Source organism: Rhinopithecus roxellana, chromosome 11, assembly GCF_007565055.1.
Source record: "Rhinopithecus roxellana isolate Shanxi Qingling chromosome 11, ASM756505v1, whole genome shotgun sequence".
In the NCBI taxonomy this organism is placed as follows: domain Eukaryota; kingdom Metazoa; phylum Chordata; class Mammalia; order Primates; family Cercopithecidae; genus Rhinopithecus; species Rhinopithecus roxellana.
This window is the reverse complement of record NC_044559.1, coordinates 106,204,014-106,763,589: the sequence shown is the minus strand read 5'-3', so window position 1 is coordinate 106,763,589 and position 559,576 is coordinate 106,204,014. Positions and strand designations below refer to the sequence as shown.

The following is a 559,576-nucleotide window of genomic DNA, read 5'->3' as shown; positions in this document are numbered from 1 at the left end:
CAGATCTCTGTAAAAAATCAAAAGTTCACACAAGGCTCCGTAAGGCATATGGAAATGCTAAGAAAACTGAAATTCTAAAGGAGACCTGGGGTCAGAATATACAAGCTGCATGCTACAGGGACCTTACAACTGGAGACCAGGGTGGGAAAAGGAACCTTAGAATTTAGCAGCTGATGTTGACAGAGTGCCTAAAGCAATCATGAGGGACAAGCTACGCATCCATGATCTCCAGCACGGATGCCCAGGCCAGAGCAGCCAAGCCATATTGCACTGTCTTTTCTTCATACCTGCCTTTTTTTTCTTTTTTTTTCTTGAGACAGGGTCTCACTGTTGCCTAGGCTGGAGTATAGTAGCACCATCATAGCTCACTGTAGCCTCAAATTCCTGGGCTCATGTGATCCTTTTGCCTGAGCCTCCCAAGTAGCTGGGATTACAGGCACGAGCTACCATACCCGGCTAATTTCCGAAAAAAAATTTTCTGTAGGCCGGGCGCGGTGGCTCAGGCTTGTAATTCTAGCACTTTGGGAGGCCAAGGCGGGTGGATCACCTGAGATCAGGAGTTTGAGACCAGCCTGGCCAACATGGTGAAATCCCATCTCTACTAAAAATATCAAAATTAGCTGGGCATGGTGGTGCAGGCCTATAATCCCAGCTACTAAGGAGGCTGAGGCAGGAGAATCATTTGAACCCAGGAAGCAGAGGTTGCAGTGAGCTGAGATCACACCACTGCACTTCAACCCGGGCAATAAAGTGAGACTCCATCTCAAAAAAATTTTTTTCTTTTTGTAGCAACAAGGTCTTGCCATGTTGGCCAGACTGGTCTTGAACTCCTAGACTCAAAGGATCCTCCCACCTCAGCCTCCCAAACTGCCAGGATTGCAGACATAAGCCACAGTGCCCAGCCCCTGCTTTGATGAAGCATGAAGTTCCCCTCAATCAATGCCACTTAAGGAGGATTGAGAGGGGGAAGCAATTTCAAGGTAGAAAGGCAACCTGGTGGAAGTCTAGGAATAGGTTGATTATCTAACAAAAGGAACTGGTACGGACTGAAAGAGACAGTGCTTAAACAGAAGAAGGCTGATTTGCTTTTCCCTGGCAATACAAAGATTTTTCTTGCACTTTCACTTGAACTGGGGCTTGAGAACAAGATGAGTTATAAATAATACAACTTTTTTTTGTATCTGATACATAGTTTGTAAGTTTTTACCTTACTGCATATGAGAGAGAAAAGGTTATTATTCCTCTGGGGAAGCTGTATATTATAATGGTCCAAAATATTGTGCTAATATGGCGATTACCAACCACATGCAACTATTTTATTTTATTATTTATTATTCTTTTTTCTTTTTTGAGACAGGGTCTCCCTCTGTAGCCCAGGCTGGAGGGCAGTGGTGTGATCTCAGCTCACTGCAACCTCTGCCTCCCAGGTTCAAGCGATTCTTCTGCCTCAGCCTCCCAAGTAGCTGGGATTATAGGTGCCACCACACCTGACATATTTTTGTATTTTTAGTAGAAAGGGAGTTTCACCATGTTGGTCAGGCTGGTCTCGAACTCCCAACCTCAGGTGATCCACCCGCCTCGGCCTCCCAAAGTCCTGGGGTTACAGGCAAGAGCCACTGTGCCCAACCCACACACAATTATTTTAATTGAAATTAAATAAAATTAAAACTTCTATTTATACTTCAACTTTCAGGTGCTCATTTCAGGCAGTATTCATATGGTTAGCAGTCACCATATTGGCAATGCAATACAGATTTACAGAAAATTTTCATCATCACAGAAAGTCGTATTTGATAGTGTCTGATTACCCTGCCAACACTCTCTCCTTTACATGTTTGCCAGTACTTGTTATTGTCTTTTTGAATATAGCCATCATAATGGGTATGAAGTTGTATCTCACTGTGGCTTTGATTTACATTTCCCTAATCACTAATATGCTCAATATCTTTTCATGTGCTTCTTGTATATCTTCTTTAGAAAGTTATATATTCAAATCCTTTGGACATCTTCTATTGGGTTGTCTTTTTATCTATTATTTATTTATTTATTTATTTTGAGATGGAGTCTCGCTCTGTCACCCCAGGCTGGAGTGCAGTGGGGCGATCTCGGCTCACTGCAAGCTCCGCCTCCCGGGTTCACACCATTCTCCCGCCTCAGCCTCCCGAGTAGCTGGGACTACAGGCACCCACCACCATGCCTGGCTAATTTTTTGTGTTTTTAGTAGAGATGGGGTTTCACCATGTTAGTCAGGGTGGTCTCGATCTCCTGACCCAGTGATCCGCCCACCTAGGCCTCCCAAAGTGCTGGGATTACAGGCGTGAGCCACCGCGCCCGGCCAATTTTTGTATTTTTCAGTAGAGATGGGGCTTCACCACCTTGGCCAGGCTGGTCTCGAACTCCTGACCTCATGATCCACCCCACCTGCCTCTGCCTCCCAAAGTGCTGGATTACAGATGTGAGCAACAGCACTTGGCCTTTAAAATATATATATATACACACACACACATATATAGTTATACTTTAAGTTCTGGGATACATGTGTGAAACGTGCAGGTTTGTTGCATAGGTGTACATGTGCCATGGTGGTTGACTGCACCCATCAATTCTTCAATTCTATATCTTCTTTTTTTTTTTTTTTTTTTTTGAGATGGAGTTTCTGCTTTTGTCGCCCAGGCTGAGTGCAGTGGGGTGATCTTGGCTCACTGCAACTTCCGCCTCGCGGGTTCAAGAGATTCTCCTGCCTCAGCCTCCGGAGTAGCTGGGATTACAGGCCCCACCACCACACCCAGCTATTGTGTTTTCAGTAGAGATGGGGTTACTCCATGTTGACCAGACTGGTATCTAACTCCTAACCTCGTGATCCACCCGTGTCGGCCTCCCAAAGTACTGGGATTATAGGCGTGAGCCACCATGCCTGGCCGATTTTTCTTCTTTTTTAATAGAGGCATTTGGTGTATAAAATTTCCTCTGATAATTGTTTTTACTGCAGCTCATAGTTTTAGTATGTTATATTTTCGTTTTCATTTTTCTCAAAGTATTTTTAAATTTCTATTGTGATTTTTTTGACACATCGGTTATTTAAAAGTGTGTTGTCTACTGCTCACTTGTGAATCTTTTCAAATTTTCTTGTGTTATTATCCCTAATTTCATCCCACTGCGTTTGGAGACAATATTTTTTATTATTTCAGTCCTTTCAAATTTATTGTTTTGTGACCTAACATATGATTCATTGCAGAGAACATTCTATGTGCATTTGAGATGTGTATTCTGCCTCCTTAAGTAGAGTGTTTTATAGATGTCTGTTAGGTCTCGTTGGTTTACAATGTTGCAATGTTGTTAACGTCTTTTTTTTTCTTTTCTTTTTTTTTTTTTTTTTTTTGAGACAGAGTGTCACTGGGTGGCTCAGGCAGGAGTGCGGTGTGCAATCTAGGCTCACTGCAACCTCCGCCTCCCAGATTCTAGCGATTCCCTTGCCTTAGCCTCCCAGGTAGCTGGGATTACAGGTGTGTGCCACCACGTGCTCAGCTAATTTTTGTATTTTTAGTAGAAACAGAGTTTTGCCATGTTGGCCAGACTGGTCTCCAACTCCTGGCCTCAAGTGATCTGCCTGCCTCAGCCTCCCAAAGTGCTGGGATTACAGGCGCGAGCCACCACGCCCAGTGGAAAGTCTTTTTTTTTTTTTTAATCAATCTTCTTTTCCTATCCATTATTGAAAGTGGGTATTGAAGTCTCCAGGTATTTTTTTTAATTGTCTATTTCTCTTATCAATTCTGTCAGTGCTTGTTTCATGTATTTTGGGTTTATGTTGATAGGTACATATATATTTATAATGATTGTGTTTTCCTAATGGATTTTTTTTTTTTTTTTTTTTTTTTTGAGACAGAGTCTCACTCTGTTGCGCAGGCTAGAGTGCAATGGTATGATCTCGGCTCACTGTAACCTCCACCTTCTGGGTTCAAGTGATTCTCCAGCCTAGCCTCCCTAGTAGCTGGGATTACCGGTGTGTGCCAACACGCCCAGACCTAATTTTTGTATTTTTAGTAGAGACAGGGTTTTGCCATATTGGCCAAGCTGGTCTTGAACTCCTGACCTCAGGTGATCTGTCCACCTCAGCCTCCCCCAAAGTGCTAGTCCATTTACATTTACATTCAATTATTGATAAAGTAAAACATGTTTATAATTTTTTAAATTTATTTTCTAGATGGTTTATACCTTTTTTGTTCTACTCCGTGAGTACTACATTTTTTCATGTTAAATACGTTTTCTACTGTACTATTTTAATTCCCTTGTTGTTTCTTTTTCTGTATAGTTTTGTGTTATTTTGTTACTGGCTGCCCTGGGGGGTTACAATGAACGTTTTTAGACAATCTAGTTCCAATTAGTACCAAGTTAACTTCAATATTATACCAAGACTTTGCTCCAATATAGTTCCTTTCCCTCTCCCACTCTGTGCTATTACTGTCACAAATTACATCTTTAAACATTATAAGTCCGTCAACGCAGCTTTTTAATTATTGCTCTCTGCAGTTGTCTTTTAAATCAGTTAGAAGAAAGAGTTACAAACAAAATACATTTATATTGATTTTATATTGACCTGCATAGTTAGTGTTCTTTCTTTCTTCATGTAACTGTATAATGTCTTTCATTTCAACCTGAAGAATTTATTTTATTTTTGATTTTAAATTTGGTAATTTAAATTTATTTATTTTAAAAATACACAGGGTCTCACTGCTGCCCAGGCTGATCTCAGATTCCTGGGCTTAAGCAGTTCTCCTGCCTTGGCCTCCCAAAGCACTGGGATTACAGGCATGAGCAACCCCTCCCACTCCCTTTTAGTATTTCTTTTTTTTTTTTTGAGGCGGAGTCTTGCTCTGTTGCCCAGGCTGGAGTGCAGTGGCTGGATCTCAGCTCCCTGCAAGCTCCGCCTCCCAGGGTTATGCCATTCTCCTGCCTCAGCCTCCCGAGTAGCTGGGACTACAGGCACCCGCCACCACGCCCAGCTAGTTTTTTGTATTTTTTTAGTAGAGACGGGGTTTCATTGTGTTAGCCAGGATGGTCTCGATCTCCTGACCTTGTGATCCTCCCGTCTCGGCCTCCCAAAGTGCTGGGATTACAGGCTTGAGCCACCGCACCTGGCCCCCTTTTAGTATTTCTTGAGAACAATTCTCCTAATAACAAATTTTTCTCAGTGGTTTTTTTTTTGTTGTTGTTGTTTTTAAAGCTAGGAAAGTCTTAATTTCTCCTTTGCTTGTGAAGGATAGTATTGGTGAAATTGTATACAATTCTTGGTTGATGGTATTTTTCTTTAAAGACTTTTAATATGATATTCATCACCTCTTGATCAAGAGTATGTTATTGCATTTTTTTCTGCTCTTTCCTTTTGTGTGTGTGTTTGTGTGTGTTTGTTACTGCATTTCAAAGCCTTCTAGAGAGGTCTAATTCCCCAGATTTTCCCTTTTTCTATCTTTCTTTCTTTTTTTGGAGATAAGGATCTCGCTATGTTGCCCTAGCTGGCCTCAACCCTTGGGCTCAAGCAAACATCCCCCATTAGCCTCCCAAAGAGTTTGGATGACAGGTGCATATCACCACTTTGAGCCTCTTTTAAGTTTTTTGTTTGTTTGTTTGTTTGAGGCGAGGTCTTGCTCTTTCAACCAGGCTGGAGTGCAGTGGTGTGAACATGGCTACTGTAGCCTCAAACTCCTAGGCTCAAGCCCTGCCTCAGCCTCCTGAATAGCTGGGAATATGCCTTTTTTTTTTTTTTTTTTTTTTTGTAGAGATAGGATCTCACCATGTTGTCCAGGCTGGTCTCCTTTTAAGTTTCTGATTCAGCTTTTTATTTGCCCAATTAGTATCACTGCCTCAGTCACTTCAGTGGCAAATCATTGCCACTGATTGGTTTGACAGAATGCCCTCAGGATAGGAATGTATTAGTCAAATAAAGGTAAGTCCTGAGAATGGGATCTTTCCCAGGATTCTTCAGTCAGGTCAAATAATGACAATTCTCTTTAGATTAGGGTTTGGGGATTTACACCAAACTTGTTCCTCCCTCTCAAATAACTGTTATGCTGCTGTTTTTCATAGCTACCATGATTGTCAAGTTCATTTTCAGGGCCACTGTGGAGCTGGGGAGAGAAGGATAAGAGTAAGACAAATTAAAATATTAAAAGCTTCCTGTTTTTACTGAGATTCAGTTGTTTTTCTTGAATCGATGATGCTCAGATTGTTGCAAGCCTTAATTAATTTCAGATGTTTTGAAAAAATGACTTTTGCAATTTTTGCCAGTGTTCTCATTGTTTTTATGGGGCCGCGGGCCTTTGGAGGCATTTACTCCACTGTTCTGGAAGTGCCATCCCTTATTTGCTCTTTTTTTGTTTGTGTTTTGAGACAGGGTCTCCCTCTGTCACACAGGGTAGGGTGCAATGATCCAGTCACAGCTCACTGCAGCCTCAACCTCCTGGACTCAAGCAATCCTCCTACCTCAGCCTTCTGAGTAGCTGGGACCATAGCCTAGAGCCACTGCACCCAGCTAATTTTTAAATTTTTTGTAAAGACAGAGTCTCACTATGTTGCCCAGGATGGTCTCAAACTCCTGGGCTCAAGAGATCCTCCCTCCCCAGCCTTCCAAAGTGCTGGGATTCTAGGCATGAGCCACCGCGCCTGACTCACTATTTGTTTTAAATCTAAGCTTAACTATCCACACCTGTGTGACCCTGGGCAAGGTGTATAATTTTGCCAGTACCTACCTTTGCCTTGTAAACAATAAATGAAATGATATAGATAATACTGTAAAGTAGTTAGCCCAACACTCATTTGGGCCAGGCAAGGAGGCTCACGCCTGTAATCCCAGCACTTTGGGAGGCCAAGGCGGGGGATCACCCGAGGTCGGACGTTCGAGACCAGCCTGGCCAACATAGCGAAACCCTGTCTCTACTAAAAACACAAAAATTAGCTGGGTGTGGTGGCAGGCATCTGTAATCCCAGCTACTCGGGAGGCTGAGGCAGGAGAATTGCTTGAACCTGGGGGGCGGGGGTTGCAGTGAACCGAGATGACGCGAATGCACTCAGCCTGGATGACCGAGCAAGACTGTCTCAAAAATAAGTAAGTAAATAAATATAATAAAAAATAAAAATAAATACATTTTAAAAAGTGAGTGTTCAGAGGCTGGGCACAGTGGCTCATGCCCATAATCCCAGCACTTTGGGAGGCTGAGGTGGGTGAATTACTTGAGCCCAGAAGTTCAAGACCAGCCTGGGCAACATCATGAGACCCCATGTCGGAAAAAAAAAAAAAAAAAAAAGGTGAGTGTTCAACAAATGTAAGCACCTCTGGTGGAAACTTTTTTTTTTTTTGAGATGGAGTCTCGCTCTGTCACCCAGGCTGGAGTGCAATGGCACGATCTTGGCTCACTGCAACCTCCGCCTCCTGGGTTCAAGCAATTCTCCTGCCTTAGCTTCTGGAGTAGCTGGGATTACACGTGCACGCCACCATGCCCGGCTAATTTTTCTATTTTTAGTTTCACCGTGTTGGCCAGGCTGGTTTCAAACTCCCAACCTCAGGTGATCACCCGACTTGGCCTCCCAAAGTGCTGGGATTATGGGCATAAGCCACTGCAACCGCTTTTTTGTTTATTTAACCATATATTCTGGAGATCATTATATATCAAACATTAAAAACTTCCCCATTATTTTTTGTGCTATTCCACTGGTCATAATTATTCAGTCAGTCTCACGTTGAAAGACATTTAAATTGTTTTTAATCTTTGACTATCACCACAATATTGCAATAAATAGTTTTTATTTTACACAGGGAAATCTAGCCCTGTGTGTTATTAAAACATATGTAAGTGCTACTATGATTAAAATGGTTGGTAATGGTACATAAATAGATAAAGAGATAAGAACAAAAGAATAGAAAATTCAGAAACAGTCCCTAAAATATACACGAACCAGTATTTTCTGTTTTTGAGGACATTTCCATTATTATTTGGAACACACCAGCCTATGACAGGCAAGAAAAACATTCAGTTTCTGAAGGAAACAGTCCAACCTTTTAGTTGTGACTAATCCTGGCTTCAAATAGTTTACTGGATTTGGCTTTATTGAAATAAACAAAAGTTTGAGTTAGCAAAAAGAGATCTGCATTGCAAAATTAATTTTTACTTAATAAAATTTCCCCCTTTTCCCACTGTTTCCAGAGTTTCCAACAGCATAAAACTTTATAAAGTTAATTTTTGCTGTTATGGTAAAATATATATAACACAAAAATGAAAATGACCATTTTAACATTTTGTAAGTACCCAGCCCAGTGGTATTGAGTACATTCATACTGTTATGCAACCGTTACCACCTTTTTCCCAAAGTGAAACTCGGTACCCATTAAAAAATAGCTCCAACCAGGCATGGTGGGAGGCTGAGGCGGGTAGATCACTTGAGCTCAGGAGGTTGAGATCAGCCTGGGGAGCAATCAGGTGGACAAGAACTGGAGCCAAGGAGAATTTATCCATGCAGTGTATTGGCAGACGCCAGGTCTAATTTATTTTGAAGATGAGTAACAGAATAAAAGTAATTAAAACAATACAATCTAAAACAACATTTGAAGGTTTAGAAACACCCTATGGCATAAATGGAAAGGAATAATTCAGAAGAAAAACATATTTTTAGTATAAAACAAAAAGGAAAATTTCAGTCCAAGAAATATAATTAAATTTCAAAGAGCATGAGATTTTTGTTTAAAAAAAAAATCAAGAAGGCCGGGCATGGTGGCTCACGCCTGTAATCCCAGCACTTTGGGAGGTCTAGGCGGGTGGATCACCAGGTCAGGAGATCAAGACCATCCTGGCTAACATGGTGAAACCCCGTCTCCACTAAAAATACAAAAAATTAGCTGGGCATGATGGTGGGCACCTGTAGTCCCAGCTACTTCAGAGGCTGAGGCAGGAGAATGACGTGAACCTGGGAGGCAGAGCTTGGAGTGACCCGAGATGGCACCACTGCACTCCAGCCTGGGTGACAGAATGAGACTCCGTCTCAAAAAAAAAAAAAAGAAAAAAGAAAAAAAAATCAAGAAAACATTGACTCTGTTGACAAAAGGGATGAACAATATGAGAAGCCAACTGAAGGAGCTGCAAAGGGACCTGACTGACGGGTGTGCCCATGGAAAGAGAGAAGCCAGCTGACCCACCTGTGGGTAATTGAGAAAGAGCCCTTGGAAATGTTGACTTAGAGGCCAGTCCTATGGAGGAAAGACTGGCACAGAGTAGGCTGTCAATCAATACTGCTTAAAGCTGTTAGGAAAGAGAATGGATGGTGCAGAAGTACACAAAAAAAGAAAACCTCAAGGAAATGAAACAAACAAGACTGCAATTAAATGATGTGTTTATTGGAGTAGAAAGCAGAATTCCCATTGCAAAAATTGAATCAGTGATATTGGAACATATGTAAATAAAAGTGTATCGGTTTAACAGGTAAAAAGAACAGAGTTGACCGGGTGCGGTGCCTCACGCCTGTAATCCCAGCACTTTGGGAGGCCTAGACCGGCGGATCACACGGTCAGGAAATCGAGACCATCCTGGCCAACACGGTGAAACCCCGTCTCTACTAAAAAAAAAAAAAAAAAAATCCAAAAAAAAAAATTAGCCGGGCGTGGTGGCTGGCGCCTCTAGTCCCAGCTACTCCGGAGGCTGAGGCAGGAGAATGGCGTGAACCCAGGAGGCGGAGCTTACAGTGAGCTGAGATCGCGCCACTGCACTCCAGCCTGGGCAACAGAACGAGACTCTGTCTCAAAAAAAAAAAAAAAAAAAAAAAGAGTTATGCCTTTCATATTGTTAAAAGATATACACCACACTCAAAAATAACTTCATGGATTAAATAGAAAATCTGTAAAATGTATGTAATTGACACTCTTAGAAATACAGGTAGAAGTTAAGAGGCACCAATTCATGGGTGGAGACTTCCCAAATGCTTTCATAAAAACACTTAAATAAACCACACACACCCACAGTTGAAAACATTTTCTAATAATTAAAACTTACATATTCCAAAATTTAGTATTTTAATAATGAAATTGTTTCACATATTCATGTGCACTCTAAACATTTTGTAAGATAAAAATGTGACTTTTAAAACTGGAAAATATAATTTGTTACACATTTTCAAACATCAAGTTTTAAATGGACCAGAACAGCACAATGTAACTTGGAGTCTCTCTCCTAATGCCTAAATGTAATGTGATGTTCTAAATTGTATCCTGGAACAGAAAATGGACATTAAATAAAAACTGAGGAATTCTGAACAAGTATGATTTTTGTATGTCAATAATTCATCAATATTGATTCATTAATTGTATCAAATATACCATACTAAGATATTAATAATAGAGAAAACTGGGTTTGGGCTTTACAGGAACACCATACTATTGTCACAAGTTTTCTGTAAACCTAAAATGGTTCTAAAATTAGAATTCTATTTAAATCAATTGCAATATATAAAATTAATTAAATCTGAATTGTGGAAAATATAGCTTTTATTATAATTTTTCTTGACAGCTTCTGAAGACAAAGCTTTTATTTTCTATTTTTAGGTGAAATTGCACACATTTTCAGTGAAACTGTTTACTTATAACAATATTTGCAATACTAAAAGTTTTATAACATAGATTTCATAATAATGGAAAGCAAAGCATACTGTTGGTTTTATTTTTGGAATGCTATATGAAACACATAACTTCTTACTTAAGATTTATAATAACAATTCTATGGTATTCCATAAGGGAATATAATTTACATAAAATATAAGTTAATTTGATCTCAATGATTGTGAAAAGGTTAACAAGTATCCAAACTAAAATAAGAATCTGTTTCTAGATTGGCTAGAAATATCAACTATATAATTCTTTACTTTTAAAATATTATAGACATGATTAGTATTGTAATAATAACAGAAACAGTATCAAATATTTTACATATATTCTGTCATCTGCCCTTAACCAGATTCTTTAACTTAACCTTTTTGAAAGGAGCTACCTATGAAGTCTAAAAACGTTTATTTCAAATTTGTTTTAATATTAGCAACTCTTCAATTTTTCCTGACCCTGCCAATAAATTTATCTTCCTAATATCTCTTACTCTGTAAATTTATCTCTATTTCTTAGAGAGAGAGAAAGAGAGACTAAGACAGAAAGAGAGAATTTATAGGAAAATAAGATAGGAAAGGTTATAATAACAGCTTCCTTTCATTTCTCCATCCTGAAGTCCCCATTTTCGTCTCTGAGAGCTGATCTGGAATAGGGTAGGCTAAAGGAACAGAGAAAATCAGAGTGCTAGAAAGAGCTAGAAAGGGAACAGGTGACCTGAAGATCAAATACTAAAGAAGGGGCTAATAGATGGCAAGGAAAGTGGTGAGCATGGCACGCAGGTAGATGGGATTCTCGTTAGTGAAGCCCCAGAGGGTGGAGGGTAATCCCATGCAACGGTCAAGTGTAATTCGGTGACAACATAGGCAATATGGGAGACCTACCACAGTGAACCAGCGATTGGCACGTTTGTAAGGACTGTGTTCAGATTGCAATTTCTTTTAAAGATTCAGTGATCTTCAAATTGGCATTCCATGTCATTTTCAAAGATTAAATGGTAAAGCAAATGTTTTATTCACGTGTCTTTATTTCTCCCCTCCACACTTTTCCCTCCACTCTTCTTTTTTTAAAGTGGAAGTTTAAAATCCCATCTCACACTCATGTTTTTAGAAGTAGAAATAATGGGAAAACGTCACTTGGATAGGGAACGCTTTAGTAGAGCTGCGTCATAATTTAGCCTTTACTGCCGCTTAGCGGCAAAGAAGAGACAAAAGTTGACTGAGAGGATCAATTGAGCAAGTCAGCGAGTGATAGCAATGCAACGCAGATTTATTGAAGAGTATTTAATTGTAATTCCTTTTTTCTATTTTGTAGGCAAAGAGCTCTTACTGTTTACACGCAAGGTTTATTGAATATACTTTTTTTTTTTTTTTTTTTTTTTTGAGACGGAGCTTCGCTCTTGTAGCCCAGGCTGGAGTGCAATGGCGCGATCTCGGCTCACTGCAACCTCCGCCTCCTGGTTCAAGCGATTGTCCTACCTCTGCCTCCCGAGTAGCTGGGACTATAGGCACGCGCCACCACGCCCAGCTAATTTTTGTATTTTTAGTAGAGACGGGGTTTCACTATGTTGGCCAGGATGGTCTCAGTCTTTTGACCTCGTGATCCGCCTGCCTTGGCCTCCCAAAGTGCTGGGATTACAGGCATGAGCCACCACATCCGGCCAAATATACTTTCTACAACAAAGTTTTATGTTATAAGCATTGTATGACTTTTAGTATTACTTGAAACGTAATGAAGCTTGGGCAAGAATTGTTGGTTGTTTTTGTATTCTGATTACATAACTGCATTTTGAGAGGCTGAATATAAACTAAATGCATCCTTAGCTGCTGGCCTAGAAACTTACTTCCCTTGAGTGAAGCTGCACACTGGGACCTGTGGATGGTAGAACATGTTTATTAAAATAGTTTATTCTCTTCTTATTTTATATATTATGCCTTTATTTGTAGTAATTTGTTAATGTGTCATGTTTCCCTTAAGCTTCCTAATGTCAAGACTATTTATTATCATTTTTTGTTTATTAATGTCTTGCCCATAATTGCTGCTCAATAAATGCTTGCTCAGTTAATCTAATTGAGTAAGGCAAAACAATGTCATTATCACTGTTAATTAAGACAGAGCAGGGACTCTGAAGTATGTTTCTCAAAAGCACTTTTTTCCCCCAAATCACCAGGCAACTTTAGAACTAGAAATCATGGAAAAGGTATTGGAGTGAGGTCGTCATTGGATGACCTTGGCTTTACTCATATGTACTCTAACAAAATGGATACAGATCAGAGAGTCTTAGTGTTAAAACAGACCGTAGATATCACCTACACCAATAGTTAAACCAGAAAAAATATTCCAAGGAACACTTGGAAGGTGTATTGAACTGCTAAAAATCTAAAAGTTAAAAGTTAAGAGAACTAAGAATCCAAATGGTGATTGCTTGAAAAAAAAAAAAAAAAATGCTAGCAGGACACCATGGCTTAGTCTTATAATCCCAGCACTTTGGGAGCCCGAGGTAGGAGGGTTGTTTTAGGCTAGGAGTTCCAGACCAACCTGGGCAACAGGTAAGACCATGTCTCTACAAAAAATGAATAAGTAAACAGTCAGATGTGGTGGCCTGTCCTTGTAGTCTCAGCTACCTGGGAGGATTGCTTGACCCCAGGAGTTCGAGGCTGCAATGAGCTATGATCATATCACTGCACTTCAGCCTGGGTAACACAGGAAGACCCTGTCTCAAAAATAAAAAAAAGCCATCTCACAAAAGAACACTACTAACCACTACTGCAAAGAACATATACTTTTAGCAAAAGTAGCTTATGTGGTTTGTGCGCATTTTTAAATATTTAAAAGTGATCCATGCTTTATATATGGTTCTAAATGCTTTTGTAAGATCTCAGATTTCTTTTAGTTTGAACCTTTCATGTATTGCTTAAGCAAGTGGGTGAGGGAACTGTGAACCCTGCCTGCCTTCTCTTAGCTTTCCCTCACTGAAGTTGGGAACGCAGCCCTCCGCAGTGGCACCTGGGACCCCTGGCTTCAGTGCCCAGGTGACATTCCTGTGGAGAAAAGCACTTTAGGACCGGTCACCCTCTCATGAATCTTCTCCCTCTCATGAAGCAGACACCCTCTCACGAATCTTCTGCTTTACCATGAAACCTGGGAGAAAACAAAGGGGAAAAATGTGAGAAGAACTACGCTGCCCTTCCCGAATAGAAACCTGTTGGGCAGAGGCACATGCGACTGAGGACAGAGCTCAGCATTTTACGTTAAATTTGCACATAGTTTCTATGACCTCATTTGACAGACTGTTTTTGAGCTCCCTGTTGCAAATGTGTCTATTTTCCTGTTCACTTAAACCTAAGGGAATACTCACATCAGCCGCAAGAGGTGACTCTGTTGCACTATTGCTCCTGTATTCTCTTACGGCTGTCACAATGACACTGATATCACACAGTGACACGAACCTGGACGTACGGCAGGGTACATGCAGAAGAAGAATGTGCCATGGTTAGCCCAGCACTCATTAAATGAGCTAAAATTGTGATAAGGGAAAATGAAACACGTGTCAAACACTACATTCAAGGTACCCAGAAGTGAAAATGGAATAATCTTGACCGATTCATGATGGCAAAGCCACATTGCCTGTGTCATTCCCGATCCTTCTCTATGATCTGTGTTTATGGAGTAGACCTATGTATAGCCTCTCTTACACAGAATAAGGTTCAATTGAAGGTGACAGAAAATTCCCAAAATAACAGTCCCTTAGAGAAGTTAGCATACTTCTTGCTCACGTAAAATCAGGCAGAGGCTTGGCCATTCAGGTGCCGCAGCTCCGCTTCATGAGCCATCAGAACTCCGCACTTCCCAGCTGTGCCCAGGGCACATACGGCTGCTGGAGCTCCAGGAAACACAACTGTATCGCAAGCTGCAGTCATGAAAAAGGAGTAGAAAAAACAAAATACCTCCTCCCATAAGGAAAGTCCCTGGAAGTCACAGACACACAATTCCGCCTCTACCTCACTTTCCCAACTTTAGTTCCATGGCCACACTGACCTGCAAGGGAGGCTAAGAAGTGTAGTATTTACATGGATGTTGATGTTATCAACTGAATATGTGGGGCTGTAGTAACTAACAAAAAAATTAGAGAATAAATATCGGGAAGAAACTAGGATTTTTAGATGCACAGAACACTCATTTCATAATCTTAATGGTTTCTTTAAGAAACTATTTTACATTAACAAGAAAAGACTTGCGAAATCCAACAGAACACTGAGAAGCATATGAATAGGTAAATCAAAGTAGGAAAAACTTTAATAGGTTGAAAAGATGTGAAGGGAAACTCAGAAAAATTAGTCATCAGGTAAACGACACAAAAGAACACTTGAGGCCAGGCGCGGTGGCTCACGCCTGTAATCCCAGCACTTTGGGAAGCCGAGGCGGGTGGATCACCTGAGGTCAGGAGTTCAAGAACAGCCTGGCCAACATGGTGAAATCCTGTCTCTATAAAAACACAAAAGATTAGCTGGGTGTGGTGGCAGGCGCCTGTAATTCCAGCTACTTGGGAAGCTGAGGCAGGAGAATCGCTAGAACCCGGGAGGCAGAGGTTGCAGTGAGCAGAGACTGTGAGGTTGCAGTGAGCAGTGAGCAGCACCATTGCACTCCAGCCTGGGCAACAAGAGTGAAACTCTGTCTCAAAAAAAAAAAAAAAAAAAAAAAGAAAAGCACTTTATATCAATTTATTAATTTTAGAAATTTGGATTATGCCAAACATTAGTGGAAATGTATGTGGATATGTTCATGTTTTTCTCAAGGATTCAGACACACTTGGAGATTTTCTTCATACTTAGTGAAAATAATTATGCATATGCTTTATGTCCCAACCATCACATCCTGGGCATATTCCCCTGACAAGAAGCCATGGAGGACATTTTCAAACATCTTATTTGCAACATTTAGTGTATTGCAATGTATACTAAATTTAGATGCCTTTTACTTGGAGATTTTATGCATAAGACATGGTTGTGTTTATTGTATACATTTATATTGATATACATATATATTTCTCTATATATATCATAGCTTTTACACACAATTTTATATAAATGTATTTGCAGGTGACAAGAGGGCCCAATGGTCCCTAGTATAAATGTATTTGCATCTGTTTTTTGTTTGTGTGTGTTTATTTTCTGATTGTGTTTATTTTATATATTTACATTTATAGATGTATATATTTTTCTTTATATATAATAGCAATTACACACAATTTCATCATGATGCAATATAGCTATATTAACTATATATTCTATAGGAAATAGATACATGTGCAAATATATGCATACATACATACAAATAAAGCACTATTAGTAGGCCTCAAAAACAGTGTTATGTGAGTACAGTGAGCATATTCTAAGAAGTGGATGGCTGTCTATAAATAAATGACTTAAGCATGCTATTTCTCCCACTCCTACACTTACCAAGATGAAAGAGTTTTCCCATCTTTTCACTTGAATAAACTCTTGGAAATGGGATTCTCTTTCCTTGATTATTTCAGGTTGACAAATTTATACCAAAATAGTGGGCTGTTATAATCAGTATCCTTATGATTGGTTTTTCTAAATTTTTTTTTTTTTAATATTAAGTTGTATCCCAGCTGGGTGCGGTGGCTCACACCTATAATCCCAGCACTTTGGGAGGCAAGGTGGGTGGATCACGAGGACAAGAGATCGAGACCAGCCAGGCCAACACGGTGAAACCCCATCTCTAAAAATACAAAAATTAGCCAGGCATGGTCGTGGGCACCTGTAGTATCAGCTATTCGAGAGGCTGAGGTAGGAGAATCACTTGAACCTGGGAGGTGGAGGTTGCCTTGAGCCAAGATTGCGCCGCTGCACTCCAGCCTGACAGAGCGAGACTCCATCTCAAAAACAAAAAAAATTAAGTTGTATCCCTTGCTTGCCTTTTATTTTCCACAAGCAGATGAAACTTCCTCCCCCACAAGCAGATGGAAGAACCTGTACGGGGTCACTTCAGGGAAGCTACATGGCAGGGTGGAAGTAGAATGGACCTGCACATTTTTAAAACATTTTTTTACTTTGGTTCTTGGAGGACCCAAGGGGCTTGTAAAGAAGAAGAAGGAGGTGGACTGTGAGTTTGTAGCTAAAAGAAGGAGAGAGATGACCCAGCAACCTAGAGAAGCAGGAAGAAAGTGTTTGTTCCACCTTCCCTTCCTCTCCAGAATTTTGCAGGGTCTGGAGAAGAGCAGAGGGGTCTCCATCCCCCAGGAGAGGGCCAGGCCAGACCCTGCTGAATGCAGAGAGCTATCTGCAGGGTGAGTGTCCAGGCAGACAGGACCGGGGCAGCTTCACAGAAGATTCCCCCAGTACGGTGAGGCACAGAAGCAGCAGTGAGCCAGCACTTCTGAAGGAGATGCCTGAGCTCAACTCATCTTTCTTGAAGAGGCTTTGCTCTTGAGGAGTCCCTGTACTTCTCTTTCTGCCAGAGTAAATCTAGCTCCCATGCACTTACTGTCAAGGCACATGACGACTCTATAGCATCCCCAGGAATCATCAAAATCCGAATTAAAGACCCGGAGCATAGGCGGTTGGCTGCTGAGTGACCCCCAACAAAGGCAAGATGGTAGGGTCCTTCCTTGCAGACCTCAGGTCTTGCTATTCTCCAGTGAAGAGGGAGGAGACTCCAAATGGTTGCCATCACCCAGACCTCCTCCCCACAATGTTCACGCAGAAGGGATGAGGCAGAAGAGCCACTGGCTGCCTGGCCATTCACCTCTGATACTTCGTTGTATTCTCCATGTCTCACTCTAGGACTGTTTATTCATTTCCTGATGCTCTGGGACGCAGCAGAGAGGGCTGACTGGCTGTTCTGGGATGAATGGAGATGCCAAAAGCCTATGGAACCGGGTAATATCAGGTGATCTTCCATTCAAGTCCTATCTGGTTGGTACCAACCTCCATGAGATTTTAAAAGTAGAAAAGATGGGCTTTCTGGAGGTCCATGCACTTCAGCCTGGCCTTTGGTTGCAGAGGCCAGCTGGGAAGCTAGCAATGCTTCTGGCCAAGACTAGATTCCTAGCCCAGGGCCTCGGGGCTCTCTGTAGCTTCCCGACTTGTGCATGCACAGTTCATATCTGGCATGATAGACTCTCATCACTGCGCAAGCTAGGCTTTAGTTTGGTGACAGTATTATCTATTCACCCGAGTCAGCAGTGTCCAACAGACTTTTTCTGACGCGATTTTCTTTGCCTGCCACCTATTTCGGAGTCTAGAAAACCAGAACCCTGTTTGCCATGTGTTTTATTCTTATGAAAGAAACCTCATGCACCTGACACCTCAAGTACCTCAAGAACAACTGCAGAGTTTTCTTAATCCATATGAAACTGGTTGGAACAAACTTCCTCAGAAGTGAGTAGCCTTCAGAGTCTGACCCATTTTCCTGGTTCCTGAAAGCTGTCAACAGTCCTCAGCAGAGACCTTCCCTGGCCTCACTGTGCCTCCAGCCTTTACCATCGTGCTCCTCCCGCACTCGCACTGCCCCAGCACATGCTGAAGGCTCAGACCTGGCCTTTCTTTCTCTCTGCACAAAGGCTCTTCTCTACCCACTTAAACAGGACACACATATGCACTTAAGGCATTCAAAAGAAGAGCACCGATCCTGATTGCCAGGTTCTGGGGTTGTGAACAACTTTTGCACTGGAGGGTGACAGCACCTGGGCTGGGTCTGATTAAAGGGTGGTGGGCTGGTGTTTGCCATCAGTGTAGGGTCCCTTGGAAGTGACAGGGTAAAACTCCTGTGGTCCAGCTGGGCGCGGTGGGTCACAGCTGTAATCCCAGCACTTTGGGCAGCCGAGGAGGGCGGATCACCTGAAGTCAGGAGTTCGAGACCAGCCTGGCCAACATAGTGAAACCCTGTCTCTGCTAAAAATGCAAAAATTATCCGGGTGTGGTTGCCCATGCCTGTAATCCCAGTTACTCAGGAGGCTGAGGCAGGAGAATTGCTTGAACCTGGAAGGCAGAGGTTGCAGTGAGCCGAGATCGCACCACTGCACTCCAGCCTGGGTGGCAGAGAGACCACGTCTCAAAAAAAAAAAATAAAATAAAATAAAATAACAAAACAAAACAAAAAAACTCCTGTGGCCTTTGTGGCACCCCTCACAGTTAGCAGGTGGCAAGATGGCCCAGTGGTCCCTAGTATAAATGTATTTGCATCTGTTTTTGTCTTTGTGTGTGTTTATTTTCTTGTTGTGTTTATTTTATACATTTATATTTATATATGTCTATATGTTTATCTCTACATATTATACACATATGTCCCTATATATGATATCTGTATTTATTGAGGTATAAATATATTGTACAGCCAAGGGCAAACTTCTCCTTTTCCTTCTGAAGTTTCTCTTAAGTAACATCTGACCAAAGACAGATTAATCTGAGAAAAAGCATGTAAATGTATTAACATGCACATGAAATGTACAGAATATAGAAACTGAAAGAGAAGCAAGGGTTGATGCTTTATGACATCTTCAGGTAACACAAAGAATAGGGGCATGAATAGTGGCAAAACAGGGGATGGTGGCAAAACCAGTTATCAGAGGAGAGAGAAAGGCCTGGCTAGGAAAGGTGGTCCTGTTATTTACAAGAATCCTCACAGATAGTAGCCCTCAGAGAAAGAGATGGTAGATGTTTTTCTTCCAGACCTCTAAAGGTGTCAGACTCTCAGTTCATCTTTCTTACATCCAGACAAGGAATGGCCTCAGAGTTTCAATTATGACTCTATCAATGCAGCTTTTCTATAAAGTTGCAAATCTCACCCGCAAAAGACAACTTTGCAGGGCTCCTTCTGATTGCAGGCCCTCTGAAGGGCCATCTCAAAATATGTCAAAGAAGTATATTTTGGGTACAATATTATAGTTTCCATACATCCGTGTGTGTGTGTGTGTGTGTGTGTGTGCTTGAGCGTAGATGATTTTTACTCTTCTGCATACAAAAACAGCACCACAGTCTGGTAAACAGCACTACGATGTTGTATGCACAAATATCTGTATATCGATGTTTAATTATTTCCATGTTGATGCATATATTCACATGTTACATATTTCACAATACATTTTAAATATTCATATTTGTGTGTATATTTATTTCTAGTTGTATCTTTGCTTGTGTCTTCTATGTGTGAAACACTCCAGACTCGTAGATTGCCCCACACTGTTTTTTAAGGCAGAAATTCCAAATCCCTGGGCCCCCACGGAGTGCAGTTCCTCTGGTGGACTGGGAGGACGCAGCTGTGCTGAGAAAGCCTCACCTGTTCCTGCATAGTTCAATCAGCCAAGAAAGACACCCTTGAAAGCAGCCGCCTGAGAGCGCCTGTGCTGACTGACAGGTTCTGGTGATGTGGACAGCTTTTAAGCTAGGAAATGATGGCCTTTGGACTGGCCCTGGTTCAAGGGAATGGTTGAGTGTTACCACCTGCAAAGGGGTCATGTAATTTGCCTTTTTGGCTCCCTGGCAGTAGGTGGCAGCATCGCCCAACAGCCAGGAGTGTAAAAGTACATGCATCTGTGTGTGTGTGGGGGGGAGGGTGGTGTGTCTTTGTGTGAGATTTTTGGGTTATGTTTAGTTTATACATGTGTGTGTGTGTGTATACCCACATGGTTGAGGGTTTGTGATTTATATATGAATATACATAAATATATTTATGAATATATGTACATACATACATGTTTATATATAAATTTATGTGATTATATATGTTTACTAAGTAATACATGTTTTTAAGTATTAATTTACATATCTAGGCTTTCTTGTTCCTGCCTGGAGGCACACCACCACAAAGGGAAACAGCTCTAAAAGTTCCATGTATAAATATCTATGTTTTAATTTTTATGTATTTATATGTTGATGCGTATATTTATATAAGTTATCTATTTCTTCATATATTAAAAATATAGACATGGATTTGTGTATGTGTTTGTTCAAGTCATGCCTTAGCTGGTGCCCTGTATGTGGGAAGCACTCCAGACCGGCAGACCACACTGCTCCATTCTCCAGGGCAGCAGTTTCCACACACTGAGCCCCACCGATGGTTTATCCCCTGGAGAGTGGAAAGCACAGCTGTTCCATCTGGTTGCTACCTCCCTGAGCTTCAAAAAACAGAAGAGATAGGGCTTTCTTTTGGGTGTAAGGCAATACATTTTTCAGCCTAGACTTGGTGACCCGGAGTCTGTGCAGAAAGCTAGCACTGCTACTGTCCCAAGGTCAGATGCCATGCCCGGAACCTCAGGGCTCCCCAGGGACTCCCTACTTGTGCACGTGCAGTTCATTCTCCTGAGATGGACCTACCTCACCCACAAGCTGGACCCGAGTTCTCTGAAAGGCATCATCCATCCCCTGTGGATGGCCACATCCAGCATCTGCCTCTGACCTGGTTTTCCTCATTTGCCACCTACACCGTGGACCAGAAAGTTTTGTCAAGCCAGACCCATTCCATGATTCTCAAAGTTTTGGATGAAGCCTCAAGCCTGTGGGTTTCCAGGTGTCTTTTTTTTTTTTTTTAATTATTATTTTAGATGGAGTTAGCTCTGTCGCCCAGGCTGGAGTGCAGTGGCACGATCTTGGCTCACTGCAACCTCCATCTTCTGGGTTCAAGTGATTCTCCTGCCTCAGCCTCCTGAGTAGCTAGGATTACAGGCACCTGCCACCATACCTGGCTAATTTTTATATTTTTAGTAGAGACGAGTTTTCCCCATGTTGGCCAGGCTGGTCTTGAACTCCTGACCTCAAGTGATCCACCCACCTCAACCTCCCTCCCAGGTGTCTTTAATCCAAGTGTTCTCCGGGTCTGCCCTGGTTTCTCGAGATGCAGCTGGGGCCTGCCATAACAGGATCACACAGGTCTATGCAGTCTTCAAAATAAATTGGGGGTCACTTTCCTGGTCCCCAAATGCTCTCAGGAGCACTCAGAGCCATCCTGTCCTGGCCTCGCTGTCCCTCTGGCCCGAGACCCCCTTACCCCACCCAGATTCATGCTGCACGCAGTGACTCCTGTGTGTTCAGACCCAGCCTGTTTTCATCCTCCTGGAAAGCCTCCCCTCCACCCACCCAAACCAGGATGCCTCTTTATGTTCCCACCTCAACTGTCAAAAGAGGAGCCCATCTTGACTGACAGCTTCTGGGTAAGTGGGCAGCTTTCCACTAGAAGACGACGGCCCTTGGCTGGATCTGGTCAAAGGGCCATGTTCAGGGGTCTGTCATTTGTGGGGGCTCACACGGAACTGGCAGGAATAGAGCCTCTGGGCCTTTTGTTTCACTCCACTGCCAGTCTGTGGTAAGGGGGCCCAATGGCTTCTAGTATAAATGCACGTGCGTCTGTGTGGCTTTGGGGTAACATGTTTGGGTTATGTTTATTTTATACATAGAGGCTTGTACATATATACCTTTATTTATATATTTGTTCATATATATTTTTCTATATATAAATATAGGTATTATACAGAGTATTTACATTCATTTATATGAACATGTCTATATTTATGTGTGTGTGGATAGGTAGATAGATAGATAGTGACATAGATTTTTCTTCTTGCCTGAATAGAGAAGCATCACCACGGACAGGCAGAAAGCACTACACGGTTTCCTGTATAAATATATATATGTGTGTGTATATATATGTGTGTGTGTATATATGTATATATGTGTATATATATGTATATATATGAATATCTATATGCTGATACATATCTATCTTTAACAAACACACATTTCTGTGTGTGGATAAATCTATTTCTTGCTGTGTCTTAGCTGGGGCCCTGCATGTGTGAAACACTCCAGACCGACAGGCTGGGCCTCCCTGTTCCTCCAGAGCAGTGATTCCCAAAGCTCAGGCCCCATCCAGTGTTGATTCTCCGGCCCAGTGGGAAGGTGCAGCTGTGCACTTGACTTCGGGCGTCAGGGCCATTGTTTCCCTCAGTGTTTGGGGGAAAGTCACGCTGCTGCTCTTGGTCCCCAAATGCTCTCAAGGGCACTCAGTGCAGTCTCACTGTGGCCTGCCTGTCCCTCCCTGCACCATCTTACTGCACCTGCCTTTCTCTGCTCCCAGTGCATCCTGAGGGCTCAGACCCTTCTTTCTCTCCACGGAAAGCCTCTACTCACCAAACTTATCGTATTGCCCCCACCTGCAGTGTTCCAAAGAAGCCCAGCTAACCTGATGCGCAAGTTCTGGGAAACTGGCCATTTTTCCCAATGGAGGGTGATGGCCCTGGGACTGCCTCTTGTTAAAGGGAGATGACCAGGTGTTTCCCATCCAGGACCGGTGACAGGGACCTGGCAGGAAAGGACTCCTGCTGGCTTTAGGGTTCCCTAGGCTGCTAGTAGGTGGCATGAAGGCCCCAGGGGACCAATGGCCTCTAATATTCATGCAGGTGCGTCTGTTTGTAGTACGTGTGGGTTTTTCAGTGAATTTTGGATGTTTATTTTATACATATATGTTTGTATTTATACGTTTATTTTAAATATATTGTTTGTATTTATATGTTTATTTTAAATATGTGTTTATATATAATTATACCAAATATCCAAATTTATTCCTTCATAAGAATATGTATATTTTATGTTTTCTAATCACCTGCATGGAGAAACACCAAGGTAGAAATGCTGGCGGAGAGTGCAGCAAAGATCTACATGGACACATCTATACTTTGATTTATATGTTGATACACATGTTCACATGCTACATACTCCCTTATACCTTTACATGCAAACACATTTATGTGTGTGAATATATTTCTTTCTAGTTATATCTTAGGTGGTGTCCCTGTATGTGTGAAACACTCCAGACTAGCAGACTGGGCTGCACTGTTTCTGCAGAGCAGTGATTTTAAAACACGGAGATCCACTGAGTGTTGATCGTCTGGTCACGTGAGAAGACGCAGCTGCATGTTGGATGTCCAGATCAGAGACATCACTTCCCTTGGCGTCCGGGCCAGCTTGCACTCACAGTTTTGGAGATCAACAGAGAGTGCAGACCAGCTGTGTTGGCATGAATGGGAGCATCCAAAGCCTATGATAGCTGATTGCATTAGGTGTTCTTACACTCAAGTTCCACCTGGTCACTGTCTCCCTGAGGGTCTAATAACAGAAGACATCATCCATTTCTTTGGCTTGTGCAGTCGTGCATTTTCCAGCCTTGTTTTGGGAAGCGCGAGCCAGCCAAGAAGCCAACAGTGTGTGCGGCCCGAGGCCTGAGGGTTGTCGGTAGCATCCCCACTTGAGCGAGCGCACTTGAATCCACCACAATGGACCGCCTCAGCCACAAGCTGGGCCCTGGCGTGGGGACGGGCATTATTCCTCCAGCTGGGAAGGCAGTGCCCAGCACTCTGCCACTGAACTGTTCTTCCTTGTCAACCACCTATGTTGCAGTCCAGGGGGTTTTTTTTTTTTTTTTTTTTTTTTTTGAGGCGGAGTCTCGCTCTGTCGCCCCGACTGGAGTGCAGTGGCCAGATCTCAGCTCACTGCAAGCTCCGCCTCCCGGGTTCCCGCCATTCTCCTGCCTCAGCCTCCCCAGTTGCTGGGACTACAGGCGCCCGCCACCTCGCCCGGCTAGTTTTTGTATTTTTTTTTTTTTAGTAGAGACGGGGTTTCACCGTGTTAGCCAGGATGGTCTCAATCTCCTGACCTCGTGATCCGCCCGTCTCGGCCTCCCAAAGTGCTGGGATTACAGGCTTGAGCCACCGCGCCCGGCCTGTCCAGGGGGTTTTGTTAAGCCAGACCCGTTTCCCTGCTGTTCACACTAGTGTGAGGTCTCAGGCTCACGGCTTTCCTGCTGCCTTTCATCCAGGTATTCTGCAGGCCCACGAGACTGTCCTAACAGGCTTTGTCAGTCTGCGTAGGCTTAGGCATCCAGAAGCTCTCAGGGGCACCCCGCCCAGTCCTCCTCTGGCCTTGTACCGCCGTAACCCCCCACAACTGCACTTCCCCCAGTGCATTCTGCAGCTCAGACCCAGCATTTTCTCTTCTCCCGGGAAAGCCTCTTCTTCACCCACCGGATGTGGGACACCATTGGATGCACCCACCTTATGTACTCAAAACAAGGGCGCCTAGTCTCATTGAGAGGTTCTGGAGGTGCGGGCAGCTTTTCCACTGGAGGGCAATGGCCACTGGGCTTGCTCTGGTTAAAAGCCAATGGCCAACTATAAAATGTCTTATAAAGCTGGCAGGAAAAGACTCCTGTGGTCTTTTTGGCTCCCTGTGCTGCCACAAGGTGGCAGAAAAGCAGTGTCTCCCTGGGAACATGGAAGTACATCTGTGTGTGTGTGTGTGTGTGTGTGTGTGTGTGTGTGTATGTGAGATCCTCCAGGGAATGTGGAATTGCATCTGCGTTGAGGGGGGCATGTGTGATTATATGAGATTTGGGGATTATGTTTTTTTAATAAATAAATATTTGTCCTTTTATATACAGAGAAATACATGTTCATACATATAATTACATGTGGTATCTCTAGTTATATAGATAAGTTGCCTCTCACCTACATGAAGAAACACCGCCTCAGACTGTAAGACAGCATCACATAGCTTATGTGTAAACATCTATTTTATTTCTTATTTACTTATATATTTACTATATATTTATGTATGGTATATATTACTTTATATAGTAAAAAATATACACATTATCCTTGAGGAATAATGTGCATATGTATATATTTTTAACTATGCAGCCATGAAAAAGGATGAGTTCATGTCCTTTGCAGGGACATGAATGAAGCTGGAAACCGTCATTCTCAGCAAACTAACACAAGAACAGAAAACCAAACACCGCATGCTCTCACTCACAAGTGGGAGTTGAACAATGAGAACACAGGGACACAGGGAGGGGAACATCACACACCAGGGCCTGTCGGGGATTTTGGGGCTAGAGGAGGGATAGCATTAGGAGAAATACCTAATGTAGACGGTGGTTTGATGGGTGCAGCAAACCACCATGGCACGTGTATAACCACGTAAGAAATCTGCACGTTCTGCACATGTACCCCAGAACTTTAAGCACAATTCTATATATATATATACATACACACACATTAACGTGTGTGTGTGTTGGTTTACTTCTAGTCATATTTTGGCTGGCTCCCTCTATGTGTAAAACACTCTGATTGACAGACTCAGCCACACTGTTTCTCCCGATCAGCGATTTTAAAACCCTGGGCTCCCACCCAGTGCTGATCTTCTGGTCCAGCCGGAAGATGCAGCTGCACACTGGACTTCCAGCACCAGGACCATTTCCTCCCTTCGTGGTTGGGAGAAGTCAGTCTCCCACCAAAGGAGAGGTCAGAGAGTGTTGCCCGAATGTTTTAGGGAAAATAGAGATTTCAAAAGACTGTGGGACCCAGTACAGTTCATTGGTGTTTCATTCCAGTCCCGTCTAGCTGCTACCTGCCTGAGCTTCTGAGAACAGATGGGGATACTATTGGCTAGTGCAGGGAAGTAAATACAAATATTTCATCTCACTTTTAAAGGAACCTCTACCATCTACCCTCTCTGAGGGCTGTTGGCTGTAAAGTATGAGCTATATAACAAGACCTCATTTGGAAGCCAGGCCTTCTCTCTTATAGCCTGCCTTGCCTCTATAACCTGATTTTGCCATAACTTGTTTCTGGCCATGCTCTGAGCCCCCATTGTTTCTGTGGTCTCTAGGTGGTAGCTATGCTGCTAAGGACTATTGGAGGTCGCAGTCATCACTTTGAGTCCCCATTGTTCATGGCCTCTAGATGGTAGCTACGCTGCTAAGCACTATTGGAGGTTGGAGTCATCACTTTGTGGTTCTCTCTTGTGCACATAAATAACCCTGCATGCCATTTCTCCTATTAATCTGCATTTGGCCAGTCGATTTTTCAGTGAAACTTTAGACCGCAAAGGGGAAGTGTTCCCTTGTCGTCTACCATTTTGTGGCTGTGAGCAGAATACCAAAGCCTGCTCTTCCAGAAGCTGCAGCCAAAGAATCCAGGACCAGAGCAGCTGGCAGAAGAGTGAGAAATTCTTACCAGCCAGGCTGCTGGCCTCTGTGTGGAATCCGTTTGAGCAGATGGTGAGAATTGTTGCCCTTTCTTTCTCCATAAAATCTTGATTAGTGGAAGAAAAAGATTTGTGTGACTAGTCGTACATGTAGTGACTCTTGTGTAGTCTTTGGCATGAATAATCACGTTGTTTGATCCCTTTTCCTCCTAGAAATAGTCTCTCACTCTCTCTTTGTCTTTCTGGGTTGTGCTGTCACAAAGAAGGGCACCTCAGAATAGAACAGGGGCTCAGAACCCCTAGAAACCTGATTTCGAGCCACCTCTCTGAAGACGGGTCAGATTTATGGCTCCGATCAGACTGGTGTCTATTCGGGCAAACTTTACTATTTGTTCCCCAAATAAAACCGCATGAAGCTCCCCTCTGACCTTGTTTCATGTCCTTGAGAGCTTGGCTTTTAACCAAGTGGGAGCATTCTTGGTCTCCACCATGTGAGAAGTGTGATATTTGGTTCACATCCAGTGGTCAGTCTAAAACTGGCTGGGGACCTCAGACACGTGAATTTAGGAAGCACATTTTTTGTTCCAAATGTGTCACACTCTCAGAAGAGTTTGTCTTAAGAAGTCCTAACCCTATGGGCTTTTTTCATATCAACTCTTGTTGCCTAGTTAGTCCTGGAAAAGTATGCGTTCAGGAGGGCCTCCCTAGTATCACAGATTAAGGCATCCGTCATTGGCAGTCCCCCACTAATTTGTGGGTTACTGGAGGTACTGTGTGCAAAAACACCATCCTTCACCATGTGTGGCAACAAGAGCTCTTGCCATCTTAAGCCTATTTCGGCGAGTCAAGTTTTTTTTTTTTTTTTTTTTTTTTTTTTTGAGACGGAGTCTTGCTCTGTCGCCCGGGCTGGAGTGCAGTTGCGCGATCTCGGCTCACTGCAAGCTCCGCCTCCTGGGTTTACGCCATTCTCCTGCCTCAGCCTCCGAAGTAGCTGGGACTACAGGCGCCCGCCACCACACCCGGCTAGTTTTTTGTATTTTTAGTAGAGGCGGGGTTTCACCGTGTTAGCCAGGATGGTCTCGATCTCCTGACCTCGTGATCCACCCGTCTCGGCCTCCCAAAGTGCTGGGATTACAGGCTTGAGCCACCGCGTCCGGCCGAGTAAAGTTTTTGAGGATCACTGGGGCTGCCTCATCTATACTGTCTCCAGGAATACCTTTGGCTTGTATGGTTAAAGTTTTTCTAAACCTGTAAAATTGCCTTGTGGGCTTTTCATGAACAGGTTTGTTGGACTGAGTCACGACTGAAATAAGTTCGCCAGTGGAAATTCTAATCATTAGTGGTTAGAAAACCGATCCTTCATGTCAGAAAGACTCCTAAATTTAGAAAAAGAGGTCTCTTACTCTAAACAATTGCCTCATTTGTATTTATGGAAAGATTAATTTAAAATAAAGACTCATGGTGGTTTCATGACTAGCCTTAGAAATTCTTTTGACAAGGCCGGGGGCGGTGGCTCAAGCCTGTAATCCCAGCACTTTGGGAGGCCGAGAAGGGTGGATCACAAGGTCAGGAGATCGAGACCATCCTGGCTAACACGGTGAAACCCTGTCTCTACTAAAAATGCAAAAAAATTAGCCGGGTGTGGCGGCGAGCGCTTGTAGTCCCAGCTGCTTGGGAGGCTGAGGCAGGAGAATAGCGTGAACCCGGGAGGCGGAGCTTGCAGTGAGCCGGGATAGCACCATGCACTCCAGCCTCGGCAACTGAGGGAGACTCTGTCTTTAAAAAAAAAAAAAAAAAAAAAAAAAAAAAAAGACATTCTTTTGACAAAATTAAAAAATGAAAATCTGGCCTAAAGCAAAGTTTAAAGTTGTCGTATGCTCCAAGTGCCTGCTGTGACTCTCCTGCAGAATTTGCAGTGCTGGCCACTCCACCTCGCAGTCTGGTTAAAATTCCATACTTCCACTGCCATAGCTTGGGTTTGATTCCTGGTGGGGAATTAGTCACTTTGGTTGGATATTTGTGTGATTTTTATCTTTTGGGGGACCATTTGTTACCCATCGTTTTCCCTCCAATGGATACACACACACACACACACACACACGTTTATCTCAGGTTCAGTGTGTGCATGTGCTGTTTTGCTACGTGGGTGAATTGTATGTCACTGGGGTTTGGTGTGCAAATGATTTCATCACCCAGGTAGTGAGCATAGGTAGTTTCTTTAACCCTCACCATTCTCCGCACCCCCCTCCCTTTTTTAAGTAGGCCCCAGTGTCTATTGTTCCCATCTTTTTATTTCTCGTCTTTTTCTGTCTGTGGGGCACAAGGGGATTTAGGGCCTTTGTGTGTAGACGGTCAGCTGAGAAGTTGACACCCTGGAGAATAGGCTGAACCAATGTGAGTTGTATCCTATTTGCAGGTAGCAAAACTTTCCTTTCCTTGAGCTGTCTTTGGGGTGATCCTGGATCTTGTGAGGACTGGTCTGCACCTCTTTGGAGATTCCATGTGCAACCTCAATGAAGCCATAACCTTGGTTAAGGTTTACTGAATTTGGTGAGTCACTTGAAAGAGTACCATTGGCTTAAAAAGATTCAAAGCCGGGAATATTAGCTGCCCACCCTGGCTAAAAAGACAAGCAGTAACAAATGCTGGCGAGGATGTGGAGGACAGGGAACCCCTGGACACTGTTGGCGGGAATGTAGTTTAGTACCATCACTGTGGAGAACAGTTTGGAGGTTCCTCAAAAAACAAAAAAATTGAGCTATCATATGAATCAGCAATCCCACTGCTTGGTATACATCTAAAAGACAGGAAACCAGTATATCACTCCTATGTTGTAGGACCGTTTACAATAGCTAAGACTTAAAGGCAACTAAGAGTCCATCAGCAGATGAATGGATAAAAAAATGTGGTACTTATACAAAACAAACTACTATTCAGCCTTAAAAAGAATGAGATCCTGTCATTTGCGGCAACATAGTTGGACCTGAAAATAATTAAGTGAAATAATCCAGGCACAGAAAGACAAACATCACATGTTCTCACTTATTTGTGGGATCTAAAAATCAAAACGACTGAACTCATGAACAGAGAGCATAGAAGGATGGTTACCAGAGACTGGGAACGGCAGTGGAGAGCTTGGGAGGTGGGCATGGTTAATGGGTAAAAAAAAAAGTTCGGAAAAATAAATAAGACTTACTATTTGATAGCACATCAGGGTGACTATAGTCAATAATAACTTAGTTGTACATTTTAAAATGACTTGAAGAGTGTGACTGAATTGTTTGTAACTCAAAGGATAAATGCTTGAGGGAATGGATACCCAATTCTCCATGATGTGCTTATTTCACATTGCACATCATCAAAACATCTCATGAATCTTATAAATATATACACCTACTGTACACCCACAAAAGTTAAAAATGAAAAATAATAAAAGAAAAATAGTCTAATCATAATTTGCGACACCTGTTGTTTTCTGTCACCACTAAATCACTGTCTCCACTAAATACAAGGTATATACAAAGTAGGTATAAAGCTTATACGTATTTGCTATTTCTGAATAAAACAAAATCAGTCAATTAGTAACATCTTATAAATTATTACAGGGATGGAAGGATTTTAGAAATACCTCTACTAATCCTACAAATGTTCCAACTCTTGTAGAAAAGCTAGAACAGCTATCAGATTAATTTTCAAATTATACTACAGAACCTTCAGAAAACATTTTTTTCCTTTATTTATTTATTTATATTTTTGAGATGGAGTCTTGCTCCATTGCCCAGGCTGCAGTGCAATGGTGTGATCTCAGCTCACTGCAACCTCCACCTCCCGGGTTCATGTGATTCTCTGGCCTCAGCCTCCTGAGTAGCTTGGATTATAGGCACGCACCACCACATCCGGCTAACTTTTTGTATTTTTAGTAGAGACGGAGTTTCACTATGTTGGCCAGACTGGTCTCAAACTCCTGACCTCGTGATCCGCCCTCCTCGGCCTCCCAAATTGTTGGGATTACAGGCGTAAGCCCCACGCCCAGCCAGAAAACAAATTTTATGGCTTCATACATCAAAATTCAACAATGATGAACAGTGAGAATTACATATAATTAATTTAGGAACACTTATGGATTGATTTATGGTCTTGGACATTCATTATTTTCCCACAAGTTAAGCTCATGACTCAGTAATTATTTCCTTTTTCATGCATAGATTTGGCCCTGGTCAGTTTGTGACCCAGAGTTTTTTTTTCCCCAGGAATGAGCACTTATTCTGCCTATTGATCCACAGACAATAGACTCTGCTCACAGATTGAAATATAAACTACTCGCCTGATTTCTTTCTGCTACTGGGACAGTGGGCTTAGGTTTATGTTCACAATAGCCAATGAGTGCGTAGAGGTCTGAGATATGGGCCTGTGATCCTGTGGCTTTACTTCCCCCGAGAACTGCAATTGTCATCTCACCTGTAGATACAAGGACAGTACATATTTGATGAGTTAAAGTTATTTTGGAATAACTTTGTCTTAGTTTCCAATTACCAGAAAAATGACAACTTTCTACCAACCACCTTCAAAGACAATAAAATGGCAGAGGCTCTGTTTTTTCATGATCCCTGGAGGCAGACAGGGTCTCACATGGAGAGAACAGGACATGAGAGACTGACAGCAAAGCACATGTGTCTTACCGGATTCCGCGCTTCCCTGAGATCTGCCTCTGCTGAAAATCTGATTTTCAGTTAACCCCCAAATTCCTGAGCCAAACTATTAGTGAATTGTATGTAAACAGATGGGACCACACAAAGACCTTGAGAACGAGGTGTCAACAGGTTACGGTGCAGAGAAGAACTTAAAGACAAATATTAAAATAAAAAACAGGGACAAAATAGTGTGCTTCAATGCAAATTAACATTAAACTGTGGCTCATATATAGTCTAGGAAATGTATTTTGAGATCATTTACCCCATACAGATAGAGATGCTGAATTAAGTAATATTCATAGAAGAAACAGGACATTTATTAAATATTTGTTTTCTACACAAGAAAGCATCAAATTTATATTGTCCAGAAGAAAATTTTATTCATGAACTTATTAATATACCAATATGCTTAAACTATTTAATAGTTATAAAGTAACCAATTTTCCCAATAGTTTTTAGAAAGGATATATAAAAGTGATATAACTTTGATGCTGTATAGAATATTGTAGACAATTAGAGCATATTAATATGAAAGTAAAATTTTTGAATGTTAAAAACCATTGTGCCAACCCATTAAAACACTAGATCATTAGGAAGTCCATTTATGCCAGAAACGCAAGTGAGAGTCATTGCATTAGGAAATTCATTAACACAATAAATTACATTAATTGAACTAATGAGAGTGTCTTGTGTTCATGTTCATAGATGGAAAACAGATAATGCCAACACTTAAAAGAAAATTATTTTAAATGATTCAATTAGTATGGAATTGGTGCAAAATATTTCTTAAAAACATAAAAATAGATTTGTATAAATGGAAAATTAAGACATTACATGATTAGGCAGGATAAGCATTGTTAAGACATCAAAGGTACTTTAATTAATAAGTTGATTTTATGGTTGCATAGTATTCCATGGAGTATATGTACCTTTGCAAGGGCATGGATGGAGGTGGAGACCATTATCCTTAGCAAAGGAATTCAGGAACAGAAAACCAAATACGGTATGTTCTCACTTGTAAGTGGGAGCTAAAGGATGAGAACACATGGACACATAAAGGGACACAACACACACTGGGGCGTGTTGGAGGGTGAAAGGTGGGAGGAGAGAGAGGATCAGGAAAAATAACTACTGGACACTAGGCTTAACACCTGGGTGATGAAATAATCTGTACAACAACCCCGCCCCACTGACAGCCATTTACCTGTGCAACAAACCTGCACATCCTGCGTATGTACACCTGAGATTAAAATAAAAGTTAAGAAAATAAAGAAAATAAAATAAGTTGATTTTAACTCCAATTAACTTACAATTTTATCGTAAAGAAGAGCAAACAAATTAAAATATCCATGAAAAATCTGAAAATTAAAAGAGATTGACTTCTCCTTTAAAATATTGTAAAGACTTGGGAATTAAAATCGTGATGTCTTGGAGGCCGAAGTGGGCAGATCATGAGGTCAGGAGATTGAGACCGTCCTGGCTGACACAGTGAAACCCCGTCTCTACTAAGAATACAAAACAATTAGCAGGGCATCGTGGCGGGTGCCTGTAGTCCCAGTTACTTGGGAGGCTGAGGCAGGAGAATGGCGTGAACCCGGGAGGCAGAGTTTGCAGTGAGCCAAGATCGCATCACTGCACTCCAGCCTGGGCGATAGAGCAAGACTCCACCTCAAAAAAAAAAAAAAAAAAAAAATTGTGTTGTGTTGTTTCATCATTAGTCTGAAAGACCAATGGAATACAACATTGAAAAATGGAATAAAACGTATATGAAAATGGGCAATAAAAGCAGGAGTGTAGAAAGAAGAGATGGAAACTTGCTGCGTCTCACTGGGCACTGAAGCTCACAGCCAGGCAGCAGGCTTTGTCTCTCACCACATGTGCTTTCTGCAAGTCTGGCATTGCCACATGTGCAGGAAGGACATTTAACATTTGAGCAAGAACATTTTTGTGCTAATATCTGATTAATGTGACTTTTTCTGCCTACGTATTCATTGTAACCTGTTCTCATAGCCCACAGTATGTTTCCTGCTGAGCTGAGATGTTACTGCCATTAATAAGCTGTGTTACCTGCACCTTTCCCCTTTCTATGTTTGGAACCTTGAGAACAGTCACACATGATTGTGTTAATTCTTTGTGTCACTTGCCTGGTGAAAGACTATGTGGGCTGCTCCTCTCCACACTGGGCCCACAGGGGGAAAAAGCTTGTGAAGAGTTCTGGGACAGAACACTGCCTGGGGACAGTGAGATGGGTCACTTCAAGGTACAATGCTCTTAACCTATACCCAAAACTGATGCAGACAGAAAGTTCCACACGCCTTCAGAAAAAGAGAAAAAAAATCAAACATGTTTGGAAAGAGGAATCATCTTTGGTTGTGAAAAACACTATCTTCTTCAGATGATGTACTAAAATCAAAACTAACAGATGATCTATGTCTGGAATAAAAGTGGTTATTTGTTAACAGATGCTGGTGAGGCTGCAAAGGAAACTCCTGTTCACTGTCACTGGGAATGTAAAATAGGTCGGCCACTATGGAAAGCAGTTTGGAGATTTCTCAAAAAAATGTAAAACAGAGCTACTAATTGATCCAGCAATCTCATTACTGGGAATATACCCAAAAGAAAATACAACATTCTACCAAAAAGACACACGTAAACCTGTACACACGGCACTTCTATCTAATATAAAAGTTGGCATTATTTTAAAATGTGTTTGTGAAAAAATTTCACCCATGGTAGGGATGAAGAAGAACATTCTTGCTAAGGTCAAGAGCCATACCACACCTAATGGCAGCCCCGGGGACAGGGCTGGGAAAGCCAGCAGCACCAGCGTCCTGGGCACATCCCAGCAGGTGTTGGCTGAAGCAACAGGTGCCCTGGGGAAATGGAAAGGAGTTACTTAGACACAGTTGCTGATTCTTGAATTTCCTGTTTTTCCCAGGATGTCTTTATCATTTTCTTACCCTCCTGTCTATGTTTAGACACATGGCCCTCAGAGGTGACTTGTTGGCTGAAGAATGAGGAATTCATTACTGTCCTTTGATCAAGGTAGAGAGAGTTATGTAATTTCATAAATTGTCCATATCTGATGATGGAAATAAAAAAGAACTGAACAGTTGGAGAAGACACATTATATTCAAGAATAGAATAACTCAATATCGTCAGGATGTCAATTCTTCCCAAGGTACAGATTCAATGCACTTCTAATCAAAATGGAAGCAAATTATTTCATGGACATAGAAAAAGTAATTCTAAAACTTACATGGAGAAGAAAAAGACCTTGAATAGATAACACGATATTGAAGGAGAGCAAAGCTGGAGGACAGACAGGCACTACTCAACTTCAAGACTTACTGTAAAGCTACGGTGATCAAGGCAGTATCATATTGATGAAAGAATAGACGGGTTAATGAAACAAGGCGGAGAGTTTAGAAATAGAGACACATCAATGTATTTAATTAATCTTTGATGAAAAAGCAAAGGCAACATGATGAAACAAAGATTGGTTTCTTCAGAAAGTGGTGCTGGAACAACTGAATATCCACATGTAAAACAAAAAATGAATCAGATCTTACCCCCTCATCAAAATTAAGTCAAAATGAATCACAGACCTAAATGTCAAATACAAAACTATAAAACTTCTGGAAAATAACAGGAGAAAATCTAGACTCTCTTGGGTTTGATGATCTCTAGAAAAAAAACGCCAACGTTACAATGCATAAAAGAAATAATATGACAAGCTGGACTTGGATTAAAATGTCACATTTTTGTTGTGTTAAAGTCACTGAAAGGGAAGACAAGACACGGACTGGAAGAAAATATTTGCAGGAACATATTTGAATAATGAATTTTATCCAAAATATACCAATATTCTTAAAACATAATAGTAAGAAACAAATGACCCAATTAAAAAGTGAGCTAAAGACTGTAACGGGCATCTCACCAAATAAAATATACAAATAAGAAATAAGCATTTGGAATGACGCTCCATATAATAATCCTTAGGGAAAGGCAGTAGTGAGCTCCCACTGCACATCTATTGGAATGACCAAAAGCAAGAACATGGTCACCCACTTTAATCACTTGGTCCCCATCACATAATTAAAGGGTGCTGTGGGCTTTAACTCTGCAAGCTTGGTGTGTAAAGAGTTCGACATAGATATGATATAGTGACTAGAAGTCTTTTATTTATTTTGAGAGAAAGTCTGTTGCCCAGGCTTGGAGTGCAGGAGCACAAATTACCAAACAATAACCCAAATCCAGAAGACTGAAAACGTCAAATGCTGTCAAAGACGTGAAGCAACAGGACCTCTCATTCCTTGTTTATGGCACAATCACAGATCGCTGTACCCACGAACTCCCGGGCCCAAGTGATCCTCCCACAATCAATCTCCCAAGTAGCTGGGGCCACAGGCGGGCACCACCATGCCTGGCTGATTTGCATTTTTGTAGAGATGAGGTTTCCCTGTGTTGTCTAAGCTGGTCTCAAACTCCCGGGATCAAGTGATCCTCCCATCTCGGTCTCCCAAAGCACTGGAAGTACAGGCATGAGACACTGCACCCAGCCTGGCAGTAAGTATTCTTACTGTGACTTTTAAAAGTATTCTATTGTAACTTAAAAAAACTCATGCTGACATTTATCTTTAATGGATCCAATTACTTATTTTATAGTAATCAAGGAATCTTTCTGATACTGTTCCGTTTCCAAACTGTACCACGTAGCATATAGGTTTTTTTTTTTTTTTGCACTTATTATTTTGATATGATGTAGTTTTTAGGAGAGAGCTTTTTCTCAGTTTCTCTTCTTGGTTCTTTACACCAAAATAACATTAGAAATTGTGAAAATCTATTTGGGCATGGCGGTGCATGGTAGTTCCAGTTACTAGGGAGGCTGAAGCAGGAGGAGTGCTTGAGCCCAAGAGTTTGAGACCGGTGTGGGCAACATAGCGAACCCTTATCTCTAATTTTAAAAAATAACTGAAAAAATTTAGAATTCTAAATTCTCTAAGAATCTGTATTACTAAGGGATGCTAGTGTGTTTTCTAAGTTATTATTATTATTATTTTTTGAGACCGAGTCTCGCTCTGTCCCCCTGGCTGGAGTGCAGTGGCGCGATCTTGGCTCGCTGCAAGCTCCGCCTCCCGGGTTCACGCCATTCTCCTGCCTCCGCCTCCCGAGTAGCTGGGACTACAGGCGCCCGCCACCTCGCCCGGCTAATTTTTTGTATTTTTAGTAGAGACGGGGTTTCACCGTGGTCTCAATCTCCTGACCTTGTGATCCACCCACCTCGGCCTCCCAAAGTGCTGGGATTACAGGCGTGAGCCACCGCGCCCGGCTCTAAGTTATTTCTTTGAAAGTATACTTTAAACTCTTCATCTAAATGAAGAATGCAGTTCTGGAAGCAGACACTCTTAATAAGTATATGGTAAGATTTTAATTTCAGAATTTTTAAATTGTAGTTTTTAAACATATTGTTCAAAGGCCTTTGATCACATTTGAAATTTTTAAATTTCAAAAGATTTTGTATTTAGTTGTTTAAATAATCGTTTTGAAGCTCTTGCATCACTATGAGATACTGGAGGTTAGAGAACATACTTGTGTTCATCCTAGAGTACCGAGAATACGGTCTTGTCTATAAAAAGCATTTTAAGAGGTTTTCAATGTGAATAAATAAGCAGATAAATGAATTTTTATGTAATGGAATGTTACAAGTAAGATAATATGCATAATATATCTAATAATTAAATCTAATGCATTTCTAAAATATGACTTAAATTTATAGTTTCTTGTAGTGTTTAGAATGCATAAATTCAGGTGAGTTATGTTGAGAAAATATGTCTTAAATAAGAAGACAATAAATCAGAGATATGTAGTAAATAGGAAAGACGGTTACTCTATATTTTCTAGTATCCTCCAAGTGGAGTTTAGATTTTAAAAATTTTAATATATTTTAGTCTCAACACATGCTCTATTAAACATATATTTTCAAGCAATACATTACTCTTTAGAATTCTGATTACCAATACTTTCTTCAGGTGAAAAGTTTATAAGACATTCGTTTTTCCTCTTTCTGTAGTAAGAATGTTCCAGCTTTTAGGTAGTGGCTGAAGGCCATGTTTAATTAATTGAATGTCTTTTTATATAATAAAATTTTTATTACACAGGTATTAACAAAATAATCACAGTGTAAATGCTCATCAGCATGATAGAAATGTATTATGAACAAAAGTCTCTATTATGTGTATTTCATCGCATATGTTATAGCAGTTGCTTTTCCTCTTCTTTCATGACTGAAGCTCATACTTGATTGACTGGTCATGTCTCTTGTTTGTTTCTCCCTCCTCCTTCACCCTTTTTTTTTTTTTTTTTTTGAGACGGAGTCTTGCTCTGTCGCCCAGGCTAGAGTGCAGTGCAGCTCACTGCAAGCTCCGCCCCCCGGGTTCACGCCATTCTCCTGCCTCAGCCTCTCAAGTAGCTGGGACTACAGGCGCCGGCCGCCACGCCCGGCTAGTTTTTTTTTGTATTTTTTTTTAGTAGAGACGGGGTTTCACCGTGTTCGCCAGGATGGTCTCGATCTCCTGACCTCGTGATCCGCCCGTCTCGGCCTCCCAAAGTGCTGGGATTACAGGCTTGAGCCACCGCGCCCGGCCTCCTTCACTTTTTTAAAAATTATTTACCCCAGACTTTTTTCCTTACAGAATACATTTCTTCAGTGTCTGGTTTTTAGGCTGTCTCTGTCTCAGTTGTCACTATATTTAGTTACAGGTTTCTATTTAGTTTCTATGTATGGTTTTCAGTAATCAATCATTGTACCCCCCCACCCCATTATTCTCTTTCTCTCTGTTTTTTGGAAGAAGCAGAATTTATACAATTATTTATACTTAGCTATTTGACACATAGAATGGAAACAACCTATACTATTTCAATGCAAACCCATTTAAATAAGGTACTATTAAAAACTAAAATCTCACATTTTCCACACAAGAGGTAATAAACCTGTAAATCGTGAAGGGATATTTCAAAATATAACATGCAATTTAAATTTTTAAATCTTAATTATTTCTACAATACTATAAGCTATGTAAGGGTAAATTTTTGTCGTAGGGTATTTTGGCCAAAAAATAATCTAATGGATGCCAGCATGTTTGTATAATAATCAATTAGAAGAAGGGGATGAAAGGAAATAATTCAATACAGAAAAGTAAGATAAACATAAAGACTACATAAGAGTCAAGATGAGACTCTTATTATATTATAAGATTATTATAAATATTATATAAGATTATATATTATATATAGATATAAACATTATATATATTATATAAGATTATTATAACAACACAGTGAAAATAGTGGTTTAAACGAGAGCAGGAACTCTCTAGAATAAAAGCTATGATATAATTTATTTAAAATAAAAATTAAGAAAAGATAGCCAAGTAATAAAATACTGCTCAGATGTCTTTGAGTGACTTATAGCTGATTTTCATAAAAAGCTGAAAGAAAATATAAGGACGACTATAGGTAAGAGCAATTTGTTGTACTCTTTAAAATACCTAGTAGAGGCTGGGCACGGTGGCTCACGCCTGTAATCCCAGCATCTGGGAGGCTGAGGCAGGCGGATCACGAGGTCAGGAGATTGAGACCATCCTAGCTAATACGGTGAAACCCCCTCTCTACAAAAAACACAAAAAATTAGCCAGGCGTGGTGACGGGCGCCTGTAGTCCCAACTACTTGGGAGGCTGAGGCAGGAGAATGGCGTGAACCTCGGGGGGCAGAGGTTGCAGTGTGCGGAGATGGAGCCACTGCACTCCAGCCTGGGCAACAGAGCAAGACTCCATCTCAAAAAAAAAAAAAAAAAAAGAAAAAGAAAAAAAGAAAAAAAGCCTCATAATTCTATAATTAGGTAAGCATTTCTCTTGTACAACTAAAAATTTCAAGGTTAATTTTTATAAAAGTCCTCTTCCAGAATCTTGGTGTTTTAGAATTAAATGTTTTCATTCAATTCAAAGATGTATGTTGCAAAAATATTTCAGAAATATTTACCTATGTAAATGAAATTACATTCTTGAAACAAATGTAGAAATATGTAATTGAAAAACTTAATCCCATGTTTTTTTCTCTTCTTTGATTTCATTTTCAAAATATCAGCATTCTGCAAAGGTTTGTATTATTTAATTCTACCCATTTAGTCTATCTTACAAATCTTTACCTTCTTATCACCATGTAATTTTCCTGATGTAGGTCATCTACTCGTACTCCAAATGTATTTATTCAGCTCTTTCTTCCAAGCCCCTTGGATCCCTCAAATTTTATAGGTCTCAAACTGAAAACATCATTTTTATTCTTTTCCTGATTCTAATCTGTCATGTGGTTTCCCCACCCTAGTAAATAACACCTAGGAAGTAGCTGTGAAACACTCAAGCACTTCAACCTGCCCTCAGCCCTCCTCCATGTCACCAATCCAGTCACACACCAAATTTTGTACTTTCTACCTTCTTATAATCTTCCATCTCTCATTCGCATAACTGACTCTCTACCTATAATTTTGACATACTCCTTTCTAGTTTTGCCCCATCTCCCCATGTTCCTCTATCTTTACACTGCTAGAAGTGTCACCTTTCTAAAATACATTTGTAATAATGTAACTCATCACATAAAGGGGTACGTTCACATTCCAGCAAGACACATGTCTTATATGGTGTGGTTCCATTTTATCTCTTCATCTCATTTCCTCCGACTGTGTTCCAGTTTTACCACGTCCCTTTGGCACCCCTCATTTGCAATGTTGTTTCATGCCTTATTATTTTACACATCCTATTGCACCTAGACTTTGTATCCTGACTCTGCACTTCGTCTGTCCTTCCAAATATGGCCCAATTATGGTAGCATTTTCTATGCTTTTCAGGTAAAACTGATTGTTCTCTCCTTTGTGCCCTTATGTATTGTATTGACTTAAATTGTAGAACTGGTGAACTACACCTTTTTCTGTTTTTGTGTTCATATGTCTCTGCCATTTCTTGAATATAGGTCAGAATCTATCTTCTGTGTATATTTTCTGCTTCTCCCAGGATAGTGCCTGTGATTTGATAGATACAATGTATGTGTGTGTGTGTGTGTGTGTGTTTTTTTGTCTTACTGACAAACTGAGTGAGTGAGTGAATAAATACATTTTTTTCTGAAGCTTTTTTTGTTGTTGTTGCTTTTGTTTTTTGTTTGTAATAGGAGGGAGCAACAAAGACAGTAACTGGAAAACAATAAAATGACATTGGCATTATTGAACGAGCTCCACAAAATCAAGCAAGCGATGACAATTTTATTTTTTTATACTTAAATAATAGAAGTGGTAAGTCAGTGAATATCTCTGAAAATATTTTTATGCTTAAACGCTGTTATTTAGAAAATAACTTTATAGACCCAAATATAATGTCTACTTAAAAAAAAAACTTTTTGCTATCGTTTTCCATACTATCAATTCTTTTTCCTGAACCTGCTTCAATCCTGAATTCTATTTTTGCTATTACTGTTATTTTATTGAAATATTCATAAATGGATATAGTATATGTTTTACAATTTACAGTAAAAAATGTTCTCATATATGTGTCTGTGAATAACATTTTGTAGATAAGATGCCGACATCAGAATCAGGACAAAAAGAAGATACGAAATGACCTTCAAATACTGAGGTACAGTGTATTGTTGTTGTTGTTGTTGCTATTGTTATTTTAAAACATAAGTAATGAGTCATGTTAAAACATAAAAAGATGATTTGACTTTATTCTGTCATCTCTGCATGTGTCCATAAGAAATTATTTTCAGATGTTTATCAGAACATACTTTATAATCATGTGCCAACTAGATAACTATTGCATAGTGCAATTCTGCTAATTTGCAGGATTAATTTAAGAACCCAGTGTAGAATAGTGCAAAAGAAAATAAGTCTTAGAAGTCACTAGGAATCTATTTGAGTTCTGAAGTTAAGTTTGTCTAAAAACTAAAGAATTTCTCTGCATTCACCTATGGGCAAATATATGATTCTGTGTATCTCCAGATTATGAAAGCTCTATTTGGATTCAGAGAGAAAGAGTTTAAATGGTAGTCTCAGTCTTGTACAACTTGGAACTTGAAAAGATAATGCTTGGGACTTGAAAGTGTTGGTATATTTTGATTATCCAGTATATAGCTGAAGAAACATTTCAGGAGCTGGATAAACATGAGAAATAGGACACCTGTAAAACTATAATAATAATAATTCGGTTGAGTAGTGTTTTCATAAGTAGACATTCTTTTCACAAAGAGAACTCTTTGAGTCCCTTTGTGGCAGCCAGGTTTGCAGCCACATAAGTGTCAAATAATAATGATATATTCCAAGGTCACAACGGTGGATGTGGAAGAGATAGGAAAGGCCTCACCACTTAGATAGAAGCAGCAGCTGCATAGTGGTAACAGCAATAAGTGGATGTCAAAAGATAAGTCTGTATTTTGGTTCTGCCACTTACTAGCTATGGGAACTTGGAACAAATCATTTAACCTAATCAAATACCAGTAACCTTGTTTATAAAAATAGTGCTCGTATCTACCTCTTAGGTCTGCATGATGAAATAATGTTGTAACAAATGTGAAAACACTTGTAAACTGAAAAGTCTGTATACAAATGTAAGACAAAATGATCAAAGTGGCATTTAAGTGAAGACAGTATTAGTAGGACAAGAATGGGGAGTAAGAACAGGCATGTGGATTTCTAATTAGGGGTAAGGGGATGATAACTTTCAGCAGGCTACTACTGAAGATTTCCCATAGAAATATAGCAGTCTGGAAAGGTAGACTTTTCTGATGAGATTTTAAATGTTTTGACCTGGAGTAATTTTTAAGATTGCAATTCTAACAGATTGGCTATAAAATAGATTTGTAGGTGTTTTAAAAATTTATAGTAAGAGGCTGGGCATGGCGGCTCACACCTGTAATCCCAACACTTTGGGAGGCTGAGGTGGGTGGATCATGAGGTCAGGAGATCGAGACCATAACACGGTGAAACCCCGTCTCTACTAAAAACACAAAAAATTAGCGGGGCATGGTGGTGGGCGCCTGTAGTCCCAGTTGCTAGGAGTGAGGAGGTCTCAGCCTCAGCAGTGAGGAAGTCTAAGCCTCGGTGGTTTTGGAGAGTCACTGCTGCTAAAGAATCTATTTGGGATTGTAAAGTAAGGATAGATTTCGTTATTTCTTGCAAACTGTCTGAGAAATCCTTTGAGAGTGTGTGGTAGTAGGATAATGAAGTAGATAAACCAGCTATTCCAGTTCCTGTAGCAGGAGCCATTCCTAACCCTGTAAGTAGGGGTATTAGTTGTATGGTTGACGGACTTGAGCTTTAAGGAGTACTGATGAGGTCTGATTTCCTTGGGCAATGTTAATGTTGGGACTTAGCTAAGGTGCAGGTGCCTGTCCAGTTAGTGGGGAGGTAGATATAGGTCGATGTTCCACATAAGAAGAATATACCTTGGCTGGGTAGACAGAACTGGTTGTGTATGTTAAAAAGGTGTGTGAGTTTGTTGTTTTCATTTTCCCATACTCCTAGAGTACTTGCCAAGGTAGCTCCGGTGAGCGACTGGAGAGCGGTGTTGGGAGCAAACTGAGTGGCTCCCTGTGTTCTATTTTCCCATTGGAGAAAAAAACGTTTTGTATCTACTAGGAACCATTCGGGACAGTGATTGAAACAGGGGATAAGAAGGCATTCACTAGTGGTGGGGGCGCTGCTGCAGGGGGTCCGGGGTGAATGGTCATGCAGGGAGTATGTTTGCCATTATAAAACCTGGACAAATAGCTAATGTCACAAATAGCTAACGCATGCTGGGCTTAATATTTAGGTGATGGGTTGATAGGTGCAGCAAACCATTATGGCACACGTTTACCTATGTAACAAATCTGCACGTTCTGCATATGTATCCTGGAACTTAAAGGAAAATAATATTTTTTAAAAAATTAAAAAGAAAAACCATATTATTACTGTATCTGACATCAAAAGAACATAGTATACTAAAAGTGGAGAGTTACTGTTTGTGAGATAAAATTTAATGTAAAGCAAATTTACCTTCTATCTTGTTTCAAGCATATGCTCAAATAAATTAAGAACACCTTGCCAGTTTTAATTACTAAATAATTTGGTTTTAAAACTAAATTTGTTTCATTTTAAATTTCCACTTAGCCTGCAGGGGTGTCCAATCTTTTGGCTTCCCTGGGACTCACATAAGATGCACTAACACTAGCGATAGCTGATCAGCTAAAAAAAAAAAAAAAAAAAAAAAATGCAAAAATATCTCATAATTTTTTTAAGAGTGAGTCTTGCCCTGTCGTCCAGGATTGAGTGCAGTAGCAAGATCTCAGCTCACTGCAGCCTCCACCTCCTGAGTTCAAAGGATTCTCCCACCTCAGCCTCTGGAGTTGCTGGGATTACAGGCATGCTCACTGTGCCTGGCTCATTTTTGTATTTTTAGCACAGATAGGGTTTTGCCGTGTTGGCCAGGCTGGTCTTGAACTCCTGACCTCAAGTGATCTGCCAGCCTTGGCCTCCCAATAGTGCTGGGATTACAGGTGTGAGCCACCGTGCCCTGCCAAGAGCTCATAATGTTTTAATATTTGTCGGGCAGCATTCGAAGTTGTCCTGGGCCGCAGGAGCCCATGGATTGAGACAGCATGATCTACAGCTTACTCTTCCCCAAATATTAAAACGTACCATTAATTACCTTCCTTAATTTTAAGAAAATAGCCTTTTAGCCCATCAGAACCCAATTTGAAAGAGAAGAGATACAGGTAACAAGAGCCTAGGATAAACTGGGCACTAAATGTATCTCTGAGGGAAGACATTCCAGACTGAAATATACATCAATAAGATTGCTTTTACCTGGCCCTACATTCTTATTTACAGGATACTTACAGCGCTGTAATAACAGAGAATTCAAAAATTATCTGAATAACTATTTTTTAAAATTACTGTTATTCAAGCATTAAAGAAGCAAAACCAAAACAGCCTGTGTCCAGGGCTCCAATCAGTCAAGCAACGGGAATCTCAGAGCAAGGGAACAGGCTCTGCTTGTCATGTTTTCTCATTTTCCTCTCTCAATTTTCCTGAAAATTCTGAAGGTCGCAGAGGTAGAGATGAAAATCTAAGGTCACCAAGACTTAAGGCGGCATGGGATGGTGAAAGCTATTTTTAATTATAGTGTTGACCTCCAGATCTACTGACCCGGTAATCTTTGTATAAATACAGTAGGAAGAACGTTTAACATTTATTCATTTGTTTTATTCATGTGTTGGTTCTGAACATTGAAGCTCCGCGCCTGTTGGGAGGGTGGGGCATAGGAGGCCTCTTGACGACCGCTGGGGGAGCGGGCACGAAGTCCGGGGGCGGGCGGCTCCATGAAGTCCACGGGCGGTGGCAGGAGCTCTGGATCCTCCAGCGGGTGTGGCGGCAGCTCTGTGTCGTTCAGTGGAGGCAGCCGTGGCAGTGGGCAGGAAGTCGTCGGGCGGGGCGGGGAAACCCCCGCCGTCAGTGCTCTTGGCCTTGCGGGGCGTGACTGGGCTGCAGATGGTGTCCCAGGACCTCTGCAACAGAGTGGGGGGCAGGGTGGACTTGGGGCCATGTGGGGCCGGGGGTGCTCCTGGCTCCTGGTGGTTCCCGAGGGCTGGCTTCCTATCCTGCAACCCAGTGACAGCAGCATTCATTATTTTAAAATTTTTGAAATTTTAATTTATTGTGATTAATTAATGGACACAGGGTCTCACTCTGTCACCCAGGCTGAGTGCAGTGGCGCAATCTGGGCTCACTGTAGCCTCGACCTCCAGAGCTCAAGCGAATGCTCCCACCTCAGTCCCCTGGGTAGCATTCCTTATTCTTGACAAAACAGCCCCAGTGGACAGGACCATGCCATAGATAGGTGAGTCTCTGTCTGCCCACTGGGGAGCCTCCGTCCCTCAGTCACTGAGAGCCCTGGGTGTTCGTGAGCTCATCTTTGCTCTGGAATAGGGAAATGACTCTCAATGGCCTTTATTATTATTATTATTATTATTATTATTGAGACGGAGTCTTGCTCTGTTGCCCAGGCTGGAATGCAGTGGTGCCATCTTGGCTCACTGCAACCTCCACCCCCTGGGTTCAAGTGATTCTCCTGCCTCAGCCTCCCAAGTAGCTGGGACTACATGAGCTGGCTACCACGTCCTGCTAATTATTGTATTTTTAGTAGAGATGAGGTTTCACCATGTTGGTCAGACTGGTCTCGAACCCCAGACCTCATGATCTGCCTGCCTCTGCTTCCCAAAATGCTGGGATTACAGGCATGAGCCACTGCGCCTGGTTTTTTTTTTTTTTTTTTTTTTTTTTTGACAGGATCTCGCTGTGTCACCCAGGCCGGAGTGCAGTGGCACAAGCTCAGCTCACTGCAACTTCTGACTCTAGGGCTCAGTGATCCTCATGCCTCAGCCTCCTGAATAGCTGGGATAACAAGCATGTGCCACCATGCCCAGCTAAGTTTTGTATTTGTTGTAGAGATGGTTTTTTGCCATGTTGCTCAGACTTGTCTCCAACTCCTGGGCTCAAGTGATCTGCCCACCTTGGCCTCCCAAAGTGCTGGAATTACAGGTGTGAGCCGCCTCACCCAGACACTTTACCTTTTCTCTACTGCATGAAAGTTGGCTGGTTCACCGGGTATAAAATGAGCCCCGTAGTCCCTATTATGACATGTGTCTCAGATTGTGATGAGATCAAATGAGATACATATGAGTTCTGAAAAGAAAAATCACCAGTGCGCTATTGGTAGAAACCAGAACACCAAATTTGGCTGAAGTCTAATAGAGACATAGTCCTTCCTCTGCCAATACTGGCATAGATAATAATAATTTGTATTTATATAATGAAACATCCCCAGGCAGCTGGATTGAATCCCTCTGTTTTAGTGACAATTATCATTCCAATTTACATTTCATCAGGGTTCCAGTTTATTTCTTCCTCTGCTTAATAACCTCTTACCACTGAAGATTAAATTTGGAAGTTTTTTTTTCTAACAGTGCCTTCTGATTTAGTTTCTATTTTAGTTTATTTACTTAGCATGATAAGCTAATTAACTGGTGATGTACATTTTCCTTTTTAAAAAATTTCTGAAGAGACAGCTTGGGTATTGATGTTCACATATAGTTAAGTGATTTCTATTCTGGGATTCTTTTATTTATTTTAGCATTTTTAAATGCTTTCCTTCGATTGGCATTATAGAAATAATGAAAATAATAATAGCTGAAAGCGCATTGCATAAAGAGATTGTCAGGCTTGAGAAGATAATGAAAACACTAAAGAAATAGAACTTTTACAGGCCTGCAGTGGTTGTCAAAATTATAAGAAGTTCAATAAATACCAAGATTTAGTTGTTTTCATGACTGGCTGATGGACAAAATGAAGGGGCGAAATAAGTGAAAAATTGCTAAAGTGAAGCACCCTGCCTGTCCTAGCTGGGTGACATGCTGTTGTCACAGTTATTTAAGGTTGTTTTGACTCACACATGAGAAATATTCAACAGAATTTATACAGTCAACTGAGAGGTTTTGAACTAGATTAGTAACTAAATCATAATTATTAGCTATGATTTTAAGATAGATTTAAGTGAATCCTCATTGATCTATTTGGTTGAAAAAATGTTGTGGAGGATGTCATCCCTACTGGCTATCATTTTACAACGTATCTTCTCCTTCATCACCCTGGGGATATATGTAGGACACTAGTGGGGACAATAGAAAATGCACATTTTTAGTGTAACCCTTTTTATATTCATTTCTTTTTTTAAGACAAGGTCTTTATCATGTAGGCTGGGGTGCTGTGGTGCGATCACAGCTCACTGCAGCCTTGAAATACTAAGCTCAAGCCATTCAAACACCTCAGCCACCCAAGTAGCTAGGACCACGGGTGCACGCCACCAAGCCTGGGTAATTTTTTTATTTCTTGTAGAGATGAGCCCTGGTTCTGTTGCCCAGGCTGGTCTGGAACTCTGAAGCTCAAGCAATTATCCTGCTTCGGCCTCCCAAAGTGCTGGGATTACAGGCGTGAGCCACCGTACCCAGCCTGTTTTCTCTTTTTAAAAGAGCAGTTATTGGAACAATGCGAATGGTTGAGAACATGGGCTTTGGGGGACGGCTGTGTGGAATGTATGCAGCTGCTTGCTGGTTTTACCTTGGATGTTTCAGTGTGTGTCTGGGCCTCTTGGAGAACAGCACTGACAGAATGTGCAGCCTGGGGCATCTGTCCATTGGGCTGGGTGGTGCCATTTATAGGTCCTGAGAGGGAGGAAGCCAGAAAAGAAAAGCGAGCAAAGCATTTTCAACATTCTTGAAAGTTAATCTGAAAATACAAAGCAGTTTACATCTCTAAAGCAAAGAAAGATACTTGCTGGCTACTTCTTACAAAAATAAAAAATAAAAAGAAAGCAATTCACAGGCATGGCATGGTACACAAAACCTTACGAAAAATCTGAGGTTCTGTGACAAAACTTTATAGGAGATTCAGCAGAAGATTCAGGAAGGTGAGTGCGGTATTTGATAAAGCCCACAGAGGAGGGTCTGGATTAACTGGGATCATGAACAGGAATAGTATGTTTTACCTTTGAAAACCTTTTGATAATTGAAGAATAAACCTTGAAAACCAATTTTCTTTCAAATAAATTGTATTGTTGATTTCTCTAAAATGTATTTATCTAGTTTCATACTGTGCTGAGTACAGGAACAACTTTCGAACATTGTCTTGGACAAAGAGTATATTGGGCTGGGTGCGGTGGCTCACGCCTGTAATCCCTGCACTTCGGGAGGCCGAGGCGAGCAGATCACGAGGTCAAGAGATTGAGACCATTCTGGCCAATATGGTGAACCCCGTCTCTAATAAAAATACAAAAATTAGCCAGGGGTGGTGGCAAGTGCCTGTGGTTCCAGCTACTCAGGAGGCTGAGGCAGGAGAATGGCGTGAACGTGGGAGGCGGAGCTTGCAGTGAGCTGAGATCACACCACTGCTCTCCAGCCTGGCGACAGGGCGAGACTTAGTCTCAACAACAAAAACGAAACAAAAACAACAAAAACGAAAAACAGATAACAACAACAACAACAACAAAGAGTACATTGAACACAGAAACAACAGACACAAATTTGGACAAAATGTGCGGGTCCCTGAACTAATCTGGAATTAGATGTGGGTTTTTGTTTGTTTCGTTTTCCCCAACAGTCCTGGTATTATGATTTTATTTTCTTGCCTTTTAATTTGTCCTTTTGACACAAAGCTTGACTCATGGAAGGTCTGCAGTTAGAGAATCAGATAGAAGAAGCTCTATGTTGATTTCTTGGCTCTTTAGAAAGGATCCCGCCAAGGATGGCCACCTCTCCACATCCGGGCTGTTTCTCCTGCAAGTGAATTGTAGCCCAGCCCACACCAGAAGGTCTTCAGCTCCTCTCCCTGTGAATGCAGAGATGCTTTAGCCATGCTTGGCACCACTGTTCTGTCTAATATTCACAAACTGCCTGTTTATTTCTTCAACTAGTTTTCCAGTAATTTGAGTAACCCATTAATTTACAAGACAACTCAAAGAATGACTTCAGGACATTAGAAAAAAAAAAGTGGGTGGGGAACGTTAGTTGGGTTCTGCTGGCTCATTCCTGTATTCCCAGCCCTAGGGGAGGCCGAGACAGGTGGATCACTTGAGGTCAGGAGTTCAAGAACAGACTGGCCAATTTGATGAAATCCACTAACTGCTAAAAATACAAAAAATTGGCCAGGCATGGTGGCTCACACCTGTAATCCCAGCACTTTGGGAGGCCGAGGCAGGCGGACCACGAGGTCAGGAGATTGAGATCATCCTGGGATGAAACCCCATCTCTATTAAAAATACACAAAATTTGCCAGGCGAGGTGGCGGGCACCTGTAGTCCCAGCGACTTGGGAGGCTGAGGCATGGGAATGGTGTGAACCCGGGAGGCAGAGCTTGCAGTGAGCCGAGATCACGCCATTGCACTCCAGCCTGGGTGACAGAGTGAGACACTGTCTCAAAAAAACAAAACAAAACAAAAACAAACCAACGAAAAAAAAAAAACAATTAAAAAATTTAGTCAGGCATCATGACCCACACCTCTAATCCCTGCCACTCGGGAAGCTGAAGCAGGAGGATCACATGAATTTGGGAACCAAGGGTTGCAGCGAGCTGACATCGTGACATAGCATTCCAGCCTTGGTGACACAATGAGAGTCAGTCTCAAATAAAAGGATGATACTCAGGGGGAAATGGTGGGAAGGGGGAGAAAGTTGAGACTACAAATTGTATTCCATGTGTACTGCTTGGGTGATCGGTGCACCAAAATCTCACAAATCACCACTAAAGGAGTTACTCAAGTAACTAAATACTACCTCTTTGCCAAAAATTTATGAAAAGAAAAATTTAGAAGAAATTTTAAATTGTGAAAATTTACTGTCATACTTTCAAGTTACAAAAGCACATCTATCATGAGACTTAATTATTCTAATGTTTAAAGAAATGAAGAGAACAATCAGAGTTTAAATAGAAAAGCTGTCAGACATTTTGTCTTCAGCAATGAAATCTCTAGCATATGTTTTGTATTTTGAAACTTAGTTTTCAGCCAGCCTGGGGGAAGAAGAAGAGGAAACAGAACTGAGCATTGGGGTATGTAGTGGGAAAGTAAGAAACCGGCTGGAAGCAGCAGGGAAAGAAGAGGGGTGAGGACTCGAGGCAGAGCCAGTCCTCCTGCTTGGGGCCTGGGCATAGGAAAGCAAACGCCGGGCAGGAGGAAGGAGCCCCAGGCTGTGGATGCCTCTGGGGGAACCTTGGGTCAGCAACGGCCAGAGGAGCTCCTGAACTTAAGCAGTATCTGCCACCTCCCTACCTTTGGGTGTCTTCTGGTGGCCAATGTGCTGCTGTCAGGACCCTCGCTGGCTCCCGAATTCGACTGGGCAGGCTCCAAAGCAGTGGAATCCAGCACTACTGCCACCTCCACCTTGTGGATCTCTGAGATGCAGGACGATTTCACTCACGCACCCTGAGATAGCCCCGCTTATGGCTGGCATTGGGCAACAGTGTGTTCTAGGCACCTCTGCTCCTGTATGTCGCGGCCTGCGTCTTTGCTGTCTGGACACTCGTAGATGTCAGAGTCAGAAGCTGGCTGTTGAGAACCCTTGTGCCAGCCCTGATTGGGTCTGGCTTTGGTGAATATTCAACAGTTCAGTGTGGACCACAAGGGACACCCCTGCTGTTCTCAGACAGCATGGGCCTTGGCTTGCTCCCGAGTCTGCATAGGTGAACACCTATTGCCTCTTCCTGGCAAAAGCATTACTGCCACGGGCAGCCCTGGGCCATGGGGCAGCATTGCACTAGCAGCCCGCATCTGTACCCTGAGCTGACTTGTCTGCTAAAAAAAACCTGCCAACCTCTCCAGTTTATTTTAGAATGGCCTGAATGCAATACACCTGAGACCTGTTACTGGGGGAGAAGAGAGCACAAACGGATTCATCCTCCTGCCACCACTGCCCAACAACTGAAGACCACCAACTAGGATCACCAACTGAAGAGCACCAACTAAAGAGAAACAACTGAGGGTACCAACTGAGGGCACTAACTGAAGGCAACCAATGAGGGCATCCACTGAAGGCCAGTGGCCCTGCCAACCAGACCACATACTGGTTAGTGGAAACACTCAGGTCCAGAATCCTTTGCATGTGTCCCCCTAGCTTGGAACTGAGAGCTCAAGCACCAGGCTCACGAGGCCCCGACCTGCCAGCGGACCTCCCCCACCTTTCATTCATGGCTGGCTGCTAGAAACTTTCATGCTGCTCACTGTGAAGAAGTTCCTAGGGATCATCACCTTACGATAAATGATGCTAAAATTACTGAAACCAAATCTGCCTCATGTACTGTCTGGGATTCAAAGAACTCTCTTTCCCCCATAACCTCTGAGATTTTTACAAACAAGAAAAATGACAGATTTCTGCAGCTGCTGTCAGAAAAACACATTGCCATGAGCTACACCTACACTATAATGTCAAATCATATTTCACATATATATATACACATATATATTAAATCCACACATATTCCATTTACATTTTTTGAAAATAACACACATATTCAATCAAATTAACAAGAGTAATAGAATACATTTTCTAAAAATTATAGACAAAGTATATCACAGTTTTCTAGTGATCATTTTGATACAGCAACTTAGAATCTATGCCTTGAACAAAAAAAGAGGCTTATGTAAGAGAAAAGCAACACATAATACAAGATTTTAAATGTGATCATCACTGTTACTTTTAGCTGGCAATTACCCACTAAATGTATTGTGAACTGCTTTGTGACTAAGGTGACTCATTTAATCTTTGTGATCCTTGCTTTCATTATCTCAAAAATATGAGTAACAACATTTTATAAACTTGCTCTGAAAATTAAATGAGAGAAAAATAATCCTTCTCTATATATTTAACACTTACAAAATGACAGGCATTGTGTCCAGGTTTTTACACACTTACCTTATCGAAGCCTCATAACAACCCTATCTTTTAAATTACAGGCATTTTGCCCACCCAAATTTTTACTCATTTACCTTATGGAAGCCTCATAAGAATCCCATCTTTTATAGATAAGCAAAGTGAGGCTCAGAGGAGTTAAAAACATATTCACGATCACATCCTAATGAGTGTTGGAACTTGGATTCAAATCCACTTGTCTCTGATGCCAAAGGTGGTGCAAACTTAATGAAGACCAAGATATACCCAGTACATGGAGGGATCAAGACATGTGCATTCCCTTTCTCTACTGTCTTATGTATGAATTTCAATGGCTTTCATGGCCTCAGAAAAATCCTAAACTCCCTCCCAGGTTGCCTTGCAGTCCTTCCCTTCTTCTTGGAAATGACTTGGAATCTGCATATTTAGAACACAAGCATCTCCTTAGAAACAGGATTGTTGATCAAGAAACCAAAGTTTTGGCCGGGGATGGTGGCTCAAGCCTGTAATCCCAGTACTTAGGGAAACCAAGGTGAGCAGATGACCTGAGGCCAGGAGTTTGAGACCAGCCCGACCAAAATAGTGAAACCCTGTCTCTCCTAAAAAGAACAAAATTAGTTGGGCCTGATGGCGCATGCCTCTAATCCCAGATACTCCGGAGGTTAAGTCAGAAAAATTGCTTGAACCCAGAGGGCAGAGGATACAGTGACCTAAATTATGGGTATTGTACCCAGATTTTTACACACTTACTTTATAGAAGCCTCATAGAAAACCTTTCTTTTAAATTACAAACATTTTGCCATGGTTTTCATACATTTACCTTATGGAAGCCTCATAACAATCACATCTTTTATAGATGAGAAAACTGAGGCTTTGGATGCTTCTGGGGGAACCTTGGGCCAACAATACCAGAGGAGCTCCTGAATTTAAACGGTATCCGTCGCCTCCCTACCTTTCGGTGTCTTCTGGTGGCCAGCGTGCTGCTGTCAGGACCCTCGCTGGCTCCCAAATTCGATTGTGCAGCCTCCAAAGCAGTGGAGTCTGTGCTACTACCACCTCCACTTCGTGGATCTCAGAGCTGCAGGACAGCTTCACCCACCGCACGCTGAGATAGCCCGGCTTGCAGCTGGCATTGGGGAACAACGTGTTCCGGGCGCCTCTGCTCCTGTATATCGCGGCCTGCGTCTTCACTGTCTGCATGCTAGTAGACGTCAGAGCCACAGGCTGGCTCTGCAGAATGCTTGTCCCAGCCCTGATTAGGGCTGGCTTTGGTGCATATGCCACAGTTCAGTGTGGACCCCATGGGGTAAACTCTGCTCTTCTCAGGCAGCTTGGGCCTTCGCTTGCCCCCAATTCTGCAGAGCTGAACACCTCTCTCCTCTTCCTGGCAAAAGCATTGCTGGCATGGGGAGCCCTGGGCCATGGGGCAGCAATGCGCTAGCAGTCCTCACCCCGTGTCAGCCCTGTAGCATGACCTGACTTGTCTGCTAAAAAAAACCCTGCCAACCTGTCTGGTTTATTTTAGAAGGGCCTGCATGCAATAAGCCTGAGAGCTGTGACTGGGGAGGAGAGAGCACAAACGGATTCATCCTCCTTCCACCACTGCCCAACAACTGAAGACCACCACCTGAGGGTACCAACTGAGGACACAAACCGAAGGCAACAATTGAGGGCATCTGCTGAAGGCCACCAAGTGAAGGCCAGTTGCCCTGCCAACCAGAACACATCCTACTTCAGAGGAAACAATCAGGTCCAGAATCCCCTGCATGCCTCCCCAAAAAACTTGGAACTTGAGAGCACAGGCACATGGCTCACAAGGCCCCGCCCTGCTAGCGCCCTGCCCCACCTTTCATTCATTGCTGGCTGCTGGGACCTTTCAGGTTTCTCACTGTGAAGAAGTTCCTAGGGATCATCCCTTACAATGAATGATGCTAAAATCACTGAAACCAAATCTGCCTCATGTAGTGTCTGGGATTCATAGAATCCCCTTTCCCCTATAATCTCTGAAACATTAACAAACTAGAAAGAAGAGAGATTTCTGCAGGTGCTTTCAGAAAAAACCATTGCCATGAGCTAAGCCTACTCTATAATGTCAAGTCGTATTTCATATATGCACATATAAATCCAATCAACATATATTCAATTTCCGTTTTTGAAAATAACAAATATGTTCAATCAAATTAAAAAGACTAACAGAAGAAATTTTCAAACATTTACACACTAACTACATCACATTTTTCTAATGATCGCTTTGATAGTGCCACTTACAATCTGTGGTTTCAAAACACCAAGAGGATTATGTAAGAGAAAACCACAACATAATACAAAGTTTTCAATATGGAAATCATTGCCACTTTTAACTAGAAATTACCCAGTGAACGCACTGTGAACTGCTTTGTGACCTTGGTTATCTATTTATTCTTTCTGATCACTGGTTAAATTGTTTAAGAAATATGAGTATCAACAATTTTATAAACTTCCTCTGAAAATCAGATGAGAAAAAATAATCCTCCTTCTCCATATACTGAACACTTAAAAAATTATAGGTATTGTGTCCAGATTTTTACACACTTACCTTATAGAAGCCTGAAAGAAACGCTCTCTTTTAAATTACAAGCATTTCGCCATGGTTTTTACACACTTACCTTATGGAAACCTCAAAACAATCACGTCTTTTATAGATGAGAAAACTGAGGCTTTGGATGTCTCTGGGGGAACCTTGGGCCAGCAATGGCCAGAGGATCTTCTGAACTTAAGCAGTACCTGTTGCCTCCCTACCTTTGGACGTCTTCTGGTGGCCAACGTGGTCCTGCTGTCAGGTCCCTCGCTGGCTCCCAAATGCGATTGGGCTGACTCCAAAGCAGTGGAGTCCGGCGCTGCAGCCACCTCCACCTCGTGGATCCCAGAGTTGCAGTACGACATCACCCACCACACCCTGAGGTGGCCCCACTTGCGAAGGACATTGGGGGACAGCATGTCCCTCTGGTCCTGTTGATCACAGCCTGTGCCTTCGCTGTCTGCACCCTTGTAGATGTCAGAGACACAGGCTGGCTCTGCAGAACCCTGGTGCCAGTCCTGACTGGGGCTGGCTTTGGTGCACATGCGACAGTTCAGTGTGGTCCCCATGTGGCACCCCTGCTCTTCTGGGGTAGCTTGGGTCTTTGCTTGTCCCCAAGGCTGCAGGGCTCAACACCTATCGCCTCTTCCTTCCCAAAGCACGGCTTGCGCCGGCAGCCCTGGCCCATGGGGTGGCATTGCACTAGCATCCGGTACCCCGTGTTACCCCTGTACCCTGAGCTGGCTTGTCTGTTAAAAAAAACCCTGCCAACCTGTCTGGTTTATTTTAGAAGGGCCTGGAGGCAACAAGCCTGAGAGCTGTGACTAGGGAAGGAGAGAGCACAAACGGATTCATCCTCCTTCCATCACTGCCCAACAACTGAAGACCACGAAGTAAAGAGAAACAATGGAGGGAACCAACCGAGGGCACTAACTGAAGGCAAAAAGTGAGGGCACCCACTAAAGACCACCAAGTGAAGGCCAGTTGTCCTGCCAACCAGAATGGATCCAGGTTCTAGGAAACAATCAGGTCCAGAATCCCCTGCATGCTTCCCCACAGACTTGGAACTTGAAAGGACAGGCACATGGCTCGGAAGGCCCCACTCTGCCAGCAGCCCCGCCCCACCTTTCATTCACTGCTGGCTGCTGGGACTTTTCAGGTTTCTCACTGTGAAGAAATTCCTAGGGATCATCACCTTACGATGAATGATGCTAAAATTACTGAAACCAAATCTGCCTCATGTACTGTCTGGGGTTCAAAGAACCCTCTTTCCCCCATAACCTCTGAGATTTTTACAAACTAGAAAAATGTCAGATTTCTGCAGCTGCTGTCAGAAAAACACATTGCCATGAGCTACACCTACACTATAATGTCAAATCATATTTCACATATATATACACACATATATATTCAATCCACACATATTCCATTTACATTTTTTGAAAATAACACATATTCAATCAAATTAACAAGAGTAATAGAGTACATTTTCTAAAAATTATAGACAAAGTATATCACAGTTTTCTAGTGATCATTTTGATACAGCAACTTAGAATCTATGCCTTGAACAAAAAAAGAGGCTTATGTAAGAGAAAAGCAACACATAATACAAGATTTTAAATGTGATCATCACTGCTACTTTTAGCTGGCAATTACCCACTAAATGTATTGTGAACTGCTTTGTGACTAAGGTGACTCATTTAATCTTTGTGATCCTTGCTTCCATTATCTCAAAAATATGAGTAACAACATTTTATAAACTTGCTCTGAAAATTAAATGAGAGAAAAATAATCCTTCTCTATATATTTAACACTTACAAAATGACAGGCATTGTGTCCAGGTTTTTACACACTTACCTTATCGAAGCCTCATAACAATCCTATCTTTTAAATTACAGGCATTTGGCCCACCCAAATTTTTACTCATTTACCTTATGGAAGCCTCATAAGAATCCCATCTTTTATAGATAAGCAAAGTGAGGCTCAGAGGAGTTAAAAACACATTCACGATCACATCCTAATGAGTGTTGGAACTTGGATTCAAATCCACTTGTCTCTGATGCCAAAGGTGGTGCAAACTTAATGAAGACCAAGATATACCCAGTACATAAAGGGATCAAGACATGTGCATTCCCTTTCTCTACTGTCTTATGTATGAATTTCAATGGCTTTCATGGCCTCAGAAAAATCCTAAACTCCCTCCCAGGTTGCCTTGCAGTCCTTCCCTTCTTCTTGGAAATGACTTGGAATCTGCATATTTAGAACACAAGCATCTCCTTAGAAACAGGATTGTTGATCAAGAAACCAAAGTTTTGGCCGGGGATGGTGGCTCAAGCCTGTAATCCCAGTACTTAGGGAAACCAAGGTGAGCAGATCACCTGATGCCAGGAGTTTGAGACCAGCCTGACCAAAATGGTGAAACCCTGTCTCTCCTAAAAAGAACAAAATTAGTTGGGCCTGATGACACATGCCTGTAATCCCACATACTCCGGAGGTTCAGGCAGAAGAATTGCTTGAACCCAGAGGGCAGAGGTTACAGTGATCTAAATTATAGGTATTGAATCCAGATTTTTACACACTTACCTTATAGAAGCCTCATAGAAACCCTTTTAAATTACAAACATTTTTGCCATGGTTTTCATACATTTACCTTATGGAAGCCTCATGACAATCACATCTTTTATAGATGAGAAAACTGAGGCTTTGGATGCTTCTGGGGGAACCTTGGGCCAACAATACCAGAGGAGCTCCTGAATGTAAACGGTATCCTTCACCTCCCTACCTTTCGGTGTCTTCTGGTGGCCAATGTGCTGCTGTCAGGACCCTCGCTGGCTCCAAAGCAGTGGAGTCCTGCACTACTACCACCTCCACTTTGTGGATCTCAGAGCTGCAGGACAGCTTCACCCACCACACGCTGAGATAGCCTGGCTTGCAGCTGGCATTGGGGAAGAGCGTGTTCTGGGCGCCTCTACTCCTGTATATCGCGGCCTGCGTCTTCGCTGTCTGCATGCTAGTAGACGTCAGAGCCACAGGCTGGCTCTGCAGAATGCTTGTCCCAGCCCTGATTAGGGCTGGCTTTGGTGCATATGCGACAGTTCAGTGTGGACCCCATGGGGTAAACTCTGCTCTTCTCAGGCAGCTTGGGCCTTCGCTTGCCCCCAGTTCTGCATAGCTGAACACCGCCTGCCTCTTCCTGGCAAAAGCATTGCTGTCATGGGGAGCCCTGGGCCATGGGGCAGCAATGCGCTAGCAGTCCTCACCCCGTGTCAGCCCTGTAGCACGACCTGACTTGTCTGCTAAAAAAACCATGCCAACCTGTCTGGTTTATTTTAGAAGGGCCTGGATGCAATAAGCCTGAAAGCTGTGACTAGGGGGAGGAGAGAGCACAAACGGATTCATCCTCCTTCCACCACTGCCCAACAACTGAAGACCACCACCTGAGGGTACCAACTGAGGACACAAACCGAAGGCAACCAATGAGGGCATCCGCTGAAGGCCACCAAGTGAAGACCAATTGCCCTGCCAACCAGACCGCATCCTGGTTCAGAGGAAACAATCAGGTCCAGAATCCCCTGCATGCCTCACCACAGACTTGGAACTTGAGAGCACAGGCACATGGCTCACAAGGCCCCGCCCAGCCAGTGGCCCCGCCCCACCTTTCATTCATTGCTGGCTGCTGGGACCTTTCAGATTTCTCACTGTGAAGAAGTTCCTAGGGATCATCCCTTACAATGAATGATGCTAAAATCACTGAAACCAAATCTGCCTCACGCAGTGTCTGGGATTCATAGAACACCCTTTCCCCCATAATATCTGAAACATTAACAAACTAGAAAGAAGAGAGATTTCTACAGGTGCTTTCAGAAAAAACCATTGCCATGAGCTAAGCCTACTCTATAATGTCAAGTCGTATTTCATATATGCACATATAAATCCAATCAACATATATTCAATTTCCGTTTTTGAAAATAACAAATATGTTCAATCAAATTAAAAAGACTAACAGAAGAAATTTTCAAACATTTACACACTAAGTACATCACATTTTTCTAATGATCGCTTTGATAGTGCAACTTAAAATCTGTGGTTTCAAAACACCAAGAGGATTATGTAAGAGAAAACCACAACATAATACAAAGTTTTCAATCATTGCCACTTTTAACTAGAAATTACCCAGTGAACGCATTGTGAACTGCTTTGTGACCTTGGTTATCTATTTATTCTTTCTGATCACTGGTTAAATTGTTTAAGAAATATGAGTATCAACAATTTTATAAACTTCCTCTGAAAATCAGATGAGAAAAAATAATCCTCCTTCTCCATATACTGAACACTTAAAAAATTATAGGTATTGTGTCCAGATTTTTACACACTTACCTTATAGAAGCCTGAAAGAAACGCTCTCTTTTAAATTACAAGCATTTCGCCATGGTTTTTACACACTTACCTTATGGAAACCTCAAAACAATCACGTCTTTTATAGATGAGAAAACTGAGGCTTTGGATGTCTCTGGGGGAACCTTGGGCCAGTAATGGCCAGAGGATCTTCTGAATGTAAGCAGTACCTGTTGCCTCCCTACCTTTGGACGTCTTCTGGTGGCCAACGTGGTCCTGCTGTCAGGTCCCTTGCTGGCTCCCAAATTCGATTGGGCTGACTCCAAAGCAGTGGATCCGGCGCTGCAGCCACCTCCACCTCGTGGATCCCAGAGTTGCAGTACGACATCACCCACCACACCCTGAGGTGGCCCCACTTGCGGAGGACATTGGGGGACAGCATGTCCCTCTGGTCCTGTTTATCACAGCCTGTGCCTTCGCTGTCTGCACCCTTGTAGATGTCAGAGACACAGGCTGGCTCTGCAGAACCCTGGTGCCAGTCCTGACTGGGGCTGGCTTTGGTGCACATGCGACAGTTCAGTGTGGTCCCCATGTGGCACCCCTGCTCTTCTGGGGTAGCTTGGGTCTTCGCTTGTCCCCAAGGCTGCAGGGCTCAACACCTATCGCCTCTTCCTTCCCAAAGCATGGCTTGAGCAGGCAGCCCTGGGCCATGGGGTGGCATTGCACTAGCATCCGGGACCCCGTGTTACCCCTGTACCCTGAGCTGGCTTGTCTGCTAAAAAAAACCCTGTCAACCTGTCTGGTTTATTTTAGAAGGGCCTGGAGGCAACAAGCCTGAGAGCTGTGACTAGGGAAGGAGAGAGCACAAACGGATTCATCCTCCTTCCACCACTGCCCAACAACTGAAGACGACGAAGTAAAGAGAAACATTGGAGGGAACCAACTGAGGGCACTAACTGAAGGCAAAAAGTGAGGGCACCCACTAAAGACCACCAAGTGAAGGCCAGCTGCCCTGCCAACCAGAATGGATCCAGGTTCTAGGAAACAATCAGGTCCAGAATCCCCTGCATGCTTCCCCACAGACTTGGAACTTGAAAGGACAGGCACATGGCTCGGAAGGCCCCACCCTGCCAGCAGCCCCGCCCCACCTTTCATTCACTGCTGGCTGCTGGGAACTTTCAGGTTTCTCACTGTGAAGAAATTCCTAGGGATCATCACCTTATGATGAATGATGTTAAAATTACTGAAACCAAATCTGCCTCATGCAGTGTCTGGGATTCACAGAACCCCTTTCCCCACAATCTCTGAAGTATTTATGAACTAGAAATAAGAGACATTTCTGCAGGTGCTTTCACAAAAAAAACATAGCCATGAGGTAAGCCTACTCTCTAATATCAAGTTATATTTCATATGCACACATACATATCTCATCCACATATATTTGATTTACATTTTTGAAAATGACACCCAGGTTCAAATTAATGAGACTAATAGAAGAAATTTTCCAAAATTTACACACTAGGTACATCACATTTTTCTAATAATCACTTTCATAGAGCAGCTTAGAATCTGTGCTCTCAACAAAGCAAGAGGCTGATGTAAGAGCAAACCACAAAATACACGAGATTTTCAATGTGATCGTCATTGCTACTGTTAACTAGAAATTCCCCAGTGAATGCACTGTGAACTGCTTTGTGACTGTGGTGATTTATTTAGTCTTTCTGATCATTGGTTTGATTGTCTAAGATATATGAGTGTCCCAAGTTTTATAAACTTGGTCTAAAAGTTAATGGTCGAAAACAAATGAAAGACAATCCTTCTTGTCCACATGTTGAACACTTACAAAACTGTAGACATTGTGTCCCGACTTTTACACACTTACCGTATAGAAGCCTCACAATAACCCTCTCTTTTAAATGACAAGCATTTTGCCATGGTATTTACACACTTACCTTATGGAAGCCTCATAACAATCGCATCTTCTATAGATGAGCAAACTGAGGCTCAGATGAGTTAAAAACACTTTCACCATCACATCATAAAAAGTGATGAACCTGGGATTCAAATCCAGTTTTCTCTGACACCAAAATTGTGCAATTTAAGGAGGACCAAGTGATACCCAGAACATGGAGGGATCAGAACATGTGGATTGTCTTTTCTACCCCCTCGTGTGTGAATTTCAATGGCTTGCACTGCCTCAGAACAATCCTAAACTCCCTCCCAGGTTGCCTTGCAGTGGTTCCCTTTTCCTTGGGGATGATGAGGAATCTGCATATTTAGACCACAAGCATCATCTTTTAACAGGTGTATTGATCAAGAAATGAAATTTGCTAGGCCGTATGTTACTAAGTGTGAATTGTACAGCTTCTCTGCAATAAATAAAGGGGCTATTCCACGTAAAAAAACACAGCATCCACTAAATTTGTGCAGAAAGATTTGGAACTATGCTGCGGGAGCATCTTACTGACGGCTGCACAGAAAGACCAGCCAGAACACACAAAGCAGGAGCAGCTTCCAAGGCCAGGTGTGGCGGTTCTTGCCTGTTATCCCAACAAAGTGGGAGGCCAAGGTGGCTGAATCACTTGAGGCCAAGGTTTTTTGAGACCAGCCTGGGCAACACAGTGAGACCCTGACTCTACCAAAAAAAATCATTTTTTATTATTAGAATACCTCTAACCCTCAGTCATTACTTTAGGAGAGAGAGCTCTGCTCTATAACTCAAGATATGAAATTGGGAGTCCCATTGTGGCTATTTCAGTTTAAATATAAGAGCTGTCAGACATTTCCTCTACCGTAATGAAATCTGTAGCATCCATTTTGTATTCTGAAAACTTAGTTTTCTGCCAGCCTAGTCAAAGGAGAAGAGGGCCCAGAACTGGACATCTGGGCAGAGCAATGAAAAGCAACTGGCTGGATGCAACAGGGAAAGAAGAAGGGGTGGGGAGTCGAGTCAGAGCAAGTTCTCCTGCTTGGGGCTTGGGCCTAGGAAAGGGAACTAGGGGCAGGAGGGAGGAGCCCTAGGCTGCGGATGCCTCTCGGAGGAACGAACATTTGGTGAGCAACGGCCAGAGGAGCTCCTAAGGCCAAGCCGTATCTGTAGTCTCCCTACCTTTTGGCGTCTTCTGGTCGCCAATGTGTTGCTAGTCAAGGCTCCCGAGTCTGACGGGACAGGCTCCAAAGTGGTGGAGTCTCATGCTACTCCCACCGCCACCTCGTGGATCTCAGAGCTGCAGGACGGCTCCAAACACCGCACCCTGAGCTGGCCCAGCTTGCGGCTGGCATTAAGGGACAGCATGCTCCGGGCGCCTCTGCTCCTTTGTGCTGGGGCCTGCGCCTTTGTTGGCCGCGCACTCATAGATGTCAGAGCCTCAGGACCGCTCCGCAGAAGCCCTGAGCTGGCCCTGCCTTGGGCTGGCCCTGGGACATATGCAACAGGTCAACTTGGTCCCCATGGGACTACTCTGCTCTTCTCGGGCAGATCGTGGTCCTTCGCTTGCCCCCACGCCTGCAGAGCTGAGCAACTGCCACCGCTCAGGAAAGGCAACCAAATGCCACCAACTGAAGGCACCCACTGAAGATACTAAATGAAGGCCGGTTCCCTACCAAGCATATTGCGTCCTGCTTAGAAGGAACCAATCAGGCCTTGAGTTTCCCCCAGTCGCCGCCCTTCCATTTGTGATGTGGGAGTCCAGGCACTGACTCACAAGGCCCCGCCCCCACAGCAGTCCCGCCCCACCTTTTATTTATTAGTAGCTGGTAGCAACTTTCAAGTTTTCTCACTGTGAATTATGAATATGAATTATGCTGAAATTACTGTATACCAATGTACCTCATGCACTATCTGACATTCAAAGAGCCCCCTTGCCCCATCGCCTCTGAGTTTTTTGGAAACTAGGAAAAAGACACATTTCCACAGGTGTTTTCAGAACGAAACATTGCCATGAGCTGAGATTACTCTGATGTCAAGCCTCATTTCATATATCAATACATATTCATAGTCATAATCCCAAACACACATATTCAATTAAATTAACAAGACTAACAGAGGAAATTTTCTAAAATTTACACACTAAGGATATCACATTTTTCTAATGGTCACTTTGATAGAGAAGTTAGACTCTATGGTTTCCACAAACAAAGAGGCTCATGGAAGAGAAACCACCACATAAAAGCTTTTCAGTGTGATCATCATTGCTACTTTTAAGTAGCAATTACTCAGTAAATATATTGTGAACTGCTTTGTGAGTATGGTGATTTATTTAAACTTATTGGTCCTTTGATTATCTTAAAAATATGAATAATGCCAATTGTATAAATTGTTCTAAAAATAAAAGGAGAGAAAAATAATCCTCCTTCTTCATATATTGTACCATTACAAAACTGAAGGCATTGTGTCCAGATTTTTACACACTTACCTTATTGAAGCCTCATAACAACCCCATCTTTCAAATTACAGGCATTTTTCCCAGAGTTTTACACACCAATCTTACGCAAGCCTCATAAGAGTCCCTTCTTTTATAGATGATCAAATTGAGGCTCAAAGGATTTAAAAATACATTCACCATCACTTCGTAATGAGTGTTGGAACTGGGATTCAAATCCAGTTCTCTCTGACAGCAAAGGTGGTGCACCTTCACGAAGACCCCGTTATACCCCGCACATGGAGCGATCAAAACATGTGGATCCCCTTTCTGTACCCTTTTATGGGTGAATTTCAATGGCTTTCACGGCCTCAGAACAATCCTAAACTCCCTCCCTGCTTGCCTGTAGTGGACATCACTTCTTCTCTTTCATTATTAGGAATCTGCATCTTTGAACCACAAGCATCTATGAACAATTGTTTTGAGCAAGACACACTATTTTCTAGGCCTTAGCTTACTAACTGTGAGTTGTCTAGCTTCTCTGCAATAAAAAAAAGGCTATTCTATGTAAAAAAATTCACAGGATCCACTGAATTTGTGTAGAAAGGTTTCGAACTATACTGCAGGAACATCTTACTGACAGCTGTGCAGGAAGATTAGCTGAAACACACAAAGCTAGAGCACCTCCAAAGGCCAGGTGTGGTGGTTCTTGCTTATCATGCCAGCAAAGTGGGAGGCCAAGATGCGTGGATCACTTGAGGCCAGGAGTTCAAAACCACACTGGGCAACACAGTGAGACCATCTCTACAAAAAAATCCCTTTTTATTATTAAAATCAAGAAGAGTACCTCTGACCCTCTGACATTGCCTTAGGAGAGAGGGCTCTGGTCTGGAACTCAAGATATGAAATTGTGAGTCCCAATGTGGCTACTTAAGTTTAAACACAAGAGCTGTCAGACATTTCTTCTACAGCAACGACATCTGTAGCATAAATTTTGTATTCTAAAAATGTAGTTTTCCTGACAACCTAGGGGAAGAAGAGTGCCCAGAACTGGGCACTGGGGTAGGTAGAGGAAAGAAACCAGCTGGACACAGCAGGGAAAAAAGAGGGGTGGGGAGATGAGGCAGAGTCAGTCCTCTTGCTTGAGGCCTGGGCTTAGGATAGCAAACTAGGGGCAGGAGAGAGGAGCCCCAGGCATTGGATTCCTCTGGGGGAATTTTGGGCCAGCGGCAGCCAGAGGAGCTCCTATACTTAAGTGGTATCCGAAGCCTCCTTACCTTTGGGTGTCTTCTGGTAGCCAAAGTACAACAGTCAGGAACCTCGCTGGCTCCCAAATTGGATTGGGCACACTCCAAAGAAGCGGGGTCTGGCGCTACTGTCACCTCCACTTCTTGGATCTCAGAGCTGCAGGACAGCTTCACCCACCGCACCCTGAGCCGGCCTCACTTGCGGATGGCATTGGGGGATGGCGTGTTCAGGGCTCCTTTGCTCCTGTACATCGCGGCCTGGGCCTTCGCTGTCTTCATATTCGTAGACCTCAGAGCCACAGGGTGGCTCTGCAAAATTGTTGTGCTGGCCCTGACTGGGGCGGGCTTTGGTGCACATGCGACAGATCCACTGTGGTCCCCATGGGGCATCCCTTCTCTTCTTGGGCAGCTTGGGCCTTCGCTCCCCCAGTCTGCAGAGCTCAACAACTATCGCCATTTCCTCGCAAAGGCATGGCTGGCAAGGGCAGTCCTGGGCCATGGGGTGGCACTGCACTAGCAGCCCGCTCCTCGTGCCACCCCCACACCCTGCACTGACTTGTCTTCTAAAAAACCCTGCCAGTATCTCTGGTTTATTTTAGAAGGGTGTGGATGCAACAAGCCCGAGAGCTGTGACTGGGGGAGGAAAGAGCAAAAACGGATTCATCGTCCTTCTGCCACTGCCCAACAACGGAAGACCAGCAACTGAGGACCACTAACTGAAGAGAAACAACTGAGGGTGACAAGTGAGGGCACTAACCGAAGGCAACCAATGAGGGCATCTGCTGAAGGCCAGCAAGTGAAGGCCAGTTGCCCTGCCAACCAGAACACATCCTGGTTCAGAGGAAACAATCAGGTCCAGAATCCCCTGCATGCCTTCCCACAAACTTGGAACTTGAGAGCACAGGCACATGGCTCACAACGCCCCGCCCTGCCAGCGGCCCCGCCCCACCTTTCATTCATTGCTGGCTGCAGGGACCTTTCAGGTTTCTCACTGTGAAGAAGTTCCTAGGGAACTTACAATCAACGATGCTAAAATCACTGAAACCAAATCTGCCTCACGCAGTGTCTGGGATTCATAGAATCCCCTTTCCCCCATAATCTCTGAAACATTTACAAACTAGAAAGAAGAGAGATTTCCACAGGTGCTTTCTGAAAAAGACATTGCCTTGAGCTAAGCCTACTCTATAATGTCAAGTCATGTTTCATATGTGCACATATATATCCAAACAACATATATTCAATTTCCGTTTTTGAAAATAACAAATATGTTCAATCAAATTAAAAAGACTAACAGAAGAAATTTTCAAACATTTACACACTAACTACATCACATTTTTCTAATGATCGCTTTGATAGTGCCACTTACAATCTGTGGTTTCAAAACACCAAGAGGATTATGTAAGAGACAACCACAACATAATACAAAGTTTTCAATATGGAAATCATTGTCACTTTTAACTAGAAATTACCCAGTGAACACACTGTGAACTGCTTTGTGACCTTGGTTATCTATTTATTCTTTCTGATCACTGGTTAGATTGTCTAAGAAATATGAGTATCAACAATTTTATAAACTTCCTCTGAAAATCAGATGAGAAAAAATAATCCTCCTTCTCCATATACTGAACACTTAAAAAATTATAGGTATTGTGTCCAGATTTTTACACACTTACCTTATAGAAGCCTGAAAGAAACGCTCTCTTTTAAATTACAAGCATTTCGCCATGGTTTTTACACACTTACCTTATGAAAACCTCAAAACAATCACGTCTTTTATAGATGAGAAAACTGAGGCTTTGGATGTCTCTGGGGGAACCTTGGGCCAGCAATGGCCAGAGGATCTTCTGAACTTAAGCAGTACCTGTTGCCTCCCTACCTTTGGACGTCTTCTGGTGGCCAACTGTGGTCCTGCTGTCAGGTCCCTCGCTGGCTCCCAAATGCGATTGGGCTGACGCCAAAGCAGTGGAGTCTGGCGCTGCAGCCACCTCCACCTCGTGGATCCCAGAGGTGCAGTATGACATCACCCACCACACCCTGAGGTGGCCCCACTTGCGAAGGACATTGGGGGACAGCATGTCCCTCTGGTCCTGTTGATCACAGCCTGTGCCTTCGCTGTCTGCACCCTTGTAGATGTCAGAGACACAGGCTGGCTCTGCAGAACCCTGGTGCCAGTCCTGACTGGGGCTGGCTTTGGTGCACATGCGACAGTTCAGTGTGGTCCCCATGTGGCACCCCTGCTCTTCTGGGGTAGCTTGGGTCTTCGCTTGTCCCCAAGGCTGCAGGGCTCAACACCTATCGCCTCTTCCTTCCCAAAGCATGGCTTGAGCAGGCAGCCCTGGGCCATGGGGTGGCATTGCACTAGCATCCGGGACCCCGTGTTACCCCTGTACCCTGAGCTGGCTTGTCTGCTAAAAAAACCCTGCCAACCTTTCTGGTTTATTTTAGAAGGGCCTGGAGGCAACAAGCCTGAGAGCTGTGACTAGGGAAGGAGAGAGCACAAACGGATTCATCCTCCTTCCACCACTGCCCAACAACTGAAGACCACGAAGTAAAGAGAAACAATGGAGGGAACCAACTGAGGGCACTAACTGAAGGCAAAAAGTGAGGGCACCCACTAAAGACCACCAAGTGAAGGCCAGTTCCCCTGCCAACCAGAACGCATCCAGGTTCTAGGAAACAATCAGGTCCAGAATCCCCTGCATGCTTCCCCACAGACTTGGAACTTGAAAGGACAGGCACATGGCTTGGAAGGCCCCGCCCTGCCAGCAGCCCCACCCCACCTTTCATTCACTGCTGGCTGCTGGGACTTTTCAAGTTTCTCACTGTGAAGAAATTCCTAGAGATCATCACTTTTCGATGAATGATGCTAAAATTACTGAAACCAAATCTGCCTCATGTACTGTCTGGGGTTCAAAGAACCCTCTTTCCCCCATAACCTCTGAGATTTTTACAAACTAGGAAAATGACAGATTTCTGCAGCTGCTGTCAGAAAAACACATTGCCATGAGCTACACCTACACTATAATGTCAAATCATATTTCACACATATATACACACATATATATTCAATCCACACATATTCCATTTACATTTTTTGAAAATAACACACATATTCAATCAAATTAACAATAGTAATAGAGTACATTTTCTAAAAATTATAGACAAAGTATATCACAGTTTTCTAGTGATCATTTTGATACAGCAACTTAGAATCTATGCCTTGAACAAAAAAAGAGGCTTATGTAAGAGAAAAGCAACACATAATACAAGATTTTAAATGTGATCATCATTGCTACTTTTAGCCGGCAATTACCCACTAAATGTATTGTGAACTGCTTTGTGACTAAGGTGACTCATTTAATCTTTGTGATCCTTGCTTTCATTATCTCAAAAATATGAGTAACACCATTTTATAAACTTGCTCTGAAAATTAAATGAGAGAAAAATAATCCTTCTCTATATATTTAACACTTACAAAATGACAGGCATTGTGTCCAGGTTTTTACACACTTACCTTATTGAAGCCTCATAACAATCCTATCTTTTAAATTACAGGCATTTGGCCCACCCAAATTTTTACTCATTTACCTTCCGGAAGCCTCGTAAGAATCCCATCTTTTATAGATAAGCAAAGTGAGGCTCAGAGGAGTTAAAAACACATTCACGATCACATCCTAATGAGTGTTGGAACTTGGATTCAAATCCACTTGTCTCTGATGCCAAAGGTGGTGCAAACTTAATGAAGACCAAGATATACCCAGTACATAAAGGGATCAAGACATGTGCATTCCCTTTCTCTACTGTCTTATGTATGAATTTCAATGGCTTTCATGGCCTCAGAAAAATCCTAAACTCCCTCCCAGGTTGCCTTGCAGTCCTTCCCTTCTTCTTGGAAATGACTTGGAATCTGCATATTTAGAACACAAGCATCTCCTTAGAAACAGGATTGTTGATCAAGAAACCAAAGTTTTGGCCGGGGATGGTGGCTCAAGCCTGAGCCACATGGCTTGGAAGGCCCCGCCCTGCCAGCAGCCCCACCCCACCTTTCATTCACTGCTGGCTGCTGGGACTTTTCAAGTTTCTCACTGTGAAGAAATTCCTAGGGATCATCACCTTATGATGAATGATGTTAAAATTACTGAAACCAAATCTGCCTCATGCAGTGTCTGGGATTCACAGAACCCCTTTTCCCCACAATCTCTGAAATATTTATGAACTAGAAATAAGAGACATTTCTGCAGGTGCTTTCACAAAAAAAACATAGCCATGAGGTAAGCCTACTCTCTAATATCAAGTTATATTTCATATGCACACATACATATCTCATCCACATATATTTGATTTACATTTTTGAAAATGACACCCAGGTTCAAATTAATGAGACTAATAGAAGAAATTTTCCAAAATTTACACACTAGGTACATCACATTTTTCTAATAATCACTTTCATAGAGCAGCTTAGAATCTGTGCTCTCAACAAAGCAAGAGGCTGATGTAAGAGCAAACCACAAAATACACGAGATTTTCAATGTGATCGTCATTGCTACTGTTAACTAGAAATTCCCCAGTGAATGCACTGTGAACTGCTTTGTGACTGTGGTGATTTATTTAGTCTTTCTGATCATTGGTTTGATTGTCTAAGATATATGAGTGTCCCAAGTTTTATAAACTTGGTCTAAAAGTTAATGGTCGAAAACAAATGAAAGACAATCCTTCTTGTCCACATGTTGAACACTTACAAAACTGTAGACATTGTGTCCCGACTTTTACACACTTACCGTATAGAAGCCTCACAATAACCCTCTCTTTTAAATGACAAGCATTTTGCCATGGTATTTACACACTTACCTTATGGAAGCCTCATAACAATTGCATCTTCTATAGATGAGCAAACTGAGGCTCAGATGAGTTAAAAACACTTTCACCATCACATCATAAAAAGTGATGAACCTGGGATTCAAATCCAGTTTTCTCTGACACCAAAATTGTGCAATTTAAGGAGGACCAAGTGATACCCAGAACATGGAGGGATCAGAACATGTGGATTGTCTTTTCTACCCCCTCGTGTGTGAATTTCAATGGCTTGCACTGCCTCAGAACAATCCTAAACTCCCTCCCAGGTTGCCTTGCAGTGGTTCCCTTTTCCTTGGGGATGATGAGGAATCTGCATATTTAGACCACAAGCATCATCTTTTAACAGGTGTATTGATCAAGAAATGAAATTTGCTAGGCCGTATGTTACTAAGTGTGAATTGTACAGCTTCTCTGCAATAAATAAAGGGGCTATTCCACTTAAAAAAATCACAGCATCCACTAAATTTGTGCAGAAAGATTTGGAACTATGCTGCGGGAGCATCTTACTGACAGCTGTGCAGAAAGACCAGCCAGAACACACAAAGCAGGAGCAGCTTCCAAGGCCAGGTGTGGTGGTTCTTGCCTGTCATCCCAACAAAGTGGGAGGCCAAGGTGGCTGAATCACTTGAGGCCAAGGTTTGAGACCAGCCTGGGCAACACAGTGAGACCCTGACTCTACCAAAAAAAAATCATTTTTTATTATTAGAATACCTCTAACCCTCAGTCATTACTTTAGGAGAGAGAGCTCTGCTCTATAACTCAAGATATGAAATTGGGAGTCCCATTGTGGCTATTTCAGTTTAAACATAAGAGCTGTCAGACATTTCCTCTACCGTAATGAAATCTGTAGCATCCATTTTGTATTCTGAAAACTTAGTTTTCTGCCAGCCTAGTCAAAGGAGAAGAGGGCCCAGAACTGGACATCTGGGCAGAGCAATGAAAAGCAACTGGCTGGATGCAACAGGGAAAGAAGAAGGGGTGGGGAGTCGAGTCAGAGCAAGTTCTCCTGCTTGGGGCTTGGGCCTAGGAAAGGGAACTAGGGGCAGGAGGGAGGAGCCCTAGGCTGCGGATGCCTCTCGGAGGAACGAACATTTGGTGAGCAACGGCCAGAGGAGCTCCTAAGGCCAAGCCGTATCTGTAGTCTCCCTACCTTTTGGCGTCTTCTGGTCGCCAATGTGTTGCTAGTCAAGGCTCCCGAGTCTGACGGGACAGGCTCCAAAGTGGTGGAGTCTCATGCTACTCCCACCGCCACCTCGTGGATCTCAGAGCTGCAGGACGGCTCCAAACACCGCACCCTGAGCTGGCCCAGCTTGCGGCTGGCATTAAGGGACAGCATGCTCCGGGCGCCTCTGCTCCTTTGTGCTGGGGCCTGCGCCTTTGTTGGCCGCGCACTCATAGATGTCAGAGCCTCAGGACAGCTCCGCGGAAGCCCTGAGTTGGGCCTGCCTTTGGCTGGCCCTGGGACATATGCAACAGGTCAACTTGGTCCCCATGGGACTACTCTGCTCTTCTCGGGCAGATCGTGGTCCTTCGCTTGCCCCCACGCCTGCAGAGCTGAGCAACTGCCACCGCTCAGGAAAGGCAACCAAATGCCATCAACTGAAGGCACCCACTGAAGGCACTAACTGAAGGCCAGTTGCCTACCAAGCATATTGCGTCCTGCTTAGAAGGAACCAATCAGGCCTTGAGTTTCCCCCAGGCGCCGCCCTTCCATTTGTGATGTGGGAGTCCAGGCACTGGCTCACAAGGCCCCGCCCCAACAGCAGTCCCGCCCCACCTTTTATTTATTAGTAGCTGGTAGCAACTTTGAGGTTTCCTCATTGTGAATTATGAATATGAATTATGCTGAAATTACTGTATACCAATGTACCTCATGCACTATCTGACATTCAAAGAGCCCCCTTGCCCAATCGCCTCTGATTTTTTTGGAAACTAGGAAAAAGACACATTTCGACAGGTGTTTTCAGAACAAAACATTGCCATGAGCTAAGATTACTCTGATGTCAAGCCTCATTTCATATATCAATACATATTCATAGTCATAATCCCAAACACACATATTCAATTAAATTAACAAGACTAACAGAGGAAATTTTCTAAAATTTACACACTAAGGATATCACATTTTTCTAATGATCACTTTGATAGAGAAGTTAGACTCTATGGTTTCCACAAATGAAGAGGCTCATGGAAGAGAAAACCACCACATAAAAGCTTTTCAGTGTGATCATCATTGCTACTTTTAAGTAGCAATTACTCAGTAAATATATTGTGAACTGCTTTGTGAGTATGGTGATTTATTTAAACTTATTGGTCCTTTGATTATCTTAAAAATATGAATAATGCCAATTGTATAAATTGTTCTAAAAATAAAAGGAGAGAAAAACATCTTCCTTTTTCATATACTGTACAACACAAAATTAAAGGCATCGTGTCCAGATTTTTACACACTTACCTTATTGAAGCCTCATAACAACCCCATCTTTCAAATTACAGGCATTTTTCCCAGATTTTTACACACTAATCTTACGCAAGCCTCATAAGAGTCCCTTCTTTTATAGTTGATCAAATTGAGGCTCAAAGGATTTAAAAACACATTCACCATCACTTCGTAATGAGTGTTGGAACTGGGATTCAAATCCAGTTCTCTCTGACAGCAAAGGTGGTGCACCTTCACGAAGACCCCGTTATACCCCGCACATGGAGCGATCAAAACATGTGGATCCCCTTTCTGTACCCTTTTATGGGTGAATTTCAATGGCTTTCACGGCCTCAGAACAATCCTAAACTCCCTCCCTGCTTGCCTGTAGTGGACATCACTTCTTCTCTTTCATTATTAGGAATCTCCATCTTTGGACCACAAGCATCTATGAACAATTGTTTTGATCAAGACACACTGTTTTCTAGGCCTTAGGTTACTAACTGTGAATTGTCTAGCTTCTCTGCAATAAAAAAAAAAAGTTATTCTATGTAAAAAAATCACAGGATCCACTGAATTTGTGTAGAAAGGTTTGGAACTATACTGCAAGAGCATCTTACTGACAGCTGTGCAGGAAGATTAGCTGAAACACACAAAGCTAGAGCACCTCCAAAGGCCAGGTGTGGTGGTTCTTGCTTATCATGCCAGCAAAGTGGGAGGGCAAGATGCGTGGATCACTTGAGGCCAGGAGTTCAAGACCAGACTGGGCCACACAGTGAGACCCTGTCTCTACATAAAAAATCCCTTTTTATTATTAAAATCAAGAAGAGTACCTCTGACCCTCTGACATTGCCTTAGGAGAGAGGGCTCTGGCTTAGCACTCAAGATAATGAAATTGTGAGTCCCAATGTGGCTACTTAAATTTAAATCCAAGAGCTGTCAGACATTTCCTCTACAGCAATGACATCTGTAGCATAAATTTTGTATTCTAAAAATGTAGTTTTCTGACAACCTAGGGGAAGAAGAAGAGTGCCCAGAACTGGGCACTGGGGTAGGTAGAGGAAAGAAACCAGCTGGACACAGCAGGGAAAAAAGAGGGGTGGGGAGATGAGGCAGAGTCAGTCCTCTTGCTTGAGGCCTGGACTTAGGATAGCAAACTAGGGGCAGGAGAGAGGAGCCCCAGGCGTTGGATTCCTCTGGGGGAATTTTGGGCCAGCGGCAGCCAGAGGAGCTCCTATACTTAAGTGGTATCCGAAGCCTCCTTACCTTTGGGTGTCTTCTGGTAGCCAAAGTACAACAGTCAGGAACCTCAGTGACTCCCAAATTGGATTAGGCAGGCCCCAAAGAAGTGGGGTCTGGTGCTACTGTCACCTCCACTTCTTGGATCTCAGAGCTGCAGGACATCTTCACCCACCGCACCCTGAGCCAGCCTCACTTGCGGATGGCATTGGGGGATGGCGTGTTCAGGGCTCCTTTGCTCCTGTACATCGCGGCCTGGGCCTTCGCTGTCTTCATATTCGTAGACCTCAGAGCCACAGGGTGGCTCTGCAAAATTGTTGTGCTGGCCCTGACTGGGGCGGGCTTTGGTGCACATGTGACAGGTCAGTGTGGTCCCCATGAGGCATCCCATCTCTTCTTGGGCAGCTTGGGCCTTCGCTCCCCCAGTCTGCAGAGCTCAACAACTATCGCCTTTTCCTCGCAAAGGCATGGCTGGCAAGGGCAGTCCTGGGCCATGGGGTGGCACTGCACTAGCAGCCCGCTCCTCGTGCCACCCCCACACCCTGCACTGACTTGTCTTCTAAAAAACCCTGCCAGTATCTCTGGTTTATTTTAGAAGGGTGTGGATGCAACAAGCCCGAGAGCTGTGACTGGGGGAGGAAAGAGCAAAAACGGATTCATCGTCCTTCTGCCACTGCCCAACAACGGAAGACCAGCAACTGAGGACCACTAACTGAAGAGAAACAACTGAGGGTGACAAGTGAGGGCACTAACCGAAGGCAACCAATGAGGGCATCTGCTGAAGGCCAGCAAGTGAAGGCCAGTTGCCCTGCCAACCAGAACACATCCTGGTTCAGAGGAAACAATCAGGTCCAGAATCCCCTGCATGCCTTCCCACAAACTTGGAACTTGAGAGCACAAGCACATGGCTCACAAGGCCCCGCCCTGCCAGCGGCCCCACCCCACCTTTCATTCATTGCTGGCTGCTGGAACCTTTCAGGTTTCTCACTGTGAAGAAGTTCCTAGGGAACTTACAATCAACGATGCTAAAATTACTGAAACCAAATCTGCCTCACGCAGTGTCTGGGATTCATAGAATCCCCTTTCCCCCATAATCTCTGAAACATTTACAAACTAGAAAGAAGAGAGATTTCCGTGGGTGCTTTCAGAAAAAGACATTGCCATGAGCTAAGCCTACTCTATAATGTCAAGTCATATTTCATATATGCACATATAAATCAAGTCAATATGTATTCAGTTTACGTTTTTGAAAAAAGTATGTTCAATCAAATTAAAAAGACTAACAGAAGAAATTTTCAAACATTTACGCACTAAGTAAATCACATTTTTCTAATGATCGCTTTGATAGTGCAACTTAGTTTTTTCTGTTCGTTTGTTTTTTTGAGGCGGAGTCTTGCTCTGTCGCCCGGACTGGAGTGCAGTGGCCGGATCTCAGCTCACAGCAAGCTCCGCCTCCCGGGTTTACGCCATTCTCCTGCCTCTGCCTCCCGAGTATCTGGGACTACAGGCGCCCGCCAACACGCCCGGCTAATTTTTTGTATTTTTAGTAGAGACGGGGTTTCACCGTGTTAGCCAGGATGGTCTCGATCTCCTGACCTCGTGATCCGCCCGTCTCGGCCTCCCAAAGTGCTGGGATTCCAGGCTTGAGCCACCGCGCCCGGCCGATAGTGCAACTTAGAATCTATGGTTTCAAAACACCAAGAGGATTATGTAAGAGAAAACCACAACATAATACAGAAATTTCAATGTGAATATCATTGCCATTTTTAACTAGAAATTACCCAGTGAACGCATTGTGAACTGCTTTGTGACCTTGGTGATCTAGTTATTCTTTCTGATCACTGGTTAAATTGTTTAAGAAATATGAGTATCAACAATTTTATAAATTTCCTCTGAAAATTAGATGAGAAAAAATAATCCTCCTTCTCCATATACTGAACACTTAAAAAATTATAGGTATTGTGTCCAGATTTTTACACACTTACCTTATAGAAGCCTGAAAGAAACGCTCTCTTTTAAATTACAAGCATTTTGCCATGGTTTTTACACACTTACCTTATGAAAACCTCAAAACAATCATGTCTTTTATAGATGAGAAAACTGAGACTTTGGATGTCTCTGGGGGAACCTTGGGCCAGCAATGGCCAGAGGGTCTTCTGAACTTAAGCAGTATCTGTTGCCTCCCTACCTTTGGGCGTCTTCTGGTGGCCTGTTGTCAGATCCCTTGCTGGCTCCCAAATTCGATTGGGCAGGCTAGAAAGCAGTAGAGTCCCGCGCTACGGCCACCTCCACCTTGTGGATCCCAGAGTTGCAGTATGACATCACCCACCACACCCTGAGGTGGCCCCACTTGCAGAGGACATTAGGGGACAGTAGGTTCCTCTGGTCCTGTATATAGCAGCCTGCGCCTTCACTGTCTGCACCCTCATAGATGTCAGAGACACAGGCTGGCTCTGCAAAACCCTTGTGCCAGTGCTGACTGGGGCTGGCTTTGGTGCACATGTAACAGTTCAGTGTGGTCCCCATGTGGCACCCCTGCTCTTCTGGGGTAGCTTGGGCCTTCACTTGCCCCCAAGTCTGCAGGGCTCAACACCTATTGCCTCTTCTTCCAAAAGCATGGCTTGCACAGGCAGCCCTGGGCCATGGGTGGTACTGCACTAGCATCCAGCACCCCTCATCACCCCTGTACTGTGAGCTGACTTGTCTGCTAAGAAAACCATGCCAACCTGTCTGGTTTATTTTAGAAGGGACTGGATGCAACAAGCCTGGGAGCTGTGACTAGGGGAGCAGAGAGCACAAACGGATTCATCCTCCTTCCACCACCGCCCAACAACTGAAGACCACCAACTGAGCCCCACCAACTGAAGAGAAGCAACTGAGAGAACCAACTGAGGGCACTAACTGAAGGCAACCAATGAGAGCACCCACTGAAGACCACCAAGTGAAGGCCACTTGTCCTGCCAACCAGACTGTATCCTGGTTAGAGGAAACAATGAGGCCCAGAATCCTTTCCATGTGTCCCCCCAACTTGGAATTCGGAGCTCAGGCACCAGGCTCACATTCATTGCTGGCTGCTGGGTGCTTTCAAGTTGCTCACTGTGAAGCAGTTCCTAGAGAGCATTGCCTTACAATAAACTACGCTAAAATTACTGAAACCAAATCTGCCTCGTGTACTATCTGGGATTCATAGAACCCCCTTTCCCCCATAACCTCTGAGATTTTTACAAACTAGAAAAATGACAGATTTCTGCAACCACTTTCAGAAAAACACATCGCCATGAGCTACGCCTACATTATAATGTCGAATCATATTTCACATATATATATACACATATATATTCAATCCACACATATTTCATTTACATTTTTTAAAATAACACACATATTCAATCAAATTAACAAGAGTAATAGAATACATTTTCTAAAATTCGTGGACTAAGTATATCACAGTTTTCTAGTGACCATTTTGATACAGCAACTTAGAATCTATGCCTTCAGCAAAAAAAGAGGCTTATGTAAGAGAAAAGCACCACATAATACAAGATTTTAAATGTGATCATCATTGCTACTTTTAACTGGTAATTACCCACTAAATGTATTGTGAACTGCTTTGTGACTATGGTGACTCATTTAATCTTTGTGATCCTTGCTTTGATTATCTCAAAAATATGAGTAACACCATTTTATAAACTTGCTCTGAAAATTAAATGAGAGAAAAATAATCCTACTCTCTATATTAAACACTTACAAAATGACAGGCATTGTGTCCACATTTTTACACACTTACCTTATTGAAGCCTTGTAATAACCCTATCTTTTAAATTACAAGCATTTTGCCATGGTTTTCACACACCTACCTTATGGAAACCTCAAAATAATCACGTCTTTTATAGATGAGAAAACTGAGGCTTTGGATGTCTCTGGGGAAATCTTGGGCCAGCAATGGCCAGAGGAGCTCCTGAACTTAAGCAGTACCTGTTGCCTCCCTACCTTTGGACGTCTTCTGGTGGCATTTTGCCCACCCAAATTTTTGCTCATTTACCTTACGGAAGCCTTATAAGAATCCCATGTTTTATAGATAAGCAAACTGAGGCTTTGAGGATTTGAAAACACATTCCCCACCACGTCCTAATGAGCGTTGGAACTTGGATTCAAATCCAGTTCTCTCTGATGCCAAAGGTGGTGCAACTTAATGAAGACCAAGATATACCCAGTACATGGAGGGATCAAGACATGTGGATTCCCTTTCTCTACCCTCTTACGTGTGAATTTCAATGGCTTTCACAGCCCCAGAACAATCCTAAACTCCCTCCCAGGTTGCCTTGCAGTCCTTCCCTTCTTCTTGGAAATGACTGGGAATCTGCATATTTAGACCACAAGCGTCTCCTTAGAAACAGGTTTGTTGATCAAGAAATGAAATTTTTGGCCAGATTGTAGCTCAAGCCTGTAATCCCAGTACTTAGGGAATTCAAGGTGGGCAGATCACCTGAGGTTAGGAGTTCGAGACCAGCCTGACCTACATGCTGAAACCCTGTCTCTCCTAAAAGGACAAAATTAGTCGGGCCTGATGGTGCATACCTCTAATCCCAGCTACTCGGGAGGCTGAGGCCAGAGAATCGCTTGAACCCAGGAGGCAAAGGTTACAGTGACCTAGATTAAAGGTATTGTGTCCAGATTTTACACACTTACCTTACAGAAGCCTCAAAGAAACCCCCTCTTTTAAATTGTAAACATTTCTGCCATGGTTTTTACACATTTACCTTATGAAAGCCTCATAACAATCACATCTTTTATAGATGAGAAAACTGAGGTTTTAGATGCCTCTTGGGGAAGCTTGGACCATCAGCAGCCAGAGGAGCTCCTGAACTTAAGTGGTATCCGTTGCCTCCCTACCTTTCGGCATCTTCTGGGGGCCATTGTGCTGCTGTCAGGACCCTCGCTGGCTCCCACATTCGATGGGGCAGCCTCCAAAGCAGTGCAGTCCTGTGCTACTACCACCTCCACTTCGTGGATCCCAGAGCTGCAGGACAGCTTCACTCATGCACCCTCAGCTGGCCTTGCTTCAGGCGGGCACTGGGGCACAGCATGTTCCAGGCGCCTCTGCTTCTGGATATTGTGGCCTGCGTCTTTGCTGTCTGTACTCTCATAGAAATCAGAGCCACAGGCTAGCTCTGCAGAACCCTTGTGCAAGTCCTGGTTGGGGCTGGCTTTGGCACACATGCAGCAGTCCATGTGGACCCCATGGGGCAAACCCTGCTCTTCTCAGGCAGCTTGGGCCTTAGCTTGCCCCGAAGTCTGCAGGGCTCAACACCTATCGCCTCTTCCTGGCAAAAGCATTGCTGGCACAGGCATCCCTGAGCCATGGGGTGACACTGCTCTACCAGCCCGCATGCCATGTCATCTCCGTACCATGACCTGACTTGTCTGCTAAAAAAAAAAAACCTGCCAATGTGTCAGGTTTATTGTAGAAGAGCCTGGATGCAGCAAGCCTGAGAGCTGTGACTGGGGGAGGAGAGAGCACCAACGGATTCTTGCTCCTTCCACCACTGCCCAACAACTGAAGACCACCAACTGAGGACCACCAACTGAGGATGACCAACAGAAGAGAAACAACTGAGGGTATCAACTGAGGGCACTAACTGAGGGCAACCAATGAGGTCATCTACTGAAGGCTTCCAAGTGAAGGTCAGTTGCCCTGCCAACCAGATCGCATCCTGGTTCAGAGGAAACAATCAGGTCCAGAATCCCCTGCATGCATCCCCACAAACTTGGAACTTGAGAGCACAGGCACATGGCTCACAAGGCCCCGCCCTGCCAGTGGCCCCGCCCCACCTTTCATTCCTTGCTGGCTGTTGGTCGCTTTCATCTTGCTCACTGTGATGAAGTTCCTAGGGATCATCCCTTACAATGAACGATGCTAAAATCACTGAAACCAAATCTGCCTCACGCAGTGTCTGGGATTCATAGAACACCCTTTCCCTCATAATCTCTGAAACTTTAACAAACTAGAAATAAGAGAGATTTCTGCAGGTGCTTTCAGAAACAAACATTGCCATGAGCTAAGCCAGCTCTATAAAGTCAAGTCATATTTCATATGTACACATATATATCCAATCCACATTTATGTATTTTTTAAAATAATACACATGTTAAATCAAATTAACAAGACTAACAGAAGAAATTTTCTAAAATTTACACACTAAGTACATCACATTTTTCTAATGATCACTTTGATAGAGCAACTTAGAATCTGTGGTTACATAACACCAAGAGAATTATGTAAGAGAAAATCACAACATAATACAAAAATTTCAGTGTGAAAATCATTGCTACTTTTAACTAGAAATTACCCAGTGAATGCATTGTGAATTGCTTTGTGACCTTGGTTATCTATTTATTCTTTCTGATCATTGATTAGATTGTCTAAGATATATGAGTATCACCAATCTTACAAACTTGCTCTAAAAATTAGATGAGAAAAAACAATCCTCCTTCTCTATATGCTGAACACTTAAAAAAATTATAGGTATTATGTCCAGATTTTTAAACACACGCCTTATAGAAGCCTTATAGAAACCCTCTCTTTTGAGTTACAAGCATTTTGCCAAGGTTTTTACACACTTACCTTATGGAAGCCTCATAACAATCACATCTTTCACAGATGAGAAAACCGAAGGTTTGGATGTCTCTGGGGGAACCTTGGGCCAACAGCAGCCAGAGGATCTTCTGAACTATAGCAGCATCCGTTTCCTCCCTACCTTTGGGCTTCTTCTGTTTGCCAGTGTGCTGCTGTCAGGTCCCTTGTTGCCTCCCAAATTTGATTGGACAGGCTCCAAAGAAGTGGAGTGCAGCGCTACTGCCACCTCCACCTCGTAGATCCCAGAGGTGCAAGACAGCTTCATCCACCGCACCCTGAGCTGGCTCCGCTTGCAGAGGACATTGGGGACAGCGTGTTCCAGGCGCCTCTGGTCCTGTTTATCGCAGCCTGCACCTTTGCTGTCTGCACCCTGACTGGGGCTGGTTTGGTGCACATGCAACAGCTCAGTGTGGTCCCCATGTGGCACCCGTGTTCTTCTGGGATAGCTTGGGCCTTCGCTTGCCCCCAAGTCTGCAGGGCTCAACACCTATCGCCTCTTCCTGGCAAAGGCATGGCTGGCATGGGCAGCCCTGGGCCATGGGGCAGCACTGCACTAAAATCCCAGAACCCAGGTCACCCCCGTACCCTGAGCTGACTTGTCTGCTAAAAAAAAACCATGCCAACCTGTCTGGTTTATTTTAGAAGGGACTGGATGCAACAAGCCTGGGAGCTGTGACTGGGGGAGGAGAGAGCACAAACGGATTCATCCTCCTTCCACCACTGCCCAACAAGTGAAGACCACCAGCTGAGGACCACCAACTGAAGAGGAACAACTGAGGGAACTAACTGAGGGCACTAAATGAAGGCAACCAATGAGGGCACCCACTCAAGGCCACCAAGTGACAGGCCAGTTACCCTGCCAATCAGACCGCATCCTGGTTAGAGGAAACAATCAGGTCCAGAATCCCCTGTGTGCCTCCCCACAGACTTAGAAATTGAGTGCACAGGCACCTGGCTCACAAGGTCCCGCCCTGCCAGTGGACCCACCCTACATTTCATTCATTGCTCGCTGCTGGGACCTTTCAGGTTTCTCACTGTGAAGAAGTTCCTAGGGATCATCCCTTACAATAAATGATGCTAAAGTTACTGAAACCAAATCTGCCTCACGCAGTGTCCGGGATTCATAGAAGCCCCTTTCCCCCCATAATCTCTGAAACATTAACAAACTAGAAATGAGAGAGATTTCTGCAGGTGCTTTCAGAAAAAAAGCATTGCCATGAGCTAAGCCTGCTCTATAATATCAAGTTATATTCCATATGTACACACACATATATATATCCCATTCACATATATTCAATTTACATTTTTGAAAATGACACAGATGTTCAATCAAATTAACAAGACTAACAGAAGAAATTTTCTCAAATGTACACACTAAGTACATCACATTTTTCTAATAATCACTTTCATTGAGCAGCTTAGAATCTATGCTTTCAACAAAGCAAGAGGCTTATATAAGAGAAAACTACCACAAAATATGAGATTTTCAATGTGATCATCATTTCTACTGTTAACTAGAAATTCCCCAGTGAATGCATTGTGAACTGCTTTGTGACTGTGGTGATTTATTTAGTCTTTCTGATCATTGGTTTGATTGTCTAAGATATATGAGTGTCCCCAATTTTATCAACTTGGTCTAAAAATTAATCATCTGAAAAATGAAAGATAATCCTCCTTGTACACATATTGGACACTTACAAAATTTTAGACATTGTGTCCAGACTTTTACACACTTACCTTACAGAAGCCTCACAATAACCCTCTCTTGTAAATGACAAGTATTTTACCATGGTTTTTACGCACTTACCTTGTGGAAGCCTCGTAACAATCACATCCTTCTATAGATGAGCAAACTGAGGCTCAGACGAGTTAAAAACACTTTCACCATCACATCATAAAAAGTGATGGACCTGGGATTCAAATCCAGTTTTCTCTGACGCCAAAAATGGTGCAATATAAGGAGGACCAAGTGATACCCAGAACATGGAGGGATCAGAACATGTGGATTGTCTTTTCTACCCACTCCTGTGTGAATTTCAATGGCCTGCACTCCCTCCCAGGTTGCCTTGCAGTGGTTCCCTTTTTCTTGGGGATGATGAGGAATCTGCATATTTAGACCACAAGCATCACCTTTTAACAGGTGTGTTGATCAAGAAATGAAATTTGCTAGGCTGTGTGTTACTCAGTGTGAATTGTCCAGCATCTCTGCAATAAATAAAGGGGCTATTCCATGTAAAAAATCACAGCATCCACTAAATTTGTGCAGAAAGATTTGGAACTATGCTGCAGGAGCATCTTACTGACAGCTGCACAGGAAGACCAGCCAAAACACAGCAAGCAGGAGCAGCTCCCAAGACCAGGTGTGGTGGTTCTTGCCTGTCATCCCAACAAAGTGGAAGGCCAACGTGGGTGAATCACTTGAGACCAAGGTTTGAGACCAGCCTGGGCAACACCGTGAGACCCCATCTCTACAAAAAATCATTTCTGATTATTAGAATCAAGAAGAGTACCTCTAACCCTCAGCCATCACTTTAGGAGAGAGAGCTCTGCTCTATAACTCAAGATATGAAATTGGGAATCCCAATGTGGCTACTTCAGTTTAAATACAAGAGCTGTCGAACATTTCCTCTACTGTAATGAAAAATGTAGGATCCATTTTGTATTTTGAAAACTTAATTTTCGGCCAGCCTAGGAAAAGAAGAGGGCCCTGAAATGGACATTTGGGCAGGGCGACCAAAAGTAAACGGCTGGATGCAACAGGGAAAGAAGAACCAGTAGGCAGTCGAGTCAGAATAAGTACTTCCTGCTTGGGGTCTACGCCTAGAAAAGCGAACTAGGGGCAGGAGGAGCCCTAGGCTGTGGATGCCGCTGGGGGGAACCTTGGGTGAGCAAGTGCCAAAGGAGCTCCTAAGGCCAAGCGGTATCTGTAGTCTCCCTACCTTTTGGCGTCTTCTGGTCGCCAATGTGCTGCTCGTCATGGCTCCTGAATCAGACCGGGCAGGCTCCAAAGCAGTGGAGTCTCGTGCTACTCCCACCGTCACCTCGTGAATCTCAGAGCTGCAGGAACGGCTCCAAACACCACACCCTCAGCTGGCCCCGCTTGGGGATGGTATTAAGGGACAGCTTGTTCCTGGCGCCTCTGCTTGTCTATGCTGGGCCTGCGCCTTTGCTGGCCGCGCACTCATAGATGTCAGAGCCTCAGGAAGGCTCCGCAGAAGCCCTGCGCTGGCACTGCCTAAGGCTGGCTTTGGTGCACATGTGACAGGTCAGCGTGGTCCCCGTGGGGCAACTCTGCTCTTCTCGGGCAGCTGGGGCCTTCACTTGCCCCCACGCCTGCAGAGCTGAGCACCTGCCACCTCTTCCCAGGAAAGGCAACCAAATGCCACCAACTGAAGGCACCCACTGAAGGCGCTAACTGAAGCCGGTTGCCCTGCCAACCAGATGGCCTCCTGCTTAGGAGGAACCAATCAGGCCTTGAGTTCCCTCCACGCGCCTCCCTTCCATTTGTGAAGTGGGAGTCCAGGCACTGGCTCACAAGGCCCCGCCCCCACAGCGGCCCCGCCCCACCTTTCATTCGTTGATAGCTTCCAGCAACTTTCAGGTTTCCTCACTGTGAATTATGAATATGAATGATTTTAAAATTACTGTAACCCAATGTGCTTCATGCACTACATGACAACCAAAGGATTCTCTTTCGCCCATGGCTTATGAGGGTTTTCGAAACTGGAAAGAAGACTGATTTCTGTAGGTGCTTAAAAAAAAACTTTGCCATGAGTTAAGTCTACTCTGTGATGTTAACATAAATATTTCATATTTCATATATATATATACACACATGCACTCAATAATAATATATTCAATTTACGTTTTTGAAAATAAAACAAATCATTCAAACTAGCAAGTATAATAGGGAAATTTCCTAAAATTTGTACACTGAGTACATCATTATTTTAAATGATTTCCTTGATAGAGCAGCTTTCTAGATGCAGCCCTGTTCACGTTACTGGCATTTACCTTCTTTCATCAATCATGTCTTTAGAATCGACTCAAGGCAAGAAGTGGTAGAGAAATGTAAAAATCAATTAGAGGAGCCGTTTAACTAGTAGGTGAGACTGATCGGTGTACAAGCCACTTCAGTAAAATGATATGCATTGGACGTACCTGGGGAGAAGTGCTAAGATGGGCTCCAAAAGCCCCGTATTTATGATGATGTAATCTTTATATTTAAATACTAGTGATGCAATAAAATGCTCTCCTTGACCTCTCACCTTTAATTTCCTGGTATTATCATCCCCCCTCTCTATTCTAACTAAGCATTTCCTTCATAATCCCTAAGAAATAGCAAACCCACGCAAAATAAACATGTCAATCTTTGATTTATTGTTGAAAGAAGTGTGTCGTTGATGCCTCCATGTATTATTATAGAGTCAAATTCCCAGTGAGGAAGCAGCATCAGCTGGAATTCATGCCCTTCATTTGGAAAGATTGCAAATCATTGACAGTCTTTTTTTTTGCTAAATATTTTAGAAAATTAGAATTCTCTTAATGCTGTAAAGGGATCTTAAAATGACGGGGATATATATGTACTCTCCATGACAGTGTACATTTTCTTTCTCTTAGTTTAGTGCAAAAATAGTACTTAAGGAACTTCTGTGGAATAATAGTAATTCTAAGTAACAACTAGAGTTGAGATTTTTCATAAGACAAAATGTATGAACTTTTATTGGTGTTTGTTCAATTTGAGACAATCTAGCTCCGTCGCCCAGGCCAGAGTGTATGCAGTGTTGTGATCTCGGTTCCCTGCATCCTCCACATTCAGTTTCAAGCCATTCTCCTGCTTCAACCTCCCAAGTAGGTGGGAGTACAGGCAGATGCCACCATGCCCGGCTAATTTTCGTATTTTTAGTAGAGACAAGGTTTCACAATACTGGCCAGGCTGGTCTCCAACTCCTGACCTCCTGTGATCTGCCTGCCTCTGCTTCCCAAAGTATAAACATTTTTAAACATTTAACATTGACCTTTCCGTTTAGAAATGTAGAAATTCATCAGGGTCCTGAGTAATTATAATCTATATTTATCTGCCCACATTGTTTACCATGTGCATCTTCTCCAGCAAGTTATTCAGCATCCTTTCCAGAAGCATTCGACAGCCAGGAAAGCAGGCTACACCTCACCTACTCCTTCCTGGGCTAAAGATCTCAGACTTCATTTTGGAAAAATAATTAAAGACTCTTCTATCCTTACACACAACATAGAATAATCTGTTTAAGAAATTATTTTTGATCATCCACATTTTGATGCCAACCCCACATTTGGTAATAATGATTATATATGCAAATATTTTAGCCAATTAAATTGGAACCTCTTCTTTGAAACACCTTTATAATCATTTTTGTTCTACTTAGTAACTTTAATGGAATAATCAGGTGTTTTTGATAAACCACATGAGTTATTCTCAATGACTACAAGATCTTATGACAGTTGTAATCAAAGGCATGGTGGCTCACACCTGTAATTCCAGCACTTTGGGAGGATGAGGCTGGCAGATCACCTGAGGTCAGGAGTTCAAGACTAGCCTGGTCAACATGATGAAACCCTTTCTCTACTAAAAACACCAAAAAAAAAAAAAAAAAAATTATTCGGGCATCGTGGTGGGCGCCTGTAATCCCAGCTACTTGGGAGGCTGAGGCAGAAGAATCACTTGAACCCGGGAGATGCAGGTTGCAGTGAGCTGAGATCACGGCATTGCACTCCAGCCTGGGCAACAAGAGCGAAACTCCACCTGAAAAAAATGGATTATTAAATATTGATCTAGTATTTACTGTAAACTCAGCACTTTGGGGCACATCAGTGGGTATTTAGTTTTATTATGCTCCTAGAGTTTTTTTTTCTTTCTATGATAGAATTTTGAAACATTAACTAAGGTAGACAAAATTTTAATAGTTTAATGAACCGAATTTACCATTTAATCAGCTTACTAATGATTAGTATATTGCCAATTTTGCTTCACCTACGCCTCCACACACTTCCCCCATATTCCTCATTATTGCCTTAATTGAGGTATAATATATATGTCTTCATTTTTTTGGAAAATAAAAACATCATTTCATTTCCTCTACAAATACTTCTGCATGTGTCTTTAAATGTTAATGACTTAAAACACAAACAGTCCGTGACATCATATGACCCTGAGACAAATTAGCAGTAACTTGTAATGTATCACATTAAGTATTCAGCCAGTTTTCAAGGTTTTCCTACTCTCTTATACATTATTATCATCATTATCTTATAGTTACATTAATTATTTATTTAGTTTTGACCAGTGTCTCACTCTTTTGCCCAGGCTGTAGTGCAGTGGTGCAATTTCTGCCTTCTGGGTTCAAGCAATTCTCTGCCTCAGCCTCCCAAGTAGCTGGGATCACAGGCACCCACCACCATGCCTGGCTAGTTTTTGTATTTTTAGTAGAGATAGGCTTTCACCATCTTGGCCAGGTTGGTCTTGAACTCCTGACCTTGTGATCCACCTGCCTCGACCTCCCAAGTGCTGGGATTACAGGTGTGAGCCACCGTGCCCAGCCTCACGGTTGTATTAATTGGGATCTGAATAAGGAGCATACATTAAAATTAGATAAGACATCTTCAGTTTCCTTTGATAGCTTTGAGTATATCACCTACATGTGTCCCTACATCTTTATTCACTTGCACTCTATTGGTTCCTTTAGTTTTGACTGAAGAAACCAGATTATTTATCCTGTGTTATTTCAACATTCTGCATTTTTCTGATTGCATTCTGTGGTATTATTTATTGAACCTGTGATATAGTTTGGATGTCCCCTCCAAATCTCATTGATATGGTTTGGCTCTAAGTCCCCACCCAGATCTCATCTTGAATTATGACCCCCATGTGTGGATGCAGGGACTTGGTGGGAGGTGGTTGGATCATGGGGGCGGTTCCCCCATGCTGTATTTATGATAGTGAGGGAGTTCTCATGACATGTGGTAGTTTTAGTAAGTGTCTGGCATTTCCTCTTTGCTCTGTCTCTCCTGCTGCCGTGTAAGATGTGCCTTGCTTCTCCTTCACCCTCTGTGATGGTTGTAAGTTTCCTGAGGCCTCTGCAGTCATGCATAACCGTGAGTCAATTAAAACTTCCTTTATAAATTACCCAGTCTCAGGTAGTTTCTTTATAGCAGTGTGAAAACGTACTCATATACTCATGTTGAGATATAATCGTCTGTGTTGGAGGTGGGGACTTGTGGGAGGTGTTTGGGTCATGGGGACAGATTCCTCATAACCTGGTGCTGTCCCACTGATAGTGAACGAGTTCTCAGGAGATCTGTTGTTTAAAAGTGTGTGGCACCTCCCTGCTTGCTCTCTTGCTCCCAGTCTCTCCATGTGAGAAGCCTGCTCCCACTTTGCCTTCTGCCATGAATGGAAGACTCCTGAGGCCTCCCCAAAAGGTGAGCAGTTGCCAGCACCATGCTTCCTGTAAAGCCTGCGGACCTGTGAGCCAGTGAAACCTTTTTTCTTTATAAATTACCAATGGGGATGGTGCTAAACCATTCACTAGAAATCTGACCCTATGATCCAGTCACCTCCCACCAGGTCCCACCTCCAACACTGGGGATTGCATTTCAATATGAGATTTGGGGCAGGACACACATCCAAACTATACCAGTCAGTAAGGCAATAAACACTTATGTGTCTATGATATCATAGGCACTATCCTGGGAAAAACTCTCCCCAGGTGAAGGCAAACAACTATTGGCTGTGTGGATCTACAGGAATTCTAGAGAAGGCACTGTAGATGCACAACTGAGAAATATTAATTGGGAGAGGGTACAGTGATAGAAGGGCATGTGAGTGTCTAAATTTATGCTATTGTTTACTGCTCTCAAATTCTGTACAAATCTCCACCCTCAGCCCAGGCATGGTAGCTCATGAATAATCCCAGCAGTTTGGGAGGTCAAGAAGAGAGAATATCTTGAGACCAGGGGTTTGAAACTAGCCTGGGAAATATAGTGAGATCTGAGACCTCATTTCAAAAAAAAAAAAAAAAAAGACTGGGTGCAGTGGCTCATGCCTATAATCCCAGCACTTTGGAAAGCCAAGGTGGGTGGATCACAAGGTCAGGAGATCAAGACCATCCTGGCCAACATGGTGAAACCCCATCTCTACTAAAAATACAAAAATTAGCTGGGCATGGTGGCTCATGCCTGTAATCCCAGCTACTTGGGAGGCTGAGGCAGGAGATCACTTGAACCAGGGAGTCAGAGGTTGCAGTGATCCAGGATCGCGCCACTGCATTCCAGCCTGGCAACAGAGCAAGATTCAGTCTCAAGAAAAAAAGTCTTCATTCTCTACCATTTGGTAGAGAATACAGGGGTGTTGTAGGGGTTGGTACAGGGAATAATGAATCCCTTTTTTAGATAATCTTGTATGATAGGGACAATTCCATCTATGTCTTACTGTCAAAAAGGATACTATACAATGTTGGGGGGCAGTATCTTTAGGAATATTTCTCCTGTGTCTGTATTTGACTAGGACCATAAGTGGGAGACGATGGCCTTAACCAAATGCTCCACTTCTGGGGTAATTTGAAAACTGGGGAGGCTAAAAGGAGTTTTACAGTTTTCTGCCTTTTATTACACTTTTCTCTCTTCTCTGCTAACATTTCGTTTTCTGTCTTTAGTTCATTTCCCAGACACAAGATGATGTTTTAACATTACTAGTACTAAATTATGGTACATTGTCAGGATGTTTCTCTAATTTGTTGTTTTGTTTTGGGTTGTTTTTGTTTTGTTTTGTCTCCTGGCTCATATTCCAAAAAAATTTCACCTTTTGATAAAAAAAAATATATATATGGTCATTATGGATGTTGAGGAGATCATGGCCCAAAAGATCGAAAGGGATCTCAGGGCATATTAGGAACACGTGGGACAGACTGAGTGGGTCATATTTAGGGCCCTCAGTTGGTGGGGCACCAAACCTGACAAAACTGTAAGGTAGAGGTTTTGATTTAAAACATGAGGTAGTTTTTCTAGATACACCCACGATGCTAATCCTTTCATTACTCCGAGGAATGGGGTTTCTAAACAAGGTGGGATTTATAACAGATATGGGTGTTCCTGTGTCAAATAAGGATGGTTTATGATCAATCTCTCCTAATTTGTCAAGGTAGAATACTGGGAGAGGTGAAACACTTCAACTTCCTCAGATACAACTGGTCTTCCTGAGTTGTATCCTCCTGCTGTGGCTTCCATTTCAGCCTAAAGCAGTCCCTTTTCAAGTGTCCCAGTCTTTTACATTAGTAACAGGCTGAGGGAAGAGTCCTCACACTGGGGCAGTTTAACATTTTTCTGAGACTGAGAGGTTTGAGAAATTAATTGTGTTGGGAGAAGAGCTGAGTGTTGGGAAAAAAGTGGAGACAGGGCTTGGAACATGTCCAGGGTCCAGGGTCTAAAACCTCTCGTGGCCTTTGGAATGTGTCTGGACTTGCTGGCTCCTTGCTTCTGGCACTCCCATTGTCTCAAGTAGCTGTATGTTTCAGAAAAAAATGCTAAACCGCCACAGCTGTGGCTCATTCCTTGATGCACTGCTTCCTTTCAACCCCATCCTCACCACCTGTTTCTTTGTTTGATCACCAATAAATAGCATGGTCCTCCAGAGTTTGGGGCCTTTGCAGCATCCATACTAGCGTTGGCCCCCTGGTCCCACTTTCTCTCTTGTCTTTTCTCATTCCTTTGACTCTACCGGACTTCATAGTCCCCATGGCCTGGTGTTGGATCTGATCACCCCAACAAATTGCTTTAACTGTAGATGCATAACTTGGGCAGTCTATAGCACAGGATAACTTGTCAGCTAAGGTAACCAGTTTATTAGTCCCAGCCACAACCCAGTTTACTAGGGTGGCTAAATCATCATCTGGTCTGTTTTAAAAGTTTGCATTTAATAACGTATCATTTTTAGTGTTTTCAAAGCAGTCAGCTGACATCTTGCAATACTGTTGCAAAGTTTTATTAAAACGTAAAATTATCTTGATTCTTTTGGGTTCTGGTGGCACTGCTAGATTTTATTCAATCCACAACCCTTTGGAACATTGAGGGAGTATTTAGCAGAGCAGGCGCTCACTTGCAGACATCTTTGGGCCTGTCTTCTGGACTTTTGGGGGCTGATTGTTGTCATTCTATTGGGCCTTTGAGGATCAAGTCTGCTAAAGGGTCTGATGTCTATGTTTTTTCTAGCCATTCCTTAGCTTTAGCATCTGAAACAAGCATGTGTACCAGTTGGTAAAGGTCTGAACGACCTGGGTCATAGTTCTGATAATGAGCTCAAATTCATGGGCAAACCCAGTTGGATCTTTATGGAGGTCAGGAAATTCTGTAACTGTGCCTTGTAGCTCAGCCTTTGACCAGATTCGACAGACAAATGCTGGGGTTCCTCTATCTGTTATTGGTTGTTTTCAAAACAGGGCAATCATGAGAGATGTCCCGATAGGGTCCCCCTTTTCCCATCTTCCAGATGAGAGGGTGCCACTGGGGCTGTCAGATAATCAGCACGAGGTAGAGTCTTGGAAGTTAGACCCCCTGCTGCCTTCTGCTGAGTGAGCAGCCGTCGAGGAGGGGAAGATGGTAGACTGGAGCATGCATGAGGAGGGAACAGATCTGGTCCAGGAAGCTCAAAGAGGTTGGGGTAAATTAGGGGTATACCTGGAGGTGGGGAAGGCACCAAGAGGGAAGTAAGTGATTCTGAAGATTTCTTTGAGATAAAGCACTAGAGGGTTCTCAGCATCTCTAAGTTGCTTCTTGGTCTCCTATAAGGAGATGAGGCAGTCTTCCCCCATTTTGCTCCTCTCCAGCTATCACTGAAAGCAGCTCTCTCCTTCTGGCTGTTTAGTTTTTGTGTGTGCCTTTTCTATTCTAGTTCACAGGTGCACTAATTTGGGCATCTCAGAAGATCCCCATCTAGGCCATTGTAACTTAGAGTCTGTTTTGGTTATAGTTGTCCATTTGACCAAATATTTGCATGACAATTCACCATAAGCAATTTGCAAATACCCAGCCAGAGTTTCTAAGGTTGCAATTTTTTGTTGCACAGCTGCTGGGATTTTAGCCAATGTAGAGGCCTCATTTTCCATAGTTTAGAGTTCTCCTTCAGATATTATTAAGTCGGTGAGTGTGTCAGACCCAAAGTGTGCTGCTTGCGGACCTAGCTTTCCAGGGCAATTACTCTCTGAACTGGTTTGGTCCACCTGTGTCACAACTACCTGGTACAATGTGTCAGGGGCTTAAGATGTGGGAGGGGTCAGCTCCTTATATGCACCTGCCAGGTGAGAACAGGCCCTAATTATGTTCTCCTGAGGGAGAAACCTCATTGGAGCCACCGCTGCTCTTAGGAGGCATTTCTCCCAGACACCCTCACATGATTCTCAGTCACCTGAGAATGCCCTGAAAGGCTGAGAAAAGCACGGTGCTCTTTTTTCCTTTGGAGTGAAAATTCCATGCTCATAGGCTACAGGGGTTTAGAATTCATCAAATCTGATACGTTTGAGACCAAAACAAACCAAAACCAACAACAACAACAACAACAAAATCCCAAAAAGATAGAAACAAACAAGCAAAAACAGCTAAGCAAAACAATGATCACACAAATTACACAATTTCTGAGAACTCCAATTGCAAGTAGACATTAAGACCAGCTGGTTGCCAAAACTTTTAGTCATTATAGAGAATTTGCAAGACAAACTCCCAACTCAGCTCCTTACCTAGCAATGGGGCCCAGATTGAAGACCACCCTCCGCCCACACAGAAGCAGACAAGCTCAGCTTCCTTGATGGAAACCAGCTGAAACTCCCAGGAGAAAAGTTTTTTTTACAGCAAAATAAACCTCAGATCTTACAACTGCCTTGTGAGAACCTGGGCAGAGGACCCAGATAGACCATGCCCAAACTCCTGACCCACCGAAACCGTGAGATAATAAGTGTGTGTGATTTTAAGATGCTGAGTTTGTGATGGCCTATTATGCAGCAATAGGAAACCTATACAATAATGAAGGATATTCATCATAAAAGCAAAAGCCTGCCATCTACATACTTATTGAAAAATATTGTTTCCCCTTTGTAATTTCAACAAAATATGGATGCCTACTGTTTCAACCCTTTTATTCAACATCATTCTTGTAGTAGGAAAGAAAAACAAAAACTCCAGGAATTGGAAAGGATACAATACTGTCACGATTACAGATATTTTTGTGTGCATACGGGAAATCCAAGATTCTACAGATAAAATACTCAAATAGAAAATAAATTTATCAAGATAGCTGAATCCAAGTTTAATACATAAAATACTGATTTTACTTCTATAAGAAACAGGAAATAAAATGTAAGAATAGAATCAAAAGTATCAAATAACTGGGAATAAATCTAAAAATGTATATATGCAAGATTTTTGTAAGTTAACAAGACAGAATAGGCCAGGCGCAGTGGCTCAGGCCTGTAATCCCAGCACTCTGGGAGGCTGAGGCGGGTGGATCATGAGGTCAGCAGATGGAGACCATCCTGGCTAACATGGTGAAACCTTGTCTCTACTAAAAATACAAAAACAAAATTAGCTGGGCGCGGTGGCGGACGCCTGTAGTCCCAGATACTCAGGAGGCTGAGGTGGGAGAATGGCGTGAACCCAGGAGGCAGAGCTTGCAGTGAGCCGAGATTGCACCGCTGCACTCCAGCCTGGGTGAAAGAGTGAGGCTCTGTCTCAAAAAAAAAAAAAAAAAAAAAAAAAAAAAAAGACAGACTAACTCAATATTCTAAATGTCTTTTTCCCCCAAATTATAGACTCAGTGCAATCCCAATAAAAAATGCTTGCTTTGTAGAGCTCGGCATGTTGATTATAAATGGTGTGTGGAGTCCTATTCTCCTTTCTCTTCCTGAACATTTCAGTTCAAAAGTATGGGGACTAAGTCTGGAAACAAAAACAGTTGTGGTGGCCCAGAGTGAGGGGCTGGAGTCTGGATAAAATGAAAACGGCCTAAGTGTGGGAGCGAAGCAGCATTACTGTTGGAGTAATATCTGAGGTTCATTGTCTCACGCCGGGGAAATCAAGGATGTGGACACACAGGGGTGAGGTTAAGAGCAGAGGTTTGAAAGGTGAGAGAAAGAGAAAAGCTCTCCCCTGCAGAGAGAGGGTCCCGGGCAGGTCTTCCAGTCTGCGGCAAAATGCACACGGTTTTATAGATGAACTTAAGGCAGTGGTGTCTGATTTACACAGGGCACAAAAGATTGGTCAGACCAGGTGTGCCATTTGCATAAGGTGCCAAAACCTGGTTAGGGCTAGGTGTGCCATTTGCATAGTGCATGAAAATCTGGCCGCCCACACCCTAATCTTTTATTATGCAGATGAGTTCTCTGCCTGGCCAGCACCATGTTGCCTGTTCCTTTACTGTACAAAGAAAAGGGAAGATGGAGCCTCCATATTGAAAGTACTTCGCCCTCAGGTAGCCCTTTTCTATTGGCACAATTGCCAGCATTCACCCATGCAAGCTTCCAGCTTGCTTATTTATGTCAGCAGCTTGATTTTTCAGGCTGCTCCTTGTTAGAAATGATTTGGGACCTGCTTTTTGTTAAAAGAGAAATTCTGCCAAGGACTCTTTTACCCTTGCTATCTGCCTAAATAATTTCTTTCCATCTCCTATGTCAGGAGTGTCACCCTCTACAGGGTTGGAGGTCAAGTAAGGGCACCCCTGAAAGGTAGATGGAATAGAATGAGGTATCAAAGACAGAGTCAGGAGGCAACCACACAGGGGAAGGGATAGTCCCACATGGGTTTACAGCATGTGAGGCAGAAGCATCTACATAAGAGGATGGCCTGGCACGGGGTGTCTGGGAAAGGATGGAGTGAAGACAGCATCAGCTTGGGAGGAAAAGCGGTGGAGGCAACCTGATGAAGGGTGCTGGAGTCCAAGGGGGACTGGGGAGCACAGTTGCTTAGGGGCTGGGACACAAGAGATTGGTTACACACACGGGGATTGAACAAATCAGTAAATATAGCAGATTCTTGAACAACATCATTTCATTGTCACACTGAGGAGAAAAAGAATTCTCAACTGGGCTCCCATCTATGTGGAGGTTGCACATTCTCCCCTTGTCTGTGTGGGTTTCCTCCAGGTATTCTGGTTTCCTCCTACATCCCAGAGCTGGGCATGTTAGGTCATATGATGTGCTGATGTCATGACATGGTCCCAGTTAGAGTGAGGGCGGGTGTATGTGAGTGGCCCTGCAATGGGATATGTCCTGTCCAGAGCTGGTTCCCCCGCTGCACCCCTAAGTGCAGGAGAGGCTCCAACAATGTGTGACCCTGAACTGGAATAAGCAGGTTAAGCAAGGAACAAATGAATGCAAATTACTATAAAATGTTGTAGGGTCTATGGTCATAACACAAATGCTGCAGTACACAATCATGTGGTATGAAAGTGCTCCATGAGCCTGCCGTATTTGTGACTATTTTTGAACACAAAAATAGTGTTCAGATAGCTGCATGAGGGCAGCAGGTGCTCCTGACACTTTTTTCACTTTGCATCATTTATTCCTTGATTTAACACAGCACCACCACTACAACCACTCTCACTCACTGATGCACCCAAAACTGGGTGGTATCTTAATTTTTTAAATTAATCTTTCCTAAATATACGTAGAGCTCACATTTATTTCAATGTTTAGTATTCATGTTTTGGGGTCTTCACTTAGAAGTTTAGTGATGTTTTTGTGACCAACGATATGTCAACGATATGTATGTTTTATTTGTATCATTTAGCCTATGGCAAAATTGGTTCTGTTATATGTCATTTCACTTAAAGTCAGATTCCAAAGCCTATCGACAGCATGAAGTAAGTACTTAATATATATTCAGGATGAAGGGAGCCAGGTTACTGTCAGAAAAGGAAGTTAAAAATACAGTTGACTCTTGAAGTATTCAAAGAATAAGGGGGACAGGTTCAGAAGGACACAAAGTCGGCTTGAAATGGCTACTGTTGGCCAAATCCAGGGGCATCTGAACACCAAATTAGTAAGCTTTCCCTTCTCCCTCTATTTGTTCACTGGTTTTGTTGTATTTATCAATATAGAAGGGATAAAGGAATAAGAACATCATCATTTGGTAACCATCATAATAATAATTGATTCAAGCACAAATCACCAATGAAAGGCTTGATCTCGTGGCTGAAGTTCTGAGTAGCAGCCAAATATTTACAAAATCTCAAAGTATCTTTATACAAGATACTTCTTAAATACGAAGTATATAGTAGCTTTACCATGGACAAACATGGCAGGATGTGGACTTTGATTATCTGAACAAACCAAATAATCAAAGTCAACATTGGCCAGTAATGGAAGTGAGTGATAGCAGATGCCTCCAGATGCTGCACTGCAGAGAACTCAGCCTGCGTGAAAGCCCTGCCCAAATGACACAACCTGAAGCTAATCATGAGGAAACACTGTACAAACCAAAATGGAGACAAAGCCTACAAAACACCTGGCCTATACTCTCCAAAAACATAAATGTCATGACAATCAAAGATTGTCATGCAGCTGTCCCAGATTAAAGGAGACTAGAGAAACGGGACAATTGGACCAACACAACACACCTGGTGAAAATCCCCCATCTTGAATTTTCCTCGGCTATCAAGGATATCTTGGAGACAACTGGCAAACTCTGCATGAGGTCTATAGATTAGATATTAACATTGAGCCAATGTTAATATCCTGATTTTGACCATTAAACTACACTTATGTAAGGTAATTCCTTGTATTTAGGAAATATGCATTATTTAGAAATAAAGAGGCATCATGTCTGCAACCTGCAAACAGTTCAGAAAAAATATCTGTAATAAACACCTATATTCATATTTATCTAGAAACAGAGGAGGAGAAGGGGAAGAAAGGATAAAGTAAATGTAGTAAAATGTTAACATTTGGGGAATAATATCCAAAAATTATTTGTACTACCTCTTATAATTTTTCTGTAAGTCTGAAATTGTCAAAATAGAGTATTTCTTAAAAGAAAAACAAATTTTAATAATGACTTAAATGAATGATAACCCATTGAATAAAATAAACCATGAACCCATATTGATAGAAGTAAATGAATTGAGGGTTCAATGAGGAACAGAGATATGTACATAGTCTCAAATTACCTCCCCATAAAATACTAATTAACCACAAGGTGAAAAAATGACATTACAGAGGAGAAATTCAGCAGATACCACTGTTAGTGATCAATGCTAACACTGCCAGTAACAGGGCAAGTCAAAACTGGAGGGTCACAGGTAAGATGCAATGAGAAGATCACTGGGTCACTTCTGTGATACTCCTGCCAAAAAATCATGTAATCTAAACCTAATCACCATGAAACCCAACTGAAGGACATTCTATATTACTGGACTTTACTCTTCAAAATACTCAGGGTCATGAAGGTCAAGGAAAGACTGAGGAACTGTTCCAGACTGAAAGAATCTAAGAGATACAACAACTAAATACAAGCCGTGGATTGGAATGGGATCCTTTTGCTATAAAGGACATTACAGAGAAGTAAACTAGAATGTATTAATGTTGACTTTCTGATTGCCATGTTTGCACTGTAGTTACATAGAATGTCCTGACTTGTAGGAATGCCCACTAAAGTAATCAGGGGTGATGGCATAATGTCAGCAACTTACTCTCAAATGGTTCGGAGGGGAAAGTCTGCATTAAACTTTGGAAATTTTCTCTAAATTGAAGACTGTTTCCAAAAAGGTTAATTAGAAATAAATAAACAAACAGAAAAGGTGAATTAGGCAAATCTTATTTCTCCCCGAGAAGAGCTATATAAATCAGTGCTTAAAATTATGTACATTTGATGGCACTGTAACAACTGTAATACATCCAAACATGAACAATGACCATAGTTCCTGCACAACAAAATGATGTCTAAGTTCAACTCTACCACTACATATAGTGATAAAAATTACAAAATACAAATAAGCCATCAATTAACTGCACTAAAGTATTAATGACAACTTCGTGGTTTGGCTGTTTAAACAGCTGACTTTGGGCACTTTGAGCATGTAAAACTCAATATTCCTGGTTTTCACTGGCAAAATCCACTTAAAGAAGCCAAGTAACATTGTTTAAAATACTATACAAATTTTGATCTGACACATATGATACAAAAATATTTTCCTTTAATAGAGATTTTTACATGTCATATATTAATATTAATGAGAAACAATTAAAATGTAACATAAACAGCCCAGTAATAAAATTTTATCTTTCAGATCATATAATTTTTCTTTAAAATCTGTACATATTCTCTTGATGCTTTCAAAACCAGATCTTGATTTGGATTTGACTCATCAGTAGATCCTAGAGGAGAAGCTATTGATCCAGATTCCAATTCAGCAGCAGCTAAAATGAAAAAGAAAGAATTATATTCTTTACCTAAAAGATTTCAAAGTTAACTAAGTGAAAGTCAGTAAGACAGCTGAGAATTTTGTCAGTTTTAATAAAGAAATATATCTATGCACAACTATTATACAAGATTACTATTAAATATAATTTGCCCATGGTTGCACATTGAATTAATTTATCCTTATGGTTAAATATCAGAGCTTCTCTTCATTCATTTATTCAACAACCATGAGCAAAGTAAGCACTGGAATTACAAGATGAAGATGATATGATCCATCTCTAACAAACATATGCTATAATCTGAAAAAACAGACAAACATGCAATTTCCATACAGAGTCACAGATACCATGAGAGGTATAAGACAGGACACTACTGGAACACAGAGAACGGACACCTATCCCAGTTCTGAGTCAATAATGTAGGCTTTTTGATGGAGGCAATGTGTAGACTGATACCTGAAGGACAAGGAAAACATGCCAGACAGAAGGAAGAAGCAAATGCCAAGAGCTGGAGCTGAGGAAAATCCCTGTGGAATTCCACGTGGTCTAGGGTGGCTGCATGCCAGAGCAAAGGGGCCCGGAGAACAGCAAGGGGTGAGAAATAAGGTTGAATGACATGACAAGGACCACATTGATGTGGGTGTTTTTATTCCATGCTAAGGAACTTGGAGCTTCTCCTGAGGGCAAAGGGAAACCAATGACAAAGTAAATGACTGGAGATTTAAAATGTCACCTGTCAGGCAACTGCTTATGAACTGTAATTCCAGACTAGGTATTACTAGGTAAGTCTGGGCTCTCTGGGCCTTAAATCACCACCATACCCCTGAGAAGTTGATGATCCCTTTGTTTTCTAAGAATAATTTCTGCACGCTGGCTACAGTTCTATGGGAATGGCAGAAGTGAAGAAAGTGTAGAGCCGGAAAAAAAAAAAAGAGATGCAAAGACTTCTTGAGATTTTTTTAAAGCTATGGAACATGATGAATTAATGAGACAAAGGAAGTATACTCTTCACTATGAATATTTATGTTTTCACATCTTTCATTAGATGTGTGTAAGAAAGAACATTTAATGTAGTATCTATTAGTCAAAAAATGGAAAGGGATCCCACTCACCATTTACAGTTTATTTCAGAAATCAATTAATCAATCTAAATTTAATTCATGAAGTTTGGCAACCTACCTTCTTTGAGCTCTCTAGTTATGTTTTTTTCTAACTCCTGCTGCATCTGAAATAAGTCACAAGTTATTTATAATGTTTAAGTTAGACAAGAGACATTATCATGGGAATGATATATCACTTACAAAACGTGGCCTGTAATACGCTTAAAGACTACATTTAACTCGATTGCTTAAATATAAAAATAATCACGTAAATAAAATTCCTACTTAAGTTTAGATTTTAAAAATGTGTAATGTTTAATCTGATAAAAAGTACAATTAATATTGGTCTATTGCATATACATAATGTCAGGTGATATTTTCTCTTTTTAGTACAAGGTTAAACAACTGAAGTCATAGTTTGCAATGAATGCATTACTTTGAAATTCTTAGCAAAACTCTGACCTTTATAAAGCTTAATCAGTTTTTTCACTTTAATGGATTTTTCCTTAAAATAAACTTTCTGGTGGGGCACAGTGGCTCAAATCTATAATCCTAGCACTTTGGGAGGCCAAGGCAGGCAGATTGCCTGAGCTCAGAAGTTTGAGACCAGCCTGGGCAACACAGTGAAATTCTGTCTCTACTAAAATACAAAAAAAATTAGCCAGGCATGGTGCCGTGCACCTGTAGTCCCAGCTACTCGGGAGGCTGAGGCAGGAGAATTGCTTGAACCCTTTCCATTGTCTACTTTTAGAAAATTGAAATTTTAAAGTATGTTCTATGCTATTTTTTGGTACAAAATCATCAATATATACATGAAGAAAGTGATACTATCATAATGTCATGTGAAAATTCTACTGGCAAAAAAGTAAGTGAAAATAAGTATTATCCTACCTATATATTATAAGTAACATTTCTTTATTCATGTAAACACAAAGATTTCAGAAAACTTGCTCAAAAAGTGATAAATGTAAGTTCGAGCTAGTTTTCCAGCTTAGTTTCTTTGATTCACAACTTGGTAGAATTATAAACAAAAAAATATGTATAGTTCTTTAATTGTAATTTTGATTTCAAAAATTAGTACCAATTTTTTAAACATCTAATTTTATTTATATACTTAACTATGAAATGTGTGGGAATATTTCAAACTATATTGCAAGTGGCCCATTTAGAGTGTTCTTATTTAAATCTTTTTTATAAAAGGTATTCTCTCTCTAAATACCCAGAATATGGTCTGAAATAGCACACTATATAGTGAGTATAATAGGTACTTTGTGGTGATAATGATAATATGATATCCAATGCTTTTAAAAATGTTAGGTATGAAGATAAAATTTTTTGACTAACAGGTTTCCCAATTTTTTGTAAGACTGTTTTCCATATATTTCTGTGACAGTAATATTATAGACAGGCCTTATAAAATGAATAATGTGACAACAGCATTAGCAGACAGGTCCTGTAAAAGTAATAACTCAATACTAAATAAAAGGAGAAGCCTTTATTGAACAAATCTTATATTGCTATTCATTAATAAACATGACATAAATATACATTTTTACATGACTTATATTAAGGAACTACTAATGTAATGTAGTTTCTCACTTCTCCTAAATATTTATTTCCTACATGTAATAAATTTTATTATTTCTTTATACCCTATTTACAAATACTTTCATAATATGTATATTTTGCTTAGATAAAAATGAAATACTCTTAGCAAATTGCTTACTCTAATACTGAAGAAATCTTAACTGTCTAGACAGAGAATACTTCTTGCATAACAAATTTAAGTAGAGGTTATTTTTCCCCCCCCTCACTCTGTTGCCCAGGCTGGAGTGCATTGGTGCAATCTCAGCTCACTGAAACCTCCACCTCCCAGGTTCAAGCAATTCTCCTGCCTCAGCTTCCTGAGTAGCTGGGACTACAGGCGCGCACCACCACGCCCAGCTAATTTTTGTATTTTTTAGTAGAGATGAGGTTTCACTATATTGGACAGGCTAGTCTCGAACTCCTGACCTCGTGATCCACCCACCTGGGCCTTCCAAAGTTCTGGGATTACAGGCATTGGCCACCACGCCCGGCGTGGTGAATATTTTACCACATAAATGACAGTTGAGGGCAACTACTTTTGAGGAAAGGACACCAGGTCAGACATAAAGGCTCAAAGGGAAAAGTGGCAGACCCAAAACCCAGGAGGGAGCGGCTCTGGGAGGGACACTCCAAAACTTAGGAAAAGGGTCTTGTGTGTTGACAAGTCTGGTTTTGTCCTGGCTGATGGAAAACTGGGAAGGTTTTACCTATATTCAAAGTGAAAACTGGCAAATATTAAATGACTTTGAAAAAGTCCCTTTCATTCCTACTTTACCATTAAATCACACATTTAAATCACACATTTTCCTCATATTTCCCTTAATACAAATTTAGAATTATTGTCTCCAGTTAAATAACTTAACACAGTGCCTGATACAGACTATGGAAGAAAAAAGGAGATAAAAATGTATTGGTGACATTAATGACTGTCCTATTGAGGTAGACAAGGTGCCATCAATGGTTTTTGAAATGGACAGAGCAATAGTTTAGGAGAAACTGAACACTGCTAGAGGAAATTAAAAAGCTTAATAAAATGGCCGGGCGCGGTGGCTCACGCCTGTAATTCCAGCACTTTGGGAGGCCGAAACGGGCGGATCACGAGGTCAGGAGATCGAGACCATCCTGGCTAACACGGTGAAACCCTGTCTCTACTAAAAAAAATACAAAAAACTAGCCGGGTGAGGTGGCGGGCGCCTGTAGTCCCAGCTACTCGGGAGGCTGAGGCAGGAGAATAGCGTGAACCCGGGAGGCGGAGCTTGCAGTGAGCTGAGATCCGGCCACCGCACTGCAGCCTGGGTGACAGAGCCAGACTCCGTCTAAAAAAAAGAGAAAAAAAAAAAAGCTTAATAAATTTCTAATCTCTCATGCTAATAATTTAATGCATAATAAGAAATCAAAAGCTATTATAGAGTAAAATAAATAAACTATGTTTTATAAAAATGCTCCTCCTTTCTCTATGGACTTTCTGTTTATTTCCAGGTGGGGATTATGCTTCAGATGGTGGAGGTAGCTTGAAGTCCAACATTAATAAAGGGAGCACATCTGCAACTTCATGTATGCTTTTTTGAGAATAGGATAAAATTATAGAAGAATAATGTACCAACAAATTTTGGCTAATTGGATTCTTTCATAACTGGTAGTTTTCAAACTGTCCCACAGAAATCTAAGGATCTACAGAGGATATTGCAGGATTAAGGGATAAGGAAGTCACAACTTCAGAGCTCCTAACCCTCCTTTAGCCAGAGAGCTCTACTTCTATCTGTTTTATGGAATATAGTTTCATGCCATTTTTTAAAAGAAAAGTTCTATTCTTTCAAAAAATTTTTTTAAGGTATGAAAGTCACACTTGACTTGATAGAATAGTCCTTTTTAATCTCTTTTTTTAAGTCTAACATGGTTTGGCAAACCAGTGCCCCACAAAGAAACCATGTATACCAATGGAATATTTTTCAGCTTATCCAGAAATAGTACAAATAAACACCCCCTTGTCCCCCCAAAAAATCAAGAAAAAATATTTCCTCAAAAATCCTCCCTTACATTGCATATTTATACACTCTTTCATCATCTTATAAAATGCTGTTACCTGAGTTTTCTGGTAGGAACTAATGAGAAAATTTTATATTTGCATCATGCTTTAATAAGTTACAGAAGGTTTTTTGTTATTGTTTTGGTTTTCTTGAGACAGGGTCTCACAGTCATCCAGGATAGAGTACAGAAGCACGATCATAGCTCACTGCGGCCTTGATCTCCTGGGCTCAAGTGATTCTCCTGCCTCAGCCTCCCGAGAAGCTGGGACTACAAGCATGCATCACCATGCCCAGCTAATTTTTTAAATTTTTTGCAGAAATGAGGTCTCACTATGTTTCCCAGGCTGGTCTTGAACTCCTGAGCTCAAGTGATCTTCCTGCTTCGGCTTCCCAAAGTGTTGGGATTATAGGCATGAGCATCTGGCCTACAGAAGTATTTGACATTCATTTTCTTTTTGTACCCAGTAGGACAATTTCATGACCCTGAAGCACTTAGCCCGTGATCATCTCATTGTCAAAAAAAACAAGACAAAACTAAGCTAATAAAATGATGAAAAAAATATTAGCTGGCTAGGATCTTGTAATTTATATATTAAAACAATCATTTAATTTGTTCCTTGTTAGCCACTTGGCTGCAGTACTGTCTAAAAAACCTTAGGCTTGTTCTTCTGTGATTTGTTAGGACATGAGGCCTGGTAAAGAAACCACATTGAGGTCTCATTTAACATGAGTCTACACTATTTTTCTCTGCATTAAGATCATGAAAATACCATTAACTCTTAAGCTAATGTGCACTGATTAAAATGGATATTTTAATGATACATAACAAGGACTAGTTATTTATTTATTTTTGTTCAAACAAATGTTTTATGTGTCTTGTAATTTTTTTAAGAGACAGGGTCTTGCTATGTTGCCCAGGCTGGAGTGTGGCGGCTATTCACAGATGCAATAAAAACACACTACGACCTCAAACTCTCAGGCTCAAGCAATCCTCCTGCCCCAGCCTCCCAAGTAGCTGGGACTACAGGTGTTCACCACTGCAACCAGCTTTTGTAATTTGTCCCCCTAGTCAAAAATGGTCAAAAGTTAGACAAGTATCTTAAACTGGATCAAGCATAGTTGAATTATTTTTTTTTCCCTACCAAGTCTACAATTGTTATAACTTGTCATTGTTGAATTCATTTTGAGATCCCCAGAAATGGAGTCATACTATGAGTGAAATCATAAGGTTGGATTGGAAGGTTCCTCTTCAATGGGTTTTCTATTGTCCCAGAAAAGCAAGACAAAACTAAGCTAACAAAATGATGAACATGATATTGGCTAGCTAGGATCTTGCAACTGTAAAGATGGGGACCCTGTGAGGCTTTACATGAAATTCTGGGTAGGAAGAAAATAATTCTGTTTGATCATACTTACTAAACACTCTTGATATCATTGCCGTCTTAGTCATCAAATTCAAGTAATGGCACAAGTGAAGTGCCTTTTTTAAATTCACATATTTGCTTAACTATTTAAAAACTGCTGTGCAATTGCCCAGTAATAGACACATTTTACAAAAATTGGGAGAAAAATGCTGTAACAATAGCAACTAAGGATGTAATCCTATGTAACAAAATGACAAAACTTAAAAATACTAATTAATCAGTGTTAGAGGTTTAATTCATAAAAAGTATTTATCTTGGAGTTCTTTAAATAATAAATTTCCATATGTGGTTAAGTGTCTGGATGCCAATCATTCACTTATGATTAAGGGTAGAACACTTGAGATGGTGCCAGAAAACCATCAAAGTGCTATCAACCACAGCCAAACTCAAATCCATTAGAAAGAAAGCCAAAGTACCTCAACGTATACCTTTTACTATCAGGTAATAGGCAATAATATTCCATTTCTAATAAATTCAGCTTTTAAAGAAATTTAAAATGTGACAATGTAGTTACATTTATTGAATAAAGTTAACAAATGGTATCTCTTGGAAGTGACAGCTCTAGGGACTTAAAAAAAAACAAAACTAAAATTTCTGTTTCCTCACTTTATTAGCACAGATAATTATGACCCTTACTTATCAAGCATAAGTCAATTAAACAACTCAGTATTTCACCAAATAAAAAACAAGAATTGTATCAGAAATTTGAGGCCAGGCACAGTGGCTCACACCTGTAATCCCAGCACTTCAGGAGGTTGGGGCAGGCAGATCATTTGAGACCACAAGTTTGAGACCAGCCTGGCAATATGTGAAACCCAGTCTCTACTAAAAATATAAAAATTAGCTGGGTGTGGTGGCACACACCTGTAATCCCAGCTACCTGGGAGGCCGAGACATAAGTCGCTTGAACCCGGAGGCGGAGGTTGCAGTGAGCCAAGATGGCACCACTGCACTCCAGCCTGGACAACAGAGTAAAACCTTGTCTCAAAAACACAAACAAAAAAAGAATTCTTATATGAGAAATTTGAAACCCGAAGGAAAAAAGACAACATAACTAACCTTGCTCAAGTAGTTCTCCACGCTATTATTTGAAGTCCGTGGTTTTGAGGAAGAGATCACTGAGTTTTCTCTTGGAATAAGTTTTCTGTTGTGATATAAACTATTATTAAGATTTCCAACACAAGGTGGCTCCATGACTGGCCTGGTAGTGAGAGTGGTGAACAAAGATCTGCTCTGCTGTTTTTCCACAAGAAGTTTGGTGCTGACCTCTGCTAGCCTCTCATTAGTTCTGTGAAGATTGCAGAAGACACATGCTTAATATTTTACTTTTCCCTAAATGATTCCTAAGAGACTTGCATTTTTAAAAAAGTTACCATAAGAGTAAATGAAATTTCCCACTAACCAGTATTTTAATACTGAAAAACGTGTCAGAGCATGCCTACTGTATGCAATTATAATTTTTAGACTGTTCTAAAGAAGTGCATATTGGCCGGGCGCGGTGGCTCAAGCCTGTAATCCCAGCACTTTGGGAGGCCGAGACGGGTGGATCACGAGGTCAGGAGATCGAGACCATCCTGGTGAACACGGTGAAACCCCGTCTCTACTAAAAAAATACAAAAAACTAGCCGGGCGAGGTGGCGGGCGCCTGTAGTCCCAGCTACTCGGGAGGCTGAGGTGGGAGAATGGCGTAAACCCGGGAGGCGGAGCTTGCAGTGAGCTGAGATGCGGCCACTGCACTCCAGCCTGGGCAACAGAGCGAGACTCCGTCTCAAAAAAAAAAAAAAAAAAAAAAAAAAGAAGTGCGTATGTTTCTAGGGTAGTTTCCAACAAACAATTCAAGCAAAGTAGGGAAGGGAAGAAAATGGCTACCAATGATGTATGGCTTCACAGGTAACACCTGCTGCCTTCTGGAACGCTCCACAGTTAAGATTCCTGAGGATGTCATTAGAAATACTTGTCTTTAAAGAGTAAATATGTGAGATGATAAATATGTTAACTTGCTTGACTATAATAACCATTTCACTATGTACAAACATATCAAAAACATCGTTTTGATACATACAATTAACAGAACTAAGAACAAAGGAAAAAGCCCAGCTAAAAATACTTGTATTTAGTAAACCAGTTTAGAGATTTAAAAAAAAAAAAAAAAATCCTCAAGACATGTGCAAGCATTTGCTTTCAACGCCCTTTTACATTTATTTCACCCATTATCTGGAAAAATATTAGGCATCTGGCACCAAGGAATAATTCAGAGCAAAAAATTCTAGGGGAAAAGAAGATAGCTGAGTTGGTGATCAAAAAGAACTAAAGAGCCTCAAAGGCAGTTAGCTCCTAACATTGTTCCCAAGGCATCAGAGGTGGGGCCTGACCTGTTTTCCACACACTCCCTCAGGCCAACCAAGGTGTTATTTTTAGCCACTTTATGAATTATAATTCCCTTCATCCCTACGTTAATCATTCCCTATTTCACTAGAATACCTTTAAGTAGTAGAAAAACTACACAGGATAGTTTGTCTCACAGCGCCCTCTAGTGATAACACCAGATATCACAATCAAGGAAAGCTCATTTATGGAGTGCCAGAATGTGCAGAGTAGTAGTGATACTTGACCCTTCTGGTTTAAGTTGTAATTTTCCAAAAAACAGCCCAACTCATTAATAATTACATTTATGGCAATGCTGATAAACAATCTGATGACAATGTCAATGTCTAACAAAGTTTCAAAAGCACATAGCTGAAAGACATAGATCTAGTTCACTACATAAGAATATTAATGGAAAAGCCATTAAAAAAAAAAAAAAAAAAACAGAGGAAAGACATAAACTGTCCTGGACTCACACTTTAAAGGTAAGTTAATTTACTAACATTTTCCAAAATTATATTACCTAGTTAGCTTTCACTTCCCATTAATCTCATGAATCTATCTCACTAAGAATTATGCTTTCAAGGCAAATGAATGAGCTTAATTTATTTCCTGTTCTAAGTTTTGACTTACTTGTTTAGTTTATTTGACAAGGACTTTCTAACTTTTAATTCTTCTAGATAGAGTTGCTTATATTTTTCCAGTTCGGTTTTATTAAAGTCTTCTTGAGAAGTTTTTATTTTGGAGAGTTCAGATTCCAGATCTTTAATTCTGAGTTCCATCTGACTTTTCATTGAAGCAAAATTATTCTCTCTTAACTGCTCTAAGTTTTCTTGAGATGCTGCTTGTGCCTAAAACAAATTAAAAGCATATGTTTTAAAAATATATTAAAAATATATAACCTGAGTAAGACCATGGCCACCTACTCGGTGTCTAAGGGCTGTTTTGTTTTTACCCAAACTCCAAAAGAGAAAGATTTCTGTGTCAACAGGCATTGGTCAAAGAGATAAGAGGACACTCCAGGGCTCTAATTGAAACGAGAATCCAAATACACCTTCCAAAGAAATGAAAGTGAGTTTCTACTAGAGAAGCATTTTCATCCTTGATGAAGTAATCAAAACGATAAAGGCTGACTGGCAACCCGGATGTCTAACGATGGGGGGAAATGTTGTATGGAAAATAAAAAATAATTGGTAACATAAGGAAAACCTAAGAAAGAAAATGACTACAAATGTATAGGTATTTTCGAATGAAAATCGTATAAAAATTATTTTTGTGTTAAAATACATTCATGGGAGACTTGAATATGCTTAAAAATTTTGATGTGATATTCCATATTATAAATATACTTGGCAAAGTAAATTAAAGCAATCATCTGTATGGAAGATATAGGAACTTAGAGCTTCTTAGGAATAAATGCTGTGCACATAAATACATGTTGAGAAAAAAGCCCAAGGTCTTGGATCTCTTACAGTAATTCTACCTGCTGGAGCATAAGGTTATGAAATCACCTGGACTACAAGTAAAGGAACGCAGAGTGTGATCCTGAGCCTGACTAGCTCTATGGCTTAGGGCCTGCTGTTTAACCTTTCCCTAAGTCTCTTCATCTGTAAAATGAGAAACTATACTGGCTTATCACTAAGATTTCTCCCTATTCTCATTCCATGTCTCTAAGAGCTAACATGTAGAGCTTTGTAAGATTATCATAAATACCATGTGAAGAAACCTGTGTTATCATGGATAACACCACCTTGGCCTTACGGACTGTGTTCCAAGACTTCTATCTCTCAGGAGCCTGAGGGAAGGGAAAAAGCTGAGAATGAGTAGCGAAGACTTTCTACTCTCACAACGGCTACATATTTTCAAGTGGCCCAGATTTGCTCTCTGTTAATCTTCAAATGCTTTCTACCAGTTTGCACCCTCCATCCTCTCTCATAAGCACAGGGGTCCTGCACAGTTCTCAATCGCTCTTTATGCCAACTAAAACAAATTTGTTAAATTATTGAGTTTTAATGACTCATAGACACACAAACTCATGTTATTAAGGAAGTAGATTTTTATCACTCACTCAGACACACACACACTCACGCACTCATATACCCATGTGGGTAAGAGAGGAAAGACATTTCTTTGGCTTTATTTTAGAGACAGGGTCTCAGTCTGTTGCCTGTGGTTCAGTTCAGTGACACAATCATAGCTCACTGCAGCCTTGAAAACTCCTGGGCTTAAATGATCCTCTCACCTCAGCCTCCCAAGTACCTGGGACTACAGCCATGCACCACCATGCCTGGTTAATTATTTTTTTTAATTTTCTGTAGAGACAGGGTCTCACTTTGTTGCCCAGGTTGGTCTTGAACTCCTGAGCTCAAGCGGTCCTCCCACCTCAGCCCTCAAAGTGCTAGGATTACAGGTGTGAGCTACCATGCCCAGCCTAATTTGTTTGTTTTGTTTTGTATTTGAGATGGAGTCTAGCTCTCACCATCTCGCCTCACTGCAACCTCTGCCTCCCAGATTCAAGCAATTCTCCTGCCTCGGTCTCCCGAGTAACTGGGAATACAGGCATGCACCACCACACCTGGCTAATTACTTTTTTAAAGTTTTTAGTAGATATGGGTTTCCACTATGTTGGCCAGGCTGGTCTCGAACTCCTGACCTCGTGATCCACCCACCTCGGCTTCCCGAAGTGCTGGGATTACAGGCATGAGCCACTGTGCCCAGCTTTGTTTCTTCTTTTTTTTTTTTTTTAAGGCAAAAACAACACAAGTTGTCTTAAAGTCCCAGTGGTTTCCTGGGATGAAGTAGGGGGAATTAACTAAAAAGGGCAAGAGAGAACTTTCTGGAAATGTTCTCTGTTGAGAGGGTGGTTATTCAAGTATATACTTGGGTCAAACTGTTAAAATGGTTGTGTTTATTTGTACATTATACCTCAATAAAATTTAATTTATATATAACCTGGGTAATTATTGTGTATTTTTTTTCCTTTACTTTTGAGTTAGTGATTCAGAGAGTAATTTTAAATATGTGAAAAAACAAGCTTAAGTTTAAAATATTTATCAGCCAGGTTTGGTGGCTCATGCCTGTAATCTAAGCACTTTGGGAGACCTAAGCAGGAGGATCACCTGAAGCCAAGAGTTCGAGACCAGTCTGGGCAACAAAGCGAGATTCTGTTTCTACCAAAAATAGGAATTAAAAATTTAGCCAGGCATCGTGATGTGCACCTGTAGTCCCAGCTATCCAGGAGGCTGAGGTATAAACATTTGAATCATTGTTTCATTAGTACTCATGAACTCTGATAATTTAAAGAATAATAAAATTAATTAAAAATTTAAAAAAGAGCCAGGTGCGGTGGCTCACGCCTGTAATCCCAGCACTTTGGGAGGCCGAGACAGGCGGATCACGAGGTCAGGAGATCGAGACCATCCTGGCTAACATGGTGAAACCCCACCTCTACTAAAAAACACAAAAAACTAGCCGGGCGTGGTGGCGGGCACCTGTAGTCCCAGCTACTCGGGAGGCTGAGGCAGGAGAATGGCGTAAACCCGAGAGGCGGAGCTTGCAGTGAGCCGAGATCGTGCCACTGCACTCCAGCCTGGGCCACAGAGCAAGACTCTGTCTCAAAAAAAAAAAAAAATTTAAAAAGTGAACAATGTAATTTAAGAACAATTCAAGAATATGGTATAATTTCTAAATCACAATATTTTCTCTTCCTGATGATTTTGTTTTATGCCAACTGGTCTTAATAGTCAAATAATTCTCTAATGAAAATCATTCTTCTAAATCATCAATTGAGTTATAATAATGATGGAAACTCAAATATCTAAAGGGAGAAACAGATGCCATCATCTTTCTAGAAATCTACAGAACAAATTGCTATAAGGGACGTAGAGGAAACACATATAATGTATTTATCCAAAATACAATTTGCAGTGAAATGAATGAAGGCACACTACACATAAACTAACCTGTAAAAATAGATTGACTTCTTTTAATTTTTCTACTATTTCCTGTCTTGCTCTTTCTTCAATCTCCTGTTTATACTGTTTGACTTGACCAAGTTCTACCATATTCCTTTCTATATGACTTCTCAGGTTGATCACTTCTTGTTCCAACTTCTTTTTATTCTTCTGCAGTTTTTCACATTTCTTTTGTATTGTTTTCATAGATAACAACTCCTGTTGAAGAACTTGATTCTTTGTATCCAGATGTAGACATTTTGAACCTGCAGTCTCCAGTTCTGCTGTAAGATCATCAATCTGAATGAAGACAAAATAATATAGTGTAATAATGAAGGAAGTAGCCTGAGAACAGCCTAACATAAAACCAAGAACAAATTTTGAAATAAATTCAACTGCAATAAAATGTCACCTGAAACATAGAAGATTCTTCAAATGTGGACCCTTAAATTACTCAGAAAATCAAGAACAAAGTCAAAGCCACCAGTAGTCACAAAAATATATTCCTTATTTCCAGCATCTTGGCCACACAACATTTGCACTTGATCTTCAACTTGTATTTTTCTGATTGTTTCATGTCTTTCCTCCTTACATGGATCTAAGGGGTAGCAGAAAATCTCTTACTGCTTCCCCCAAATTATAGGGCGTGTGCCCTATAATTTCTAAAGTTTTAGGGATCTCCTATTGAGTTATTTAGGCCTCATAAAAAAATGGCTCCCAGAATAAAAGTGTAATTGATGAATCCTATAATATAGATTCTAATGCCATAAGCCTTTTCCTGAGCTGCAAATGTTTTATGCTAATTTGACTTACATTCCAAGGGGTAATAATTATTGGTGTTAAGGCCACGGAATAAGGAACCTAGAAATAAATTCATATATTTATAGCCAACTGATTTTAAACAAAGGTGCTAAGAACATACATTGGGGAAAGGACATCCTCTTCAACAAATGGTGCTGGGAAAACTGTGTATCTACGTGCAGAAGAATGAAACTAGGCCCTTATCAAACACCATACACTAAAATCAACTCACAATGGATTTAAGACGTAAAAAAGTAAGACCTTGAAACTATAAAACTACTAGAAGAAGAGATAGGGATAATTGCTTCAGGACAGTGGTCTAGGCAAAGATTTTATGGCTATTTTTCAAAAGCAGAGCCAAAAAACCAAAAATAGACAAATGAGACAATATTAAACTGAAAAGCTTCTACACAGCAAAGGAAATAATTAAGAGTGAAGAGAACAAGCTGTAGAATGGAAGAAGCTATTTATAAACTATTCCAGTGTGGGTGCTCGGGGTGCCTGCCCCAACCAAAGTTCCAGCCAATAGCCACCATCAGCAACCAGACACATTAGTGCACAAACCAGAAGATTCCAGTCCCCCTCTATCTAGAAGTTTTACTTCTTCTAGATAGAGTTGCTTATATTTTTCCAGTTCAGTTTTACTAAAGTCTTCTTGAGAAGTTTTTATTTTGGAGAGTTCCGATTCCAGATCTTTAATTCTGAGTTCCATCTGGAGAAAAAACTTTCTCCTCGATAGCTCTTAGGTCTTTCTCCTGGTTATCTGCTTAACACTGTTTGCCATAAATAAATTAATCTCAACATTTATTAGATTCTACTTTAAATGAGACTAATTTCTCCTGTGTAAGTTATTATGTTTCTTATTGTCTATTTTTGTAACATATATTTTTTTCTGCTTATTGCTTCCTAACAAAGTACCCAAAATTTGTGGCTTAAAACAACATCTATTCTGTTCAGGAACCTGTGGTTTGGGAAAATATTGGCCAGGACAGCTTGTCTCTGTCCCCTCAGGTTCCCTGGACGCAGCTCAAAGCCTGGGGGACTGGAACTCCAAAGCTGCCTTTGTGTCCCGAGCTTCCTCCCAAGATCGGGCTTGGTTCCAAGGGCAAGGAATCTGAGATAGGAAGCCTCTTCTAACCTAAGGCCTAAGTCACATGTTGTCACCTTTACCACATTCTATTCATTAGAAATGAGTCAATGAGGTTGGCCCATGTTCTAGTTTATCATGGGATGAATATTTTTTCCTTTTTAGTTGACACATAACATTATACATATTTATGGCTACAGAGATATTTTAATAGATGTATACAATGTATAAGCGGATTAGCCTATCTATCACTTCAAACATTTATCATTTCTTTGTCTTGTGAACATTCAAAATCCTCTTTTTAGCTTTTTGAAAAAACACAATAAATATATTTAACTGTATTTGCCCTGTGGTGCTATAGAACACCAGAATGCATTCCTCCTAGCCAGCTCTAATTTGGTAGCCATCACCCAACACCTCCTCCCTTCCTCACGCCTCTGCCCACCTCTCCTCCCTCCTGCTTTTCCCAGCCTCTAATACTCACAGTTCTACTCTCTACTTCCATGAGCTCAGTTTTCTTTTTAGCACTTGCATATGAGTGAGAACCTCAGATATTTATCTTCCTTGCCTGACCTATTTCACTTAACATAATATTACTGACATGATTTCATTCTTTTTTTATGGCTGAATAGTATTCCATTGTGTATATACACCACGTCTTTTTGTGTTTTTTTTTTTTTTTTTTTTTTTTTTGAGACAGATTTTCACTCGTCGCTCAGGCTGGAGTGCAATGGCGCAATCTTGGCTCACTGCAACCTCCGCCTCCTGGGTTCAAGCAATTCTCCTGCTTCAGCCTCCCGAGTAGCTGGGACTACAGGCATATGCCACTATGCCCAGCTAATTTTTTTGTATTTTTGGTAGAGACGTGGTTTTGCCATTTTGTCAAGGCGTGTCTCAAACTCCTGACTTCAGGTGAGTGGCCCACCTTGACTTCCAAAGTGCCGGAATTACAGGTATAAGCCACCGTTCCCAGCCTCCAAATCTTTTTATTTAAAAAAAAAAAAAATTCCATTTTTAGATTGAAAGGGTACACATGCAGGCTTGTTACTATATATACTGCAAGATGCCGAGGTTTGGACTTCTACTGATCCTGTCACGCAGATTCTGAACACATTTCTTGGTACAGATTCTGCATTCTTGGAAACCTCAGTGTCTGTTGTTTTCATCTTTATGTATCTGTATACACCATTTTTTTCTTTTCCATTGTCTATGGACATTTAGGTTGATTCCACGTCTTAAGCTATTGTGATTAGTACTGCAATCAACATGGGAATGCAGATATCCGTCTGATATGCTGATTTCCTTTTTCCTGGATAAATACCTGATAGTAGAATGACTACATCATATGGCAGTTTTATTTTTAGTTTTTTGAAAAAACTCCACATTGTTTTTTATAATGGCTGTACTACTTTACATTCCCACCAACAATGTCTAAGAGTTCCCTGTTCTCTGCAGCCCTGCTAGCATTTGTTATTTTTTGTCTTTTGATAGTAGCGATTCTAACTGGAATAAGATCGTATCACTTGGTGGTTTTGATGTACACTTCCCTGATGATTAGTGATGTTGAGTATTTCTTCCATATACCTTTTGGCCATTCGTGTGTCTTCTTATGAGAAATGTCTGTTTCGGATTTTTTGCCTACTTTTGAATTAGATTATTTATTCTTTTTGCTGTCGAGTTGAGTTCCTTGTATATTCTGGATATTAGTCCCTTGTCAGATGAATAGTTTATTTTTTTGACTTTTTTTAATAATAGCTTTCCTGCAAGTATGAGATGGTATCTTGTTGAGGTTTTGATTTGCATTTCTCTAATGATCAATGACGTTGAGCTTTTTATCATGTTTGTTTGGCTGCATGTATGTCTTCTTTTGAGAAGTGTCTATTCATGTCCTTTGCCCACTTTTTAATGGGGTTGTTTTTTCCTTGTAAATTTGTGTAAGTTCCTTACAGATGCCGGATATAAGACCTCTGTCAGATGCGTAGTTTGCAAAAATTTTCTCCCATTCTGTAGGTTGTCTGTTTACTCTGCTGATACTTCCTTTGCTCTGTAGAAGCTCTTTAGTTTAATTAGATTCTGTCAATTTTTGCTTTTGTTGCAATTGCTTTTGGTGTCTTGGCTATGAAATCTTTGCCTGTTCCTATGTCCAGAGCTAGAAGCCATTATCCTTAGTAAACTAATACAGGAAGAGAAAACCAAATACTGCAAGTTCTCACTACTAAGTGGGAGCTAAATGATTAGAACACATGGATACATGGAGGGGAACAACAGACACTGGGGCCTCCTAGAGGATGGAGGGTGAGAGAAGGGAGAGGAATCAGGAAAAACAACTAATGGGCACTAGGCTTAATACCCGGGTGACAAAATAATCTATACAACAAACTCCTGTAACACAAGTTTAACTATATAACAAACCTGCCCATGTACCCCTGAACTTAAAAACAAAAAAAAGTTTTATTAGTATCAAGTCCCTAAAGTTAAAAAAAAAAAAATCTTTATTTCACTGTTCAAAGCATTGAGAGGTCTACATTTCCCAAAATTAAGTGGTTTTTTTGGTCCCAAAACTTATTAAAAATTACCTTATGTTTTAGCTTATTAATCTGAATATCCATTTCAAATTGACTAGATTTTAAATCTCCATGAAAACTAAATTCTCCATTTTCATATTCATTTAACTTCTTTCTTGTCATTTTTAAGAGGTTCTTAAATCTGCAGGAAGGTACAAAATGAGTAACTCAAGTTTTAAAAAGGCAAACATTTAATAATTATTTAAACATAATGTTTTAGCATATAAGAGACACAAATGTATAAATCATGATTCTCTCGTTTATTTCAATCTGACATAGTTTGACAACACTCTAATGAAATTATAATCTTAGGTAAATAATGCGAAGAAAACTTATATGACATATATGGCAGATTAAGAGCTAATACTGTAATCACATCGAGTTTTTGTAAATTATTCCTTTCCATTTAAATATGTTAATATAAAACATTAACCTGTTATCAAATATTAGCTATAACCCAGAGATCAGCGTCCAAGGTGAAGAGGAAAAACCTACTTAGGCTGAACTCAGTGGCTCATGCCTAAAATCCCAGCACTCTGGGATGCCATGCCAGGAGGATCACTTGACCTCAGGAGATCAAGATCATCCTGGCCAAGATGGTGAAACCTTGTCTCTACTGAAAATACAAAAATTAGCTGGGCGTGGTGGTACATGTCTACAGTCCCAGCTACTCAGGAAGCTGAGCCAGGAGAATTGCTTGAACCCAGGAGGTGGAGGTTGCAGTGAGCTGCGACTGCACCACTGCACTCCAGCCTGGGCAACAGAGAGACTCCCGAAAAAAGAAAAGCATATACATACTTACACATAAATGGTTGGAAAAGACATAACAATACATTTGATATCCACTGACCACGGTTTATAAGAATAAAAGTACAAAAAAAAAGAAAGTATGCACAAAAAACATCAAGATCATTCAAAGTAGACAAGAGACAGGAAAGAAAACATCTTTGATGTCTGAGTTAAGGGGAAAAGGGAACAGTTTTAGAAGAAAGGAAATGAGCAGAGAGAGCATGTCAGAAGAGATCTAGAAATCTTTACTAGCACAATGCTAACAAAAGTAAAAGGGATGCACAACCATGTCAGAGAAAGACAATGAGAGAAAAATAGTAATTAGAATCGGAACAAACGTAAGTACTCAGCAAATAAATAGAAAAGCAGCCTTGTTGGGGCTTCCGAGACAACGGGTAACATTCCATTTTTAAATCTGGATAGTAAAAACACGATTGTTCATTTTACTCTTAAATCATACATAGATTTGTATATGTATGAGGCATATGTGTTTTAAAACAAACAAGTTTAATAACATGTATACCTCAGGTATACATAGGAGCTATCCATGGGAAATTTCCATGAGTAAATTTCCATGATATATTTTATACCTACACACACACACACACGAGGCAGAAAGAAAGCATAAGCTAAATCAAGATAATTTTTGATGTGATACAGATAGGTTTTCAGATATTAAAATATCTGAATATCTTTGGACACTACCAAAGAGAGAAAGATTACCAAAGAGAATGAAAATATCTTCAGAAATAAAAGTTCGAAGTAAAAGATGAAGAGAGAAGTTGACATTATACGCCAAAGGCATTGTTACTGTTTTCAAAATCACTGAAGACTAAGTGTAATATTTAGGCATTTATTTAGGCAATATTAGGCAAACAAAAAGTTTCAGATTGTGCTGCAACTTTCTAAAACCATTTTAAAAGAGAATAATTTCATTAAGAAAAAGTAGATATTAAATGAATTTGTATCCAGTTTTGAATAAAGTAAAATTATAGTTAAATCAATTAATAAATGGTTAAAATGCTCTGAAATACTAAAATCTTACCCAGTTATCTCTCTTTCTAATTCAACATTTTTCTTCATTTCTTGATCCAAATTACATTCCAGAGACTGTTTTAATTCTGTAAGTTTCTTTAATTGTTCCTTTTCATCTTCAGACTTTGAAACAAAATATTTTCAATTATTTTTAAAACTCTCAAAACACTTTTGTTCTTAAAACTATTACTTCTCATGAGTTCATGAGTAACATATGTTTAGTCAGGTTTATAAAACACAGTTTATAACTGTTTATCAGTTTATAAACCTGATACCAATAAGAACAGATTTCAAAAATGACTTTTCTTAAAACAGTTCATATTTCTTTTCTGGAACTTAAATTACCAAAATTTATTTGTTAAAAATAGAAGTTTTTACACATAAAATACTAAGTGTTAATGAAATTTTTTTAAACAGTTATTTTAGATGTATGTTCTCCTTTCTAAAGTTGCTCTAGAAACATTGTCATCAATAGTTCAAGATATTCCAGTTTTTGTTAAACCAAATCTTACTAAGAAAATTTTTAGAAAACCTTCATCTGGTTCCCATTACATTTTTTATATACACCTGACTTCAAGATGAGCTATCTCGCATTCGTTATAAACATTCTTCCATGAGTTTCAATTTTTCCTTTTCTATTAACCATTTCTCTTTAAATAAAGTTTGTCTTCTCCACAATAAACAAAAACGTAACTTTTGCCTGATTCTTGTGGCATTTTTAATCATCCCGTTTTTCCACTGGACTTTCCTTTTTGTTTGTTTGTAATAGGGTCTCACTCTGTCAACCAAGCTGTAATGCAATGGTGCAATCATAGTTCACTGCAGCCTTGAACTCCAGGGCTCAAGCAATCCTCCCACCTCAGCCTCCTCAGCAGCTAGGAGAACAGGCGTGCACCACCACACTGGCTAACTTATTTTATATTTTTTAGAGACAGAGTCTTGCTGTGCTGCCCAGGCTGGTCTCAATTCCTAGTCTGAAGCAATCCTCCTGCCTCAGTCTCCTAAAGTACTGGGATTACAGGTGTCAGCTACAGTGCTTGCCAGACTCTAATATTTTTTAATACATGGTCTCATCTAGAGATCTACTTTTTCATCACTTGTCTTCTTTTATACTAAAATCTAATTTTCAATCTTATAATTCTCATTTTAAAACTCTGAAAATCATCAAGGAAGGCCCTATTGTTTAATCTTTAATCTGCTTTACTTCTCAGCAGCAACTACTAACAGTGACCATACCCTCTCCCAGACTGCTCTGACCCCACTTCATTTCTAAATGCAGCAACCCCTCATGCTGAGTTCTGTCCCCTTCCATTTCTCTTCTAAATTCTCTAAGAGCTCCTTAAATCTCAAGGCTTCATCCCAGATTCCCTAATCTAGATTTCCATCCCACACCTCTTTCCTGAGGTCTCTTCCTTCTGGTTCACTTCCATAAACAATTAATATTCTCAACCATACACCCATAAACCATTACTTGGTGCAGATTCCTTTTGTAGATAGCTAATTTTGTACATTTTATGTTGATTCTTATTGGTGTTATTTTGAGTATAGTGCTATTTTCTCATCTTGGGTGGGCACACTCACCCTTAGGATGTCGACCAGCATACTTTGTCTTTGTTTTTCTTTTATAATGCAAAACTTTTCCACAAGGGACAGATTATTGATTGTTTGCCTCTGCTTTCTTTTGAATAATTCCCTTTTCCATAAAGACATGAGATGAGAACCTTCTGGAAAAGTTAGGGGCTATTGATGAGTTGGATGAAAGCTGTCTCTATTAAATTTTTGATTCACAGTGTACACTTCAAAGTGTACTAATAATTACATGCCATATTCCTTACTCATTTCTATGGGAATCTACAGAAAATCCCGCATTATTTTTGAATACGCTTAGCAGGTTTTCAGTACTTTTACTAAATTTTCCATTTCTGAGACGTTGATATATTCCTGCAAGACACCCATATAAGGGGATGTCCCCCCCACACTCTCATTCACAGGAGACTTCACATCAATATATTGCCACGTCACTTGTGTGAAAAGGATGCCAATAAAGTAGGACTAACACATGAAATCTAGAAAAAAATCTTGTCGATGTTTCTTCTGATAGATATATCTGTATAGGAGAGTTGCATAAATCTTCCTATTGTGACTTATTAGTAGAAACTTATTAGTAAGAAACTTATTAGTAGAAGCATCAACCTCATTGCTCCACTTTAGTATTCACAATGCAACCTTCTGATCTTCATTTCTACACAGGAAAGTGTGAATGACCAGAGAATCCTGTTCTGCTTGTTAAACATCAAGCAGAACATCAATAAATACATCATTAAATTGGCACATCAATAAATTGGTATTGTGGATTACATAGCCAACTTTTCTGAGACTAGACTGTTTCGGTTTTTTTAGTTTTTTTTTTGAGACGGAGTTTTGCTCTGTCACCCAGGCTAGAGTGCAATGGCGCAATCTCGGCTCACTGTAACCTCCACTTCCTGGGTTCAAGCAATTCTCCTGCCTCAGCCTCCCGAGTAGCTGGGATTACAGGCACCTGCCACCATGCCTGGCATGAGTAAGGAATATGGCAATTTTTTGCATTTACAGTAGAGATAGGGTTTTGCCATGTTGGCCAGGCTGGTCTCAAACTCCTAACCTCAGGTGATCCAAACCCGTCTCAGCCTCCCAAAGTGCTGGAATTACAAGCATGAACCACTGCGCCCGGCAGGGACTGTTAAGGTTTTGAAAGACTGATGAACACAGATAAATGGGAAAAAAAGTTTCTAAATCTGCAGTGCTAGGAGCACTGTGTTATTCTGTGATGTCCTGCTGGAGCAGCCACTTCTACCTTTTCACAGGTTTCTCTTTTTTAAAATCCAAAGAGAAAAACACATTACTTTGGGGAAAAAATGCTTGTACAGTGACCTAGTATCCATTCTTGATGAGGAATACCAATTTGGATTATAAAAGAAATTCAAATTGTAGATCAAATCATTACTCAAATTTCTTAAAATTTCAAAAGACATTATAAGTATTAGCAGGGACTCACAATCGTACACCAATGTCTATAGCAGCATTACTCACAATAAGCAAAAGACAGAAGTAATCCAAATGTCCATCAATGGATGAATGAACAAACAAAATGTACATAAAAAACACTGTTTTTAGGCGATCACAATCTTTTATATTAAAAATCTTACTACCAAACTCATTAATGTTATGAATTCAGTCAACTTCTATAACGTTAAGACTTGTACTACTAGTAGCAAGCGGTATTACCATGAATACAATAAATACTTTTATCAATGAAGATTATCATATTATGTAAAATATTCTTACATACAGATAGTCCCCAACTTACAACAGTCCAACTTAGGGTTTTTTGACTATAAGAGCGTGTGAAACCACTACAAGTTGGATTGACTTACCAGGGGTCAACGTATTAATACATTTTGACTTTACAATGGTGTGAAACCATCACAATTTCAACAAACTTCAAATCTTGAATTTTGATCTTTTCCCTGGCTAGCAATACGTGGTATATGAGATATTCAATACTTTATTATAAGATAGACTTTGTGTTAGATGACTTTGTCAAACTGTAGGCTAATGTAAGTGTTCAGAGCAGGTTTAAGGCTAAGCTATCATGTTTGGTAGGTGTATTAAATTTCATCTTATAATATTTTCAACTTATAATGTGTTTATGAGGATGTAACCCCATCTATCAGTTGAGGAACATCTGAAAATTTGAAATTCAAAATGTTCCAAACTCTGAAACTCTGAGTGTGGACAGGATGCCACAAATGGAAAATTCCATACTTAACCTCATGTGACATATGACAGTGAAAACATGGTCAAAACTTTGTTTCATGTATAAAATTATTTTTAAAATATTACATAAAATTAACTTCAGGCTACATATATAAGGTATATATGAAACACAAATGAATTTCATGTTTAGATTTGGGTCCTGTCTCCAAGATATCTCGTTATGTACGTACAAATATTCTAAAATCAAAAAAAAAACCCAAAATGTGAAACACTTCTAGTCTCAAGTACTTTAAATAAGGGATACTCTACTTGTCTTATTAAGGCAATAAAATTCCTTTTCACTATGACAGAAATTAAGAGGTTGACTTACCAAATTTGCATTTAACAGGTTTTTCTGAAGCTCCTCAATTTTCTCCATTTGCTTTTTGATTGTAACTTTTAACTTGGCATTATCTTTTTCAAGCCTGCAATGTATATTTTAGAATAATTATTCTCACAGATAAATTTTTAAAATACTGTGTAATTTCTTAGCAAACACCTGAAGGTATAATTACATAAATGCTTAAAGGTTTCAAAAGTAGGTGATTTGGTAACTCTTATCATTTTTCTAGTTGTGGTTTGTGGATAATGCACAAAATTCTAGGATAATATAAAAAAAGTGCATTTCAAAATTGCTTAATGCTGAAATTTTTCCTTGACTTCACACAGATGTACCTACGATCATAGCTGACATAATTCTCATACTACACTGCTTATTTGCTCTATAAATAACTGCTTATTTGCTCTATAAATAATCATGTTTTTGTGTGTGCTGTTTTAAATTTTACTTTTGCTTGTGATCTTGCATCTTCTCAGCACATCTGACAGCTTCTGTATGTTGATCCTGTGCTTCCTGCAACTAAAACAAAGAATAAAAAAAAAAAACACTTTACTAATAATCTAGTACAAATCTGCTCACCACCTCTTTTTGTAACTAAACTGTATTGGAACACAGTCACATTCCTTTAATATGCATAGTTTATGGCTACTTTTGTGCTGTGGCCATAGAGCTGATTTGTTGCAGCAGGTATCCATGGCTCCCAAAGTCTAAAATAATACTATCTGGCCCTTTACGGAAAAGTTTATCAACCTGCGTTCTACAACAAAAACACATTATTCTTGTTTTCAAACTGTATTTTATCAGATAAATACTCAAATTTACAAACTTGGTCAAATGGAGAAAGACAGGAAATTACCTTACGGTAAGCATTTATATTTTTGCATTCCAAGCACCACCACGTCAACTATAATTTTAATATTTATAGATGTGAATGACCATGGCGATGCCAGTGATTATAAAAATTAACATGATGACATGTTAGTTGACAACTAGATGTTTCATGAAATTGACAGGCAGTATCCACACAGAAGCTAGAACGGCTGGGTGGGAATCCCAGCTCCACCAGTTACCAGCTGTGTGACCTTGAGCAAATTAATGTTCAGTGTCTCAGTTTCTTCATCGGTAAAATAGAAATAGCAACAGTAATAGTATCTATTTCACTGGGATGGTAAGAAGATTCAGTCAAAGAATATGCACATGAAGTACTTAGATGAGTACATGGCATATAGTAAGCTATATATATTTGCTGTTTTTGTGATTTTTACTGTATTTTGTGTTCTAATAAAATTATATACTTTAGGCAGCTGGCATGCCAATGGAAGAGGTCTCCTACAGCTACACTGAATCATTCTTCACACCACTGGAAGTGGAAGCAAATGGGGAGCATGAGGCCCAGAATACACCCCTAGTACTTCACAGAACTTTCGCCAATTCCACTAGCCAACAGCACTTTAAACAATTATAGATTACTTTGTCTCTGCTCTCCTCAGTGGGCGATGACCACAATGTAAACAGCACCTCCTGGAATCAGCAGTACATAACTTACATGGCCATCAGAGCACTGGACTAAACACACTGGACTCTACTGCAAAACAAGGTTCCTAAATCAAGTCATTCCCAACAAGTATCTATGCTGAGCTGCTTTAGCAAGCACTCTGATGAGCTTAAGGCTAAGGTTATGTCACATGGCATATCAGAAAAGCTGCAGCCAGAGCTCTTTGGGTGGTAAAGTGGTATGAATCTATGAAGCCCAGCTCTGGCTACATAATAAAGAAATGTAAATTTAGATCTTTTTTATAGTGAGAAAAACATGAGCATTTGATTGAGTAACTTTCCTTTATTAGATTAAGCGGTTTCCAGTTATATTTAATTACTTAAAATATATTTAGAATAACCACCTATGTTAGCCATGGGCTTGTAAAAAAATAAAATAATAAAAATAGAATAAAAGCTTTATTATATCAATGTCTCAAAGAAGAAATTCTTAGTATAATATAAAGTAATTTTAACCTAACAATTGCTAAGCTAAAATATTTTCAGTTTATACAAGGATACATGACAGGCATATCAGATATTATTCACCTCGTAGGCAAATTTATAATTAGACGAGTTTCTCTCTCATGAAAAAAATAAAATTGAAGTTAAATTAAGGGCAAATTGTTCTACACAGACTAGATAGCAAATGCTAAAATGTGAGGTCAATGAGAGCCAGAGCAGTCAGAGAAAGCTTCCCAAAGGAGGGGGAATTGTGTGCCAGGTCTGAAGGAATGAGGCTAGACAAATACAAACTGCAAAGACAGGAAGAACAGCAGGAGTAAAGCAGAGAGATGGTGAAAGCAGCCCGATTAACCCTGAGGATAAAATCCAGTGGCAGGAGAATAAAAACATGTCTTATAAATGAATGTTCATCGCAGCATTATTTACAGTAGCCAAAAAGTAGAAACAAACTAGAGGCCCATCCACTGATGAATGGATAACTGGTATAGCCATACAATAGAATATTATTTGACAATAAAAAGAAATGAAGTACTGATATGTGCTACAACACAGATGAACCCCAGAAACATGCTAAGTAAAAGAAGCCACTCATAAAAGACTGCATATTGTATGACTCTATTTATATGAAATGTTCAGAACAGACAAATTTAAGGAGACAAAAAGTAGACGGTGATTGCCTAGGACTGGAGAAGGTGGAGGGACACGGACAGGGATGGTAATGATGGCTAAGGGATGTGGGGTTTCTTTTCAGAGTGATAACAATGTTCTAAAATTGACTGTGGTGATGGTTACACGACTCTGTAAATAATCTAAGAGACATTGAATTTTACACCTTAAATGAGTGAACTGTATGGTATGTAAATTATATCTCAATGTTGTTTTTTAAAAATCCAACAGGAATCTAGATAATTTTCTTAATTCTCTACTTTAGATGTACATACCATACATAATCTAAATATTTCTATGTTTTTATAATATATGTTAAATGAAAGGAAAATGAAGGAAATGCCTATTTTAAATAGTTTATAAATTAACCTAAAATATTTGCATTTTGGAGAAAAGTTAATGGCCTTTCTGTACAAATTAATTTGAAATCCATAAAATAAATCAACACAGATTCTGTATCCATTCACAAAAGTGAAAATAAGAAATAAGACAATTTTCTGGAACATTCCATTAAACATTATCCTCTAACTTAATCTGGCTTGCTTCACCATGACAATAGAAAAATCACTATAAAATACTGTTTAACAGGAAAAAAACTCTCTCAACTTCCATGAGGAATGATGTATAATTCTCAACTTTCATAAGGGTAAATATTATTTTTTTAAATGTGCAATTATAAGAAAAAATGGCAGAATGAAAGTCAGAGTTTAATAAACAAGATAGGTGCGGTGGCTCACATCTATAATCCCAGCACTTGGGAGGCTCAGGCAGGTGGAACACGTGTGGTCAGGAATTCGAGACCAGCCTGGCCAACATGGTGAAACCCTGCCTCTATTAAAAATACAAAAATTAGGCCAGGCGTGGTGGCTCACTCCTGTAATCCCAGCACTTTGGGAGGCCAAGGAGGGTGGATCACCTGAGGTTAGGAGTTTGAGATCAACCTGGCCAACATCGCAAAACCCTATCTCTACCGTAAATACAAAAATTAGCCAGGCCTGGTGGTGGGCACCTGTAATCCCAGCTACTTGGGAGGCTGAGGCAGGAGAATCGCTTGAACCCAGGAGGCGGAAGTTGCAATAAGCCAAGATCATGCCACTGCACTCCAGCATGGGCTACAGAGTGAGACTCTGTCGCAAAAAAAAAAAAAAAAAAAAAAAAAAAAATTAGCTGGGCATGCTGGCACACACCTGTAATGCCAGCTACTCAGAAGGCTGAGGCAGGAGAATCGCTTGAACCCGGGAGGTGGAGGTTGCAGTGAGCTGAGACAGTGCCACTGTACTCTAGCCTGGGCAACAGAGTGAGACTGTCTCCAAAAAAAAAAAAAGCAGCAAGTGTATTATAAAGATAATAAAATTTAGGCCAGGCGCGGTGGCTCACGCCTGTAATCCCAGCACATTGGAAGGCTAAGGCAGGTGGATCACGAGGTCAGCAGATGGAGATCATCCTGGCTAACACGGTCAAACCTCGACTCTACTAAAAAAAAACAAAAAAAAACAAAAAATTAGCCAGGCGTGGTGGCAGGCACCTGTAGTCCCAGCTACTCGGGAGGCTGAGGCAAGAGAATGGTGTGAACCTGGGAGGTGGGGCTTGCAGTGAACAGACATTGTGCCACCGTGCCACCGTGCTCCAGCCTGGGCGATAAAGCGAGACTCCATCTCAAAGAAAAAAAAAAGTTAATAAAATTTAAATTAATTATAACGAAAATACAAAAGAAGGTTACCTACTAAATTACCACTAAATTAGTATGATAAAACACTATATATTTAACCAGTTATAGATTAACTGTTGACATGTTAAATTTCATACATACTTGGTTTCTGATTTGACCTAATTTCTTCTTTAAATCCTGTGTCTCATCTTCTAAATTAATACGATAACGTGATGTAACCTCCAGTGAAGCCTCTGACATAGATTGTTTTTTTAGGGTATCAGCCAGTTCTTGTTGAAGTTGTCTCACAACAACCTGATAAGACATTTTTATTACTGATTTTATAAACCACCTTATTATTAATTATGTAAAAGAATAAATTATGTTAATAATATTTATGACATATATAATTTTAAAAATTACCACATACATTGATTCACCTTCTTGTCCTCATATGTACACATTCCTGTTTATTACTGAATTCAGTTAAGGACACAGGTGTTATCTTCCTGCCAATTAGGTATGACGTTACTTAGACAACAGATTCAGCCCATTATTCATTCATCCCCCAATGAATTTATAATGCTTAACAACCTACTGAAGTCTCGAAATAGTTATGTGAGTGGAACTGGTAGTGATTAATTGTACCCTATGAAACATTTTTGCTCTTTTTTATTAGAACATCAGATCAACTTCAGAGCTCCTCACATATTCAATTGCTTGCTCACATTATTCCAAAAGATTCCTATCTCAGAATACAGGTAAATTCCAATGGCCTTAGAGGCCCTAGGTAACCTGGCCTCCACCTGCCTCCCTGACCTCAGCTGCTATGACTCTCCCCTGCTCACTCCATTCTTGCTGCCTGTGAATCCTGCCACCACTCATTATTGTGAAAATGGTCGTCCAATACCAAACTAATAAATCACAAATCACTATACTTATCTTTGTACTGAACAAAGTTATACCCAAATGATAGTCACTGGGCATTGAAAATTATGAGCAAATTATTTGCTCATAATATATTCAAAGTAAATTATAAATACCAGTGGGGAGATTAAATCAAATATGGTTGCTAAAGTGCACATTTGTCCCAAATTATGGTTTAATAAAAAGTACATGCTTTAAAGAATTGAGAGATCATAACAATATGTAATTTGAGATTGAAATATTTTTAGACAATTCAAATTGACAAGAATAAAAATAAAATTACATCAACTGAAATATATAAAAAGCTACTGACAGAAAAGTATTAAGAGATATAGCAATATACTTCAGTTTATCTGGGAAATCTGGAATTAACTGTCAAAATAACACACTTAATTGAATCTTAATTTCAAAATACTCATTTCAAGTATGAGCATTTCCATTTATCTGTTTCATGGTGGCAGATAAATGGAAATGTTCTTAAGATGTGGCAACATAAAAACATTAAAATTTTATCTTCAGCAGTAAAAGACTACATTATTCACATTAGTTTACCATTCATACTAGTCTATTAACAATTCATAACTTAAAACTCAAAATTTCACAGATGATACAATGTCTTTACTCAAAGTAAAGCATCTCTCAGTTCTTTTATTTGCTGAAAACAAGGGATGTTTCTAAACTGATAGCGTAAATAAGCTTATCTATTTATTTTTATAGTTAACTACATAACCGTATATTATTTTAAATTTTCTTTCGGGAGGTTTGAAAAATATTTATCTTTCTTGATACTTACTTCTCTTTCTGCCTTTTCATTTTCATATTGATACTGCCTTTCTTTTAAGTGATTACATTCACTGATTAACTCCTTATTTCTTTCTTCTAGCAGAAGACTTTGCTTTTCGCTCTCAGCTTGAAGTTTCTGCACAATAGCATGAAACTGGTCTTGAATATTAATCACTGTCTTCTCTTTATTATCAGCCTTGTTGTGGGCATCATCCAGTTGTTGTCGAAGCAGCATATTCTCACTTTGTAGTTGAGACAATCTCTCCTCTACAGACTCCTGCTTTCCAATGTATTTATTCACTTTAACTTGTTCATTTTGATACTTTTGTTCCATTTCCTTCATTCGACACTGGGTTTGGCTTAGGTCCTTTTGTACCCGTTCTAAACCCAAAGTCTTTTCTCTGAGGGCATCTCTTGTGTGATGGAGCTCAATTTCTAGGCTATTGAGTTTACTTTCAGTTTTAAATAGTTGTTGAGAAAGAATCTCATTGTTATCTTTTAGGTTAGACGCATCAAAATTCATTTTGTCCTGTAAACGAGACCACTCATCTCTTGCTCTCTGGAAAGCAATTTCTAGGTCTCTTTTTGATGTCTCACTTTGATCACGATCATGTATAGCAGCAGCCAATCTAGAACGGTATGATTCAACTTCTGCTTCCAGTCGTTCCTTGCTTTGCTTTTCATTCTCCAGTTTAGAATTTAGCATTGCATTCTCAGCTGTCAGAACACTAAGCCGTCCATTATACTGGGATATTGTTTGTGTTAATGTTTCCTCATTCTGCTTTATAGTCTTCTGAAGGTCTTCATTCTTTTCTTTTACAATTTCAAGGTCCTCAAAACATTTCTTTTCTTTTTCCTGGTTTTGATTTTTTATTGTGTCTATTTCTAGCCTTAGCATAGCAATTTCTTCCTGCAACATGCTATTTTTATGCAATAGGTCTTTTTCTTCTTCATGACTATGAGAATTCTAAGTAAAACAAAGGAAACTTTGAGTTAGCACCCAAGAAAAAGACATATCATGATTTCCTCTGAAATTAAAGAATAAGCTGTACATTTTACAATAAAGGGTTGCAACAAGTGTATATCCAATTGAAAAAAAAGTTGGATCAAAACTCAAACCTTATAGAGCATTAACTCCCCAAAGTTCAAAAATTTATTTGAAGACAATTAATCCATGAAAGTAAAAAAGAAATCACTAGAAAATTTTTAAGAATCTCAGAATTGGAAAGGCCTTTCCCTGAAGTACAACAAATTCAAAAGCATAAAAGATTAATAATTTGATCACATTAAAAAATTGGGTTTATATTCTGATATCTAACCCATACACCAACCCACAGGAAGAGCCTTGGCTCTGCATATATCTGGACAGACGAAATTTCCCGAAGTTTTTCAAGTTTCTTTTTTCTGAGAATATTCTATACTTTTCTCACATCTTTATAGTCAGTTATAACAACTTTGTTTATTGATGAATAATAAATCTAGGCATTGTACTAAGCACTTCTACTATATCAATGGACTCATTTAGTATCACGATTTTGAAAAGGAAAAGTTAAAAAAAATATAAGCAGCTGTATGATTTTCCCTGGGGCTTCTGATTCTATTTGTAGTCTTCTTTCACTAAATCAGTTATTTCTGTGGTATAAATATTTAAATACAAAAGAAGACTTTTATTTCACAACACTAATGGTAAATAGGACAAAATCTGTAGAGCTCCTCTTAGAAAATCATGAGATGATTTGTTGTCGCAATAACTTTTGTTTCCGCTTCATAATGTTTAAAACCGTAATAATGTGAAACGGAGAAATATGCCGAACTGTTTTACTAGGAACAAAATACTTATTACTAAATTATCACTAAGTATATATCATGGCATATAAATAAGATACTACTTGCAGCACACTATTACTCTTCTCAAAAGTGAGAAGATTAATATCCAAAATACGGTCACTGAACTGGCTGTACTTTTCCTCCCTTCCTGTGAGTAGAAGTAATAAACTAACCTCTCCATTAATATATCAAGGCGATGAAATCACTTCCAAAAACTCAAGCATCTATTGTTAGTAGCAAGGGTTTTGAGATTGTGGAAAGACCATCAATTCCTATGGAAGATATTAAAAGCTTCTCCTTTGGATGAGGCCATTCTGAATGTCGTTACTTGACTGCTGCAGACAAGTGGAGCTGAATTAAGAACATCACTTTTTCCAATGGACCAAAAACGCTACCACCACCCCCAAGATATACATATATGGCTTAAAAATCCTCAATACTTTCCAAGATGCATACATAGTTGGTTTTTAAAATATATACACATACAAATATATATACACACATATTTGAAAATGACTAAAGGAAATATAAATACCTCAGAATTCATTTTCCTTTGAGTCATTTCAATCTCCTTTTGTTTGGAAAGGTGATTGGTCAGAATTCCATCTTGTAACATTCTGGCATTCTGTTCTCGAGAAAGTTGCCTCTGAGTGTCATTTCGCTCTTGTACGACCTAGAGATATATTAAGTTTTGGGTCTATTAGCATTTTTTAAAAGTCTAAAAGGTTAATCAAGAGCAGAATTTTAAAACAAAAAAACTTATAAAAAGGAAATAGCATATTAAAATGCAAGAACCTTTATTACTCAAGAATTACTCAAATTTTAATCACATAAATGTCAGCTAAATTCATCAAAGAGCAAAAACGGTTCTTAAATACAGGCAAATAAAGAATTGTGAAATAAAATGTCAAACATTTTACTAGTTTCATCATAATTTTAGAGATATTTAGCCTGTATTTTAACATTAAATGCCTAAATTAACATTTATGTTAGTGATTAAACTCAACTTATCCTCCATTCCTTCATTTAGAAAACAGAGACTGAGCATCTATTAGGTGTCAAGATTTACCATGAATAATTTTAGTTATAAAGGTCATAGGTCAGCTTAAGATGAGATAACATTTTTGTTTTTAACCTAGATAATATATATTAAATCAAAAGGATAAGTAATAGTGATGAAATAAAGTTAAAAATATAAAATTTTTATCCAAAATTAATTTACCTGATTCAAATTACTTTTTACAGTCCTCAATTCCATCTCCAGTGTTTGGAGACTCAGTTCAAGCTGTTGTTTCACTTCAACTTCTTTCCTATATTGCTCTTCTTTCCTTCTTAACTGTTCCCTAATTTTTTCATACAACATATCAGCATTTCTTCTCTTCTCTTCTTCTTGGTTTAAGCTAAATCTGCAGTTAAAGATGCTTACCTTAAAATCTGTATTGTTACAAAATAAAAAGTTCATTGTGTGATCTGCTGCTTCATATGTTGGTTTATTACCCTAATACAATTTCTATGTTCTTGAATATCTTTCCTTTCTAGTTCTCTGATTTTTAATTTCTCACTTCAGTCTTTTCCAAAGGACATATATGCTTGAAAGGCAGTGATGAAAGAACATTCTGTTAACTGGTAGGTTTCTGTTACAAGTACCTCTGGTAAATATTATGGAAAAGGATATTGGAAATGATTCAATAAAGATGCAAGTTGAAAATTTCTTTTTGGCCAGGTGCCAGTGGTTCATGCCTGTAATCCTATCACTTTGGGAGGCTGAGGAGGGTAGATCACTTGAAGTCAGGAGTTCGAGACCAGCCTGGCCAACAGGGTGAAACCACATCTCTATTAAAGATATAAAAAATTAGCCAGGTGTGGTGGCATACGCCTGTAATCCCAGTTACTCAGGAGGCTGAGGCAAGAGAACCCAGGAGGCGGATGTTGCAGTGAGCTGAAATCGCGCCACTGCACTCCAGCCTGGGCAACACAGCAAGACTCCATTTCAAAAAAAAAAAAAATTTAGGTTGAAAAAATGGGCATTTCATTCTCTATTAATTGAAACGTAAATTAACATAAACTTTCTTGAGAACAATTTAAAAATCTGGATCAAAGGCCTTTTTAAAAAAAATTCCTATGAACAATTCTATATTGAAGAATTTATTCAAAGTAAATAATTAGAAATATAGAAAAACATTTATAAAAAGGTATTCCTTCTAGCATTAACTGTAATACAAAAAAATTGTAAACCCAAAACTTATTCTATTAAATAAATAATGAGACTTCTGTATGACAAACTTCTACATAGCCATTAAAGTGATTTAAAAGAATATATATTTAGTAGAAGTTCATAGTTAAGAACTAGTTATATTATTTCCAAGAATTTCACACTCCACAAGACTAAGCTTTCTTCCCTGCTAAGCCCCAGAAGGTAAGTCAGCAATTACAAGAATTCTATATTATCTTTAGTACAAACAGTTAAACATTTCTTTAAAACTAGGCTATCATACCTCAAAGAGCACAGTTCTCGTTCCCATTCAACTTTTTGATGCTCTAACTGTGATTTTATTTCTTTTGTTTCAGATAGCTCCTTTTGTAGTACATTAACCTTATCTTCCATTTTTTTAATTTTTACTGTAAGTAGTTCACAGTGATTTTTTTTAAGTTCTAGTAATCTTTCACACGAAAGAGCTGCATCCTGGATTTTCAATAGGCTAACAGAATCTGTATCAGGGAGAAAACAAGACAGAAATATATGAGTACTTTTCGCATATAACACACTATACACTGTAACTCATTAAGACACTGACCAATTATATACTGAGGGCCTACAATGTGGAAGACATTAAACTAAGCTCTGCAGATAAAACAGACAAGACCTCTGCATTTGCTTAGCTTAAAGTATAGTGAAGAAACAAAGACAAAAAAAGTCACAATTATGAATTCAGATAGATGCTGTAAGGAAACAGAGTTCTATGACCACAAAAGATAATGTGATCTATACTGGGCCCAGGTAAGATTTCCCTGAAGGAGAGGTGGCTACACTGAGAAATGAAAGACGAGAAGCAGCAGCTGAGCAAAGGGGGAAGAAAAGCATGCAGCCAGTCTGCGGCATGTGCTGAGCCTCACTGCAGTCTGCTTCAAGTACTAACTTTCCTTCTTTCCTGAAACGACCAAAGACAAAACAGACAAAATACATGAAACAATGAGTTTCAAGACAGTGGACTCAGGCAATGAACACAACGATCCCTGACAGACAAGAAACAAAGGAAGTGGCTGGGCATGGTGGGTCACACCTGTAATCCCAGCACTTTAGGAGGCGAGGTGAGCAGATCACCTGAGGCTAGGGGTTCGAGACCAGTCTAGCCAACATAGTAAAACCCTGTCTCTACTGAAAATACAAAAAGTAGCAGGGCGTGGTGGCATGTGCCTGTAATCACAGCTACTTGGGAGGCTAAGGCAGGAAAATTGCTTGAACCCAGGAGGCGGAGGTTGCAGTGAGCTGAGATCGCACCACTGTACTCCAGCCTGGGCGACAGAGTGAGACTCTGTCTCAAAAAAAGGAAAAGAAAAGAAAAGAAAAGAAACAAAGGAAGTAAGTCTTATGGTCTCATGAATGGCCAGAGCTTGGCCTTCAGAGTTTCCAGGCCATGACGTGGGGAGGAAAAACTGACATAAAATCCAGCAAACTCTCTGAGTTGAAGTGATGAAGCTGAGAGTCTGGTAAATGCAAGGTAGACAGAGATCACAGGACACCAGAGAGGAAGGAGAGGCACAGAGAAAGAACTCTGGAGCTCTGCAGAGATCCCTTCTTGGGTATTGAGCAGTGTAATGAACAGTGCATGTATGCCAGGAAACTACCTGAAACCAAAGAAAAAACCACCTAGAAAGAGAGGAAATCCTGCCTGGTGCTTCCACAGCACCGGGAAGAGTGTTCATTCCCACAGTCAGGCTGGAAAAACTCATACTTCTCAAGACAATGAATAATCAGAAAGGTATTGCCTCAGGAGTGGGGAATTAGCCCAAATCATAAAAGCAAGATAGGAAAAAGTCAAGCTGTTTATATGGAATTCAACTGTACCCCAAAATAAAGCTCAAGAAGATAAGTGGAGGCATGGAAGATATTTTTTTAAAAACCAAATTGCACTTGTAGAGATGCAAATTACAATGTCAAAGATGAAAACTAAATTAGATAAAAATAAACACAGATGAACCATTACAAAAGAAAAGATTCATAACTTTGAGACACCAATGAACTATAGAAAAAAATCCAAGCAGCTAATATATAAGCCCCCAAAGAGGGAGGAAGAGAGACAGAAAAAAAAAAATGTGAAGAAAAATTGGCCAAAACTTTCTAAACTTAATAAATTAACTATAATCCCACAGATTCAGAAAGGATATGGCTAGGAGAGAAAAAAATGAAAGCCTACTATTATAATTATACTGCATACCAGAACTATAACAAAATTATACCATATATGATGTGGTATGACATTATATGAAGGTAGACTGTGATAAGTTCAAGTCATATACTATAAATCCTAAAGCAACCACTAAGATAGCAAAACAAAGAGTCATAGCTTATAAGCCAAAAAACAAAAAACCAAAAACCTGAGATAAAACTCAGGAGCATCTGTAGATCAACGGAACACAATAGAGTTGAGAAATAGACCCACACGTATGCAGTCAACTTACTTTTGACAAAGGCATAATGGCAAATGCAGTAGGAAAAGGCTAGCCTTTCTGACGTATGATGCTGGAACAATTGCATGTCCATATCCAAAAAGATGAACTTGAATCCATACTTCAATCCATACAAAAATAGGAACTCAAAATGGATCACAGACCTAAATATAAGACCCAAAACTGGCTGGGCACAGTGGCTCATGCCCGTAATCCCAGCACTCTGGGAGGCCGAGGTGGGCAGATCACTTGAGGTCGAGAGTTTGAGACCAGCCTGGCCAACATGATGAAATCCCGCCTCTATTAAAAACACAAAAAAGCCGGCAGGCCACGGTGGGTGGCTCACACCTGTAATCCTAGCACTTTGGGAGACCAAGGCGGGCGGATCACGAGGTCAGGAAATCAAGAACATCCCGGCTAACATGGTGAAACCCCCTCTCTACTAAAAATACAAAAACTTTGCCAGGCCTGGGGCGGGCGCCTGTAGTTCCAGCTACTTGGGAGGCTGAGGCAGGAGAATAGCGTGAACCCAGGACGCAGAGCTTGCACTGAGCGGAGATCGTGCCACTGCACTCCAGCCTGGGTGACAGAACGAGACTCCATCCCAAAAAACAAAAAAACAAACAAAAAAATACAAAAAAAACCCAAAAAACAAACAAAAAAAGCTGGGTATGGTGGCACATGCCTATAATCCCAGTTACTCAGGAGGCTGAGACAGAAGAATCGCTTGAACCTGGGAGGTGGAGGTTGCAGTTACAGTGCACTCCAGCCTGAGTGACAGAGTGAGATTTTGTCCCAGAGAAAGACCTAAAGCTATAAAACTTCTAGAAAAAAAGCATAGGAGGAAATCTTTGTGACCCTGTGTCAAGCAAAGACTTCTTAAATGCGATACAAAAAGCAAAATCCATAATTAAACAGATAAATTGGACTTAATCAAAATTAAAAACTTCTGCTCTTCAAAAGATACCATTAAGAGAATGAAAAGTCAACAAAACAATTAACAAATAAAATTAAAAAAAAAGAGAGGATGAAAAGTCAAGCCACAAACTGGGAGAAAAAAATCCCTGCAAAAAACATAGCTAACAAAGGAATAATATTAAGAATATATTATAGAAAGATCTCTTCAGCTTTGCACAGTTGCAGCATTGTAGCCACCAATTAAACACAGCATAATGTATGCTAAGTGTGCATACATTTCACTTTATTACTTTACATACATTACAGTGGGATACATAAAAAGGCCTTAAATTTCTGCAATAGGCCTACCTTTATACTCCATTCCAAGTTGTTCAATGAGCAACATAAAATTCTTGTAACTACAGTGAGGCAGCTCACAATCCTCTGAGGCTGTTTCAGATGACTGAGTTAAGTCATCAACATCATCCACAGACTGTATTTGGTTTTTGACCTATGGGGTTGAAATAAATAACACTGTTTCAAAATGTCCCCAAAATATTTATAGCACATACAGAAGCGGTAATTATCCATCTTTCTATATGAGCAAAAACCCAGGTATTTCTTTAAAAGAACTGATTTTTGTTAAAAGGATATATTATCAACAGTTAGTGCTTCTTAGTCAGTTTTTCAAAGTAAATATCTTTACAACAAAAAATTCTCTGTTTTTTTTTCATTTCTTTTTTTTTTTTTTGACATCAGGTCTTGCTCTGTCATTCAGGCTGGAGTGTAGCATCGTGATCATAGCTCACTGCAGCTTCAAACTCCCGGGCTCAACCAATCCTCTCACCTCAGCCTCCCAAGTAGCTGGGACTACAGGTATGCTCACTATGCCTGGTTAATTTTTTCTTAATTTTTGTAGAGATAGGGCTCTCACTATGTTACCTAGGCTGGTCTCAAATTCCTGAAGTTAAGCAATCCTCCTGCTTTAGCCTTCCAAAGTGCTGGGATTAGAGGTGTGAGCCACTGTGCCCAGCCCACTTTATCTTTTATAATGTATTTTTTTAAACAATAATTTTGATAATTTATTTTTTACAGTACCTTGTTCTTTTCATTAGATGTTTTCTTACTAGGCCTAAAAAAAAAAAAAAAAACCTTTCAGGCAAATAGTAAATATGTAAAATGCAAGGAATATCTAAAATTATTGTTTTTTTAAATAAAAGCCCTGCATTTGTAATTTATTTATTACCCTATTCATAAAGTTCACAGGAATATTTTTTACAGGTAATATAAAAGATAATAACTTTCTACAAGGGGTATTGAACTATAAACAGAAAAAGTAAAAGTAAGTGACAAGAAAAATATACTAATATGATAACAAACAAATTTAGATCAAGCTTCCTGACAGTCAAAGCAAAAGGAAAACACAGTGTTACTTGCATTACTCAATAGAAAGAAATATACCAGGTTTTTTTCGCTATTGACCTTTTCAATAAAAACAAGCTTTTACTGGCACTAAAACCTATTTGGAATATATTACTTAACACCCTTACATGAGGGAAACCCTTTTTGAATGACGATATTAGCTTTTTTCAGGACTCACAATGCAGGTACTATGCATTATTCTAAGCCCTGTACATATGTTAAATTCATTTTAATCATAACAATAATTCTGTGAGGTTGATAAAATATTAGGTATTTTATAAAGGAAGAAAGTAGGCACAGAAAAGCCAAGTAATTTGCCCAAGCACATATAGCTGGTCAGTAGCAGACCCAAAATTCAAACCCAAAAATTCTAGCTCCAAAACATATTTTGCTGTGCTGTGAAAGTAATATTTATTTTCAAGTGTTTTTAAGTGATATGATAGCAGATGAATCTATATTTTCATTCTATTTCTGGTTATAATTATAAATAATAATTTTTTAATCTTGTAAATATTTTTAAACTAAAAAGACCTTATATCTAGCCAATTTGGAAACCTACTTTCAATAAGCTCAACATTTATTTTTTCTAAAGAAATTCATCAACGTTCATTCATTCATCTACTCAACTCTTTATTCATGCATTCAAAAATCCTCATTGAAGCTAGGCATGGTGGCTCATGCCTGTAATCCCAGCACTTTGGGAGGCCAAGGTGGGCAGATCACTTGAGGTTAGGAGTTCAAGACCAGCCTGGCCAACATGGCAAAACCCTGTCTCTACTAAAAATACAAAAAATAGCCAGGCATGGTGGTGTGCACCTGTAGTCCCAGCTACTTGGGAGGCTGAGGCATGAGAATTGCTTGAACGCAAGAGACGGAGGTTGCAGTGAACTGAGATCACATCACTGCACTCCAGCCTGGGCAACAGAGCAAGACTCTGCCAAAAAAAAAAAAAAAAATCCTTATTGAGCATACATGTCAATGACACTATGAGCATAAGGTAACATGGTTTTTAATATTTTAGAACTTTATAATCTAAGTCTGTGATAGACTGTCAACAGTTTAATTTTCTACTGTACATAAACAAAATCCTCCCCTTCTCCCCAGAATCTAAACAACTATTAAGTTAATACACCTGATCTTTTAGTCTTACAAAATCATAGCTGTTCATGATGCTATTGTCAAAAGTACTCTGATATCTTCAATTACCAAGAATTATTTAAATTCAATTCAGTATGACCTACATGGTTTGCATGTTTATTAATTTTTTAAAATCCATATATGATAGTTTAACTTTTAGATTGTCAGCGACACATTCAATTATATAAGAATATTCCATTTCTGAAACAATTCTAAATGAACAATCTCTTTTTATACAGCAAAAAACTACATAAATAGAAGTTCTAAGAACAGTTAGTTCATTATAAATCTTTAAAAGATAATGGATCAAGCTTTCTGAGGCTTAGACATGCAAACAAAACTAAATTGCATAAGCATTTCCTTCTCTACTGGGTCACTCCCAAAAGCATGTAAATATACTCTAAAAGCTTACATTTTAAAATAAAAAAGAAAGAAGGCTCCCTTGAATCCTACATTCTTCTTCAGTTACCACCCGTTTACCTACTGCCTCTCAGTCCAAGTTCTCTCAAACACTGTCAAAGCCCATCCACTACAGTCAGGGCTCCATGGTGACCATTTATTGAAACTGCTGCTTGTCAAAGTTGTCCTCATCTTAATCTTTCGGCAGCATGGAAACAGTCGATATTCTCTAGCTTTGGGAGACTACATCACTCTATTTTCAGAAAAAAAATTATTACTAACCTTCCTCCATAGAGAAATAAAGAAATCACAGATTTTACCTTTCTTCATCCTCATCTATTTCACTTAAACTGCTGTCATCATCCACTTGTAGCAGGCCACCAGTTAGTAAACTGGCTTTCTCAAACACTGGTGAATTCACAGATTCTTTCGAGGTTCTCTTTACTTCCTTCATTTGCAAGGCAGGACCACTACTTTAAAAAAGCCATGGGAAATGACAGATAAGAAAAAAGAAAAAAAGAAACAAAATGCAGAAAGAGAGTTAAGGAACAAAAAAGAATAAAAAAAATTTAAAAAGCCATTAAAAAGCCAATGTTTTCTAATAACTCTGACAACCAAAAAATTTTTATAAAATTCCAACATTTCCTCCATCTCAATTCATTCACTAATTCAAAAAACACCAATTACCAACAACATAAGAGGAAATGTATATTCCCTGCTTCAAAAATCATAATTTTATCATACCATTATGATAAAATGTGATATGTAAGAGTTAATATATGAAAAGGTACATCTGAGCATAAGGACAGTTTTAAAACAGAAGAGACAAAATAGAGGAGTTCACAAGACAAAAAAGTGAGAGAAAACCATTCTACCTAGAGATAGAAGGTGAGCAGAGATTAGGCCCACAGAGTCTAGATGTTTCCTAGGAACTTGGAAGAAAAAAAAGAAACTACAGAGAGGTGAATGCTACACTAAACTTGAATGCTACAGTAAAAGGCTGGAGCTCACAGATTATAAGCAATGATCTTTAGACACGGAAGTAGCAATTAGATTTGGGCTATATTTTTGATTTTGTTTTTCACTTAAATGAAGTTTTTTTTTTAACTAAGTTTTAAAAATAGAATGATACACATATAACATGAAAGAAGAAATCAGGAAAATATCCGGGTGGGTGAAAAAACCTTTACTTTTAGAATACCTGTATGTCATTATATGCAGCTCCAAAATAGCAATATTCTGATTAGTTATGATTTTGTTTGAAAATAAAACAATGGGCGGGGCACGGAGGCTCATGCCTGTAATCCCAGCACTTTGGGAGGCTGAGGCGGGTGAATCACGAGGTCAGGAGTTCAAGACCAGCTGGCCAAGATGGTGAAACCCCATCTCTACTAAAAATACAAAAAAATTAGTCTGATGTGATGGCGCGGGCCTGAAATCCCAGCTACTTGGGTGGCTGAGGCAGGTGAATTGCTTGAGCACAGGAGACAGAGGTTGTAGTGAGCTGAGATCGTGCCACTGCACTCCAGCCTGGGCAACAAGAGCGAAACTCCATCTTGTCAAAAAAAGAAAAGAATGTGGTAACTTTTATAGACTTTTAGCCTAGTTAGATTTACCACCAGAAAATCTGCAATTATTATTATTATTACTTTTGGAGATAGAGTCTCACCTTGTGCCCAGTTTGGAGTGCAGTGGCACAATCTTGGCTCACTGCCACTTCTGCCTCCCAAGTTCAAGCGATTCTCCTGCCTCAGCTTCCCTAGTAGTTGGGTTTATAGGTGCCTGCCACCACGCCTGCCTAATTTTGTATTTTTAGTAGAGATGGGGTTTCACCATGTTTTCTAGGCTCGTCTGCAACTCTGACCTCAAGTGATCCACCTGCCTCAGCCTCCCAAAGTGCTGGGATTACAGGCATGAGCCACCGCGCCCAGTCATAACTACTTTTTTATGGTCTAAAAACATGCACAAGGATATCACTTTCATATACCTACATAATTTACAGAGACTGCAATTTCCCACTGTGTTAACAGTTGAGCATGAGCCCCTAAAAATACCCAATATACTGAAATGTTTACATGGAGTACAGATCCCTCTGTGTAATCCCTTGGCAATATTCAGATTAATTTGAGAGCCCAACATTTGGGATACTATAATAAATATCCTTAACATACATATGTATATATGTAATGTGTTTATATAAATATCCTTAAAATACATATTATTTATCTTTAACATGTTACATATATTATATATAGGCTTACTGTATATTATACATAATACATAATAAATGTCCTTGTATGTGTGCATTTTTACATAAGTCATATTTTCCTGTAGAATCTAGTCCCAGAAGTGAAGCTGTTAGGTTAAAGATAGGAAATATTTGAAATTCTAATACATACTAAATTATCCTTCAAAAAGGATTTACCAATTTCATTTATCAACAGTGTACGAGAATGCCTTTTTTCTCGCGTTTGCCATCAATGGATATTATTTTTTAAATAAAATATCAATATGACTGAAACAACTGGTATCTCATTGTTTGTTAATTTGCCTTTTTCTAATTACAAGACAAGGTTGCATATCCCTTGCATAATAAAAGTATAATATTCATTAATCATGAATATTAGTCCAAATTAGAATTAGTTTTATAGCACAATAACAATCATCTGCTGTTAAATATGCTACCGGCTTACCCAGCATACTCTTTATTTTCCTTCCTGGGAAATTGCTGATGATCAGTTTCTCCACTCCTTCTTTCTTGAATTAATCCATCATCTTCATCATCATCAGTAGCACCATCATGTATGTTTGCTGATACTTCCATTTCACTATTTCTGTGTTTCTTCCTTTCTTCTTCAACCTTCGATGAAAGTTTGATACTAAGGAATTGCTATTACTTTATTTAACAAAAAGAATTTCTCTGTTTTCACTGAGTTTATCATTTGACTCAGTTTAACTATGGTAACTTTAGCCAATAAAAATATTTCCTACTTACTTTAATGGGATCATTGTATATATAATTGTTACATAATTATCAGCTATTATTATAATTTTATTAATGAAATTTTTGTAAAGTCTGCTTCATTTCTGTTTGGGTAAAACAGAATTTTCCAAAATTTCAAGGACTCTTCTTAATTTTGTGCTTTTATTCCCATCCAATCTTCACTATCTACTATGAATTTTCACTCCATTTTACTGGCAGAAACAGAGAAATAAAAAGACAAAGACACAAGATGCATCTTCTTCTGCCTTTACCACCTGGATTTTACACTATGCAGCCAGATTTAGAGGATGTGACATGGCTCCAGGAAGAGAAAGCAATCTTTCCCCTTTCTGCACTAAGCTATTCTTTTCCCCAGTGTCTCTTATAATTCTTTTTCTCATTTGGATCCTGGGATATCAACAAAGCGAAGGTGCTCACTGAAACACAGAAACCAAAGTTTGCCACAACATAAGGAACAGAGTGAAAGTGCTGAGTTGCTGGTGTGGAATTCTGGAGAATGAGATGCTTCCCAAATTTCACATTCAATAACCATAAAATTTTATAGCTGGAGGATACACAGTATAAGTATTAATTATCTAAGTTAGCCCCATTATCTACTGATAATGGGAGTAAAACAAGAAAGATTAAATGATCCATCCAGAGCTCCTAAAGTGGCATTATCTAGCATTTTATGGCACCAAAAGAGATGATATAACTCCATAATGCTGAATCAGATAAATTACCAGATAAATTCATCAAATTAATCAGATGAATTAAAAGCGTGACACTGGCAAAGTAATTTAAAGCCATAGCAGGGTGTAGGTAACCTCATCTACTTTTACTTTTAAAGAAGAATATCGGCCAGGCGCAGTGGCTCACGCTGTAATCCCAGCACTTTGGGAGGCCAAGGAAGGCAGATCATGAGGTCAGGAGTTTAAGACCAGCCTGGCCAACATGGTGAAACCTGGTCTCTACTAAAATACAAAAATTAGCCGGGTGTGGTGGTGCACGCCTGTAATCTCAGCTACTCAGGAGGCTGAGGCAGGAGAATGGCTTGAACCCGGGAGGCAGAGGTTGCAGTGAGCCAAGATCATGCCATTGCACTCCAGTCTGGGCAATACAGTGATATTCTGTCTCAAAAAAAAAAAAAAAAAAAAAAAAAAAGAAAGAAAGAAAGAAAGAAAAAGAAGAATATCTGCAGATTATTGTTTATCTTTAAAACTCAATGTACAGAACTCAGCTTTCTACTTTGGAGTTAAATACTAAATTGCTGACTGAGGAGTTATGCTACTTATATGGTATACACGCCCAAACTTATCATACTTTATTAAACAACATAATGTAAAGGTCTGGTTCAACAGAAATATTTGACTGGTGATTTAAAAAATATGTGAAAGTATATGTATTTGTTGTCAAAAATCTTTAAAGTGATCAGAATGGAATTATAAACTCTAACAGTTTGAGTCAAACAGATAAGCTCGCATTAAAAAGATCCCTTTGGCTGGGAATATTTGTTACAATACTCAGGGCTAGAAACATTTTTATATCTCTTTCAGTCACTGCTTCTTTCCCACTGTATTGCCATGTTCTTGTTTAAATAAAAGGAATTCATTTTTAAGTCAATATGGAAAAAAACCCTAGCACTTATTACCTTTCATAAAGCAACTTCTTTTACACTTACACTGGTACAAGGTCACATGGTATATGGCTAAATTAGTTTCCCAGTCCACATGTCACTTAGAAGAGCGAAGACTCATAGACTTCTTAAGTTGATTAAGGAACACAGATTTTGAGAACATTTTCCTTAACTCCTGCTACTTAGCAGAAATAATCTATTTCTACACACAATTACATATTTAGGTAACACCATTTTATACTTGAGCTCTTCATAAGCAGAAAATCAGAATGGATCAAACTAATTGATAGAGAAAAAAACAAAGAGTAGCAGCAAGCAAACCTCTACCTCTTTCTGAAGTTGGACTTTTTCTTTCTCCAAAGTCTGGAACTCTACTTTTAACATGCCTATATCATTTTTAAACCTTTGCATATCTTGCTGTAATTCTTCTTTTAGAGATACTTGTGATGTTCTCTCACTATGTGGTAGAGAAGACCTCACATTTTCTAATTCAGGTTCCATGCTTTTATAGTTATGAGCACTGCAATGATCATATAATGGCTTCTGGAACAAGTTCTGTATTGGTTTTGTTTTCTTATAAGCGTCTGTACCAGCAGAAATCCTGTGCCTTTTTATTTGAATCATATGCTTCATTTCTTTGGAGCAGATCAAATCAAAAGGTCTTTTTGGATCACTAGACTGAGGCACATGTCTGATGTCTAATTTCCAATTAGTGGTACTTTGGTTCATATTTTTTGTCATTTGCATATCAAATTCTTCTTTCATTTCACCTGTAACTACTTCTGGGTTCCTTACTTTTTTATTTTCTCTATCATTATAAAAATTCTCATCTGTGTTAAAAACATGTTCAGTGTCTGGTTTGTTAACATTTCCATGGCCTAATTTATTTTCATTTAAATAAGTCTTAGAATATGACTGGCAGACATAGTCTGGGGACACAGAGTATGAAGGAGATGAAAAGCCATCTTCAAGACTGGGTTCTTTTTGTTCAGGCAATGCCTGGTATAGTACAGAGACAGGAGAATCTTTTTCATCACAATCAAGTATATTATTTGTCAAAGAAGAGGGTACTTCCTTTAAGTTTGCGCCTCCTTTAGAGTTATCATGTAGTGGCTCTTCCCCAGGATAAGCAGTAATTTTGTATTTTTCACAAGTTTCACCACAGCTCTGTTTTAACTCATTTGTGATGAGTTTTAAGTTATTTTTCCACTCTAATTTGCCTTGTTTGGTTGACATTTCTTCACCATTTTGCACACCAGGAAGTCCTGAATATACAGACACATCCTCTCTATCACACTCCTTATTCAGTTCTGGTTCTTGAGACATTTTTTGCAGACGTGAAAGTGAAAGATTAATTTGCTTGTTTTGTTTTTCAGATGTCTTTTCTGTCAGGGTGCATGTTTTTAAAATAACTTTATCCTTGAGTAATCAAGTATGGACAAAGAACAATTAGGAAATAATTACAATTTAACTGTTAAACTTAATCTATGTTTAGTTACTCCCAAATCACTGGAATAGTAACTAAGAAGTAAAAACTAATTTGCCTTAGCCTAAAATAGAAGAAAAGCATGAACTAGCAAAGTTAAGTGTTTCACTGTTCCTTTGGATTAAACTTAATTCATTACGTGTTAAATCTACCAAAAATAAATTAGCAGATGATCTGTAGCATTACAAAGGCATCCTCACTTAAAAAGATTTTACCTTACCATACCTCAAATACTGAGCACCTACTACAGTGCATTTAAGTACTTTTTCCAAAGATTTCTAACTGGAGAGTAGGGAAACTTTAAATCATTTGGAGCCAAAATAAACAACAATCAGAAAGAAAAGCAAATCCTTACATTTTGATTGAAATTATATACCATAATATGGTGTTATGCATCTGTATAGGCTATCAGCTTAAGTCCAATTCTTATATATTCTAAGGTTCATTAATAGTGGATAAAAAAATTCCGTAACATTTACTGATTTCCTAGACTGAAATAATCAGAAAGTTATTGTTTATATCCTAACAGTGGAAAGATCCCATTCTAAAAGGAATGATTTTCTTAATAACTGGGTTGATTTTCTGACTTCATTCTTTCCCTGAATGTAGACACTGAAGCTGACAGAGATCACAAGGCAGAATAAATCTTTAACCTTGGAATTAGTGACCAGGAATATAAGAATGTAAATCCTGAACCATTGGGAATGATTACTCCTTTAAGATGAATTCAACTCAGTGGCCATCAGTGTTAAAATGTTCATAATTTCTATTGTTTAATAATATGATTCAATATTTGATGTTACCATCTTTATCATGTAATATAAAAATGAAAGAGGCAACAATACTCAGGAAATTTCTGGCTTCAATTCCAAGGGTAAAGATTAACTATAACAAAAACAAAGACAAAAGATTAGCTATAGGTTACGATACATTCTAAGAATATTTTAACTAGTCTAAATGTTTTTAATACTAAATATTAAATAATGATCTATTGATTCTAAAAGGCTAGTCTGAAAGGTAATTTCATTTGAAAGATGTTACATCATTAAAGCAAAGAAAACAACATTAAAAGAGAAATTTAAAACAATATATATAATACCTGTGGCTGGTTATTTTCACTTTCTTTCCTTTCTTGCTCTTCTTCTGATGCCACTTCTAAGTCATGTTCAGCTGAAAAAATCCAAATATTTAGTTAAACGAACTACTTAGAACAGTTAGGTAAAAGGTATAGTCTTTATAGAAACAGAAAATAACATTTATTTTTATTTTATAAATTGAGAGGGTTTTCTTCTATTTGTTTTTGAGACAGGGCCTTACTCTGCCATCCTAGCTGGAGTGCAGTGGCGCAATCACAAAAAGTTTGAATGAAGCCTAATCTTTAGTGGAACATTTACTTCTCAGTAAGAAATACTTCTAAGTATCAGCTTAACGAAGTATCTAATTAAAACTTCAACTATTATCCAAAACTTCAACAAACCACTTGGGGAGACTACTAACACTAGACAATAGGTTCAACCCATACAAACGTCTCAAAGATTCACTCACAAATTCATTCACCCAACGTAAATGAGCTAAACTGTCAGAAACAAAACAAAATTTTATGATACAGTAGGAATATATAAAGTAACACTGTAGATGTTCTCTATAACAGTATCTTTTCAACAAGGCACAAAGAGTGTTGTTCATTATTAATGAGTCCCAAAATTACTGTTACTTTTTACATCTTTATCATTGTATATCAGGTTCCTTACATCTGAAACGTTTTCTGCTATTTTGACAAATTTCTTTTCATCTTTTAAGACTAAGAGAGTTATGTGAAGTCTTCCTTGATTAGAACTATCTTCCCCCTGTTAAACAGGTGTCTCCTTCCTTGGGGTTGCCTTAGTACCTTATCTTTGTACTGTATCTTTTTCATCTGAACTGTAAATCATTTATTTATATGTTTATGCCCTTTCTCCCCAGACAGTAGGGGACAATCTTTCAAGTTATCTTTGTATAAACAGTCTTTATCTATTTTACTGGACAATTATTTACTGAGTTCCTGCTAAGTGCTAAACACTGGGGTTTAAAGAATGTAAATAAGAACAGCACGGTGGCTCACATCTGTAATCCCAGCACTCTGGAAGGCCAAGGCGGGTGGATCACTTGAGGCCAGGAGTTCCAGACCAGCCTGGCCAACGTGATGAAACGCCCTGTCTACTAAAAATACAAAAATGAGCTGGGCTTGGTGATGGGTGCCTGTGATCCCAGCTACTTGGAAGGCTGAGTTAGGAAAATCACTTGAACCTGGGAGGCAGAGGTTTGCGGAGAGCCAAGATCATGCTGCTGTACTCCAGTGAGACTCCATCACAAAAAAAAAAAAAAAAAAAAAAAAAAAAAAAAAAACCAAGTAAATAAAAGGTGTCAAAGATGGCTTTTCTAGAGATCATGCCTGAGTTGAGACTTAAAAAGTGAGGTTAGCCAGACTAAAAGGGGTAAAGGGCAGGAAAGGGTAACAGCATGCAAGGCAGCAACAAGAGAGGGAAAGAAGCCTCAGATAGCATATTTGTCTAAAATACAAGCGCCCGAGGAGAGCATCACCAGCAGTTGAGTAATCCCAGAGAAAAGGGCAGAAAGGGGAAAGGGCTAAAGATGGAGAGTTAGGCAGAAGTCAGATGATGAAAGCCTTATATGTAATCTTAAGATGTTTGAACATTTATGTTTTCAAGACGGACTCAAGGTCCTATTTGCATTGGAGACAGATCACCCTAAATACTGTGGGGAGGATGAATTTCAAGGGCATATGAATAAATAAAGGGAACTGAATTAGAAAATATTGCAAAACAAGGATAATGTAGGCCTAAACTGAGGGAATGTTTCCAAAAATATTTAGGATATAGAATATCAGTACCCAATACAGAGTGAATTTTTATTAAATGAATACATGTATATATCTGGGTCCCTGGAGAACTAGACTCTATTCATTACTTCATAAAAGGTATTAAATGAGAAGTGAAACAATCTACAGGCACTGTTTAAGTTGTTTACTCCATGCTTTTTCTGTTTCATGTCTTCCTGTGTTGAGGGATTTCATTTAGTTATTTTGTTTTAAAAGTCCTGCTTCTTAGATCTACCAAGCTCATGAAGAAATAAGAACAAACAAGCATATATAGGTATAGGTAAGTAACTCTGGATTTACAGCTTGCAGTCACTACTCTAGGAGACAGCTGATCATCTTCTGTAAAATACCACGTTAATTTTACAAGGGGGAAAAGAAAACAAAACTACTGGGATAAAAAAATTATATAATTTATTACTGTAGACCAGATCATATGATTAAGGGCACTGAGTTAAACTGGTACATAAAGTAAAACACATTAGATGCAATTAATCAATAGACTGGGTGTCCTAAAAGAATTATTAATAAAATTGAACTTCATATATCTTTTTTAAATGATAGAGCACTGCTTAAAACAAATATTCCTAGTGAACAACTATTCATTAAAACAAGGTGACAGACTATGTGTACACAGCTGGGGATACACTATAGAGAAATTCTCAATGATTCCCACTAATACTGGGGCAGTCCATTCTATAATATCTAAAGCCATAGAAATTTTAAGAAATAATATTTGATTTGGATGGTGCTTCTTTGTTACGTTACATGTAGTTATAACTAATACTTGTGAATTCAGAGCTGTAAAAATAAAGCATAAAAACCACATTGTGCTTGAGTAGGCAATATTTAGATCTCTACCTAGTTTCCCATCCAGTCCCAAAACTCTAAATATAATCCTGGTCCTGACTCTCAAGTTTATGTTCCATACTAGCCTAAACAAAATTACTCTCTCTCCTAATTCTCTTTGTTGTTCATAGATTGTTTTGGTTAGAGGAAGAATACAAATGCCCTGCTAAAAAGTATTTTGTTTGGTTGTAGGTTACATAAGGAGAGTAAACACAAAGTACTTTTACTAAAAATGATTCTTTTCCTTCTTTTTTTTTTTTTTGTGAGATGGAGTCTTGCTCTGTCGCCCGGGTTGGAGTGCAATGGTGTGACCTTTGCTCACTGCAAGCTCTGCCTCCTGGGCTCAAGTGATTCTCCTGCCTCAGCCTCCTGAGTAGCTGGAATTACAGGCGCCCTCCACCACGCCCAGCTAATTTTCATATTTTCAGTAGAGATGGGGTTTCACCATGTGGGCCAGGGTGCTCTTGAACTTCTGACCTCAGGTGATCCACCCGCCTTGGCCTTCCAAAGTGCTGGAATTACAGGCATGACCCAGCCAAAAATAATTTTTTTTTAAAGTTATAACTAGGCCGGGCAAGGTAGCTCACGCCTGAAATCCCCACAACTTGGGAGGCTGAAGTGGGTGGATTATCTGAGGTCAGGAGTTCAAGACCAGCCTGACCAACATGGTGAAACCCTGTCTCTACTAAAAATACAAAATTAGCCAGGCATGATGGTGCATGCCTGTAATCCCAGATGCTTGGGAGGCTGAGGAAGGAGAATCGCTTGAACCCGGGAGGCAGAGGTTACAGTGAGCTGAGATCATGCCATTGCACTCCAGCTTGGGCAACAAGAGCAAAACTCCGTCTCAAAACATAAAATAAAAAATAAAAGTCATAACTATGATATTATGAAGCCAAGTACTCTAGGACTGAATTCTCTGTGCTTCTGTGTTACCTTCTTTGCTTTCTGTTTGCTGGTAGCTGTGATTCACACAGGTCATGGAGAGTATCATTCTCTAATTGAAACTCAGCTCCAACAGTAATCTTTTCTTTAGCTATTTGTCCCAGTTCTGTGGATGCTGACTGATTTTTGGTCACTGACTGTGATACAGATAGATAATTTATCACTGATTTTCAAATTCCTAGGTCTTTGGCAAGTCTTATTACTGAGGGTCAAGCTAGTACAGTCCCAATCTGAAAACTCTGAAAATAAAGTTTTTACTTATTAGAATGTAAATAATATAAATTTGACTAACTTTCTTCATAGAAGCAGTCCCATGTCAACCTCTATCCTACACACACACTCCTCCTCCATGGTGAACTGTATTTTACATGTCCTTTACTTGCCATTTGCTCACAGAAGTTTAATTCACTGTCATCTCTCAGATTTTTTTCTGTTTTCATTTTTTAGTATTACTTATTTACTTTGATTCACTCAGCAAGCTCTGTTACCTATTTTGTTTTCCATAAGAGATTTATTAATAATTACAGATTCTTCAGGGATATGAATTTTTTTATGAACAAACTTTATGTCTAACCGTTTTAGGTTTAAATACGGATAGAAGTATTTGTGTGTGTTTGTGTGTGTGTGTGTGTGTGTGTGTGTTCTAAAGACAAAAACATTTAATAAATAAACTTCAAATAAAAACTTACTACAATGAAATGCTCTTTCCTCAATGCATCAGTGTCTTCAGAATTTACTTTTTAGCCTTGGATAAACATCAGAAATTTACAGACAAAATGATGGACTTGGCCGGGCGCGGAGGCTCACGCCTGTAATCCCAGCACTTTGGGAGGCCAAGGCAGGTGGATCATGAGGTCAAGAGATGGAGACCATCCTGGCCAACATGGCAAAACCCCATCTCTCCTAAAAATACAAAAATTAGCTAGGCGTGTTGGCACAGGCCTGTAGTCCCAGCTACTTGGGAGGCTGAGGCAGGAGAATTGCTTGAACCCAGGAGGCAGAGGTTGCAGTGAGCCGAGATTGTGCCACTGCACTCCAGCCTGGCGACAGAGCGAGACTCCGTCTCAAAAAAAAAAAAAAGAAAGAAAAAAATGATGTCTTTAAGTGACCTAATTGTTCCCACCTGAAAATAAATCCAGGTTCACACTTGATCCAGAGAGTACATAGTGCCATGAAACAAGAAGTGAATATACAACAAAAATGTTTTCCTTTTTTCTTTATAAACAAAATTGTTGGATTTAAACTTTTTAAGACAAGCAAAAGAAAAAAGTAAAAACCATAGAAGTGAAACTTTAAAGGCCATTTCCTCATCAAAGGACCATTTACCATTTGACATCTACAAACCATACATATGGTTTAAAACCGTGGTTCTGTATTTTGATCTAAGAATCCCTAGAATTCAATATCCATTCAAGGGTACAAGAGGTTGCATAATGCATAATATATCTGACATTTTCACTCTCATTTTCTGAGAAGTGTACAGTAGACTTTTTCGAAGCTAGGATGTATCACAACATCATAGGCTAATGGTTCATGGGTCATAGCTCTAAAGCCTATTCGAATGCATGGCTGTACATGCATGTATTTTCTATTTTTCAGTTTTAATTTCTAATATAGTACTTATCAACAGCTAAAAACCACTTAAACAAAGATCACTTTTCTCCTCATTGGTAAGCATGATTTTCATTTCAAAAATGAAATCCACAATGATTTCTTTTTTTTTTCAGACCAGTCTCACTCTGTCACCAAGCTGAAGTCCAGTGGCGCCATCTCGGCTCACTGCAACCTCCGACTCCCTGGTTCAAGCAATTCTCCTGCCTCAGCCTCCCGAGTAGCTGGGATTACAGGCATGTGTCACCACGCCCAGCTAATTTTTGTATTTTTTAGTAGAGACGGGGTTTCACCATGTTGGCCAGGATGGTCTTGATCTCCTGACTGCATGATTTGCCTGCCTCAGCCTCCCAAAGTGCTGGGATTATAGGCGTGAGGCACCGCGCCTGGCCCCCAATGATTTTTATGTTTTTTTGTTTGTTTGTTTTGAGATGTCATCTCACTCTGTCACCCAGGCTGGAGTGCAGTGGCACAATCTTGGCTCACTGCAAACTCCGCCTCCGGGTTCATGCCATTCTCCTGCCTCAGCCTCCCAAGTAGCTGGGACTACAGGCGCCCGCCACCACGCCTGACTAATTTTTTGGATTTTTGGTAAAGACGGAGTTTCATCGTGTTAGCCAGGATGGTCTCAATCTTCTGACCTCGTGATCCACCCACCTCGGCCTTCCAAAGTGCTGGGATTACAGGCGTGAGTCACCATGCCTGGCCTGATTTTTATGTTTATTTAATTATTGTTTATCCGAATGAAGAGAGTTTAATTAAATGTACAGTGATAAAATGGAATACTATAAAGAACTTAAACCAGAGCTACTTGTGTTGATATGGGTAGATTTGAAAAATATAATGCTAGGCAAACAAAAGAAAGTTGAAGAATGATATGTACAGTGTACAACCATTTATATACAATTTTAGGACATGAAAACAAATTCTATGTATTATTTATAGACGTATACATGTACAGTAAAATGTTTTAAAAGAGCATGGGAATGGGACTAACTAATTCAGCGTGTTGGTTACCTCTATGCAGTAATTTTTAATAGTATAAAAGGACCCTAAAGCCAAAAAGTTTCAGAATTGCTGTTTTAAAAGACTATGTCTACCAAATAGTAATTAAAAATAGTTACTGCCTGGGCATGGTGGCTTAAGCCTGCAAACCTAGCACTATGGGAGGCTAAGGTGGGAGGATCACCTGAGATCAGGAGTTCGAGACCAGCCTGGCCAACATGGTGAAACCCTGTCTCTAAAAAATACAAAAATTAGCCAGGCATGGAGGTGTGTGCCTGTAATCCCAGCTACCAGGAAGCCTGAGGCAGGAGAATTGCTGGAACCCAGGAGGCGGAGGTTGCAGTGAACCAAGATCATGCCACTGCACTCAGCCTGGGCGACAGAGTGAGACTCTGTATTTAAAAAAAAAAAAAAAAAAAAAAAAAAAGCCGGGCACAGTGGCTCACGCCTGTAATCCCAGAACTTTGGGAGGCCGAGGTGGGCAGATCACCTGAGGTCAGGAGTTTGAGACCAGTCTGGCCAACATGGTGAAACCCCGTCACTACTAAAAATAGAAAAATTTGCCAGGCATGGTGATGCACACCTGTAATCCCAGTTATTTTTCAGGAGGCTGAGGCAGGAGAATCACTTGAACCGGGGAGGCGGAGGTTGCACTGAGCTGAGATCATGCCACTGCATTTCAGTCTGGGTGACAAAGTGAGACTCAGTCTCAATTGAAAAAAATTTTTTAAAAAATCCTTCCATCAAATTTGGGGAAAAAAAGAATTAGGAATAAGAAAACTGTGAGCATTTCAAATATTTCAAAAATGTTAACATGCTTCCTTCCAGAGTTAAATATGTATTGTAGCATTTACCTGCTTTGGATGTTTGTACATCCTTCGTTCCTCCTGCTTTATTTGGAACAGAATCTTTCATTTCAATGGTAGGCTGAATGGGTTTTGAAACAAAATGATTAATAAATAATGTATACTTTATACAATATGCACTTAATAATTCAAGATAAAAATATAAAACTTATTACCTTCAAGTGAAGATATCTCTCAGGAGACTCTAAAAAGCAAAAGGGACATATAATCAATTACATGTAAATATGACAAAGCAAATTATAAATTCATGCAGTGTTAGTATGACCTGAATCATCATGCTTGGTTTGAAAACGATTATGTTAATTGTTGGGATGTTGTTTATGTTGGTTAGGACAGCAACATGACAGAAGTATACTGGAGAAAAAAACAGGAACACAGGTTTAATAAAACATGCAGTTATGATTTGAATGTAAGATTATGTTCCAAGTGACTATAACTAAAATAGAAAGGTGCACATATACCAACATGAGCATGCTGGTTGATGGAGAGAAAGGTAATCTTTAATTAGAGGAGCAAATCATGACCCTGAGAGGAGAAATGTCAAGGCTGATGGTAAAATGAGACAGCGTATCTTTAATGCAACACATCAGAATCATTTATACCATTACACTACAAGTATTTATCATGTTCTTCAACTTGTCCTGTAATTTAGGAAGCACACAGCTGTGATGCCACTTGACTTGGATATATAACTCATTTCTCATCAGAGAAAATGTTCCGAATTGATCAGCTTGGATATACACTTGTAGAATAACAGTTAACAAAAATACTCATTTTTTTCCATACCCATGTGGGCTACTGGCATGCCTACATTTCTTGTATCCTCTAGTTTAGCCATCTTAAAGTTTCTTGATCCACTCATGCAAGAAGGTATATAAAACACATCTAAGGAATAACACATAATAAGCTTTCAATATTGAAATATTTATCAAAAGGAAAAAATTTAATTGCCACAGAATTAGATATTAATAACATTTTATATTTCAAAATTAGTGCAGTTTTTTAAATCAATGCAGTGTTTACTGAAAACAACAATTTTAGTATTCAAGGAATTAACTGTAATTTTTTCATTTCTAAAATATCATGCTAGCTTCTAAAGGATTTTATGAAACAGCTATCGTTACCAAAAAGCAACTTTCTTTAAGAAAAAAGCCAGTGCTTCTGTATTCAAATAAAACTCATTTGATTAATACCAATGCAACATGTACCTTTTTTTTTTTTTTTTTTTTGATACAGAGTCTCGCTCTGTCACCCAGACTGTAGTGCAGTGGCACAATCACGGCTCATTGCTCCCTGCAACCTCAACCTCGCAGGCTCAAGCAATCCTCCTGCCTTAGCCTCCTGAATAGCTGAACTACAGGCCCATGCACCACCATGCCTAATTTTTGTATGTTTTTGTAGAGATGCAGTCTAGCCATATTGCTCAGGCTGGTCTCAAACTCCTGGGCTCCAGTAACCCACCCACCTTGGCCTCCCAAAGTGCTTAGTGACAGACGAACCACCACGATCCATCCAAAGCAACATATCTGTTTGATGTCTGATAGTTATACAGAAGAGATATGAATCACTGTAGTTTACCCCAATTCTAGCATGCCCTCCTGCTTATAATAATCTCTGGAGCAGAAATGATCTAATCGTCTGTTTGAGTGTAAATATACTGAATCCATCTGGAAATGAGTTCTCTCAAGTTTCCTCATCATTAACTCCAAAATGACTCAACTTCTTTCTTTCCTCTTTCTCCATTCACAATCTCTTCCTTTGCAAAAGTAATCTCTAGATCTGTAGTCTTGATTCTTCCCATTCTAAATCCTTTTTATGGAATATTCTCAGCACTTCTTTCCTCTTCATTTAACAATAGTTATCTTATATCTACAATTTCTATTCCTCCATCTCTTTGTTCCTTCTCCTCTGGCTAGAAACATGCTCAGAAATAAAAGAAAAATAATGCTTTATCTTGATCCTGTTATGCCTCGAATTGTTGTCCAACAACTCTTCTTTCAGATTTCTCAAAAAGGAAGTCTTGTTACTCAGAGTGTGGTCCAAGGACCAGAAGCATCAGCATTATGTGGGAACTTACTAGAAATACAGAACCCCATGCCTGCTGAATCAAAATGTACATTTTTAACAAGATTCCCAGCTGATTTATTAAGTTTTAAGAACCTCTGGTCCATACTTAGTGTGCTTCCACATTCTTTTATGTTAGATTACCCTTTTGGAATCTGGCGTCAAGTTCCTCCCTACTATGTCCCCCAAACTGAAACTGTATTACAAGTCATGAGGTTGCTAGTGGGCTTTTTATCAGAGTATGCCTTCCTTGATCTCCCCATAAGCCACCCCTACTCTCTTCTTTCCAGTTCTCTTCTTTTGGCCTTTGAGATACTACCCTATGAGGTAACATTTTCTTTCTTTCTTTCTTTCTGAGACAGAATCTCACTCTGTTGTCCAGGCTGGAGTGCAGTGGTGCAATCTTGGCTCACTGCAACTTCCATCTCCCAGGTTCAAGTGATTCTCCTACCTGAGCCTCCCAAGTAGCTAGGATTACAGGCACGCGCCACCGTGCCTGGCTAATGTTTGTATTTTTAGTAGAGACAGGTTTTCACCATGTTGGCCAGGCTGGTCTCAAACTCCTGACCTCAGGTGATCTACCTTCCAAAGTGTTGGGATTACAGGTGTAAGCCACCATGCTCAGCCTGATGTAACATTTTCTATGACATTAAATTATAGATATGTATGGCTGACCACATATGCCTGTATTCATCTATGGCAAATGAAACGTGCCATAGATGGTCCAGTACTTCCATCCTTGCCTTCCCAACAGTGAGGAGGACAGGAAGAGTGGGTAAATTTTGGTCTACTTCTCTGACAAGTTTTGGTACGCAAAGCTCATTTTAAACTCTTCCTACCTTTCTAATACCCTGCTTTTCCATTTTCTAAAGAATTATTTTATTTTCTAATTTTTATATTTTTGAGACTGAAGTCTTGCTCTGTTGCCCAGGCTGGAGTGCAGTGACGCGATCTCAGCTCACTGTCACCTCCACCTCCCAGGTTCAAACAAATCTCTTGCCTCAGCCTCCCAAGTAGCTGGAATTACAGGTGTTTGCCACCACACTCAGCTAATTTTTGTATTTTTAGTAGAGACAGGGTTTTACCATGTTGGCCAGGCTGGTCTCGAACTCCTGACCTCAAGTGATCTGCCCGCTTTGGCTTCCCAAAGTGTTGGGATTAAAGGTGTGAGCCTAGAATTATTTTAGGGCGGTGCCTGGCCCTAGAATTATTTTATTTTGCCACTCTCCATTACATACACTTGCTTCTTTGTCCTTCATTCACTCCCTGTACTCTCTGCCTTCCTCATTCTCATGTCCTCTTTTACTCCTCTCCTCTTCCTTATTTCCTGGCTCCCTCAGGTCTTAATGTATTTTGAAATGGATCTAATAATTCAGTTCCCTTAGTGGCACTAGCAATTTAATCTGTTGCTTACACATAAGATATATAACTTATCACAATTTCACCTCTTTTTATTCTTACTATGCATTTAATAGGTGATTTTCTTTGGCTATTAGAATATAGCAACGGTCATGTTTTTAAATAAACACTCTGTCCAATGGCATTTTTTTTTTTTTTTTGAGATGGGGCTGGAGTGCAGTGGCCAGATCTCAGCTCACTGCAAGCTCCACCTCAGCCTCCGGAGCAGCTGGGACTACAGGCGCCCGCCATCTCGCCCGGCTAGTTTTTTGTATTTTTAGTAGAGACGGGGTTTCACCATGTTAGCCAGGATGGTCTCGATCTCCTGACCTCGTGATCCGCCCATCTCGGCCTCCCAAAGTGCTGGGATTACAGGCTTGAGCCACCGCGCCCGGCCTGTCCAATGGCTTTTTTAAAACAAAAGACAGCTCTTACCTTCTGCTTGTTCATTTCCCATATTTTTTTCTTTTCGATCTGCAGCCCCAGCTAAAGGATCAACATACTTCTGTGGAAAATTCTCAGAGATACTCTGTTAAAATTAATATCAATAATGAGTTTCAATTTTACAAAAAGAATGAATTGCTAAAGATTTTCTAATCACTTTCAAATATAATATGAATTTCCTATTTTAAAAGCAATTAGGCTTAAAAATAAGTATGTATTGAAAACCAAAACATTTCAATAAAGAATCTCATATATGCTCACTAGATTAAGCTTATCTTTCATCTTCAGATGACTATTGACTCTGCAAACCAAACACAGAAGGCCCAAGGACACATATTAACAGACAAAATATTAACTTATGTGCACAGTTCAACGAGTAATTAATATCAGAAGACCTAACTCTACTTTGTATTCCCCACCAAAAATAAGAGGGGAGCTTCTCTGAACCTATTCTGGTTTGGGGGCTGCCTGATTAAGAGGGAAAAAAAAGTCTATTTTAAAAAATAGAATACACTCGCTATAGTACAGCATTAAATATTTAAAATATTTCTAATTATAGAAATGTTTAGTGTTAAGATATGTGGCATGATAAGAAACTGGAGTATATCCTGTTAAGTATAAATAGAACACTGCAGAAACTGCTTCATTTAAGTAAACAATGGCTTAGAAAAATCTAAATACTTTTTGATAAAACTTTCACTGATAGGAAAATGGTTGACTAAAATGACAAAGCCATAAGAAAAACTTTGCTTTATGTTATGTCTAAAGAAAAGCAAGGAAATATAAGATACAGAATATAAACTCTTTCCCAATTAAGAAATAATTTCAAAGAAGTATAGCAAGCCTTCATAAAAACAGAAGAATAAGAACATTTATGTATTAAGCATGTGAAATGTGCCAGGCCCTTATTTGCACATTTTCTTTTCTATGCACTATAATAATAAAAATGATGATGATGATGGTTACCCGGCTTCCTGCTTCTTGGTCATTCTAAGATGTTAAGAGTAAAATGATGAACAGATCTGACGATTGTGTCCTCTGCCCAGAATGCCCTCCTCCTAGCCTTTCGGATGGCTGCTCCTTCTCTTCCTTTAGTTGGCACTCTAAGGTCACACTCAGAAAGATCTTCTCTCACTATAGAATTTCACTCCCACTCCGATCCCCATCCTAACTACAAACTCCCTCAATTTTCTCTAACCTAATACTCTCTGTTTTCTTCATATGAAGCACTTATAGTGACTTATAAGTGTTTGTGATTTACTTGTTTTTCAGTTCCCACTACTAGAGCATAAGCCCTCACCTTGTACATGCAGTGTCTAATAGTCTAGCACGTGGTTGGTACTCAATTTATTCAAGCTCAAACATTTAAAATCTCATTGGGAAGGTCTCAAGTGTCAACTCACTATATTCCTATAAGATATCTCCAGTAACTGTCTAGTGAAACTTATACCCCAAATTAGAAATTCACATTTCTGTTCCAACTTTCCCATTCTTTTCTTGACACTACTGCCTTCACATTTACAAAAAGTACCCTGAATATTTATTAAGTCACTGGAAATGATTTTGAAAATCATTTCTACTTATTACAATACCACTCAACCAAATCGTTATTATTCTCCATATTCTTCCTTCTCCTGAAAGTTCCCTGCAGATCTATACAAATATATATTAATACTTTAAAGTCCCAGACATTATCTTTTCAAGTTCTAAGTTGTCAAGAAAAAAAACTACATTCCAAACTGTTTCTCTCTGAATCTCATTAGGATTTTTACTCATCCGTTCGTAACACAGAATCATGGCCATAGGTTAACCTGAAATAATTCTTTTTTTTGAGGCGGAGTCTTGCTCTGTTGCCAGGATGGAGTGCAGTGGTGTGATCTCAGCTCACTACAACCTCTGCCTCCCGGGTTCAAGGGATTCCCCTGCCCCAGCCTCCAGAATAGTGACTACAGGCACACGCCACCACACCCAGCTAAATTTTTGTATTTTTGTAGAGACGGGGTTTTACCATGCTGGCCAGGATGATCTCCATCTCCTGACCTCATGATCCACCCGCCTCGGCCTCCCAAAGTGCTTGGATTACAGGCGTGAGCCACCTCGCCCGGCTGACTTGAAATAATTCTTTAGTTTTTAGATAAACTTAACTTTAGAACCCATACTAATTCCTTGTGACTTCTAAGCCTTTTTTGTTCTTTTTTTATTTTATTTTATTTTATCTTTTGCACTATCCTACACTGGATTCTTAAATGAATCCTGCAAATTAGCAGAATTATACTATGCAGCAATAATATACTTAGCACATACTTTATTAATTATACACTGAAAAATATAAGAAAGTAGTTCCTTATGGATGTATGCAGAGGTAAAAAAGTCAAGTCAGAGCATCGCTTTATGTTTTAAACATCACTCAATGCTTATATTTTAAAATAACAGTAACAACCATAGACAGTACCTCAGAATCCCAAGGTGATTCTATATCTTCCTCTTGTCCTAATCCTAATGCGGACATCATATCTATCAAATGTGATACACAGATATATGCATGAGAACATTTACTATTGTAAATTTTAAATACATATATCTACAAAAATAAAAAAATAAAAAAATTAAATACATATACAAGTCTATCTCCATTCATGAATATTTCAATAAAATAAAAATAATAGCAAAAAAAGAATTTCACAAGGTTGATGCAGTCTCAGGAAAAAATTGGTAATATGAAGAAAGACAGCAAAAGAAAAATATTTTTAAAATGAATATAATACTTGGGTCTGCATATGTTAACTGGTTGTCTTAGAGTTTTTTTGTTTGTTTGTTTTTTGAGACAGAGTCTCACTCTGTTACCCAGGCTGGAGTGCAGTGGCACAATCTCAGCCCACTGCAACTTCCATCTCCTAGGTTCAAGCAATTCTCTGCCTCAGCCTCCCAGGTACCTGGGATTAAAGGCATGCACCACCACACAAAGCTAATATTTGTATTTTTTTCTTCAAGAGAATTAAATCGTTTATTAATTACACATAATGGATGACACACAAGCTTCATTCCCATCTATAATTTTATCTGGTACCATTATGATGCGCCAACAATCACTTTTATAACCAATAATTCCATGATTTTGCTTGGGTAATCCCTTTTAATGGTGAACTTCAGGTCACAACAGTAACTATCAGTTCAACTATACCAAGGTTTCCGAAGACAATGGCTTCTCCACCCAAGCTGGTTGTATATAAATTCCAAATAGAACCTGGCATCACCCTGAAGGAATTCTAAGTTCACGTTGTTGGGGAAATTTACCAAGATGGCTTCAGAGTAGACTAACTTTACACAGCACATTAAAAAAAAGACATTTATTCAGCATCACGATCAGACTATTACATTTAGCAATCAACAGCATGGGTGTAAAAAAACCACAAAATCTACATTAAAACCCTTTGTTGGAATGCTTTACACTTTCCACAGAACAGAAACTAAAATAACCTGTTATACAATTAGTCACAAATACAGTCCTCGAGTTTTTTGCCCATACACATGAGTATTTGTCTAAAACATGTCTTCTTTGTAGCAGCCAGGCCCTGCCACCACTGTGCTTGGCTGAGTTCACAAATCTGTTGTAACCTGTAGCTTCCCTGTCACTTCTCTGGGTCTCCTCTCCTGCTTTGTTTCCTAATTAAAATCTTCTGCCATTGCCATAGCTACTGCTGCTGCTGGAACCGCCATAGCCACCTTGGTTTCATGGTTTTGCAAAGTATTGGCCTCCACCGCCATAGGGGCCAGAGCTTCTGCCTCCATAATTTCCTCCCTTCATGGGTCCAAAATTTGAAGACTGACTGTTGTAATTGCCAAAATCATTGTACCTTTCACCACCTCCAAAACTGCTTCCATCATTACCAAATCCATTGTAGTCATCCCCAATGCCACCATATCCACCATCACCACGGCTGCCACCAAAGCCACCATGACCACTTAAGTTTCCTCCACGACTGAAGTTGTCATTCCCACCGAAACCACCTCCATGACCACCACCAAAGTTTCCAGAACCACTTCGACCTCTCTGGCTGGATGAAGCACTCGCCATCTCTTGCTTTGACAGGACTTTCCTAACTTCACAGTTGTGGCCATTCACAGGATGGTATTTCCGAATGACAATCTCATCCACGGAGTCATGGTCGTCAAAGGTTACAAAGGCAAAGCCCCTTTTCTTGCCACTGCCTCGGTCAGTCATGATTTCAATCACTTCAATTTTTCCACACTGTTCAAAATTATCTCTTAGGTGATATTCTTCAGTGTCTTCTTTAATGCCACCAACAAATATCTTTTTCACAGCTAAGTGGGCACCTGGTCTTGGAGAATCTTCTCTTGAGACAGCTCTCTTTGGTTCCACTACTCTTTCATCTACCTTGTGTGGCCTTGCATTTATGGCTGCATCCATCTCCTCCACAGTGGCATATGTGACAAACTCAAAGCTCCTGGAACGCTTGGTGTTTGGATCTCTCATTACCACACAGTCCATGAGCGTTCCCCATTACTCAAAATGGCTCCTCAGGCTCTCATCAGTTATTTCAAAGCTCAACCCTCCAATGAAGTGCTTCCTCAGCTGTTCGAGCTCTTTAGGAGACTCTGACTTCGACATGATGGCAGGGAGAAAAGAGACTTTAACTGATGCTTCTTCGGCGGCGTCCACAGGCCAATGTTTGTATTTTAGTAGAGACAGGGTTTCACCATGTTGGCTTAGGCTGGTCTCGAACTCCTGACCTCAGGTGATCCACCCACCTCAGCCTCCCAAAGTGCTTGGATTACAGGTGTGAGCCACCACATCTGGCCCTCAGAACAGAATTTAAGGATAGAAAAATATTCAGAGATATCCACTAACTTACCACTTCTATTATTTTTGTGCACTTCATCAACATAAGTCAAATTGTCATTATTTGTTTGCTCTAGTGGAGCACTTTCAATAATATCAATACCATTTTCTTTTTTTCCAATGGCTGGCTTTTTTGGTCCTTCCTATAAAAAAAACAAAAAACAAAAAACAAAAAAACTTCAGAAAACACTGTATTTATTCACTTACTCTTTCAATCAGACACTGTATTAGTCCGTTCTTGCACTACCATAAAGAAATACCTGGTCATCCAAGATGGGGCCATAGTTTTTTTGTTTTTTTTTTTTAAAGAAACACTTGACTGGGTAATTTATGAAGAAAAGAGGTTTCACTGGCTCATGGTTCTGCAGGCTGTATAGGAGGCATAGCGGCTTCTGCTTCTGGGGAGGCCTCAGGAAGCTTATAATCATGGCAGAAGGCAAAGAGGGGGCAGGTGTCTCACATGGCAGAGCCAGGGCAAGAGAGGAAGGTGTGGAGGTGCTGCACACTTTTAAAGAAGCAGATCCCATGAGAACTCACTTGCTATCTCAAGGACAGGACCAATGGGGATGGTGCTAAACCATTCACTAGAAATCTGACCCTATGATCCAATCACCTCCCACCAGGTCCCACCTCCAACACTGGGGATTACATTTCAATATGAGATTTGGGGCAGGACACACATCCAAACTATACCAGTCAGTAAGACAATAAACACTTATGTGTCTATCACATCATAGGCACTATCCTGGGAAAAACTAAAAATATAAACAGAAGACAGACTCTGTCCTATATATATTCATCAAGTGTAGGTAGAGATAAATAAAAACAAGTAAGAACAGAAAAGTATAATTCACTAGTTCTACAACTGAAGTGAATAAAGAACAGTAAGGGCACAAAAGAGAACAGTCCGTTCCACCTGGGAAGCTCAGGAAATGATGCAAAGATAGGGCCATACTATGAGGCAGACCCAGTGCAGTGATATGGTTTGGCTCTGTGTCCCCACCCAAATCTCATCTCGAATTGGAATCTTCATGTGTCAAGGGACAGACCAGAGGACATAACTGGATCATGAGGTGGTTTCCACCATGCTGTTCTCATGACAGTGAGTGAGTTCTCATGAAATCTAATGGTTTTACAAGTGTTTGGTAGTTCCTCCTGCATTAATTCATTCTCCTACGGCCTTGTGAAGAAGGTGCCTGCTTCCCTTTTGCCTTCCACCATGATTTTAAGTTTCCTGAGGCCTCCCAAGCCATGTGGAACTGTGAGTCAATTAAACCTCTTTCTGTTATACATTACCCAGTCTGGGGTATTTCTTTTTAGCAGTGTGACAATGGAGTAATACATGCAGAGTGGGAATGTAAAAGGTTTCTAGAAAGGGCACCATAAACAAAAGGATGAGGCATGAAACAACACAACAAATGAGGGTACCAAAGTAATGTGGTAAAACTGGAACACAGTCAGAGGGAATCGGATGAAGAGATAAAACAGGAAAATCAGGCCAAACCACCAAGGACCTGATTTATGCTAGAATGTGAACTTTCCCTTTCACGTACTGAGGATCCAGTTAGTAAGCAGGTGAGTTAGAGCATCACAAATACATTTCAGAAAGGTCACCCTGGCAGCAACGTAAAGACAGACAGACATGGGGGTGGGGGGAGTGGTCAGCACAAAAATAGAAAAGATTATTCCAAAATTACAGGTCAGAAAGTGAACTGTCACATTTTCTTTGGACATCCTAAAAAAAAAAAAAAAAAAAATAGTGAATTGCAATAATAAGATAAGAGAAATGAGGCCGGGCACAGCGTGGTGGCTCACACCTGTAATCCCGGTACTTTGGGAGGCCGAGAAGTGCGCAGATCACGAGGTCAGGAGTTCAAGACCAGTCTGGTCAACATGGTGAAACCCCGTCTCTACTAAAAATACAAAAATTAGCTGGGCATGGTGGCACATGCCTGTAATCCCGGCTACTCGGGAGGCTGATGTAGGAGAACTGCTTAAACCCGGGAGGCAGAGCTTGAGGTGAGCAGAGGTCATGCCATTGCACTCCAGCTTGGGCAACAGAGTGAAACGTCATCTCAAAAAAAAAAAAAAAAAAAAAAAAGATATGAGAAAGGATAAGCAGGTAGAAAATAAAGAACTTGGTGAGTGACTGGATTTGTAATTTGAGGGAAAACTGGAGTGCAAGATTTCTCCTGCTTCTATGTTTCAGTGCTACTTCCTAGGTGTTATTTACTGGGATGAGGAAACCAGAGGACAGAGTAAATTACAAAGAGTCAGGAAAGAGTCAGGAACAATGTCTTCAGTTTGGGACATACTACTATAAAATTTGAGGCACCCAGGGAACTTAGGTTTTTGGTGGTTTTTTTTTCAGAGACAAAGTTTCACCGTGTTGCCCAGGCTGGTCACCAACTCCTGAGCTCAAGTAATCCGCCAGTCTTCACCTTCCCAAGTGCTGGAATTATAGGCATGAGCCACTGGACCCAGCCTACCCAGGGGATTTAGAAGACAGATTTGGATAAATACATTTAGAGTAGAAGTAGATGATCTCAGGAAAAGCACAGGTCTTAAGTACATAAATATTTGTAAAATACACTGAACTGGTAGAGTTAAATAATATGAACCTACACAGAACTCTGAAATTTTGAAAATGAAAAGACAAAGAGGGAAAAAAAACATGGGATTTAAGGTTTCAATTACATATTTCAACATTTGAGGATTGGTGCAGTGGGCCCCACCTGCAATCTTAGCACTTTGGGAGGCCAAGGTGGGAGGATCACTTGAGCCCAGGAGTTCAAAACCAGCCTGGATAATATAGCGAGACCCCATCTCTACAAAAAAATAAATTGCTGGGCATGGTGGTGCATGCCCATGGTCCCAGCTGCTTGGGAGGCTGAAGCCAGATCCAGAAGATTTAAGCTTCAGTGAGCCTTGATCATGCCACTGCACTCCAGCCTAGGTAACAGAGACTCCGTATTTAAAAAAAAAAAAAAAAAAAAAAAAAAAGGCCGGGCGTGGTAGTTCACACCTGTAATCCCAGCACTTTGGGAGGCTGAGGTGGGCGGATCACTTGAGGCCAGGTGTTCAAGACCAGCCAACATAGCAAAACCCCATCTCTACTAAAAATATAAAAATTATCCACGTGTGGTGGTGCACACTTGTAGTCCCAGCTACTCAGAAGGCTGAGGCACAAGAACTGCTTGAACCCAGGAAGCAGAGGTTGCAGTGAGCTGAGATCCTGCCACTGTACTCCAGCCTGGGTAACAGAGCAAGACTCCATCTCAAAAAAAAAAAAAAAAAAAAAAGAAGAAGAAGAAAAGAAAGCTATGACTATCCAAATTGAAGATTTAAAAGTCTTCAAATATATCTATGATTATCAAGCAAGACCAGTATTCACATAGAGAAAAGGACTAAAAAATCAAGTCAACAGGATTCTGAGTTTTAGAGATGAATGAATTTATGAGCAAGGTTTAACAACTATGAATACTAAAGTTAACAAAGCTTCCTGATGAGAATATAAAATATCTTCACTGCTGTAGATACTTTTAAAAGTGAAAAATCATCTTCCAGATTTTTTTTTTTTTGAGACAGAGTCTCGTCCTGTTGCCCAGAATGGAGTGCAATGGCGTGATCTAGGCTCACTGCAACCTCCACCTCCCGGGTTCAAGCAATTCTCCCGGCTCAGCCCCCAGTAGCTGGGATTACAGGAATGCGCCACCACGCCCAGCTAATTTTTTGTATCTTCAGAAGAGACAGGGTTTCACTATGTTGGCCAGGCTGGTCTCCAACTCCTGACCTCGTGATCTGCCCGTCTTGGCCTCCCAAAGTGCTGGGATTACAGGTGTGAGCCACCATGCCCAGCCCAGAGATAATTTTGTAAACCCTCTTGACAATCTTTCCTTCCTTATGATTCTATAGTACGCAGTTTATTTTAGAAAGCAATAATAAATTTTGATCGCTTTCATTTGGTGTGTGCATATATGTCCATTACACACAGATATTAATTATTAGCACAAGATAAATCAGAGTATCTGCAGAAATAAATAATTGCTACATTCATTTCTCTAAGAATCCTTATACTAAAATTATTTTTCTCTAATTTTTTTCCCAAGATGACAGATGGGAGGCACTGTGACCAAGCCTCTCCCATCTGGAAAGACAAAATAGTGTGGAGGGATTTGCGCTGCAAACTTTTTTCCAAGAAGCAACACAGGACCTTAACAGAAAAACTTAAAGAAACCAGAGACCCTGTGAAAGAACAGGCAGGCAGCAGTGTACACAATGAACCAGGTAGAAAATCGTGAGTCTCCAGAGTGTGAACGGGAGAGACAGTCTCTGGGACACACACTTCCACAGGGAAGCCCGGCAATCCAGGTCACAGGGAAGCCCTAACTCCCCAGGCGCTGGAGCTGAGTGAGCAGTGGGGAGCACATGAGAAGTGGCATCCCCACACACTTTGCATGCATTCTCTGACTCTAGCAGGGACAGAGGCAAACCACTCCTGATCCTACCTCACAGGCATCCTCCCAGAAGTCAGTCAGCTAACTCAGGTTGCCATCACAGGTGGAGAGAAGCTCCCAAATGAGAGCTGCCATATCATCTTGAGTGGGGATGACCCCGTTGGCCAGAACCACAGGGTGAACAAGAAGTGTGCTATAGTCCCGGCTGCGGGAGCTGGATGCCCCTTGTTCCACAGGCAGATCAGGAGGGGCGTGGCTTGAAAGTAAGGTTTCTGTACCTCAGGAAGGCTTATGGCCTGGGGCAATTTTGAGTTCCAAGCACAGGCTGACTGGAACCCAACTAGCTGCTGCTAGCAGAACCCTATAGGTATGAGACCTGCCTTGCCAAGCCCGTGAGAGCTGAGTGAGACTTACTGCTGCCTGACATCCCCGGCTCCTTCTGTGGATTCTTTTGTGCAGCGGAGGTAGCTGAGCTCCTCCCTGGAACATTACTCTAGCAGCCAGGGAACTGCCCTCTGATCCCCAGTGGGGCCGCTGCTTGCACCCACATGTGGGGAGCCAGAGTGTGGACTGGCCTCACCCAGCCCCGACCCGGCTTTGCCCCTCCACCTGCTATGCTAACATAACACAATGGACAGGGACTTCTGGGAGCTCGATGGCCCCAACCATTGTCTGAGACTCCAGAGTATTTCCCTTGGGTAACCTAAGGCAAACAAATCCCACCACTACCACCACAACTGGCGCTCTTTTGCAAGCGCCACCTCCTGGCTAAAAGTCAACCAGCACAGCATCTGCAAGCACAATGACACAGTACCAAGGAAGTAGGAAACTTCTGTGCATCCTCAGTTATCACCACTGCCTGCACCATTCTGGCTAACCAGGAGGTCCTGCGTCTGTCTACGAGCCCAGCACATTAATACTACAGCTGGCATTTGAGAAAACACACAAAGGCTATTTGTAATGAAGGAAATCTCACAGGGTCTATGCCATTCCCCTTCCCACCCTATCAGAGCAGGTGCTGGTACCCACTGCTGGGAGACTCAAGGACAGGTTACCTCACTGGATCCCTTGCAGACATTCCCCAGCACCACCCTGGAGTATGGCAGCCCACTGGGTGGCTAGACCCAGAGGAGCAGCAGGATTCACAGCAGCCAGGTCCTCAAGGGCTGCTACTCCCAGGGGAAGGAATGCACCACATTGAGAGGGCACCCCGAGGGAAAAAAAGAAACCAGATTGCAGACCTTCTGCTTGTGGGAAGTTTTTTTTCAGCAGAGCGACAGGTGCAGTGCTGGCCTCAGTGGAGAAAATCTAGGGCTTTCCCTTAACAGGTAGCCCTGGGGCATGTGAAGAGTCTTGGAGAAGAGAACTTCTCCCTCTCACCCACCACTGCAGACACAGCTGGGGCTTTTCCCATGAGAGCATGACGTGGGTGCATCTGTAGACAGCCTTCCTGAAGCACTTCAGGGTGACTGCATCCCACAGGAGTGCCCTCCACATTCTGGCTTGCATGAGGATCACAATCCCTCTCTACATGGAACACCAGTATTCCTGCAGATTAAAAAAAGGTCCTGTCTGATCTGACTAGCTGGAACACCAGGTCAGGAGTGTGACTGGGAGGCAGACTGCTTTCCTGCTGGCCTGGAAGGGGAGCTGTGGTGGCTCCCTCCCTTCCCCCTGAAAACACCTTAGTGCATATCACTGAGAGCTCCCCCAGCCACCTCTGTCAAGGTCACCCTTGGGGTACTGCATTTATCCACCTGCTTTAGCTGCAACCAGTTTTTACCCATGAGTACCTTCAGTCTGAGGCCTGAAATGTTCAATCCAGTAAATAAAATACTGGGAAAAAAATGTTTTAGGAAACAGAGTAGGCATCTGAATTTTTAAGTGCACAACACTGGAGAATGAGATAAGATTCGTGAGACTTCTGCCACTCCAGTCCCACAGGAAACAGTGAACCTGCTTACACACCCAGTGCATCGCTATTACTACCAACATCTGAGAAAATCATCACACAAAGATTCTCTGTAACCAAGGAACTCACTACTACAAGGTCTTCCCTACTGAAAGCACCCAGAGCTGAAACTAGGTGACAATAAACTATAGACATTAAAGTCACATCCTCAAGGGGGGAAAAGTAAATTTTAAAAAACCCAGTCAAATCAAAAATAAATTAAAAAATAATTAGAAGAAATAGTCCACCCAAATTAGAAGGAACCAGAAAAACAATTCTGGCAACATGAAAAAACAGCATTCTATAATCTCCCTAAAAGATCACACTAACTCTCCAGCAACTGATCCAAAACAAGATGAAATCTTTGAAATATCAGATAAAGAATTCAAAAGATTGACTGTTAAGTTACTTAAGAATATATAAGGGCAAGGTAAAAACCAACATAAAGAAATTTTTAAAAACAATTCAGGATCTTAATGAAAAATTTTCCAAAGAGAAAGATATTTTAAAGAAAAACCAATCAGAACTTCTGGAAATGAAAGACACATTTAGGGAACTACAAAATGTAGTGGGGGGCCGGGTGTGGTGACTCACGCCCGTAATCCCAGCACTTTGGAAGGCCAAGGTGGGTGGATCGCTTGAGGTCAGGAGTTTGAGACCACCCTGGCCAACATGGCGAAACCCTGCCTCTACTAAAAACACAAAAATTAGCCGGGCGTGGTAGTGTATACCTATAATCCCAGCTACTAGGGAAGCTGAAGCAGGAGAAGTGCTTGAACCCAGCGGGTGGAAGTTGCAGTGAGCTGACATTATGCTACTCCAGCCTGGGTGACAGGGAAAGACTCTGTCTCAAGGGGGGAAAAAAAAGTAGTGGGAAGTTTTAAGAGTAGGCTATGCTAAACAGAAGTAAGAACTTTAGAGTTTGAAGACAAGACTTTCAAATTAATCCAATCAGATAAAAATAAAAAGAATAAAATAAAACTAAACAAAAATAATTTTTAAAAATAACCTGTAAAGGAAAACCTATCAGACTAACAGCAGACTTCTCAGCAGAAACCTTAACAAGCCAGGAGGGACTACAGTCCTATCTACAGCCTCCTTAAATAGGAAAAAAATTGTCAGCCAAGAATTCTGTATCAAACAAAACTAAGTTTCATAAATGAAGGAAAAATAAAGTCTTTCTTGAACAAGCAAATGCTGAGGGAATCTGTCAATACTAGACCAGCCCTACAAGAAATACATATAAAAGTTCTCAATATTGAAATAAAAAGTTGATACAAAACAGATTAGAAATTTCTGAAAGCATACAATTCACAAGGTTTATAAAACAAAACATAATAGAGGAAACAAAGTCGCTAAGTAACAATCAACACAATGACTGGAATAGCACCTCATATCTCAATATTACCATTGAATGTAAATGGTCTAAATGCTCCATTTAAAAGATGCAGGTTGGCAGAATGGATTTTTAAAAATCACAAACCAAATTCTCTACTGTTTTCAGGAGACACACCTATCATGTAAGGATTCCTGTACTCTCAAGATAAAGGGGTGGAAAAAGATATTTCACACAGGCCGGGCGCGGTGGCTCAAGCCTGTAATCCCAGCACTTTGGGAGGCCGAGACGGGCGGATCACGAGGTCAGGAGATTGAGACCATCCTGGCTAACACGGTGAAACCCCGTCTCTACTAAAAAATACAAAAAACTAGCCGGGCGAGGTGGCGGGCGCCTGTAGTCCCAGCTACTCGGGAGGCTGAGGCAGGAGAATGGCGTAAACCCGGGAGGCGGAGCTTGCAGTGAGCTGAGATCCGGCCACTGCACTCCAGCCTGGGCCACAGAGCGAGACTCCGTTTCAAAAAAAAAAAAAAAAAGATATTTCACACAAAGAGAAACCAAAAGTGAGCAGGAGAAGCTATTTCTATATCAGATAAAACAGAGTTTAAAGCAACGACAGTAAAAATAGATAAAAATGGTCACATATATAATGATAAAAGGATCAATTCAATAATATCTAAAAATTCTAAATATATATGCATCTATCTTCAGAGCTCCCGATTCATAAAACAATTACTACTAGACCTAAGAAAACCTAAGAAAAGAGATAGCAAGACAATAACAGTACAGGACTTCAACACTCCACTGACAGCACTAGACAGGTAATCAAGGCAGAAAGCCAACAAAAAAACACTGGACTTAAACTGCACTCAAGAACAAATGAATCTAACAGATATTTACCAAACATTCTACCTGAGAACTGCAGAATATACATTCTTATAGCACATGGACCGTTCTCCAAGACAGACCATATGACAGGCCACACAACAAGTCTTAATAAATTAAAAAAACCTGAAATCATATGAAGTATCTTCTCAGACCACAGCAGAATACATAGAAATCAATTCCAAAAGGAACTCTCAAAATTATACAAACATATGGTAATTTCCATTTAATTTAATGATCTGCTCTTGATTTCGGAGTTAGTAATAAAATCAAGAAGGAAATTTTAAAATGTTTTGAAATAAGTAACAGTGCTACAAGTTATTAAAATCTGTTATAGCAAATCAGTACTAATATCACACCTCAGGAAATTAGAGAAACAAGGACAAATCAAACCCAAAGCTAGCAGAAGAAATGAAATAACAAAGATCAGAGCAGAGCTAAATGTATTTATAACCAAAAAAAAAAAAATACAAAAGATCAATGAAACAAAAAGTTTGTTTTTCGTTTGTTTGGTTTTTTTTTTTAGACAGAGTTTCACTCTTGTCGCCCAGGCTGGAGTGCAATGGCACGATCTTGGCTCACTACAACCGCCACCTCCTGGGTTCAAGTGATTCTCCTGCCTCAGCCTCCCTAGAAGCTGGGATTACAGGCACCCAAGATCACGCTCGGCTAATTTTTTTGTATTTTTAGTAGAGACAGAGTTTTACCATGTTGGCTAGGCTGGTCTCGAACTCCTGACCTCAGGTGATCTGCTTGCCTAAGCCTCCCAAAGTGCTGGGATCACAGGAGTGAGCCACAGTGCAGGGCGATTTTTTAAAAAAGATACACAGTTGATAGATCACTAGCTACATTAACTAAGAAAAGAGAGAAGATACAAATAAGCTCAAGTAGGAATGAATGTGGAGGCATTACAAATGATACCACAGAAACACAAAAGATCATTCAAGACTACTATAAACACCTCTATGCATACAAACTAGAAAATCTACAGGAAATAGATAAATTCCTGGAAACATATAACTTCTCTAGCTTGAGACAGGAAGAAACAGAAATCCTGAACAGACCAGTAATAAGCGTGAGATTGAATCAGTAATTTTAAAATTGCCAACAAGAAAAAAGCTCACGGCCACATGGATTCATAGCTAAATTCTACCAGACATTCAAAAAAGAACTGGTAACAATTCTACTGAAACTATTCCAAAAGATTGAGGGGGGAAATCCTCCCTAACTCATTCTATGAAGCCAGTATCACACTATACCAAAGCCAGAAAAGGACACAACAAAAAAAAGAAAACTGCAGACCAATATCTCTGATGAATATAGATACAAAAGTCCTCAAGAAAATACTAGCAAACCGAATCCAACAGCATATCACAAGGTAATAATTCACCGTGATCAAGTGGGTTTCATTTCAAGGATACAGGGATGGTTCAACATATGCAAGTCAATAAATGTGATTCATCACATACACAGAATCAGAAACAAAAACCGTATGATCATCTCAATAATGCATCATTATGAAGATTGTGGGGGCAGGGGAAGGGTACGTGAAAAAAGTTTTTTAAAAAACAACTTACCTTTATAAGACCAGGGTTTGCTAACGACTTGTGGGAAGGTTTTGGAAGAGGGTCAGGTGATTGACAGGTAGGATGAGAAAAGCCCTGGACTTTGACTGATGTTGTAGGAAGGCTTTCACACACAACTTCATCTTGACTATCAGAATCTCTATCCTCAAACAAAGTTCTACTTCCTGTTCTCACAATGCCATATGTTGCTTCCACTACAGCAAAAACAAAATAAAGAGTAAATGAAAATATTTGTAATTAAGAATCAGTGAATAACACAAGAATAATCAGTTTTCAAACAGCTTACGATTTTTCCTGGATTGCTGAGAAGCAGTCATTAGCTTTGCTAAGCTTGGTTTTGGGACATTCTAGAAAACAAAAATAAGAATAACAAGCTTTAAAAATAACAAGTATCAAATTTGATCAAATGACTGTAATAGACAGTGACAAATTACTACATGATCTAACACAAAGAACACAGATTTTGGAGTCACTCAGAGGTAGATTTAAATCTCAGTTCTGCCATTTACTACATCTTCTCATGGGGTAAGGATTATGAGAGATGATACAGATATCCTCCAAAGGTTACTCCCCTTACCCCTAGTTGATTATTTTACAAATACTATGATATCTATTCAATTATTTTCTTAACCACAGTAGCCTAGAATGAAAATTTATTCCTAGGTAAAGTATTATAAAAGTCAAACATTAAGACATTTAAATTAATTACATATTATTTTCTGAAAAGTGTATGCATAATTTATATTTGTATGAATTACCTCTTGTGATAAAAACTGTGAGCATTTTATTCTTAGTGTATCTTATTTAAGTGGGTTGGCATTGCAAATAGTATAGGCTGCTTCTATTCTGTCAAAAAGCTAAAAGTAAACGATTGTATAAATTCAGCTCCTTACAAGAAAGAGAAAAAAAACAAAAATAATCCTTGTGGGGCGATGATTGCTGAACAAAAGCCACACAGAACTACTAAATAGAAAGCTGCAACTAACTATGCTGCAAATGGAGACAGACATGGACTGAAAAAACAGACACTGAAGAAATGTATTCTGTAAGGAAACATTTAGGCTGAGATAAATCATTTTTAAAAGATGAAAGTGTAGGGAGAAAAAAAATAGAGGCATGACTATCAATCAAGTGTGAGCTTAAGTCAAGGAAGAAAAGGAAAAGCTTTAAGTATAATAAGGCACATGGAGAAACACACACCTGTAACACAGGCTTTTGTTCATAGAATGTCCCTGATAATACTGATTAGTATTTACAACCAGTTTTTTAAAAAATACTTCTGTAGTAAAGAGTTTAATTTTAAATCATCCAATTAGTTAAAAATGATTATCTAATACTTCCTGAAAGTTGTAACATTCTTATTACAGAGAAAAATGGAAAAAGATTTTAAAATCATAGTAGGAATGCTTATCCATATAAACTTTGACCAAATTTCATATTTCCTCTATTACAGGAAAACTTTTCCCAATATAATTTTCCTGTCACTATGTATTTTCCAGAATATTCTTTTTTTTGCAATCCCCACTCCCTCAAATTATTTATCAATCCTTTGTTATTTACCAAAGTAAAAAAAAAACATAAAAAAAAGAAGAATCCAACTGGCCACATTTCTATAAAATGGCTTCCTCTGACCACCTTTCCATTACGAACAGAAAATAATAATAAGTAGACCACTGCTAAATTTTAAGAGAATACTATACGAAACTAGATTCAGCGTAAGAAAATTAAGTTCATGACAGAGTACTTTACCTTGGTATCAAAATTGAGGTCTTCATCATCTGAGGTAGGCCATGAATCATCAACACCTGGTTTGCCAGAAAGCCTTTAGAACAAAAATATATAAAAATGAGTGAATTCATTTCTTTAAAAACAAAACAAAACAAAACAAAAACCAGCTTACAATTTTCGATCTGGATGCCCCCTCCAAAAAAACCAAATCCTGGTGAAAGGTCAACTATCTGTATATTAAATGATGCTTCCTGATCTAATTAAAATTTGACCTTGTTTTTGAAAACGATTTTAGTTACCTATTGCTGCCTCTACCTCTCCGAAACTGTGAAACATTCAATAAAGACTCAACCTTAGTTCTATAACCAATAGTGACAGCCAAGACACTGGCAGAGCCTGTGAATACTTTGTCTTCACAAATTGTCCTGAAGGCTGAACTGAAAATCCAATTAATGGCTGATTTAACTTTGGTTACCTGAACCAGCATAAATCTGATAATCTAAAACAAGGTGGAGACCAGATGTGGTGGCTCGTGCCTGTAATCCCAGAACTTTGGGAGGTGGAGGCAGGCAGATAACTTGAGCCCAGGAGTTCGAGACCAGCCTGGCCAACATGGCGAAACCCTGTCTCTACTAAAATACAAAAATTAACCAGGCCTGGTGGCACATGCCTGTAATCCCAGCTACTAAGGAGGCTGGGGCAAGAAATCGCTTGAACCCGGGAGGCAGAGACTGCAGTGAGCGGAGATCATGCCACTGCACTCCAGCCTGGGTGACACACTGTCTCAAAAAATAAAAATAAATAAATAGGCTGGGTGCAGTGGCTCATCCCTATAATCTCAGCACTTTGGGAGGCCAAGGCAGGCAGATCATGAGGTCAGGAGTTCAACGCCAGTCTGACCAAGATAGTGAAACCCCGTCTCTACTAAAAATATAAAGAATTAGCCAGGTTTGGTGGTGTGCACCTGTGGTCGCAGCTACTTGGGAGGCAGAGGCAGGAGAATTGTGTGAACCCGGGAAGTGGAGGTTGCAGTGAGCTGAGATCGTGCCGTTGCACTCCAGCCTGGGCAACAGTGCAAGACTTTGTCTCAAAAAAAAAAAAAAAAAATAATAATAATAATAATAAAATAAATAAATAAATAAAACAAGGTAGAAAGATACACTGTCCCTTCTCCACATATCTATCTCCAGTTCAAAGACTAATCTGTGTCACTCAAAAATGGCAGTCTTGGTTCTTCAACATGAAAACCACTTAAGGCCTCATTGCTTCCCTTCACCCTAAAACAGTATAGGGAGTCCCCTGAAATGTCTGAAATGTTTGAAAGCTAGATGGGCAAAAGTCAAAACACAAATGTATATGCTGTTTTTGGGACTACTCATACTAGAAAAACTAAAACATTAAAAGTTATAAAATCCAATTATTTTCCCTATAGAGGTCCCGCCTTAAACTAGCAAGCCCTTAAAAATATTTATAGGCACTCAGATACCCAAAGAGAGAGACTGCTGGAGAAGGAGTCCTGGTAGTTGTACCTGTATTTCCCTAAGTACTATCTAAACACCTTCCTTCCTATGAGCTCCCACTTACAGATCCCTCTTCCGCAGGGCTCCATAGCACCTCCAACCTTTAAGTCTTCAGCCTATGAAAGCACAAATTCCTGAAAGGATGGTCTCAAATGCCCAAGAGTAGGAGCTCTCTATTTCTCTGCTCCTGGAAAACAAGCTAAATGGAGTCTCCGTCATCTGCCACCAGCACAGGCATGTTACCAACTACCCAACTCCGTGAGTTGGGTAGCTCCATGACTGACTTGCCAGCCAATCTTAGTCCTGCCCTACCCTACATGTCCATGAGAAGGACATCAAAGAAGAGAATTGGGAAAAGAGGCAGAGGTGAGAGGACACCTGCCCTGGGCCACAGATCTACGTAGTTCAGCAGCCTCCAGCTCCAAAGTACTTGAGGGCTCAAAGCCATCGCTCTATAAGTTGAGGCAGAAGTAGCCACAGCACATTCCTATTGGCTGTAGAGACTCTTCCCAGTGGCTCATATTATTTTAACATTTTTCAGTAGAAACCCTGAGAGTTGATCGGTTCTTCCAATTATACAAGAAAAGCAACAACCTGTTCAGGACTCCCCTGAACCCTCTATTTTAATATGCCTTTCTAGATAATTCCCAACATCCTGTATCCTTCATTCCTATAATTTATCATTATCGAACTTGTCAGAAACCCCAATATTCTGACCTCTTTTCCAAAAGCCCTGTTCCTATCCAACCCAGTATTGTTTCTCTTCAAACTTGGCCTCCCTCTGCTAATTCCATTCTTTCCTCTTCCACTGGGTTCACTAGATCCACTCACCCTTTCTATTATTAAAATATTAACCTGTAGGATGATAAAGAAGGAAGAGTACTAGGCTCTGAAATGAGTTCGAATATCATATCCAAATAAATCCCCTTAATCTGAGTTTCAGGTTCTCCATCTGAACCATTTGACCAAAATGTTAAACACAGATTGAAGTACTAGATAGCATTCTGATTAGTCTGATTCCTTAAAATCCTGAAATTCTAGGTGCTTTGATTCTGTTGATAGGAAAATGGGGAATACAGCTGGCAGAAATGGAAAAATATAATAGAACACAGTTGGCTGGATAAAGAATATGTGGTATAAATATACCATAGAATACTATGCAGTTTTTTTGTTTGTTTTTTTTTGGTTTGATTTTTTTTGTTTGTTTTTTTTTTGAGATGCAGTCCCACGCAGTCGCCCAGGCTGGAGTACAGTGGTACAATCTTGGCTCACTGTAACCTCTGCCTCCCAGGTTCAAGAGATTCTCCTGTCTCAGCCTCCTGAGTAGCTGGGACAACAGGCGCGTGCCACCACGCCCAGCTAATTTTTTTGTATTTTTAGTAGAGACGGGGTTTCACCATGTTAGCCAGGCCGGTCTCGATCTCCTGACCTCGTGATCTGCCCGCCTCAGCCTCCCAAAGTGCTGGGATTACAGGCGTGAGCCACCAGGCCTGGCCCTGTGCAGTTATTTAAAAAAAAAAGAGAGAGAAACAAAATCATATCCTTTCTAGCAACTCAGATGGAGCTGGAGTACTAGCCTAAAGGGAAAACCAAACTGGGAAGTCAGTAGGTAGAGAAATAAATCTGAAATATCCTCTAACTACATGCTAAATACAATTAACACAATATGGTCTACAGGTAGATAGCCTTCACTTACAATAAAATAATTCCTTTCTAGGACTTGGGTGGTCTGCTTATGTAAAATGTATGGCCCTGTGGCCACAGCTAAGTGAGGTCTGGCCTAAAACATTTGATGGTAAAATCAAAGTAGTTACCACTGCAACTATCAAACATAGTAGGACAAATTGTTGGATTAACCAGGCTCCTAAGAAAAACTCTGAGAGTTAACACATAACTAAATGAAGGTCTCTGAACTGATCTGATTTGGACCTGTACCTTGATCCAGTCCTGCATAGGTCTCTATCAATCTATGTTGAGGGGCAAGAGAAGGGATTTGGGAGCCAAGCAGGCTGAGTCAAATCATGGGTCGGTTGCTTGCTAACTGTGATATCATGGGCCAATTAATCAACCTCTCTGAACCACACAGTTGGGTTATAATAGCACAGATACTTTGCAAAGCTGTTGGGATGACTATATGGAGAAACACATAATATGGTGTCTAGCCCAGAGTAGAGCACTCAACAGACAGTTTCTTTTCTCTGTATTCCTTTAAATATATTTTAAAAAATCTGCAAAATACTACCTGCTTAAGGAGTCTTCAGAGCTGTCATCCACTATTAAAGAGAAAAGTAAAACACATTTTAAATCAACAATAGAAAAATACATATAATTTAAAGCATAAGACCGATGCTTTGTTACAAAGTATCCCTCTGGGACCATATCTGGAGACTATAATAGAATTAATATCCTACATAAATATTCCATTAAACTCACATTATAGAAAAAAGTTAATCTTCCCTGAAGACCTGCCAGTCTTCTCTACTCACCTGACAATTTCCTACTCCTGGTGTCCAGTTTAAACGCCTGTGCACAACCTGGAAATCTACGAATCATCTGAGATTCGTCTCTGCCCCCTAACTCTTTACACTCAATAATCACTAAATCCTTTTAACTGTACTGCTTTTCTGCCTCTGCCTTACATTTCCACTACCCCTGGAAATATAAACACATTTACTTAATGTGTTATTTACTTAATATAGTATTTACTTAATATGTTTATATTTCCTAGTTAAACATGGACTCTGAACTGATGGCTTTCACAAAGAAAAAAAAAAAACCCCATGCACTTTAAATGTTATTCCTTAAATGAAAAAAAAAAAAAAAAAAAAAAAAAAACTAAGCAAAACTAATTAAAAAGTCATAATATGAAGAAAAAGACCAACATTTTAAAATGAATAAACTGGCCAGGTATAGTGCTTCATGCATATAATCCCGGCACTTTGGGAGGCCTAGGCAGGAGGATCACTTGAGGCCAGGAGTTTGAGACCAGCCTGGCCTAACATAGTGAGACCTCATCTCTAAAAGAATAAATAAATAAAATAAAATAAAATAAAATAAAATAAATAAACTGAGCTTCCTAACTGTATGTATTTCACCATGGATGGTGAAAACCTCATAACGGATGAATACCAGTCCAAGGATTAGTGACAATGAAATTATGGCTTTGACTGCTGCAAAAGCTTCCTTTGTTTCCCAATCTCTTTACGTGCTTACCTTCCATCTATCCTGTATATATGAAGGACCAGCAAACTAGAGGCCACAAGCCAAATCCAGCCAGCCATACGGTTTTGTAAATAAAGGTTTACTAAAGCACAGTCATGTTATTAACTTACATATTATCTATGACTGCTTTCATCTTACAATGGCAGGGTTGCATAGCTATGATAAAGACTACATGGCCTAGGCCGGGTGCAGTGGCTCACACCTGTAATCCCAGCACTTTGGGAGGCCAAGGCAGGCAGATCATGAGGCCAGGAGTTCAAGACCAGCCTGACCAACATGGAAAAAACCCGTTTCTACTAAAAATACAAAAATTAGCCAGGCATGGTGGCATGCACTTGTAATCCCAGCTACTCAGGAGGCTGAGGCAGGAGAATTGCTTGAACCCAGAAGGCGGAGGTTGCAGTGAGCGAAGATCACGCCATTGCACTCCAGCCTGGGCAACAAGAGCAAAACTCCAACTAAAAAAAAAAAAAAAAATACATGGCCTAAAAATCTTCTGTCTGGCCCTTTACAGAAAAGCTGCCAATCCCTGCTTTACACCATAGCCAGAATGCCCTACTACTCAGATGTAATCTTGTGATTCCCATGCTTAAAATTCTCCAATGAATCCCTGCAGCAAACATTGCTGACTCCCTATCCAATAGCCATTCTTTAATCTTTCCTGTTGGAAAAACACAAGCCTACTTGGATATTTAGCATCCCAATACCCTCCCCAGCTCCAAAAAAAGAAATGATTATTTTAAGCTAATTACAGTAATTACATTTGCTTTCCCAGTGACTGGTTTAAAAATGAGCATGTGATGTTACCAGCTAATAAAATGTGATAGGAGGCCGGGAATGGTGGCTCATGCCTGTAATCCTAGCACTTGGGGAGACTAAAGCGGGCAGATGGCTTGAGCTCAGGAGTTTGACACAAGTCTGGGCAACGTGATGAAACGTCTCTATAAAAAATCAGCCAGGTGTGATGGTGTACACCCATAGTCCCAGGTATCCAGGAGGCTGAGGTGGGAGGATCACCTGAGCCTGGTAGTCAAGGCTGCAGTGACCTGTGATTGCGCCACTGTACTCCAGCCTGGGTGACAGAGTGAGACACTGTCTTGAAAAAATTAAAATAAAATAAAATAAAATAAAATAGGAAGTCCACTGCAAGCTTCTGAGTTTTCTTCCTATTTAAAAGAAACATGGGCTGGGCACGGTGGCTCCTGCCTGTAATCCCAGCACTTTGGGAGGCTGAGGCGGGTGGATCACGAGGTCAGGAGATCGAGACCGTCCTGGCTAACATGGTGAAACCCTGTCTCTACTAAAAATAAAAAAAATTAGCCGGGCGTGGTGGTGGGTGCTATAGTCTCAGCTACTCGGGAGGCTGAGGCAGGAGAATGGCGTGAACCCGGGAGGTGGAGCTTGCAGTGAGCCAAGATCGCACCACTGCACTCCAGTCTGGGTGACAGAGCAAGACTCCGTCTTAAAAAAAAAAAAAAAAAAGAAACAAAGAAAAGCAGTCTTTCTAGCTGTTAGATCTATACTTTTGTGAGAACATGATGTTTGGAGCTGCTACTTAGCCAACCATGAAGGGAGATATGAACGAAAACACTGCCAAGGGCACAGCTAAAAGAAGGACAACAAGTGGGATCCAATGACATCACTGAATCACCAAAACAACTATGGTTCTTATTATTTTAGCACTTCTAGTTAGGTCACCCATTATTTGCAGCCAAAAGCATTTTAACTGATAAATTTCATATGGCCTACAGGCTAAGATCTACGCTGAACTATTAAAAAAATCTTTCATAAGTTTGCCTTAGATAGGTATTCACCACATTCCCAACCACTTCCATATTACACTTTTTGCACTAGCAAAACTGAACACCCATAAACCCTTGTGAAGTTCACTTAAGTGTCTTAGCTTTAGATTTGCTGTTCCTTCTGCCAAGCATGGAATCTTGTCAGCTGTTCCTTCTGTTAAGGATCATTCTTCTGACTTTGTACCTGGCAAACTTCTACTCACTCTGCATGCTTACTCTATATCTTTAAAACACCCACTGTTTTAAAACTTTAATCCTTTACCATAAAGTACCTGGCACATAATAATACATAATAAATACAGAATAAATGATAATTAGAAGCTCCCAGAGGGCTTCTGGCACACAAAAAGCACTGAATAAAGTAGTAAACAATAAAAATTACAATGATCATAATAAGCACCTGAGTCTATTTTTTAAATGTTTGTATTTTGTGGTTAGCTGATGTGGATTTGAAAAAAATACAAAAAAGAAGCTGGGCATGGTGGCTTACACCTGTAATCCCAGCATTTTGGGAGGCCACGATGGGTGGATCACCTGAGATCAGGAGTTCAAGACCAGCCTGACCAACTTGGTGAAACCCCATCTCTACTAAAAATACAAAATTAGCCGGGTGTGGTGGTACATGCCTGTAATCCCAACTACCTGAGAGGCTGAGGCAGGAGAATCGCTTGAACCTGGGAGGCGGAGGCTGCAGTGAGCCAAGCCAAGATCACACCACTGCACTCCAGCCTGGGCAACAAGAGCAAAACTACGTCTCAAAAAAAAAAAAGAAATAAAGAAATAAAATGTTTGCATTCTGTAACATTAGAAAAATGCTTAGTACCTAAAAGATATTTGACAGTGATTTGCTAAGTAAACAATTATAGAAATCAATTACAATGTTTTCATTGAAAAACCACAAATGAAATAGGAACAGCTCTATTCTATTATGATAACTTTAAAGACCAAAACTATATCTGTTCCATAGTCATGCTTCTTGCAACTTGCAAAACCTGACCTATAAAAGTTCTTTGATAAATATGTACTAAATTAAATGTGTCTTTATGCAGTTCAGATTATACAATGCATTCAATGTAGCATAGTAGCATAGTAGCATTTTTGTTATGGTGAAACATTTCTGACCAGGCACGGTGTCTCAAGCCTGTAATCCCAACACTTTGGGAGGCCAAGGCGGGCAGATCACCTGAGGTCAGGAGTTTGAGACCAGCCTGGCCAACATGGTGAAACCATGTCTCTACTAAAAATACAAAAATTGGCCGGGCATGGTGGCGAATGCCTGTAATCTTGGCTACTCGGGAGGCTGAGGCTGAGGCAGGAGAACCCCTTGAACCTGGGAGGCGGAGGCTGCAGTAAGCCGAGATCGTACCATTGCACTCAAGCCTAGGCAACAAGAGTGAAACTCCATCTCGAAAAAAAAAAAAGAAACATTTCTGCACTTCCTTTTTTTTTTCCTGTTTTTTTTTAAGAGTCTCCCATTGGACATTTTTGTACTTTCATTATAATTCGTTGAGCCCAGAGTTGAGATACTTGAATATTCATCATGATAATCTTTTGGCTAATGATAACAGAGTGTTTTGTTCTAACAAAATTACTGTTATCATCATAATTATCCAGCAGACAGAAGAACACACCTTTTTTTTTTTTTTTTTTTTTTGAGATGGAGTCTCGTTCTGTCACCCAGGCTGGAGTGCAGTGACGCAATCTCAACTCACTGCAACCTCCGCCTCCTGGTTCAAGCCATTCTCCTGCCTCAGCCTACTGAGTAGCTGGGATTACAGGTGTGTACCACCACACGCAGCTAATTTTTCTATTTTTAGTAGAGACAAGGTTTCACCATATTGGCCAGGCTGGTCTTGAACTCCTGACCTCATAATCCACCCGCCTAGGCCTCTGAAAGTGCTGGGATTACAGGCGTGAGCCACCGCACCCGGCCAGAAGCATTCTATTTCAACTTAGGCTGAAGAAAATCAGTACTTTGTTGGTTTAAGAATAAGTAATATGACTTGTGCTTCTCAACAAGGAATTGCTTTTCTGACTTCTGTATTCAGTATCTTTAAAAAATAATTTCCTATTGGTATTGGTGCACACTGGCTAAGTTCTGCAGTTCTTACTGCCATTTGTTTATGGTACCAGAAAGACACTGTTGAGTTCCCACTTTTAAAGATAGTTAATTTTTAGTGACACAAATCACTATGTAATGACACTTGAACAACACAGGTTTGAACTGCACAAGTCCACCGATATGTGGACTTCTTCACCTCTGCCACCCCAAGACAGCAGGACCAACCTCTCCTCTTCCTCCTACTTCTCAACCTACTCAAGATGTTGATAAGCAGGATGAAGACCTCTATGATAATCAACTTCCACTCAATGAGTAGTAAATACATTTTTTCTTCTTTAATGATTTTCTTAATAATTTCTTTCTTGTAGCTTACTTTACTATAATTCATTATATAATACGTATACGTAATACATATTAATTGACTATATTATCATAAGGCTTGCAGTCAACAGTAGGCAATTAGTAGTTAAGTTTTGAGGGAGTCGAAAGTTAATGCAGATTTTCAGCTGCACAGGGATCACCAGTCCTAACATGCACGTTGCTCAAGGGTCAACTATAATTAATATTCATTTAATAAACACAAACCATTTATTATAAAAATTAAATAGAATATCCATTTTTTATAACAAGTCTACTTCATTATAATGTGATTATAAAGGAAATACACAACATACTAACTTAAAAACCTTTTTTCCTATTTATACAAAAATTTCATATAGGAATTTAGAAATGATAACTAAGTAAATGAACTTTTTTCAGATAGTACCGTTTGACATAATAAATAACTACAAGTAACTTCTTAAATAATTCTGAATTCTAGATTACCAAGAGAAATTAAGAAAAAATACACATGCACCTTATACACTGATTTTTTTAACTGCTTTTCTGTGATCAACACTTCCTTACTTCTACTTTTTTATCCATGGTATTTACCAAGAGTAATTCACTATCGGAAGTCTTACCTGAATTACTATTTTGAGAAGAATTTTTAGGTATTCTTTCTTCTTTATATTCTGAAATTAGTTGGTGACTGCTATGTATAGAAAAATGTAATATATAAAATTATTTGAATACTGATACAAAAAAATTTACCAAATATCTCAAAATCTTAGAGTATTTCAGCCAATATCAGAGCTAATAGCAGAACTTTAATTATCACATACACTTCAAATATGTAAGCTCTACAAACTGTCTTTTTTTTTTTTTGAGACAGAGTCCTACTCTGTTGCTCAGGCGGGAATGCAGTGGTATGATCTCGGCTTACTGCAACCTCCGCCTTCCAGGTTCAAGTGATTCTCCTGCCTTAGCCTCCCGAGTAGCTGGGATTACAGGTGCCCGTCACTAAGCTCAGCTAATTTTTTTGTATTTTTAGTAGAGACAGGGTTTCACCATGCTAGCCAGGCTAGTCTTGAACTCCTGACTTCATGATTCGCCTGCCTCGGCCTTCTAAAGTGTTGGGAGTACAGGCGTGAGCCACTGCACCTGGCCCAAACTTCTTATTAAGCTTCAAATTAAAGAAAAACAGTAAGGTGAAATAGTTATGAAGTAAGGGAAGTATAGCTCAGCAAATTAACTAGAGTTAGCTTGACATAATGGAAAGTGTTCTGAACCCAGAAGAAGTCCTAGCTCTGTAACCAACAGCTATTTGTTTTTGGACAACAAGTTTCTCTTAGGCTCAACATCTTCTAAAAAATAAGGATTTTACTGCCTTATTTCACTAGGGTTATAAAGATTTAACAAGATAACACTTTTTAAATGCTCAGAGAAATAGTAAAGAAATAGAATAATTTGTTCCTGAATTTTCTTGCTAAAACTATTTTGGAATCCCAAACAAAACCCAATTAAACATTTCTCCAAAGGTTCTAATATTCAAATGTTGCCACTCTCAGAAAATATTACTAAGTCCTAATTTTGGTTATTAGTTATTCTATTCTTTGTGGTTTCCAATCTCAGTAAATTTCATAATTTGTAACTGAATTCACTTATAAATATAGCATCTCATTAAACTAGATAACAGAATTGTCCCTTATTACTGAACTAACTGATCACAGCAAGGGCAGAAAAGATAAATAAAAATAAATAAGAGAGATAATTTCATCCCAGGAACTTTAATAAAGTTATGTACACAGATAATTTGATATACTTTACCAATTTAGTATCTTGACTGTCTGTGTAGAATTAACTATTTACATCTACTAACAGACATAAGCATCTTGTGTGCTCATCTTTGTAAATTACCACCAAGGCTAAAAGGAAGGGACAAAAAAGAGGCCTCTCGTCTCACTGGGGTATTATATAGAAGTCCTTTGATGGCAAAAACCTATGCTGAGTTTACTTATCTAAAGTAGGCAAAGATTTAAATGAAGAATTCTCCATTTCTTCTCCAGTCTGATATAATATATTACAATTGAAAGTCAGCTAGGGGTCAGATAAGAGCTACCTGCAGGCTTAAAACAATATTACTAATAATGGTGGCCAGGTGCGGCAGCTCATGCCTATAATCCAGGCACTTCAGGAGGCCAAGATGGGGAGACCACTACAGCCCAGGAGTTCGAGGCCAGCCTGGGTAATATGGCAAAATCCCATCTCTACAAAAAATACAAAACTTAGCTGGGTGTGGTGGCACATGCCTATAGTCCCAGCTAGTCAGGAGGCTGAGGCAGGAGGATTGCTTGAGCCCGAGAGGCGGACGTTGCAGTGAGCCAAGATGGCACCACTGCACTCCAGCCTGGGTGACAGAGCTAGACCCTGTCTCAAATAATAATAACAATAATGGTAATAATAGGAGTCACAGTGGTTTCAGCTAATGATGCCAATAAGCGTGGGCTAGGCACCGAATTAAATGCTATATAATCTTACTTAAATACAACCACCTTGAGATATATTTAGTATCCCCTTTTTCATATCAGAAAACATATTTGGTGATAAGTAAGTTCCCCAAGCTTACACACTTAACAAGTGGGAAAGCAAGGAATTAAATCCAGTCTTGTGTGAATTTAAAGCCTCTTTTCTCTTTATCACCCATCTATGGCTTGTCTTCAATAAAGGAAAAGTTTATCCAGTTAAAACTGTCTTTCTTCCCTTTGCCCATACCAATTAAAAATAAAAACATCAAAATATACTAAAAATAGAAAAGGAAAAAAATAATGAAACTATAGTATCTGGTAATAGCAATCAATAGTCACCTAGGGATAACCTAAGTATTCTCCAAAGAACACAGCAACTTAAAGCAAAGAGGCACCCAAAAAAATGATTTCAAACTGCTATTGATGTTTCATACAGCATTTCTGAAGGCAAAAGCGCATAAACAGAGGTTAGAACATCACCATAAAAGGGTTAAGAAGTTCAATATTGAGGTAAAAAGTAGCCGGGTGTAGTGGCTTACACCTGTAATCCCAACACTTTGGGAGGCCAAGGCGGGCGGATCACGAGGTCAGGAGTTCGAGACCAGCCTGACCAACATTGTGAAACCCCGTCTCAACTGAAAAAAAAAAAAATACGAAAATTAGCCAGGCGCGGTGGTGCATGCCTGTAATCCCAGCTACTCAGGAGGTTGAGACACGAGAATGGCTTGAACCTGGGAGGCGGAGGTTGCAGTGAGCCGAGATTGCGCCACTGCACTCCAGCCTGGGTGACAGAGGGAGACTACATGTCAAAAAAAAAAAAAAAAAAGGTAAACTAAAAGTTAAAGTCCACATTTTATAAAACTTATAAAACTGGTAAGAAACCTCTTTAGCTAACAGATCACATGGCCAAAAACATGGGTTTACAAATAACAAACATCAGTCAATATTATGAGAAGAGGAATCCTACTGTATAGTCTTTTATATTGCCCAATCCAAGCAACTGCTTTTCTACATGATTTGTGTTGCTATTTGTCACTATATCCCCATAATTATGTTAACCTTCTTATTAATATTTCTGACTTGAGTGAGAAACAGCAACAGAATCACTGTTGCCCCTCAAGAAAAACCAGCAGGTTTAAAAAATCTGTAACATGCAAAACGCAGATCTAAAAAACCTTTTAAACACACAGGTTTAAAAAAGAAAACAAAACCAGCTACTGTACCTTTCCAACTTATCCACTGCATTTACGTTTGCTTTTTTCTTTATTAAAAATTCCACCATTTGCTGCTTTTTTCCATTTACTGCAAGTAGAAGTGGTGTGAGGTCATCCTGTGAGACAGCAAAAACAATTTAAAATGCATAAAATGACTATTTCTTGGCTGAACTGAAAACCCTATGTCAGATCCTATGAATTGAAACATATAAAACAGAAAACAAATAAAAAACACTTGCTTCCCTTGAAACACCCCTCCTCTGCCTCACCACATGAACTCCAGTCATCTCCAAAACTCACTTCAAATGTTTACCGGTTCTAAGAATATTTGCTTCTATCACACCATTTGGCATGGCATGTTGTATTTATTGTATTGTTTCCCATCAAAACCAAGAGCTTCTAGGCTGGGCACAGTGCCTCACGCCTGTAATACCAGCAGTTTGGGAGGTCGAGGTGGGCGGATCACCTGAGGTCAGGAGTTTGAGACCAGCCTGGCCAACATGGCAAAACCCCATCTCTACTAAAAATACAAAAATTAGCCAGGCATGGTGGTGGGTGCCTGTAATCCCAGCTACTCAGGGAGGCTGAGGCAGGAGAATTGCTTGAACCCAGGAGGCCGAGGCAGAGGTTGTAATGAGCCGAGATCGTGCCTCTGCACTTCAGCCTGGGATACAGAGCAAGACTCTGTCTCAAAAAAAAAGAAACAACAACAAAAAAAGATTTGCCTGTAACAAATTGTGTTTTCACAAGTATTTACAATAAATGCATAAAAAAGGTGCACTGCCTAATAAGTATAAACATTTAAAGTAAAATCTTAGACAAGTTATTTTAAAATACTTTCATTCAGGGAATGCTTGCACTTCCAAATATGGAAAACTAAGCCTTACATATGTCGCTGTTGAAACAAATGCATTTCAAATACTGTAAAAATAAAGTTGGTTGATCTATACCTTGTTTTTTGCTTCAATATTTGCATCATACAAAAGCAGCTTTGTTGCTAATGGTATGTCCTCATTATAGACAGCATAGTGGAGAGCAGTGTTGCCATGGACATCGGCAAGATTTGGATCAGCACCATGCTCTAGTAGAATACTTGCACATTCCTCTTCCTGGCATTGTACAGCCTGCCAGTATTAGACCAAGAAACAGATCATAAATTCTAGGAATGCAAAATAAACACACCACAGGTTTCACCAATTAGTTATATTTTAATGAGATAAATTCATTTTCATTCTATGTATTTAAGTCAAATCCATCTCATGCTGAAAGAGCTGGCTACTATATACCTTCATCAGAGCTGTCCTGTTTTCGTTGTCACAGACATTGAGCTGGCATTTTCTGTCCACCAGGAGAGTTACTACTTCTGGATGACCACTGGCACAGGCCAAATGTAGAGCTGTCCTATGAGAGTAACAGGACTTTTTATAAACTGTAGTGCACTGTCTCAAAACATACAATGATTCATAAAACTATAAACATTAAATAGCATGTTGATACGGTTTGGCTGTGTCCCCAACCAAATCCTAAATTGCAGTTCCCATGATCCCTATGTGTGGTGAGGGGGACTCAGTGGGAGGTAACTGAATCATGGGGGGGTGGTTCCCCCATGCTGCTGCTCTTGTGATGGTGAGGTCTCACAATATCTGATGGTTTCATAAGAGGCTTTTCCCCTTTTTGCTTGGCACTTCTCCTTGCTGACACCATGTTAAGGACATGTTTGCTTCTCCTTCCACCATGATTGTAAGTTTCCTGAGGCCTCCCCAACCAGGCTGAACTGTGAGTTAATTAAACCTCTTTCCTTCATAAATTACCCATATAATAAAGGGTATGGCTTTATTAGCAGCATGAGAACAGACTAATACACATGTTAATCCTCCACCTTCAAAACAAGTATTTAATTTTTTCTGAAAAAAGTACAATATTGATTAGCTCTTACTACTCACCACATTAATGAAAGAGCAACCTATTTGAATAGAAAAGGCTTAACCTTTGGATTCAGTTCAACTTGGGGTTGAATCCTACTTTAAGCTCTGTCATTTACTCATTACGGCTTAGTAAGTGCCTCAGTTTCCTCATCAATAAAATGCGGATCAAAATAGTAGCTATCTCATAGGACACCACTGGGAAGCTTAAATGAGAATCTATGCAAAATGTTTAGAACAGTTCCTAGCACAAATAAGAGCTCAATAATTCTTAGATATAATTACCATTACTACTGTTTAACAAAAATGTTTAATTAAATGAAATGACACAATTATACCTAGTTGACAGTATGTTTTAAAGACCAGAGATAAGGCCAGGCATGGTGGCTCATGCCTGAATCCCAGAACTTTGGGAGGCTAAGGTAGGATGACTGCTTGAGTCCAAGAGTTTGGGCAGCCTGGGCAACACAGCGAGACCCCATCTCTACAAAAAATTTTAAAAAGTAGCCAGGCATGATGGTCCACACTTGTGGTCCCAGCTACTCAGGAGGCTAAGGCCAAAGAATCACTTAAGCCCAGGAGGTTGAGGATGCAGTGAGCTGTGATCATGCCACTATACTCTAGCCCGGGCAACAGAGAGAGACCCTGTCTACAAAAAAAAAATAAATAAAATTAAAGATAACACTGTATTTCAGTGATTCTAAGATGCTCATTTTCTCACATTTCAACATCTCTGACATTGGAATGCCACTTGTAATTCATGATTTATTACAACTCTAATTGGAAGCATTTTCAAAATTGAAAAACAAACTTTTAAAACAAAGTAATTCTTACTGTGTTTTCAGGAAACTTCAACACAAAGGAAACTCAGGATTCAAATGAATAGGTTGGCTCATTTTATTCAATATTTAGATTTATAGAATATATGCAGGTATTTCCAATGACTAATATTAGTGTTTAAGACATAAATTTTCAAAAGGACAGTTAAAGGTTATCTCTTATAATTTTCTACCTTCAGAAACACTTTTGTTTAAAAAGAGGGGCTGGGCGCAGTGGCTCACACCTGTAATCCCAACACTTTGGGAGGCCGAGGCAGGCAGATCACTTGAGGTCAGGAGTTAAAGATCAGCCTGACAAACATGGTAAAACCCCATCTCTGCTAAAAATACAAAAATTAGCCGGACATGGTGGCACATGCCTGTAATCCCAGCTATTCAGGGGGCTGAGGCAGAAGAATCACTTGAACCCCGGTGGTGAAGTTGCAGTGAGCCAAGATCACACCACTTTATTCCAGCCTGGGTGTCAAGCATGATTTCTTCTCAAAAAAATAAATAAGAGGAGGGAGGAAAAGCTTCAACTGAGATTACCCTAATAGTCTAATTTTAAATCTCTCAACTTGCTCAGGCTGGGCAGGTATGTAAACATAAAGGTTTTAAGTATGGAAAGGTCCTGAGAGATAGTAGACTATGTTGCTGGGTGCGGTGGCTCATGCCTGTAATCCCAACACTGGGAGGCCAAGGCAGGCAGATCACTTGAGGTCAGGAGTTCAAGACCAGCCTGGCCAACATGGCAGAACCCCATCTCTACTAAAAATATAAAAATTAGCCAGGCATGGTGGCATGTGCCTGTAATCCCAGCTACTGGGGAGGCTGAGGTAGGAGAACTGCTTGAAATCCAGGAGGTGGAGGTTCCACTGAGCCGAGATCACACCATTGCACTCCAGCCTGGGCAAAGAAGCGAGACTCCATCTCAACAACAACAACAACAAAAAATAGGCCAGGTGCGGTGGCCCACACCTGTAATCTCAGCACTTTGGGAGGCCAAGGCGGGCAGATCACGAGGTCAGGAGATCGAGACCATCCTGGGTAACACGGTGAAACTCTGTCTCTACTAAAAATACAAAAATTACAAAAAAGAAAAAAAAAAAAAAATTTAGCCATCCCAGCTACTCGGGAGACTGAGGCAGGAGAATTGCTTGAACCCGGGAAGCAGAGGTTGCAGTGAGCTGAGATCTGACCATTGCACTCCAGCCTCGGCAACAGAGGGAGACTCTGTCTCAAAAAAAAAAAAAAAGAGAGATAGTAGACTATGTCTGCTACATAACAGATATTCAGGTTATGTTTGATGAATAAATGGATTGAAAGAATGGAAAAATTGTTAGGGAGTTCAATATTTTTAAATAAAATTCTTATTTTTTTTTTTTTTTTTTTTTTTTTTTTTTTTTTTTTTTTTTTTTTTTGTTTTTTTTTATTATACTTTAAGTTCTAGGGTACATGTGCATAACGTGCAGGTTTGTTACATATGTATACTTATGCCATGTTGGTGTGCTGCACCCATCAACTCGTCAGCACCCATCAATTCATCATTTATATCATGTATAACTCCCCAATGCAATCCCTCCCTCCTCCCCCCTCCCCCCTCCCCATGATAGACCCCAGTGTGTGATGTTCCCCTTCCCGAGTCCAAGTGATCTCATTGTTCAGTTCCCACCTATGAGTGAGAACATGCGGTGTTTGGTTTTCTCTTCTTGTGATAGTTTGCTAAGAATGATGGTTTCCAGCTGCATCCATGTCCCTACAAAGGACGCAAACTCATCCTTTTTTATGGCTGCATAGTATTCCATGGTGTATATGTGCCACATTTTCTTAATCCAGTCTGTCACAGATGGACATTTGGGTTGATTCCAAGTCTTTGCTATTGTGAATAGTGCCGCAATAAACATACGTGTACATGTGTCTTTGTAGTAGACTAATTTATAATCCTTTGGGTATATACCCAGTAGTGGGATGGCTGGGTCATATGGTACATCTAGTTCTAGATCCTTGAGGAATTGCCATACTCTTTTCCATAATGGTTGAACTAGTTTACAATCCCACCAACAGTGTAAAAGTGTTCCTATTTCTCCACATCCTCTCCAACACCTGTTGTTTCCTGACTTCTTAATGATTGCCATTCTAACTGGTGTGAGATGGTATCTCATTGTGGTTTTGATTTGCATTTCTCTGATGGCCAGTGATGATGAGCATTTTTTCATGTGTCTGTTGGCTGTATGAATATCTTCTTTTGAGAAATGTCTGTTCATATCCTTTCCCCACTTTTTGATGGGGTTGTTTGCTTTTTTCTCGTATATTTGTTTGAGTTCTTTGTAGATTCTGGATATTAGCCCTTTGTCAGATGAGTAGGTTGCAAAAATTTTCTCCCATTCTGTAGGTTGCCTGTTCACTCTGACGGTAGTTTCTTTTGCTGTGCAAAAGCTCTTTAGTTTAATTAGATCCCATTTGTCAATTATGGCTTTTGCTGCCGTTGCTTTTGGTGTTTTAGACATGAAGTCCTTGCCCATGCCTATGTCCTGAATGGTACTACCTAGATTTTCTTCTAGGGTTTTTATGGTATTAGGTCTAACATTTAAGTCTCTAATCCATCTTGAATTAATCTTCGTATAAGGGGTAAGGAAAGGATCCAGTTTCAGCTTTCTACTTATGGCTAGCCAATTTTCCCAGCACCATTTATTAAATAGGGAATCCTTTCCCCATTTCTTGTTTCTCTCAGGTTTGTCAAAGATCAGATGGCTGTAGATGTGCGGTATTATTTCTGAGGATTCTGTTCTGTTCCATTGGTCTATATCTCTGTTTTGGTACCAGTACCATGCTGTTTTGGTTACTGTAGCCTTGTAGTATAGTTTGAAGTCAGGTAGCGTGACGCCTCCAGCTTTGTCCTTTTGACTTAGGATTGTCTTGGCAATGCGGGCTCTTTTTTGGTTCCATATGAACTTTAAAGCAGTTTTTTCCAATTCTGTGAAGAAAGTCATTGGTAGCTTGATGGGGATGGCATTGAATCTATAAATAACCTTGGGGAGTATGGCCATTTTCACGATATTGATTCTTCCTATCCATGAGCATGGTATGTTCTTCCATTTGTTTGTGTCCTCTTTGATTTCACTGAGCAGTGGTTTGTAGTTCTCCTTGAAGAGGTCCTTTACATCCCTTGTAAGCTGGATTCCTAGGTATTTTATTCTCTTTGAAGCAATTGTGAATGAAAGTTCATTCCTGATTTGGCTCTCTGCTTGTCTGTTGCTGGTGTATAAGAATGCTTGTGATTTTTGCACATTAATTTTGTATCCTGAGACTTTGCTGAAGTTGCTTATCAGCTTAAGGAGATTTTGGGCTGAGACGATGGGGTTTTCTAAATATACAATCATGTCATCTGCAAACAGGGACAATTTGACTTCTTCTTTTCCTAACTGGATACCCTTGATTTCTTTCTCTTGCCTGATTGCCCTAGCCAGAACTTCCAACACTATGTTGAATAGGAGTGGTGAGAGAGGGCATCCCTGTCTTGTGCCAGTTTTCAAAGGGAATTTTTCCAGTTTTTGCCCATTCAGTATGATATTAGCTGTGGGTTTGTCATAAATAGCTCTTATTATTTTGAGGTATGTTCCATCAATACCGAATTTATTGAGCGTTTTTAGCATGAAGGGCTGTTGAATTTTGTCAAAAGCCTTTTCTGCATCTATTGAGACAATCATGTGGTTCTTGTCTTTGGTTCTGTTTATATGCTGGATTACGTTTATTGATTTGCGAATGTTGAACCAGCCTTGCATCCCAGGGATGAAGCCCACTTGATCATGGTGGATAAGCTTTTTGATGTGCTGCTGAATCCGGTTTGCCAGTATTTTATTGAGGATTTTTGCATCAATGTTCATCAGGGATATTGGTCTAAAATTCTCTTTTTTTGTTGTGTCTCTGCCAGGCTTTGGTATCAGGATGATGTTGGCCTCATAAAATGAGTTAGGGAGGATTCCCTCTTTTTCTATTGATTGGAATAGTTTCAGAAGGAATGGTACCAGCTCCTCCTTGTACCTCTGGTAGAATTCAGCTGTGAATCCATCTGGTCCTGGACTTTTTTTGGTGGGTAGGCTATTAATTGTTGCCTCAATTTCAGAGCCTGCTATTGGTCTATTCAGGGATTCAACTTCTTCCTGGTTTAGCCTTGGGAGAGTGTAAGTGTCCAGGAAATTATCCATTTCTTCTAGATTTTCTAGTTGATTTGCGTAGAGGCGTTTATAGTATTCTCTGATGGTAGTTTGTATTTCTGTGGGGTCAGTGGTGATATCCCCTTTATCATTTTTTATTGCATCTATTTGATTCCTCTCTCTTTTTTTCTTTATTAGCCTTGCTAGCGGTCTGTCAATTTTGTTGATCTTTTCAAAAAACCAACTCCTGGATTCATTGATTTTTTGGAGGGTTTTTTGTGTCTCTATCTCCTTCAGTTCTGCTCTGATCTTAGTTATTTCTTGCCTTCTGCTAGCTTTTGAATGTGATTGCTCTTGCCTCTCTAGTTCTTTTAATTGTGATGTTAGAGTGTCAATTTTAGATCTTTCCTGCTTTCTCTTGTGGGCATTTAGTGCTATAAATTTCCCTCTACACACTGCTTTAAATGTGTCCCAGAGATTCTGGTATGTTGTATCTTTGTTCTCATTGGTTTCAAAGAACATCTTTATTTCCGCTTTCATTTCGTTATGTACCCAGTAGTCATTCAGGAGCAGGTTGTTCAGTTTCCATGTAGTTGAGCGGTTTTGATTGAGTTTCTTAGTCCTGAGTTCTAGTTTGATTGCACTGTGGTCTGAGAGACAGTTTGTTATAATTTCTGTTCTTTTACATTTGCTGAGGAGTGCTTTACTTCCAATTATGTGGTCAATTTTGGAATAAGTGCGATGTGGTGCTGAGAAGAATGTATATTCTGTTGATTTGGGGTGGAGAGTTCTATAGATGTCTATTAGGTCCGCTTGGTGCAGAGATGAGTTCAATTCCTGGATATCCTTGTTAACTTTCTGTCTCGTTGATCTGTCTAATGTTGACAGCGGAGTGTTGAAGTCCCCCATTATTATTGTATGTGAGTCTAAGTCTCTTTGTAAGTCTCTAAGGACTTGCTTTATGAATCTGGGTGCTCCTGTATTGGGTGCATATATATTTAGGAGAGTTAGCTCTTCCTGTTGAATTGATCCCTTTACCATTATGTAATGGCCTTCTTTGTCTCTTTTGATCTTTGATGGTTTAAAGTCTGTTTTATCAGAGACTAGGATTGCAACCCCTGCTTTTTTTTGTTCTCCATTTGCTTGGTAGATCTTCCTCCATCCCTTTATTTTGAGCCTATGTATGTCTCTGCATGTGAGATGGGTCTCCTGAATACAGCAGACTGATGGGTCTTGACTCTTTATCCAGTTTGCCAGTCTGTGTCTTTTAATTGGAGCATTTAGTCCATTAACATTTAAGGTTAATATTGTTATGTGTGAACTTGATCCTGCCATTATGATATTAACTGGTTATTTTGCTCGTTAGTTGATGCAGTTTCTTCCTAGCCTCGATGGTCTTTACATTTTGCCAAGTTTTTGCGATGGCTGGTACCGGTTGTTCCTTTCCATGTTTAGGGCTTCCTTCAGGGTCTCTTGTAAGGCAGGCCTGGTGGTGACAAAATCTCTAAGCATTTGCTTATCTGTAAAGGATTTTATTTCTCCTTCACTTATGAAACTTAGTTTGGCTGGATATGAAATTCTGGGTTGAAAATTCTTTTCTTTAAGAACGTTGAATATTGGCCCCCACTCTCTTCTGGCTTGTAGAGTTTCTGCCGAGAGATCTGCTGTTAGTCTGATGGGCTTCCCTTTGTGGGTGACCCGACCTTTCTCTCTGGCTGCCCTTAAGATTTTTTCCTTCATTTCAACTTTGGTGAATCTGGCAATTATGTGTCTTGGAGTTGCTCTTCTGGAGGAGTATCTTTGTGGCGTTCTCTGTATTTCCTGAATTTGAATGTTGGCCTGCCCTACTAGGTTGGGGAAGTTCTCCTGGATGATATCCTGAAGAGTGTTTTCCAACTTGGTTCCATTTTCCCCGTCACTTTCAGGCACCCCAATCAGACGTAGATTTGGTCTTTTTACGTAATCCCATACTTCTTGCAGGCTTTGCTCATTTCTTTTTCTTCTTTTTTCTTTTGGTTTCTCTTCTCGCTTCATTTCATTCATTTGATCTTCAATCGCTGATACTCTTTCTTCCAGTTGATCGAGTCGGTTACTGAAGCTTGTGCATTTGTCACGTATTTCTCGTGTCATGGTTTTCATCTCTGTCATTTCGTTTATGATCTTCTCTGCATTAATGAGTCTAGCTGTCAATTCTTCCACTCTTTTTTCAAGATTTTTAGTTTCTTTGCGCTGGGTACGTAATTCCTCCTTTAGCTCTGATAAGTTTGATGGACTGAAGCCTTCTTCTCTCCTCTCGTCCAAGTCATTCTCTGACCAGCTTTGATCCGTTGCTGGTGATGGGCTGCGCTCCTTTGCAGGGGGAGATGCGCTCTTATTTTTTGAATTTCCAGCTTTTCTGCCCTGCTTCTTCCCCATCTTTGTGGTTTTATCTGTCTCTGGTCTTTGATGGTGGTGACGAACTGATGGGGTTTTGGTATAGGTGTCCTTCCTGTTTGATAGTTTTCCTTCTGACAGTCAGAAGGACTCTCTGTTGGTCTGTTGGAGATTGCTTGAGGTCCACTCCAGACCCTGTTTGCCTGGGTATCAGCAGCAGAGGTTGCCGAAGATAGAATATTGCTGAACAGCGAGTGTACCTGTCTGATTCTTCCTTTGGAAGTGTCCTCTCAGGGGTGTACTCCACCCTGTGAGGTGTGGGGTGTCAGACTGCCCCTAGTGGGGGATTTCTCCCAGCTAGGCTACTCAGGGGTCAGGGACACACCTGAGCAGGCAGTCTGTCCGTTCTCAGATCTCAACCTCCGCGTTGGGAGATCCGCGGCTCTCCCCAAAGCTGTCAGACAGAGTCGTTCGCGTCTGCACCGGCTCCCGCTACTTCCCCTGTTGGTCTTCAGCTGTGCGCTGTCCCCAGAGGTGGAGACTACAGAGACAGGCAGGCTTCCTTGAGCTGCTGTGAGCTCCACCCAGTTCGAGCTTCCCAGCGGCTTTGTTTACCTACTTAAGCCTCAGCAATGGCGGGCGCCCCTCCCCCAGCCTCGCTGCTGCCTTGCGGATAGATCGCGGCAGACTGCTGTGTTAGCAGTGAGGGAGGCTTCGTGGGCGTGGGACCCTCCCGGCCAGGTGTGGGATATATTCTCCTGGAATGCCTGTATGCTTACAGCGCAGTATTGGGGTGGGAGTTACCCGATTTTCCAGGTGTTGTGTGTCTCAGTTCCCCTGGCTAGGAAAACGGATCCCCTTCCCCCTTGCGCTTCCAGGTGAGGCGATGCCTCGCCCTGCTTCAGCTCTCGCTGGTCAGGCTGCAGCAGCTGACCAGCACCGATTGTCCGGCACTCCCTAGTGAGATGACCCCAGTACCTCAGTTGAAAATGCAGAAATCACCGGTCTTCTGTGTCGCTCGCGCTGGGAGTTGGAGACTGGAGTTGTTCCTCAAAATTCTTATAAAGTAGAGCAATTCTTTTATTCTTTTGTAATAATATTTATTTATTTATTTATTTATTTTTTGAGATGGAGTCTCGCTCTGTCGCCTAGGGTGGATTGCAGAGTGCAATCTCGGCTCACTGTACCCTCCGCCTCCCAGGTTCACGCTATTCTACTGCCTGCCTCAGTCTCTCAAGTAGCTGAGACTACAGGTGTGTACCACCGCACCTGGCTAATATTTGTACTTTTAGTACAGAAGGGTTTCACCATGTTGGTCTTGAACTCCTGGACTCAAGAGATCCGCCCTCCTCAGCCTCCCAAAGTGCTGGGATTACAGGCGTAAGCCATTGAATCCAGCCTAATTATCATTTATATTTGGTATTTTTATTGTCGTGAGGACACAACTAAAATAAAATGATTGTACCTGTTTGCATGTATAATAAATCTATAATAAAAACACATATATGGTAAAATGTATACATAAAATCTATAAATACAGATAGAAAGATACCCTTTTTTTAATTTTTACTTTTTATCTTCTTACTTTTTGGTGGCGAGAAAAAAGATCAGATTTACCTTACTTTTTTTTTTTTTTTTTTTTGAGACGGAGTCTCGCTGTGTCGCCCAGGCTGGAGTGCAGTGGCGCGATCTCGGCTCACTGCAAGCTCCGCCTCCCGGGTTCCCGCCATTCTCCCGCCTCAGCCTCCGAGTAGCTGGGACTACAGGCGCCCGCCACCTCGCCCGGCTAGTTTTTTGTATTTTTAGTAGAGACGGGGTTTCACCGTGTTAGCCAGGAGGGTCTTGATCTCCTGACCTCGTGATCCACCCGCCTCGGCCTCTCAAAGTGCTGGGATTACAGGCTTGAGCCACCGCGCCCGGCCTACCTTACATTTTTAATAGAGACAGGGTCTTGCTATGTTGCCCAGGCTAGTTTCGAACTCCTGGGTCAAGCAATCTTCCTGCCTGGGCCTCCCAAAGTGCTGGGATTACAGTCATGAGCCACTACGCCCAGCCAAGATCCCCCTTACTTCTGAAAAGGATAAAAGTTGTCAGACAACAGCAATCCACTTAAAAAAAAAAAAAGAGGGGGAAATTATTTTTATGTGTGCAAGATTCATCTTCCTGCTCTTTTCCCAAGGATTACTTCATCAACAATAAATTCTCAGTAGAACTTTTATACATACTCATTGCAGAAATCATAAAGAAAAAGTTTGACTTATTATACAAATGCCCAGAAATAACAAATTTTGCCACGTTTTGTACATATTTTCAGCTAACACAAGACCACAGTCTTTATATACATATCAAACTGATGATATACAATCAAACTGATTTTTTTTCTCACTTGAGATACCAAAAGTGTATCCTCACATGCCAATACACTTCTGTATCTATTGCCACTTTCATTTTTTTTTTTTTTTTTGAGACGGAGTTTTGCTCTTGTTGCCCAGGCTGGAGTGCAGTGGCATGATCCTGGCTCACTGCAACCTCTGCCTCCCAGGTTCAGCGATTCTCCTGCCTCAGTCTTCTGAGTAGCTGGGATTATAGGCTCCCGCCACCACGCCTGGCTAATTTTTGGATTTTTAGCAGAAATGGGGTTTCGCCATGTTGGCCAAGCTGGTCTCGAACTTCTGATCTCAGGATATCCGCCTGCCTTGGTCTCCCAAAGCGCTGGGTTTACAGGCGTGAGCCACCACGCCTGGCCTCTACTGCCACTTTCAATGGCCACATATTATCATGCACTGACATTTATTCATAAAATCCATTCTATGTATTGCTTAAGCAATGCCAAGAAAAACAAATTACATGTATATCTATTTCCTAAAGGCATTTTATTTTTCTTTTTGAAAGATAGCGTCTTGCTCTGTTGTCACTGACATACCTCACTGCAGCCTAGAAATCCTGGGCTCAAGTGATGCCCCTGCCTCAGCCTTCCAAGTAACTGAGACTATTAGAGATGGGAGGGGGGTAAGGGAGGGCCTCGCTATAATGCCCAGGCTGGCCTTGAACTCCTGGCCTCGAGCAATCCTCCCGCCTCAGCCTCCCAAAGTGCTGTGATCACAGGCGCGAGTCACCGCGCCTGACGAGAAGATTTTATAGAAATAATTTTTAACCCAAAAGTTGCTATATTATGGAAACTGCTTATCTCATTATGCACCTTTCCATAAAGTATATGACATTATGTCTTAAATGTGTACATTAAAAATAAAACGCTGTACGTGCTTTTGTTCGTTAACTCACTTTAAAATTGTCACTTAAGTTCTAAGGGGATTTCGGGGGGATTGGAAACCAGCTAGAGTTCTGTTTTTTTTTTTTTTTTTTCCTGCTCAGAAAGGCGGCCTGGGAGCTGGAGCCCCACAAGGTGGTCACCGTCCCAGGGGCTGCGGAGCCCGTGGGAGGCTGATCCAGGCCCAAGGTGGCTCCCACAAACGAGGCCCCTCTTCCTGCCCGCCTACCCCCGTGGCATTCAGTCCGGGCTTGCGACTCCTATTACCTGTTCATCTTGTCTCTATCGTTCAAGCCATTCTTCCTGAGCAAAAGGATCTGCTGCACTTTCGCCACATTACCCGCGCTGGCAGCTTTGTGAATCTTGCCGAGATCTCGGTCTCGGACGTGGTAGCCGGGCTGCGAGTAGGCGCCCTCCCCGGGCTCGCCCCCGCCGCCCGCGCTGCTCCTCCGCCGCCGCGCGAAGGAGCCCAAGGGCGATTCGCCCTTCTTACTAAAAATCTTCTTCATGGCCCAGGCGGCCGGGCTTCAGAGACACCTCATGTCTCTCCCGGCTCTTAACGGCCCCCGGAGCCCAACATAGCAAGTCAGCCCCGGCTGGCCGCGGCCTCCCAGAGGAAACCCCGCGGTTTCCAATCTCTCCCTCCGGGTTACCAAGAAAGCGACGCCGCTAGACACAAGTGCGCATGCGCGCCTCTGACTGCGCGGTCCATGCGCGTGCGCAAGAATGCCCAGTGGGCCAGGGTGCTCCGTGCGCATGTGCAAGCCCCAGGCCTCGCAAATCTCGGCGGCTGTTTGGGAGGAGCCTTGCGTTGCTGTCAATTCAAACATTGTTCCATTCAAACAAATGTCAGTGGGAGTTTGGCTGAATGTTCAGGAGGTTTGCGAAAAGAAGCCTCGCGCCTATGGGGAAGCAGCCTTTACGCATGACTGGGACTGGAGTAGCGTGGAGTTTTAAGATGCTGAAGGCCTCTTTTCCGAGAAAACTCCCCTAAGAAACTCTCTCAATCTCCGTATCTGTTTATTCCCCTTCCACGTCCCTTTGGGTTCCAGCTGGTCTCCATGAGAACTTAACAGATGCAACAACAGAGGGCACAGATTTCGGAGATCGTGGCAATATGTGTCAAGTGCAAACTTACGAGGAGAAACCAATGCACATTCTCCAGAAGAAATGAAAACGCATTTCTGCATATCTTCTTCCCCCACCCCTCTGCCTTTGGCCCCGTCTTACGTTCTATTTTTTTGCTTTTAATTTTCCAAGGTTACATCTCTCCTTTTTTTTTTTTTCCAACGGAATCTCGCTCTGTCGCCCAGACTGTAGTGCAGTGGTGCAATCACAGCTCACTGCAGCCTCCACCTCCTGGGCTCAACGATCCTCCCACCTGTCTCCCGTGTGAGTAGCTGAGACTACAGACACACGCTACCACGCCCGGCTATTTTTGCATTTTTTGTAGAGACAGGGTCTCATCATGTTGCCCAGGCTGGTCTCCGACTCCAGGGCTCAAACGATGCTCCCATCTCAGCCTCCCAAAGTGCTGGGATTACAGGTGTGAGCCACCGCGCCCAGCCTAGATTGAATAATTTGACAACAAATTGGAATTAGCAATGCAGATACCAAGCGTTTGGAGTCTCAGCAGAAATTGCTGCTGGAATGCACCTCCACAGCTCTGGACAGCTATAGGTTTCCTGTGGAGGAGATGGCTGGCCCCAGAACAGGGGTCTTTATTGGCAAGAGAGAAATGAGCAAAAACAAAACAACACTTCTCAGGCCTCTCCAGCTTAGCTAGATCAAATGGTTTTGATGTGGGAGAGTGGTTTCCACTATCATCACCAAGAATTTTCCTCCTACACTAGCCCAGCTAGAATCACCAAGAATTTTCCTCCTACACTAGCCCAGCTAGAAAGTTATGTTGTCTCCTCAACATTCCCCAGGGTGATCTATGAAGCCAGTCAAGTCCCAGCACTTTGGGAGGCCGAGGCAGGTGGATTACCTAAGGTCAGGAGTTTGAGAACAGCCTGGCCAATGTGGTGAAACCCCCTCTGTACTAAAAATACAAAAATTAGCTGGGTGTGGTGGCGCATGTCTGTAGTCCCAGTTACTCGGGAGGCTGAGGCAGGAGAAACGCTTGAACCTGGGAGGCAGAGGTGGCAGTGAGCAGAGATCACACCACTGCACTGTAGCCTGGGTAACAGACCAAGACTCCATCTCAAAAAACAAAAACAAACAAACAAAAAATACTCAAATGTGGAGAAGACTGACTCTGAACAGAAGACTGACGTTTCCTAATGCATCCTGAAATGAGAGCCAAAGACATTACCAGTCCGGATGGATATACGAATCACACACCACCCTCCAGGTAAGTTGTAGAGATTTGGTTGACTATAGTGTTTTTGTATAGACTAGAGATACGCAAGGACTATGTTAGGCCAGCTCTAAGGTGTTGAATTCATCAGCCAAATGCTGGATACCCAAAAAGTCCAGAGTAGCTGGGACTACAGGTGCCCGCCACCACCCCTGGCTAATTTTTGTATTTTGTTTAGTAGAGACGGGGTTTCACCTTGTTAACCAGGATGGTCTCGATCTCCTGACCTTGTGATCCGCCCGCCTTGGCCTCCCAAAATGCTGGGATTACAGGTGTGAGCTACCGTGCCCGGCCAGATAAAGCTCTTCAATTCCAGTTCAAGGCTGTCACACGTTTTCTCCTTTTAAGAGTTACCAAGAAACTCATCAAACCCTTTTCCAAAACTGGTTCATTCTTTGAAATGTGTCTTCCCATGCATTCTGCTGTATCTGTTGAGGAATAATGAAACTATAATTAAACCATGATTAGAACATAAGGGCTCAAGGGTATTGAGGCCCATCTGCCTGTATCTCCTGGAGATCCAAGACCTGGGATGATCACAGTAAGGAGGCCACAACACTAAACAGAAACATGTTCTGGGAACCTTCTTTATTCTAGGTATTGTGAGAGTCAGTGAGGAAACAACAGATGTATCATTCTTCAGTTCAGGGAGGGAGGCAAATTTCATGTTTAGTGCCACATTAAGGGGGAGCACAGAGGGCCTACAGAATCATGTCAAGAGAAGGGTGATAGGTCAGGGAGAGAGGCACATGCAGAAGTGATGTCAAAGCTGAGATTTAGGGTTGGGCATGGTGGTGCAGGCCTGTAATTCCAGCACTTTGAAAGGCTTAGGCTGGCGGATCACTTGAGCTCAAGAGTTCGAGATCAGCCAGGGCAACATAGCAATACCTTGTCTCTAAAATTAAATTAAATTTTAAAAGCCAAAACTTAAAATAAACAGGAGTTTGTCAGAGGGGGGAAGATGGGGGAAAAAAGTACATCCTAGAAAGAGATAATGTGTCAGCCAGGTTTCAATCAGTAGAGAAACCACCTAGTAACCTGAACAAGAAAAATTTAATACAAATTATTATTTACTATAGAAGTTTTGCATGTTAGCTTGTACCTGTAATCCCAATTACTTGGGAGGCTGAGGCATGAAGACTGCTTGAAGCCAGGGGTTTGAGACCAGTGCCAAGACCAGCTCGGTCGGGGAGACCCTAACCCAGCGGCACTAGAGGAATTAAAGACACACACACAGAAATATAAAGGTGTGAAGTGGGAAATCAGGGGTCTCACAGCCTTCAGAGCTGAGAGCCCCGAACAGAGAACAGAGATTTACCCACGTATTTAACAGCCAGCCAGTCATTCGCATTGTTTCTATAGATATTAAATTAACTAAAAGTATCCCTTATGGCAAACAAAGGAATGGGCTAGTTAACTGCAGCAGGAGCATGTCCTTAAGGCACAGATCGTTCATGCTATTGTTTGTGGCTTAAGAATGCCTTTAAGCAGTTTTCCGCCCTGCACGGGCCAGGTATTCCTTGCCCTCATTCGGGTAAACCCACAACCTTCCGGCATTGGCATTATGGCCATCATGAACATGTTACAGTGCTGCAGAGATTTTTTTTATGGCCAGTTTTGGGGTCAGTTTATGGCCAGATTTTGGGGGGCTTGTTCCCAACAATCAACCTAGGCAATATAGCCAGAACACGTCTCCAAAGTTTTTTTAAATTACCCATGGCCAGTACTGGGCGCCGTGTCTCACACCTATTATCCCAGCAGGGATTACATACCTTGGGAGACGGAGGTGGGTGGATCACTTGGAGTCAGAGAGCAGCTTGGCCGACATGTTAAAACCCCATCTCCACTAAAAATACAAAACTTAGCCAGGTGTGGTGGCAGGCACCTATAATCCCAGCTATTCAGGTGGCTGAGGCAGGAGAATCACATGAACCCGGGAGGTGGAGGTTGCAGTGAGCCAAGATTGTGCCATTGCACTCCAGCCTGAGTGACACAGCAAAACTCTGTCTCAAAAAAAATAAAAAATTAAAAATAAAAAATTAAAAAAAAAGCCATGTCCAGACATGGTGGCTCATGCCTGTAATCCCAGCACTTCGGGAGGCTGAGGTGGGCAGATCACTTGAAGTTAGGAGTTCAACAGCAGCCTGGCCAACATGATGAAACCCTGTCTCTACTAAAAATACAAAAAAAGTTAGCCAGGCATGGTGGTGCATGCCTGTAATTCCAGCTACTCAGGAGGCTGAGGTGGGAGGATCATTTGAACCCAGGAGACAGAGGTTGCAGGGAGCTGAGATCGCGCCTCTGCACTCTAGCCTGGGAAAATAGCAAGACTCCATCTCAAAAAAAAATAAAAATAAAAATAAAAATTTAGCCAGGCTCAGTGGCACATACCTGTAGTTCCAGCTTCTTGGGAGGCTAAGGCAGGAGGATCATTTGAGCATAGGAGTTTGAGACCAGCCTGGGGAATATAGCAAGACCCATCTCAGGCTGGGTGCTGTGGCTCACGCCTGTAATCCCAGCACTTTGGGAGGCCGAGGTGGGTGGATCATGAGGTCAGGAGTTCGAGACCAGCCTGGCCAAAACGGTGAAATCCCATCTCTGCTACAGATACAAAAATTAGCTGGGTGTAGTGGTGCGTGCCTATAATCCCAGCTATTTGGGGGGCTGAGGCAGGAGAACTGCTTGAACCAGGGAGTAAGAGGTTGCAGTGAGCCAAGATTGCGCCATTGTACTCCAGCCTGGCGACAGAGTGACTCCATCTAAAACAAACAAACAAACAAACAAAAACCCTTTCCGCAAAAAAGAACTATTAACTGTAACAGTAGTATAAAAGTGAAAAGAGAAATCTAAAGAATCCCTTAGGGTGAGATTATACCCAAAGTATGAACAACTTAAATGGCTCACAAGGCTGGGAATTCAGATGTCCTTGGAGAAGGTATGGTTGCCAAGGCTGGAGCTTGTCCACAGTCATCGAGCAAACATAAAACACCCTTCTGGAGTATCAGGGGCCCAATCTGATAGGTGCATAGATGGTTGTGAGGAGGCAGGAAGCCCACTTCCCCACACAGCAGTACAAGGCTTGCTGGTAGGAAGTTGTTACAAGCCTGCTCACAAAGACCAATGGTGTCCATGTTAAAAGGGTTACTGGCTGGGGCCAGAGCTCAGGGTAGTCAACGAACTGCATGCTCTGGGAAGGCACAGCCTGGAAAGAGCACTCACTACTGGCACTGGTATAGAAGGAACACGAAGACGCAACCCAGCAGCACACCAGAACCTAGGCCAGGGCCACCCCTCGGTCTCTGGGCAAGCAGAAACAACCTGCTGGGATGCAGATGAAATGAGGTGGGTAGTCAGATGCAAGGGAAAGTCAGACATGCAAACAGTCAAACTTCTCTGCCACCTAGAAGGCTGCAATCCCATCTCGTTCACCAATGTTTGAACCCCCCTCCCAAATTAACCCCTTCTTGAGTACTCTCCTTCAGCCCTAAGGTACCCTTTAGACCTCTCTTTCCATCTCTATAATTATTCTCATCTCACAGCTTAGTAATTCTTTATATTAAACTACACTAAATTGCTGTGTGGTTTCTACGCTGTCACTGGACCCAGATTGATACAAAGGCCGTGGAGTTGCACTGTTCGAATCTGTCTTCAGGAGACCCTATTGTGGAGTGCACAGTTGAACTGTAGCCTCCAGCTGGTGCTTTCACCAGGACCTTGCTTCTGTCAGGCTGCTTCCAGCCAATGACTGAGCACAAAGAGGATACAAAGCCAAGCCATTTCTGTCCGGCACAGGACTCCTCTACAGGCTTCTGCTGTAATCCCAGCACTCTGGGAGGCCAAGGGGGGTTGACCACTTGAGGTCAGGAGTTTGAGACCAGCCTGGTCAACATGATGAAACCCCATCTCTACTAAAAATACAAAAAAATTAGCCAGGCATGGTGGTGTGCACCTGTAATCCCTGTTACTTGGGAGGCAGAGGTTGCAGTGAGCTGAGATCGCATCATAGCACTTCAGCCTGGACGAAAGAGTGAGACTCCATCTCAAAACAAAACAAAAACTGCAGAGGGTGGTTCTTATCTGGCTGATACTGTTGTGAGATGATTTTGAGTATTTGATGTGGCCTTTCTTTGAACGCTGACTCTCACAGGGACACTTCTGTTCCCACAGCTGTTTTCACCTGCAATTGCCTTGACCTGAATGAATGCACTCCACTCTGGCCTTTCCTCTTAGCTCCTAAGGAATCCACAGATTCACTTTGGATTACCCTCTTCTAAGGCCTGCTCACACCCTTAACAGGCCTTTTCATATGGGATCCCAAATGGATTCTCCCTCCCACCAACAGCTCTCATACTTGACCAACATCTGTCCTCTGTAAACATTCAAACATTCTTTGCCAAAACAAATGCTAAGAGAGCAGACCAGTCTCAACACAGTAGCCAAGCAGCTCACCAGAATTTCTGTCAGGCTTGATTTCCTGGGGATGAGTTAAATACCTGCTTCCAGGAGATTCACATCAAGCTCTCTGAAGACAGTTTTATATGAGAAATAAGCACCTTTCCATCCTCCCTGACAGCTTTGTAAATTTGTCATAAAATGCATTCTCAAATTCATAGCAGATTAGCTACATTATGTATTACCACGCTAATTCAAGACTGAAATAGTTCAGAACACCACACGGCACTTATATATATGAAGTTCCTGTTGTGAAAGAGGAATAAGTATCATATTCCTGACTAAAACAGGGATTCACCTCTGACAGAAAAGAATTTGCATATAAGTAAAATCCTCACTTCAAAGATATCAACTCTGGCCAGGTGCAGTGGCTCATGCCTGTAATCCCAGCACTTTGGGAGGCTGAGGCAGACAGATCACCTGAGGTCAGGAGTTCGAGACCAACCTGGCAAACATGGTGAAACTCCGTCTCTACTAAAAATACAAAAAAATTGGCCAGGCATGGTGGCGGGTGCCTGGAATCCCAGCTGTTTGGGAGGCTGAGGCATGAGAATTGCTTGAACCTGGGAGAAGGTTACAGTGAGTCGAGATCATGCCAACGCACTCCAGCCTGGGCAACAGAGCGAGACTTCATCTCAAAAAAAAAAAAAAAAATTCAGCTCTGCAAATCTTCAAGTCCAGTACTCTTATGTTTCCAATCCAAAGATCTATATTCTACCACATTTTATTAAAATATTATACACATTAAGAAATATGCTTATAACTAGCTGGCTTGAAACAATGCAGAATTGGCTTTAAAATGAATATGAACAAATACTAGAGAGTATCTAGCAATAAAATATGTATCAGTTACTAAAAGTAATAATGATATAGATAATAAGTGAAATTCTGGCATTCTGATAGTTTTGAGTGAATAGCTATGAAACGTTTAAGTCTTCTTTAGGTTCACTCTTAATAATAAATTGCTTTATCGGGACTGTGGTTACAAAATAAATCACTAAGGAAGAAAAGTTTTCCAGAGAAACTGCCCGAGTATCCTTAGGTATTGGATTTAGCAAAGACTTCATAAACATGTTCAAAAATAAATGGAAATCTGTTTATCATATTAAAGAAAACATACTCAATGAACAAAGAATCTCAATAAAGAGGTACAAAGTTATGAAAGAACCAAATGGAAACCTAGGAGCTGAAAAATTTAACTTACGAAACAAAAAAATCCAAGTAGATTTGAGATGGCAGATGCATCGGTGAGCTTGAAGAAAAATCAACATTACGCAACCTGACAAATGGAGAAAAAGACTGAAAAAAATTAACAGAGCCTGAGACCAGGGTAACAGGAAATGTACCAACAATTGCATAAGGCGAACCACAGAAGAGCAAAGGGCAGAAAAATGTAATGAAGAAATAATGTACAGGCCGGGCGCGGTGGCTCAAGCCTGTAATCCCAGCACTTTGGGAGGCCGAGAGGAGTGGATCACGAGGTCAGGAGATCGAGACCATCCTGGCTAATACAGTGAAACCCCGTCTCTACTAAAAAATACAAAAAACTAGCCGGGCGAGGGGGCGGGCGCCTGTAGTCCCAGCTACTCGGGAGGCTGAGGCAGGAGAATGGTGTAAACCCAGGAGGCGGAGCTTGCAGTGAGCTGAGATCCGGCCACTGCACTCCAGCCTGGGTGACAGAGCGAGACTCCGTCTCAAAAAAAAAAAAAAAGAATGTCCAAAAATCTCTCAAATTTTATAAAAAACATTATATATCCAAGAAGCTAAAACAAACAAACAAAAACCAACAACAACAACAAATCCAAGCAGGATAAACACTATGAGATCCACACCTAAAAACATATTAGTCAAACTGTTTAAAAGACAAGGCCCAGAGAAAAAAGCCCAAAAGCAGTGAGGAAAACAATTACACAAAGGAGACCAACAATAATTAACAGCTGACTTCACACCAAAAGTAATGGAAATCAGGGTGCACTGGGATGACATTAAAAGAGAGTCAAAGAAAAAATTGTCAGGCACAAATTCTATATCCAGCAAACAATCCTTAAAAAAAAAAGAGAATCAAGGCAAGACCCGACATTCCCAGATAAAGATTGAGGACATTAAGATCGTATAAAGCAGTGGTTCCAACCATTATTATTATTATTACTATTATTGGAGACAGTGTCTTGCTCTGTCACCCAGGCTGGAGTATACTGGCATGATCTCAGCTCACTGCAACCTCTGCCTCCCAAGTTCAAGTGATTCTCCTGCCTCAGCTACTCAAATAGCTGGAATTACAGGCATGCACCACCATGCACAACTAATTTTTGTATTTTTGGTAGAGACGGGGTTTCATCATGTTGGCCAGGCTTGTCTCAAACTCCTGGCCTCAAGTGGTCTGCCCACCTCAGCCTCCTAAACTGCTGGGATTACAGGTGAGTCACTGCTCCCAGCCAGTAGTTCCAATTATTTAAAGCAAAAGAAGGTAGAAAAGGAGGAACAGAGGGATCTCTTTAATTATGAGAAAATAAATACCAAAAGACAGGTATAAATTCATATGTATCAATAATATTAAGTATATTATTGGCAGAGATAGTGAAATGGGATAAAAAAGCAAGATCCATCTGATAAAGGACTTGCATTCAGAACATATCTTTTATAACTCGTAAAAACAAGGCAACCCAATTAAAAGAAGGAAGTAAAAGATCTGAATAGACACTTCTCCAAAGAAGATATACAAATGGCCAATAAGCACAGAAGATGCTCAGCATCTTATGTCACTAGAGAAATGATCTAACTTGGATGAGATTAATTTGGATGTGAGTGGTCCACTGGAATGGCCATAAAAATAAAGGCAGACTATAAGCAGTGCAAAAGATGTGGAGAAACTATAACCCTCCTACATTGCTAGTTAGAACATAAAATTACAGTCACTTTGAAAATGATTCTTAAGTTTCTTAAAAAATTAATCCACACACTTGTATGACAATGTTTTTGGGTGATGGAAATATTCTAAAACCTGATTGTGGTGCAGATTACACACACAACATCTTTCAACTGTACATTTACAATGAATTTTATCATATGTAAATTATACCTCAACAAATATGTAAAAAAATTTAAGACAGGTAAGACTTTAACAATATTTTATACGTGTATGTATGTACATACAGAGAGGGAGACAGAACAGGTTTGGGGCAATAAAAAAAGGGCAAAATGAAAACAATTGGTAAATCTGGATGCAGCATACATGAGAGATCCATGTATTATGCTGACAACATTTCTGTCAGTTTGAAATTACATTAAGATTTAAGATCATCAACCAAAAGGTCAAGAATATAATGTAACAAGCTTCCTGAAACAATATCCATCTTTTTTCAATGAAGACCATATGCAGCTTAAGTTATTAGGAAATTGTAGATAATTTTAATAAAGTCATCGTCAAGAATATAATCTGGTTGTAATACCAATACAATGTGCTCTAAAATAATTTTTCTATTGAGTTAAATATTCATCTGTAAATCCTATAACAACATGTTCATATTCACAAAATCTGGATGAAAAGTAAACACGACTTGGCATTTCTGACGCAGGGCACAGGGTAACACAAAGTTTGCTTCGGAAGGGACTGAGATTTGTTTAATTTTGCTTTGGAAACCAAGCATAATTATAGTCAAAATGAGGGACATTATTCAGAATGAGGTTTGTTATGTATTTATTTAACAAAATACTGCTTCTCTGAAGTACATTTCATTAGGGAGAGTGACAGTAATGCTTAAAAAAAGAACATGAAAATGCACACTGCATTTCTAAAAGGTTATAATCATTTATCTATTGATTTATTTTTTGAGAGGGAGTCTCACTCTGTCACCCAGGCTGGAGTGCAGTGGCTCTTGTGATCTTGGCTCACTGCAACCTCCACCTCCCGGGTTCAAGCAATTCTCATGCCTCAGCCTCTCAAGTAGCTGGGATTCCAGGCATGCACCACCACACCTGGCTACTTTTTTAATATTTAAAGTTATTTAAATTTTTTTTTTTTTTTTTTTTTTTTTTGAGACAAGAGTCTTCCTCTGTTGCCCAGGCTGGAGTGCAGTGGCACGATCTCGGCTCACTGCAACCTCCACCTCCCAGGCTCAAGCAATTCTCCTGCCTCAGCCCCCAGAGTAGCCGGGATTATAAGCACCTGCCACCGTGCCCAGCTAATTTTTGCATTTTTTAGTAGAGATGAGGTTTCACCATGTTGGCCAGGCTGGTCTCAAACTCTCGACCTCAGGTGATTTGCCCACCTTGGCCTCCGAAAGTGCTGGGATTACAGGCATGAGCAACCGCGCCCAGCCTTTTTTTTTTGGTATTCTGGTAGAGACAGTGTTTCACCACGTTGGCCAGGCTGGTCTCGAACTCCTGGCCTGAAGTGATTCACCCACCTCAGCCTCCCAAAGTGCTGGGATTACACAGGTGTGAGCCACTGCACCATGCCAAAAGGCTACATGCCCGGCTCTATGTTTCCGAGACTGCTTTTGATCCCAACTTCTCTACATTTAGATTAAAAAACATTTTATTCATGGTCAATCTGGAACATAATTACTGCATCTTAATTAAGTTTCCACTGATGTATATAGAAGGCTAAAGGCACAATTTTTATCACATCTAGTAGAGTAACCAAACATAAAATCATTAGTTACTTTCAACTTAATAACTCATTGACATTCCTCAAACGAGCTGTTTTAAATCCTGATAGTTCTTTATTTTTTCAAAATATATTTGCCATGGGATGCTAATTTGCATTAGGTGTCATAATGAGAATAACCAAAACTGGATAAATGTGACAAATGATTGACAAAGCATTTCACACCCTTCAATTACACCACGTCAAGAATGAGGGGAAAGTGTTGCAAAAGTAGACTACTGCAATGCTACTTATATTCTTGCAATAAAACCAGCAAGCATCCATATCAAGAGAGTTATCATCTCACTTCCAACTTTTTCCCCTCAAGAACAATTTGAATCTCTTTGGCATCCAAAGTCTCATAGGTCAATAAAGCTTCTGCAAGATTCTTATGCTCCTTTGCGTGAGTTTTCAAGATATGTTTTGCTCGTTCATATGAGTCCTAAATAGAAAAGGAGATACGTAAGCAGCAGTAAATGCAGGGATGCAAAAACCAGTCAATGGGAAAAGAAAAACTTTATGTACCCTAAAAAATATGAAATCTGTTTATATTTATAAAATCATGTAAAATCTTGATTCTACAGTAGAGATAATTTGTGCATTATAACATAAATAGTAAGGAAAAAAGAATAAACACCTGAGAAGGCAGAGACCACCTCTTCTATAACACTCTCTAAACCTTTCCATCATACAAACTTTCTGTATCCTTAAGTACTCTAAAGCATTCCCTCTACCTCCTTGATATAATCAAACCCATGGTCCCTCCTGTGGAGACTACATTCCCTAAGCCCTCTCAAGTGCTATTTGTTCACGTTTACCCTAGATAATTCAAAGTAGAGAGCTGAGCTCTTTGTTCTAGTCACCTCTTTCAGACCATTACTAACCTACCCTCTTATATAATGCACTCTTCCTATTCTGTTGAAGTCCAGGCCGTTTGACTATGGAGCTATCCAACCGTCTTCATTGTGCCATCTAACAAACATACTCCTTATTCACTAAAGACTTTGGCACTCAGCTCAAGTCACTTTTTTTTTCTTTTTTTTTTTTTCAGTCTCACTCTGTTGCTCAGGCTGGAGTGAAGTGAGGCAATCACAGCCCACTGCAGCCTCAACCTCCCTGGGCTCAAGTGATCCTCCCACCTCATCCCAAGTAGCTGTGACTACAGGTATGAATCACCACCACGCTCAGCTAATTTTTCTATCTTTTGTAGAGATGGGGTTTTGCCATGTTGCCCAGGCTGGTCTTACTCTTAAAACCTGCCTAGTTGGGTGCGGTGGCTCACACCTTAATCCCAGCACTTTGGGAGGCCAAGGCAGGTAAATCGTTTGAGCCCAGGAGTTCGAGACCAGCCTGGGTAACATAGTGAAATGCTCTCTACAAAAAATAACAAAATTAGCTAGGCGTGGCAGTGTGTGCTTATAGTCCCAGTCCCAGCTACTCAGGAGGCTGAGGTGGGAGGATCACTTGAGCTTGGGAGACAGAGATTGCAATGAGCTGAGATCATAGCACTGCACCCAGCCTGAGTGACAGGGCAAGATGCTATCTCAAAAAAAAAAAAAAAAAAAAAAAAAAAAAAAAAAAAAAAAAACTGAAATCATGGAGCTAGGCACAGTGGTGTGTGCCTATAGCCCCAGCTACTTGGGAGGTTGAGGCAGGAAGTTCACTTGAGCCCAGGAGATCAAGTCCAGTCTGGGCAATATAGCAAGACCCATCCCCTTAAAAAAACAAAAAAGATAAAACTTGCAAAAAACCAACAACAAAAAATCTACTAAACTTATTTCTTAGGTTGCAGTGAGCCGAGATCATGCCACTGCACTCCAGCCTGGGCAAAAGAGCGAGACTCCATATTAAAAAAAAAAAAAATGTATTTGTTGAATACATGTCAAAGATTCAATAAACAATACTCTTCCCATTCTATTACCTCTTACAGTTTTGCAGCTAAAGTATAACTGAATTATATATATATATATATATATAATTTTATATGTAGATATATTTTATTTCAACAGCTTATGGTGTACAAGTGGTTTTTGGTTCCATGATGAATTGTATAGAAGTGAAGTCTGGGATTTTAGTGTATCCATACCTACATAGTATACACTGTACCTAACATGTAGTTATTTTGTCCCTCACCCTGAGAATTGAATTTTTACAACCATGCAATATATAACTGTTCTTAGCCCATGTCCAGGAGAAAATAAGTCCCAGTTCATGAACAGAGAGAGGTGCCTTAATAACATTTAAATCATTGCTGAAATGGTGCACCTATTATCTTTATTTTCTAATTTTTTCCCCAGACACCACAGTGACTATTATCTTTGTTTTATGAAATGATGTTTCTAGTGAACAGAGGGCCTTCAGTTGTTATTTTTTAAGAACCTAACTATTTAAGCACATTGTTCCTAAGAAAATAAATATGCAGGAAAAAATATTATCATTACCCTTAGAAGGATTCTTATTTCTTGTTCAATGGCAGATTGGGTTTCTGGACTTAGTTTCCCTGTATCACTGTAGGTCATAACTCCAAGCTAAAACCAAAAGGAAGAAAGCAATTTAACAGAAAACTCCCAAACACCAATAAATTTAAAAGAGAAAGTACTAGCCTATATATAAGGAAACAAATATAAGGAGGAACAAGAAAGAAGTACAATATAAAATTGCATTTGAGGCAGGGCACGGTGGCTCACACCTGTAATCCTAGGACTTTGGGAGGCCGAGGCAGGTGGATCACCTGAGGTTAGCAGTCCGAGACCAGCTTGGAAACATGGCGAAACCCCATTTCTTCTAAAAACACAAAAAATAGCTGGGCATGGTGGCACGTGTCTGTAATCACAGCTACTCAAGAGGCTGAGGCAGGAGAACTGGTTGAACCCAGGGGTCGGTGGTTGCAGTAAACTGAGATTACACCACTGTACTCCAGCCTAGGTAACAGAGCGAGACTCCGTCTCCAAAAAATAAAAAATAAAAACTGCATTTGAGGGCAAAAAAATTTCCACATTCTTCTGAAAGTATAAAGAGTAACGTTTAGCCAGGCGTGGTGGCAGGTGACTGTAATCCCAACTACTTGGGAGGCAGAGGCAGGAGAATCGCTTGTACCTGGGAGACGGTGGCTGCAGTGAGCTGACATCACGCCACTGCACTCCAGCCTGGGCAACAGAGCAAGACTCCGTCTCAAAAACAAACAAATAAAAAAACACTAATATCAAAATAGTACAAGTATGAGCAAGAGAGAACATTTTAAATCTTTTATTTTTTTGGAGACAGGGTCTTGGTCTGTCACCCAGGGTAGAGTGCGGTGGCACAACCAGGACTCACTGTAGCCTAGACCTCCTGGGTTCAGGGAATCCTCCCACCTCAGACTCCCAAGTAGGTGGGACTACAGGCACACACCACCACACCTGGCTAATTTTTGTATTTTTTTAGAGATGGGATTGTGCCATGTTGCCCAGGCTGGTCCAGAACTCACTCCTAGGCTCAAGCAATCCAGTCTCTTCAGCCTCCCAAAAGTGCTGGGATTATAGGTGTGAGCCACACTGCCCAGCCTAAAATAATTTTAAGCCTGGTTCTCAGTACTTTCTTGAAAAACCTTAGCAGCTACTTCAAATATAGAAATCCGTAATTCAGAGTATGGTAGTGCTTCAAGGAACAATAAGATGAAAATATGAAATATATGGAAACAGTAAAGTAACCAAACTCAGAAAGTAGGCTCTTTTATGCCACATGGAAAAGCTAAGGAATTCACCTTGCTTTACCACTTAGTTAACTCATGAAGTAATAGTTACTATCTAGGCAGCTCATTCTGAGCAGCTAAGAGAAGGCTCCATTTTCTTTATTCAGAGAATAACAATGTTCAGAATAAGCAGCCTCAAATCCATTTGGAGTGAGACAGAGCAAAAGTGAGTATTACCAATTTATACATCAGAACCATCTCTCAAATCAACACTTGACACATAATTTGATACATGAAAAGGATTAAAATAATTCTATTACCTTTTCACTCATTCCAAATTTGGTAACCATCCGCTTTGCTATTTTAGTGGCATTATCAAAATCACTGGAAGCACCTAAAATAAAAACATACAATTTTAAAAAATATCTTTAAGACCACATACAATTTGAACTAAAGCCATTCTTTAAAGCTAACCTGTTGTAATATGGTCAGTTCCAAATATAAGCTCCTCTGCCACTCTTCCTCCCATACTAACATCCATTTGTGCAAGCAGCTGGGCTCTAGTTTCATTCCATCTGTCATTCTCAGGTAACAGGGACACCTAGACGATTAAAAACCAAACAGATAAAAAGTAAAAAAAGAGGCCAGGCGTGGAGGCTCACGCCTGAATCCCAGCACTTTGGGAGGCTGAGGCAGGTGGATCACCTGAGGTTGGGAGTTCGAGACCAGCCTGACCAACATGGAGAAACTCGTCTCTACTGAAAACACAAAATTAGCTGGGCATGGTGGCGCATGCCTGTAATCCCAACTACTCGGGAGGCTGAGGCAGGAGAGTTGCTTGAAGCTGGGAGATGGAGGTTGCGGTGAGCTGAGATCACGCCATTGCACTGCAGCCTGGGCAACAAGAGTGAAACTCCATCTCAAAAATAAAATAAAATAATAAATAAATAAATAAAATAAAATAAAATGTAAGGAAAGAATTCAGATACAGGCTGGGTGCAGTGGCTCATACCTGTAGTCTCAGCACTTTGGGAGGCTGAGGTGGGAGCATCACTTGAGTCTAGGAGTTTGAGACTAGCCTGGGCAACATAGCGAGACCCCATCAATATAAAATAAAATGAAAATTTTAAAAAAAGAAATTGAGATACAGTTCTGAGATAGTTACATTAAAAACCAGAATTTCAGCACCATAAGACTGGGCAAAATAAAAAAATACAAACCAGAATTATCATTTAGCTCTCTTATACCATGCTGAAAGCTGGTCATCAGGGGACTGATGAAAAACCAGCAATTAGAGAATAAAAAATCCTTTATAAAGCAACAATAGGTGGATAATGCTGCAATAGGACTGTTTTCTCCCCAGGTGCACAGAAATTTTTAAAATGTCTACAATTTTGAAAGATCTGATAAACTTGTACTAAATGAGAAAAATCTTAGAAAAACTACTGGATCAGTTACTGCAAAACATAATGTTTTCCCTTTTGGGACAGCACAGTAATTAGATATTTAAGAATTAGGCAGGCCATGGTGGTTCATGCCTGTAATCCCAGCACTTTGGGAGGCTGAGGCGGCTGGATCACCTGAGGTCAGGAGTTCAAGACCAGCCTGGCCAACATGGTGAAACCCCATCTCTACTAAAAACACAAAAATTAGCTGGGCATGGTGGTGGGCGCCTGAAATCCCAGCTACTTGGGAGGCTGAGGCGAGAGAATCATTTGAACCCGGAAGGCAGAGGTTGCAGTGAGCTGAGACTGGGCCATTGTATTCCAGCCTGGGTGACAGGGCGAGATGCTACAAAAAACTTACATGTCCAAGTGTTGGTCCCCGGGGCATGATTGTAGCTTTGTTGATAGGCATTGCATCTTTTGTGTAATATGCAATAATGGCATGACCAGATTCATGATATGCTGTGATGGTTTTGTTTTTGTTATCAATTTCCACACTTCTTCTTTCGGGCCCTAAGATAAAAATTTAATTGAGTAAATACTCCACTAGAAAGGTATATTTAAATCAACAAAACACATTCTTGTCTGCAAATCAAATACACTCCACCCTTCCTATCAGCAGATTCTGCATCCATAGATTCAACCAAATAAGGATTAAAAGTATTAAAGAGGAACAATAAAAAAAAAAAATGAAAAATACAGTATAACAACTATTTACAGAGCATTTCCATTGTATTAGTAATCTAGAGATGATTTCAAGTATACAGGAGAATTATGTAGGTTATACACAAATAGTATACCATTTTATAAAAGACACTTGAGCATCCTTGAATTTTGGTGTCCACATGGTACCTGGAACCAATCCCCACCCCCTCCGTGGATACTGAGGCGTGAATGTATCTGATACTGGATTAATATTAAAAAACAAAAAACTCATTCTCCTTAAAGTCATTCTTGTCATAGCGCACTCCAACCTTAAACTCTTAGCCTCAAGTAAGCCACCCACCTCAGCTTCCCAAAGTGCTGGGATTACAGGCATATGCCACTGTGCCTAGCTTTAGTAATTTTTTAGCAATAGCATTTTTTAAAATTTTTAAACAGGGTCTGTAACCCAGGCTGGAGTGCAGTGGCATAATCACGGCTCACTGTAGCTTTAACTTCTTGGACTTTTTAGCAATCCTCCCACCTCAGACTCCCGAGTAGATGGGACCACAGGCGCATGCTACCCCGCCCAGCTAATTTTTAAAATTTTTGGTAGAGATGGAGTCTTGCTATGTTGCCCAGCTGATCTTGAACTCCAACGATTCTGGGCTCACGCGGTCCTCCTGCCTCAGCCTCCCAAAGTGCTGGGATTACAGGTGTGAGCCGCCATGCCCAGTCTACAGAGTAAAAGTTTTTTAAAATGGGCAGAATTCATTCCATAACACATACAAACTTTAACAATTTATCTGCAAACCAAAACTGTCAAAACTATCATTTAATTCTTACATCAAAAGGGAAAACTTATTTCTATTTCTATAAAATAAACTTCCAATTTAACAAGAATATCATAACTAAGGTGCTTTTAAGTCAATCCAAGATTTAAAATCGAAAGTAAGCACAGAATAAAGTTAACTATCCTTTTTAGCAGCAATGTCTGACAAGAGGAAATGTATATGTGCCTCATCTCCCCACCAACAGTTGAACTATACAATTATATAAGCCACTAGAATATATTTGTTTTATAAAAGGCCAAATTGTGGTGTTGTCAAGTATATATTTTCATGTTCCCATCACTTTTTTAAACTTTCCAGTCAGAAAAAAAGGTTTTCTAAGAAAGAGACAAAACTAATAAATGTGGTACACTATAAAATCAATTCTGTATCACTGACAAAAGTATTGTCAAGAAAATGTTACTGTTTAATGGCATTTGACTGTTAAATTGGTAATTTTGTAAAATCATTTATTACAAATCTTGAAAACCCAGACACTGAAGTTTTAGAATAAGATTAGATTCAACATAGCCATGGCTTTAGCTGTCTGAATAGGGTATTTGCCCCAAATGAATTATCTAACACAATGGAAAGTAAAGACAGAAAAAAAAAAAAAAAGGAAACCTACCCATTAGAATTTTGTCTTTGGAAAACTCCAGCTCCTTCATGGTAACCATTTCTTTTCCATCAACAGCTGCTTTTAATGCAGCCTGGTTCACAAGATTCTCCAACTCTGCTCCAGAAAAGCCAACAGTACCTCGAGCTATAATTTCTGGATCAACGGCTAATGTAAAAGGAGAACACAACATTAAAAGTCAAAAACAGGTAAAAGAAAACTCTTCACACAGAACTCACATTCGGGCTGGGTGTGATGGCTCACGCCTTTAATCCCAGCACTTTGGGAGGCTGAGGCAGGCAGATCGCTGGAGGTCAGGAGTTCGAGACCAGCCAGGCCAACATGGTGAAACCCCATCTCTACTAAAAATACAAAAATTAGCTGGGCATGGTGGCATGCACCTGTAATCCCAACTACTCAGGAGGCTGAGGCAGGAGAATCACTTGAACCCGGGAGGTAGAGGTTGCAGTGAGCCAAGATTGTGACACTGCACTCCAGCCTGGGCAAAAAGGGCGAAACTCTGTCTCAAAATAAACAAACAAACAAACAAACAAAAACTACATTCCGAGGGAAAAAGAAAATAGCTAGCTATTCTGAGCCATAAAACTGTCAAAGACACTTTTTTCTTTGAATTTCATCTGGAAACTTTGGACATAACAGTTGCCCTTATTATAGGAAACACATATAATTTAATGAATTGATACAGCTATCTCTGAAACTACTGCAGCTTTAATAATTTCATTTATTACTCAAGTGGGTAATAAATTTCCATGTGTTTTGTTTTTAATTTGCTTTCTTCTCTTTTGGCCCCATATTGACTATATCATGAGTTACTATTTCTGCAGCTTTTTCTATTATTTTGCATTTTACATTCATCTTAAAAAATGTATGTGTGTATATATATCCTCAAATATCTGTCTGAATACTCTAAAAAAACCTTTCTTTAGAATCAGGGTTCAAAACAATATAATCTCCTGGATATACACTAAGGAATGGACTTTTAAGTGAACATAGTAACGGAAAAAAAAAAGACAAAAATGAATTGGTCTTTTAATATTAATACATTTATCACGAAAAGACCACAAACAGGGTGAGTGGTATATTACCACTTTACGTAAATGACAAATGTTTCTTTTGATAGAATTAGACTTACATTGATCAAACTTTATTTTATTGAGATACCATTTCAAAATTTCTGTTCGACCTTTTACATCTGGCCTTGGAACTGTAACTTGCATGTCAAAACGACCAGGACGTATTAAGGCACTACAGGAAGAATGCAAAAGGAAAATATAAATTAATAAACAATTTAAGCTCAAAGTCAGCAGGTGTGACACCCTAATGACATGACTGGGAAGCCAATGGCAGCCAGAACGCAGATGGAATTTTGTACATAAATATTCAGATAGTTCCTTTTAAAACATGGCTCAAGTAACAGTGTCAATGACCAGAGGGTAGAACAAAGGTTCATTCAGATACATGTGTGTACCTAGGTAGCCTACCCCTCAGAAACAAAAGCATGCAAGTAACTCAGTCCAGGAACAAATAATTCTACAATAAACTATTATTGTGGATAAGAACCACACATCCATCTCAACTGCTAAGCACAGAATGTATGTTAGACTAGAGTCTTAGGCAATGACAAACTACTGATCAAATGAAAATATGAATAACTTCTACAATACAATTTTTTTCATAGTAACTTTAAACCTAGTTATACTACTACAATGAATTTATTTTAAAAATCCTTTCTACATTAAACTTTTGTGACATCTAACAAATCAATTTTAAGTATTATTGAGATGTAATTCACATAACAGAATTTAAAGTGGATACCTCAGTGAATTTTAATATATTCAGAATTGTACAACCATCACCACAATCTAATTTTAGAATATTCCCATCCCCGGCAAAGAAATCCCATACCCAATGACAGCCATCTCCTATTCTCTCTAACCTCTGGTAACTGCTAACCCAATTTGTCTCTGTGAATTTGCTTATTCTGGGTATTGCATATAAATGGAATCATACAATGTGATCTTTTGCAATTGACTTCTTTTAGCATAATTTTGTAGCAGGTAATAGTACTTCACAAAAATCTTCTTTTAATACTTACTTATCTAACGCCTCTGGGAAGTTTGTGGCTCCTATTATAATAACTCCTTCATTGGGTTTAAAACTATATAGGAAAAAAAAAAAGTTATCTTTTCACTAACATTGAAGCACAGCACACATGTAGAAATGCTCTACACAAAACTGGTTTGTTTTCCTTTTTTGAGACTAGGACTCGCTTTGTGGCCTAGGCTGGAACACACCAGTATGATCATAGCTCACTGCTGCCTCAAACACCTGGGTTGAAGTGAACCTTCTGCCTCAACCTCTCAAGTAGCTGGAATGACAGGTGCATGTCACATACCTAATTTATCTATTTTTATTTATTTTTAAATTTTTTCTACCCAATTTCTAGGTACAAGCCACTATTTTATTTTATTTTTTTTTTTTTGAGACAGAGTCTCACTGTCACCCAGGCTGGAGTGCAATGGCGCTCACTGCAACCTCCATCTCCCAGGTTCAAGCAATTCTCATGTCTCAGCCTCCTGAGTAGCCAGGATTACAAGCGGCTGCCACCATGTCCAGCTAATTTTTATATTTTTAGTAGAGATGGGGTTTCACCATGTTGGCCAGGTTGGTCTTGAACTCCTGACCTCAAGTGATCCACCTGCCTCAGCCTCCCAAGTGCTAGGATTATAGGCTTGAGTCACCGTGCCCGGTGACTATTTTTACTTTTAGTAGAGATAGGGTCTTGCTATATTGACTAGGCTGGTTTTGAACTCCTGGCCTCAAGCAATCCTCCCACCTTGGCTTCCAAAGTCCTGGGATTAAAGGCGTGAGCCACCGTGCCCGGCTTCATTAATTAAATAACAGTCAAGAAAAGAGACTGATAATAAACCACTAGTCATCTGTGACTACATACCTTCACAATTGTCTGGTCTATGTAGGAAAAGATAATCTGATATAAAAAGCTTAGGTACCTGGTTAATTTTTGAAGAAATTCAAGTATACCAATTCAAGTTATTCACTCCTGGGCTTCCTAAGTGGTTTCAAAATGTCTTATATATTATCTTTAAGATACTTCTTTCAAAGCAACATCACTTCTTGCTTTTTATATTATGAACACTGATGTAAGCTTTAAAGCTGCCACATTCAAAGCTAGTCATAAACTGTGTAGAAATGAGTGTATTTCTTTTTTTTTTTTGTCTTTTTTTTTTTTTTTTTCCTTTTTGTGGAGAACGGGGTCTCGCTGTATTACCCAGGCAGGTCTCGAACTCCTGGGCTCAAGCTATCCTCCCGCCTCTGCCTCCCTGAGAGCTGGGATTACAGGCGTGAGCCACCGTGCCCAGCATGAGTGTATTTCTTCAAATAGACTACTAGTCTCAGCATGAATCATTGTTTTTCTGTCATAAGTACAATAATAAATGAAAAATAATATAAATACCATCAATTAAATAAGATGAGTTGACATTCAAATATCCAATTAGTAATGAAAACAATATACTGACAGAAAAAGCTTTTCTTGCGTTCTTGCATGAGGGACTACTCTGTTTCCTACACATATCACATTTTTTGTATCTCTAGATATGAAATGCCTTATGGAAATAATTTGCATAAGATCAATTCTACATATATCAAATGCTGGAAGGCATCACCATAATTCTAAGACAAAAGAAGATTCAATTACCCATCCATTTCAGCAAGAAGTTGATTTATGGTCTGCCTTGAATATGGATGCATTGGAGATTCAATTCTCTTCCCACCAACAGAATCTAATTCATCAATAAATATAACACAAGGAGCATTTGCTTTTGCTTCCCCTAAGGAAACAAAAAACATTCAAATAAGCTGAAAGAAGTCAACACTTTTGAACAAAACGAGATAAATATTAAAATCCTATAAAACCGTCAAAAGCCAACAAAAAATATTCATTGGAAGAAAATACACAAAAGGAGGTCATTTTTTACTGATTTAAGAATAGTAGCTTCAGGGGGAAAAAACTATACCAAAGAAAATGATATAAAATAAAAACAGTTGGGCATTCATTGTTCCTAGCTATACAAATATCATATACAATCAGGTTTGAAGCTAATTACTTCTTAATTCCATACTATAAAACTGATGAATAAAATGAAAAAAAAAAAAAATTTGGTAGCCTTCAACCTCATCCTTGCACTTCTACTAGCTAATTCATACAGTAAAAGTTACCCAAACCAAGATCCCCCAATGGCTATTTTAGCTATCAAAACTAATTAGCATGCAAAGCTGGAGGCCCGAAAAAATAGAAATTAAAAAAAGGAAGAAAAAAAGTAATTAGCAAAGAAGGGTAAGATACACACTTCCCTTAACAAAATTTATTACTGTATGAAAGATACATCAAAACGTACTAAAAAGATTTCTGATACGGCTGGCTCCCACACCCACAAACATCTCATCAAATTCGGATCCAGAAGCATAATAAAAAGGAACGTCAGCTTCTCCTGCCACAGCTCGGGCAAGAAGTGTCTTTCCAGTCCCTGGGGGTCCAACTAAAAGAATTCCTAAAAGAAAATGAAAACAAGAATAATTCAAAGTATTTTTTAAAAATCCCTCGATATGAACCTATAAAACAAATAATTATTCATTTATATAATTTTCAGGCTGAGGTCACACCAAAAACCAGTATTTTGAAACACAGCAAACTGTACTTGTCTCTGCTAATGGTTCACTTCAGAATCTTGTCCAAAATTAATGTTCCTGTATCATATAAATATTACATATCAACAACAGACATGACAGAGAGAATCTTGAGGTAAAAAAATATAAACCCATTTATGAGTAAAAAAGATTAAAATTCATGTAGAAATAGATTAAAAGACTAAACAACCAAATGTAATTAATGAATCTTGATTTGATGCTTTTTCATAAAGAACAAAATATTCTAGAGACATTTGGTGAAAATGTTAAAACAACATTGGAGAGTACATGATATTAAGGAAATAGTGTTAATTTTCTTTGGTGGGATAAGGTTATTATGTTTATTTAGGACACTGTCCTTATTCTTAGATGATGTACAACAAAGTCTTTAGATGTCAAATAGGTGATGTTTACAGTTTTCTTTCAAATGTTCAGGAGGAAAAATACATACACAGAAAGCAAATATCACAGAATGTTAATTGTTGAGTCTAAGTGGATAGGATATGGATGTTAATTGTACTGTTCTTTCAAGGTTTTCCATATGTTTGAAAATTTTCATAATATCAAAGATTTTCACATGTTAGAAAAACAGAATTGCCTGATTTCTGTTTTTATAAATATACATATTACATTTAAAAAGCAACAAAACTTCTTTACATACATGTTTGCTGCATTTTAACATAAAAATTTTAAAGAAAGCTCAAGCTCAAAAATAGCTTTAAGACTATCCTAGTATTGTCATGTTTTAGTTATACTTAATTGGTATAAATCATATTAATTTCTGTGGATTATATCTTGGTATCTGAAGATTTTTCTACAAATTTATACTACTCAAATTTTCTATAAATTTAAAATACTCCTTGTGATTAGAAAGAGGAAGAGGGTAACTATTAATACTTCTATGGTTTTAAACATTCACTCTGTGATGTGATTAGCACTGATTTAATAAATGTACCCTAAATTAGCAAAGGTTACTTCAAATAATTTCATACACTGCTGTATTCTCAGTAGAGATAGGTGACAGTATAAAAACAAGCATTAAAAAGGAGTGTCATCCTTTAACTCAGCAATTCCATTTCTAGAAATTTATTCTAAGGAAATAATTAAGCATGTAGGCAAAGCCTTGAATTAAGATGAACCACAGTACTATTCTTAATAGCAAAAAACTGGAAACCATACAAAAATTCAATATAAATGGTTAAACTGTGATACAACCATAAATTAGAAGGATACTATGAAGTCATTAAAAGTCATGTTAACCACGAGAAAACATCAGACAAAGCTAAACTGAGAACATTCTATAAATAATTAGGCAAGTATTCTTTACAACTGTAAAAATCATGAAAGATCCTCTTCTCCCCACTCCCTCACAAAAAGGCTAAGGAATTGTTTCATTAAAAAAAAAAACAAAATAAAATAAAAGCCTAAATGTTATCTGTGATCCTGGTTTGGGTCCTGAACTGGGGAAGAGGGTATCCTACAAAGGATACTATTGGAACAAATGCTGAAATTTGAACATAGACTCTAAATTTGATAATGGTTTCGTATGTATGTTAAATGTCCTTTTTTTTTTTTTTGGAAACAGAGTCTCGCTTTATCACCCAGACTGGAGTGCAGTGGGCACAATCTTGGCTCACTGCAACCTCCACCTCCTAGGTTCAAGCGATTCTCCTGCCTCAGCCTCCTGAGCAGGTGGGATTACAGGCGCCTGCCACCAAGCCCGGCTAATTTTTTTTTTTTTTTTGTATTATTAGTAGAGACAGGGTTTCACACCATGTTGGCCAGGCTGGCTGGAACTCCAAGGCCTCTGCTTCAAGACCAGACTGGTCTCGAACTCCTGACCTCAAGTAATCCACCCGCCTCTACCTCCTAAAATGCTGGGATTAAAGGCGTGAGCCACCACACCCAGCTAATGTCCTAATTTTAATATAATTCTGGAGTTATGTAGAAGAATATCCTTATTCTTAGAAAATACACTCTTAGAGGTGATTATGTTTATAATTTACTCTCAAATAATTAAAAATTTATTTATGAATAATTTTTATATTTATATATATGTAAAGAGACAAAATGAATGATTTTTTAAATGGAGCTAGGTTGAGTGGGCTGGCTTATGCCTGCAGTCCTAGTACTTTAGGAAGCCAAAGTGAGTGGATCACTTGAGCCCAGGAGTTCAAGAGCAGCCTGGGCAACATGGCCTCATCTCTACAAAAAATACAAAAATTAGTTGGCATGGTAGTGTGTGCCTGTGGTCTCAGCTACTTGGGAGTGCTGCCTGAACATGGGAGGTTGTGGATACAGTAAGCCATGATTGCATCACTGCAGTCAAGCCTGGGTCTAAAAAAAGGAAGTTAAATATTAAAAATTTGTGAGTCTAAGTTAAGGATATGAGGAGCATTCTATGTACTATTCTTTTAACTTTACTTAAAATTTGAAAGTATATAAAAATTTGCAGTTACCAAAAAAAGGCTGTGGAATTGTATGTTCAGAATGAACATCTATTTTGTAAAACAGCAATTAAGACTTAAACTTTAATCAGTTAACATTAAATAAGTAATACAGTTTTTTTTGTTTGTTTTTGTTTTTTCCATCAAATCATGGTAAAAAAAGATTATCTTACCTTTTGGAAGTTTACCTCCAAGAATAGTAAATTTTTGTGGGTTTTTCAAGAATTCAACAACTTCCTGTAATTCTTGTTTAGCTTCCTCCACCTAAAGTGATACAATTTTCCAAATAACTTTAGATAATGGACACATTTGGTGAGATTAGCCCTTTTGAAAATCATAAATTTAATTTGGATATGGAATTAACCTGGCCTTCTTTGTTTCAGTAAAAGCAGCATACAAAAATGGCCCCTTATAAAACACACAAAGGGTTTTCCCCTGACCATTATTTCCAATTATGCAAAGTCTCCTTACTATCCCCAAAAAATCATTCTGAACTTTCATTTTCTCAGTGAGAGAACAAAAGTCAAGTACATTGGACAGGGTTAAAAAGAAAGTACCTAGAGAGGAGCATACTAAAACAGGAAACATAGCTTTATGCCAAACGGCGTTCTGAAAATGTCCAATTAATGTCAAGATTCACTTATTATTTCAAAAAAAATTCCCAGATATATTTCCAGGAAATATTATAATTATTAAAGAGCAAAGTTACGTTTTTTTGTTAGACTTGGAATGATCTTTGAAAGTTATTCTGATTAAATAATTAAAAATTTACTAATGTTTTAATCAAGTTAATGGTTAAAAACATAGCATTTTCTTTTCACAGAGTATTTTAAAAAATAGAAAACAAAGCTTTGTCCACTCCTAGGTCCAGAAGTGTGTACATATTTTCACCAAGAGACTTGTACAAGAATATTCATACCAGCTGTATTTGAACCAAAAACTAGATACAATTCAAATGTCCACTCTAAAGTAGTATAACTGCACCGTGTTGTGGTATTCGTATAATGGGATACTATGCAGTAAGGATAAATAAACTTCAACTCCAAATAATATAGATGGATCTCACAAACATGTTGAATAAAACAAGCCTCATACAAAAAAGGATATTCTATATGGATTACATTTATGTAAAATTCAAAAATACGGAAAATTCACATACGGTATTAGATAGGATATTGTCCCTATGCCAGTAACCAGAAGGAGGCATCAAGGAGGTTCTAGGCTTCTGATAACGTTCTGTTCCTTGAGCTGGGTACTTATAACACAGACATTTTGTGAAAATTTATGGATTTGTACACTTCTGTGTGAATTTGTTAAACTTCAATGAAATCTATGGTTAAAAAAAGACTTGGCTGGTTTATTAAAAGAGAACTTGAAAGATAATATCCATGTACTAAAAGATTGACTAAATTGTCTTTGGTCAAAATAACAGATATAATTCCAATTTCAACTTGTAGGAATAAAGAAGAGATTAAACATAATTTGCTACTCAAATAAACTATATTCTCTCCCCAAATTCTGTGGCAAGAGATTTCCCACTTCAGGAACCTAAGATCTATCAAGGAAAATAGTTAATGGGATCAAGATAATGAATCAAGTTATTAAATGCCCGTATTAATATTTTTAAGACTATATGTATAAGTATGCCCATATATTCAGAAATTCTGGGTAAGGAAATGACATTCCCATACAAGCTCTTTGAGATTTGGTAAAAATTTGATCACAGGAACTACCTAATGGCAAATCTGTTCTGGTAAATGCTATTGAATTACTTTGCTCTATATAAATTTAGGTCTTACAGCAATTATAAAATTGATTCGTTTTAACATGGAAAACTTGGTAAGGATCTACCTTAATTGTGGTGTCTACTTTCATTATGCTTAGTCATCAGTATGGATTTAGTTTAGTACTCAGAAATCCCCACATTCCAGGACAGGCATGATGGCTCATGTCAACTACCCAAGCACTTTGTGAGGCTGAGATGGGAGGACTGCCTGAGCTCAGGAGTTTGAGACCAGACTGGACAACCAAGTGAAGCTCTGTCTCTACCCGCTGCACCCAAAAAGAGGAGGAGGAGGAGTGGGAGAAGAAGGAGGAAGAGGAGGAGGAGGAGAAGAAGGGAGGAGGAGGAAGAGCAGAAGAAGGGAGGAGGAGGAGGAGGAGGAGGAGAAAAAGAAGGAAGAAAGAGAAGGAGGAGAAGAAGAGGAGGAAGAAAGAAGAAGAGGGAAGAGGAGGAAGAGGAGGAGGAAAAGGAAGAGGAAATAGAGGAGGAGGAAGAAGAGGAATAGGAAGAAAAGGAAGAAGAGGAAGAAGAAGAGGAAGAGGAAGGAGAGGAAGAGGAAGAGGAGGAAGAAGAAGGAGAAGGATAAATCAGCTGGGCTCGGTGACTCATGCCTGTAATCCCAGCACTTTGGGAGGCAAAGATGGGTGGATCACTTGAGCCCAGGAGATCAAGACCAGGCTGGGCAACACAGCTAAACCCCGACTCTACAAAAAAAAAAAACAAAAATCAGCCAGGCGTAGGGTCATACGCCTGTAGTCCTAGCTACCTGGGAGGCTGAGGCAGGAGGATGGCTTGAGCCCAGGAGGAGGAGGTTGCTGTGAGCTAAGATCACACCACTGCACTTCAGTCTGGGTGACAGAGCCAGACCCTGTCTAGAAATAATAATAAAATTAAATTAAAAAATTAGTCAAGTGTGGTGGTGCATGCCTGTGGTTTCAACTACAAGGGAGGTTAAGGCAGGAGGATCACTTGAGCCCAGAAGGTCAAAGCTGCAGTGAGCCAAGATCATGCCATTGCACTCCAGCCTGGGCAAGAGAGCGAGACCCTGTCTTAAAAAAAAAAAAAAAATTCTCTCAAAAGAGGTGGAAGTGTGGTATATTTAGTAAGTATGTACGTACATTGCAGGCAGAAAATAACAATGCTCTATCTGACCTCAGCCTTAATACAGGCTCAATTTAGAAAAGGCATGCAGACCTCAAACACAATGAGAAGGGCCCTCCACACTGATGATTGAAGTTTTCAAATAATCACTGCACCAACCTCTTCCTCAATTGTTCCCTTTATACAATTCCAACAGGGTTCATAGCCATTTAAACTGGAAAGGAAAGGAAAGAACTGCTTGGTGTAAAACTATCATAATGATTCCCAATGCCTTATTCCCCAACAGTCGAGGCTGAAAAAACATGGTTATGTATAAACAGAGACACGAATATGTAAAGAGGAAAAGCAGAAATAATAACATAACCAATCTCTTCAGAGTTGGAAGAGTCCTCAGATCACGTACTTCAAATCCCTCCTGCAGGAAGAATTTCTTCTAAAACATTCCTGAAAGATAATTACCCAGCCACTACAGTTCTCAGAAATCAAATATAATAGAGCAGATATAATGGCAAAGCACAGAGAAGAGCACAGTGTGGTACTAAAGTTGCAGAATTCACATTTGGAAGAGATAAAAGAAATAGAATCAGTAGAAAAACGACTCATTTTGACTTGTCTTAATATAAATTCATGATCCAAAATTTCAAGTGAGCCCAACAGTTTTATTTCCTGTTTCCATTCATTCTCCTATTCCTGCACAATTTACTTCCTCCATTAACCACTCATTCCTCCTCTCCCATCCATATTCTCTTTGCTGGTGACCTTGATTCTATCAATTTCCACAACCCCCCACCCAACAGTTTACCAACATTCCAACTTTATTTTGTATTATAAGATAAATTATTTGTGCTCTTCTGTCAGACAAAATCCAAGAATTGTCTGTAATCCTCTATTCCATCTCATTTCTTTCCACCTCTTCTAAACCCACTGCAATCGGAATTTAACCCCTGCTACTCCACTAAAATTGCTCTTTACCAGGTAGACCAATGACTTACTGCTAAATCAAATGGTTAGTTGTCACTTGGCCCATCAATAGCATTTCACGTCCCTGATCACTCCCCTTATCAGAAATATTTTCTTCCAGGACACCATTCTCACCTAACTCACCGGCAGCTCCTTTTCATCTGGGTTCCTGGCTTCTCTTCTCTGTCTTGTGAACCTTCAAGTGCTCTGTAACTCAGTATTTAGATCTCTCTTCTGGTTACACTCACTTCCTGGGTGCTCTCATCCAAACATGTGGACTTAACATACATATAATCTCCTATTTTTAATTCTAGCTCAGACCTCTCCCATACCTCCAAAGTGGTATATCCAAGTTACTCAACACTTTCATTTGTATCTCTCACACTTAACATACCTAAAACTAAATTTCTAACCTTTGTCCCCCAAATCTGCTCCACTCACAGCCTTTGAAAACCTCACTAAAGGCCAGGTGCAGTGGCTCACGCCTATAATCCCATCACTTTGGAAGGCCGAGGCAGGTGGATCACCTGAGGTCAGGAGTTCGAGACCAGCCTGGCTAACATGGTGAAACCCTGTTTCTACTAAAAATACAAAAAATTAGCTGGGCGTGGTGGCTTGTGCCTGTAATCCCAGCTACTCCGGAGGCTGAGGCAGGAGAATTGCTTGAACTTGGGAGTCGGAGGTTGCACTGAGCCAAGGTCACGCCATTGCACTCCAGCTTGAGCAACAAGAGCGAAACTCCGTCTCAAAAACAAAAACAAAAATCTCAGTAAATGTCAATTCTATCCTTCTATAATTGTTGAGACCAAAAATCTTGTGGTCCTTTTTGACTCCTCTTTTCTCTTACACCTTACATTCCAATGAGAAATCCTATCGGTTCTACTTTCAAAAATGAACAAGTCAGACACCCTAATAATTCAGAGCCTTTGCTCAAACTGTTCCTTTGGTCAGAAATGTTCTTTTCTCAGATAAATGCAGTTTATTCCATCTTCTCCTTCAGATTTTCTCTCAAATATCACCTTCTCCATCAATCGCACCTTGAACACTCCATTTAAAACTATAAGCCTTCTCCTAAAACTCCCAATCCTCTTTACCTTGCTCTACTTTTTCCTCCATACACTTTTATTAACTTTTAACATACTCTACTTTTTCTTATATGACGTATCAGTGTTCAATTACTGCTTTTAGAGTTTAAACTCTAAGAATGCAAAGATTATTTATTCTATCCCAGTAGCTAAAATAGGACCTAGCACTAAATAGATACTATTAAATATTTAACAAATTAATTGACTGTAAACTAGCATTTATCCATTCTATTCATTCAAGAAATATACATTGTTTAATATGTTTTAGATACTGGAGTTACAAAGATCAATAAGAGGAACAGGTAAAGAAGGATCATTTATTAACTATCTACTATGTGTCAAGCACATACATTATCTGTCAGGATCTAAAGTAATTTCTTCAAGGTCTCATAGCTAATAAGTATAAAAATGAATTTCAAATGTTAGTCAGCTTGACTCTGAAGTCCACATTCACTCCATTACACCAGGTTGCTCCTTCATAAATTATACTATCCCCTGTCATAAAGCAAGATTGGATCCTTGACTATTAATATTTATCCCAAAATATTAATCTTTCTAATACTTTTGGATACAATTTTACCTATTCTAGCATACACTGTAGAATCAAATATCCACCTTATATAGGGTATCAATTAGAGAATGTATGAAGAAGGCAAGGCAATCTTCTTAACTTACGCCTTTAACATGTTCAAAGGTGACATTTTTCATCTGGACAGGATCTACTGCAGAATCAAGCCCTGTTGTCGTCCGGAAGCGGACTAAAGGGAAGAAAAGAAATGTTTATATTTGATAGATTAATAAATTCCAATCACTTGATTGTTTTAGATGCAAGAAAGCAAAGCCTAGAAAAATTAAATGTCTAAGAGACCTAACTTCACATATCAAATCAGAGTGAGGAACAGAAACTAGGTCTTCTGGAGTTCTAAACCATCTTCAAAGAGTAAGTGATTAGTGATTCACATTAAAAAGACATATTTTGGCTGCTCTGCCTATGGAGTAGCCATTCTCTTATTCCTTTACTTTCTTAAGCAATTTGAAAAAATAAAAATTAAAAAATAATAAAGACCGGGCGCAGTGGCTCACACCTGTAATCCCAGCACTTTGAGAGGCTGAGGCAGACAGATCACGAGGTCAGGAGATCATGACTACCCTGGCTAACATGATGAAACCCCGTCTCTATTAAGCATACAAAAAATTAGCTGGGCATGGTGGCACAGGCCTGTAGTCCCAGCTACTCAGGAGGCTGAGGCAGGGGAATCACTTGAACCCTGGGAGGCAGAGATTGCAGTGGGCCGAGATCGTGACACTGCACTCCAGCCTGGGCAACAGAGCAAGACTCCATCTGAAAATAAATAAATAAATAAAATAACATAAAATAAAAAGGCATTTGTACTTTCAGTTAATAAAATCAAAAATTATCTTCCACTTCTCATTGTAGTATCTAATGATAGAACAAAGTTTCTCGAACTTTGGTGTGAATAAAATTCACTTGAGAAATACGTCAAAATGCAGGTTCTCGGCCGGGCACAGTGGCTCAAGCCTGTAATCCCAGCACTTTGGGAGGCCGAGACGGGCGGATCACGAGGTCAGGAGATCGAGACCATCCTGGCTAACATGGTGAAACCCCGTCTCTACTAAAAAATACAAAAAACTAGCAGGGCAAGGTGGCGGGCGCCTGTAGTCCCAGCTACTCGGGAGGCTGAGGCAGGAGAATGGTGTAAACCCCGGAGGCGGAGCTTGCAGTGAGCTGAGATCCAGCCACTGCACTCCAGCCCGGGTGACAGAGCGAGACTCTGTCTCAAAAAAAAAAAAAAAAAAAAAAAGCAGGTTCTCAGGCCACAGCACAGGGCCCAGGAGAATTTGCATTTTTAACAAACACTTTGATTATTCTGATATAACTGGTCACAGGTCTACACTTTGAAATACATTGCCTTACAGTTAGCAAAAAACACTGATACACATGGGCTTAACACATTATTATATTTTTCATGTAGTCTTCTTCCTCTGACAACTGTTACTACTTGCTCTCAAATGACCTATCAATTATGACATCATTAAGTCTGACAAGCAAGACAGAAAAAGTCTGATAGGACAGTAAAATATTAGAGATCAATTTTGGAGAACTATTACAAGAATTTCTTAAGTCTTTCCCACTCAGGTAGAAACTTCCAAACTAGAGCAGTTATAAATGAGTAAACTGAGCAATTTCTAATTTCCTCAAAAGAAGCCCAAAATACTGTTAAGATAGGCTGAAAAATGAGCTGGCAAAATACAGGGTTAAGAAGAAATGCTTAATAAATCAAGAACACAGAAACTGGGAAAACAAATTTAAAATAGTAATTCTAGGATGCACACTAATAGTTTTAGCCCACAAAATATTTTTTAAGAATCTGTACATATCCTTGATATTAAAGAGAATAGAGAACACAGGGTGAAAACTACATAGTAGTGGAAAAGGTAATTGGAACCACTTAAGTCTGACACTATTGCTTAATTTCAGATAAGCAAACTAAAAAAAAGGGGAACATTTAATGTGATTTTATTAATAAATTGAATTTATTAGTTTATCTTTGAAACAGAAAACTATTTCGGTTTGTACTGCTATTATAAAATTCTTCTACATAATTTTTCAATTAATTAATTTACTTTCCTTTCACCCTGTTGACCAGGATAATTTTCAAATTTTATAATTGGACAGGTATCATTTTCTAAAATTTGGGAAACTAACCACCACTAGGAATGAAATCCTAATTCTAGAACTATAAACATTAATGTGTTCTTTCTTTAAGGGTTAGATTAGGCATTAAAAGGAATCATGTATTTAAAGGAATAAGAAACTAACAAGTTAGATAAATAAAAAAAGCTTTTACCAGATAAAAATGGGTTTTTTAAAAGTCCATAAATGCCGAATAGCAGCAGAATGAAGAGAATCAGACGGGTTCGCCTTAGGGAATCTAGGGTAGAAAGAAAAAGCTTTACATCAAATGACATTAATTAAATATGACAGCTCAATGAAATGCAAACATTAGGTTACTGTTGATAATCACATTTCATCACATCCAATTTTGGAATCTGGCATTCTTTTTCACAACTGCTATGATTTCCTGTAAGTACCCTATTATCAAAAACTTCATTAAGGCCAAGCAAGGTGGGCTCATGCCTGTAATCCCCACACTTTTAAGAGGTCAAGGCAAGAGGATCACTTGATCCCGGGAGTTCAAGAGCAGCCTGGACAACATGGCAAAATTCCATCTCTACAAAAATTAGCTGGGCATGGTGGCACACGCCTGTGGTCCTAGCTACTCAGGAGGCTGAGGTGAGAGGATCACTTGAGCCCAGGAAGTTAAGGCTGCAATGAGCCGTGATTGCACCACTGCACTCTGGCTTAGGCAATGAAGCAAAACAGTGTCTCAAAGACAAACACAAACAAAAAACAAAGAAACAAAAACCTTTAAATCATTCACAATTCCTTTTCTCCAATTCGTTTTCTCTCTTGAGAAAGGGAAACCATCAGCAGTATCTCTATTTCTACATAGATCAAGTTACAAATGTAGTAGAATTTAAACAATAGAAAAACAGATGGTCTTAGAAAAGTTACTTAAAACTTAAATGTAGGCCTATGACTTCCTTTCAGTTACTCTTCTCAAACATGGACGGTTTCAAATCAACTTACCATTGGTTTTTTGTGTGAGTGCTTGAGCTTTCAGAAAACCTTCCGCAAAACCAGTTTTAAATGCATCTTGATGAGCTTCAGGTATGTTTTTGGTTTTCATGAGTTTGTCCAAACTCTCAACATCTGATCCTCTGTCCCGCAAAAGAAACCCCTGAATACACAAACAACACATCAGTACTGGTTAACGACAGAGTGACACTCCCTAACAATATTGTGACCACTCAAAAAAATTCACTAAAATTCTGTAATTTTTACTGTCAACGTGAAGAAACAGATTAAGACTCAGCAATGAATTAATAACCAGGAAACTAATACTAGATCCTATTCCTGCATCAATCAATTAATAATACAAAGAAAGTGGCATTATTCTCTGCATGAACACTATACTGAAAACAGGTCACATATTATCTTAGGGTTTGATTGACTTAATGTTCATATCCCTTTATCTTTACTAGAGGAAAAATCTCATTAATTTACTAAATATCTACTGAGCACCGTTCATACACTTGGCCTTATATAAGTTCTGTAAATGTAAAGATAAAGAAACCACTGATCTTAAAAGTTTTCAGTCCACTGGAGAAAGATATGTAAATAGCTAAGTTTCTTAAATCATTTTGATATTATGTTAGAAGTATTATGTATGGTAGTAAATAAATGCTACCTCAGGAATACAGGAAAGGCCTTATAGAGAACAGGACATCTAAAACAGGGAATAAACACCATGAACAATCTGACAGAGTCATGAAACAATAGCCTTCAGTGCTCAAGAACTATTAGCAATCTTTTTTTTTGAGACAGAGTTTTGCTCTTGTTGCCCGGGCTGGAGTGCGATGGCGTGATCTCGGCTCACCGCAACCTCGGCCTCCCAGATTCAAGCAATTCTCCTGCCTCAGCCTCCCGAGTAGCTGGGATTACAGGCATGCACTACCACGCCCAACTAATTTTGTATTTTTAGTAGAGACGGGGTTTCGCCATGTTGAGGCTGGTCTCGAACTCCTGACCTCAGGTGACCCACCCACCTCGGCCTCCCAAAGTGCTGGGATTACAGGTGTGAGCCACTGCGCCTGGCCCTAGCAATCTTATATAAGACTTCAGTGCCAAGAGAGGAGCAGGAAAACAGAGAGGCATATTGAATGGTGAGAAGAGAAACATAGCAGGTAAAGACCAAATGATGAAATTCCCAGTGTATCAGGTGGAGGTAAGCAATAAAGCAGAGTAATATAACTAGATCATAATTTTAGAAAGATTGATGGGTGGCAATCTGGAGGCTGGACTGAACATAGCAAGACTAGAGGCAAGGAGATTAAACAAGTATTCATTAGAGTAATTTAGGCAACAAATTGTTATAGCCTATCTATGGCAGTGGAACAGATTTAAGAAATATTTAGGAGGCTGGATCAACAGAACTTCAGTGGTTAATGGATGTGGGAGGTGAGGCAACATGGACAAACATAGGTTCACAGCCAGGTTTTTAGCTTGGGTGGATGCTGCTCATTAATACAGAGAACACCTTAACAGGTGTGGGTTTGTGGGGAAAAAATCTAGTAAGTGGAGAGGCAAGTCTGGTGCCCAGAAGAGTTACAGGTATAATGATTACACAGGTTACTAATCCCTTATTAGTGGAAAGAAGGAAGAAAATCTATCAGCCAACAAAAGAAATCAGATATTGAAGCTCCTCATTTTTTTAAACAACTTGAAAATATTTGCTTTTTGGATCATAAAAAGGTCTAATTACCTTCACGAATGATGGCGCTATATTCTGTGTTTCAGCTAATCTTTCGGAGGTGGACTGGAGACGTCGTGTCCTTGATTTCAAAGTTTTAAAACCCCGAGACTGTATGAAAACTAAATAAAACAATATCATTCACTGTCACTGTAAATTGTTACAGGAAAAGAAAAACACCTGAGATTCTAAAGTCTGACACTCTACCTGTATATCCTAGTCTATCTAATTTGCCTGACACTTAAACATGTGTTCCTTTGTTTCTTTCTTTTTTGTAGAGACGAGGTCTCCTTTTATGCCCAGGCTGGCCTTGAACTCCTGGGCTCAAGCAATCCTCTTGCCTCAGCCTCCCAAAGTGCTGGGATTAGGTCTGAGCACTTAAATCTACCATGCCCAGCCTACAGTTTTTTCTATTGTCCTTGTTTCAAAAGGAAATTTATTTATTTATTTATTTATTTAAGATGGAGTTTTGTTTTCTTGTTGCCTAGGCTGGAGTGCAATGCGCGATCTCCGCTCACTGCAACCTCCACCTCCTGGGTACAAGCAATTATCCTGTCTCGGCCTCCTGACCTCAGGTGATCCACCTGCCTTGGCCTCCCAAAGTGCTGGGATTACAGGCATGAGCCACTGCGCCTGCCCTATTTTTATGTTTTAGGGGATAAAAGTAAATACAGAAGTCAGAGGGTTATACAATATAATTTTAAAAACTGAGTATCAACTCTGATAAACTGATTTTTTTCCAAAATAAAAAAAACACAAACCAGCCATGTAATTAAAATAGGTTGAATCTACACAACTGATTTTTACATGATTTGGTAATTACATGTTTTTGAAAAAAAGGTGTGTATCAAATTAGTGTCTTCTAATTTCTCAAGCCCCAATCCCACTTCCCAGAAGTATAACCTGTTAACAATTCTGACTACCCTTCTATGCATGCACATCCATGCTCTTTCTATAAAAACTACTCTAGAAATAGTACCTAATTTTTTGCAATTTTCATTTTTCATGCATTATTTTTCAGAACAGGACAGTGCATTCAGTTTAATGGCTGTTTACACTTTTCCAATTTATCGGAGTGCAATTCATTCAACCATTTCCCTACCATGAACATTATTTGTTTTCTGGTTTTTATCGCTGGAAACAAACTGTGGTGAACATTCTTATACATGTATGTCAGCAGATGTAGATTGAATTCCTAAAAGAAATGCTGTTAAGGTTTAAATTTGGTTTGACACTAAGAGACTATTACTTTTTTTTTTGAGGTGGAGTCTCACTCTATCGTCCAGGTGGGAGTGCAGTGGCATGATCTCCGCTCACTACGCCTCCTGGGTTCAACGGATTCACCTGCCTCAGCCTCCTGAGTAGCTGCGATTATAGGCACCCGCCACCATGCCCAGCTAATTTTCGTATTTTTAGTAGAGGTGGGGTTTCACCATGTTGACCAGGCTGATCTCAAACTCCTGACCTCGTGATCCGCCCACCTCGGCCTCCCAAAGTGCTGGGATTACAGGTGTGAGCCACTGCGCCTGGCCGAGACTACTTTCTAAAAAAGGCTGTTATAAATTTATGTGCCCACCAATGCTTATGAGTTTCCTTTTCTTCATATCCTTGCCAATACTAAATAATATGAATCTTTTAAATTTGTACAAGTCTGATGGGCAAAAATACCAGTACCTTGTTTTACTTTGCATTTCCCAGATTACAAATGCAGGAAAATTTTGAAAAGTTCCTCTGTATTTTTATTATTTTTATTTTTATTTCTTTGGTAAATTGACCATGCATGTCCTTTGCACATTTTTCCATTTTTATTTAGAGAACATGGATGTTACAGATAGTAATCTTTAGTTATATATATTGTAAATATTTATTTTAATGTGTCTTTGTCTTTCAATCATATGATACAGAAATTTATTAGGTCAGTGTAGCCATACCTTTGTTGTGTTTTCTGCATTTTAACTTGATTAGAGTTTCATCGCCAAACTAAGATTTGAAAGGAAGTCTACTTACCTGTAATATTTTCAGTTTTATATTTTTGTTTTCAGCCCTTTAACATATTTGGAACTTTTTTTTTGGTACGATGTAAGAAAAGAACTTGATTTTTCCAAAACAGTCACTGAGGCTGATAACATTTCATAATCCATCATTTGCTTATTGATTTAAAATTCTTAATTTTGTTGCACTGATGTATCCCAGCACTAGGTTAAATTTTTAAATTTTAGTTATTTATAATACTACACTGCTGATTTCCACGGCTAAATATCTATATTTTCATATACTTAAGTAGGGTGAAATCCCCTTCATTAGTATTCTTTTAACATGTTCTCAGTTACTCCAAATGAAGTTTAAAATCAACTTCTCAATTTCCCAAATGGATCATGAGAGTTTTGATTGGGGTTGTACTGACTTTATAAATTTGGGTGTAAATTGATACTATTATAATACCTAGTTCTTCCAAATAGGATTATGGCCTTCTCTCATTTTATTTCACTCAGTTCCTCTTTTTCCTTCAGTAAAGCTTCGTACACACATATGTGTACGTGTGTATATATGTATGCTGTATATTTCTCGTCAGGATAAAACATTTACTGGGTTTTAAAGAAACTGTAAATAAAACCTGCTGCTAGATTATAAGAAAGCTATTGATTTTTATGCATTTATCTGGTATGGACAAAGGAGTGAACTCTACTTGAACAGCCTTTCAGATGATTTTCTTGAATTTTCTGGTAAACAATTGTATCACCTGCAAATAATTTTACCCCTTCCTTTAACTTATATAGGGCTCATTTCGTTTTCTTTTAAATCATGTTGTTCAGAATCTCCAAATTAATGCTGAAAAAAACCAGGATACTCCATGTTTCTCAAATTAACAGGAACATAATAGATGTTAAGAAATTTTAAAAGTTAGGCCGGGCGCGGTGGCTCAAGCCTGTAATCCCAGCACTTTGGGAGGCCGAGACGGGCGGATCACGAGGTCAGGAGATCGAGACCATCCTGGCTAACACGGTGAAACCCCGTCTCTACTAAAAACTACAAAAAACTAGCCGGGCGACGTGGCGGTGCCTGTAGTCCCAGCTACCCGGGAGGCTGAGACAGGAGAATGGCGTGAACCCGGGAGGCGGAGTTTGCAGTGAGCTGAGATCCGGCCACAGCACTCCAGCCTGGGTGACAGAGCGAGACATCGTCTTAAAAAAAAAAAGAAAGAAATTTTAAAAGTTTCCTTCCATTTCTAGCTTTCTAAGAGTTTTCAGGAAGCACAGCAATTAAAGTATATCATGTCTTTGTATCATACATTGAAATAATGACATTATTTTTCTTTTCTAATCAATTAATATATTAATTGACTTAACATTAAATCACTTTTGTATTCCTTAGTCATGATATAATATTTTTAGCACATTTTTAGATTTGCTTTCTTTGGATTTTATTTAGGATTTCTTTTAACTGAAATTCATCTATTTTGTTCCTCTGTCGTGCTTGTGTGTGTATATACATACATACATACATATATATATATATTTTTTAGACAGGATCTTGCTCTGTCACTAAAGCTGAAGTATAGCAGCATGATCATAGCTCACTGTAACCTTGAACTTTGGGCTCAAGCAAACCTCTCACCTCAGCCTCCCAAGTATCCAGAACTAAAAGGGCATGATACCAAGATGGGCTAATTTTTGTTGCTGTTGTTGAGATGTTGTCCAGGCTTGTCTGGAACTCCTGGCCTCAAGTGATCATCACAAAGTGTTGGGATTACAGGTGTGATCCACAGTGCCTGGCCTTACGCCAATACTAAAGTTCTACTAACAGCAATCTCATGGAATACATAGGGAAGTGTATTCTAGACCTTTTTCTTTTTAATACGGTTTTAAATTAACAAGAAACTCAATATTCTAGAGGAAGGCAGCCATAAAAACTTCTGAACCTAGTGCCTCTGGGGCAAAGGAACAATATTTTTTAAATAGTATCTTTCAAACTTTATTATTATTATTCTATCTCTTCTTGGGCCAACTTTGTCAATTTATTGCTTTGATAACTGTCCATTTCAACGTATTTTTATGACATAAAGTTACACATACCACCTTGCAATTTTAAAACCTTCACATATCCATGGCAATTCCCACTCATACTTCTAATACTGTTTGTATTTTTCTGTTGTTTCTTAATCAGAATTGTTAAGTTGTTCCATTTTTTTATATTAAATTTTTTTTGGTTTAATTAAGTAAAACCATTTCCACCTATTATTTTAAAATACTTGCTTTGTATTAATTTCTTCTATTATTTTTCAGAAATTCAATTTATTTCCCATCTTTTATATCTTAATTTTTTTTTTTTTTTTGAGACAAAGTCTTGCTCTGTCGCCCAGGATGGAGGCGCAGTCTTGGCTCACTGCAACTTTCATCTCCCAGGTTCAAGAAATTATCTTGCCTCAGCCTCCTGAGTAGCTAGGACTAGAGGCATTTGCCACCACGCCCAGCTAATTTTTGTATATCTTGGTAGAGACGGGGTTTTGCCATGTTGGCCAGGTTGGTCTCAAACTCCTGATCTCAAGTGATCCGCCTGCCTCAGCCTCAGCCTCAGCCTCCCAAAGTGTTGGAATTATAAGCGTGAGCCACCGTGTCCAGCCCATCTTGATTTCTTTCCTTTTCTTTTTTTCTTGAGACGGAGTTTCACTCTCGTTGCCCAGGCTGGAGGGCAATGGCGTGCTCTCAGCTCACTGCAACCTCCACCTCCTGGGTTCAAGCGATTCTCCTACCTCAGGCTCCCGAGTAGCTGAGATTTAGCTGAGATTACAGGCATGCACCACAACGCTCAGCTAATTTTGTATTTCCTTTTTAGTAGAGAACGGGGTTTCATCATGTTGGCCAGGTTGGTCTTGAACTCCCGAACTCAGGTGATCTGCCCGCCTCGGCCTCCCAAAGTGCTTTCCATTGACTTCCATTCAGTCATGAGACATTTAGAAAAGGGTTTTTAAATTTTCAAGTATTTAGGTATTTTTTTAAGCTGTCTTTTCTGTTACTGGATTTTTAGCTTTATTTTCTGATGTTGAGAGAATCTGACCTCAGAGTTACAACACTGAAAATTTATTAAGATAGTTTTCATACCCTAGGTAACACATGCTCAGTTTTTATACATCTTCCAACAGTATCTAAAAACGTATCAGCTGTCTTCTTCTGTCTTCTGCATTAATCATTTCTTCAAAGGGTTATTGGTCTCTTTGCTGAACTTGGTGCCTCTCTTTTATGCTTTAAGTTTTCCTCAAATATGTAGATTCTTGGTAATCCATTTGTAATTATAAATAAGAATACAGTGATCAGGGCCTGGTGCCGTGGCTCATGCTGTAATCCCAACACTTTGGGAGGCCAAGGCAGGGCGGATCACCTAAGGTCAGGAGTTCCGAGACCAGCCTGGCCAACATGGTGAAACCCCATCTCTACTAAAAATACAAAACTTAGCTGAGCCTCGTGGGGGAACCTGTAATCCCACCTCCTAGGGAGGCTGAGGCGGGAGAATTGCTTGAACCCAGGAGGTGCCATTGCACTCCAGCCTGGGTGACAAGAGGAAAACTCCATCTCAAAAACAAAACAAAACAAATACAGTCATTGGTATTGACTACAAACGGGTATCCTCAACACTAGCAAAAGTAAATATATTCAGAATATAAAACCTGGACTATGAGCAGAATACCTTTAGTGAATGTATAATTCAAAACCAAAGTAATCTAGGGTACTATCTTGTTTCTTTCCTTGGCATCAATGCTCAAACTAGGAGTCTCCACAGACAGACGTCCCTCGATACACACACACACACACACACACAGAAGTCTTATTAGAAAGGTGTTTTTTGCTAATTTACCTAAAGGTTAAAGGCCTTATCTGTTCTGTGATTGGCCCATTTCTGGCAATCCTCAACTGTTTATTCCATTCCATCCCAGAGTCCAATTTTACTGGCCCTGGAAGTGGGGTTTTTCCTGAGTTCTCTTGGAAGCAGAAATACTTAACCTCTTTCACGAGACCCTTAGTCCCATGAAGGTAGAAAACATGTCTTTTTCATTTACAATGATCACTATCACCTGACATCTACCACTAGTGCCTTGTATTCAAAAATTACATGAACAAATGCAAATTTGATTTTACTGTCAATTTGATGTCACCTATATTACAACTTACTGAAAGTCCTCAAATTTCTGGTCCAGTAACAAAACCCTTCTGTTGTTGCTTTCTTCATATATATACATATATATATATATATATATATATATATATAAAATTAATTTCAATGAGCTTTTGAAAGTGAGGATGAGTAAGCAAATGTGCTTAGTCATTTATCCTGAAACAAGTTAGATAAATTCCCTGGAGTTTGATTTATTGTGGCGCTATCACACTCAAAATTTAGCTCCTATATATTATACTCATATATATATAATTATATCCCAGATTAAAAATTATACAGAAGAATCCAAACTAATCAATTCCAAATACTCTTTAGGCCGTGTGAATTGCAAATGAATGTTTATAATCATTAATACCATTAAGAAAGACAAATCAGACTACAGTAAATAAATATATCATCTTTCCAAAATAGCTATGGTTGTTGCTTCATACCTGGCCAGTACTGAAGATCTGAACAAATGCTTTGAAGAGCTCTTGAATGTTGTTTTCGATACAAGCAAGAGGAACGTAACGTACTAAATATATCTAAGTTACCTGGAAGGAAATTGCAAAAAGTAAATTTTCTAATTTCCAAACCAAAAAACAAAATCCTATGAAACATAAATAATTCTATCAAATATTAGGGAAATCACAATATGAGTTTCAACTTTTATTTATCCATGATATGACTGCTTTTATGAAAATATCTAAAGCATTGCTAATTTAACTACTTTACACCTCACAGTCCTTTAGTTTACTAGCTATCACTTGTTGGCTACATTATCTTTTTTTGTTTTTTTTTTTTTTGAGACGAAATCTCGCTCTGTCCACCAGGCTGGAGTGCAGTGGCATGATCTCGGCTCACTGTAAGCTCCGCCTCCCAGGTTCCCGCCATTCTCAGACTGCCTTGGCCTCCCGAGCAGCTGAGACCATCGGTGTCCGCCACCATGCCCGGCTAATTTTTTTGTATTTTTAGTAGAGATGGTGTTTTACCTTGTTAGTCAGGATGGTCTTGATCTCCTGACCTTGTGATCCGCCTGCCTCAGTCTCCCAAAGTTCTGGGATTACAGATGTGAGCCACCGTGCCTGGCCTACACTGTCTTTTTTATCTGGCATACAAATGTAGCTGCTAATGAAACTAAATTCAAATTAACAGTGATAAAACATGGCTGGGTACGCTGGCTCACGCCTGTAATTCCAGCACTTTGGGAGGCAGAGGTGGATGGATCACCTGAGGTTGCGAGTTTGAGATCAACCTTGTCAATATGAAGAAACCCCATCTCTACTAAAAATAAAAAATTAGCCGGGCGTGGTGGTGCATGCCGGTAATCTCAGCTATTTGGGAGGCTGAGGCAGGAGAATCACTTGAAACCGGGAGGCGAAGGTTGTGGTGAGCTGAGATTGAGCCACTGCACTCCCGCCTGGGCAACAAGAGTGAAACTCCGTCTCAAAAACAAAACAAAACAAAACCAGTGATAAAAGATGTACTGTGTTTAAGGCTGGGCGTGGTGGCTCACGCCTGTAATTCCAACACTTTGGGAGGCCGAGGCAGGCGGATCACAAGGTCAGGAGATCAAGACCATCCTGGCTAACACGGTGAAACCCCGTCTCTACCAAAAATACAAAAATTAGCTGGCTGTGGCAGTGGGCACCTGTAGTCCCAGCTACTCGGGAGGCTGAGACAGGAGAATGGCATGAACCCAGGAGGCGGAGCTTGCAGTGAGCAAAGATTGCGCCACTGCACTGCAGCCTGGGTGACAGAGGGAGACTCTGTCCAAAAAAAAAAAAAAAAAAAGAAAAAAAAACACCTCAGGAAGGAACCCAGCCCACAGTAAATGCTACCGTAAAAGCTAATAAATGGTATTTATTAATAGTGCTAAAATATTTAATTAGAACAAAAAATACATTAACATACCATATTTATTTTCAAAGAAGGACTGTGCAGAGACATGGGACGTATGCCAATGGGAAGAAATGTTTTTGCCTTTACAAAATCCAGGAAGTAGATTTTCTACCAGCTGATCAATCTGTCCAATTTTTAATTCAGATAATCCAAGGTCTCTTAAGTTAAGTGAAGGCTGTAAAAGATTGGGTCAACCAGGTATGCATTAATGTTACCAAGATATTTAACCTAAGAAGTACATATTATCAGTTAAAACAATTAGATTTTAAAAGTCTAACACATATACTTTTTTTAATATTTAAAAATAAATTGATGCAAATATTTTTACAGTTCGTTTTACTGAGATCAGTCACATGAGGTTTGACATAGGTTAAAAAATTATATTCTCAATGGTATCCTTAAATAAAGAGATAACATTTCAGCATGAATGAGAAAAACATTTGTTTTTAAATCAAACCCAAACCACTACTGTCCTAAGCATTATGGTTCACAGAATCAAGTGAAATGTATGATATTTTTTCCTTCTCTCCATACAAGCGTACTCTGATCAAGAGCTAGTCTATCAACCATTGATCAAGCATTTATAACGACAAGAGTATAAGAGTAACTACCTGCAGGGTTACAAAGTATGTTATATAAGGTCAGGGAGACTTTCCCCAACAGTGTAAAACTGATTGGAGGATAATAGTAAGGTTTTTGAATTGGGGAAATTCTATTCAAATGATAATCCTCACCAGTGCATGGAGTTTTAAGCCCCTAAGCAGCCATAAACAAAAGCCCACTTGACAAGGAAATGGTATGCTTGGTTACCACAGGACATCTCACTCCTCTGGCCTCACTGCTGAGATCCTTCCTTGAACTCAGAGGTTCTAAAGTTACCCAATATCTTCTAATAAGGAAGAAAATTAAAGTCAAAACTGTGAAAATCAGGCAAAAAAGTCTAAAAATCACAAATATGTGTGAATATATACCCACTTTTAAACAACAGGACAGGGATTAGTAATTTTCTTGTCGACATGAGCTGAAAAGGAGGCACTTAAAGACAAGTAACAATTATGTGTTACTCAAACCCAAAATGGCTAAGGTGGGAGGAGCGTTTGAGGCCAGCCTAGGCAACATGGTAAGACATCATCTCGATGAAAAATTAAAAAATTAGCTGGGTGTGGTGGTATTTGCCTGCAGTATCAGCTATTCAGGAGAAATGTTTGAGCCCAGGAGCTGGAGATTGCAGTGAGCTATGATAGCACCACTGCACTTTAGCCTGGGATACAGAGGGGAGACCCTATCTCTAAAACTAAAAATTTTCTTAGAAGAGGCATGGACATGGATTATACAGCTCTGGATTGATGTCTAGGAATATGGTACTTTTTTTTTTACTAGATATAACTCATATTTCTAGAATTCATTTTCTCAATACTAACATAACTATAAAATACACCTTATTTCATAATAGCAAGGATCAAAGGCAAAGATCATGTCTTACTCATCTACATAGCCTAGCATACAGCATGACGGCCATAGTAAAAGACAGTTAAAGGTATGATGAAATAAAATACTTAAGAGTATTTTAAGCTATTAAAAATGATGGATGAAGAAGACTTAGGGAGAGGGGCAAATAAAAAGCTATCCAAGGGTTTGGAACATCTCAAAAAATTCAAGGAAAGAAAAAAGTCAAGAGATATGCTATGGCCAAACTGTGAAGAGCCATATTTGAATTTAATTCTCTAAGTAATATGATTAGTTGTCTTACGGAAGAAAATAGAGAACTAAGGAAGATAGACTGGCCTAGCACGATGGCTCAAGCCTGTAATCCCAACACTTTGAGAGGCTGAGGTGGGAGGACTGCTTCAGGCTAGGAGTTCGAGATCAGCCTGGTCAAGAAAGCAAGACCGTGTCTTTACAAAAAATTTTAAAATGATAAAACAAACAAACAAGCTAGACTGGATGAGAGAAGGCTGATGGAACAAGTGAAAGATGGCAAGAACCTGAACTAAGCCGTGACTAAGAAGGATGGACACAGCAAATCATAGACAATAGGCATTTGGAGAAACCCACAGTGTATAGGGATTGAGAGGGAGAAGGGTTCTGGACGGATGTGCCAGTTATCAGTTGGTTGTGTCCAAGCGCTCTTTCATCCTTTTTGCTGGCTCCGTGAACATGGATCTGTACCCTTTGAATATTTTTCCTTTGCCAATTGAAACAATGTTAAGCTTCGTCAGGAAGTCACTGAACGTACACTGTAGGAAGAGAGGTTTTGATTCCTGGTTCTGGTATGCTCATCTAGCAGATTCCTGTCTGTAACACCCATGGTTTCTATAGCATCTGGCTCCTGTCAATTGTGCAGTTTCACCAAAACCTGGCTCCTGGAGTGCACAATGGCCAGCAATACCTAGCAGCTTCCCCTGGCACCACTCATATAGCAGCTTCTCTAGTAGGACACATCCCCAGGAACAGGTTTCCCCAGTATCCAGCAAATTCTCCTGGCATGACATCACAGCAACTTCTCTACCATTCAGTAAGCCAAGGCCATGCCTTCGCCAACATCAGGATCTCAGCCCTGAGGGTGGAGAACTCTCCCTGACTCTATCTCAGCCCTAGAAGTATGAGCTGCTCCCTAAATCTGCTGGTCCTTTTTTATTTTTTATATTTTTTAAGTGTTTACTTCTTTTTTTTTTTTTTTTTTTTTGAGACGGAGTCTTGCTCTGTCGCCCGGGCTGGAGTGCAGTGGCCGGATCTCAGCTCACTGCAAGCTCCACCTCCCGGGTTTACGCCATTCTCCTGCCTCAGCCTCCGGAGTAGCTGGGACTACAGGCGCCTGCCACCTCGCCCGGCTAGTTTTTTTTTGTATTTTTAGTAGAGACGGGGTTTCACCGTGTTAGCCAGGATGGTCTCGATCTCCTGACCTCGTGATCCGCCCGTCTCGGCCTCCCAAAGTGCTGGGATTACAAGGTGTTTACTTCTTAAATCCCTACCTATTCCACTTCCCTGTAAAAACAGGGTTTTTTTCAAGATTAAACAAAAAAATGAGATTACATTTTTATATTTATTTATTTTTGAGACAGAGTCTTGCTGTCACCCAGGCTGGAGTGCAGTGATACAATCTTGGTTCACAGCAACCTTTGCCTCCTGGGGTCAAGCGATTCTCCTGTCTCAGCCTCCCGAGTAGCTGGGACTACAGGCACACGCCACCACACCCAGCTAATTTTTGTATTTTTAGTAGAGATGGAATTTTACCATATTGGTCAGGCTAGTCTCGAACTCCTGACCTCAGGTGATCCACCCTCCTCAGCCTTCCAAAGTGCTGGAACTATAGGCATGAGCCACTGTGCCCAGCACACATTACATTTTTATACTAAACTTTTACTGTTCAAATGACTATGTGGTTTCTCTTTTCTAGTTGGACTCAGACTGAAAAAGTAGGACTAAAGCCACTGTAAGACCAATAACTCAGTTTTGGGCATATTAAATTTGAGGTCCCTGGAACCTATCCAAGGAAAATGTCTAACAGACCACTAGATAAATTACTCAAAACTTGAAAGTGACTTTACCTTTGAAGATATATTTGGGAGTAACATATAGAGAGATGTTAACTGAAAATATGCAAGTGGCAGCCGGGCACAGTGGCTTACGCCTATAATCCCAGCACTTTGGGAGGCAGAGGCAGGCGGATCACCTGATGGCAGAAGTTTAAGACCAGCCTGGCCAACATGGTGAAACCTCGTCTCTACTAAAAATACAAAAAATCAGCCACGCGTGGTGGCTCACGCCTGTAATCTCAGCTACTTGGGAGACTGAGGCAGAAGAATTGCTTGAACCGGGGAGGCGGAGGTTGCAGTGAGCCAAGATCGCACCATTGCACTCCAGCGTGGGCAACGAGAGTGAAACTCCATCTTAAAACCAAAGGGAAAAAAAAAAAAAAAGAAAGAAAATATGTAAGTGGGAATGTAACCTGGGAGAAAGTAAAGACTGAAAATTAGGACAGGCATGGTGGCTCACGCCTGTAATCCCAGCACTTTGGAAGGCTGAGGCTGGCAGATCATTTGAGGTCAGGAGTCTGAGACCAGCCTGGCCAACATGGTGAACTCCATCTCTACTAAAAATACAAAAAATTAGCCAGGTGTGGTGGGGCATGCCTGTAATTCCAGCTACTCGGAAGGCTGAGGCATGAGAATCGTTTGATCCCAGGAGGTGGAGGTTGCAATGAGCCAAGATCACACCACTGCATTCCAGTCTGGGTGACAGAGGGAGACTCTGTCTCAAAAAACAAACAAACAAACAAACAAAACACATCAAAGTAGTATCACTCAATTTAAGGGAGTATTTGCAAAGTAAGAAAGGTCAAATGCAAATGATAAGTTGAGAGATGCAGGGTTTTTTTTGGTAAAAGGCCTGTATTTAACACTAAGGAAATCAGCACTAACTTCAGCGAAAGAAGTCTGAAAAATGGTAAAAGTAGTAGCCAAATTTCAATAGAATATAGTGTGAATACACACTGCAGAAAACGTACGGCATAACAAATTCATAAGACTACTAAATAAGCAAAGCAGAATCTAAATCAACATGTGCAATAGTATCTAATTATTATAAAATACGAAAAGTGCAAGAGAAAAAGACATACGAAAATACAAAATGTTAACAGCCTTATATCTGGAAAAGAGTCCACGGATGAATTCTGTTTCTTCTACCTACACTAATATTTTTCAAAACTTGTAAAATGAACATAATTTTGCTGCATGTACCAATGTTGATACTATCTTCAGTAGTAACGCTCTCTTGGACTATAATTTTGGAGAAGAGTGTCAGTAGTAGAGTAGAAAGACAGTAACGGACTGTGTATAGGAAAAGGCAGTAAGAACTAGGCAAATAGTACAAAAGGAAGTACAAGATGACAAACTTTTCATCAAATTAAAATTTTATCCCAAGGCTAACTCTACAACCCCCTCAAAAGCAAGCTCTTTTCAACTCCTCCACTACTGTCCTTTGCCATTAGCTCCTGATACCAGATTAAGAACATAACCTATTTATGTGTTGAAGAGGCTTTGGGAACTTAATGCCAGATTATAACATTTTTTCCATGAAAAATGTATCCTGAGCTTGTAAGCAACTATCTTACTAACAAGCCTTGTAAATACATCAGTTATTAAGTTCATAATTCTCAATATCCTAGGAAACACTGATTTTATAATTATATAAATACTGAAAGTACAGTGTCCTAGCTTATATATTTCACTTTCCAGTACCTATATTTTAATTGCTCAGTTACACTGAAGGCTCCTATAAGGCAGTAGATGATAACTTCGTACTATTTTATCTTCCTTGAAACTTGGGAGGTAATCATGGTCAGTTACCTATGGGTTCACCACTACTGCTGAGGGAACACAACAGAGTAGCCGGCTGGTATCACACAATGTAGGAGGTGCTAATACGAAGTACAATGCCAAATGAAAATTAAGAAAAAAAAAGTCTCAATATATTTGCAATATGTATAATAAAAACCAGAAATATCTTCAATTGCAAAGATGATTAAGCTGAAGGCAGAAATCCCTTGCCACAAGTGCCTAAAGAAAGATACTTCATCCAACATGATTAATAGTACAGTTGATCCTTGAACAACAGATTAGAGCTGTGCACATCCACAGATACATGGACTTTCTCAGTTTTGGGCATATTAAATTTGAGGTCCCTGGAGCCTGTCCAAGGAAAATGTCTAACAGACCACTAGATAAATTACTCAAATTACTCTGCCACCAGAGACAGCAAGACCAATCCCTCCTCTTCCTCCTCAGCCCACTCAACTTGAAGATAATGAAGATCTTTATGATGGTCCACTTCTACTTAATGAATAGTAAGTATATTTTCTCTTCCTTATGATTTTCTTAAGAACATTTTATTTTCTCTATCTTACTTTATTGTAAGAATACAGTACATAATACATAAAATATACAAAATATACGTTAATGGACTCTTTATTTTATTGGCAAGACTTCCCGGTCAATAGTAGGGTATTAGTAGTTAAGTTTCTCAGGAGTCAAAAATTATACTCAAATTTTTGACTATGGGGGAGGGTCAATATCCTTAATCCCTCATTTGTTCAAGGTCAACTATATATCAAAAAGGTTTTCTCACACAACCAGGATAAAGACTTACCTCACTGCTGGGAACCTCATGCTCAGGAACTACATCTCGATGCTGTTTTTGAGAAACTGACACTCCACTGAGAGAAACAGAAGTGTTTTTTGGTGTATGGAAGGCATTGATGAGATGACTCAGAGGAACTGTAACCTAGAAAAAGATAAAAGTTAAAAATTAAGTAGTGGCCGGGCGCGGTGGCTCAAGCCTGTAATCCCAGCACTTTGGGAGGCCGAGACGGGCGGATCACGAGGTCAGGAGATCAAGACCATCCTGGCTAACATGGTGAAACCCCGTCTCTACTAAAAAAAAACAAAAATACAAAAAACTAGCTGGGCGAGGTGGCAGGCGCCTGTAGTCCCAGCTACTCAGGAGGCTGAGGCAGGAGAATGGCTTAAACCCGGGAGGCGGAGCTTGCAGTGAGCTGAGATCCGGCCACTGCACTCCAGCCCAGGCCGACAGAGCGAGACTCCGTCTCAAAAAAAAAAAAAAAAATTAAGTAGTGTTTTTTTTTTTTTTTTTTGAATAAACAGAACAATCTCCTTTTTCTTGTCAGGATTTGTTAAGTATTAAATATACATCATATGTCAACCCAGTATACTAAAAACTGTAAGTACTCGAATTTACTGCTGGTGAGAAGGAAATTGGTATATTCTTTCAGGATATTATTCTGAATATGTGAATCAAAAGTATCAAAAATACATACATTTCTTGTTTGTAGCAATCCACCTTCTAGGAATTTATTCTAAGGAATCTGACAAGTACTTGCACATGCATAGAGAATAACTCTCATCAAAAACATTTCAAAAATAGTAGAAAGCTGGAAACATCCAGCATTAGAGGAGCGGCAAAATAAATGATACCACTGATCAGGTGCAGTTGCTCATGCCTGTAATCCCAGCACTTTGGGAGGCCGAGGCAGGCGGATCACTTGAGGTCAGGAGTTCAAGACCAGCCTGACCAACACAGTGAAACCCCATCTCTACCAAAAAATACAACAATTAGACGGGTGTGATGGTGTGCACCTGTAGTCTCAGCTACTTGGGAGGCTGAGGTAGAAGAATTGCTTGATCCCAGGAAGCGGAGGTTGCAGTGAGCTGTGATCACACCACTGCACTCTAGCCAGGGCAACAGGGTGAGACCTGTCTCAAAAAAAAAAAGAAACTACCACATAATGAAATACATCCAACATTAAAAAAAATAGTAAGTAGGCCAGGAACAGCGGCTCACACCTGTAATCCCAGCACTTTGGGAGACCAACGCAGGCAGATACCTGAGGTCAGGAGTTCAAGACCAGCCTGGCCAATGTGGTGAAATCCCGTCTCCACTAAAAATACAAAAAATTGGCCAGGAATGGTGATGGGCGCCTGTAATCCCACATACTTGGGAGGCAGAGGCAGGAAAATCACTCGAACCTGGGAGGCGGAGGTTGCAGTGAGCCAAGATCGTGCCACTGCACTCCAGCCTGGGTGACAAGAGCAAAACTCCACCTCAAAAAATAAAAATAAAAAAATAAAAATAAAATAAAAACAGAAAAACACTTGAGCCCGGGAGGTTGAGGCTGCAGTGAGCTATCACGCCACTGCACTCCAGCCTGAGTGACACGGCAAGACCCTGTCTCAAGAAAAAAAAAAAATTTACTTAATAAATATTTGTTGAGTAAACGAACAAACTAAATGGCTTTTTATTATATACCAGGTTTAGTATTACATGCTTTACTTATATCATCCCATTTAATCCTCAAATAGCTATAATAATGAGTAACAATTATACTTCTTGTTACAGTTCTGTCAGAGATGTTTGAACCACAGCGACTCCATCTGGAGCAGGGGCAAAATGATGGTAAATGAGGCTGAGACCTACTGGGCTGCATTCCCAGGAAATTAGGCATTCTAAGTCACAGGATGAGATAGGATGTGGGCACAAGATACAGGTCATAAAGACTTTGCTGATAAAACAAGCTGTAGTAAGGAAGCCAGCCAAATCCCACCAAAACCAAGATGAAGAGAGTGACCTCTGCTAATCCTCACTGCTCATTATGTGCTAATTATAATGCATTAGCACGCTAAAAGACACTCCCACCAGATCATGACAGTTTATAAATGCCATGGCAACGTCAAGAAGTTACCCTGTGTGGTCCAAAAAGGGGAGGAATCTCGAAGGTCCCCCTTTCCCTGAAAACTTATGAATAATCACACATTGTTTAGCATAAAATCAAGAAATAACTAACTGTAGGTATCCTTAGCGGAGAAGCCCAAGCAGCTCCGCTCCTCTGCCTATGGAGTACCCCATTCTTTACTCCTTTACCTTCTTATATCTTAATAAACTTGCTTTCACTTTATAGACTCTTTTTTTTTTTAGAGATGGAGTCTCGCTTTGTCGCCCAGGCTGGGAGCACAGTGATGCGATCTCGGCTCACTGCAACCTCCGCCTCCTGGGTTCAAGCGATTCTTCTGCCTCAGTCTCCCAAGGAGTTGGGACTACAGGCACAGGCCACCACGCCCAGCTAATTTTTTGTATTTTTAGTAGAGACGGAGTTTCACAATGTTAGCCAGGATTTCTATCTCCTGACCTCGTGATCCGCTCGCCTCTGCCTCCCAAAGTGCTGGGATTACATGTGTGAGCACCACACGCAGGGCGACTCTCTCAAATTCTTGTGCGAGATCCAAGAACCCTCTGTTGGGGTCTGGAACAGGGCCCACTTCCAGTAAAAATTTCACTGTCCATCTCCTCCAAAACTCAAGTTTGAGTTGATAAGAATGGCAAACTTAGTTGCCACTGTAATCCTGTTAAGAGGTGGGACCTTTTAGAGGCATTTAGTTCAGGAGGGCTCCGCCCTCATCAATGACTAATGCCATTACCGTGGGGTACAGACCATTTAACAGAGGAAGACAACAGAGATTTAGAATCTGACTCAAAATTCCAGATTTCTCATCCCATGGATATTGATACACAAATTCGTGACATACTAGGGAATAAAGCAGACTGTCAAACTACCTTAAGTATGCATATCTGTGGCCGGACGTGGTGGCTCAGACCTGTAATCCCAGCACTTCGGGAGGCTGAGGCGGACGGATCACGAGGTCAGGATATCGAGACCATCCTGGCTAACACAGTGAAAACCCCGTCTCTACTAAAAATACAAAAAATTAGCCGGGCATGGTAGCGGGCGCCTGTAGTCCCAGGTACTTGGGAGGCTGAGGCAGGAGAAAGGCGTGAACCCGGGAGGCGGAGCTTGCAGTAAGCCGAGATCGGGCCACTGCACTCCAGCCTGGGCGACAGAGGGAGACTCCATCTCAAAAAATAAAAACAAAAAATAAAGTATGCATACTCGTGTTTGTCTACAGAAAAAACTGTGTGAAAGAATTTATTCTAAGACACGTATCCTTCAGTAATGAGATTATGGGTGATTTAATTATATTTTCAGCATTTTTAGCAAAATAAATGTATTTGTTTTAAGGCTAGTCAAGTGAAGCAATGTATCATTTTTAGAGTCAGAAAGAAACACTAAGTTCCTTACAGCCTGGAGGCAGTAAAAAGAAAAAAAAAACAGTAACTTCTTTTGAAACTGTAAAAATAAATCATTTCAAGATACATATTTTCTACCTATTTCTTTGAAAAGATTTATTTGAATTAGTTATATCTCTTTTCCTTCACAAAAGGATTTAGGAATGAGCTCTTCTCAATGAAACAGTTTGTTTTCTGTGGCTTCCTTTTTACCATTTAATTTCAAGTGTATTCAGCCAATTAAGCAACCAGGAATTCCAAATGTGTTACCATCTTTCAAAGCAAGAAATGCCTGAATGTCCTCACTATATTTGAGCCCTGTTAAGACTGCCTAGGGTACATAAAAATCCCTTTATCATCTCTACCAACATCAGATACTACTAACTGTCCATCCAGTTGATGGTAAATTCTCCTAAAATTAGGCCTCTTGATGTTAACTAAGGCAAAGAGTTGTTCCAAAAACTTTAATACCATATTCAATAGGCCATGTCAGACTTCTTTTTCAAACAATTACTAGGACTTCTCCAGACACTGTCATCTTGGTAAATAGCACCTTCAATGCATTCATCTGATCAAACCCAGAAACAACTCTCCCCATCATCTCTTTTATCTGATCTCTCGCGCAATTCCACTTTCTTCAAAATATATCTCATTCCCTTCTTTCTATAACCACTGCAACCGCTTTAATGAGGGGGGGGCGGTATTTTTAACTGATAACACCTTCCACTCTTGTCTTCTCCTATTCTCCATACAGCAAAAGCCAGTCATCTTTTAAAAATGAAAATCTAATCATGTTTTAAAACTTTCGGTGTGGCCGGGCGCGGTGGCTCACGCCTGTAATCCCAGCACTTTGGGAAGCTGAGGCGGGCGGATCAGGAGGTCAGGAGATCGAGATCATCTTGGCTAACATGGTGAAACCCCGTCTCTACTAAAAATACAAAAAAAATTAGCCGGGCGTGGTGGAAGACGCCTGTAGTCCCAGCTACTCGGGAGGCTGAGGCAGGAGAATGGCGTGAACCCGGGAGGAGGAGCTTGCAGTGAGTCGAGATTGGGCCACTGCACTCCAGCCTGGGCGACAGAGCGAGACTCCGTCTCAATTTAAAAAAAAAAACAAAAAAAAAAAACCAAAAAACTTTCAGTGGTTGCCAACGCACTTAAAATGAAATCAGCCATAACAAATCCTTTACTCCCTGTATGATCTGCCTCAAGTCTTTTCTCCAACCTCTTCTGTCACTACCCCCTTTAATTACTATGTTCTAGCCACACTAGCCTTATTTTGGTTCCTCCAACCTGCTAAATCGTTTCCTAACTCAGGACCTCCAGGTATTTTTCTGTATGCCCGTGATACCTGTTCACTCTTCACCTGGTTAAGTCCTAGTCATATTTACTTCATATCAATATTAAGAGAAGATTCCACATTTGCTTTGCTCACCTGGTACATAACTGATGCCCAATAAACAAGCAGCTGCTTCAGTTTGTTAGCCAGTACTAGCACAAAAAAATTAAAAATTCTTAAAACGAGGGGGAGTCAAAGTTATACAAAGGAACACAATCATATGCTTAAACCAAGAACCTAAGAGTGTCGATTTTCTTAAAAATTATTTTTTTTAAAAAACTCGTTTTAAAAACTATTTCTTTGCAAAACTGTAGGAACTCTCAAAAAATCTATTAAAATGTTACCATCAAAAAGAGACTGGAATGAAGCAAGAATAAAACATTGTCATAAGTGACTGCCCATCAAAAAGCGTACTGAAAACCCTTGAAATCATTTTTCTCTTCACTACCTTTTGTTTTACAAAACGATGAGGATGAGGCTGAATCAAAATTTTAACTGCAAACAATTTACGACTCGAAAATACACGTTATTAGTAACTTCTTGTCAAAAAGAGAAAACTTGCAAGGCTGGCCATTCGAATTATTATACCATGTTTGGGTTAAATTTAAATTCCATTTAAAAGGAAAGAAAGAGCAGGGGACGGGCTGTGAACACTAAAGCCACTGGAAAGTCGGAAGAAACGGGAACATTACCTGCTCCCTTTACATGTATGGTAGAGACGTATCCCCAGCCCCCACGCCAGAACGCCAGACACTGAACAATGCCGGACGGATTCTCTAGCAGAAATTCCACGCCATCAGTTCGGTAAGCCAGGGTCTCTCTCCATCACGCTCAAACCCCGCCTCTGCCCCCAACAGCTTCATCGTCAGCCCTGAAGTCTCGGGCCCACTCTCAGCGACGTCCCCTGATCCACTCCTCAATCCTGGGACGCGCACTGAGTTCATCACTTCTTTCCTAGAGTCCTTTCTGAGAAATCGCTTCCAAGAGTGCAATTTGCAAACAGCCACGGGCAGGGCGGGAGGGAAAAAAATGGAGTGAATGCCCGGCTTACCTGGGGTTGCACCGTGCTCGACAAGGAAAACATCTCCTGCGGGCCCTCAGCGACCTCACCCGCCTGCCGAAACTGTGCCCCTCTGTCGACGGCCCGGCGGGGAGGCGCTGAGCCCTTCTTTTTACCTTTTTCTCCGACCCGTTGCCCCGCACTCCTACCAGAAACGGAAAATGGCCTCCCCTTCCTACAGCTACTGCAACGACAGACAATCCGCCCCGGAAGGTGAGGCGCTAACGCAACAGTACTTCCGGGGCAAGTGAGTGCCTACATGGCCAAGTGCCTGCGCGTTCTTTCCCGCGGAAGTAGTTGACATTTACAAGGAACAGGGTCCCCAAAGGTCTTTAGCTGTTTTTTAAGGAGAGAACAGCCTTTACCCTGTTTAGAGTTTCTTTTTCTTTTGGAGACGGAGTTTCGTTCTCTCGCCCAGGCTGGAGTGCAGTGGCTCGATCTCGGCTCACTGCAACCTCCGCCCCCCGGGTTCAAGCCATTCTCCTGCCTCAGCCTCCCGAGTAGCTGGGAATACAGGTGCCCGCCACCACGCCCGGCTAATCTCCTCTTAAGACTTTCTACAGCTTCCTTATGAAATCTTCTGACTAGGCCTTGAGCAATAAGGTCTTTTACTACAATTTCGTGCTCTTTTCCTCACACTAAATCGAAAACTCTCCCTGTTGGTTCTGATCTGTTTCAGTCAGGCAAATTATATCCTGGGAAAACGTCAGATGACAGGGGCGGCCACCCGCTTCCTGCTCATCGTTTCTCCACATTCTGTGCCTTCACTAGCTTCCAGACCTCAGCCCTGGCTTTCGCTTTACTGTACAGTCCGAACTGGTTTCTACGCCTCGCGGGGGTGGGGAGGTCGTGTATGGGAGGAGGACCGCTTTCCACTAGCCTCGTTGGGAAGCCGGGAGAAATGTTTTCAAATCCTGCGATTCAGTGAAGTCCCAGTCGTCCCTTTACTGTCGGCCCAGAACTGTTTGTGCCTCCTCCCTCATGAGGAATGACGTCAGTGGTGCCGCGGTCGCCGCCCACGACTAGTGTACTGCGGCGGACTCGGGGCTTTCCCGACGCCCCCTCCCTCCACGTCTGCGAAAGGGAGGTGACGAGGGCGGGGCACGGCGGCGCGGATGACGTCACGGCCGCGCGCGGCGAGGGCGGAGCCTCACTTTGAACCCAGTTGGCGGGAGTGGCTGCTGGCCGAGGGGCCGTGGCCGCGGGACCGCTGTAGGCTGGCTAGCGATGGAGCCCACCGCGGGAAGCAAGAAGGAGGCTGGAGGAGGCGCGGCGACCGAGGAGGGCGTGAATAGAATCTCGGTGCCAAAACCGCCCTCCATTGAGGAATTCAGCATCGTGAAGCCCATTAGCCGGGGCGCCTTCGGGAAAGTGTATCTGGGGCAGAAAGGCGGCAAATTGTATGCAGTAAAGGTAGGAAGTCAAGGAGGAGCAAAGGAAGGGGTCAGGCCCTTCGGCCCTCCTTCCTGACCCCCCGGCTTGGGCAGGCCCCGGGGCCGCTGGAGCAAGGAGTCTGGGTGGCCTTGCTTGCCTGGCTTGCTGAAGCCTCCAGAGCCCTGCGACATCCTCGATGGGGTCGGGTGTCTCACCTCTGTTCCGCCCTTCCCTCCATATCTCGGATGCCCAGTAGTTTGACCCTCTTCTCCCTGCCCAGCGTTAGCAAATGAGGAAACTGAGGCCGAAGGCAAAGGGACTTGACCGAGGTGATTACATCGGCCTTAGTACAACAGGGACTTAAAGCCAAAGCCGTGATTCGTAGTCTCACCCTTGCTTCAGTTAGGTTTCTAAATCCAAAAGGTTTTTAGTAATTAGTGGTTTTGTTTACCTTGTTTGTTTGCTTTGACGTGCAGAATCGCTGAAATTTTTCTACCGCAGAAGAGTGATTAATTTGTAGGTACTGATAACTTTTTGACTCTTAACCAGGAGAAAGATGTACTTTTTTCTGGTAAGTCTTGAATAATTTTTTTTTTAAGACAGTCTTTCTCTGTCCCCCAGGCTGGAGTAGTGTGGCGCGGTCCCGGCTCCCTGCAACCTCTGCCTCCTGGGTTCAAGCGATTCTCCTGTCTCAGCCTCGAGTAACCGGGATTACAGGCGCGCGCCACCACACCTGGCTGATTTTTGTATTTTTTTTGGTAGAGATTGAGTTTCGCTATGTGGACCAGACTGGTCTGGAGCTCCTGACCTCATGTGATCCGCCCACCACGGCCTTCCAGAGTGCTGGGATTACAGGTGTGAGCCACCACGCCCGGCCCTGTTACGAATTTTTTTTTTTTTTTTTTTTTGGAGACGGAGTTTCACAGTGAAGTGATCTCAGCTCACTGCAACCTCCACCTCCCAGGTTCAAGCAATTCTCCTGCCTCAGCCTCCCGAGTAGTTGGGATTAAATGTGCACGCCACCAACCCGGGCTAATTTTTTGTATTTTTAGTAGAGACAGAGTTTCACCATTTTGGGCAGGCTGATCTCGAACTCCTGACCTCAGCTGATTGCCCGCGTCAGTCTCCCAAAACGCTGGGATTACAGGCGTCAGCCACTGTGCCTGGCATTATGAAATTTTTAAGTGTTAGCATTACCTATTCGTTTGATGTATCTTCTGGATCCTTTTTACTCATTTGGCCTTTGCCAGGATTAAGTTGGGAATATTCATTAAATTAGTAACTGTCACTTCCAAATTATATTCTAGCTTTGCGGTTTGATGTAGATTAATTTCCGACCTGTTGTATAACCAAAAGTTCTCTTTAAATGAGCCCATTGTTTTCTCTTCAAATCTTCCATTGTGAAATCTAGAATTCACTTTTATTTAAAGAGTAGGTTGAAATATGTCCTAAGCCGATCCTTTGTCCATGCAGCCGTGTGTATCATTCTAAAAACATTCAACATGTATCTTGAAGCTGTTCTGTCCATTCTTGGTACTCGTCCATTCCAGTGGTTTCACACTACTCACATTGCGGCACTGAGTGAAGGCGGTAAAGGAAATGAGAAACCAGCAACTTGTTAGTGGGATTTCAGCTTCCTATTGGACATTGTCAAGTGAATATGCAGCACACACCTCCAAATTGTACTTGCCTAACCTTAACTAATCCTTTCCACCTAACTGCCTAAATTCTGAACTGCCTATATTCCTTCTCTCCATTTAATAACACCTTCATCCCTGTCCTTCAGACTAGAAACCTGAATCACTTTATTTCATCTCTGTATATCTCTCAGTGTTCCTGTCAGTTCCATCTCTTTTAGTCATGCTTTTTATCCTTTCCCATTCCCAAGTCCCTGTCCAAGTACAGGCTTTCACTTTTCCCCCTATTTATTTGGTTATAAAGGTACAGGCTGGGTGCAGTGGCTCACTCCTGTAATCCCAGCACTTTGAGAGGCCAAGACAGGTGGGATTACCTGAGGTCAGGAGTTTGAGACCAGCTGACCAACATGGTGAAACTCTGTCTCTACTAAAAATACAAAAAATTAGCCGGGCGTGCTGGCACGCACCTGTAATCCCACCTATTCAGTAGGCTAAGGCAGGAGAATCACTTGAACTCGGGAAGCAGAGGTTGCAGCGAGCTGAGATTGCACCAATGTATTCTAGCCTGGTTGACAGAACAGGACTATGTGTCAAAAAAAGAAAAAAAGGCCAGGCATGGTGGCCCACACCTGTAATCCCAGCACGGTGGGAGGCTGAGGCGGGCGGATCACCTGAGGTCAGGAGTTCGAGACCAGCCTGACCAACATGGTGAAACCCTGTCTCTATTAAAAATACAAAAATTAGCTGGATGGTGGTGTGTACCTGTAATCCCAGGTGCTCGGGAGGCTGAGGCAGGAGAATCACTTGAACTTGGGAGGCAGAGGTTGCGGTGAGCCAAGATCGCGCCACTGTACTCCAGCCTGGGAGACAGGGTGATACTCCATCTCAAATGAAGGGGTGGCCTGCCCCTCCACACCTGTGGGTGCTTCTCGTTAGGTGGAACGAGAGACTTGAGAAAAAGAATAATACACAGAGACAAAGTATAGAGAAAGAAAAGCGGGGCCTAGGGGACCGGTGCTGTGCTTACAGAGGACCCACACCGGCACCAGCCCCTGAGTTCCCTCAGTATTTATTGCTCAAAAGATAAGGGAGTAAATCAGCAGTAAGACATACAGACACACGGAGATGTTCCATTTGCCCAGGGACGGGCAGGAGACAGATGTTTTTCTTTTACTGAGATTTAAGAGAATGGTACTGACCTTCAACCACAAGCAGGCTTTAAGCATTTGCCTAACAAAGCACATTCCTTACAGCCCAAAATCTTTTCAACCTTAATTACCACAGCGATGTCTCTAGCAAGGACAGGATCGGGGGTAGAGTCACAGATTAACAGCATCTCAAATACAGAGCCAAATGGAGTCTCTTAAATTTACTTCTTTCTATATAAACACACTAACAAGCTGACCTCTCTTTTCCCCACACTCAAAAAAAAAAAAAAAAAAAAAAAATAGGTACAATTCAGTGGTTTTAATAAATTAGATAGTTGTATAACCATCACCACAATCCAATTTTAGAATATTTCCATTGCCGGAAAACCTCTTCTGCTCATCTGCAGTGCCTACCCCATTAACACCTCCAGCCCCAGATAACCACTGATCTACTTTCTGTCTCCATAGGTTTGCCATTTCTGGACATTTCATATAAATGGAATCATACAATATGTCGTCTGCATCTGTTTTTTTTCACTCGACATGACATTTTTGAGGTTCATCATGCCTTCATTTCCATACATAGTCTGTTGGAATAGCCTCCTAGCTGGAATCATTATCTTCGTTTTTTCATTCATTTCTTAGACTGTGACATGTAAACTCAAGTTCAGACTCCTTAGAAAAGCAGTCGTTTTCCCAGTTCTGGCTCCGTATTTCCACTGTATCTTCCTCATACCCTGTCTTTTGGCCTCAGCAGACAATTGGCTAGTCTCTAAATGCTGTGTATTTTCTTGCTTCTGTGCTTATGTTTATGCTAGTTCCTTCTTTTTTTTTTTTTTTTGGAGACAGAGTTTCGCTGTTGCCCAGGCTGGAGTGCAATGGTGTGATCTCAGCTCACCGCAACCTCTGCCTCCCAGGTTCAAGCGATTCTCCTGACTCAGCCTTCTGAGTAGCTGAGATTACAGGCATGCACCACCACACCTGACTAATTTTGTATTTTTGTTAGAGACAGGGTTTCTCCATGCTGGTTAGGCTGGTCTCAAACTCCTGACCTCAGGTGATCCGCCTGGCTCGGCCTCCCAAAGTGCTGGGATTACAGGTGTGAGCCACTGTGCCCGGCCTTATGCTGGCTCCTTGCTAAGTGCTTTTCTTCCACCCTTTTCTGCTGTTCTCCACCTGCCTTATTCATGTATTAAGATTCATCTTAGCTCCCCTTCAAACCTTCCCTGATCTTTCAGACCCATCTCATTGAATTGGTTACTTTATATGTTCCTGAGATTGTTGCTTTTCCTTCTACAGTACTCAGTCATGATCAGTTGTTGAAACGAAAACACTAATCCATGTGTTTAATCAGTATTTGCTTAGCACCCACCCTCTTTGTGTCTAAGAACTGGACAACAATGGGGAACAAAACAAGCATGCCCTCATAGCCAGTGAAATGATAGGAAAAATCATGTTACCGACTTGCTTTGTCAATTTCCCTCAGTTTTCTTAAAGAAAGGCGTTAAGGCAGGAATTTATAATGTATTAATGATTTTATTAAGTACTGTAATAAATCTTTGAAAGAAATATGCTTTTTTTCTTGTAGCAGTTCTGAGAATTGATCCCAGTGTTACTGACTATTCAGTTTAGTGTTCCAACTTTATTTTTATTTATTTATGTATTAAATATTTATTTAAAAAATTTTTTTTTTTGAGATGAAGTCATGCTCTGTCGCCCCAGGCTGGAGTGCAATGGCGCGATCTCGGCTCACTGCAAGCTCCACGTCCTGGGTTCACGCCATTCTCCGGCCTCAGCTTCCCGAGTAGCTGGGACTACAGGCGCCTGCCACCATGCCAGGCTAATTTTTTGTATTTTTAGTGGAGACCGGGTTTCACCGTGGTCTCGATCTCCTGACCTTGTGATCCGTCCACCTCGGCCTCCTAAAGTGTGGGATTACAGGCGTGAGCCACCGCACCTGGCCTTTAATTTTTTTTAGTGTTCCAACTTTAATAGTTCTGTTTCTGTACAGATTACCTTGAAACTTGAAGTTCTAACTATTCCAGCTTAAGATTTTTTTTCATAGGCAAACTTCCGATGTGATGCCTCTTTCTGATTCTATTCCCATCTATCAAAGAATCAGAAGTTAAAAAAAAAGAAAATTAAGTAGTTACTCCCCGCCCAGGTCCTAGTTATCTGTGGCCTTATGAGGAATGTAACTATCTTTTGACTTTGTTATCAGAACAGTGGAACAGAATTTTTTTTCTATTAATATGCAGGGCAGTCTGGGAGCATTTGTTAATTTTTTTTTCCTTCTCTAAAGAGATTGTGATACTTCTGCCATTTAATACCACGATAAGCAATTCTATCTTGAAGATTTTTTTAAAAACTGTCTTAACTATTTTTTGTACGTGGTTTCCTGATAGCAGTGCGAGTCCACATGACATCTATATGTGTTCTCTCTGTTCATGTTTTTATGATGGTAACTTTGAAACCTGAGATCACTCTGTAATTTTTTTTTTTTTTTTTTTTTTGAGACGGAGTCTCGCTCTGTCGCCCAGGCTGGAGTGCAGTGGCACGATCTCGGCTCACTGCAATCCCCGCCTCCTGGGTTCACACAATTCTCCTGCCTCAGCCTCCCAAGTAACTGGGACCACAGGCACCCGCCACCATGCCTGGCTAATTTTTTTTGTATTTTCAGTAGAGACGGGGTTTCACCATGTTAGCCAGGATGGTCTTGATCTCCTGACCTCGTGATCCACCCGCCTCGGCCTCCCAAAGTGCTGGGATTACAGCTGTGAGCCACCCCACCCTGCAGAGATCACTCTGTAATTTAAAAAAAAGGCAGGGAGCTGTGACTCACACCTGTAATCCCAGCACTTTGACAGGGGTATTGCTTGAGGCTCATTTTAGCCCGACCTGGGCAACATAGTGAGACCTTGTCTCTACAAAAACATAAAGTAGCCAGATACAGTGATGTGTGCCAGTAGTCCCAGCTACTTGGGAGGCCGAGGTGGGAGGATAACTTGAGCCTGGGAAATCAAGGCTGCAGTAAGCCTTGATCATGCCACTGCACTCAGCCTGGGTGAGAGATGGAGACTCTGTCTCAGAATAAAATAACATATCATTTTTATTTTATCTATTGCAGGTTGTTAAAAAAGCAGACATGATCAACAAAAATATGACTCATCAGGTCCAAGCTGAGAGAGATGCACTGGCACTAAGCAAAAGCCCGTTCATTGTCCATTTGTATTATTCACTGCAGTCTGCAAACAATGTCTACTTGGTGAGTAAATAATTTTTACTTTGTTTCTTTATCCATTCAGCAGTCAGTGGACCCAGTGATTTAGGAGAACCATGTCTGGGTTCAGAGTACTTGCATATGAATTCTGGCTGCACTCACTACCTTGGCAAATTTACCTGTTATATTAGTTAGAGTTCTCCAGAGAAAAAGAACCAATAGGGTATATGCATATGTGTTGCGGGAAGTCAGGGACCCCGAGCGGAGGCACCCCCTAAAGCCGCGGCAGAAGAACAAAAATTGTGACGTTTTCATGGACATTTATTAGTTCCCCAAATTAATACTTTTATTTTCTTACACCTGTCTTTACTGTAATCTCTGAACATAAATTGTGAAGATTTCATGGACACTTATCACTTCCCCAATGAATATCCTTGTAATTTCCTATGCCTGTCTTTAATCTCTTAATCCCGTCATCTTCTTTGTAAATTAAGGAGGATGAATGTCGCCTCAGTACCCTGTGATTGTGTCAACTGCACAAATTGTTTGTAGAGCATATGTGTTTGAATATGAAATCTAGGCATCTTAGAAAAAGAACAGGATAACAGCGATGTTCAGGGAACAAGAGAGGTAACTTTGAACTGGGAACAAGAGTGGTAACTTGGAACTGGCCGCCGGTGAGCCAACGGAACAGAGCTATATTCCTCCTCTTTCATAAGCAAATAGGAGAAATATCTCTGAATTCTTTTTCTCAGCAAGGAACATCCCTGAGAAAGAGAATGCGCCCTGAAGGTAGGCCTATAGACGGCCCATTTTTAAGGCATCGCCCCTTTTTAAGGCATCCCATCTTTGTCTTTTATGGTCAAAGGGCCCAGGGAATGAAATAAGCCCAGGTCTCCTATAGTCTAGCTCCCAGGCTTATTAGGATGAGAAAATTCCCACCTAATAAATTGTGGTCAGACAGGTTATCTGCTCTCAAACCCTGTTTCCTGGTAAGATGTTATCAATGACAATGCATGCCCGAAACTTCATTAGCAATTTTAATTTCACTTCATCCGGTGGTCCTATGATCTCGCCCTGCCTCCATTTGCTTTGTGATATTTTATTACCTTGTGAAGTATGTGATCTCTGTGACCCACACCCTATTCATGCACTCCCTCCCCTTTTGAAAATCGCTAATAAAAACTTGCTGGATCCTGCCGACATGTGATGTCTCCCCTGGACACCCAGTTTTAAATTTCTCTCTCTTGTGCTCTTTTTTCCCTTTATTTCTCAACCCAGCCGAGACACTTAGGAAATAGAAAAGAACCCATGTTAAACATCGGGAGCGGGTTCTCCCCATACATATGGTGTGTGTATATGTGTATGTGTGTGTATATATACACAGAGACACAGGCCAGGGGCCGTGGCTCACACCTGTAATTCAAGCACTTCGAGATGCTGAGACAGGAGGATCACTTGAAGCCAAGAGTTCCAGACCAACTTGGGGATGAGACTCCATCTCTACAAAAAAATTAAAATAAAAATTAGCTGGGCATGGTGGTGTGCAGCTAGCTAATAGAGATACCATTGCACATAACTGCACCCCAACCTGAGATAGAGTCTCCCACTGTTGCCCAGGCTTGACTGCAGTGGCGCAATCTTGGCCACCCTGTGCCTCCTGGGTTCAAGCAATTCTCGTGCCTCAGCCTCCCAAGTAGCTGAGATGAAAGGCATGTGCCACCAGGACCAGCTAATTTTTTGTATTTTCAGAAGAGACGGGGTTTCGCTGTGTTGGCCAGGCTATTCTCGAACTCCTGGCCTCGAGTGATCTGCCCATCTTGGCCTCCCAGAAGTGCCGAGATTATAGGCGTGAGCCACTGTGCCCAGCCTAAACAGTTTAATTTTTGATTAAAGACTATATGGCAACATGAATAAACCTAGTATTAATGTATTACAAGTAATAGCAAGAAAAGGTAGTTTTGTTACAGAGCCATGCCAAATATTGTAACTGTAATGCCCAAATACTAGATTTTTAAAGTAATCACATTGTTTTTATTTCACAATATTAAATTCTTTTTTGATAGGTAATGGAATATCTCATTGGGGGAGATGTCAAGTCTCTCCTACATATATATGGTTATTTTGATGAAGAGATGGCTGTGAAATATATTTCTGAAGTAGCACTGGCTCTAGACTACCTTCACAGACACGGAATCATCCACAGGTAAAGACCAACTTTTCTCGAAATTATTACTTAAAAATTCAAGTAATCAAATTATATATTTGAGTCTCAGATATTCACGGTAACCACTTGCACTTACTTCCAGGTTATCTAAAGTTTACTAGTAACTTGTATTCGTTTAGAAATTAACTCTTCTTTCATCTCCCTGTGTTTTTAAAAATATATTGCTTTGAACATGAGTATAGCATGTATTTATTTATTTTTGTATTTATTTATATTTTTATTTATCTTTTTCTTTGTTGAGACAGGTTCTCACTTTGTCACCCAGGTTGTGGAGAGCAGTGGCTTGATCTTGGCTCACTATAGCCTGGACCTCTGGGGCTCAAGCAATCCGCCTGCCTTAGCCTCCCAAGTGTCTGGGACTAGAGGCATGTGCCATTACTCCTGGCTTTGTGTGTGTGTGTGTGTGTGTGTGTGTGTGTGTGTGTGTGTGTAGAGATAAGGTTCCCAGGCTGCTCTTTAACTCCTGGGCTCAAGGGATCCTCCCACCTCAGCCTCCCAAAATGCTACAATTACAGGCATGAGCTACCACGCCCCACTAAGTATGGCATTTTATGTGAAGAGTATTGAATCCTTTCTGTTGCTCTGCATTATACAAAAGTGCTGTATTTTGTAGTCCAACTGATTTACAATGTTTTTCTCTATGCAAAGAAAGTCAGATTAAGTGACTCATTAAATCTCAATCGTACCTTCCTTTAAGAAGGTAAATGTAGGCCAGGTGCGGTGGCTCACGCCTATAACCCAGCACTTTGGGAGGCCGAGACGGGCGGATCACGAGGTCAGGAGATCGAGACCATCCTGGCTAACATGGTGAAACCCCGTCTCTATTAAAAAATACAAAAAACTAGCCAGGCGAGGTGGCGGGCGCCTGTAAGTCCCAGCTACTCGGGAGGCTGAGGCAGGAGAATAGCGTGAACCCGGGAGGCGGAGCTTGCAGTGAGCTGAGATCCGGCCACCGCACTGCAGCCTGGGTGACAGAGCCAGACTCCATCTCAAAAAAAAAAAAAAAAGTAAATATAAATTTGAACTGGCTTGAGATTGATTTTATCTAATAAGGTTTCTTTTTCTTTATTTTAATGGAATATCTAACCAATGATACCAAAAATAATCTAGTATTAATGTATCTTTTTTGTCAATTCTGATAAACAGTACAAAAGATGTTTTGCTTTTAAGAGATGTTTTCTGTACTTTTCAAAGCCATCAGTAACATCTTTATTTTGGAGGAAATAAATAGGGCTTGCCTCCTTTGTAACTCTTTCTGGAAATTCTAACATTAAAACTAGCCCTTTTTTGGTTATCTACTATTTGCCTTTTATGTATGCAGGGACTTGAAACCGGACAATATGCTTATTTCTAATGAGGGTCATATTAAACTGACGGATTTCGGCCTTTCAAAAGTTACTTTGAATAGAGGTAAGAAAAATACCAAGTAAGTACCTTTTTAAAACATCCAACAGGCCAGGCGCGGTGGCTCATGCCTATAATCTCAGCACTTTGGGAGGCCGAGGCAGGCAGATCACCTGAGGTCAGGAGTTGGAGACCAGCCTAGCCAACGTGGCAAAACCCCATCTCTACTACAAGTACAAAAATTAGCTCAGCGTGGTGGCACACGCCTGTAGTCCCAGCTACTTAGTAGGCTGAGGCAGGAGAATTGCTTGAAACTGGGAGGCAGAGCTTGTAGTGAGCCAAGATCCTGACACTGCACTCTAGCCTGGGGGACAGAGTGAGACTCCATCTCAAAAAAAAAAATATTGCATTCTCTATTAGAAAGGATACATGGATGGGAAAGTATTAATAATGAAAATAACCAGAAATTGGACTTACAAACTCTGGAATTATAACTACTAGTATTTGAAAATATATGCAGATCTACAGTTTTTCATGTGGAAGTACAAAGTTCAACAGTTTAGTAAAATCTGATCTGTGCTGATGTAGGGGTATTTATGGTCTTTCGTTTGTTTGTTTTGAGATGGGGTTTTTGCTCTGTTTCCCAGGCTGGAGTTCAGTGGCATGATCTCGGCTCACTGCAACATCTACCTCGCAGGTTCAAGCAGTTCTCCTGCCTCAGCCTTCTGAGTAGCTGGGATTATAGGCACCCACCACCATGCCCAGCTAATGTTTTTCTTTTAGTAGAGACGAAGTTTCACCACGTTGGGCAGGCTGGTCTCGAACTCCTGACCTCAGATGGTTCACCTGCCTCAGCCTCCCAAAGTGCTAAGATTACAGGCATGAACCACCGTGCCTGGCCAGAGGTATTTATAGTCTATTGATCCCAGTTCATGTGATTATTCATATGATTTGCCACTAGGGATATTTCATAATATGCAGTATATTTACCACATTACTTTTCTAAAATCAACATTTTTAAATTGTGATTTCAAAGAAATCTGACTTTGAAATCTTATTTTGAAATCTGATTCTAAGAATTTCAGATAAGCTATTGGAAAATATCACAAAGGACAAAAAATTTGCATTAAGATAAAATTGTTGATAAATTTAAGTCACTTTGTATATCATAAGGGTCTAATTTTAATAAAACTTTTTTTGTAAAATATCCTATATGTGTATTATTATTATTCTTATCACTTCATCAATGTGACGCATAAATGAAATTTGTTAAAACTTTCAGTATACTTTCATTTATTTATTTATTTATTATTTTTTTTTTTTTGAGATGGAATCTCGCTCTGTTGTCCGGGCTGGAGTACTAGAGTACAGTGGCACGATCTCGGCTCACTGCAAGCTCTGCCTCCTGAGATCACGTCATTCTCCTGCCTCAGCCTCCCGAGTAGCTGGGACTACAGGGACCCGCCACCATGCCTGGCTAATTTTTTGATTTTTAGTAGAGATGGGGTTTCACTGTGTTAGCCAGGATGGTCTGGATCTCCTGACCTCATGATCCACCCGCCCCAGCCTCCCAAAGTGTTGGGATTACAGGCGTGAGCCACCGCGCCTGGCCTATTCATTCGTTAATGTATTTATTTTGAGACAGAGTCTTGCTCTATCACCCAGGCTGGAGGACAGTGGCGTGATCTCGGCTCACTACAACCTTTGCCTCCCAGGCTCAAGCGATTCTCATGCCTCAGCCTTCTGAGTAGTTAGGACTACAGGCATGAGCCACCACACCCAGCTAATTTTAAAAAGTCCTGTATCATATAAGAACATTAGAGTTTTTGGATTATTTTTTATTTGTTTGTTTAAGAGACAGGGTCTCACTGTATTACCCAGGCTGGAGTGCAGTGATGTGATCATAGCTCACTATAGCCTCGAACTCCTGGCAAAAGCAGTTCTTCCACCTCAGCCTCCCTAGTAGCTGGGGCTACACAGGTGCTTGCCGTAATACCCAGCTAGTTTTTAAATTGTAGAGATAGGTCTCACTCTATCACTCTATCTTGTTGCCCAAGCTGGTTTCAAACTCCTGGGCTCATGGGATCCTCTCCGTTTGGCTTCCCAAAGTGCTAGGATTACAGGTGTGAGCCACCACGCCTAGGTAAGAACATTAGACCTCTCTTACCATTTTTTATATCTAAGTGGAATAGTATAGTATTATGTGTCATTGTTGAATTCTTTTAAAATACTATGCACTGAAACATGCTAACAATCTGGGTCAGTTTCTATCTTGACCTAGGCTTAAACATATTAGCTAACATGAGGGGCCCAAAATTAATATTGATTCCATACTGTCTCCTTATTTATTTATTTAGTTTTTGAGATAGAATTTTGCTCTGTCGCCCTGGTTGGAGTGCAGTAGTGCAATCTCGGCTCACTGCAACCTCCGCCTCCCGGGTTCAAGTGATTCTCCTGCCTCAGCTTCCCGAGTAGCTGAGATTACAGACGCCCACTACTACGACCAGCTCATTTTTTGTATTTTTGGTAGAGACAGGGTTTCACCATGTTGGCCAGGCTGGTCTCGAACGCCTGACCTCAAGTGATCCATCTGCCTCAGCCTCCCAAGGTGCTGGCATAACAGGTATGAGCCACTGCGCCCGGCCACCGTCTCCTTTTTTAACATTTGGTTTACAAAAAATTTATTGTTGCCATATACATAACATTCATTTTTAGTCAATGGGAGGTAAAGGTTTTTAATTAATTTATATATTTTTCTTTGCATATATAGATATTAATATGATGGATATCCTTACAACACCATCAATGGCGAAACCTAGACAAGATTATTCAAGAACCCCAGGACAAGTGTTATCGCTCATCAGCTCGTTGGGATTTGTACGTACTTGAAAAGAAAATTTGAACATGACATGCCCTTTCATGATCACCACTTAAAATTTAAAATTACCTTTAAAAAAATATATCAAGGCCGGGCGTGGTGGCTCATGCCTATAATCCCAGCACTTTGGGAGGCTGAGGTGGGCAGATCACAAGGTCAGGAGATCGAGACCATCCTGGCTAACACGGTGAAACCCCATCTCTACTAAAAATACAAAAAAATTAGCCGGACGTGGTTGCGGGCACCTGTAGTCCCAAGCTAAGTCGGGAGGCTGAGGCAGGAGAATGGTGTGAACCCGGGAGGCAGAGCTTGCAGTGAGCCAAGATGGGGCTACTGCACTCTAGCCTGGGCGATAGTGTGAGACTCCGTCTCAAAAAAAAAAAAAAAAGATCAAAATAAATTTAAGTATCAAGCAATTGGATTTACTTTAGCAGTTTGTCTGGTTAGGTGGTATAACAGTCTATATGCTTAGGTGGTGTTTTGGGGAAGGTAAACCTGTTTTTATTTTTCTCTTTTTAATAGAACACACCAATTGCAGAAAAAAATCACAACTCTGCAAACATCCTTTCAGCCTATCTATCTGAAACATCACAGCTTTCTGAAGGACTCATATGCCCTATGTCTGTAGATCAAAAGGACACTACTTATTCTAGCAAGTTACTAAAATCATGTGAGTATAAAAGAAAAGGTAGGTCAGGCATGGAGACTTACGCCTATAATGCTATCACATTGGGAGGCTGAGGCAGGATTTCTTTCTTTTTGAGATGGAGTCTCACTCTGTCGCCCAGGCTAGAGTGTAGTGGTGTGATCTCGGCAGCTCACTGCAAGCCAAGAGTTCAAGACCAGCCTGGGCAACAAAGTGAGACTTCATCTCTACAAAAATTAGCTGGGCATGTTGGCACACACTTGTGGTCCCAGATACATTGGAGGCTGAGGCAGGAGGATCACTTGAGCCCAGGAGGTTGAGGCTGCAGTGAGCCATAATAGCACCATTGTACTCCACCCTTGGTGACAGCACGATACCCTGCCTTAAAAAAACAAAAATCTGCTCCAAAATTCAAAACATTTTGAGTACCGACATGACACCCAGCACTTTGGGAGACCAAGGCGGGCAGATCACTTAAGGTCAGGAGTTCATGACCAGCCTGGCCAACATGGTAAAACCCTGTCTTTACTAAAAATACAAAAATTAGCTGGTCGTGGTGGTGGGCACCTGTAATCCCAGCTACTCAGGAGGCTGAGGCAGGAGAATCGCTTGAACACAGGAGGCGGAGGTTGCAGTGAGCTGAGATCGTGCCACTGTACCCCAGCCTGGGTGACAGTGAGACTGTCTCAAAACCAACAAACAAGCAAGCAATTTACCATTATTTGTTTGCTTTATCCAGTAGTATTTTTTAAGAATCCCTTATAAGTGTGTATAATTCACATTTGTAAGCACATAAACCTCAGTGTTACAATAAATACAAGTTGAATTAAATACAAGTGTTAAATACAAGTTGAACTGAGTGAATTTAGTCATATTCTAACCTAATAGCACATCTGGATATATCACATCAATAATGTTCCTTTGTCAGGAATGGTTTCAAATTGGATGATAGACACTCCAAATTGATTTGCTCCTAGTTATACATTAATTTGGTGGCTCACATCTGTAATCACAGCACTTTGGGAGGCTGAGGCGAGAGGATCACTTGAACCCAGGAGTTTGAGACCAGCCTGGGCAATATGGTGAGACCGCCATCTCTAAAAAAAATTAAAAGCATTAGCCAGATTTGGTGGTCCTTACCACTCAGGAGGCTGAGATGAAACTATTGCTTGAGCCCAGGAGGTCAAGGCTCCAGTGAGAGTAGTCATACCACTGCACTCTAGCCTGGATGACAGAGGGAGATCCTGCCGTGAATCAGTCAATAAATCCACCATTCCCTTGTTCTTATTCTTTACTGTATGAATGTTAAGGGGATTTTGTTTGGTTCTAACTTTCACAGCAGTACTTATATCTAAACACGGTGGGATATGTTTAGATACATTAATAGTATGTGTATCTAAACATAATGGGAAGCATGCCAGCTGTTCTTTTGGACTAGATAGTGTTTACAAAGAAATAGTTCTGATACGTAATTCTTACTATGTAATTCTTAATACTTTGCTTAATTATATGTAAAGATTCAGTAAGGAACTAAGAAAGCTGTAACACAGAATTCAATATTGTCTCTTCTCTGTAGGTCTTGAAACAGTTGCCTCCAACCCAGGAATGCCTGTGAAGTGTCTGACTTCTAATCTACTCCAGTCTAGGAAAAGGCTGGCCACATCCAGTGCCAGTAGTCAATCCCACACCTTCATATCCAGTGTGGAATCAGAATGCCACAGCAGTCCCAAATGGGAAAAAGATTGCCAGGTTTGAGGGACATTTATCTTAATGAAAACCAATTATGTATGTCAAATGAATGATAGAAACATACCTTTTCATATAAATTCCATAAAGAAACGAAATTGTTACATGAATGGCAGTCATGGTATTAATCAAAAATTCATTTTCCTGCACACTCTGTCAAATTCTTTTGAAATACTTCATGTCTCATTCAATTGTGACATTGTTTTTGCTTGATTATATAATGAGATCCTTGCAGTAAATTGATAGTAAATGCTTGGCTTCTGTATGACTAGGTGGACCTCACTTGTTTTTAAAAGTCCTTCCCATGATACAGACATTGGCTTGTTGGTTTTGTTTTATTTTGTTTTTAACCTATATCATTTTAAAACTCATACTACCTCCTTCTATACTATTTCCTACCAGTTTCTTGTTTAATGGAATGGTAACTCTTCTGGATCAGAAATAACTTTTAGACCAGAAAGGTAATGTGTGTGTGCCCTTAAAGTATCCATTCTGAGGCTATTGCTTGCCAAATGAATGGATTTACTTAAAGTTACTTTACTTAACTTACATATTGTTTTTGCCTTTTTAAACAGTTATTAGAGCTAATAGATATTAAAGGTGATAGGAACTAAAATTTAAAATCATAATAAGGTTTCCTTCATAGAATACTGATAAAATAATGATAGATTAGGATAACACTAATATCCAAAGAATAAACCTTATATTTCTTAAGATAATTTTGATTCTATTTGCTGCTTATTCTCAGCAATATAATTTTATTATTATTGGATATTTGTATTTTATAAGCAAGATCAAATTAACTTTTAACTAAGCCAGAATTTCTTAATCTTTTTTCCTTCTCTTGTTATAAAGTAAGGTAGTATATTCTGCAGGATAAACAGATTTCTATTCCTAGTTCTATTATTGCACTCCTTTCCTATTGAAGAAAACATATTGTTTACTATTTCAAATTACACACGGCTTTACCATCTTCCTCCCACTTCTGCATCCCTGAGGGATGCAATGGTGCGATTATAGTGGTGCCTCTCAAGTTATGATCAGAGGAATGATAAGGCACCCTCTGAAAAACCTTATACTGATCCCCACATGCATCATTTTCTGTGCTTGCAGATCAGTGAGATATAATTCAAGAATATCCTTTTTTAGGCCAGACGCGGTGGCTCATGCCTGTAATCCCAGCACTTTGGGAGGCCAAGGCGGGTATATCACCTAGGTCAGGAGTTTGTGACCAGCCTGGCCAACATGGCAAAACCCCATCTCTACTAAAAATACAAACATCAGCTGGGCGTGGTGGCAGGCGCTCGTAATCCCAGCTACTCAGGAGGCTGAGGCAGGAGAATTGCTTGAACCCGGGAGGCAGAGGTTGCAGTGAGCGGAGGTCATGACTCCAGACTGGGCGACAAGAACAAAACTCCATCTTCAAAAAAAAAAAAAAAAATCCTTTTTGCTTGTGACTAAGTGCTCATTATTATTACTAAGTTAATGATAGTTAATAAAGTTTACTATTTATACATCAAAAATAAGCACTATTAGAGTTTACTTAAGACTCACTCTACTTGACTAATCTTGTAAAAATCTTGATCACCAAGCACCAATTTGCAATATTATGTATAAAGCTGAGTACCCACAAGTACCCACAGATAGTTGGAATTCAGAAAAAAACATATCATTATTAATGCATTATCAGTTCATCTTGACAATGGATTTTAATTTCTGCTCTTTGGGGTTTGTAATTATTAATTACCATTAATGTCAGTTCATCCTTAGCTTGGTTTTTTAATACTTATATGAAGTAATACATAGTTACATTAACAATATTTTAGGTCTATAATTTTTCATTGACTAAATTTCAAGCCCTGTGTATTTTGCAGTTCAAAACAGAATCATCCAGACCAGGTGTGGTAGCTTAGGCCTATAATCCCAGCACTTTGGGAGGCCTAGGCAGGTGGATCACCTGAGGTCAGGAGTTTGAGACTAGCCTGGCCAACATAGTGAAACTCCATCTCCATTAAAAAAAAAAAAAAAAAAAAATGCAAAAATTATCTGGGCGTGGTGGTGTGCCCCTGTAATCCCAGCTACTTGGGAGGCTGAGGTGGGAGAATTGCTTGAACCCAGGAGGCGGAGGCTGCAGTGAGCTGAGATTGCACCACTGTACTTCAGCCTGGGTGACAGAGCAAGACACTGTTTCAAAAAAAAAAACAGAATCATCCATATACCTATTGCAAAATAGGTATGTACATAATGCAGCCTTACCCCCAAGTATGCCTGAATATGTTGCCTGTTAATTTGTCCTGTTTAAGTAACCTGTGATATACTATCAAAATAAGTATTATAGAATAATTTATTTAAATTTTAGACCATTTCATTCAGAATAATGTATATTCGCTTATAATTGTTTATATTGCTTTTTAATCCTCTGTTGTTTATTTTTTCCATTCGAAAGTGGGAACAGGTAGCATAATAGTTTATAGGGTCGTTTATCCTACCTTAGTGGACCATAGTTAAAAGGTCAAAGAATATCAGCTTTATATAACTAAAACAAATATTTTTTTCCCTCTTAGGAAAATGACGAAGCATTGGGCCCAACAATGATGAGTTGGAATACAGTTGAAAAGTTATACGCAAAATCTCCAAATGCTATTGAGACAAAGGGTTTCAATAAAAAGGATCTTGAGTTAGCTGTTTCTCCCATTCATAACAGCAGTGCCCTTCCCACCACTGGACGCTCTTGTGTAAACTTTGCTAAAAATTGCTTATCTGGGGAAGTTTCTTGGGAAGCAGTAGAACTGGATGTAAATAATATAAATATGGACACTGACACAAGACAGTCAGGTTTCCATCAGTCACATCAGTGGGCTGTGGATTCTGGTGGGATATCTGAAGAGCACCTTGGGAAAAGAAGTTTAAAAAGAAATTTTGATTTGGTTGACTCCAGTCCTTGTAAAAAAATCATACAGAATAAAAAAACTTGTGTAGAGTATAAGCATAACGAAATGATAGATTGTTATACAAATCAAAATACAGGCTTAACAGTTGAAGTTCAGGACCTGAAGCTATCAGTGCACAAAAGTCAACAAAATGACTGTGCTAATAAGGAGAACATTGTCAATTCTTTTACTGATAAACAACAAACACCAGAAAAATTACCAATACCAATGATAGCGAAAAACCTTATGTGTGAACTGGATGAAGATTGTGAAAAGAATAGTAAGAGGGACTACTTAAGTTCTAGTTTTCTATATTCTGATGATGATAGAGCTTCTAAAAATATTTCTATGAACTCTGATTCATCTTTTCCTGGAATTTCTATAATGGAAAGTCCATTAGAAAGTCAGCCCTTAGATCCAGATAGAAGCATGAAAGAATCCTCTTTTGAAGAATCAAATATTGAAGATCCACTTATTGTATCACCAGATTGCCAAGAAAAGACCTCACCAAAAGGTGACGAGAACCCTGCTGTACAAGAGAGTCACCAAAAAATGTTAGCTCCTCCTTTGGAGGTGCTGAAAACGTTAGCCTCTAAAAGAAATGCTGTAGCTTTTCGAAGTTTTAACAGTCATATTAATGCATCCAATAACTCAGAACCATCCAAAATGAACATGACTTCTTTAGATGCAATGGATATTTCGTGTGCCTACAGTGGTTCATGTCCCATGGCTGTAACCCCTACTCAAAAAAGAAGATCCTGTATGCCATATCAGGTATATTTATAACTTTCTAACACTTTATTTTTTGGATTTTAGAAAAACTATGAAGACAGACATTTGCCTCTAAGCTAGACTATGCAGTATTAATCACATAGTTTTGTTCTTGTTGAGAATCTTTGGGCTGTTTTAAGTTTTTACCTAGAAAGGTAAAACTGGTAGAAATCATGTTTATTATTTTTAGTTGTAATGCCTCCTTCCATTTGTGTAGTTTATGTACTTTTCTAAGAAAATACAATCACATATTTTCACTTGATCCCTACAGTACTATGAGTTGCAAAATTATTATTATTATTATTATTATCATTTTTGAGACAGACTCGTTCTTTTGCCCAGGCTGGAGTGCAGTAGTGTGATCTTGGCTCATTGCAAACTTCACTCCCCAGGTTCAAGCAATTCTCCTGCCTCAGCCTAATCCCGAGTAGCTAGAATTACAGGGGCCTACCACCACACCTGGCTAATTTTTGTATTTATAATAGAGACGGCATTTCACCATGTTGCCCAGGCTGATCTCAAACTCCTGACCTCAAGCAATCCGCCCACCTTGGCCTCCCAAAGTGCTGGGATTACATGTGTGAGCCACCGCACCCGGCCAGAGATACAAAATTAAAGTCCACTCTACCTTACTGCCTTCCAAGGACATATTTAGATGATCTATTTTCTTAACAGAATAACAGTTGAAAAATATACATTTCTTTTTTTTTTTTTTTTTTTTTTTTGAGACAGAGTCTTGCTCTGTCACCAGGCTGGAGTTGTAGTGGCGTGATCTTGGCTCACTGCAACCTCCTGTCTCTAATCCTGACCTTCTCTAGGCAGCAGACACACAGCCAATCTGGCTATTCAGTATTCTACTGGTCTTTCAAATGTTGGGTATCAAAAGTGGACTTGTGGGGCCTGGTGCTGTGGCACATGGCTGTAATCCCAGCACTTTGGGAGGCCAAGGTGGGTGGATCACTTCAGGTCAGGAGTTCAAGACCAGCCTGACCAACATGGAGAAACCCCGTCTCTACTAAAAATACAAAATTAGTCAGGCATGGTGGTGCATGCCTGTAATCCTAGCTACTCGGGAGGCTGAGGCAGGAAAATCCCTTGAACCCAGGAGGCGGAGGTTGTGGTAAGCCAAGATCGCACCATAGCACTCCAGCCTGGACAACAAGAGCAAAACTCTGTCTCAAAAAATTTTAAATGCTATTTAGTACAAGAGGTTATATGTAGTTCTGTCTTACGTGTTGTCTTAATCATTTGTCAGCCATGGCCTTCCTCAGTGGCTTTTTTTTTTTTTTTTTTTTGTGAGACGGAGTCTCGCTGTGTCGCCCAGGCTGGAGTGCAGTGGCCGGATCTCAGCTCACTGCAACCTCCGCCCCTCCAGGTGTAAGCAGTTGTCTGCCTCAGCCTTCTAAGTAGCTGGGATTACTGGTGCCCGCCACCATGCTCAGCTGATTTTTTGTATTTTTAGTAGAGACAGGGTTTCACCATCTTGGCCAGGCTGGTCTTGAACTCCTGACCTCATGATCCACCTGCCTCAACCTCCCAAAGTGCTGGAATTACAGGTGTGAGCCACCACGCCCGGCCTCAGTGGCTCTTCTTAAGCTTGTATTATCCATGCCATCAGTCTTCTTGCATATTTTTTCATTGAACGTTTTTCTTGCAGACATTTTTATTGTTTCTTATCCAGATCCTATTGGAATAATGAATGTTATCTAAGCTTTTGAACTTCACTAGATAAAAGGACGTTTTAATAATTATAACTAATGCATTCATTTTTAAAACTTATCAAAAATTTGACTACATCTTTTACGCTTAGTAGCCTATAAGCTAGTTATTTGGCTTGTGTGTTTCACTGTTTCCTATTCAGTGTAAAAGGAATTAAGATATTTGTTATCTCTTAAACGCTTTTTGAATTAGCAGACCCCAAATCAGATCAAGTCAGGAACTCCGTACCGAACTCCGAAGAGTGTGAGAAGAGGGGCAGCCCCCGTTGATGATGGGCGAATTCTAGGAACCCCAGACTACCTTGCACCCGAGCTGTTACTAGGCAGGGTCCATGGTAAGGCTTGCATGTCTTGAGTTTTTGAAGTATTATCTGTTGCTACATTATCTTTCAAGGTTAAATTTTTAAAAATTTCTTCAGTACTTACATTACCTAAAGTAAAAGAAAATGAGCTCATCCAGTACTCTCATATTTATATGGCATTTATCATAGGAAAATAAAATAGCAGTGGCCATGGCTATCCCACTCTCTGAATGTAAAAAACCAGACGCTAAAGTACATGCAGTCATTTGTCCTTTGCCTTCTGGTTCAGTCTCAATGTTCCAGAAAAACCACACCTGCCACCCTTGATATTATCTTACCTCTTTTTTTTTGTTTGTTTGTTTGTTTTTTTTTTATTTTTGAGACAGAGTTTCTCTTTTGTCACCCAGGCTGGAGTGCAATGGCGCGATCTCGGCTCACTGCAATCTCTGCCTCCCGAGTTCAGATGATTCTCTGGGCTCAGCCTCCTGAGTAGGCGGGATTATAGTCGTCCACCACCATGCCCGGCTAATTTTTGTATTTTTAGTAGAGACAGTTTCGCCATGTTGGCCAGACTAATCTCAAACTCCTGACCTCAGGTGATCCGCCTGCCTTGGCCTCCCAAAGTGCTGGTATTACAGGCATGAGCCACCGCACCCTGCCTATCTTACCTCTTAATGTTTCTTCAGGTTGGATGGAGTTTGGGCTCGGTACTACAATGTTGGGTCTAAATTTCTGTTCCTGTTTAGAACTTATTCTCACTTATATCCTTACCAGAAGAGTCAAGCCAGAAATGAACCATCATCCTTCAAAACAGAACATTAAGAATAAAAAGATAGGGCCGGGCACGGTGGCTCACAGGTGCTGTAATCCTAGCACGTTGGGAGTCCGAGGCAGGTGGATCCCTTGAGGCCAGGAGTTCAAGACCAAGCCGGCCAACATGGTGAAACCTCATCTCTACTAAAAACACAACAACTAGCTGGGCATGGTGGTGCATGCCTGTAATCCCAGCTATTTGGGAGGCTGAGGCATGAGAATTGCTTGAACCTGGGAGGCCGACGTTGCAGTGAGCCAGGATCGCGCCACTACACTCCAGCCTGGGCAACAAAGCAAGACTCCGTCTCAAAAAAAAAAAGAATAAAAAGATGACATTTGCACCTATATTCTTTTCTTCCCTTTCTCTCTTTGAAAATGGTTCCCTTCCTACATTCTGAAATGAACTGTATTCATTTTCCTAGGGATGCTGTAGCACAAACTGGGTGTCTCAAACCAATAAAAATTCACTGTTTCACAGTTCTAGAAGCTAGAGGTCCAAAATCAGGTGTCCACAGGGCTATCCTCCCCCTGAAACCTGTAGGGAAATCCTTCTTTGCCTCTTCCTGGCTTCTGGTGGTTCACTGGCAATCCTCAGTGTTCCTTGACTTGAAGATGCCTCATTCCATTTCTCCCTCTTTCTGTGATGGTGTTCTCCCTGTGTCTCTATCATCACAGGGCTGGCTTCTTAGAAGGACGCCAGTCATTAGGGGCCCATCTTACTCCAGTATGACCTCATCTTAACCTAGTTAATCATATTTAGAAAAACCCATTTCCAAATAAGGTCATTCTTAGGTACTGGGGGTTAGGACTTCAACATACCTTTTTTGGGAGGGACACAGTTCAGCCCATTACATGAAACCCTTCTACATGTTGATGTTACTTACTTCCCATTTCTTTGAGCTCTTTTCATGATCATCTGTTTCATCCTCCCCACCCCACCTCTCACAGCCTTTCTTCTGTTTTTATTTCCTTACTGACTTTTATCCTCAGCCTAAAAATAAGTTTCCACCCTTGTCTTCCCCTCATTGCCTAACTTCTCAAAGGTTTCCTCTTTCTTTGATTATCTTGCTCTGGCAATTTGATCATCATCTCACTATTTAACTGAAAATTATTTTATTTATTATTTATTTATTTAGAGATGGAGTTTCGCTCTTGTTGCCCAGGCTGGAGTGCAATGGCACGATCTCAGCTCACCGCAACCTCCGTCTCCCAGGTTCAAGTGATTCTCCTGCCTCAGCCTCCCGAGTAGCTGGGATTACAGGCATGCGCCACCACCATGCCCGGCTAATTTTGTATTTTTAGTAGAGATAGGGTTTCTCCATGTTGGTCAGGCTGGTCTCAAACTCCTGACCTCAGGTGATCCGCCTGCCTCAGCCTCCCAAAGTGCTGGGATTACAGGCGTGAGCCACCGTGCCCTGCCTAACTGAAACTTCTTAATGGGCACCAGCGATTTCCTTATTGTCAAATCCAGTCATCTCTTCTCATTCCCCGACCTCTGTTCCTGCTCTTCAGTTCCTTCCTTACCTCTTCTAAATTTAGTTCTTCGAGATTCTGCCCTTACCCTTTTTGCCCTACACGTGCTCCCTGTTCATCTCATCACTCCCATGACTTCAATTGTCACCTCCATGTTGATGATTCCCAAATAGCTGTCTCTAATCCTGACCTTCTCTAGGCAGCAGACACACAGCCAATCTGGCTATTCAGTATTCTACTGGTCTTTCAAATGTTGGGTATCAAAAGTGGACTTGTGGGGCCTGGTGCTGTGGCACATGGCTGTAATCCCAGCACTTTGGGAGGCCAAGGTGGGTGGATCACTTCAGGTCAGGAGTTCAAGACCAGCCTGGCCAACATGGTAAAACCCCGTCTCTACTAAAAATACAAAAATTAGCCAGGCATGGTGGTGTGCGTCTGTAATCCCAGCTACTCAGGAGGCTGAGACAGGAAAATCGCTCCAACCTGAGAGGCGGAGGTTGCAGTGAGCCAAGATCATGCCACTGCACTCCAGACTGGGTGACAGAGCAAGACTCCATCTCAAAAAAAAGAAAGAAAAAGAAAAAACTGGGCTTGTTATCCAGCTAGCTCTTCCTCTGTTCCCTACCTCAGTTGCATCACCTTCATGGTGACACAATCTTTGTTTCCTACATTCCAGCATTTAAATGCAGCCAATTAGATCTCTGCAGTATTTCCAGCATTTAAATCCAGCCAATTAGATCTCTGCAGCATTTCACCTCTCATTTTCTTCTCTGCCACTGTTCTCTTTAAGAACTCATCTTTCTCTTTTATTATTTTAGTGCCCTTCTATCTGGTCTCTTCAACTTCATCTTATTATTAATAATCATTGCCACCAGATTTTTCTTCCCAAACCATCACATGGCTTATTCTGTTTCCCTTCTCAGAAAACTACAGTGGCTGCCTCTTAGCTGCTAAGTAAAATCCAAATTGATCATGGCATTTGAGGTTGTAGCTCTCATACCAGCCTTGTCTCTCAAAGAGTCTCTTTATATGCCTTATGTTCCCATTCCATTTCTTAAATACATTTAATTTTCAGGTCCTCCTTATTTTGCTTGTGTATTTAACCTTATTTGAGCAAAGCCAGTTTCCTAGTATCTTCCAGTCAAATTCTTCTCATTTCATCATTTCAAATGTTACCTCTTCCATAAAGCATCCCTTGATCAACTACTGGGAATTATTCACTTCTGTTACCTTATTAGAAACTGTTTAAAATATGCCATTCTTCCTGTGTTGTAATTAATTGTTAATTTATCTCCACTACAAAAGCTTAAGAAAACTTCTTGAGGAGACTGTGAGTTTTCTTTCTTTCCTTTTTTTTTTTTTTTTTTTTTGAGACGGAGTCTCACTTTGTCGCCCAGGCTAGAGTGCAGTGGCGCAGTCTCAGCTCACTGCAACTCCCGCCTCCTGGGTTCAAGCAAGCAATTATCTGCCTCAGCCTCCCAAGTAGCTTACAGGCACCCGCCCCAATGCTTGGCTAATTTTTGTATTTTTAGTAGAGACAGGGTTTCACCATCATGGCCAGGCTGGTCTTGAACTCCTTACCTCGTGATCCACCCAAAGTGCTCAGCCTCCCAAAGTGCTGGGATTACAGGCGTGAGCCACTGCACCCAGCCAAGAGTGTGAGTTTTCTACCGTCGGCACAACACTCCTGAATTCCTTGGAAGCACTCAGTAACTGATATTAATAATCTCTACAATATTGGAAATAGACACATTTAATGTTCCTCTTTCTCTCTTAGCCAAAGCAAATAAATTCCTGTGAGCACTGATTTTTATATAGTGCCTCTTTTGCTCTGTCACAGATTTGCTAGCCCATTTTCTATATTATAATTTGCATTATCTCTAAGGACAGAGTGTGAAAGTAAGCTTCAAACATAAAGATGTATTTTATAGCATCTTGCCACTGTTTTAGTGAGACATCTAGCTCCCTCAGCTAAACAACACGCTGACAACATGCTGAGACCCAACCATGACCTTCCTGATGCCCCTCCATCTTGCCTCAGCAGAGATGAGCCAGGGACTCTGTCCTGAGTTTTCCATAACTTTATATGCACCTTTTTGTTTCAGCTTAGTGTGTTAAAATTCTCTGTATTGTCTCTCCCAGAGTAGGCTGGTTTCTCTTTGGGAAAAGAGATTTTCCTTAATCCTCTTTGTATCTTTTATATCTGGCACAATACCTGGTGCCCAGTTCAGTGAGTGAAGAGGGAAGGGACTCTAATAATTTTAATGCAATGTACCTAACTACTGTTTTCTTACATGCAGGATTTCTGACTTCCGGTGAGTGAGCTTCTCTATAAAGTAATGCGGCAAAGCACATGAAACTGAACAGTCAAAGTATAACTAGATCACATTGCATAAAAAACTATTTTTCCTTTTAGCTCACTTGTGAAATACAAAAATGAACTGTCTTCTGTCTTCTCAGCAGCAAGACATCCAGAGAGGTGGTTCTTCTCTGTGAAAAGAAATGTAGGCCTGAGGCATTTTTCATTAACTTCTAAAGGTAGCACAGAGTGAAGATAAAGTCTTTTTTATTACAACAGAAGAAATAGTATTGATACAAATATTTAAAATGGCTGGCACTGTGGCTCACACCTATAATGCCAGCGCTTTGGGAGGCTGAGTCAGGTAGGTCACCTGAGGTTAGGAGTTCGAGACCAGCCTGCCCAACATGGCGAAACCCTGTCTCCACTTAAAAAAAGACAAAAATTAGCTGGATATGGTGGCTCATGCCTGTAATCCTAGCTACTCAAGAGGCTGAGGCAGGAGAATCACTTGCACCCAGGTGGCGGAGGTTGCAGTGAGCTGAGATTGCACCACTGCACTCCAGCCTGGGTGACAGAGCGAGACTCCATCTCAAAAAAATAAAAATAAAAATAAAAAATTAACAACTACAGAAGGGCTCTAATTTTCCAAATCTTTTATTATCATTAGAAAATAAAAAAGTGTAACAATATCAACATATTCTATAAACTAAAGGAGTGAGTTTTGAATTAGAAAGCCAGCAATGTAAAACAAGGCTGTTCTTTTTCTGTGCCTTATAACATATAATTGCAAAGTTTTATTCCACTATGTGATCTTATTAGACTTTGACTTAAGTATATGGGTATGTGTGGCATATCCATGCAGAAATCATGTATTTTTTTTTAAACACAAGTATATTTTAGCTGAGCTGGTAAAAGGGGCCTAATTTCTAACCTAATAAGTAAAATAAGTAAATTTTTTTTTCTAATTCCCCCTACTTTTCTGTTATTTGGTTACATTATCTAATCCGTTGGGATAATTCTTTCTCAGTGCTGCTTGAAAGGCCTACTAACTGAGGTGGTTTGTATGTTTTTATAGTATTATAGAAATAGAAGCCTATAGAACATTTGCATTTTGTGTTCCTTTAAGGGAAGATGGGATTATATGGCTTGCAGGTAAAATGGCACTCTAAATGCATGCAGCTGTTTTTCCTAAGATCAGATTCCACAATGCTTTCCTAGTTGTCTTCAAATGGAATGGTGGCAGTTTTTTAACCACAATAAAGAATTTTGTGAAGTTGTCTTTAAAGAGTAACTTTAAGGCAAATTTAGCACTAGACTAGGATCCCTGTTCTTAATTTATATTGAAGTTATCCATTTTTGAACTAAAATTAACCTTTTCTTAGGAAACACTTTATTCATAGAACTAAAGTATAAACCAGTTTATAGTTTATAAGATCATATTTAAAATTACTGTTAAAAACATCTTTGTGGCCGGGTACGGTGGCTCATGCCTATAATCCCAGCACTTTGGGAGGCTGAGGGAGGCGGATCATGAGGTCAGGAGATTGAGACCATCCTGGCTAACATGGTGAAACCCCGTCTCTACTAAAAATACAGAAAAAACTCAGCCGGATATGGTGGTGGGCGCCTGTAGTCCCAGCTGCTGGGGAGAGTCCCAGCTGCTCTCCCGCTGAGGCGGGAGAATGGCATGAATCCAGGAGGCGGAGCTTGCAGTGAGCTGAGATCGCACCACTGCACTCCAGCCCGGGCGACAGAGCGAGACTCCCTTCTCAAAAAACACACACACAACAACAACAACAACAAACTTTGTATATAAATGTTGCATCCAATGAATATTTTATTTAGAAATTAATTTTACCTATTTCTTAAGACATCTCCTACTTACCTGTTGAAACCGTAGTTTAAGTGAATATTCTTTGCTAAACTAATTTGTCCCTCTGTGTTCCTAAAAGGAATAAAGCCCCATTAAAATACTCTATAAGTAAGGCCTTCCCTAGTTACCAGGCTTTCCTTCAATTACTGTAAATGTTGCTGGCTTATCTCATACCTTGTGCAGGATACAGAATAATCATGTAAATGTTTACATTTCCTGATATGAAATTGAGTAGTAGTCTGCTTATTTTAGAGAATAATTTTAGGATTTACGATACATAACATATCCAGAATGTCAGAAATTATTAATAAATGAAAAAAATGGCTTTATCTTTTCTTTAATCAGCTGGGGTAATTGGTAATCTAAACTTCTTGGAAAATAAAGAGGAAAGCAGTTATCACATTGCCCAAGTGAAAACAATGTGGGTTATTGCACTTTTGATAATGCCAAAATGTGCACATATTAATGTTGCAGATAGTGAGTATCTGGGGCGATGGTGTGGGCAATAAAGGAATTGACCAAGACAGTCATAGGTAAAGAAAGGCAAATTTATTAGAGGAAGTAGGAAAATACATTGTAAGGATGCAACAAGCAAGTCACCGAGAGGGGAGCTGATTACAAGGAGACAGAGGCTTGCTAGAGATGTTATAGGATGGTGCTTGTGCTAGAGAAGGCTGTGTGCTATACTGATAATGCCAAGGTTGCAGTAAGCTAACTCACATTTTTCTTTTCTTTTCTTTTCTTTTTTTTTTGAGACAGAGTCTTGTTCTGTCACCCAGGCTGGAGTGCAGTGGCGTGGCGTGATCTCGGCTCATTGCAACCTCTGCCTCCCAGGTTTAGGCAATTCTCCTGCCTCAGTCTCCTTAGTAGCTGGGATTACAGGCATGTGCCACCACACCTGGCTAATTTTTCTATTTTTAGTACACACAGCCACCGTGTTGGCTGGGCTGGTCTTGAACTCCTGACCTCAGGTGATCCACCCTCCTCGGCCACCCAAAGTGCTGGGATTACAGGCATGAGCCACCGCGCCCAGCTCTACCTTGCATTTTTCTATCAGTCAAGGGTCTGGTGATATCTGGACACAGGACAATTGTGAGTTATTTGTATAGGAGGGCTGTACATCTTGGACCATGAAGAAAGGCAGACTTGCAGTTTATCTGCTTTTTCTTTTTGCTTTCCTCGGTCCCACCAGCCTAACTCCTTTTCCCCAATTAGGACTCCACAATTAATATTTCTGTTCATATATTTGTAGAGAATGCTTGCCACTTTAGCTCTTTCCTCTTCGCTTACAGGTCCTGCGGTAGACTGGTGGGCACTTGGAGTTTGCTTGTTTGAATTTCTAACAGGAATTCCCCCTTTCAATGATGAAACACCGCAACAAGTATTCCAGAATATTCTGAAAAGAGGTGATTCTTTTTCTCCTATTAAGATAGTCATTTACTGGCTGGGCATCTGTAATCCCAGCACTTTGGGAGGCCAAGGCGGGTGGATCGCCTGAGATCAGGAGTTCGAGACAAGCCTGGTCAACATGGTAAAACCCCATCTCTACTAAAAAAATACAAAAAATTAGCTGGGCATGTTGGTGGGCACCTGTAATCCCAGCTACTCGGAAGGCTGAAGCAGGAGAATCACTTGAACCTGGGAGGTGGAGGTTGCAGTAAGCTGAGATCGCGCTATTGCACTCCAGCCTGGGTGACAAGAGTGAAATTCCATCTCAGAAAAAAAAAAATAGTTATTTATCTCTGGGTATTATTATTTTGAGCAGTGATTAACAAGTTTATTTGTATATGTGTAATTTTAGATATCCCTTGGCCAGAAGGAGAAGAAAAGTTATCTGATAACGCTCAAAGTGCAGTAGAAATACTTTTAACCATTGATGATACAAAAAGAGCTGGAATGAAAGGTATGGTTTTGTGTTAATACACTGTTTTACCATTGATTTGTTCCAGATGGTGAATATTTATAAAAATAGCAAGTTCCGGCCTGGCACGGTGGCTCACGTCTGTAATCCCAGCACTTTGGGAAGCTGAGGTGGGCTGATCACAAGGTCAGGAGTTCGAGACCAGCCTGTCTGATATGGTGAAAGCCTGTCTCTACTAAAAAATACAAAAATTGGCCCGGCGCAGTGGCTCACGCCTGTAATCCCAGCACTTTAGGAGGCTAAGGCAGGCAGATCATGAGATCAGGAGATCGAGACCATCCTGGCTAACATGGGGAAACCCCGGTTCTACTAAAAATACAAAAAATTAGCCGGGCATGGTGGCGGGCGCTTGTAGTCCCAGCTACTCTGGAGGCTGAGGCAGGAGAATGGTGTGAATCCGGGAGGTGGAGCTTGCAATGAGCCAAGATTGCGCCACTGCACTCCAGCTCGGGCGATGGAGCGAGATTCCGTCTCAAAAAAAAAAAAAAAAATTAGGCCAGGTGTGGTGGCGCGCACCTGTAGTCCCAGCTACTCGGGAGGCTGAGGCAGGAGAATCACTTCAACCCAGGAGGCAGACATTGCAGTGAGCAGAGATCGCGCCACTGCACTCCAGCCTGGGCGACAGAGTGAGACTCTGTCTCAAAAAAAAAAAAAAAAAATCAAGTTCCAGTATAATACTACAGATAATCTGACTGCTAAATTGGTACAAAGATAATTCAGTGTATTTCTGCCCTCTAGGTATGCATTGATACATTGGTCCTTATTCTACATGAAAATTTAATGTGTCACATGGTAGAAGAGGCAAAAAAAAATTTAGTGTGGTCAAACAGCAATACTGTATTCATGCATTAAATTTTATTAATCGGTGGGTGCGGTAGCTCATGCCTTGCTAGAGGGATGTTCTATAATTTCTTATTGCTTCATTTTTGATACTATTATTTATTGATAAATGTACTGGATCCCAGGTTGGCTCATGACAAACTTGGTATATTATAAACCACTCAATAGTCCTAGCACTTTGGGAGGCTGCAGCTGGCAATTGTTTGAGCTCAGGAGTTTGTGACCAGCCTGGGCAACATGGTGAAACTCTGTCTCTACAAAAAAATACAAAAAATAGCCAAGCAAGGCAGTGCGCACCTATAGTTCCAGGTACTTGGGGGCTTAGGCAGGAAGACTGCTTGAGCCCAGGAAGTCAAGGCTACAGTGAGCCATGTTCACGCCACTGCATTCCAGCCTGGGAAACAAAGTGAGACTCTGTCTCAAAAAAAAAATTATTAATCTCAAGTATCTAAAACAATCTTACCTCTTTTTTTTTTTTTTAACATACATTATTATTGCTATTTATTTATTGAGAGACAGGGTCTCAGTATGTTGCTCAGGCTGGTCTTGAACTCCTGGGCTCAAAGGATCCTCCCACCTCAGCCTCCCAAAATGCTGGAATTACAGGTGTGAGCCACCCATGCCTGTCCTAAAACAATCTTGTTAGTGTCTTGGGTTTTTCAAAGCCTGATAAAGTTAAGGAAATACAGGAAATCTTTTTTTTATGAAAACTTGTTCTATAATTTTTTAAAACAAATTTATTTTCCCTAATCTTGCTAGAGGGATGTTCTGTAATTTCTTATTGCTTCATTTTTGATACTATTATTTATTGATAAATGTACTGGATCCCAGGTTGGCTCATGACAAACTTGGTATATTATAAACCACTCAATAGTTTTCTCAGTGCAGGAGTATCTTAAACCCTAATTTGGAAACTAGTAAATCTCATTAGCAGCTGCCTTAAAATGCTTTTGTTGTTGTTGTTGAGACGGAGTCTTGCTCTGTCACCAGGCTAGAGTGAAGTGGCGCGATCTCGGCTCACTGCAACCTCTGCCTCCCAGGTTCAAGCGTTTCTCCTGCCTCAGCCTCCCAAGTAACTGGGACTACAGGCATGTGCCACCACGCCCAGCTAATTTTTGTATTTTTTAGTAGAGACAGGGTTTCACCAAGTTGGCCAAGATGGTCTTGATCCCTTGTCCTTGTGATCCTCCTGCCTTGGCCTCCCAAAGTGCTGGGATTTTAAAATCCTTTTTCTAATGAGGTATGGTAATATAGAGAAAAGCATTATGTCCCAAAATGCATTTCTATGTCAAGTAGGATTTATTCAGGAAAATGAGCTTCAGAAATATGTCATTTTTATCAGCATCTAGGTGTTCCTGTAATAAGATCAATAGTTGGTTTTTTTTTTTTTTTTGGTTTTGGGTTTTTTTTGAGACAGGTTCTGGGTCTGTCACCCAGGCTGGAATGCAGTGGCACAATCTCGGCTCACTGCAACCTTCTGGGCTCAAGCGATTCTTCCACCTCAGCCTCCCAAGTAGCTGGTACTACAGGTGCACACTACCACACCCAGCTAATTTTTGTATTTTTAGTACAGATGGGGTTTCCCCGTGTTGCCCAGGCTGGTCTCGAACTCCTGGGCTCAAGCCATCCGCCCACCTTGGCCTCCCTAAGTACTGGGATTACAGGCATGAGCCACCACGCCTGGCCCAGTTTGTTTACTCACTGATTTAACCAATCCTATAGAGTGCCTTCTAGGAGCCAGGTGACACTGCTTCAGGCCCTGAGAATACCCTAAGGATGATCTAGACTCAGATTCCTGTCCTCGTGGAACTTACATTCTAGTGGAAAGAGAGACAGTGAACAGTTACAGATACAACATAATGTCATGTAGTGGTAAATACTAGGAAGAAAAATAAAGCAGGGTGAGAGGACATAAAGTGATGGCACGAGACTTCTTTTTAGACAGTGTGGTCAGGAAGACCTCTGTGAAGAGAGGCATTTGAGCAGAAACCTGTGTAAAGTGAGGGAGCAGACATTTGGAAACTCAGCTCTACCTTTTTCAAGGCACTTCAGATTTAGATTATGCTACTTGAAACACATAAACACACACATTTCAACTTCCAATGCTGTACATTGGATTTGGACATATTGAGTCCTTGTAGTATTATTTCAGAATAGATGTGAGTGTCCGAAGGCAACATATTGGTCAGATTCCTGTTATAAAAAACACTATCACTCATAAGAAGGATTTTTTTTTTTTTTTTTTTGAGATGGAATCTCGTTCTGTTGCCCAGGCTGGAGTGCAGTGGCATGATCTCAGATCACTGCAGCCTCTGCCTCCCAGGTTCAAGTGATTCTCCCACCTCAGCCTCCCAAGTAGCTGGGACTGCAGGTGCGCCCCACCATGCCTGGCTGATTTTTGTATTTTTAGTAGAGATGGGGTTTCACCATGTTGGCCAGGCTGGTCTCGAACTCCTGACCTCAAGTGATCTGCCCACCTCAGCCTCCCAAAGTGCTGGGATTACAGGCATGAGCCACCACGCCTGGCCCAGAAGAGCATACTTTTATTTTACTAGGTAGAAGGAAATAGGAAAAATGACAGGTAATGAAATGGCAGTAAAGAAGTGAGGAAGGCTTTGAAATCTTGTAAGCAGAGCAGCTCTGTGATGCAACGCTTCCAATGTAGCCATATGCTAGAAGTCAGTATGTTGTAGAGATGCAAGTCAGTGAAATCAAGGAAGTCAAAGAACCATGAAGAGAACGTGTCAGAAGTGTCATCAGTGTATATCTTGAAATCACCATGAGGGATAAGGACGGAGTGCAGGGAAGAAAGGGAGAGGAGGGTGAGCTTCATGCTAAAGCTGTCTAAGGCAATAGATACTGCTAAGGAATGTGGTGATAGAAACAGGTGGCAAGGTTTTACAGTAAGAATTGGAGCATTCATCATGGAAGATCAACGACGTGGAAGGTTTATCAAGGAGCAGAAAGTAGGCCATGCTCTATTCCCTTGAGTCAGGGATTCTGTAAGAAGATGCAAGCAGGGCGGGCGCGGTGGCTCACACCTATAATCCCAGCACTTTGGGAGGCTGAGGCGGGTGGATCCCTTGAGGTCAGGAGTTCGAGACTAGCCTGGCCAACATGGTGAAACCCCATCTCTACTAAAAATACAAAAATTAGCCAGGCGTGGTGGTTCACATCTGTAATCCCAATTACTCAGGAGGCTGAGGTGGGAGAATCGCTTGAACCTGGGAGGCAGAGTTTGCAGTGAGCCGAGATTGTGCCACTACACTCCAGCCTAGGTGACAGACAAAAAAAATAACCAGGCATGGGGCCACTCACCTGTAGTCCCAGCTACTTGGGAGGCTGAGGCAGGAGAATCACTGAACCTGGGAGATGGAGGTTGCAGCGAGCCAAGATTGCACCACTACACTCCGGACTGGGCAACGAAGAGAAACTCCATTTCAAAAAAAAAAAAAGATGTGAGGGCCAGGCGAGGTGATTCATGCCTGTAATCCCAGCACTTTGGAAGGCCAAAGTGGGCAGATCACCTGAGGTCGGGAGTTCGAGACCAACCTGGCCAACATGACAAAACCCCATCTCTACTAACAATACAAAATTAGCCTGGCGTGGTGGTGTGCACCTGTAATTTTAGCTACTTGGGAGGCTGGGGCAAGAGAATCGCTTGAACCTGGGCGGCGGAGGTTGCAGTGAGCAGAGATTGTGCCACTGCACTTCAGCCTGGGCGACAGCAAGACTCTGTCTCAAAAAAAAAAAGATGTGAGAAAGATAGGCTTCTAAGTTAAGGCAAATCATTCATTCTGTCATTAAACAAATACAAACCAGGCAGCTGTCATATGCCAAGTAGTATTCAAAGTGGCCCATGTAGACCTTTGTGAAGTATGTGGCCTAACAGACATTAAACAAACGTCTGTGAAACTGGCATAATAAAGTAAGGTAAGTTATATGTGAGACATTCTCTTTTTATAATTCTTGTAAAGCAGTACTTACTTAGGTAATGAGACCATACTGTTTTGTTTTATATTTTTCCTAAGAACTAAAACGTCATCCTCTCTTCAGTGATGTGGACTGGGAAAATTTGCAGCATCAAACTATGCCTTTCATCCCCCAGCCAGATGACGAAACAGATACCTCCTATTTTGAAGCCAGGAATACTGCTCAGCACCTGACCGTATCTGGATTTAGTCTGTAGCACAAAAATTTTCCTTTTAGTCTAGCCTTGTGTTATAGAATAAGCTTGCATAATTATGTACTCCTTAATACTAGATTGATCTAAGGGGGAAAGATCATTATTTAACCTAATTCAGTGCGCTTTTAATGTACGTTACAGCTTTCACAGAGTTAACGTAATGAAAGGCATATAGTCAGTAATTTATCTTAATCTCAAAACTGCATATAAATCTTCAAAGCTTTTTTCATCTATTTATTTTGTTTATTGCACTTTATGAAAACTGAAGCATCAATAAAATTAGAAGACACTATCGAGAGTGAGCCACTAGCTTGATTTTCTTTCTCCTCTGATTTCAGTTCACTGTTCAGTTTAGTATTAAAATAACAAAATAATCATACAGTTTCATTTGATTGTAATTTACTTGCATATGATTACCTTCAAAAGCTGTGTTCTTGAGGGCAATCATTTAAGCCATACTTGTGACTTCAGAAATGCAGCTGGAAGGCCGGGTGCAGTGGCTCACGCATGTAATCCCAGCACTGTGGGAGGCCGAGGCGGGCTGATCTTGAGGTCAGGAGTTCGAGACCATCCTGGCCAACATAATGAAACCCCGTTTCTACTAAAAATACAAAAATTAGCCGGGCATGGTGGAGGGCACCTGTAGTCCCAGCTACTCTAGAGGCTGAGGCAGGATAATCGCTTGAACCCAGGAGGCGGAGGTTGTGGTGAGCCAAAACCGCATCACTGCACTCCAACAGAATGACTCCGTCTCAAAATAAATAAATAAATAAATAAATAAATAAATAAATAAATAAATAAATAAAGGCAGCTAGAAAATTCCTTCGCTTAGTAACTCCTTTGGGGAATAAGGAATAAACAAAAAGACTAAGGCTTTCATTTACTTTCCTAATGATACAGTTTTGCCCCCTTGATTTCTATTGGTGCTTACTCCACAATATGTATTTGTTTAAAATAGTACTGCAGGCCGGGTGCGATGGCTCACGCCTGTAATCCCAGCACGTTGGGAGGCTGAGGCAGGCAAATCGCTTGAAACCTGGAGTTTGAGACCAGCCTGGCCAACATGGCAAAACCCCATCTCTACTAAAAATACAAAAATTAGCCAGGTATGGTGGTGCACACCTGTAGTCCTAGCTACTTGAGGCATGAGAATCGCTTGAATCCGGGAGGCAGAGATTGCAGTGAGCTGAGATCACGCCACTGCAATTCAGCCTGGGCAACAGAATGAGACTTGGTTTTAAAAAATAAAATAAAATAGTACTGGAACAATTAGGTGTGATATATTGTAGCAATTTGAATATCTTGTTCAATTTTAATAGAAAATGTGATGCTTTACATCTTATTGTCATTTATTTAAAACATGCAACATTATCAGAAACAGATTGATCCTTAAAAAACAAAACATAATTTTTTTTTGCTTAATAAATATAACTATCACAAGTACATCTGTCAACATCATTCTTTTCAACAAAGCGAGACCCCATCTCTGGGGGAAAAAAAAAAAACTTGTTCCTTTTGCACATCGGGTTTAGCGTTTTTACTTTCCATAACCATCCCAATAAACAGCCCTGTTGTAGTTGACAAAATGTACAAATTTTAAAATGGTTACAGTGAAAGATATACCATTATAATTAGTGCTATATAATTGAATCCATGGGTTAATGGTTTTACTGAGCTTGTTTTAGTAATAACTACTTAGATTTAATGGTCACTTCTAGTAAAATGTTCAAAATACAGTTGTTAAAAACTTGAATGTGAATTACATCTTTCCCTTAAATTAGGCAAAAGCACAGAATTATCTATTATCCTTTTACGGTATTTGCCAGTAGTAGAAAGAAAGTTTTGGAATCAAACAAAAATTGTTGAAATCACTGCTCTGCCACAATAAAAGGCCTCTGGCAGGTTAAACTGAGCTACTGATAACTCACTGTATAGTGGGGATTAATAGTGATTAATTGGGAGAGTTGGAATGAACAGAGTAGATTAAGGAACAAGCCAGTTTAGTTGCGACCCAGGATATTAACCTTAGCAGGGACTTGAAACATTACTGAATAATCGGGGAAATGCTCTCTAAGCATATTCCTAGTGCAGAAGACAATGGCCTTGAGTGGAAGGTTACACTGTTTAAACAGACCTAGCATGTGAAGCTATAATCACCTGAAATTCAGCCACAGGTAAGGCATGCTGTAATGGTATTTATTGGGAACAAGTGACTTATTATCTAAATTTATACCTGTCAAGATGTAGATTCAGACACTTGCTAAGGAAAAACCTAAGAGGAAAGAACAATGGGAAAAAGGGAATGGTTTTGACAGCTGATGTATATGTGTGCATGCACGCCTTTAAAGAACACCGACGGCCACCAGTAGAAATCTATGCATCTTTTGCTATGAAGGAAATCAGAATATATCATCCTAAAATGCCTCTTTGACATAAAAATATTTTTGAGCTAAAGGCAGTTAAGCAGCAGCAAACTAGGAAAGCTCTCCCCATCCCCCTGCCTTTCTGCCTAAAGGAAGGATATAAATTCTCCTTTGCTGGAGACAATTCTAGAGTCTTATCTACCAGGGACAGCACCAGAGGAATTGGCAAAGAAATCTTATTCAATTAGTTTCCTCCCACATACAGTGTTTGCCTTCCCAAAGGTTCCAGTCCTTGGAAGCCTAAAACTACTTTCCTTTGTCTTGTCATTTCTCTACAAATGTATTGTTCTTTGTTGAAGATGCTGTATGAACTAGAGTTCTAAGCCACTACTTTAGGTTATGTTTCATGGAGGTTTCTCCTATGTGATGTGTACTGCACACATTGATAAACTTGTTTTTCTGTTGTTAATATGTCTTGTTACAGGAATCCATCCCAACTAAGAACTCATGAGAGTTGAGGAAAAAACTTCTATTTCCTCCCTGACAGCTACATACAGTTTTTGTTTTTTGTTTTTTGAGACGGAGTCTCACTCTGTCGTCCAGGCTGGAGTGCAATGGCACGATCTCAGCTCACTGCAACCTCCGCCCCCCAGGTTCAAGTGATTCTCCTGCCTCAGCCTCCTGAGTAGCTGGGATTATAGGCCCCTGCCACCATGCCCATCTAATGTTTTGTATTTTTAGTGGAGACAGGGTTTCACTATGTTGGCCAGCCTGGTCTCAAACTCCTGACCTCGTGATCCACCCACCTCGGCCTCCCAAAGTGCTGGGATTACAGGCGTGAGCCACCCAGCCAGCTGTATACAGTTTGTATTAATAGAAAACAATTTGCGGCTGGACATAGTGGCTCACACCTGTATTTCCAGCACTTTGGACAGTTGAGGTGGAAGGACTGCTTGAGGCCGGGAGTTAGAGACTACCCTGGCCAACACAGCAAGACCCTGTCTCTATCTAAACTTTTTAAAAATTGTTTTTTAGGCTGGGCATGGTGGCTTACGCCTGTAATCTCAGCACTTTGGGAGGCTGAGACGGGTGGATCACCGGAGGTCAGGAGTTCAAGACCAACCTGGCCAACATGGTAAAACTCCATCTCTACTAAAAATACCAAAATTAGCCAGGCGTGGTGGTGCACGCCAGTAATCCCAGCTACTCGGGAGGCTGAGTCTGGAGAATTGCTTGAACCTGGGAGGTGGAGGTTACAGTGAGCCGAGATGGTGCCACTGCACTCTAGCCTAGGCGACAGAGCGAGACTCCGCCTCAAAAAACATTATTTAAATGTTTTGTCCCACCCCCATTAAATGTTAAACAAATCCAGAAATTATGTTTCAAGAGTGGCCTGTTTATCTTGGCCCACCTATGTTAGAATTAAGTAAGATGAAGTACATAGCAAACACAAAAGGTGTTTAATAAATGGTAATTATTTGAACCCTAAGTAGCCTACTGCTTCCTGGAATATACACTTTAATTTTGGGTTTGGGAAGCGGTAACTATATAAAGCCTTGCTATTATGCTGCAAAACATCTTGAAGGACATTCAGGTCTAATTGCTCTATTTGCTACAAAGAACTGTCTTATTTTTAGCCATTTATAAAAATGCTGAGACTCTGGAATATAGTACAAATATTTATTGTTTATGCTAGGTCTTTCAATTAATACCAAGTCAACTGTGATGAGTCATTCTTTTAACTATGTGGAAAGTGTATTGTACAGGACAATATTTGAAGGAAGCAGACTGAATAAAAGGCTTCTGCACCAGCCCACCTGGGTTCAAGACATATTTTAGAGGCAGGAGCAACAGGACTTTACTGATACATGGGATGAGCCAGGTGAGAGAATGGAGGAGCCACATTTGACACCTAACTTCTGGCTTGAGCAGTTGGGTGGACTGTGGTGCTACACCCTGAACTGGCATGAGGGACAGGATGGGTAGACATACTAAGTTTGAGATGTCTGTGAGACACCCAAAAAAAGAATTCAAGAAACCAGCTGGACACCTCCAAATAAAAACGGTGTATCTGTAAGTTATTTTACACTCTTCCTTCAACAGGTGAATGAATAAACAGGCACATCTATATCATGGGATATTATTCGGTGCTAAGAAAAAATGAACTACAATGAAAAGACACAGATGAATCTGAAGTGCATATTACTAACTGGAAGAAGCCAGTCTGATAAGGCGACACACTGTATGATTCCAAATATATGACACTGTAGAAAAGGCACAACTATAGAGACATTAAAAAGATCTCTGGTTGCCAGAAGTTAGCAGGGAAGGATGACTAGGTGGAGCACAGAGGATGTTTTAGGGCAGTGAAACTACTCCGTATGATATAATGGTGGATACATATTTTAAATTTGTCAAAACTCATAGGATGTACACTAAGAATGAGCCCGATGGTAATGATATGTCCATGTTGGTTCATCAGATGAAACAAATGTACCACTCCACCAGATGTTGATGGAAAAGGTTGTGCAGGTGGGGCGGTGGGGAGAGGAGGGTGGAATATGGGAACTCCCCTTTCCACTTGATTTTATTGTAAACCTAAAACAGTTCTGAAAAATAAAGTCTATGGCCAGATGCGGTGGCTCACGCCTGTAATCCTAACACTTTGGGAGGTCGAGGCAGGCAGATCACCTGAGGTAAGGAGTTTAAGACCAGCCTGGCCAACATGGTGAAACCCCATCTCTACCAAAAATACAAAAAATTAGCTGGGTGTGGTGGTGGTGCTAGTAATCCCAGCTACTCGAGGCTGAGGCAAGCGGAATCACTTGAACCCCAGGAGGCAGAGGTTGCAGTGAGCAGAGATCACACCTCTGCACTCCAGCCTGGGTGACGAGAGGGAAACTCTGTCTCAAAAAATAAATAACAATAAAATCTATAAACACCTAACAACACATCTTAACTAGAAAAGCAAAAACAAACCCCAAATTAGTAGAAGAAATAATAAGATAACAGCAGAAACAAATGAAACTGAAACCCCCCAAAATACAAAAGATTTTTAAAAATGAACTTGGTTTACTTTGAAAACAAAATCAACAAACCTTTAGCCAGACTAAGAAAAAGGAATACCTAAGTAAATAAAATCAAAGATGAAAAAGGAGACATTACAACTGATACCGCAGAAATCCGAAGAAGCATCAGACTACTGGGAACGAATATATGCCAAAAAACTGGAAAACCTACAAGAAGTGGATACATTCCTTGACACATTTTTTTTTTTTTAAAGTCTACATCCAAAGCAGGGATTGTAAAAAAAAATAATTTTAAAAAGTCTAATGGGGGCTGGAGATGGGGTGGCTTAAACACTCTCTCTCCTAGTTCCGTGAAATAAATCCCAGAGAGTAACTGCTGGTTCTATGCCCATCACTGGGATATCACTGTGGTCACCAGAACGGGATATAAGTTGACCAGGTTGAGTCACATGTCCGTCACTGTGAGTTGCGATGGGCCAGCAATGCGCATAGCTGGGTGTTCCATTTAGCAGCATCCCCAGAATCATTGGATTCCGGTGGAAGAGGAAGAGCGCTCCCAGGGAAGATGGGAGGGGACAGAAGAGAGGGGAAAAGGTGATGAGTAAAATTTAAAAAATAATTGCTACTCCCTTGCCTGATTTTATGTAGGTATAAAAAGTTCTCTTCAGGCCGGGCGCGGTGGCTCACGCCAGTAATCCCAGCACTTTGGTAGGCCGAGGCAGGTAGATCACGAGGTCAAGAGTTCAAGACCAGCCTGGCCAATATGGTGAAACCCCTGTCTGTACTAAAAATACAAAAATTAGCAGGGCATGGTGGTGCGCACCTGTAATCCCAGCTACTCAGGAGGCTGAGGCAGAGAATTGCTTGAACCCGGGAGGTGGAGGTTGCAGTGAGCCGAGATCGCGCCACTGCATACTCCAGCCAGCTGGGCAACAGAGTGAGATTCTTTCAAAAAAAAAAAAAAAAAAGTTTCCTTCAACACATATTAAAAAGGAAATTTCTCTTTTTTTGGTTTTTCTTTCTTTTCTTCCTCCCTCCCTCCCTTCCTCTCTCTCTCTTTCCTTCCTTCTCTGTGTGTGTGTGTTTGTGTGTCTTGCTCTATTTCCCAAGCTGGAGTGCAGTGGCAAGTGAATCACCTGAGTTCAAGACTAGCCTGGCCAACATGGAAAAACCCCGTCTCTACTAAAAATACAATAAATGACCCAGGCAAGGTGGCGGGCGCCTATAATCCCAGCTACTCAGGAGGCTGAGGCAAGAGAATCGCTTGCACCCGGGAGGCGGAGGTTGCAGTGAGCCGAGATCATGCCGCTGCACTCCAGCCTGAGCAACAGAGCGAGACTCTGTCTCAAAAGAAAAAAAAAAAAAAGATATTATACTAATAAGAACGGATACTACCATTTATCTTAGCCAAAAGGCTGAGAAGTGATTAAATAATTTTGTATACAAAAATATAACTATGAGAGCCAGTTCTAGCCAATGAGATGTGAGGAGTCTCCTGTGTGGGACTTTCGAGAAAGTTACTATTTCCTGATCAGATGGAAAAATACAACTGTTAATTGCCTTCTGTGCTTCACTCTGTGCCTGCCTATAACGTAGACATTAGATCTAAATGTACTTCACTATCTTGCAAGCATGAAGACAAAGGCTAAAGATGGGAGAGAGATGGCATTGTGGAAGCACCTTCCCAGCCCTGGACTTCTATCTCCAGACTTATATCGAAGGAAAAGACCCAGTTACTTGGTCAAGCCACCACAGTTGGGTTTCTATTACATGCAGCAGAATAATGATACCTTAAATGATACATCACTTTTATCATTCTCTAGAAATTACTAGTCATAGATGGGTATTAAAAACATAAAACCCAGGCCAGGTGCAGTGGCTCACACCTGTAATCCCAGCATTTTGGGAGGCTGAGGTGGGCAAATCACCTGAGGTCAGGAGTTCAAGACCAGCCTGACCAACATGGAGAAATCCCGTGTCTACTAAAAATACAAAAAATTAGCCGGGCGTGGTGGTGTATGCCTGTAATCCCAGCTCCTCGGGAGGCTGAGGCAGGAGAATCACTTGAACCTAGGAGATAGATGTTGCAGTGAGCCGAGATGGCACCATTGTACTGCAGCCTGGGCAACAGGAGCAAAACTTACGTCTCAATTAAAAAAACAACAACAACAACAACAAAAAACCACCTCTCATCACTTTCCACATAAGACCAGAGATGTGTATTTAAGATGGTTGATTAGGGCTGGGTGCAGTGACTCATGCCTGTAATCCCAGCACTTTGGGAGGCAGAGGTGGGAAGATCACCTGAGGTCAGGAGTTCAAGACCAGCTTAGCCAACATGGCAAAACCCTGTCTCTACTAAAAATACAAAAAATTAGCCAGGTGTGGTGGTGGCTGCCTGTAATCCCAGCTATGTGGGAGGCTGAGACAGGAGAATTACTGGAACCTGGGAGGCAGAGGATGCAGTAAACCGAGATCATACCACTGCAATCCAGCCTGGGCGACAGAGCAAGACTCCATCTCAAATAATAATAATAATAATAATAATAATAATAATAATAATAAGATGGTTGATTAGGGGTCATTGTGTGGCTGTGGGAAGCTATTTATTTGGTATAAGAACTGAAACCAGCTGGGCGCAGTGGCTCACTCCCGTAATCCTAGCACTTCGGGAGGCCGAGGCAGGTGGATCACGAGGTCAAGAGATGGAGATCATCCTGGCCAACATGGTGAAACCCCGTCTCTACTAAAAATACAAAACTTAGCTGGGCGTGGTGGCGTGCGCCTATAGTCCCAGCTACTCAGGAGGCTGAGGCAGGAGAACCGCTTGAACCTGAGAGGCGGAGGTTGCAGTGAGCTGAGATTGTGCCACTGCACTCTAGCCTGGCGACAGAGTGAGACTCTATCTCAAAAAAAAAAAGTAAAACCAAGAATCTGACTGAATTGCTAATATTCTCAACTAGATGACTACGTAAGTTAAATTTCATCCCAGTTTCTGATTTTTATCAAATTGTATGGAATAGCACGGCGTTATTTTGAGAGTCATAATTACTTTATGTGCGACTGCTACTTACTCTCATTGGATTCTTATCTAATCAATGGACTAACAGTAACAAGTAATAAAAGCCGTATCATTTCTCATTAACCTTTTATTTTTAACTTAGTTTTACAATAAACAGAAAAGAACTTGATCATTAAAAAAATACCATAGCTGTCAAGTTTAAATGAGGTTCTTATTAAACAAAGCAAGAACACTATATCCTATAATTACATCTTTACTTTTATATACAAGAACTGTGTGCAAAGTGCTTTTCAAACTATAAAATAAGACTTTGGAACAGGATAGAAATGGTTATCCCTAGGAGTTAGTTATCCCAGACTGCTTGTAATGATTCACAACTGCTTATACTCTTAATTTTCATTTTATTTATGTATATACTAAGAGAAAAGCCACTTTTTACTGATACCAAATTAATATCTAATTTTTTAAAATAATCTTTGATCCACAGGTCTAAATGTTATTTTTACATATAAATTCAGTTGCTTGCTTCACTTTTTCCTCAATAAATAGGGAACACTTTTTTAAAAGCAAATAGTAGTAGATCCCTTTAGACAGACATATTTTAATCAGTGTGGAATTAAATAATTAAAGTTATCTGAAAGAAAATAATAAGGAAAAAAGGGTTTGGGAAAAGTAAATTGTATTCTTATACTTTTCAGGCAAGCAAAGAACTATCCTGTATACTAAAGACAGATTAATTCTTTCTTATTTAAAACACTCTGAACATACGATGCTAAACCCAACATCACACATCTTGAAAATGCTTAAAAATTATTTGCTACAGGCCAGGCGCAGTGGCTCATGCCTGTAATCCCAGCCCTTTGGGAGGCTGAGGCAGGCAGATCACCTGAGGTTGGGAGTTTGAGATCAGCCTCATCAACATGGAGAAACCCTGTCTCTACTAAAAATACAAAATTAACCAGGCATGGTGGAGCATGCCTCTAATCCCAGCTACTCGGGAGGCTGAGGCAGGAGAATCACTTGAATCCAGGAGGTGGAGGTTGCAGTGAGCCGAGATCGCGCCATTGCCCCCCAGCCTGGGCAACAAGAGAGAAACTCCGTTTAAAAAAAAAAAAAATTATTTGCTACAAAGAGTGAATCAAAGAAATCTTCAAAGCACAAGGTATATCTAAGTGAGCAGGAAGTTTTGGAAGGCATACAGGAGAAGTCTCCAAGGATCTAAATTATAGTCTTCTTTTTGGTCTAGATGAGAGAGGTGGGGAAGAGGGACTTAAATTTCTGTTAGTTAGGCATGCCTTATTCCTATGGAAGCATTTGGCCCGTTAGCTTGCAAATCCCTCCAGTACTCCTGTGAAGTATGTGTATCTAAAATAGTATACCCCGAAGGAAAAACTGAGGCACTAAGAGGTTAAGAGTCCAGTCTGTATAGTTCATCAGTTGCACAAAAGTGATTTTCATGTGTTTCCTTTTTGACTGCTGTAAAAACAGTAAAAATAAGTTTTCATTTTATATTTCAAAGCACCCTATGAAGCAGACACTAGATATCCTCAGTTAAAGAAAAATGATTACAAAGGAATACATTTGTATGGTTGAATAAAAACCTCATTAATCATCTACAGGCTCAGAATACACTTTTAAACCTACATGAAGCTCATTCTTCACCATTTCCATCAGCGGGTTATGTCTAGTCTGCAAATCATTTATAAAAACTCAGTCTGGTACATAGGACTCTACTTTTTAATAATGATGCCTGAACACCAAACTCAAGAGTTGTGAACGCCCAAGAAAGATTATGTGCAGCCCACAAAGTGAATATGACGATTCTTCCTGTGGTTTTCTACTACGTGGCATGGCGACTCTGTGACTAAGATATGAAGTCGATTACATCTCATTTGAAATTCACTCCTGGTTTGCATTATTTCTTTTATTTAATTTAGAAAATTAAAAATAATAACTTATAAATTTGATCTCATTATCAGAATGGTACCTTTGAAAAGCAGCTTATGTTACTCTATGGAAGATAATTAGGTAAACCTGTTACCAAATGATCATTAATAATTTAATGTCCTTCAAGTTCAAGGGCTGGGTAAATCTGTGTATACTACCTATAACCTAGCAGAGATTGATTATTCAAGTATCAGCAATATTAGTCCTTAAAATGTTATCGCTTATGTAGTGCAAAATATATATGTGTATATATGTACACAAACCAAACTACTGGACAAAAAAAGCAATGTAATCATCACAAACTAAGATTTTCTCGTCAACAGCACAATCCAGTTCATTCTGAGGTCATCCAGTTCCAGTAGTCTTCTTGAGGAAAATACCATTTTCCTCAGTTCAGTTTTCTTTAAAAAGAAAAAAAAAACCAATTTTCTGTGAGTATGAATGCAAATAATTCTCTGGATGGTAATATAATAATACCATTCAAATTCAAAATAAAACCATAACATTACCAACAGTCTTTATAAAACTACTTCATATGACTTGAAGCCCGATAGGAAAGATCCAATTACAAGTGCTGACATTACCAAACAATTTTATATTATTTATTTATTTATTTTTTGAGGCAAAGTCTTGCTCTGCCGTCCAGGCTGGAGTGCAATGGTGCCATCTTGGCTCACTGCAACCTCCGCCTCCCAGGTTCAAGCGATTCTCCTGCCTCAGCCTCGCAAGTAGCTGGCATTACAGGCGCCCGCCACCACACCCGGGCAATTTCTGTATTTCTAGTAGAGACAAGGTTTCGCCATCTTGAACTCCTGACCTCAGGTGATCTACCCACCTCGGCCTCCCAAAGTGTTGGGATTACAGGCGTTAGCCATGGCGCCTGGCCATCCCGGCCAGTTTTTAATAAATAATTTAAATGTACATTCATCCTCTCTTACCTTCTAGATTCTTACCCTTTTCTAATTACTGGACACAATTAAGATTTGTGGAAATGACTTCATAATTTTATCAAAATGGAAAAGTTGTGAAACAAATGCTTGACAAAACTGTAAGAGGATAATAGATGCACGACCTGGACTATTCATTTAATCAACATGAGTTATGTTTCTATTAGTTTCCAGGCTCTGTGCCAGGCCCTGGGCTTTCAGAGATAAACAAGGCAGGCTCTCACGCCTCAAGACAGCTCTCGGTTTAGGTGGTGGAGGAGGAAGAGGCATATAAACCCCAAACTTGGATATATACAATGTGATGGTTTCAAAGACAGAGGAGTGAATGAACTATCAGAAAAGGCTGAGCTCGTTAGCACAAGACACAAAATCACATATGATCTGAGTTCTGCTCCAAAATCTACAAACCCTGCCCAGCACTCAAGAGGCCAAAATGCCTGAAACTCTCGTAACAGATTGATTCCTCTCTGTAGAAATACTCTTATGCAACTCCTTTGGCAGGAGTGATATTTTAAATAATCAGATCATTCCTTATCCTCTACAGAAATCCTCTTATGTACATCTCCTTGGCAGGAGTGACATTTTAAATAGATCAACTTTCACATAACAGAAGGAGATCCCAGCTGCATGAAGAAAACAGGCCCCTGGAGGAAGAGAATTGAAATGGTTGACAAAGACAAGAGAGATGTGGATCGTTGTAAAGACAAACTGCCTGAGTGAGGTTTGAGCAAAAATGTTAGCCACGGGATGCCTGAACAATTAGCAACACTTATCAAGAATCTGCGTGATGCAGATTACTACACACAATCCTTTGCAGATTTATAAAAGGGGAGACAAAGCTGGAACGGTAGCTCACGCCTGTAATTCCAGCACTTTGGGAGGCCGAGGCGGGCGGATCACAAGGTCGGGAGATCAAGACCATCCTGCTAACACGGTGAAACTCCGTCTCTACTAAAAATACAAAAAATTAGCCGGGCGTGGTGGCGGGCGCCTGTAGTCCCAGCTACTCGGGGGGCTGAGGCAGGAGAATCACTTGAACCTGGGAGGCGGAAGTTGCAGTGAGCCGAGATCACGCCACTGCACTCCAGCCTGGGAGACAGAGCGAGACTTTGTCTCAAAAAATAAAATAAAATTAAAACAATAAAAAAGGGCAGACAACTTGGTCTCTGAACCCCCAATCTTTTTTTTTTTTTTTTTTTTGAGACAGAGTCTCGCTCTATCACCCAGGCTGGAGTGCAGTGGTGCGCGATCTCAGCTCACCGCAACCTCCACCTCCCGGGTTCAAGCTATTCTCCTGCCTCAGCCTCCTGAAATGCTGGGATTACAGGTGTGAACCACTGTGCCCAGTCTGAACCCCCAATCTTCTAAGATAATAGAGTGAACATAAATCACTGTCTTCAGAACTTTAGACTTGTTTTCAGGCTCTTAGTGAGATCTTTCTGTTTTGTTTTGTTCTAAATCAACTTGCAAAATGGAGGGTATAGTGTGATAGAAGAAAAGTCACAGGAAACAACAGATAAGGGAACAGGAATAAATTCTGCCTTACCCCTCACTGCGGTGAATGCTGCTCTAGCTGCACTGCTGCGGTTCCTTCTCCTCCTTAGAAGCCTGGGCCTGACTTTTTGTGTCAGTGCCTTCTGCCCTAGGCTCCATTTGGAGAATATTCTTCCTGAGACCCTCTCCATTCCCAACAAGTTTGTATTTATTACCTCTCTACTGAAGGCTGAATGTCCCCAAGATTACATGATAGCACATTTAGGAATCTGGGCAGGCTGCTTAAGAAAACTGGTTAGGCCGGGCGCGGTGGCTCAAGCCTGTAATCCCAGCACTTTGGGAGGCCGAGACGGGCGGATCATGAGGTCAGGAGATCGAGACCATCCTGGCTAATACGGTGAAACCCCGTCTCTACTAAAAAATACAAAAAACTAGCCGGGCGACGAGGCGGGCGCCTGTAGTCCCAGCTACTCGGGAGGCTGAGACAGGAGAATGGCGTGAACCCGGGAGGCGGAGCTTGCAGTGAGCTGAGAGCCGGCCACTGCACTCCAGCCTGGGCGGCAGAGCAAGACTCCGTCTCAAAAAAAAAAAAAAAAGAAAAGAAAAGAAAACTGGTTAGTCGAGACCATCCTGGCTAACACGGTGAAACCCTATCTCTACTGAAAATACAAAAACAAAATTAGCCGGGCGTGGTGGCGGGCGCCTGTAGTCCCAGCTACTCGACTACTCGGGAGACTGCGGGACAACGGCATGAACCCGGGATGGGGAGCTTGCAGTAAACCGAGATAATGCCACTGCAATCCAGCCTGGGCGATACAGCGAGACTCCATCTCAAAAAAGAAAACTGGTTAGAAACATCCTTTCCTTCAAAGTAATGTCAGAGGCATGTGAACCAGAGCAACTCCATCTTGAATAGGATCTGGGTAAAATGAGGCTGAGATCTACTGGGCTGCATTCCCAGATAGTTAAGCCATTCTAAGTTACAGGATGAGACAGCAATTCGGCACAAGATACAGGTCATAAAGACCTTGCTGATAAAACAGGTTGCAGTAAAAAAGCTGGCTAAAACCCACCAAAACCAAGAGAGTGATGAGCGTGACCTTTGGTCTTCCTCACTGCTACACTCCCACCAGTGCCATGACAATTTACAAATGCCATGGCAACATCAGGAAGTTACCCCATATGGTCTAAAAAGGGGAAGCACGAATAATCCACCCCTTGTTTAGCATATCATCAAGAAATAACCACAAAAATGGGCAACGAGCAGCCATAATTCTATCCCTCTACTTTCTTTTTTTTTTTTTTTTTTGAGATGGAGTCTCACTGTGTCACCTAGGCTGGAGTACAGTGGCATGATCTCAGCTCACTGCAACCTCCATCTCTGGGTTCAAGCAATTCCCCTGCCTCAGCCTCCCTAGTAGCTGGGATTATGGGCACCAGACCACAACCAGCTAATTTTTGCATTTTTAGTAGAGATGGGGTTTCACCATGTTGGTCAGGCTGGTCTTGAACTCCTGACCTCAGATGATGGGCCCACCTCAGCCTCCCAAAGTGCTGGGATTACAGGCATGAGCCACCATGCACGGCCTATTCCTCTACCTTCTTAAACTTGCTTTCACTTTACTCTTACAGACTTGCCCTGAATTTTTTCTTAAGATCCAAGAACACTCTCTTGGGGTCTGGATTGGGGCCCCTTTCTTGTAACAGTAATATTTAGGCTGGGCATGGTGGTTCAGTCCTGTAATCCCAGTACAAGAGAGACTGAGGTGGGAGGATCTCTTGAGGGCAGGAGTTCAAGACTAGCCTTGGCAATACAGTGAGACCTCATCTCAACAAAAACTAAGAAAATTAGCTGACACCTGCCTGTAGTCCCAGCTTCTCAGGAGGCTGAGGCAGGAGGATTGCTTGAGCCCAGGAGTTTGAGGCTGCAATGACCAATGATTGTGCCATTACACTGCAACCCAGGCAAGAGAGTGAGACCTTGTCTCAAATAAATAAATAAACAAATAAAGTAATAGTTTAAGAGTAGTTCTTAGACTTAACAGGTCTGCTTTCAGTATTTAACTCAAGGATAATTTTAATAGCAGAGTTGTCAGGCTAGACAACCAGGGAGAGGTGTTACCACAGGAGACTGTTCAGGGCCTATTTCTGAACAAGAAGTCTGCAGGCTTTGTTCTTCCTATCACATACAGAATTTTCTTCTGATTCATTGCAGAGTGATAGCATAAGAAATCTCTTTGACTTTTAAATTTATATTATTCCACACTAGGAAAAAAAAACAGCAGACTTTATGTATTACTTTTTTTTTTTTTTTTTTTTTGAGACGGAGTCTCACTCTGTCGCCCAGTCTGGAGTGCAGTGGCCAGATCTCAGCTCACTGCAAGCTCAGCCTCCCGGGTTATGTATTACTTTTAATGTTGAAGGAAAAGATATTTATTTTCAAAAGCTTATCACAGGTTCAGTGCGCTGGCTCACACCTGTAATCCCAACACTTTGGGAAGCCGAGGCGGCTGGATCACCTGAGGTGAGGAGTTAGAGACCAGTCTGGTCAACATGGCGACACCCCATCTCTACTAAAAATACAAAAATTAGTTGGGCGTGGTGGCGCATGCCTGTAGTCCTACCTACTCAGGAGGCTGAGGCAAGAAAATCACTTGAACCCAGGAGGCAGAGGTTGCAGTGAGCCGAGATCACGCCACTGCACTCCAGCCTCCAGTCCTATATGTTTTATATACATATAAGACTATCCTATCTCTATTGGACATATCCTAGTATATCGGTGTCCACATGCATATTTATTCAATAAAATGAACGCTTTTCCATGTCTTATGGTACTTCTGTTTGCCATCTTGCCCAAAGAGGGATTCAGTCATAGACTCAACACGTATTTATTGAGCACCTACTACATGCTAGACACTGTTTTGGGGGATAAGCTACAGGATGATCCCTATTATGAGTAGGGCACACCCTCTATTTGCCCACACTTTCCCCATCCTAATCAGATTTCTAGACCTTTCTCTTAATCTCTAACACAGAACCTGTCTCTTCCAAACCATACAACTGCTCTCTGGTCTTCATTCCTTTAACTAGCAGATTAAAAATTGCTAAACAATGCTAGATGAAAAGATGTCTAAATCCCCTCAAGGCTAAAACTTATTTCCACCATATCAAATATGACCCTACCACCAACCACAGTTAATCTATTACATATATAAGCAAACAATATGTAAAAATACTACACCTCATCAAAAGGAAGTTGCACAGCGCTGCAGAATTTGCAATTTGGAAGGATCAAACAGTTAACATACAGTAAAAAACTTATAAAGGTTCAATAATAACCAAGTAGAAAATTAAAAATAGGAAAGAGTTTCTACATTCAGAGACATCTATGAACAGCTAAAAGGGATATTTAGGAGAAATAGTGAACAACCTTTTACAAAACTTCTACTAGTAAGGAACATTTAAAAAATTTTTAGAAAAACTCCAATTTTATGTGACTGTTGAAGCTGAGTGTGGTTTGTTTTTTCAGTCTTTAATGAATGGATAAGCTGCTTCCATCTTAAGCATAAAATAAATTATTAACCAAAGTAAGCTTTAGGGTTTTTTTTTTTTTTTCAAGCAAATTCCTCTACTCTCGAACTCCCAACTTTCCACAACGGAAACATGAAAAGGAACTTTGAGATGCATTAAAAATATGTAAACATCTACCCATAGTGGCACAGAGCTCTGCTGCTTATATCCAGCATTACTACATATCTAACAAACGCTTGGTTCTTCTTTCCTATTACCAGGGATATTTTAATGTAAAACACTGTGTAGCACTAAACCCAACCATCACAGGAGGAATTGAAAATGTGTAGAAGAAGAAAAGAAAGGATTTAAATTCAGGTCTGTATCTTTTTTTTTTGATGTTTTGAAACAGTCTCACTCCATCACCCAGGCTGGAGTGCAGTGGCAAGATCATGATTCATGGCAGCCTCAACCTCCTGGGCTCAAGTTGATCCTCCCGCCTCAGCCTCCCGAGTATCTGGGACTAGAGACGTGCACAACCAACCCGGCTAATTTTTTATTTAATTTTTTAAAGTTTTTGTAGAGACAGTCTCACTATCTCACCCAGGCTGTTCTTGAATTCCTGGGCTCACGCAATCCACCCAACTCAGCTTCCCAAAGTCCTGGGATTATAGACATGAGCCATCACACCCAGCAACTTTTTAGGTTTAAGGATTTTCTTGAACCCAAGGGTTTGGCCTCAGTTATTCCTAACATGGACACGGACAGACTCAGAGTTACTTTCAGGGATTCTAATCTATTATTTTCTGACCTATTTGAGGTATCTTGTCATTCCAAACTGAAATCCCGGCCCTCAAATTAAAGTAACATCCAGTCAGGCACAGTGGCTTGTGCCTGTAATTCCAGCTCTTTGGGAGGCCGAGGTGGGCGAATCACCTGAGGTCAGGAGTTTGAGACCAATCTGGCCAACATGGTGAAACTCCATCTCTATTAAAAATACAAAAATTATCTAGGCGTGGTGCCACATGCCTATAATCCCAGCTGCTTGGGAGGCTGAGGCAGGAGAATCACTTGAACCCGGGAGGCAAAGGTTACAGTGAGCCGAGATAGCACCACTGCACACCAGCCTGGGCAACAAGAGCAAAACTTCATCTCAAAAACACAAATTAATAAAATAAATTTTAAAAATAAAGGTACCTCCAAATTCCTTTTTAATTAATTGTTTAAAATAGAGACAGCATCTCCCCATGTTGCCCAGGCCTGTCTCAAACTCCTTTGCTCAAGCAATCCTCCTGCCTCACCCTCCCCAAAGTGCTGGGATAATAGGTGTGAGCCACCGTGCCTTTAAGAACATTGTTTCCTCACAAACCATAGAGTTTAAAATGGATATAAACTGCGCCCAGTGGTACATGCCTGTAGTCCCAGCCACTCAGGAGGCTGAGGCGGAAAGGATCACTTGAACCAAGGAGTCTGAGGCTTCAGTGCACACGACCATGCCTGTGAATAGCCACTGCCCTCCAGTCTGGGCAACAAAACGAGACCCGATCTCAAAAATAGAAAAAAAGAAAAAGAAAAAGCAGCATGTAGTCATTTTTGTGTTGTTGCCTAAATCAAAGGTGTGTAAATCCATCAGATGCTCTCAAGTGAAAATGTTTTTAAGTCTAACAAGTACCTAGGAATCCACAAGATAACATTTCCAAGGTAGTTTCAGTCTCAGGTTAAATATAGAATGTTCACTGTGATGATGGATGTATCTATAAAAGGGACCTAGCATCCCTTAATTGCTGCTTAAAACTCTGCCTACTATAGGTTCTGAGAGTTATACACCATTTCAAATGATAAAACTGGTCTTACCTTCTCCTTCTTTGATAGTATAAATACACCAACCACTGTGCAATAAAAGGCCATATGATGGCAAAAGTTAGCACACCAGGAGACATCTCGAAGGGCCACCAAGATGGTCTCTGAGAAAATACAATGAGCTTGTCACCAACTGCATGTATAAACTTACAAACATACCTAATTCACAATTTTGAAAGTAGAAAAGAAAATTAGTAACAAATCTCACTCCTGCTGAAAGGAGGAAGATATTCTGCATTTCAGAGTATAATTTAGGAAGCAGGCTTTCAGGAGTAGTTCAGACCTAAATAAACACAAAACAAGTATTTTTTAACTGCAAAGGTAGATTTCATTTGGAATGATTTAAAGATTTTGTATATTCTAAATGTATTGTAACATATGAAACCCTGGGCCGGGCGCAGTGGCTCACACCTGTAATCCCAGCACTCTGGGAGGTGGAGGCAGGTGGATCGCGAGGTCAGGAGATCGAGATCATCCTGGCTAACATGGTGAAACCCCGTCTCTACTAAAAATAGAAAAAATTAGCCGGGCATGGTGGCGGGCACCTGTAGTCCCAGCTACTCAGGAAGCTGAGGCAGGAGAATGGCATGAACCCAGGAGGTGGAGTTTGTAGTGAGCCGAGATCACGCCACTGCACTCTAGCCTAGGCGACAGAGTGAGACTCCATCTCAAAACAAAACAAAACAAAACATATGAAACCCTGGCATTTAAATTTTTAAAAAACCGTCTTACCTGTGAGGTGGGCTGAGGAGTAGTCTGCAATGTTGATGTTGACGATTTTGCCTGTAAATGCAAGTGAAAGTGACTTAGCCTTGAAAAAAATGAAAGACACAGTAATTTTTCTATTTCCCATCTTTTTTAAAAGGCAGAAATATTGAGGTTTTTTTGGGGGTTGCTTTTGTTTTCTTTATGTATAGAACAGTTGGAACATAGAAATATTAGTTTATTCAGTATTTTTCTGCTAACTATACTTAGATTATCCTGAAACTAATACTTATCAAAGGACAAGTTCCCTAAAACGGCAAGCCAAACAATACTTTGATGCTTTATATTTTTAGCTCAAATTGCATAAAATTATCAAAATAAAACCTCAAATAAATCTAAACTCTTATGTTTACAGTCTTATTACATGACCTACTTGACTTTTCTTTTTGAGACACGATCTCGGCTCACTGCAACCTCTGCCTCACAAGTAGATGGGAGACATACACCACCACACCTAGCTAATTTTTGTATTTTTAGTAGTAGAGATGGGGTTTCGCTATGTTGGCCAGGCTGGTCTCGAACTCCCGACCTCAGGTGATCCACCCACCTCAGCCTCCGAAAATGTTGGTATTACAGGCATGAGACACCATGCCTGGCCCAATTTATTTTTTCTATGAGTCATCCAAGTGAATTATTCAAATTTTAAGGAAAAAAAGTCCTTAAATCAAAATCTTTTCAACTTTATTTTATCATTGTATTGTATTTTTGTAGAGATGAGGTGTTGCTCTGTTGCCCAGGCTGGTGAGATCATGGCTCACTGTAGCCTTGCACTCCTGGGTTCAAGCTATCATCCTGCCTCAGCTTTCTGAGTAGCTGGGCCAACCACCAAGCCTAGCTATTTTAATTTTATTTTTTTGGTAGACACAGCATCTTGCCATGTTGCCCAGGCTGGTCTTGAACTCCTAGCCTCAAGTTATCCTCCTGCCTTGACCTCCCAAAGTGCTGAGATTATAAGTGTGAGCCATGGGCCTAGCCTAAAGTTTTCTATAACAGTGAAAAAGTAAATGTCTAAGAAAATACATCAAAAGAATTTTAGCAGAATTTCAATACCATGAAAGATATTGAATATATGTAAAATATTCTTTAAAAAAAAACAAACATAGAGCCTGCCAGGCTCAGTGGCTCACACCTGTAATCCCAAGCACTTTGGGAGGCCGAGGTGGGCTGATGACTTGAGCTCAGGAGTTTGAGACCAGCCTAGGCAACATGGCATAACTCTGTTTCTACAAAAAATACAAAAATTAGCCAGATGTGGTACTTGGGAAGCTGAGGTGGGAGGATGACTTGAGCCCAGGAGGTGGAAGTTATAGTGAGCCAAGTGCAGTGGCGTGATCTAGGCTCACTGCAACCTCTGCCAACAGGGTTCAGGTGATTCTCATGCCTCAGCCTCCTGAGTAGCTGGGATTACAGGGACGCACCACCACGCCCAGCTAATTTTTGTATTTTTAGTAGTGATGGGGTTTCACCATGGCTAGGCTGGTCTCGAACTCCTGGCCTCAAGTGATCCACTCACCTCGGCCTCCCAAAGTGCTGAAATTACAGGTGTGAGTCACCACACCTGGTCATAAGGCACTATTTTAAACTCTTTTTCCTTATATACCTTCTTGAGGATCTGATGAAGACAACAAGTCCTCTCCCGTCGAAAATGCAAGATCAAAGACAAATGTGCATAGTATTTTAGGGCGTTCATAGACTCCTGGAAGTCTAGGAATTTGCAGTCTGATTAATAATAATATGTAACTGAGAGGCAGGGTGCAGTGGCTCACGCCTGTAATCCCAGCACTTTGGGAGGCTGAGGCAGGTGGATCACGAGGTCAAGAGATCAAGAGCACCCTGGCCAACGTGGTGAAGACCCGTCTCTACTAAAAATATGAAAATTAGTCGGGCATGGTGGTGTGCGCCTGTGGTCCCAGCTACTCAGGAGGCTGAGGCAGAAGAATCGCTTGAACTGGGGAGGTGGAGGTTGCAGTGAGCTAAGATCCTGCCACTGCACTCCAGCCTGGTGACAGAATGAGACTCTATCTCAAAAAAACCCCAAAATAGTAATAATAATAATGATGATAATAATAACAAGTAACTGAGAATCCTGGAGATACATATAATTTAAAAAAACATGTGGGCCGGGCGCGGTGGCTCAAGCCTATAATCCCAGCACTTTGGGAGGCCGAGACGGGTGGATCGCGAGGTCAGGAGATTGAGACCAACCTAGCTAACACGGCGAAACCCCGTCTCTACTAAAAAATACAAAAAACTAGCCGGGCGAGTTGGCGGGCGCCTGTAGTCCCAGCTACTTGGGAGGCTGAGGCAGGAGAATGGCGTAAACCCGAGAGGCGGAGCTTGCAGTGAGCTGAGATCCGGCCACTGCACTCCAGCCTGGGCGACAGAGCGAGACTCCGTCTCAAAAAAAAAAAAAAAAAAAAAAAACATGTGATAGCTTGAGTAACTTACTGATTAGGTAAAGAGAAAGACATTCACGGTGGTTGTTTAGGAAAGCCTGCGGTATCAGTTTCTTTACATAAGCCTACATTTAATGTATTTATCTTGCAACGGAAGCACATCTTCTTTGATTAATCCTTACAAATACTTCTTAACATCTGTTACAGCGTGATGCTTCAATGTTGTATAATGTTTGCAGCTAGGTCAGAGAGCCAACGCTAATTACTTCTCTATTCTTTCCAACAAATGTTACTCAAGGAAGGGCAGCTGAGTTCAGGGATTATTATAGGCCACAGTTGAAACTATGGATCAAGCTGTAGTGTCTCTTCCTATGAACCCTTTTCCCTTCTTTTATTTATTTACTTATTTTTTTTTTTTTTGAGACAGAGTCTCACTCTCTCACCCAGGCTGGAATACAGTGGTGCGATCTCGGCTCACGCAACCTCCGCTTCCCGGGTTCACGGCATGCTCCTGCCTCAGCCTCCTAAGTACCTGGGATCACAGGCATGCAACACCATACCTGGCTAACTTTTGTATTTTTAGTAGAGACAGAATTTCACCATGTTGGCCAGTCTGGTCTCAAACTCCTGAACTCAGGTGATCCTCCCAAAGTGTTGGGATTACAAGTGTCAGCCACCATGCCCAGCCATTTTTCTATTATTTTAAGCAGTAATTAGTTTCTTGGTCAGTCTTTTCTTTTTTTTTTTTGAGACGGAGTCTCACTCTGTCACCCGGGCTGGAGTGCAGTGGCCGGTTCTCAGCTCACTGCAAGCTCCGCCTCCCGGGTTTATGCCATTCTCCTGCCTCAGCCTCCGAGTAGCTGGGACTACAGGTGCCCGCCACCTCGCTCGGCTAGTTTTTTGTATTTTTTAGTAGAGGCGGGGTTTCACCGTGTTAGCCAGGATGGTCTCGATCTCCTGACCTCGTGATCCACCCGTCTCGGCCTCCCAAAGTGCTGGGATTACAGGCTTGAGCCACCGCGCCCAGCCGGTCAGTCTTTTCTTAAACAATATTTTCAAAACTAAGTTCTTTCTATTTTCTAAAAAAATCAGTAAAATACATTAATTTATGTAAATATGATCAACAGAGATTTCACATTGCTTTCCAGAATCAATAAGCAGAAGAAGGTATGACACATTTGGAAGTTTACCTGCAAAGCAGTCAGCATTTCCAGTTTCTGCAGTCTCTGAAGGACATTCTGCATGTCCTCCTGCAGTCTCATCAGCACGAGGGCGATCTGCTCATTGAGGCTGCCTCGGGACCCTCTGTCAGAGCCCCAGCGCTCCCCATCACCTCCACTTCCCACCTGCCGGCCCTTGGTTCCTTCGCTCAGGTGTTGCATCCTATGTCCTATTTTAAGAGGCAAAAATAAGCTTGTTTTAATTCTTATACAAGTAGAAACTGTGTTTTATTCATTTTCCTGTAATTTCTTTTAGATCTAAATCTCCAAAGTGTGGCCGGGAGCAGTGGCTCACACCTGTAATCCCAGCACTTTGGGAGGCCAAGGTGGGTGGATCACCTGAGGTCAGGAGTTCAAGACCAGCCTGGCCAACATGGTGAAACCCTGTCTCTACCAAAAATATAAAAATTAGCCAGGTGTGGTGGCATGCGACTGTAATCCCAGGTACTTGGGAGGCTGAGGCAGGAGAATCATTCAAATCCTGGAGGCGGTGGTTGCAGTGAGCCGAGATCACGCCACTGCATTCCAGTCTGGGCGACAGAGTGATATTCCATCTCAAAAAAATAAAAAAAAAAACTTCCAAAGTGAAGTAGAAGCAATCGGGAAGTACATAAAATAAACTGCTGAGATCAAAGGAATTGATTTGTAAACTTCTATTCATATTGATATATTCTAAAATTTTTTGCTAAGGTTCTATAATATACACAATATACTAATACATTATGCAAATAATTCAGAAATAATACACACATTTGGAGTGCATGCTCAAACATTCTTTACTAATAAGGTAACCAGACTGAAAAAATTCAAAGACTTTTTTTTTTTAAAAATAGAGATGAGGTCTCCCCATGTTACCCAGATTGGTCTCGAACGCTTGGGTTCAAGCAATCCACCTGCTCCAGCCTCCCAAACTGCTGGGATTATAGGCATGAGCCACCACTCCTGGCCCTGAAGACTACTTCTTTCGAGTATTAAAAGTTACAATAAAGAGCTACTTTTGCCTTTTTGGTCTTTTTTTTTTTGTTTCATTACATCATAAATCTCCAAAGGTATCTGCTTGTTTTTGAGACAGAGTCTCACCCTGTTGCCCAGGCTGGAGTGCAATGGCTCACTGCAACCTCCGCCTCCCAGGTTCAGCCGATTCTCCTGCCTCAGCCTCCCAAGCAACTGGAATTACAGGTGCATGCCACCTATGCCCGGTTAATTTTTGTATTTTTAGTAGAGATGGAGTTTCACTTTGTTGGCCAGGCTGGTCTCGAACTCCTGACCTCAAGTGATCTGCCTGCCTCGGCCTCCCAAAGTGCTGGGATTACAGAAGTGAGCCACCATGCCCAGACATCCAAAGGATTTTAAATGTGTTCTTCTTATTCTAAATTGTGTGTTCCTTATAGAAATCTCACTACTATTAAGATTTTGTTATATAGCCATCCATTCTTTTCTCTGGGCATATATTTGCAAAATTGGCACTATCCCCTTATACATTGATTTTTATGTCCTAGTTTTAAAATCATATTATGAACACTTATCTGCATCATTAAATTTTATTCCAAAAACACTTAAATGGTTACATAAATTCCCTAGTTAGGTTATGAAATAATTCACTCAACCATTCTCCACTTTTGGATAGGTAGGATGAGTTCAAATTTTTTCTGTTACAAATAAAATTGCAATGAATGGTTTTGTATGTAAATCCTCGTCCAAATTTCCCCTGATCTCTTTAGGACAGATTCCAAAAAGAATCATTACTGGATTAAAGGATAACAACTGGGTCAAGGTTCCCAAGCTATTTTTCAGAAGGCTGAAACAGTGTTACATTGCAGACTATAAAAGGTACTATTGCGTTACCCTACCCTTGCAGGAAAGGAATATTACAAAATTTTACATTTGCTAATATAATGGGCAAGTTTTGTTTTGAATAATAAACAGGAAATTGTCTAGCTCATTGCCCTTTAGCATCCTGGACCTCCACTGCAGCAGAATTCCCATAGCTGAACCTGCATCAAGCATTGTCGGGGATTAAAAGGGAAACCGAATTACAGCTATTTGCCAAGTTAAACCCCAAAATGGGCATGCCTGATGCTGTTTTCAAGACTTCTATCTTGAAAAATCTATCAAGGAGGTAAATTTTGAGATCAGTCTGGGCAACATAGTGAGATGCTCATCGCTACAAAAAAAACTTTTTCAATTAGTCAGGTGGCCGGGCACAGCTCACGCCAGTAATCCCAGCACTTTGGGTGGCCAAGGTGGATGGATCACCTGAGATCAGTTCGAGACCAGCCTGGCCAACATGGTGAAACCCCATCTCTACTAAAAATACAAAAATTAGCCAGGCGTGGTGGTGGGTGCCTATAATCCCAGCTACTCGGGAGGCTGAGGCAGAAGAATCACTTGAACCCGGGAGGCAGAGATTGCAGTGAGCCAAGATTGCGCCACTGCACTCCAGCCTTGGTGACAGAGCACGAGATTCCATCTCAAAAATAAATAAGAAAATCAGTAAAGATAGTGAGGGAAGAAAAAAGGTAATCCACACCTCTTCCTCTTCTGACATTAGAGAATTCGTCACTTTCTCCACCTCGCTTCTCCCGGTGTGGCACCCCACTGTTATTCCTGCCATCTTCTCCTCCATGCTTGACTTCACCTTTTCCTTCAACTGCAACCACCTGCATATTCCCAATGTTGCCATTTCCAGGAGGTACTTGAACATCTTCATGAAATCCAGAATTTTCCACAGGTTGAGTGGAATGACCACCCAAGTAATACTGAAATGGTCCATTGTTGGACGTAAAGCTGTCTGAAGACTACAAATTTAAAATGACACTTAGTTAAAAACTAGAAACATGAATTATACACCACAAAGTTTTTACAGCAATAGGAGAAATACTGTTTTCCTAAAATTTTCTTTCATGTCATTATTGGAAATATTTTTTAACTAAAAAATGTGTTTAGTTCATATGTTGCTTCCTACCTGAAGGGAAGAAATGGGACAAGAATGATTTGTCCACGAACAGAGTCAAGAAGCCTGGGCAGTGAATTGTTTTTTTGTTGTTGTTTGTTTGTTTTTGAGACAGAGTCTCACTCTGTTACCAGGCTGGAGTTCAATGGCACGATCTCGGCTCACTGCAACCTCCACCTCCCGGGTTCAAGCGATTCTCCTGCCTCAGCCTCCCAAGTACTGGGATTACAGGCACGCACTGCCACGCCCGGTTAATTTTTGTATTTTTAGTAAAGATGGGGTTTCACCATGTTGGCCAGAATGGTCCCAATCTCCTGACCTCATGATCCATCCACCTTGGCCTCCCAAAGTGCTGGGATTACAGGAGTGAGACACCATGCCTGGCCAGTGAATTGCTTTTGTGAGTCTGTTATTAAAGAAATATCTAAATTTCTATGCTTACCTTATGCTTAGAGATTACTGCCTAAAATTTTTTTTTTTGAGATGAAGTCTTGCACTGTCACCCAGGCTGGAGTGCAGGGGAGCGATCTCGGCTCACTGCAAGCCCCGCCTCCCGGGTTCACGCCAGTCTCCTGCCTCGGCCTCCCGAGTAGATGGGACTACAGGTGCCCGCCAACACGCCCAACTACTTTTTTTCTTTTTTGTATTTTTAGTAGAGACGGAGTCTCACCGTGTTAAGCCAGGATGGTCTTGATCTCCTGACCTTGTGATCTGTCCGCCTCATCCTCCCAAAGTGCTGGGATTACAGGCGTGAGCCACCACACCTGGTCCTAAATATTTTTTTTTTAAGTCAAAGCAAGTTTATTAAGAAAGTAAAGGAATAAAGAATGACTACTGTGTGGGCAGAGCCTAAATATGTTTTTAAAAGAACCCACCTAAGACTTTGGTGGATGACAACCTATCATTAACTGGACTTGGTGAAGGTGGTGAACAGGTGAGTATCTTATCTAAGGTTTCCTTCAGGAAGGGACATCTGAGTTAGGATATAAAAGGTATATAAGAGTCCTCAGTGAAGAGGGAGGATGTACGAGTGGGGGTGGGGGTGGGAAGGGACTTGACACATTAGAGAAACAGAGAGATGGCCAGGGTGGGTGGTGAGCAATGACCAAATAGGAGAGTGGTGTTAACAGAGGCCAGCAAGGGGCCAGGCACAGTGGCTCACACCTGTAATCTCAGCACTTTGGGAGGCCGAGGTGGGCAGATCACTTGAGGCCACGAGTATAGGACCAGCCTGGCCAACATGGCGAGACCCTATCTTTACTAAAAATACAAATATTAGCCAGGCAGGGTAGCACATGCCTATAGTCCCAGCTACTTGGAAGGCTGAGGCACAAGAATCACTTGAACCCAGGAGACAGAAGTTGCAGTGAGCCCAGTTTGTGCCACTGTACTCCAGAAGGCAGGTCAGACAGCCCCTTGAGCTTTAATCCATTAACTGATTGAGAGAGAAAACAGGAACAAACCTATAATTTAGCAGCCAGATATTTACTGAAATTAATATCTATCTGGTCCCTTTCATCAATCTTCCCCAAACATCTCTTTTTTAAAAAGAAAAAATAAAAGGGAATCTGGGTTTTTCATCATTTTCATTTTTTACTAATTTCACTCATTCTCAGTTTGGGTTCCTTATCATTATTCTTCCAATCTATGCTGCTTTTTTTTTTTTTTTTTTTTTTGGAGACAAGTTCTGGCTCTATAGCCCAGGCTGGAGTGCAGTGCCATCTTGGTTCACTGCATCCTCTGCCTCCCAGGCTTAAGCCACCCTCCCACCTCATCCTCCCCGAGTAGCTACCATGCCTGGCTAATTTTTTTATTTTTTATAAAGACGGGGTTTTGCCATGTTCCCCCACGCGGCTCTGAAACTCATGAGCTCAAGTGATCCACCTGTCTTGGCCTCCCACAGTGTTGGGATTATAGGTGTGAGCCACCATGACTGGCCTACGCTACTCATTTGTGTTTGACCTTAAGTAAAAGATAATTTATTGATGTGTTTTTAAAATTTGAGAAAACTAAGAGGTAGATTTAATTGCATTATGAAATGAGAAAAGGAGAAAAACACAAAAAGTTAAAATCATTTCAGGGAGGCAAAAGATACATGATTTTCTATAAGACATACTGAACTGTATTAGAACAGGGTAGGTAGGTAGGAGACAGAATGGGGAGAGGATATAAAAAGGCCAAACAGAAATATAGCTGTCAAAACCACCCTCATCAGATTAGCAACTAGAATACATAAGGAGCGTAAACAACTCAATAGGAAAAAAACTAATAACCTGATTAAAAATGGGCAAAAGATCAGAAAAGACATCTCTCAAAAGACAAGTGGCAAACAGGTATATGAAAAGGTGCTCAACATCACTGATCATCAGAGAAATACAAATCAAAACTACAATGAGATAGTATCTCACCCCAGTTAAAATGGCTTTTATCCCAAAGACAAGCAATAACAAATGCTGGCGAGGATGTGGAGAAAAGGAAGCCCTTGTACATTGTTGGTGAGAATGTAAAATTAGTACAGCCACTATGGAGAACAGTATGGAAGTTCCTCAAAAAACAAACAGGCCGGGTGTGGTGGCTCATACCTGTAATCCCAGCACTTTGAGAGGCCGAGGTGGACAATCACCTGAGGTGATCACCTGAGGGAGTTTGAGATCAGCCTGGCCAACACGGATAAACCCCGTCTCTACCAAAAATACAAAATTAGCCGGGCGTGGTGGCGCATGCCTGTAATCCCAGCTACTCGGGAGGCTGAGGCAGGAGAATCACTTGAACCTGAGAGGTGGAGGTTGCAGTGAGCCAAGACCGCCCCATTGCCCTCCAGCCTAGGCAACAACAGCGAAACTCCATCTTAAAGGGGGAAAAAAAAATGAAACACTAAAAATAGAGTTACCACATGACCAGCAATTCCAATGCTGGCTGTATACCCAAAAGAAAGGAAATCAATATACTGAAGAGATATCAGCACTCCCATGTTTATTGCAGCACTGTTCACAATAGCCAAGATTTGGAAGCAACCTAAGTGACCATCAACAGATGAATGAAGAAAACATGGTACATATATACGATGGAGTACTATTCTACCATAAAAAAGAATGAGACCCTGTCATTTGCAATATGGATGGAATTGGAAGGTATTATGTACACAGAAAGAAAAACTTCAAATGTTCTCACTTGTGAGAGCTAAAAATTAAAACAATTAAACTCATGGAGATAGAGATACAATGAATAAGATCTAGTACCTGATAGCACAGCAGAGTGGCTATAGTCGGCAATACTTTGTTGTACATTTTAGAATAACTGAGGGAGTACAATTGGAATGTTTGGAACACAAAGAAATGATGAATGCCTGAAATAATCGATACTCCATTTACCCTGATGTGATTATTACACATCATATGCCTGCACCAAAATATCTCATGTACCCCATAAATATATATTTATTATATTTTTTATATTTTACAAAAATAAAGTGGAGATGGGGGTCTCGCCATCTTGCCCAGGCTGGTCTCAAACTCCTGGCTTCAAGCAAAGTTCCTGCCTCAGCCTCCTGGGATTACAGGTATGAGACCGTGCCCAGTCTAACCCATAAATATATATACCTACTTGTGCCCATTAAAATTAAAAATTTAAAAATTAAAATACCACTGTCATCACTATCAGAAAAAGTTGAGAAAAAGAATTCATGGATGTTTTATAATTTTTTTTTTTGAAGTTTTCTCTTCCAATACTGGATCTTAACTGAAACTCAAAAATTATTTCCACTAAAAATTTCAATCCAGTGAATTACAGTCAATGTGAAGAACAGACTTATTTGGCTGAACATTATTCAGGCCAGGCTCGGTGGCTCACACCTGTAATCCCAGCATTTTGGGAGGCCAAGGTGGGAGCACTGATTGAGGCCAAGAGTTTGAGACCAGCCTAGGCAACATATCAAGCATCTATTTTTAGGCTGGGCGCAGTGGCTCATGCCCGTAATCCCAGCACTTTGAGAGACAGAGACAGGCAGATCACTTGAGGCCAGGAGTTTGAGACCAACCTGGCCAACATGGTGAAACTCTGTCTCTAATAAAAATATAAAAATTAGCCAGGTGTGGTGGCACATGCCTGTAATCCCAGCTACTTAGGATGCTGAGGCAGGAGAATTGCTTGAACCTAGGAGGTAGAGGTTGCAGTGACCCAAGATTGCGCCACTGTACTCCAGCCTGGGCGACAGATGGAGACCCCATCTCTAAAAAACAAAAACAACAACAAAGAAGATAATTCAATTTTCCTGAACATTAATACATGTTTCAAACATAGGGACTAGCATAAAAAGTGTTTCCTTTGCATCCCCATCCCATGTCTCCTAGAATATTTATAAATATATGTACATTAATAGTTATATTGGAATAGTTATTATTAATTTTTCTTTCTTTGACTTTTACAGAATTTTACATACTTTTCAATTCGGAAAAAAATAGTTTAAAATACAAATGTTTAAACATTTTAGGGGTATATTTTCTTTTTTTTTTTTCTTTTTTTTTTTTTTGAGACGGAGTCTTGCTCTGTCGCCCAGGCTGGAGTGCAGTGGCTGGATCTCAGCTCACTGCAAGCTCCGCCTCCCGGGTTCACGCCATTCTCCTGCCTCAGCCTCCCGAGTAGCTGGGACCACAGGCGCCCGCCACCTCGCCCGGCTAATTTTTTGTATTTTTAGTAGAGACGGGGTTTCACCGTGTTAGCCAGGATGGTCTCGATCTCCTGACCTCGTGATCCGCCCATCTCGGCCTCCCAAAGTGCTGGGATTACAGGCTTGAGCCACCGTGCCCGGCCAGGGGTATATTTTCAAAATGAAAAACAGTATGTATATTTGCTACTAATGGAAGTTTGAATTCTAATACACCACTTTGAAAATACACCAATCAGAAAATGTCATTTTTACCTCTTCTTGTCCAAATTGTTCCATAGAATCACAGTAAACTTCACTGTCTGAATCACTTGTCAAATGCTGAATTCCTGTAACATCTTCAACATGATCATCAATTATATCTAAATATGAACAAAAGTGCAGATAGGGTAATTATACTCTAATAGAAGAAAAACAAATTTATTCCTTTGTTTTTTTGAGATGGAGTCTTGCTCTGTCACCCAGGCTGGAGTGCAGTGGTGTGATCTTGGCTCACTGCAACTTCTACCTCTTGGGTTCAAGCGATTCTCTTGCCTCAGCCTCCCAAGTACCTGGGATTACAGGTGCCCACCACCATGCCCAGCTAATTTTTGTTTCATTTTGTTTTGTTTTTGAGACAGAGTTTTGCTCTTGTTGCCCAGGCTGGAATGCAATGGTGCGATCTTGGCTCACCGCAACCTTTGCCTCCTAGGTTCAAGTGATTCACCCGCCTCAGCCTCCCGAGTAGCTGGGATTACAGGTATGGGCCACCACAGCTGGCTAATTTTGTATTTTTAGTAGAGACAGGGTTTCTCCATGTTGCTGAGACTGGTCTCAAACTCCTGAGCTCAGATGATCCACCCGCCTTGGCCTCCCAAAGTACTGTTTATTTTTGTTTTTGGAGACAGAGTCTCATTCTGTCACCCAGGCTGGAGTGCTGTGGCGTGATCTTGGCTCACTGCAACCTCTGCCTCCTGGGTTCAAGTGATTCTCATGCCTCAGCCTCCAAGTAGCTGGGATTACAGGCGCATGCCACCATGCCCAGCTAATTTTTTGTATTTTTACTTGAGATGGGGTTTCTCCATGTTAGCCAGGCTGGTCTTGAACTTCTTACCTCAGGTGATCCACCTGCCTCAACCTCCAAAAGTGCTGGGATTACAGGCGTGAACCACCACACCCAGCCAACTTTTGTATTTTCAGTAGAGACGGAGTTTCACCATATTGGTCAGGCTGGTCTCGAACTCCTGACCTCAGGTGATCTGCCCACCTCGACCTCCCAAAGTGCTGGCATTACAGGCGTGAGCCACCATGCCTGACCTTTATTCCATTCTCAAAATTCATCAGCCTTATATTATTTTTATACTGAGAGACAAATTTGATTTATCAAGCCACACTGTTTAAAATTTACCAAAACTTTAAATTTAGTTGATAATTTTTATTTGAAAAGATTACAAAATGTTTTTTCATTGAATTCCATAAACATAACCTAGATGAAATCTTATAAAACCTAATAACCCTATAAGAGAAAATTACCTACCAAACAGGATGCCTAAATGTAAGATCCAACTAGGCAAGTTTGGTTCTTATATTAAGAAATGATATTTGTCGGCCGGGCGTAGTGGCTCACGCCTGTAACCCCAGCACTTTGGGAGGCAGAAGAGGGCAGGATTACGAGGTTAGGAGATTGAGACCATCCTGGCTAACACAGTGAAACCCCATCTCTACTAAAAAACACAAAAAAATTAGCTGGGCGTGGTGGTGAGCACCTGTAGTCCCAGCTACTCGGGAGGCTGAGGCAGGAGAATGGCGTGAACCCAGGAGGCGAAGCTTGCAGGGAGCCGAGGTCGCACCACTGCACTCCAGCCTGGATGACAGAGTGAGACTTCGTCTCAAAATAAAAAAGAAATGATGTTTCTCGGCCGGGAGCGTTGCCTCACACCTATAATTTCAGCACTTTGGGAGGTTGAGGCAGGCAGATCACTTGAGGTCAGGCTTTGAGAACACCCTGGCCAACAGGGTGAAACCCCATCTCTACTAAAAATACAAAAATTAGCTGGGCGTGGTGGCATGTGCCTGTAATCCCAGCTACTGGGGAGGCTGAGGCAGGAGAATTGTTTGAACCCAGGGGGCGGAGGTTGCAGAGAGCTGAGATCGGGCCATTGTGCTCTAGCCTGGGCAAAGAAGCAAGACTGTCTCAAAAAAAAAAAAAAAAAAAAAAAAAAAAGGCCAGGCACGGTGCTCACGCCTGTAATCCCAGCACTTTGGGATGCCAAGGTAGGAGGATCACGAGGTCAGGAGATCGAGACCATCCTGGCTAAAGCGGTGCAACCCTGTCTCTACTAAAAATACAAAAAATTAGGCTGGTGTGGTAGTGGGCGCCTGTAGTTCTAGCTACTCGGGAGGCTGAGGCAGGAGAATGGCGTGAACCCGGGAGGCAGAGCTTGCAGTGGGCCAAGATCGCGCCACTGCACTCCAGGCTGGGCAACAGAGCGAGACACCATCTCACACACACACACACAAAAGAAATGATGTTTCTCGGCCAAGCGCGTTGCCTCACACCTGTAATTCCAGCACTTGGGGAGGCCAAGGTGGGCGGATCACTTGAGGTCAGGAGTTTGAGACCACCCTGGCAACAGGGTGAAACCCCGTCTCTCCTAAAAATACAAAAAATTAGCCGGGCGTGGTGGCATGTGCCTGTAATCCCAGCTACTTGGGAGGCTGACGCAGGAGAATCATTTGAACCCAGGAAGTGGAGGTTGCAGTGAGCCGAGATTGCGCCACTGCACTCCAGCCTGGGCAACAGAGTGAGACACCATCTCACACCAAAAAAAAAAAAAAGAAATGTTTCTCACATGTACTATTATGTATCCCTAAAAATTAAAAAATAAGCCAGTGTGTGGCTCAAACCTGTAATCCTAGCACTTTGGGAGGCCGAGGCGGGCAGATCACTTGAACTCAGGAGTTCCAGACCAGCCTGGGCAACCTGGCAAAACCCTGTCTCTACAAAAAATTTAAACATTAACTGGGCATGGTGGTACATGCCTGTAATCCCAGCTACTCAGGAGGCTGAGGCAGAACTGCCCAGGAGTTCAAGGCTGCAGTGTACCTTGACTATGCCACTGCACTCCAGCCTAGGCAACAGAAAGAGATACATATATAACCCTGGCCCTAATTCATGCTCTTTCAAAACTATAAACCCTTATAATATTAATAAGCCCTAAGATATTACTAAACAAGAGATTTTTAAATTCAAAACTGATCCTAAAGATCCTGTAATTATTAAAAGACTATTCATAGGAAAGAGGCTGGACACAGAATTATTTGGGGACAATACCTTGGTGAATACAAACAGCAGATTTTCCAGTTTGCCCCAAGTTTTCATCAACAGACTTTACTTCTTCAGTGCTTCTGCCATTCAGGGAAGAACTGGCATGAATGTCATTCTGTATATCCTGAACAAAGCCATCTTTATCATAGCCATTAGTGACAATGACTTCCAAATTCTTATGGTCTGCTGACTTCATCATTTTCTTATCTTTTATGAGAAAATGGAGAGATTCATAAAAGTTCACAGTAGGTTACCTTCTGCATACCATGTTTTAACATCCAGCTGTCATTTCCCTAACCTCACAATCCCTTTGAAGGGTTTCCTACTTGGATCAAAGAGAAGGCATGCTCCTTGAAATGGGGTTTACTATAGGCTGAGAGCTCACCCAAACTATGTTGGCTTCAAAATTGTTTCAGTTCCCTGTCAATCTTCTACAGTTTCTTTTAAAAAGTAATCTCTCAAAGTCTTTTTACTCCCTTAGGCATAAGCGAATTGCTCTATGAGACCTAGCAGTGCAAAGGGGTCCACGTAGCTGATAAAAAGGACCTTTAAAGAAGGCGCTCTTTGTCATACCTTACTGGAAAGGGAAGGCAAAACTAAGTTACGCAGTTTTTGGTTTTCTTTTTTTGAAACGGCATCTCACTCTGTCACCCAGACTAGAGTGCAATGGCATGATCTTGGCTCACTGCAACTTCCACTTCCCGAGTTCAAGTGATTCTCCTGCCTCAGCTTCCCAAGTACCTGGGATTACCGGCGCCTGCTACCATGCCTGGCTAATTTTTGTATTTTTAATAGAGATGGGGTTTCACCATGTTGGTCAGGCTGGTCTCAAACCCCCAACCTCAGGTGATCTGCCCGCCTCGGCCTCCCAAAGTGCTGGGATTACGGGCATGAGCCACCATGCCTGGCCACAGTTTGTTGTAGTGTCTTTCTGCCTCCCCTTTTGAAAACAGTCTTCCCATGTGTCATTGGTATTCTAACAGAGCCCTCAATGCTCTAAGCCATAATTCCAATGTTCCTTCTTCATGAAAACTTATGCCTGTAGGCCGGGTGCGATGGCTCATGCCTATAGGCCCAGCACTTTGGGAGGCCGAGGCGGGCAGATCACCTGAGGTCAGGAGTTTGAGATCAACATGGTGAAATCCTGTCTCTACTAAAAATACAAAAATTAGCGGGGTATGATGGTGCATGCCTACAATCCCAGCTAATTGGGAGGCTGAGGCAGGAAGACGGCTTGAGGTTGCAGAGGGTGGCAGAGGTTGCAGTGAGTCGAGATCATACTACTGCACTCCAGCCTGAGCGACAGAGCGAGACTCCATCTAAAAAAAAAAAAAAAAAAAAAACAAAAAAAACTTATGCCTGTATCCTATTCTCTGGATTCCATTCTATTTTTGGTAAGATATTGAGAGTCTAACTTGTCTCCTGTCCTTAGTAACTTATGTAGATTCATGTTGGAAACAACACCTTAAAATAGCACATGTCTAATGCAGCATTTCAGGCCGTCCATTTGGAGGAGTGGCCTATGCTTGTCAACCTTCAGTTAACACCTATTCCATTTATGCATAAGGTTGGTTTTTCCTTTCTCTGTAGCAGAGCCTTTCAGTCCACAGCAAACCTGGTTATAAGGTCAACAGCTTACATCCCACCACCTGCTCCAATCTTCTATAATACCAAATCAGCCCAAATGTCTTCATACCCTCTTAGTTTATTTATTGTAAAATTACTAACTGATTATCCAAACATTACCATTATCACTTTGTTCTGCTCCTTTCACTTCTTCTTGGGCCTCTTCTTCCTCAGACTCAGCTCCACTGTCACTGCTTTCGGCTTTACCATTAACAGTTTTGGTGTTTGGAGTGGAAGTGAGAACATTACCAAGATCTAAAACATCAAATGACCACTTAGTCACAATGTGGTAATATACAATTATACCATAATTTCCAAGTAATACTAATACAATTTACAAATAACTAATAAAATAATTGTGGATTAAAATGTTAGTTATATATATATAATAGTATTATTTTCTTTGACCATAAACATACATATATTACATAGACAAATTCCTTCAATTATCACCTTATGATCACGCTATCTTAAATCCTTTCTGAATCAGGCAGAAGGTAAATTATTTTTAAGTTAATATCAGTAAAAATAAAGTTAGAGATCAATGGATCTTCATACATGGCAAATGAAGAGATACTTCCTATATACTAGCATGCTGAAAACTAAAGTACATTTTTGGTTCTACCAACAATCTCATCAATATTACAGTTGGAGTCCATTTTAAAAACTTTATTCCAGTATTACCTTTAGGGCTTCAGGTGCACAACTCAAATTATCATGTCTTTGTGATATTTAAGTTTTTTCTTAAAGTATCCACTGATGTGATCAATCACTTAGAAAAGCAAATTGTCCAAGTGGCCAAGGTTATATCCTGAGAGTAACATCAGAGCTTCTCAACTTTAATGTCCATACAAACCTCCTGAGAGCTATTTAAGATGCAGATTCTGAATTCGTAGGTCTAGGGTGATGTAAGATTCCGAATTTCTATAAAGATCACATTTGTTGCTAATGCTGTTGGTTACTGGACACTGTTTTGAGAACATGAATTGAAAGACAATATTTTTGAAGTGACAATACTCCCCAAAATGATCTGCAAATTCACTGCAATCTCTATCAAAATCCAAGCTGGCATTTTTGCAAAAATTGACATGCAGATTCTAAAATTCATACGAAAATGTGAAGGATCAAGATTAGCCAAAGCAATCTTGAAAAAGAACAAAATTGGAGGACTCATCATTCTAATTTCAAAACTTACTGTATATGTATATTCTGAAAATGGCCATGTAAAACTGATACATCTGTTCTATTGGACCTAAATGGCTACTTTTAAGAAAATGCTTTGTTTAGGAAAAAAAAGGCAAGATTGCAAACTGTCTTGCAATTTGGTAATATCTTACAAAATTACAAACATCAAACATTTTTAATTCCATTTCTAATATTTCTTACAGATATGCTTTCACATATATGAAATGACAGATGTACATGGTCATTCTCAGCAGTATTTTCTGAAGATCTGAAGGAATAAATAACCTAAATGTCCACCAGAATGGCTCAGGTTAAAAAAATTAGGGTGAGGGTCCACAATCCCTTACTTACAACCCTTGGATCCAGATATGTTTTGAAATCTCAAGTTTTCTAATTTTGCAAAGGTTATATGGTACATATGCCATTTGGTATATTATGTAATACATCCAATAGAGTCTAAGGCAGCTCTCACTAAAAAGAGAAAATATGATTTTTGCAACAAAACATATAAATAGTTACACTAAAGAGGACAGAGACTCAAAATACCCTCGTTTTACTTTAGGTCAGAACTTTTGCTCCCCAGATTTTTAGTTCATATCAGACAGGTTTTGCTGCCAAATGAGTTTACCAACAAACTTCTGGTCTTCAAAGATTTTTAAAATTTTAAGTTATAGCTAGGAAGCTGTGAGCCTGCACCTTTATTACTATTATTTACTCTTCTTTGTTTTATAATTAGCTGTTTAAATATCTGCCTCTGGCCAGTGGCTGGACACCACTGCAGCAGATCCAGATTTATTTCCCTCTGCATCCTAACATGCCTGACATACTAAAAACATTTAATTTTTTTTTCTGGCAGGGCACAGTGGCTCATGCCTTTAATTCCAGCGCTTTGGGAAACTGAGTTGGGAGAATTACCTGAGGTCAGGAGTTCGAGATCAGCCTGGCCAACATGGCAAAACCCCGGCTCTACTAAAAATACAAACATTAGCCAGGCATGGTGGTGCACACTTGGAATCCCAGCTACTTGGGAGGCTAAGTCAGGAGAATCGCTGGAACCCAAGAGGTAGAGGTTGCAGTGAGCCGAGATGGCACCACTGCACTCCAGTCAGTGTGACAGAGGAAGACGCCATCTCAAATAACATTTAGTTTTTTCTGAATTGAATAAGCATGCCTTGTAAGAAGGACTACTTGTTAATATTTGACTTCTGTAAGCAAATCAGATGTAGAATGATGTGACAGAGTTATGCCCAGTAAGCAGTCAGTACGACTTGCACATAGTTTATTACCGTGACAGGTACAAGGACTGATTTCAGCACAGGAAGATTACTATTCCGAAATGCTGCCATTACTGTCAATTATTAAAAGATGTCTTATAAATAGGGATGACAAGGAAAAAAAGCGGATGCCAGGCAATTTTTATTTAAAGGGTATACAATTTTCTCGTAAATTGACTCTTGTGGTCTCATTTCACCCTGCTTTCTAAAAAAATTTCAAGATCAAATGTTTAGTTAATACACAAATCTTGCATTTTATTCAACTCCTACAAATATGCAAAACATAATCCTTTCAATCCTTTGTGTACATGAAGACAAAATTCTACAAGAAAAAAAAAAAAGAAAACTGCAATCCGTGCAGAGATGCTTGAACTGAAAGAAGAAGAAGAAGAAAAAAAAAAAGCTAAATGAATTACCTGTCTTGCATTAGCTTACTATACTACAGTTAAACCATACTCTAAATACATCCATTTTTAGAGACAGCATCTCACTCCGTTGCTCAGGCCGGAGTACAGCAGAGCGATCTGGGCTCACTGCAACCTCCACCTCCTGGGTTCAAGTGACTCTTGTGCCTCAGCCTGCCAAGTAGCTGGGATCACAGGTGTGTGCCACCATGCCTGGCTAATTTTTGTGTTTTTTGTAGAGACAGGGTTTCACCATGTTGGCAAGTCTGGTCTTGAACTCCTGACCTCAGGTGATCTGCCCGCTTTGGCCTCCCAAAGTGCTGGGATTACAGACATGAGCCACCACACCTGGCCAACATATCCATTTTAAAATTAGCTAGTAAATCATTGAATTCAATGTACTATTAATTTAATTCTCAAAGCAAAATAGAAAACATGATCTATCAAAATAAAACCATGAATTCTGCTATAATTTTGAACATACTAAGTAAATTACCTGGTGTATTTTAATAGCTTACAACTTTAGGGTTAAAAGTTTAAGGGTTTATAATGTTTTGGAACTTCATACAATGTGTTTGCTTGGAATGAAAACTCCTGGGTGACAAGACTGTAAGTTCTATAAGTTTGTGCAGAATTCTTTTGACATGCAAATTTTAAACAAAACTTTTACATGATTTCATGATTCCTACCTTCTAAACATTTAGAGATTTTCTCCAGTCGGACTGGCGTGTGAAAGTAAGAAAAAAAATCAGACATACAAATATTAATATGCGCATAATATATCAGTTGATGAATTTAAAAATAGGTAAAATAGTCCAACCTGAGGTTACATCGGAACTCTTGCCACTCTTTTTGTCCTCGACAATTTCATAAAATGGACCTATGACACGCAGCAATTCTTCAACTTTCTCAGTCATTGGCATAGTTTCAATAATCTGTAATCAAAAGAAACAAATATTGTGAAATCACAAACTCTTAGTTTGATCTCCACTAGTATCAGATAATCTCCTATTTCCAATTTGTCAATAATTTTAAGATTTGACGTTCATAATACACTCTCTGAAGGATCTACATTAATTACATACTTAATGTATACACACTGTGGCCAGGTGAGGTGGTGGCTTATGCCTGTAATCCTAGCACTTCGGGAGGCCAAGGTAGGAGGATGGCTTGAGCCCAGGAGTTTGAGACCAGCCTTGGCAACATAGTGAGACCCTGTCTCTACAAAAAAAAAAAAATTTTTTTAATTAACCAGGCATGGTGGTGTGTGCCTGTGGTCCCAGCTACTCCAGAGGCTGAGATGGGAGGATTACATGAGCCTGTGAGATCGAGGCTACAGTGAGCCGTTATGGCACCACTGCACTCCAGGCTTGGTGACAGAGTGAAATACCATCTCCAAAAATTAAAAAATAAAATAAAAGGAATCCTTTTAAAAAATGTATATACACTCCTAGAAAAGCTTCAAGTATATTAAAGCTCTAAAAGCGTTCTCATTTTGAAGACTATTTTACAAGAGCTTCATGTAAAATTTCATACAATTACCTATAAATTGTGTATTAAAAACTAGGGGTCAGGGTACAATGGCTCACACCTATAATCCTAGCACTTTGGGAGGCCAAAGCAGGAGGAGGATGGCTTGAGCCCAGGAGTTCGAGACTTGCCTGGGCAACATAGTAAGAGCCCATCTCTACAAAAAAAAAAATTTGTTTAATTATCCAGACATGATGGTGCACGCCTGTAGTCCCAGCTACTCAGCAGGCTGAGATGGAAGGATCTCTTGAGCCCAGGAAATTGAGGCTGCAGCGAGCCATGATCACACCACACTGCACTCCAGCCTAGGCAACAGAGCGAGATCTTGTCTCCAAAAAAATAAAGGAAACAAACAAACAAACAAACTGGGGGCTTTCATTAAATGAAATAGAAAACTCAAGTTAGAATAAAATTATGATGTCTGTTCTTTAACAATAAGGTAGCGTAGTATTTCTAACAGGGCACAAAAGTAAAGTAGGAAATGGCAATCACTTTCAGACACCTTCATAAATATGGGCCAATTTAGAATCATCAAATTTAAAGAGCAAGGTAAATTAACTGAAAAGGTACTTAAACAGCCATCAATTGGTGACTGATCAAAGAAATTAAAGTACTTCTAGATTTGAAATATTTTGCAGATATTAAAAAGAATAAAGTCAGCTCTGTGTGTGCTAATCACAGTATGTTTAATATGATACCAGGGGCCGGGCTCATGCCAGTAATCTCAGCACTTTGGGAGGCCGAGGCGGGAGGATCACCTGAGGTCAGGAGTTCGAGACCAGCCTGGCCAACATGGTGAAGCTCCATCTCTACTAAAAATACAAATATTAGCCACGTTTGGTGGCATGCACCTGTGATCCCAGCTACTTGGGAGGATGAGGCAGGAGAACTGTTTGAACCCAGGAGGTGGAGGCTGCAGTGAGCCAAGATCGCACCACTGCATTCCAGCCTGGGCAACAGAGTGAGACTCTGTCTCCCCAGAAAAAAAAAAAAAAGATACCAGAACTGGCTCCTTCGCTCCCCCGCTCCCTTTCTTTCTTTCTTTCTTTCTTTTTTTTTTTTGGAGACAGAGTCTCACTCCATCATCACCCAGGCTGTAGTGCAGCAGTACGATCTCAGCTCACTGCAACTTCCACCTTCCGGGTTCAAGCAATTCTCACCTTCAAGCAATTTCAGACACCTTCATAAGTGATTCACCTACCTCGGCCTCCCAAAGTGCTAGGGTTATAGGTGTTAGCCACTGTGCCCGGCCAAAACCCTAAAATTATTGTTCAAACAACATGCTTTTATTTCTAAACCAGATATAAGATGGATCATCGGTGGTCTATGGTAGTCAGCAACTCTGACAGGATTTTGATCTGAGACATGCTCATCAACACCGTTCCCCACTGTGTTGTACGTGTAGGAGGAAGTTGTTGAGAGAGATTATACAGAATGAACTATGTTAACAATAACTGGTTCTAGTGATTATAATTTAATTTTACAACTTGGAGTAAATTATCTGATTGTTGCTCCTCTGAATGTACTGTGAAAGGAATGCTTTAATCACAAAATTTCTTTTTGTTAAAGGAAACATTTGTTATGAGGCTAGGGCCATGTGGAGGAATGTTTTATTGTTTATTATAAATATCTGTTGTAACATATTTGAATTATAATAATAATTCTGAGAATCAGATTCAAACCAGGAGAAATGTTTACTTTAATGTGACCAAGTCACAACTAACAAATGGCAGAGAAATAATTCAAACATAAATCAGCACCCTTTACACCATCCCACACTGCTGTAATATCAAGACTTCAGTTAGCAGAATCTAGTAAGCCAATCACATACCACATCCTGACAAGCAAGCAACATCTCTATTTCTCAAGGCTTATTAAAAGATCTCTTTCTTAACTTCATCCTTATTTTTAAGGCTACTAAATTCAGCATCTGGGTTTCTCACACCCTATAGGGTAAAAGAGTAAACTGTGGACTTGAAATGTCAGCACGAAATAAAAGGAGTATCCGTTGGCACTAAGCAAGTATCAACTGAGTAATCATTCTGTCAACAAACCAGAATGTCAGTAGTTAATATAGTGAAGACACAGTAGCCAAAGCAAGACACATCCAAAATTGATGAGGTTACTCTCTTTGGTTTTTCTTTTTCTTTTAGATTCAGAGGGTATATGTGCAGGTTTGTTATAAGGGTATACTGTGTGATGCTGAAGTTTGGGCTTCTATTGATCCAGTCACCCAGTACCCAATAGGAAGTTTCTCAGCCCTTGCCTCCACCCTTTTGAAGAGATTATTCTCTGAGGAAGAAACTTTAAACATACACAAACCAAGAATGATCTCAGCCATTTGCAAAATTATCTCCCTTACACCAATGTTGAAATACAAGAAATGGTGCACATGTACCCACATGAGATACAGACCACACACACACACACAAGCAGACACAGACAAATCTCAGTCTAGGTAACTACTACCTACCCTCAGAGAAGATGTTATCTAAACCAACCTTGTCCAATCTGCAGTCCTCAGGCCACATGTGGCCCAAGATGGCTTTAAATACCCAATACAAATTCGTAAACTTTTTTTTTCTTTTTTTCTTTTATAGAGACAGTGTCTGACTCTGTCGCACAGGCTGGAGTACAGTGGCACGATCTTGGCTCACTGCAGCGTCTGCCTCTGGGGTTCAAACAATTCTCCTATCTCAGCTGCCCGAGTAGCTGAGACTACAGGCATACACCACCATGATCGGCTAACTTTTTGTATTTTTAGTAGAGACAGGGTTTCACCATGTTACCCAGGCTGGTCTGAACTCCTGACCTCAAGAGATCCACCCACCTCAGCCTCCCAAAGTGCTGGGATTACTAGCTGGGATTACTAGCGTGAGCCACTGCGCCTGGCCCAAATTCATAAACTTTCTTAAAACATTATGATTTTTTTTGCTTCTTTTTTTTTTTTTTTTTTTTTTTTTTAGTTCACCAGCTATCGTTAGTATCCGTGTATTTTATGTGCGGCCTAAAACAATTCTTCTTCCAGTGTGGCTCACGGAAGCCAAAAGATAGGACATCCCTGGTCTAAAGTTATAAGTTAACTATGCTAACTTAATATATTATAACCCAAGCAAATGAAGAATGTTTTGACAGAAATATCTGGTAAGCTGCATGGACACCAGAAAAGCAGCATCCAAAGCACAATAATTCTTCTAGGTCTATCCAGCACTTTTCCTCAGTGAGAGACATCATTTCCAGACGATGAAAATATACTGGAAAGGTGTAGAGATACTCTAAGAAAGCGAAGACTAAATTTCTCAGGCTTTTTTGGTCCAAAATGACCACATCTCTTAAAGCCATCCAAATCCCAACGCTCTACTCTCTGTACAACAGAATCATTAATTCAGTCTCCCAAGCACTTTTAGCCTTTTGAAAAGTGACCTAGATATCAGTCCTGAGTATGCTGATCACTAGAAGCCTATCACTCACTCTAAGAAACTAGCATTCGTTTTCCCCCTCAATGTGCAAAAGATGTTTACCACGAGTGAAACCTTAAAACAAAAGCCAACCCTCTGTACTCAGAGAAAGTAGGTGTTCTTGGTGTTCTAGAGTTGTTGAGCTATGGACTAGACCCTCAGCCATGGTAACTTTCAGTTTCCTTGTTTCCTTCCTTCCCTTCCCTCCATTCCCTCCCTTCCCTCCTTTTCCATCCCTTCCCTCCCTTCCCTCCCTTCCTCCCTTCCTCCTTTCCTCCCTTGGACTAGACCCTCAGCCATGGCAACTTTCAGGTTCCTTGTTTCCTTCCTTTCCTTCCCTTTTCCTTTTTCCCTTTCCTTCCCTTTCTTTCCTTTCCTTTCTTTCCTTCCTTTCTTTTTTTCTCTCTCTTTCTCTTTCTTTTCTGAGACAGAGTCTCACTCTGTTGCTCAGGCTGGAGTGCAATGGTGTGATCTTGGCTCACTGCAACCTCCACCTCCTTGATTCAAGTGATTCTTCTGTCTCAGCCTCTCTAGTAGCTGAGATTACAAGTGCCTGCCATCACACCCAGCTAAATTTTTGTATTTTAGTAGAGATGGAGTTGCACCATGTTGGCCAGGCTGGTCTCGAACTCCTGACCTCAGGTGATCCGCCTGTCTCAGCCTCCCAAAGTGCTGGGATTACAGGCTTGAGCCACCGCACCCGGCCGAGATTCCATCTTTAATGGGACCATCCTCTAATCCTCCCTGTATTACAGAGATTATCCCAATCTCTTAGAAATCCTGAAATAATTAGTCTGGGGTCATCCTGGGGCCTTTGTATTTTTTCACAAGATCCCCTAGTGATTCTAATGTGTAGCCAGGGTTGAGGATACCCATCTCTTTTAAAATTCAACAGACATAAGGTACATTATTCAAATGTTAGCTGAATACTCTGGAAATCCCCCGAAGATAGCCTAAATTTGTACAAAAAAAAAAAAATAGAATTTTGGCCAGGCGTGGTGGCTCATGCCTATAATTCCAGCACTTTGGGAGGCCGAAGTGGGAAGATCATGGAGTCAGGAGTTTGAGATCAGTCTGGCCAACACAGTGAAATCCCATCTCTACTAAAAATACAAAAGATTAGCCAGGTGTGGTGGTCTGCACCTGTAATCCCAGCTACTCAGGAGGCTGAGGCAGGAGAATGGCGTGAACCGAGGAGGCAGAGGTTGCAGTGAGCCAAGATGGTGCCATTATACTCTAGCCCAGGCGACAACACGAGACTCTGCCTCAAAAAAACATAATTTTATACATCTATAAATAAACCTTATTGAATTAAACATGCATTTCTCCCACCCCTCAAACCACATTACTTTCCCTCAAAGCTAAAATCCTATTACATTATATTAAAATAATGTTTTATTCTATCAAGTTTTTCAGTGACATTTGATGGGACACTTTATCAATTATGAAAAGCAATTTTCTACAAGACATAATTCTATTATGCTAAAATAGTTGGTTTTTTTTTTTTGTTTGTTTGTTTGTTTGTTTGTTTTTGAGAGAGATTCTTGCTCTGTCACCCAGGCTGCAGTGCAGTGGTGCAATCTCGGCTCACTGCAACCTCTGCCTCCCTGGTTCAATGATTCTCCTGCCTCAGCCTCCCGAGTAGCTGGGACTACAGGTGCATGCCACCACACCAGGCTAATTTTTTTGTATTTTTAGTAGAGACGGGGTTTCGCCATATTGGCCAGGCTGTTCTCAAACTCCTGACCTCAGGTGATCTGCCCGCCTCGGCTTCCCAAAGTTCTGGGATTGCAGGCATGAGCCACCATGCCCAGCATTAAAAGAATTTTTTATTCAATCAACTTTCTCAGTGATATTTTATGGGGCAACTTAAAAATTATGAAAAGTCACTTTCTACAAAACATCATTCATTATAAAATATAAGTTAAATTAATAAGATTGCTGAAACCTCTGACTGCAAAGACATAAAATGAGGTTTATACTCTAAAGAATAATGACAGTGACAGGCCAGGCGCACAGTGGCTCATGCCTGTAATCCCAGCACTTTGGGAGGTCGAGGCGAGTTTATCACCTGAGGTCAGGAGTTTGAGAGTTTGAGACCAGCCTGGCCAACACAGTGAAACCCCATCTCTACTAAAAATACTAAAAATTAGCTGGGCTTGATGGCATGCCCCTGTAATCCCAGTTACTTGGGAGGCTGAGGCATGCACCACTGCACTCCAACCTGGGCAACAGAACCAGACCCTGCCTCAAAAAAAAAAAAAAATTGACAAAGACTATATTTAAGGAGATAATTTAACAAGTGCTTCAATTAGTAAATTATCAAAATTAGAATAAGTCCCAAATTCAATAATCAAATCTTTGGGATAATGTACTATCCCACAAGATTATTTAGAAACATGCAATTTTATTGACTGATAAGTCATAAAGCTAAACTCTAAAAATAATTCAAAAGAGTAATCAAATTTTCAATTTATGGGTATCTTGATATTTTTAGGTTTACCTGTAAAACTGCACTGTAAACTTTGCCATATTCACAATATGCAATAACATTTTTAAAGTCTGAATGAAAAAAGTAAATTATTTTAATTAAAGAATGAGTTACAGGTATTTTAGCAGCAATATAGTTTTAATCTTTCTTAGGGAAAAAGGCAGAATATACATTGCTTCATCGTCCTCCAACTTTAAAATGTGGCTATACCAGTAATTAACACAATTGAATAGGAAAAATGGGTAAATTTTATTTAATGTGTCAATTCAACTTTACATTATAGAAGCATGTCCTAAAAATTATAAAGAAATTGAAACCAAACGGCTTTCGATTATCTTTCTTTCTCTGCTTTCAAAAGGCCTATCTGTTATTGTGTTATTGACATAGTTAATAGCCAAAAGAACTAAACTCTGCCCTTTGTTACAAAGTCTACCAAATAAAAACTGCAAGAAGGTAACAAAGGGCAAGACTATAAGCAGTGTAGGAGAAATTTAAAAAAAAAAAAACAAAAAAAAAACTAGTCTAAATCTAGTAATAACAAATAAAAATTACTACCAAGATTAATACCATCAAATCATATGGCAGAAAACTATTCTTTTTTACAGATTTTATTTATGTTCAAAGATAATTTATTTTAAATTATCAAACTTAGATTTCACAACCTCTGACCCATGTCTAACATAAAAATGGTTCTTTATAAAAAGTCTCAGCTGGGCATGGTGGCTAATGCCCATAATCCCAGCACTTTGGGAAGCCAAGGCGGGTGGATCACCTGAGGTCTGGAGTTTGAGACCAGCCTGGCCAACGTCATGAAATCCCACCTGTACTAACAATACAAAAATTAGCCTGGTGTGGTGGCGTGCACCTGTAATCCCAGCTACTTGGGAGGCTGAGGCAAAAGAATCTCTTGAACCCAGGAGGCGGAGGTTGCAGTCAGCCAAGATCATGCCACTGCACTCTAGCCCAGGCAACAGAGCGAGACTGCATCGCAAAAAAAAAAAAAAAAAAAAAAAAGTCTCTATGATCATCTTTAAAATTCATGATTTCTTCATATACTTGCTCCTCAAAAGAATGCCTTTGACACACTTACAAGAGCTAGTTAAAATGAACGTCCCTGCTTACTAGTTAGCAGAGAACCTGAAAACTTATCTTACTATGCTTCTGAAGGATCTATGTACTCACAGAAAAATGTAACTTCTTACAGAATTCCAGTGATGAGAATACCTACCTCAATTTATGAGTGAAAACTGGGATGAGAACATTATTGAACTAAGTAAAAAGTTCCAAAGCTGAAATACTTTCAAGAGAGTCCAGCTACTTCCTAGACTCCTGAGTAAGAGACTTCAGTATTTTCAAAGATTACTATTTCTACACTTCTTAAGAAGTTGACTATAGAGAAAGATAGGGGAGATTAAAAATCAAAAAACAGGCTAGGCGCAGTAGCTCATGCCTATAATCCCAGCACTTTGGGATGCTGAGGCACGTGGATCACTTGAGGTCAGAAGTTTGAGACCAGCCTGGCCAACATGGAAAAACCACATTTCTACTAAAAATACAAAAATTAGCTGGGCGTAGTGGTGCACACCTGTAGTCCCAGCTACTCGGGAGGCTGTGGCAGGAGAATCGCTTGAATCTGAAAGGTGGAGGTTGCAGCAAGCCAAGGTCACGCCACTGCACTCCAGCCAGGGCTACAGAGCAAGACTCCATCTCAAAACAAAAACAAAACATCACATCATCACAGTGGTATATATCTTAAGGAAAAAAACACTTATCTTAAGATGAACTTTAATGAAGCAGAAGAGTCCTAATAAACCCAATAATCTAGATTCTATTGTATAACATACTACAGTCTCCTTAAAGCAAAGCAACTAATTTGTCTGATAACCAAATTAAATTAGAGCTGCTCTGAATTTTCATTTTACCTGTGAATTATTTTCCCTACCTTTTTCATTTCTTCAACATATGCAATCATGGCTTCCTCTTTGGTCATATCACCCAGTGAACTCCAAGCATCCCTAGAAATGAAAATATCCACATAATGACAAAGAGACATCTGAGTTTTCATTGCTCAGAATACAATTTATAGTTGATGCTATAGGGTTACTAATTAAAACAGGCTCTACTTAAAGCCATAACAGGATTGTCTTAAATGTGCCACCATGAAGAAAATTATTACAGCAAATAAACTAGCAAATTAAATAGTATTTAAAACAAATAAGTATATAACCCATCTATGTAGTAATATACCAGAGACTACAGACTATTCATAAATATTTGATAAGAACTCTTCAAAGTTTTTATATTATTACAAAGAACAGTAACAGAAATAAACATTTTAGAAGACTACATTATTGCTTCTCAGGCTTTGGCTAAGACCAAGTGTAAAAGACTACATTAATTGTGGCAGGCATATTTTCTTTTTTCTTTTTCTTTTTAATATAAATTTCTCAATAGGCTTTCCGGTAAAGACCAGAAAGCCTGCTAGAAAAATTCTAAAAGAGCTGTAACACTCAGGCATGTTTTTTTTTTTTTTTTGAGATGGAGTCTCACTCTGTCGCCCAGACTGGAGTGCAGTGGTGTGATCTTGGCTCGGTGCAACCTCCACTTCCTGGATTCAAGAGATTCTCCTGCCTCAGCCTCCTGAGTAGCTGGTATTACAGGCATGCGCCTCCACACTCAGATAATTTTTGTATTTTAGTAGAGTTTCAATGGAGTTTCACCATGTTGGCCAGGCTGGTCTTGAACTCCTAATCTCAAGTGATCCACCGCCTTGATCTCCCAAAGTGCTGGGATTAGAGGGATGAGCCACTGCACCCAGCCAGCCATGTTTTAAATGAACAGACATTTTGGTTAAAAGGTTCTATTAATTTAAATAAGAGCCTAACTTGTACATTTGAACTGAAAAAGGAAATGGTTTCTCACTTCTAGGATATTGAAAATGTGAGAGACAGGAAATTTTTAAACCCCTAAATAATAATAGTTCTTTCAAATTTTTGCCCGACGTGTAAACCCTCCTTTTTACATGTTTTTCCCCAAAGGTGTTTAACTCCACCAAAGGTCAATTCTAGGGGGAAACATGAAGCAAATAATTAAATCTTCTTAAAATGGGTAAATCAAATCATATTAAATAATATTTAATACTATTAAAATTAAGTTATATTAAATAATAACATATTACTATTTCATTTAACCTGTTATTTTATGACAATTCATAAACATCTTAAAGGAAAGCAGAGTACTAAGAAATCTTAAAACAAGCTTAGGCACTTCCAATTCAGGGTGAAGAAACCGAACACCACAATGTGTGGACAAAAAACAAACAAAAATGGGCTGGGTGCAGTGGCTCACGCCTGTAATCCCAGCACTTTGAGAGGCCAAGGTGGGCAGATCACTTGAGGTAAGGAGTTTGAGACCAGCCTGGACAACATGGTAAAACTCTGTCTTTACTAAAGACACAAAAATTAGCCAGGCGTGGTGGCAAGTGCCTGGAATCCCAGCTACTCGTGAGGCTGAGGCAGGAGAACTGCTTGAACCTGGGAGGCAGAGATTGTAGTGAGCCAAGATCGCGCCATTGCACTCCAGCCTGGGAGACAGAGTGAGACTCCATCTCAAGAGAAAAAAAAAAACAAACTGGTGTGGCATGGTGGTTCACACCTGTAATCCCAGCCAAGGCAGGTGGATCACTTGAGACCAGGAATTTGAGATCAGCCTGGGCAACACAGGCAAACCCCGTCTAGGAAAAAATTTTAAAAATTAGCCGGGTGTGATGGCACAAGCATGTGGTCCCAGCTACTAGGGAGGCTGAGGTGGGAGAATTGTTTCAGCCCAGGAGACAGAGGTTGCAGTGAGCCGTGATCATGCCACTGCACTCCAGCCTGAGTGATGGGAGTGAGACCCTGTGTCCAAAATAAGTGTGGGTTTTAAAACATGCTTCACCGCAGGGCGCAGTGTCTCATGCCTATAATCCCAGCAATTTGGGAGGCCGAGGCAGGCGGATCACCTGAGGTCAGGAGTTCAAGACCAGCGTGACCAACATGGAGAAACCCCATCTCTACTAAAAATACAAAATTAGCCAGGCGTAGTGGCACATGCCTGTAATCCCAGCTACTCAGGAGGCTGAGGCAGGAGAATCGCTTGAACCTGGGAGGCGGAGGTTGTGGTGAGTTGAGATCGCGCCATCGCACTCCAGCCTGGGCAGTAAGAGCGAAACTCCATCTCAAAAATAAATAAATAAATAAAACATGTTTCACCAATTAGCATATTCTGTTCATAATGTACAGTCTAAAATTGACTTTTCTCAGACATTTGTGAAGGTTTCAATTATATTAAGAATATCAACTGTTACTCAACTGGGAAAACAGCACAGATAGGTACAGGTATCTGTGTCTATAATTCTTTTAATTTATAGTTTATAATTCTTTTAAGTATACTTTTTAGTTTAGAATTATTTTAAGTATACAAAAAATCAAATTTCTAATCAATTACAGTAGGTCAGAAGTGACGGCTTAGAGAAAAAGTGTGGCAGTACCTGAGTCATATTCCTATTACTTATTATCTTCAAGGCTCAACACAAACAAGGAAAAGCCATTATTTTTCTTGGAGGCAAAAGAGGCAGTTAAAGTTTGTTTCTTTTAACTTAGGGAGTTGCTCTTGCCTTTAAAAAAAAAATGGGAAAAACTCCATAAAAGTAAAGATTAACTGAAAATGCTTCTTTATCTTTGATGTACCTATCCCTTTTGGTTTTACTGTTTTTCTGTCCTCCCCAAGATTTTCCTATTTGTGTAAAATTGTACTAAGAGCACCTGGAAAGGCTGGGCATGGTGGCTCACGCCTGTAATCCCAGCACTTTGGGAGGCCGAGGTGGGTGGATCACCTGAGGCCAGGAGTTTGAGACCAGCCTGGCCAACATAGTGAAATCCCGTTTCTACTAAAAATACAAAAATTAGTTGGGCGTGGTGGCGCACGCCTGTAATCCCAGCTACTCAGGTTGCTGAGGCAGGAGAATCACTTGAACTCAGGAGGCAGAGGCTGCAGTGAGCTGAGATCCTGCCACTGCACTCCAGCCTGGGCGACAGAATGAGGCTCCATCTCAAAAAAAAAAAAAAAAAAAGAACCTGGAGGATAAAAATTGTACCCAATACCTAGATACCTAGGACACTTTCTGCACAGAATAATGTATAACCACTTAAGTAATAGCCATATGATAATTATGTCATTAAAATTTAAATTCTTGCATAGCTCTACACAAAAAATTACCATTTATATCTTCCAATAGGATCCCAAAATCCAGGCCTTGAAAGTTTACAGGGTCCTTCAGTTGCCTGCTTATAGAAGCTATAAAATTTAAGCATCATTTCATTTGTTGGCTGGAATGAACCTGTTGGAAACACACATTAAATACAGATCACCTGGGGAATACAACTGATAATCTAAGGTTGTAATTAGCTTAGCTCTACTAATAGTGATTTTATATTGCATTAATACTTTAGATAATGATTTATTTCTATCTTATAGAAACAAAAGTTATGGTTCTGTCAGTTGTTTGCTTCTTTGATTTCAAAACACTCAAACTTTTTAAATTTTAATAGCAACGCCTAAGATGGTTCAATAAATAAAACAATACACGAATAGACATGCAGTAGATATAACCAAAATAACCAGCAAATGTCTCTTTAAAAACATACTAAAATATAGAATAACTATTATTAAGCAATTGTAATAAGGTATTTTTATTCAAAGCTTATGACAAATCAAAACTGACTAGCGTAACTGAAAAAGTTACATGTACACTCTGCCAAATTTCAAATTCTCAGTGAATAAGGAATTTGGGGCTAAAGCCAAAGAGTATACACTATGGTAGAAAAAGAATCTAAGACAAAATAGATTTCTCACTGCCTATCTCCGTAATTTTGGAGACATCAATTTGATGATAATTCTTCATATATGTTTCTAGTATATCTATAACTTTTCTCATGTTTAAAACTTTTAAATTGGCCAGTTGTGGTGGCTCACGCCTGTAATTCCAGCACTTTGTGAAGCTGAGGTAGGCAGATCGCCTGACCCTCAGTAGTTCAAGGCCAGCCTGAGCAACATAGCAAAACCTTGTCTCTAGAAATAAAAACAAAAATTAGCTGGGTGTGATGGCACACCCTGTAGTCCCAGCTACTCAGGAGGCTAAGCAGAGAGGATCTCCTGAGCCTAGGGAGGTCAAGGATGCAGTGAGCTGTGATCATACCACTGCACTACAGCCTAGGCGACAGAGAAAGACCCTGTCTCAAAAAAAAAAAAAAATTCAAATTGTATAAGCAAGTGCTATAAGTTGCAGCATTCTCAATAACTGAAAAATTGGAATGTTAATGTTTTATAATAAATATTTAAATAATTATGATATATAAATGTAACAGGACAATATATAACTATAGCCCTAAAAAGTTATATTGTAGAAAAATATAAATAATGGTATAAGTTCCACGATCTATTATAAATGTAGAAAAACAAGTTTAAAAACAACATATATAATATGATACATTTTGGCAAATATTTATATACATAATAAGTACAGTAGAAAGATAAACATAAAATGTTTAAAGACTATCTCTGAATAGTAAGTATGCAGATTCTTTTCCTTTTCACTTATCTGTTTTTAAAGAAGTTTTAAACATCAGTGTATATTACCTTTATAACAAAAGTATAAAAATAAAAATAAAAATTGTAACAAGATTTTTTTAAAGTTTGTAAATTGCATAAGCTAGCAGTTTATAAGAGCTGTGAGGGCTGGGCACAGTGGCTCACACCTGTAATCCTAGCACTTTGGGAAGCCAAGGGAGGCATATCACCTGAGGTCAGGAGTTTAAGACCAGCATGGCCAACATGGTGAAACCCTGTCTCTACTAAAACACAAAAATTAGCTGGGCATGATGGCGGGTGCATGTAATCCCAGCTACTCAGGAGGCTGAGACAGGAGAATTGCTTGAACTCAGAAGACGGTGTCTGCAGTGAGCCAAGATCACACCACTGCACTACAGCCTGGGCAGCTGAGCAAGACTTGGTCTCAAAAAAAAAACAAAAAAAAAAGCTGTGGAAATTACCACACAGATAAACTGAGAGCTGGTGTTTCAGGTTTGGCCGAGAGTGCATAATTAATTATCAAATCACTATAATAATTATCTGTATAATATATGCACATTTAGGAGTACCTAATAGATACAGTGTTTTAATGACATAAACCTTTATAAAGCAGAAGGAAAAAAAATGGAGAAACCACAGTTTAACACGGTCACTTATTTAAATAACACAAATCTAAATTTAAAAGATCAGAAGTTTAATCTCAAAATATCTTCAGTAACTCAACCAAATAAGTTTATTGGCTTAGGTGAATGATATTAAAAAAACAAAAACCGAGATCATTTATTGAGTGTAGTCTGTGTGTAAGACACTCAAGTAAGATTTCTGTTCTCAAGGTGCTCATACATGATGTATTTAATATGTATTTGAAATATTAGCTAAGAATTTAAATTTTAAAAGGTTAAGGTCATACCAAACATAGATGCCATAGGATTCATTACTATTTCAGGCCTTAAATAAGGATTGAGCAACAAGGAACAAAAAACTCCAAGATCTTGCTCTTCGCATAATGATTCAAAGCAAATCACATGGTGTAAAAGTAGTATTACAAAAATATTTATAATTCATTATAACAAACTTCTGCTTCAATTAATATCAACTTAGTTTCAAGGGATAACAGTATACTGGATGTTATCCAACACAGTTACCACTTGATAGGGTATCTTTTTTTTTTTTTTTTGAGTTGGAGTCTAGCTCTTGTCACCCAGGCTGGAGTGCAATGGTGCAGTCTCAGCTGACTGCAACCTCTACCTCCCAAGCGACTTTCCTGCCACAGCCTCCCAAGTAGCTGGGATTACAGGAGCCGGTCACTACACCCAGCTAATTTTTGTATTTTTAGTAGAGGTGGGGTTTCACCATGTTGGCCAGGGTGGTCTTGAACTCCTGACCTCAGGGCCTGTCTCAGTCTCCCAAAGTTGGGACTACAGGTGTGAGCCACCATGCCTGGCCTGATATGTTATCTTTTTTTTTTTTTTGGAGACGTAGTCTCTGTCGCCCAGGCTGGAGTGCAGTGGCAGGATCTCCGCTCACTGCAAGCTCCGCCTCCCCGGTTTATGCCATTGTCCTGCTTCAGCCTCCCCAGTAGCTGGGACTCCAGGCGCCCGCCACCACGCCCAGTCAATTTTTTGTATTTTCAGTAGAGACGAGGTTTCACTGTATTAGCCAGGATGGTCTGGATCTCCTGAACTTGTGATCCGCCGCCTCGGCCTCCCAAAGTGCTGGGATTAGAGGGGTGAGCCACCACACCGGCGGATAGGGTATCTTAAAACTTTGCAATACCTTCTTAAATGTTATGTAAATACAAAGTGTACTTTATACGGGTTTCCTAATAAGGAATGTCAACAGGGATAGTGGCCTAGAGACATCAGTCTAGCTTTACCAGTTTTCAAAAAACTATAAAAACGTGTGCTTTAGGAGAAAGTGTAAACATACTACTTACATAAAGCTCTTAGAATCATACCTTTCTATAAACTCTAATAATCAGGGACTTAAAAAATCAATACCTAAATAAATTTATGTTATTTCTTTATATTTTGTTTATTCTTTCTTATCTTTCAGTCCCCCGTATGTCCTCCTCCAATACAATGTCTGAAATTACAAAAGGTTCAGACAACACTGTAGAAGGAAAGAAATTACAAATGGAACACTATTTTGTGTGTATTTGTTTTTAAAATTTCCTGAATCTGCATTTAATTAATTTTTACTGAATGATTTGTGTTGAATATTCGTTACCTAGCCAGATGATAATTAATGAAAACAGAAACCATGATATTAAATACTATAGTATTATTGTTGTATTCAGCTAGCTTTACAATTGTGGCACAGTAGTAGTACCTAACATTACTTTCTAAATATGTTTACTGGGCCAGGCGCGGTGGCTCATGCCTGTAATCCCAGCACTCTGGGAGGCCTAGGCGGGCGGATCACCTGAGCTTGAGAGTTTGAGACCAGCCTGACCAACATGCAGAAACCCCGTCTCTACTAAAAATACAAAATTAGCCGGGCATGGTGACGCATGCGTGTAATCCCAGCTACTCGGGAGGCTGAGGCAGAAGAATCGTTTGAACCCGGGAGGTGGGGGTTGTGGTGAGCTGAGATTGCACCATTGCACTCCAGCCTGGGCAACAAGAGCGAAACTCCATCTCTAAATAAATAAATATGTTTATTGTGAAATATAATTCATATAATGTAGAAAGACATGAATTGAAAAGTACGCCTTCCTCTCTAAGACTCTGCATTTAGAACAGAGAAAAATATTTAACTAATAGCCAAAAACTTCGCATTGGTCTATGACATAAAATTACAAATTCAAAAAGTTCTGCAAATTGTTAACAGGGTTAATATGAAGAAAAACCACACCTACTAGTCAAATTGCTGAAAACCGAAGATAGAAAAGAAATCTAAAAAGCAGCCAGAGAAATAACACATTAAATACAAGAAAGAGTTCAGCAACTGGAATGACTTTTTTCTCACAAGCTGGAAAGAAGGTCCAATATGAATATAAAAAAGAGAACCTTATATAATGGAATAGCAAATAAAAAGGTAGAAAATATATATGTATTAAAATAAATAAAGAGAAATTATTTCACAATTGACTGTATTCTTTATTTTCTGTCCCTTCATATCAAAAGTTTTCAAAAGGCTTCAGCTGGTAGACCCTATGAGTGTGTGGCATTAGGCACCCCAGCCTAGAATTTTGTTTTTGTTTTTTGGCTTTTTTTTTTTTTTTTTTTTTTTTTTGATACGGAGTCTGGCTCTCTCGCCCAGGCTGGAGTGCAGTGGCACGATATCAGGTCACTGCAGCCTTTGCCTCCTGGGTTCAAGCAATTCTCCTGTCTCAGCCTCCCGAGTAGCTGGAACTACAGGCGCACACCACCACGCCCGGCTAATTTTCGTATTTTTTAGTAGAGACGGGGTTTCACCATATTGGTCAGGCTGGTCCTGAACTCCTGACCTCAGGTGATCCACCCACCTCGGCCTCCCAAAGTGCTGGAATTACAGGCGTGAGCCACCCCGCCTGGCCCGGATTTTTTTTTTTTTTTAGTATACCCAAATCCGCAGTCATTAAGTGACAAGACTTTTGTTTTCAACAATACGAACTACTTAAAATCACTACTTAAAATCTGGATATTATATTTTTCTCTGGTTTGAAAGATCAAAAGTTAATTAATTCATATTCAATAGCTCCCCTTCCACTACATGGCTCCTACACGGAAAAAAAAAATTGGCTAAATAAACAACACCAGAACCAAAAAGTGAAAAGAGGTAAGCCGGGGCTTCGTGGCTCTCTGCAGAAGGCGTCTCCAGCCGGGGCCCAGCGCACGTACCATTCTTCGGCAAACTCTGGATCACCTTCACTGCCGCCTCAAACCTGGTCTCGTGCACGGATCTCGTGTCCGCCATCTCCAGCTGCCAACGTCGGCCCCGGTCCCAAGGTCTGTCGGCGGGAATCAGGCAGCAGCAGCACCAGCTTTCCCAAGAGCCTGCATGAAACTGGAACATGGAGTGCAGCCGCGGATCAACATGCCCAAAGGGAGGAGGCCCGGGAGCGAAGCGGGTCAGTTCGTTCCCCTTTGCCCTGCCCTATCCAGGCCACACGGATCGAAGCGGCCAGGCTCCTTCCTCCTCCCCCGGGGCGTGACTAAGGCCACGAATCCGGCCCGCGACGACAGCAAAACAACTCACCGAGAGGAAGAGCATGTCTAGCAGAAGACAGAGGGGGTCCGGGCACCGGTGGCCGCGGAGCCGCTCTCCCACCCTGGGGACCCTGGCGGAGCAGCCACACCCCCCATTCCGCCGGAGTCCGTCTGTCAGTCCGTGCCCTCCCCACAGCCCCGCCCCAGAGTCACCGGAGGATCCACTGGCGTCGCCGCCGCAGCAGCAGTGCAGCAAACCCCACCCACTCGACCCGCCGCCGCGGCGAGGACGCGCGCGGTCCGTCTGTCCCCAGAGGAGGGTCCGGGAAGCGAGGAAAGGAAAGAGGGAGAGAGAACCTTCCAGGGGGCCACAGTTCAGGGTCGGTGCGGGGAGCACGCTGTGCGCGCTTTTGTTCACAAGGGGGAAACCGAGGCCGGACCTGTGTGTCCGCTCTGGCAGCCGGGTGGACGAAGTGCGCGCTGGGGATGCGCCGTTGGGTTCTGCGCCTGGGCCCAAAGCTGCACTCGACGGCACCGCTGGGCAACAAAAATGACTCTGCGGTCCCCAGCGCCTGCACTCTCCTAAGTTAAGGTTTGAGGAAGGTAATGGGGCCTAAGCAAAGGGCTTTAAGTCGGGGCAGGTTCTGTGCGAAACTCCAGTACTGCCATTTAAATTATGTGACCTAGGGCAAGTCACTTAGCCTCTCCAGTGGCAATCGTGACACCACTCTAAAGGGTAGATGGAGAAAAGCATTGGAGACCTTGGATGGAGGTGTTCAGCAGTCCTTGGCCCGCAGGTCTTCGACAGTTTTCGCCGCCCTGAGCCAAGAACGTCCGAGGAGCAGCCTAAGGAGAGGGGAGGTCGTCGGCTCCTAAACTGGGCTGGGACGGAGGGCAACTTCCCCTCTACTACCCTTTCCACCCAGCCCCAGGGAGCCAGGCACCTCCCGCCGGATTTAATAGGAGACTGGACTTGGGGACGGCTGGGCACAGTGGCTCACGCCTGTAATCTCGACACTTTGAGAAGCCGAGTAGGGAGGATCGCTTGAGGACAGGAGTTCAAGACGAGCCTGGGCAATATGGCGATACCCTGGCTCTATTTAAGAAACCAATAATTTAAAAAAATAAAATAAAAATAGGATACTGGGCGTGGAGGGAGGGGCGAATAAGAGTATGGGTCGTCAATCCTAGATAGGGGGTACCCTGGGCCTTCAACTTACTAGCGCAACCCCCAGCGTCCTTAGGCATTTGGGAAGTGCCCCAGGCCCAGCGTTGGTGTGGGGACTGACTAGGTTGTTGGGGGTGGAGTCCTGGGGCCCGGAAATCCCAAAGTCTCCCGGATGGAAGAGTCGTTTTTGTCAGTTCGGGGATGGGTTAGGAGGGTTACTAGTAAAAATATAGGCGCAGATCATAAGTTACTCTTCCCTCAGAGCCGCGGCGCCGGCATTTACCTTGGTATTGCCGGGCAAGGCCTGTCCGGTAACGTCCCCGACGCCCGCCCCTCGCCCTGCCCTGCGGGCTTATGGGAAATGTAGTCCCCCGCTCTGCTGCGCTTCCGGACACCTCCCAGCGGTGGGCGGTGTTCCTGCTAGCTCTTCCGGTTCGGCGTCTCTGTCCGGCGGACGCAGCCGCCGTGCTACGCCAAGCCCTGCTTCCTAGCCGGTTGCGTTTCGTGTTATTTCGAAATGCCACATCCGCTTCCAGCTTAGGGGACAGTCGCTCAGTGGTGTCTTGAGACTGCGGCGGTGTCTGAAATTGTGGCTTCTCCAGCGCCCTCCGGAGGCTTTGCTTCGGGTTCGTCTAATGCAACACGGGGAATCATTTGATCGTGAACGTTTCACATTTCTTTGTCTTCAAAAGTGAAGAGGACATTTTGTAAAATTACCACACAAAGATGAGCAATAGATTAGAGAACCAACTTTGGGTTGTAAATGCTAAATAATTCCAAATGGTAATGTATGAGTGGCTAAGAAGCAGTGACACCTAACGCGTATTATTTTATTCCATAAAAGGAACAAACCTAAATTGAAGAAATATTCATTTCCCCCTTATTGGATTTAATAGAATCCTTTTCATTTTTAATGGGAAATAATAAATGTGACCTATAGATGTTTCATTTGTTTAAAAATAAATCGCCCTCTTTAGGGTGATCTCTGATGGGATTGAGGAAAATGAGCGGGTTTGGGGTTATCTAGGCCCAAAGTCCAGTTTGGATTTGCCGTCAGTTCACGGTGTGACACCGTCAAGAAACAGGCTCTGAAATATTTGGTTTTCTCCAATAAAGAATGAAATTACCTAGCACGTAGTAGCCCTCAATATTTTTGTATTTCCTCTTTTTTGATACTTAGCTGAGCAATAAATATTGGACAGCAGTACGAGGGAAGGATCTGAATCAGGCAAGGAGGACGGGCACTGCCCAGGAGGAAAAAGCAACAGGAAAGTGTGCTGAGCAGGTGCCTTGGCGGGGGAGAGAGGGAACGGAAATGTCTTCACACACACCCACAGAGAGAGAGAGAGAGAGAATGAAGTTTCTGTCTCTTATGTGATGTGTGAGTGGATGGACACATTGTCCTCAGCTTTAAGGGCAATTCAGGGTGATCTGTCTTAAAATCGACGCTCTGTGGAATGAGAAAAATGTGCCCTGCAGGGCATGCCCACTGCGTGTGCTGGGAGGCTCTGCTACATCAAATGGGCAGATGCGCCGTCTTCACAGAGGCCCCAAGCCTGGGTGTGAGCCAAGGCTGCTTCGAACATGTCCGCTATCTAAGGTGAGTCCCAGCAGGGGTCATTTATTTAAGAACCCTGGTGCTTTCCATGGTTGATTTGCTGGTAAATGACAGATGTGAGTGTAGTAAACACGTCTTGCCTCCCCACTGCACCCACCATCCTGTGCATCATGGAAATCTGTCTCCATGATCAGCGGCCATGTGTGATGGGGTGGAAGGGACAGTCTCCAGAGACAGAATCCTGGGACCATCCCTGACTTCGCAACTTACTGGCTTTCTTGCCACATTATTTAGTTTTTTCAAGCCGTAATTTCCTTAAAATGGTGAATATTATCAATCCCTATCCCATAGGAAATTTGGATCACATGAGTTCATTCAAGTAAAGTGTATCATTAGCAGGCCATAACACAGGCAGGAAGAAGGAAATACAATAATTGTGTGTGTGTGGTGGGGTGTCACATCTTCATAAAATTCAACCCTACTCCCATTTCAGTCACTTGTCAGGAGGAAAGCCAAGAAGCCAATTCTGAGAGTTTAGTGTGACATCAGTGTCTAGGTCATCTAAATCAGGCCATCTTTCTGCCATACCTGTCTAAGTCCTGTAGCAATTAACACAGCAGAGCTATATTTACATAAGTAACCTTATAGTCTCTGTGTATATGCTGGGCAGAGCTGATTCATTTCACAGATCATTTGCACTTGTTATAGAGCTCCTTCAATACTAACACCCAAACATGTTGGACAAAGAAGAGAAGACAGACACTTTTCTTTTGTTGCTTGTTTTCTGCTGATTTTGTAATACTATATTTTCAACTTCTTAGCGACATTGGCCCCATATTAAAGGCCTATGTCACACACCCTGTTGTGAATTAAAAGTCTTTTTTACAGTTGCCCTTGCAATGATAAACTTCTATTTGCATTGAAAGTAATGTTATTGCCCTTTCCATATAAAATTGTACTCATAGATCATTTTAAAGTAATACTTTTTTTTTCTTAAAGAGATAAAATTGGAAAATAAAGTGGTAATAGTGTGTTTAATTTATAAGTAAACCCTAGGAACACAATTTATTTTACTTTGTTATTATCACAAAACTATAAAAATTATCTTGTTTTTAACAGATTCCGATTATTAACAAATCCTATTTGTATCCTATTTATTTGTCGCCTATGTGAAAGTCCTCTTTTTCTTCTTGCGAGAGACCTAAATTGTGATGATCAAATTGAATGGTATAAACAAGCAATTCGATGATTAATTTGCTACACCCTACTCCGAAATATGAGACATATTCAAGGCCAAGGTTATCAATAAAATACAGGCAGAAGTTATGCAGAATGAAAAATAAGGCATACACCTGTGTAATCCTCAAGTCTGTTTTTTTCTTCTTGTTTTCTCACATTCAAGTCACCAAAATTTTATTGCTTATTACATGACAAGAAATACAATGTTGGACATAAAATGAATAAAGGAAATTATCCTTAAGAAATTTACAATGTGGAGAAAAATATGCAGTAATATAACACTATAATGCAATATAATCCAATGCATATCATACAGTGCAATGAATTCTATGAAAGATCTATTAATAAAATGCTTGGGGAAAACAGAGGAGGTATAGTGACTCCTGATCCTGGCTTCTGGAGAAAACCAGAAAAGACTAGAGAGGAGGAAGCATATTTACTGACCTTGAGGAACAAGGAGGATACATTCTGTGGGAAAGAGGTGGGCTGGGCGCAGTGTCTCACATCTGTAATCTGAGCACTTTGGGAGGCCAGGGCAGGAGGATCGCTTGCACCTAGGAGTTTGAGGCTACAGTGAGTTATGATCACACCACTGCACTCCAGCCTGGCCAGTAGAGCAAGGCCTATCACTACCAAAAAAAAAAGTTAGGCATTCCATATAGACCACATGCAAAGGCAGAGGAGGAACTGAGTTTTGGGAGATAAAGAGGATTTGGAAGGAACATAGAAGGTATGACAAATATTAGTGAGATAAGAATTCAGGCCGGGCACGGTGGCTCACACCTGTAATCCCAGCACTTTGGGAGGCCGAGGTGGGCGGATCATGAGGTCAGGAGATCGAGACCATCCTGGCTAACACGGTGAAACCCCATCTCTACTAAAAATACAAAAAGAAATTAGCTGGGCATAGTGGCAGGTGCCTGTAGTCCCAGCTACTTGGGAGGCTGAAGCAGGAGAATGGCGGGAACCCAGGAGGCGGAGCTTGCAGTGAGCCCGAGATCGCGCCACTGCACTCTAGCCTGGGTGACAGAGCGGGACTCCGTCTCAAAAAAAAAAAAAAAAGGATTTGGAATAAAATTGGAGGCACCATGTCAGAAATTCAGACGTTAACATGGAGGCTTTAGGGAGCCATTACCTAAATTTAAACAGGGCTGTGGTGATAATGTTTTCTAAAAAAAGCAACACAACAAAATTGAGAGCACTTGGGAGGAAGAATTTGGAAATGGCAGAACCACCGTAAAGGTGGAAAATATTTACTTTTGACTAAATTCCTATATTGAGGCATGTTAAATAGAGAATTCATGAGTGTGTGTTTTTAATAGAGCCTAAGCTTCTTGAATTATTATTCACTTTAGTTAGAATCACTGCAGTTCAATGCATAAAATTAAGACAAAAAGACAAAACAGATACATTGAAAGTTAAGATAACCGAACAAGTAGATTATTCTTTTAGTGTCTCGTAGACTTCTCAAGATGATCAAGAAGTCTACTATGTCACTGTCAGTGCACAATATATAATAAACTAATGATTTTTTTTTCCACCAAGAACAATGGTATTGTAAAATCTCCACCCCCTGAGGATATGTTTTCAGGTCTGGGTGACTAGACTGGGAAACACGGGAGGGAATCATGGCCCTGTGCTTCCTCGGCTCGCTGCCTCTGTGGACTCGTGGGCCGCTGGCTTCAGTCCCACTTTTCTTTCTGATGGCCCTTGTTGTTTATGCTAAGTATTTTTGCAGGAGGCCTGAGGCGGGCTGGGGTCACTCTGTGTTCTCCTCCTATGGCAGGGCTTCACTCTCCTCCCCTTTCTCTGTTGGGGCTTCGCTGTCCCCAGGGTCCCTGTTGAGGATCTCGTCCTCATTAGATGACTTCTTGTGCAGCTTCCATGCCTGGTATTTACTCTTGTGGCGTGGAGAGGTTTGTACATATCTTTAAGCCAGAGCAGCTGTCTGAGTGAGAAAGATCCAACGTGAGTCTCACTCCGCGAAGAGTATCTCCTCTATGGCAGAAATCTGAAAATGCCCCTTGAGAAGCCTTCATCTTCTTGTGATGACCTTCGGTGAGAATAAACCTCAATGAGGCAGAAGACTAGAATTAAAGTTGTTAGTATTTCAGTCACAAATATTGCCAAGATGAGTTTGTTGTTATAGCCATATCCTGGAACTTCTTTTGTGAGCTCACTTGACTTCTGCTCTTTCTGTTCATTCTGGGCTTCCATGCTCTCGTTGATATAGTTCTGTTTTCCACTGTTCCGTATCCATTCTGCCTTGAACACCTTTACTTCTTGCTGCTCACTGAGAAGCTTCATCAGGAGGCCTGTCCTGGAGATGAGCTTGGCACAGGTCAATTGCACGTGGGTCTCAGAGCAGTCCATCTTCAAGGTCCGGATAACATGAGAAATGAGCCTGCTCACATTGTTGTTGGGGATGAGGGATCGTAGCTGCTGGGTTAGTTGAATTTCAAACTGATCACCTGGGGACGAGAGCAATGAGTAATTGAAGCTTTGGGGCTCGGGGGACAGGTCAGTGCCCACGTTGTTGTATTCCCACTTTGTCTCCGTTTGTGTAATAGTTGGCCCTAAGTTGAACGCAGTCCCAGCGGAATCTGCCTCAGGAGGATGATTGTAGTTTGTGTTTTCAGAGATGGTGCCTTCTGGCATAGTAGTGTTTTCCATAAAAATGTTTTCTTCAAAGGCATTTCTTACAGTTGTGTTTTTTACGTTAGTGTTTTCTATAAAACGTTCTGAAGGAGCAAATATTTCCAGAAGAGCATTTTCCCGAGGGCTCGGATCTCCTTAAGATGAAAAAGCCCCTTGTGAAGGGGAATTCATAGGCTCTTCGCTGCAGAGAACGGAGGCCTCTTTGCGAGCATCGGTCTATCAAGATAACTTTTCTTTCTGAAGTTTGAACTCTTTTTTGGCCTTGGGTGTTCTGTGAGCCATGCGGGAGCGAGTTTTATGAAAGCAGTACTTTTTTCTGGAATGTACCATTGGTTTAGCAGTCTTCATATTTTTAACTCTAGCCTTTGCATTTTCTAAAATGAAAGTGGTGTAGGTTAAGTCTTTCGATCTGTCTCTGACCTGAGGTAGGGCTTTTGCAGAGGTGGAGGCAGAAGGCATGCCATGGAGAAGAGTTTCAGCACAAAGGAGACTGCTGCCTTATGCTCTTGGGTGAACGAAGGCTTGGAGTAGACGGTGTTTCCCATTAACTTCTCAGACCCCTGCTCTATGTGAGGCTGTTTCGGCTCCCTTGGGTTGGACTCCCGAGCCTTTTTTCTTTGGCAGTGTTCTCCGCAAATGTCTGGGTCCATCTTCCCTCCTGATGCTCTGCTTTCCCACCTGTTCCAAGTGCCTTTTCTGGATGCTCTTTGGGCCCATGAGGAGTCTGTTCACTCTCTGCAGGTTTTTGCCTACACTTTGAATCTTTGCCAGGCTGTTTTCCTGTAGCTGGATAGTTTCTAATTTCTTTTCAAATATTTGGCATTTAAATTTGTCCTAGAAAGCTGGACTGCATACGCATGAAAGTTTTTTGTTCCCTTTTAACTTCATCGATTTTTTTTTTTTTGTATTTCTGCATCTAACATATTTTCCAGCAAATACAGCTTTCTCAGTTTATTTTCATAAGTTGAGTTGTTGGATACAGGTTGAAGAGAGGGGCTCTTTGTACTGTTTTTCAAAATACCCAGGGGCCTATCTCCATCTTGCACATTTGAAGAAAGCAGTTTAATGAACGGTAACAACATTGATTTCACATCTAGATTTACTGCTCAGAAATAAGGCAAGATGTAACTTAGTGCACTGATAACATCCCTCTCGTCATTGGTGTCTAGATGTCCACTCCCAAAGACTGACAAGTTGATGCCGCTGCTATCTGAGGCCGTCTCCGGCTCAATAGTCAGCTCAGTGCTCGTGTGCTTCTTCGGGGCTTGTAACACCTTCATGAATGCTCCTTCTGGATTCCCTACAGATGCTCCTTCAGGACAATGTATGGTGTTTGTCAGACATGCACTGTTGCAGTGCAGCTTGACTGTCTTGCAGACAGCCTCAATGCTATTTGTAAAATGGCAGAGGCAGCAGACCACATGGCTAGGTAAGATCAGTTTCTCCAGTTCAACAATCATCATGAGAATGTTCTTAATTGTTGTAAATGGGACTTGCATTGCTCCCATGTCTAGATATTTTAATGCTGGCAGTTTAAAGAGATATGGATCTTCAACAGTTGTCAGAGGATTGCAATTGAGAATTAACTTGTGTAAGAACTGCATTCTGTGCCAGGCCTGAAATGTTCCAAAGCTCAGTTCTGTAAGTAAATTGCAACCAAGATTTATAAACTGCAAAAATGGTAGTGGTTCAAATGTATGTCTTTCAATAGACTGTATTTTATTGCAGGATAAATCTAAAAACTAGAGGGATACCAGGCCTTCAATGAATCCTTATGTAATTTAGTCAAATAATTTTAATTGAGAATTAGTTTCTCGGTCCAACTGTATGCTTTCCATACATTTCCATCAATTTAAGAAATATAGTTTCCTTGGAAATTTAAGATGGTGAAGGGTGCCATTGTAGGTGTTGGGCTCTAGCACAGGCACTTGGCAGAGCCTCTGTTTTGGGCTGAGATCAATACACAACAGCGTCTCATCTCCGCAGGTACAGAGCTCACATATGTTGGTGCTTGCGGAGGCCTTTTGTTCCTCTGGTGTAGTTAAAGCCTTATTTTGGGCATAACTTTCAGACTGAACCAATGAATCCTGAGTAGGTTCTAGCTCAGTAGGTGGACCTGTGACTTCAGTCAGTTTTCGATGCAGAGTCTGAACCTGGTCTGGACAAGGAACTGTAGTCTTCTTCAGGGCTATAGAATGTCCAATCTCTGTAGTGGGCTCTGGAGTGATGGCAAGCCCCAGGTCTGGAGGCTGAGTTGAGGTCTTCTCCATGGTTGGAGGCAGTTTAACCTCTGCAGTAGGTTCTGTAGTTATGGTAAGCTCCAGGTCCAGAGGTTGAACTGTGACTTAAGTCAGGTTTGAATGCTGAGCCTGACCCTTGTCTGAAGGTGGAAGTGTCACCTCAGGGAGTTCTGGAGGAGGAGCTGTAGTCGTCAGGGCTGTAGAAGGTTCAAAGTCTGTCGTGGATTCTGGAGTGATGGTAAGCCCCAGATCCAAAGGTTGAACTGTGGCTTGAGTCAGGTTTGAATGCTGAGTCTGAACCTGGTCTGGATGTGGAAGTGTCACTTTAGGGTGCTTGGGAGGAACTATAGTCTTCTTCAGGGGTGTAGAATGTCCAATCTCCATAGTGGGTTCTGGAGTGATGGTAAGTCCCAGGTCCAAAGGTTGAACTGTAACGCTGGGTGACATTGGATGCTGAGCTTGATCCTGACCTGGTGTTGGAATTGTTACGTCTTGATATACTGGAAGTTGGGGTACAAATTTTGTAGGATACTGAGTTGGGGTCTCCTGCATGGTAGGAGAAAGTTCAACCTCTGTTGTGGATTCTGTAGTGATGGTAAGTCCCCGGTCCAAAGGTTGAACTGTGGCTTGAGTCAGGTTTGAATGCTCTGGAGGTTAGGCTACAGCTACATTAGGGAGCTCTGGAGTCTGAGCTGGACCCTCCTCAGCAGTCTGTGGATGCTCAGCTGCAGCCTCCTGCTGGGTTGGAGAGGGATTCTCATTATTAATAGGTTCCGGAAATTGAACTGAAGTCTCTTGTTGAACTGCTAAAGGTAAAGCCTCTTCCAATGACTCTGGAGGCAGAGGTGGGCCCCCATGCTGGATAGCAGGAGGTTCTACATCATTACCTGGCCCTGAGAGCTGAGCTGTAGCCTCCTGGTGGACTGCAGAAGTTCCCACCTCTTCACTAGGCCCTGTTCCTATGGTGAGCTGCATGTCTGGAGGCTTAACAGAGACACTGGGCAAATCTGAATGCTGAGTCTGATGGTGACCTGGAGTTGAAACTGTGACTTCATGATGTTCTGGAGGCTGAGCTGGGGTCTCCTGCTGGGTCTGAGAAGATTCAACCTACCCAGAAGACTCAGAAGGCTGACCTGGCTGCCCCTGCTCACTGGGGGAAAGTTCAGGCTCTATTGGAGGACCTGGAGGCTCAGTTGGGGCTTCCTCTTGGTTTGCAGAAGGTTCCATCTCTTCTGGAGGCTAAGCTGAGGTCTCCTGCTGGGTCTGAGAAGATTCAACCTCCCCAGAAGACTCCGAAGGCTGAGCTGGCTGCTCCTGCTCACTGATGGAAAGTTCATGTGCCATAGGAGGACCTGGAGGCTCAGTTGGGGCCTCCTGCTGGGTCGCAGAATGTTCCACCTCCTCTGGAAACTGAATTGGGGCCTCCTGCTGGGCTTGGGAAGATTCTGTCTCATTGGTAGGCTCTGAAGTTATGGTAACCTCCACATCTGCAGGTTTAACTGTAATGTTGGGCAGGTTATAATGAGCTTGATCCTCACCTGGAGGTTGAACTGTCACCTCATGATTCGGTAGAGTTTGAGCTTGACTCTCCATAGAGTACTCTGGAGGCCGAGCTGGGGTCTCCTGCTGGGTTGAAGAAGGTTCTTCCTCCTCAGGGAGCTGTGGAAGCTGCGCTGGGGCTTCTTGCTGGAGTGAAGAGGACTGGATGTCTTCAAGGGTCTCTGGATTTTGAGTTTCAGGCTCTAGATGGAATTGAGAAAGTCCAACTTGCTCAGGGAGCCCTGGAGGCTCATCCAAGTTAACCCGGAGTTCTGGAGGCAGCTGCTGGGATACAGTGTGTCTATACTCAAATATTCAGCCTGCAAAGTCTGTTTCTGCTGCTGAGATTTGGATAATTGGTGTGGAATTCCAACAATCTTAGCAAGGCTCCAACGCTGAGCTAGATCTTTCTTCAGGTTCTTGGGCGAAACAATAAATTTGGTTGGTTTTGAAACCTTACTGTCTAGTAGAACAAGTATTTCATCTGCCTGATGACCTGCATCCCGATCTAGATCTGCAGTTTGAAACTTACTTTTGAGGTGAGGAGGCTGAACTAGGGTCTGGTTCTGATTCCCATTCACCATTGGAACCACCTCTGGGAGCCTTTCTTGTGGAGTCAGCTTGTCATTTAAATCCTGGTGTGCAGCGGAGAACTGCTCTGACCCCAGGGGCAGCTCTCCAGCTGAATCCATGTCCAGGTATGGAACCAAATTTTCAGACCATTCCTGGGGTGGGGCTGACATCTGCCAGGAAGCAGAGGGCCCCAGGTAATCCAAGTCCCCGGGGTCTGCCAGAGGAGTAGGTGCATGGGGAGATTCCCATGGGAGATGGGAGGAGCGGGAAGACCAGGGCTCAGGCAGCCCCAGGGGTGGCGGGGGAGGGGGGAATTACAGGTCAGTTGGAGCCAGTCCTTGACCTACTCCAGAGGCTGAACCTCCTTGACTAGTAACCATAATAGTTGCCACGTGAGAAGGGGCCCTGGGCCTCACAAACACAACCGGACATGACACATGCTGGCACCGCACAATGAGCGGCAGCCATTCTGGCAGCCCCAAGACCCTTGTGCCCCTTATAAGCGTGTGCCCCGCCCTGTCTTTATGACACCTTTATTTATGCCACCTTTATTAGGCTCCGGTCTAGATCTGCTCCATGTCACCATGGCAATCTGATGTCAAAATCGTGCCCAAGCACCCCTTCCCCCCCCCATCGCCGGAATACCCCTCCCCTCCCCTTGGTGAGGGAGGATTTGGGCCGCAGACCCCGGTGGTCCCAGGACTCCAGCGGCCTGCTGTGGTGGGGTAGGGTTGGGTGGGGGCAAGGTAGAGCTTCCCAAGGAAGTCATGGGACCTCTCCTGGGGATATTCAAAAGTGCTAGTCCAGTTCTGGCAGCCTGAACTCTTCCTCCTTCAAGGTGAAATCTGAGAGTACTCTTCCTTCCAGGGAGAGCAACTGACCTGTAATCCCAGCTACTCAGGAGGCTGAAGCAGGAGAATCTCCTGAACCTGAGAGGCAGAGGCCGCCCTGAGCCGAGATCACAACATTGCATTCCAGCCTGGAGTGCTGCTGTAGGTACTATGGCTCCTGAGGAGCAACTGGCTCCTCGTTGTCCTCTTCCAACTCCTCCGGGTAATCGGAGTCATCGTGGTCGTCCTCCCTCTCATCCTCCTAGTTGTCCTCACATTCCTGGGTCTCCTCGGCGTCACCGTCCTCCCTCCTCCTCGCTCTCGAGGTCATCGTATACCACTTTGTCGACAGCCCTCCAGGCCAGGTGGCTGTCCCCGCCTCGTCGCCCCGCTCCCCGCCGGCCTGGGACGCTGGGGCTGGGGGCTGCTGCTGGCGGCGGCTTCCTGTGGCTACTGCTGCCCACCCTGGGAGAGCTCAGCCGCTTCTTGGGCGCCAGGTCAGCCTGGCGGCGGCCCACCTGCCCCGGCTGCTACCGCGTTACCGCGAGCGGAGCCCCGGATGGGTTCCGACGCGGGCGGCGGCTGAGGCGGCTGCCGGGCCACGGCGCAGCGCTCCGCAGCGGGAGCTGCGGGCTACCTGGTCGGCCGGGGCCGCCGGCTCCTCAGGTTGGAGCCGAGGAGCGGGGAGAAGGGAAAGCGGGCGGGGAGGGGCGGGCCCAGTGGGGGCGGTGGGCCGGGTAGGGAGGCCCGAGGGGCCGGGCGGGTGGAGGGAGAAGGCTCAATCCTAATCGCTGGGGCCCTACTCTGGATCACCTTCAGCCACCATCTTGTTTCTTCCCGCTCAATATACTAATGATTCTTAAATCCCTGTAGGTTTCAAGAAAAAAATCTATATATATATATAGTCTTAATTTGACCGGGCCGGTGGCTGACGCCTGTAATCCTAGTACTTTGGGAGGCCGAGGCGGGTGGATCACGAGGTCAACAGATCAAGACCATCCTGGCCAACAAGGTGAAACTCCGTCTCTACTAAAAATACAAAAATTAGCGGGGTATGGTTGTGGGCACCAGCAGTCCCAGCTACTCCAGAGGCTGAGGCAGAAGGATCACTTGAATCTGGGAGCCGGAGGTTGTAGCTGAGGCACTGCACTCCGGCCTGGCCGCGGATGGAGACTCTGTCTAAAAAAAAAAAAGAAAAAAAAAAAAAAAAAAAAAAAACAAAAAAGAAGCAGTTGGACTCATGATGGAGCCCTGGGGAAACATTCTCAAGATGCAAGGGCGGCACTATGCCAAAGGAGACATTCTGAAAGCAGGAGGCATCATCTTTTATACATATTCAGTCACAGATCTTTATATAGTAGTTCTTCCTCCATAGGAAGAATCTACAGGAAAATAAGAGGTAGCAACAGTAGTGTCCCCAGTTACAAATGCGCCCAATAATCTTCTAAGGTTTTCTGTGATTCTTATCCCTGCAGCTCTGGGATCTGGAAGGCAGGCAAGTCCTGCTCTCTAAAGAAGATTATCTGTGGGGGGGCTTTAGATTCCTTGGGTCCAGTAACCAAAAGACAAGAAATACATCACCATTGGGGCAGGATTAATATACCCTGATCAGCAGGAGGAGGTGGGGCTGCTTTTCCACAGAAGCAGCAGAGATAGTCTCTCTTTCTCTCTCTCTCACTCACATACACACACACACAGACACACACACACACACACACACACACACACACACACACTCCCCACCCCCATACTCTCTCTCTCTCTTTTGTTATTAATTTCCTGCTGCAGTGCAGTGGCAGGATTTTGGCTCGTGGCAACCTCCGCCTCCTGGGTTCAAGCGTTTCTCCTGCCTCAGCCTCCCGAGTAGCTGGGACTACAGGCTCATGCCACCACACCGAGCTAATTTTTGTATATTCAGTAGAGATGGGGTTTCACCATGTTGGCCAGGATGGTCTCAATTTCTTGAGCTTGTGATCTGCCAGCCTTGGCCCCCCAAAGTGCTGGGATTACAGACATGAGCCACCGAGCCCACCCTGTCTTCCTTAATTCTATTGTGTGTTGAGAAGTTTGTTAACTTTTCCAAACAGTAGATTATTTACTTATAGGTTAGATGTATCTTCTTATAGTAATTTCACTTGGAGGATAAATTTTATTTTATTTTATTTATTTTTATTATACTTTAAGTTCTGGGATACATGTGCAGAACATGCAGGTTTGTTACATAGGTATACACGTGCCATGGTGGTTTGGTGCACCCATCAACCCATCATCTACATTAGGTATTTCTCCTAATGTTATCCCTCCTGTACTCCCCCACCCCCAGACAGGCTCCAGTATGTGGTGTTCCACTTCGTGTCCGTGTGTTCTCATTGTTCAACTCCCACTTATGAGTAGATGTATCTCAAAATAATAAAAGCTATTTATGACCAACCCACAGCCAATATCATACTGAATGGGCAAAAGCTGGGAGCATTCCATTTGAAAACTGACACAAGACAAGGATGCCCTCTCTCACCACGCCTATTCAACATAGTATTGGAAGTTCTGGCCAAGACAATCAGGCAAGAGAAAGAAATAAAGGGTATTCAAATAGGAAGAGAGGAAGTCAAATCGTCTCTGTTTGCAGATAACATGATTGTATATTTAGAAAACCCCATCGTCTCAGCCCAAAATCTCCTTAAGCTGATAAGCAACTTCAGCAAAGTCTTAGGATACAAAATCAGTGTTCAAAAAATCTCAAGCGTTCTTATACACCAAAAATAGCAATCCAAATCATGAGTGAACTCCCATTCACAATTGCTACAAAGAGAATAAAATACCAGCCGGGCGCGGTGGCTCAAGCCTGTAATCCCAGCACTTTGGGAGGCCGAGACGGGTGGATCACGAGGTCAGGAGTTCGAGACCATCCTGGCTAACACGGTGAAACCCCGTCTCTACTAAAAAATACAAAAAGCTAGCCAGGCGAGGTGGCTGGTGCCTGTAGTCCCAGCTACTCGGGAGGCTGAGGCAGGAGAATGGTGTAAACCCGGAAGGCAGAGCTTGCAGTGAGCTGAGATCTGGCCACTGCACTCCAGCCCGGGCGACAGAGCGAGACTCCATCTCAAAAAAAAAAAAAAAAAAAAAAAAAGAGGAAAAAAATACCTAGAAATACAACTTATAAGGGATGTGAAAGACCTCTTCAAGGAGAACTACAAACCACTGCTCAAGGAAGTAAGAGAGGACACAATGCTCATGAATAGGAAGAATCAATATCGTGAAAATGGCTATACTGCCCAAAGTAATTTATAGATTCAGTGCTATCCCCATCAAGCTACCATTGACTTTCTTCACAGAATTAGAAAAAACTACTTTAAATTTCTTACGGAACCAAAAAAGAGCCAGTATAGCTAAGACAATCCTGAGCAGAAAGAACAAAGCTGGAGGCATCACACTACCTAACTTCAAACTATACTACAAGAAGGATAAATTTTAAAAATGTGAAGCACAACAATTTTTTGTTGACCTTTAAAAAAGAAGTATATTTTTAATTTGGAAGGTACAGTGTTAGATATTTTTACTAAAATAACATAATTATTTGCACACTGTCTCATCTAATTACTCTGTTAGTTCCTATGAACCTGATTATAAACAAGCAATATTTCTTTTGGCATATTTATAAATTTTTATTTTTATATTTGAATAAATGTATTTAATTTAAAATTGTATATTTTTAAATTATAGACTCTACATTTACTCAATTTCTTCTCTCTTCTAATTGATAAACCTATTTCTGATTAGCATTTCTCTAGTTTATATAGCTACAATCACAGCTGTTTCCTATACTAATATAATCTTTTCTGCATATATACCGAGGGTGTCTTATTTACAATATAACATTGTAACAAAATATTTTAACAACCTAAGAGTTATTGTTTTGTAATTATGGAGTATAGTTTCTATTATTTTTCATTTTGTATTGTTGAAGATGCTTATTCTGTCTTTCATAATTTACGATACTTTCATTTTTTTTTTTTTTTTTTTTTTTTGAGACAGAGTTTTTATGCTGTTGCCCAGGCTATATACCAATTAGCATAAGCCGCTTTCTCACTGGTTGCAAGCCTAAGCTTCTCTGCAGGTAGAGGCTCATTTAGGCGAAACTATTCAATTCCTAACAACTTTTGCACTTTCAAAAAGAGAAGAAAAGAACCCAAAACAGGCCAGGCGCTGTGGCTCACACCTGTAATCCCAGCACTTTGGGAGGCCTAGGTGGGCAGATCACTTGAGGTCAGGATTTCCAGACTAGCCTCACCAATATGGTGAATGTACAAAAATTAGCTGGGCAAGGTGGCGCATGCTAGTAATCCCAGCTACTCAGGAAGCTGAGGCGGGAGGATGTCTTGAATGCGGGAGGATCTCTTGAACCCTGGAGGCAAAGGTGAGCTGGGCGGCAGAGGTTGCAGTGAGCGGAGATAGTGCCACTGCACTCCAGCCTAGGTACAGAGCCAGACTCCATTCGCCAACCTCCAAAAAACCGAAAATAAAGCACAAATATCTATGCCTCATATCCCTACATGTTTGCAGGAAGGTTCTGCTTTGAACTGTATCCGTATAATGACAGGTGATATCCTGACATTCCACATTTGCCTCTTTGGCATCCGGAAAAGAATCCAGTTTTAATTCCGAAATATCCCATCATCCTAAATGTTCCGGCACTGGTCCCTAAGCACCGTGTCCCCCACACCAAGATAGTGCTTTCTTCCCTACCCACCCCCGCCTCAGTATTCCCACTCCCTTATCCCTCACTGGTTTTCCAGTTGGGACTCTTGCTGGTAGGGTGTCTAGAAGTGGGGTCAAAACCATCTTAATGGACAAAAGTAAAAGCCATTTTAAAAAGAGCTACTTGGGGAGCTCAGGTGGGAGGACTGCTTGAGCCCAGGAGATGGAGGCTGCAGTGAGCCATGATCGTGCCACTGCACCCAGCCTGGGCAACAGTGGGGACCCCCTGTTGCAAAAGAAAAAAAAGAAAATGAAGAAACTACATATTAACATCTAACTATTGTGACCAGAGCAGAACTTGAAAGTAATTCAGAGCTTTGTGAATGTTTATTTTTAGAGAAAGGAAAAGAAATCAGGTTGTTCAAATACAGATAATTGAAAAAAATAGTAAAAATATAACAAAAAAATGTCAAAAGTTGAAGAGTAAATGAGTTGACTCTTTTAAAGCAATAATAATAAACAAGCAAAAATCAATACAAATTAAATTTGGAAATTACAAAGGCAGGATACAGTAATAAATATTTATTAAACAAAAAAGGTTTTAAAAAATTAAAATGAAATACTATGCACAATTGTTTAGCAATATACTATATGTGAAGGTGTATTTAAATAAATTGGCATTTTCCACACAAATTAAAAGTTCATAAACAAGAAAAGTTTTAAATGGCCTTAACTCAGGAAAAATTGAGATTCTTTTAGTCAATTCAATTCCCTAAATACGTTACTCAATACATCCATTTTTTTTTTCAAACTTTGAAGTAGTAATTAATGCCCATGCTTTACACATTTTTCTGGAACATATAAAAAAATCTCAATTTAAAAAATGTAAATTTTATCCTAACCCCAAACCATATTAAGATTACATAAAAGTCAAAGTGTTTATTTATAATACTGATACTATGAAAATACCTTAGAAATATGTATAGTGTAATATTAATTGAAGAACAATTCAAAATTGTGGAAACACTGAATACAGTTGTGACAGTACAAATGTGCATAGGCAAATACAAAAAAATGACAAATACATACATTTTAATGAGAAGAGTAATTGCTAACTGATAATCTTTTATTTAAAAAATATTTTTCTTTTTTTTTTTTGAGACGGAGTCTTGCTCTTTTGCCCTGGCTGGAGTGCAGTGGTGTGATCTCGGCTCACTGCAAGCTCCACCTCCTGAATTCATGCCGTTCTCCTGCCTCATCCTCCTGAGTAGCTGGAACTACAGGTGCCCGCCACCACCACCCCTGCTAATTTTTTGTATTTCTAGTAGAGATGGGGTTTCACCGTGTTAGCCAGGATGGTCTCGATCTCCTAACCTCGTGATCCGCCTCCTTCGGCTGAAAACAGGCAAAAATATTCTTCTTATAAAATGTTTAACATTGTCTAGTAAAAATATAGGTTAGATGCCTATGCAATTTGCTCAGTGTGGTGAGTCTTCTGAAAATGCATGCTCTTTTCAAAAGTGACAAAAAATGAAGCCAGAATGAATAGCATTCCTGTATAGTTGATTGTTTTCAAAGTTAAATATCTCGGTGGCTTATTTTTATTAAAGCATTCCAGGCCGGGCGCGGTGGCTCAAGCCTGTAATCCCAGCACTTTGGGAGGCCGAGACGGGCAGATCACGAGGTCAGGAGATCGAGACCATCCTGGCTAACCCGGTGAAACCCCGTCTCTACTAAAAAATACAAAAAACTAGCCGGGAGTGGTGGTGGGCGCCTGTAGTCCCAGCTACTCGGGAGGCTGAGGCCAGAGAATGGCGTCAACCCGGGAGGCGGAGCTTGCAGTGAGCTGAGATCCGGCCACTGCACTCCAGCCTGGGCGACAGAGCGAGACTCCCTCTCAAAAAAAAAGCATTCCAAAGGCACTTGGTCCATCGTGTGGACTATTCATTTGCCAAGTTCTAATTTTTTTTTTTTTTTTTTTTTTTTTTGAGACAGAGTCTCGCTCTGTGGCCCAGGCTGGAGTGTGCAGTGGTGCGATCTCTGCGCACTGCAAGCTCTGCCTCCCGGGTTCACCCCATTCTCCTGCCTCAGCCTCCCGAGTAGCTGGGACTACAGGCACCTGCCACCACGCCCGGCTAAGTTTTTGTATTTTTAGTAGAGATGGGGTTTCATCGTGTTGGCCAGGATGGTCTCGATCTCCTGACCTCGTGATCCGCCCGCCTCCGCCTTCCAAAGTGCTGGATTTACAGGCATGAACCACCGCGCCCGGCCTCATTTTACAAGTTTTTTTTTTTTTTGAGGCAGAGTCTCGCTCTGTCGCCCAGGCTGGAGTGCAGTGGCGCGATCTCGGCTCACTGCAAACTCCACCTCCCAGGTTCACGCCATTCTCCTGCCTCAGCCTCCTGAGTAGCTGGGACTACAGGCGCCCGCCACCACGCCCAGCTAATTTTTTTATATTTTTAGTAGAGACGGGGTTTCACCGTGTTAGCCAGGATGGATGGTCTCGACCTTGTGATCCACCCACCTCGGCCTCCCAAAGTGCTGGGATTACAGGCTTGAGCCACCGCGCCCGGCCTACAAGTTCTATTTTTAAATAAAAGCCTATTTTTTTGAGTTATGGAAGCAATGAGAAAGCAACCTAGACACTGTAAACTTCTGGTTTTACACGCACGTGCATCAAATTAAAAAGGGCAGACTAAATGATTTGTTGTTATGGTTGGAGAATTAAGAAAGACTGGTGGCCTAAGACTGATCTGCTAGGTTTCAGATCAAAAAAATCAATGGCTGTCTTCTGTGGGAATTGAGTGACAGCGTCGCTGCAGTTGTAGCTGGGTTACCAGGCATGTATAAATAGTAAAACGGAGGATTTCAAGAAATACTTTCTGAGCAACTGCTCTGGTTTTCTCTGGCATACAAGCTTCTTCTGAATTCTTTTAGTTCCATCTGGTTATATCTTTCTTTCCTCACCCAAATAGAAATGTTCTAAGTCTGTATTGACAACCCCTCCCCTAGTCCTACAGTAGTACAAAGATTTTCAACTTTCAAATTTTTTAAAATAACACTTTACAATTAATTTGTTTTTGTTACAATTTATTGCTAAGGAATTTTATCCATTTCTTCATCCATTTTTGTTAGAGTGGCTGTCTTGTGATGTGTTTTATTATATACATGAAATCAAAAAGCCAGTTGAGGCTGGGCACGGTAGCTCACACCTGTAATCCCTGCACTTTGGGAGCCCAAGGCGAGCAGATCACCTCAGATCAGGAGTTCGAGACCAGTCTGGCTTACATGGTGAAACCCCGTCTCCACTAATAATACAAAAGTTAGCCGAGCTTGGTGGCAGGCACCTGTAATCCCAGCTACTCGGGAGGTTGAGGTACGAGAATTGCTTGAACCCAGGAGGCAGAGGTTGCAGTGAGCTGAGATCGCGCTACTGCACTCCAGCCTGGACGACAGAGTTCAACTGTCTCAAAAAAAAAAAAAAAAAAAAAGAAAAGAAAAGAAAAAAGAAAAAAAAAAGCCAGTTCAGAGTTGGTGTATGAAAGGATTAGGTATCACTGAATTTTATTTCACTTATTTTTATTAAATTCTAGGGGGCAGGAGTCTTATAGATTATAAAGTAATAATCCTAATTCAAGATATTGCTAGAAACATCGAAGCAAATGCAAACATGTTTTTATTGATTTTACGTAGACATTATTTCTCTGTAATCCACATTTCATTTCACTCCGATCCACTGCCCTATTGAAGAGCGCTTTCTGCTTTCCCGGTGAGTATCAGAGTATTCTACCATATTCGTTTTCTGGAGAGAAACATGTAAGCCTCAAGTATCCTATTAGAGGCCTTATGCTACTTGAGGGTACTCAGTGAATATTGCAGGTACATACGATGCACTTGTCTGGAAGCCTGTGGAGAAATGCAAAACGGGGTTTCTAAGCAATATTTTCTGTTTTCTTTCTGCTCCATTTTAAGTTTCTGCTAACTTGCCCCCGACCCCGCAACTGCTCACGACCTCCGGTCAAAGTCAACCTTTCCCACCACGTGGAGTGAGTTGGAATGCATTCTCGGGAGTTGCATAGAAGTGTTTTGAGAAAGGGAGATGCAGAGTTGAATAAAAGTGTTTCCCGGGAGGGGCCTAGCGGAAAGCAGTAGGTGGCCAAGGCGGGTGGAACTCAGCACTGGCGTAGAGCGTCTCCTGGCGTGGGCATTCGGTCCAGCGAGTCCGCGGGAATCTTGGATGCGCGGAGGTTCCGAGATCGCGGTGACTGATCCGGGCTGCAATCGTGGCCGGGGTAAGAGTGCGAGCAGGAGGGCTGGAGCGGCGCCCGGGGAGGGCACAAGCCAGGGAGGCACAAACTGGGGAGGCCTCTGCCGAGGGCACAGCTATAAGCTGCCGCCGGCGCGCGGTGTTGACTGGCATCCTAGCAACAGGCGGGCGCCGACTGCTGCGGAGCAGGGCGCTGCAGGTGAGTTCGGCCGGGGGTCCCCACGCCCACCCCACGGGGGCTCTGCAGCCGGCCGCGTAGATTGGGAAACCTGGGCCACTCTCTGGCCCAGCAGCTGCTGCTCTGGCCTGCTCCCCTTTCCCTCCCGGAGGCCGAGATCCGTCCTCCTCCCCTTCTCTCTCCCAGCCCCATCTTGCTCCTTCCTCCTCTCGAGACTCTGCCTCGGCCTTAGGTTGGGGATCGTCTGCTCCTCAGTCCCTGCGCGCCTCTCTGCACTACCCCGGTCTCATCACCTCCCGGATCAGCTCTCCACTTCTCCCGCCGCTTCCTTGCCTCTCCATCCCCCAGCCAGCCTTTCTCCTCAGCCCTTGCAGCTCTCTGCCTCCCGCTCCCAGCGTGGTCTTCGCCGTCCCTTCCCTGTCCCTTCCCACTTCGTCCGCTTACCGAATCCATCCCTGGAAACTTAGGGTCCCAGCTCTGGGCCTCCTTCTTGTAATCGACTCTGGTGGGGGCTGTCATTCCACACTAGGCTTACCTTTGGTTTTACTTAGGGCCCTGTTCATGTCAGATCTGAAAGTTCGATTTTTCTGTAGGTCTTACTAACTTCTGCATTCTCAGAAAGCCGTGTGTGCGCGGACACCCGGTGGATGTTAACAACCACATTCATAGATCTCAGAGCTGATGGCTGCCTTTCCATAGCCCCCTAAAGAATTCGGTTGTGCGTCTGTTTAAGTGTTAACGATGTGATTCCCGGATGGGTTTCATTTCACTAATGATGCTGGAAGCTTGAAATTGACCCTTAGAAAAACAGTCTGTGGTATCCATTGGATAAAGAGAAAAATGAGTGTTAAGTGATTCCCAGTTCATGTAAATATCCCGATTTATGTAAACATGTAACCAAAACTTTTTTCCCTTTTAATCTTTAAACTTACTTTCTTTACTTCAAAGGTATGTGCTGTGTATTTACATGGATACATTTTAACTATGGTTCTTAAGCCAAAAGACCTAATACATTGGCAATGGGTAGAAACTGGGGAGCAACTGGTTTAGATTTTAAAACCTTAGTTTTGAGTTATATTGACCATTTTGAACACCATTTATTTATTTATTTATTTTCTAATAACATTGAACTTGCCTTCTGGATTGTCATAGACCGCCTTGAGGTTTTTTGCTTGATTGTTTACTTTCTCTTTTTGAGATGGAGTCTCACTCTGTCGCCCAGGCTGGCGTGCAGTGGCGCGATCTCGGCTCACTGCAACCTCCGCCTCCCTGGGTTCAAAGTGAGTCTTCCTGCCTCAGCCTCCTTAGTAGCTGGGATTACAGGTGCTCGCCAGCCAAGCCGGCTAATTTTCGTATTTTTAATAGAGACGGGGTTTCACCATGTTGGTCAGGCTGGTCTCGAACTCTTGACCTCATGATCCGCCCTCCTTGGCCTCCCAAAGTGCTGGGATTACAGGTGTGAGCCACCGCGCCCTGGCTTCACCCTGAGGTTTTCTTAAGCTGACCAACCTTATTAAATAAAACTGTGCATTGCTACGGTTCACTGGATTTGGAAATAGAATTTGAATAGATTCAAATGCTACATTTCTGTCAAAATTTATCTTGATGAAAATAAACGATTTTGCATTTCTTAGTTCTGTGCTAAGGGTCCTTCAAGAAGTTACTATATGGTATGTTGACTACCATAGTGTTGCATAATCTATTTAATTTCACATTTTTTTCTTTAAAAACGTGCAAGAAACAATCTTTATAAGATTACCAAAACAAATGTTATGCTTAAGATTAAAGACAGAACTGTTCACCTAAGTCGTTGTGTATAAGATAAAGCTATTTGCACTTATTTTACCCTATTTTAAATTTATTTGTACTTATTTTATGCAACATTGGGAAACTCAAGAGTCTCATACATATACATCAGAATATGTTTATGTGTTTAAATCTAAAGCATTTCTCATTGGTTAGCAATAGAAACAAAATGCTGGAATACTAAAACAAACTGCCCAGAACAAATTCGTGCACTAACTTCTATGCTTTATTTCATGTACACTTTGGTATATTTGTCTGGATCAGTTGTTCTCAACCCTATCTGATCCAGTACTTGGTTTTTATAACAAAATTTTGTAATCCTGCTTTACCATCCTGAAATCAAGATCATAGATTATAATCCTACATATTTAATAAAGTTTTAAATATCAATAGTGTGCTTAACTATAAAATGAAAGAAAATAATTGTAATAAAATATCGTCATGTAAGTGCTCAGTACCACTACACTAGAATATATAAGGAAGTAGTCAGATGTCCAGCCTTACACAGAATGACTGAACACAGCAGCCCCAAATGCAGACTGATACAGACATGCCATTGCAACTTAAATTTCTCAAATAACATTGCTATCAATGGTGTCTTGGTAAAATTCCATGTAAAACAAAGTATGTACAACCTTCCTTTCATTTATGATAGCTACAATTCTGGAAAATTTAGGGTGTATTAAAACTGTGACAAAATACTTCTGCGATTTTTGCAAAATGCAGAAAAATTCTAGGCTCAGGTAGTGCTTATCTGAAGCTTTTCACTTACCAGATGCCTGGAGGTTACAGCAGAATTCTTCCTTCTGAGGTACTGTCCTGCACAGAAGGATATTTTACATCCTTGGTCCTCATCACTAAAGGCTGATAACGCCCCCTTTTCTATCATGTTGATAACTGGACATCTCTATAATATTTGTATACTCTTTATCAGCAGAAAGTACTGCCCTGTTGTGATCCAATGATCTCTTGTGATTGAATTTAATAGATAGTTCTAAGATTTAATACAGTACAGAATGTAAAATCTCCAAATCTAATCTTTGTTCTTCGAGCCTTTGTAAAAATATAATGATGGGAAAGAAGCTAATTTTATTCTATTTTTAACTGTATAACTATTCTTCTAATATTCTGGAAGAAAGATTTTATCAATGAGTGTTATTACAAATGAGAAAAGAAACAAGTATAGATTATCTGCAAAAGAAACCTTAAATGTTCATTATAAATTAAAGTCAGAACTTGCTTTCTAACTTGGCTATTATTTAATGTTACAGATATGTTTTTTTTTTTTTTTTTTTTTTTTGAGATGGAGTCTCAGCTCTGTCGCCCAGGCTGGAGTGCAGTGGCCAGGATCTCAGCTCACTGCAAGCTCCGCCTCCCGGGTTTACGCCATTCTCTTGCCTCAGCCTCCCGAGTAGCTGGGACTACAGGCACCTGCCACCACGCCCGGCTAGTTTTTTGTATTTTTTTTAGTAGAGACGGGGTTTCACCGTGTTAGCCAGGATGGTCTCAATCTCCTGACCTAGTGATCCGCCCGTCTCGGCCTCCCAAAGTGCTGGGATTACAGGCTTGAGCCACCGCGCCCGGCCGACAGATATGGTTATTTTTTAAAAGATCTTCTTTTACAGACTAATTTCTATTTAGCCAATGTGAAGTTTGTTTCACTTGAACTTGTTTTAAATTTTACTGCTAGATTCTTCCGATAACTAATTTAGATAAAAAGGTGGAAAGACTTCTCACTTATTCCTACATCTCTCACATTAACTCTTAAGAAGGTTGTGAATTACAGTAAAATGCCATTCTGGGCAGGATATATGGGCAGATAATATAGTATTTGGATTGTCCAGATAGTCTGGTAATAGGATCAATGTGTCCTATATCAATTTTCAGAAAAAAATTGTATTTCACAATACTGTTCTTATTCAATTTCTTATTCTATTTTTTTTTTTTTTTTTAACTCAGAAGGCACTTGGGGAACCCAGAGCTATCGGAATCATGTTCTTCAGTCATCATTGTGATGATGCAGATATTATCACTATAAGAAAGTCAGGGTAACAGTTATTCAGTTTAATAGTATAATTCTAAACAGTGTGTGTGTGTGTGTCCTGGCTCACAGGAGCATTTGTCCCTGAAACTGCTGGCTCTCAACAGAGCTGTGAACAAAAGTCCTTAATGCCAACCTCGTCCACTTCTTTTTTTCCACTCTTGGAGTTTTCTGTTTGGGTTTTATGCTTATCTGTTTGAATCCTCTCTCTTAGACCCCAGGGAAATTAGAAATAAGTTATTAATTTCAGGGCAGACAAATACCAGAAAGTTCTTAAATACTAGTCAGTTTTACCAAGTGCTGGTTTACTATTTCATTGAACTGAAGAGCAATTAGATAATTTTAAAAAGTCAATCTTCCAAGATTAATAAGCAGAATGTGGGGTGGGGAGTACTAGTTTAAAGTCTTGAGAATGAAAAATGTTCCAAGGAAAAGGTGGATGCTATTGTCTCTCCATCTCTACTCTGATGGAGTGTGTGTGCTAAGCTCAGGTCTGAGCACTGGCGGATTCCATGGGTGTGGCTCTGACGAATAATCAGCGCAGTGGACTGCTGCTGGCCATGGAACTAGAACCCTCGAAATCACCCTTCTAAATGAAGTGATATTGAAGGAAATTATTATGTTTGTGAAGAGTTTTATCTATAAACATCCCCAAGAGGCAAAATTTATTTTTGTGGAACCACTTGAGTGGAATACAAGTTTGGCGCCCTCAGCAGTTGAATCAGGTTATGTCGTCAGGTAAGCCAGTCACTTGCTTCTAGGATTTGATATCTTCGTTGTACATAATTTTATTGATTGGTTCTAGGTTTGGGGGCAAGTCATCTAACCTCTCTGAATATCAGAAGTCCTCTAAACCAGGGATTGCGAACCAGAGACACACAGGTGAAGTCTGAGGATATTTGGCTTGGCCAACACAGTATCTTTCTAAGTTTTAAATTTAAAGTTTTTAAATTATACACAATTTTAATTTTTAATTTTCGTGGGTAAATTTCTTTTGACAGGGTATACATTATCCAGGTCACTACACTGCCAACATTCATTGCTGCTTTATGCCTAGTCTTTCCACCCATATATGTATATATGTGTGTGTATATATACTTATGTATGTTTGTATGTGTGTGTGTGTATATACATATATGTGTATATATATGTATATGTGTGTGTGTGTACATATATACTTTTTAGAGATGGGGTCTCACTATGTCTCAAGTTCCTGGCCTCAAGTTATCCTCCTGCCTCAGGCTTTGAAAATGCTAGGATTACAGGCATGAGCCAACACACAGGGTCATCCATATTATTTTGATTTTTATTTCTATAAATTTGCGGGGTACTTCCGTATTACCTGCCAGATGCCAGAAGCCGTTGGTTTTGTGACCTCTGATGTAGACGAAATCTCTTCTGGTATTTAAATTGATCAATTTCTGGGATAGCAGCAGGAGGTGGGGGGGTGATGAATGATGAATTTTGATTTTGCTCAATATAAGGGAGACACGTCTTAAGAATTAGTGCTGTCCTCAGATGAGAGCCTTTCAAATCTAAGATGAGAAAAAAATTGCTCCTTCTCAAACAGTGAACTATCAATCTATCTCATTCAAACTTGGCTAAAATATATATACCACACACATATGCATAAATTATATGAACATTAAAATTAAATATGATTGTATAAGAATGTATTATTTCATTACACATAATTATACAATAAATAAGCTAACAAATATATATGTGTGTATATGTATATATGTTTTTTATATATGTATATTTTATTTATTTATTTTTGAGACGGAGTCCTCACTCTGTCGCCCAGGCTGGAGCGCAGTGGCCCGATCTCAGCTCACTACAAGCTCCGCCTCCCGGGTTTACGCCATTCTCCTGCCTCAGCCTCCCGAGTAGCTGGGACTACAGGCGCCCGCCGCCTCGCCCGGCTAGTTTTTTGTATTTTTTAGTAGAGACGGGGTTTCACCGTGTTAGCCAGGATGGTCTCGATCTCCTGACCTCGTGATCTGCCCGTCTCGGCCTCCCAAAGTGCTGGGATTACATGCTTGAGCCACCGCGCCCGGCCATATATGTATATTTTATATATATACACATTTTTTTTTCTTTTTGCCAACCTCAGCGTATTTTGTACCTTAGGCATTCTATTTTCTACCACCTTGTTCTTCTTTGGTTTGGATATGAACTTTTAAAGTCCAATCATATGAAAAACAGTTCCCTAGCTAGCCAAAGCTTCCTGTAGATGTCTTTTCCCTTTTCTGCCTTTGGGATTATTTGTGATAATAAAGTCAGAATTTCATTTTTAGAACTGCAGCAAAACCATTCTTAAACTGCATTTCAAGAGCTCTTTAATTCTTATATTGCTTGGCCTCTCTGAGTTGTTTGAAATCTTTATTATTATTATTATTATTATTTTCTCTGGAGACAGAATCTTGCTCTGTCGCCCTGGCTGGAGTGCGGTGGTGCTATCTCTGCTCACTGCAACTTCCGCTTCCCGGGTTCAAGCGATTCTCCTGCCTCAGCCTCCCGAGCAGCTGAGACTACAGGCGCCCACCACCACACCTGGCTAATTTTTTGTATTTTAGTAGAGACGGAGTTTCACCGTGTTGCCAAGGCTGTTCTAAACCTCCAGGGCTCAGGCAGTCTGCCCGCCTGGGCCTCCCAAAGTGCTAGGATTACAGGCGTGAGTCACCACGTCGGGCCTGAAATCTTATTTTTTTAAATGGTGCATTTTATTTCTAACTATGCAAGTGGTAACTTTCTTCAGAAGTGCTTGTCACTTCTGTATTGTTCAGCTTTTTGTCCTAACCTTTGAAATATGATCTCCTACTTAAAACCAATTAAAAACGTAATAACGACTCTGCTGATCACGGTGGCTCAAGCCTGTAATTCCAACACTTTTGAGAGGCCGAGGTGGGCAGATCACTAGAGGTCAGGAGTTCAAGACCAGCCTGGCAAACATGGTGAAACCCTGTCTCTACTAAAAATACAAAAATTAACTGGGCATGGTGACGGGCACCTGTAATCCCAGCTATTCTGGAGGCTGAGGCAGGAGAATCGCTTGAATCTGGGAGGTGGAGGTTGCAGTGAGCCGAGATTTCACCACTGCACTCCAGCCTGGGTGACAGAGCAAAACTCCATCTTGAAAAAAAAAATATATATATATATATATATTTATATATATATATAAATTACTGTTTTTACAAAAATGCATATAAAGCAGATGACAGAAAAGAATATCATGATTGTAATTGTTTTGCCTCTGTATGAATTTTGTGCTCCAAGCACAAACATGACCACATCTGACCCCTAGTTAGGTTGGCTGTGACAACACACGACTCAAATCTATTACTCTTTCTCCTCTATTCTTGTCCAGATTATTTTTGCTTTATTTCCATTCTTATATCTCAGCACTTATTTGTTTGTTTGTTTGTTTGTTTGTTTATTTATATGAGACAGGGTCTGGCTCTGTTGCCCAGGCTGGAGTGCAGCGGCGTGATCATAGCTCACTGCAGCCTCAAACTCCTGGGCTCAATGGATCCTTCCACCTCAGCCCCGCAAGCAGCTAGGGCTATAGGAACATAATACCATGCCCCGTCAATTTTCCTATTTTTTTGTAGAGACAGGATCTCACTATGTTGCTCTGACTGGTCTTATATTCTTGGCCTCAAGAGATCCTCCCATCTTGGCCTCCTGAATTGCTGGTATTTCAGACCTGAGCCGCTGTGCCCATCTCTGTATGCAGTCTTTTTTTTTTTTGAGACGGAGTCTCGCTCTGTCCCCCTGGCTGGAGTGCAGTGGCACGATCTCGGCTCACTGCAAGCTCCGCCTCCTGGGTTCACGCCATTCTCCTGCCTCAGCCTCCTGAGTAGCTGGGACTACAGGCGCCCGCCACCGCGCCCGGCTAATTTTTTGTATTTTTAGTAGAGATGGGGTTTCACCGTGGTCTCGATCTCCTGACCTTGTGATCCGCCCGCCTCGGCCTCCCAAAGTGCTGGGATTACAGGCCTGAGCCACCGCGCCCGGCTCTGCATGCAGTCTTTACGCACAATGTTCCCTCCCGAGAAGGACATTTTGAAACAATTACCCCTTGATTTTTGTACTTCTGTCACGTTTACTATGCAACTTTTCCTTGGGCTAATTTCTCAATCCATTATTTTTGTGTCTGACCATTATTGATGATATCTTTGATGTTGGAAGGGTAGAGAGAGGTATTGCCATTGTATCTGAAGGAAACTGTACTTGCCTGGCTCTGATGAAAACCAAGATCACCTTGAAGACGGCAAAGGGTACAGCTGAGATTTTGGTCATAATGGAAAATACCAGATGCTTTGATATCCATGTTTTGACTATACCCCTTGGTCTACTCCCCAAGCTAAAGACAGTTCAGTAACCCATAGCCACTCAGTGTTTGCTACAACAACAAGTGATGTCAACCAGAGATATTCTCAATTGCCCAAAGAATTTATTACCAAAACAGTCCCCATGACATCATTCATTGCCCTTTGGACCAAGCACACTCTTTTGACTTCTCTGCTGTTAGTACACTACTTATACATTTATTGAAAGTGGGGAAGCTACTTTCCTTCCAGACAGGACTCAGGTCTGGGCATCCATGTGTAAGACCAAGATTATCCTGAAGGATTTGAGCTTGGAGTCTCTGGATGTGTTTCTACCAAATAGGAATGTCCTTGGATCTTTTAAAGTAAAGGTGGATGCCTCTCCTTGTGGGTAGACCTCTCAGGCCTCCTGTTCCAAAGCAAGTTAAGTTTTATCTACACTGGAATTCTGCCAAAGTAGATAAATTACCCCTTTTTTGTTGATCTCTGTGGACAATGATGGCAATACATTTATATTTGTGGGCTTAGTTCTCATTTGATGTTGCACACTCCAAATGCACTGTGGGCAATAGTCAATAAAAGTTTGATCATCCTTTTTCTGATTAGGCTAATGAGCATCTGATACTGAAACTGATATTTTAGTCACACATTGGAAAGGTTTTACGTTTTATCAACCACCTTCTGTCCTTTTGTGCAGATTGTTATTGATTGAATAGATGGGCATAGCCCTGTTCATGTTACATGATTGTCTTTTCCTTAGAATCATTCCAATGTTTTCACCCTGTTAAAACATTTGTCATCATCTCTCCATGTTCCCTCTTGGGGTGGGGGGTGGGGATCAAATAGCTCTACTTTCATTTCATGGAAATCGTAGGTCTCTTTGTATTATCATTTGCAATTGCTTTTGTTTTTTTTTGAAATTAATAATCTTCCTAAAACACCTCAGAATGAAGCCTAAATTTGCTGTGAACTAAGAACAAATGACACTACTCAATGGCAGTACCATCTGTGGTACATAGAACTGAGGCACTTTGATTCATTTGAATGTAGCTTGAGAAATTTGTAAATTGGATAACCACTCAGAATCACGTTGTGAAAATGTTATTACCTGATTTTTTTTCCTTCTCTGGTAGAACTATAGTATGTTTTTTGAATCAAATGTGCTGCAATATTGCCAATTTTATTTGCTGAGATTTTCTGTTTTTTTTTATTTGTTTCTTTTTTTTTTTTTTGAGACGGAGTCTTGCTCTGTCACCCGGGCTAGAGTGCAGTGGCCGGTTCTCAGCTCACTGCAAGCTCCGCCTCCCAGGTTTATGTCATTCTTCTGCCTCAGCCTCCCAGTAGCTGGGACTACAGGCGCCCGTCACTTCGCTGGGCTAGTTTTCTGTATTTTTTAGTAGAGACGGGGTTTCACCGTGTTAGCCAGGATGGTCTCGATCTCCTGACCTCGTGATCCGCCCGTCTCGGCCTCCCAAAGTGCTGGGATTACAGGCTTGAGCCACTGCGCCCGGCCTTTTTGTTTCAAGCATGTTCATATTGCTTGTTGAAATATTGTTGTGATGTGGCTTTCATATCTTTGTCAGATAATTCATACGTCTTTATCACCTTGATATTGGCATGTTTAAATTGCCTTTCTCATTTAAGATGAGATCTTCCCCATTTTTGGTATGACAAATCATTTTCAGTTGAAATGTAGACATTTTGGTTATTGTGAGACCCTGGATCTCATTTAAATCTTTTATTTATTTATTTATGACAGAGTCTTGCTCTGTCACCCAGGCTGGAGTGCAGTGGTGCAATCTCGTTTCACTGCAACCTCTGCGTCCTGGGTTCAAGCAATTCTCCTGCCTCAGCCTTCCGAGTAGCTGGGATTACAGGTGTGCACTGCCACACCTGGCTAATTTTTCTATTTTTAGTAGATACGGGGTTTTGCCTTGTTGGCCAGGCTGCTCTTGGACTCCTAACCTCAAGTGATCTGCCTGCCTCGGCCTCCCAAAGTGCTGGGATTACAGATATGAGCCACTGCACTGGCCTAAATCTTATATTTTAGAAGGCCTTCTCTGCCCCCATATTGGCAGGATGAGATATGTGTTGCTTCCCTAGGCTGGTGAGGAATTGAAATAGCAGGTTTTCCCGTAGGCCTTCATTGATGCCTGGAGGGTCAGGCAAAGGAGTCCTCATTATTTCTGGAGGGTAGTGGGAGTTCATGCTCCACCTATGCTTCTGCTGATACCAGCTGGACAGTGTGACGGGGGAGTCCTTGGTTACTTTGTCAGTGGGCACTACTGACATCACAGTTCGGGAGAGTGACTTCATTTTTGCCACGAGGAAGTGAGCATCTGACTCTCTGTCAGGCCTTCTCTGAGGCCACCCCAGCAGGTGGGTTGCAGTGCTTTCTTACAGTCTGATAAAGGTGGAACCCTAGGCTCTTCACTTGGCCTTTGCTGTAAGAGGTAGACTTGGACCATGCTGTTATCTGTGGTCTTGATTGACATAGATCATTTGTTGTCTAAACATTTTCTGTCTTATTAGGCTTTCCTTTTCTGGCCCTTTGAATTAGACAGAGCAGGACTTTCTTAGGTCCTTTTTTTTTTGCCTACACCCCTTGGAGTTTCTGCTTTGCTGGCTTTTCCAGTAGCCAGTCTAGGATGAATAAGACAAAAAGAAAACCCAGGGAATGCACTGCTATGTTGATCCACAGGTCTTCAGATCCTTAGGTAGTCCTATTCTTTTTCTCTACCTTTCAGAGTCACTTTATGTTTGTTTTATATACAGTATCCAGATTTTTAGTTGTACTTGGTGGGATAAATAGGGAAAAATATATCTACTTCATCTTTCCTGAAATAGATATTGGGCCAAAAGTATTTCAATTTTTAGTGAGTTAGAGAACTTCAGGGTAATACATAAGGTAAAGTTGTAATGTATCCAAGCAACAGCTATTACTCAATGATAAAAATGAAATTTCCTTGTGTCTAATCTTGCCTAAGTGGATAGAATTCTGTGGTAGAGAAGTATTTCTTAAGGTGCAGTTTGTAGATCAATTCAACATTGATGTTTGCTTCTTTTTACCTCCTGAATATGCAGTTGCCATGGGACAGGATTGGAAGGAATCATATCAAATAGGAAAAGCATTTCGAAGTTAGCTGTCAAAGGATTCATCAATTGGGAAAAAAAAAAGACAGCTTTTCTTTGGGGCACTGCTTTTTAAAATGGGATTGTGGAGTGACTGGGTAGACCTAATTCACTCTGCCCTCAACTCCAGGAGCTTGTTAGACTAAGGGAAGGTAAATTTAGGCTTTCCCCAAAGAATTTCAGTTTCTTCTACTATATGCTTCTATCTGGAATCTTTGGGTTAAGTTTAAGTCACTTCTTAAATAGACCTAATCTACCGGAAACTTCACTCAGATGGCTCATTAAATGGGAACAGATGCTTCAATTCAGGCTTTCCCTCTTCCATGGTCCAGAGAGCATAATTATAGTGTTTTACACACACATTGGCTTTTGGAAGCGCAAAAATTGGTTGCTCTCTGTGCCAAAAAACCTGTAAGAAATTAAGAGAATCATGGAATCTTACAAATTAATAAAATTTAAAAATTGCCCATCCTCTTCCCCTGCTCCAAAATGGAATAGACTAGAAAAGACTTTTATGGACGAGAACCCACTGGGAGGTGGAGAGAGGAGAGGAGGAAGAGAAAGAAAATGAGAATGAATTGATATGAGCATGAAGGCTTAGATGGACTAATTCTTGCCCATGAGCTTAATGTTGAGTTAGAAACTTCTAGAGCGATGAGGAATAAAGTGTACTTTCTCATAAGTCTTTTTATAATTAGAGCACAATGATTGTGATTCCACTAATTCTATTTTTGTAAATCCAAGTTAAACATCTACAGATGGCCAGTTTTCAGCCCTGGTTGATTTCACTCCAGGTTTGCACTGTGTAGGGTGTCAATAACCCTTTTATGGATTACTGGGGACTGAGGTATGTTTTCTAAAGATTAATGGGAGCCCAGGCCGGGCACGGTGGCTCAAGTCTGTAATCCCATCACTTTGGGAGGCCAAGGCAGGTGGATCACGAGGTCAGGAGATTGAGACCATCCTGGCTAACATGGTGAGACCCCGTCTCTACTAAAAATACAAAAAATTAGCCAGGCGTGGTGATGGGTGCCTGTAGTCCCAGCTACTCAGGAGGCTGAGGCAGGAGAATGGCGTGAACCCAGGAGGCAGAGCTTGCAGTGAGCCAAGATCACACCACTGCACTCCAGCCTGGTCGACAGAGTGAGACTCCGTCTCAAAAAAAATAAAAATAAAATAAAATAAAATAAAAAGAAAGAAAAAGAAAAAAGATTAATGGGAGCCCAGAATGAATACACTACTCCAGGGGGTGGCTGGCAGGGTCCTTGGGTTCCTCTTGCCCACTGACACCACTCTAAGTGCAAACCCGAATGAGTCCTGTCTCTTCCTGGACTCTCGTCCCTGTCTTGCTCTGCAATATCCCAAATGAATCATTCTTCCACTTTGCTCTTTCTTCTACATTTTTCTCCTTGGCCCCCCTCATACTACAAGAAAATGAATTTCCTTATATCCTCACCCTATGCACCAAAGCCTCCACTGTCTCCTTCTTGCATTTATTGAAACTTTTCCTTGACGGCAGCGATTCTCCTTCAGATCTTCTTTTCCCAGGCCCTGTGTAACTGTACAGGGCATGTGTAAAAATACAGGGCATGGGGACCATAGGCAGAAATCTCCTCTTTATTGCTTCAAACTACCTTACTCTTCAGATTAGACCTCCTTTCCTATGAGGCTGATGTAACCCTCTGTCTTTCCTGGTTGCTGTTTTCTATGGATCCATTATCACTGACGATTTTGACATTGACTTACTATCACTTTCATCCTATGTCTCATCATCATTTGAAAAACCTGAAACCCCAAGAGGAAGACCAGTACCAAATCTTGGCCTACACACTCCCTAGTTTCAGTCTCACTGACTGTTGCCTTCTCTCCATCAAGCTGCTGCTACTGCCACTTTCTGGAATTATCACCAGAAATACCCTTCTTCCAAAATCTTAACCTAGACTGAATTCATTTGTTCATTCACTTTTTCATACCTGCTTTAATTTATTAATTCTTCTAGCAAATATTTATTGAGTGCCTTCCTTGTGCTAGGGGAGACAGTATGAAAGACAGAAATGGTCCTTGCCTTCATGGAACTTACTAAGACAATACAAGAAAACACAGAAATAATAATTTTCTGATAGTGACCAAAGTGGACAAGGTACTGAGCTACAAAATAAAAGGAACTTAGATAATTACTCATAGACCACAGATTTGATTCTGTTCTTGCTGAAGATCGAGGTAAAGACAAAAACCTAACCAGTTACTTAATTTATGTGGGCCCTAAGATGAAAACAGATCAGATCTTCAAAAACAAAACCACAGCTTTTCCTTGGAGTTTAAGAAAGATACTGAAAGACAGCATTCTTCAATAGCATTTACTTGATACCTGGCAGCTAACAGGCCCTCCGTGCATGTTTGGTGAATGAATATGCATGATAATACAGAGCTATCTAACACGTATTTCACATGTTTTCTATGCCAGGCACTGTTATAAGTTTTACATACTAATTGCTGTTGTCATCCCCAGTTTGCAGGCCAGGAAACCGAGGCATGTGCAAGTTAAATGACTACCCCAGCTCCTCTAGGAACCAAGATGAACAGCTCCCATTACAACTATTTATTTTAGCACAGCCACTTCACTAACCATGGAGTTTTGTTCAAATTATTATTATTATTATTATTATTATTATTATTATTATTATCATTACTACAGAGTCTTGCTCTGTCATCCAGGCTGGAGTGCAACAGCACGATCTTGCCTCACTGCAACCTCTGCCTTCCAGGTTCAAGTTATTCTCCTACTTCAGCCTCCCGAGTAACTGGACAAGAGGCGCACGCCACCACACCCAGCTAATTTTTGTATTTTTAGTAGAGACAGGGTTTCACCGTGTTGGCTAGGCTGGTCTCAAACTCCCGACCTCAAGCAATCCACTCACCTCAGCATCCCAAAGTGCTGGGATTACAGGCGTGAACCACCACGCCCGGCCCAAATTATTTTTAACTCATTATCTCTATAATGAGAGTAACGACAACCTCACAGATTGTTAAGATAATTCAAATGAGACATTTAACCCATGGTCTGTTGTCCTGAACTCTCGTGGCCAAATGCATGGGGATCTGAAAAACTCGCTTTAAAAAAGGGTAATGAAATTCATATAATGTATATTATATGATAACCTCTATTGGAGTGTGAGCCAGTACCCTATAATCAAAAACATGAGCATTTCTGTAGTGAAACATGAATATTCACACTAAATGAGATGAATAAAGACCATAAATAGTCTAGTATCAGTTCATATAAGGCCTTAGCAGCAAGTTAAGTCCAGTGTGGAAAAAAATCAGTTTTCAGAGCTTTTTGGATTTCAGAATTGGAGGAAAAGTATTGTGGACTTGTATGATCTGTAATGGTCATTGACCTTGTGACTTTGATATTTAAGGACACCTTAATATATGATTGGCAAGAGTCATATTTTAAGTAATTTTGGATCCTTCAAAGCAAATGATTTTTTTCCCCTCTTAATTTCTCTGAGGTTTCCTTGCTTGTAGAATGGGGATAATAGAGTCAGATATGCAAAGTGGTTGTGAGGTTTAGAAATAATAAATATAAAGTGCCTGGGACAGGCTGGGCGCAGTGGCTCCTGCCTGTAATACCAGCACTTTGGGAGGCTGAGATGGGAGGATCACGAGGTCAAGAGTTCGAGACCAGCCTGACCAACATGGTGAAACCCTGTCTCTACTAAAAATACAAAAATTAGCCAGACGTGGTGGTGCATGCCTGTAATCCCAGCTACTCAGGAGGCTGAGGCAGGAGAACCGCTTGAACCCGGGAGGCAGAGGTTGTGGTGAGCCAAGATCGTGCCACTGCACTCCAGCCTGGGAGACAGAGTGAGACTCTGCCTCAAAAAAAAAAAAAAAAAAAAAAAAGGAAAGAAAAGAAAAAAAACTACCAAGGACAATATAGACAAACTTAGACAAAACTGGTGGCTGCTGTTGGTAGTATTTAATATTAAAATTAGCTAGAAGATTTAAAGGTTTGCTTCTGTCCTGTGAGATGAGGAATGTGTGGGAAACAATATCAGGATAAATATCCAGGGTTCACCACCTCTCCACGTGTGAGTGATGGATGAGCAGTTCCTGAGAAATCATTGTGGGTTTGGTGACCCAATGGCAGTAACCTGTCATCCGGCGGTGGGAGGTGGAGACAAGCTGGTGTGATGAGTGTGCATGTGCACGAGGGACCTCTGCAGGGACATGGAGCCTATATTGGATTCCAGAAGGCTCTTGTAATACTGTTGTCCATGCATCCAACCACAGAATGTGGTGTACTTCTGTGGAACTCAACACTTTGCATGGTGATGCCTCTCAGAGTTGGTGGTTGACTCTGGTCCTGAACCTGATTATGTTCATGTCATTGCTGTTCTTTGGCACCTTGTGCCATTGCAAGTACTTCAGTGTAGACATTACAGGGGGCTGTGCTGAATACTGACTCTCCTGGGTAACAGAGACTCTTTCACTTTAGGGCCTTGCGGCACTGCCCAGTTGAACTTACTGGAATAATAGAAATAGTCAATATCTGAACTGTCCAGTGTGGTAACCACAAGGCACGTGAGCCACTGAGCACTTGAAATGTGGCTAGTGTGACTGGAGAACTGGATTTTTAATTTTCTTTAATTTTAGTTAAATAAATAAGTTCAAATATCTGTAAATATAGATGACCACATGCAATGAGTGGCAGTCTTATTGAAAAGCACAGCCTTAGGACATTCACTGAATACCCTTGTTTATTTCTCACTATCTTCTTTATTATGCTTATTGTACCCAGAGCAATTGTACCTGCTGATAGAGACGGGTTTATTCATCTCACGCAGTTCCTTTTAATTTAATTTAATTTTATTTTTTGAGACAAGGTCTCGCTCTGTCTCCCAGGCTGGAGTGCAGTGGTGTGATAATGTAATAATGGTTTACTGCAGCTCAAACTCCTGGGCTTAAGCGATCCTCCTGCATCAAGCCTCCTGAGTAGCTGGGATTACAGGCACGCACCACCATGTCTGGCTAATTAAGGTTTTTTTTTTTTCTTTTTTCTTTTTTTTTTTTTTTGTGGAGACAGAGTCTTGCTATGTTGTCCAGGCTGGTGTTGAACTCTTGGCCTCAAGTAATCCTCCCACCTCAGCCTCCCAAAGCACTGGGATTATAGGCATGAGCCACTGAACCTGGCCTCATGTAGATCTTAATAGAGATTTATTAGAACTCAGAAGGTGTTGGTATCTGATCCATTGCTTGTGCCTATGTTGCCAAAATATGATTATAACCATCTCCACACTGTAGCTTACATGTGTATGTATGTTGTTATTGTTTTTAGAAAGAGTGCGGAAAAGATAGAGGAAATTATTAGTGATAGCTCCTCAGAAAGTGAGGAAGATGAAGAGCCACTTGACCATCGTCTGGAAGCAAGTGCAGATTTGCCATCAGAATACTGGCAAATTCAGAAGCTGGAGAAATATTTAAAGGTAAGAAAAGTCTATGGTAGTATGTTTACAACGTTCATTTAAAATACTTTCCCAAAGATGTATATGCTGCTTCCAAGTTTACTTTAAGTTTCTTTCAAATAAGAGTAGTAAGCATTCCTGTTGTTTTATCTAAGGGTGTGCAGGGCAAGGTCTTATTACCCTGAGGATGCAAGATTCCTCCTCATGGAGCAACCAGGCTGCCTGGTACCAACCCCCTCTCCTGGCTGGGGAGTGGGCATGGTAAACAGCTGACACTGTGACTTGCTGCCATTTGATGATTTGTAGTATGGTGTGGAAGAAATAACATGGATTTTTAAAGCTGAACTTTGGTTAAACTCCAGGCTGTTTCACTTACTAGCAACGTAGCTGTTGAAACGTTACAGTTTTGAGCCCTAATTTTCTCAACCCATGGAATAAAATTAATATACCTGTACTACAGGACTATTATAAAGTGTTTAGTAAAGCACACTTGAAACATAGCATGGTTTCTGAGACATTGTGGGTGCTTATAGTGTGGATTGGTCCATTTTCATTTCTCTGAAGTCAGATAGCATATATGAGAATACTTTACATAATAATTGGCCCATGTCATATATTTTAGTACTTGAGTTTGCAGGAGGGCAAAACTCACCAAAACCCAGATTAATATTCATTTCTGATGTCAGATAGCAAGTATTGATGATATCTAGGCCTTATGTAAAGCTGATGTCCAGAAGTATTTGTGAAAAAGCATTTGACTCAACTCATGTTTTCTTTCTGCTTTTCCATGTCTTTGGTCGAATCAACCAAGGGCATTTGCCAGTGGCTTTGCTTGATTTAATCATTGCACAATGTAAACATTTATCAAAATGCCACATTGTACCCCACAAAAATATACAATTATTCTTTGTCAATTAAAAATAATTTGTATTTTGCCTGGGCGTGGTGGCTCACGCCTGTAATCCCAGCACTTAGGGAGGCCAAGACGGGCAGATCACTTGAGGTCAGGGGTTCAAGACCAGCCTGGCCAACATGGTGAAACCCTGTCTCTACTAAAAATACAAAAAAAAAAAAAATTACCCAGGTGTAGTGTAATCCCAGTTACTCGGGAGGCTGAGGCAGGAGAATCACTTGAACCCAGGAAGTGGAGGTTGCAGTGAGCCGCGATCACGCCATTGCACTCCTGCCTGGGCGACAGTAAGACTGTCTCAAAAAAAGAAAGAGATACAGGGATTCATCTCAGTAGAGAATTGTATAAGGTTGTGAGGGAGGGCTGCCATAACAAAATACCACAGACTGGGTGGCTTGAACAGCCAAAATTTATTTCCTTGCAGCCCCGGAGGCTAGAAGTTTGAGACCAAAGTTAGTTTCTTCTGAGGCCTCTCTCCTCAGCTTGTAGATGGCTGCCTTTTCCCTGTGTCCTCCTACTGTCTTTCCTTAGTGTATGCCAGTGTCATCGTCTCCCCTCAGATAGCAGTCCTATTGGAGCAGGGCCTACCCAAGTAATTTTGAAGAGGTTGTCTAGCCTTAATGACCTCAGTAAAAACTCTGTCTCCAAATACAGTCACATTCTGAGGTACTGGGAATTAAGACTTCAATATATGGGCCAGGCACGGTGGCTCATGCCTGTAATTTCAGCATTTTGGGAGACTGAGGCATGAGGATTACCTGAGGTCAGGAGTTCAAGACCAGCCTGGCCAACATGGCAGAACCCCATCTGTACTAAAAATATAAAAACAATTAGCTGGGTGTGGTGGCACGCCTGTAATCCCAGCTCCTATGGAGGTGAAGGCACGAGAATCGCTTCAACCCAGGAGGTTTCAGTGAGCTGAGATCGTGCCTCTGTACTCCAGCCTGGGTGACAGAGAGCAACTCCATCTAAAAAACAAAAAACTTCCATATATAAATTTTGAGAGGACACAATTTGGCCCATAACAATTGTATATATCCCTGACTTGTACATATTTGTATATATGCCTCATCGGAGTAACCACTGAGTTGATTAGAAATAGGGATTAATTTTTAGAAGGTGCCTCTAATCTGGAATTGAAAATCATATGTAGAAGATAAACATGGCAGGTGCCTGTATGGTGCATTGTGATGAGGATTTCTTCTAGTGGCCTCCATGGGTGACACATGACACATAACTGCATCACATGGCATCAAAAAACAACTGTGCGCTTGGAGTAATTGCCAAGTCTCTGCTAATTGTATCATCTGTTGGCTTTAGAGCTCGGGAAGAATGATCAGTTGAGACCATCTGTGTGGGAAATATTTATTTCAAAGGATGACAAACATGGATAAGCATATTTGAATAAAATGTCAGGTAGTATTGATATCACCCAATGCTCTGGGCATAGAAACTTGATTGGAGAAATTCTTTGTCTCTAATCACTTGAACCCAGGAGGTGGAGGTTGCAGTGAGTCAAGATCATGCCACTGCACTCCAGCTTAGGTGACAGAGTAAGACTCTGTCTCAAAAAAAAAAAAAAAAAAAAAAAATACACACACACACACACACACACACACACACACACACACACACACAGTCTCTAGATTTCAGGGGCCATTGAAGAGCTGACCAAATCCCTATCACTCATCTGTTTTCTCTACTACATTTTCCCCACACTCTGAGTTTCATCACTGCAGAAATCCCCCATTCCTTGCCAGTGGAGTTGTAGGTTTCTCACTAACCTTCGCCTCAAGAGATGCCCAGGCTATCTCAAAACTGGCTTGGGAGAATTGCCGAGTATGTAGAAACTGCTGTCCATTCCCAAAGCCGTGTAAAGAGAGAGACATACTGTCAGAAACTACCAGTGGAGAGACGAATTATATTTTACTTGGAGGCACCTTCAGAAAATTATCTCTCTAGAAAGAAGTTTCATACCTACTAGTGTTGGGAACAGGCCCCCCAGAATCTGGCCATAAACTGGCCCCAAAACTGGCCATAAATGAAATCTCTGCAGCACTGTGACATGTTCATGATGGCCATAATGCCCATGCTAGAAGGTTGTGGGTTTACCAGAGTGAGGGCAAGGAACTCCTGGCCCACCCATGGCAGAAAACCGCTTAAAGGTGTTCTTAAACCACAAACAATAGCATGAGCAATCTGTGCCTTAAGGACATGCTCCTGCTGCAGATAACTAGCCAGATCCATCCATTTATTTCAGCCCATCCCTTTATTTCCCATAAGGGATACTTTTAGTTAATCTAATATATATAGAAACAATGCTAATGACTGGCTTGCTGTTACTAAATACGTGGGTAAATCTCTGTTTGGGGCTCTCAGCTCTGAAGGCTGTGAGACCCCTGATTTCCCACTTTACACCTCTATATTTCTATGTGTGTGTCTTTAATTCCTCTAGCGCTGCTGGGTTAGGGTCTCCCCAACTGAGCTGGTCTCAGCATACTAGAATGGCAGCCTTTTTAGCAATCATCGAAAACTTGACATTCCTTGATCACTGACAGCCTCTGATTTGACTTTTTGTGCAGTGTGCTGAAGATAAGGAAACCCGGAACCTCATTAGGTTGCACGGAGGACTTAAGCCCTTGGCCAGTCTACTCAATAACACTGACAATAAAGAGAGGTTAGCCTCTGTCACAGGGGCAATATGGAAATGTTCCATCAGCAAAGAGAATGTGACCAAGTAAGAGAAGGTGCTTAATATTCTGAAATGAAGATATGGCTTCTGAAACACCTTCTTGTCATTTAATGCCATTCTAGTAAGGAGTTGATTCTAATGTTTGTCATAGAAGTACATTCTGGATGAAGTTAGCCCAATGAAGGGATTCTTAGAATCAAAAAGAATAGAAATTGCCCTCCACCTGGCAATGACTTTTTCTGTGCCTCAGTGGCACTAAGAGGCTTGCTGACATGATCTCTCTATCTTGCCTATGGGCAGCCATTTGAATTAGAAATATCTTTGATATTTTCTGTGGGAATCTATCAAGGAGGATGGGTGGATTTCCCATGGAATCTTTAGAGATGGAAGTGATTTTATTCTTTTTCCTTTTCTAAAGATAAACAAGATGAATCAGCTAAATGTCAACTAACCAGTTACTCTTTAAAGAGTGGTCATTTTCAAATATGATTTCATAGGATTTGATTTTAAAGTATTTATAGACTTTATGACCATTTGATTTGATTTTCAAATCCGTCTCTTCATATTTTTGAGAGTTACATTCTCAATAATGGGTATTCTGAGGCAGCTTCTCCTTGACTCCATCTGATTATTTCCTTTAACAAGAAATTCACATCCCGACCATTTAACACAAAATAAGTTGACTTAATAAATAAGGCATGAAGACATGGCTAGATTAAAAGTAACCTCGGCTAATGGAATTTTTATCTTAATTAGAAAGTTAGCTGCATCATGGTACTTAAATACTGCTGAAATTTATTAGAAAGAGAAACTAGTAATTTCTCTTTTCTATATTTCTATAATTTCTATACAGTAGTTTCTACTGTATAGAAACTAGTAATTTTCAAATATTTATCTTTATGTAGCATGCTTCCTTTTGAGGTGTGTGTGTGTGTGTGTGTGTATGTTTATATATATCCATACATATGTGTGTGTATATACACACACACACACATATATATATATACACACATGTATGTCAGAGTGAAATTTTATGACAAGAGAGATGCTAAAATGTATTAGTGGTTAATGTGAAAGATACCTGAAAGTGACATTTATTTTTATCCAAGTAGCAGAAGCTACTACTCATTTCCAGAGATTTATTAAACCCAAATAGGTACAATAGAGCAATGTTTGATGTATTTAAAAACAAAAAATACATAACATATAATTTATTAAACATTTAGAAGACTTCATTCAGGTAAAGTAGTCTCTGGAAGACAGGGGGAAAAAAACCCTAGTAGAGTGGAATCTTAGACCCTCAGGTTTAGAAGAAGCTGTGGTTTTCTTAGAGGCTGCACTGCATGGTGATTAAGGGTGCAGGTCTGGAGCAGATGGCTGGGTGTAGATGTCAGCTCTACTATTTACCAAGCTTCAGATTAGCCAGTCATTAATGGCGATTAAACCATATCTGCTTCACTGGGTTTTTGTAAGGATTGAATGAACATTTAGTAATTTTTAGCTAACCTTATACAAAAAACAATTCTTTCTCTCTCTTTCTTATGATGAACTTAGGTTTCGGAAATACAAAGTCATGGAAACCTTGGTGGGACTTTCAACAGATCAGCCTGAAGAAGTACTTGTGAATGTGGTTGGGGCCTTGGGAGAATGCTGCCAAGAACATGAAAACCGAGTCATTGTCCGGAAATGTGGTGGCATTCAACCACTTGTGAACCTCCTTGTTGGAATCAACCAAGCCCTTCTTGTGAATGTTACAAAAGCAGTTGGTGCTTGTGCAGTAGAACCTGAAAGTATGATGTAAGTGGCCCTGGAGGTGGAAAGATTTTATAAAAGTGTTAGAGAAAACACTTGGGGTCACAGAATAGTGTCATCACTTAGAATTGATGTGCATAAATGATGAAAAATACTGTGTGTCATGTAAATAATCACGTTTACCAAATCATGACTTACAGAGCCAAAATATTACCTTATATGAGATGGAGGGCTGAGTTGGGCATATTGGGAGGATTTACAATACATGGTAATGAAGTTTCCCATGTGGAAACCTTTATTCAATCAACAAAACTTTTCCCTGTCTCCTAGGGAAGTATGATGCATCTATCTAACTAGGCTCTTAGAGAGTTGCAGGTACATTCTCATAGTAGCTTTCTTGTTTCTCACCTACTCAGCAAATGTATTTTGAGCACCTAGCAGGAACTGTGAACTGATGAGGGGAAGAGACAAGGATTTTAAGTGATGGTGTTGCTCCTTATTGTCTAATTAGGAAGAAAAGACAATTTAAGAACAACAGAACAAAGAGAGAGAGATATATAACCATATATAAAGATATCTCTACATGTATATTCATATAATAAAAGATATTTATATTTATATATGTATAAAGACATGTATCTTCATATTCTGAAATGATACATATCTTTACTCCAAAAAGGGAGAAACCCAAGTGACTTAAAGTTGCTGTACTAAGGCTCTCCAGAGAAACAGAACGAACAGCTCTGCTTTTGTAACATTCATAAGAAGAGCTTGGTTGATTCCAACAAGGAGGTTCACAAGTGGTTGAATGCCACCACATTTCCGGACAATGACTTGGTTTTCATGTTCTTGGCAACATTCTCCCAAGGCCCCAACCACATTCTCAAGTACTTCTTCAGGCTGATCTGTTGAAAGTCCCACCAAGATTTCAATGACTTTGTATTTCCGAAACCTAAGTTCATCATAAGAAAGAGAGAGAGAGAATTGTTTTTTGTATAAGGTTGGCTAAAAATTACTAGCTGTTGGGGAGGGAAGCAAATTAGTCCATTTTCACGCTGCTGATAAAGACATACCCAAAACTGTGTAATTATAAAAGAAAGAGTTTTAATTCCCTCACAGTTCCACATGGCTGGGAGGCCTCACAATCATGGCCGAAGGCAAGGAGGAGCAAGTCACATCTTACGTGGTGGCAGGGTAAAGAGTAGAGAGCTTGTGCCGGGAAACTCTACTTTTTAAAACCATCAAATCTCATGAGACTTACTTACTATCACAAGAACAGCATGGGAAAGACCTGTCCCCATGATTCAGTTAACTCCCACTGGGTCCCTCCCACAACATGTGGGAATTCAGGATGAGATTTGGGTGGGGACACAGCCAAACCATATCAGGGGGCTTCGGCTAACCACATATCTTATACATAAATCCTAACACCTCCATAACTCCTTTTGAATTTGGTTATTGGAACCTTAGACCCCAGTGTTTCGGACACTAAGGAATACAAGTTGCATATGTGATTACTTTAAGGGAAGAATACTGGTTGGACTTATAAAACCATTTTCTAATGTATTTATGTTTTTGAAACATGCTTTGCTATTCATTAGAATCTTATAAACACTTGCCAGAAATGCCTGCGTGTATTTCTTTTGATCTTTGGATCCTCTCTATTTTTTGTCTTCCCAAATCTGCTTGGCCACCAACTTCCTCTCATGTTCTTTGAACGCATTTCCTCCTCTCTGCTCTCAGTTGGGCTCTGTCATCTTTTACCTGGACTATTGAAATGGGTCCTATTTGGCATCACCTCTAGTCTCCTTCTCCCCTTTCAGTTTGTTCCTGAAAAACATTGAAATTTACTTTCCTAAACTACATATCTGATAATGTTGTTTTCTTGGCCCAAAAAACCTTGAGTGACTTATCAATGCTAAAAACCAAACCGGCAGTGGTTTGCTGGTTATTCAAAGCATTTTGTCTTGTGACCCCACTTAACTTCTCTGCTTTCATCTTTTACTTACAAATATCAATTATCTGGAATTACATTCTTATTTGCCTTGTTTAGTTTATATTTTAGAGACAGGGTCTCAGGCTGTCACCCAGGCTTAAATGCAGTGATGTGGTCATAGCTTACTGCAGCTTCAAACTCATGGGCTCAAGCAATCCTCCCATCTTAGCTTCCTGAGTAGCTGAGACTACATCACCACACCCTCTAATTCTTTACATTTTTTTATGGAGATGGGGGTCTTGCTATGTTGCCCAAGCTGATCTTGAACTCCTGGTCTCAAGCAATCCTTCTGCCTCAACCTCCCAAAGTACTGAGATTACAGGTGTGAGCCACCACACCCAGCTCCTTATTTATTCCTTTACAGTAAGCACATATTTATTGAGCATCTTTTGTGCTAGCCATGGATTTATAATGGTAACCAAACAAAGCTCCTGCTGTCATGGGGCTTCTATTATATGTGAGCATTGACTATACATTCAGTAAGTAAGCAAATAAAGTGATTTCCATTGTGTTAAAAGCTATGAAGACAAGAAAACAGTGTGATTGAAAGAGCGTGACTGGGTGGGAGGTGGTTACTTTAGCTCAAGCAGTCAGGAAAGTAGACTCAGGGAGGATGATATTTAAACCAAGACCTAAAAAACTGAGAAGGCAGCTTGCGTGAACATCTCAGACAGGAATAGCCAACATGGAGGACCTGAGATGGAATTGGGCTTCACCTGAGAAACCGCCTTAAAATTTTCAAATATTTTCCATATAGAATTTATCATTGTCTCCCTTGTTAGTAATACTATTTTTGTATCACTTGATAGACTGTGTCACAAATCATCTTTTAATCTTTTAGTGACTATTAATTTCTTAATAAATATACAGATGATCCCAACTTATGACAGTTCAACTTACAAATTTTTTACTTGATGATGGTGCAAAAATGATACGCAGTCAGTAAGAACTATACTTCAAGTACCTCTACAACCATTCTTTTTTTCAATTTCAGTACAGTATTCAATAACTTACATGAATTTCAACACTTTATTATAAGATAGGGTTTGTGTTAGATGATTTTGCCCAATGGTAGGCTAATGACATGGTGGCTTGCATCTGTAATCCCAGTACTTTGGGTTGACAGTTTCCAAAGACCCCTTTGGGAGGCAGAGGCAGAAGGGTTGCTTGAGGCCAAAAGTAGCCTTGGCAACTTAGCAAGACCCATGTCTCTATAAAAAATTTAAAAAATTAAAGGGTGTGAGGGTGTGTGCCTGTAGTCCCACCTATGCAGGAAGCTAAGTCTGGAGGATTGCTTGAGCCCATGAGTTTGAGGCTGCAGTAATGTTCTGAGCATATTTAAGGTGGGCTAGTCTAAGCTCTGATGTGCAGTAGGTTAGGTATATTAAATGCACTTCTGATTTATGATATTTTCAACTTATGATGGATTTATTGGAACATAACCCAATTGTGAGGTGAGGAGTGTCTGCATTTAATTGTATTTATTGTAGATTAGAATTTACTCTTGCAAAGCCTCTACTTCTATTCTGTATCTCAGCTTTAATGATTTCTATGTAAGTCACTACCAGATTATCTAGTTGCCACCTTGAAATTCTTTCTAAATGTTATCATTGCATTACTTTTCAAAATCGGTCTTTAAACTCTCATTAATATAACTATTTTAAGCAAGTATTAGATTTATTGTTGTATCTGTAAAGGTAAACTGAGACTGGAGCCGACCCGGGAACAACGACACAAGGCAAATGGCAGTGAGAATAGCCTTTTATTAGGGCTTGCGGGCGAGGTTCCTCGGTCCAAAGGTGTGGGCGGAGGAAGTCGCGCTGAGGGAGGAGGGTAGGGGCTTCTTATAGCCATGTTATGCCCAGACCGTTTATTCCCCGAAGAAGACCACCAGAGTCCAGAGTCAAAGCCAAGCGGCAAGGATCTTTACTGCAAGTTCGAACTTGGTCCCTCTGCTCCACAGCATACAAGAGGGCCCCGAATGATGCATGCGCTCGCTTTTTATAGCCCGGTGTAAACAGGATATGTAAGGTTACAGAGAAACAAGGGAATTCTTTTGGTTACAGCATTACAATTGGTTAACATTTTAAGTTATACATTTAGCAGTTTTTTATTGGTTCCCGCGCTTTCAGTAAAACCACTCCACAAACGGTTGTGACCTTATCGGGGACCCTCCAGGTGGTGTTTTTCTAAAGTTGAGACAAATGGAGGAATGTTTGTACTGGGCCCAGGACTGAGATATATGGAGGAATGTTTGTACTGGGCCCAGGAAGTTGGGACAAATGGAGGAATGTTTGTACTGGACCCAGGAAGTTGAGACAAATGGAGGAATGTTTGTACTGGGCCCAGGACTGAGATATATGTTTGATTTCTTATATTTCCCCCTCTCTCAGGAACCTCTGGAGCCAATCTTGGGTCTTATAAGTCTGCTTCTGTTTCCGCGTTTACAGGTTGGTATTGGGCTCTGAGGACCATGAGCTGTATGGTGTCAAACCTTTCCTTGACAAACTGCAAAATTTGGTTAATAACACAGGGTCCTACGGTAAACAGAAATAGTAGGCTTAGCAGGGGTCCAAGGAAGGGAGCTAACAGAGAAAACATAGAGGAATTCCACCATTGGTTTGCAGCTGAGGCAAATTGCTGTTTTTTCATTTCTATGCTTAACTTGCGTAACTGTTGGACCCGGTTCTCTACAAGCCCTGATTCATTTATGTAAAAACAACAGTCTTCCTTCAGGAACATACATGTACCACCTTTTTCAGCAGTGAGTAGGTCTAGGGCCCTCCGGTTCTGCAAGGTTACCTGAGCTAGGGATGTGAGCTGTCGCTGAAGGGAGGCAAGGGACTCAGCCGACTCCTCCATAGCAACGGCAAATTGTTGGTACAACTTGTTGCTTTCTATGAGGTTGTGACCTAGGGCTCCCCCTGCCAGTCCGGCCGCAATGAGGGATGAGGTGAGGGAGATTCCCGCAATGAGGGGGAGAAATATGGCTCGTGCAGGTCTCGGTCTAGGGGCTGGGTGAATAGCAGCGCTAGTCCAGTTACCGGTGTACCCCAGGAACTCACCGGCAGTTAGTAAAGTTAACCGGGGAACTAGTGTGACAGGGAGACACAGTAGGTTGGTAACAGAGGGACCAGATAAGGTCTTTTGATAATGTTCCATTACACCAAAAGAATATGCCCGGCGGGGCCCTCAGGTTGGTATTAGGTGGCGTTACAGTGATGTTGCAGAGGCTAGAGTTAGTGCCTGAAAAACAGTAGGGAAACTTCTCCTGACTGGGGTTCCGGTACAGTGGCACATTAAGAATAGGGGCATTCGAGAGATTCCGAAGGTTGTTAGTTTGGGTAAAGGATTCCCATGGCAGAGGGACAGCGGTTAGTGGTGGACGCCCTAGGGTGGCACACAGAAAGCAGCCAGACAAGCTGTGAAGTCCTGTAAGTTTAGCAAGTTCTAATCCTTCTTGTAATAATTCTAACCAGGAGAAAGGACATAAATCTTGTGTTAGTCTGTCTTCCTGTCGTTGGATATCCCCATGGACCAGGGGCCGTACCTGAACTAGGCCACACCACAGATAGAGGTGACTGCTAGGCCACGTGGAGGAAGAGGAATAGTATACAGCCCCATGTTGAGGCGTGGTCCAGCGGGAGTTCCAAGGGTCCTTAACTATCCAAGTATAGATGCTGCCTCTACCTTGCTGGTAGAAATTCCACCCGGATTGCTCATTCCACCCTCTGACTGAGTGCATTTTACAGTAACTGTAGGGGCAGCCTGCGTTTTGGTGCCACCAATAGTGTTTACAATTGTGCTTAGTCTGATCAAACTCAAAACATATCATTGGTACCACTGGTTTGGCTATCTGAAAACCAGTAAAATTTAGCAAAATTGGGTCACCGCACCCTGTGGAGGGGCAATCAGCACTGGCCAATAACTTCCCAGGCTTACGAGGTTGCCCAGGGTGGGTTCGGTTTTCATAAAGCCAGAATCTCCAGACAAAGGGGTTAGGAACTGGTTTTGTGTTTGCCCCAGCGGCCACTAGGGTGACTAACGTTAGGGTTAGACTACCTAGCTGCATGTTTGCAGTGAGCTATGCTGCCAGCGCAGGGTGAGTTTTAAGGGGTTGTTCTTAGCTCTGTCCACACTCCACGTGGCCGGTGCTTCAGTCGCTGCCATGATTGGTCCACGAAGGTCGGAGGTCGGGTCCACTGGTTTGACGTGGGTGTAGTGGATCCACGACGCGATGCCTTCTACCTTTAGGGTGGTGGGTGTGGTTAGGAGTACCTGGAGTGGTCCCTTCCACCTGGGTTCTAAGGTCTCTTGTCGGTGTCGCTTAACCAGGACCCAGTCTCCCGGCTGGTACGGATGGGGTGTCAGTGGGGGACCGGTCTCATATAGTTCCTTCAGCTTGGGCCAGATTTCCTGATGAATTTTCTGCAAGGCTTGTAGGGAAAATAAGAGTTCAGAGACATTTTCTGTTTCAGATTTGAGCAGATCATCTTTTAGGCTGGGAACCAGGGGTGGGGGTCTGCCATACATGATTTCATAAGGGGTAAGGCCCAGTCTGTAAGGGGTATTACGGGCCCGGAACAGAGCGTAGGGGAGAAGGACCACCCAATTAGCGCCAGTCTCCATAGTCAATTTAGTTAAGGTCTCTTTTAAGGTCCGATTCATCCTTTCTACCTGTCCTGAACTTTGGGGCCTATAAGCGCAATGTAGTTTCCAATTTGCCCCAAGGATGGAAGCCAAATCCTGACTTACCTTAGCAACGAAGGCCGGCCCATTATCTGACCCTAGCTGGATGGGGAAGCCATACCTGGGGAGGATGTCTTCCAGAATTTTCTTTGCTGTAACCTGAGCGGTTTCTCTCTTGGTTGGGAATGCTTCAGTCCACCCTGAAAAAGTATCTACAAAGACAAGTAAGTACTGATACCCGTATTTTCCTGGCTTTATCTCAGTAAAATCTACTTCCCAGTAGATACTGCCCCTCTCAGGGTCAGTCCACTCGAAGGCGAAGAGCTTTTGGCTCTGAGGGGCTAAAGGCAAACTGAAGAAAGCATCTTTCAAATCTAAAACAGCATACCATTGATGTTTAGGGTTTAGGGTACTCAGGAGGGTGTACGGGTTAGGCACAGTTGGATGTATGTCCATAACCCTCTTACTGACTTCTCTGAAGTCTTGTACAGGTCTGTACTCTCCACTATTGGGTTTCTGTACCGGCAACAATGGAGTACTCCAGGGCGAGTGACACGGGCGAAGGACCCCTTGGTTGAGGAGCCGGCGAATATGTGGTACAATCCCTTCTTTGGCCTCTAGGGGCATCGGGTATTGGCGTACCCGAACGGGGTCTGTCCCAGGCTTGAGTTCAACAAACAAGGCAGGACGGTGTTTTGCTAGTCCTAAGCCCCCCATTTCCACCCAAGCTCCTGGATATTGCTGGAGCCAGGTTGCTATGTCTGGTCAGGGGCTGCTCGCTCCTGGTGGAGCCGGTACTCATCTTCTAGGGTTATAGTCAGGACGGACACGGGCTGATTTTGGGAGTTGGTCACGACGGGCCCCTCAGGGAGGAAATGGATCTGTGCTCCCATTTTAGTTAGCAGGTATCTCCCTAATAGGGGACAGGGGCTCTCAGGGATGACCAGGAAAGAATGGGTTACATTCCTGGCTCCGAGGTTTACTGTTCTTTGTGTCGTCCAGGGGTATTTCTTAATCCCTGTGGCCCCTTGTACCCACGAGGACTTGGAGGATAATTTTCCATTACTTTCAACTAGGACTGAGGGCTGTGCTCCCGTATCGACCAAGAACTGAACTGGGGACCCCTCCACTTGCAAAGTTACCCTAGGTTTGGGGAGGGGGTCCGAACCCTGTCTTCCCTAGTCTTCATCTTGAGTGACTAGTACGGGTGTAGACCTAGGGGGTCCCTGTCCTCTGCATTGTTTCTTATTAGGGCAGTCCTTTATCCAGTGGCCAGCCTCCTTACAGTAGGCACATTGGTCTTTGCTTAGATTATCATGTCTGGGGGACCGCCTAGGTTGGGCGTCCTCTGGCTGTAGATGCTCTTTTTGTACAACTGCTGCCAGACCTTGGTCATTTTTTCAGTGGCCTTAAATTGCTTTTCCTCTGGAGTATCTCTATTATTGTAAACTCGCTGGGCTGTCTGAAGGAGGTCCTGAATCTGTTTTCCCTCTAAGTCTTCTAATTTCTGGAGTTTCTTTTTAATGTCTGGGGCTGCCTGATTTACAAAAGACATTACAACAGCTGCCTGACTTCCTGGGGCCTCTGGGTCTATGGGGGTGTACTGTCTAAAAGCTTCCATTAATCTCTCTAAATAGGTAGCTGGGCTTTCTGTCTTTCCCTGCAGAACAGAGTATACTTTAGCCAAATTAGTGGGCTTGCGAGCAGCTGCCCGGAGACCCGCCATTAGAGTCTGGCGATAAAGGTGTAGCTGTCCCCTACCTTCTGCCGTGTTGTAGTCCCATGCCGGCCTGGTCAGCGGAAAAGTCGCATTTATGAGGTCGGGGTTGGCAGTCGGTTGACCATCGTCCCCCGGGACCAACTTTCTAGCTTCTACCTGGATTCTCTCTCGCTCCTCCGTTGTGAACAAAATTCGGAGGAGCTGCTGACAATCATCCCAAGTGGGCTGGTGGGTGAAGATGACACTATCTAGTAAAGCCATTAAATCTTTGGGGTTGTCTGAAAACTGGGCACTCTGAGTCTTCCAGTTATACAGATCACTGGTGGAGAATGGCCAGTACTGGAGCCTGGGGATTCCCGTGTCATCTGGGGGTCCTATTTCCCGAAGGGGTAGAGCCACTGTGGAGTCAGGCGGCTGGGGGGGCTAATCTGCAAAGTGCACCCTCGCGTCCGCCCCGCCGGCCCTTTAGAGTTACTTTCACTTTCAGTGAGCTCGGGTGCGCCGGCCGCCTCCCGTCCGCCTACTTCTTCCTGCGGCTCAGCCCGGGGGGCTGGGGCCTGGGGCCCGGAGGGGTATGGAGGGGGATCTATGGACAGTGGGTCCTCGCTATCAGGTAAAACAGGATGGGGGGGGCGGTCGGTTGCTTGGATTTTAGCGGCCGAGCAACCAGTGCCTTGCATGGTTCGGGGGCTAGTAGGAAAGGGGACAGCCAAGGGGGCGGGTTCTCAACAAGGTCCTGCCATGTGAGAATATATGGGATTTGATCCGAGTGGCCAGCACGCCCAGGTAGAAAAACCTTGGACTTTACTTTAGTAATGACAGGAAGACAGAATGTCCCTTCAGGTGGCCACCCTACATTAAAGGCGGGCCATTTGGAGCGGCACAGAGTAATTAGCTTTCCCCTCCTGATTTCCACACTAAGATCATGGCCCCTTGCTCTAACATCCTTGAAATTATTTATAAGGAGAGATAGGGGTGTGCTCTGGGCATTACCCATTCTGTAATAGTTTGTAGTCCTCCAGCCTCCTTCTGCAATAGAATATGGGTTAGAATTCCTGCAAAGGAAAACTGGAGTAGCAATGTATCAATAATATCTAGCCGCAAGCACGCTCCGGAAGCCCGGGTCAGAATCAGTTCAGATAGAAATCTAAATCAGGCGAGAGCCAGGGGACGTCTCCCACCGGTCTCCGCTGGCCGTCCTATAGCGCGTCCATCAGGACTGTGTCAGCTTCAGTTTCAGACCTCGCAAGTCACAGATACAGGTTCAGAACAGAACAGACACAGACAGACAAGACAAACGGAGATGAGCCGGCTCACCTATCCGCTGCTCCTGGTAGATCCGTTGACCAGGGGTCTTGTGGGCTTGGGGAATCCCAGACGAGCCCCCAGATGTTATGCCCAGACCGTTTATTCCCTGAAGAAGACCACCAGAGTCCAGAGTCAAAGCCAAGCAGCAAGGATCTTTACTGCAAGTTCGAACTTGGTCCCTCTGCTCCACAGCATACAAGAGGGCCCCAAACGATGCATGTGCTCGCTTTTTATAGCCTGATGTAAACAGGATATGTAAGGTTACAGAGAAACAAGGGAATTCTTTTGGTTACAGCATTACAATTGGTTAACATTTTAAGTTATACATTTAGCAGTTTTTTTATTGGTTCCAGTGCTTTCAGTAAAACCACTCCACAAACGGTTGTGACCTTATCGGGGACTCTCCAGGTGGTGTTTTTCTAAAGTTGAGACAAATGGAGGAATGTTTGTACTGGGCCCAGGAAGTTGAGACAAATGGAGGAATGTTTGTACTGGGCCCAGGAAGTTGAGACAAATGGAGGAATGTTTGTACTGGGCCCAGGAAGTTGAGACAAATGGAGGAATGTTTGTACTGGGCCCAGGAAGTTGAGACAAATGGAGGAATGTTTGTACTGGGCCCAGGACTGAGATATATGTTTGATTTCTTACAGTGGAGGTTGCAGTGAGCTGAGATCCTGACATTGCACTCCAGCGTGGGCACAGAGTGAAACTCCATCTTGAAAAAACAAAACAAAACTGGAGTTTTGGAAGACGGAACATCTAAGATGATCACATGTCCTACAAAAGAAACATCTACAAAAGTAAGTACAAATGGTAAGATGCTTGAGTGAATGTTGTAGGGTTTATTGGCACTTGGGGTTCCCAAGTGGACATTGTGTGATATTGGAGTAGTTGGGAATGACTTGAATATCTAGATAAGGCAAGCTTAGGCAACACTTTTTAGTAGTATAGAAATGAGTAGACCTTATTCTGTAGGCCCTGGAAAAATTCTCGCAATACTTCTGGCTGTAAATACTAGATGAAATCACAATGGCTAAAAACATAGGAACCAAAGTTGTTTTGGTGGTACAGGGATATCGTAGGATCCCGCCCCCCCGCCTTTTTTTTTTTTTTTTTTTGAGCGGAGTCTCGCACTGTCACCTGGGCTGAAGTGCAATGGCGCAATCTCGGCTCACTGCAACCTCTGCCTCCCGGTTTCCAGCGATTCTCCTGCTTCAGCCTCACAAGTAGCTAGGATTACAGGCGCCCGCCATCAACCCAGGCTAATGTTTTATATTTTTAGGAGAAGTGGGGTTTCACTATGTTGGCCAGAGTCAAACTGCTGACCTTGTGATCTGCACGCCTCGGCCTTGAAAAGTGCTGTGATTACAGGCGTGAGCCACCGTGCCCTGCCACGATCCCACTTTTGATTGACTAATTAGCAACAGCTCCAATCATCATGCTCTCTCAAGACAATATTTGAAAGCTGGAAGGGCTGCTTTTGTTCACATGTTTTTTTTTAAATAGGGAGAAAACTTGGAAGCTTGCGGTAATCTTCCTATAACATTTTATTGGCTGGATTATACCACACACTCATTTCAAAACCAGTCACTAGGAAAGCAAATGTAATTACTGTGATTAGCTTAGAATAGTTGGAGATGGAATAATAAATATCTAAATAAACTAGTATTTCTGCAGCAAGAAAAATTAAATAATGGCTATGCATAGGAAGCCAGCAATGTTTTCTGCAGGCATTTATTGGAAAAGTTTGAGCAGGGAAGTCACAAGATTAAATTTGAGTACAGGGCATTCTGGTCATGGCATAAAGCAGAGAGTGGCAAACTTTTCCTGTAAAGCACCAGGTAAGAAATATGTTAGGCTATGTTGTCTCTATCACAGCTATTCAACTCTGTAACATAGGATGAAAGCAGTCGTAATGTGTGAGCAAATACGCGTGATTGTACACCAATAAAATTTTGTATAGAAACCATTTGGTAAGCTGAATTTGGCCTGTGGCCTATAGTTTGCTGGCCCTTCATATAAAAGATAGATGGCGAGTAATCACGTAAAAGGATTTAAAGACAAAGGAAGCTTTTGTAGTAGTTCACGCTGTAGTCTCTTTTTTTTTGGTCACCAATCTGCGGCCTAGTATCTATTATGAGAGTTTGACCCTTCCAAGGTAAAATGAATCAAGTTCATTTTACACATTTAAACACGTAAGTCTTCCTTTGCCATTATTTTATTTTATTTTTATTTATTTATTTTTTGGGACGGAGTTTCACTCTTGTTGCCCAAACTGGAGTGCAATGGTGTGATCTTGGCTCACTGCATCCTCCGCCTCTGGGTTCAAGCGATTCTCCTGCCTCAGCCTCCCGAGTAGCTGGGATTACAGGCATGCGCCACCATGCCCAGCTAATTTTGTATTTTTAGTAGAGATGGAGTTTCTCCATGTTGGTCAGGCTGGTCTCAAACTCCTGACCTCAGGTGATCCACCTGCCTCAGCCTCCCAAAGTGCTGGGATTACAGGCATGAGCCACTGTGCCCAGCCTGCCATTATTTTGTTTTGATTTGTTTTACTGAATTGTAATTCTTTTTTTTTTGAGGCGGAGTCTCAGTCGCCCAGGCTGGAGTGCAGTGGCGCGATCTCGGCTCACTGCAAGCTCCGCCTCCCAGGTTCACGCCATTCTCCTGCCTCAGCCTCAGGAGCAGCTGGGACTACAGGCGCCCGCCACAACGCCAGGCTAATTTTTTGTATTTTTAGTAGAGACAGGGTCTCACTGTGTTAGCCAGGATGGTCTCGATCTCCTGACCTTGTGATCCACCCGCCTTGGCCTCCCAAAGTGCTGGGATTACAGGCATGAGCCACCGTACCTGGCCAAAAAGACTCTTTCTAATATTTGTCTGCTTTCGTTTAAACATAACATGAATATGAGTTTTCCTTACTACTTTTTCATTTTATTCAAGTACTTTTTCTATGAGCAGACATTTTATCAAAAACATTGATTATTTTAAGCCCCTGTTTATTTAAATAAGCAGCTTCTACAGTGTTCTAAGTATCCTTTATACGACTGATTCTTAACATTCTCTTCATGCCATGTATCATTTTTAACATTAAATAATTCTATAATCATGAATATTTTCAATGTTTAATGCATTATGTGGTATGGCAGGTGGCAAATATATTGTATTTTGTTTGAAGTGTCCTCTTGATTTTTGGTGAGGAAGACAAAGTAAAATATTTTTAGGTGAGCTACTTTTTGAAATATGCAGATGAGTGAATATTTTTGTCAATATTATTTATTTTTCATGCTCAGTAACCGAGTCAATAGCTTCATGAAGATAACAGATAAGCTTGATCTAGAGAGCATATGTGAGGTTTTCAGTCAAAATGTTGTGATTTTCAGTATGTGCCTGTCCTTAAATCGAATTGCCTCTAAAGTCATAAATTGAGTTTAAAAATATTTTAATTAAGAAATTTTGATGCTTGTTTTAAAATTGAAATTATTTATTGATATTACTTTTAACAGAGTCTCTTTGAGAGTGCTTCACAGAATTTTGTGTGTTTACCTGAGGCTACATATCAAAAAGTAGTCAAGATGATAAATAGAAAAGTAGATGATAAGAACCAGTTTTTATTTGAAAAGTCATTTGACCAAATGTTTGTCTAAATGCATGAGGACCAATATACTCTAATTGCAAAAGAAAATTACCCACTAAATGCATAACATTGAAAAGGAAGAAGTAAAATGATGATAAGTTATGTATCTCCTCAGGTGTTGGCGACAGGTTATACAGAGAGTGTGAAAAAAAAGAACTGAATTTGTTTGAATCCAAGATACTCTAAGACCTGAGGAAAGTCAGCAAATAAGGAAGAGAAAATGAGTAAAAGAGAAAATGAAGACTAAGAAAGACAGAGAACAAGGACTACATGAAAGAACAGGAAGCAGGTTTATATAATGGAAGTGGCAAAATAAACTTTTTTATTTTTAGAAAAAGATAGACCATGGTTAGAAAGATGGCAAGAATATAAAGTAATCTTCTGGTACCAAAACTTGTCAAAAAATTACAGCTAAAGTTTTCTCACTTTTCCTGTCTTTCTCACTACTGAGAAGGCATTAGGGATGGAATTACCTGAGCATGCAGAGTTGTGTTTTATTTGCAATAGGTGAATATTAGCATTTAATATTGGTGTATATAATATTTCAAGTGACTATAACTGAAACAGAACAGGACCAATAGCAATGGTAGCATGTTGACTTATGAACATGAAAGGTAGCACAAACATACACTGGCACTTGCCCATGTGCATTCACACTCACACACACACACAAACACACACAAACACACTGAGTCTGCTCAAAAAATAGCTGATTTCCTTGAGATTCCCAAAAGAGAAATGAGGCACTGTGTTTACCAAAATTTTGGTTTTTCCTCTGTTCCCATTAATTTCTTAATTAGCAATACTCCAATCTTATTTTTTCCTGGGGCATACTGTGAACCCATACAAAGTAAGTTCACTCAATTTGTCTCATCGAATTGTGCAGAATAAACTAGATACTTTTTTCATCTTTTCATCGGTCAAAACCCCCTTATATAAGAAAATCAATACAAATACCTCTCTTCTTGATTCTTCACCTTCTACATATTTACAACTATTTCCACCACAGCTGTAATCCATTTAGTACAGTCTCAGTCTTAAAACCCCCAAATAAAGATGTTTTATTATAATGTAAAAACTGACAAAAATATAACTTGTATAAATTATTTCTTCACAGAAACAGTGCCATGTTCATCTTTTACCAACAAATACATTATGTTCAGAATTGTCATTTACCCAGATATATTTCATTAACCATCTTCTCTGATGTTTTCTATGTATTTTCTATATATTTTTAGGTTTTTTGTATGTTTACTTTAATGTTCTTAGAAATATCTGCTATATACTTCATTGTCTATGAGAGATGAGTCATCGATAAATAAGATTCTTAAGGGATATAAACTCTCCAAAGTACAAATAATTACATTTAATCATTTTAAACATGCCTGACCATATGGTGTGCAGGTATTCTACAGAAATGGGCTTACGGTTTTCATAAAATATACCTTAAATAAAACCTGCTCTAATTACTGTAAGATGTTCTTTTCTCAGTGCACCAGTAACTTCAGAATTAACATGTGATGCCCTGGAAAAGCCTCACACATTCTCATAAGAAATGATAAATTGAACTACCACTTCACATGTGAAAGTATGATGAGTTTAGATCCACACTCGATGAAATGTGAACACAGTGCCACCAGACAAAATATAAATATGGAACCAAAATGTATTCCTTCACAGATGAAATGGTTGGATTTAAACCTTTTAAGACCAAAAAGATTCACACACACACACACACACACACACACACACACACACACACGAGCAACTTCGAAAGCCATGTTATCATTAAATGCCTATTTACTACTTGCCATTTGACAATCCTATATACGGTACCAAATGGTGGTTCTAAAGTGTGATAAGAGAATCCCTGAAGTTCAAGGTCCCATGCATAGGTACCATGTGGTAAAATGATATTTTTGTTATTTTCCTTTTTCACTCTTATTTTCATAAAAGGTTGCACTGAACTTTTTCAGCCATGATATGTCACCATGCCAGAGCTCTAATGGTTAACAGGACAAAGCTGCCATAGTTACTGGCATGAATAGCTCTTTATGCTTGTATTTTAACTATTTCTATTTTAATTTGAAATATAGAATAAAGCAGCAGATATAATAACTGAGACAAAAGCTCATTTATGCCTGCAATCATTTTCATGTTGATATTTAGTGACTATGAAGAGTCTATTTAAATGACCTGCAGACTCAAATGGCGCAAAATGAGGCCTCAAAGTGAATTCAGTCTAAGAGAATAGTGTGAGTCTGGATGCATCTGAAATATAGAACTCCAATCAAAAAAAGTTGCAGAATGATGACTACCGTGTACAACCATTTCTCTCAATTTTTAGGACTTGAAATCATATTCTACATATCACCTAAGACCGTGCACATATATTGTACCATGTTTTAAACATGCATGATAATGGTATTTGAAAACCTGTTTCAGACTGCTGCTTACTGCTTAGGCAATATTTTGTAGTAGCATGAAGACACAAATGCTAAATGCTTCACAATCACTGTTTTAAAACGCTTTGTCTCCCAAAGAGTCATGGAGGAATCATTAAGTATTCTCCTCATTTTAAAAATTAAAGCCTTTCACAACTCACACAGACACATAGACTGAGCTGGATAACCAGAATAACTGCTTTCTAGGATTCTCAAGGTGACAACCCTAACAGGAGGTAAAGTTGAAACAAAAATTTTCATGTCAGCAAGTGAAACTGCTCTGGGTAAAGATCACAATTCCAGTCAGCCTTTGAAGCATTGACACAAGTTTGCAGTTTCAAAATTTACATCCTTGAATTTCAAACATGTAAAGACATTCCAAAGAGGAAACAGTGGAGTGTCAGATCATAGAAAGAGGGAAACCTCAAAGTTTTTTGAGACAGCCTGGCTCTATCGCCCAGGCTGGAGTGCAGTGGCACAATCTTGGCTCACTGCAAGCTCTGCCTCCCAGGTTCATGCCATTCTCGTGCCTCAGCCTCCCGAGTAGTTGGGACTACAGGCGCCTGCCACCATGCCCAGCTAATTTTTTGTATTTTTAGTAGAGACGAGGTTTCACTGTGTTAGCCAGGATGGTCTCGATCTCCTGACCTCGTGATCTGCCCGCCTCGGCCTCCCAAAGTGCTGGGATTACAGGCGTGAGCCACCGCACCTGGCCAGATACTTTTTAATGCCTGTATTGGTTGTTATTGTAAATACCGGGTTCTCAAACTTAAATACCAGTATAATCATTATTTAGAAAAAAATCTTTCCATCAAATTTGTAATAATCACTAAAAATGTAAAAACTATGGACATTTCATTACATGGCTAAATTCATCTGTTCTGAAGGTTGGTACATTCATCAAACTTTGAGTGTACTTGAAACAAAACCTTTCATTTTTATTATAGGCTGAACAAGTTTGGAAATCCAATGATTAGTAAATAACGTATATTCTGTAAAATACAGACTTAATAGTTCTGGATGGAACTGTAGAAGTTACTAGCTCAGAGCCTATAAACATTTTAAATCTCTGCATTTCCCTGGCAAATTACCTGAGATGCTTAAAATTCCCTCTTCTGGATGTTGGTACATTCTTCCACCCTTTCATCTAGGTGAGACAGAATATTTCATTTCCAACAGGTTGAAAGGGTTTGAAAACACATGCTTAATAAATAACGTATATTCTGTAAAATATGGACTTAGTAATCCTGGATGGAGCTGTAGAAGTTACTAGCTCAGGGCCTATAGATATTTTAAATCTCCATATTCCCCTGGCAAATTCCCTTAGGCGGCTAAAAGTTTCCTCTTCTGAATGTTGGCACATTCATCAACCCTTTCATCTAGGTGAGACTGAATCTTCCATATCCAATAGAGGCTGAACGGGGTTGGAAACCCAATGCTTAATAAATAATGTATATTCTGTGAAATATAGTCTTAGTAGTCCCGGATGGAGCTGTAGAAGTTACTAGCTCAGGGCCTATAGACATTTTAAATCTCTGCTTTCCCCTGGTAAATTTCCTTAGGTGGCTAGAAGTTCCCTCTTCTGAATGTTGGCACATTCGTCCACCCTTTCGTCTAGGTGAGACAGAATTTTCATTTCCAATAGAGGCTGAACAGGTTCAGAAACCCAATGCTTAATAAATAACATATATTCAGTAAAATACAGATTTAGTAGTCCCAGATGGAGCTGTAGAAGTTACTAGCTCAGGGCCTACAGACATTTTAACTCTGCATTCCCCTGGCAAATTCCTTTAGGTGGCTACAAGTTTTCTCTTCTGAATATTAGTACATTCATCCACCCTTTCATCGCGCTGAGACAATCTTTCATTTCCAATAGAGGTTGAATGGGTTTGGAAACTCAATGCTTAATAAATAACATATATCCTGTAAAATACTGATGTAATAGTCCCATCTCAGATAAAGCTGTAGAAGTTAGGAGCTCAGGGCCTATAGACATTTTAAATGTCTGCATTCCCTGGCAAATTCCCTTAGGTGGCTAAAAGTTTCCTCTTCTGAATGTTGGTACATTCATCCACCCTTTCATCTAAGTGAGACAGAATCCTTCATTTCCAGTAGAGGCTGAATGTGTTTGAAAACCCAGTGATTAACAAATAACATATATACTGTATAATACAGACTTAGTAGTCCTAGATAAAACTGTGGAAGTTAGTAGCTCTAAGCTAATAGACACTTTAAATCACCGCATTCCCTATCAAATTTTTTGAGGTGGCTAAAAGTTTCCTCTTCTGAATGTTGGTACATCCCTCCACTCTTTCATCTCGCTGAGAGAGAATATTTCATTTCCAAAAGAGGCTAAATGGATTTGGAAACCCAATGCTTAAAAAATAACATATATTCTTTACAATACAGACTTAGTAGTCCCAGATGGAGATGTAGAAGTTACTAGTTCAGGACCTAAAGACATTTTAAATCTCCGCATTCCCCTGACAAATTCCTTTAAATGGCTGCAAGTTCCGTCTTCTGAAATGTTACTACATTCGTCCGACTTTTTGTCTAGGTGAGACAGAATCTTTCAGTTCCAATAGAGGCCAAGTGGATTTGGAAACCCAATGCTTAATACAAAAAAAAGTGTATTCTGTACAATACAGACTTAGTAGTCCCAGATGGAAGCACGGAAGTTATTAGCTCAGAGTCTATAGACATTTTAAATCTCTGCAGTCCCCTGGCAAATTCCCTGAGATGGTTAATGTTTTCTCTCCTGGATGTTGGTACATTCATTCACCAATTCTTCTAGGTGAGACAGAATCATTTCCAATAGAGACTGAATGGGTTTGTAAACCCAATGCTTCATAAATAACGTACATTCTGTAAAATACAGACTTAGTAATCCTGGATGGAGCTGTAGAATTTACTAGCTCAAGGCCTGTAGACAATTTAAATCTTTGCATTCCCCTGGCAAATTCCCTTAGCCAGAAGTTCCCTCTTCTGAATGTTGGTACATTCCTCCACCCTTTCATGTAGAGGCTGAACGGGGTTGGAAACCCAATGCTAAATAAGTAACACATATTCTGTAAAATACAGACATAGTGGTCCCAGATGGAGGTGTAGAGGTTACTAACTCAAAGCCCAGAGACATTTTAAATCTCCACATTTTCCTGACGGATTCCTTTACCTGGCTAAAAGTTTTGTCTTCTGAATGTTCTAACATTTGTCGATATTTTTGTGTAGGTGACACTGAATCTGCAATACTCTTTCAAGGTTCAATGGCTTTGGAAATCCAGTGCTTAATAAATGACGTATATTCTGTACCACACAAACTTAGTAGTCCTAGATGGAGCTGTAGAGGTTATTAGCTTGTTGTAACTGAGCAAGTATAGAGAAACACCACACTTTGAGACTAAAGCAGGAGACCTTTATTTGCCAGTGGCCGAGAGATGGCTAGTGCTCAAAATTTTCTTGGCCCCGAAGAAGGGGCTAGATTTTCTTTTATACTTTGGTTTAGAAAGGGGAGGGAGAGCCTAGCTGAAGCAATCTTACAGAAGCAAAACAGGCAAACAAACAAACAAAAAAGATAAATGGTTACAGGAAAACAAACAGTTCCAGGTGCAGGGGCTTTAAATCTACCACAAGGTGATAGACGCTGGGGCTTTGGGTACTATCAACCGGGCACAAATGCAGGGGCTTTGGGTACTATCAACTGGATGACTTCCTGGGAACTGCAGATATAGCTTGCCACAGTGTCTTATCAGTAATTACATTCTTGGATGTGCTGGGAGTCAGCTTGCACAAGTTAAGTCCTTGAGGAAGGGAGGTGGGTAAGGGGCTGCAACTGAAGGAACCAAAATGGAGTCTGTCCAGCTCTCTCAGCTAAGGGAGAGGTAATTCATGTTAAAACAAGGTAGGATATCACATTTCCCACTTGTGTTTTTGGGGAATCAAATCATTGATTCCTTGGTTACAACAAGGGGGTTATATTGGGCTTTAAGATACATAAACTTGACGGAAGCTATGCATTGCTTTATAACGTTGAGAAAGAAATATAATACACAAGGCCTGAAGACTAAACCTAATAATAGGAGGAGAAGGGGTCCAGCTAACCTAGTGATTATAGTAGTTAGCCATGGATTCCAGTTAAACATGCTTTGGTACCAGGGTGTGTTATTTTCCTATTCCTGCTGGTGTCTATCTAGATTCTCTCAAACTTTTTGAAGAGTATCTTTTATGACTCCAGACCAATTGGCATAGAAGCAACAACTCTCTCCTAGAGCTGCACATAAACCTCTTTGGAGAGAAATAGATATAAGTCTCAGCGGTTTTGAAGGGCTACTTCAGCTAGAGACTCTACTTGGGTATGTAGTATATTTATGGCTGATTGGAGATTGCTTAAATCAGCATCTACTTGTTGAGATAGGGACATTAGTCCAGTTTCTCCCTGAACCAGGGCAGCCGTGCCAATGGCTGTTGAGCCAGCTATGCTTAGGCTGACCAGAAGGAGTACAAGGAGTGGGGTGGCTTGGTGAAACCTGGGATGCAATTCATGGGGAGTGATGGGAAGTTGTCCTTCTGGCCTGCTGTACATGTAGACCTGGGGGAGCACATGAACAAACACACACAGAACCAGGTCCTGGTTCAGTCCCATCAATGCAGCGAGTGGGACCTGAAGTGCAGGCTAACCAGGTATTTTTGGGTGCCTGGTAGGTGACTGAGGCGCTTAAGGAGGTAAGTAGAAACTGATTACAGGTAGCCTGAAAGGGAGAAGCAGATAAGTTACACCTGGTGCTAATTAGACAAGAAGCATTCCCAGACACGTCTCCTAGTGTGAGGGTACAGGGTTGTGTATGACAAGAAAGAGGGCCAATTTTAAGCATGGCTTCTATTTTTAATTTAACATACTAAGGGGTTTTGGCCTTTAGGCACAACCAACAATCTCCGGCTAGTTCAGGCTGGGTGAGATTGAGGAGGTGATGTACCCCGTCCAGAATGGACAGCAGGCTGGGTTGGAGGTGTTGTCGTTGCAGCTGAGGTTTAGGAACCAGGAATGGTGGCGGGACAGTTAAATCGACCCTGTCTGGGTGTTTTTGGAACATAGGGTCACCTAAATCAGTTAAAGGCCTGATTGGCTTAGGAGGGCCCCATGAGACCAGGATTTTCTTCTTGATGGTGAACATAGTTCCAACATCAAACTCCGGGATATAAAGCCTTAATCCCCATGACATGTTGTAATACTGTAATACCACTGAGCTAAATTAATTAGGATTATGAATAGTTATAGTAAGAGGATTGCAATTTCCCCTAGTACACAGTTTAGGATGGGAAGCACGAGTTATGGAAAGAGTTGAAGATCAGGTTCATCCCCCAGAGTAGGTGGCCAATGTTACACATGTCCAGTCAGGGCAGAAAAACTGGTAAGAATCTCAACAACTAGAGTCAGCGTGATTTCCATGACAGAAGTAAAAATCAACGTTCTGGAGTCCTTTTTCTGCACCTTTGGAGCTCCCACACCCAGTCTGCCTTCCGGAGTGTCCAAACCTTGCAGCAAGGTCGATGTTCCCTGCTCCTGATTGGCAGATTGTGTTGCTCTTCAAGGGCACAGTCAGGCTCTGGGAAAAGAGCACATAAATCGACTGCAAAAGAGACTTCCTTGGAGGTCCCTGCCTTCCAGGTGGTGTTTGCAAACACACGTCCTGTCTTGAAGGAAGTAAGGATAAAAGAGTAGGAAGGAGCAGAGGGCATGACAGGCGGAAAACAACAAAAGAGGTAAAGAATCTAATTGTTTCACTTGACTCAGGTGCAGTTTTAAGGAGCCTGTCCCAGGCATGGGGACCCATGTTTCTTGCTGGGCTTTGTTGGTCTTCTTGATGCAAGAGTGATGAATCCAAGCAGGAATGCCATCTGCTTTCAGAGCTGTTGGAGTGGTGAGGATGACAGTATGAGGTCCTTTCCAGGCAGGAGTGAGCCCTTCTTTCTGGAACTTTTTAACATACACCAGGTCACCGGGATGGAAAGAGTGGCAGAACCCCGTCTGGTCAGGAATTGGATTGGGATGATGTCTTGTACCTATTGGAGAGACTGCAGGTACTGTAACAAATTAGCTTGTGAGATTTCTGCTAAATGGGTATCCCTTAGTTTGGACAAGATAGGCAAAGCCCTCCCGTACATGATTTCAAAAGGTGAAAACCCAGCCCTGTAAGGGGTGCATCTTACTTTAAGAAGGACTACAGGGCCGGGTGCGGTGGCTCACGCCTGTAATCCCAGCACTTTGGGAGGCTGAGGCGGGCGGATCACGAGGTCAGGAGATCAAGACCATCCTGGCTAACACGGTGAAACCCCGTCTTCACTAAAAATACAAAAAATTAGCCTGGCGTGGTGGTGCATGCCTGTAGTCTCAGCTACTCGGGAGGCTGAGGCAGGAGAATGGCGTGAACCCAGGAGGCGGAGCTTGCAGTGAGCCGAGATAGTGCCACTGCACTCCAGCCTGGGTGACAAAGCGAGACTCTGTCTCAAAAAAAAAAAAAAAAAAAAAAAAAAAAAAAAAAAAAAAAAAGAAGGACTAGAGGAAGGAGCTTTACCCAATTTTTAGTGGTCTCTAGGCACAATGGAGTTTCCATTGAATGTTTAATGTCTTACTGACTGACTGAGCTATGGACGAGGTGAAGGCCGGTCCATTATCAGACCCTATGGCAGCAGTCAGCCCATGTTGAGAGATGATTTCATTTAGAAAAAGCTTAACTACCGTGGTGGCAGTCTTGTTTTTGGTGTCGAATGCCTCAGTCCATCTGAAAAAGGTGTCTGCTAGCACCAGGAGGTATTTATACCCTGCCTGGTGTGGTTTTATCTCTGTAAAGTCAATTTCCCACCTTTCTCCTGGCAAGTCTTCCCGGAGGTGGTGGCCTGGGCTGGGTTTAGGACCTAGCTTGGCGTTTACCTGAGCACAAGTTGTACACTGGAGAGCTGCTTGGTTAGCTAAGTCCTGAAGGTGGGGGATCTTGAAACGGCTCCTTAGAAGTTGGGCCAGTTTTACTCCTCCCAAATGGGTGGTAGAATGCAGACGACTGATTAAAGTTTCCCCAAAGGAGTCGGGGAATGAAGATTCTGGAATCAGGAAGAATCCACCAACCTTCCTGATTTTTCCTGGCCTGAAGATCCAAAGCCTGTTTTTCCTTCTCTGGGGAGTATTCTGGGTGGTCCGGCAAGTCAGGCTGTGGAAAGGATATAGCGGGTAGCAGGGGCAAAGGCGTGACCGGTAACTGAGCTCCCTCTTTAGCTGCACAGTTTGCTCTTTGGTTACCATGAGCAATGGGCATGTCTTCTTTTTGATGTCCTTTGCAGTGAATTACAGCCACCTGTGGAGGGAGCCAAACAGCTTCAAGCAAGGCCAAAATTTCTTTTTTATTTTTGATAGTTTTTCCTGCTGAGGTGAGTAGCCCGTGTTTTTGCTCCATGTACATACACAGTAGCAAAAGCATATCTGCTGTCAGTGCAGATGTTAATGCATTCGTTCTTACCCCATCGGAGGGCTTGAGTGAGGGCAGCTAATTCAGCCCTCTGCGCCAAGGCGTCTGCCAGCAGCGCCTGGGCCCACAATATATCTCTTTCTGTAGTAATGGCTGCACCAGCCTTTCGTACTCCTTGTTCGAGGAAAGTGCTACCGTTTGGAGATCAAGTCGGCCAGTTTTCGTAATCGCTAACAGTTCCTGACAGTCATGGATAGGTGCGGTAAGGTCTGGATCAGGGAGAAAGGTAGCTGGATTTAAACACCTTGTGGGAGAGAAAGTTAAATGAGGCTGATCTAACAATAAACTCTAATACCGCAGTATGCAAGTGTTTGACATCCATTTGCCAGAAGCACTTCGTAACAATGTCTCTATGGCATGAGGAGCCGTAAGGGTTAAATTTTGACCTACAGTCAGTTTATCAGCCTCCTGAACCAGGCTTTCGTGACTGCTATGGCTCGCAGACAACTTGGCCACCCGGAGGCCATAGGGTCCAGTCTCTTAAACAAATAGGCCACTGGGCATCACCATGGCCCCAAAGTTTGAGTGAGTACCCCTTTAGCAACTCCCTGGCTTTCATGAACAAAAAGGTAAAATGGTTTTGGGATATTTGAGAGGTCTAGAGCAGGGGCCTCATTTAATGCTTTCTTCAGGTTTTGAAAAGCCTGCTCCTCTGTGTCAGTCCAAGCTAGTGGGCCATTTCCTCCGGTAGTGAAGTACAGGGGCTTGACAATTTCCGTGAACCCTGATATCCATAGATGACAGTATCCCATGGCCCCCAGGAATCCACGTACCTGCCTCTTGGTGATGGGAGTGGGGATCCGCAGAATGGTTTCCTTTCGAGCACTGGTGAGTGCCCTTTTTACTTTGTCTATCTTGTACCCCAGGTAGGAAACCCTGGGGAGACAAAGCTGGGTCTTCTTAGCCGAGACCCCAGGACCTGAGTTCCTGGAGAAGGCAAAGCAGGTTCCTAGTAGGTTGCAGGCAGCTGTCAGTAGTTTCAGTAGCTAATAAAAGGTTGTCCACGTACTGGAGAAGAGTGCAGTTAAGGTGACTGGCTCAGAACGGTATCTGATCTTGTTGGAGGGCTTCTCCAAAAAGTGTGGGAGAATTTTTAAAACCCTGGGGTAACCAAGTCCAGGTTAATTGGGTGGTGTCTCCTGAACCAGGATCTGTACATTCAAAAGCAAAGATAGGTTGGTTTTTGGGGGCCAGAGGAATAGCAAAGAAGGCATTCTTTAAGTCAAGGACAGTGTATACTGTGTGTTCTGGTGGAAGCAGGCTGAGTAAAGTATAAGGGTTAGGGACAGTTGGATGGATGGTAATTGTCTGTTTATTAACTTCCTGCAAGTCCTGTACCATTCGCTAATCAGTTGTTCTGGGTTTCTGGACGGGCAACAATGGAGTAGTCCAAGAGGACTGACACGGTGTGAGTACACCAGCTTGTAACAGTTGCTGAATATGGGGATTGATCCCCTCTAGCCTGTTGACTCATAGGATGCTGTTTTATCTGGACTGGCAGGGCAGTGGCCAGGAGTTCTACAACCACCGATGGATGATGCTTTGCTAGTCCTGGGGGGTTTTACTTGGCCCAGACTCGAGGAAAGAGAGTCTGTAGATCCGATAGGAGAGGATTAGCTTCATTCTCCAGTGGTCTTGAGGGTGAAATCAAGAGATATTCCTCTGACAGAGGGGTAGTTAATAGGAGTTGGGCAGTAGCGGGTATTGTGTCCCCTAACATGAGGTGAACTTGTTGGGCTGAGAAAGAGAGAGAGGCCTGTAGCCTTATGGAGCAGGTCTCATCCAAGAATGGGAAAGGGGCACTCTGGGACTACAAGAAATGAGTGGGTTACTCTTTTCTGTCCCAAACTCACTTCTCATGAGTGTGTGACAAGATATTCCTGAATAGCTCCAGTAGCCCCTTGTACAGTCACCCTTTTATTAGAGACACTGCCCAAGGGTGTCTGCACTGCTGAGTGTTCCACCCTGGGGTCAATTAGGAAGTGTACAGGCTGGTCCCCCACTGTGGCAGACACCATGGGCTCCCAAGGGCCAAATGAGAGGGAGCCCCGGTCCCGTCAGTCATCAGACTCCTCTGCTGCGGGGAGGGTGAGGACTTTTTGCTTTTCTGGTCTTTCTTCCGGCTTTAATGGGCATTCCTTCTTCCAGTGTCCAATCTGCCTGAAACAAGCACATTGGTTTCTTTGTAGGGAAACCCTCTCACTTTTCTGGCCTTTCTGGCATGGACCCAGGGTCCCCTGGCTGGTGCTCTGTGATGGGGGTCCTTCCTGTTTGGCTTCCTGGATGGCCACCACTAAGATTTTGGCTTCCTGGATGGCCACCACTAAGATTTTTGGATGCTTTATCAGCAGCCTTTTCAGCTGCCTGAGCTGCTTGTTTTTGTTTCTCTAACTCTCGATTGTCAAAAACTCTCTGGCTACTTCTAAAAGCTGGCTGATGTTCTTTCCAGCAAATTCCTCCAGGTTTGTAATTTTCTTTTAATATCAAGGGCTGCCTGAGCCACAAATGCCAAACTAATAGCATGGCTATTCTCGGGAGCCACCGGGTCAAAAAGGGTGTAAGTCTGAAAGGTCTCCTGGAGGCGTTCTGAAAACACTCCAGGTGACTCATCGGGCCCCTGGACCACTTCAGTTGTCTTAGACAGATTCATGGGTTTTCGAGTGGCTCCCTTGATACCCGCAAGGAGATACCAGTGAAAATCATTAAAAACTCTCTTCCCACCCGAGGAGTTTGGATCCCAATTAGGCTAGGTAGAGGGAAAAGTCTCCTCTAGGTGGTTTTGGGCTTCCTCCTCTGGTCTACCGGCTGATGTAAGGAAATGCTTTGTGGCCTGTCTTTGGATACGGTCCCTCACTTCAGAGGTGAAAAGGGTTAAAAGGAGTTGCTGACAGTCATCCCAGGTGGGCCGGTGAGTTCAGAGCACAGACTCCATCAGCGAGGTCAAGACCAGGAGCTTTTCAGAGAAGGGCGGATTATGAGCCTTCCAGTTGTACAGGTCAGAAGTAGAGAAGGGGACATAAACTAAGAAGGGAGCTGAGCGCTCATCACCTGGAGGGATTTGTGCCTCTCTCAGCAGAGGAGGGGGGCCACTTCCTCCCGCCGAGGCTGTAATCTGGAGGCTATAGGTGGAGAGGCCACAGGGGATGTAGTCAAAGAGACCAGGGAAGATTCTGGAGGAGCAGAAGGGTTACAGGGTGGCGGAAATGGGTGAGAAAAACTTTCTTCAGAAGGAGGCAGTACAGGAGGAGCTGAGGGGGCTAAGGGTCGGGATGACATTGAGGCCTGGCTAAAAAGGACCTTGGAGGTAGGATTATGAACAGTGCATGAGCGGAGTCAAAGGGGAGGGCTCCAGACCAAGCTCAGTCATTGATGAATGTAGGGAAACTGATTGGGGTGAACGGGAGTTCCAGCAATGACCCGCCACAAAGCCTGAACAGCTGTGAGATTCAGTGACCCTTCTGGGGGCCACCCGGTTCAAAACTGTGTCCATTCTACTTCACAGAGTGTCTAGAGTTTACCTTTTTTAAGGTGGAACCTATAATCCTCTGAGAAGCCCAAGGAGAAATTTTGTAACATACATTGGAGAGGGCTCCAATCTTTACTAGGCTGGGAAGAAGAGTTTCCCATTCTGAAGGCAATTTAACAAGGTTTGAGCAGAAATATTAAACCCAGCATGGACAGAGAAATTCATAACCCAGGGGGCTGTAGTATCAGAAGAACAGAAATGTTATAACCAGAAGAAGTAGGAAAACAACTATAGCCAACACTTCTTGCCACATGAGGTTTGTCTCCTTAAGCTTTGAGATCTGGGGAGAGGACCAGAGCTGCGTCCGAGGCCAGTGGGACCTTTGTGATCCCCCTCTCCTTTTTGACTTACAGCACAAATATTTTTGGTGTCTCCATGACTCAAAGGCAAAAAGTTAAAACTTGGCCTTTTCTTTTAAGGGTTTTAGGAGGGAGAGCAGAGCCAAGTCTTGGAGGCGCTGGACTTGCTGTGACACAGGAAAATGAGATGTGCGGGATATGGGATGGGGATGAGGAGGAAAGGGGCCACTTGGATCTTTCCTGAGGTAGGAGAGTAGCAACAGAGGAATAGAATAAGAGTGCAGAAGGAGTAAAGCAGTACAGGCATAGATTTCTCTCATCCAAAGGCATGGGAAAAGTTGTGGGATGACAGAAAAGGTGAGCAAGGAGGTCTGCAGGGTGGCTATTTAATCCACCACTGGTCTAAGGAGGAGGTGGTCCAGTCATTGGGGCGTGGGGCATGGCAATCCAAACGCCAGCAACCTTTATGGTGCCAAAAATCCCAAATGGGCGAATGTTAACCACGCCCCTCCCAGTAACAACACTTGATTTGTTTCTGATAGAAAAGGTAGGACTGGGATGGCCAGCCCAAATGATAATGAGAGATTTGACCTTCTGGGATAGAAAATCTGTACTGACGACCTTGAAGAAGTCCTTGCCCAGTCATCTTGGGCAGTATCGATGACCTGACATACGAAACTTAGACAACCACCAGACAGGACAATACACACTGCGGTATATAAACAATTATGACAGTTTTTATAGAGAGACAAGGGGAGGCGGTCCTGTGGTGGGATCAGTCAGATGCCAGCCTGGCCGCTCCCCTTGTGAGGACTTCGACTCACCTTGGCATTGGTAGGCCGGTAAAAACCCCCAGCTTGGATCAAGCGATGCCGGATGCTGCCCTAAGCCTTATGAGGTCACCACGGAAGCACAGGTGAGGGCCCACTCGAACTCTGTAGCTTTTGCCATGGAGCTACAAACTGGAAATTCAAGAGCAAGCCCCTGAACTCCACATTCACTCAGAGTTTATTACAATTTTTTTATACCTGTTTAAACAGAGGTCTCCTTGAGACTTGAACGAGAGAAGAAGAGACAGAGTGAGAGAGAATGAGAGTCGTAACAGAGAAGCCTGACAGAAACCAGGACTCTGTCCTTCAGCATCCTGGAATGTGGACAGAGTCTGAGGGAGGGCCTTCATCAGGGCCATTTCCCTCCCAGAGAAAGAGAGTCAGATCTGACTTACCTTCCTGGGATGAGAGACGGAGGACTCAGGAGTTGAATTTTGTGGGCACACACCGGCAGTCGATCCGTTCCCCTCTGGAAGACGGTGGCCTACAGGGCCCTAGAAGGTCTTCAGGTGGCGCCTCCCCTATAAGCCCGCCTTCTGTCCGGGGGAGCCCGGAACGAGTCCGGCACTCGCCCAGTGGCAAAATCTCGCTGGGGCCTCCAAATGTTATAACCGAGCGAGTTATAGAGAAACACCACACTTTGAGACTAATTCAGGAGTCCTTTATTTGCCGGCGACCGAGAGATGGCTAGTGCTTAAAATTCTCTTGGTCCCGAAGAAGGGGCTAGATTTTCTTTTATACTTTGGTTTAGAAAGGGGAGGCAGAGCCTAGCTGAAGCAATCTTACAGAAGCAAAACAGGCAAAAAAAAAAAAAAAAAAAAAGTTAAAAAGATAAATGGTTAGAGGAAAACAAACAGTTCCAGGTGCAGGGGCTTTAAATCTATCACAAGGTGATAGGCATGGGGGCTTTGGGTACTATCAACTGGGTGACTTCCTGGGAACTGTGGATATAGCTTGCACAGTATCTTATCAGTAATTGCATTCTTGGATGTGCTGGGAGTCAGCTTGCACAAGTTAAGTCCTTGAGGAAGGGAGGTGGGTAAGGGGCTGCAACTGAAGGAGCCAAAATGGAGTCTGTCCAGCTCTCTCAGCTAAGGGAGAGTCAATTCATGTTAAAACAAGGTAGGATATCACAAGTTCAAAAAGAAATTTTAAATATCTGCATTCCCCTGGCAGATTCCTTTACATGGCTAAAAGTTTTCTTGTCTGAATGTTGTTACATTCATCAATCTTTTTGTCTAGGTGACACTGAATCTGTAACTTTCAATAGAGGCTGAACGGGTTTGGAAACCCTGTGCTTAAGAAATAATGTACATTCTAAACCACACAGTCTTCGTAGTCCCTAGAGGGAGCTGTAGAAGTTACTAGCTCAGGGACAGCAGACATTTTAAATCTTCACAGTCCTCTGGTGGATTCATCTAGGTGGCTAAAAGTTCCCTCTACTGAATGTTGATACATGTGTGCATCTTTCATCTAGGTAGGACAGAACCTGTCATTTCCAATAGAGGCTGAACGGGTTTGAAAACCCTATGCTTAAAAAGTAATGTGTATTTTATGCAATACAGACTTAGTAGTTTCAGATAGAGCTGTAGAGGTTACTAGGTCAAAGCCCACAGACATTGTCAAACTCTGCATTCCCCTGGCAGATTCCTTTACATGGCTAAAAGTTTTCTCTCAATGTTGTTATGTTTGCCAATCTTTTTGTCTAGGTGACAGTGAATCTGCAATATTCTTATGAGGGTGAATGGCGTTGGAAGTCCAGTGGTTAATAAATAACGTATATTCTGAACCACACAGACTTAGTAGTCTGAGATGGAGCTGTAGAAGTTACTGACTCAGGGACCAGAGACATTTCAAATCTTCACATTCCTCTGGAGGGTTCAGTTAGGTGGCTAAAAATTCTCTCCACTGAATGTTGATACATGCATGCACCCTTTTGTCTAGGCGAGCCAGAATCTTTCATTTCCAATAGAGGCTGAACTGGTTTGGAAACCCAATTCTTATAGAAAAACCTAAATTCTGTACAATACAGACTTAGTAGTCCCAGATAGAGCTGTAGAGGTTACTAGGTCATAGACATTTTAAATCTCCTCATTCCCCTGGCAGATTCCTTTATGTGGCTAAATGTTTTCTCCTCTGACTGTTATTACATTCGTCAATCTTTTTGACTAGGTGACACTGAATTTTGCCTTTTCTTTAGCAGCTGATTGGCATTGGAAACCCAGTGCTTGATAAATAACGTATATTCTGGACCACACAGAAGATGGAGCTGTAGAAGTTACTAGCTCAGGGCCCACAGACATTTTAAATCTTCGCATTCCTCTGGGTGATTCACCTCGGTGGCTAAAAGTTTCCTCTACTGAATGTTGATAGAGTCGTGCACCCTTTCGTCCAGGCAAGTCAAAATCTTTCATTTCCAATGGAGGCTGAACAGGTTTGGAAATCCAATTCTTATTAAAACACATAAATTCTATGTAATATTGACTTAGTAGTCCCTGATGGAACTGTAGAAGTTTTGTAGCTCAGGGCCCATAAACATTTTAAATCTCCGCATTTCCCTCTAAGATTCACTTAGGTGCTGGAAGTTCCCTCTTTTGAATGTTGGTTCATGTGTCCGCCCTTTCGTCTATTGGAGACAGAATCTGTCATTTCCAGTAGAGGCTGAACGGGTTTGGAAACCCAATGCTTAATAAATAGCCTAAGTTCTGTACAACACAGACTTAGTAGTCTCGAATAGACCTGTAGAAGTTACTCAGTCAAAGCCCATAGACATTTAAAATTTCCGCATTCCCCTGGGAGATTCCTTTACGTGGCTAAAAGTTTTCTCGTCTGAATGTTGTTATATTAGTCAACCTTTAGGTGTAGTTGACACTGAATTTATAAATGTAAATGGAGGCTGTACATTTATACGTTTACATTTATAAATGTAAATGTAAATTGGTTTGGAAACCCAGTGCCTAATAAATAACGTACATTCTGGACCTGTCAGACTTAGTAGTCCCTGATGGAGCTGTTGAAGTGACTAGCTCAGAGCCTAAAGACATTTTAAATCTTCATATTCCTCTGGTGGATTCACTTAGGTGGCTTAAAGCCCCTTCTACTGAATGTTGATACATTCGTGCAACCTTTCGTCTAGGTGAGCCAGATTCATTCATGTCCAATAGAGGCTGAATGGATTTGGAAACCCAATTCTTATTTAAAAACATAAAATCTGTACCATACAGGCTTAGTACTCCCAGAGGGACCTGTAGAAGTTTTTTAATGAAAGAACACATTCCTCCATATATCACAGCCTTGAGCCCGACACATCACATCCCCCCCATATGCCTCCACTTCCTGGGCCCGACACAAACACATTCCTCCATATATCTCAAAGAAAAACAACACCTGGAGAATCTCCGATAAGGTTACAACCGTTTGTAAAAGCGCAGGAACCAATAAGAAAGCTGCTAAAAGTATAACTTAATACGTTAACCAATTGTAATGCTGTAACCAAGAAGAATTCCCTTGTAACCTTACATATCCTGTTTTCATCAGGCTATAAAAAGTGAGCACACGCATTGTTTGGGGCCCTCTTGTATGTTGTAGAACGAAGGGACCAAGTTCGAACTTGCATTAAAGATCCTTGCTGCTTGGCTTTGACTCTGGACTCTGGTGGTCTTCTTCGGGGAATAAACGGTCTGGGCATAACAGTAACTCACGGTCCATAGACATTTTAAATCTCAACATTTCCCTGAAGATTCACTTAGGTGACTGGAAGTTCCCTCTTCTGAATGTTCACCCTTTCGTCTAGGTGAGACAAAACCTGTCATTTTCAATAGAGGTTGAACAGGTATGGAAACCCTATGCTTAATAAATAACGTGTATTTTGCACAATACAGACTTAGTAGTTTCAGATAGAGCTGTAGAGGTTACTAGGTCAAAGCCCATAGGCATTGTAAAACTCCGCATTCCCCTGGCAGATTCCTTTTGGTGGCCAAATGTTTTTTCCTCTGAATGTTGTTGTATTTGTCAATCTTTTTGTCCTGGTAACACTGAATTTGCAATATCCTTACAAGGGTCAATGGCTTTGGAAATCCAGTGGTTCATAAATAACGTATATTCTGAACCACATGACTTAGTAGTCTGAGATGGAGCTGTAGCAGTTAGCTCAAGGACAAGAGACACTTTAAATCTTCTCATTCCTCTGGTGGGTTCCCTTAGTTGGCTAAAAGTTCTCTCCATTGAATGTTGACACATACGTGCATGCTTTTGTCTTGTTGAGCCACAATCTTTCATTTCCAATAGAGGCTGAACTGGTTTGGAAACTCAATTCTATTTAAAACGTAAATTCTATACGATACAGACTTAGTAGTCCCAGATAGAGCTGCTGAGGTTACCAGGTCATAGACATTTTAAATCTCCGCATTCCCCTGGCAGATTCCTTTATGTGGCTAAAAGTTTTCTCCTCTGAATGTGGTTACATTCATCAAGCATATTGTCTAGGTGACACTTAATTTGGCATTTTCTTTAGTAGCTGATTGGCATTGGAAACCCAGTGCTTAATAAATAATGTATGTTTTTGGTTCACACAGACTTAGCAGTCCCAGATGGAGCTGTAGAAGTTACTAGCTCAGGGCCCATAGACATTTTAAATCTTTGCATTCCTCTGGCTAATTCACTTAGGTGGATAAAAGCTTCCTCTAACTCAGTATTGACACATTTGTGCACCATTTCGTTTGGGCAAGTCAGAATCTTTCATTTCCAACAGGGGCTGAACGGGTTTGGAAATCCAATTCTTATTAAAACACATAAATTCTATGCAATATAGACTTAGTAGTCCCAGATAGAGCTGTAGAAGTTTTGTAGCTCAGGGCCCATAGACATTTTAAATCTCCACATTTCCCTCTAAGATTCACTTAGGTGGCTGCAAGTTCCCTCTTCTGAATGTTGGTTCATGTGTCCACCCTTTCATCTAGGGGAGACAGAATTTCTCATTTCCAATAGAGGCTGAACAGGTTTGGAAACTCAGTGTTTAATAACGTAAATTCTGTACAACACAGATGTAGTAGTCCCAAATAGATCTGTAGAAATTACTAAGTCAAGCCTATAGACATTTTAAATCTCCGCATTCCTCTGGCAGATTCCTTTACATGGATAAAAGTTTTCTCATCTAAAGTTGTTATATTGGAAAACCTTTAGATGTAGGTGACACTGAATTTGCAAATTTCATTGGATGCTGAATTGGTTTTGAAACCCAGTGCCTAATTAATGACATATATTCTGCACCACACAGACTTAGTAGTCCCAGAGGGAGCTGTAGAAGTTACTAGCTCAGAGCCTAAACCTTTCAAATCGTCACATTCCTCTGATGGATTCACTTACTTGGCTCTAGGTTCCCTCTACTGAATTTTGATACGTTCGTGTACTGTTTTGTCTAGGCGAGCAAGAATCTTTCCAATAGAGGCTGAACAGGTTTAGAAACCCAGTTCTTATTTAAAAAATGTAAATTCTGTACAATACAGACTTAGTAGTCCCTGATGGAGATGTAGAAGTTTCATAGTTCTGGGTCCATAGACGTTATAAATCACCTCAATCCCCTGCAACATTCACTTAGGTGGCTGGAAGTTTCATCTTCTTAATGTTGGTACAAGTGTCCACCCTTTTGTCTAGATAAGGCAGGACCTGTCATTTCCAGTAGAGGCTAAATGGGTATGAAAACCCTATGCTTAATAAATAACGTGTATTTTGTACAACACAGACTTAGTAGTTTCAGATAGAGCTGTAGAGGTACTAGGTCAAAGCCCAGAGACATTGTCAAACTCTGCATTCCCCTGGCAGATTCCTTTACATGGCTGAAAGTTTTCTCCTCTGAATGTTGTTACATTCGACAATTTTTGTCTTGGTGACACTGAATCTACAATATTCCTATGAGGGCAAAAGTCTTTGGAAATCCAGTGGTTAATAAATAACGTGTATTTTGAACCACACAGACTTAGTAGTCCCAGATGGAGCTTTAGAAGTTACTCGCTTAGGGACCATAGATGTTTTAAATCTTCGTATTCCTCTGGCGGATTCATTTAGGTGGCTAAAAGTTCTCTCTACTGAATGTTGATACATGATTGCACCCTTTCATCTAGGCGAGCCAGCATCTTTCATTTCCAATAGAGGCTGAACTGGTTTGGAAACCCAATTCTAATAAAGAAATGTAAATTCTGTACAATACATACTTAGTAGTCCCAGGTAGAACTCTAGAGGTTACCAGGTCATAGACATTTTAAATCTCCACATTCCCCTGGCAGGTTCTTTTATGTGGCTAAATGTTTTCTTCTCTGAATGTAATTACATTCATCAATCTTTTTGTCTAGGTGACACTGAATTTTGCCTTTTCTTTAGCAGCTGATTGCCATTGAAACCCAGTGCTTGATAAATAATGTTTATTCTGGACCACACAGACATAGCCGTCCTAGAAGGAGCTGTAGAAGTTACTAGCACAGGGCCCATAGACATTTTAAATCTTCACATTCCTCTAGCGGATTCACTTACGTGGCTGTAGGTTCCCCCTAATGAATGTTGATACATTCGTGCAACCTTTCGTCTAAACGAGCCAGATTCATTCATTTCCAATAGAGGCTGAATGGGTTTGGAAACAATTCTTATTAAAAAACGTAAAATCTGCACAATACAGACTTAGTAGTTCCAGATGGAGCTTTAGAAATTTCATAGCTCAGGGTCCATAGACATTTTAAAACGCCGCACTCCCCTGGAAGATTCACTTAGGTGACTGGAAGTTCCCTCTTCTGCATGTTGCTATATATGTTCACTCTTTCGTCTAGTTGAGACAGAATCTGTCATTTCCAATAGAGGCTGACTGCGGATGGACACCCAATGCTTAATAAATAATGCATATTTTGTACAATACAGACTTAGTAGTCGCAGATAGTGCTGTAGAGAATGCTAGCTGAATGCCCATAGACATTTTAAATCTCCACATTCCCCTGGCAGATTCTTTTAGATGGTTAAATGTTTTCTCCTCTGAATGTTGGTACATTCGTCAGTCTTTTTGTTCAGGTGACACTGAATTTGGAATTTCCTTTAGCGGCTGATTGGCATTGGAAACTCAGTGTTTAATAAGTAACGTATATTCTGTTCCACACAGACTTAGCAGTCCCAGATGCAGCTGTAGAAGTTTCTAGCTTAAAGCCCAAAGACATTTTAAATCTCCGAGCTTTCCTGGCAGTTTCCTTTAACTGGCTCAAATTCTCATCTGAATGTTGTAACATTCATCAGTATTTTGGTCTAGGTGACACTGAATCTGTAATACTCTTTCAAGGGTCAATGGCTTTGGAAAACAAGTGCCTCATAAATAACATATATTCTGGACCACACAGACTTAGTAGTCCCAGATTGAGCTGTAGAAGTCACTAGCCCAGGGCCTACAGACATTTTAAATCTTCGCATTCCACTGGCGGATTTACTTAGGTGGCTAAAGTTTCCTCTACTGAATGTTGATATATTCCTACACCATTTCCAAAAGAGACTCAACCGGTTTGGAAACCCAGTTCTCATTAAAAAATGTAAATTCTGTTCAATACAGACTTAGTAGTCCCAGATGGAGCTGTAGAAATTTAGTAGCTTAGGGTCCATAAACATAAAACTTCTCACTCCCCTGGAAGAATCACTTAGGTGATTGGAAGTTCCCTCTTCTGCATGTTTGCACATGTGTCCACCCTTTCATCTAGGTGAGAAAGAACCTGTCATTTCCAATGGAGGCTCAACGGGTTTGAAAACCCTATGCTTAATAAATAACGTGTATTTTGTACAACACAGACTTAGTAGTCTCAGATAGAGCTGTAGAGGTTACTAGCTCAAAGCCCAAAGACATTTTAAATCTCTGCATTCCCCTGGCAGATTCCTTTACGTACTTAAAAGTTTTCTCCTCTGAGTGTTGTTACATTTGTCAATCTTTTTGTGTAGGTGATACTGAATTTTGAATTTTCTTTAGCAGCTGATTGGCATTGGAAACCCAGTTCTTTTTTTTTTTTTTTTTTTTTTTTGAGACGGAGTCTGGCTCTGTCGCCCAGGCTGGAGTGCAGTGGCCGGATCTCAGCTCACTGCAAGCTCCGCCTCCCGGGTTTACGCCATTCTCCTGCCTCAGCCTCCCGAGTAGCTGGGACTACAGGCGCCCGCCACCTCGCCCGGCTAGTTTTTTTGTATTTTTTTTAGTAGAGACGGGGTTTCACCGGGTTAGCCAGGATGGTCTCGATCTCCTGACCTCGTGATCCGCCCGTCTCGGCCTCCCAAAGTGCTGGGATTACAGGCTTGAGCCACCGCGCCCGGCCGGAAACCCAGTTCTTAATAAATAACGTATATTCTGTATAACACAAACATAGTAGACCCATGTGGAGCTGTAGAAGTTACTAGCTGAGGGCCCATAGACATTTTAAATCTTTGCATTCCTCTGGGTGATTCACCTCAGTGGCTAAAACTTCCCCCTACTGAATGTTGATACATTCGTGCACTCTTTCATCTAGGCAAGTCAGAATCTTTCATTTCCAATGGAGGCTGATTAGGTTTGGAAATCCAATTCTTATTAAAACACGTAAATTCTATACAATACAGACTTAGTAGTCTCAGATAGAGCTGCAGAAGTTTTGTAGCTCAGGGCCCATAGACATTTTAAATCTCCGCATTTCCCTCTAAGATTCACTTAGGTACTGGAAGTTCCCTCTCCTGAATGTTGGCTCATGCGTCCACCCTTTCATCTAGGGGAGACAGAATCTTTCATTTCCAATAGAGGCTGAATGGGTTTGGAAACCCAATTCTTATCAAAAAACGTAAATTCTGTACAGTATAGACTTAATAGTCCCAGATGGAGCTGTAGAAGTATTGTAGCTCAAGGTCCATAGACATTTTAAATCTCCTCATTCCCTTGAAAGATTCACTTCGCTGGCTGGATATTCCTTCTGCTGAATGTTGGTACATGTGTCCATTTATTTGGCTAGATGAGACAGAATCTTTCATTTCCAATAGAGGCTGAGCCAGTTTGGAAACCCAATGCTTAACAAATAACTTAAATTCTGTACAACACAGACTTAGTAGTCCCTGATGGAGCTGTAGAAGTTTCGTAGCTCAGGGTCCATAGACATTTTAAAGCTTGTCATTTGCCTGGAAGATTCACTTAGGTGACTGGAAGTTCCCTCTTCTGACTATTGGTTCATGTGTCCACCCTTTCGTCTAGGTGAGACAGAGCCTATCATTTCCAGTAGAGGGTGAACGGGTTTGAAAACCCTATGCTTAATAAATAACATGTATTTTGTACAATACAGACTTAGTAGTCTCAGATAGAGCTGTAGAGGTTGCTAGGTCAAAGCCCATAGACATTGTCAAACTCCACATTATCCTGGCAGATTCCTTTACATGGCGAAAGTGTTTCTCCTCTGAATGCTGTTATATTCATTAATCTTTTTGTCTTAGTGACACTGAACTTGGAATTATCTTTAGCAGCTGATTGGCATTGGAAACCCAGTGCTTGATAAATATCACATATTCTGGACCACACAGACTTAGCAGTCCCAGATGGAGCTGTAGAAGTCTGTAGCTCAGGGCCCATAGACATTTTCAATCTTCGCATTCCTCTGGCGGAATCACCTCGGTGGCTAAACGTTCCCGCTACTAAATTTTGATACATTCGTGCACCCTCTTGTCTAGGCAAGTCAGAATCTTTCATTTCCAATAGAGGCTGAATGGGGTTGGAAATCCAAGTTTTATTACAACACATAAATTCTATACAATACAGACTTAGTAGTCCCTGATGGAGCTATAGAAGTTTTGTAGCTTAGGGCCCATAGACATTTTAAATCTCTGCATTTCCCTCTAAGATTCACTTAGGTGTCTGGAAGCTCCCTCTTCTGAATGTTCATGTGTCCACCCTTTCGTCTAGTGGAGACAGAATTTTTCATTTCCAATAGAGGCTGAACGGGTTAGGACACCCAATGCTTTATAAATAAACTAAATTCTGTACAATACAGACTTAGTAGTCCCAAATAGAGCTGTAGAAGTTACTTGGTCAAAAGCCCATAGACATTTTAAATTTCCGCATTCCTCTGGCAGATTCCTTTATGTGGCTAAACGTTTTCTCTCATCTGAATGTTATTATGTTCGTCAACCTTTATGTGTAGTTGACACTGAATTTGTAAATGTAAATGGAGGCTGCGTTAGTTTTGAAACCCAGTGCCTAATAAATGACATATGTTCTGGACCACACAGACTTAGTAGTTCTAGATGGAACTGTAGAAGTTAGTAGCTCAGAGCCTAAAGACATTTTAAATCTTCACATTCCTCTGGCGGATTCACTTAAGTGGCTCTAGGTTCCCTCTACTGAATGTTGATACATTCGTGCAACCTTTTGTCTAGGTGAGTCAGAATCGTTCATTTCCAACAGAGGCTGAGCAGGTTTGGAAACCCAATTCTTATTAAAAAACGTAAAATCTGTACAATACAGACTTAATAGTCACAGATGGAGCTGTAGAAGTTTCGTAGCTCAAGGTCCATAGACATTTTAAATCTCCACATTTCCCTGGAAGATTCACTTAGGTGACTGGAAGTTCCTTCTTCTGAATTTTGGTACATGTGTCTGTGAGGCCTCCGAGCCCAAGCCTGCAGGTATACATCCAGATGGCCAGAGGCAACTGTAGAACCACACAAAAAATGAAAATAGCCAGTTTCTTCCTTAACTGATGACATTACCTTGTGAAATTCCTTCTCCTGGCTCAGAAGCTTCCCTGCTGAGAATCTTGTGACCCCTGCCCCTGCCCCGTGGAGAACAACCGCCTTCGACTAATTTTCCGTTACCTACCCAAATCCTATAAAACTGCCCCACCCATATCTCCCTTCGCTGACTCTTTTTGGACTCAGCCCACCTGTACCCACGTGATTAAAAAGCTTTATTGCTCACACAAAGCCTGTTTGGTGTTCTCTTCACATGGACGCACATGACAGTGTCCTCCCTTCCATCTAGATGAGACAGAATCTGTCATTTCCAATAGAGGCTGACTGGGTATGGAAACCCATTGCTTTATAAATAATGCATATTTTGTACAATACAGACTTAATAGTCCCAGATAGAGCTGTAGAGGTTACTAGCTCAAAGCCCATAGATGTTTTAAATCTCTGCATTCCCCTGGAAGATTCCTTCATGTGGCTAAAAGTTTTCTACTCTGAATGTTGTTATATTCGTCAATCTTTCTGTCTAGGTGACACTGAATTTGCAATTTCCTTTAGCGGCTGATTGGCATTGGAAACACAGTGCTTAATAACGTGTATTCTGTTCCACACAGACTTAGTAGTTCCAGATGGAGCTGTAGAAGTTTCTAGCTCAAAGGCCATAGACATTTTAAATCTCCAGATTTTCCTGGCAGATTCCTTTACCTGGCTAAAAGGTTTCTCGTCTGAATGTTGTAACATTCATCAATCTTTTGGTGTAGGTGGCACTGAATCTGCAATACATTTTTGAGGGTCAGTGGCTTTGGAAACCAAGTGCTTAATAAATAATGTATATTCTGGACCACACAGACTTAGTAGTTCCAGATTGAGCTGTAGGGGTCACTAGTCAGGGCCCATAGACATTGCAAATCTTCGCATTCCTCTGGCGGATTCACATAGGTGGCTAAAGGTTCCCTCTACTGAATGTTGATACATTTGTGCACCATTTCATCTAGGCGAGCAAGAATCTTTCCGTTCCAACAGAGGCCGAACCGGTTTGGAAACCCAATTCTCATCAAAAAATGTAAATTCTGTACAATACAGATTTAATAGTCCCTGATGGAGCTGTAGAAATTTCATAGCTCAGAATCCATAGACATTATAAATCTCTTCATTCCCCTGGAAGATTCACTTAGTGACTGGAAGTTCCATCTTCTGAATGTTGGTACATGTGTCCACCCTTCCGTCTAGGTGAGACGGAAACTATCCTTTCCAGTAAGGCTGAATGGGCATGAAAACCCTTTGCTTAATAAATGACGTGTATTTTATACAATACAGACTTAGTAGTTTCAGATAGAGCTGTAGAGGTTACTAGGTCAATGCCCAGAGACATTGTCAAACTCCTCATTCCCCTGGCAGATTCCTTTATGTAGCTAAAAGTTTTCTCCTCTCAATGTTGTTACATTCGTCAATCTTTTGGTCTAGGTGACACTGAATCTGCAATATTCTTTCAAGGATCAAAGGTTTTAGAAATCCAGTAGTTAATAACGTATATTCTGAACCACACAGTCTTAATAGTCCCAGATGGAGCTGTAGCAGTTACTAGCTCAGAGATGATAGACATTTTAAATCTTCCCATTCCTCTGGGGGATTCACTTAGGTGGCTAAAAGTTCTCTCTACTTAATTTTGATAGATGCATGCACCCTTTTGTCTAGGCGAGCCAGAATCTTTCATTTCCAATAGAGGCTATACTAGTTTGGAAACCCAATTCTTATAAAAAAATGTAAATTCTGTACAATACAGACTTACTAGTCCCAGATAGAGTGTAGAGGTTACTAGGTCATAGACATTTTAAATCTCTATATTCCCCTGGCAGATTCCTTTATGTGGCTAAAAGTTTTCTCCTCTGAGTGTTGTTACATTGGTTGATCTTTTCATCTAGGTGACACTGAATTTTGCCTTTTCTTTAGCAGCTGATAGGCATTGGAAACCCAGTGCTTGATAAATAATGTATATTCTGGACCATACAGACTTAGCAGTCCCAGATGGAGCTGTAGAAGTTACTAGCTCAGGACCCATAGACATTTTAAATCTTTGCATTCCTCAGGCTGTATCACCTAGGTGGCTAAAAGTTCCCTCTACTGAATGTTGATATGTTTGTGTTCGTGTACCCTTTCACCTAGGCAAGCAACCATCTTTCATTTCCAATATAGGCTGAATGGGTTTGGAAATCCAATTCTTATTTAAAAATGTAAATTCTGTACAATACAGACTTAGTCATCCCAGATAGAGCTGTAGAAGTTACTAGGTCAAAGCCCATAGACATTTTATATCTCCAAATTCCCCTGGGAGATTCCTTTACGTGGCTAAAAGTTTTCTTGTCTGAATGTTGTTACATTAGTCAACCTTAGGTGTAGGTGACACTGAATTTGTAAATTTCAAAGGAGGCTGAATTGGTTTGCAAACCCAGTGCCTAATAAATCACATACATTCTGGACCACATACACTTAGTAGTCCCAGATGGAGCTGTAGAAGTTACTAGCTCAAAGCCCATAGGCGTTTTTAATCTCTGCCTTCCCCGGCAGTTTCCTTAATGTGGCTGAAACTTTTCTCATCTGAATGTTGTTACATTCGTCAATGTTTTATCTAGGTGACACTGAATCTGTACCTTTCAACAGAGGCTGAAAGGGTTTTGAAAACCCAGTGCCTAATAAATAACATACATTCTGAACCACACAGACTTAGTAGTCCCAGATGGAGCTGTAGAAATCTCTAGCTGAGGGCCCATAGACATTTTAAATCTTCTCATTCCTCTGGCAGAATCACTTAGGTGGCTAAAATTTCCCTCTACTGAATGTTGGTACATTCAGCCACCTTTTCATTTAGGTGAGACAGAATCTGTCATTTCCAATACAGGCTGAACAGGTTTGTAAACACAATTTTTAATAAATAACATATTCTGTCAAACATAGACTTAGTAGTCCCAGATGGAACTATAGAATTGATTAGCTCAGGGCCTCTAGACATTTTAAATTTCTGCGTTCCCCTGGCAAATTTTCTTAGATGGTTACAAATTCCCTCTTCTTAATGTTGGTACATTCGTGCACCCTTTCATATAGGTGAGACAGCATCTTTCCTTTCCAATTGAGGCTGAACAGGTTTCAAAACCCAGTGCTTAATAAATAATGTATATTCTGCACCATATAGACTTAGTAGTCCCAGATGGAGCTGTTTTTCAACAGAGGCTGGATGGGTTTTGAAACACAATGAGTAATGAATAATGTAGATTCTGTAAAATACTTACTTAGTAAGTCCCAGATGAAGCTGTAGAAGTTACTAACCCAGGACCTGTAGACATTTTAAATCTCCGCATTTCCCGGGCATATTCTTGTAGGTGGCTAAAAGTTCCCTCTTCTGAATGTTCGTACATTCGTCCACCCTTTCATCTGGGTGAGTCAGACTTTTTCAATTCAAAGGGAGGCTGAACGGGTTTGGAAGCCCAATTCTTAATAAATAATGTATATTCTGTAAAATACAGACTTAGTAGTCCCAGATGGAGCTGTAGAATTTATTAGCTCAGGGCCTATAGACATTTTTAATCTCCGCGTTCCTTTGGCAAATTCCCTAGATGGCTAAAAGTTCCGCTTCTGAATGTTGGTACATTTGTTTACTCTTTTGTCTAGGTGAAATACAATCTTTCATTTCCAATAGAGGTTGAATGGATTTGGAAACCCAATCCTTAATAAATAATGCATATTCTGTAAAATACATACTTAGTAGTCCCATATGGAACTGTTGAAGTTACTAGCTTACTGCCTATAGACATTTTAAATCTTTGCATTCTTTTGACAAATTCCCTTACATGGCTAAAGTTTCCTCTTCTGAATGTTGTTCATTCATCCACCCTTTTGTCTACGTGAAACAGAATCTTTCATTTCCATTATAGGCTGAATGGGTTTGGAAACACAATGTTTAATAAATAAACTATATTCTCTATAATACAGAGTTAATTGTTCTAGATTGATCTATAAGTGTTACTACCTTTTTGAGAGGATGTTTCTCAGAAGACCCAGAAAGCAAAAGAGATAGATAATTAATTGTAGGTAGACAGGACACTCACGAGTGGACATTCATGCATTGTGAGTGTAGAGCTGTATTCACAGGTTGGGTTCATTATGATTACATGAAGTTTCCAAGTGTTTTTGGATTTTGTATATATATCACAGTGACAGAAATATACATAACAAGATAGAAAGATGGGTTTCAGTTGATACACACTTAATAGTAACAAATCTACAATGAAATAATGTTTCTAGCCGGGCGAGGTGGTGGCGCCTGTAATCCCAGCTACTCGGGAGGCTGAGGCAGGAGAATGGCATGAACCCGGGAGGCGGAGCTTGCAGTGAGCTGAGATCTGGCCACTGCACTCCAGACTGGGTGACAGAGCGAGACTCTGTCTAAAAAAAAAAAAAAAAAAAAGAAATAATGTTTCAAGCGACTATAACTAAAACAGAACAAGGCTAATAACAATAAAAGCATGTTGACTTATGAACATTAAAGGTAGCACAAACATACACTGGCACTTGCCCATGTGCACTCACACCGAAACACACACACACACAAACACACACACATACAGAAAAACACACACTATCACATTGAGTCAGCTCAACCAAATAACTAATTTCCTTGAGATTCTCCAAAAAGAAATGCATCACTGTGGTTTACCTCAGTTTTTTTCTTTCTGACTTGCCCATTAATTTCTTAATTAGCAGTAATCCAATCTCATTTTTTGGGGTGGCATACTGTGAACCCAGAGAAAGTAAGTCTTCTCGATTTGCCTCATCAAAATTCTGAGAATAAACTAGATTTTTAAAAATCTTTTTCCTGGTCCAAATCCCCTTATTTAAGAAAATAAGTTCAAATGTCCCTCTTGTTGATTCTTCACCTTCTATATTTTTACAACTGTAATCAATTTAGTACAGTCTCAGTCTTAAAACCCATAAAAGAAAAATGTCTCATTAGGATGTAAAAACTGGTAGATATAACTTGTATAAATTATTTCTTCACAGAAGCAGTGCCGTATCTTTTACCAACAAATACATTATGGTTCAGAGTTGACATTTACCCAGATACATTTAATTAACTATCTTCTCTGATGTTTTCTATATATTTTGTATGATTTACTTTGATGTTCTTAGAAGTATCTGCTATGTATTTCATTGTAAAAAATGACTGATCGGTAAATAAGGGATATAAAATCTCCAAAATGCCTAGAATTACGTCTAACTATTTTAAGCCTACTGTTGGCTGACCATATTGTTTGCATGTATTCTACAGAAATGGGCCTAACATTTTTATGAAATATACCTTAATTAAAACCTGCTATAATTACCGTGAGATTGTCTTTCCTCAGTGCATGAATAGCTTCAGAATTAATATGTGATGCCCTGGAGAAACCCCACACATTCTTATGAGAAATGATATCAGAAATTAAACCACCTATTCACATGTGAAACCATGATGAGTCTGGCCGGGCGCGGTGGCTCACGCCTGTAATCCCAACACTTTGGGAAGCCGAGGCGTGCAGATCATGAGGTCAGGAGAGCGAGACCATCCTGGTTAACAAGGCGAAACCCCGTCTCTACTAAAAAATACAAAAAATTAGCTGGGCATGGTGGCAGGCGCCTGTAGTCCCAGTTACTCGGGAGGCTCAGGCAGGAGAATGGCGTGAACCCAGGAGGCGGAGCTTGCAATGAGCCAAGGTCGCGCCACTGCACTCCAGCCTGGGTGACAAAGCAAGGTTCCATCTCAAAAAAAAAAAAAAAAAAAAAGTGTGATGAGTCTAGATCCACACTCGATAATGTGAACACAGTACCACCAGACAAAATATAAATATGTAACCAAAATATATTCCTTCACAGATGAAATGGTTGGATTAAAACTTTTAAGAACAAAGAGATTAAACAAACACACAGACACACACACACACAGGAGCAACTTCAAAAGTCATGTTATCATTAAACACCTATTTACTACTTGCCATATGGCAAGCCTATGTTTCTTTCCACATGGTGGTTCTAACGTGTGATGAGAGAATTCCTGAGTTCAAAATTTAGGCTTAGGTACCATATGGTAAAAATATATTTTTGTTATGTTCCTTTTTCACTCTTATTTTCATAAAGGTTTGCTTTTGAATTTTTCAGCCATGATTTGTCACAGTGTCAGAACTCTAATGGTTAATAGGATGAAGTTGCCATAGCTACTGGCATGTATAGCTGTTTATGCTTGTATTTTAAGTATTTCCACTTTAAAATCTGCTGCATGAAGCAGCAGATATAATAATGGAGACAAAAGCGCATTGACGCCTGCAATTATTTTCATGTTGATATTTCGTCACCATGAAGAGAGTCTATTTAAATGACCTGCAGACTCCAATGGCACAAAATGAGATCTCAATATAAATTTAAGCAAAGCAAATTGTGTGAGTATAGATATGTCTGAAATACGTAACTCCAATAAAAAAAATTGCAGAACCATGACTACAGTGTACAACCATTTCTCTCAACTTTTGGGACTTGAAATCAAATTCTACGTACCTAAGACCATGCAAATATGTTGTACCATGATTGAAATGTGCATGGGAATGATATACGAAAACCTAGTTCAGACTGCTGCTGTTAGGCAATATTTTGTAGTAGCATGAATACACTAATGCTAAATGCTTCAGAATCACTGTTTTAAAAGGCTGTGTCTCCCAAATAGACATGAAGGAATCACTGAGTATTCTCCTCCTTTTAAAAATTCAAAGCCCCTCACCACCAACACAGACACACACATAGACTGAGTTGGCTAACCAGAATAACTGATTTTCTAGGATTCTCAGGATGACAACACTAACAGGAGGTAATTAAAGTTGAAACAAAACTCTCATGTCAGCAAGTGAAGCTTTGCTCTAGGTAAAGATCAGAATTCCAGTCAGCCTTTGAAGCTCTGACACAAGTTTGGAGTCTCCAAGTTTACATCCTTGAATCCCTAACATGTAAAGGGATACCAAAAAGGAAACACTGGAGTGTCAGAATATAGAAGCAGGAAAATCTGAAATTCAGATGATATTTTTAAATCCCCTTTTTGCTTGTTCTTGTAAATATGGTTTGTCAACCTTAAATACCAGCATTGTCATTACTTAGAGGAAATCTTTCATCACATTTGAAATAAACATTGAAAAATATAAAGACTATTGACATTTTAAAATGTTTGATTTTTTAAAATAAATTTCACTAGATGGCTAAATTTACCTGTTCTGAATGTTGATGCCTTCCTCAATCATTTGTGTCTAGTTGAGACAGAATCTTTCATTTACATTATAGGCTGAATAGGTTTGAAAACAAAATGATTAATAATGTATATTCTGTAAAATACAGAGTTAATAGTTCTAAATGGAAATTTTAAAGTTACTACCTTTTCAAGAGAATATTTCCCAGGAGACTCTGAAAAGCAAAAGAGATAGATAATTAAGTGTATGTAAATAGGACAAACACCACTGTATATTCATGCAGTGTTGGGTTGAAAACAGTTACACTAGGTTTCCAATCATTTTTGGATTTTGTGTGTATATCAACCTGACAGAAATATACATAGGAAAATAGAAAGATGGGTTTCCAGTAATACACACTTAATTGCAACAAAGCAACAATGAAATAATATTTCAAATGACTAAAACAAAACAGGGCCAATAACAGTGGAAGCATGTTGACTTATGAACATGAAAGGTAGCACAAACACACACAAGCACTTGCCCGTGTGTGCTTACACTCACACACACACATACACACACACACACACACACTGAGTCTACTAAACCAAGTAACAGATTTCCTTGAGATTCTCAAAAGAGAAATAAGTCACTGTGTTTTACTCTGATTTTGGACTTCCTTCTGTGCCCATTAATTTCTTAATTAGCAATAACCCAATAATTATTTTTTCTGGGGGCATACTGTGAATCCATAAAAGATAAGTCCTCTCAATTTGCTTAATCAAAACTCCCAGAATAAACTGGATACTTTTTTCATCTTTTCCTTGGTCAAAATCCCCTTTTTTTAAGAAAATGAGTACATACATCTCTTGTCTTGATTCTTCACCTTCTACATTTTTTACAACTATTTCCACCACATCTGTAATCAACTTAGTACAGTCTCAGTCTTAAAACTCAAAAAAAACTAATAAAAATATAACTTTTATAAATTATTTCTTCAGAAAAGCACTGCCATGTTGGTGTTTTACCAACAAATACATTATGGTTCAGAGTTGCCATTTACCCAGATACATTTAATTATCTTGTCTGATGTTTTCTCTATATGTTTTTTTTTTAGTATGATTTACTTTAATGTTCTTAGAAGTGTCTATTACATATTTTGTTTTCCATGAGAGATGTCTGATCAATAAAAAAAATTCTTCAGGTATATAAACTTTTTAAAATGCAAAAAGCAATGTCGGTTAACCATTTTTTATTTATTTTTTATTTTATGTTATTTGTTTAATTTTTTGAGATGGCGTTTCATTCTGTTGCCCAGGCTGTAGTGCAGTGACACGATCTTGGCTCACTGCAACCTCTGCCTCCCGGGTTCAAGCAATTCTCCTGCCTCAACCTCCTGAGTAGCTGGGACTACAGGCGCCCACGACCACTCCCGGCTAATAGTTTGTATTTTTAGTAGACACAGGGTTTTCTGTGTTAGCCAGGATGGTCTCAATCTCTTGACCTTGTGATCTGCCTGCCTCGGCCTCCAAAGTGCTGGGATTAAAGACATGAGCCACCTCGCCCTGCCTTTTTTTTGAGACAGGATCTTGCTGTGTCACCCAGGCTGGAGTACAGTGGTGCAAGCTCGACTCACTGCAACCTCTGCCTCCAGGGCTCAGTGATCCTCATGCTTCAGCCTCCTGAATAGCTGGGATGACAAGCATGTGCCACCATCCCCAGCTAATTTTTGTATTTTTTGTAGAGGTGGTTTTTTTTGCCATGTTGCCCAGGCTGGTCTCCAACTCCTGGGCTCAAGTGATCTGCCCACCTTGGCCTCCCAAAGTGCTGGAATTACAGGTGTGAGCCACCTCACCTGGACAGTTTACCTTTTCTCAACTGCATGAACGTTGGCTGGTTCACCAGGATATGAAATGAGCTCTGTAGTCCCTAATATGACCTGTGTCTCAGGTTGTGATGAGATCAAATGAGATATATATATGAGTTCTGAAAAGAAAAATCACCAGCATGCTATTGGTAGCAACCAGAACACCAAATTTGGCTGAAGTCTAATAGAGACATAGCCCTTCCTCTGCCAATACTGGCATAGATAATAATAATTTATATTTATATAATGAATCATCCCCAGGCAGCTGGATTGCATCCCTCTGTTTTAGTGACAATTATCATTCCAATTTACATTTCATCAGGGTTCCAGTTTATTTCTTCCTCTGCTTAATAGCCTCTTACCAGATTAAATTTGGAAGTTTTTTTCTAACAAAAATCTTCTGATTTAGTTTCTATTTTATTTATTTACTTAGCATGATAAGCTAATTAACTGGTGATGTACTTTTTCCTTTTTAAAAAAATTTCTGAACAGGCAGCTTGGGTATTGATGCTCACATATAGTTAAGTGATTTCTATTCTGGGATTCTTTTATTTATTTCAGCATTTTTAAATGCTTTCCTTCGATTGGCATTATAGAAATAACGAAAATAATAGCTGAAAGCACATTGCATAAAAAGATTGTCAGGCATGAGAAGACAACGAGAACATTAAAGAAATAGAACTTTTACAGGCCTGCAGTGGTTGTCAAAATTATAAGAAGTTCAATAAATACCAAGATTTAGTTGTTTTCATGACTGGTTGATGGACAATGAAGGGGTGAAAGCAGTGAAAAATTGCTAAAGCGAAGCACCCTGCCTGTCCTAGCTGGGTGACATGCTGTTGTCACAGCTATTGAAGGTTGTTTTGACTCACACATGAGAAATATTCAACAGAATTTATATAGTCAGCTGAGAGGTTTAGAACTAGATTAGTAACTAAATCATAATTATTAGCTATGATTTTAAGATAGATTTAAGTGAATCCTCATTGATCTATTCGGTTGAAAAAATGTTGTGGAGGATGTCATCCCTATTGGCTATTATTTTACAACGTATTTTCTCCTCCGTCATCCTGGGGATGTTTGTAGGACATTAATGGGGAAAATAGAAAATGCACGGTTTTAGTGTAACCCTTTTTTATTTTTTATCTTTTTTTAAGACAAGGTCTTTATCACGTAGGCTGGAGTGCAGTGGTGCGATCACAGCTCACTGCAGCCTTGAAGTCTCAGGCTCAAACAAGTCAAACACTTCAGCCACCCAAGTAGCTAGGACCACGGGTGCACGCCACCACACGGGGCTAATGTTTTTATTTCCTTTTTTTTTTTTTTTTTTTGAGACGGAGTTTTGCTCTGTTGCCCAGGCTGGTCTGGAACTCCGGAGCTCAAGCAGTTCTCCTGCTTCGGCCTCCCAAAGTGCTGGGATTATAGGCGTGAGCCACCGTACCCAGCCCATTTTCTCTTTTTTTAAAGAGCAGTTATTGGAATAATGTGAATCGTTTAGAACATGCGCTTTGGGGGACGGCTGGATGGAATGTATGTCAGCTGCTTGCTGGTTTTACCTTTGATGTTTCAGCATGAAGAGAACAACCAAAGTTTAAATAGAAAAGCTGTCAGACATTTAATCTACAGCAATGAAATCCGTAGCATACATTTTGTATTTTGAAACTTAGTTTTCAGCCAGCCTGGGGGAAGAAGAGGAAACAGAACTGAGCATTGGGGTAGGTAGGGGGAAAGTAAGAAACCGACTGGACACAGCAGGGAAAGAAGAAGGGGTGAGGACTCCAGGCAGAGCCAGTCCTCCTTCTCGTGGCCTGGGCATACAAAGGCAAACTCCGGGCAGGAGGAAGGAGCCCCAGACTGTGGATTCCTCAGCGGGCAGGGGGTGGGGAACCTTGGGTCAGCAGCAGCCAGAGGCACTCCTGAGGCCAAGCAGTATCCTTCGCCTCCCTACCTTTGGGTGTCTTCTGGTCGCAAATGTGCTGCAAGTCAGGACCCTGGCCTGCTCCCAAATGCAACTGGGCAGGCTCCAAAGCAGTGAGGTCTGGTGCAACTGCCACCTCAACCTCACAGAGCTGCAGGACGGCTCTGCTCACTACACCATGAGCTGGCCCTACTTGGGGCTGGCATTGGGGACAGCATGTTGCGGATGCCTCTGCTCCTCTCTGCTGGGGCCTGCACCTTTCCTGGCCACTGACTTATAGATGTCAGAGCCCCAGGACCGCTCCACAGAACCCCTGCCCCTGCACTGCCTGGGGCTGACTTTGGTGCACATGCGATATGTCAGCGTGGTCCCCATGGGGCACCTCTGCTCCTCTCGGGCAGCGTAGGCCTCTGCTTGACCCTAAGTCTGCAGAGCTCAGCACCTACCGACTCTTCCTGGCAAGGCACAGCTGGCACAGGCGGCCCCCGGCCATGGGGCTGCACCCCACTTGTAGCCCTCACCCTGCCTCACCCGCCTACCCTGAGCTGACTTGTCTGCAACAGTTGGAACCTGCCTGGTTTATTTAGAATGGGCTTGGATGCAACAAACCCGAGAGCTGTGACTGCGGGAGGAGAGAGCACAGACGGAGCTGCTCCTCTTCCTTCGGTGCCCACAAACTGAATACTACCAACTGAGGGTACCAACTGAGGGCACTAACTGAAGGCAACCAATGAGGGCACCCACTGAAGGCCACCAAGTGGAGACCCGGTTGCCCTGCCAACCAGAAGGCATCCTGGTTAAAGGAAACAATCAGGCTCAGAATCCTTTGCATGTGTCCCCCTAGCTTGGAACTGAGAGCTCAAGCACCAGGCTCACAAGGCCCCACCCTGCCAGCGGACCTCCCCCACCTTTCATTCATAACTGGCTGCTAGAAACTTTCATGCTGCTCACTGTGAAGAAGTTCCTAGGGATCATCACCTTACAATAAATGATGCTAAAATCACTGAAACCAAATCTGCCTCATGTACTATCTGGGATTTACAGAATCCCCTTTCCCCCATAACCTCTGAGATTTTTACAAACTAGAAAAATGATAGATTTCTGCAGGTGCTTTCAGAAAAACACATTGCCTTGAGCTACGCCTACACTATAATGTCAAATCATATTTCATATATATACATACACAAATATATTCAATCCACACATACTCCATTTACATTTTTGAAAATAACACACATATTCAATCAAATTAACAAGACTAATAGAGGACATTTTCTAAAATTTATACACTAAGTATATCACAGTTTTCTAGTGATCACTTTGATACAGCAACTTAGAATCTACGGCTTCAACAAACAATGAGGCGTATGTAAGAGAAAAGTACCACATAATATAAGATTTTAAATGTTATCATCGTCGCACCTTTTTTTTTGAGATGGAGTCTCACTCTGCTGCCCAGGCTGGAGTGTAGTGGCAGGATCTCAGCTCACTGCAAGCTCTGCCTCCCAGGTTCATGCTATTCTCCTGCCTCAGCCTCCCGAGTAGCTGGGACTACAGGCACCTGCCACCACACCCAGCTAATTTTTTTCATATTTTTAGTAGAGACGTGGTTTCACCATGTTAGGTAGGATGGTCTCAATCTCCTGACCTCGTGATCCGCTGGCCTCAGCTTCCCATCATTGCTACTTTTAACTGGCAATTACCCAGTAAATGTGTTGTGAACTGCTTTGTGACTATGGTGACTCATTTAATCTTTGTGATCCTTGGTTTGATTATCTCAAAAATGTGAGTAACACCATTTTATAAACTTGCTCTAAAAATTAAATGACAGAAAAACAATCCTTCTCTATGTATTGAACACTTACAAAATTACAGGCATTGTGTCCATGTTTTTACACACTTACCTTATCAAAGCCTCACAATAACCCTATCTTTTAAATTACAGGCATTTTGCCCACCCAAATTTTTACACACTTACCTTATGGAAGCCTCATAAGAATCCCCTTTTACAGATAAGCAAAGTGAGGCTCAGAGAAGTTAAAAACACATTCACCGGCCGGGCGCAGTGGCTCACGCCTGTAATCCCAGCACTTTGGGAGGCCGAGACGGCGGATCACGAGGTCAGGAGATCGAGACCATCCTGGGTAACACAGTGAAACCCTGTCTCTACTGAAAAATACAAAACACTAGCCGGGCGAGGTGGCGGGTGCCTGTAGTCCCAGCTACTCGGCAGGCTGAGGCAGGAGAATGGGGTAAACCCGGGAGGCGGAGCTTGCAGTGAGCTGAGATCCAGCCACTGCACTCCAGCCTGGGTGACAGAGCGGGACTCCGTCTCAAAAACAAAAAACAAAAAACAAAAAAAAAAACAAAAACACATTCACCGATCACGTCCTAATGAGTGTTGGAACTGGGATTCCAATCCAGTTCTCTCTGAGAGCAAAGGTGGTGTAACTTAATGAAGACCCAGTTATACCCAGCACATGGAGGGATCAAAACATGTGGATTTCCTTTCTTTACCCTCTTATGTGTGAATTTCTATAGCTTTCATGGCCTCAGGACAATCCTAAACTCCCTCCTAGGTTGCCTTGCAGTCCTTCCCTTCTTAGAAATGACTAGGAACCTGCACATTTAGACCACAAGCATCTCCTTAGAAACAGGTTTGTTGATCAAGAAATGAAATTTTTGGCCAGAGATGGTGTCTCACACCTGTAATCCCAGTACTTTAGGAAGCCAAGGTGAGCAGATCACCTGAGGTCAGGAGTTTGAGACCAGCCTCACCAACATGGTGAAATCCCATCTCTACTAAAAAAGACAAAATTATTCAGGCTTGGTGGCGCATGCCTCTAATCCCAGGTACTCGGGAGGCTAAGGCAGGAAAATCGCTTGAACCCAGCAGGTGGAGGTTACAGTGACTCCAGTTCACATCATTGCACTCCAGCCTGGGCAACAAAGTGAAATTTCATCTCAAAAATAAGTAAATAAAATAAAAGATATGAAAATTTCTAGACTCTAGGTTACTAACTGTGAATTGTCTAGCTTACCTGCAATAAACAAAGAGACTATTACATGTAAAATATCATAGCATCCACTGATTTTGTGCAGAAAGATTTGGAACGATGCTGCAGGAGCAACTTACTCAGAGCTGGGCTGGAAGACCAGCCAAAACACACAAAGCAGGAGCACCTCCAAAGGCCAGGTGTGGTGGTTCTTGCCTGTCAGCCCAGCAATGTGGGAAGCCAAGTTGGGGGGATCACATGAGGCCAGGGGCTTGAGACCAGACTGGGCAATGCAGTGAGACCCTGTCTCCACAAAAAAATTATTTTTTATGATTAGAATCAAGAAGAGTACCTCTGACACGTCTGACATTGTTTTAACATAGAGGGCTCTGGTCCAGAAATCAAGATATGAAATTGGGAGTCCCATTGTGGCTACTTAAGTTTAAATACAAGAGCTGTCAGACATTTCCTTTACAACAATGAAATCTGCATCATCCATTTTGTATTCTGAAAGCTTAGTTTTTGGCCAGCCTGGGGGAGAAGAAGAGGGCCTAGAACTCGGCATTGGGGTAGGAAGGAGGAAAGAAACCAGCCAGACACAGCAGGGAAAGAAAAAGGGGGTAGGAGGCAAGGCAGAGCCAGTCTTCCCGCTTGGGACCTGGGCCTAGGAAAGCTAACTGGGGCCAGGAAGGAGGATCCCCAGGCTGTGGATGCCTATGGGGAGAACCTTGGGTCGGCAGTGGCCAGAGAAGCTCCTGAGGCCAAGCGATATCTGTTTCCTCCCTACCTTTTGGCGTCTTCTGGTCGCCAATGTGCTGCCAGTCAGGACCCTCGCTGTCTCCCAAATCCGATTGGGCAGGTTCCAAATCAGTGGGGTCTGACGCTACTCCCACCTCCACCTTGTGGATCTCAGACCATCAGGATGGCTCTGCTCACAGCCCTGCCCTGAGCTGGCCCTGCTTGGGGCTGGCTTCAGGGTCCAACATGTTCCGGTTGCCTCTTCTCCTCTCTGCTGGGGCCTGTGCCTTTGTCGGTGGCCCACTCAAAGATATCAGTTGCAGGAGGCTCCACATAAACCCTGTGCCGGCTGTGCCTAGGACTGGCTTTGGTGCACATGGAACAGGTCAGCATGATTCACAAGGGACAACTAAGCAGATCTCAGGCAGTTTGGGCCTTTGCTTGCCCCCAAATCTGCAGAGCTCAGCACCTGCCACCTCTTCCCAGCAAAGGCACAGCTGACACAGGCAGCACCAGGTCATGGGGCTGCACCCCACTAGCAGCCTCCACCCTGCCTCACCTGCCTATCCTGCGCTGACTTGTCTGCAGCAGCCATCACCCTGCCTGGTTTATTCAGAACGGGCTTGGATGCAACAAGCATGAGAGCTGTGACTGTGGGAGGAGAGAAGATAGGTGGAGCTCCTCCTTCTCCTTCAGCCGATGCCCACCAACTGAAGGTCACCAACAGATCACCAGCTGAGAGTACCAACTGAGAACACAAGCTGAGGGTAACCAATGAGCGCCACCAGGTGAAGGCCAACTACCAAGTCAACCAGAGTGAATCTTGGTTCAGAGGAAACAATCAGGTCCAGAATCCCCTGCATGCATCACCACAACATGGAACTGAGGGCACAGGCACATGGCTCACAAGAGACTGCCCTGCCAGCAGCCCTGCCAGCAGCCCCGCCCCACCTTTCACTCATTGCTGATTGCTATGATTTTTCAGGTTTCTCACTGTGACGAAGCTCCAAGGGATCATTACCTTACAATGAATGATACTAAAATTGCTGAAAATTTCCAAATCTGCCTCATGCACTATCTGGGATTCACAGAACCCCCTTTCAACCATAACCTCTGAGATTCTTACAAACTAGAAAAGAGATTTCTGCAGGTGCTTTCAGAAAAAAATATTGTCTTGAGCTAAGTCTACTCTATAATGTCAAGTCATATTTCATAGATACACATATATATCTAATACACATATATTCAATTTACATTTTTGAAAATAACATACATGTTCAACCAAATTAACAAGACTAACAGAAGACATTTTCTAAAATTTATACACTAAGTGCATCACATTTTTCTAATGATCACTTTGATAGAGCAACTTAGAATCTATGGTTTCAAAACACCAAGAGGATTAAGTCAGACAAAATGACCACATAATACGCAATTTTCAATGTGATCATCTTTGCTATTTTTAACTAGAAATTACCCAGTAAATGCATTGTGAACTGCTTTGTGACTTTGGTGATCTAGTTATTCTTTCGGATCATTGGTTTGTCTAATAAATATGATTATCACCAATTTTATAAACTTGCTCTAAAAATTAGACGAGAAAAAATAATCCTCCTTCTCCATATACTGAACACTTAAAAAATTATAAGTATTGTGTCCAGATTTTTACCCACTTACCTTACAGAAGCCTCATAGAAACTCTCTCTTTTAAATTACAAGAATTTGCCACGATTTTTACACACTTACCTCATGGAAGCCTCATAACAATCACATCTTTTATGGATGACAAAACTGAGGCTTTGGATGCATCTGAGGGAACCTTGGGCCGGCAGCGGCCAGAGCAGCTCCTGAACTTAAGCGGTATCCATTGCCTCTCTACTTTTGGGCGTCTTCTGATGGCCAATGTGCTGCAGTCAGGACCCTCGCTGGCTCCCAAATTCAACTGGGCAGGCTCCAAAGCAGTGGAGCTCGGCACTAGTACCTCCACCACCTCGTGGATCCCAGAGCTGCAGGACAGCTTCACCCACCGCACCCTGAGCTAGCCCTGCTTGTGGCTGGCATTGGGAGACAGCTTGTTCCCGGCGCCTCTGCTCCTCTACAGCACGGACCGCGCCTTCGCTCTCTGCTTACTGGTAGAGGTCAGAGCCATAGGCTGGCTCTGCAGAACCCTTGCGCTGGCCCTGACTGGGGCTGACTTTGGGTATCAACGTGTTGTGGGCGCCTCTGCTCCTCTGTGCTGGAGCCTGCACCTTTCCTGGCCTCCCACTCATAGATGTCAGAGCTGCAGCACCTTTCCGCAGAAGCCCGGCACTGGCCCTGCCTGGGGCGGCCTTTGGGGCACATGTGACAGGTCAGCGTGGTCCCCATGGGGCACCTGTGCTCTTCTCGGGCAGCTTGGGCCTTCGCTTGCCCCCACGCCTGCAGAGCTGAGCACCTGCCACCTCTCCCTGGGAAACGCAGTCAAATGCCACCAACTGAAGGCACCCACTGAGGCTCTAACTGAAGGCCAGTTGCCCTGCCAACTAGATCGCGTCCTACTTAGGAGAAACCAATCAGGCCTTGAGTTCCCTCCACGCGCTGCCCTTCCATTTGTGAGGTAGGAGCCCAGGCACTGGCTCACAAGGCCCCGCCCCGCCTTTCATTTATTAGTAGCTGGTAGCAACTTTCAGGTTTCCTCACTGTGAATTACGAATATGAATTATGCTAAAATTACTGTATACTAATGTACCTCATGCACTATCTGACATTCAAAGACTACCCCCTTGCCCCATCGCTTCTGATTTTCTTCGAAACTAGAACAAAGGCAAATTTCCGCAGGTGCTTTCAGAAGAAAACATTGCCATGACCTAAGATTACTCTATGATGTCAAGTCATATTTCTTATATCAATACATATTCATATTCATAATCCAAAACACATATATTCAATCAAATTAACAAGACTAATAGAGGAAATTTTCTAAAATTTATACACTAAGTACATCACATTTTTCTAATGATCACTTTGATAGAGCAACTTAGAATCTATGGTTTCCACAAATGAAGAGGCTTACGGAAGAGAAAACCGCTACGTAACACAAGATTTTCAGTGTGAGCATCATTGCTATTTTTAAGTAGCGATTACCAAGTAAATATATGGTGAACTGCTTTGTGACTAATCATAGCCACATTTAAACTTGCTGGTCCTTTGGTTATCTCAAAAAGATGAATAATGCCAATTGTATAAACTTATTCTAAAAATGAAGGAGAGAAAAATAATCCTCCTTCTCTCTATATTGAACAAATACAAATTTAAAGGCATTTTGTCCAGATTTTTACACACTTACCTAACTGAAGCCTCGTAATAACCCTGTCTTTTAAATTACAGGCATTATTCCTAGATTTTTACACACTAATCTTATGCAAGCCTCATAGGAATCCAATCTTTTAGAGATGAGCAAACTGAGGCTCAGAGGATTTAAAAGCTCATTCACCATCATGACGTAATGAGTGTTGGAACTGGGATTCAAATCCAGTTCTCTCTGACAGCAAAGGTGGTGCAACTTAATGAAGACCCAGTTATACCCCACACATGGAGGGATCAAAACATGTGGATTCCCTTTCTCTATCCTCTTATGGGTGAATTTTAACAGCTTGCACCGCCTCAGAACAATCCTAAACTCCCTCCCTGGTTGTCTGTAGTGGACATCACTTCTTCTTGGGCATGATTAGGGATCTGTATCTTTGGACCACAGGCATCTATAAACAGCTGTTTTGATCAAGAAATAAAATTTTCTAGGCCGTAGGTTACTAACTGTGAATTGTCTAGCTTCTCTGCAATAACGAAAGGGCTATTCTATTCCATGTAAAAAAAAAAAAAAAAAAAAAAAATCACAGGATCCACTGAATTTGTGCAGAAAGGTTTGGAACTATACTGCAGGAGCATCTTACTGACAGCTGTGCAGGAACACCAGCCGAAACACACAGATGTAGAGCACCTCCAAAGGCCAGATGTGGTGGTTCCTGCCTATCATGCCGGCAAAGTGGGAGGCCAAGGTGGGTGGATCACTTGAGGCCAGGAGTTTGAGACAAGCCTGGGCAACATAGTGAGACCCTGTCTCTACAAAAAAATCGTTTTCTTTATTAGAATCAAGAAGAGTACCTCTGACCCTCTGACATTGCCTTAGGAGAGAGGGCTGTGGTCTAGAACTCAAGATATGAAATTGTGAGTCCCAGTGTGGCTACTTAAGTTTAAATACAAGAGCTGTCAGGCATTTCCTCTACAGCAATGAAATCTGTAGCATACATTTTGTATTCTAAAAGTGTGGTTTTTGGCCAGCCTGGGGGAAGAAGAAGAGCGCCCAGAAGTGAGCACTGGGTTATGTAGGAGGAAAGAAACTGGCTGGAAACAGCAGGGAAAAAAGAAAGGGTGCGGGGGAGGCGAGGCAGAGCCAGTCCTCCTGCTTGGGACCCGGGCCTAGGAAAGCGAACTAGGGGCAGGAGGGAGGAGCCCTAGGCTGTGGAAGCCTCTGCGGGGAACCTTGGGTGAGCAATTGCCAAAGGAGCTCCTAAGGCCAAGCGGTATCTGCAGTCTCCCTACCTTTTGGCGTCTTCTGGTCGCCAATGTGCTGCAAGTCACGGCTCCCAAATCAGACTAGGCAGGCTCCAAAGCAGTGGCGTCTGGCGCTACTCCCACCGCCACATCGTGGATCTCAAAGCTGCAGGACGGCTCCGCCCGCCGCACCCTGAGCCAGTCCCGCTTAGGGCTGGCATTAGGGGACAGCGTGTTCTGGGAGCCTCTGCTCCTCTCTGCTGAGGCCTGCGCCTTTGCTGACCGCCCACTCATAGATGTCAGAGCTGCACGATGGCTCTGCAGAAGCCCTGCGCGGGCCCTGCGGGGGGGGGGGGGGCTTAGTCCCTATGGGGCAACTCTGTTCTTCTCGGGTATCTGGGGCCTTCGCTTGCCCCACGCCTGCAGAGCTGAGCACCTGCCACCTCTCCCCAGGAAAAGCAACCAAATGCCAACAACTGAAGGCACCCACTGAAGGCATTAACCGAAGGCCGGTTGCCCTGCCAACCAGATCGAATCCTGCTTAGGAGGAACCAATCAGGCCTTGAGTTCCCTCCACGCGCCTTCCTTCCATTTGTGATATGGGAGTCCAGGCACTGGCTCACAAGGCCCTGCCCCCACAGCAGCCCCGCCCCACCTTTCATTCAATGATAGCTGGGAGCAACTCTCAGATTTCCTCACTGTGAATTATGAATTTGATCTATGTTAAAATTACTGTAACCCAATGTGCCTCATGAACTATCTGGCATCTAAAGGCTCCTGTTTCCCCCATGGTTTGTGAGGGTTTTCAAAACTGAATAGAGGACCGATTTCTGCAGGTGCTTCAGAAAAAAATTGCCATGAGTTAAGTCTACCCTGTGATGTCAACATATATATATATGATATATATGCATGCATTCAATAATTATTCAATATATATGTTTTTGGAAATAACATGTATTCATTCAAACTAGCAAGTGTAATAGGGAAATTTCCTAAAATTCGTACACTAAGTACATCACATTTTTCTAATGATTTCGTTGATAGAGCAGCTTTCCAGATGCAGTTCTTTCCACATGTTACTGGTGTTTACCTTCTTTCATCAATATAATCCCCAATGTTGGAGGTGGGGCCTTGTGGGAGGTGTTTGGGTCATGGGGACAGATTCCTCATAACCTGGTGCTGTCCCACTGACAGTGAGTGAGTTCTCAGGAGATCTGTTGTTTAAAAGTGTGTGGCACCTCCCCTGCTTGCTCTCTTGCACCCAGTATCTCCATGTGAGAAGCCTGCTCCCACTTTGCCTTCTGCCATGAATGGAAGCCTCCTGAGGCCTCCCCAAAAGGTGAGCAGTTGCCTGCACCATGCTTCCTGTAAACCTGTGGACCTGTGAGCCAATTAAACTTTTTTCTGTATGAATGACCCAGCCTCAGGTATTTCTTTACAGCAACAGAAAAACCCCCTAACACAGCACGTGTCTGTGCCCCCTGTGTTTCTGTAAATACAGAGCTTCAGTCAGACTCAGAATTGATTTATTTGTCAAAACTAATTGAAATACCGAGCAAACATCTGCCTCAGTGAATGGCCACTATTTCTTCTACAACTACATTTATGTGCCATTTGAATTTCACTGTGTGTTATCCCTTTTCTTTTCTTTTCTTTCTTTTTTTTTTTTTTGCAGTTTCATGTTTGTTGACCACTTCCCTCTTTTGATTATTCATTTTTTGTAAAATGTCACGTGGGCTTCTCACTGGGAGACAAGGAAGCAAGACAGTGACATGCTTTGCTCTCTGTATAAACTCAGTAGCAAATATGCAGTCATTGGCAACAGCATACTTTGAAAGAAGCGATGCGTCACTGATCATGATTGCATCTGTTACTTATGCTGTGATTTGTGGATTGAAGAGCTCACACAAAGTTTGTACTTTATGTAATTACAGGTAAAATACCACGGTAACTGCAATTGGAACCATGTTGGGGAACTCATGTTATTTAATTAAATCATGGTTATTGGAACTAGGTGGAGCAGTGATGACCTGTACCTCTTTTTCTCCTGATGCTTTCTTTCATACTTGCAATAAACATTTACACTTTTCCTTATATAGACTTTGAAATTTTCCATCAGTTCTAAAACTATTTTAGTTCTTGTTGTTCTTCTGAATCACCCTCTACACTACATTTTACAAATGAGCTTCACTGGTATATAGTATACAGGACGGTTTTTAGTGTCTATATTTAATAGCTTTTAATGGATTGCTTGACTTTGTTTTTAAATTTTAAGTAGATACATCATCTGAGAATTTAAAAGTCTGTCTTTTCCATTCAGATATTTGTTTATCTTATTGGTTTTGCTGTTGTGTGCATTGGCTAGAGACTCCAGGATAATGTTGAATAATATTAATTATAATACTGACTTTAACGGTGTATTAGTCATGTCTCTTATTTTCTGAATTTGATCCTTTGACATCTGGGCCTTGTTGACCCTGGAGGGATTGCACCTCTCAGGATAAGCGAATTGCTGGATGTAATACACGACTTGCCTGCCTGTATGCCTTTCCTATATATCCAACCAACCCAGAGTTTATACCCCCTTCTTTCTCGTCTCTTCCTCACTCTTTATTCTTCTTTATCTCTGTTTATCTCTTTTACAGTCTTTAATGTTCCTTATCACTCTCACATTTCTGGCCACTATTCTGCTTCCCTAATTTCCTCAGGGCCAGATAGCAGCCTCTTCTTTCCAGAAGCCAATGAAATTATTCAAACTAGCCAGTGCTAAGCCTGATTGTCTTGACTTGCTTGTTCCTTCCCATGGAACTGCAATAAAGACTCTTTCCCATGATTTCCCCCAGTTCCCACTGCCTCTCGACTGACCTTGATGTTTCCCTGTCCTGTCCCTTGTGGTGTGCTGTGCCTCCAGCTTCTACGGAACTGTGAGTAGTAAAATAAACTACCTCCCTCATGACAGTCATTTCTGTGCCTGTGGGTCTTACCATTACTGATTCAAACAAATCCTGGGTTCTATGAATGTAAATGACATTTCTGTTTGTGCTTTATTATTAAATATGCCCTTTGCTGTAGGTTTTGGACACCTTTTATCAGTATAAAAACATCTTCCTCAGATGCTAGCTTCTTAAGAAGTTTTAAATTTTGTTAACAAGGAGTAGTGTTGAATTTCATCAAGAGCCTTTTTGACATTTATTGAAATAATTGTTTGTTTTTTCTCCTGTGAGTTTTTCCAATAAAACTGACACTGATTGAACAATAGGTTAAAATTAAAGTTTCATCAAAAACCACCAGGATATAAGAGCTGTGAAAGTCCAAATCACCATATGTAGGTTTACAAAGCAAATATCTGAGAATCTGCTCCACAACTGTTAATTCCCCTCATGTACTTTAACAATATGAAATGATGTAAAGTGGAGAAGACCGCAGGGAGCTGTTGCCTTGCATTCTCCCCTACCCTGCCTTTGATAGTCCTATGTACGGAGAGGAAAATAATGCAAACTCTTAACCCTGGGTTTAGAGGAGAAATCTTTAGGGGGCCACCAGGACAACTGACCAAAAAACTCCTGAAACTAATAAGCAGTTATAGCAAGGATGCAGCATTCAGGGTTAACATAGAAAAGTCAATTGCAATTGCTCTTTTACACACCAGTGATGAGTGATTGGTAGTTAAAGTTAAAAAGATACCTTTTATATTCATATCCCTCCTGCAAATGGAATACTTAGGGATAAATCTAATAAAACACATAAAAGATCTAAAAGGAAAACCTACAAATTTTGATTAAATAAATCAGGCTTGGTGCAGTGGCTCACCCCTGTAATCCCAGTATTTTGGGAGGCCGAGGTGGGCAGATCACGAGGGCAGGAGATCGAGACCATCCTGGCTAACACAGTGAAACCCCATCTCTACTAAAAATATGAAAGATTAGCCAGGTGTGGTGGCAGGTGCCTGTAGTTCCAGCTACTTGGGGGGCTGAGGCAGGAGAATGGCATGAACCTGGGAGGCAGAGCGTGCAGTGAGCTGAGATCGTGCCACTGCACTCCAGCTGGGCGACAGAGCAAGACTCCCTTTCAAAAAAAAAGAAAAAAAAAAAAAAAAAGAAATCAAAGAAGGACTAAATAAATACAGAGATAGTCCATGTTCATGGATAGGAAGGCCTAGCATTTGCAAAATGTCAGTTCTTCCCTACTTGCTCTATAGATTCAATGCAATCTCCATCAAAATCTCACATTTTATCTTGTGGATATTAACACATTGAATCCAAAGTTTATATGGAGATGCAAAAAAAAAAAAAAAAAAAAAAAAAAAAAAAAAAGAAGAAGAAACAAGGATAGCCAACACAATATTGGAAAAGAAGAAATTCAGGGGACTAACACTACCCAATTTCAAGATTTACAAGAAATCTACAGCAATCAAGACAGCAAGACAGTGTGGTATTGGCAAAAGAATAGTCAAATCAATGGAACAGAATAGAAAGCCCCAAAATCGACCTATACAAATATTTGTCAAAGGGGCAAAGGCAATAAAGAAAAGATAGTCTTTTCAACAGATAGTGCTGGCACAAGTGGATACTCACATGGAAAAACAAAACAAAGGACCTAGACACAGATCTTACATCATTCAAAAAATTTAACTCAAAATGGATCAGAGACCTAAGTAAACTATAAAACTTCTAGAAGATAACATAGAAGAAAATCTAGATGACCTTGGGTATGGCAGTGACTTTTTAGATACAACACAACCAATGGCATCATCCATGAAAGAAAGAATTGATAAGCTGGACTTCATTCTAATTAAAAACCCTTGTGAAGTACACAATCAAGGAAATGAAAGGACAAGCCATAGATGGGGAAAAGCATTTGCAAAAGACATATCTGATAAAATACTGTTATCCAAAGTATACGAACCCTTAAAGCCAACAATAAGAAGATAAACAGTCCAACTAAAAAATCGACAAATGATCCTAATGGACACTTCACCAAAAAAGATACAGATGGCTAATAAGCACATGAAAAAATGCTCAACATCATATGTCATTAGGGAATAGCAGATTAAAAATGATACCACTACATACCTATTAGAATGGCTAAAATTGAAAACACTGGCAATACCAAATGCTGACAAGGATGTGGAACAATAGGAACACTCATTTATTGTTGGAGGGAGAACAAAATAGAGCAGCCACTTAAGAAGACGGTTGGCAGTTTCCTGCAAAATTAAACACACTTTTGCCATATGATCCTACAATTACACTCCTGTTTGCCTAAGTGAGTTGAAAACTGATATTTACACAGATGTCTGCACACATGTTTCTAGCTGCTTTTTCCATAACTGCCAACTGGCCACCAAGATGTCCTTCAATAGGTGAATGAATAAATGAACTGTGGTTCACTCAGACAGTGAAATATTATTCAGTGATAAGAAGAAATAGACTGGGCGCGGTGGCTCATGCCTGTAATCTCAGCACTTTGGGAGGCCGGTGCAGGTGGATTGCTTGCACCTAGGGTTCAAGACCTGCCTGGGCAACATGATGAAACCCTATCTGCACTAAAAACACATAAATTAGCCAGGCATAGTGGTGCGCCTGTAATCCCAGCTACTGAGAGGATGAGGCCAGAGAATCGCTTGAACCCAGGAGGTGAAGGTTGTCGGGAGATGAGATTGTGCCACTGTACTCCAGCCTGGGCAACAGATCAAGACGGTCTCAAAAAAAGAAAAACAAAAACAGAAACAGAAAAATAAAAAGGAAATGAACTATGACGCTGTGAAAAGATAAAGATATGGAGTACTATGCTCTGAATACGGATTGACCCTTCCAAAATTCATGTTTAGTCTTGGTTCCCAATGTGGCAGCGCTGGGAGGTGGTTTAAGAGGTGATTAGGTCTTTAAAATGGATTAATGTCTTTCAGGATTAGTTCTCATGGGAATGGACTAGTTACCATGACAGTGGGCTGTCATAATCAAGGTTACCTCTCCTGGTTGGTCCCTTTTTTGCATGTACCCACTTCTCATTCCACTTATCCGCCATGTTGATTTGGAAACTTGACTGAAAAACACATCGACAGTTCCACTGATAGTTATCTTCTTTATTTCCCACTTTCACGGGTAAACAAGTTTTCAGATATTTTTCCTCACTAAGATTCTATTTGTCCATTGCTTTCCCCTTCATCCCAGTAAGATGAGACCTTTAGAATATTTTCATGTGTTGCATCTAGTTACGTAGCTGCTAGATTTTGCTAAGATAGTTTAATATTTTAAACTTTAGATTATCAGTTTTTCCCTTGAAGTACATCTCCTCTGTTTAAAGTGTCTTTGCATCTGACACTTCCCCATCCCCCACTTGGAGTCATTTCTCTGCTTACCACCGTCCTTTTTTCATGGTTCCATCTTCAAGTCTCTGTCTTGATTACTTTCTTCAGTGTTTTGCCCAAACAGAGTAGATAAGTGATATATTCTCTGAATCTTTGCATGACTGTTAGTACAGTTTTTACTTTACTCCAACAGATGATTGATTTTTCTAATAGATTTGTCTTTTCCTTTGCCACTGCAAGATAGCAAGACAAATTTGTCCTCTGCCTCCTCCTTATCAGCCTACTCAACATGAAGGCAATTTTGAATGAAGACTTTGATGTATAATAATTTACTTCCATTATTATTAAATATTTATTATTAATAAATTATTATTTATTAAATATGTATTATTAATAAATTATTATTTATTAAATAGTGAATATATTTGTTCCTCCTTATAACAGTTTCTTTTCTCCAGTTCACTTTATTGTAAGAATATGGTATATAGTACATATGAAATAGAAGCTATGTGTTAATTGACAGTTTACACTTTCAGTAAGGCTCCAGGTCAACAGTAGACTATTAGCAGAGTTTTGGAGGAGTCAAAAGAAACAGATTTTCATATAAAGCAGATTTTCAGCTGCATGGGGGTTTGGCACCCTAACTCTCATGTTGCTCAAGACTCAACTGTAGTTAATTCTCATTTACTAAATGCAAACCATTTATTGTAAAAATTAAATAGAGCCCAAAAGTTCAAGACCAGCCTGGGCAACATAAGGAGACCCTGTCTCTACAATTAAATAAATAAATACATAAATAATTGTTTCTTCATAGGTTATAATATTGAAGTGCTGCAGTTTTTATTATTAATTCATACTTTTCATTATTAGATGTTCTATTCTTTGTGTCTTATAATTCAAGGCATTTAAGCTATTTTATAATTTGTAATAAAATTTATTTATAAAAATATTAATTCATTAGATTGGATAACCTGATTATCCCCTATTACTGAGCTCATCAATCACACCAAGGGTTATAAATTTTATAACAAACCTAAGTTGTTGTGACAATTGAGGAAACATGCAATATACAAACTTAAAAATTGTTTTACTTATTTATACAAAAATATTATATAAAATTTTAGGGACCATAATTTAAAAAATTTTTTTTCGGGTAATATTTTCTGAGATTATAAACTACCTACAACTAAATTCTTAACTAATTCTGAATAATAAACTAAAAAATTAAATCAAAGCTATATATATATATATATGCACACACACACATGTATATATGTAAACACATCCTATTTCCACATTGCTTTTTGGATTGCTGTTGTGTGATCAACATTTCCATAACCTTATGGTAGCACCACCAAGAGTAGTTTACTATCAGAAGTCTTCCCTGGATTGCTATTTTGAGGATTTTTAGTTATCTTTTGTTTATATTCCAAAAGTTGTTGATGAATGCTATGTATAAAAATGTAATAAATAGAATTACTATTTTAACACTGATATAGAAAACATTTACCAAATGTATTAAGTTCTTAGAATATTTCAGACAATATCAGAGCTAACATCAGAATATTACTTATTCCAGAGACTTTAAGTTTGTAAGCTCTAGGAACTTATTAAGCTGCTAATTAAAGAAGAAAGAAAGTAAGATGAAACACTCATGAATTCAGGGCAGGGTAACTCAGTAAATTAACTACAGTTAGCTTGGCATAATGGAAAATGTCCTTAACTCAGAATAAGTCCTAGCGCAGTAACCAATAGGTATTTTTTCTGGAACAAGTTGCTTCTCTTAGGCTCGACATCTTCTAAAAATGAGAATTTTAGAACCTTATTTCACTAGGTTATTATAAAGATTTAACAAGATAACATTTTTAAATGCTAAAGTAAATAGTGAAGGAATGAAATAATTTGTTCTCGAACCTTATTGCTGAAGTTATTTTAAAATTCCCAATAAAATCCAGTGTATTAGCCTCGTGCAGTGGCTCATGCCTGTGATGCAAGCACTTTGGGATGCTGAGACAGGAGGATTGCTTGAGCCCAGAAGTTCAAGACCAGCCTGGGCAACATAGGGAGACCTTATCTCTACAAAACACAAATAAATTTTTTTAGAAGTGTTTCTTCATAGGTCATAATGTTCAAATGTTGCAGTTTTCTGTTATTAATTCCTACTTTTGATTATTAGATGTTCTATTCTTTGTGGCTTGTAATTCAAGGCATCTAAGCTATTTTATAATTTGTAAAGAAATTTATTTATAAATATATTAATTCATTAAATTGGATAACCTGATTATCCTCTATTACTGAGCGCATCAATCACACCAAGGACAGAAAACTAATAGATGTCAGCGTCTGGCTTGGACTATTGCTACTCTTTATCTACCTCCTGAAACTCTGAATCAACAAATCTTTGCTAGAATGATGCTTAGTCACTATGCTCATTTCCAGCTGCTGTGGAAGACAAAACCCTACCTTCATTTTTTGTAAGTTCCACAAAGAAGATGCAAGTTGGTATTTTCTCATTTCTGAGATGCACTAACAGCATATTGCACACAAGATCCTATGTGTTACTCACCACATCTCATTTCATACATCACCTTACATCAATATTTCTTGTATGAAAATCATAATTGAAATACTGGGTGACACCCATCTTGCTTTGACTCACACCATTTCCTTGGAGTTAGTTAGAAAACAGTCAAATGTCCTTTTGGAAACTGCAAGAAATATGCAACACTTCATAGATCTGTGTGTCATCCTTGTGCAGGGACCATGTTGATTTTCTCGATGTTGTTTCAGTTTTACTATATGGACCACTGAAGCCAGTGCAAATCCCTACTTCCATACCTGAAGACTGATCAGTCGTGGATGAGGCTTAGCCTCTGCTAAATCTAACCAATTTACTTGGGATTTTGTGAAGTCTATTGAATGGCTTCGTGGTGATGCAGAATTTGAAAAGATTTTAAAACTCAAGGTAGAGAGGCAAGCAGCATGGGAGATTTTTTCTTTTAGGAAAAAGGAATCACTTGAGGGACAAGCACAAGTTGGAACCCACTACAGTTTGAGAAAGATGACATGGGATCTTCCAGAATAAGATGAGACCTTCCACCACTTACAAAATGGTGCCTCACAGGATATAAAGGGCCAGGGATGTAGATCTGGTAACAAAATAAAAAGGGATCTCTAATTTCTTCCTGTAACATTATTTCAACCTGACTTACAGTTTCCAACTATCACAACTAATATTTGCTAGAGAAAATAGAAAAAAACCACTCAAAGGATAACTTCCATGAAGGTCTAGGCCAAGTCCAGGCTAAGATGTGGGTTTCACATCAGGTTTTGAGTGTGAGGAGAAGGGTCCATTTGCTCCCTATGTGTGTGGCTAAAGCTAAAACTCCTAGCTGCCAGAGCAGGGTGCTGGTACCTTGGAAACAATGGCCGAGAATACGTATGTGAACTTTAAAAAAATGTAAAAACTTTGAAGTCTACATGTGGATCACCATGAAGACTGAGGGATCTGTATTAGTAAGGGCATCCTGGTGGCAAAGGTCAATCATTACCAGCCTGCAGGAGCAGTTTCAATGGCAACAATGCAGCAACAGAATCAATGGAAACAACAAAATGAAGAGAATGGCCATTTCCACCCCTCCAGTCTTTCTGACTTAAAAAAAAGGAATGTCTTCCTTGGACTTAGGGAACCCCTTAGATTCTTTTTAAAAATTCAGGGATGAAGGTATGGAAGACAGCCCCCGGGGACACTATCAGGTTTTCTGCTAAAGTGGACATTTCAAGACCGAAATAACTAATTAGAAAAATCAAAATCGTGACACTATGTTTATCCCTCACATAGGGGTTATATTTCGAATCAAGTAGATAACAGTAACAACCCTAGGGACAAAGTTATTGAAAGTCCTAAGATAAAGAATCCTGGATCCGTTACTCCTTCTAACTAGTCTGGCTTTTTGCCTAGTTTCTGGCTGATTAAGTGAACTAACTCACTGTCATTCAAAAATTACCTGAAACAAACTGTAAAATCTCACCTAGCCTTCAAATATAAACTCTTACGGATTAAATCTACTAGCAACAGCATAACCTTCTGCAGTCATTCCACACACATCTCCAGCACAGATGTCAATATTTTGCTGAAGAAGAATGCCGACTATCTCTGATGATCCATGACATACGGCAAGCATGAGGGCTGTGCTAAAATAACAGAGATAACTTCATTATTAGGAACAGAACCAATTTAGTATGTGCCTGTCAGTGTAGAATTAACCATTTACATGTACTAACAAACATAAGTATATTGAGTGCTCAAGTGTTTATCCTTGTAAATCACCACTCAGGCTAAAAGGAAGGGGCAAAAAGACCCATGTCCCACTGGCATATGGCATATCAGAAGTGGCTAACACAAGCTCCTTTGAGGGACAAGAAAATACACTTTGTTCACGAATCTTAAAGAGGCAAAGATTTAAGTGAAGAATTCTCTATTTCTTCCTTAGTCTGATATAACATTTTGTACTTCAAAATCAGCTAGAGGTCAAAAGAGAGCAATCTTAAGGCTTAAAACAATATTAGGAGTAATGATAGCAGTGGTAGTCATAGTAAGTTCAGTTAATGATGCTGATAAGAACGTATGAGACACTGAATTAAATGCTGTTGATATTCATAATGTTACTTCCACACAACTGTCCTTAAAGGACATATTATTATTCTCGTTTTCATATAGAAAATCATACTTGGTATTCAGTACTGTTTGTAAAGGCACACATATAAAGTGAGGAAGCTGGAAATTAAACCCAGTCTTGTGTGAATCAGAAGCCTGTTTTTATCACTCACCTATGGCTTATCTTTTTTTTTTTTTTAAATGGAGTTTTGCTCTTATTGCACAAGCTGGAGTGCAGTGGCACAATCTCAGCTCACTGCAACCTCCATCTCCCGGGTTTGAGCGATTCTCCTGCCTCAGCCTCCCGAGTAGCTGGGATTACTGGCACCCGCCGCCACACTTGGCTAATTTTTGTATTTTTAGTAGAAACGGGTTTTACCATGTTAGCCAGGCTGGTCTTGAACTCCTGACCTCAGGTGATCCACCTGCCTTGGCCTCCCAAAGTGCTGGGATTACAGGCGTGAGCCACCGCGCCCGGCTGGATTATCTTAATTAACTCAAATGTTCATCAAATTAAAGATATCTTTCTTCCCTCTACCTATACAAATTAGAAATAATAATACACTATGAATAAAAAAGGAAAAAAATGATAAATTCACAGTATCTGATGATAGCAATTAATAGTCACATAGGGATAACCTAAAATTAATATCCTTCAAAGAAAACAACTTAAAGCGAACTGTCATCCTAAAGACAAAATGATTTTAAATTCCTAATTCTTATTAATATTGCTTTCTTTTTTGTGGGACAGAGTCTTGCTCTGTTACCTAGGCTGGAGTGCGGTGGCACGATCTTAGCTCACTTCAACCTCTGCCTCCCTGCTTCTAGTGATTTTTGTGCCTCAGCCTCCCGAGTAGCTAGAACTACAGGCATGTAGCACCATGCCTGGCTAATTTTTGTATTTTTAGTGGAGATTGGGTTTTATCATGTTGGCTAGGCTGGTCTTGAACTCCTGGCCTCAAGTGTTCCAACCACCTTGGCCTCCCAAGGTGCTGGGATAACAGGCGAGAGCTACCGTGCCCAGCAAATGTTGCATTTTTAAAAAGTGTATAAAAAACAGAAGTTAGAAAAATACTATAAATGTGTTAATCATTCAATATTGAATTATAAAGTAAACTAAAAAAGTTCATACTTCTTAAAACTAATACAGAACCACTTTAGCTAATAGAAGATAATGCAACCAAAAACATCAGATTACATGTAAGAATCAGTCAGTATCATAAAAGAAGATAAATCCTACTATATACTGTTCTTTATGTTGACCAATCCAAATAATTGCATTTCTTTCTGATAATTTGTGTTGATAGTTTTCACTATAATCTAATAATTTTAAGTAAATGTTATTAATATTTCTGACTTGAGTGTTATTACTCTAGAACACTACTCAATGTTTTTTAATAAACAAAGAACTCCTATACCATTTACACTTACCAACTGCATTTGCATTTGCATTTTTTGTCACTAAAAATTCCACAATTTCCTCACTTCTTTTTGTTATGGCCAGTAAAAGTGGTGTGAGGCCAGCCTGTAAAACAGCAAAAACAATTTATAATTCATGAAATTACATATTTTTCAACTGAACTGAATCCCTTGTATAATATCCTATGAACTTAAACACATCAAATAGAAAGTAAATCAGTAGCAGCCCCTTCTCCCTTTTCTGTGCTTTCCCATGCACTGCACCTTCCCTTGGAAAGATTCAGCCTCTGCATCACCACATTAACTCTGGTTATCTCCAAAAATCTTTATATTGTAATAGTTTTATTGTTTCCCAGCTAAAGCAAGAGCTTCTTGAGGGCAGGGGCTATATCTTTTATCTCTATATCCTTAAATCCTAAGACATAGTAGTAAGAACTTTGTTTTTTTATTAAGTTTGTAATCTAAAGTATTACCTCTAGAGTAGTGTTTCTTAAACTATATTCCAAAGAATAACTACCTTACCAGAAGCACTGTACCCCAACAGATTCCACCATTATCTATGTTCAAGAAATATTATAAAACTGTGAATCAAAAGTCCACTATCCAAGAAATGACTTGAACTTTGCCTAATCCTTATTTGACAATATGTTTTTGTGGCAGACATTAATATTTGACAAATTAGAATTTCAGGGATACAGTTTTGAAAACTTCCCAAGAAAAATGGAGGTTTCCTCTGGGTGATACAAACTCACTGATTCTCTTCTATCAACAATCCCAAGATCCCAGACGCCAATGTCAGGCACTCCTGCTCTGCGTGGGTCACTAAGGAAGTGGGCTCTAAATTTAAAGAGGTTGGCCTCAAATGAATTTGATTGCTTATTATAAGTGGTCCATGGGGTTTCTCTTATTACAAGACAATAGAATTTTATCTCAACTACAAGAAATTCAGTATAAAAGTTTATTCTCAATTATAACGATAATACTAAGACCCTAATGCATATCTACTTCTTAAAATGCAATAATCCATTTTGACTCTGGTTTCTATTGTAATTGCTGCTTAATTTATGGCAAAATATCCGAAATACAAATAAAATGGCTTATTAATAAAAGTTCTAACTCATCTATATGGATTAGCATAATAGAAGCCACAAAAATCACTTGAATATTAAGGGACGATTCTGAGGAAAAAGATATACTTTCTGCAATAGGCATAACCTATTCAAATATAACCATGATGAATCTAAAAAGGCTTAAAGGCATTCTAATAGAAGATGATTACTTATGGTTTTTTTATTTTTTTTTTTTATTTTTCTTTCTTTTTAGGTTTTATTTTTTATTTAATTAATTAATTTTTTAATTATACTTTAAGTTCTAGGGTACATGTGCACAACATGCAGGTTTGTTACATATGTATACTTGTGCCATGTTGGTGTGCTGCACCCATCAACTTGTCAGCACCCACCAACTCGTCATTTACATCAGGTATGACTCCCAATGCCATCCCTCCCCACTACCCCCTCCCCATAATAGGCCCCGGTGTGTGATGTTCCCCTTCCCGAGTCCAAGTGATCTCATTGTTCAATTCCCACCTATGAGTGAGAACATGCAGTATTTGGTTTTCTGTTTTTGCGATAGTTTGCTGAGAATGATGGTTTCCAGCTGCATCCATGTCCCTATGAAGGACACAAACTCATCCTTTTTTATGGCTGCATAGTATTCCATGGTGTATATGTGCCACATTTTCTTAATCCAGTCTGTCACTGATGGACATTGGGGTTGATTCCAAGTCTTTGCTGTTGTGAATAGTGCTGCAATAAACATACATGTGCATGTGTCTTTATAGCAGCATGATTTATAATCCTTTGGGTATATCCCCAGTAATGGGATGGCTGGGTCATATGGTGTTTCTAGTTCTAGATCCTTGAGGAATCGCCATACTGTTTTCCATAATGGTTGAACTAGTTTACAATCCCACCAACAGTGTAAAAGTGTTCCTATTTCTCCACATCTTCTCCAGCACCTGTTGTTTCCTGACTTTTTAATGATTGCCATTCTAACTGGTGTGAGATGGTATCTCATTGTGGTTTTGATTTGCATTTCTCTGATGGCCAGTGATGACAAGCATTTTTTCATGTGTCTATTGGCTGCATGCATGTCTTCTTTTGAGAAATGTCTGTTCATATCCTTTGCCCACTTTTTGATGGGGTGATTTTTTTTCTTGTAAATTTGTTTGAGTTCTTTGTAGGTTCTGGATATTAGCCCTTTGTCAGATGAGTAGATTGCAAAAATTTTCTCCCATTCTGTAGGTTGCCTGTTCACTCTGATGGTAGTTTCTTTTGCTGTGCAGAAGCTCTTTAGTTTAATTAGATCCCATTTGTCAGTTTTGGCTTTTGTTGCCGTTGCTTTTGGTGTTTTAGACATGAAGTCCTTCACCATGCCTATGTTCTGAATGATATTACCTAGGTTTTCTTTTAGGGTTTTTATGGTATTAGGTCTAACATTTAGGTCTCTAATCCATGTTGAATTAATTTTCGTGTAAGGAGTAAGGAAAGGATCCAGTTTCAGCTTTCTACTTATGGCTAGCCAATTTTCCCAGCACCATTTATTAAATAGGGAATCCTTTCCCCATTTCTTGTTTCTCTCAGGTTTGTCAAAGATCAGATGGCTGTAGATGTGTGGTATTACTTCTGAGGGCTCTGTTCTGTTCCATTGGTCTATATCTCTGTTTTGGTACCAGTACCATGCTGTTTTGGTTACTGTAGCCTTGTATTATAGTTTGAAGTCAGGTAGCGTGATGCCTCCAGCTTTGTTCTTTTGACTCAGGATTGTCTTGGCAATGTGGGCTCTTTTTTGGTTCCATATGAACTTTAAAGCCGTTTTTTCCAATTCTGTGAGGAAACTCATTGGTAGCTTGATGGGGATGGTATTGAAGCTATAAATTACCTTGGGCAGTATGGCCATTTTCACAATATTGATTCTTCCTATCCATGAGCATGGTATGTTCTTCCATTTGTTTGTGTCCTCTTTGATTTCACTGAGCAGTGGTTTGTAGTTCTCCTTGAAGAGGTCCTTTACATCCCTTGTAAGATGGATTCCTAGGTATTTTATTCTCTTTGAAGCAATTGTGAATGGAAGTTCATTCATGATTTGGCTCTCTGTTTGTCTGTTACTGGTGTATAAGAATGCTTGTGATTTCTGCACATTGATTTTGTATCCTGAGACTTTGCTGAAGTTGCTTATCAGCTTAAGGAGATTTTGGGCTGAGATGATGGGGTTTTCTAAATATACAATCATGTCATCTGCAAACAGGGAGAATTTGACTTCTTCTTTTCCTAACTGAATACCCTTTATTTCTTTCTCTGCCTGATTGCCCTAGCCAGAACTTCCAACACTATGTTGAATAGGAGTGGTGAGAGAGGGCATCCCTGTCTTGTGCCATTTTTCAAAGGGAATGCTTCCAGTTTTTGCCCATTCAGTATGATATTGGCTGTGGGTTTGTCATAAATAGTTCTTATTATTTTGAGATACGTTCCATCAACACCGAATTAATTGAGCGTTTTTAGCATGAAGGGCTGTTGAATTTTGTCAAAGGCCTTTTCTGCATCTATTGAGATAATCATGTGGTTTTTGTCTTTGGTTCTGTTTATATGCTGGATTATGTTTATTGATTTGCGAATGTTGAACCAGCCTTGCATCCCAGGAATGAAGCCCACTTGATCATGGTGGATAAGTTTTTTGATGTGCTGCTGGATTCAGTTTGCCAGTATTGTATTGAGGATTTTTGATCGATGTTCATCAGGGATATTGGTCTAAAATTCTCTTTTCTTGTTGTATCTCTGCCAGGCTTTGGCATCAGGATGATGTTGGCCTCATAAAATGAGTTAGGGAGGATTCCCTCTTTTTCTATTGATTGGAATAGTTTCAGAAGGAATGGTACCAACTCCTCCTTGTACCTCTGGTAGAATTCGGCTGTGAATCCGTCTGGTCCTGGACTTTTTTTGGTTGGTAGGCTATTAATTATTGCCTCAATTTATGGTTTATTTAAAGAAAAATCGTTTAAAAAATCTTATAAATTCTAGAAATCAACCCCTTTATTAATGAATTAATGTAAAATATAAACACCTATCAACTGTCTTGAATACCTTGAAATCTTTACCAAAATAATCTATGAGAGAGGAATTGATAACTGAAATGTTGACAAAAGAGGTACGTTGAGTAAGTGATGTGCCCAGGTGGGCGCAGTAGCAAACCGGAAACACATGCTTTATGTAAAGCTAGAGCCTCTTCAGAGCATACCAAACAGTCATATGGGCTCAAGAGACACCAGGTTTTATCCTTTAAGAGGAAATCCAGATTTCTGCATAAATCCTAAATTTTACATGGTGACTCAATTTATGCGGGCAAATTTTGCTTTCTTGTAGTTTTACACAAATTGGAAAGAAAAAGAAAACTTGGCGGGGGGAAAAATATTTGAAAAAGTTTTACCTTTAACAAATTCAAATATTTATCATAAATGCACAGAAAAACTATGCTCTCTAATAGTTCTTGTAAAAAGATTAATATTTAAAGTAAAATCTTAGACAATTAAGTTCTTTCAAACTGGTTTCATTCAAGGAATGTTTGAGCTTCCAAATATAAAAAAAACTTACATATGTTAATGTTAAAACAAATGGATTTCAAATATTTTGAAAATAACATTGATTAATGTCTACCTTGTTTTTCACTTCGATGTCTGCACCACGGGACAGCAGTTTCGCCACCATTGACAGATTCTCACTATAAACAGCATAATGGAGAGCCGTGTTGCCATACACATCTACAATATTCACATTGGGACCAGAATCTACCAGAATATTTGCACAAGCCTCTCTCCAGCATTGTAGAGCCTGTCAGTATTAAAGCAAGAAGTAAATTATAAATTTTAGGAAATCAAAATAAATATTCCACAGGTTTCACAAACTAGTTGTATTTCAATGAGATAAATTCATTTTTATTCCATGTATGTAAACCAAATGCATCTCCTGCGGAAAGAACTGGCTACAACTTACCTTCATTGGAGGTGTCCTGTTTTCACTGTCGTGGATGTCAAGCTGACAATTTCTGTCTGCCAGAAGTGTTACTAATTCCGCGTGGCCGTTGGCACAGGCCCAGTGTAGAGTAGTCCTACGAGAGTGAGAGGACGTTTTAGGAAAGTTCAGTCCACTGTCTCAAAACATACAATGATTTATGTAATTGTAAACATTAAATACCATGCTCTTTATCTGCCTTCAAAACAAATATTTAATAATCTCCTGAAGAAAGTACAATATTCATTTGCTCTTATTACTCACGACATTAATGAAAGAGTGGCCTATTTGAATAGAAAGAGCTTGGCCTTTGGATTCAGTTCAACTTGGACTTGAATATTACTTTAAGATCTTTCACTTACTAGCTATCACTTAACCTCTCTGTGCCTCAATTTTCTCATCAATAAAGTGAAGATGAATACAGCAGTTATCTCACAGAACATCACTGTGATGCCTCAATGAGAATCTATGCAAAGTATTTTGAAGAGTTTTTAGCAAATGTAACAGCTCAGTAATTGTTAGATATTATAATTATTACTTCTACTTAACAAAGACAACATTTTAAGTAATATAATACAATTATGCCTACTTTGTGGTGTGTTTTAAAGGTTAGAGATAACACTGTATTTTAACGGTTCTAGGATGCTCAATTTCTCATATTTTAACATCTCTGGCATTGAAATGCCACTTACAATTCATTATTTATTAGAACTGTATTTGGCAAAAATTTAAACAATCTTTTATTGGTACATAAAATAAGGAGGCATCACACAATTCACGGTGCCTTCCATGAAGTGGAATATGGTACATACAACAGGTCGATGGCAGTCCTAGTCACAGGATTAACACTGAAAGAAATTTTAGCTTTTAAGAGTGCTACGCAAAAGGAGAGTTGAAATAAAAACAAAAAATTGTTGGCCGGGCGCGGTGGCTCACACCTGTAATCCCAGCACTTTGGGAGGCCAAGACGGGTGGATCGCGAGGTCAGGAGATCGAGACCATCCTGGCTAACACGGTGAAACCCCGTCTCTACTAAAAATACAAAAATTATCCGGTCACGGTGGTGGGCGCCTGTAGTCCCAGCTACTCGGGAGGCTGAGGCAGGAGAACGGCGTGAACCCGGGAGGCGGAGCTTGCAGTGAGTGGAGATCGCGCCACCGCACTGCAGCCTGGGAGACAGAGTGAGATTCTGTCTCCAAAAAAAAAAAAAAAAAGTTAAAACAAAGTACTCCTTTAATATTTTAAAAACTTCAAGCCAAAAAAAACTTGGGATTCAAATGAATAGGTATGACTCATTTTACTTTGTATTTAGATTTACAGAATGTATATTAATTCATATTTAGATTTATGGAGGGAATACATGTAAATTAGGTATTTCTAATGATTAATATTACTATTTAAAGCTGTTATAAATTTCCAAAATTGTGGTTAGTAGTTATCTCTTACTAGTTTCTCACTTCGGAAGTGTTTTTGTTTGAAAGATGCGAGGAAAAGCTTCAATTGAGATTCAGTCCTATTACTCCAATTTTAAGTCTCTCACATTGCTCAGGCTGAGCAGGTAAATGTGGAATTTTTAAGGATGAAAGGGTCCTGAGAGTTAATAGAATGTGCCTTCTACATAATAGGCATTCAACTTACATGTGATAAATGGATTCAAAGAATGGATAAATACAGTTGGGAAGTTCAATATCTTAAAAAACTGCTATAAATAAAGCACTTATATTTGCTACTTTATTTTCCGAATAATAAAACTACACTAAAATGATTAATCTGTAATTATTGACATATATATAATAAATCTAGATATAATAAAAATACGTTTCTAATAAAATGTATATGTAAATCAACAAGCACAGATAAAAAGATTCTCTTCTGAAGATGCTAAAAGTTCACAGAACATACTAATCCACAAAAAAATAAAAATTAAAATATAGAAAGTGAAAAATTGTTTTTATCTGGGCAAAATTCATATTCCTTCTCTTCTCAAAAATTATTTCATTAATAATGAACTTTTACTAATAATATTGCACATGCTCAATGCAGAAATCAAAGAGAATAAATAGGAAAAACATTTTAAGTTACAACAAATGCCCTCAAATAACAAATTTTATCATATTTTGTACATAATTTCAGATAACACAAGACTATTGTCTGTATGTATAAACAAACTGAACTTTACCCTCACTTGGTACACCAAAATGCATTTTCAAAAGTCAACATACTTCTGCATATATTTCTACCTTCAGTGGTCACATATTACCCCATGCTATAAATTCACGGAAATGTATTTATAAAAGCCATTATATGGATTCTTCTTAATATGTTGATATTTTAAGCAGTGCTCAGAAAAGAAATTGCGTGTATGTTTCCTTATTTTCTAAAAATCTTTTAGTGTAATAGAATTGATCACTAATGGGCATATACATTTTTTTTAATATGGTACTTACCACCAAACTGTCTATTCGAAAAGTCATCTGCAGCTTAAACTTTAAGCAGCAATATAAATATCACTGCTCTTTATCCTCACAAACTTTGTGGATAGAAAACAGTATTTGATTCCTCTTTTAACTTAAATGCCTTCTCTAACCAGGAACACTAAATACTGTTTCCTGTGTGCATAGGTCACTTGCAGATCTTAAAAAAGGACTTTGCCCAATTTTAAATTAGAGGCAAAGTACTTTTTTTAGATCTGCAATTTAGATCTCTGATTTAAATTGCCCAATTTTAAATTAGAGGGTTTTTCGTTGATTTGAGTGAATTCTGTATAAAATAAAGATGTTTAAATCTAATATGTATACACACACGCACATACATGTATAGTAAATATTTTACCAGTATGCTGCCTTTTATTTTTTCTCATATGCAGGGTGATTTGTTTTTTTGTTTTGCTAAATTAACCTTCACAATGCTTGTTTCTGAGCATCTTAGAAAGGTTTTGTTAACATAAAAATGTGTCTGTGTAAATAGGCATTTATGTTTTCTTCTGGTATTTTTCTCATTTTATACAAAATTAAAATTTTTTAATCTATATTCCATCAGGAACTTATTTCTTTTATACACTGTAACGTTGGCATTTTTTTTTCTAGAGATCATCAAACCCAAGAGAGTCTAGATTTTCTCCTGTTATTTTCCAGAAGTTTTATAGTTTTGTATTTGACATTTAGGTCTGTGATTCATTTTGACTTAATTTTGGTGAGGGAGTAAGATCTGATTCATTTTTTTTACATGTGGATATTCAGTTGTTCCAGCACCACTTTCTGAAGAAACCAATCTTTGTTTCATCATGTTGCCTTTGCTTTTTCATCAAAGATTAATTAAATACATTGATGTGTCTCTATTTCTAAACTCTCCGCCTTGTTTCATTAACCCGTCTATTCTTTCATCAATATGATACTGCCTTGATCACCGTAGCTTTACAGTAAGTCTTGAAGTTGAGTAGTGCCTGTCTTTCCTCCAGCTTTGCTCTCCTTCAATATCGTGTTATCTATTCAAGGTCTTTTTCTTCTCCATGTAAGTTTTAGAATTACTTTTTCTATGTTCATGAAATAATTTGCTTCCATTTTGATTAGAAGTGCATTGAATCTGTACCTTGGGAAGAATTGACATCCTGACGATATTGAGTTTTCCTATTCCTGAATATAATGTATCTTTTCCATCAGTTCAGTTCTTTTTTGATTGCTGTCATCAGATATGGAAAGTTTATGGAATTACATAACTCCCTCTACCTTGACCAAAGGACAGTGATGAATTCCTCATTCTGCGGCCAACAAGTCACCTCTGAGGGCCATGTGTCTAAACATAGACAGGAGGGTAAGAAAATGATAAAGACATCTTGGGAAAAATAGGAAATTCAAGAATCAGCAACTGTGTCTAAGTAACTCCTTTCCATTTGCCCAGGGCACCTGTTGCTTCAGCCAACACCTGCTGGCATGTGCCGAGGACGCTGGTGCTGCTGGCTTTCCCAGCCCTGTCCCTGGGGCTGCCTTTGGATGTGCGCCTCTTGACCTTAGTGAGAATGTTCTTCTTCATCCCTACCATGGGTGAAAATTTTTCACAAATAAACACTTTTTAAAATAATGCTAACTTTTATATTAGATAGAGGTGCTGCGTGTGGAGTTTCGCATGTGTCTTTTTGGTAGAATGTTGTATTTTCTATTGGGTATATTCTCAGTAATGAGATTGCTGGGTCAATTAGTAGCTCTGTTACATTTTTCGAGAAATATCCAAACTGCTTTCCACAGTGGCTGACCTAATTTACATTCCCAGTGACAGTGAATAGGAGTATCCTTTGCAGCCTCACCAGCATCTGTTAACAAATAACCACTTTTATTCCAGACATAGATCATCTGTTAATTTTTATTTTAGCACATCCTCTGAAGAAGATAGTGCTTTCCTTTCTTTCTTTCTTTTTTCTTTGAGACGGAGTCTCGCTCTGTCGCCCAGGCTGGAGTGCAGTGGTGCGATCTCAGCTCACTGCAAGATCCGCTTCCCAGGTTCACGCCGTTCTCCTGCCTCAGCCTCCCGAGTAGCTGGGACTACAGGCGCCCGCCACCACGCCCGGCTAATTTTTTGTATTTTTAGTAGAGACGGGTTTCACCGTGTTAGCCAGGATGGTCTCCATCTCCTGACCTCGTGATCCGCCTGCCTCAGCCTCCCAAAGTGCTGGGATTACAGGCTTGAGCCAGCGCACCCGGCCTAAGATAGTGTTTTTCACAACCAAAGATGATTCCACGTTCCAATCATGTTTTTTCTCTCCCTCTTTTTCTGAAGGCGTGTGGAACTTTCTGTCTGGATCAGTTTGGGATATAAGTTAAGAATATTGTACCTTGAAGTGACCCATCTCACTATCCCCATGCAGTGTTCTGTCCCAGAACTCTTCACAAGCTTTTTTTCCCCTGTGGGCCCATGTGGGGAAAAGAGAGATCAGCCTGTTACTGTGTCTGTATAGAAAGAAGTAGATATAAGAGACTCCATTTGGTTCTGTATTTGAGATGCTGTTAATCTGTGACCCTACCCCCAACCTTGTCCTTGCAAGAGACATGTGCTGTGGTGACTCAAGGTTTAATGGATTTTGGGCTGTGCAGGATGTGCTTTGTTAAACAAGTGCCTAAAGGCTGCTTGCTGGTAAAGGTCATCACCAGTCTCTTAATCTCAAGTAAGAGAAAAGCATTTGTCTCCTGCCTGTCCCTGGGCAATGGAACATCTCCGTGTAAAACCCGGTTGTATGCTTTGTTTACTGAGCAGGCAGAAAACCGCCTTTAGGAATAAGGTGGGACTTGCTGGAGCAATGCTGCTAAAAGGTTTATGGAGAGTTTGCATATGCATCTCAAGGCACAGCATTTTCCTTTAAACTTATTCATGTCACAGGGATTTTTGTTCATATGTCTTACTGCTGATTTCCTCCCTACAATGATCCTATTGTCCAGCCACTCCCTTATCTTTTTTTATGGTAAAGATAATTATCAATAAATACTAAGGGAACTCAGAGACCGTGCTGGCGTGGGTCCTCTGTAAGCTGAGCGCTGGTCCCCTGGGCCCCACTTTTCTTTCTCTATACTTTGTCTCTGTGTCTTATTTCTTTTCTCAAGTCTCTCGTTCCACCTAACGAGAAACACCCACAGGTGTGGAGGGGCAGGCCACCCCTTCAGGCCCAGTGTGGAGAGGAGCCCCCCGATAGTCTTTCACCAGGCAAGTGACCAACTAAAGAATTACTACAATCATGTGTGACTGTTCTCAAGGTTCCCAAACATAGAAAGGGGAAAGGTGCAGGTAACACAGCTTAATTAATGGCAGTAACATCTCAGCTCAGCAGGAAACATACTGTGGGCTATGAGAACAGGTTGCAATGAATATTGAGGCAGAAAAAGTCACGTTAATCAGATATTAGCCACATTAATCAGATATTAGCCCCCAAATGCTCTTGCTCAAATGTTCAATGTCCTGCCTGCACATGTGGCAATGCCAGACTTGCAGGAAGCACATGTGGTGAGAGACAAAGCCTGCTGCCTGTCTGTGAGCTTCAGTGCCCAGTGAGACACAGCAAGCTTTCGTCTCTTCTTTCTACACTCCTGCTTTTATTGCACATTTTCATATACGTTTTATTCCATTTTTCAATGTTGTATTCCATTGGTCTTTCAGACTAATGATGAAACAACACAACACAATTTTAATTTCCAAGTCTTTACAATATTTTAAAAGGGAAGTCACTCTCTTTTTATTTTCAGACTTTTCATGGGTATTTTAATTTGTTTGCTTTTCTTTACAATAAAATTTCTATATCTTCAACACAGATGGAATCTATATCGGAGTTAAAATCAACTTATTTTCTTTTCTTTATTTTTTTAACTTTTATTTTAATCTCAGGGGTACACGTGCAGGATGTGCAGGTTTGTTGCACAGGTAAATGGCTGTCAGTGGGGCGGGGTTATTGTACAGATTATTTCATCACCCAGGTGTTAAGCCTAGTGTCCAGTAGTTATTTTTCCTGATCCTCTCTCTCCTCCCACCTTTCACCCTCCGACAGGCCCCAGTGTGTGTTGTGTCCCTTTATGTGTCCATGTGTTCTCATCCTTTAGCTCCCACTTACAAGTGAGAACATGCCGTATTTGGTTTTCTGTTCCTGAATTCCTTTGGTAAGGATAATGGTCTCCACCTCCATCCACACCCTTGCAAAGGTACATATACACCATGGAATACTATGCAACCATAAAATCAACTTATTAATTAAAGTATCTTTGATGTCTTAACAATGCTGACCCTGCCTAATCATGTAATGTCTTGATTTTCATTGATACAAATCTATTTTTATGTTTTTAAGAAATATTTTGCACCAATTCCATACTAATTGAATCATTTAAAATAATTTTGTTTAAAATTTTGGCATTATCTCTTTTCTATCTATGAACATGAACACAAGACATTCTCATTAATTCAGTTAACGTAATTTATTGTGTTAATGAATTTCTGAAAGAACACATTCCTCAACACATCACAGCCTTGAGCACATCACATCCCCCCATATGCCTCCACTTCCTGGGCCCGACACAAACACATCACAGCCTTGAGCACATCACATCCCCCCCGTATGCCTCCACTTCCTGGGCCCGACACAAACACATTCCTCCATATATCACAACTTTAGAAGAAAAACAACACCTGGAGAAGCTCCTATAAGGTTACAACCGTTTGTAAAAGTGCAGGAACCAATAAGAAGGCTGCTAAAAGCATAACTTAAAATGTAAACCAATTGTAATGCTGTAGCCTAGAGAAATGCCTTGTTCCTCTGTAACCTGACAAGTCCTGTTTACCTCGAGCTATAAAAAGCAAGCGCATGCATTGTCCGGGGCCCTCTTGAATGCTGTGGAACAGAGGGACCAAGTTCGAACTTGTATTAAAGATCCTTGCCGCTTGGCTTTGACTCTGGACTCTGGTGGTCTTCTTCGGGGAATAAACGGTCTGGGCATAACATTTCCTAATGTGACGACTCTCACTTGCGTTTCTGGCATAAAGGGATTTCCTAATGACCTAATATTTTAATGGGTTGGCACAATGGTTTTTAGCATTCAAAAATTTTACTTTCATATTAATATGCTCTAATTATCTATATTGGCATAGTCTATATGACATCAAACAAGTAAAGTTATCACATTTTTTTCATTTTTAAAATAGAACAGTTTTATTCTGCTAGTTCCATAAAAACAATGTAAACACAAGCGTTCTGTACATCTTGCTGGTGAATTCACGTAATGCTTAATTCCCTGATCCTTTGACCTCCTTGTCTTCTCCAGTTATTTTCTGTTTGGACCACTGGCCTCAGGAGTGGAGTGGGTTTAGGGCTTAGGAGAGAGCAATGTGTCTTTTTGGTATGACCCGTTTTATTGCTTGCCCTCTCAGCACACTCCCATTACTCCTAACACAAAGTTTGAGATTTAAGCCCTTAAACCTGTAGGTTTCACCATCAGCTTTTTCTTTTCTTTCTTTTCTTCCTTCCTTTCTTCTTTCCTTCCTTCCTTCTTTCTTTTTTTCTTTTTTCTTTTTGCCTAACATTACTAGGGACGTGAATGGGAGACTGGTATAGAAAGTGATGAGGAGTCGAAGGCAACAAATTGCTTTAAACACAAGATGAAAATGCTCTGTTCCGTCCACACAAAGCATCACCTAACACTGGTGTGAGGCAGCTCACTTAGCTGTGGAGGAGTCCTTGGAATTCGATCTCAGAAAGATAGTTCCAGCTTTAAGACAGCAAAACCTTTTGGCAATGGGCCAATTGCCTTAAAGAAAGAAAGAAAAAAAAAGAGTTCTACTTTAAAGACCTTGCAAGTGGAGAATTGTCCTACAAACATTCTTGGAAATGTTAACAGAGGTAACTGACATGGGTAACTGGGGGCCAACCAGGAACTACTGTCAACAGCCCAATCTCAGCAAAACCAGGACATCCAGTTAATAGTTCCTTCAGTTCTCTGATGGTCGCAAATGTGATTTTATTTTATTTAGCCTTGTGGAGGTTCTGTAGCAAATATAATTTTAAAGGAATTGGGAGCCAGAAAGATAAATGCAACTCCTTCAACTATGTGACAGGGCAGACTGGTTAATCTGGGTTCCCAGAGTGTGGAGCAAGTGCTCTGCATCAGAGAACAGCCCAGGGGGAGCTTGCATGATGCTGAACCCCACAGGACAGAATTACTTCAATCGCCTACTCCTGACTACTACAAGGAGGAAGTCTCAGTGTCTCAGTTTGGATCTATGCTCAAATTTATTTTCTTCTTCTTCTTTCTTTTCTTTTCTTTCTTTCTTTCTTTTCTTTCTCTCTCTCTCTCTCTCTTTCTTTCTTTTCCTTCCTTCCTTCCTTCCTTCCTTCCTTCCTTCCTTCCTTCCTTCCTTCCTTCCTTCCTTCCTTCCTTTCCTTCCTTTCCTTTCTTCTTTTTCTTTGGAGACAGAGTTCCCCTCTGTCACCCAGGCTGGAGTGCAGTGGTGCGATCTTGGCTCACTGCAACTTCCACCTCCTGGGTTCAAGAAATTCTCCTGCCTCAGCCTCCCCAGCAGCTGGGACTACAAGCGTGTGCCACCATGCCTGATTAATTTTTGTACTTATAGTATAGATGGGGCTTCATCATGTTGGCCAGGCTGGTCTCAAACTCCTGGCCTCAAGTAATCCACCTGCCTCAACCTCCTGAAGTGCTAAGATTACAAACATAAGCCACCGCACCCGGCCTCTGTGCTTTAATTTCTACTCTTAGCTAATCTCTCTAACACACATGCCCTTCATTAGGTAAAACTGGCTCGGTAGACTAATTACACCTTCCCCTGTAATACAAGCCCCTCCCTGGCTTGTATTATCTCATTGTTGCCTTCCATTTGTGACAAGTGCTATGAATTTTCTTTTTGAGGAAGTGATACAAAATTTTCTTTTCTTGAACAGGATTTTTAACTCAAAATAATGAGACAGTGTAAACATTTTGACAATTCTGGAATGTCTGAAAGTTTGAGATAAAGGTTGTCTAAGAAAAGCTAAGATTGCCTTAGCTGTTTTATGTGTGGTATCTGGAATATGGGCATCAGGAACCAAGTGATGCCACTGCTACTCAGCAGAGTTTTCATATTTTACCTAAACAAATGACACTGACATACTTTAATAAAATTTCAGAAAAACCATCTGGAATCAGCCCCATCCTGTCCAGATTGGAAGGTGTTTGGGGATCAATGAAACATACCAGAAATACTTTCCTTCCCCCAAAACAAATGCAGTGAATGTCAAAGTATTGATACTAATTTAGATTGTGAATACATATTAAGTTTTGCTTCATTGATTGTAGCACTGGCAGCTGTTTTGCAGAACACTGCATATTAAACTGTAGGCAGCGGACAACAAATATCAGTGGAAGGGGATATTTAAAAGCCAGTTAAATTAATCACTGCTTTTTAGGAACCTGAGCCAAGATTAACGCCCTGGAACTTTTACAGACAGACCCTTGCCAAAAATCTCCCGGAAGGAACATTTGCAGACTATTTTGTCTTGAGATGTTAACCCATCTGTGATATCTTCCTGACAATACAAGTCCTACAATGAATAGCATTCACAAAATTTATGAAGCAAAAAATTAAAATTGTTCAAAAGCCTGAATTTTACTGGCAAAGTTTATCCACGAGAACATAGCAATTAGCCCCCTACCCCTCCAAAAGAAAACCTACAACCCTAAAACCAATCCAAATTGTGTAATTTAGAAGAAATAGGTTTTCAGTGCCTACGACTGAAGAGTTCATTAAGGTTTTGCAGCTGGAGGTTTAAAAAAATCCCACTTTGCAAAACTATCTGACAATCAAGGGCACAGAGACTAACGTAATGCCGATTCTCAGTGGCGCAAACAGCTTGTGGATTGCATAGGCCACCACAAAGGTACTTGTACCTGCTGCCATTTTTTACTGTACCAGGGACTCTTTAAATCCGAGTTTCAGCGGGACTGCAGACATGTCCACACCACTTGACACAACCATGTAAAATATGCCCAAGGAGATTAATGAGATTCCAGTGTACAACGACACGCCAACAGTGCCATATTGAAAAATCTTCTTCAGTTGCTGTGACTTGCTTTGCTTTTTCTCCTCTGTGCGGCTGACCCTACTGCCTGTTGTCTCCGTGGCCTGGCTGAGGTCACGGCTGCTGGCGGAGCAGCCGGGCATCTGGCCTGGGCGGGAGCAGGACCAGGGTCAGGGGCGGCGGGGCACAGGGGGTGGCCGCGCCCAGGAGCCAGGTGGCACAAGGCCAGACCCGGGCGCCCACCCTGCCTGCCAGGCCCTGCCCAGCCAGCAACACGGCCGTGGCGCGCAGCTAGGCGCTGCCCGTATCACTTTTATATATGCTTCCTAAAAACTATTGGGAAGATTGGTTACTTTGTAACTTTTAAATCGTTTAAGCGGTATTGGTGTATTAATTAGTTCATGAGTAAAATTTTCTTTTGGACAACATAAACTTGGTGCTCTCTTGTGTGGAAAACAAATCTTTATAAATGTTCTGTTTCTTCTATGAATATTATTTAATTTAGCATGTCTATCTCTATGGGGTAAATGATCTTAAAATACATTTCCTAGACTATATATGAGCCACAGTTTAATGTTAATTTGCATTGAATCACACTATTTTGTCCCTATTTTTCATTTTAATATTTGCCTTTAAGTTCTTCTCTGCACTGTAACCTGTTGACATCTCCTTCTCAAGGTCTTTGTGTGGTCCCATCTATTTACAATTCACTAATAGTTTGGCTCAGGAATTTGGGGGTTAACTGAAAATCAGATTTTCAGCAGAGGCAGATCTCAGAGAAGCGCGGAAACCGGTAAGACACATGTGCTTTGCTCTCAGTCTCTCATGTCTCAGACTCAGCATGTCCTGTTCTCTCCATGTGAACCCCTGTCTGCCTCCAGGGATCATGGAAAAACAGAGCCTCTCCCATGTTCATGTCTTTGAAGATGCGTGGTAGAAAGTTGTCATTTTTCTGGTAACTGGAAACTAAGACAAAGTTATTAAAAAATAACTTTAAGTCATCAAATATGTACTGTCCTTGTAGCCACAGGTGAGATGACAGTTGCAGTTCTCTGGGGGAGTAAAGTCACAGGATCACAGGCCCATATCTCAGAGCTCTATGCACTCATTGGCTGTTGTGAACATAAACCTGAGCCCATTGTCCTGGCAGCAGAAAGAAATCGGGCGGGTAGTTTATATTTCAATCTGTGAGCAGAGTCTATTGTCTCTGGATCAATAGACAGAATAAGTGCTCTTTCCTGTAAAAAAAAATTCTGGGTCATGAACTGACCAGGGCCAAATCCGTTCAGGAAAGAGAAAATAATTACTGAATCATGAGCTTTACTTGTGTGGGAGTAGTGGCTATCCAAGACCATAAGCCAATCCATAACTGTCCCTAATTGTATGTAATTCTCACTGATGTCATTGTTTAATTTTGATGTATGATGCCACAAAATTTGTTTTCTGAAGTTTCTCTAGTATAATTTGAAAATTAATCTGATAGCTGCTCTATCTTTTCTACAGGAGTTGAAACATTTCTAGGATCAGTAGAGGTAGTTCTTAAATACCTCCATCCCTGTAATAATGTGTAAGATGTAGCTGATTGATTGATTTTATTTTATTCAGAAACAGCAAATATATATAAGCTTTATACATACTTTGTGTATATTTTGTATTTAATGGAGACTGATTTAATGGTGACAGAAAACAGGCGGTATTTGCAAATTATGATTAGACTATTTTTATTTGATTATTTTTCAAACTTTTGTGGGTGCACAGTAGGTGTATATATTTATAAGATTCATGAGATGTTTTGATGATGTGCAATGTGAAATAAGCACATCGTGGAGAATGGGGTATCCATTCCCTCAAGCCTTTATCCTTTGAGTTACAAACAATTCAGTCACACTCTTTAAGCCTTTTTAAAATGTACAATTAAGTTATTGTTGACTATAGTCACCCAGATGCGCTATCAAATAGTAAGTCCTATTTATTTTTCTGAGCTTTTTTTTTTTTTCTTTTTTTTTAACCTGTTAACCATGCCCACCTCCCAAGCTCTCCACTGCCGTTCCCAGTCTCTGGTAACCATCCTTCTGTGCTCTGTGTTCATGAGTTCAGTTGTTTTGATTTTTAGGTCCCACAAATAAGTGAGAGCATGTGATGTTTGTCTTTCTGTGCCTGGCTTATTTCACTTATTTCCAGTTCCAGCCATGTTGTTACAAATGACAGGTTCTTATTCTTTTTAAGGCTGAATAGTAGTCTTTTGTTTAAGTACCACATTTTCTTTATTCATTCATCTGCTGATGGACACTTAGGTTGCTTTTAAAATCTTAGCTATTGTAAACAGTCTTGCCACAAACACAGGAGTGCAGATATCTTTTTGATATACTGGTTTCCTTTCTTTTAGATGTACACCCAGCAGTGGGATTGCTGAATCACATGGTAGCTCAATTTTTTGTTTTTTGAGGAACCTGCAAACTGATCTCCATAGTGGTTGTACTAAACTACATTCCCACCAACAGCGTCCAGGGGTCCCCTGTCCTCTACATCCTCGCCAGCATTTGTTACTGCCTGGGACCCACTTGAAAAGGGAAGGGAGGAGAATTGTGAGAGTTAAAAAACTACCCATGCTCACTACCTGGGTGATGAAATCATTTGTACCCCAAACCCTAGTGACATACAATTCACCCGTGTAGCAAAACAGCGCATGCACACACTGAACCTCAAATAAAAGTAAAAAAAAAAAAAAAAAAAATATATATATATATATATATATATATATATATATCCATTGGAGGGGAAAGGATGGGTAACAAATGGTCCCCCAAAAGATAAAAATCACACAAATATCCAACCAAAGTGACTAATTCCCCACCAGGAATCAAACCCAGGCTATGGCAGTGGAAGTCTGGAATTTTAACCAGCCTGCGAGGTGGAGTGGCCAGCACTGCAAATTCTGCAGGAGAGTCACAGCAGGCACTCGGAGCATAGGACAACTTTAAACTTTGCTTTGGGCCAGATTTTTGCCTTTTAATTTTGTCAAAAGAATTTCTAAGTATAGCCATGAAACTACTATGAATATTTATTTTAAATTAATCTTTCCATAAATACAAATGAAGCAATTGTTTAGAATAAAAGATCTCTTTTTCTAAATTTAGGAGTCTTTCTGACATGAAGGATCGGTTTTCTAACCACTAATGATTAGAATTTCCAATGGTGAACTTATTTCAGTCGTGACTCAGTCCAACAAGCCTGTTCATGAAAATCCCACAAGGCAATTTTACAGTTTAAAATAACTTTTACCATATAAACAAAAGGTATTCCTGGAGACAGCATAGATGAGGCAGCCCTAATGATCCTCAAAAAATTTACTCTCAGAAATAAGCTTCAGATGGCAAGAGCTCTTGTTGCCACAGATGGTTAAGGATGGTGTTTTTGTACACAGTACCTCCAGTAACCCACAAATTAGTGGGGGACTACCAGTCATGGACACCTTAATCTGCGATACTAGGGAGGCCCTCCTGAAAGTGTACTTTTTCAGTACGAATTACACAACAAGAGTTGATGTGACATAAGCCCCATAGGGATAGCACTTCTTAAGACAAACTCTCCTGAGAGCTTGACATATTTGGAACAAAAAGTGTGCTGCCTAAAATCTTACACGTCTGAGGTCCCCAGCCAATTTTAGACTGACCGCTGGATGTGACCCAAAAATCACACTTCTCAGATGGTGGCGACCAAGAGTGCTCCCACTTGGTTAAAAGCCAAGCTCTCAAGGACATGAAACAAGATCGGAGGGGAGCTTCATGTTGTTTTATTTGGGGAACAAATAGTAAACTTTGCCTGAATAGACACCAGTCTGATCAGAGCCATAAGTCTGACCAGTCTTAGAAGTGGCTCGAGACTGGGTTTCTAGGGGTTCTGAACCCCTGTTCTATCCTGAGGTGCCCTTCTTTATGTCAGCACGACCCAGAAAGACAAAGAGAGAGTGAGAGACTATTTCTAGGAGGAAAAGGGATCAAACAACGTGATTATTCATGCCAAAGACTGCACAAGAATCACTACACGTACGTCTAGTCACGCAAATCTTTTTCTTCCACTAATCAAGATTTTATGGAGAAAGAAAGGGCAACAATTCTCACCATCTGCTCAAACGGATTCCACACAGAGGCCAGCAGCCTGGCTGGTAAGAATTTCTCACTCTTCTGCCAGCTGCTCTGGTCCTGGGTTCCTTTGGCTGCAGCTTCTGGAAGAGCAGGCTTTGGTATTCTGCTCACAGCCACAAAATGGTAGACGACAAGGGAACACTTCCCCTTTGCGGTCTAAAGTTTCACTGAAAAATCGACTGGCCAAATGCAGATTAATAGGAGAAATGGCATGCAGGGTTATTGATGCGCACAAGGGAGAACCACAAAATGATGACTCCAACTTCCAACAGTGCTTAGCAGCGTAGCTACCACCTAGAGGCCATGAACAATGGGGACTCAGAGCATGGCCAGAAACAAGTTATGGCAAAATCAGGTTATAGTGGCAAGGCAGGCTATAAGAGAGAAGAGAAGGCCTGGCTTCCAAATGAGGTCTTGTTATATAGCTCATACTTTACAGCCAACAGCCTTCAGAGAGGGTAGATGGTAGAGGTTCCTTTAAAAGTGAGATGAAATATTTGTATTTACTTCCCTGCACTAGCCAATAGTATCCCCATCTGTTCTCAGAAGCTCAGGCAGGTAGCAGCTAGATGGGACTGGAATGAAACACCAATGAACTGTACTGGGTCCCACAGTCTTTTGAAATCTCTATTTTCCCTAAAACATTCAGGCAACACTCTCTGACCTCTCCTTTGGTGGGAGACTGACTTCTCCCAACCACGAAGGGAGGAAATGGTCCTGGTGCTGGAAGTCCAGTGTGCAGCTGCATCTTCCAGCTGGACCAGAAGATCAACACTGGGTGGGAGCCCAGGGTTTTAAAATCGCTGATCGGGAGAAACAGTGTGGCTGAGTCTGTCAATCAGAGTGTTTTACACATAGAGGGAGCCAGCCAAAATATGACTAGAAGTAAACCAACACACACACGTTAATGTGTATATGTGTATATTTTAAAATATATAAAGAAATATATACCATATGTAAATATATGGTAAACATATAAGTAAATAAGAATTAAAATAGAGATATTTACACACAAAGTATGTGATGCTGTCTTACAATCTGAGGCGATGTTTCTTCATGTAGGTGAGAGGCAACTTATGTATATATAACTAGAGATACTACATGTAGTTACACGTATGAGTATGTATTTCTCTGTATATATAAATATATTTATTTATTAAAAAACATGATCTCCAAATCTCACATAATCACACATGTCCCCCTGCCCCCACCCCGTCACCACAGATGCAATTGCACGTTCCCTGGAGGATCTCACATAAACACACTCACACACATGCGCGCGCACACACACACATGCACAGACACACACACACACACACACACACACACACACAGATGTGCTTCCATGTTCCCAGGGAGACACTGCTTTTCTGCCACCTTGTGGCAGCACAGGGAGCCAAAAAGCCCAGTTTTGTAAGACGTTTTATAGTTGGCAAATACCTGGCCATTGGCCTTTAACCAGAGCAAGCCCAGCGGCCATTGCCCTCTAGTGGAAAAGCTGCCCGCACCTCCAGAACCTCTCAATGAGACTAGGCGCCCTTGTTTTGAGTACATAAGGTGGGTGCATCCAATGGTGTCCCACATCCGGTGGGTGAAGAGGAGGCTTTCCCGGGAGAAGAGAAAATGCTGGGTCTGAGCTGCAGAATGCACTGGGGGAAGTGCAGTTGTCGGGGGTTACGGCGGTACAAGGCCAGAGGAGGACTGGGCGGGGTGCCCCTGAGAGCTTCTGGATGCCTAAGCCTACGCAGACTGACAAAGCCTGTTAGGACAGAGTCTCGTGGGCCTGAGGAATACCTGGATGAAAGGCAGCAAGAGAGCTGTGAGCCTGAGACCTCACACTAGTGTGAACAGCAGGGAAACAGGGGTCTGGCTTAACAAAACCCCCTGGACTGCAACGTAGGTGGTTGACAAGGAAGAACAGTTCAGTGACAGAGTGCTGGGCACTGCCTTCCCAGCTGGAGGAATAATGCCCGTCCCCACGCCAGGACCCAGCTTGTGGCTGAGGCGGTCCATTGTGGTGGATTCAAGTGCGCTCGCTCAAGTGGGGATGCTACCGACAACCCTCAGGCCTCGGGCCGCACACACTGTTGGCTTCTTGGCTGGCTCGCGCTTGTCAAAACGAGGCTGGAAAATGCACGACTGCACAAGCCAAAGAAATGGATGATGTCTTCTGTTATTAGACCCTCAGGGAGACAGTGACCAGGTGGTACTTGAGTGTAAGAACACCTAATGCAATCAGCTATCATAGGCTTTGGACGCTCCCATTCATGCCAACACAGCTGGTCAGCACTCTCTGTCGATCTCCAAAACTGTGAGTGCAAGCTGGCCCGGACGCCAAGGGAAGTGATGTCTCTGATCTGGACGTCCAACGTGCAGCTGCATCTTCTCACGTGACCAGACGATCAACACTCAGTGGATCTCAGTGTTTTAAAATCACTGATCTGCAGAAACAGTGCAGCCCAGTCTGCTAGTCTGGAGTGTTTCACACATACAGGGCACCACCTAAGATATAACTAGAAAGAAATATATTCACACACATAAATGTGTTTGCATGTAAAGGTATAAGGGAGTATGTAGCATGTAAACATGTGTATCAACATATACATCAAAATATAGATGTGTCCATGTAGATCTTTGCTGCACTCTCCGCCAGCATTTCTACCTTGGTGTCTCTCCATGCAGGTGATTAGAAAACATAAAATATACATATTTTATGAAGGAATAAATTTGGATATCTGGTATAATTATATATATAATTTATATATAAACACATATTTAAAATAAACATATAAATACACACAATATATTTAAAATAAATGTATAAATACAAACATACATGTATAAAATAAACATCCAAAATTCACTGAAAAACCCACACGTACTACAAACAGACGCACCTGCATGAATATTAGAGGCCACTGGTCCCCTGGGGCCTTCATGCCACCTACTAGCAGCCTAGGGAACCCTAAAGCCAGCAGGAGTCCTTTCCTGCCAGGTCCCTGTCACCGGTCCTGGATGGGAAACACCTGGTCATCTCCCTTTAACAAGAGGCAGTCCCAGGGCCATCACCCTCCATTGGGAAAAATGGCCAGTTTCCCAGAACTTGCGCATCAGGTTAGCTGGGCTTCTTTGGAACACTGCAGGTGGGGGCAATACGATAAGTTTGGTGAGTAGAGGCTTTCCGTGGAGAGAAAGAAGGGTCTGAGCCCTCAGGATGCACTGGGAGCAGAGAAAGGCAGGTGCAGTAAGATGGTGCAGGGTGGAGGGACAGGCAGGCCACAGTGAGACTGCACTGAGTGCCCTTGAGAGCATTTGGGGACCAAGAGCAGCAGCGTGACTTTCCCCCAAACACCGAGGGAAACAATGGCCCTGATGCCTAATGCCAAATGCACAGCTGCACCTTCCCACTGGGCCAGAGAATCAACACTGGATGGGGCCTGAGCTTTGGGAATCACTGCTCTGGAGGAACACGGAGGCCCAGCCTGTTGGTCTGGAATGTTTCACACATGCAGGGCCCCAGCTAAGACACAGCAAGAAATAGATTTATCCACACACAGAAATGTGTGTTTGTTAAAGATAGAAGGGCATATGTAACATGTGAATATATGTATCAGCATATAAATATTCGTATATATACACATATACACATATATATACATATATACACACACATATACACATATATATACATATATAGATACATACATATATATATATACACACAGGAAACTGTGTAGTGCTTTCTGCCTGTCCATAGTGGTGCTTCTCCATTCAGGCAAGAAGAAAACCTATCTCCCTATCTATCTATCTGTCTATCTATCTATCTATCTATCTATCTATCTATCTATCTATCTATCTATCTATCTGTCTGTCTGTCTGTCTGTCTGTCTGTCTGTCTGTCTGTCTATCTATCTATCTATCTATCTATCTATCTATCTATCTGTCTATCCATCCACACACATAAATATAGACATATTTATATACATAAGTGAATGTAAATATTTTGTGTAATTATATATATAGAAAAATATATGTGAACAAATATATATAGGTGTATATGTACAAGCCTCTATGTATAAAATAAACATAACCCAAACATGTTACCCCAAAGCCACACAGATGCACGTGCATTTATACGAGAAGCCATTGGGCCCCCTTACCACAGACTGGCAGTGGAGTGAAACAAAAGGCCCAGAGGCTCTATTCCTGCCAGTTCCGTGTGAGCCTCCACAAATGACAAACCCCTGAACATGGCCCTTTGACCAGATCCAGCCAAGGGCCGTCGTCTTCTAGAGGGAAAGCTGCCCACTTATCCAGAAGCTGTCAGTCAGGACAGTGACTCTTTTTTGGTAGTTGAGGTGGGAACATAAAGAGGCATCCCGGTTTGGGTGGGTGGAGGGGAGGCTTCCCAGGAGGATGAAAACAGGCTGGGTCTGAACACACAGGAGTCACTGCGTGCGGCATGAATCTGGGTGGGGTAAGGGGGTCTCGGGCCAGAGGGACAGCGAGGCCAGGACAGGATGGCTCTGAGTGCTCCTGAGAGCATTTGGGGACCAGGAAAGTGACCCCCAATTTATTTTGAAGACTGCACAGACCTGTGTGAGCCTGTTATGGCAGGCCCCAGCTGCATCTCGAGAAACCAGGGCAGACCCGGAGAACACTTGGATTAAAGACACCTGGGAGGGAGGTTGAGGTGGGTGGATCACTTGAGGTCAGGAGTTCAAGACCAGCCTGGCCAACATGGGGAAAACCCGTCTCTACTAAAAATACAAAAAAATTAGCCAGACATGGTGGCAGGCACCTGTAATCCCAGCTACTCAGGAGGCTAAGGGAGGAGAATCACTTGAACCTGGAAGGCGGAGGTTGCAGTGAGCCAAGATCACGCCACTACATCCAGCCTGGGCGACAGAGTGAGACTCCATCTAAAATAATAATTTAAAAAAAAAAAAAAGACATCGGGGAACCCACAGGCTTGAGGTTTCGCCCAAAACTTTGAGAATCATGGAATAGGTCTGGCTTGACAAAACTTTCTGGTCCACAGTGTAGATGGCAAACGAGGAAAACCAGGTCAGAGGCAGATGCTGGATGTGGCCATCCACAGGGGATGGATGACGCCTTTCAGAGAACTCGGGTCCAGCTTATGGGTGAGGCAGGTCCATCCCAGGAGAATGAACTGCACTTGCACAAGTGGGGAGTCCCTGGGGAGCCCTGAGCTTCCGGGCATGGCATCTGGCCTTGGGACAGCAGTAGTGCTAGCTTTCTGCACAGACTTCGGGTCACCAAGTCTAGGCTGAAAAATGTATTGCTTTACACCCAAAAGAAAGTCCTATCTCTTCTGTCTTTTGAAGCTCAGGGAGGTAGCAACCAGATGGAACAGCTGTGCTTTCCACTCTCCAGGGGATAAACCATCGGTGGGGCTCAGTGTGTGGAAACTGCTGCCCTGGAGAATGGAGCAGTGTGGTCTGCTGGTCTGGAGTGCTTCCCACATACAGGGCACCAGCTAAGGCATGACTCGAACAAACACATACACAAATCCATGTCTATATGTTTAATATATGAAGAAATAGATAACTTATATAAATATATGCATCAACATATACATAAATAAAAATTAAAACATACATATTTATGCATGGAACTTGTTAGAGCTGTTTCTCTTTGTGGTGGTGTGCCTCCAGGCAGGAACAAGAAAGCCTAGATATGTAAATTAATACTTAAAAACATGTATTACTTAGTAAACATATATAATCACATAGATTTATATATAAATATGGATGTACGTATGTACATATATTCATATATAAAGATATGTATGTATATTCATATATAAATTATACACCCCCAAGCATGTGGATACACACACACACACACACACTAAACAGAACCCAAAAATCTCACACAAAGACACACCCCCTCCCACAAACAGATACACGTACTTTTACACTCCTGGGTGTTGGGCAATACTGCCACCTACTGGCAAGGAGGCAGAAAGCCACATTACGTGGCCCCTTTGCAGATGGTAAACACCCAGTTTTTGAGGCCTACCCATAGTGCTTTGTTTGTATGTATTTATGCATATATGCATATATGCATATATGTGCACATATATCTATTTCATATAGAATATACAGTTAATATAGCTATATTACAGCATGATGAAGTTGTGATAATCGCTATATTGAGAAAAATATATACATCTATAAATATAAATTTATAAAACAAACACAGCCAGAAAATAAACAGACACAAACAAAAAACGGATGCAAATACATTTATACTAGGGACCATTGGGCCCTCTTGCCACCTGCACATTTATACGAAATTATTTATAAAAGCTATGATATATATAAATATATATAGTATATAAATATAAATGTATACAATAAATACAGCCATGTCTTATACACAAAATCTCCAGGTAAAGGGCATCTAAATTTAGTATACTTTGCAGTACAACAAATGTTGCAAATAAGATCTTTGAAAATGTCCTCCATGGCTTCTTGTCAGGGGAATATGCCCAGGATGTGATGGTTGGGACATAAAGTATATGCATAATTATTTTCACTAAGTATGAAGAAAATCTCCAAGTGTGTCTGAATCCTTGAGATAAAACACAAACACGTCCACATACATTTCCACTAATTTTGGCATAATTCAAATTTTGAAAATTGGTAAATTGATGTAAAGCGCTCTTTTGTGTCATTTATCTCATGACTAATTTTTCTGAGTTTCCCTTCACATATTTTTAATCTACTAAAGTTTTTCCTACTTTGAATTACCTATTCATATGCTTCTCAGTGGTCTGTTGAATTTCCCAAGTCTTTTCTTGTTAATGTAAAATAGTTTCTTAAAAAGGAATCATTACTATTATGGAATGAGTGTTTTGTGTGTCTAAAAATCCTAGTTTCTTCCCGATATTTATTCTCTTTTTTTTTTTGTTAGTTACTAGAGCCCCACATATTCAGTTGATAACATCAACATCCATGTAAATACTACACTTCTTAGCCTCCCTTGCAGGTCAGTGTGGCCATGGAACTAAAGTTGGGAAGGTGAGGTAGAGGCGAAACTGTTTGCTGTGACTTCCAGGGACTTTCCTTACGGGAGGAGGTATTTTGTTTTTTCTACTCTTTTTTCATGACTGCAGCTTGGGATGCAGTTGTGTTTCCTGGAGCTCCAGCAGCCGTATGTGACTATGAGTAAGTGAGCTGTCCCCTGGGCACAGCTGGGGAGTGCGGAGTTCTGATGGCTCATGAAGTGGAGCTGCCACACCTGAATGGCCAAGCCTCTGCTGATTTTACATGAGCAAGAAGTATGCTAACTTGCCTAGAGGACTATCATTTTTGGGATTTTCTGTCACCTTCAATTGAACCTTATTCTATGTAAGAGAGGCTACACATAGATCTACTCCATAAACACAGATCATAGAGAAGGACTGTGAATGACACAGGCAATGTGGCTTTGCCATCACGAATTGGTCAAGATTATTCCATTTTCACTTCTGGGTACCTTGAATGTAGTGTTTGACTCGTTTTCATTTTCCCTTATCACAATTTTAGCTGACTTAATGAGTGCTGGGCTAACCATGGCACATTATTCTTCTGCATGTACCCTGCCCTATGTCCAGGTTCATGTCACTGTGTGATATCAGTGTCATTGTGACAGCCATAAGAGAATACAGAAGCAATAGTGCAACAGAGTCACCTCTTGCGGCTGATGCGAGTATTCCCTTAGGTTTAAGTGAACAGGAAAATAGACACATTTGCAACAGGGAGCTCAAAAACAGTCTGTCAAATGAGGTCACAGAAACTATGTGCAAATTTAACATAAAATGCTGAGCTCTGTCCTCAGCTGCATGTGCCTCTGCCCAACAGGTTTCTATTCGGGAAGGGCAGCGTAGTTCTTCTCACATTTTTCCCCTTTGTTTTCTCCCAGGCTTCATGGTAAAGCAGAAGATTCATGAGAGGGTGTCTGCAGACCGGTCCTAAAGTGCTTTTCTCCACAGGAATGTCACCTGGGCACTGCAGCCAGGGGTCACAGGTGCCACTGAGGAGGACTGCATTCCCGTCTTCAGTGAGGGAGAGCTGAGAGAAGGCAGGCGGGGTTCACAGTTCCCTCACCCACTTGCTTAAGCAATACATGAAAGGTTCAAACTAAAAGAAATCCAAGATCTTACAGAAGCATTTAGAACCACGTACAAAGCGTGGATCACTTTTAAATATTTAAAAACGCACACAAACCACATGAAACTACTTCTGGTGAAGGATTTCTGGCTAAATGGACTTTACATTCTTGCTGAATGCAAGCTGAGGTGATCAGATAATCACTTGGGAGATGCTGGGGAATAGGGACTTGGATCAGATAACAAGGGTGAGAGATTCTGGCAAAACCAATTTGGTAGGAGCCTTTGCTAAAACTGGGCTCTGGAGAACACACCAAAGATGAGGCCTAGCCAAAAAAGAGCTCAGAGAAGCCTGTCTAGAGTTTTGTTAGGGACAGCCTCTTTGTCGACATTTGTGTACATACACAGATACACAAATAAATACACATATATAAATAAAATTAGTTTATTCAAGTTGATATATTTATTTAAAGTTGCATTGGTTTTTGAGTACCACAAATTTACCAGCTGAAAACAACACAAATGAATTATCTTACAGTTCCCTGGGTCAGGAATCTGGGCACATGTTGGCTGGGCCCTCTGCTCAGGGTGGCATCTCATTTCAGAATTGGGATCATCTTTCAAGCCATGTAACTAGGTAAGTGGAGGCTCCTGATGAAATTTCCTACAGGGACATGGATTAGGAGAAACCCCATGAGCTTTAAACCCTGAGAGTCAAGCCTGGATTCATTCCTAAAGAGCACAAAGGGTGGAAGAGGCTCTTTCAAAAGAGGCTGTGGGACAAATACCAAAAAAGGCAGTCTTTGTTGTTGCCAGTAACAACAGAAATGTCATTTGCCCCATTAGTACCTCGAAATAACGCAAGACAACAACCTCCTTTTGTCGAAGTCCTAGAACGTCGTAACTTGCTTGTCCTGCCATTTAACACGAATAGTGACGTTTTCTCATTTAAAATAAAATAGAATATTTAACTAACTGCTGCCTTAAAAATAATCTAGGATGGATTTGAATATTGTCCCCTTTTCACTTCTGGCTTCTAACCCTCTTTTCCAAACTTACCTAGCATCGTAGCGTCACCTGCCTCATGCAGGGTGCTTGTGGCTGTAATGAGGTTGTGCGCTGACACCGAAGCCTGCAATAGCAGAATCCTTCCGCACTTGGGTGGAGGTGAAAGAGTCAGCGGCCGTCCCTGGTGCTCCCACAGCTCAACCTCAGCTCACCTCGGCTGCTTGTGCCACGGTCCTTGCTAGGACCTGGGAGATGCACGAGGCCATGTGGAATGGTCAGAGGGACACCAGGGAAACTGCAGGTTAAGTGCAAGAAAACAAATGCAGGCAAAGAAGACCTCGCTAGAGTGACTCTGTGTAGAAAAAATCTATACTTATTTATTTTATTGTTTGTAACATTTTTTTGCAATAATCCTTGCAGTAGAAATGATCTAAAAAAGTACATTTTGGTTTGAAAATAAACACATAACTGGATTTCCATTCTCAGGAAAGCAGATGATAAATACATAGCCTATGTAAAATGTTTATAGCCTCATCCACTAAGGGTCTAGAGTGATATAACTGACCACATAAGTACAGAAGACATATGTCTCCTAAAAACGTGTTATCATAAACTTGAACGTGTGATAGTTATTTTAAGGACCCTATGCCTGTAAACAATGTAAAACATGAAGATATGCAAAGTACATGTACCTATTACACTGCAAAAAAGGTTTCACGTTTATTTAGATTGACTGTTTCTCTAAATCAATTTTGTTCACTTTAGATTGTAAATTCTTCTCATAAAAAAATTAAGTGATAGCTGTAAGAGGTTGTCTGGAATACCCCAAAGAGAATTGTTCACACTGTGAAATAATGTCATTACCACACTGATGTCACGAGATGCTTCAAATAAAAGAGCAGTTAATTCTAATAATAGGTTACTTTTAATCCTTTTTATGGAATCAAAGTATAGCTTTTCATCCTGTCAAAGGTGAAACTCCTGACATTATTTTAGATGCTACTGTAAATTTAGAAGAACATAAAATTCACTGTTTAAAAGTGTACACATTGGTGATTTTAAGTATATTAACTATGTTGTGCAACCATCACTATTATCTAACTCCAGATTATTCCCATCAACCCCAAAAGAAACCCTGTACCTATTAGCAGTCAGTCCCAATTCTCCCTTTCTCCCATCTCCTGGCAACCATGAATCTACTTCTTGTCTCTATGAATATGCCTATTACGGACATTTCATATAAATGGAATCATAATATATGTGGTCTTTTGTGCCTGCCTTCTCTCACTTAGCACAATGTTTTCAAGACTCATCTATATTGTAGCATGTACCACTATAAATTCATTTTTATAGCTGAATAGTTTTTGGATAGACCACATTTTTGTTTATCCATTCATCAGTTGATAGGCATTGAATTGCTTCTATTTTTTTTTTTTTTTGGTCTATTTTGCATAATGCTGCTCCGAACATTCTTGCACAATCCTAATTGATTTTTAGGGTGACTATCACGGATCCCAGGCAAACATCATGGGTTGATCAGCAATCGAGTAAAGCTGAAACCAGTATTTTATTTTTAGGTACTTTTCAGTTTCTTTTATGATCTTGACAACAGGAAGTGCCGGGTTCTGGAACATGATTATGTTCTAGGAATTGGAGATTGCTCTATTTTCTAAAATATGTAGATGTGGAACACAGTGAGGTCTAATTTTGTATGCTCTATGAATGCTTTGGATCCTTAAAAAGGGAGGCCCCTTTTTAGCAAACAGACACAATTTCTGAGGTCCCGAAGGAACTGAACCCGCTCCAGAGAAAGAGAGTCAGGCTGCAGTCCCTGAGAAAATGCAAATGGAGAATTCATAGAACTGAAATTGAACAGAATGAGAAGCTGGGGAGAATGATTTTGCATTTAAGGTTGGGATTTGGGACTTTCATTTCTTTGGATGCATACTACACAACAAAGACAGCAGGGTTTTTTTTTCTTCTTTCAGATTTTTGCCCTTTTAGACTTTAAATTATATATTTGGGATTTTAATTTTTTAAAGGTTTTCATCTTTGAATTTAATCAAATATTTGGAAATTATTAATGGGAGGGAGATTATATTTAACTTTGGAACATCGGTATATACTGACATATGATTGTTGGAATACTTTAATATTGTTATTTAATCTCATTGCATAAACTTTGAGGTCTATATTGGGCAATATATTGCTGGATACAATTTGAAATAGGAAATAGAACAGAAGTGAAGTTTCAACTTTAAATTCAGAATGGCCATCAACGTCCTTAATGACTTCAATTAATATACAATCCTGTTCCATATCAGAGCCTGGAGCAAAGTCTAATTCTTTCAGCACAAAGAGAGATCCCAGAAGGTCCCAGAAAAATCCACAATAGTATGGAACAAATATTTTCTTTATTATGGTTAACATATACATGATAGTTCTATGCTAAGAATGCCTCACTGGGGTAATCTTTTGAGGACATCCATAGAAACGATTAGAGATCTACATTTAGAGTAAAATTTTAAAAGATGTAACACAAGAAAACTCTTCTATTCAAAGGTAAGAAAAAGCACAGGAATTGATGATTATATTATCACTTACTCTTCCATCTGGAAGATGGAAAGTTTGTTTTGCTGTTGATTTTTTTTTTTTTTTTTTTTTTTTTTTTTGAGACGGAGTCTCGCTCTATCTCCCGGGCTGGAGTGCAGTGGCCGGATCTCAGCTCACTGCAAGCTCCGCCTCCCCGGGTTTACGCCATTCTCCTGCCTCAGCCTCCATGCTGTTGATTTTTAAAACAACTTGAGTTTAAAAATATTAAAGTGTGAAAAAAATACCTAAGAACTTTTCTCTTGTAGTACAATCTTTGTTTGCACCCTCCATTACCAGGTGTGTAAAAGTGGTGACCAGTGTTTTCATCCAGGACCAAAGTGGAAGATAAATTTGCCAACTCTTCCAGTGTGGGCCCTGGGAAATAGGCTGGAGACCAACTACGTTCTTTCTGCCTCCTGAACTGCCCATACTAAGTGGGGTTACCCACATGTCTTTTGTTTGCTGCTTCTTTGCATACTTCTCTATTGAAAGTGAGTCACTTTTCCAGTTCAGTTATTTTATCTAAATTTGGTGCTAGGTTTGTGGTATAAGGTTGGACCTGTTTCTAGCTTCAGTATGGAATTACATACTTCTCAATGTTTTTACTTTTTAAATTCACTTAACTCACTTTGGAGGGAAGAGACATTTCAAGAACTGTGATTACATGGCCATTGTATCCAACAGTATTCTACTTCTAAAAATGTTTCAGACTTTTTGAAAAATATCTGGCATATTCATTTGGTCAATGAATGTGCATTATGGCAGGTGCTGATGAAGAATGCCATACATATTTAAAGTGATCTGTAGTTTTTTAGTTGGAAAAAAACTCTATGAAAAGTCTCATTTAGTTACCAAAATCTAGTAGTGTTGGGAAAAATCACATCTTTTTGTTTTTTTAATTTTCAAACAGGATTAAATGAAATGTTGCGTAACTAGAGTTTACTATTCTACCTGGCATGGGGTGAGAGTCCAAAAATGTTGCCTTTTATTGCTATTACTCCCCCCACCTTTTTTTTTTTTTTTTTTTTTTTTTTTTTTTTTTTTTTTTTTAGATTCTCACTTTGCTGCCCAAGCTGAAGGACAGTGGAACCATCTATCTCACTGCATCCTTGAACGCGGGGGCTCAAGCCATCCTCCTGCCTCAGTCTCCTGAGTAGCTGGGACTACAGGTGTGCATCACCACACCAGGCTAATTTTTTTTTTTTTTTTTATTATACTTTAAGTTCTAGGGTACATGTGCATAACGTGCAGGTTTGTTACATATGTATACTTATGCCATGTTGGTGTGCTGCACCCATCAACTCGTCAGCACCCATCAATTCATCATTTATATCATGTATAACTCCCCAATGCAATCCCTCCCTCCTCCCCCCTCCCCATGATAGGCCCCAGTGTGTGATGTTCCCCTTCCCGAGTCCAAGTGATCTCATTGTTCAGTTCCCACCTATGAGTGAGAACATGCGGTGTTTGGTTTTCTCTTCTTGTGATAGTTTGCTAAGAATGATGGTTTCCAGCTGCATCCATGTCCCTACAAAGGACGCAAACTCATCCTTTTTTATGGCTGCATAGTATTCCACGGTGTATATGTGCCACATTTTCTTAATCCAGTCTGTCACAGATGGACATTTGGGTTGATTCCAAGTCTTTGCTATTGTGATAGTGCTGCAATAAACATACGTGTACATGTGTCTTTGTAGTAGAATAATTTATAATCCTTTGGGTATATACCCAGTAGTGGGATGGCTGGGTCATATGGTACATCTAGTTCTAGATCCTTGAGGAATTGCCATACTGTTTTCCATAATGGTTGAACTAGTTTACAATCCCACCAACAGTGTAAAAGTGTTCCTATTTCTCCACATGCTCTCCAACACCTGTTGTTTCCTGACTTCTTAGTGATTGCCATTCTAACTGGTGTGAGATGGTATCTCATTGTGGTTTTGATTTGCATTTCTCTGATGGCGAGTGATGATGAGCATTTTTTCATGTGTCTGTTGGCTGTATGAATATCTTCTTTTGAGAAATGTCTGTTCATATCCTTTCCCCACTTTTTGATGGGGTTGTTTGTTTTTTTCTTGTATATTTGTTTGAGTTCTTTGTAGATTCTGGATATTAGCCCTTTGTCAGATGAGTAGGTTGCAAAAATTTTCTCCCATTCTGTAGGTTGCCTGTTCACTCTGATGGTAGTTTCTTTTGCTGTGCAGAAGCTCTTTAGTTTAATTAGATCCCATTTGTCAATTTTTGCTTTTGCTGCCGTTGCTTTTGGTGTTTTAGACATGAAGTCCTTGCCCATGCCTATGTCCTGAATGGTACTACCTAGATTTTCTTCTAGGGTTTTTATGGTATTAGGTCTAACATTTAAGTCTCTAATCCATCTTGAATTAATCTTCGTATAAGGGGTAAGGAAAGGATCCAGTTTCAGCTTTCTACTTATGGCTAGCCAATTTTCCCAGCACCATTTATTAAATAGGGAATCCTTTCCCCATTTCTTGTTTCTCTCAGGTTTGTCAAAGATCAGATGGCTGTAGATGTGCGGTATTATTTCTGAGGACTCTGTTCTGTTCCATTGGTCTATATCTCTGTTTTGGTACCAGTACCATGCTGTTTTGGTTACTGTAGCCTTGTAGTATAGTTTGAAGTCAGGTAGCGTGACGCCTCCAGCTTTGTCCTTTTGACTTAGGATTGTCTTGGCAATGTGGGCTCTTTTTTGGTTCCATATGAACTTTAAAGCAGTTTTTTCCAATTCTGTGAAGAAACTCATTGGTAGCTTGATGGGGATGGCATTGAATCTATAAATAACCTTGGGCAGTATGGCCATTTTCACGATATTGATTCTTCCTATCCATGAGCATGGTATGTTCTTCCATTTGTTTGTGTCCTCTTTGATTTCACTGAGCAGTGGTTTGTAGTTCTCCTTGAAGAGGTCCTTTACATCCCTTGTAAAGTTGGATTCCTAGGTATTTTATTCTCTTTGAAGCAATTGTGAATGGAAGTTCATTCCTGATTTGGTTCTCTGCTTGTCTGTTACTGGTGTATAAGAATGCTTGTGATTTTTGCACATTAATTTTGTATCCTGAGACTTTGCTGAAGTTGCTTATCAGCTTAAGGAGATTTTGGGCTGAGACAATGGGGTTTTCTAAATATACAATCATGTCATCTGCAAACAGGGGCAATTTGACATCTTCTTTTCCTAACTGGATACCCTTGATTTCTTTCTCTTGCCTGATTGCCCTAGCCAGAACTTCCAACACTATGTTGAATAGGAGTGGTGAGAGAGGGCATCCCTGTCTTGTGCCAGTTTTCAAAGGGAATTTTTCCAGTTTTTGCCCATTCAGTATGATATTAGCTGTGGGTTTGTCATAAATAGCTCTTATTATTTTGAGGTACGTTCCATCAATACCGAATTTATTGAGCGTTTTTAGCATGAAGGGCTGTTGAATTTTGTCAAAAGCCTTTTCTGCATCTATTGAGATAATCATGTGGTTCTTGTCTTTGGTTCTGTTTATATGCTGGATTACGTTGATTGATTTGCGAATGTTGAACCAGCCTTGCATCCCAGGGATGAAGCCCACCTGATCATGGTGGATAAGCTTTTTGATGTGCTGCTGAATCCGGTTTGCCAGTATTTTATTGAGAATTTTTGCATCAATGTTCATCAGGGATATTGGTCTAAAATTCTCTTTTTTTGTTGTGTCTCTGCTAGGCTTTGGTATCAGGATGATGTTGGCCTCATAAAATGAGTTAGAGAGGATTCCCTCTTTTTCTATTGATTGGAATAGTTTCAGAAGGAATGGTACCAGCTCCTCCTTGTACCTCTGGTAGAATTCAGCTGTGAATCCATCTGGACTTTTTTTGGTGGGTAGGCTATTAATTGTTGCCTCAATTTCAGAGCCTGCTATTGGTTTATTCAGGGATTCAACTTCTTCCTGGTTTAGCCTTGGGAGAGTGTAAGTGTCCAGGAAATTATCCATTTCTTCTAGATTTTCTAGTTGATTTGCGTAGAGGTGTTTATAGTATTCTCTGATGGTTGTTTGTATTTCTGTGGGGTCAGTGGTGATATCCCCTTTATCATTTTTTATTGCATCTATTTGATTCCTCTCTCTTTTCTTCTTTATTAGCCTTGCTAGCGGTCTGTCAATTTTGTTGATCTTTTCAAAAAACCAACTCCTGGATTCATTGATTTTTTGGAGGGTTTTTTGTGTCTCTATCTCCTTCAGTTCTGCTCTGATCTTAGTTATTTCTTGCCTCCTGTTAGCTTTTGAATGTGTTTGCTCTTGCCTCTCTAGTTCTTTTAATTGTGATGTTAGAGTGTCAATTTTAGATCTTTCCTGCTTTCTCTTGTGGGCATTTAGTGCTATAAATTTCCCTCTACACACTGCTTTAAATGGGTCCCAGAGATTCTGGTATGTTGTATCTTTGTTCTCATTGGTTTCAAAGAACATCTTTATTTCTGCTTTCATTTCGTTATGTACCCAGTAGTCATTCAGGAGCAGGTTGTTCAGTTTCCATGTAGTTGAGCGGTTTTGATTGAGTTTCTTGGTCCTGAGTTCTAGTTTGATTGCACTGTGGTCTGAGAGACAGTTTGTTATAATTTCTGTTCTTTTACATTTGCTGAGGAGTGCTTTACTTCCAATTATGTGGTCAATTTTGCAATAAGTGCAATGTGGTGCTGAGAAGAATGTATATTCTGTTGATTTGGGGTGGAGAGTTCTATAGATGTCTATTAGGTCCGCCTGGTGCAGAGATGAGTTCAATTCCTGGATATCCTTGTTAACTTTCTGTCTCGTTGATCTGTCTAATGTTGACAGTGGAGTGTTGAAGTCTCCCATTATTATTGTATGGGAGTCTAAGTCTCTTTGTAAGTCTCTAAGGACTTGCTTTATGAATCTGGGTGCTCCTGTATTGGGTGCATATATATTTAGGAGAGTTAGCTCTTCCTGTTGAATTGATCCCTTTACCATTATGTAATGGCCTTCTTTGTCTCTTTTGATCTTTGATGGTTTAAAGTCTGTTTTATCAGAGACTAGGATTGCAACCCCTGCTTTTTTTTGTTCTCCATTTGCTTGGTAGATCTTCCTCCATCCCTTTATTTTGAGCCTATGTATGTCTCTGCATGTGAGATGGGTCTCCTGAATACAGCAGACTGATGGGTCTTGACTCTTTATCCAGTTTGCCAGTCTGTGTCTTTTAATTGGAGCATTTAGTCCATTTACATTTAAGGTTAATATTGTTATGTGTGAACTTGATCCTGCCGTTATGATATTAACTGGTTATTTTGCTCGTTAGTTGATGCAGTTTCTTCCTAGCCTCGATGGTCTTTACATTTTGGCATGTTTTGCAATGGCTGGTACCGGTTGTTCCTTTCCATGTTTAGGGCTTCCTTCAGGGTCTCTTGTAAGGCAGGCCTGGTGGTGACAAAATCTCTAAGCATTTGCTTATCTGTAAAGGATTTTATTTCTCCTTCACTTATGAAACTTAGTTTGGCTGGATATGAAATTCTGGGTTGAAAATTCTTTTCTTTAAGAACGTTGAATATTGGCCCCCACTCTCTTCTGGCTTGTAGAGTTTCTGCCGAGAGATCTGCTGTTAGTCTGATGGGCTTCCCTTTGTGGGTAACCCGACCTTTCTCTCTGGCTGCCCTTAAGATTTTTTCCTTCATTTCAACTTTGGTGAATCTGGCAATTATGTGTCTTGGAGTTGCTCTTCTGGAGGAGTATCTTTGTGGCGTTCTCTGTATTTCCTGAATTTGAATGTTGGCCTGCCCTACTAGGTTGGGGAAGTTCTCCTGGATGAGATCCTGAAGAGTGTTTTCCAACTTGGTTCCATTTTCCCCCTCACTTTCAGGCACCCCAATCAGTCGTAGATTTGGTCTTTTTACGTAATCCCATACTTCTTGCAGGCTTTGTTCATTTCTTTTTCTTCTTTTGTCTTTTGGTTTCTCTTCTCGCTTCATTTCATTCATTTGATCTTCAATCGCTGATACTCTTTCTTCCAGTTGATCGAGTCGGTTACTGAAGCTTGTGCATTTGTCACGTATTTCTCGTGTCATGGTTTTCATCTCTGTCATTTCATTTATGATCTTCTCTGCATTAATGAGTCTAGCTGTCAATTCTTCCACTCTTTTTTCAAGATTTTTAGTTTCTTTGTGCTGGGTACGTAATTCCTCCTTTAGCTCTGAGAAGTTTGATGGACTGAAGCCTTCTTCTCTCATCTCGTCAAAGTCATTCTCTGACCAGCTTTGATCCGTTGCTGGCGATGGGCTGCGCTCCTTCGCAGGGGGAGATGCGCTCTTATTTTTTGAATTTTCAGCTTTTCTGCCCTGCTTCTTCCCCATCTTTGTGGTTTTATCTGTCTCTGGTCTTTGATGATGGTGATGTACTGATGGGGTTTTGGTATAGGTGTCCTTCCTGTTTGATAGTTTTCCTTCTGACAGTCAGAAGGACTGTCTGTTGGTCTGTTGGAGATTGCTTGAGGTCCACTCCCGACCCTGTTTGCCTGGGTATCAGCAGCAGAGGTTGCCGAAGATAGAATATTGCTGAACAGCGAGTGTACCTGTCTGATTCCTCCTTTGGAAGTTTCCTCTCAGGGGTGTACTCCACCCTGTGAGGTGTGGGGTGTCAGACTGCCCCTAGTGGGGGATGTCTCCCAGCTAGGCTACTCAGGGGTCAGGGACCCACCTGAGCAGGCAGTCTGTCCATTCTCAGATCTCAACCTCCGCGTTGGGAGATCCACGGCTCTCCCCAAAGCTGTCAGACAGAGTCGTTCGCATCTGCACCGGCCCCCACTGCTTCCCCTCTTGGTCTTCAGCTGTGCGCTGTCCCCAGAGGTGGAGTCTCAGTTGAAAATGCAGAAATCACCGGTCTTCTGTGTCGCTTGCGCAGGGAGTTGGAGACTGGAGCTGTTCCTATTCGGCCATCTTGCTCCGCCCCCCAGGCTAATTTTTTAGAAAACTTTTTTTTGGGTAACAATTCTTTTTTTTCAAGTGATTCTCCTGCCTCAACCTCCCAAGTAGCTGGGACTGCAGGTGCACACCACCATGCCTGGTTGATTTTTAAAACTTTTTTTTTTTTTTTGAGACAGAGTCTCACTCTGTCACCCAGGCTGGAGTGCAGTGGTGCGATCTCGGCTCACTGCAACCTCTGCCTCTCGGGTTCAAGCAATTCTCTGCCTTAGCCTCCTGAGCAACTGGGATTACAGGTGCCCGCCACCTGTATTGTTAGTAGAGACTAACTATTTTACTATCATGTCCAGGCTGGTCTTGAACTCCTGGCCTCAAGCGATCCTCCTACCTCAGCCTCCCAAAGTGCTGGGATTACAGGTGTGAGCCACTGCAACTAGACTTATTATTTCTCTTATTCGGCTCAGCCATATGTAATCTAGGGCACATGCTTTTACCGTATGCTTACATGAGACCTTCTCACTCTTTCTCTTTCACTTGCTCTCCCCAAACCCCACTCTCTCATTCCTCACTTCTCTCTCTTTCTCTTTGCTGTGGCCAGCTCCACAATCACGCTCTAAATCATGTTCTATTTTGATTCCCATCTTTTCTATCAATAGCTCTACCAGGCAGATAATTTCTATATTTATGCTTTATTCCTATAAAGGAAGAATTTTCTATTGAATATTGAGGAATGTTACTAAATATAAATTATTTAAATTATGATATCAATTTAGACTGAAGTCCTATCTCCTAGTATAAATACAAGCCACCCAAACATTATTGCTTTTGGGGAAATTTCTTTAATTTTCATGATCTGATCTGCCCACAGGTTTACCAGACTGTCTTCGTAATGCAGAGAAAAGCCTTCTCTACTTTTCTTTCTTTTTTAAAAATAAATGTTATTTATAATTTAATTAAAAAAAATTTTTTTTTTTTTGAGACAGAGAGTCTCACTCTGTCACCCAGGCTGGAGTGCAGTGGCTCGATCTCTGCTCACTGCAGTCTCCACCTCCCAAGTTCAAGCGATTCTTGTGCCTCAGCCTATTGAGTAGTGAAATTACAGGTGAGTGCCACCACACCCAGCTAATTTTTGTATTATTAGTAGAGATGGGGTTTCACCATGTTGGCCAGGCTGGTCTCATACTCCTGATCTCAAGTGATCCGCCTATCTCAGTCTCCCAAAGTGATGGGATGACAGGCGTGAGCCACTGCACCCGGCCGGCTTTTCCGTGGCACCATTTGACATTCACAGTGAGTCGGCCCGTGGCACTTCCTCCAGTCTAGCCCCACTTGCATTTGTGTAGGAAAAGTTCCACAAAATATGAGGTATTTTGGATGACATCTTGCCTCATGCCTATCTTGGCTTTTTTTTTTTTTTTTTAAATCAATCCAACAATTTCTGAGAAGGTGTTTGACTCCTCACTTCTCAGAACACTATGTTTTCTGGAAGTCAATCCGCATTTTCAAGGACTTTCAAAAGTCAAGTTATGTGCTGTTTCTAATGTCCCGGGCCATTTCTCAAGACATTCGCTGATTATTGTGTTAACGTCTAAAAATTGGTTTGAGCTTTTTTTTTCTTCTTTTCTTCCATGAATGCATCATCTTAGCTTTCAGAATTAAAGCCTGTCTCTGATTCAAAAATTAAAGTGCAATCATGGACACGACTTTTACAGGAAATTGGAGTTTCCTGGCTGAAAAAGCAGGGAAATTGACTGTCAAAGAAAGGTGTCTACACTTTAACAGTATTCTAAAGAAGAAACAAAGAAGCTTTATTGGGGTGTATCAGAACAGTGAGGGAAATGATTACTTAAAGTGAACCTGATTTTGGCAATGATTCTTTAGTATAAGAAAAAAGTGAGACCAGATGTGGTGGCTCATGCCTGTAAACCCAGTGCATTGGGAGACTAAGGCAGAAGAATCATTTGAGCCCAGGAATTAGAAACCAACCTGGGCAGCATAGTGAGACCCCACTTTTATACAAATTTTAAAAATAATTCAGCTAGGCATGGTGGTGTGCACCTGTAGTCCCAGGGAGGCCAAGGCAGGAGAATCACTTGAGGCTAGGAGTTCGAGACCAAATTGGGCAACATAGTGAGACTCTGTCTTGAAAAATAAATACATTAGCTGGGCACAGTGGTGTGCACCTTTATTTCTAGCTGCTTGGGAGGCTGAGGCAGGAGGATCACTTGAGCCCAGGAATTTGAATTGCAGTGAGAGCTATGATCAAGCCACTGCACATAAGCCCAGGTGACAGAGTGAAACCATCTCTAAAAAAAGAGAAAAGGGAAAACGTTTTATTTTTACATATTTGTAACCACAAGATGGCACCATTTTCCCATTTTAGAAACTTGGCCCATGGGTGTTTTTCATTTTTTACATATATTTCCAAGATTACAAGCTGTTGTGTGAGGTTGGTTACCACCTTCCCTCAACTATGGACTCCTGAACTATAAAACTAGGGTCACTGTATTAAATAAGAATCCATATGCGCAATTAGGTTTATAATTTGCATTCTCCGTATCACAACTTCGATGTGGAGGGAGTGACTCTAATGAATAAGGGGGAATGCTTAGTACACTTCTTCACAAATGTTAAGTTCCAGAGTAAGTTTCAAACCCAAAGCCACATATTGGCAATTTTATGAGGCTTCTTTCATGCAAAATGCTCAGATTTTTGTTCCTGAAAAGGAAAAAAACTGTATGACTACACCTATTCACCACTCAGCCAATAAAAATCAGGAAGTACTTTGTATATCTATTTGCATGCTTCAGAATCAGGCTATATGTCTTGTCTTTGTTATATGATTTCTAATGCATTTATGAGTTTTGATGGCTAAGACCAATAATCAAAGCAGATTGCATGTAATTACTCTCTTGGTAGTTTTTCTTGATTATCCCATAAATGGGATTTGCATTTTTGAAAATGCCTACAAAGTAGAATTTGGCTAAAGATTCTGTGATCACATTTTCTGTGATGTTGGTTTTAAAGTGACTTGAAATTGTGAAATCCTTCTGTGTCAGTTTTATAGCTCTGAGACTCTAGCCCCTGGTGAGTTTGGGAGGGGGCCTGGAAATGAGATGGCATCAGATTAAACGTGTCTGTTATATACTTATTTCTGTATTAATTTACAAGGGTTAGAGCATCTCCTCCAGAAGTCTTGAGGCAAAGATGGAATTTATTTTCTCACTCAACTGAAAAAGTCCACAGGTAGCCTGGTGCCATCATAGTTGGATTCTGGGCTCAAACAGTATCATCAGGGCTTGGGTTTTTTGTTTGTTTATTTGTTTTGTTTTTTTTTTCTGTGTTTCTCCTCTCTGCCTCCCACTAGATTGACTTCATGTGCAACCTCCTCGTCATCACTTCTGGAACTTCTAGGCTCTCTGTGCTTGATGTCAAGATGACTGCGGCAGTCCTAGGCTCAGATTAGTCCAAGATTTAAGCCCAGTAGGAAACAGTGAGCTCTTTTGCTTACAAGACTAGGAATTATTCTTGTGTCTGCAAGCACCAAGGCCAGGGAAATGTGATGTGCTTACTGGCTTGAGCCTGAGACATGTGGTCCACCCCTGGGGCAGCAATAGAGACCACCTAGCACATATGAACTAGATTGAAGAAGGAATAATCTGCAAGTTAAGCTAGGAGGGCTGTTATCAGAATGGATGTGGCAAAATCTAATTCTAGAAAGGTTTTGTATAGCCCTGAGCCTAAGCACAAAATATACTGAGTTCAGGAGTTGATATGGTTTGGCTGTCTCCCTATCCAAATTTCATCTTGAACGGTAGCTCCCGTAATTCCTACATGTTGTGGGAGGGGCCTGGTGGGAGATAATGTAATTATGGGGTCGATTTCACTCATACTCTTCTCGTGGAAGTAAGTCTCACGAGATCTGATGGCTTTGTAAGGGGACTCCCCTTTCACTTGGTTCTCATTTGCTGTTTGCCTGCTGCCATGGAAGACGTGCCTTTCACCTTCTGCCATGATTGTGAGGCCTCCCCAAGCACATGGAACTGTGAGTCCATTAAACCTCTTTTTCTTTATAAATTACCCAGTCTGGGGTATGTCTTTATCAGCAACATGAAAACAGACTAATACAGAGGGGTTCTTCATACTTTGAAAATATTATTCTTTGAGTGACAATTTTAAAATCTTTGGAAAATGGCAAAGCTAGCAGATTGGTGACTGGGTCATCACTTGCATTCTTAGGGCAAACACTGGTTAAATTATGTAGGCAGAATTTTCTCTGATGGCCTCTCACATATCTTTTCTTTATTTATCCTCACTGGTATCTCTCAGTTGGGATACCAGTTCTCCATTTCTTCTCTAGCATCTGTGTACATTCCAGAACTTTCTTACATCCTACCCTGGAAACTCATCTTTCCTGAATATCTTTCTGTGTTTGTTGTAATTTTGGAGCTTGATATTACCTACTGGACTTTCAATGCTTTAATTCAAAGAATGACCAATAATATTGATTAATCTGATGCATGTCCATATGACTCATTATGCTATGAACTTACTGAGTACATGGGATATGTTTTATTCATCTCTGTGACTCATGCTTAGCTCTCAATAGAACCAAAAGATCTGAAATTTAAGACATGTTACCAGAGTCTGTTCTCAGAGCTTGTAAGCATTGCTTATGCTGACAAAGAATTCCTAACCTGTGTGCTTGATCATAGCTCTTAAAATATTGTTGCACATGGTGGTTAAGGCCAATACTGTAGGATCTATGGGAAAGCTACTACTGAAAGTGTTGTTTTGGGGCTTATCAAATGGTATCTTCTTTTCTGATTCATGCTAATCCTTTTTTATTCTTTCATTCATTTTTAGAGGTAACTGGGAACCATCTTAGCTGTTCGCTATACTTTCAAAAATAAGCTGGCACAAAAGAGTATGTGATCATTTATGAGTTTTCTTTTCTCTGTATTAGAGTAAAATAAATAGCTTGTGCCAGGTAAACAGCAGGGATTGCACAGGTGAAATGTGGTAACCTGGGATTATTATTAAATGCGGGCACTTCATGGTCCATGCCTGGTGAAGAGATCAGAGGGCTATTCAAGTGAAGGATGATTGGTTCCAAAGTAAGTATGAGCGAATTAATGAGAAGATGTCTGGATTAATTTAGAACATGTCTGATTAAGGATAATAAATAATATCAAATATTAACTATAATTCATGCAAAGAGTTTAGTAGGAGATGTGTTGCCTAAATGTATACAAGGGTCATAATTGTCCTTTTGTTATCTTTTCCTTAGGATACAATTTTTTTTTTTTTTTTGAGACGGAGTCTCACTCTGTCATCAGACTGGAGTGCAGTGGCGCAATCTTGGCTCACTGCAACCTCTGCCTCCTGGGTTCAAGCGATTCTCTTGCCTCAGCTTCCCAAGTAGCTGGGACTACAGGTGCGCACCATCATGCCCAACTAATTTTTGTATTTTTTTTTTTTTTTTTTTTTGAGACAGAGTCTCGCTCTGTCGCCCAGGCTGAAGTGCAGTGGCGCGATCTCGGCTCACTGCAAGCTCCGCCTCCCGGGTTTATGCCATTATCCTGCCTCAGCCTCCCGAGTAGCTGGGACTACAGGCGCCCGCCATCTCGCCCGGCTAGTTTTTTGTATTTTTTAATAGAGACGGGGTTTCACCGTGTAGGCCAGGATGGTCTCGATCTCCTGACCTCGTGATCTGCCGGCCTCAGCCTCCCAAAGTGCTGGGATTATAGGTGTAAGCCACCGCATCTGGCCTTTTTTTTTTTTTTTTAGAAGGAGTCTTACTGTGTCACCCAGGCTGGAGTGCAGTGGCATGATCTCGGCTCACCGCAACTTCTGCCTCCTGGGTTCAAGCGATTTCCAGCTTATTTTTGTATTTTTAGTAGAGACGGGGTTTCACCATGTTGACCAGGTTGGTCTCAAACTCCTGAACTCAAGTGATCTGGCCGCCTCAGCCTCTCAGAGTGCTTGATCTACTTGAGTTCATGCAGAAGGAGTATATTCCAAAGGCAAGTGTCACAGCATGTAGAAGTGTGCTTTGTTACAAGGATGGGATTAAAATGCTTGGAATCTCAATGGAAGAGAAAGCAGTACCTCTTGAGGTTTAGCAAGCAAATAGGCAAGTAGGCAATCTAAATGGGTTTATGCCAAGAGAAGTACTCCAGCCTAGGCGACAGAGCAGAACTCATCTCAGTAAAATAAAATAAAATAGGAAAAAATAAAGCGGTTTTGGCCAGGAGTTCCCTGGCTAAGTCCAAGGGTATGAGTTGGCCGAGCCTATAGCCAGGGTGAGAAGGGTGCGGTGGCTCATGTTTGTAATCTCAGCACTTTTGGAGGCTGAGGCAGGTGGATTGCCTGAGTCCAGGAGTTTGAGACAAGCCTGGACAACATGGAGAAACCCTATCTCTACTAAAAATACAAAAAAAAAAAAAAAAAAAAAAATTAATCAGGCATGGCCATGCACCCGTAGTCCCAGCTACTCAGGAGGCTGATGGAGAAACACCTGAGTCTGAGAGGTTGCTGGCTGTGGAGAGCCGTGATTACACCACTGCCTCCAGCCCAGGCAACCAGAGTGAGATCCTGTCTCAAAAAAGAAGTCAAAGAGCTGTACTCAGAGTTAGGATCTCTTGGAAACAGTATTTTGAAGAGATGGGAGTACTGTGGGAGTTTGAGGAGGAAGAAAGAAGAGGATAGGAGGTGGAGAAGCATGCCCAAGGCAGAAACAAAAATATACAAGACAACTCCACCTACTTCTCAGCTGTGGTCTGACTCTGCTAACATATTCTGGCTTGGCAAACTGTCCTCAGGCCTTCAAAAAGTGAATGAAGGGAACCAACGAAGAACCACCTAACTTCTTGTCATAAATGTTAATTTTTTTTTTTTTTGAGACAGAATCTCACTTTGTCACCCAGGCTGGTGGCACAATTTCAGCTCACTGCAACCTCCATCTCCCAGGTTCAAGTGATCCTCCTGCCTCAGCCTCCTGAGTAGCTAGGATTACAGGCATGTGCCACCATGCTTGGCTAATTGTTATATTTTTAGTGGAGATGGGGTTTCACCATATTGGCCCAGCTGGTCTTGAACTTGTGACCTCATGTGATCTGCCAAAGTGCTGGGATTACAGGTGTGAGTTACCATGCCTGGCCTGTAAGTGCTAATTTTGTAGCTACAGTCATGAGAACCGCCTCGTATGCCACACCTTCTCTTCATCATCTGGTTTCCTCAAGAAGCGGGCATGCTTCTTGAATTTGCAAACAAAAGTTATTTTTACACGATTTTTCCTAACCCTGGATGATTTTTACGTTCACTAAGACTTAGTTAATATTGGGCAAAAGCTGGTTAAGAAACATTGTTCATATATTTTTCTGGATGCTTATAAGGGATACCTTAATATCAGTTTTTAAAAAACATTATTTGATAGGAAAAGAATATTAGGATAAGTAGCTGGGCGCAGTGGCTCACACCTGTAATCCAGCACTTTGGGAGGCTGAGGCGGGAGGATCACCTGAGGTCAGAAGTTTGAGACCAGCCAGGCCAACATGGTGTAACCCCATCTCTACTAAAAATACAAAAATTTGCCAGGTGTGGTGGCAGGTGCCTGTAATCCCAGCTACTCAGGAGGTTGAGGCAGCAGAATAGCTTGAACCCAGGAGGTGGAGGTTGCAGTGAGCTGGGATGGTGCCACTGTACTCCAGCCTAGGCGACAGAGCGGAACTCCATCTCAAATAAAATAAAATAAAATAAAATAAAAATAAAAGAGGAAAACATACAGAAGTAGACAATAGAATGGTGGTTACCAAGAAATGGAGTTAGGGAGATACAGGAAGTGGTTGTTCAATGCATGTAAAGTTACATTTATTCAAGATGAGTAAATTCCAGAGATCTGCTGTGCACCTTAGTATCTACAGTTGGCAATAAGGCATTGTGCACTTAAACGTTTGTTAGGACAGTAGATCTCATGCTAAGTGTTCCTTTTTTTCCCTTAAAGTATTGGCTTTACTGATTTTTGGAATTAAACCATCTTGTAATCATAAGAATTAGAAAGAAGAAACAGCAGTAGAAGTTACAAAATCCCTCTGAAAGGGCAATTAATTCCTCATCAAAATTAAAAACCTTTAAAGTAGCTGAGGTAGTTGGAGTCACTATGGGGAGGATGAAGTCGAGACAGAGTAGGGAACATTCAGAAAGAATTATTCTCAGCAAGGTAAGATGTTTTTCCTTTCAGTAGGATGTGTTCATAAAGCAAGGTAGTTACTAATATCTGGCCTTTAAGACTTAACTGTAATATGGATAGGGTGAGATACCCACTGCTCGAGCTCTTTAGTTGTACTTCAGGAACCTAAAATCTGTCCTGGCAATTAATGAATTAGAACATCCTTCTCACCCCTTCGATTGAAACTGAGGAGGTTTGTTCAAGATATTTCCTGCAATTTTCACCTAAAATCAGGTTCAGAAGTGAATTTCTGGGCTGGCATATGCAGCTTTCACACACAGACCTCTTAATATGACTTATAATAAAAGAATATTTTTGGCTTGGAGCTGGATTTTTCTGAAGACTCCATGGGACAGTTTGTGGTAGGGTTCAAGAGGCTACAGGGTATTTTGTAGTAATTACATTCAACTGGTAATGCAAGGGTAAGGCACGTGGACAGCCATTTACGATGAGGAATAAAGAATCCCTTTACCTTTGCCGTTATGTGATACAACAGCCTGCACTTCTGATCTCTGCAGAGCTATTTTGCTTGTGGCCAATCTGAGTTTAGGACAGATGTCCTTTAGCTTGCTGCCTGCCTGCTTCGGTTGGGTTCCATATATCTGTTATAATCCTTGAATAATGAACCCCAACCAGTCAGAAAATATCCATGAAGAATGTTTTGAAATGACATTAACAACTGGTAACATTAAATATGAAGTAGTAATTGTAACTGGTAAAGTAGAGACAAGATAATAGAATTTAGGTTTTCAGTAAATCAAGGGTGGTGTTTTTTTGTTTGTTTGTTTTTGTTTTTTTGCATGTGTGTTTTAAAAAAACAGGGTCTTTACTCTGTCACTGGGGCTGGAGTGCAGTGGCGCAATCTTGGCTCACTGTAGCCTCAACCTCCTTGTGCTCAAGCGATTCTCCCATCTCAGCTTCCCAAGTAGCTGTGACTACAGACATGAGCCACCATGCCTGGCCAGTAAATCAGGTTTTGTATTATTCTTTGGCATCCAATAAATTAAACCAAGTTACTCAAGAGATGCAATTTTGGGGATCACAAGACACTCTAAAGCACGTAAATATTCTCTTGATCGTGACATTTTTGGTACCATAATGTAAATTTATTTTCAGATATTTGTGTAGCCTGTTCTGGAAATAAATGTTAGAAATCAGTGAGGTTTCTAATTGCCATGCCATACCACTTAGCTGAGACAAATTACTATTTCTTCACCTTTAAATTGTAAAAGATAAAACTCTCCTTCGTGCATATATGAGATATGCGGAGTAGCAGGATAATGGTTGTTCTGTATTGAATTCCAGGGGAAAATAGTGATAGAAATGAAATGTTACACTTTATTTCATCTCCATGATTTCAGACATTATAGGACAGGGTGAGTAAACAAGGCAAATAAAGCAAACACCTTTTCCCCCATTTAACCAGATGCAGCAATTTGGCATTTTTTACGGTCTGAAGGTTGACTTAATTCTTGACTTGAGTTGAAAGCTGCCAACAGCAAACTGTGCAATTTAGACTTTTCCTCCAGGAAAGAGACTGTGAGCTCTGAAATGGTGTTCACTGCAACATTCTTGAAGCTTTCACATCTTAATCTGACACCTCTTGTTCAGGCAGGGGGTTGTGTTAAAAGCTGTCTTCCTCTTTGCTTATCCAGGCTGCCAGCAATCTTAACTGTTAGTTACCATGTAAAAAAAAGACTCTGTTCCGAAGCACTGACTGAAACTGTTGTGCCCAGATCCCTCTTCAGAGCATTAGTTCCCTGAGAGAAAAAGGAAGTCCTAACCAATTGCTTTCATGAATGATGACTCCAGTACAAGTGTACATAATGTCATTCGTAGCAAAAATCAAGAGGTCAGGCAACTTGGATCATCCTGACTAGTTTATCATTATTTTCATACAAGGTATATTTACGGCTGATCCCAGACCAAGTATTGAAATGATAATCCCAAGAAATTGTTCAGTTTTAGCACCCTGGGTTCCTAGAAGATACCAGAGCAAGTGAGAAATCATCATCTTTTTTTTGTTGTTGTTGAGATGGAGTCTTGCTCTGTTGCCAGGCTGGAGTGTGCAGTCCCACAATCTCAGCTCACTGCAACCTCCGCCTCCCAGGTTCAAGGGTTCTCCTGCTTCAGCCTCCTGAGTAGCTGGGACTACAGGTGTCCGCCATCATGCCCAGCTAATTTTTGTATTTTTAGTAGAGACGGGGTTTCACCATGTTGGCCAGGATGGTCTCGATCTCTTGACCTCATGATCTGCCTGCCTCGGCTGCTCAAAGTGCTGGGATTACAGGCGTGAGCCACCATGCCTGGGCCAAAATCATCATCTTTTACAAGTGAGAGGAAAACATCAAGAAGGAGGAAACAAAACTCCCCTTGCCATTCCCCATCAAATCTGATGGCTGTCTTCACAGACTTAGTTGACAAAATCCAGAGTCCTCAATTTCTTGATTTGAGGAATCCATTTTCAAGGTGACCGTCAAGGTCAAGAAGACTCTTCAAGCTTTTCTTTGCCATGGCCCATGAACTCAGTTCTTCAACAGGGATTCTTTCTGCTACTGCTTTCTGAACATACTGCAGGTAATGCTTAAAGAGATTGGAGCATGGCTCCCCAGAGCTGTCATCTTTGAGAATCTTCTCCACAAACCAACAACTGAAGCATTGATCATATGATTGAAGCTCCATGTGTGAGAGTCTGTACGACGTTGTTCATGGCGATGGTGGTTGTGGTGGCAATGGCGGCATACTGTCTCATGTTAGGTGTTCTTACCATGAAAGCAGCAATACCGAAACAACAAAGGGACACAAAGAAACTTTTGGAGATGACGGATATACTTATTACTTTGATTGTGGTGATGGTCACATGAGTGTATACATATGTCCAAGCTCATCACATTGTATACATTAATTCTGTGCAGTTTTTAATTTATTTCATTTCAACTTTTATTAATTTTTTTATTGAGATGGAGTCTTGCTCTGTCACCCAGGCTGGAGTGCAATGGCACAATCTCTGCTCACTGCAACCTCTGCCTCCCGGGCTCAAGCAATTCTCCTGCCTCAGCCTCCTGAGTAGCTGGGATTACAGGCGTCCACCACCATGCCCAGCTAATTTTTATATTTTTAGTAGAGACAGGGTTTCATCATGTTGGCCAGGCTGGTTTCGAACTCTTGACCTCAAATGATCTGCCCATCTTGGCCTCCCAATTGCTGGGATTACAGGTGTGAGCCACTGTGCCCAGGCTCAACTTTTATTTATTTTTAACTTTTATTTTCTTTTTAGGGGGACACATGCAGGTTTGTTCTACAGATAAACTGCATGTTCTGGGGGTTTGGTGTGCAGATTATTTCATCACTCAGTAATAAACACAGCATAAATGATACTCAATAAGTAGCTTTTCAGTTTTCACCCTCAAGTAGGCCCTGGTGTCTATGATTCCTTTCTTTGTGTCCATGTGTACTCAGTGTTTAGATCTTACTTACAAGTGAGAACATGAGGTGTTTGGTTTTCTGTTCCTGCATTAGTTCCCTTAGGATAACGGCCTCTGGCTCCATCATGTTGCTGTGAAGAACATGACCTTGTTCTTTTTTTGTGGCTGCGTAGTATTCCATGGTGTATATGTACCACATTTTCTTTATCCAGTCTACTGTTGATGAGCATTTAGGTTGATTGTGTGTCTTTGCTATTGTGAACAGTGCTGTGATGAATATATGTGTGCATGTGTCTTTACATTAGAACAATCTATATTCCTTTGGATATACCCAATAATGGGATTCCTGGGTCAAATGGTAGTTCTAAGTTCTTTGAGAAATCACCAAACTATTTTCTGCAGTGGTTGAACTAGTTTACACTGTTGTCAGTGTTAGCTTTTCTCTGCAGCCTTGCCAGCATCCATTATTTTTTGACTTTTTAATAATAACCATTCTGACTGGTGTGAGATGGTATCTCATTGTGGTTTGGATTTGCATTTCTCTAATGACTAGTGATGTTGAACATTTTTTATGTGTTTTTTGGCCACATATATATCTTCTCTTGAAAAGTGTTTGTTCATATCCTCTCCTGCGCTGTAATGGGGTTGTTCTTTGCTTGTTAATTTTCAACTTTTATTTTTTGATACAAGGGGTATGTGTGCAGGTTTCTTACACAGGAATATTGTGTGATGCTGAGGTTTAGGGAATGGATCCTGTCACCCAGGTAGTGAGCACAGTACCTGATAGGTAGTTTTGCCAACTACCTGCCCACCTCCCTCCACCTTCTAGTAGTCCAGTGTCTATTGTTATATATTTATGTCTGTGTGTGCTCAATGCTTAGCCCCCACTTATATGTGAGAACATGCGGTATTTGGTTTTCTGTTCCTGTGTTAATTCGCTTAGGGTTATGGCCTCCAACTCCATCCATGTTGCTGTGAAGGACATTATTTCATTCTTTTTTTATAGCTGCATAGTAGTCCATGGTGTGTATGTACCTATGTGCAGTTTTTAAAAAGCCAATTATATCTCAATAAAGCTGAGGGGAGAAAAGAAGTCACGTGGAGAGTATCTGCAATGGGGAATGTAAACAAACAAACAAACAAACAAACAAAAACCAACCACAGTTGGGACTCACAGAGAAAGCCTGCCTTTACAGAATAAACAATAGCCATGTTCTGGTAACAGCAGGAATTTCCAACTGTGCCCCTTTTCCCTCTGCCATAGCCTCTGGAGGAGCTGGCCACAGGATGAGGAAAGGAGGGATGGAAGAGTAAATTGGAGGGAAAAAAGAACGCAACTCTTGAAACCCATAATATGTCACATTTATAGTTTGAAATGATAAACTCTGGCTTTAGCAGAGGAGACTCCCACCTGTCAGAATAAGTACCACCTGCCAAAAAACAAAACAAAAGGCCAAAGGCCATGTCTCTTAATTGTGAATAAGCAATGTATGTATTCTGTCATTTTGTCCTTGAGATTTGTTGCACTATCCTAAATGTGGGTTGTTTCCTGATCTTTAGGAAATAAAATGGAGTCATTGTAGCAGTAGATACAATCATTTCTTCCTTTATCTGTGGACACTGTCTCTGTATAAAGTGGCATTGATCTGTGCAGATCTGTGGCTGGAGATGACCAGGAGAGGTGACCAAAAGCAAGGAAAGTCCATATGACCATCCTTACATTGGTTGACTCTCTCAGATCTTCTTCAAAGGCACAGATAGGGTTATCAGCTCTGCTCTTCTGAACACATAGATGTAAATATAGGCACCTCCAAACTTCAGTTGTAAGAGTATGTGCCCAACTGCTCCCAGCATAGCTAAACCCAGAAGAAATGTGGTAAAGCAATACGCAGTATAATGTATCCTATGTTGATCTTGGATCTTACATACACACCCCTTTGTGCTGCCAACCATCAGTGATCTGACGATTTCTTTCTTTGGTCAGTTGAGGATGACTTAGCAACGAAGGCAAATAGCCACTGTTGATTAGTAACTTTAAAAATTCACTCTTTCCTTCTAACCAGTGACAATGAGGACAGAGCGAGAAAAACACGACATGTGATAAATAGAGCTTTACCCTGGTAAAAAAAACAATCTGCTGAACAGTATCTGGTCTCAAAACACGATTACAAAAGTCAACTAATTGGGAGCAGAGTTCATAGGAAGGAAACAATGAAGCTATTTCTTAGGGGACAGACAAAAGAGTATTTCTCAACATTCCGGAAAGTTAGCATTTCAGTGCATTTCAGCAAGAAAATAAGAAAGGACAGTTGGGCTAGGGCCTGTGTTGAAAATATCTGTGTGAGGATAAAATAAGCCATCAATTGGGTGGAAAGTTTGCAAATACTACTGAAAAGGGTATTAAAATTATAGATTATACTTATTCACTACTCACAGGTGAAGAAATTCTGTAGTGCCCTAGTTTTATTCATTATTGACAACTTGTTGGCAGTGGGCCTCAGTAAAGTGTTTCCTTTTAAATACCAGCCCCTGAAAAAGCTGTGAAATAAAAATAAGCTATTGTTTATTCTTTTAAGTTCCCATATTTCTGCCTCAGAAATCCTGTGACTTTCATTTTAAACAATATTGATAATGGAAGAAATGAACGATATTTCTTGGTCAGCAATCTGAAAAATTCATAATGTCTTGTCCCCTCTTTGACTCTTGAACTAGCAGTAGGAGTTTGCTTGCACATAATTTCCGTTAAAGTTGATGAAAGATACAGGTGCACTTTCAGAGGGAACAGTATCTGGTGGCCTGTTATTTGAATAACGTTATAGAAGACTGCTCTCGAAGTGTAATCAGTGTAGGTAGAAGACAGAAGCTGAGAGCACAAAACCTTGTGTTTGTTTACGTGGGTATGTATTTGTATGATTTCATTAGTTGCCCAGTTCAGAGAAATAAAGCATTTATAGGGAAGTGCATTATGAGACAAATAATTCAGTATAAAGAGAAAAATGGAAAATAAAACCTCAAAGTATTAATAAATTTGGGGGATGTAGTTTGCCATTGCAATCGTCTCTGTGTGTGTGTGTATGTGTTTGCGTGTGTGCGTGCATGCACATGTGTTTGTGTGTGTGACAGTAATGGCTGCTACCTTTACTAGTAACATCTACAAAAAGTTATGCAGCCTTCTAAGAGTGTCTTGGGCTCAACCTGCTTTATTCCAAATGTCTGTTTTTTCCATAAATGATTCTTAAAAAATCCTCAACAGCTTCATCATGGCCCACAATTGTTTCTTGGCTCAAGCTTTAGTTGGCTTTAGGTTTTTATCGACAAATTGTATGTTTTTCCTATTAACATTTCTTTTATGATTTCCATAGCAGTTTAACACCTGGAATGTAGTTTATGTTTTGGAGGAAGAAGGCTTATTTATTTCATTTTATTGATTTTTTTCAAGATCTTTTAAAATCATGACCTTGGTGATTTTCCTCATTGTGTTATTGATGATAGTTACTATTTGAATGACTTGATAAACACATGTGTTTACTCAACCCAAGCTTTAAGTGTGTTTCATTTTGTTGAACCAACGTTACAACAGAGGAAGAAATAAATTGCACCATTCTGAATCCCTTAAGGAAACCTCTGGACATTTAGTATACCTGGACAAAACATAAACACCTACTTTTCTTTTTCTTTTCTTTCTTTCTTTCTTTCTTTTTTTTTTTTGAGATGGCGTCTTGCTCTGTTGCCCTGGCTGGAGTGCAGTGGTGCAATCTCAGCTCACTGCAACCTCTGCCTCCTGGGTTCAAGCTATTCTCCTGCCTCAGCCCCCCAAGTAGCTGGGATTACAGGCAGCCACCACCATGCCCGCATAATTTTTGTATTTTTAATAGAGGAGGGATTTCACCATGTTGGCCAGGCTGGTTGCGAACCTATTTTTCCCTTGAAGCATATTCCCAGGCTTTTCGCTATATTTCTCTGCTGCTAGATATTAGATTTTGCATATTCCCAAAGTCAGTCTGCTTCTATATGCTTTGTAGCATCTGATACACTGATTCTTTGCAGTGGCTTAGGGGGCAGATATTACATGGAATTGGGAAAACTATCCCTTTGATTGGATTTTGGTGTCACATTATGGAATTCCTTTAGTTTTCTCTGCTTTCTCCTTTCAAAAACATAATTCTCCATAAAGCCAGTTTAATGATTCCTGCACGTACAATAATATCTTCCAGCACACAGTGGGCCTAACATCTAGAGGGTGTCCAGTGAGTGAAGACTTTTGTTATGGCAAAACAATGAGGTATGGGCTTTTTATTGTAAAATCCCCCTTGGAATATCAGTTCTCACTATTGTTTTTCTACTTACTCAAAACTAAAGTCCTTACAGTGAACCCTTAAATATAATGAATTCTGTTAAAATAATTGTTTATACTCTATAATTCAAAATCAGTGTTCTTGTTAATACCCAGAAGGTTGATGCTGAACCCAAGCCGTTTTAGAAAAGAGAATAAAACAATAACCATGATTGGTAATATGTAGGAGTAGTGTACTTCCTTTTCCCTAATTTATTTTCCAGGTTAATATATGTTAATGGACTTATAAGAATAAGTTTTCCTTTCTCCCCAGTTTGGTCCTATGATGTAGTGGCAATGACCTGCCCTTCCATCAGCACACACTGTACACATGCATGGACACTAACACGTGTGTACTTGCACACACTTGCCTATTTCGTGATAAGGACTTACGTTAGCTTGCTGGCTTTCATGCTAATTGTTTGTATGTTTCTCCATGATAATGACCACCTCCTAACATAGCACCTATTTACTTATGTATCTTATGTGTCTTGTGTGCTTTTTTCCTTAGGCACTAGAATGTAATTTCCACTGTGGGGATTGACTTCTGTTTATTTGTTCATTGTTCTGTAATCAGTGCCTGGAAGAGTATCGGTCACAACTCAAACACTTGACAAGTATTTGTAAAAGGCATGAATGAATCATACACTAGGTGTCTAACAGTAGGCATTTAGCACTAGGAAGGAAGCCCACCACTACTGTGGTTAAAAAGAAGGAAGTGTTACCAACCACTCAGCTTCTGACCTCCCCTTTCTAATGTAGGGATTTCTTTAAATTTATTCTTTCTAGCAGGACTGAGATAGCTAACAAGAAATGTTAGCCATTCCTGGCTGGTGACTTCATCTGCCAGTCCCTGCCCTGCCTCTTGACCTGAGGAAAGTCTAGGCAGAAGGATGGCATCTCAGGGCATCATCCATGCAGAGCGAGGGTGATGAGACCTGCAGTAGCCTCTAGTCTGTGACAAGGGTTCAGGCCAGATCCCCTTTGAGAACATTCTGAACTTTAGAACTCTCAAAGCCTTTGTCTTTTAAAAGAAAGGAATATCTTCTTTTCAATTATCTATATGAAAAGAGAAAATGAACTCTGTAATTCTTTATTGATATTAGAAAAATAAAAAGTAAGTTATTTTACATTGACTGTTGCCAGGAACATCAGCTCCCTTCTGCACGGCATTAGATGATAAGTGTTTTATTTTCATTTTTAGCCACAATATATGTAAAAAATAACATATATCGGTTACAGACTGATATGATTTGGCTGTGTCCCCACCCAAATCTCATCTTGAATTCCCATATGATATGGGAGGGACCTGGTGGAAGATAATTGAATCATGAGGGGAAGTCTTTCCCGTGCTGTTCTCATGATAGTGAATAAGTCTCATGAGATCTGATTGTTTTATAAAGAGGAGTTCCCCTGCATGAGTTCTCTCTTCTCTTGCCTGCCACCATGTGAGACATGACTTTCACCTTCCACCTTGATTATGAGGCCTCCCCAGGCACGTGGAACTGTGAGTTCAAAAAAACCTCTTTCTTTTGTAAATTGCCCAGTCTCAGGCATGTCTTTATCAGCAATGTGAAAATAGACTAATAAATGGACTTAATATCAAAGCAAAATGATAATTATAAATGCGTGTGTTGTTTATGACTGTGTTACAATTTGATTCTTATATGGCCGCCAAATCCTTTAACTTTAGAAAGCATAACTACATACTTTGACAGATATTAACCAACAAATTTATATTTAAATTGCTCATCCACATCGAAGATCCTCCTTCAGAGAAGGGAACAATGTGTGTGTATACAGGGAATGGAGGAGGAGAGTCATGTTTTCTTGCACATTTGCAGCATAAAAGGATAATATTTTCAGTGGTGAATTATTCTGAAATTTTGGGGCAAAAGTGTTACTTGGAAGATTCCCTTTGAATTTTCTGGGCAATTGGTATAGTATATATCAGTCTCTTTTGCAGTGGTCTTGAAAGCCTACTTACTTTGTTCAGGAAGCCTTTTAAAAAAACTTAAGGAAATTTAAGAGCCTATTAGGAAATCACAAAAACATTTGCAGTATCATATTTCTATTAATTTATTAATAAGGGGAATTTCCAGATATTTGAAGTTTCATATTTACTTCAAAGTTTGCTTCAAGGAGATGGACTAGAGAAAATCAGACTGTAAAGTTAGACAAGGAAATGAATGACATAAACATGAAAACAAAAAGATAGGGGATATCTGTTTCCAGCCATGATAAGATAATTGGAAGAGAGTTTGTTCTCTTATTGTTAACAACTGGGCAAGGCTGGGTGCGGTGGCTCATGTCTATAATCCTAGCACTTCGGGAGACTAAAGTGAGTGGATCACTTGAATCCAGGAGTTAAAGACCAGCCTGAGCAAAATGAAGAAACCCCATCTCCACAAAAATTAGCTTAGTGTGGTGGCATGCACCTGGAGTCCCAGCTACGCTGGAGGCTGAGGCGGGAGATTGCTCGAGCCTGGGAGGTTGAGGCTGCAGTGAGTAGTGATCGTGCTACTGCACTTAAGCCTGGGCAACAGAGTGAGACCTTGTCTCAAAAAAAAAAAAAAAAAAGAAAGAAAGAAAGAAAAAGAAAAAACAGGACCAAATGTGTCAAACAATGATTTTCAGGCACCAGACAACAGACAGTGAAGAATTATGATCCTTCAAAGACAGAAAACAAATGAAGTGAGTCCTATAATCACACTCATTTTCTTCATGGAAACATTTTCCAAACCACAGAATACGAAGGTAAATCTAGGCAGAGCATGGCATTTTCTTTACAGGGCAGAGTTTAGGAGGTCTGGGCAGGCTAAAATATGTAAGTCAAAGTGCCAGAGTAGAAGGAACCGTGGAGATAAAGCACTTCCTAAATCTGCACGGGGCCCCTTTTAGCTTGTCTCTAAATACCTAGTCACCTCTGTGTAAGGTAAATGTCCATGAAGTCAGGCTTTGCAAAGTTTGACCAGAGAATCTATTACTAAATACTTAGCCACATATAGCACATACAGAGGATGAAGCTCTATGAGACAAGGCAAAGCATAACCAGAGAGGTATACACTAAATCTCCAGCAATCTCACAGAGCTGGGAGATGTTTAAGTTTTGACCAGGCAGAATGTAGATTCCTCACTGAAAACCTGGGAGATTCAGTAGAAACCCCAGAGAGTTGTGCCTAATAGTAGGGCAAAGCTAGCCTAGAACTAAAGACTACTCTAGATTCATCCTAAGAAGTCCTAAAAATGAGCTTTGAAAAGACCAACCTGATACACAGATAACTTTGTCAGATCCAATAGTATTAAGAGAAAGCAACAAAATCTAGTACTCAACAACATATATTTTATAAGAAGTATCCAATAAAAGTGCACCAGACATGTGAAGAAGGAAAATGTGACCATAACTGGGATGAAATTAATCCATACAAACTCACAGTCAGCCTCTATGATGGTCCCCAATTTTTATCACCTCCTGGTATTTATTACTTTGTTTCTTTGCACACTGAATTAGAACTGGTCTGTGTGACCAGTGGAGTAGCAGATATGATTCTGTGTGGCATCCTAAGCTAGAGCATTCTCTTGGACCACTAGGTGCAGGGTAATCCAGCAGCTGTCAGGGGCCCATATGGAGAGGAACCGGGGTCTCCCACAAATAGCCAGCACAACTTGACAGTCATGTGAGTTAGCCATCTTGAAAATGGATCTGATTCCAGCCCTAAACCTTCAGACGTGTGCATTCTCAACTGACATCTGACTAAATCTCATGAGAAACTTCAAGATAGTAAAAACCCATTAAGGCGGAGCATGGTGGCTCACGTCTGTAATCCCAGCACTTTGAGAGGCCGAGGTGGTGGATCACTTGAGGTCAGGAGTTCAAGATCAGCCTGGCCAACATGGTGAAACCCCGCCTCTACTACAAATACAAAAATTAGCCAGGCATGGAGGTGTGTGTCTGTAATCCCAGGTTTGGGAGGCTGAGGCAGGCTGATCACCTGAGGTTGGGAGTTTGAGACCAGTCTGGCCAACATGGTGAAACCCCATCTCTACTAAAAATACAAAAATTAGCCAGACATGGTGGGGCGTGCCTGTAATCCCAGCTACTCAGGTGGCTGAGGCAGGAGAATCGCTTGAACTCGGGAGGCGGAGTTTGCAGCAGTGAGCCGAGATTGCGCCACTGCACTCCAGCCTGGGTGGTGACAGAGTGACATTCCATTTAAAAAAAAAAAAAAGATATGGACATATTTGGAGGGTATTATTCTGCCTCTCAAAGTTGTTAAAATAATTAAGTAAAAAAACTGATGAAGTATTTTGTAATGGTTGGACCAGGCTGACAATACCGGAACACATTAGTGAATTTTACCATCTTAAACAGAGAGAGCCAGTCATTAAGCACCTCCTGACATATTGGATTGAAAGCTCACAATGCCACCTTGCAAAAACAAACAGCAAACAAAACCGAGCACACATCTGATCAAACCTGTCTTACCCATGTCAAGAGGTCAGAGGAATGTGCTGAAACAACATAATGCAATCAACAAAAGCCAAAATGTAGGATTCTAACTCGACAGGACAAATGACCTGGTTTCTTTAACAAATAAACTACAAGAGGGGGAAATAAAAAGAGGAGGGAGAATTTGTAGACTAAGAGTCTTAAGAAACACACTAGCTATGGACTTTGTTTTGATTCTTATCAAACAAACGTATTTTAAAAAATACGACCTGAGAAATTTTTAAAATATACACTAAGTTTTGTTTAGGGCAGTTTCAGGTTCATGGTGAAGTTGAGCAGAAAGTACAGTGAGTTCCCATATAGCCCCTGCCCCCTGACCTTCCCATTTGTTACAGTAGATGAATTTATATTAACACATTATTATCACCTGAATCCCATAGTTTACATTAGAGTTTATTCTTGGTGTTGTACATTCTATGGGTTTTGATAAGTGCAAAATGACATGTATCTACCACTATAATATTGTACAGAACAGTTTTCACTGTCCTAAAACTCCTCTGTGCTCCGCCTATTTATCCCTCCCTCTCCCAAACCCCTGGCAACAATGGATCTTTTCACTGTCTCCAAAGTTTTGCCTTTTCCAGAATGTCCTACGGTAGGAATCATACAATATGTAGCCTTTTCAGATTGGCTTCTTTCACTTCATAAGATATATTTAAAGTTCCTTCATGTCTTTCATGGCTTGAGAGCTTATTTCTTTTTAGCATGGAATTTTACATATATATATATATTTAATTATATAATAATAATAATATATGTACGATGGTTTACCCATTTGCCTGTTGAAGGACGTCTTGCTTGCTTCCAAGTTCTAGAAATTACAAATAAAGCTGCTATAAACACCTGTATGCAGGTTTTTGTGTGGGCACAAGTTTTCAGCACATCTGGCCAAATACCAAGGAATGAGATGGCACAAGGATCTTATGCAAGAAGATAGGCCAGAGCTGGGATTGGACCCCTTTGGGATCTGCTGTGGGATGGAGGCTGGAGAGCCCATATCGAAGAATCAGAGGGGCACTTTGTTTTCCGACAGGTTTCAGCACAGACGGGACAGTTACCTGACAGCAGCAGGAGCTGAGACCAGGCCTCCTTGGAATCTGCTGTGAGACAGAAGTTGGCAAAACTATCAGGGAACCTCAGGTCTTGGGCTGTGAGATATGGGCGAGTGTCCCTCTGGGTCCTTGTGTGGGCAGTTCTGAGCTGGGCCTCAGCTGAGGGGGGCTAGAGCTGAGCCACAGAGCAACTTTCAGGTTCACTGCCAGAACTGATGTCAGCAGGCAGGTGAGCCTTTCCATCAAGATCCTAGTATGTACAATTCCTCCTGGACTTTTGGAAGACGGTTTGGTTGCAGGCTCAAGGTCAAACAGGGCTGTAGTCAAGGCCCTTCTGGGACTGGGCCATTTCTATGCTTGAACTTGGGAGCACACTCAGTGGATGAGCTACCTGGCTGTTGGTCTGCAATCTTAAAATGACCCTCACAGGTCTTGGGATCAGCTGGGGTTTCACAAACTCTAACCCGAATAATGAGGCTCCTGCAGAGAGACTTTTGACTGTGAATAGGTACAGAATCCTTATTGGGGGATAGGAGCACATTACCTTCTATTCCACCATCTTATTAATGTCCAATTATACTTCTTTTAAAACACTTTTAAATGCTTGCCTTAGAGTTTGTAACACGCATTTACAATGAATACAAGTCTACTTTCAAATAACATTATCCTGCCTCACTGGTAGTGAAAATATCTTGTAAGAGTAACATATTCCTAATTCTGTCCTTCATTCCTTTAATCATTTCTGCTATTTGTTTCACTTATGTATAAGCTATAATTGCCAAATAGATTGTTGCTACTTTTATTTTGAACAAACTGTTATCTGTTCGATCAGATAAGAATAAAAAATAAAAATTTTCGTTTTACCTTCACTTATTCCTTCTACAGTGCTCTTCCTTTCTTTACGTAGATATGAGTTCCCGACCTATAGCATTTTCCTCCTTTCCAAAGAACATTAAGATTTCTTGCAAGGCAGGTCTACTGCCAATAAATCCCCTCAATTTTTGTCTCTTTCACTTTTGAAGGATAATTTTGCAGGATACAAAATGCTAGGTTGGTGTTCTGAACTCTCAACACTCTAAATATTTCATGCCACTCTCTTCTTGCTTGGATAGTTCTGAGGATGAGTTGAATGTAATTCTTATCTTTACTCCTCAATAGGTAAAGTAGTTTTCTCCTTTAGATTCTTTCATGTTTTTCTCTTTGTTTTTCTGATGTTTGAATATGAGATGCTTGGTGTAGTATTACTATTATAATTACTGATATTGTTCCTGTTTGGTATTCTCGGAGCTTCCTGGGTCTGTGGTTTGGTGTCTGACGTCAATTTGGGGAGATTTTAAGTCATTATCGCTTCAGCAATTTCTTCTGTTCCCTTCTCTCTTTCTTCTCCTTCTGGTATTCTCATTATACATGTGTTACAACTTTTGTAGTTATCCCACAGTTCTTTGACAGCCTGTTCTTTTTTTCCCCCAGTCTTTTTTTTCTTTGCTTTTCAGTTTGAGAAGTCTTATGGATATATCCTCAAGCTTAGAAATTCTTTCCTCAGCTGTGTCCAGTCTGTCAATAAGCCTACTGAGGGCATTCTTCATTTCTGTTACAATTCCATTTCTTTTGGATTATTTCTTAGAATTCCATGTCTGCTTACATTACTCTTTTATTCTTGCATGTTTTGTGAAGCAGGTTTACTGTGTACTGGTTTATCAAGTCATCTGAGTCCAGTGAGACAGAACGTACTCATATGCAACAAGCTACATTAAGTGGATTTATTACTTGTGGATAGGCAACAAGGGACAGCAAATGCCTGGGATTCATTGTGAGTCAGTCCTCCCAAGGCTCAGAAAGCTTCCTGGGATGGGTGAAGCCTTAACTGTGAGTGTCCTACTTCTACTGCAGCTGAGGGACTGCAGAAAGCAACTCACCCTGGGTTTTATATCCCAGGGGCAACATTTGGGTATAAAAGCTGTAGCCCTTGGCTGCATATAACATCCCTTTCCTCATTTGATTGTTCCACATTGGGCTGAAGCATTGATGGACATTCTGTTTTCAGAATGGGGCTGGAATGAGCCTGAGCTATTCTGGCAAACTCCCCCTCATCTCAAGGTATTGCATTCCCAGTACATACTACAGTTCTTCTTGAGTACTATGAGGGAGTAAGGAAAGAGGAAGAATGGGGTTGGTCCAAGGACACCTAGAGAACTGTCCTGCAGTGCACCTCACCTCACTTCCACAAGATATTACCCTTAGCAAAGCCAGTCCATATCATATGCTCACCAACCATATGCCCAGATCTGGAGGTGGAGGTTTGTCTCATCAGATTCATGTAACATCTTGATTGACACATCTTCATTCAGTGCAACACCTTTGGGCCATAGCCAGAATACATTTCACTAGGCTCAGGAGGACTACAACCACAAGCACGACCAAGCCTGCCTGGAGTAGTGACCTAGCCCAGAATCCAAACAATCTAGGTAAGAAGTTGCCAAAGAGGTGAAAGAGGAATTCTTCAGGTGTTTCCACTGTCTGTGGCCAGTGAATCTGCTTCTGAATCTTCTTCACTTGTGTTTCCACCATACCTGTGGTATTAATCCAGGTATGGCAGGCAGTACTGCCAATTGCATGCACTCCTCCCAGTTGGATTACAAGAAAGTCTAGATAACTTCTGTCATCTGAAACAGCCTTCCTGAGGGAGCTGAGGGATGTCTGCTGGGCGGTCAAGGCAATGACAGTGGAGGAAGCCATATCTGCCATGGTCAGGGACAGATTTCTTATCACTTTTTCCTGAGCACTGACTCTGACGCATGGTCTCAAAGATCTCATAAAGGACATAAGCCCAGAGTCAGTTCTACCTCCTGGAAGGTTCCTAGTAAGTCTGGTGTATGGCTTTGGGCTGCAGGCCGAAATGGGGGCATCTCATTATTCCCAGGGGTGGTATCTTGGGGTACCCCCCAGCATATGCAACATGCAAGATCCCTCTATCTGACAGATTTTCAGGCATGACAATGCCCATCCTATGGGTTACTGCCAGACCATCTGCAGAGAAAGATGTAGCCCTCGGCTGTACATAACATCCCTTTGCTCATTTTATTGTTCAATGGCCCATACGTGGGGATAGATGCATTGGCTTTCACCAACCAAGTCTGATTGATGGCATAGTTGCATGAGCTCAGTTTCTCCCATACAATATTGTTCATGAATCCTACACAGAGGGCTAGAGGTAGTCCAGTCTTTGATTTCATTATCACTACTGGGACAGTTCTAGTCCATGTAATCAAAGGAGTGTGTCCATGAAAGTACCTGCCCACCAAGGTTTTTTTAGTTGTGGTTGTGACATTTTGCCACAGAGTCAGTTAATAGGGCACTTCCGGTTCCCTGTCATGTGGCAGGTGCCAGATCCTTGCTCAGTAAGCCATGCTCAGGTGTTATTGCCTTACACTGTGACAATACTCAGGGAATAATGGTTGATACAGTTTGGTTGTGTCCCTGCCCAAATCTTGAACTGTAGCTCCCATAATTCCCATGTGTCATGGGAAGGACCTGGGGGGAGGTAATTGAATCATGAGAGTAGGTTTTTTCCTGTGCTGTTTTCACGATAGTGAATGAGTCTCATGAGATCTGATGGTTTTATAAAGGGGAGTTCCCCTGCACACGTTCTCTCTCTTGCCTGCCGCCATGTAAGACGTGCCTTTCTTCTCTTTTACCTTCTGTCATCATTGTGAGGCTTCCCCAGCCATGGAACTGGAATTCATTAAACCACTTTTTCTTTATAAATTACCCAGACTTGGGTATGTCTTTATTAGCAGCGTGAGAACAGATTAATGGTTTAGTTTACCACTGGCAGGAGAGAGTTGCTGTGGTCTGTGACAAGAGGAGGTCCAGGGTGGCAGATCCAACACTTCGTCAGGTTGCCTGCCATGGCCACAGCTTGAAAGAGCCCACCAAAGCCCACCAAAGACACACTCAAGGCTTCTGCTGCCACATCCTTGTGGAAAAGCAGACTGACAGGTTCATGCCCCACCCCTACCCCTCCCAGGGGGCCCAGGTGTTTCCTACCCATCAGATAAGAATTGGGCTGAGGTGGTATAGTGACCTAGCCTGTCTGTCCCTATCCTGAGGCTGCCACCTCTGAGGGCACCCCTTGCCCTTGCTGCTTAACCCAGACCTTTTGTCCTCATTTGTCCAGTGTAGGAAGAGAGAGCGTGTCCTGTACAAACTTAATATGCCTGATGACACTGTCCACTTGACTGAAAGGATCAGATGTCCCTAGTGCCCCAGAGGGACCCTAGCACCCTTGTATTCCTTGGTTTTGTCGCCCACCCTTGTGGAATCACATAGAGGGGAGGGGAGGCACCAAGAGGAAGCATTGCCTCCAGATTAGAGTCAGAGAGCCCCCTGTCTGGGGTTACTGTGGCAGCCTGAACTGCAAACCACCCACAGGATATGCTTTCTAAAGTGAAAAAAGAAGAATTGTTGAAAACATGAGGATTTTGCAGGCTCAGGCCAATTAGGCAGCTGCCTGGTCCACCACCACCCTTACCTGGTTCAGTGTTTCTCAACACGTGTTGCAATGCTGTGTTTTCCTTGTGTTTAGTGCCTATATTGCCCTAATCAGGTGGGGGTACCATCCCACCAGCAGGTTGTCTTGATGTTCTCTTCAGTTGCTGTGTGAATCAGCTGTTCCATCATTTAATGGTTTCACTGGCCTGTGCATAATAGGCTGCATGGAAAGCCCATCATATCCTCTGATCATATCCTCTGAAAGTGTAACCCGTGTCATGTTGCTTGGGCAGTGAAGTATGTTGTTTGGTTAATGGGACATCTCACAGAGTATCCAAAAAACATGACATGTTATCTCAAGGGTGGCTATGGTATTCCTAGTGTCCACATGGGTGACATGTATTTGTCCCTTCAAGACAGGAAGCTGTTGGCATAGTCCTTGTCCTCACACAGGGGATCCTTTAATAGCCTAGTCACTCAGCCACCATTCTCCTGACAATTTAACTAGGCTGCTGGCAATGGCCCGTGAAAATGTAGCAATATGGTGGTAAGGGTGGCCTGCTTGACCATCACCACTGCAGGTAGTTTGGCCGGTTGGTTGGAACATCTGTATTCAGTCTGAGTCAAAAGATGGCCATCCACCTTTGCAGCCCAATGAACCCTATCTGCTTTTAGTTTTACAGAGCCATCACTAAATGATGCCATATTTTTGGAAGGCATGTGTTTGAATCTTGGGCCCTAGGTAGCTACAGGAAGGGCTACAGCATTCCCTGTGAGCAGCTTAGTCTCTTCTGGGAATTTGTTCATGGAGACTACTGCTGCCACTAGAGAGATCTAGCACCCTGGTATTCCTTGGTCCTGTCCCCTAGCCTTGTGCAATCCCATAGAGGAGAAGTACCCTAGGGAAGCATCGCCTTGGTGGGCATACCTCAAGGGAGCTACAGCATCCCCTTCACTTCCTGCTGGACTGGAGTGATTAGCCAGAGGTTAAAGCTTTGAGTTTTCACAGCTCTTTTCTGAGTATGTGTCCTGCCCTGAGCATGTGCATGGCTTTAAAATTCCCAGTATATGGATCACCTGAGGTCAGGAGTTCAAGACCAACCTGGCCAACATGGCAAAACCCCATCTCTACTAAAAATATAAAACTTAGCTGGGCGTGGTGGCGCCCGTCTATAGTCCCAGCTACTCAGGAGGCTGAGGCAGGAGAATCACTTGAACCTGGGAGGCAAAGGTTGCAGAGAGCCAAGATCACTCTATTGCACTCCACTGGGTGACAGAGTAAGACTGTGTCTCAAAGCCAAAAAAAAAAAAAAAAACAAAAAATCCCAGTGTATAAAGGTGCTTTTGAATGCCTTATTTTGACAAACTCTTGGCCCAGCCTTTCCTCCCTGGCTTATAGGGCACTATTAAATACCTCAACAGTAATGTTTTGCCCCTGATGCTTGTGGGCTGTTCATTTGGCTTATGATGTTTTAAGGAAATTCTTGCTAACTTTTCACCATGAGTGAGTTCTGGGGAAGGTAAAACAAGCATTAAGTGCTTTGTGTCAGTCTTCTGATAGCTCGTAGACATGTTTAAACAGACAAACTCTCTGTGAATGAGGTCTTTTCTCCCTCTGGAACTAGGAATCTGGGTCCCACACCTGGTAGGAATGAATGTAGGCTACTTTTTTTTTTTTTTTTTTTTTTTTTGGAGACAGAGTCTTGCTCTGTCACCTAGGCTGGGGTGCGGTAGTGCGATCTCAGCTCACTGCAACCTCTGCCTCCCAGGTCTTAAGCGATTCTCCTGCTTCAGTCTCCAAGTAGCTGGAATTACAGATGTGCATGCCACCACGCCTGGCTAATTTTTGTATTTTTAGTAGAGATGGGGGTTTCACCATGTTGGCCAAGCTGGTCTCGAACTCCTGACCTCAGGTGATCCACCCTCCCTTGGCCTCCCAAAGTGTTGGGATTACAGACCTGAGCCACCCTGCCTGGCCTAGGCTACCTTCTTAGGACCACCATCACTATCAAGCCAGGGAGGAGGGTGTGAGACAAAGGCAAATAAAAATGCCACAAAGTTTTCCCACCATTTTTAAGTTGCTTTTTTTCTGATTTGGTGTCCATTTGGTTGGTGTAAACCTTGGACCATTTTTCAGAGTTTAATTAGAATCTTTTCTAACAGTTTTTGCTTTTTTCAATTTTTAAAAAAATTTTTGTGGTGAAATGGGCTCTTGGAGCTACATTCTACCCTGTTTATGCTGACATCACCCCAAATATTTTTGATGAGGAAAAGAAACTAATTTGTAATTGACGTCTAGGAGAGATAACTAAGGAGCGGGAGCCACTGATTGCAAAACAGGAAAAACATGAATAAAGCCTTTAGGCAAGATCATATTTAAATAGCTAACATTCTTAATCATTAATAAAACTTCTACACTGTTGCTGTTTTTCACTTTTCCCATCCCATTGGTGTGACGAGTTAAATTCAAGGCCCAAAACCAACAAGTTCCAGGGTAAAAGTGAATTGCTTTGTTACAGTATAGTTTTATTATGATGAATACTTTCTTTTTTTTTTTTTTTTTTTGAGACGGAGTCTTGCTCTGTCGCCCAGGCTGGAGTGCAGTGGCTGGATCTCAGCTCACTGCAAGCTCCGCCTCCCGGGTTTACGCCATTCTCCTGCCTCAGCCTCTGGAGTAGCTGGGACTACAGGCGCCCGCCACCTCGCCCGGCTAGGTTTTTGTATTTTTAGTAGAGACGGGGTTTCACCGTGTTAGCCAGGATGGTCTCGATCTCCTGACCTCGTGATCCACCCATCTCGGCCTCCCAAAGTGCTGGGATTATAGGCTTGAGCCACCGCGCCCGGCAATGACTACCTTCTTTAAAAAAAAATATTGGTTTATAGAGTTGAAGACAAAAAAGTAACAAAGTGTTGGTATGGTGGCTTACACCTGTAATCCCAGCAGTTTGGGAGGCTGAGGCAGAAGAATTGCTTGAGGCCAAGAGTTCAAGACCAGCCTAGACAGCACAGAAAGACCCTGTCTCTTAAAAAAAATTAAAACAAAAAATTAGTCAGATGTAATGGCATGACTATATTCCCAGCTACTTGGAGGCTGAGACAGGAGGATCACATGAGCCTGGGAGTTTTGGGCACAGTGAGCTATGATCGCAGCACTGCACTCCAGCCTGAGTGACAGGGCGCAAATCTGTCTCGAGAAAAAAAAAAAGGAATATAACAAAGATAAACTTTGAAATCAGAAAGATTAATAAAAATCAAAGTGGACAACATACACAGCCTAATTTCAGTAATTAATATAAAGCTTCAGTAATGAAGGCAGTGTGGTGGTACTGGGCTTAGAGCACACCAACAGATCAATGGCACAAAATTAGAACCACATAGAAATTGTCAACTGATTTATTTTTTATATAGATGCCAAGTTAATCCTATCCTGAAGGACAGTCTTTTCACAAATGATGCTGAGACAAATGGGCAGCTTTTATGAGAAGGAAATGGACCTCTATCCATACGGCCCAACAAATACATGTGTATGGATCATAGGCCTAAATGTAAAATCAAAACTATTAGCTTAGAGGAGAAAACATAGATGACTTTATTTGTAACCTTGGAGTAGTCAATATATTTCTTAGGATAAGAAAGCACTAACCATGAAAAAATATGATAAATTGGATTTATAAACTTTAAAAACTTCTTATCAAAATATACCATTAACAAAATGTGTAGAAAAGCCTCTGAATGGGAAAATAAATGATAAGATGCATTTTCACATATGAATGCATGTAGCAAGTACAATGAAAATAATATTCCATTTATAGTATGAACCATACATACAATAGTTGAATTTCAGGTATAAATATAAAGTAAAGGGAAAAAATAACAGAAAAGTTGTACCTTGTACTTGATTGTAAAGACTGTAAGAAAGATAACACTTCCTAATTTAGCGAAGATATTTTAACATAAGACTAATTAATTTTTATCAGTATATTTTAAATAATAATTTAAAATGGCATTTCCAAGTCAAGGAAACATGCCCTTGTTTTTAGTTTGTTGACCAATTTTTTTTTTTTTTCTGAGATGGAGTCTCACTCTTGTTACCCAGGCTGGAGTGCTGTGGCATGATCTCAGCTCACTGCAACTTCTATCTCCCAGGTTCAAGCGATTCTCCTGCCTCAGCCTCCCAGGTAGTTGGGATTATAGGTGCACGCCACCATGCCTGGATAATTTTTGTATCTTCAGTAGTGACAAAGTTTCACCATGTTGGCCAGGCTGGTCTCGAACTCTTGACCTCAGGTGATCCACCCACCTTGGTCTCCTAGTAGTTTGTTGACTATACCTAATAGTGCATTTAAAAAAATTAGATTGGATTGGGACAATTAGGAATTATAGAATTGGTCTTTGATTTGTTAGTGGATATTCAAATAAACCTTCCAAAAAAGGTTAAGAATACTGGAATAAAAATTAGGCCATGAGCTGCCCCGAATACCATAACAAGAAACATAATCTTAAAAAATGTTCTGAAGATGTATGCTTTCGCTGAAGCTAAAACACACACCCCTAATATTGTTGAAATTGCACTTTGTAACACTGGGTAGCCTAGAAGATATAATGCCTCAATTGATTTTTGGTTTACTGAGGGCTGGGAACTAGAAATAAATGCATAGGAAATGTGTGCAGAAAAATCGAAAGAAAACCCTATACAAATGACAAGATTAATCATGGATATGGAATCAAGATTGACTTTCCAGAATGCCATGAAACCCGTTACTCCTACAATCACAGAACCAATAGCAAAAGTCACCCACAAGGAACAAAATGGATAAGGGATTAACAATAAGGAAACAATGAACATAGCTGCTGATGCAACCAATACATTTCGAACAGTGTTTTCTATTATCGCAGCATACTGATCAAAATATATAAATGCCTGGTTATATACTATTAGGGGAATTTGACAGTCTTCAGCTATGCGTCGTAATTGGAATAACATTATTTTCTTTTTGGTTGAGGAAGAAACATTTGTTGTCTGAATGAAGCCCCGAGAAGAAATGATTTCATTTGATGATGAAATATTAATATCATGCTGAAAATTTGGAAAATTGCTTAAAAAATCAGGAATATGGTTCATAAAAGTATTCTTATCATTAGGATCTTGGCTGTTACCTTTTAAATATTGCACATATGCATCTAACCAAAATTCTGTAAGATTTTTATCTACATAGACATTTTTTTCAAAAATTTTAATACAGTTTTCCAGTTTTTGCCTAACATCTTCATTCCAGTAGTCAACTTTTTTAGTAACAATAACCATAACCCTGGGACCATAATCTGAAAAATAATCTTCCTCTACATTAAAATATGGTGTGATGTAGGAATCGTCACTTGCCAGATTTCGAAGGTCTAAACCTTCCTGCACATGGAAACACCCATATATACTGCTTATGATGTACAAAACGTATATAAAGACTACAAAATACTTGGACTCACTGCTTGTGAGAAAGGGGCCAAAACGGTCTCTAAAAAACAAATTCATTGGATGGACATCAGTTCCATGTTCATCTGGGACAGAACCAAACGGGAAACAGCAGAACTTTTTAAATGAGGACCATTTTGCGTCAGCCTTTTTCAACCAGCGTAGGCAGACTACTTCTCTTTTACCATCCAAGGCCATAAATGCTCCAAAACAGGTGATGCTATAAAAATAGCAAAATAACAGGGTCGTTCCTGTATAGATGCAAAAACATTGTACGGACCTAAAAGAGCTCATAACCCCTGTATAGAAGGCCAGGATGTTAGTGATGGTGGTGATTGTAATAGACACTGCCACTTTTGAATAGACATTGGACATCCGCTCTGGTATGTCATCTGCAAGGCTGGTCTTATGCCAGGCAGAAATCATGATAAACATGTCATCGACCCCAACACCTGTAACAAAAAAAAAAAAAAAAAAAGAAAGAAACAGAATCTTCATCTTCATACATATTACTATCCATTAAAAATTAAACAGGTTGGTTCAAACCATTTTCTTTTTCTATATCTTAAGGCTTTATTTATCTTGTCAAACCCTCTGATTAAATACTACCTTCTCTGTGATGCTTTCCCTGGTTGCCTCTGAAGTTACAATAGAACTCATCACTCCTTCCTTTGTAATAAGTCTTTGCTTTGTACATACTCCTATTATTGCACATAGCGCAGTATACTCTACTCTTTGCTTAGGGTGTTTCCATGATGAGGTCAGGAAACCTGGCTAGATGGGTATCAGTCAAAGCAGCATTGGCAATGTGTGTCTTTGATTCCAATAGATTGCTTGAGAGATCATTTTCTCTTGTAAGATATTTCATGCTCATGTACAGACACACCCAGCCAACATTTTGTTGCTTGAAATATAAGCTGGACTTAATGTGTTCTACAGTGAGCATCTGGCTATCTCTGTGGCATGATTTGAGAGGCACCACATAGTTTATAGACACGCACAGGCACATACACAGATACAGTTTTTCTGCTAGTTTGTTTCTGATACCTAGGATGTTGGTATTCAAATTCCACTTGCCCAGTTCATTGTAATGAGATCAGAAATATGTGTCAAGGTAAATCTTAAGAATTCTTTACATATTAATGCCTACTAGATAATTAGTCCCTTTCCTCAGTGATATTTTAGATTGGTTGGAATAGGAGAACATCAGAGAATTTTCAGGTCATGACTGAAGCCCGGGAAAGGGGATTACCAAAAAAAAAAGGAACTGGAAAGGGCAGCATGAGCTTGTTGCAGATAAATTTCACCTCCCTCCAGCCTCCTACCAGATATGTGAGTAATGAATTGCGTTATGACAATAGGATGGCTATGATAACAATAGGTGATGGGAATTTTTCAGCTCCATTATAACCTTCTGGGACTACCATTGTATATGTGGTCTGCTTTGTATATGCAGTCTATCTTTGACCCAAATGTCGTTATGTAGTGAATAATGGTATAAGAAAAAAAATTGACTTTTCAATTAATCAAGGGATGCAAATTAAACCACAAGTGAGACACTTGGTTTTCTTATTAATCAATATTAGCAAGACTGAGGATTTCTGGAGGGTTTTCTGCAAATGAAGACATTCAGTCCACTAGGGAGAAATGGAAATTGGCACACAATTTTTCAGTCCAAGTTTGCAACAAAGCAAAAGACTTAAAAAGGGAATACCTTTGACTGTCAATTCTACTTCTAGGAATTTGTCCTAATTGGACAAATGCTCAAAAGTAGAACAAGTGTGTTCATTTTGGCGTAATTTATAATAGGAAAATATTGAAAACAACATAATCCCGTAACAGTATGACATTGGCCAAATCAAACATAGTGTTAGATTGGAGTCATATTCAGTCTTTTTAAAAAGAGGTAGATATTTAATGTTAAACAAAAATTTCTTGTTATAAAATAAGATGTTTGAAATGGAGAGATAGCTACATGTGTATATTTGCATAGAACAAATTCTGGATGGATATACATAGAGATATTAGCAGGAATTATCCCTGAAGGGTGGAATTACAGTTGTTTTCCATTTTTCTTTGTATTTTTGGTAAGTTCAGAATTTATTTTACAGTAAGCATGAGAAAATAAAGATGTTTATATTTTGGAAAGTAAGCATCTTGGAAAAACTAATATTTGGTTTCTGGGGGAGATGGTGAGTTGTGTACTGGATATTAGCTTATTTATTCTAGCTTTTCAAGGCATACCTTCCTCGTACGCACTCACACCTAATCATCCAGTGTACCCCACAGCCATAACTATAGTTAAGACGTATATAATTGATTTAATGTAAGCCATTTTGTAGAGTTTGCATGAAGGCCTAGGATTTTCCTGTATACTACTGTAGACTTTATAAACACTGGATACTTAGGCTACACTACATTTATTTTAAAATATATTTTTCTTTCTTCAATAATAAATTAACTTTAGCTTACTGTAACTTTATTATTTTATAAACTTTTAAGCTTTAAAAATTTTTTTGGCTTTTTATAACACAGCTTAAAACACAAAAACATGGGACAGCTATACAAAATATTTTCTTTACTTATATCTTTAGTCTATAAGCCTTTTTCTATTTAAAAAAATTTTTATTTATTTATTTTTTACTTTCTAAACTTTTTATTAAAAACTAAGATACAAAAACATATGAGCATAGTAGTGCGTGCCTGTAGTCCCAGCTACTCAGGAGGCTGAGGCAGGAGAACCGCTCGAACCCAGGAGCCGAGATTGAGCCACTACACTTCAGCCCGGGTGACAGAGTGAGGCTCCATCACAAAAAACCAACCATAACCCACATACATTAGCCTAGGCCTTCATAGGGTCAGAATCATCACTATCACTGTCTTCCATCTCCACATCCTGTCCCACTGGAGGGTCTTCAGGACACGTGGAGCTGTCTGCTATGATAACAATGCCTTCTTCTGAAATATCTCCTGAATAACCTACATGAAGCTATTTTACATTTAACTATTTTTTTCATAAGTTAGAGTATACTCTAAAATAATGACATAAAATTTAGCATAGTGAATACATAAAGCAGTAACAATTGTTTATTAAGTATTATGTTGTGTACATAATTGTATGTGCTGTATTTTCATAAGACTGGCAGAGTTTGTTTACACCAAGATCTAAGGAAAGAAAATATTATTGTACAGCTCTCCAATGTGCTTGTGTTTTAAGCTGTGTTATCACAAAAGTCAAAAAGTGTAAAAAAATCTTTAAAGTTTATAAAATAATGAAGTTGCAGTAGGCTAAGGTTATCGAAGAAACAAAAATACATTTTAAATAAATGTAGCATAGCTTAAGTGTCCAGTGTTTATAAAGTCTGCAGTAGTGTATAGGAATGTCCTATACCTTATGTTCACTCAACATTTATTCACTGACTTACCCGGAGCAACTCTCATTCTTGCAAGCTCCATTCGTGATAAGTACCCTGTACAAGTGGACCATTTTTTATATTTTCTACCATATTTTTACTGTACCTTTTCTACGTTTAGATATATTTAGATACACAAATACTTACCATTGTGTGACAGTTACCTATAGTATTCAGCATAGTAACATGCCGTACAGGATTGCAGCCTAGGAGTAGGAGGCCAGCATAGCCGAGGTACGTTGTAGGATATACAATTGAGGTTTGTGTAAGTACACTCTAGGAAGTTTACACAACGACAAAATTGCCTGTGGAAGCATTTCTCAGACCCTCAATGTTAAGTGATACATGACTGTATTTTTAGTGATTCGTATTTTGTTTTTTACATGTGAACTGCTGTTCACGTACACGGTCTGTTTTTCCATTAGGATACTCAATCTTTCCACCTCTAGAGATATCCAGTTCAATTTCATTTCCCTGTTTCCTGGCACCTCATTTGTGAACTATAGAGCCACCTCAATAGAATTCTTTCCCTTATATCCCCTACCCTGCCACATACACAGTGTGCAGCCTCCCATTTTGTTTAACTCACCTAGAATAAGAAATGGCGAATTGGCAACTATGATGACAAATGGCACCCCAATGTGCAACAGCAGGCCAAAGCCGCTCACCACTGCCAAGAAAGCAGAAATCACTCCAAAGGCTGCAACACACATTTTGTTTCGTATGCAGTCAAACCTGCAAAGTTGGAGGGAAAAATCATAGAATTTGTGGTGGCAGCTTTCATCAATGGATAACATTTTTGACTTGGACACGTAGTCAGAAATCTCTAAGGCAATAATTTCCACACGTATCTTCTGGAGACCTTTAATTCCCAGGGACTATCTCAGACCAATTAAAATAAATAAATAAATAAATAAATAAATAAATAAATAAAAGGAAAGAAAGGGAGCAGAAAAGTTAGAAATCTGTAAATCTGTACTTCTACCAACTTTCCTACATGTGATTCTTTACAGCCAGCCAAGCACTAAGTCACTGACTGGCATTTTGGAACCACAAAGAAGTACTAAAACACTGTTAATGGCTAATTCCACTCTGATCTTCAGAAGGGTGGGAGTGGAATATAACAGGTAATGAAGAGCAAACTGTACCAGAGAAAGAATATATAAGCAGTTATCTTTTCACCTATTCCTGATCTCTAACTAGCCATAACACAACATTAAATACCTCCTGTATTTCAAAGCTAGTACAATGTGTATTGTTGTTAACATACAGTAGGAAAGTCTTCTTTCAAGTTACTTTCAGGATTCTTCTCTACTGGTGAAGTGGGCTCTGTGGAAAAGTTGCTACGAATTTGGAAAAAATTAAAATGTGCTATATTTTAAATGACCCAATCTGTGCCTGTTTCCTTGGCAAACCAACAGGAATGGGACTACAGAATATTTTAAAGTATGATTCAGTGCTTTACCTCCTCAACAACCATAACGTTACCTTTTAAAATATTGGCAACAACCTCTGGTTTTAGATTTTACTTGTTAAAAATTGCTTCAAAACAAATGACTGATACCTGCATTCAGATATTCTAGTGGGGGAGAGAAACCAACTTTGGAATTAAAGTCTAGGAGCTGAGGAACTGGAACCACTGGTTTCAAAACAGCAGGAACATGACTAAAGACCTGCAGGGAGATCACATTTAAATAGATAAAATTATTCTTGCTAATAAAATGCCTGTACTGTTACTGAATTTCACTTTTTCTCAACCTGGTACTACGAATTTAGGTCAGGGCCCCAAGTCAACACACATACACATATAAATTCCAGGGCAAGAGTAAATTGCTTTGTTATAATAAAATCTCTTATTATAATTCTTTTTTTTTGAGACAGACTTTTGTTCTTTTTGCCCAGGCTGGAGTGCAATGGCGCGATCTTAGCTCACTGCAACCTCTGCCTCCCAGGTTCAAGTGATTCTCCTGTCTCAGCCGCTCGAGTAGCTGGGATTACAGGCATGTGCCACCACACCTGGATAATTTTGTACTTTTAGTAGAGATGGAGTTTCACTATGTTGGCCAGCTGGTCTCGAACTCCTGATGTCAGGTGATCCGCCTGCCTTGGCCTCCCAAAGTGCTGGGATTACAGGCATGAGCCACTGCGCCCGGCATATTATAACACATTTTTAAAAGAACAATATTGGTTTATAGGAGTTTAAGATAAGAAAGTAAAAGAGATGAATTTCAAAATCAGAAAGATTTTGGATAAAAGGTATATATGACAAGGTTATGCCCATTCCTCCTTTTGAGTTTCTGGATTTCTTAGGTGTGAATTTTTCAGAGGATAGGGGAGTGAAGTATAGTATTGATTATAGAGACTTTGGCTAGATATAAATAAAGTTCAGTACTATCTGTGGTTTCAGGCATCCATTGGATGTCTTGGATAGTATTCCTGAGGAAAAGCAGGGTATTACTATACATGAAATAGCATGAACTATAATTAAGTTCAATTTAGAGCATAGGCTTTTGAAAAAGTCTTATTTAAGTGACTTCATTGCAAGACAATAAATATAGAATCCTGAAATATGTTTGAATATGTGTCTTAAATGAGCTAAACACGTGTATGCAAGATATAACCTTCATATATGAGTGTGTGTGAGACAGGCAAAATGGGAATAAGTACTAGAACTGTCTAGGAAGCTCCACCCAGAACAGACATAAGAGACCCTTTGTGATAAGGGAAGAGGGGGAGCGAGAGGTGTCCAGGGAACTTATAAAAGCACTTGCAGGTGGCAGGGTGCAGTGGCTCACGCCTGTAATCCCAGCACTTTGGAAAGCCGGAGGTGGGTGGATCACCTGAGGAGTTTGAGACCAGCCTGGCCAACATGGCGAAACCCCGTCTCTACTAAAAATACAAAAATTAGCCAGGTGTGGTGGCACATGCCTGTAATCCCAGTTACTCAGGAGGCTGAGGCAGGAGAATCGCCTGAACCCAGAAGGCGGAGGTTTCAGTGAGCTGAGATTGTGCCATTGCACTCCAGGCTGGGTGACAGGGTGAGACTCCATCTCAAAAAACAAAACAAAACAAAACAAAACAAAAAAACACCAAACAAACACTTGCGGGAGGATCAATTTCATATTCAAGACTAGAGAAGACATATGTTAGACTGTCATGGCAGCATTCATACCTTAAGAATTTTTCAATTCCATTTCTCCTAGTCTTTGAGCATGTTCCAGTCTGTGAACCACTCAGCAAGGTGGATAGTAGGAGAAGTGACAGGAGAGGACTGGAATATCCCTTTTTCCCTATTAAAGGCTATTCCATGTAGCATGCTCCAGCTAGGAGAGGGGGAAAAACCTTAGCTTCAAATCAAGTTACCACTTTTGTTTATGACATGAACATGAACATGGACATTTTAATTCTGACTGGAGGACTTTTTGTCTTGCTTAAGAATTACCATAACATAGGGACTGTCTGAATTTTCATGAGGCAGAGGAAGAACTTGCTCTATCTAGTAAACTAACAGGAAACAAAGGGAGACAAAAATACAACTGCTTTATGTTTATACCTTATGAGTCTTGTGTTCAATATGGTGGTTACATAAGCACAGAAGAGTCTTTAGAGACAACTATAAATCATTTTCCAATTCTCTTATTAAATATTTTTCTGCGTTATTGTCCAAATCATTTGTAAAGATATGTAAGAACTGACTAGAATTTGTATTTTCAAAACCAACTATCTATCTAGTAGAAAAGTTTTGTCAAACCAATTATTAGTAACATGTAGACTGAATTTTTAAAATGCTTTATCCTACTAAGTTTAGTAGACTGAATTTTGCGGGGTTTTTTTTTGTTTCTTTTTAAAGTTTCTTTGTTTCTAAGGGATGTGGTCCTCCTTTCCAGGGTAACAAAATTATGAGGTAGTTTATTGACCCAAAGAGGTCCCCAATGTCTTCACATCCCTTTACCTACTGAGACTTCATCTTTCTTCTCCATACATCTAAATAGTTAAATTATATTATTTGTCCCTAAACCTACCTACACGTAAGAATCAGCTAGAGAAATTTCTGAAATACAGATTTCCAGATTTAACCCAAGATATTTTAATTTGGTAGGGTGATGCCGGAGAATCCCTGGTTTATGGCTCTCTGGGTGACTCTGATGTAAATTAATTAGAATATAATCTATGGGGTTCCTCCTACATCTAAATTCTGTTGTTTGATGATATCTTTCATATTTTAGTTTGAACTCAAACAAGAACACAAACTACCCTTAATGCCTAGAGAACAATTTTTAAGTGCTTAACAAGGTAAACTGCACATTAGAACAATGGAGACACTTAAGTCAATTAAATTTGAACTTAATTTTTTATGAAGTGAAAAGTACTATTTTAAATTAGTAGAAATAGGACGTGCTTCCTGGTTCTACCAACTTATCTGCCTTCCAAATGGAACAATTAATCGTAATTGATGCAATATGTTAGGTAAAAAAGATATGCCAAATCAAACAAAACTGGCCACAATTTCTTTTACTATTCCATTTGATTAGACACTATTGCTGATGAGAAAAAATGTTTTTAAAAATCACCAGGCTTAAAAAATAAGAGTTTAGCACGGGATGTCAGGAAAAATGGTATAATAAGAAGCTCTTGTCTTCTCAAAGAATTATCAGAAAAACAAGCAGAAACCGTCAGAAGCAATTTTATGAACCCCGGAAAAAGTGAGAGCAACCAAGCGAGTGATGAACCAAAAAAAAAAAAAAGAAAAAGAAAAAATAGTCCCCCTTTCTGGCATGGTGGCAGTGTTAAGGTAGCAGGGGTGTTAAAGTGGTCACAGTCTCAAAAGCAGAGGCAGTATTAAAGTGATGACAGCCTGAGTCCCAGTGTCAGAGTGTTTCACTGGATCTGGAGGGGGAAGAGCGAATTTTACTCAAGAAATATTGTATATGAAAATTAGCTGGGTGTGGTGGCACATGCCTGTAATCACAGCTACTCAGGAGGCTGAGGCAGGAGAATGGCTTGAACCCGGGAGGCAGAGGTTGCAGTGAGCGGAGGTTGCGCCACTGCACTCCAGCCTGGGTGACAGAACAAGACTCCATCTCAAAAAAAAAAAAAAAAAATATATATATATATATATATATGTGTGTGTGTGTGTGTGTGTGTATATATGTGTGTGTATATATATATGTGTATATATATATATATAAAATATGTCTGGCTACACAAAAGACTCATGTAAGGTGCTCCTTTCTGTTTTGCTTAACTCAAAACTCAGGTTGAAAAAGGTGGCAAACATTGCAACCTGAATTAACAACCCTCAGATGGCTGGGGCAAGAGATTACACCCCAAATGTACAAAACACTAAGACAAAAGATGGGGAGCATTTCTCTGAGAATTTAGGATATTGAAAAGCAACTATGCATGCTGGGGAATTTAGAAAGTTACTAGAAACAGTAACTAACTTGTATGAAGAAATAAAAATATCCAGTAAAAGGAAATGCATGAACAACTATAAAAGCAAGTATTATTGTATTTTTGGTTGTAACTCCACATTTTATTTTCTATAGAAGTTAAAAGACAAATGCATAAAAAATAACTGCAAATCTATGTTACAGGGCATACAATATATCAAGGTGTAATTTGTGACAAAGAGGAGAAGAGGTTCTTATATGGTTTTGGATTAAATTGGTATCAATTCAGTACAGACTATTTTAAATTTAGGATGTTATATAAAATCCCCATGGTAATCACAAAGAAAATCTCTAAAAATATCACAAAAGGGGATGAAAAGAGAATAAAAACAGCTCACTAGAAAAATATAAACTAATCATAAAAGAAAGCATAATGGAATGTCACTGTGATAGAAATCTTACCTGGTGCAGTATAATTCCCAAGTGTATTGTATACCAGAAAAACAAAAAAAAATGCAATGTGGCGGCCAGGCGCAGTGGCTCACGCCTGTAATCCCAGCACTTTGGGAGGCCGATACGGGTGGATCACGAGGTTAAGAGATCGAGACCATCCTGGCTAACACGGTGAAACCCCGTCTCTACTAAAAATATCAAAAATTAGCTGGGCGTGGTGGCAGACACCTGTAGTCCCAGCTACTCGGGAGGCTGAAGTAGGAGAATGGCATGAACCCAAGAGGCAGAGCTGGCAGTGAGCCGAGATTGTGCCACTGCACTCCAGCCTGGGCGACAGAGCCAGACTCTGTCTCAAAAAAAAACAAAAGGAAATGTGGCTAGGCATAGTAGCTCATGCTGCACCAACCAGTGGGGGTGGCTCACAATGTAATCCCACCACTTTGGGAGGTTGAGGTGAGAGGATCACTTGAGGCCAGGAGTTCAAGGCCAGCCTAGGCAACACAGCAAGATCCTGTCTCTACAAAAAATAATAAAAATTAGCCAGATGTGGTGGCATGTGCCTGTAGTCCCAGCTACTCAGGAGGCTGAGGTGGGAGGATTGCTTGAGTTTAGGAGTTCAAGGCTGCAGTAAGTTACGATTGTGCCGCTCCACAGCAGCCTGGGCAACAGGGAAAGACCCTGTCTGAAAAGAAAAAAGAAATGTGAAAAAATAAAGCATAATAGAGGAAATGAAGGACAAAAAAGTTATAAGACAGATAGAACATAAAAAAGTTAAAAGTTCTTTCTTGTCAGCAATTACCTTAAATGTAAATAGATAAAACTCTCCAATCAAAAGACAGGTTGGCAGAATGGATAAAACAACATGATCTAACTATATGCTGTTTACAGACTTACTTTATCTCCAAAACTATAAGTAGATTGAAAGTATATAAAAAGATACTCTACACAAATAGTAACCAAAATAGAGCAGGAGTGGCTACACTAACATCAGGCAAAACAGACTTAGAGACAAAGGCGTACATTATATATTGATAAAAGGGTCAATTCCCCAAGAAGCTACAACAACTGTAAACATATGTGCACTGCATAACAGAGACCCAAAATATATGAAGTAAATATTGACAGAAGTGAAGGGGGAGATAGAGCGCTCTACAATAATAGCTGGAGAGGACTAGGCGTGGTGACTCAGACCTATAATTTCAGCACTTTGGGAGGCTGAGGTGGGTGGATCACTTGAGGTCAGGAGTTTGAGACCAGCCTGGGCAACATGGTGAAACCCCATCTCTACTAAAAATACAAAAATCAGGTGAGCATGATGATGCACACCTGTAATCTTAGCTACTTGGGAGGCTGAAGCAGAAGAATTGCTTGAACCTGGGAGGTGCAGGTTACAGTGAGGCAAGATTGTGTCCCTGCACTTCTGCCTGGGTGGCAGAGTGAGACTCCATCTCAAAAAAAAAAAAGCTGGACAATGCAATATACCACTTTCATCAATGCATAAAACATCTGAGCAGAATATCAATAAGGACACAGAGAAATGAACAACACTACAAACCAATTAGACCCTATGGAAATATATAGAAGACTCAACCCAATGACAGCAGAATATACACTCTTCTTTAGTGCCCATGGAACATTCTCCAGGATAGATCATACATTTGATTGTAAAACAAGTCTGAACAAGTTTTAAATGACTGAAGTTATACAGTGTATGTTTTTCTAACCAACAATAGAATAAAGCTAAAAATCAACAATAGAAGGAAAACTGGATTAACAAATCTACAAAAATGTAACAATACACTATTAAACAATCAAGGGACATTAGAAAATACTTAGTTAAGAGGGAAAATGAACACACAACGTAACATAACTTATGGGATACAGTGATAATAGTGCTCAGAGGGAAATTTATAGCTGTACATACTTACATTAAAAAGAAAAAAGATGGCCGGGCGCGGTGGCTCAAGCCTGTAATCCCAGCACTTTGGGAGGCCGAGGTGGGCGGATCACAAGGTCAGGAGGTCGAGACCATCCTGGCTAACACAGTGAAACCCCGTCTCCACTTAAAAAAAAAAATACAAAAAATTAGCCTGGCGAGATGGCGGCGCCTGTAGTCCCAGCTACTCGGGAGGTTGAGGCAGGAGAATGGCGTGGACCCGGGAGGCGGAGCTTGCAGTGAGCTGAGATCCGGCCACTGCACTCCAGCCTGGGCGACAGAGCGAGACTCCGTCTCAAAAAAAAAAAAAAAAAAAAAAAGAAAAAAGATTTCAAATCAATAACTTAACAGCTTGTGGATCTAGGGAAAGGAGGGAAAACCAAACCCAAAGCTAACAGAGGTGTCTTAGTCTGTTCTGCCCACTGTAACAAAATAGACTGAGAAACTTATAAACAACAGAAAATTGCTTCTTACAGTACTAGAGGTTGCGAAATCCAAGGTCAAGGCCAAAGATTTGGTGTCTAGTGAGGGTTTGCTCTTTGCTCCACAGATGGTGCCTTCTTGCTATGTCCTTACATGGTGGAAAGGGCTAATAAGCTCCCTCGGAATTCTTTTTAAGAGTATCAGTCCCATTCTAATCACCTCTCAAAGGCCCACCTCATATTACTATCACACCAGGAATTAGGTTTCCACATAGGAATTTTGGGAGGACACAAACATTCAGGCCACAGGAAAAAGGAAGGAAAGAATAAAGATTAGAACAGAGGTGAATACAGAATAGAAAAACAATAGAATGAATCAATCCAAAAGTTGGTTACTTGAAAAGATTAACAAAATTGATTAAATTTTACCTAGTGTCACAAAGAAAAAGAGAAGACACAAATAATTAAAGCTGACATGAAAGCGGAGATGTTACTACTGACCTTATAGAAATAGAAAAGTTTATAAGAGAATATTATCAAAAACTGTATGTCAACAAACTGGATAACCTAGATGGAATGCATGAATTCCTACAAAAACACAAATGATCTAAACTGACTTAAGGTGAAATAGAAAATCTCAAGACCTGTAACAAAAGATTAAACCAGTAATAAAAAAACTCCCAACAAAGAAAAGTCCAGGACCAGATTTCACTGATGAATTCTATCAAACATCTAAAGTGGAGGTAACAGGAATCCTTCTCAAACTCTTCCAAAAAATTGAAGAGGAGGGAACATTTCTTAACTCACTCTGGGAGATCATCATTACACTGATACAATGCTAGACAATGACATCATAAGAAAAGAAAACTACAAACCAATAGCTCTCATGAATATAGGTGCAAAAGTCATTAACAAATACCAGTAAGTCCAATCCAAAGCATATTAAAAGGATTATACATCATAGTCAGCTGGGATTTATCCCAGAAAGGTCATTGGGAGAAAGTCAATCAATGTAATATACCATATTTATAAAACAAAGGACAACAACCACATGACCATCTCACTAGATGTTTAAAAGGCACTTGACAAAATCCAACACCCTTTCATAATAAAAACACTAAAAAACTAGGAATATGAAGGAAAATTCCTCAAAACAGTAAAGGCATTTATAAAAATAGTAAAACTAACATCATGCTCAAGGGTGAAAGAATGAAAGCTTTCCTCTAAGATCAGATCAGATCAGAAACAAGACAGAAAAGACGCCCCACTTTCCCCACTGATATGCGATGTTGTACTGGAAGTTGTAGCCAGAGCAATTAGATAAAAAAAATGTATAAATAAAAAGCATCTAAATTGGAAGGGAAGAAATATAACTCTCCCTCCTCAGAGATCACATGATTGTATACCTGAAAAATACCAAAGAATCCAGAAGAAAACTACTAGAGTTAATAAATTCAGCACAACTTCAGGATACAAGATCAACACCAGAAAATTAGTTGTGCTTCTATACATATGCAATAAACAATCCAAAAAGGAAATCAAGAAAACAATTCCATTTGAATAGCTCTAAATGAATGAAACACCTAAGAATAATTTTAACCAAGGAGGTGAAGGATCTGCACACTGAAAACTACCACACAAGGTAAAAGAAACGTAAAAAGACCTAGATGAATGGAAAGATCCTTAGTTCCTGGGTTGGCAGACTCAATATTGCTAAAATGCCAGTCCTACTCAAAACAGTCTGCAGATTCAACACAATCCCCATCAAAATTCCAACAGCCATTTCCCCCCCAGAAATAGAGAAGCGGATTCTTAAATTCATATGGAATTGCAAGGAGTCTCGGATGATCTATGTAATCTTGAAGGAGAAGAACAAAGTTGAAGGAATCGGTATTATTCAGCCATAAAACGCAATGGAGTTCTGATACATGCTACAAGGATGAACCTTGAAAATATTATGCCTAGTGAAATGAGCCAGTCACAAAAAGACAATTATATGATTCCACTATATGAAATCTTTAGGAAAATTCACAAAGTAGATTAAAGGTTAACTGGCACTGGGTGGGGGTGGTGGTGGTAGTGATGGGGAATTTATTGCAAAATGGTAACAGAGTTCCTGTTTGGGATGATGTAAAATATTTGAAAACAGATAGTTGTGATGGTTGCAAGCCAGTGTGGATGTAATTAATGCCACTGAATTGTACACTTAAGAATGGCTAGAATAGTATATTTTATGTCATATATAATATTTTACCACAATAAAGTATTTTTCATAAAAGAGATTTAAAAACTAATCAAAGCTTTTTACCTAAAGCATGACGTGACTGCAAACAGAATGATGAGAACATATGCCAGGTGAAACACAGGGATCACAGTCATAGAAGTTGCCTGAAATTCCAGTTGTCTGGAAAGCGATGTAAAGTGGACCACCTGCCACAAAAATATACTCAGATAAATAACTTTTAATTACAACATTTGTGTGTGAGTTACAAAAGCTATTGAAACACTTTATTCTAGTGATGAAACAATATGTTAAAATTCAGCAAAAGATAAAAATACATGGATTATGACTTCAGAAAAGAGAAAACAATGTCAATTTGCTTCTTTCCACACATCTATGGATTCCCCAAGTTTCTTGCAAATTCAAAGTTTAAATAAAACTCCTGAATAAACAAAATCTGAATTTTATATAAAACTTTGAAATCTTTTTTTTTTTTTTTTTTTGAGACAGGGCCCTCAACCTCCTGGGCTCAAGTGATCCTCCTGCCTTGGCCTTACAAATAGCTGGGACTACAGGTGTGTGCCACCACGACTGGCTAACTTTTGTATTTTTTGTAGAGATGGAGTTTTGCCAGGTTGCCCAGGCTAGTCTTGAACCCCTGGACTCAAGCAGTCTACCTGCCTTGGTGTCCCAAAATGCCGGTATTACCGGCGTGAGCCGCCACGCCCAGCCTGAAACTGTTTAATCTTGTTCTCATTAATAGTTGCAGAAATTAGCAACTTTTTCTAAATTTGTATTAGGTTGGTGTCTTTTACTATTTCAATTGCATAAATATTTCAGGAGGGCCTGGCCTTTGAAAGCTCTTTCCAGCAGGTGTCTCTTTCACTAGGCGTATTTATACATCTTAATAGAGTTGCAGATCCACCAATAACTGAACAGCTAATATGTACCTCACACTAAGCCAGGTGCTGCTTTGTATGTATCTAACTTGAAAAATGCTAAGCTAGTTATCTTCTTAACACTACAGAACTTTTACTTACAAGACGGTTTGTTTTTTAATCCCAATGAGCTCCAAGCAAGTTTTAGGGGCTCCCCCAAACCAGTGAAGACTTTAACTAAAAGTAGAATTTCAGAATACTGTAATTTGATTAGAAACCAAACCCCAAAATTAAACATGAAGATCAATGTCTGTACTGAACAGGCCCATCTGGTGGACGCAGGATTTGTGTTATCGACTAGAATGTTACCCAGGATTCACGATTTCTGGCATCCGTCGGTGTTAAGAAAATTGGATTGAGTACCAAATACGGTAGAGCACACCCAGCCTAGAGGCAAGGGCCCCATAAAGTAGTCAGGAGGTGCTTTTATTAGGGTTCTGGGGAGCAAGTCTTCCTCGTCCCTCTCACCTTCTCCTGGCCTCCCTGTAAACCCAAACCACCAGGTACCTCAATTTTCTTCAAGGCCAAGGTGTTCGTAATGTTGGTAAATTGTTCGAGGAAATGGGTGAGCCACTGCTTGCTCTGCACGCTGTCCTCAGGGTCCTCGGTCTTCAGGTAGTACAGCAGCCGCATGGCTTTGGCCCGCAGGAGTAAGTGGCCCATTCCTAGGCTGCCCCCCAAGATGCGTCCTCCGAAGAAGCCGGTCAGGTAGAGGGGATGCCCGCCGTGGTTGTAGATGGGGAAGGAGATGCTGCTCAGGTTGAGCGTTTTGTCCACCTGCCAGGCGTACAGGAGCGGGTTGGGGCGCACGCAGAGCGCCCTGTACCTCGCGCACACCTGCTGGTACTGGATCTGGCTTCCGTTTTCCCGCGCCACACGCAGATCCTGCACCGCGCCGTCCAGTTTGCTGACTTCTGCAAAGGTGGCCGGGTCCAGCAGTGAGTCGCTGTAGGAGACCACCAGAAGCGAGGCGAAATTGGCTTCGGTGCTCCTCCTGGAGGCGGAGAAGCGGTAGGAGTCGTTGGTGGTGAAATGGCCCTGCACGAAGCGCCGCTCCGCCTTGGCCGGGCCCCCCACCGGGGTGTACTGCTTCTCTAGGTCTTCCTCTTCCTCTTCGGGTAGGTACAGAAAGCCGGTGCCCAGCGCCGCTGTCAGCATCAAGGGCGCCAGCAGGAAGATCCAGGGGTGCGCGCCCACCTGCCACCCCAGCCACTGGAAGGCGCGGGACAGCGGCGCCTCTAGGCAGTCGGTGTGACAGCGGTGCCGATGCCTGCAGATGGCCCTGGGTTCGGGGGTTTCCTCCTCCGGAAGGGGTGCATCGTCCAGCACCGACGGCCGGGGGGATGCATCGTCCCCCTCTGGCAGGGGTGCATCGTCCCGCTCCAACGCCGGGGGTCCTGGGGTTTCGGGGGGTCTCGGGGATGCCAGGGGTTCCAGGGGTGGCTGGTTGCCCTCCGACTCAGATTCCTCAGATTTCTGGTACCACTCCGACCCGGTCGCCGAGTCCTGCTTGGTGAGCTTGGGCTTCTGCTCTGGGCTCGGCCCGGGCTCGGGCTCCACCCAAGGCATTGATTCTTCCTCTAAGGAAGCGCAGGAGGGACAGCAGGTGAAAAGTAGCTGCGGAGATCCCACCAGACGGTTTCCTGGCCCCACCCAACGCTTTCCTGGCCCCACCCAACGGTTTCCTGGAGGAATTCTAGGGGAGTTTGGCTCCAGCCGCGCGCCGGAAGCGGAGGCTGCGTTGGGAGCATGTGTTTTGCCCCGCCGCCCAACTAATCTGAAACGTGTTTGTGGTGTCCCTGGTTTCTCAGGGGTTCTGCACATACAAGGAACGCTTCTTTAAGGTCATCAAATGTGTGCCTATCCTATGGGACTCGCAATTTATTTGGAGAATTTGGGTGCTTCTTCCACGCACACAAATGGCACAGAAATTCCACGTGTCCTGAGTGACAGATTTTACCTTTCTTGGCGTTCACCCAGTAGCAATTTCGGGTAAGACTTTTGTAAACCTGACGCACTTGACTTAGTTATTATTTTTATTTTCTGTCCACAAGTGTAACATATACATACATTCGCCTGGTAAAAAGAAGTAGATGCATAGAATGAAAAGTGGGAAAAAAATCAAAATCTTTCACTCCCATTCCTCTTAAAAGAAGTGTTAAAAAGTGGGTCTGCATCCTTACCAACCCTTTCTATGCATATACATGCATAGCAAAGATATAGCAAATATACCTTTTTCATAAATACTACTGCACTATTTGTGTTACGTAGATTACATTTTTTATCTACAGTGGCAGAAGATTTGAACATGTCAGTGCATATGGATTTATCTTATTTTTTTGAACTGCTCTATGTTTTCCCAATGTATGGATGAAACATAATTTAGCAAGAATCTTATTGATGGACCCATACATTGTTTAGTCATTTGCTTTTATAAACAGTGCTCAGCAAATAAATATCATTTTTTTAACCTGTACATAAGAACCGTATCTGTGAGAAATAATTTTTTAGAGTGAATTCACTAGGCCAAAGGATAGGTTCTTTTAAATTTTTAGAGCTATTGAGAAATTAAAATCCAAAGAAGTTGTATTGATTTATACCCTCATAAGCAATATACAAATTTGCCATAGCCTATCCTACAATGTCAGCAAAGTGGTTTGTGCCAGTGGCATCTTACTTTGGTTTAATTTTGAATGTACTGCTTAGTATCCTTATCTTTCCTTTTAGAGTGAGCTATCATATCTTTTGCATGCCTATTCCATTCAATAGTTTTCCTATTGGATTTTAGGATTTTCTTCTTGATTTATATGTTAAAGAAATGACCACTTTTCTTGTGGTCAGAGTTACAAGCCTCCCCTCTCCCCTCATTTTTCTTATTGCCATGGCTTATTTTTGTAGTTTAGTTAATGAATACTTTTCTTTCATGAATCTCATTTTTTGTCATAATAAATTTTTCTTTTTTTGTGATTATAATTGCTGTGGTTTGAATGAATGTGTCCCTCCAAAATTCAAAGGTTAGAACCCAAACCCCAATGTGATAGCCTTTAGAGGTGATTAAGTCATGATGGTAGACCTCTTGTGAATGGGATTAGTGACCTTATAAAAGGGCTGGAGATAACTAGCTAGGCCTTTGTGCCCTTCCACTGTTTCGCCAGGTGAGGACATAGGCTTCCTTTCCTCCAGAGGGTGCAGCAACAAGGCACCAACTTGGAAGCAAAGACTGGGCCCTCCAGACACCAAACCTGCCAACATCTTGATTTTGGACTTCCCCCATCCAGAACTGTGAGAAATAAATTCCTGTTGTTTGTAAACAGGATCTCAGATATTTTGTTATAACAGCACTAATGGACTAATATAATAATTATCTGCTTTTTAAAAATTTAAATATTAATCCATCTGGAATTTATTTTAGTTTAATGTAAGCAGTTAAGAATCAATGACATTAAGTGATTGTTGTCAACTATAAACTGTCCTACCCTTTCCGTCATAATATGGAATTGTAATTGAAATATGGCTGTCCAATCAAGGATTACATTTTCGAGTCCCCTTTGTTCCCTTGTGTGGCCTTGTGACCAGTAATCAGCTACAGAATGTAAGTGGAAGTGATGGGTGTTACTTCCAGACCAAGACTTTTAATAATTGCTCTGTCTCATCCCATCGTCTAGACATAAGTGACAGAGGAACCTACTTGAACTGTGGTATATAAGCTGGCAGGAACCTGGGTTCCTGAAGCATTCTGGGCAAGATACCTAGTCACTGACCAGGAACATCTGTAGTGACTGTTACATGAGTGAGCGATATATTTGTATTGTGATAAGCCACTAAAATGTTGTGGCTTATTTATTAAAATGATTAGTTTGGCTTTACTACTGGATAACCCATGAAGATATAGCCGTCCCTAACACTCATATCTGAGCATACTTTGTTTTACTTAGTCAGCACTCTACCTGTTGACATTGAAAGAGAGGTGTTAATTACATAGTGTTTGAAAAGGATCTGGAAGAAAGGTGGTATGTCAGTGGGTATACTTCAGGATTAGCCAGTGTTAAAATTCTATTCAGTGCACATGTGTCATCCACATCAGTAGATCGGACTATGGCAGTATCTGAAAGCAAAAAGCAGAAGTACATCAAACCAGTCCATGCTTATTTTCATTCAACTATCAATAATAATGCTTCATTTAAAATAAGGCATCCAAAACAAATTTAAATGAGATGGTTTGCCAGGACAACAGAAGAAGCCAGTTTTGGCTGCTGAAGACATAGTTAACAATTGCATTGGAATCTTGTCAATAACCCATATTAAGCAAAATACCCCTTTTTTGTTAATATAAGTGAATAATCAAAGTTTATGTCTGAGGAATAGCATGAAGAAGGAGGAAGATGAGCTAATAAAATATCTAAAGTAATTGAAGGACAAATATTTGGTGATTAAATCAATGTTGAATTAAAAAATGATGAAGCATGGCCAGGCCCGGTGGCTCACACCTGTAATCCCAGCACTTTGGGAGGCCAAGGCAGGTGAATCACTTGAGGTCAGGAGTTTGAGAGCAGCCTGGCTAACATGGTGAAACCCTGTCTTTACTAAAAATACAAAAAATTAGCTGGACATGGTGGCGCATGCTTGTAGTCCCAGCTACTCAGGAAGCTGAGACAGGAGAATTGCTTGAATCCGGGAGGCAGAGGTTGCAGTGAACCAAGATCATGCCATTGCATGGCAACCTGGGCGACAGAGTGAGACTTTGTCTCAAAACAAAACAAACAAAACAAAGCAAAACAAAAAACAAAAAAAGATGAAGCATGAAAGTATGCACTTTAGTTTGTTGTCCAGAGTCAGTCACATTTTACAAATGCTTGTCTTTGAAGAAAGACTGACAATCAGTCTAGTGCCTTACAATGTATTGAACTAGTTTGTAAATGAGTCGTCTATTCATTTTTGTTGCAATTTGTTCAAAATCAGTTGTAGATCTTTAATCGAAGTGTTTATTGGATAGCATTCCAACCAAACTTAAAGTTTTGAAACTTTTAACAAATTTCAATTATTAAAAACAAAATTTGTATTAGAAGCCATTGAAATTGTCACTACAAAAGTGAGGAAGTGAATATATACTATGAGAATAAAACACTGTATAAGATTTAAATCAGAAATTTTATAATTGTGTTTTTAAATGTGAACTTGTAAGAAGAATTATTTCTGGGCTGGGCATGGTGGCTCACGCCTATAATCCCAACACCTTGGGAGGCCGAGGTGCGTGGATCGCTTAAGGTCAGGAGTTCGAGACCAGTCTGACCAACATGGTGAAACCTGGTCTCTATTAAAAATACAAAATTAGCTGGGCGTGGTGGTGCACGCCTGTAACCCCAGGTTCTTGGGAGGCTGAAGCAGGAGAATTGCTTGAATCTGGGAGGCGGAGGTTGCAGCTAGCTGAGATCATACCACTGTCCTCCAGCCTGGGCAACAAGAGTGAAACTGTCTCGAATATATATATATATATATCTATTTTGATGAGCCTCTGTTTTTATTTGGACAAATTTATATTCTGTAATGAATGTAATATTGAAAATGCCTATTTTGCAGCATCTTATTTGGTTTGGCAAAACATTCAAGATAATTAGAACTAGAGATTGCTTCTTTTATTAGTTTTGCTTCATAAAGTGTTTCTTAAGAATGATACTCTGAATGTTTAAAGTAAAGAAGACAGTATCCATGTGTGATGGTTAATTTGTCATGTCCATTTGTCTGGACTACAATACCCAATCATTTAATCAAGTGCTCATCTAGATGTTGCTGTGAAGACAACTTGTGAAGATTATTAACATTTGCAATCAGTTCACTTTAAATAAAGTAGTTATCCTTTGTAATGTGGATGAGTCTCATCCAAGCAGTTGAATTGCCTTATCAGCAAACACAGGATTTCCCCCCAAAAGAAAAAGTTCCATCTCAAGACTGTGACATCAGCTCCTGCCTGAGAGTGTCTAGCTTACTGGCCTGCCATACAGATGTTGGTCTTGTCAGCCCCCAAAATTCTAGCAGCCAATTCCTTGAAATATACTAGATAGATAGTTAGATGTTAGAGAGAAAAAGCACCATCCTGCTGGTTCTGTTTCCCTGCAGGACTCTGACCTAGATATATTTTGGTAGCAAGAGTTATTCCAGAGAAATAGAGTCTTAAGATTGAGTTTTATTAACTTAAGATTGAGTTTGAGGTTTTTGGAATGGTTCTCTAATCTGATTATAGGAACATTTAAAGGAACAAATGACTGTATTTCCAGTGGTAAAGAGGGTACTACTAGACCATGCTGTGATGTGGCAGTAGATATGTAAAATATTATCATTGGTTACTCTTAAACACATGCTTATGAAAGGCAATGTCCTGCATGACCATGTATTTGATACCTTAAAACATATTAGTTTAACTAGTATAATACAGTTGACTAGTTGTTCCTAACTGCACTGGAGAAAGTGGGGAAAGAAAAGGATGATCTCAGAGCTTCACATTCTCAGCTCAAGCCCTTCCTAAAGGAACTGCAAGTTTTAATGTCTGTCCTTAAGGAAACCCTTATCTCCAGTATCTGTAGGACTGAGATTTCTGAAAACTAAACCCAGAGTTTCATTCTGAGAGTGGCTAAATTACAATGCAAATTGAATTTGCAGCTTTGCAAAGTGTCTTCTGTTAAATTGTGGGCATTGATTGGTTAGGAATGGGATCCTGAAAATTTGAATGGGGGTATATAGGAAGATGCTGATGATGTTGGCTGGGGTCTTCAAACTCCTATATTCTCCTGAATCTTTTTCACCAATAGAAGCAGTCCTCCCACCCCTGTCTGAATAAGTTAAGCCTGAGTTTCCTAAGGAATCTGTAATGGTTTTCCTGGAGGTAGTTTCCTTGCAAGATACTGCTGATTATTCTCAAAACTTATCCCAGATACCCCTTTTTGATTTTAGGCATATACATACCTAATTAAGTCCCAGTTGTTCCAATGGGTTGGGTACAAACTGTGACCCATGAAGAGTAATGTTACACACCAAAAGAACCACATGATTTTTCCAGTTTGTACTGATAGAAATTTGGGGAATATGTGTGGCAATGGATATTAAAGCTGTAAGATAATGGTGGAAAGCAAATACAGTTGGGTCAGGCTGAATTTACTGATATGGATTTACTAAACAGAGATTCTGGATTCAATGTTGCACCTCAAAGTGTTAGAAAGGGCTTTAATAGCTTGATTGCCTGGTTGGCTGAAACATGTACCAAAAATTGGCCCACACTAAATGAAATTGAAATGCTGGAACTGCCTTCATATATTGCAGATGAGGTTATATATACTGGATTGGAATGTTAGGGTGGATTCATTATGTCAAACTTGCTTATCCACCAAGAGCAAGAGGACTAGAGGACACATCTTTCACCAAATTTATGAGGATTCAATTTGTCAAGAAGGGCCCAGCATCCTTGAAGAACTCTGTATTCACTTTTCTTTGTAAGCTGGAAATTACAGTAGATACTTCTGCCACTGAAATGGGGATAACTGAGTCCTAGGGTGACAGGAGTCAAGTGGTGACACTTAATTGCCAGAGATAGGGTGGATGTGGTTACCATAATCAAATCAGTAATAAGAATATTCTAACTTGCAGAGACCCAACCATCTAGCATTAGCTACTTGATTATGGTGTCTCTAAACGAGAAATACATGTGCAGACTATGAAATTTTACTAAATTTTACTGTATATGTGGAAGAATTTTAGGTCAAGTATACAGAAGTTTAACTTGAGTCATCAAAGTAGAAAGCTGCAGCCACTCAATCAATTTCCAGACTTGATTCAGTTTGTAGACCCAGAACCCTTTGGATGAAGGGGAGGCTAGGTCTCCTTGATGAAGGATTTTACTGCCAAAAATTTGTGCTGTTAATTTTTCTCCTATCTTTCCCACAGGAGACTAAAGCCGTTTACTAGGTGACTGTGCATTTGGGAAAAGGAAAAAATTGTATTTTATGGGGATTAATGGACACTCTCTCTGAACTGACAGGATCCAAAATTTTCAGGACCCAGAATTTCACTGTGATCCACTAGTCAGAGTTTTGTCTTGTGGAGGTCGGGTGAGTTTTAGACATCCCACAGTGTGTCCAGCGTGTCTCTGGATCAATATTGTTATTTCCCCTGTTCCAAAAGGCACAATTGGAAGAGATACTCAGCAACTGGCAGAATTCCCACATTGGTCCCCTGACCTGTGGAGTGAGGGCTATTATGGTGGGAAAGGCCAAGTGGAAGCCACCAGGACTGCATATACTTAGGATGTAAACTTACCCAGTGGTGATTCCAGTTGCAGCTGTTATTTCAGATGTGACTTTATTGCTTGAACAAATGCTTTTGCCCCCTAAGTACTTTATAGTAAATATCACCAGAAGTTGTTTTGCTTCAGCTGACAATGCCAGCAGTATACCTTTACTGCCCTACCTCATAGGTATATAACTTTCCTGCCTTGTATCATTATTGAGTCTGTATGGACTTTGCTTGCCTTTCCATTCCACAAGACATCATACTGGTTCATTATATTGATGATATTATGCTGACTGGACTTAGTGAGCAAAAAGTAATAACTACTCTTAACTTATTGGTAAGACATTTGTATGTCAGAATGTGGAAAATAGGCTGGGCAAGGTGGCTCATGCCTGTGATCCCAACAATTTGGGAGGTCAAGGTGGGAGGACTGCTTATGGCGAGGAGTTTAATACCAGCCCGATCAACATAGTGAGACTCCATCTATCTAAAAACAAAGAGGGCTGGGCACAGTGGCTCACACCTATAATCCCAGCACTTTGGGAAGCGAGGCAGTTGGATCAGCTGAAGTCAGGAGTTCGAGACCAGCCTGGTCAACATGGTGAAACCTGTCTCTACTAAAAATGCAAAGATTAGCTGGGTGTGCTGGTGGGCACCTGTAATCTCAGCTACTTAGGAGGTTGAGGCAGGAGAATTACTGGAACCTGGGAGGCTGATGTTGCAGTGAGCCGAGATCACGCCATTGCTCTCTAGCCCGGGCCGACAACAGTGAGACTCTGTCTCAAAACAACAACAACAACAACAACAACAACAACAACAACGAGAATGGAAAATAGATCCCACAAAAATACAGGGGACTTTCACAGCCCCTGTATCCAATTTCTGTGGATAAATGATTGCATCTGTCTCTTCCTATAGCTAAAAATCAGGTACAATGCCTAGTGGCCATCTCTGGTGGAAGCAACATATTCTTCATTTGGATATGCTACTCTGGCACATTTGCCAAGTGACCTGAAAAACTGCTAGTTTGTTGTTGTTGTTGTTGAGATGAAGTTTCCCTCTTGTTGCCCAGGCTGAAGTGCAATGGCGCGATCTTGCCCAATGCAACCTCTGCCTCCCGGGTTCAAATGATTCTCCTACCTCAGCCTCCCAAGTAGCTTGGGTTACAGGCATACACTGCCATGCCTGGCTAATTTTGTATTTTTAGTAGTGACGGGGTTTCGCTATGTTGGTCAAGCTGCTCTCGAACTCCTGACCTCAGGTGATCCACCTGCCTAGGCCTCCCAAAGTGCTGGGATTACAGGTGTAAGCCACTGAGCCCAGCCTGACTGCTGGTTTTAAGAGACGGGTTCTGCAACAGGTCCAGGTATACAAGCTGTTCTGCCACTTGAGCCATATGATCTGGGAGATCCGAGCACCATTGGCATATAGAGATGCTATTTGTAGCCTTTGTAAGGCTTCTATAGGTGAATCACAGTGCAGAACCTTAGAATTCTGGAGGTAAGCCCTGCCATACTCAGTGGATAACTATCTTCCTTTTGAGAAACAGCTTTTGTCTATCTACTGGGCCTTAGAAACGGAATGCTTAACTATGGGCTACCATGTGACCTGAGCTGACTCTTACAACCTGAGTGTTATTTGAGCCAACAAACCATAAACTTGGGTGTGCAGAACAATACTCCATCATCATACAGCAGTGGTATATACAGGATCTGGCTTGAGGAGGCTCTGAAGGCACAGTAAATTACATGAAGTGGCCCAGTTGCCATCGTCCTTGCTCCTGCTATATTACCTTCTCTGCCCCAGCCCACCCTTATTATTTCACGGGGGATTCCCTATGATAGTTGACTGAGGAAGAGAAAACTAGGGCTTGTTTTGTAGGTGGTTCTACACTATGTGCAAGCACTACCCACAAGTGGATAGCTACAGTACTACGGTCCCTTTCTAGGACATCCCTGAGGGACAGCAGTGAAGGGAAGTCCTCCCAGAGAGCATTTGGCTGTTACTTTTGCTTGAAGGAGAGATGGCTAGAGGTATAAGTATATATTGATTCACGGACTGTGGCCAGTGGTTTGGCTGGATGGTCAGGTACTTGTAAGGAACAGAAGTGAAAAAATTGGAGACAAGGAGATCTGGGAAAGAGGCATGTCTTGTGGAAAGATAGGCCTTTCTGAGTGGGAAGAAATGAAGGTATTTGTGTTTCATGTGAATGCTCTCCGAAGGGTGAACTGCACAGAGGGGGATTTTTAAAATCAAGTGGATAAGATGGCCCGTTCTGTGGATAGCAGTCGGCTTACTTTCCTCCTCAGCCCACCCTATCATCCCCCAATGGGCTCATGAACAAAGTGGCATGTGTAGCAGAGATGGAGGTTATGCATGTGTTCAACAAGGCTGAGCTGGCTTCCACTTACCAAGGCTGATATGGCTACAGCTATTTCTGAGTGCCCAATTGGCCTGCAGCAGAGACCAACACTGAGTTCCTGATATGGAGCCATTCCCTGGGATGATCAACTATCTGCTTGGTGTCAGTTTGGTTACATTGGACTGCTTTTATCACGGAAGGGGTGGACTTTTATTCTTACTGGAATAGACACTGTAGATATGGATTTGTCTTCCCTACACAGCATGCTTCTGGCAAAACTACCATCTGTGGATTTGCAAAATGCCTTTTTCACTGTCATGATATTACTCGTAGCATTGCTTCTGCTCAAGGAACTCCACAGCAAATGAAGAGCGGAAATGGGCCCATGCTCATCAAATTATAATAACTGTTTCCTATCACCTTGAGGCAGGTAGATTGATAGAACAGTGGAACGACTTATGAAGTCTCAGTTTCAGCTAGATGACACTACATTGCAGATTTGGGGAAATGCGCTCCAGGATGCCACATATACTCTAAATCAGCATCCAACATATGGTTTTCTCTTATATCCAGGATTCATAGGTCCAGGAATCAAAGGGTGGAAATAGGAGTGTCACTTAGTTGTTGCTATTACCCTTATTGATGCACACTATTTTTTTTTTCTTGTCTGCACAACTTTATGTTCTGCTGGTCTAGAGTCTCAATTATAAAGGTATGCTTCCACCTGGAGGCACAACAATAATTTCATTGAGATGGAAGTTTAGACTTCCACCTGGCCACTTCAGACTTCTGATGCTTCTGAATTAACTGGCAGCCAAGGAAGTTACTGTACTGGCTGGAAGGACTCATCCTGATTACCAAGGAGAAATTGGAATGCTGCTCCATAATGGAGGTAAGGAAGAGTATGTATGGAATGCAGAAGATCCTATAGCATGTCTGTTAGTATTGTAATACCTGTGTTTAAAGTCAATGGAAAACTACAACAACCCAATTCAGGCAAGACTACTAATGACTTAGACCACGGGTCTCCAGCCTTTTGGCTTCTCTGGGCCACATTGGAAGAAGAAGAATTGTCTTGGGCCATACGCTAACACTAACAATAGCTGATGAGCTATTTAAAAAAAAAGTCTGTGCATAATTTTCGTGATATCCACCACCACAGATAAGCAAAAAAGTCCTTGTGTGCAAAGGGTTGGACACAGCTGGCCTAGACCCTTCGGCAATAAAGGTTTGAGTTTTTCTGCTATGCAAAGAACCACAGGCAAGCTGAGGTGCTTGCTTTGGGCACAGGAACTATGGAATGGGTAGTGGAAGAAGGTAGTTATAAATACTACCTACAAATATATGACCAGTTGCAGAAACCAAGACTGCAATTATTAGGAGTTTTTATATTTTTCCTTTCTTATCCCCCTATAAGATACATTAATAATAGTTAATTGTACATCACAGTATTTAAAAAGAAGAATTAACATGAACATCACCAAAGTACTTTGTATACTTTGCTGGGGAAAATGCAAGTGCATTTTTAGTTGCATTCAGGATAGTTGTGTCAGGTTAGGTGGAATTAAAACTTTTTAATTATTTTTATATGGAGATTATGTATGGTTTAAGGAAATGTATATGGGTGCCAAGTTGATGAAGGAGTGGACTATGATGACTAGTTGTTGTGTCAATTTGGAGTACCCAGTAATTTAATCAAACAATTATCTAGGTGTTGCTATGAAGATATTCTATATACTTATTTTATTTTTGAAGATATTTTGTAGGTGTTACTAACACCTACAATCAGTTGACTTTAAGTAAAGGAGTTACCCTCTATAATGAAAGTAGACCTCATCAAATAAGTTTAAAGGCCTTAAGAACAAAACTGATGTTTCCTAGAAAAAGAAAAAAATACTGTCTCAAGACTGCATGTAAGTAACATCAGCTCCTGCCCAAGAGTTTTCAGCCTGCCAATCTGACATACATTTTGGATTTACAGCCCCTGCAAATGTGTAAGCCAGTACCTTCAAGTCTCTCTCTTTCTTTCCTTTCCTCCTTTTCTCCCTGCCTCCCTCTCTCCGTGTGTGTGTGTGTGTGTGTGTGTGTGTGTGTGTGTGTGTACACACTGTTCTGTTTCTCTGGCAAACCCTGAAATAATGAAAATAATGAACAATGAAAATAACTGGACTTAAGTATTTTAAGATTTCAGTAAAAAAAAAGAGCAAAATTTGCATAGTAGATTTTTCTTGAGTTCACCAGGAATCTCAGTGTCTCTAGAGAGAGTATTTTCTCAATAAAATAGGCTGCATAAACAAGATTCCACTGAAGGTGTCAACAGATTCAAATTACCATGTGATACAAATTTAAATAAAATTGTGGATAATTTTATGAACCAACTAAAAAAATGCAAGGTCATATTTGTAGTTGAGCCCCAGAAGGAGAGAAGAGAGAAAAGTGGCATAAAAACATTTTAAGAAGTAAAGGCTGAAAAATTTCCAAATGCGATGGGAAAAAATCAAGCCACAGATCCTAGAAGCTGCAAGAAACCCAAGCGTTTTAAATACAAAGAGGACCACACTCAGGCACATCATAGTCAAATGACTGAAAACAAAAGATAAGTCTTAAGTAAGCTAGAGAGAGAGAGAGGAAAAAAAAAAAAAGACATTTTTACATTGGATAAAACAAACTAAGAACGAAGGCTGACTTCTATTCAAATATCGTAGTAAGAAGACAATTGCAATGAAATCTTAAAATGCTGAAAGAAACAACAAAAAAAAAAAACCTTTCCACCTAGAATTATATATCTAGTAAATTTATCCTGAAAAAGTGAAGAGAATATAAACATTGTTTGACTTGTAGGCCAAAAAAGATATAGCAAAGGAAAGAACATATTTTGTCATAAATGATAATGAATGCTGACTATATCAAAATTTATGGATGAAGCTAAAGCAGTGTTTAGAAGGAAATTCATAGCTTTGAAAATTATGTTAGAAAAATAAAAAGATATAAAATCAATTACTTAAGCTACCACCCTAAAAGGAAAAAAAAAAGTGAAAATTAAACCCAAATTAAGTACAAAATGAGAAGAAAAAAATATAAGAGGAGAAATCAGTGAATTAGCAAATAGAAAAATAATAGAGAAAATTGATAAAACTGAAAGTTAATCCTTTGAAAAATTTAATAAACTTTGTAAGCCAATGGCTGCACTGATAAAAATAAAAGAGATATGATACAAATTAGCAACATCAAGAATTAAAGAGGGCATGCCACTAGAGAACCTAGAGACATTAAAATTATAATAAGGAAATAATCAATTGACCTCGTAGCTGAAATTGGTAAATTCCTTATGAGAGAAGACATACTAAAACTGACCCAAGAAGAAATAGAATATCTGAATAGTCTTATATTTGTTAAAGAAAATGAATTTGAAAAAAAAAAAATCATTCCAGAATGAAAACTCCAGATCCAAATTGATTCATTGCTAAATTCTACCAAGCATTTAAGGAAGAAATGATGAAGAAATTATATAAACCATACATCATCTATTTTAGAAGACAGAATGAGTAACACTAGCTCATTTCCTGAGGGTAGCATAACCCTGGTATCAAAATCTGAGAAAGACATTACAAGAACAGGGAATTGCAGACCCATATCTATCGTGATCATAGGAACAAATATAATTTACAAAATATTAATAAATGAAAGATAGTAGTATATGAAAATAATATCCAATTACCAATGTGCATTATTCAAGGAATTTAAGGTTGGTATAATATTGAAAGACCATTTGGGTTGAATTACCACATTAACTAAAAGAGAAAAATGATACAACAATCCTAATAGATGAACAGAAATCATTTGACAGAATTCAGTACTCATTCATGATACAACATTTGAGCAAACTAGGACTAGAAAGGAGCTTCCTCAATCTGATAGGAGACCTCTATAAAAAACTTCTAAATAATCATTTTACTTACTGATGAAATATTGAACATGTTCCCTCTGAAGTTGGGAACAAGGCAATGATGTTTGCTCTTTGTTTGTTTTTAAACAGTTTATTGAATGTTTTAGTCAGTGGATTAAGACAAGAGATAAAAATTATAATTGTGTAAATTAAAGTGCTAAAGAAATCATAAAAATTTGTAAGAGCTAATAAATGAGAATAACGAGGTTATACAACATAAGGTAGTTATACCAAAACCAATTTTTTTTTGTACTAGAAAAAAGTTGGAAAGGGATTTAAGATTAATGTTATTTGCAATGGTGCAAAAATAAAATATTCAAGAATAAGTCTACTGAAGAGCACAAAATATCTCAGAGAAATTAAAGAACACCTAAGTAAATGGGGAGACAAATGATGCTAATGATTTTGAAAACTCAATATTGCTAAGATACCCATTTTCTGCAAATTGATCTGTAGATTTATCACAACATATTCAAGATCCCAGCTGGCTTTGGAGGTATTGACAAGTGACTCTAAAATTAGCAAGTAAATACAAAGGATCTGGAATAACCAAGGCAATTTGGAAAAGAAAAAAATGTAATTTTTGACCAATCTACACAACTGAATTTAAGAAAACTAATATAACATTTCAGTAATCAAGGCAGTGTGATATTGTCTTTAGAATAGGCAAAAAAATCAATGGCATAGAAGTAAAAGCACACATAAATGATCAATGGAATTTTTTGACAAAGTTGCCAACTTAATCCTATGGCGAGAGGATAGTCTTTCCACAAATGATGCTGGAACAACTAACTATTTCATGAGGAAAATAAACCTGTATCCATACTTTCCAGGGGATGTAAAAATGTATTCATGGTGGATCATAGACCCAAATGTAAAAATTAAAACTCTTAAGCTTTGAGATGAAAATATAGATTCGTTTTTTGGTCACTTTGGAGTAGGCAGCAGTTTCTTAGGTAGGACACACAAAGCATTAACTATAAAAGGAAAAATCAATGAATTGGACTCTATAAACTGTAAAAATTTCTGCTCATCAAAAAGCACCATTAAGAAAATGCATAGGAAAGCTCCTGAGTGGGAGAAAGAATTTTTAATACGTATATTTGAAAAAAGCCTTGTATTCAGGTTATATAAAGAACTTGAAAATTACAAACAACTAGGCATGGTTAGGCCCAGGCGGGAGGATTGCTTGAAGCTAGGAGTTTGAGACTAGTCTGGGCAACATAGCAAGATCCTATCTCTATAAAAAAATTATTAAAAATTAGCTCATATGGTGATGCATGCCTGTATTCCTTGTATAGTGGCGCATGCCTGTAGTCCTTGGTACTTGGAGGCTGAGGCAGGAGGGTCTCGAGCCCAGGAGTTCCAGGTTACAGTAAGCTATGATTGTGCCATTGCATTAGCAACAGAGCAAGACCCTCTCTCTCTCTAAAAAAAAAAAAAAAAAAAAAAAAAAAAGTTACCAACAACCCAGTAAAAATAAGCAAAGGACTTTGACAAAGCTCTTCACAAAGAAAGTTGATCATAAATTAATGATCAAAAAGCACATAAAAAGTCATCGGGGAAAGAATTAAGAATACAATGAGTTGCCAGTCCACCTTCACTAGATGGCTAAAATGAAAAAGACTAGCAATACCAAATAGAAACAACGATGTGGGACAACTCTGGGGGTCTGGGAGGGCTTGGTGGCCCATTCTCAGATGGGCTCCACCCTCTACTTAATGCTCTGCTGTTGCTGACTTGAAATTCTGAATATTTTTATCTTTGAACTTATATATTCAAAGTGAAGTCTAATGAGTGAATGAAGCATAGGACACGTATCCAATGGCAGTGTGTGTGTGTGCTGCTCAGTTCCATGGGCATGGCTGGTATGAAACAGTGTGTGTACTAAACTGTAGACTTGGGAGCCTGGTGCACACGTGCATGCCAAGGGGAGTCAGGGATGCCACAGGGTCCCAAGGGAGCAGCTGGGACCAGGACCTGGGCCAGATTCATGGTGGCAGCAGCAACAGCAGTAGAAGTAGTAGCAACTGTGGAGGAAGCTGACTTGCTGGTGTGTCCCTGGAGCGTATTCCTGTGACAGCTGCATATATTTACTTGCAAATCTGTGTGGAGGCAGAAACTGCTGGTGCTCAGGCAGTACCCTTTGTCAGTAAATTATTACAAAATACAAGCATTCAGGCCGGGCGTGGTGGCTCACGCCTGTAATCCCAACACTTTGGGAGGCCTAGGGAGGCAGATCATTTGAGGTCAGGAGTTTAAGACCAGCCTGGCAAACATGGCAAAACCCCATCTCCACTAAAAACACAAAAATTAGCTGGGCCTAGTGGCGCATGCTTGTAATCCCAGCTACTCAGGAGGCTGAGGCAGGAGAATCGCTTGAACACGGGAGGTGGAAGATGCAGTGAGCCAAGATTGTACCACTGCACTCCAGCCTGGGAGTCAGAGCCAGTGTCTGTCTCAAAAAAAAAAAAAAAAAAAAAAAGTCCTCGCATGGACATTTCAATAAAGCATATCAAGGAGGTAGAATTCTTCAACTAAGTTGGAACCTCTGGTTTTGACACTGCTGCAACATTACAAAGCGAATCTCCACAGGCTTAGAAACAGAAATTAGACTTGAAGATTTTTGCATTCAACAGGAAATAACAGCATTTTCAAATGAAGTTTTGGATAAACCAATTATTAATTAGGACAATATTGAAATTAATTTTTTCTTATAATTGAAGATACAGTGATAGAATGAGTACATAGATATTTTGAAATATATACAAATCAAAAAGACACTTAGTATTTT

The 559,576-nt window shown here is 40.9% G+C and overlaps 9 protein-coding genes, 1 long non-coding RNA gene, 2 other non-coding genes and 3 pseudogenes across 42 annotated transcripts; 2 read left to right on the top strand and 13 right to left on the bottom strand.

Moving 5' to 3' along the window:
• Positions 1 to 34,019: 34,019 nt before the first annotated feature.
• Positions 34,020 to 35,125, bottom strand: LOC104676585. The gene is made up of 2 exons (XR_749941.2): positions 34,286 to 35,125; positions 34,020 to 34,198 (listed from the first exon to the last, which is right to left on the bottom strand). It is a non-coding gene; the product is annotated as an uncharacterized LOC104676585 (long non-coding RNA).
• Positions 35,126 to 44,517: 9,392 nt separating this feature from the next.
• On the bottom strand, positions 44,518 to 53,246 carry LOC104676584 (amyloid beta A4 precursor protein-binding family B member 1-interacting protein-like). Of its 4 annotated transcripts, XM_030940061.1 has the most exons (5): positions 52,796 to 53,213; positions 50,229 to 50,470; positions 48,591 to 48,790; positions 47,525 to 47,628; positions 44,520 to 45,009 (listed from the first exon to the last, which is right to left on the bottom strand). In XM_030940061.1, exons 3-5 carry the CDS (start codon positions 48,625 to 48,627, stop codon positions 44,614 to 44,616), a joined length of 537 nt encoding a protein of 178 aa, XP_030795921.1. In that variant the 5' UTR covers positions 48,628 to 48,790; positions 50,229 to 50,470; positions 52,796 to 53,213; the 3' UTR covers positions 44,520 to 44,613. The 4 variants fall into 4 exon arrangements, with proteins under 4 accessions (XP_010379738.1, XP_010379737.1, XP_030795921.1 ...); XM_010381438.2 differs by lacking the exon at positions 50,229 to 50,470; XM_010381436.2 differs by lacking the exons at positions 47,525 to 47,628; positions 48,591 to 48,790; positions 50,229 to 50,470 and having other exon boundaries at positions 44,518 to 44,916; positions 52,796 to 53,246.
• Positions 53,247 to 95,329: 42,083 nt separating this feature from the next.
• Positions 95,330 to 197,013, bottom strand: ANKRD26 (ankyrin repeat domain 26). 9 transcript variants are annotated; one of them, XM_010381434.2, is made up of 34 exons: positions 196,600 to 197,013; positions 185,084 to 185,198; positions 184,748 to 184,921; positions 183,807 to 183,913; positions 180,700 to 180,770; positions 174,894 to 174,924; positions 171,153 to 171,225; positions 169,690 to 169,750; positions 169,395 to 169,597; positions 159,202 to 159,331; positions 156,780 to 156,841; positions 154,319 to 154,412; positions 151,208 to 151,306; positions 150,577 to 150,605; positions 150,410 to 150,482; positions 143,370 to 143,440; positions 138,859 to 139,025; positions 136,486 to 136,638; positions 134,306 to 134,339; positions 133,577 to 133,718; positions 130,138 to 130,351; positions 128,865 to 129,048; positions 128,178 to 128,315; positions 125,826 to 126,782; positions 124,268 to 124,420; positions 120,242 to 120,312; positions 119,785 to 119,878; positions 115,669 to 115,781; positions 113,847 to 113,976; positions 109,392 to 109,682; positions 106,063 to 106,280; positions 104,125 to 104,353; positions 98,107 to 98,152; positions 95,330 to 96,924 (listed from the first exon to the last, which is right to left on the bottom strand). In XM_010381434.2, exons 1-34 carry the CDS (start codon positions 196,839 to 196,841, stop codon positions 96,791 to 96,793), a joined length of 5,103 nt encoding a protein of 1,700 aa, XP_010379736.2. In that variant the 5' UTR covers positions 196,842 to 197,013; the 3' UTR covers positions 95,330 to 96,790. The 9 variants fall into 9 exon arrangements, 8 of the variants coding, with proteins under 8 accessions (XP_010379736.2, XP_010379735.2, XP_030796429.1 ...); XM_010381433.2 differs by having other exon boundaries at positions 136,486 to 136,635; XM_030940569.1 differs by lacking the exon at positions 151,208 to 151,306 and adding an exon at positions 141,112 to 142,203.
• LOC104676581 (heterogeneous nuclear ribonucleoprotein A1-like) lies at positions 157,959 to 159,191 on the bottom strand. The gene has a single exon (XM_030940575.1). The coding sequence runs from the start codon at positions 158,835 to 158,837 to the stop codon at positions 158,058 to 158,060; it is 780 nt and encodes a 259-aa protein (XP_030796435.1). The 5' UTR covers positions 158,838 to 159,191; the 3' UTR covers positions 157,959 to 158,057.
• Positions 197,014 to 206,531: 9,518 nt separating the features above from the next.
• YME1L1 (YME1 like 1 ATPase) lies at positions 206,532 to 252,873 on the bottom strand. The gene is made up of 19 exons (XM_010381428.2): positions 252,570 to 252,873; positions 246,694 to 246,828; positions 240,559 to 240,721; positions 239,097 to 239,198; positions 232,510 to 232,619; positions 230,775 to 230,925; positions 229,972 to 230,055; positions 227,777 to 227,859; positions 222,346 to 222,436; positions 219,437 to 219,589; positions 218,737 to 218,869; positions 217,114 to 217,176; positions 216,151 to 216,263; positions 215,010 to 215,165; positions 213,271 to 213,422; positions 211,939 to 212,065; positions 211,785 to 211,858; positions 210,236 to 210,322; positions 206,532 to 208,236 (listed from the first exon to the last, which is right to left on the bottom strand). Exons 1-19 carry the CDS (start codon positions 252,600 to 252,602, stop codon positions 208,093 to 208,095), a joined length of 2,154 nt encoding a protein of 717 aa, XP_010379730.2. The 5' UTR covers positions 252,603 to 252,873; the 3' UTR covers positions 206,532 to 208,092.
• An 846-nt stretch (positions 252,874 to 253,719) lies between these two features.
• MASTL (microtubule associated serine/threonine kinase like) lies at positions 253,720 to 288,236 on the top strand. 2 transcript variants are annotated; one of them, XM_010381430.2, is made up of 12 exons: positions 253,720 to 253,991; positions 259,865 to 260,002; positions 262,024 to 262,163; positions 263,506 to 263,594; positions 266,299 to 266,405; positions 266,929 to 267,076; positions 268,629 to 268,801; positions 271,363 to 272,502; positions 274,414 to 274,552; positions 282,273 to 282,386; positions 282,782 to 282,883; positions 287,773 to 288,236. In XM_010381430.2, the coding sequence occupies exons 1-12, from the start codon at positions 253,806 to 253,808 to the stop codon at positions 287,928 to 287,930; spliced, it is 2,634 nt and encodes an 877-aa protein (XP_010379732.1). In that variant the 5' UTR covers positions 253,720 to 253,805; the 3' UTR covers positions 287,931 to 288,236. The 2 variants fall into 2 exon arrangements, with proteins under 2 accessions (XP_010379732.1, XP_010379731.1); XM_010381429.2 differs by having other exon boundaries at positions 274,411 to 274,552.
• On the bottom strand, positions 284,262 to 345,658 carry ACBD5 (acyl-CoA binding domain containing 5). 16 transcript variants are annotated; one of them, XM_010381420.2, is made up of 15 exons: positions 345,583 to 345,642; positions 344,893 to 344,977; positions 343,823 to 343,988; positions 338,628 to 338,748; positions 335,314 to 335,386; positions 326,713 to 326,827; positions 326,582 to 326,614; positions 323,150 to 323,284; positions 321,410 to 321,610; positions 318,352 to 318,458; positions 313,011 to 313,278; positions 310,451 to 310,650; positions 306,832 to 306,882; positions 306,094 to 306,203; positions 296,451 to 298,689 (listed from the first exon to the last, which is right to left on the bottom strand). In XM_010381420.2, the coding sequence occupies exons 3-15, from the start codon at positions 343,896 to 343,898 to the stop codon at positions 298,677 to 298,679; spliced, it is 1,503 nt and encodes a 500-aa protein (XP_010379722.1). In that variant the 5' UTR covers positions 343,899 to 343,988; positions 344,893 to 344,977; positions 345,583 to 345,642; the 3' UTR covers positions 296,451 to 298,676. The 16 variants fall into 16 exon arrangements, with proteins under 16 accessions (XP_030796420.1, XP_010379722.1, XP_030796423.1 ...); XM_030940563.1 differs by having other exon boundaries at positions 343,823 to 343,978; positions 345,583 to 345,636; XM_030940564.1 differs by lacking the exon at positions 345,583 to 345,642 and adding an exon at positions 345,352 to 345,379 and having other exon boundaries at positions 343,823 to 343,978.
• Positions 294,578 to 294,746, bottom strand: LOC115900628 (annotated as a pseudogene).
• On the bottom strand, positions 335,822 to 335,883 carry LOC115900564. The gene has a single exon (XR_004060241.1). It is a non-coding gene; the product is annotated as a U7 small nuclear RNA (small nuclear RNA).
• A 921-nt stretch (positions 345,659 to 346,579) lies between the features above and the next one.
• LOC115900362 (armadillo repeat-containing protein 4-like) lies at positions 346,580 to 418,535 on the top strand. Of its 3 annotated transcripts, none has more exons than XR_004060006.1 (4): positions 346,580 to 346,899; positions 381,731 to 381,878; positions 397,575 to 397,724; positions 417,375 to 418,535. XR_004060006.1 is itself a non-coding variant. In XM_030940568.1 (4 exons), the coding sequence occupies exons 1-4, from the start codon at positions 346,757 to 346,759 to the stop codon at positions 397,587 to 397,589; spliced, it is 363 nt and encodes a 120-aa protein (XP_030796428.1). In that variant the 5' UTR covers positions 346,580 to 346,756; the 3' UTR covers positions 397,590 to 398,014. The 3 variants fall into 3 exon arrangements, 1 of the variants encoding a protein (XP_030796428.1); XM_030940568.1 differs by lacking the exon at positions 417,375 to 418,535 and adding an exon at positions 391,601 to 391,657 and having other exon boundaries at positions 397,575 to 398,014; XR_004060007.1 differs by lacking the exon at positions 346,580 to 346,899 and adding an exon at positions 364,620 to 365,097.
• Positions 349,804 to 355,574, bottom strand: LOC104676575 (annotated as a pseudogene). Its single transcript, XR_004060005.1, has one exon. The product of XR_004060005.1 is annotated as a leucine-rich repeat-containing protein 37A3 pseudogene (transcript).
• A 34,277-nt stretch (positions 418,536 to 452,812) lies between the features above and the next one.
• On the bottom strand, positions 452,813 to 466,643 carry LOC115900319 (putative ankyrin repeat domain-containing protein 30B-like). The gene is made up of 6 exons (XM_030940168.1): positions 466,517 to 466,643; positions 463,427 to 463,490; positions 462,597 to 462,711; positions 462,261 to 462,434; positions 457,548 to 457,654; positions 452,813 to 452,921 (listed from the first exon to the last, which is right to left on the bottom strand). The coding sequence occupies exons 1-6, from the start codon at positions 466,641 to 466,643 to the stop codon at positions 452,813 to 452,815; spliced, it is 696 nt and encodes a 231-aa protein (XP_030796028.1).
• Positions 454,186 to 454,288, bottom strand: LOC115900534. Its single transcript, XR_004060218.1, has one exon. It is a non-coding gene; the product is annotated as a U6 spliceosomal RNA (small nuclear RNA).
• Positions 466,644 to 472,873: 6,230 nt separating the features above from the next.
• On the bottom strand, positions 472,874 to 486,478 carry LOC104676595 (annotated as a pseudogene).
• A 39,744-nt stretch (positions 486,479 to 526,222) lies between these two features.
• On the bottom strand, positions 526,223 to 543,878 carry PTCHD3 (patched domain containing 3). The gene is made up of 4 exons (XM_030941134.1): positions 542,705 to 543,878; positions 541,347 to 541,468; positions 531,424 to 531,569; positions 526,223 to 527,873 (listed from the first exon to the last, which is right to left on the bottom strand). The coding sequence occupies exons 1-4, from the start codon at positions 543,764 to 543,766 to the stop codon at positions 526,366 to 526,368; spliced, it is 2,838 nt and encodes a 945-aa protein (XP_030796994.1). The 5' UTR covers positions 543,767 to 543,878; the 3' UTR covers positions 526,223 to 526,365.
• Positions 543,879 to 559,576: the final 15,698 nt, after the last annotated feature.

Excerpts from the sequence above, each read along its gene's own strand:
- LOC104676584 (XM_010381435.2), bottom strand. The coding sequence starts at position 53,043 with ATGCAGACAGTGAAGACGCAGGCCGCGATATACAGGAGCAGAGGCGCC. Across the intron at positions 45,010-52,795 it reads CCACCAGAAGACACCGAAAG|GATAGGAAGCCAGCCCTCGG; the intron begins GTAGGGAGGCGA and ends ACTGGGTTGCAG.
- LOC104676581 (XM_030940575.1), bottom strand. The coding sequence starts at position 158,837 with ATGGACTGTGTGGTAATGAGAGATCCAAACACCAAGCGTTCCAGGAGC.
- ANKRD26 (XM_030940569.1), bottom strand. The coding sequence starts at position 196,841 with ATGAAGAAGATTTTTAGTAAGAAGGGCGAATCGCCCTTGGGCTCCTTC. Across the intron at positions 150,606-154,318 it reads GGGAAATGAACAAGCAGAAG|AGTCTCCTGAGAGATATCTT; the intron begins GTAAGAGCTGTC and ends TTTGCTTTTTAG. Across the intron at positions 104,354-106,062 it reads TTGTCAAATAAACTAAACAA|AACTAATGAGAGGCTAGCAG; the intron begins GTAAGTCAAAAC and ends CAATCTTCACAG.
- YME1L1 (XM_010381428.2), bottom strand. The coding sequence starts at position 252,602 with ATGTTTTCCTTGTCGAGCACGGTGCAACCCCAG. Across the intron at positions 230,056-230,774 it reads ACTCACACAAAAAACCAATG|ATTCCCTAAGGCGAACCCGT; the intron begins GTAAGTTGATTT and ends TTTCTACCCTAG. Across the intron at positions 210,323-211,784 it reads AATTTGGAATGAGTGAAAAG|CTTGGAGTTATGACCTACAG; the intron begins GTAATAGAATTA and ends TTTTGGTTTTAG.
- MASTL (XM_010381429.2), top strand. The coding sequence starts at position 253,806 with ATGGAGCCCACCGCGGGAAGCAAGAAGGAGGCTGGAGGAGGCGCGGCG. Across the intron at positions 260,003-262,023 it reads CTGCAAACAATGTCTACTTG|GTAATGGAATATCTCATTGG; the intron begins GTGAGTAAATAA and ends CTTTTTTGATAG. Across the intron at positions 274,553-282,272 it reads GTTACTAGGCAGGGTCCATG|GTCCTGCGGTAGACTGGTGG; the intron begins GTAAGGCTTGCA and ends CTTCGCTTACAG.
- ACBD5 (XM_010381417.2), bottom strand. Across the intron at positions 326,615-326,712 it reads GAGTTCCGATGTAACCTCAG|TCCGACTGGAGAAAATCTCT; the intron begins GTTGGACTATTT and ends TTCACACGCCAG. Across the intron at positions 323,285-326,581 it reads AATCTCTAAATGTTTAGAAG|ATCTTGGTAATGTTCTCACT; the intron begins GTAGGAATCATG and ends TTGATGTTTTAG.
- LOC115900362 (XM_030940568.1), top strand. The coding sequence starts at position 346,757 with ATGAGAAAAATGTGCCCTGCAGGGCATGCCCACTGCGTGTGCTGGGAG. Across the intron at positions 346,900-381,730 it reads GAACATGTCCGCTATCTAAG|AAAGAGTGCGGAAAAGATAG; the intron begins GTGAGTCCCAGC and ends TATTGTTTTTAG. Across the intron at positions 381,879-391,600 it reads AGCTGGAGAAATATTTAAAG|GAACCTCTGGAGCCAATCTT; the intron begins GTAAGAAAAGTC and ends CCCCTCTCTCAG.
- LOC115900319 (XM_030940168.1), bottom strand. The coding sequence starts at position 466,643 with ATGAAGAAGAACATTCTCACTAAGGTCAAGAGGCGCACATCCAAAGGC. Across the intron at positions 457,655-462,260 it reads ACATCGAAGTGAAAAACAAG|GCTGGCCTCACACCACTTTT; the intron begins GTAGACATTAAT and ends GCTGTTTTACAG. Across the intron at positions 452,922-457,547 it reads GCAGTTGGTAAGTGTAAATG|CATTCATCAACAACTTTTGG; the intron begins GTATAGGAGTTC and ends TTTTATACATAG.
- PTCHD3 (XM_030941134.1), bottom strand. The coding sequence starts at position 543,766 with ATGCCTTGGGTGGAGCCCGAGCCCGGGCCGAGCCCAGAGCAGAAGCCC. Across the intron at positions 541,469-542,704 it reads TGGCCTTGAAGAAAATTGAG|GTGGTCCACTTTACATCGCT; the intron begins GTACCTGGTGGT and ends TTTTTGTGGCAG. Across the intron at positions 527,874-531,423 it reads TTCGCCATTTCTTATTCTAG|GTGTTGGGGTCGATGACATG; the intron begins GTGAGTTAAACA and ends TTTTTGTTACAG.